This window comes from Cloeon dipterum, chromosome 3 (assembly GCF_949628265.1).
Source record: "Cloeon dipterum chromosome 3, ieCloDipt1.1, whole genome shotgun sequence".
Lineage (NCBI taxonomy): Eukaryota > Metazoa > Arthropoda > Insecta > Ephemeroptera > Baetidae > Cloeon > Cloeon dipterum.
The window spans coordinates 12,372,015-12,926,798 of record NC_088788.1 but is presented as its reverse complement, the minus strand read 5'-3'; the positions used below and the strand labels follow the sequence as shown (position 1 = coordinate 12,926,798).

The following is a 554,784-nucleotide window of genomic DNA, read 5'->3' as shown; positions in this document are numbered from 1 at the left end:
TTTAAAGATCATCGAATCTGAAGGAAAAAACAGAGTTTATAGGCGGTGGTTTTATTTAAATTGAGATTTTTTTCTGATATTCATGAAGCCATGGATTAAATTAATTATTTCTCAGTGTTTTCGTTTGAAATTACCAAAGCTCACATCTTAACTCGTCAGAATGTGTGCCGCAAGTTGGTTAAAACACCATCAAATGAAACAGTGGGGTAAAAGAAAACTGACAAAGATCTTGAGTAGGTGGTGGAAATTTAATTTATACGAGCAACCCAATTTAGAGCACCTTTCTGCCGGCGCACTCTCCTCGCTCAAAGTCTTTCCTCCAGCTTTCGATGCCATTCGCGAAGCTGACGCAACCCTCGGAGCGTTCGGAGCGTGGGTGCGGTGCTCACGACAAATTCACTGACGTCACGCAGATGTGAGCAATAACAACCAGAGACAAGAGCGGGAGAGCAAGCAATTCCGGTCCGTGATTGGTGATGGCAAAGGCACTCGAGGCCAAAATAATAATCAAGATGCGGGCCCATTTTCACCCTCTCCAGCTACTTGCTCGGTGGATAATCCTTTGACGAGGTTTATGTGCCAGACAGTCAGCCTGGCTCCTCTCAAGCGTGTTGGAAAGTTTGTTCTTTGCATTTGCATACGTTGGTATGCAGAATTATGGTATGTGTTTGCGTCGCACGGGACTGAATTAATTAATTATAACGACACGTCTCCTTTGCCAGTTCCCAGGATCTTGGCTGCTCAAGGCGGAAAATCCGTAACTGCTTCTGTTATTAGCAGGAGTAAAAACTTTTCTTTTGTTATTTGCAATAAACGTTTTATTGATACGCTTGAAAAAATTTAAATAATAACATAGAAATGAAAATGTGTGACACCATTTTTCATGTATGCCATGTTCCGAGGAATCATCCCAATTTGTAACATCTAAAAATAACAAACTAATGAGCAGAAATCTGAAATAAAGGATTTGAAAGAGAGTTTGGGCTGCTTCAGGTTAACGAGATCATCAAGTGGCACACAAAGTGTCCTGCGCGTCATTGTGTTTTTCTGTATAATTAAAAAGAGATTAACCACTTGCACCAGCGGTTCATTAAAAATTCATCCCAGCCATGCGAAATTAATCATTTCGCCACGCGCAAACTCACTGTTTGCCGCCGTGCTAAAGTTCACTCTCGCTATTTGCGTTTTCATTGCGCGTATACATACGCTTTTGGTCCAGCCGCACATATTGCCCAGTGCTGTGTGGACTGACACTTCAATAAATATGTAGGCCGACAGCGCTGCAATCGATATCACAGGGACGAGTTTTATGTACCGGCACATCGTGCAGAGATACTAATTGTAAGTTGGCTGGCTCTAATCTGAATCTGATCGGCTCTGCGTAGATTTGCAATTACCCACGCCAAGGCTGTTTTGGTGATCTGCACATTATCACTAATTCAAAATAATATTGCAAATTCAAACTATGCTGATATATGTATGTTGGTCTCTTTACAGATGAATTTGTGAAATAGATCAATTTCGAGAGTGTCAAAAGGTTGCTCAGGTCAACAGCTAACCTTTAATGCCTATTATAGCAATATATAGAGATAAATCTTAATTAAAATAAGAACATTCTGAAGATAAAAGCTTTGAATAAATCACAATAACGTGGAAGCAACAGTATTATTTTTGGTTTCTTTCACGTTAATGTTTTCCAAGTTCATAATTTTTCGCCATAATTTTTGTGATAACATGAGGAGGTTGTCTAAATTTAAATTATGAAATGAGTAAAAATATCAAGCAGAATAAAAATAAATTTTAACGATGACGTTAGTGTATTTATTGCTAAAAAGGCCACTGTGCGTATTTTTTATATCTTGATGACTATTTAATATGTGCAAAACTTCGAGAGTCCTCCCTTTTCAATGTGGCCTTATTACGTACAATAAAAATTCCTCTGCTTAAATGTTACGTTATTTGACAGCACAATTGTGCACTACAGGTGAGTGGCCGTGCAAATCGAGAGGCCTCATGAAAATTTGATTGCCCCTATCAAAAGAGAGTCGAACTTGCTGTTACGCCGGGAAACAAATTATATCAAGCCCTTGCGTTCTAAAAGCATGGAATGCGTGTGACGCGTCCAATGCCATGCAAATGGCATGCAAATGCCGCCGACTGGAACTTTTTGCGAGCGAGGGAGCGGCAGTCCAATCAAACAACCCTTGCTTGGAGCTGCGCACTAGTTTATTTCCAATTTACAAGAAGCGGCTGGCTTCATTTGCGATTCAATTTGAAAATGCCTGATGCAAAACATCCTCGCAGAGGCCAACACTATTCTTACTTTGCATATTAATGACGCGTGCTCCTCCGATCGGAGGCGGTGTTAAAAATCCAGATTGAGGTTACGAAAAGAGCTGCTGGTGCTCATCATTCTCGTTTCCAAGATGTTCTCAAGAAGCTTGTTTGATAAAGTAAAACTGATAATAAATATTCTTTAATAGTGTCTACTTAAATTGCTTTATTTCATTTAAATTGTGCTCAGACATTTTGGATGACTGTGTTGGAAAAAAGTAGTATAAACATCGAGGTTTTCAAATAATATTGTTTCATTTTGGTTTGAAACAGTGCGCCAATTTATCCTCATCATGCACCAATCAATGGGACAAAATGTTGGATCCTTCACTTTTCGAAACTCGAATTATTTTTGGAACAAATACTAAATCATTCCGCTTCGAATTTCGGTCCTGCACAAAATTGCAACCCATTTTCCGTGTTCTCCGAACAAAAGAAGCGGAGGACATTATTTTTATTCCGTCCGCGGAACGTCTGCGCGGCTGCTGATTTGTGATGATGATGCTCATTTCAGCGTGGCTGCTGACTTGCTGAGAATCCGCCTCAGAGGCTGCCGCTGTCGCCCAGGCAGAATTACGACTCTGGCTTTTTTAATTAGTTTTCCCCGAGACTTGATTACGGCCATCAAAAAGCAGAAGGTGCCTCTCTCAAGCATCAGCTAGCTACTTTCTTTCAGCACAACGAATTCTTATCATTGTTCTTGCTCTTTCTCACTGGAAATTTCGCTGCCTTTTTATTTCCTCGTCCCCTACTGCTCCTTGCTTATAAGACGAGAACGCAGCAGCTTTAATTTAATTTATCCCTGCCTGCCGGCTGGAACGCATCACTGAACTGCTATTAACAGTATTTTGCTCGGCTAACTTTTCTTCCAGTCAAAGGTGAAGATAATTACAAGAATGTTTCCTCTGTGCGTTGGAAATCTCATCGAAATTGCTGTGTGACCTAAATGATTCTGAATTTTTCTAAATTTATTTTTGAGCGCACAATGATGTTACAACAAAAACTTTATTCCTGCAGTTCTTAAACCAAAAGAAATGAGAATAATTGCACATTATATGCTGCATATAAAAGTTTCCGACCACAGAAAAGTCTCGACAAAAAGCTATTTGCGAAGTTTCTATTGTGTAGAGAAAACCTAACTATAGAAATAAGCTGTTTGAATGTAAAACAAACTTAAGTGATTTTTTTACAGAACATAATAAAAGTAGGGCAGCACAGTTGCCTTGTTCACATACTATTTTATTATTATAATTTTTTTTATTTTCCGTTTACACGTTTTTTCATAAAGTTCTATATATTTTTTTAATCAGTTTTATTCTTTAACATGAACTAACAACGATAAAATTTATTTGATCATTTTGTGACACATTTTTTACTGCAGACGAAGACATGGAGTGGGTGTACAACCTACGATACTTTTCCAGTGCACGCACGTGTGTCATTTGTGTACCATGTGTATTAAACAAAACACACCCCGTTTGAGCATTTCTCCTCCACTAGCAGAGTATTTGTATCCGGCTCTGTGCTGGTAGACTTCAAGAAAGCAATGTCGCAATGGTTTTCACCTGACCTAGAATGTGCCGCAGATTAATTCTGCGAAATACAATTTTTTTAATAATGTTCTAAGCATATTTATCGGCCAAACTAATCATAAAAAAGGAAGCCACAACATGGAGGCGAGCAGGACACAAATTACAGGATGTAATATTAATGAGCTCTTTAATGGCCGGCAGCACTCAACGGAGCACATCAATATTTGAGTCAAATATAGCGGAGGTAAATTTTTTCCGCCTGCCGTTGATTTTTCCTCTCACGTGAAGCATCAGTGCGGCAGCTTTTATATTTTGATATGCGAGTGACGTTGGTTCCGTCATGCGTGCTCCTTGTAATCTTTTTCTGCTCGCGTCAAACCCAAACGCGTAACGCGCGTGTCGCTCGCTCTAAATGGATTTGCCATCACGTGTTCCGAGGATTTTAGATTGCGCTGACTTCCTTCCAGTCTCGAAAATGGCGTTAGCTTTTAAATGCTATCTATAAACCTATGTGTAGGCCCGACAGAAATTGACAACGTCATTTTTAAATTTAACAGCGCTGACGTGTTTTGAGTAAAAATGGGATATCGGGACAAAAATGTTTTCTGATTTTTGAGAGCAGCACATCAAAATTAAAAATTTTCGATCATCAGCTTAATCGGTCTTAATTGAAATGAAACCACGATTCTCTATGTCCCTTTAAATGTGCGTTGCAGCAGTTAGTATGTAGTTATTGACCGTCCTTGAACTTTTCTCGCTGCAGAGGCTTGCACGCATTTTCATAGAAATCCACGCTGTGCGCGCTGTCGAGGGCTTTGCCCTATTTCCTTTCTTGTGTTAAAAGTACGCAGCAAGAAGGGGTTTAAGTGCTCGCTCGGTAGCAACAGTGCGAGATAGGGAGCAACGCTGGTTTTCTCTATTTAGAATAAAGACTGACGAGTGCTTTTTCTTTGCGGCGTGTTTGCCATGCGCTTACCCTGGCATGTTGCTGCCGCTCTGGCCAAATCAGCAGCAACTCATCCTTGACTGAGCCACCAGGCTCATTTTAGCCGTAAAACAACAAACGCTGCTGCCTTTTTGTCCAGGAAAGGCTTGAGCTTCTAGAGGAAAATCAATTCACGCCGCCTTGCTGGCACGGGGGAGGAATTTCGAGTCGGTTGGATACTTTTAAGAAATAATGCTAAGTGAAACTTTCAAATCAATCTTCCAAAGAGGGTATTTAAAGACGGTCGAAATTTTGCAATCCAGATTCTTGAAATCCAATTCAGACGGCTCAAAATCTCAGCTCTATCGGAAAAAGCACAGCACTCAGCTTACATATATAACATTTAATTTGACTCTCCTGTGCAGCTATCCAGTTTAATGCTCTTTCCGTCTCCTTTTTCTTTCCTTCCCTGCGCTGAAATTTTATCTCGTTTTCCAACACGCGAGCGGCCTGTCAGCTTTGCCCGACCTGAAGTTTGCAAACGGGGCTCAGTCTGTGGGTCCCCGGAGAGTAGCCTCTGACACTCTCCGGCACTACTCGAGTGAATACTTACCCCCGTACCCTTACAACAGTGCATATTCTTGAACCCTCTGTTGCTTGTTACAATATTCCACCGCTGCCACCACGCAGGCCGTCTTGTTTGCAGGTGAGCACGTGAGTTTGCCTCCCGTGCCCACCGCCGGTGGTGAAGCAGTCCTGCTCGCCGAATATAAAGATGAGGAGTTAAGGGTTTCATGTATGTGCGCCTCAATTTTTTTCTCGTAGAAACATGTTGGGACTTAAAAACAGCCACATTTTTAATTGGGAACAGTGAAACAGGGAATTGCATAAATATAAAATGAATAAATGTATTTCAGTTTTCGTTGCTTCACGTGACATGCAAAAGAGAATAATATTCTTTTAGAATTAGATATGAAGAGATGAACATTAAAAACAGTGTATAAATGTAAGATTGCTTCTTTTATAAGATCTGGCATTGTTTTGTGAGATATGAGAAAGCAGTTTGCTGCAATTCTAATTTCGTTGAAACAAAATGCAGTCTTTTCAGCCACAAGTACTAAGCAATATACTGATTTTGTCAATTTTGGTATAGTAATATTATCTACAAGAATTTTGTGAGCTGTGGAAAAAATAATGTTCAAGCTTGCAACATAAAGTTCAATAATACTAATGAATAACCCTAAAAAATCTATCATATAATTTGTCAACGACTCTGCTTTACACCTTTTGTTTTTATTAAGGGTTTCATTCATTTCTCAACAGTGTTTAAAACTCAGTTAATGGCTGAAATAATCCTCTTACAATGAATATCCGACTAACCCTTGAATCATGCTTACTTATATCAGCAGACACCGATGACGCCAGTAATCCCCACTGGTATACCTGCACATTACCCCTAAATAGGACTTGCTTGAATCTCCTGCGGCAATATGAGAGCTACTCGCCTGCAGAGTCTCCAGTCTCCCTAAGGAGACTTTCTACGCATTCTTCCCGGCCCGCCTGATGTTTTCCCAGAGACTGCTTTTCCACTCATTGAGCCTCGTTTTAATGTTGAGTAATTAACACTCGAGAGCAGAGCTGCCGTGCTTGGCCGAGTCACATCAACTTAATGGCGTGCTAATTAATGACTTTCTTGCCGCGCCGCCTGTCCCCTATATAGCCTGGCAGTTATTAATTTGCAATGAATTTTCTGTTTATCCGCTCGGTACTTTCCTCCCCCGACGGCTGGCTTTTCAGACCTGGCAAAACACTTTTTTCCTCTCTCACACTTTAATCTCCTCGCGTCTCTCTTTTGCAGATTGAAAGAGGGGTATTTTCGTCTCTCCTCCCCGATAATTTCTGCAGTCTGTTGTGCCGCTCCGTTCAACACCAGCATCCATTTCCAATTTTCTTTTTCTGCGTGTATTAAAATTACATCCTTCTCTTTGCATCACAATAGAATGAGCAATAATCCGTCAGCTTTGGCTACCTTTTTAATATTACACAGCGTGGAATCTCACTCGCTTTTTGTTTTATCTTTCACCCTCTCGTGCTGCTGCCAGAAGGCATATTTTTTCCTGCGCGCTTGAGAGAGAGAGAGAGAGAGAGAGAGAGAGAGAGAGAGAGAGAGAGAGAGAGAGAGAGAGAGAGAGAGAGAGAGAGAGAGAGAGAGAGAGAGAGAGAGAGTGGCGACTGAAATGATATGCAAAGGCCGTTCTTTACAATTCTGTTTGCTCCCAAATTGAGAGAGAAAAAAGGGAGAAGGGCGAATATATTGAGAGAAATCCCTGCCAAGAAGAGCATCGCGCGTTGCTCTCTTCGCTTCGCAACGGAAAAATGAACAGCTACTTGAAGAGCTTAAGGGGTTGAGGGATGGAAAAGTTTGTGAATTAAATACTCGAATCAAATAAATTGCAATAATCTCATTCTTGTAAACGAAAATTAAATAAACTTGTAGGAGGTCCTGCTGTAAAAACAAATTGTTATGGTTTTTATAGAAATTATGCTTTTTGTGTCAGGATCGGTCAGCATAGAGAATGAAAACAAGCATCTATGTTATTCCATTATGTATTCAAAGAAAATACTGCAAGAGGCATTTTTAAATAATTAATATTTACGCTTCCAATTTAATCCATCGCCAGATATTCCTTTCTTAGAAACTTCAGGACGCATTGTTATTTTAAACAAATGCAAAGCCTTACAAGCTCTATAAAATTTAAAACATTTTCTCATCAAACTCGGCAGAGTGAGTAAAGCAAAAGGAAGCGTTGGGGACCAATATAAAAACGGAGCGTTTTTACAAGCAACCATATTTTTGAGCATAAAAATGGGAAAATCTTCTCGGCTCGGCTTGGCAGCCATTGCGCTCTCTGCTTTATGCATTCCGCCCAGTTCCACAAGGAAAAATGTGTTTTACGACGATTTTATCTGCTGCATAAAAATGTGATGAGAAATTCCGCATGCAAACCTCCGCTATGTCTTAAAAAGTGGATGCTCCAAAATGGAACAAGCAGAATATTAAAACTCTGAGTGAAACGTTTCCCCGAACGAGAAAGATAATGGTAATTCACTGCATGTCTACTTTTCTAATAAATTAATTCTTCTTTATCGGCTGGTGTCATAATTAACTTAGTATTCAGTTGCTGCGGCTGTTAAAACAACTCTTTAAATCTATTAATTCTTATTCAACTTAAACATATACAAAAAAAACCGGATGAATAGTTTGCTTTTGCATTAAAATTTATTTTCAACTTCTGTAAAATTTTTCCTCTTTAATATTTTCTTAATAGCCTGTCTAGACAATAATTTAAAACGAAATCCTGCCCAAATGAGCAGACGTAGTTTTTGTTCCTTTCCTCTGATTTTAATTAACTGCAAACTGAGAAGTGGTATGAAATTAATCTTCTTAGACAGCAAAGTCCTGGAGGACGCTTTCATTAACTAAACAAGGGAAAATTAAACACTGCGCAGACCTGCCACATTTGCATACGACATATACGCGCGCTGGAAATTTCTGGAGCGTTTGTAGCAAATTGGTCTTCGCCTAGTATCGTTGTGCAAATAGCGCGAGCAGCAGCTATTTGTTTGCCGCCCTCTCCGCTTCTGCAAGGGGCGGAAATAACAATAAAGAGTCGAGGCCAACTGAGAGAGAACGTGTGTGTGTGTGTGTGTGTGTGGATCTCAAGGACCGGTGCAAGGAAGAAGCGGCGCTACTCTAATGAGAAGTCACGGCGTTAACTTGTAAAATATTAAAATAATACACTCTCTCTGCGACGCCGACTGCGAATTTCAGCACTCTCTCCGCTTGCGACAAAATGAATTAGAAAAATGAAACGAGTCCTTCGCTCTCTGGTCTCGTAAAGGCACATGCATAATAGAAAGAAGGACATATTTTCTCTGAGCCACCGCACAGCGTGAGAGCAGAGTATGGAGAACCGGAAAAGTTGGCGAAAAGGTCGAGATATTGTGTAAGAGAGTCTGCGAACTTTGTCTTCTGAGACTGCCTGCGAGACGTGTTTTTGTTGGCTCTTCATTTTGCTCTATTCCCCTCCATAAATTTTCATCATTCGTCACTAGTCGGGGAGATTGCGCTCTGGAGAATCGTTTGCTCCCAATTTCTTGACTGTTCTTTCACACGCTTCAGGAGAAATCTGGGTGCAATCTGGGTTGAATAACATAATCCTTCCAAACTTTTCACTTGAATGAGAAAAATTACAACGTGTTATTCAAATACGTACAAAGTAATGTAAAGTACGCGAATGTTTATCATTAAAATTGGGATGTTGAGTTTTGCCTCTTGATTTTATTTTTTAAATAAATTGATTTAAACGCAATCCATGCAAGTTGTTCCATGGAAGAAGATACATTTATATTCATGCAATTAATAAACAGCTTATAACTAAAAACTTGTTTCCATTGAATATATCTGAGCTCAGAGCCAAAATTCACATCTTCCTGTTGAGTTGCGCTATAATGAATTCATTTCGTTCAGAATTTCTATTAAAGCCGAGAAGAGGATTTAATTTAAATTGTGCCATCTGCTTTCTGGGGTGCTGCGTGGTTGTGGCGAGCAAATTTATTCAAACACATAATAAAACAGTCGTTTCGCAAGTGGAGAGCCGACATTAATGTGTCTGTTGCTGTGCTCCACTCATTTGAAGGATCGCCGCGTAAAATGAATAAAAACAGCTTTCCAGCAGCACTAGCTTCTTTGCATCGCGTTTAAACATTTTATGACTAATTGCCGCCGCTGTCCGGACATGAGGTTCTCTCTGTTGTGCGGTGCATTTTTGCTCCGCGAAGCAAGAAGATAGAAAAGTGGGGCAGCCCGCGAAAGCAATTACTAAATTTGCCTTAATTACTGAATAAAGAGTTGCGCTAATTAGTTTCGCGCAGCCCCCGCCAGCCAGTGGTGTGCGGCCGCCTTGTTAGCTTGCCTTGTTCCTCGACGCAAATTTAATTAGCCAGTCGCGCTGCACCAGCTGGGTGGAGATAAGAAAAGGAGATATATTTCTAGACAGCTCTGGAATCTACCAACCGCAAATAAAGGCGACAAAATTGCTGAATATGTTTCACTGTTGCAGAATTGAATTCCACATTATTTGCCGAGCAGACAAGAACGTAACGAGAATCGCAATTCACACGATATTCTGCCGTCCATTTTCAATGATTTAAAAGAAACACTAAATATTGTAATATCCAGTCGCGAATTATTAAGTTTTGCTGAGTTTAGAAGTACGATTTCATAAAAAAATAAACCTCCATACACTTTCTTAAAAACATTTCCATTAAAATTAATGACAAGATTTACAATACAAAACCCGTTGGAACACATGCTATCAAAAATTTGAGCTGCAAAACAATTTATTGGCAAATAAAAAATTTCTTTAGTGTCATGGAGGCGGCCTTCAGACACTTTTTACGATGCGACCTCGAGAAATTGCACCTCAATATTGCAGAATCAAATCAAACTTTAGTGATATTCAGCCTGCGTGGAGTGTCAATATGCAACCTGCTTGACGCGCTAGTCTCGCCAGTTGCAGCCTCTCAACCACACACTTCACGGAGCAGTGGTAACGGTCGTCTTCTAAACTGTTGCGTTTGAGGAATTTCATCCTGCAGGTATTTTTCAAGTCCATGTGATACAGACTGGAATATATTAAAAATTCCTCAGCGTGGTAAACAAAGACAGAAACAAAAGGAAATACGAGGAATGGTTTCTGTATTGATCCACGCTGTCAGAAGAGAAGAGGAAAGCTTTGCGATGGATTTCTGCAGGAAGGAGCCGTTTTCTTTGAGAGAAGAAAAATCAAATATTGTTCTGCTCTTAATATAGTTTTAATTGTTAATTAAAAATGATCATAACTTTAATTGTAATTAAGAAATGTTAGCAAATAAAAATGAAAGGTTTACCAATTAGATAGAAGCAAGAGGAAGAAGAAAAACCTACATTTTTAAGGGACAACTTTCTCACAAAATATAAGCTGTTTATTACGCCGAGAAATTTTCAAGGTAGCTCGTTGTGAAAAATGACTCTTTATTACAGCTTGAGCCAGCTTCGGAAATAAAAAAAAACGGCTCAAGCAGCAACAGCTGATGTGAGATGGAGGAAAGAAACAGCGCAGCAGGTATATTATTTTTGTGGCACGGACACATTTTTCTTACATATTCCTTACACATCGATGGCTTTGAGAGCAATAAATCCTCGACAAGCACAATTCACACGTGAGCGATTATCGCAAGAGCACATTTTCTGAGCAACGAAAACGCTTTTCCGTGCGCCAAATTCAGCAGATTGAGTCGGTCAATTTCTCTCCGACGCAATGATGGATCATTGGCATGCATGAGGGACTGTTCGCGCCGTTCTGCGCTCAGCTTATTTCAGCACCTCCAGTTGACCGATGATTTGAACCAGAAGTAAAAAAAATCGCCTGCGCATCTTCCTCACCGTGTTTTCTATCCATAACGTGACACACTGCAAGATGAAGATGGGTTTAGAATTCTTATTATATAATACCTATGTTGTGCAAATAAAGATTTCCCGACGGATTTCTGTTAAAACAGGTTATGAGGGGGGCTACAATTCCTTTTAAAATTTAAAATTTGGATGGTAAATAACTCATATTTATTTTTAGAAGTTTCAGCCGGCCGCGCCGCACCAGCCGGGAAATTTTGGGTCACGTGGTCAGTCGACAGTCTCGTCGTGATTTAGCTAAGCTGCTCCAGCCACGCCAGCCGCGGGCCGTCAAGTACTATCAAACTTCAATTTTAAAATTTTGTTAGCTACGCCAGTCGCCGGCAAAAATGCTCAGCCACCGTTGCCGGCCCAAAATTCGGCTGCAGCAGCCGGTTCAGCCAGCTGTCGACTAAAATTTCGCGGGTGTAATCATTATCGATGTAGAAATAGTGAGCTCATTTTATTTGAAATTTCTTGGGCGTAAAATTGATATATTATCTAACAGTTTATTTAATTAAATCTTTTTCCTTTGTCGGCCGCTCATGGTAATTTATTAAATATCATAAAATATACGAATTGCTACAGTCACGCGGAAATTAAATGATTTCCAATCGTGATTAATCCTTCCATCTTTGTGTCATTCCAGATTTTCGTTATTGCTCAACTTTTTTTTCTGACAATTTTCAAGCCGATATAATTCTATATTCGCTTGCAGAGAGCAATTTTCCTCGAAATCCAGGCCTCGGTGGAATGTTGTAATTTAAGGTGGCGTCTCATGAAAAATTAATATATTTGCCATCTTCCTCAGCAGAAAGTTTTTATTGTCGGCGCTGGCTGAGCTGTCATCGCGGTGGCGCAGTTTCGGCACACGCTTGGGCAACCAGCGGAGCAGCGCGAGAGCTTGCTTCCAGGACGCGTCGGGCTGGGCGGGCGCACGAGGGTGGCGTGCTCTGAATTCTTGATCAGTCGTGAGAGGGACGATGCTGATTATGACGGAGAGCGGCGAGCAGCATCTCCGCCGAGAGCACAACTGCACACTGCGCCCGGAACAAATTTATGCACTGCTCCGAACGCCATTTCGCGCCGTTCCAACGGCGATGAATGGAGAAGCTGTTTTTCCGGCGACACTCACACGAGCCAGCCGTGGTTTTGTAATCCGCTCGGGTAACTTTGTTGGTTTGCAGCGTCGCTATGTGCAAATGGGAGAAGAAGGGGTGCTTTTGTGTGTGGTGTCCGGGTATATTGCATTTGCAGCTGTAGCATCAAAGTGACAACAGACCTCAGCACTGCTTTGTCCGCAGACCTCTACAAATGAGATTGGACGGGCTGCGTATGGCGTATGTATATAAAATATAAAGGTATGTCAGGGCTGCCTGTAATGATGGTATGCACTTCTTGTGATGCAAATGCGCTGTCTGATCAAAGAGTATAATATTACAAAACAAGAGCTTTAAAATAAGAAAGAAAATTCAATTGTGCAAGTGAGTATTTCAACTTAAGCAATTATGCACACGCAGAGGGCCATTAAGAGAGCTATTATCCGAAGTTGGCTCTCTGTAATTATGCAATCAAGATGCACCGCGCTGCATCCGGCCTCAGCACATTTGCAGCTGAAAGGGTAGAAAGTTGGTGTAATAGTTGCGCAAGGTGGGCGGCGGCGGCGGCGGTGGCGAAGGCAGCCCGTAACAGCAATAAAATAGAAGAGAACCGCAGGTTGTTGAGACTAATTTGCATGGATGTGGCGTCAATGATTAATTACCACGTGTCTGCACTCGCGGGGGGCGAGAAAATTAAATTTGGCTGGATGGAGTAGGAGGCCGGTAATGTATGCATCTCTGGAGGTGTCTAATAAAATAATCGCTCTGTATCTCTTGCTCCCTAGTGCGGCCTAAGGGGATTTCTTTTCAAGACATCCCATGAAAATTGATTACACCACGTGAGCTTTTTTTGAGACGCAGCCAAGGGCTGCCTGGAATTTAAACTGCCAGAATTAGTTTAATTACAGACACTTTCGGCCCAACTCAACATTTATCGCAAATTGTTATTGAGTTGCACTCTGGCACAATTTCAATCAATTTTAAATTCAAAAATTAAATAAATAGTTATTAACTCAAAATTGTTAAAGGGAAACTATGAAAATCCAGCAAATATTATACCTCTTGGTTGTATATTTGGTAACAAGTGCGATTGCGTAGATTCGCAGCACTAACGCAAGTTGTCACTCACAATCAGTTAAATAGATCATGAAAACTAAAATGCAAATCAACGGAAAAATTTAGTCTCGTATTAATTTTTGTTTGTGAAGTTGGTACGAGCACATTTATTAATATTTCTCGTCACTGTTAAAATTCAGTTCATTGGTGATACTTATGGATATTAATAATGTGCCAGTTCTATATTAAATTTAATCAATAGAGGATTCTGGAAAGCCAAAATTCGATTTCACAAGTGGATAAGCACGAGCGCACCTGTAAAGCCACCCAATCCAACACAAAGGGGCTGGAAACGCTCTGATTGACAAATCGAGTGATTGCAAGTCGAGCGCGTCCGGTCCTATACTAGTACTGGTCATTCACGACGAAATATTATGCACTTGGCAGTTGGCTGTTTGAATCGGATCACACGAGGTCACCTGACTCCCCATTGATTGGACCATCGCGAATCACCCCATCCATTATTGTGCATGCAATCTGGCTGCCCTGCAGCCTCTCCTCTCGCTTTCTCACTCGCTCTCCACTCTACGTGCGGGTGCAGTTGAAAAGCGTTATTGTGAGATCAGTCCCTTGCTTGTGCCGCTCTTCTGGCACACTGGTTGCTAAATTTAACACTGCTGGTGCATCAGCTGCTTCCTGCTGCCACGCTATTGTGCTGCGACACATTTAACCCTTCACTCGGCCTGCGCTCTCACACTTGGCTAAATCTGAATGGTGTGTTTGATTTCTGCTGCTGCCCAGACGGTTCCAGCAAGTTTGTCGTTCAAAGTTGAAATCCACAATTCAATGCGTAGTGCTGAAGAAAGGCAAATATTTGCGAAAAATATCATTCATGTTTGCACTTTTTATAGCTCTGCTAACAAATTCTTGCCTAATTTTCTTTTGATTGATGCATTGACTTTTCAAAAATAAACAAAAATGACAAAGAAAAGACTGCAAATTAAAACCAATCAACAAATAATCTTTATATTTAATGTGCTTTTTCCATGTCTGACCGATGCTGAGTCTTGGTCGGTCTGAGTCCTCTTTTCAAACCGCCGAAAATGTTTTATTGGCATGCTTTTTATAACCGTTTTCAAAAACATTTGTAAATTAATTCATATCATATCTTTTATTCATCATCAGGTTCTTCCAGGTCGGCGCTAAGTCTTCTTTATAATTTTCGCATGTTTTTATATTTGAAATACAATTGGATTGAAACAAATTCTGCAGGATTCATCAACTACAATCCAAAAAAGAAAAATTTATTTATAAACCACATAAGTACTTAACTCAGCTAATTTGCATCAATTTCTATTGAACAAACGCAAAAAACTGATTACATTATTAAATATTTTGAAAAACATTTTTTCCTTGAAATAAATTAGTCCAAAGCTTTAAAAATTTGTTATCACTTGGCCTTCCCAAATTTCCAAGGATTTTTCGCAAAATAAAAGATATGCGCAAATGTGTATTCTCTTGCGTAAATGAGGTGACCTTGAAGCGATAGTAGGGTGGCGTCAGAAATTGGAGGATAGATGACGATGCGTGATAGAGGATGCGAGTCCGCAGCTCCCTGATACGAACTATACGAACAATTTGATGCGGCATTATTTTATGCAGCACCCGCACCGTCGGTCGACTCCACGGTCTCGGCTCTCTGGGTATTAGATTGGGACCGTGCCAAGTTGCTGTTCCGCCACTGGTCTCTCGTAATCCTCGCGTAAGAGACCGGGCTCAAAATCATCGCTACAGATCGCCTGGCCAAATTATACGGCTTCAAGCCCGGCGGCTCTAATTACCATTACTTGCAATTAATGCCGAAATGTTGCCTCTCGCCCTCGCTCCCTGCTCGGGCACGCCAGTCAAACGACCAGCCCTCGTCGCGGCACTCATTGCCGTTAACTTGTGCTGAGCTCAACGGGAAAAATCTCGCCGGAAAGAAAGAAAGAAAGAAAGGACGGGATTGCTGGTCATTTGAAAGGTTTAACGCTCGAGACGAGAGATAAGACAGGGTAGGAAACGCCGGACTTTAGAATTGGTTTCCTCTTCTGGTCATTGCTTTTTATCAGAAAATCATACACAGTATTATTCTTGCTGAGAATGAGTTTTTAAATCTTGACTTCAACTCGACTAGTTAAAGTAAAAATATTTTTGTAAGAACGGAACTCAAGCAAAAGTATTTTAAATTTTATGGATTTTTCATCATAATGCATAAATGTGAAATTGAATCAATTTGGAGCAGCTGATAGCTGGATAGCTGTAAATTTCGGTCTAGGAAAATGACTTTAATAGATTGGCTATTCTCAACGAGGGAAATTTTTCAAGCATCGAGGGTCCGTTTTTATTTTTCTACATCGGAAAAACCCAATATCGTGTGTCGCCTTTTAATGAAGATGAAGAGACTATTCTTATGGGAACAATATTTCTGTCAATTTCCAAAATTGCCTCAATAAAACAAACCAAACTGCTGTTATAAAAGCGTGCAAAAAACGGATACAGTATAAAATAAAATACAACCACCACCATTTGGGTTTAAAATGCGAAAAAACTACTTACCCAAATATATACCGAACAAATTAAAACAGTGGCCGATGTGATCAGCAGCGAAGAGATTCAAGTGAGGCTCCTTGACACGCGCATCAAAAATAAAACTGAAACAACAAAGGACAGAGCGCCAATTGAATTGACGAACACCCTATTAAAACTTATTGTCGAACTCAGCTGATATACGTTTGGCATCTGACCTGAGAAATCGATTAAAACAGAATCCGTCGTCAGCAAAGAGGTATATATGTATGTATAAGTAGAATTGGCCGACGACGGATTGGTCAACTGCGGACGAGTGGTGTGACAATCCCTTTTCTGCGCCTTCCCCACAATAATAGCCAGTGAGGACGACGATCTGCCCCGCACGTATAGACACACACACCGCGCTGTATGCTGCTCTTATTGTGTGTGTGAATTTCGATATTCCGTCGGCGTCCCGACCAATAAATTTCATATATATCGCCTGCTCCACTGCGCTGCCGACTCGAACATGTGGCCGCTTATTTTCGCAGAGGTCGTGGGACTCGAGCCTATTGTAAAATACGGCGCGTTAACCCTTTTCTTGACCTCCAGCAGCAAACGCCAATTCTGTACTTCATTTAAATATTATTGCCCAATCGCCTCGGCTAGCTGACGTTGTTTCTGTTTTTAATTAAGCTTCAATACTGTCGAATCGTTGAGGATTTATAGATTCTCAATATTCAAACTGCAAAACTTAAATAACACTGCGCAAAATAGCTTCTTTTCATTTCCTTTTGCGATAAATTTGAGGTCAGCCAGCCATGAGATTCGGTCAATATTCATTGTTTCAAAGGAAATCAACCAATTTTTGTCACTTATATTTTCAATAAAATGTGTCCTTTTATATCAACGCTATATACAATCTTATAAAGGAACAAGGAATAAAAATCGCTATTTAATTGTTTTTGCTATGCTTATTTCATAATATCCCATCATATAGCAATTTGTGTAGAGATGTCTTTGAATGCAGAAGCACATAATGATATTGTGAATTTCTAGTTTAAATTAAATGCAGAAAAATGTTCTCAGCAGCCTCCAGATGGGACATGAAAAAGGGCTGCAAGCAGCAGCTAAAACTAATTGAGTAGAGAGCATTTCTATAGAAGTACGGAAAAATAAACATAATACCACGGTAGCTGCATTTCATTTCAACTGAAAAATAGCAATTTAGATTAAAGTTGCGAATTAATTAGAATAGGATCTAATTCTGTAAAAATTTATTTAGCGCCATTGATGTTTTACAATATTCTGCAGCAATCCTAGTGATAGCCATTAAATTATAGCATCCTGTGATTCGAGTAAATTTAATCAGCCTTTTGTTGAAGAGACCATATCATTTTTAAGCTCTCTTTGGTGTATTAAACAGCCATTGTTTCCGTGGTTAAATTGAGAAAATCAAGCATAATGTTCACAGCACCAAGCTCAAAGAGAATAATGCAAGAGTGAAACGAGGTAGCTGGATTTTATTTCGAATTTCCCAAGAGAAATTAATTAAGTTTTACTCTCCTTGGCAACGCAAATCTCTGCGCTTGCAGAGTTGCTGCATTAGCTCTCAGCAAAAATATTAATTTTGAAAGGTCTCTGAGGCAGCAATAAGCAAACGACAAATAATAATAATAAATTTGCAAAGAACGGCAATTGCTCTCTGCCAGCTTTATGCTAATAATAAATCGCTCTAGCAAGCACATAGCTAATTACAGGTTGTAAGCGAAATGACGAATGACAGAATTTTGTTTTGTCTGAAATATTTGAAGCAAAGAGAGCTATATGCGTCAGCGAATTGGCAAATTAAGTGCGTTTACTGAAGCCTCTTGTCAGGAAGATGGTTGAATAAACGAAACTGCTGAGCATTAATAATTAATTAATAGGTTCGACTGAATAGCTATAAAATATCTTATATCATATTTCAATTACCTAAACATATGATTTCAACAGAAGGAATCTTCCATTATGAAATTTAAACAGGCTTGAGCATCGTTATTAAAAATTACCTTTAATTCCTTATTCCGACAAGTTTTGGTGTCAAAGAAGCGCCTTCGTCAGCCCTCTTTTATGGAAAGTCAACAATTATTAAATTAAAGAAAATTTGTAAGCAACAAGGATTAATTTCATTTCAATTACATCATGATGGGTAAAACAACCTTGGATATTTATATCAGAAGGGATCTTAAAATGTGTGGAACTGAACGGATGTGATTTTGGGGGAATTTATTGCAGGTTTCCGACTTTTCCTGTCGAAAACGTGTTGAATTTTCCAATGAATTTGAACAAGCTCTTAATAGCGTTAAAAAAAGTTGAAAAGTGGGTCAAACTATGTAAAAAAGTCCAATCCGTTCCCAAAAACATTTCAAAACTAAACGGGCAAATAACCATTGGACGTTCCCAACCCTTAAAAATGAATTAAATTTAAATTAAATTGAATATAGCGATTGCTTCTCAAACTAAGTATGAGATGATTAAAAAACCACTTCAATTCAATTTGAAATGATTTTATTATTGACCAGTGTGTATCGTAAACTGAAAACTCAAATTGGTCTAATTATTGTGAGTGAGCAGGAGCAGTAGCCAGCAGACACCCCAATGCTTGCGCGCGTTTTTTGCATCGCATTGTTGTGCTGTGCGGCCGACGGCAACAGAACAGACTACGGAGGCCAGCAAAGCGAGCGAAAAGGCGTGCGCAGTCGCTGGCAAGCAGGCTTGGTCGCTCGGCAGCCCCCACTCCTGCGGGACCCATCGTACGATCTCCCACCCTAAAATGCATGCTATGCGGCTGGCCTAGGCAAGGCAGTTCCCCTCGCCCGGCTTGTCGAGCGAAACAACCGGGTTTTACCTGTTCGTCCTCTTCTTCAGTCGCAGCCAGGCACGCAAGCAAATTCGCGCTCGCTGCAGCCGCGCGTGTTTTGGTCCAGCAGTGCTCTTATACCAACAGAACAACAACAAAACACAGGCACCACCCCCCGGTCAAGGGTTGCGAACAGCTCGCCCGTCCTTAGCATGGCCGATGGTGTACTGCTGAGGATGCGAACAATCGTCACCTGTGCCGTCGTGCTCGTCTCCTTGTTGTCTTCGGTGTCGTGCTCTGCCGTCAACGCGACCACCACCGCCGCCGCAGCCCTCACCGCAGGCGTCACCAGCACCCCCGCGCCCCAGCAGACGACCACCCTCGCTACCACAACCTCGCACTCCGTTGAAAGTGAGTCACTTTTAATTGTGCCTGTTATTAAAACGAGGTGCATACCGGCTTTTACGGTGGTGGTTGGGGGTGGATGGCGGGCACTCGCATGTCGAGACCGCGGGCGAAACAATTCCCGGAAACCGAATATTGGTTGCGACTTTGTTATTATTGCTTCCATCTGTTAAATTTAGGCCAAAGCTGAAAGTTTTTTTGCACAAGTGTGCGGTCGTGATTCTGAAACTAACTGTTATGGAGGCGCTTTTACGGTTTCGACACACAACCCCTCATTCACCATCCCTAATTCGTTCAGAATTTAATTAAAAAAATTCCTTCTATATTAATAACATTATTAAACCCTGAAAAAAACAAATTAAATTCAGCCTTATAAAATTCCCGGGAATAATGAAATGCTGCGATGTAGTTAAAACGGTTTCCTCCTCCGTCCACATTTTCTGTCAATTCCAAGCGGAAACACCGCCTTTTTCCTAGAAAGCCGGCGTCGAAAAGCTGTTCGCGATCCTTTCCCACCCCAAACAGTGCCAAATCCATGCGGACTCGCAGCTATCGCGCGCCAATTGCGACTGATGCGACTCTATTGGCACCTGTATCACAGGGTAAACAGGCAAGAGAGATAGCGCGGGCTCGCGCCCCCCTCGACTTGGCGCGCACTCGGCATTCTACCTGGAGCTATTATGCGACCACGTGTTCGCGCGCGTCGGTCGGTACCGTTTGTCGGCTTTCTCGCTGCTCGCGCGTCCGCCGCGCCTTCCAAGGAGGTGGAAGTGAGCGTGATTCCGATTCCTCTCTCCCTGCACAAGCAGGAGGTTTCCTCTACCTGGTCAGGCCAGGCGCATTTTTTCTCGCTTGAGAACGACCTTCGCCGCTCTGCAATTTATTTTTCTTTCCTTCTTTTTGCTATGGTTTGTTACTCTTAAGCCAATCAGTGCGAATTCTGCTCCAGCTTGTTTGCCACGCAGCAGACGTTATGTAAGAACTTCGCAGGTTCTCGTTCAGGATGTTGTGCGCATTTTTAATCCTCAATCAAATATATAGAGCAGTGCTAAAAATTTAATAAGATTTCTGCGCTTCAATTTTTTTCGAATCAAAATTTATAGCCCCAACAAATCCACTATTGCATAAATGTCTAAATTGTTGAATGTTTCTAAGCAATTTTTGTGCTTTAATGTGTTTACTAAGACGCTCTTTCGGCATCGCATAACACACCGGTAAACGTAATTTAACACTAAATGAGGAGACAGGTACTTATACTCTGGAGCCAACGTTAAAAAAGCTTTACTGTCTATTCATTGCAAACAAGTTAATTTCACAATCTCTAGATGAGGAGTGACGCATTCCCTTTCAATTTTCCAAGGGCTCGAAAATACGTTAAATTAAAATAACCCCGCTCACGCTGGAAAAGTTTATCATTGAAAACAACTCTGTGTGATTTCCCTTGACGGGGTTATGCGTGTGAAAAATCCCAGTGACTCCATGCATCAATCAGAAAAACAACTTGTTTCGAAATCAACACGCCTATAATCTCATTGTCAGGTGAACGGAGAGCGCGATGAGCGAATTCGCAGATCGACGCGGAAGATGACGAATGACACGAGTGGCGCGTGGCCGATTTTTGCGTCGCAGTTAGCACACTGTACCAATAGGTCGTTTCATTTAGCTGCAATTGACTCGCGATAAGGTCACTCCTCGAGCCCACGTGGTGGCTGCCGGTGTATAATTGCAAAGGCTTCGCAAGGTTGGCAAGAATTGTCTCTCAATCAGCATTTCATTTGCGCGCTGCAGACCGCAAATTCCACGGTCTTCTCCTTTGCACCAGTCATTGCGCAATATGTTACGGTAACACGTCCGTCCAGTCGCAGAGTCCATTCATCTATTGAAAATCAGCGCCAAAGGAAAGAAAGCAGCAGTCCCGAGTGTTTGTAAACACACGCAATACACTTTCTCCCTCTCGCTGAAAACTAAGCCGCTCCTTCGCCGCGCCTCTTCAGTCTTCATTAATCATATTCACGTACTTCTGGCTGAATTAAAAGTTTTATCTTTCTTGTCGATGTTTGAGTGGCAATTAAAATAAATTATCGGCAATCTTGCTTGCTCGGCGATAAGAATGAGCTGCGCTTCTTCCTTGACCTGAAATTAGGAATTTACTAGAATCACTCGGCATTCTGCGAAAATTAGAAAGTACGCACAAAGAAATGCTAATAATTGCTAAATATAGTATTTGACAATAAAGGAGCGGTTGTAGCTGCATTACCAAGAAAGCGAGATGATTTCAGGTTAAATTTTCCTGTATTGAGGACCAGAGAGAATAAAACCTTATAATATTATAAAATTACTAAGTTTATTGCGACTGTTCGCTAGTCTGATTTATCGGCTCTTCGCTAGCTTTCTTTTCAGCCTGGAATTGATCTTATATATGGTCCTAATTAGGTGCCCTCAGTGTGCTTTAGTTAATTGGACACGCAAAATTTGTTTTCATCAAAGTTAGGAACATTTCCAATTTGAGGGTCCGTGCATGGCAGAGCGGCTTCGAGCCGGTTTTTCAACTTTAAGTTCAAATTGCAGCAAAGGCATCGCGATTGCAGCAATGAAAACTTCTAACACTTTGGTGAAGAATTTTACAAGTCTTATTTTTACCCTGAACCTTTAAAATCAAAGGGGGCTATCAACCTGAAGAAAAATCGATATTTCGAAAAAAGGTGACCTTGAACTTCGACCTTTGAATTGTCACTATTTGCAAAATTTGTTCAGAATCGAATTTCAGGTTGAGTAGTAAAATCTTCAAGATGATATCTCAGCTTGATTATGAGTTACACGCCATTTTCCATTCTTATATATTCTTTCATTTTCGGGGCTTTTAGAGATATAAAAAAATAGGGAATGTTTCCCGGGCTTCAAACTCGGAAATTCCTCATTTGTAAGTAAAATTTAGCATCCACTTCAAAATCCCGTCCAATCGACCATCAAATGTGCTTGGAACTGCTCAGTATTTTCTCGTCTTGATTTTAATGTGTGACTCGTATGACTATTTTTGTACCATTAATGTACTTGTGACTTGGATGAGAATAAACAAGAATAAATTTAAAAATAATTCTTGCAAGCGCCCCGGGCAGTATAGTAATAATAATTATTATTCCTCTCTTGCCTTGCAGATCATGAAATTGCTCAAGAACTGATATGTTTAATTCAATCATCCTAACATCGTGTTACAAAATCAAGAATATTGTGATTTATGCCCCACCCAGCTGAGCTTTTGCATTAGATTTATTGCAAATCCCTTACATTGGAATGCAACAAAGATTTAAAAATAATATACTGATGCAAATACAGAAATCAATCGTTCGTTCAGGAATACTCAAACTGATGTCATCGAGTTAAGTGCTTTGACCTCAATCTACGCTCTGATCCCACGTTCACGTATGTATTTATATGCTTTTGCTCCTTGCACAGGATCTGCAGTTGAATCGTCGTCTAGAAATTTCCGGGGCGGCGCAAATGATCCCACACTCGCTCGATCGCGAAAACACGTGCCTTATGCCAGTGGCCGAAAGTTCTATTAGCGTCGACGTCGACTTGCTGATTTTGCTTTCATTGGCCCACGAGTGTTGAGTGCGGAGCGCGGCTAATTTAAGCACTCTCGAACCTTGTGTGTGTGTGTGTGTCTGTTTGCATACGTCGACTCACCTGATGCAGTAGCAAGCAGCTGACGTGTATGCCTTGTGTGCATAAATTATGCGTCTTGCGCGCGGAGACGCGGTTCTTTGACTTGTGGAGAGAATGCGGAAAACGGGAAAACGGAAACACAAGCAGATGAGGCTCCTTGTGCAAACAGTGGGCTCAAAATTGCAACGCAACTGCGGCTTTAGTGTGTGACAGTTAGAGGTGTAAATTTTAAATACCAAATGACTCAATATTGAAAACAGAGTGTTGGGATTTATCAAATTTGCTTAACATTTTTATGAAGTTAAGTTGCAGATTGTAAACATTTTTCATTGAAATCTATTAAGGAAAATTATTTGTTTTTTCAAGGTAAAATCTTAGGAGCATCATTGTACGTTGAAATTGTGTTTTTCCTGATTGAATCAGTTGTCTTGATGTTCCATTGTTCAAAATTTTAATACCTCAACAGAAAGGATAGTCGCCTACGATGCAACACCATTGTAAATGCCTGCAGCATTTTTGCCTTTGTCTACTTTTTCAAAAGGGAAATTTAATCAGTGTGTTACGAAACACAATAATCGGCTGCGCCAGCTGATGCGTTTGTGTCTGCTTGAAAATGTGCGAAAATCTAGTGCACTCACGGTCATCCTGTCAAAAACAAAGTGCGCATCAGGCTGGTGTTAAATTCATTATTTTGGGTCAAGCATCATCAGCCTTTGTTGCGCGTAAAATTCATTCATAAAGGCTCCTTGAGGCGAGTATGATGGTTATATAAAAGAGTGGTGGCAAGACAATGGCGACTCGTAAAAAGTGCTGCGCCATGCAAATTTCCACGCACGCTTAAGAGTTTGCAAATTAAATAATTTATTCCGAAAGCAATTTAACTAGTTCGGGCAAAGTCAAACCCAAGTTGATTAAGCGCTTTTTGCTCTCTAGTTCATCATCAGCGAAAGTGAAACGTCACGCAAAAAGCTAATTGCGAATGTACGTCAGTAATACAATTTCATTAGACAGCTTTCGTGTAGATGGATGGAAGGTCGCTCGCCCGCTCCTCGCTGATGCGATCCGAGCGTAATCATGTTTGTGAAAAAGCATCAGCAAGCTTTTTGCCTCGCTCGCGGACACCATGTCATCCTCTATTACGTCCGCACATAAATACATATTAAACCAGGCTAATGCTGTATTGTAGGTGCACTGCAGCGTTATATTATGGTCTGCTTTTGCAGCCTAATTGACTATGCATTATGAGAAAATATTCCGGCCTTGTTGACCGCTAGTCCCGATAGGCTCATCGATTTGCATGACGAGCAGGGAAAGGGCTACATTTTTCTATGGTGCTTAACTAGTTATGGTAAAATTTAATTGTTAATAAACTGTAGCAAAGTTGTTGTTTTAATTAAATTATTTTTTTTTATTAAGCGTCAATTACAATAAAGTGTTTGTCATTTTTTAAACTTGTTTTTAAAAGAATATTAATTAATATAAAATTGTTTTAAATTTATTTTTGCTACATAATACGCAAAAATGTTTTAAACAAAAGTAAATTTTAGGAAATTTAAAAAAAATAATCAGTAATTTTATTTATTCACACCTTGCCCCAATTTGTATTTGCTGAGAAAAATCAATCTAATTTTTGAATCCCGTTGTAAATTAATTTAGTTTATATTTCAAACATAACACTGAACAGTACAATCAATTCTTTTATTATATTGTCCATCAGCCATGTTCAGTAATAATGCAGATGCAGCCAATTTAGTCCATTAGGCGAGACAAATTTCGTCACGGAAGAACTGTAAACAATAATATCTGGTCACACATTTGGCTCCCTCTTGCTTCTTATTGTATCAAAACTAACACCATTATGCGGGTCATCCGTCAGCCGAGCATATAGCTTTGAACGATGCTGGCTGAAAACACGCGGAAGGTGGCCAATAAATTGAATTTAGTGGCATGAATGGTGCCCCAAAAGAGAGATAACGCCACAGCGGGTCTGCTGCCTTATCACCTCGCTTGCGTCCTGACAAAGGGGTCCTGCACCTTGCCACTGGGCATCTGCATGCGCACAGAATCACACAGCTTGGTAATTTATGACGGCATCATATGAGGGTGCAAATTTATGACCCTTCTGACCGTAAAAATCTGCAATGGTCCATCTCTACTCATTTGTGGCGTTTTGCCCTCATGGACAAGCAAGCATTGAGTGTGCAAATGGAAGATCAAGATGGTTCTTTTGATTTGATAATTTTGGTGGTTACTGAATTTTAAAAATGTATTCGACTCCAGATGTGCTGAAATCCTCTTTTTATGTTGTACAAATGAGAAAGAAACGGTGGAACTTTAACCATTTATAAAAGCAGCACCGCAGACGTATTTTCCTCTCATATAATTTTGATAACCATCAGTTCGAAAAGTTATATTCCCAACTCTAAGAAAGGTCCGCGTAAAGTGAAGTGATAGAAAAATAATCCGTTTGCAGCACGGTCCGCGCGCTTCTTTTACGAAACAAAAAGCTTTTAAACAAAGTTTTGCAAGAGCGGAAACTTTGACGTGGCTTCAAATTGGCCGAGGGAAGCGAAAAAAGAGCAAGTAAGTGTATTGCTCATACCACACACCAATCCATTTTCTGCTATCATTGCGAACTCTGCTGGCGAAATCTGGGTAAAACGCCTAAGGTGGAGGACTTCCGTGAAGGTCTTTTGCGGAGAATCCCGGGGAACGAGGCTCATTTTGGAAATTACCGCGCACCTGCTGAATTTTCCCTCCAGGACTCTTTTTGGTAAAAAGGTAATCAGTTCTGCTTTCACTGGAGAAGCCCAGAGCCCACACTACGTGCGATGGCTCTCGTCATCATCGCGCACAAAAGCTCGCACATGCCACTTGGACCAAGCAGGGCGCTATAATGAATCCAAAAAGAACGAAAATTTATAAATAAATACTAGTGTTTTTTGATTTCAAAAATCAATTCATGTGATGAATATTACTCTTTAGCATGATAAATTATTCCCATTTGATTGAACTAAAAAAAATTGTCAATTTTTCCAATTTGTATAAATTTAACAAATATACGAGCAAATATTGGGCGTATGTTTTATAAATATCGCTATAAAATGTCAGAGAGCGTTTTTCGACCTGCTCTACAAAACAAATATGATGCTCATATTCAATGATTCATTTCTCCACACCAGCGAGAAGACGTCTTCAAACAAATATTTGGATTCTGCGAGTTCAATGCCTATAATTTGAATACAAAAATAGGTGATATAAGAATTGACAATAATTATTTTAAACAATTCCCTTCCCCCTTCCTTAAAAAATAAAACCGTCTTATTGGTGATGACGTTGATATCGTGGTGTTATTTTTGGTGCTAACGAGGTACCCCCATTTCGCACGCTCTTTTCAAAGTTGGCGCTAAATAACTGTGCGAGGGTGGCTGCCTCCGGTGGTGCCGGGGGTGGCATGGGTTTGGTTACCTTCCCTCGGCGAGATTGCGTCACTCGCACGCACTCTCACCCGAGTTACAGCTCTCCGGGGATGGTTTCCCAAAAGCAGTTGGAGGCGCAGGACGTCTCTGCTGATGGAAAAGCCTTTCTTCGCGCCCATTTCTTCCTTTTCCTCCGGGGCCCTTTTTATTATTTCCACCGAGGGGCAATAATTAAACGCGTAAAACACTAGAAACCCAGATCCTTTTTAATGCTTTTCACAATCGTAAACTTCAGGTGCGTAAACCGAGTTGTGAGTGACATCAAGATAAACCGGGGACGACATTTATGTGATTTTACGTCTGGAAGTAAAAAACATACATGTTTTCGCTCTTTCCAAATAAATTCTTTTATGATTATCATGTTACACACTTTGATAACTTTCTATTCTCACCTGACATTATTCTACCATTTTAAAAATTCTTGTATTTTAATCTGCTATTTAATCTTTTATTTCACCATTCCTTTTTATATTTTGCGGCCCAAATGTTTCAAGAAAAATAAATGTTGTACCTAGATTTCCTAACCAAAGCGTTAAAGGTTTGCTTTATTTCCCGACTCGCACCATTTTCTGTTGAAAAGAGCTGCTTCATCATATGCACGTTGAGCACAAGGCCCAAATAAAAATCCCTGAAAGCGGCGTGTCGCTCACTCCTCTCAATGGAAAATCGAAAACCAGAGCCGCTGTAACGTTGGGAATATCGCTATTTTCCCCACGCGAAAAATGCGATAAAATTGATGCACCATATTGGGAAATTTATCTCAAACGGCGGAAGAGAGATTTTGCGGGCGCGCGTCAATAATCCAGTGAACCGTGTTCCTTGCCTTGTTGCACTGCGGGAAATATTAAATCGCTTAATTTAGCATTTGATGCAAGTTAAAAGCGATCGAATAAGTTTTCGAGCATTTCAAATGTGGACTGTGCATTAAGCATTAGGTAGCATACAGAATACCGCCATGTTTCACACAATGGATTGATAAAAATTCTGGTTTCCTCTCGCTTTGGCTACACAATTCAAATGGCAAAATCCATCCACGCATCCGCACCCCTTGAAAAGACCTTTAGGGGAGCTAGGGAGAGATTACCAGCGGCATTTCGACAAAGCTTTAGCAGGGATTCCGACGCGAAATACATTTTATTTTAATTTAAAACGGTCCCGCGGGGCTGCCGGAGAATTCATTCCTACGTTTGCTGCGAATTGCTGAATGTGTATTTACATGGAGAGAAACAGCGCATCCTTCCTCTTTGCGGCAGGATAAAGGGAAGTAAACTAACAAAGTGCTGTTGGGAGCACGTGTATTTATTTACCAGAAGAGCAAAAGCCATTGCATGCTTACCAGTATTATTATACTTACTCTCTTGGCTCTCTTGATAACTCGACTCTTAGTGAACAAAATTTATGAGTCTACTCTGAGAGTGTGTATATATGCGGAATCTGCTCTGGTACTGGTATTGCGCAACTGACTGTGTTCCATTCAGAAACGCAAACACTGTTGTCGGAGCGTGATGCAGAATACACAGTCTTTTTGTTCCTTAGTCTTATCAGTCTTGATGAATGGGGGCAGTGAAGTACTTTTGCTCGTCTTCTCTCATTGCTTCCAAATTAATAAATTTTTTGATGGAAATCGCCCATGCGTTTGCAAAAATTTTATTTGAAAAAATTATTATTTAGTAAACAATTTACGAAACCGATTATGATATAACGTGTCTTTTCCTCGTTTGTTAATGAGCCATTTCGTACACGCAAAGAAACAAGTTAGTGTAATCCACATTAACAACCAGAGGATTTCAACGCATCATAAGGTATAAACTCGGTGACCTATAAACACGACTTTCCTCCTTAAGCTAGTTGTTTTCTACCCTAAAACCTAAAATGCCTTTTCACTACCAAACAGATACTCGGGTCAAGCATAAACCTTGTTGAGGTATGATTGTTCTTAGTTTACTCGCCGATGAAAATCAGTTGTTCACCTCATTGAGTGCAATTCGCTTTGATTTTTTAAATAGCTTCATTAAAAAAATCTTCTCTGATTTACCTAGAGTTGTCAGATAAATCGATTATATAGTGTTTGTTCACTGTCCTTAATCAAGAAATACTGCAATACCGCGCAAAGCAAAGCGGAAGAATGAACGTCCATGTGTGCCCATCTGTATGGTCTTAATTTACGATCTCTTTCAGTGGAGACCGCTCTATCTAGTGGCGAAAATGAATCGTATGTGACGCGGAATCGTTTCTCTGCAGACACATTTCTGCAGAAAAAGCAGCAGAGCGGTCGCCAGCCGGAGAGAAAACAATCGCGAATGAACTGTTCTCTGGCTGGGTGCCGCCGCTCTGTGTGTGTGAGTGTATCCCGCGAGATCGATACCATAGACGAGATGCCGCTGCGGAAACACATTAACCCCTTCGGACCAGCAGCAGCAGCAGCAGCAGCACTCGGCGTCAAGCGTCGGACCGATAACACGCCAGCGAACACTGGTGCCGCCGTTTCCGTTGCGTCAGAATTCTCCTGCGAACTCAAATTAATGCTATTAACGCGCAAAATGACAAATGTTTGCCTGCCCCGAGTGTTTTGCTGCTTCTGGTGCGACACGCTGTAATCATCTTTTGTGATGCGACCCTCCAAAGGCAATTTGAGACGCAACGAGGGCGAGCCTTTGACAGACGGGTTTTGTGCTTCGCAGTTTCAGCCCACAATCACTTTGGTACCAATGAATATATGCGTGGAGCGCCTTCATTGGGGTCTTACTCACACACGACTTGTTTGTCTCTCTCGAAGATTCATTCGGTTGCCACTAAAGGAGCTCCATATTTCGAACAGCGCCCAACGAGAGACAAGGAAAGTTACGAGTTTGAAGTCGGTGAACTGGAATCACGCGATGCTCGCAGGAATGACAGTTCTTACACGTGCTTGACATTTTCTGGCTTCTTTTTGGCAGTTGATTCTATTTTCGGCGGACATCGCATTTCTCTCCTCGCTATTCCATTATCTTCAAATAGAGAATATCACCTTAAAAGTTGACACACCAGAATGGATGCGCTACCTAAACTTACGGGAAATAAATAAAAAAACGTTGTTTTTCAGATTATTGTAAATTAAGACGTCGGCTATTTTATTCAATCCATCCGTTTCTCAACAAACTGAATTAATATATAACAACAAAGATATAGTTGAGAACATACTATTACGTGTAAGATAAGTGACCCAAATTTATTTAATGCCTGCTGAAGGCATAAATGCAAAACAAAAGGCGAGTATATATTTCTCGAATTCCTTGACATCCATTGAGAAGTGCTCACTCATGCTTTTGAATCATTTTCACTTGAATTTATCGCCCACCTGGCACATTCAAGAGACTGACTCACTAACGTCAACTTGATATGCAAGCCTAACGAAGTTGGTTAAGGCAATCTCGAATATTGGCTCAACTTCTTGTGGCTTGCGTGTGAAAATGCGCCTTAATAATAAACCCTACTGCGCATCAGACAGACCCTCCTGACAGGACGTGGAATATTTCCACTGCTGTTTGCTCAAACAATTCACATTTTTTTACAATGTAAATGCTTAAAGCCAGACGTTCCTTTGCGGTGTTTCTGGCTGGCAGGTGCTCTCGTTGTCTGTGGCTCCATTTTTAATGCGCCCACCCGTAATTTTAGGGAAAAGAGCAGCGAAATTAGCTTTCGCGCATATAGTACACAGAGTCACACCGACGTTTCCTTTTAAAATTTCGCTGCCGTAATAATGCAGTGCGGCGAGTCAGGGCCCGTAAACTTTTTAGACTTTCCACCGTGGCAATAAAAAGTCGGGCCGAAGAGCTCCTGCCAGGCAATAAATTCCGTTTATTCAAAAGTTGCACTTTATGCGCGCGCTGGCTTTATAAAAGTGCGCCCTTTCGTATGTACGTATAAATTAAAGCGCGTGTGCATCAGCTGGGGCTTTTTCAAAAGCCACACAGAGAGAGGAATAATCACGCACGACCGCAAAGGCTAGCAATTAAAAGTGCAGTTGTCGGCAAACCCGGTGCTGAATTGTAAGATATATTATATAATGTTTTATTTAAGATTAGATAAAAATACTTGACAATAGTTACACTAAATAATATAAAGTGTTAAAGTAACCTGGTTTATACTTAAATCTAATTTTCAATAATTGCAACCAACACACAAATTTCAAATATTTGAAAATTTGAAATAGGAACCATCCCAGATGTGTCAAACAATTTATGTAAAATAGTCGTTTTCCTTCATTTAAACTGAAAAGGGAAATCGAACAGGTAACATAATATATGATTTTAATACCTCACGGTCCTTATTATGAGCGTCTTATTCTCAACAGTTGAAGTGGGCTAATTTTGTTAACTCACTTGGACTCCTCGCTTGGCTTTTTGTCTGGCTATCGCCACGTTCGTTGTTCGCCAGTGTGCCAGCGACCTATTTTTATCTTTGCGACGTTCGTGACCCAAATTTACAAAGGACCCGTCCGAATCGGATGAAAGAAAAATTAAAATTGAAGCCTTGTGTCGCACCTTGCTTTTCTGTCTTTGCGTCGTCGGTGTTGAGTGTGCGTTGAATGATGTCACGATGATGTAAGCACGTGCTGGCCGCAGCAGTGCCGCTTTTGGTAATCAGCATCGGTACGCTAAAATGTGCGCCAACTCCAATCTAAAAAAGCGCGAGTTAACCGGTGTGTTGCCATGCCACGTATTTTTGTTGTAAATCCGAAAAACAAGAGCCAGAGCCACCAAATACATCCCATGCGTTCAATTATTAAGCTTTGTATTGAAGTTTCAATAGTGGTTTGTGTTGGAATTTCGCCAATGGTGCAAACAATATGGGGGATTGACTGCGATCGGCGGCTGTGAGAGTCAATTTATAAATTGTTAATTTTATTGCCGGATCCTGATATTAACAGTGGAGAATTTTGAGAATCTAATCGCCTTCTTGAGTGCTCACGGCTAAATTCGCATTATTATACTTTTTTTAACACATCGCACGCTTGTTAAATAAATATTCGAGTCTCTTGTTTATTATATACCAAGTCTATGCCAACTAACTGAATTACATCTCGAATAACAGCGCGCAACAGTTCTTGGAAGTCAACGCATTGGCTTAAATTAATCAAATCACACTGAATCCCGATAAAAACACAACACCCTCAGCCACCAACCGCCGCAAGACGGCTAGGAAGCCTTTAAAGTGACGTTTTAATAGTGTGACCAAACAAGAAGCAGCTACAAAATGAGCCATCGTTCTAAGAAGTAAACAAATCTCGTCAACTGGCTTGCTGACGAAAACCGCACGTTTACATATGTGATAACAATTGTGTCCCCATTCTGTTATTTCATTTACTCTTTACTCGGAAAAATGCAAAAGAGTGCGGTCGGTGAGTTTGTAATTAAATTTAAAATGCCAAGAGGAGAAAATGTGTTGGCCATAGTAGTTTATCGGTCGCGGGGCGACGCCTAAATATAAATGACAGGAATGTGAATAAAGGCAATAAAATGCCGTCAGTTTGGGAGGTCCCAATAAAGTTGTTGTTTCAAATGGTTTAGTGCTACACATTTTCCTTGTGATTCCTCAAACACAGCAGATGATCAAATTATATTAGAAAATATTAAAATGGGAGTAAAAATATCAGATTTGAAATTTTAATGCCTTTTAGCCAAAATTTTGAGGGATAAAAGTCCAAATTAAGCAATTTTACAAGCTTCATTGATTTAATATTTTTTTTGTAAGTCTGAAAAATAAATTTGAAAGAGAAAAACACATTTTTGTCACTTCACATACTGGCACAGCAATTTATAAATTAACTTTCATGCTTTCGAAATTTTAGGCCCAATTTTAAGTTTAAATGTGAGCAGCATTTAGAAATAATAACCTATGGTTTTCGCATACGATCGTGATGCAGTTTTTGCCTCAGAATTTCAACTCACCCTTAGTATAATGCGCTATATAGCGTATGCATCTGCCGATCAAGGCGGCATACTAGATGAGCAAGTCCTCTTTCACATGCAGACCATTAAGCAAACACCGAGCAAAAATAAATCTCCGAAACATCGCTTAAGCTTTTTCCGAGCTCGCGAGCTAATCCCTAGCAGAGGATCAGATTGAGCGTTGAATAATGCTGGCCCCGCTGCTACTGGGCCAACTGCCTCGACACACACACAAACACAGGCAAAGTCTGCCGCACACGCGAGTTTCACAAACTGAAACTACAAAGCAACCCTAAAACACATACACACAAAGCAGAGAGAAGAGAGCTTGCACTGTGCGCTGTATGTAAGCAAGTAGGTAGGTACACATAGCTTTTGCATAAATTTGCTAGAACTCTACCGACGGTGCTCGGACTGAATTCTAATGGAACGGAACTCGGCTGGCTCGCCGACGCCAGACCGAAACACACGAACTGGAGAGCTTTAATTCCGTCCGCTCTTGCAGGGTGTAAATAAGTGATGAGAATTTACGTGCAATTAACGTCGTGGCCCGTGTTGTTGTGAATTAGCAAGCAATCAGGCCGCTCCGTTCATTAATACATGCGCATCGAACCACCCGCCTAGCCGCCCGCTCTCGCGCCACCAGCAATATTGAGTTATTGTTTTAATCACCTGCAACGAATTGCCTCCGCCTGCAACACATCTAAATATTCATGGTACGCCCGCCAGCGGCGTAATTGAAATTGCATGGGGGTGTGTTTGTAACGCTTGGCAATAAGTAGTATTGTTGCTTTGAAGTGGAGATTCGTCCGTGGTCGCCGATTGCTTTGAGACGAGGGAAATCTATATTATCGTTTGATTTCTAATTAAGGCAAATGTTGTATATTGATTACTATAGCAACAAAATGCTTTTTTTCAATAAATTAATTGCATGGATTTCACATGCCAGGAAATTGGACTAATTCATTTCATTCAATAGTGAAGGAGAAGGAACTCCTTTTAAAGTATGGTTTTTGGTGCAAATCTAAAAAAACCACCTCCTAGCACCCCACTACCAGAATATATATGAATTAAATTTAAGGCAGAGATATTTTGTCGATTAATGTCTGGAATTTGTTACGGAAAACGTAGGGGATTTTTTTTAACGGTTGAGGCAAACGTCGACATATATTTTCAGGTAGATAGAAAAAAGCCTTGGCAACATTTTAATTATCGATCGGTTCTTATATCGCACGTGTCCTCTTACAACGTGTCGAGCCCTCTTGATGCTCTTTATAGTGTGCATCGCATGAAAAACTCGGATCTTAATGTCTCCTTTGCCGCTCTTACTCTCGATACAGGCAAGGGTTATCAGCTGCCTCTTTATATCCATCGGAACGGCAACATCATCATCATCAGATAGATGCGTGTCCCTTATATTTCTGGTCGACCCGCCCCTTTCTTGTAGAGAGACGCGCACCCAATCCTTCCATTCTATAGTTTCTCTAGCGTGTCTGCATGTCGCCTGCCAATACATTATCTAACACAACACGACGTGACGCAGCTGCATCTTGTCGTTGGACAACTTAATTAAATATTAGACGCGATCCCTTTCACCTCACATGGTGTTCGCAGATCAATATTGATGATGATGTTGGTGCAGGTGTGCTCTGCGCATATAAACGCGTGGAATTATTCACTGCCGATCAGGCACAATTCGAGCCGAATCAACAGCTGTCTACAGTTTTAATACTTAAGTGAATGGCAAATATATGCATGCATTCGAGCGCGCGCGCTCACACACACACACGTGCGTGGAAGGTGCTCATCGCTGCTGAGTAATGTGTTTGCTCGAGTAATTTACCGTGATGATAAATATGCTGCGCGCTTAGCCTTTATTACCGCACCACTGGTTTTTCACCTATTAAAGGCGTGCTTGCTATACACGCTGTCTGATTGCCAAAGCAAACAATTTGCATAGCATTTGTGGTGCGGAGAGCAGACTTTTTGAGTGCGCACCACGCGAGTTAGCACAGAGAACAGGATGTATACATGTGGGCTAAATATTTGGCCTGGGGGAAAAAACAGATTTTTTTAAATTTAGTTTCAAAATTTTGAAACTAAATTTAGGATGGTACCAAACGGATTAGGTTTTTTTAGATTGATCAACTGAGTTATTATGAATGATGGGTTATTGAGAGTAAATAGTTGTGAAAAATTTAGTCGTGAAGCAGAATAATAAATCAAAGTCGTTGCAATATTTTCTCACTGGGAACTCTAAAATCCCCTCATGTTGCGTGCAAAGCTATATTTAGGGATCGGCGCACGCAATTTTTGTTTGAGCAACGGCATCCTTTTATGTTTTTCTCTTAACTATAAAATAAGAGTTCCATAAGAAGCCATTCATTAGCATGTACAAAGATAATAGATATACTAACTTGGAAGTCAGGTCTATCTGATTGATTTTTTTACTGATATTCATATTAGCCTCACTTCCGCTAGTGAAATAAATTCAACGAAATGCGTCACTTGTGCCACACAGATCGGCGACGCCGCTTAACGAGAAGTTTGGTAACCAACGAAAACGGTTTTACAAGAAGTTTTGTCTCCCTGCAGAGCACACTAAATTTAGTTAGGACTAAAAGAGTGAGAACACCATGGGAAATGGCCCGCTCCAGCAGCCACAGAAATTTCGAGCCAGTGCAATTCTGAAGAAGGAGGGTTGCACCAAGGGAATATTTATTTGACAAATTGTATTACGAAAGGAAGCTTTCTCCCTTTTTTTGTTGCGTTCTGCGCCCGCGAAAAATAATTCTGCCCGATTGTTATTTTTTTTTCTTGGAGCTGCAAGCCTTGAAGCGTTTCAAAATGATATGCATTGGCGGAGAAGGGAGGTTTGCGCTCTCAAACGTTGCTAAGCTGCAGAGTTGTGAGTTGTGTCATGGAAACTGAATTTTCTGTGTTCAATCTTGAAATGAAAGAAAATTAACCGCTGAGATATTTAGTATGCTGTATGAGTCGTCATGTTTGGCATATGTGTCAACTCTAAATAGGGAGTTCGACAAAAAAGTGTGCTCATCCTTTGAATTGAAACCGGTAGGCAATGGAATTTGAAGATCCCCTTAGCAACATCCAGTTTTTTAGCCGCGTGAGCGCCACTGGCTTCAAACGAAATTTGTGGAGCAAAAACATTTTGGTTGCTTTGTGAAATTATTTCCATCTCGCGCATCTCCATTAAAGGCATCTCATATGCATCTTCGCCTTTCTGCCTGCCTCCGCAAAGTGCTGCACCAGTTTGCTCTTCTCTGTCTCTCTGTCTCTTTTCCGCACGCTGCTCTCATCCTTATCTTTACGCCGCGCGCGCAACCCTTGCTTGCCTCGCTATCCATTGTCGGGCGGAGCGATGCATTTGAAATGAATTTCCAAGTCGCTCCAGCTTTATTATTTCTCCTTCCAAGAACAACTTGCAGCTCGACTCTCTCGCCTAACTTTGCTTTTCCTTTTTTCTCGGAGCTGGTATGCATCCGCGGCTGGAATAAATTATTATACCCTGCCTTCTGCATCTCCTTCTAAATAGAATCGCCTGCTTGTAGAGGTGCAAAGCCTGGAGCTCCTTTTTTATCTTGCTTATGGCTCTGTGTTTGTCTGTCTGTCCCAGATAAATAACTCTTTCTAAACGGATGGTTTAATAAAATGGTTTAATTGTATTTTCTTCCTTAATGGTTGATTTATTTACAAGATAATGTAACTCTGCCAGACTAAACTATAAGTTTTAAGTGCTTGAGGTTTATTATCAGTTAAGAAATGAAATTCAAGCAGCATAACTTTTTGATATACAAATACCCTCATATCAAGCAGGTGAAATGTGATATGCCGTCTATAAACAACTTTTAAGTCAAGCCAGAAACTGAAGGAAACAATACTAGCTTTATTTTCTTGATATTTTTAAAAGCAGAGATTGTGATTAGTTTATTACGAAACTTAATTAAGGTAGAAATTCAAGATATATCCCATACTCCAGCATCGATTGTTAATTTGCGTAGGATAGTAGGTCAAAGTTCAATCAGGTTTTCCTTTTAGCTATATGACTCTACGTGAAAATCCACAGTACTTTTATCAATGGATAATTAAAGCCTACGCAAAAAACCATCACGGACTGCCAGCTAATCAGAGGTGTTCGGCTTTCAGCACCGTAATGTCGTTCGAAATTTCACGCCGCGACAACTCTTAATGATAAATCTACCCTTTCATGCCCTGGAGGGTGGCGCCAAGGAGGTTATTAAAAATTCTGGCCGCTCTAGCTGGTTCGAGGAGATACAAACTCACGTTGCTGCAGGTCACGCTGCTCGTGTCTGTATAGAAAAATCTCTTGTTCTCCACAGCCAATTAAATTTGAGATCGATCGAAAACAAATAGCGCGTGTAGTATGAAAAGGAATGTTGTGCTGTTGCTCTTCCTTTGCTGCTTGTATACATACTGCGCTGAGAAAAACGAGTTCCATTTTTCCCGGCGAGAGCAATGCATCCGACCATTTGTATCGCCAGAATCAGCAGAGAAGAAGTAAGTGAGAGAGTGCCGAAGGAAAAATCAATCAGTGCTCAGTGGAGACAATTGAGAAAATGCTGTAGCCAGTGTGGAAAGCAATCTTCGGCGCCATGCTATTTACCCTTGTATGTGTGCTGCCGCTTGGATCAATTCCGAGCGCAGAAGAAAGAGCCTTTCTTGAATTTCGTTTTAACGTGAACATGACTGCCGGTATACTATATCGAATCGGTCCACCTAAGGGAAAAAGAAAGCGAAAAAGAATTTCACCCCACCTTTTTTATACCCTTAAAAAAATCCAAAAGCTGTTTGGTTGAATTGGGCCCTCGACTTGATATAAAAAAGGGGTTTGAAAGGCAAAATTCAAATTTAGAAATTAAAACTATATTGATTAAGGCTGACTAGCCGAAATTAATCAACTGCAGGAAATGGTTCTATGGTGTTTTTATGTCGGTAGTTAAATCTACTTACGCAAAAATACAAATTCATGGCATATTTTTCCTTCGAATAACGTTGTATCGGCAAACGCCCAAAATTAAATTTCAAATGACACTTATTAATCTTACGATCACTTTTGAAGGTCTGAAATTCCTGAAAGGGTTGAAGTAGCAGCGTCACCATCAGATTCCACTCCCTTTTCGTTACGAGCTCTGCTTCCAGAGTCGATGGTGCTTGCGCACCTTATTTCCACGCTATGCAGACTAAGAATTTTAATGAAATTCCGATTCGCAAACAATCTGCCATTAATTTCCTTCGGCTTGGAGCGGAGCTTGGGCGCGCGTGTTGCTGTTCGCATCAGAAAGCAATTTGCGCGCACGCTTCGCCTTTTATTAAGTACATTCAATTTGGAGAGCAAGTGCAGCCGCACACGCAGCAACCTGACACATGCACTGACAAGCGGAGAGATTGCTGCTGTTGTTGGAATCTAATTAATTTCCGTTGACGGCAAATTGTAAACCGCGCCTCGAGCTAGCAGATAAAGCTCCTGCGGGCGAGATAAAAATGTGAGTCTGCCTTTCCCTCAGGACGCTCTCCATTGGCCGAGAGATTTATTTTCCGAAGTCATAAGATAGCGCAAATAATTCTTCCTACCCTCGACCGCTATATATTCTTTTTCATGCGAGGGTGCGTTTTGACAATGCTCTCTGCGTGTAGCAAAGTCAGCTAGGCCTCTTTCATGGTGCTGGAAGAAGTGACCATTTTATGATGAAGTATGGAGCAGCGTTTGTGTGGAATTCCTCAGCCAGACCCTTCGCTTTTCCTGCTCGCTGCCTCTATTCTCCTGCAAAAAGTCTCAATCTCTGCGGCGGGAAGTACAAATAAGAATACGAATGACACATTTGCGCGGCGTTTCCTATTGGCTGAATGCAATAGGGTGATTTAGCGTTGCATTTACATTTGAAAGTTGGTTGAATTTGCCTTTGTGCTATTACTTGATAAAATATATTTCCATACCGCAAGCAAACTCACTTTTTTGCTAAACACCATTTCATCTGCTTTTGACAACCAACGTCGAAAATTGCAATTTTTGCCTGAATAGTAGTTTTTGATCATTGGACAGGAACGTGATAAAATAATTTTGTGAAACGGATTTGGTGCCCATCCAGATCAAGCCCATTCTTATCTCACGAGTGGCTGCCAGTGATAAATCTATTTTCTGAGAATTAATCCTATCGAGTCCGCCAGGGGGTGAGTTTGAGAGTTTGATGCACGCTGCAAATGAACGGGTGCATGGTGGCAACTGTGATAAGCGCGCGTTAATGCGATTGATCATGGCGTTTTTGCCTCGCGCGGCGTCCAATCAAGCTATATCTGCAGCGGACGGCAAGTGAGCGAAATTCCTTTCCGCCCCGCAGCATTGATGAGTCCATCAGTCACAAATAGAGATATATACCGAGCGGCTCACCCTCTCACACCCCCGAAGCACTAACTAACTCGGTCGAAGAGAGGCCGCGCACGCGGCTGCTCTGAGATTTAATATAATAAATCTCACCGGCTCTCTCTCCGCATTGACTTTTCTCTCGAGTGAACCAACCGACTCGGGGGTGATAAAGGTTAAAAATGGCACGCGTCACCCGGCCAGAAGCTGTGTGCGCGTGTTATTTTCAGATCAATATAATTCTTTTTTGCACGAGGCGCGTTTCATTTTTTTCCTCGCCGCCCCGATGATGCATGGGTGTGTTCTCCCTTGCTGGCGGGTCGGAGGAGCAAATTGGGAACATGTCAAAGGCAAATATTTGCTCTGTCATATAATGCCAGCTGAAATTACTCCACGTCTGAACAAATACACGGTGAGCGCAATACTTTTCCCGCAGAATTGACTTCTAATGCAGAATATGCGGCCAACTTCTTCCTCTCATTGCCCGCAGAACGAATTCCACCCAGCAGCGCAAATTAAATCGGGGAAATTTATTGCAATCCGCAATGTGAGAGTTTTTGCTGCGCGGAAATTTATAATTCTGCCGTTGGGTTTTACGTTTAGAGATGTGTTACAATCCAAAAGCGACTGGGCCTTTTTTCAATGTACAAAAACCATTATGTGGTTATTAAAGCTGCTTTAAAATTTATACTTTGAATAAACTAATTTAAACGTTTTATTTTAGACAAACGGTCAAACAAATTGGTGGCAGAAAATATTGATTTGCTAAAGGTTTTATGAAAGGAAGGTGAAATATATGTGCTTGGGATTATTTGTTTTGATATAAGATGACAATAATTATTAAGTATGATTTTTGATGCCAAATAAAAAAAGTTACTTTTCGCAAAGGCAATTTTTTCTACTTAGTATAAGCAGCAAGCTATGTCAAATCTCTCTCAATTTTACAAATTTTACAATAACTAATAATTTTGTTTATAACACAGGGGGCCAGATTCGCGCTACGCGCAGATATGGCGTCGGTTGGGGTGCGATTTGAACCGGGGTAGTAAAAATGTGGTAAAGAATCGAGTTAGTAACAAAATTATTATATAATATTTACTACATGAATTAACTTCGCCGATTTGATCAGAAAATCACACTCGTGAAACTATATACTAAATAAATAAAGCTAATGAGAGCTCAAAGGTGCCCATATTTCGACGCCATCTTGGATCTGACCGTTAGGAACTGATTTCCCTAATTTCAACCTGCATCTGGCCCCGATGGTGGATAATATCTAATTAATTATTAATAATAATAATCTTTTTGGCAGATAAAAAATATTAAAAACTATTAACTAAAATCGATCTCAACAGCGCATGTATATATATATTGAACTCAGTGTTGCGTACGGACTGCAACACACATACGTGGAATTGCGCCCATCGGAAAATGGCAAATCCACTGCTGGCGGCTCTTTCGCTCCCTCCGCAGAACAGTAAATTTAAAGCCGAATAAAAGGGTCAGCTCTTCTCTGTTTGTTTGCGCCCAACAGAACAACACGCTCGACGAACGCGGCCGCTGCGCCATTTTTTATTCCTTTTCCAATTAGTTTCTTTCCCTCGACCTAATGCGAAAGTTGGATGAGGTGTTGCCACCGAGAGAGAAATGCAAATGAAACCCGGTGGAGGAGAGAGAAAGAGAGCAAGCCAACAATTCGCCTCTTTTATTCCTTTGTGTGTGACAGCATGCAAAGGAGAGATTTCGCTCGGGGTCGCAAGTTTCAGCAAAGTAATCTAGCTGCGGATTTTATAACCGTGAGTAAGTAAACTTGGTTTGTTTCCTGCACACCCGAGCGTTTTCCTCCCGTTTCTTTCGCCTTCTGTATCGGGCGGCGCACACATACAAGAGGCAATCAATATCAGCGACAATCGCGAGCGGCGCTCGTTCCGCTGCTGCAACTGTAGTGTGCGTATTGTTTTTCCCATCTTGGGTGCTCTGCGCCGCCAAGGGAAAAAGCCCATATAGGCGGAATACGTGCGAGCCCGCCGGGGAACATGCGACAATTTATTGTGCTGTAACATCTTGCAGCCTTTTATTTATACCAAATGTGTTTCGGCCCCACGCGTCATAAAAATGACAACATGCGCCGAGTGCAAAAAGCTTTTCCATTGTATAAATGGCTGCTGCGAATGGCACCAGCAAATCTTTAAATATAATTATGCCTCTCAAAGGCAACGACGAGTCTCCATTTTCTGGGAATTTAAAGCTCTGCTATACCGCATGCCCATATTTATTATATTTATTGAACAAAAAATCGGAGACCGATCAGTTTTTATGCCTTGAGACCAATGATTTTTTCAATCGAAAATCTCAGTAAGAATGAGACAGGTATAACAAAATTGGAATATACGTGATGTCTCTCATCGTTTCACCGGATATCAGCTTTGATTGCTAATGACATTTTTAAATCATGACCATGGTTATCATTTTCTGTTATGTAAAGACAAACGTTTTCGTCTAGATGTTTCTGCTAATTGTGTTTGCCAATTCTGCGATGAAGTCTGTATAGACATGTATCATTTCCTCAATTGTAAAAATAATACAACTACCTTATTTCAAGCTGCTAAATATAAGAAATTGCATTTAAATAATATCGTTATATAATGTACTCTGTGTTGTACACCGTTGGTGTCTAATAAAATAAAAAAAAAAATAAATCATGACCAATTTATTTGTACTTATTTAAAGTGTTTAATTTTTGCTGTTCCAGGTGCATGCTCTATACGTCAATTCGAATGCAACAACGGCCGTTGCATCCCCTTTTCCTGGACCTGCGAGGGTGAAGACGATTGCGGTGACGGATCAGATGAATCTGCGGAGCAGTGTCCTGGTGAGTAACCTCGTTGTATACATCAAATCAAAATGCATTTCGCGGATTTTGTTTCCTCGAATCGGTTTCAATGAATCGCGTTTTTTCTTGTATAAAAAGTAATTTGATTGCTTATACCTATTTTAAATGTCTACACAGTGAAACTTTGAAATATACATTCTTTATTATAGTCATCTACCGATTTTAAAAATATTTTTGGTTTTAAAGGTACTCATTACTCATACATATTAGTGCCTTTTCGCTGTTCACATCTGCGCATGATTTTTTTTCCAATCTCTGTTTAATCTACCTGAAAATCAATGCATCGCTATTCAGCGCTCGTGGTTAATGAAAGCTCGCAACATTAATCGAGCGCTCAGCAGCACGTCCGTCGATCGCCTATATATGCAAAATGACATACAAATATACGGAACATTTACCTCGCTCTTTGTGAGCACAAATACACGTCGAGTATGTGCATCGACCAACAGTTTCATTTCCATCGGGCCTCATCATTATGCAGGCATGATGACTTTTTTTCAAATGTACACACTGCGTCATGCCGTTCAATTATTGAAACAAGTCGGTTGGAGGGTGCTCCATTCTTTTGTGCTGTAACGCGCGTGTCTAGGGAACTTTGTGCTACGCGTTACTATCTGGCGCGGCTTGAAGAGCCGGCGCCCAGATCTAGCCTGTTCTGCTTTTGGGCTGCGGGAACTCTCTCGTGGGAGTTCCCGCGATTAAACTGAATTTGGACTCTTTCGGCCGGTCTGCGGCACCCAGAGCCGGGCACTCGCCTTGGTCGATCTCGTGGTCGACAGGCGGTGTCCTCGAACTCCGTCACTGTCAGACGGACAGTGCTCAAATGCGGAGGATTACGTAATAAATGAATTGCTTTAAGCCAAACTTACTATTATTCAGGACGGTCTCAAACAATTATACGACTCCCTTATAATTTGAACACTTGAGATTCTTTATTATCAGATACGACGACCGCCGCCCGCGACGGCCTAACTTACATTGACCTCCTCCCCGCTCGCTAGCGCACAGAGGGGTCGCCTTATACAGGTGCTAGTGGGGGAAAAGGTGGCTCCTACATTCACCCCCAATTAAAAAACAAAAATTTTGAAAAAAAAATTGGGTTTGTATGGTGGTTCATTGTATTTTTTTTTTAATTAATTATTTTTGGCAAGACAAGGGCAGAAAATAAGATTGGTCTTTTTTACAATTGTCAAACACGATTTGCACTTTGAAGATCTTTAATCTGTAGAGGCAGCAGCGTCGTCGTTGCGGCTTGTTGGTGTCGACGATGGTTGGTGAAGTCAATGACGGGCGGTGATGATGTTTTGTTGTCGAAGGTCTTACTCAGGTGATGGCGGAAGACCTCAGGTTGGTGGGTCGTAGAAGCATCTATAGGTTGGCGTTAGAAGCGAGCCGAAAATTTAGCAGGATCCGATGTTGTAGGGATTTGGTTCGGCAGCGTCGATGACGAAAAAGGAGAAAACTAAGACGTTTTTAGGGTTTAGGTTAACTTCTGGAATATGGATTGTCCCTTTAATATTTGAATCTTTATTTTTTTATTTTGCAGTCATTTGGGTTTTTTTAAAAATGCCATACGATATGAGGCTTTTTTAAATTTGTAATATTGACATGTTTAATTATTGACAATTTTATTGCATCACAAATATTTTCAGGGGAGAAATAGCAAGAGAATTTTCATGTTTATTTGGTTATAGAACTGCTAAAAATTATCTTTTTTTAATTTTATTGAATAAGAATTGTTTGAATTTACCGAATTTACATGCACTTTTGTCAGGTTACCACGATTTTGCTGCTCTATTATTGCATGTTGTGACGTTTAAAGTCAGCCAATATGCGCAGAGGGCGTTGCGAGTGGTTTGGTTTGTGTTAAGCTGTCTTATTGCGGTAACTTATCCTGAAGTGTTATGTTTTTGATGCGAAAAATTAATAAATAATTCTTTCCAACTTAATCTTGCGTTCTCTGCTAGTCCTGGTATTTTTACAACAGTTGCAACGCACGAGTCGCACGTGTACAGTGATATTTGGTCAGCATTTGCGATTACTATTCTATCATTTATCTTTTCACGACAAGGATTTAGTTTTAAAAATTTTCCCGCTCATTTGATGAGTATATTAAAAGTTTATCGGACCTAATGGCTGCTTGCTGCCAGCCCTGCTGAAAATTTAGCTGCGGCATGTGACATTGGTGGAATTACTGGATTTATTATATCTGCTGATGAGAGAAATTTAGCTTTAGGAACTTCCGCCTTAGCAATGGGTTTAGGTTTTTCATTTTAACCTTTATTTTGTGCCTATTGCTTTGGACCTTTTTCCTCGGTCTCAGGGCAGGATGGCACCTTCCTGTTGAACTTTGTCCTGGTGTTTTTGCAAGTCGCTTTGGCTGTGTACCAGGGCGTGGTTGGAAGTTCGGCCAAAATGGTGTTAGTCGTACTGGACCACGATTTTCGCTAAATTGATATTTTCGGTCTTGGATTGGTGGACCTTTGGGCGCATGGCGCTCGCCAGTATGGTAGCCCCTGTGAAGCTGGGGGTTCAGGGAACGCAAACTAACTGGTTGAAGTGGTGGTTGAGTGCGCAATGGACTCTGCACCTGATTTTTGTTGACTTGAGCGTATGGTTTTGCATGGCCACGGCGAGCAAAAGCTGGCCCCGCAAAATTTGCAGCTGCTCGTGGTGGACGGCGAGGTTTTTTCCTTTCTAATTCAGCTTGAATCGGTTTAAATGACTCATCTAATGCAGCCACTGACCTAGAAACTCGCTTGTCAGTGTTTTGCCTGTATTCAGGGTGTACAGCGCTTTTTATTGAGTCAGAATCAGGGTGGTTCTGATCAATTTGTTTGGATATCAGGTCTTTTGCGTGTGGGAAGATAGACGGTGGTTCTTCCGCGTGCTGGAAGCATTTCTCCAGGTCTTTATTTAACTGCACTGTATTGTCAGGTACGCTGTATTCTCGCATGAATGCCGTTTCAAACTTGTCCCATGAGGCAAAGGTATGGCTGTAGATCACAAACCAATTGGCTGCATCCTCCACTAGTGCTGTGGGGAGTCGATACTGCACCAATTGCAACAGGGAAATTCCATGAGCAATCGCTATTTGCTTTATTTGCCTGATAAATTCATAAGGCGATTTCTTATCAGCTCTGCCAGAGTATGTGGGCACTGGGATCTTTGCGAGTTTGAGCAGCGTCGCTTGGGCGCTTATTTGCTCAGGGAAATAGCTTCCTTGGATGGCATTTAGGTTATTTGGGAATGCGGGAAATGCGGCTGACGATGCAAGTGAGAATGCTGCAGGTTGCGTTTTTGGAATTCCTGCAGATTGCGCCGCCATTCCCAAATTCTGGTTTGGGCCCAAATTTTGATTTATTGGGCTAGATGTCACTCGGGGCGCATATTGCGGACCACCATTTGATGTAGAAAATTTTTTCATCATTTCTTCTGGCGCGATTTTGTTTTTCATCATCAAGCGCATCAATTGGTCCAAATGCTGTATGTGGGCCTTTTTGTACATAGTAAAATTTATTTCCTCATTTATCTCATCACCTGTTGGAACGCGTGGTCCAAAGGGTGGTTTTTCGGTATCCCGGAATCCTGTTCCAGGTGTCCCTGTTGTATGATCAGTATGCACTTTTTCTTGATCAACCCCTGCAGGAATTTCGCTAGGGGTGAAATGTGTTGTACTATATACTGTCTCTGACGTCTCAAAATCCGTCGCAGTGAAATCCGAGTCCCCTTTTTCTGGGGTCCTCGTGGAGTCCATCTCTGTGGTGTGACTCATGCTTTCAAAGTCCAAATCAGTTTTTGAGCTTACTACTTCTACCGCACGCTATTTAATAACGCGCGGTGCTCGACTCAGCTTAACGCTCTTCTATGAGCGCAGCCTTTCTGAGCGTCTCAGCTGCCCAATTTAAAACAGCTAATGCCCGGTCTCAAACTGCGGGTGCAATACACGCAGCGGACAGGCCCCCAAATGTAACGCGCGTGTCTAGGGAACTTTGTGCTACGCGTTACTATCTGGCGCGGCTTGAAGAGCCGGCGCCCAGATCTAGCCTGTTCTGCTTTTGGGCTGCGGGAACTCTCTCGTGGGAGTTCCCGCGATTAAACTGAATTTGGACTCTTTCGGCCGGTCTGCGGCACCCAGAGCCGGGCACTCGCCTTGGTCGATCTCGTGGTCGACAGGCGGTGTCCTCGAACTCCGTCACTGTCAGACGGACAGTGCTCAAATGCGGAGGATTACGTAATAAATGAATTGCTTTAAGCCAAACTTACTATTATTCAGGACGGTCTCAAACAATTATACGACTCCCTTATAATTTGAACACTTGAGATTCTTTATTATCAGATACGACGACCGCCGCCCGCGACGGCCTAACTTACATTGACCTCCTCCCCGCTCGCTAGCGCACAGAGGGGTCGCCTTATACAGGTGCTAGTGGGGGAAAAGGTGGCTCCTACAGTGCCTGCCAACATTCCAATGACACTTGACACATGAAATCCAAGTCAACATCATCATATTCCGGTGCGTATATAGTCAATTTCCAAAGAAACATTCCATTAATTGGAACAGCAATATTCAGTATAATAAATTTGTTTGCTTCTATATGAAAAAACCTGCCCACTGGTATACGATAGTAAAAATAATGATTTAAAAAATAATAATTTAAGGATTCTGAGATGTCCCATCTAATTGTTTCGTCTGTCAGACGCAGCAGCTAAAATCCTTTTCCAAGCAGTTTACCAAATTGGATGCGCCCTGCTCTACTGCTCAATTTTAAACTGCAACTTTAATGAATACGAGATGAGAGCGTTATTTGCATTTTTCCGCAGTTACAATCCACTCTTGGTTGGAGTTTGTGAAATTTCGTAGCAGCTAACGTCGTTGGCGAGACCGCAATAGAGAGAGAGAGCGTAACAGCACAGCGGTGGCCGCTGGAGTTTTATGATGTCGGAGGGCCCGCAATCCAATTAGCTCGCCCAGTTCTGCCCCCGTCCTCTCTGTCACTGCCAGAGTCGCACGATTGATAGATAAACTTGCAACCATCCTCCTTGTGTTTGCCCAACCTCCAAACTCAATTTTTCGGCCGTTGTTAAAACAAAGGGGACGAATTTAATTTTGATCAGATTCGCTGCAAAACAACCAACCCTGATGGTGAAAGAGGTGCTGATGACGGTGACTGACGAATGAACATAGATGCGAGGGGAGAGAGTATCATCGTGTGCGAACGCTCAACGGCATGCATACAGTTTTATTTAACCTTTTTTTGTGTTTTATCAGGAGATAATTAAATTTTGTACCTCCGTGGAGTCCAATTTCGTTTCTACGCAGGAAACGGACGAAGTATAACTTGTCAATGCCTTGTTTTTTTGCTCTTGGCCCACGAGTATCGATTGACGGGTAAAAGCAAATTGAATCAAATTTCACAGTAGCTGTCTGCATGGCACTTGCCTGCTAGTTATTTTTATAAAAAATTTAATAAATGAAATTGCACATAATATTCTTATAAATAAACCAAATAAATAGAAGAAAAGCACTATTTCAACATCAATTTATAGTGTAAATTATCAGCCACCTCTTAAACTCTCACTCTCATTAATGGATAGTACATACTGCCTGTTTTTCCACGCAATACAATCTGCTGTAATTGCATTCGTTTTTTTCGCTCCATCATTAAACGCTCGTCTTGGTCCTCAAGGCTGGCTGACACGCGGGGGTGGAAAAAATTAAACTGGGAGCCGCCTGCCAGAGGCGAGAGACAGCAGAAACTTTGCACGAGCGCACTCCAGAGAGATCCTCCCCCTCGTTCTACGGCGGCTCTTTTTGCTTTAGCCCGACAACGAAGAAATGTGCGACGAACATCACAATGGCTGCGGAATTACCTATTTGGCTCGAGAGGCGCTGCTGATGTAATCCTCTTACAGATAACATAATTGGGTTAATATCTGTTTAATGATGGATCGCTGCGCAGACTCGACAGCCACTAGGGCATGCGGAGCGCGGAGCTGGTAACAGCAAAACCGCGCTAAAACCGAGAAGTAAGGATTCGCCTGAAAAGTTTATTGCGTGTTTCGTAAACAAACACCCGCTCGCTGGCTGTCTCCCTTACGTTTTCTGGTTGTTTTTTTCCACCACTTCTACCTCCAGCGTCGGTGTGCATTCATTTCCCTGGAGATATTAAATGTGTATAAATAGAGGGAATGAAACCCAAAGAGAAGAGCCCTACTGGCTTGCTTTTGTTCCTCCTTTCACTCGCTTGTTTATACATGTGCCTGTTTTTTGGCCAAATTTAATTCGGCCGCTTGAGCCCATAACCCACAGAGCATATCCACCCACTTTTTGCCGCCGGCCAATTTCGCCCGCTGCCCCCGGCACAAAGGGATGTACTGCAGAAGTTCATTCGCACTTTTTGCCTCGCTCGTCGGGCGGCTTGAATGGTTCCTTAGGTTACTGCTGATCAAAAAGTTTTTGTGTGCCGACATTAAACTGGAGCGTAGGCAGACACGGAAAATCAATTTACCCCCGAGTTGGCAACAATTTCAAAAACAATTTTCCCTGCTTCGCATATCAGATTTTCTCCCCCAGGACACGCAAGCGGATCAGCGAGTGTGACGAGCCGCAGTTAATACGCCAATGTAACAATATTCCTCCAGCTGAGAGAGGGAGAAAATAATATAGGCGGGGGATGCGAGCGGAGCGCATTATAAGTTTGGGCACATTATTAAGTGTGGGGAGAAGACTGCTAAACAAGTCAGCCAAAGTAAATGAGCCCCAACGAGCGGCAGGAGCATAGCAACCCGGGTTCAAGTAATTAATGTTTGCCATCACGATTGGTTGCGCATTTTAAACTTGCAAGTTTTCAGACTCTTGAGAGAGATCAAATTAATATGTGTGTAGATGGTGAGACGTTGCTGTTTTGGCTGACTCTAAACACAAGCACCGAATTAAGCAGGGACGAATTTTGAAATTTAGTTTGAATATTTCAGCTGGATTCCTGATTTATTGAATTTTAGCGAGCAGATTTTTCTGCATGGAGTGGTATTCCAGAAATTTTGATTGGCTTATAAACAAACATTTTGAATCTCGATTTTTTTCCAGCGCGTCCAATTTATTTGCGAGAAGATAAGTTCATCCCGATACCGTATAAGTCGATTGTGCCTTTTCACCACTTTTCTGGCTGCCAGATGAAACCCGCGCGTTCTGTACAGCACCAGTTGATTTTGTTGAAACCGCAGGCGGCAGCTCTTCCTTTGACGTTCGGCAGCTCCCGAAAGGCCTTTAAGATAGTTACGTGCCTTGCGTCCCGAGATACATCTATCGCCGGTAACCTAATAAAAAGTGGTCACCGCGCTGTGCTGAAACCTATTTCTCTTTGCAATCCGAAAAGAGAAGCAAAAACAGGCCCATTCGGTTGCAGATCCTCTCGATACACGAAATCGGCTGCGCGGCCGTAATACGATCACGAGAGCCGGAGCCCGGCCGGGGCTTGAGCTGGCCGGCCAAGTGCGATAAAATATTAAAGCGGCGCATTAGAGCCCATTGCACAGACGGAATTATTTATTGCTAGTTATTTTATGTGGCTGTGCTGCAAAGGTGCCGCGCGCGTCTGCCCGGTCTGCCGGTGACGCGCGCGCCAGTTCAAGAGACCGTGCATCGCATCTATCTTTCCGCACACACATATACTGCACAGCTTGTTGATTTTTATATAAAAGCGGCCGGCTTTTCAGCCGGTGCCACCACTTGGCTGAGTCTGAAGAGATAGTAATTTATTTCTGCACTTTCGAGAGGGCCAACTTCGCTGCTGTTCGCCCGCTGGCAGGGGTGCTGCAGCTGAATTGAGGGCCGCGGATCTTTTTTGCTGATTATCATTTGGATTCGTTCGAGGAAAAGTGTGCTTTAAGGAACGGCGTATAAGATGTAGAGGGTTCAAGTGGTTTTCACTCTTCCTCTTCCTACCACAGGCACTTAATAGAATAATAATAAAACACGATTTTCAGTAAATTCACACCCGCAATATCAGATTATTTCGTTCAACTATTTTTTTAGACATTGAAAAGTTTTCTTTCGGTTTGCAATGTGTCACGTTTTCTCTTGGGCGGAATTTTCCCTTTTGCTCTTGCTTGCTCTGCGATTTGGAAAGTCATTTATTGATGCGAGAAAGAAACGGTAGAATTTTCGCTGACGTCGTGTGATGCCTGACGCACATGCTGTGGCGTGATGAGGCGTACGTCTGTTTGACAGTAACATAAAGTGCCAACTGAATTGCAATTTGTGAAATTTTTGTAATACTCTGCGCCAGTCCGTGATCTTTTTTCGCTGACGTCCTCGCAATTCTCGCTGTGAATACGACCACTCTGACATGTTTGCTCTTCATTACTGCTCGCCACCGGCGGGTCGGTCGCATTAATATTATACGTGTAGCATCTCTGAAAAATCACACACCGTTGATCTACCTAACGAGAGGGCAAACTCGGCCTGGTCACGCTAATGCCATTTGGCGCCGCCACCATCAAGCAGGGGATAAATTGTGCGGCCAGCGCGCACGTCACGTATTAGCCAGATGATGCAGAGACTGCAGAACGACTGCGATCCGCTCAATTGCCACATTTACTTTGCCCTTTTCTCTTGATTTGCGAATCCTCAACGGGGACAGGTGAGTCGGGGCTGTAAAGGAGATCGTCAATATTGAACGCCGATTGCTCTTGCAAAGGTAGGAAACTCGTCTCAGCAAATATTGCTTAAGATAATGTTTTCTCCACATTATTTTGCATAATTTGATAAAGTTCCAAAACAAGTAGACTAGTAGGTTTGTTAGACCTAAGAAGACTATCAATAAAATTTCTCAAAAAATGGTTTAAATTAAAGGAATAAGGATGAGTTGCTCTTATTATTCTATTCTAACCCGTTTTTTTCTAATGGTTCTGCACGTATGCTCCCTGCCTCTTGTATATTGTCATATCCAGGCAAATAATCGAAGTGCAAAATAAATAGTTTAAAGAGAGTTGAGAAATCGGTTCAATAACTGTTAAAGATGTTTTCTTTTGTTGCTGTTCATGCTGACTTCTCATGACATAATATTAACACACAGTGTTAAATTTATTCATTCCAATAATAAAACTACCCCAACAGTAAATAACTCTGCTCTTTATAAAGCCACATTTATTTCCTCGACTGCATTTCCTTCCAGTTGGATGCCTATACATTGTAAACCAGTTGCAAACGGAAATTTCATTATTCAAAGTAACAGCTAACCCTTCGCAAGTGGTGCTAATTTCGACACTGACGCCCATTTGTTGCTCGGCACGCCAATTGAAAGGGTTAATCGGGCCTCTTTGTCGGAAATGATGATGGTCTATAAGCCGGCGTGTTGTGCAAGTGATGTAATTTAAAACGCGCGCACTGCTAAATTTATCGCCCGCCTCTCACTCAGCACGTCCAACGAGAAATAAGCCACTATTACAATTGTGCGCACGCAACGGTCATTGCATTGGAAATAACACGTTGATTACCGTGGCCAATTCACGTTCATTCACAATAAATATAGATAGCTTGTCTGCCCCAACGTATATTATTACACACATCAATGCTTGTGACTTGCCACGCCGCGCGTGTGTTTTATTGCCTCCATAGATTCTAAATGACCGTTTAGTGGAATAACTTAATAAAGAGGTGCCCGTTTATCTGTTATGTTTACCCACTACTGTGTGCTTGCCGTAGCTCAACCGGGTCTCTAATGAAATCATGAGGAAGTTTCCTGGTGAATGAACTGATGCATGTTGGATTAAAAAAAGTTTGCGTGCAACGTGATCGTAATTAGTTGCGTTCAATCTGCTGGTGCTAAACATTACAATTTTTAAACCACAAGACCCCAGAGAGACAATATCTTGATAAAATTATTAGGTTTTGCTAACGACTTTGAGCCCACTTCAAATTTAACAGTGCTGGAGGGGACATTAAGAATTTCCTTTTTCTGGCGCTCTTTGTTTAATTGCTGAAATTGCGCTCGTAAAATGTGACAAAACTGCCAGTGTAGCGCGTATATACATTTACGCTCCGAGATAAGTCTAATGGTTTCGCGTTCTTCGGGTCCGGGGAAATTAAACGGCCAGGCGAAATGGGCAATTAAAAGTTTCTTATCTCGCGAGCAGGCCAGCAGACATTTGGTCCGTCTGCTTAATTTGCATTGTCGCAGCCGCATTCACCTTGATTTTCACTCTTTGCCAAATACTGCGCATCAGAAAATATCTTGCCACCGAGCATTGCAAAGCAGATTTACTCTTTAGATAAAAAAATGCATAATAATGGCCCTGGCCTTGTGCTGTGGGTTTGTATTCAACATCAGCGTCTCACGCACGCAACAAAGACCAAACCAGTGCTTTTTGTGCATCATCTGTATCCTACGTAGCGCACACGGCCGCTGTGACGTCTTGAATTTTTTGTGCAAACGTCTACGAACCCGTTTGCGGTGACTGTTCAAACGCGCTTGTTTTGCAAAGAGATAATAATGTCGAACGATAATATACGTGTTTGACGGTCAGAAGTTTCTCAACCTGAAAATCGTTGAATCGCTATGACGTAAGCAAACGGGCAGTTCAAATTTGCTGCGCAAATTTGTCCATGAGAGCAGATCAAATCAAAAGTCACATTAAATAAACTAATCTGTTTACATATTTTGATTTTAGTAATGTAAATATAAATTCGGCGTCAAAAATAATTGTATAGCCCATTCAGGAAAACTCATTTGTTGTTAACCGAATTAAGTTTTCATTTTGTGGCTCCAAAGAGAAAATGGTCACGCTATACCTATTTTGCTCCTTTTTGGAGAGTGAATTTAAGCGACGGGCACTCGGAAACTGCATTTGCAGTAAATTTCTGGATTACGCCATCGGCCATTTCGCATCCCCACTTCGGCGGTGCAAACATGTAAATCAGCGCTTTCGCATATTCGGCACGCCGCCGGCCTTTTTTGGCGAGCGCTCTCGCACACGAGTGAGAGAGAGAGAGAGAGCAGAGGAAAGGACGAAACTTTGGAGTTTATTTGCATGCCACTCAAATTGGCCACGATTTCGGGCATGCTGGCAGCCAGGGCTTTCTGCCCGCTTGTAAAACAGCTCAGCGTGCGCAGCGCACGGTGGATAACACTTTTGGGGATGAGCACCATCCTGTGCGCTCGCACAACGAACCCACCTCTTTGCTCGCAGCTCCTGACGTTTTCGCCTGATTGAAGTGACTTTTCCAGCGGCAGGGTAAATGCGCGGAGAAAAAGGAAAGTGCTATTAAGACAGCCAGCAGCAGTTCTTTCTTTTTGCGGGCGGCCGGCCAGCCGGAGGAAAGGAGAGAAAAACTCGTATGTGTGGGCAAATAGAAGGAAAGTTGCGAGTCGGATTCGATGCTGCCAGCTGCTTGGGTTTTCTCCTCTGCGTTGCACCAAGGGTAATGATATTGAACAGGAATTGGAATTTTCCAGCTCCTCAGGTCGAGAGTAAAAAGTGTGTTCCCTTCATGCTAGTCTGAAGGCCGAAAGTTGGCCAGAAAAAACTTGTGCTCCCATCATGTGTGTTTCTCCAGTTAATGACCAAGCGTTTGGAAAGAGAGGTTTTGAGCGTTTCGATCAGGAAAGAAACTCCAATCATTGCCAAAACGTTTTATTCACGTGACCATGGCGTATGATTATACTCGAGAACAATAATCTTCCGAGGAAAACATATTTTTCAATGAGTAACAAAGTATAGAAATTATGTCGTTTTTTTAAAAAAATTCTTCTGTTCAAAAATGCAATTTTCATTATGTTTTCAAGCTTACTGTCAGTCAATTGAAAAATGGGAAATTTGGGTCGTTTTCATGATTTATATACCATCTCTGTCGTGGGAGTCGATTCGAAACGAGGTCGCACAGATTCTGCGAACGAAAATAAACCCTCTATAAAAAGACGCTAAAATAGATTTTCTGCTTTGCATTGAACATTAATAAGTATGATGAACTTTACCTGGGCTCAAAGCTTAATTAATGTAGCAATTATAACATCCCACGCACGTGTTATATCGCATCTCTATTCTGCAACCACACCTTTCCACGTAAAAGCAATTTCTGCAATATAATGAGGAAATTCTCCTTTCATCGTTCACCCGTGATTCTTGGAATTAACATACTATGCACGGCTCACGATAAAATTCACACTGCTGACAAACTAGGCAACCTTTTAACTATTTCTTCTCTGTGCAGCAGTCGATTGCGACCCTTTGAATAATGAGCCATGTTTGATAAAATATTTATTAACAAACCTCCCTGCTTTCATACTCTCACAGAACGAACAAGTTACACTGTTAGAAAAATGCAAGTAAGTCACGCATTACTTACATAACAGCTTACTAAGTAAGAAACTTCCTACACCTTAAGCTAGTTCGATTGCGTATATTCTACTCGTTGAAGTGAGAGCGGATTCATAGAAGAAGAAGCCAGCTTCTTGAGCAGGACTAAAATGGCTCATTTTGTCAAATCTTTTTTTAACAACGTGTAACCCGCATTAAATTAGTAGAGGTAGTTACGCATTCTTTATTTGTATAAATCATAAATAACTGATATTCAAGGAAGGAAGGAAGCCAATCTCGTAGTCAGATAGTGCAAATAATAGACTATTCACGAAGTTGAGAGTCACTCGCTTTGAGAAATGTTTAGACAAGTGGCTCGGAACGCCACATTCATTTGAAAACAAGGTTGCAGCTCTATGTGTTGCCAAATCAATCGACTGCATCAGAAATTGGCTGAGGCTGAGTCGCTACCGATTTTGGCACGAGACCCTGCGCCGCGCATCTAGAACGGAAGTGCATTGCAAACATTCTCAATTTCGTCCCTTGGAGAAGCTGCAGATTCCGCTCCTCTCTCACTCAGCTCTTGCATAATTCGCTGGCGCAGCCAGAGAAGTGCGGCCGCCAGAGATGCACACAAGTCGACCGGCTCACCTGCCTAGTAAACCGCGAGACTGCCTTTTGATTGGCCGTCGCGCTCACACCACGACCACGTGGTGCAGCAGGCGAATGCGGTTTCGCGACATGGGTGACGAGCCTCGAACAATAATCCACTAATTGCGTGCACGCCGCGTCATTCACTTGCTTGTAAACATTGCGCCAGCGCTTATTTTTATCTCGACACGCAACACAATTATATCAAATTATCATAGGTGGCGACAATGTTTTATTGCACTCTGAGTGGCGCCAAAAGTGTCCTTAAAAACTCGTGTAGATTTTGATTATAAAAACTTTTACAACCCATTAAACTCTTTTCATGCGGTTTAATAGGAGAGAAACTAATCCCCAATTACCAGAATCAATCGCCAATAAATAAAAAAATAAATAATCAATTACCCTCAATATTTTATCTATCAACAGAGTAATCTAGATTATGGCAAAAATGTACTATCTGTGCAAGGTTAAATTCATCATAAAAGCCAGTGCACAGAGACACAATATGAAATTCCATCCCTTTCTCTTCCAACGTGCGAGGAGGGTTGGCTGCCTGGCAGCAAGGGGGAAGCTGCACACGCTGTCAAACAAAACCCACTTACACGCTCTCGTGTTCTCTCCACGTCAGCGACTTTTGCGCAGCACTAGTTGTTAAATTTAAATTCGCGTTGGCTGTCGAGCTATATTTGTACAGAATATTATATGAAGAGCGTAGCAAGAAAGATGTTATTTCTCGTTAGCGGAGTTGGTCGGATGCTGAGTTAGTCAGCTGTGTTTAAGAACGCAAGCACCGCCAGAAACTAATTTGTACAACAAACGCTCAAAATCACGCACTAGTTTTGCAACGACGGTTTCTCATCCAGATAAATTCGCTGCACTTGGCTCCGCAAGTTGCAAACGCGCTTTGCATGCAACCAGCGCAATCACAGAGTGGATAATTTTCTAAGTAAGCTTTGTCGTCGGTCGTCTGCGTGGATATATTGCGGCTAGAAAGTAGCGTCCCACTTGATTGCGAACACCTATTTATAGACTGGAAGTAAACGTGCTTTTTGATTGTGCTTCCTAAACGCAACTAAATAAAAACTTTCAACCAGGCTGTTCTTGAGGGGATCATCAAAGCACACAAAACCTTTTTATATCTGTTATTTGCATTTTTTTTATTATTACCAAAGTAGAAAACATCAAACTAATTATCAAGTAAGAAAAGTAAAAATACAAATTAAATTAAGTTCCGAAAAAACAATTTTAGCAGCAGTATAATAGCAGTGCATCAAACGAATAAAATGCTCCTTAAGCTTTTCCTGGAAAATGCAGAGCACAAGTTTGAATTTGCAAGCCTTGTTTTTTCATCAGGACCAGCATTGGCAAAAAAGCAAAATTCGATAAAGATAACTCGGGTTATTTATTTGGCAGATTAGATATGTGTGCTCCCATTACCGCTAGTTGTTGAACCAAAAATGATTCATGCCATCATGAAAAAAGTTAAGCATAAGCCAGCAGCAGCCGGTAATTAAATCGAGAACGCGGCGATAATCGAGGCGGATTGCATCACCATCAGGCGTCGGCGGGAGATAAAAAAGAGTGCAGGAAACACTGACATCATTATCACTCGCGAAATTGACACGGCGTTAATTAAATCGCGTCGGCGAGTGATTGATTGAAATTCCTCACGAAAACAGCGGGACGGAGCAAAAGCTTCAGAAACTTATTTGGCGCAACGGCCGTGGGGCGGAAAACTGATTTTCCGGGAGACAGACTTTACCAAGAAGGGAAATTAAGGGACGTGCGATATCTCGGAAATTTGATAATATTCTTCTTAAATGACGTTTCCCGGGGAAAAGAATATTAAATAGTATTTCAATTACAGAAATTGTAGACATACAATTATGATTTTTTCGCTACCAGCATTCACATTCGTAATACAAAAATGATAAATGTGTGTTTTTTTAATCAAGTACTAATAATATATTTTCAATTTAATTTTCGACAAGTTCAATAAAAGCTAACAACTTGCAACGATTTGTAAGGCATATGAAGACTGGCGCTAGAGAAAAAAATAATGTGATCTTCATTTGTGTGTCTTTCACGTCCCTTGAGCGAGAGTTGGGAAATGGTATCGTCGCGTCGAATTTTCCCTCGTTTTTCACCCTGCTCTACTAATGAGGAAACGTGATCCTGGAGTGAATCGCGTGTGTGTGTGTTTTGTGCTGTGTTTGTTGGTTGCGCCTCTCTCTTTCTCTGAGCGACGAAGAAACCACGGGCACGACACACGAACCGCTCTCTGCGGAGCCTTTCGTGGCGAAGTAATGATAGCTGCGTCGCCACCACATAAGCCACTCATCATCGTGCTTACGCTCGTTCTGTCTGAGCCTATTAATGCGGTCGTCCGCCGCCAAACAAGACATTTCGCTCCCGGAAAACCCACCGGTCCTCGTGCCCTCTTTCACAAAACTAGAAAAGGAAATCCACTACACAGGCACGCGGATGAATTCTCGTTGCGCTTTTGTGCGCGCCCGGCACATATCATCGCTTTTTGCCCTCCCGACAACGCAAACAGAGACAAAGGAACGCCCACATGTTTTTGCGTGCGAAACCGAGTACAATCTGTGTTGCCGGAACGCAGCGTTTTCTGATCAATACTGCTCCAGGGAGCCGACGGGAAACGTGCAATTTACCTCAGAAGGGATTTGGAGTAGTTTGATTTCGCGAGTTTTGATTTTGTGACCAATACGCCCAAACGTATCAATTTTTGCATTCATTTAATATGAATATCTTGAATTTGGAATATCTCAATCTCAAAGCTCCAATATATTGACAAACACTGACTAGTTTTAAATCCAATATTATCTGCTTGTACCGACTTTCAAACTTTTGTAGTGTATTTATTTCAATTTTCCCAATTCCCTACCAATAAGAAAAGCTACAATTAAAAAAAATACAAATCACAACCCAGAAAACTAGGTGAACTCTTCTTGCGTCACCTCGTGAAGTGTTAAAGAAGACTATGGCGACAATTTAAATTCATAAAGAGGTGGAATGTTAGCCTGTCGTTGCCTGATATTGATGTTCTGCGTTGCCGGCGTTGACGCTGCAAAGTTTTGTGCGAGAGCGTGATTAATTTTGCATTAGAGAGAGAGAGCTCTAGCCGGGTTCCGCCAGCTGAAAAGCTTAGCTCGTAGCTTTTTATAGGCGCACCAAGCCGAGTGTGTATATTTTAAGCGCGGTATTAAAATGCAATGCAATATTCAACAGTCGGCCTCTGTGTGTGTAGATGTGTGCGCAGCTTTTTTATAAGCTTCTATGTGTGCGACTTGTGCGAGCCAGTATATTATGTGGCGTATAATATTCGGATCGTCTCTCTGCATGAGGCGGTTTGCGCTGCGCATTCTATGTAAACACATCCAACTTGCGAAATCACTGCTCTGTATACAAAATAGTGTGACCAGACAAACATGCTCGATTGTGGGCTGACGCTATATAATGAAAAAACTGAGCTCATCAAGATATTGTTTTTTAGAGGAAAATACTCATTTAGCAGCTAGAGCAGTTGCATTTTAAAAACTCTCTTGGATGGAGACAAAAAGCTTCGAATTCCGGAATAACTTTTCTTTGCATCTGGATGAGTATCAAACCATGTTTGTGTTGTAGAAAGTTGGTGGTTGCCCTGCAAAAGAAACAGAAGGGTGCAGAAAAGTTTGAGTGCTACTAATGCATCCGGGACAGACGGAAAAAGTTTTATTATTTTTCTACTGTTGCAGTTTGGAACTTCGTGATGCATATTACGTGTCGAATGGATAAAGTGCATCATCTTTCGAAATCTGAAAAGGGACGGACTGCGGTTATAATCTGATACGCCGACCGCCGACGCGTTAGAGCACTGTTGGATCGTTTTGCATTTGTGCATATTATGTTGCCGTCTGCACTGTTACTTCATCCATCATATAATTACGGTCGAACTTTTATCAAAGCCGCGCTGGCTACGGAGAACTCTATAAAAAGTTTCTCACCGGCGGCTCGTGTCGAACTTTATGGGCTGGTTCGGCTTGAACGAGAGCCGGTCTCTTTCATTTCAGATCAATGGAGCGTGAGGACAATAATTGTAGCTCTAATTACCTCGCACGGCGGCTCCAAAGAGAGATGCTATCAGGGCGCAAAAGAGGCGCTCTTGTACCATTACGCCATCAAAATGTAATTCGCATACGCGCCCGCTCGCAACACACGGCAGCAGTCTGGACTTTTTGGCCGCGGCTCTTCGGACTGCGCAGCATCCGGCGTGTAAATCATCACGCTTGAAAATGGCTTGTGCAAATTTAGAGTAGTTTTTATTCTGTCGCACAACAATATTGTTGTTGTGTGCTGTGAAAATAAATTTGGTACTATAACGATACAAAATCGTTATTATTAAAACCTAACAAAACTGTGACGAACTCAGGACCAGAATTAGCTCATGGAATCAACCTTTGCTAGTTTGCGAAAAAATTAAAGATCAAACAATTTAATTATATAAAATATTTTGTTAAATAAATGAACGATTAAATTTAAATAGATCATAGTACATAAATTTACCACTTATCGTTTTATATTACCACACAATTTTGACACTGTTACCCAATAATAAAGTCTTTGTAGGTAATTTTTTATTAAAATCATTAACAAAAAACGACCGAGACTGTATCGACATCTTGAGTGTATGTGTTTTTAATTTAGCGCTCTTGAAATTAACACCATTTTTTAAAATTCGCCATGTCTCAAGAGTTGAAATACCACTGAGTAAGACCAGTCTTGTGCCCTCTCTCCTTCAACTCGATTGATCATGAAAAATCATTGTCTCGCCTGTGGTGAACCGCACAGTTGACTTAACTCATCGTCCTCAATTACTGTGAAATGTGACCAGCCCTGCCATAGATTGACACACGTGTCTAGGATTCGCCGAAATCTGTGCATGACTTTTTCATGCGGGGTCAAGTGCGACCTAAACTAAACTCTGCTTGACCTGGAGGTCAAGTGACACTCTGCGCTAATCGACACAAACTGCGCGTCGCTCTGTCTGCCCGAGTCTCTTGTGGGTGAGCGACTCTGCGAGTTCATGATAATGATCCATCATTTTTAATTAAAACGCGGCCCCAGAAGAAAAGCAGCGGTGTGAATGGCGAAGAGCGTTGAGGGCGTGAGGAAACCGGAGCGCACGACTTAATTAAACTCGCCGTTCTTTGTTCAATGGATTTGCCACTTTATTAAAAATTCCTGGCCTCGCACTGTGCGGCGAAATTGCTGCTCGGTGTGCCGCATAATTCTCGCGCGCGTTTCGAGTTTGCCACCCAAATGAATGAAGACGTCTGAAGGAGACAAGGTGACACACGCGTGCTGGTTTTGAAATATTAAAGCAGCTTTCGTTTCGTGCTCTTTTAATACGAGAACAAAAGGTTGTCGGTTTTGACACGCCGTTAAATGTGTGTGGCTCACAGGGGAAAATAAGAGATTTACGTGTTTCTCAGAAGTTCAGCCGTATGCCAGTTAAGATTTAAATTTTGACGGTAAAATGATGGAAGTCCAGTTCAAAATCGTTATATAATTATTTTCGCATAAGCTGATGTCTACTTTAGTACAAAATTTTAATCTCGCTTGTGTAAACATAACAAGAGAGGTTTTATAAACACATAACAATAGCCTCATTGTTATTGAATCTATAATATCTGCCTCGAACCATCGATTTTCCGCAGACTCAGCCGATTATAGAAATTTGGCACACACGCCCGGGCGTAACCAAGCGTCACTTCTCATCTCCAGCCGCTCTCCAATAAACTTTTTGTATGTATTGATCAATATACGCGCACTTCTGGCAGCGGCTCGGTGCCGCAAAATCCAATTTCAAAACAAATATCTTGCGCGCACGTATATAGCAAAAGGAGCAATAAATTTTTTACCTGTCATTGGCACAAAACTACTTTTCACCGCTGGCGGCAGCTCGCGCAAACCCATTTCCCGAAAAAGCTTCAGGTGTGCGTGCGATCTAATAACTGTTGAACGAGTGTTTGACTTGCAGCAATCCACTTAATAACTCGCTCTCCAGCCTCTCATTCAGGCCGAAATTGCGTCCCTTTAGCGCGCACTCTCTCTCTCGCGCGCGCCTGAACACAATTGAAGAAAGGATGGAGTTCTTAAGCGGCGCCAGAGCACACGTCCCCTGTAAAAGCTTTGTGATTATTGTTTTATTAGATTGCTACTCGTAAAATACGCCAGCTGCTGGAGGCGGATTCATTCATGAATTTTAATTGTGTCTTTTTGTCGGGGCGCAAAAAGTGCCCGTAGCCGCGTGAAATTGGCTCGCAAGTGTTATTTTATGTGCCTGTTTCGCATAATGGGTCGAAAGGAAAGGGATGCCACCCACCCGCTCGCCCTGTGACCGGGCTAATTTGTTTGGAAACAGTTTGCGCTTGAAATTGGATTCGTTTATTGTTGACTGACGAACGTGGCGATCGATTGTTTTGTTAACTGCTACGCAAATATTTCGTGGGAGTCGGTCCAGACGCAAAAGAGTAATTGAATGATGTCAATTCTGACTGCATAAATTGAATGTCAAAGGCAAAATATTTCATTTTCAGCCAACAATCCTCTGGCTTCGATAGAGTGAATTAAACATTTCAAAAGTGGTGCAGGCAGATAAAGCCTGGCAATTCGTTGGTTGACAATTAGACAGGGATTTTGATAGGATTTAGGTTAAAATCACAGTATATGAAGGTTTTCTGTTGAATCTGTCCGCGTCAATTTTGCATCAATGAATTAATAAATTCACATATTAATGTCATAAAATGCTTTGATTTGCAATACATGTGAAACTCGTTCATTGCAAATGATGACAGATTCCTTCTACTGCCTCGCAGTTCTTATTCATTTGCTCAAAACTGCTGGTGAAAGATTCTATTGAAGCACTGTCAGAAAAACACTTTCCACGTTCCTCGTTTGATAAGCACATTTATTTGTGTTTGTGTTCGCCTTAATAAAAATGTATCTCCTACGGCACGTCAAGTCAAACATCCGTAAGGTGAGTGGCGCTGCTCCCTGCTCGACTTGTCAAAGCGGCAACGTGGAACAACACATTTGAGAATAAGAGGCTGTCAAGACACAAGAGGAGCAGATGAAAATTTCATTCTCTCTGCGGAGTCGCGAAGAAAAACACTGGGGCGCCTGTCAATTGGCAGCCTAGGCAACTGGCTCGACGCGAGCGCTCACCGGGCTGCCTATCTTCAATTAGTCCTCCTCCTCTTGGCTAAATTCGGCTGTTTTTTCCCTCCACCAGCGCCAATTTGCATCCAACCGAATTGCGGTAAAAGGCTTTTAGCGTCTTGTCATCCTCAGCATCTGTCTGGCTGAAATTCAGTTAACTATCGCCGCACGCAAAGTGGAGTTTACCCATTATTTTTGCTCCATCGCGTTTTAAGAGGCAGAATATATATATAAAATAATTCCCCCCGCGCGCGCGGGAAGCATCAAAATGGAGTGCTCGCTCGCTGGCTCTTTCATTAGATACAAAATGCATGCCAGCAAGCTCTTTTCCGTTTCTCCAGACAACCAGCCGCACAGCTAGCGAGCTGTTTATAAATGGAGGCTTTTACTCCCCCGCACACGCTCTCCACCCTGAGAGTGGCACACTACTTTGCTTCTTTTCTCGCTCTCCAATACGGGCTTTGATTTATCGCCAGCGACGAGCGGATTGACGCACGGTGAACGCGCTCCATCAATTTTTAGTCGCTGTTTGTGCCGTACTCGTAATTAATGATTCAGACACGATGCACGCCTATTTGGTCGTTATTGCGGATATTTTACGGCTCGTGTGATTTCGGCGCTTAATTAACCGCGATGGAGCCACACGATTGCATTGCTCCATTACTAATAATCATCCCTCTTCCAGCGAGTTGCAGTTCATTCCAGCCCGATAGTAAATCAGTGAGCAATGTTTGGCTGTTAAAGGGGTTGTTTCCGATGCGAACTTTATCTGTTAGTTTGACGTCGATTGCTTGTTCCATTAAGGTAAAATCGTATTAAACATATTAGTTGAAATTGTTTTGTAGCAGGGAACATTTGGCTAGAATGATGCACATTGAAGTTAAATTATTTTTTTCAGTTTTGAAAAATGGGAAAATGATTTTCCAGATTAAATGAAATGTTTTTCATTTCTATAAAGTCGGCATTGCATAAATTCTAAAAACAAATAGTGCAAAGTGAATAAAAACCAAATTTATTTCGACCATTTCCAGACCTCATCATCAAACCTGGTTGTGAAACAAGCCACCAAGTCGTACACTCACCACATAGGTACTTGAATGACTAAATTAATGATTACAAAGGGGAGAATCAACCACTGTGGTAACCCGCCTCAACCAATTTTGTTTTCATTCTCTTTATCAACAAATCGTTGAGAATTTTTTGTAAGCGGTCGCTTTCCTTTCAAATGCACAACATTTTTAATTATCTTTTTTAAAACTATTTTTGAAAGGTTCAAAATATTGCTATTGTTTCCTCTAAAAATTCCTTTAGTTGAAATTTCACGCGTGATGCACGGCACGCTTTTTCGCTTGTCGATCCCCTGACCTTCGCCGCAGGCCATTGCTTTGGCCGCGTCATTGCTCCTGTGTCGTTGCGTTGTCTCAGCCGATGAAAATCGAGAGTGGCGGAGAAGAGGAGTATAATAAAACTGCACGACTATTTTCACTGCCGGGCTGGCTGAAAAGTGTGTCGGTGGGCCGCTTCTCTCCCAACTCTCGAGATCTGGACCAGCGGCAGCAGCAGCCAGCCTGCCAGCTAGCCGTATTCATACGGACTTTGCGCAGAGATGTCATATCGATCCGTTTAAAGGTCTCACGTGCTTGGAATATAGCCATACACACGCTCGGGCAGCGGCAAAGATCCAACTGAACATCGCCGAAAAAGCATCTTAACTCTTTTTTGCGCGTCTGCACAACGGAGGAACGGTTGCGGAAAAGTTAGTTTCGAAATTGACCTGTGCAGACAGGACGGAAAAGCCGATTGCATTTGCAGCGTGCAATAAGTTCCAATTCCGACCCCGCTGGTAGATGCGAGCAGAGCAAGCTGCTGTCGAAGCGGGAAAAGAGAGCAGCTCCACTACTTTGTTGGAATCCTTTTATTGTGGTGCGAGTCGAGTGTGGTGCAGCAAGCAACAGAAATCAAACTCGGACCGCTGCATGTTGAGAATGCGATTGACATGACATTTGCTCTGCGGCTGACCTCGTTTGCTCTAATTTACTCAAGGGTCGCTCTGTTTGTGTTCGAGAGGACGTAGGGGCTAGGGAATCCGTGTATAGTTGGAGCGAGGCAATTCTTAAACACTGCCGTCTCGCGGCAGGGGTTCCTCATGGATCCCAACAGGGAATCTAAATGCAACTCGTGTATTCGTTTCTATTCAAAAGTTCGGCCGAGCAACTTGACCGCTACGCCTACGAATTACGAATTTATCGGATCTGCGGGAAGAAAAGGAAAATCAACATTTTCGACGTTGTCAATAAATAAAATCGCCTTTACCGAACACATCCGCTCTAGCAGGAGGGTTCGGAACGTAAAAAACCGGCTCGGCATCCACTTTGGCCGCTCGCATCTTGAGGCAAAGCACATTATCGACGGCATAAAACTGCCGAGCGAGTGGCCCTCCACCACCTCCCCTCCTCCCCTCGGCAGGCACAGACGCGAAATTGAATTCGGCACACACACAGCCACCGCTGCCGCCGCCGCCGGTGCCGCCGGCCAAACTGGCAATTCCGAACTAATGGCCGAGCTTTAATTTCCATCAAGGGCCAACTGTGCGAGAGCGCACACTTTATTGTGCACCCTAAATTAAGATAAGGGACGGCTGCAGTGCAGCGTGCCGTCGCTGATAAGATAAGGGAGGTGAAACGGACCGGCGCCGAAAAGCGGCAAGAGTCGGAAATGGACGTTTCGGGAAAACGACCGCCACTCTCCGGTCTCCAGAGAGAAAACAAGGGCAGACGGTCTAGGTCTGGATGGAAGGAGAGTGCATTCCAACGAACACTTGGGCTGAGACTGTACGGTTTTTGCACCAATTTTCCAGCAGTGTAAACTTGGGTCGCGTTACTCTCTGGAAAAAAGCTTTCCCTATTTATTGCATAAATCATGCCATGGGGTCAGGATTGCACTTTGTTGTCACTAACTTTCCAAAATCTCATTGGTGTTAATCTGTCCCTCTCGCGAAGAATGAAAAAAAGAAAAAGGCAATTAACTCTTCTTAGGAAGTGTGACTCTGGCAGCCCCTAGGCATTGTGTGTTTTCTCGTAACGGCCCAACTGGAATCCGGCGCGTCGGGCAATAACAGCATCTGCACAGCTCTCTCGTCAAAGTTGAAATCTCGTTATTAAGCTAGGGTCCCGGCTGCTGATGAGACCGGCATTCCTGATGAGATGCCAAGAACACCGCCGCAACGCAGCTCGGCAGCGGCACTGAGGGCGGCCGAGAGACCTGTGACGCCCGATCAAAGTTCGCCGAGGTCGCAACAAAGGCGCTTTTCTAACTCAATTAGTAACTCTCGGCCGGAATTGCGCTAGCCCGACGATCGCCATATTTAATGCGGTTATCTGATCTCTTGGCAAATTGCCCCTCGGCAGTCCTTGCAAGTTGCTACTTCATTTATTTGTCCCAGTAGTGTGCAAACTAGATGATATATTCATTCACGTGAAAATCGGCGTTGGCCGGGTTGGCGAATTCAATATGAAGGTACTCGGACAATATCCAATTATCCTCGTTTTTTGTTTGAAAGGGGGATCGTAATACCTGCCGCGGAAACGTCACTGTTTGCAGAAGCGAATTACATTTTGCATTCATTAGCAAGAATGGCAGCTGCACGCGCGACATTTTTTACCAACCCCAGCTGGGCGAAATGCGAATTAAATTTCCTGCTCTCAGTCAGTCAGCCGGAGAACAATCAACGTCAAGTTTGCCGCGCCACTCGTGACTTTTTCGTTTTTTGTGCCCGACGGGGGCGTAATTCGCGCTATTTTTGCTGCCAACAACTGCTCGACGGGCGGCAGACGGCACCGTGTATATTTTCCGCCGCTTTTTATTGCCACGGAAAATTTAATTTTGCATTCCGACAACGAAGCAGAATAAGATTATTTTTGCTCGTGCACACGGCCAGCCAGCTAGCCGGGCGAACCAACCGGCTCACCACGGCTCACAATGAAAATCGCAGATTAGATTAGAGCAAGCTGCAGTCTTTTTGTGCCGTGTTCGCCGGCAAAATTAAGGATTATTTATTCGCAAACTGGCAACTTGATTTACTTGTAGCCAACTTGTTGCGAATGTTGCTTTAAATGAATTTCTATGAGCGCATGCGTTTTCGTTGAATTAATTTAAAAGAAATTCATAACTTTTCGTTTGATCTGCAAGATGTGCACTCCTTTTTTCCAATATAAATTTTAGCATTCACACATTTCCATTTCATTGCAGAGCATTTTATTTATGAAAATTGTTGGACATCAATCGGAATTGACCACTTTTCCTGGCCAACACACTGCGGCATTTGCATTACAAAAGCACGAGTTAAAAATAAATTAAAATTCGCATTCGTTTACCTGTCTACTCGAAGCATGTAACCACACGCATGAACTTGATTCAAAAGCGGCAATTAATTTTTAAATGGGGCATTGTGCTCGAGCGCGTGATGTTTGTTCGCCGTAGCAACAATAGCCGCATAATTAATAATGAGCACACCGCGCGCTCCAAACAGACACAAGCGACGCGCGCACGATTAATTAAAACGCGCACGGCCGTTACTCAGGAAAGGGCAGCGAGCCCAGCCCTTTTTCAACCGTGGATTCGCATGAGATTCACTCTCCAGCGTGCAGGGTTGCCGGGGCTCAGTAAGGTACAAGTAGGGTTCTCGAGCGAGCATTGGATATTTTTTTAAAATCTCTCGGCGATTTTTATTGAATTAGATTTACTAAAAAACACAATGAAACTCTTTTGTCAGGAAAGAAATCATACTTTTTCATAGTATATTTATATTTATCTTTCTTGTTTTGTTCAAACCAGGCAAGGTCTTGTTGGTTTATTTCTTTTATTATGACAAAAATTGTGTAGCCAAATTGCCAAGCTCCAGGCAACCCTACTCACGCGTGTGTCTGCCCTTTTTCATAATCCTCAAGTGCAGCAGTGAGTCGGTAACAGGTTGATGCTCTTTTATTTTATCACGGCTAATATTGACTGTCTGACATGGTGGCAGCTCCTGCGCTGCGATTCCCCTCTTCATCACCGTCGTCGTAAATTTCCTCTTTTGGTGCAAGCGCTGCGGCTTCATTTTCGCTTCATCAGAGACGATCCGTGTCGTTTTTCCGGCACAGCGTTGTAAACATGTTGGTGCCTCAGCAATAATTGCGGGCGTGAACTTTTTAATCAGGCCGCCGCAGAGTTGTAAAAGTTGGCACGCCGTGCGATTCCCGAATGTAAAAACGGAGCTGGACCGCATCATATACACACACGATTATTGCTCGCAACGACAGCGGCAAGTCGTAATTTCCAAGTTTGAACGAGCGCTCTTTGTTTAAAGTGCGGCCGCTGGTTCATTATTATGACGCAGTGAATTTTTGCGGCAACCATAAAGCGAGCCTAATTTCCGCGCGTGCATCATTACCCGCTTCCAGATTTTTGGTTGTTTCGTATCGCTGTTTGGCGAAAGAGAAATTTCGCGCGCTTTTACGAGGCAGGCACGTTTATGAATATTGTCCGGATGCCTAATCAAGAGAGCAGACGCACATAGTCGTGCGCTAACTTTTAACAGTGCAAGAGAAAAGTGGCAAATAATGCTCACTCGTGGAACTTTCCTAATTACCTTCATAAATGGAGCGACGGAATCACTTTTTAATAAAGAGAGACCGAACAATGAACGGCAATACCATACGGTAGATTATTTGAAAGCAACTTTGAGGAGTGACAAAAGGTACGCGTTTTGCAATTATTTCTCCCTTTGTGAGCTGCCGTCCAATTTTCTCTGATCAATTTTCGCCATTTGCATGTCCATTTCACCCAAAAGCAAAAGCTGTGACGGTAATCGTGGCATCAACAAAGCGCTCGCTCTGCTCCGCTCGCCAAAGGGCTCTCATTCGCAATAATAACAGAACGAGGCGCATATTATCTAGTCTGAGCCGAGGTAGGCATAACGGCGGTCACGCGTGCTTCGCAGGTTGCCTGCCAGCACCAAGTTTGATCAGAAGTAATGGGAATTGGGACCTTGCAGTGGTCCGGCCCTGGTCTGTTGTTGTTATAACGAGCTCGGGACGCAGCTATTAACGATTTTCGGCTACTACTGCTGCTGCTGGAATGTTTAAAGGGATTACAATTTGGCCTTTACGGCCGCCGGCTTGCGTTCCTATTGAAAATTATTACGAGCTTAGTTACGACGCTTGCGACGACGACGACGACCGAACCCGCCAGACCACCCGTCGGTCATTACAGCTAATTGAAGAGCGTTCCTCGACAATTTGCGCGGTCGTTTTCTGATATTAAAATGGCCCCTCATTGATTCTGCTCGGCTGAAGGGGCGGATTCGGCAGTTCACGTAATGAAGCATGTGGTGATGATGGGGCTTACATAGCTTCTTCTTCTCCTGCCGCCGCCGCCGCTGCTGCTGCCTCTCAGACGTGTAATATTTCGCCGTCGCCTTCGCAAGGCGTCTTTTATTACTTTGGCATGTGCAGCACCTTGTCTTGACACTCGCCACCCGAGCCGGCGAATCTTGATCACAACACGTCGCGGCAGCCTGTCAAAACTTTTCCTCGAATCATCAGCGGACGAGCCCAATTTCGGTAAAGACGTCTCGAATTGGCACAAGATGAAAGGCGCTTTTGCAGACCCTCACGCAATATGCAGTATCAAAGGCACATTTTCCAAGCAATTTCGATTCATTGACTCATATAGAATACGTGGGGACTTCTTATAAGAGAATTGTTTCCGTTTTTTCTTTCTTTTCTTTCACTACCCTATCTTGCAGACCATCGTGTCTTTTCTTTCTAGGACTTGCTTCTCTTTTCCGCCGGTTTGTCTTCATGTATCATTCCATTAGTCTAAATTACAGCAGAGCGAATTTTTTGAGCAACTCGGAAAAAAGTTTCGCTTTCGGGCGAAAAGAAAGCAAGGCTGGCCAGCGAGCGTGCCGACGCAAAAACAGTTGATGCTGAAAGGAAGATACGTGAGTCCGCCTCGACGTCTAACTCGAAGCAAAGTTTATTTCACCAATTCTGAGTGTGTAGCCAGGAATGAGCTAGTTGCAAAGGAACGATTTAATCGCAAAGAGAAAAAGAAAAAAATTTAGATGAAAGTTTATTGGAAAATTTCTGTGCTCTCAAATCGCGCAGAAATTCGTCAGTCTCGCAGAAATCCACTCTAATATCATGGTAAAATCCAGAGAGCAATTTCGCGCGCGAGCACTACTTCTTTATTTGCCGGCAAACAGCCTCTGCAGACGCGGCGATATTGAAATAACGCGCTCAATTTAGGTAGAGTGACATCCAGAATTTAGAATCATATCTTCGTCGCTCAGCAGCTAGCTCTCGTCAGGCATTCAAAGCCCATTTTCAACGGAGGAAGAGCTAGCTTCTCTTTGGCACACAGGGTCTTACTTCTTCCTCGCGTGCAAAGTTGTTTGTCTGATGCTACTTCTTTAGATGGGCGTAAAACGGAGATACGCGCAGTCGTCAGTTCACCTCCTACTCTGACTGAGAATTACACTCAGGTCAAAGATTCAAATATTTTGCCAAAGATTTTATTAGAAAGTGTGTGAGCAGTGAGGTTGGCTTTCACACTGCATTTGCAAATAATCAAATTTGAACGCAAATGCCTCGTCATTTTATGAGACTGGAAACCTCAATTTGAGACTCGTGCTTGACTGATTGTGAGTGAACGCAAGTCGTGTGCTCACGAAGCGGCATGGGCGGCTCAGTGGGTTAGACACCTTTGTACCTCCTCCACCGAGTCAAGTAATAACACAATGACGAACCGGCCGAGCCGACCCACTGTCTCTCCCTTTCACCCTATTGTGATAGGGTGACTGGCTGCTGCTGGTGAAACGGCCGGAAAATTAACCCAAGGATGCGAGAACGCAACTGCCGGCCCGTTTATTAGTCGGGAAAACGCATTAAAAAGTTGGCATCCATAAAAACGCTGCAGGTTTTAATTAGACATAAAGTAGTAGCAGTGGCGGTAGTGGCGGCTTAAACATAAAAACTTCTTAACTGCGTTCCGAAGTGCTGCCTTTTCCGGTTCTCTGAACGGAAAATTTATATTGCATGAGTTTGTCACCTCGTCTAAAGAGACATAGACATGATTAAGAAGTAAATGTGCCTCGATCCACAAAGGCTGGGGTTTAAAGAGTAGCATTTAGAAAATTTTCTTTTGTTATCTTATGCTTGTGCAAGTAATAACGGCATCACTTAGAAAAAATACTCCGCTTGCAATTTGTACTTACACAAAGAATTCTACAATTCATCCCGTCTGAAAACATTTCCCTTGCCGATGAAAACCAAGCAGATGGCGCTTTGGACTGATCTGGCAGCGGTTGAATAAACAGATTAAGTCCTCGTCCGGCCATCGATATTGGATATATAAAGCTTCCCGGTTGCCGCTCTGATCAATCCGCGGATTTTTCTGTGTATATTTATATAAATGAAAACACGAATAAACAATCGCCAGCTTAGAATAAACCTCTGCCGATCGCTCTGGCTGCAAATTTTACTCCGGTGAACTCGCAGGCAGCCGCATTTCCCACGCTAATTGCATTTTCAATCAGAAACGGAGGGTTGCTCGCTCCCAGACTGGTTCCAATGCCAGGTGGGTACATCCGATGGAACGAAAATCGCTCTTTTTTCCTCGCTTGACTGACTCTTTAGGCTAAAAAATAATTAGCATACAATCAAAGAGCGAGTTATTTGGTGCGACGGAGAATGAGGCAGATTTTCCAGTGTTGTGTTTACGCGCTGGTGATCAAACGAAGTCATGGCTATGCGCAGGAAATTTTAAATAACACATTTTTCGATGGAAGATAACAAAGAGAGTGCTTTCCAGTCACGCTTTAAAAAGGCTGTTTTTTCCCGCTGGCAAGCAATGAGATTTGGTCTCTCGCGGATCCAGTGGGGTGGAAGGATTTGAAGAGATATAAATCTGGCTTATATCAATTCCCCAGCTGGCTAACCAAGAGTTGCAATATTTTGATAAGAGCTCTGTACCGACCAGAAGCAACGGCAAAGGGTTTCTCCTCTGGCTAACTTTATTTATTTTCATCCTCTAACCATTCGGCTGACTTTCAATAGCCCTTGAGAATGAAAGACATGCGTCTGACCTCTGACATTTTGCATTTTATTTTGCTCACAGAAATCTAACATCAAAAATGCTAAAAAAATCTACCACTGACGATTTTTGTATTATTTCGTTTGGGGCGTTTTTCTTCAGACATAATGGTCGAGCAATCTGAAGTAAGCACGAGGGTTTTTTTACGAGAGAAACTCATGCCACAATATTTATGATATGGGGAAGAGCGAGCGAGAGTGACTCAAGCGCTCAGGTTGATTGCCGGCGGTGAGTGGTATCGTCTGTCAAATAAATGAGTCGTTTGGCTACAGAAACGGATTAGATTGCAAGCCGAAAAAATGAAATCTTCTTTGGAATGGGGGAAACCTTTTGTAGCGGCGCAGCGATTAGTGGATTTATGAGGGGTGCGTGGAGGAATGATGGATTGGCTGACGTCTCGTTTGCTTCTGAGAGCGCAAATGGAAATCGCTTTTGCCAGAAATGGTACACGCGCCTGCCTGAGTGTTTGTTTTGCATGGAAAATATCGGCCCGGCAAATAATCCCAGAATGAAGAGAATGGCGATGCGGATAAATTGCAGGTTCCCCCGACGGAATTTATTGCGACGAGCGGTTTAAACGCGCGCTTTTATGTCCTCGGGATGTAAAAAAGGAGCTGATCTTGCATCCGGAGATATTGTGAAAAAAACCCGAGTGGAAACGGTTACGACCGCCGCGCAGGTATTAAGGGTGCGGAAAGGGTTTATTTTATTTTCGCTAGAATGAATTCAACTGCCTGCCAACTTTCATTTGCATTCCCGATCTGCGAGCTCTTCGAATGTAGAACTAAATATGAACTAGCTTTAATCGGCTTGATTTTATTGCCTATTATGCAATATTCCGGTCGAACCGGCAATTTTCTGGTCGGTGCATATAGCAGTGTGCTGCAAACCGCCGACGGATCTGCAATGAGAAGTGGCCCATTGAAAAGCGCTCAAGCCGAGCGTGAGGCCGATCTCGCATGCATTCCATGCGATCGCTCGAGTTTGATGGCGGCTAATGCTCGGCCTGGCCCCCCACGCCCCCACTTGTAAGCAACCACCCTTCATAATTGATGGGGAAATAATCGCTCGTCGACCAGAGGCACACTGATTACTAATTAATTAGCAATGGATGCATTTGGTGCGGTTTCCTCACTGGACGGATTGACATTGTTTGCTCGGCTCTGATCAAAGCGTCATTTCGGGAGTCCGCAGCAATGATTTTGCTGTGTCGGCGGTGACATCAAAAGCGCATCACGTGCATTTCTAAACGTGTTTCTCGAACTAATCAAAGGATTTAATGTATTTCGTTTTGAATCAAATCATGTGTTTGTGCCAGAAACTCATTTTTAATGGAGCTATAATGTTTTTTTTATGATTAATATCCTGCAAAATCTGCTTAAGAACTAGCATAAACTATCAATCTTAATTTTTTATCAATTCTTTGGTGAGTGTTATATAGTAATTTGGACTGGACCGTGACAAATAATAAGGCCTAGAAATCAATAATGATATGCTTTTTCTCAGGGGCTCTAGATTTACTTTTAGGAACGAATTAAATTCAAATCACGTTATAGTAAGCTATTATTAGCCATACTTAAAACCGTCTTCAGAGTGGTAATTTAAAAAAACTGTATAAAACGGCAGTGAACCTTTAAACACTCAAAATGTTCTACGGTTTTTGGCAACAGTGATATTTTCACCTTAACTCAACGCTACATATTTTTTTAGGTTACATTAGATCGTAAAGAAAATATTTGGCTATCAAAAGGCATCATCCATAATAATTTTGTATCTTTAAGACTTTTCCTACTAAGAAACGGAGTCGTTATAAAATTTTCTTTGCCAATAAGCTCTTTCCAATCATAAAATATGCATAATTTTCTCTTCCCTCGTAAAAACTCGCCCAACATTAAATATAAATCTGTTCCAAAAGCAATTTGAAGTCGCCTACCTCGAGTGGGCTAAAAACCTGTTCTTTTGCGCCTCACTTCAAACGAATTCATTATAATTCCAATAAAAACAGCAGCCAGTCTCGTCAAAAGAAGCGTGTCGCGCGCAATTTGCGAAACGTAAGGCGCTTATTTCATCCGGCCATTCACGAAATGCGCTCCCTCCTTTTGACAGCGGCCGAAATAAGTTGCAAGGAAACAAAGTTCGCCACGCAACGCCAGAAAGGAGCTGCTTTCGCGCTGATTATGATCGGGCCCAACGGAGCCAGTTTCCATGGCGACGGGCCCGTGAAAAATGCCGGTCGTCTGCGCTCGCCGTCTCGCAGCCGCCCAACGGCCCGCCGGCATTTTTAATTCAAGAGGGACACTCACACGCTCGCTTGCACACATGCAGCCGGTAGCTGAAGTGAAACCGCAAATACAGATGTAAGTGCGGGGCTGGAATTAGTTTGCGCACATGCCCGACCACCGTTCTTCGCGAATTATTAAAGCCAATTGTGTGTTCGCAGGAGTTGTTAATTGAGTTGTTGTTTCGCTGCAAACTTTGTGAGCCCAACTCGGCTCTAATTGTGCTTTTCAATTGTCGGCCGACAAACATATTCCCTTTGCAACTTGGCAGCCCCCAGGCTCCACTTTTTCCTCGGAATTGACCCATTTCGACGGCCGTATAATTAGCAGGGCACATTCCAGCGAGCGCCTGCGGACCGCCGAGGTATGCAACTCGCTCTTCGCCGCTGCCCTGACGGCTGCATAAGGAGTTTAAAACTTGCTGTGCAGAAAGGCGGCAGATCTGGAATTAATTACGACTTACTTACGAGCTGAGAGATGCTTGGATGGCTGCGCAAAGTACAGACTCGGAGCTTTCTTGGAAGTTTGAATTTTAACCGAGCTCCCCGAGGCTATTATGCGGTATTTCGTGCATGATTCTAAAATTCTAGTTATTGCAAATTGCCCTCTCGTCTCTCGTTTTGCTGAATAAATTCACTAATTTTGTTGTCAAAGTATCTTCACGAATTTGCATTAAGAAATCTTTTGACTTAAAACAGTTTTGCCTTGAGCATTGACATACACGGCTTTGAAATTTAGACTGTCATTACTTTTTCTGATCTATAAACCATTGTAATCACCAGGAAAAACTTCTAAATTTCGCAACACTGCACACTTTCTACTTTTCAATCGCATTTCTTTCAACTGGTGCTTTACTTCCCTGAAATTCAATTGTCCCTTCGTACTTTGGAAGCGAAAATACGCAGTCTACGGCTACAGACAAAGAATCAAAGTCAAAGTCTGCCCATTGTTCAAAACTATTATTGCCGTCTGCTCGCTCACCGCACTGTTATAATCATAATACTCTTCCTACCTCCCTGGAAGTAATTACTTGATAATTAAATAAAGCGCCGCCGCCTCTTCTCGCATCTCGTCTCACCTACCAACATTAAATATGCAAGCCTCCCCATTTCCATTTCCGGCGCTGTTTACTCAGCGCGCGCGATCCAACCTCCCCCGTCTCGAGCACACAAAACGGTGATGATCACGTGCGCAAGAAAAAGGTGCAAATTTGGCGCCTCGGTCGAGGGGAGAATGGTCACGGCGCGGCGAACAATGAACGCGGCCGCCCTTTATGTGTGCGTGGCAGCGGGCGACGGAAAATTTATTGCCCGGCAGCAGCAGGCAGTCATTTCCAGAAACACCGTATCGCCCCTAACCCTTTTTGCGGTGATAAATCATCCTTTATCAATAATCAAATTAATGGTCCGCGAAATTTTCGCTTTTTTGCGCCCTCCAAAGTCTACAATGATGATGTAGCATTATTAACAAGCTCTTAGCAAAAATACCATTGGAATCCGCAAAGATTTATTCGACAGGATATTAATGTAGAGTCGATTTGAATGAAAGATAATTTTTTTGCTTTTTTAACACTAATAATGTTGTCTACCCTAAGTATACCTTGATTGCGCTATTCAATCTACTCTAAATTGCTCCCTTAAGAACGTAATTTTCAAGAAATTGTATTACACGGAGTATATTTTTTGCTACAAGGAAGCCTGGTTGTTTTCCCATGATTAGTTTTTGGCGCCAATTCTGAGAAGAAAGTGTCGAGCGAATGAAATAATAAAAGATTTGCTGCCTGTGCTCCATTTGCCGTGAGACGGCGACAGACTTCCAATAGTCTCGATGGGAAAAGCAGAAAGGCGGGCATTGTGCTGGTGAAATGAGATTTCCAGCTGCGGGAAAATGACAAATCAAAATTGCGCCAAGCAATATGTAGTATTTCGTCTGCGCTCTTTTTGTTGTATGCGGAATATAAAGAGGAAAGGAGCAAGGCGAAAATCTTCGATGGTGCGACTGCTGCTCATGCTCAAATTGTGACGCAAAAACTTTCGCAGTCGGAAACTGCGACTTCTGAGCAATTTATTTGACTCGAGTTATTCCGTCGTTAGTACATACACGCATTGCTATTCAATAGGAACTTTCGCCGAGAGCTGTAATACATTTGGAGATCAAAAAGAGTCGACTTTGTTTCTGTCGTGACCCGTGAAAAATGGGACCAACTTGCTTGCTTAGTGGATATTTGATAGCGGCCGTTTATTTGAGATATTCGAGCTGCGCAAATTGGCTCCGATTTGGTACCAAAAGTTTTTGCGCAGCTGCTTTCTACGTAGTAATTTATTATGCGGTCGTAATGTGATCACACTGATATTGCATTTCTCGTGATTTATACCTGCGGCATTTCAAAATTGTAATATGTGGGTTGTGAGTGAATCTGTCTTATTTCCTTAGCTAAATGATAAATTTAAAACTCGATAAGAGCATAATATTGATGCTACGAGTGCTTCAGCAGCCACTCTGATCTGCCTAAAATTTAATCTCTCCATTCACGCTAGGGGAGCGAAATTCTGTCTCTTATATATGGGATGGGAATTCGGTATCTTACATGGCTGCGCACAAAAGAAAACTGACGAGACGAGAGGGCTGCAAATCGATGTTGAGGGGCATCGTCCTAAATTATAATCATTAAAGCGTCGTCCCGGAGACGTCAGGGGACGGAACGAAGGACGAAAGGAAGCAACCAGCCGCACAGGGGCATTATTTAACTCTTCACTGGACCAGACAGCATCATTAATCAGTGGCAAGCACAGCGCTTGAATCTCCGGTCTTATTTCCACTGGTGCTTGACGTCATCATTAGCCGGCCAAGAGTGATGTCTTCACAAATAGTGCGAATAACAAACAAAACGGCGGCAGCGAGAGACAATCAACGGCTTGCTTCCATTTACGTCCCGAGAATTCATTTAAACGCGGGAATCTGCCCGGCTGAATGGAAAGCCGCCGCTGCCGCACGCAGCACACAAAAGAACGGAGTGAGTGGGAGCGAAGAAGAAGTGCAAATGACAATTTCTCTCCGAAGCAAGCAAGCGAGCGAGTTTCGTCGTCGGCAGCGATGATTACAATAATGGCCCGCACGCTGATTCCGGCCGCTTCAAATGCAAATGTAAACGGTGCGGGAACTTTTAATACAGTACAGCACAGATTAATGCTTCCCTTTGTTAACGCGTATTTGGCGGCAAAAGTCTTGGAGAGAACGACTGCTAATAAAAATAATACGGTTATGAATTCTGAACGAGCCTGTGTTTTCCTTCTTCGTTTATTATATCACGAAATCTGTATTAATTAAAACGAAAGACGTCATTGTAATCAAATCCTTGCTTGTTGTTTCAACCATTTCATAACGTGAACCAAAAATACCATTTTCAATTTTTGGGTATCTCACTTCAAGCGTGCGAAGTAATGGGTTTGATAAAAGAAAAATACCAATGATTCTGCCACCACAGAGAAATGAGCCGCGAACTCCCCTCTTTAGCTAAGGGCCTGTTTTCGACGCTGTGTTTCCCTTTTTTGCCTGGCGCAAAAGGCATTTTAGCCCGCTCAAAGGCTAAAAATTTTCAGCATTAATTCGCCTTTCTACTGAGTGTCGGTGCACGGCAGAGAGAAATTATAATTCGAAACCAGCGGCGGAATGGGAGAGCGGAGAGGCAGGCAGCCGGCAGCACCGTGGGCTTTTGACTCCCTCGATTCCTTTGTGGCACACGCTCCGGCAGCAATCAACTTGCAGAACAAAACGCGCGCGTCCAATTAGACTGGCTGCATGCGACCCTTGGGCTCGCCGGCCGACTCTCGACAATTTGGCATCAAACGGCCGTAAACTCGGCCAGATTTATTGATTTCTGCCGATTTCGCTGCCGGGCTTGAAGCTGATCAAATGAATCGAAATGTACACACCGTCGCATGTGGAGCGGGTACGCATGTAAGTGCGTTGCAGGTTGCTAATATGAAAACATATCACGACCGGAAAATTTTGCGAGGCTCAAAAAAGGCGCCGCGGGCTGCTTTTTCCACTGGAATGAAATTGGCGAAAGAGGAAATGAGACATTTTTACCTCTACATATATCCACCATTTAATCTCCCAATAAAAGTTGAAAACTAAAGCTTTTTTATGGTAATAAATTACATTTTATGCCTCTGGGAATGATCGGCGTGGACAATTATACCACTGAAAAAATTTCACCCCTCATGACACGAACACAATTTTGCTTTAAAATTCACTAACAGTCAAGTGCTTTTAATGTTTGCGCTGAGTTAATTCATGATTTATTACAAAATGGGGGGACAGACCTTGCATAAGAGTCGACGAAGGGCTGCTTCCAAAGCAAATCCAGAGAGCTGAAAGGGTTGGAAAAGCTTGTCCACTTTCGCCCCCGCTAGAAATAAATTGTGAAAAGTCAGAAGTTGTTTCGACTTTCAAGCCAGCGGCAAAATTTGACTCGCAATGCATACGATTTATCTCGGCCATGCACCATTTTTTACCCCGATTTTGTTTATAACATGACACATCAATCATTTCTAAGCAGCTAATGACTTTGAAACGCATTTGTCAAGTGGCTAGTACTCGACGCTCGGCGTCGCGCTGGCTCCTGGCTCCTATACACATGCACTAAAGGCTCCACGCAAAAAGCAGCTATCTCCAATGTGCATGCTCGTTAAATTCCTTTCTGCTGTATACCGTGCATACTTTATCTGTTTCTTGCACACGCCTTCCGAATTTTACTATGCTCGCGTAATGCAGCAGAAAGATAATCCTTTATTTACGTCCAAGGGAGGAACGCGACGTATAATTTTCTGTAGCTAAGACGACATGCTTCAGATTCGATAAACAAGACGTCAAGATAAAACGACTGCGATGTTCACTTTGCGGTGGAAATTTTTCTGTCAACACCGACTTAAAAGTGCGAAATGCTGTAAAATTCGTTTTAGTATAAAATACTTGTCAAACGCCTGGATTGATTGTAAATAAATGAAACTTTCGCGACTTGACACAACGGATCTCTATTAAAGACCGGTCGAACATCATCAGGCGAGCCAACATTAGCAGGGCAGTGCCGGGCCATTAATTACTCGTCTCGCTTCTGCTGGCAGTGCTGAACAGTAAAGTAACCCAATGGCACCGTCCTTTGGAAGTTCGTGCCAAACAGTGAAGCGTCTGCTGCCGGTCACCCTCTGCACTTTGTCTCCGTCAGGTTCAACCGTTGTTATTAGTGTAATGCCGCGTGTCGTAAAATATATGAAGAGAAAAAATGTCTCCGGGTGCACTCTTTGTGATGACACACTCGGCACTCTGCGCACGTTATCAGCCTTCCATATAGCAAGAAACGACCGTTTGAGATGCATTACGGCATGTTTTGCGCACATCTCCGCCTGCTTTCGGATTCGCAGGAAAGTGGAAACGAAAATTGCGCGGATTAATAATTCATGTGCCAAGCTTTGATGCTGCTCTTGTGTTTACTCCATGCAAATGTTGCCTTTTCGTTCTAGACTAATTTTCGTCGTGGAAATGTTTTGACTTGTACAGGGTCTTTCAAAATAATTTTTTTTTCTTGTTTTTGTTGGTGTGACCAAAGTTCTTCTTTTAGCGTAAACACACTGATGAAAATGTTTTGCTCGCCGATCTATTGCGTAACTGATTATTGCCGGCAATTAAAATTATTGGAGTGATTTTTTGCAACGGCGACGTTCTAGACGCGTAAAAAGTGCGTTGTTATGACGACAAGATCAAAGTTCGTCCACAGACTCATTCATAACACGCGCTTAGCCTTTTTAATCAAATGCGCATATTATCTTGAGGTTATTGGCAGATAACAAATACATAATCTCGATTTTAATTACTACATTAAAAGTTACGATCTAAGAATAAATGAAATCGTAAACAAACAAATGATTTAGGATTTCCCGATTGAAAACAATTGTATAACATTCCAGTTTAATACGTAGATTTTACTACGACAGTTCGATTGCAAGATAATCCACGCATCTGTTTTCTTTGAAAGAAAAAGAATCTGCCGATGAGACATTTATATCAAACGGTATCTGAAGATTTTGTTCCATCGCGCAATGTGTGCGCATGTTATCCGAATGCACGGCCTTTGAACCTTTCCGTGACAAGCTATGCTCTTTGATAGACAGAGACGGAGGCTGCTGAAACGTGCACAGAAAAGATGAAACTGCTCACCTAGCTGCTCTCGGGGCTCAGCAGTCAGCACAACACCTGCCACCCGACTCTCTTTCTCGCCTTCGCGCCACGCTGATCTCAACGTGCATGCGAAATTCGCGCCGCGCGCTCGGCATATATCACATTTAAGGTGAATTTCATTCCGCTCTTTCTCGGCAGCCGCAGCCAGCAGCTCATAATTCAAGAGCTCGCCTGCGAAATGTTAACACCCCGTGTGGTTGGCGGTGCACGCGATAAATTTATCCCCAGTACCACCTATACGCGACTACATATTACCCTCGCGCGCGCAGCAGCTCACTCTCGCAACGTGGTTAGTCAACACTTAAACCGGCAGGTACGGCATAGCCGAGGGTGACGTCACGTTTCTGGGCCGCCTGATAAAGTCGAAAAGGCCGCCCCGGCCAACGGTAAACAATGGGGGCCAAATTTATCACGCTACCTTTCCTGGTGTCTTCATCAACGAGCAAATTCCAGCGTTTGCAAAATTTAGCGCCTGCCCAGTGTGCTCGTATTTAATAATTTGTTGGTACAGCGAGATATAAAACATAATTTGATGAATTTATTATTTTTTTACCTCTAAGGATATTTAAGAAAACTTAAAAATTAATATAATAATACATACATATATATAAATATATGGCTTATATTCAACCCTTAATATACCTCAGAATTTTACTCTCAACAGCCCCATCCAGGTGAGATATAACATTTCATTGTAAATTCAGAGAACTGCGCGCTGCATATCTCCATACCGACACGCCGGAAATTTATACCCGCGGAGAATATTTATTGCTGGGCTGAAAATCAGCCGGCGTGCAGGCAGCTGGAGACGAGAGGGCGGATTCGCACCCTCGAGCCGTTTCGCCTTGTTGGCAAGAGTGCGTCGTTCGTTCGCTTTTGGCTGGGTCGCGCGACGCGTAATTCGAATTATTGGATTGTGATGTCGGCTCAGATGACTGAATAATAAGTTTTGCTCGCGCAGCAGCCTGCTTTTGACGTCCCATTTCGCTCGTCGCTTTTCAAATTTTAATCCGTCAACATAACATTTTGCAGGGGTGACGGTGATGATGATGATGATGCAATTTTCACTTACAAACGCTTCTACCTACGCACTAATTGACGCTCATTGAATTCGATAGAAATTCTGTGTTTCTCTGCGTGGCTTGATTGCTATCACGAAAAGCAAATAACATGAAAATTAAATTTCACGTCGATCATTTTCGATTTCGAGTGAATCTTGCCTGGGAAAAATGCACATTAAAAACGAGCGCTCAACAAAAATTGTGATTCAATTATTTGAGGGCCTGTGGAAATTTCAGAGGAAAAATGCTGCATCACAAACCCTTGGTAATATCCCGGGCGGAACGAAACAGTGCAAATGCCAGAGTAAATATTTTGTTTGCCCAACCAAATATTACTGCTCGAAATGATCCAGCGTAAACAGTGTGCGAGAGATGCGGCAAAATAATGGATTGCGAAAATCCGTTTCGCAAAGTGCGATCTGATATCTGTAGCAAATATTTACTTGATCGCCGCGGGTGGCGTCACAGGACCAGAGTGAGCACGATGCAAACGCAATATTTGTTATCATTTGCATGTGTCTGCCCCGCGATGACCCACATACAATATTTTTATATATCATCGCTCCTGCGTGAACACATCCCTGCCATCAAAGCAAAATTGGAGACTAGCAAGTCGCTCTGGAACAGACGTTTGAAGCGTCCGCCTCCAGTTCGGTTATTGATTCGCCTTTGTCAAGATGAAATGTCGAGTTTCGTGGGAACAGAAAACGTTTATCCAAGTTAATGGCGTGTGATGAATTCGAAACGTTTCTCTATTCTGCCGAGATGCAAATCTTAAAATTACGGCCGCTAGAAAAAGCCCCGCGAGGAAGACCAGCCGAGGGAAAAATGTATTGCGGCTGCCGCTGCGTCGGGTTTTATCGCGCGCTTATTTGCGGAAGTTGCTCTTCAAGTTCACGCGTAATTTCATCCTTTCGGCCCGTCGGAGTAATTGACGTGTATTTATTTGGGGTGCGCGCACGCCCGGCCCCTTTGTGTGCTTCGCTTTCTGCTTGAAAGTCGTCTGCAATTTGTATAACCCGATTTTACACTCAAGTGAATCCCCTAAAACTGCCTCCAGCAACGACTTCCGGATTTCATCTCCAATGCAGCTAAAGTAATTTTTCTTGTGGCTTTTTAATCTATTTTTGTCTGACTGAAAGAGAAAGTTGATGAAAAAATATTTTGCACCCACTTACTAGAAAGCAGAGCAGCACTTATACGGTGCTTCAAACTGAAACTGGAAAGCAATCATTGTATATAGCTTAATCACGTGTGTTGAATCCAGCTAGGAAAACTTACCAGTAGTGACAAACCAGTTAACATTTTTTCTTTGCATAGAAACAAAAACGAGTTCTTTTAAATTTCCCGACTTTAAAACTGCTTAAAGATTCATAATGCCTGTTAAGTATGATAATAATAGTATTTTATGATACAACGATATATACCTTTGAAAACTCGTCTGTATTTGCGTCATAAATGAAATTCTTCAGGGCATATTGAAGAAGAACTCGTACATTTCACTGACGTCATCTAAATAGCTCTTACTCTGTCTTTAAAAATACTTTTAATAATTTATGAAATTCGTATTCATTTTCTGGATGTTGGAAAATTTTTCTTGTGTATTCATTAAATATAAAATCTATAATCTTTTCTACAAATTTAATAAACAAAATAAAATACTGGTGGAGCTAAAAAATATAAGTCACTCCAGGATGGAACAACTTTCACATTTTTCCTCAATCCGTCCGAATTGTTTTTCCTCATTTATACTGTTTTTCCCTCTTTTATTATTTTCATTTTTAGGGGCAAAAAGGAAAGTGAGGTAGTTGAAAAATTGATTGCTGATGAGTTAGACCCCAATGCTCATATAGTGACTGGCAGAAATATATACTATTGCTGCGAGTTTTCCAAAGTGTCGCCCGGCTGTGTCAAACGGTATTCACTTTGTCACGACAACGGGTGCCAATTACTTTAGCTGGCAAAACACACGCTGCTATTGAAAATTATCCCTGACGCAGTGCTCTTCGGCGTAAACAGTCTGCGAAAATTGCCGCCGTTTGCAGCAATGATATTTTACGCGTGCTGGAAATTGAGTCGCGCCAGTGAGAGCGAGCGATCGCTCTGCGGGGACATTTGTCATTTTTAACAATGTGTGCATGTACATGCATACGTACCAGTGTACATAAACGTGTCGACCGGGGGAAAACAAGGCAAGCGAGCGAACGAGCGGCGGCTCTCGGCGTGTCATTACGTATTCGACGACGGCACACAAACCATTTTTCAAACGTGATCGTCTCGCGCTCCTCTTCTTCTTCTTCCTCTCGCCCATTAACATGTGCTCTGTCAGCGTTTTCCTCACTCAGAGCAGGTCCCTGACGCGCGCCGGCCAAAATATCGAATATATGACAGTTGCGATTTTCCGTGCCTCTGTTTTCTGCAAATCGAAATTTATTTTCGCGATGCTCGGCTCGGCGAGCAGAAAATTTCGCGGTTATGAATTTTTCATGCGTCTATATGCCACCCATTGATTATTTGTGCAAATTTTTCTCCCGCGAGTCAGCAAGTTTTTCGCTCCGCCCCGAGCCAAATCGCGGCAGCAAACTTCCAGACGCAGAAATCTTTTTCCTTTTTCTCTCTCTTTCTCCCCCTTGCGCTCTTTTCTGAATAAATAAATAAACATTATCAATGCGAGTGCTGTTACTGCTGCCAGTCGAGTGTTGCGTGGAAGTTTTTGCATGAGTAACTACGCTCTTTGCGAATCAAAATCGGTGAGCTCGCTTCAAGTATTGGAAATGAGCATCAGACGCTTGTTGCTTACCTAGCTCTGTCAAATCGACAAAGTTCGTGGAAAACTTTTTGTGCGCTTTTGCTTCGCTTACATAATGAAGGCAATACAAATTTTTGCACGGCTGGCTTCAGACTTGGAAAAAAGCAGTGCGGTTGATTTGATGAAGATGCTTGAAAAGGTTCATTGCGACTTGTAGCCATGGAAATGGCGCTATTCCGGTGAGATACCTGAGACTTTATTAAATCTATTTGTATGACGACCCCCTATTGGCTCTTTTCCACCCTCCAATCAGATTCTCTTGTAAAGGTGGAATTTAGTTGTAACATTGCATCGCACTTAACGAAGGAAAATCATTACTAACAGTAAGCTGCGGACCAAATTTTAAATTAGCAGTCTTAAAATCACCTATAATCATCGGTTGCAAGCATTTTCGCTCAGTGCAGTTTATTAATACCAAAGGGCAGCTTAAGTTCATCCAAATCCATGTGTACTCTTTAACCATGCCCGGCTATTATTATATTAACCGGTTTGCCTAATTATTAATCTATTTTGGTTTTGCTCATCGTAATAGCTGTTGATTTGAGTGGAATATATCAAGTAAAAGTCATTGACCCTTCAACATCGTTTTCTAATCTTACAAATTTTATCGTAAAGTGTCGTTACTTCAACACCTGCTCTGTCAGCTAGGGACCAACTCTCCATCTGACTTTTAATTGTAAAGTTAGCATCAGCAATTCTAAAGTGCAGCCCGGGAACTGGCACACGCGGCAGTGCGCAGCGTTTTTTCTAGCTCGTGAATTATCATTCAGACCGCAGTTGGCTTCTTCTGTTTTGCATCTTCACAATCTAAGCAAATCGCGGCCATTGAGATCATTTTTTACGACGAAGTGGTGTTTTGAGCAGTGAATTAATTGCTGTTATTTGAGAGTCAATTCAGCCGCCGCTCCCTTGAAACGCCGGCCGCAGGTCTCTCAGAAAGCACTGCTCGCGATTGGCTGTACGCAAAGTACGTGCACTTATTCAAATTGCATCCTTCGACGCGGGCTGGGGCGCCGTCTCGCAATTACGCGCGCTCTTCACCGAGGCCGAGAGAGCAGCGGCAATTTCGCTAGAACCGTAATTGCGTTATTTACAACCGGCAGTGGCTGTCGGCTGTTTTTGCGATTCAAGTTTGCGTGGTGTTAATCCACAATCAGGAACAAATCGATTCCTGGAAAGTTAATTTTGACAAAAATGTAAGCTATTCGTTAAGTCCTTGTGACGGTGCCAAAGAAATTAGGTTGGTTCGATTTGTAAGAAGAGATGAATACATAAAATATACATGGTTGAAGTGCAGTTATTTTCCAAACTGATTTCCAACTCGTAGCCAATTTATCATGTATGCATTTCAATTTCTATTCAGTGCGTCAGTTTATTGATCCCATTGGTAATTCAAACCGTTCTGTAAAATCAAACGCTAATGACGGCAAAATAATTTCCAGCAACGAATGGTAGTGTCTCATTACTGAACATATCGTTTTACTCTGGGAGAGAAACCCCATTGCGCTTTGTTGCAATTTACAAGGGAAATTCTCTCAATTTGAATAATGTATTCGAAGCGAAAATTATTTAAAACTGGTCGAATAGCATCGATCCAAATGCGAAACAGGCGACACAAAACCCGAGCATCGCGGAATTTCGTTTCACCGCAAGGAATTTCCGCTCCAGCCGGCCGGCCGGCTGATCACGTGATTTGCCGGTGCTGAGGCGTGTAATTTTAAGCGTTTGTGCGTACGCTGTTTATTGACGGAATTCGAGAGGAGGAATAACCTCGATTGCAGCGATATATGTACTGCGCAGTAGGTCTCATTGTTGTCTGGCCAGCTCGGGCAAAAACTGGTCCAGCTCGCGCTCACTCACTCACTCACCTTGCTGCTGGAGCCATTGACTCCGGCCGCGGCTAGATACCTGCTCTTGCGGTTGGTGCAGTCCGCAGACGGCCTTTGAGCAGTTTCATTTATGGAACACACGCTCAGCTGGCTCGTTGAATGGCTGATGAAACGCCATCAATTATTTTCCTCATGAATTTCTTTTCCCTTTTACGGCGGCGGTCGACAGTATTTCATATCCTCCATCCCCGCCCTTTTTTTTCTCAAAGCATAACCAGGCATGCAGCGGTACCCGCCAGGGTCGTGGAAATTGGCTACCTTTGACAGCGACTGAGCAAATCTCGTAACTGAAAACAGCTCCGAGGCGTATTCGGAATTTTCCCTTCTCTGGTAGCAGAGATACACTCTCACGATAAGCGGTGGATAGACAATCAATCTTCCTTTGATGTGAAAGAGGATGAGACCCCGAAATATGATGACCTTTCTGTTGGCAAAGCGGAAATTCGTCAAATCGGAGACCTGCAAATCGATAGCCTCATAATTTCGCACTCTCAACAAATTAACATATCATTGTCAGACATTGCTCGACTTCCGAGAAGTTCGCCTGCTTAAATACAATTACTTTTGTGAAACCAGTTTGACCTTCCAAAGGCATCGGATCCATTAAATGTTGCGCCGAGCCTCGATTATAGCCGCTGTTTTCACTTCCAATTATTTACCTTTGAAATTCCGGAAGCTCTCGATCCTGAAACCTGCGACCTCGAAATCCACAACCCTGGAAGGCTCTGCTGCATTTATTATTTTCATTTTTGACGTCGCAGCAGCCCCGTCAGTCAAGCAGCACAAACATATTAAAATATCATTTCACAGCGTGGGCGGGCTCTTTAGAAATATCATGACTGATGACACATCATCCATCATCAAATTAGAGCCAACACCACGCTCAGGCAGCAGAGGCTCGATATTTTGACATCGCGTGTGTGCCCATTTCGGAAAGCGGCCCTTTCAACCGGCGATGAAGAAAGTTGCGAAATTAATATAACGTACAAACACGCGCCTGGCGAAATGAAATGAAGGAAATTCGAGACACACGCCCGCGTGCATTACTTTCGCATGCAGACTCCGCCGCCTGCCTAGGAGGAAAAATAGTGTCGGCTCAGATGCGGGCCGGGGGTGCGGATGCGGCTCTTGCCGAGTGGCGCACGCAGAATGTAAAACGTATGTAAACAAGACACCTGCCATGTTTCAGCGGCGAAAATATAACGTGTTTATTTGCGACGACGGCCGTGGAGAACAATTCGTGGCTGCCGCGCTCAGGAAGAACACCACCTCCCTAAAAAGAAAACAAAAAAGTGAATTTGCATGCTCGCCAAAGAAGCAAGGCAGGAGAAAGAAGTGAAAAGCGCAAGCGAGAGAACAACAACGAGCAATCCTCCTGTTTTCAATATAAGTGCAAATCGATCCGGCAGCAAATCAAAAAGATGCATTCAATGAGGCAAGGAGGAACGGTTGGATGTGGAATAAATTTGCTCTCGTGGGTTAAGAGTCATAAGCGAATATGCCCTGAAATTTAAATTGGCATAATCTGAACACCATTGGTTATAATGTGGGGCACTTAAGTTTTTTCGTTAATTGCTGTTTAACACTAACGTTAGTTGTGAAAAAACAGTTAAATCCGATGAGCAAACGGTCCTTGTGTTGAGAAACCTGTTTCTGTTTCAGTCATTGGGTTGTTTTGCGAGACGCGTTTTGTCTGCAACACATGCACGGTGGTGGTTTCGATTTCGTTTCTTCTTTGATCGAGGCTGGTGCTTCGGGGGCCGGATTTGCGATAGCGTCGTTCGCGTCCATTACAAGAAAGAAAAAGCGCCGGTGTGTGTTATTGTCGTTGGCGAGTGCTCTCACCTTATCAGAGCGAACGAGAAGAAAAGCGGCCGATCGACCCGCACAATGGGTCTGTCGAGGGCCCTTTTCCTTCTTTTTCTTGCTTTCTCTTTGCCCCGATTTCGTAGTCGGACAAAGCCAGCTCGTGTCGATCGCGCGTCAGATCCCTGCGGCTCTCTTATTTCGGCGGGAAATCCCGAGATTTAGATGAATTGGAAAGGCTCAGCCGGCGCTGATTGCATTGGGATTTGGAACTTTTGTCTAGCTACCAGTACCAGCGGTCGGCGGGTTGACCCAGCTGCCGCTCCATACGCACGATAACTTTTTGCCGCCGAGGATTAGGCGGCAAGTGGCCACTGATGCCGGCACACTGTTGAGCGCCTTTCTGATTGCCAGGCAAAATACATAGAAGAAGTAATCAAAATATCGCTATGAAAATATGAGCTCGATTCTGAGACTTGATCGCGATTGACGTCATTCTTTCAGAGAGTGCGCTCGCACGTACCACCAGAGAGATAATTAACTCTCTCTGCTGTTCTAATTATCGAGTCCTTTATGCGCTCTCTTCTTTCCCTCTCGGAACCAAAATGGCGGCTGCAGCGAGCATCCCTGCCAATTACTCTTATCGTCGTCATCGGCGGCAAAAAGACCCGTTTCATTTTCGAGACGCTATTTCCTGCGTCAAAGCGCAGATATTATATTTCCCAGCAGACCGAGTGAAGTAATTCTCGCTGCAAAGAAACAAACGAACAAAACACCGCCCCATTGTGCACACAGTCGATATTGTGCGCGCATATACAAAAAGGGACGTTTCTCCGCAGGTCTGTTGCTCAAGTTTCGCAATCATCTGCTCTCTACTCCGCAATTGGCGCGCGCACGAATAACGACCCTCGGGGCACAGTGTGCCGCCGCTGCAATTATTCTTTAAAACAAATTCATATCTCGAAATCCCATTTGGACCGAAACGGAGCGCTTTTCTATCGGAATAGGCCCGCACACTGACTGAGTTTATTTATCGCCGCGGCGGCTTTATTGCTTCCACGCTCTGGATAATAAATAAACGCGCTGTGCGTGCAATAAAAGGAGGCGCGCAGGATTTGCTAAGTGATTTATTCATTCATTCGCCCGATCGCGTGCCCTTTCCCTGCTCAGTTGACTTTAAACTTGGCTTAGTTTGCTGCTTTAAGAGTAAATCATCCCCTGGCTGGAGCATTGTTTTGCAGAGGACGACTCGGATGCAATTAGTCAGTTGCTGGCTTCAATATCCGCCGGCGAAGCCAGCAGCATTGGGGATTTGCGTGCCGTTCGGTCTCCTCACCATTCAAATTAAAATGGGCACTATGCTGGTCGATAAAACTGGTGTGACAGCGAGATTAGCCGTTGGACACACTCGAGCTATGAATTTTTACGAGAAATTCCATCGCAATGAGCTCCAAATGTACGTTAATAATGTTAGGAAACTCTATCATGCAGAAATAAAAGTATATTTACCATCATATAACCTAAAGAGGAATATGTTTGGATGCTATTTTTTAGTTAGAAGCCAAATCGTTGTATTTGTAGACGTTTCAAAGTAAATATCTATATAATGAAATTTTCGATGGGTTGAACGAGTGGTTATGTTTGGAAAAGATGAAAAAAATTAAAATCATAATTTTAAGATAGTTTTGGTTCAATTGTAATGTAATATAATGTGCAGAATTGACTTGACGGACCAGATGAAGTCAATTTTACCGATGAGATTTTAGATTATACTTAGGCTGAATTGACCCACCTCCTGCGTTTATGCTTGCAGTTGATACATAAAATGCAGTTAAATCAAAGAAAATAATGCAAGGAAAGGCTAAAAATGATCTAGCAAAAAATTCATTTTAATAACAATTCATTAATCGTTGTTAATATAGGTACATTCAACATGAGAAATTTTGGATTTTTCTAAATGTCGAGCATTACTCATCATTCGATTCAAAAATATGTCTGTAAACCAAAGTTCACCTAAAATGTTCACGTTGAACGGTGAACTAATTGTAAGTTCATATCATATTAACCATTCAAATTTTGCCACTTTTTTCACAGCCCTTTAAAATTGACAAACCGTTAAATGGGGGAAATGTCGACCACATATCTTGGTTCCCTGGGCATACCAAAATCAATGGCTCCTTTAAAAAACGTAAAATCCTAATATGTTCTTTGCAGTCGCTACAACAAAGATAAAGAAAGAGAATGGCATGGAAATGAATGGCAGTATCTGACTTGCGAATATTAGCAATACTCCACTCAAAATCGACAATTCTGTTAACCTCTCGTTAGTCTGAGCGCGCTTTAGGCCTGATTAATTCCGCTCTGTGTGTGCAGTGAACGTAGCGCTTGCGAGCGAACAGGGAATACTCGCAGTTCATTGGGGCGTGCACTAATTTGCCAAGAGACAATGGGACAGCCGATTCGGTCCTTTGTGCCCGACAGAATGGCTCGCGACTTATTCTCATTAAACCGCATCAAAACTTCCCCCGGCGCGTGCCGTTCGGAAAACACGATCTCCTGCTGATGATGCGAGAGCAACTCCATTATTGCTGCGCGCGAGCGCCGGATTTGCCGAGTCGTAGTAGGAAGTGGATGGATTATCGTTTGAAGTTGCCTCTTGTTGAAATAATTACGCACACGCCGCCCCGTCTAGGAGGCTTTGAACTTTATTAAGCCCCCGTGCACTGAGTAGCTGTCGACTAGTTTGCAGCCCATATTTGGTGGAATTTCGCCCGAAATTTCAACGCGGAAACGGGACGAAAGTAGGTCAACGCTTTTTGCCTGTTATATTTATTCGGGGTTTCGTGTCAAGGCTGCGTTTTTCACTTCTTATCTTGAACACTCGAGGGACAAACCTCGGATCGTTGTGCATCATTCATCTTTTCGGACTCAGCTGACCCAGATTCTATCTGATGAGGCTTGTATCCAAGCAGCGCTCTGAACGCTCGAAGATGAACTTTGGATGTAGCCTCGGTGAAGACCAGATTTTCTTTTCGGACTGGATTTTCATCATCGTTCCTGGTGATCTCGAGTTGGATCAAAGCGTGGAATTGTGCTGCATGAACCTAACAACTGGGCCGCGCCTTTTGTCTCTACGACAGCTCACTTTGCGCCTGCAGCCCACTAACCCTTTCATTAAAGTCGGGCCGGGCAGCCGCAGGGCTTCGACCGACAACTTTCCACCGAATTGCGCAGCAAACTCGACGCAGCATCTTCGAGCTTCTCCGCCGACGTTTTACTGCAAATTGCGCCCGTCAGCGTTGATAATTACACGAAAGGTCGCTAGCAGCAAACGGAGACGGGCAATTATTATTCAAATGGCTTAGCACGTGACGGCCTCTTTTATCTCGCAGACGGCTGTTGGTGTGTCCTCACAACAGTCAAAACATTACGGTCACGTGCTTACACTGAGATGGTTCACTGCTTTTATCTCATCGCAGGGTCAGATCGATATGATTTCTCTTGACCGTTTTATCATTTTGTTTAATTACGTAATAGTATCGGCACTATCTGCAGCTCTAAATATATACTTTGACACACATTTAATCACGTTTGCCTCAATTTCAGCAATTATTATTTATATAATTCAAAAATAATAATGTAACAAACAACCTATTTAATGCGTGCTATATACCCACAATGACACTGTGTCTATTCTGCCAAACGAGCAAAGGGCTATCCAGCAGAGCAGGTGTAATAATTGCTGGTTGCGAAAGACCCCAATTGATGACAATTTAAGTGAAAGGCACAACATGTTCTGTGCGAGCACGTTGAATTAATAATAAAAGCTGCCGGCCGGTGTGGCGCATTGAACAAGATCCCTTGCTACTATAATCGGTTGACTAAATTTCGTTCACACGTAATAAACACAGCAACCGCTTTGAAGTGAATTAATCGGGTAGCCTAGAAGGAACTAATTATAGCAAGTTGCGACGATGGCAGAGAAATTGCTTTTTTCTCCTTTGACGGCTAATCGCAGAGCAAAAGCTCTTTTTGGTGAGAGGTGCCGGACGAAAAACGAAGAGTGTGTCTATTTTCGCGCTTCCTTGGGAAGCGTTTGACCGAAAATAATCGAAAGGAGTAAAAAGAGTTTTGTGGAAGTTTTACAGGCGACGAGCGGGTAGTGTGCGGTTTGATGACAGCACCAATAATGATCTTCTCTCGTTCGGCCCAACTTTGCTCGCCGTAGGAGAAGATGATTAAAAGTTTTTGCGTCGCTTTTTATTAGAACAAGGGACCCCCTGCTAAAGTTTTTGTATTAAACAAGCGAAAAACATTACGGCTGTCACTTAGCAGCCGGCGGGATGCCACTGGTTGAACCGTTTAAAAACCACTATACTGGGTCCGAATCACTGCTGCAACTGCGCATCAGACCTTTCTCTTGCACGCACACACGCACAAGACGTGGTAATTAGCAGAGGCATTGCCATTTTCATTACTTGGGCGTGTTCTTTTTCCTTGTTCTGAGAAAATAATCTCAGCATGGCAAATGAAGGCCTCGCAGGCAAATAGGTAAAATGATTGGCATTTGACTAATAACTTCATGATCACTATTGAGCAGCAATGGAGGCTAAATCGATTTTGTGGGGCAACACAAATTAGAAGCAGTCTGAAAATTTACTGCGTATAAATTTTGTTAGGAATTAAAAAAGCATTTTGGAATGATAAAAAACCTTAACGTCTTAAATTAACCAAATAAATTAACAACATTCATTAAAAAAGACCCAGTTTTTGTGTAAATCGGACTAAATAAAAATAAAAGTTGAGGAAAAACAAATATTTTGCTTAGCTAACGTTCCTGTGTAATAACTTGGGCCAAAAAGCAAAAAAATCTCACGTGGCTTCTTCATGATCCGCGCAGAAAACAAGTTTTTTATTCACAGAGCCCACCAAAAACAGTGCTATTTGCTGCCTTACTTGGTGAGTGGCTATTATATTACGCTGCAATTATGCCCCGGCAGCGCGACAACAGAACCCACTCATATTTACGCCCCACCACGGCCAATCAGATCGCTTTCTGATGCAACACGTGAATTCGTTTACAAACATCAACCACGCTTGAATGTTTTCGCTGCGATTTCTGCGCTGCTCAGATATCCACTTGACGTCGCAGCATCCACATCCAGCAGCAGCAGCAGCAGCAAACTTTGTGACCCTTGTCCGCCGCGCCGCTTCATTTTTCATTCTCTTCTTATCTTGCCGTGCCAGTGAACGCACTAGACAAAGCAAAGAGTTCAAACCCGAGTGCGACATGCGATACGCATTCCTCTTCCTGGCGATCATCGCCGGATTTTCGGCCGCCGAAAACGTGACCACCCCAACTGCCGCCCCCTCGTTGACTACCACTAGTCGAGTGGTGTCAACCACAACCCTCGCAAGCACCACCACGACTAGCACGACTACGAGCACTAGCACCACAGCCGCTCCGACGACCCCTAAAGTCGTCACCGTCCAGCAGAACGGTATTTACCAAAGGCGACACCTCCGGGGGGTTTGTTTGGGGTTTTATTTTCAGCAAGCTGCAGTTTTTGTCTAACCAACAAGTAACTGACCTCTAATGACACTTTTTTCCAGACAGATTTCACGTAATTTATCGAGGTCGTTGGCGTGTTTTAACCCACGCGCGTGTAAACAAGCGTGTTCCGCAGCGACTTGCTTACTTAGGCTCAAAGTCTGCTTTTTGCAGTCATTCATTAAAAACGAGTTCGTCGTGCGCATTGAGCGTACCAACGGCCCGCCAAGTGGGTCACGAATTAATATTTTTATTGCACTTTTGCATTCCCGCGGCACTTGGAAAGCATTTGCCGCCGACCGCCTTGGAATTAGCATTCAAGGAAAGTGTATATTAATCGATATGTGTAATTAAAGCAGCAAACGTTCGACACAAATCATTGAAACCGCTTTTCGAGGAAACAAAGTCCGAAAGTGCACAGCATCCAGGCACGTTGTTGCGACAGCTTCCATCGTAATTATCTCGTCACTCATTACTTCCGACTGCTCACGTTTTGTACAATGCCCGTTTCCATGCCTACGAGATCTTTACGACCCCGAACCTTTTTTGTTTTCATATCGCTTTAGCATAATTCAGCTCGTGCCTTTGATCTCTGTTTCTCGCGATAAATTCTGCATTCACCTACAAAGGAGCATTTTCATGAATATTCCACGCGCGTGATATTTAATTATGAGTATCGTCCTTACTAATGGCGCTCCTTTGTCCTGCTGGCCGTGCTCTAGATGCATGGTAAATTTAATCGCCACGTACTCGGGGAAAGTGCTACATTGTACGCATTTTCTATTTCTCAGTCAGTACATACGCATGGAAGCTGTAAGACGACAACTGGTTTTCCTTCGGCCTGACTATTTTGAGACTTTCGTGCCTCGGACTTTGTTTAAATATGGTATGTTTTGTGATTTCTCTCCACAGACAACAAGACCTGCTCCAGCACCGAATTCCGATGCAAAAATGGACGCTGCATCCCTGATCACTGGCAGTGTGACAGTGAAAACGACTGTCAGGACAACAGCGACGAAGATACGGAAATATGCCGTAAGCTAAATGTTTCTTTTTCGTAAAATATAACTTACTCTCGAAATTTAATGCTTTCAAAGGGTCAGTTGCAAAGCTGGTATGCAAATATGTACTTTTTCTTTCAATTTAAAAAAAATCAAATATTTTGACGCTTTTTTAAGTTGATTGGCAAATTTTTTATTAATAAAAGCTAGTATTTCAAGTACAGTTAGAAATGCTTTGCGAACTTTTCCTTCAATGCATCGGGGGAAAATTGCGACTGAAAGTTCTCCTTGTGCTTCTGGTATAGCAAACTAGAACAATTATTATTTTCCATTCTCAAGGGGCACCCACTTATTAGAGTCCGTGGCAATCAGCAAATTGAACGCGTAGCTCGATCATTACCCAACATTCGTCGGCGTCAATACTGCGGGGCAAGCAATAATATCGTCTGGAAATGTTGTTTCGTTCTCTGTACAGCGCGCACTTTAATTGGATTAATGACTGTCTCAGCAGGTTGTGCACTATTATTAGAGAGCGATCTCTGGTCCATACGCGCTTTTAATGCCGTTGAAGGGCTGAAATTAAGCTTCTACTTTCTGCATGTACTTATTTTCGTGACTTTTTATATCCAGCCGCATTAATAATTTATGAGATTTTCGCGCAGGCTCGACTTAATATGCACAGCGGTGGGCTTTTGTATTGGAAAAGTCCAAACTAAATTATGCAAATCTTTAAAAGGTTTTCTGCTACGCCACCCCATCGCTGCTGTTGCATCCTTTTCAGCCTATTTTATTGACGCAGCAGACGGCACGTGCGTCAGACAAACACGCGGCTGGGTTGGATTTTTTTTCACCAGGGTGACGTCTAAACATCAATTTATTCCCTAATAAAATGCTCTCGGCGACGATCCGGACGGCGCGCGTCATTCAATTTCCAACTCGTTGCAAAACTAAAACTTTTGCTAACTCGCACGAGAAACGACGAGTTTCTTAAAATCGAGGTGGCGCTCAGCGCGTGGTGGGTTCGGTGTGACTTTTATAGATGGACGTGAATAGCTTGCTGCTGTTCAGACCAGCCTTTTCAAAGATAAATATTTTAAAATCATTCCTCCGGCTTGGGTCACAGATTCACAGATAGCTTTGAAAATTTTATGCAGACCACCAGCTTATTTCCCTGTGACATTTCCCTTTTCAAATCGATGGGCATAGATGTGAAATATGCTCCTCTAATAAAATAGCCTCAACGTTTACGTCCGTTTAGTGTCTCATTCCTATCTTATTCACATTTCGGTTAAATATAAAAATATTGTAAGGAGCCATAAATTCTGCTTTATGGCCGGAAGGAATGATGGGATCAAACAAGAAGCACCTTTATGCCCTCTTTTTCAAGCCGAAAGTCACATCCAATATTTCATTCCGGAGGCGCAATAAATAGTCAGTTCTCGTAAGATTTACGTTCAGTCGCCGCAGGCGCCGCGATCACGAATCACGCGAGTTGGAGACGAATTGTCTTCGTGAATTATTTGCCGACCGTAAATTCAGAGCGACGTCGGTTACACCCCAAACAGGCACATACTCTTTAGCTAAATTTATTTGCACAGGGTGGATGGAAATTGAGTTGCCAAACGATAAAATGCATTGCTTGTACTTTTTGAAACTATTCTTGAAATTTGAACGTCAGCCATTTTTTGTTGTTGATGCATTCGCATCCTGAAAATATTGCGAGTTAATTTAATAATTATACTGACCGAAATTTTCATATTGTATAATGTTGATTGTTGGATTAAATGAAACTTTTTATCATAGCATCAATATTAGGGCTGCAGTAGCTGAAAACAGGTCGACCAGAACAATATCTATTTTTCTCAAAGAGTACAAGTCCATTTTATTTTATCTTTACTATGGCATACTCGAGTAAATTCATCAATCTAATTGATTTTAAAATTATTTTATATTTTTATAGACATGAGACATGAGTGTGTGGAATATCAGATATTTTGCAAGCGATGCGACAGATTGCGATTGAATTTCGCTCGTCTCCAACGGACCATCCTGTAAGCGCCGGCACACATACACGAGAGCGGCAATTGTTTCGAAGCAGCGGAGGGCTTGTTCTCCGCCCGAGTGAGTGCACGTCGGTTGTTTGGTGCATGCTAAGTTCATTGTTTGCGCCGGGGTAAATAGCGGTCCGCTCCGAAATTAATGGAATTGCGAGCACAATTGTCGCTCACAAGCCGGTGCGTATGTGTTTGTGTGCCCAATCTATTTGTATGGTCCACGAGGGTCGCGGGTGCGGGACGCATGCATGGTGCGCTGGTCAATATTTGTAATTGATGTGGTCAACGCGCGACCTGCGCGCTGCGTGGCGTAATTATTTTAATTGGTCAAGCCAACGGCTCATTGAACTGCGTCTAATTATTTGATTTGGTCACGTCTACTTCATGCCGTTGGAGGGTGCACTCAATCAATTGATGCTCAGATTAATCCTGATTTGCTATTTACCATCGGTGATTTATGATACAAATTATTGCCACCGTTCTGGATTGATGCAAATGCGATCGCTGCGAACTGCTATTTGAACGGAGATCTTAACTTTAGTGGGCAGCGAGCTGTGAGAAAATGATTGCAAGTTTAAGTTCAATAAGCCTCTTCCCCAAAATGTCGCAATTTTCCTTCCCAAAATTGCTGCTGAATCAAACAATAAGTTGCGTGTGCCCTGCTGTCCGAATCCAGGCACAGGAAAGTGTGCTCGCGGCCAATTTGAGTGCTCCCCTGGGATTTGTATCTCCCAAGTATGGCACTGCGACGGCCAAATGGATTGCATTGATGGCGCCGATGAGCGCGAATGTAGTAAGTGTCCTTCTGTCATTTCACTTTTACTAATTTGCGCTTCCTCTCTGTTCTCCCCTCTTCCTACCTCTTCCTCGAATCCGGCCCAAAACCTGACACAGATGTGAAGAAATGCACCAGCGAGGAGTTCACGTGCCGCAGCCAGTCCGGCGAGTGCATCCCCCTGTCGTGGATGTGCGACGACAGCCCCGACTGCACCGACGGATCCGACGAGAAATCTTGCAGTAAGACATGGCCGCATGCTTTATGTTTGCTTGCTAACCTGTTTTTTGTTATGCTTGCTCACTAACTTGTTCTCGCACTCCGGTCGAAAGTTCGGCCGGCAGCTGAAGAAGCCTATTTCCAACTTCAATCCTCCCGAGAGGCCCCGCTCCCTCCGTTTCGTTTAAATTGCAATTTAACCTGACAAGGGGAATTCATATTTTTCTCTGCAGATTTTCCCCACCTAAAAGTACAGGAACACTTTATAAATCTCTATTTCTTTTTAGTCTAATGTTAAACTTTCAGAGCTGGTTTTTGCAAAGCGGATCTAAAAAAACTGCAAACTCAAAGTAATGATACCTCCAGCTGCTTTGCTATTCAAATTTACTGCTCAAACTAAGGCGTCACGGGTACTCTGGAAACGAAGCGGAATAATATCTTATTGTTGAAGAACTGCTCAAAACTTTGCACCAGTCACGATCTAAATCTCAACTCGCGCCCATAATTCACGGGAATAAATTTTATTCGCGTGCATATTTCAATATCGGAAAAGAGCTTCGCACACAGCTGCCGGTGAGCTCCCTCGCTCACTCGCTACGCGTTTGCACAGCGAGATGATCCACCTGGAATATTACTTCGATCGCACAACCAGCCTGCCGGCTGTTGGGAAAATATTGTTTTATCAGAGCACGCCGCTTTTCCAACTCGTTACGTGCGTACCCCGGCGGAACCAAAAGTGATATACCCGCCGAGCTTGTTTGCATATTATCAGCGCTTTATGCAAATCACTCTTCCGAAATCCACGTGACGGGCTAAAATCAGCATCAACCTGTTTCCCGATGAATTACGGTCACAAATTGTTTTTATTTCCTTCGCAAAGGGCAAACTTTGTGTATATCTCATCTCGGGTTTCAAAGTTTGCCGCTGGAAGAACAACTTTCAGGCACGCAAATGAAGAAGCACGAGTGCGATACCCTTTTCTGGAAGTAGCCCTGCGCGTTTTTACTCGGGGGCATCACGCAAAAAATTAATCATGCAAATGAAGTTCTGATAAAACAATGTTATCTCGGGCCAAATATTTTAACAAGGTAAGTGAGTACAGGACCACCCTTGGGAAGCTTTTGGTTGCTTAAACCGCTTGAAACGGGTTGAATTTTAACATAAACTTTGGTGTCGCCCACATAATGGCACATCAGTAAAGGGGTGCATATTATATTTTAATCGAATATTATTATGTTTCTCATCGGTTTGTAAAGTGGGTTGGAAGTTTTTTTTAATATTTTCAATTGATAAGCTAGAGTACTGTTGCCGTTAGCTCTTGTCAGACTGAAACGGCATTGTGTATACAGCGTTCTAGCCGAAAGTTTTGCGCACACAATTCTGAAGCACACGAAACTTTTGCATTAAATCTTGGCGGGTGCAGAGTGCAGAAACTGCAGAGTGACCAGCTTAACAACGGCGTGACCTCTTAAACCGCTATCACAACACGAGAGTGCGCACAGACAGCTTTTAATGGAGCTCTTCAAGTTGTTGCTAAGTAAAGTCTTGAATGCGCAAAACAAGTTCAGCTCGAGCCGAGTTTGTTGACGGCCACTTGACAGCTCGAAACTTCCAACGCAGCAGCCCACTCGTCGCGGAAAATGGCTGCGAGTATCAAACTATTTCGGGAAAGTGGAGAACCGCTTCATGCAGAACGGTGCCGGCGGCTTGTTGCTCTCGCATTGAATGGCGAACGGGTCGGTCAATAGTATCCCATTATACAAGCGCGTCCAATCACTTTTCTAGTATCATCAAACTGGATTAGATTGTGTTGCGGCTGCAATTATATTAAACGGCGGATCGATTTAAAATCTGCATGCAGAGCGTCTCTAGGATTTAATTGAATTCGGCTGATACAGAAGGAAATTGCGACCTACTTGGCAAATCCAATCACAATTAGTCGCTACTGCAATTATAGCACAATCTCAGAATAGCTCAATTTAGTCAAACCTAGGAAAAATTGCGTCGGTTTCACCTATCTCATTTCTGTGCACGTTTAATTTCTCAATGGATTCTACTCATGAAAGCACGGGGACGAAAACATCATGCTGTTAATTAAAACCTAAATTAAACTAATCTAAAATTTGAGTCAGTAGATCATCGGTGGGTATGAAATGTTATACAGGCGTTACTAGAAACCAGAAAAATATCAATAAAATAACTTCTTTCAAATTGGGGAAATGCTTTTCATAGAAAATTCAGTCACAGCCCTTGAATTCAGCATGAAAATTGATCTAGTTTGCTCACAAGGCTGATCGTTAGGCTTGCTAAGTCGTTCGGAAGTAAAAGCTTTTTCCCCTAGCTGCTTTTGAGGCAATTCTCGCTCCAGCCGTCTTCCATTTCCTTATTGCTCGGCCTCTGGCTAGCGGTGACTCTCCCCTTTGGAGCGGCGTGCTTTTAAAACGCGAGCGCACGGATAATCTAAAGGTCCGTCGCTCGCGGGGGCTGCGTCATGATAATAAAACAGTGCGCTGCTAGGGTCATCTTGCCGGGAAAAAAGCTTCTGCTCAACTATTGATGGCACTCACTGGAGGCATAAAATTTCGCCTGGCGTGTGTTATGTGCGCGAGGCGCCGGCTCGATTTCCAACCCATTTTCGCGCCGCGAGGTGTTGTGCTTGCCTGGGCCCGGCATAATTACTCGGGGGGAATACAAATGAGGCGTGCTGCGAAGCGGAAATTGGTCCGTCGGCTGCAATTTTCATAAGCTGCACCAATTTTCCGGCTCGCTCTGGAAAAAGGGGATTAAAATGTCGGAGCTTTCCGTAGAATATTAGCTTTCGGGCCAAAATGATCACGTTTACTACGCGTTATAAAATCTTGAAAAACCATCGTAAAACAGAGCGAGTCAAAATTAACGAATTTGATGGCTTATCAAGTTACGTAAGCGGATTTTGAATAAGTTGTCCTGGTCAGAAACAAATTTCTATGAAATCAAAAATTCTGTGTTGGATTTTCTCGTGCCACGCCCTTCAAAACCGTTTCCGGTGACTATAGTACTTTGCATCGTTAGCGCGTTTTAATAAAACGCGACTCTGCATTTTTGAAATAGCTTCACACTTGGTCGCATTTGGCGGGACGACCGCAAAAAAGCTTAAGTTATATATTGTGTGCGAAATTGCATATTCACGAGAGAAGGGCATTTGCTTTTTGGGGTGGAAAAATAAAGCTGGTTGGGAAAGAAAGAGACTGGTTCTGGACTCGGCAGCAGCAGCAGTGAAAGGTATTCAAGGGCCGTGGCTCATCTATCTTATTCGCGCAACGCTTTTTAAATCGGCTTATCAAAGACGAGCTCATCTCCCACTGCTCATTTGGAGCGCAAGTTTGAGTGAACGCTATCTCCGCCGATGCAGCCACGGCTCTTTTCATAAATTATCACCACTTTTTCTGTTATTTTGCAGTGTGAATCTTCACCTCTTTCGCCCCTCGTAGAAAGTAGGCACTGCCTCCACAACGCTGTGCATTTCTCTCTCATCTTCCTTCCTTTCCCACTCACCACTGAATTCCTCCGCCGTTATCCCAACTTCCTTCTTTTGTCGTTTTATATTTTTGTACTGTGCTAGTTTCTTAATTTTATATTAGATCCATTTTCTTTACTCTTTGCAAAGCTTGAATTTCAGGCATGTTCCAAGAACTGACTCTCTTTCAAGTTTCCTTTGTGCATTTCTTTCTTCTGCAGCTAAATTTTTTAACAAAGCTTCCCGTCTCTTGTGCATTTTCCTTGTAATATGATAATTTATCTAGTCAAACGAGCTGGACGATTTTCTTGTTTAAAATATTGCTGAACATACCTATTTTTACTAATTCTAAATGTAGTATGCAACCCGCGCGTCATTCCAGTTACGCGGGTTGCATAATCATTCAAATAAACTGAAATCGTTCGTTCCCCATGCTCACCAAATTCAACGAGCAACTTGGATTTCCTTCTAACAAATCAAATCATAGTGAGGGCGTTAATTAATGATTTGAGTCAGTCAGTTGAATCAAGAGGGGGTAGATTGTGAAGCAAAATCAAGTTCGCTCGTTGCATTGTTTGCTTGTGTTTGACTTCTCAGATGAAACATGCCGCTCTGATGAGTTCACGTGTGGCAACGGCAAGTGCATCCAGAAGCGGTGGATGTGTGACCGTGACGACGACTGCGGCGACGGATCCGACGAGCACAATTGTCCCAACACCAAGTGCTCTGAAGACACCGAGTTTGCCTGCGGCGTCAACCACTGCATCACCCTCAGGTGGCGATGCGACGGCGACCCCGACTGTCCTGACGGACTGGACGAACAGGTGACTATGCTTTCCGTCCCAGGATGGTAACCTTGGCAAGACCTTTGCAATGCGTTAAAGACACGTTAAAATATTTCGGGTGTTTATACATATATTTTTTAATTAATGACAATCCGGCGTAATTTGCTTTAAATAAGACAGACGGCATGAAATTTTACCTTTTATGCTATCAAAAATCTGTTATATTGTGGACCAGCACGAAAATCTCATTTTGTGGTCTTCTTTATATCTCAACATTGTATTTATTTGTATGTGTATAGGGTACACGGGCAAATTTTCAGAAATCTCCGCAGTATTTTGTTTTTCGGAGAACTGTGGGTTTATGCAAACCTTGTTTCAGCGTTCTGCGTATTCCTAAAATAACAACATCTGCTCTCATTCGAATCGCTAATTATTGTAAGGTAAAATCAATTTCATCACAGCGATATGCTCTCTCTTCGCACCCGGGTGAATGGGTGCTTCTAATTAAAGCGCTAACATTTCTAACGCGTACGAGCGAGTTGCTCAATTTGCCCGGCGTTATCTGAGCCCCAAAGTCGCAAATTTTCCGTCTTGCTCGAATCTGATGACTAGGCACAAGCTAACCCAACTTGACACAATGCTCTGCGTAATTTCGCGCGCGCCTCAGGCCTGGAAATTAGCAGCCATTGTCGAGCGAGCGGCAGATACAGTTGTTCCAGCCCGGAACAACTGTCGCCGCGTCCAAGATAATCACGTTTGCGTCTCGCAATTTCGCATATTACGCAGAGCATGCATTGTCACCGCGTCTTGACACATTTGTGAATCGGTCGTGACTATACAAAGCCGGAAACTGAGAGCCTGTCTTCTTCATCGTTTTCTTCTCCGGGCACAGACGAACGGATTTTTGGCAGCGCGTGGCTAACTTTTTTAATTGAAAAGTTCGCACGCATCGCTCCGGCGGATATGAGTGCAAGATGAGGTGATATCCCTACGCGCTGGTGTGACTTAAACGCGGTCTGATGGGCAGCGCGCGCGAGGCTGGCAGAAAAATTATTATGTCGCCGCCGCCAACTTTTTTAATCTCGTTCCTTTGTGTGTAACTTCTGTATGTAGCTGTCGTCCTCCTCTGTCCGTCTCTCTTTCGCAGCCAGTAGCTGGGGTTTATTTCTGTAGCCGAGAGAGAAAGAGAGGATAATGCGCGGGGGCGTTGTGGAAATGATGCCGCATTTTTCTCGGCGGGCGCGGGACCGCTTTCCTCTCCTGGAGAGATCCGTCAGAGTCTGTTTACAGCGCCGGTAGTTCTGCGGAGTAAATCCAATTTGGGCTCTTTTATTTTCAGGATCGTCAACCACTTGTACCGTTCCACGAGTCGAGATTTTACTTTAGTCTTACGATGGCCGGATATTACACGATTTACCTCCAAAGCTTTTAAATTGAGATTGAAATGGCTGTGTTTTTTCCTAAGCAATAAAAACTAAACCACTTAACTTCGAATGCGCTGAGATTTTCTGTGTTTTTACAACTAGCAATCCTTTTTCTTTTTATTTGAATCTAAGCTTTTGTTCAAAATCATTTGATGGATTAATTTTGAATGTTCCATTAAATATTTAAAAAAATTAAAATCTCTTAAAAAAATCATCGTAGCATCACTATAACTAGATTTAAAACGGACTGACAACTCTTAACTTGGGTCCGACCAAGTACAAAAATATTTCAATTTCAAACTTTTCTTAGGTTGAATTCCGTTAAGATTTGACTCTTTTGAAGCTACAAAACTCACTAAAACGATCGACATAATGTTTTGCCCACTGACCAAACAAATTCAATTAGTTATTTGCAATTAACTCAAACCTACTCCTCACATCCTTGACTGCCTCTTTGTTTTTTCCCTGCAAAGTAAGTAATTTACTGAAGCCAAAATTAGTGGTGACTCGATGCAAAACAATTTCCAAGCTTGCTGCGCGTTGTTAAGCTGCAACAAATCGGCCTTTTCCCCAAACCCACAACCGCCACCCACGTTATTGCCGTTGCGAGGTGAAACAATGAACCCTTCGAGCCCACTAAAGGCGCGTTAGCCCACTCCGTCACCAGACGGACGACGGCGGCAACACTCCATTAATTAAGATTTACTACCGTCGAGCGCGCGTAATAAAAAAGCCGCGCGGCCTGTTTTCTCAATGAGAATTTTGATCGAACAGGCCTCCGCCTGCGAGTTGTCGAGAGTTCTCTCCCAGTTGCCCTTTTCTCTGCTTTCCAGCCACGGGCAAATTGAGTTCGCGCGCTGCGAGAATTAGCACACCGGGGCCACATGCTCGCTTCTTGAACACCAACGTGTCTGGCATGGAAGCATAAGGCTCCCGGGGCCGCCTTTCTAATAACGCCGTGAAATAATGCAGGCACGTGGCGGTAGCTCTTTTGCCCACTCCAGCCCCTGGCGATCACAATCCTCGCAGTCGGCAAAACGAAAACAAGTTTGCGAATTTCCAGGCTAGGGTGGCCGCACGGCCACTCGCTTTTCGCTGTGTTTGTTCCCTGCAGGAGGTGCTACAAGCTGCAAACTCGCGTCGGGCTTGGAAAAACTTAATTCTAACCAGCACTCGCCGGCCTCCGCGTGAACTCGCGAATGAATCAGCAGAAAGGGTTGCCTTATTTTCAGTTAGCAGGCATCTGGTCAGCCTACGTGCCACGCTGACCCTGATGCAAAAGGGATCTCACGTTTCGCCCGCTGTTCCCGTGTTCTGCGCCCGATGGTGTTTGGTCGGTGTGCTCTTGTATAATGTGATGTGTGCAACTTCAAAGGGGTAACTCTTGATAAGCACCTCAGGGGCTGCAAACGCTCGTCGCCGTGTCGTGTCTTCTCTCTTTCCCTCGCTGAATTAACGTCACATTTTATGCACGCCGGCAGCCTTTGTGAGGGCAAAATGCGCCTGTGTGACGCGCAATTATGGACTTTTATCCTCTTCCAGATGAACAATGACACTCCGTCTGGTTGTCAAGGATTTGCGCAAGATATCCGCGCTCGCGCGATGTAATACTCCCCGCGGATGGTGCGTTTGAAGTCACAACGGCAAAATTGCAGCTTAATTAAATCCAGCTAAACGCTGAAAATGTCAAAGGAGTGAGCGCGAAATCGTCTCGTAACGAGAAAGACTTTTTCATTCCAATTAAATGCGAACTGCGAAATTCTTAGTACAAAGACTCGAATCAGAAGGTTGACAGCTGCCTGTTCTCTTTCCAGAACTGCACTGGCTTCCCGACAACCAAGCCGTACCACTCGCACTGCAACGCACGTGAATTCGAGTGCATGGACCGAATGAGCTGCATCCACCACGCGTGGCTGTGCGACGGAGACCGCGACTGTCCCGATGGCTCCGACGAAGAGGCACCTAATTGCGTCATTGGCACCTGCAGGCCAGATCAGTTCCGCTGCAACTCCGGCCACTGCATTCCGGGACACTTGCACTGCAGCGGAACCCCCGAGTGCACCGACAACAGTGACGAACTTAATTGCAGTAAGTTGTGAATTTAAAATCACTGATTCTTTCAATTTCGTGAACACAAGTAAGATAAAAAAAAACAACATTTCTAGGAAATAAATTTTTTAATTTGCACACAACAGAGCCTGAAACTTTTCTATATTTAATTTCCCTCTTTTGAGTTGCTTGCGTGCCTTTGCTTTGAAACTTTTCAATTAGAGCCCCTCGTTTTTGACATTTACAGCCTCTCCAGCGCCTAAGTGCGACCCACACACCGAGTTTGACTGCGGTTTGGCGACCGGTGCCGCGTCTGGCATCTGCATTCCCCTAAGCAAAGTCTGCGACAAAAAGCCCGACTGCCCGAACTGGGAGGACGAACCTGGTGAAAAGTGCGGCCGCAACGAGTGTCTCGACAACAATGGCGGCTGCTCGCAAAAGTGTGTGGACACCCCCGCCGGCTTTTACTGTGACTGTCTGCCCGGCTTCCAGCTCGTAGACAACAGAACGTGTGAAGGTACGTTTGTTTTACTCTTAAAATAGTGACGTCTACATATCAAGAGGGTCAGAGACGAGGGAATGAATTAATTCCACAGAACCCCTTTCATCAAAAGCCCCCTGTTGTTAGTATTGTAACTCTCTGGAATCCCTCCTAATCTCCTGAAAATACACTGCTGTCAAAGGGTGCGCGGCGTAATCTGATGATCCCCGAAAATATGAAAGCCTAAAGGCCGTTTTATTTGTGCAACAGATATCAACGAGTGCAACACACCTGGCACCTGCTCGCAAACGTGCATCAATGAAAAGGGTTCATTCAAGTGCCAATGTCTGGACGAGTACCAGAAGGAGCCGCGCGACCACACCAGGTGCAAGGCCACCGAAGGCCACGCTTCTCTGCTCTTCGCCCGCAGACACGACATCAGGAAAATCTCGCTGGACCACCATGAAATGACGGCCATCGTGAACGAGACCAAGAGTGCCACTGCCTTGGACTTTGTTTTCCGCACTGGCATGATCTTCTGGAGCGACGTCAGCGAGCAAAAGATTTACAAGTGAGTCCAATTAAATCAGCGCAGGGTGATGAAAGCTATAGCCGAAATACGCGTAGTAAAGTAGGTCTTGTGCAATCTTCTATTCTATTTCCTTTTTACAAAGTTTGGCCTTGCTTCAGCACTTTCATATATGGTGTGTATTATAATTTCCCGCCGCGTACGAGCCATTCCACCGTGCAGTCTAAAGAAAAGCTGATGGGAAACTCGACGAAAGAGCCATTCTGGCGGCCGTACTTTCAAACTTTTTGGGACAATTTGCCGAGCGTGGAGACCCGAAACTGCCTTTCCTTAATAGCCAAACACGGCCCACGGCCGGAATGAGCCAAGCGAGTTCTTTCCTTTGCTGAACTTTCCGGTGATCTCCGATTTCTGCATCGTACTCACACGCGCTGGAGAGGGTCAAATTAACTTTTAAGGGTATAGCTACGGCTGTATAGTCGGCTTTTTAATCACAGGGGCCTCATCATCATCATCATCGTAAAACAAACTTTGGCCCACGAGCAGACACTCGAGCTTCCGGCCGTGGCGCGTGCCCCTAGTAAACACACTAACTTTAGGCTTGTAAAAAATGGCCAAATCAGCTTGAGGGTGACCAGAGGGTTGAAAGAGGGTAGTGGTGCGAGGGACTGACCACCGCCTCGGTCTGGTTGAAATGCACGCACTGGACGAGGGGTGCAACACGTTACACTGCTCTCGCATTATTTGAATAATGAATTAGCACGCCGCATATTCAGTCGGTGGACACGTTCAATGCCCTTTAATTATTTAGCACATCTGCCCTCTCAGTCAGCTTACTTACGCGCCAAATGATGGCTTGATTTTGCACCAAATTTGCGGCTCGCTTTCCTCAGCACATTAATCAGAAACCACAGGAGAAGAATCTAAATGAAGCGGGAAGCAACCAACTTGTTCCATTATAATAAGCACACACTGCGCGGGCGCCGCCGAAATTGGGGAAATTAATTAATTAACTTAGCGGGCGGTGCAACAGCAGCCGAGACAGTGAACTGAGAACCGAAACACTTGACGTGGCAGAACAGTTGCCAGTGCCTTTGAAATATTATACACGCAGCGTAGATTTTGACAGTCTCTTTGATCTTTGCTTTCGCGTAGAAATTTTCTTGGCATACGAATTTTAACTGAGTCCTCAAAAGTTACAACAAACCCAAGTTTCGCGAATTGGTATTGCAATTTCGTTAGCATTGTCAACAGAATTAGAGCTGGATGAAGCTTGACGCGGAATAATTCGTAGCTTGAGAACAATTAACATCCAGCCGGTTGCCTCTTTTTCATTGCTGCAGAATTCTAATCAGGTTAAGTGTGCATAAATTCCACTCGACTCACACATTTTCTGTCGGCTGCCGGCTGTGGTGATGAAATTTTGGTGCGGATTTTTTTTTCTTCTCTCTCGCTCGTTGAAAAATTACGGTGCCCCACGGTGCACGGCGCGCGTGTTAAAAGAGAGCAAGCGCGCGCCAAATGGAAAATATACGACATCGCGAAATAACAGAGCGAGCGTTCCCTCTCGCACCCAAGTATTTTATTCGCCATTCTCATTTCTCTGCCGCCACCACCGCTCGTTTTTTCTGCGAAATTTATTCTGTTTTGACTGATAATGTACTGCTCCATGGAGGCCAAGCTCTCTCTCACACACACGTTCCGACGCGCCCCGACTCATGAAAAATTTTCATATTCTCGAGCTGGCCAACCTGCGAATTCATTATTCAGTAAAATTTTGCGCTCCGGGTGCCTCGGGTTTTCAGGTAATCTGCTCCACTTTTTACTACTCCAAGGAGCAGAAAACGAGTATATATCTTCCTAACTGTGCTCGGCCTCGCTCGACTATTCGCAAGACGGAATAATCCAAAAAGTGTTTTTGTGTACACTCTGTTGGTTCTGTTTTTGTAAGCTATAGTTTTTAAAAAGTCGAGATTATAATTAATACTAAATTCATATCATGCATAATTTTGCCACATTTTTTGTCTAGAAGTTCCGATAAAGTTTCTAAAGTCTGGCCAATATTCACCCGAAAATCCGCAGTGCAGATTTTGCTCATCTGAATTCGGTGTATTAATCCATTAAATCCCCGAACCTACGGTCGAAATTTCGTATGGAAAGGGAAATAAATTCGGCGTGCGGTGCGGCAAGAAATGGGAGAAATAAGAAGAAGCACACGAGACGACGAGATCTCCTAGTTTGACTTGCAAATATTCCGGTTTCTTGAGCAAACACGGCACAATTCCGCCGCCGCCGCCTCCACCTCTATGATCGTGAGCACCAATAATAACGCCCGCGGGGAGCTTGCTGGGAAAAAAAATATAAGGATTTTTAATATAAAAAAGTGGTCTTTGAATGCTGCCGACGTGCCGTATCGAGCCACTATCTATCATTATTCAAACCGGAGCTCGCGCATTTTTCAGGCATCCCTCATCGTTCCTGACGAGGGAACGAGCGAAATATTGCACTTCCTGAGAGGATTTCACGCCTCTCTGAATAAAAGGCTTACTCTTGGTGGCAGCGGCGGCGGCTCATGAATATTTTATCCCTATCTCGGCCCAAGCTGGATCCGACGAAATTAAAATTTGGCCCGTTCCAAATTGCTCAGCTAAAACTCGCTGACGGGTCTGTGAATACACTTCTAATGGCTGGGAAAGAATGTTTTGACGTGGCCATGAGTGAAAAATTGCCGACCCTCCTGGAGTTAGAATGTCTGACTCCTCCCACAGACAAAATTTTCGCATGACAATTTAAAAAACGATTTGTGCTGGCTTGCAGGGCGCCAATCGACGAGGGCAAGGACAAAGTGGTCGTGGTGCGGAACGAAATCACCACCTCAGACGGCCTGGCTGTCGACTGGATCTACAACCACATTTACTGGACCGACACTGGCAAGAACACCATCGAGTTGGCCAACTTTGACGGCAGCATGCGCAAGACGCTGATCAAGGACGATTTGGAGGAGCCAAGAGCGATCGCCCTCAACCCTGTCGACGGTTGGATGTACTGGACCGACTGGGGCACCGAGCCCAAGATCGAGAGGGCCGGCATGGACGGCTCGCACCGCCAGACCATTGTCAACTATGAGGTCAAATGGCCCAACGGGCTGACTCTCGACTTGGTCAAGAAGCAAGTTTACTGGGTCGACGCAAAGTTGAACACCATTTCATCATGCGATTACGATGGCAAGAACAGGCGGGTCATCCTCTACTCGCCAGATGTCCTGCAACACCCCTTCTCGATCACCACCTTCGAAGACTGGGTCTACTGGTCCGACTGGGACAAACAAGCTCTCTTCAAGGCCAACAAATTCAACGGCAAAGATGTGACTCCTGTCACTGCTACTCACATGGTATGATCATTAGTTTCATTTTGAAACCAATTGGTGCTCAACGAATTTTGTCTGGTGCCGCAGGTTCAGTTTCCTATGGTGGTGCACGTGTACCACCCTTACCGGCAGCCCGATGGCCCCAACCACTGCCAGGCAGTGAACGGGCACTGCTCGCATCTCTGCCTGCCTGCTCCTATTATCAACGCTAACTCACCAAAGATCTCATGTGCCTGTCCTGATGGCCTCACCCTCATCGAGGACAGACTGATGTGTGTCGAAATGAGTAAGTTGCTCGGCCGTGCCTTTATCGGTTGGCTTACTAAAAGAGACAGTCCAATTAGAAGAATGTTTTGATACTAATCGAGCTTTTGTTGAGCATGAGTATGTCATATGTACTCTGTTTCATTTTTACTGGAAATCATTCAATGTTGATGTTGCATGAATTAATGTTATGTGTTTCGCCGCCTTTTTTAGCAAACAGCACTGATTCTCCTGCCACGTCTGGATCAACTTCAGGCAGCTCAACTGATTCCTTGAACCCCAGTGAGTAGACCGAGGATTAATAACGCGAGCAAACCAGCAAGTCTGCCTAGCAGCGGCAATATTTTTTCCTCTTGGCTCGGAAATTTTCGCTCCAATTTAATTCAAGCGCATACTTCAAGCATCTCATGAGCGTGCAAGTTTAATTGCACAATTTGCCACGAGTTTCCTGAGCGAGCGCAAAACGCAGCAATTTCGTATTCCAAGGCTGTTTTTCATGCACTCTTTGTCTTAATAATTCACAGCGCTCTGCACAGAATGAAAGCTTTTCATTGATCATATATGCGTTAAACGTTCACGTTGCTTTTCTCGTTTAATTTAATGGAAATCCATTCTATCATTATGCGTAACTGCAAAGTATTCACAGTCAGATGCTTGAAGATGGTATTTTAATTTTCTGAGAGGCACTATTTCTAAGTAACGCTGCATAATTAATAAAAAATTGTTTGCTGCTGGGCTGGAGGACTTGCGCCGCGTATTTTCAGATGAACAAACTCTTGATTGCTGTTTGAAGGTGGAGGCAACTTCCGAAAGCTGTGTATTTGCTGATCTTTCACACACTCCTTTTTCCTCGTTGAAAACTTTCTCTGGACGCAAATTTGGCACTTTTGACACTTCTCTTAAAACCGACTTGATGAAAGCGGTCCGCTCACTCCGACTCTTTCAAATTCGATTCCAATGCATGGTGGCGTCACTTTTTTCTTCACGCTTGAAAAGAACAAAAGCGCAGGCTCTTTCGCTTCCCCCTAGCGCTGCTCACAAGAAATGGCCAATTTTCCGATCTCTTTTGCCGCGCCGGCGGACGTAATAGGCTATTTACTTCCCATCCATCACAGATCCGCGCCGATCCTTCGCAACACGGCCGGGAACTGTTGACTTGCTTTGATAAGAGGCGCGCGCGCACGGCGCCACCGGAGCTCTGCTCATTACTCCCCAGAGTGATCATATTCGCATCCAGAGAAAGCACACACACACTCTCTTTCTCTCTCTTTATACACTGCTACTTTATTTATTTGCGATGACGCTGGTTCATTAGTTCACTTACGCCGCCTTTCACTCTGCTTTTTGTGTTGCTGTGTTTACGTGTGCCTTTGATACGTCGCATTACAAATTAGAGCTTTTGGGTGTACGATTCGCAGTGATAGCAAATGAGCAACTTCTGTACTCAAAAGATTTCATTCATTGGATTTTCTCAGAAACAGAAATTTGCACCCAAATCATTTGTAATTAAGTTTTGTGACGACAATAAGGATTATTTAAAAGTCATGGTTGTCGTAAAGCTCTTGATATTTTTATTTTTGAACTCTATTGTAATATGTATCGCATGCTGTTTGAAAGTCTGAGTAATAGACGCGTTATAATTGACCCTTTGGTTCATGTTGGTCAGGTCAGTGGCCACACGGACAGTCAAGGTACTCAACCATTAAAAACTACTCAAACCTTGAACCTTTTCCAAGTATAATCCTAAATGCGATGCACACCCGCTTCTTCCACTTTGAGCACTCGCCTACCTTTTTTCGCATTTCAATGGCTATCGAACGCGGTGCTGCTAGCCAAATCAGCACACTTTTGGTCGGCAGCCAAGGTTGGCTAATTTTGACGGGAGTGCACGCACACGCACCTTCGCAAGCCTCTCATCCATTTGCATTGTCCACTCACTCCTCTTTGGCTTCGCTGCCTCTCTCTCCTCCTCCGTATTAATAGAGAATCCGCCCTCGTGTGAGAGTCTGTCCGTGCAGCTGCACGTGACGGCTATTTTGGCAAACATTTGCGCGCGTTGGTTAATCGTCCGTCGCCGCTGCCCGCAGGTATACCAAAGCACAACGGCTCCAGCTCAGACAAGGCCGCTTCAGGACAGAGCGACGAGTTGGCTGACTCCGGAATGGTTGCCGGAATCGTGATCGCGGTGGTCACCATCGTGCTCATCGTCGCCGCCCTGGTGAGTGAAACGTCCATAAAAATCCTCTGCCCGCTAAATATTGTGTGCCCGTCAGAGTAAAACACTCTTCAAACATTTTTTCCGCTCGCGCGGCGGTGTTATTGAGACACGCAGCCTGGGGGCTCGCAGAGGGTTGGAGGATTGCAAAACAATTAAAATAATTTCATAAATTGTAATTAATTTAAATTCCCCCTGCCGTCAATTGTTGAACCCTTAAACTAAATACGCGCCGAATTTTCAGGTGGCATTCGTGGTGTACAGACACTACCTGCACCGCAACGTCACCAGCATGAACTTCGACAACCCAGTGTACCGAAAGACTACCGAAGACTCGTTCTCATTGGAGAAGAATCAATACCACCCGAACAGCAGAATATACCCGTCGACGGTGGGCGAAGAGGTAAGAGCGCTGGCCATGGAAACATGTCCGCTCAGATAAGGCGGCAACCAACGCCCAACTAACTCTCACTTCCAACACTCACTAATCCTTATTTGGCGAAAAATCGTGTATAACCGTTCTTGTTTCGTGTGTCACATCCAAACAAAGAAACAGAAAGTTCCGGGGGTAAAACAGGCAGCTTGATCCATCCATAGCATGTAAAGCTCAATGTGAACGGAGGTCGGGTCGGTGGGCCATCATCAGTGAGAATGTGAATCAGAATTTAATAGACTTTATCGACAACAACACTCTATCATCGTTGGTGGGAAACGCTTGTCATTCACACGTTTTGTACGAAAAAAGATATATTGATGAAACTCACGCTGCATTTCGGCTTGAATAGCTTGAATTTGATGAAGTATACTAGATCTAATTAAGAAAGAATATTCATTTTTGAACAGCGCGCGTTTTGAGTGAATGTTTATGCTGGGCAATTGAATGTACATCTTGAAAAGACAGTCATAAAACATCTAATATATATTATATTTTATTATAAGTGGAAATACGAAGATTTTGGGGTGTCAGTGGATCCTATATTATTCACCTTGCACCTCACAAAAGCCAAAGCATATCTATTTTTAACTTTTTTTAAGAAAACTGCGCACCGATGTATTGTTTTGACTAGTAAAGTGAGATTTACTATTTTCCTTCTCATAACATAATAAATATTTTTGTTTCCTTAAAATTTTTGATCTGCATATTTTCATTTCATCGTTTATTTATTTTCTTAACAAAACGTTTACTTTGGTTTTGTACTATATTATGGTCCACAAAGAATTTTAGTTCAATGGCAATTTATCTTCTGCTGTTTTTGGCTTTTGTGTGGGGCAGCTTAAATTAAATCTGAGACAAAGTAAACTGTTGAGATTGATTCATGAAGTGTAAAAAGTGTATAAATCTAGTCATATTTGTACGTAGCACTGTGAATTTCAGTAAGCAGAGAGAAGGATTTGTTGTTTAAAAAGCTACTCGAATTTTAAGGCCATATTCAGTAACCGTGCCATGAAGAGTGAGTGTGCCGAGAGAGACGACTTTTGTGGTTTCTGTGCGAAAGAAATGTGATGATTATTATTAAATACAGAAGTGTAATTTAGGTTCTGCTACACACACAAAAATACTCATCATTACCTGTGAGACGTTTTCATGATAGACTTTCTTAGTTAACTGATCTTAGCTTTGTCGTCATTATGGCTTTTTCCACTGAGCTACACTATTTCCAAGTTACAAACCAAAAGACTGTTGACCAGTCATTCTGTTGTGCCAAATTTTGATTGTGCCCCTCTAATTTACAGCCATAAGAAGTGGTGGGAAGCGATTGGCCGAATAGAAAATGCATCATTTTGACTGAATTTTAAAAATATCTCATTAGTCTGCTCCAGGACAAAAGTATGGCCTTTGCAGTCGGCCTATCAAACAATTATTTAACATGTTTGTGACGTAAGAACCAAACACGCAGAATTAATTTTACCTGTCAGATCCTCATCGATTTTTAGTAAAGTTCCTCTCATTTACAGTACTTTTTCATATTTCGTGTTGCGTTGATGGGTTTCAAACTTGCGAAAATTTACTTTTTTCAATGCGTGAATTTTCAACTAATAAGCGCTTTATTACTCGAAATGTTCTAATATAAATTTGAAGCCAAAAAGTTGAGTTTTAAATAATTTCAATTGATTTGTCACACGGACATCTCTTTTTTTGGTAAAATTCATTCGGCTAATAGCAGCCCCACCCTTTTCAATATCCCAGATGGTTGTTGTTAATTAAGGATATTTTTAAATAATTACTGAAGCGTTTTGATAATAATTTGTGGATGGATTTGTATCGCGTTCTGTTATTTCATGGTTGGAAATGATTTTCTTTTTGGAGACAAAATTGAAATAAACAACGGCTTTTTACTTGTCATGGGCTTTTTGCTAACCTTTCTTTCATATTGCTCACGCATAATACCCTATCTCTTAACTAATTGCTAACTAAAACAATGGATTCGTGGTGAGTAATTTACATGCCGCGGAAAAATGTTGCTCACAAATATTTATCTTTAGTTCTCTTGGCATATATTCGAGTTAATTTTACTCTTTTTTCAGGCTGAGGAGCCGCTGACAAACCCCGGAACAAATGAGTTTGTGTAAACCCGAATTCTTCAGTGGTTGAAGACGAAAATGTGATATTTCTTATTCGGAGCAGGACTGGTTAATCTCTGAATAAGCATTGATGTCTACGGCAACATTAAGAACCAAATTTTCATTAGAAAACTTGGTTATTGTGCGTTATAAATGTTACAGGTGATGATAATATTATCTTCAATTTTATTCAGATTTAGTTGTATTTTGAATCTCGAATCTGTTTAGGAATGAGCTTTTTGCTATTTAAAGAAACCAAAAAATTAAATATCTATTTTGATTATCAGTTGGAGGGACATCTTCCCAGATTCAAATAAGTTGATATACGAAGGCCATGCTTGATTAAAGCTTATTTATGAGCGTGTGTATGCGCAGGGAACTGTATGAAAAATAATTATTTTTTCATATTGTGCGTTGAAGTGTTGTGTATGTTTCTGTTTTATATAGAATTCCGAGCGCAATTTTTAAGTCACTTTTATATAAAATTAAAAAGAAAAACACCGCGATCTTAATTATTGTCGTTTTAACCTGTCATATATGCACATGTTAAGATATCAATAAACATTCCTGCAAGAGAGCCAAAATATTATGCTCAAGATCATAAAAAAAAATCAAATTGTGGCGGAACTAACATCATCAGTGCAAAATTTGTGTGTGCTAGAAATAAAATATGTTTATGAATGGTTAAAAAATGAGTTTGTATTTACTTCAAAAATCCTCTTAGAGTTTAAAATCTGGAATATTAGATACATATCTTGCTCCATAAAGTTCAGAAGAAGCAAATAATGTGACTAGCGGTCAGTGGCAGGGTGCCTTGAAGAGCTATTCTGTGAAGATTCCTCTTGCTTTGCCTTGTAGGCCCTGACTACTTGCTGAGGACAGGGCCAGTAGAAAATTGAGCCATCGGAACTGACCGAAATGATGTAGCTGTTGTCGCTGCCCATGGCAATGCTGGTCACCCCAGCGCCGTGGCCGATGCCACAGAAAGCGTCCTCGCCTTTCAGCAGACTCCACACCCTGATGGTCCCATCCTCGAAGCCTGTGATGAACATTTCGCCCTTGCGAGGGACAAACAGACTGGTGATGGAGCAGTGCGTGTCCAAGCCTCGAATCGCTGTTCCGTTAGCCGTGTCCCAGCAGGTGATTTTCCTGTCCATGCCTGTCGTCATGAGCAAGGTGCCACTGCCTGGAAAGAATGACACTCCGCTCAGCTTTGAGGTCGTCTGCAGCGTGATTTTGCAGCTTGGCTCGTCGTTTGGACTGAGGAGATAGGAATTTTATTCACTTTTTGTGTGTACTGTAAAAACAGTAATTATTACTCAATTTTCCAAACGTAGCAGCTGCCGTCCTCGCACACTGACGCAGCCTCAAGGTCATCATCCTTCATGGCCACTTGGTGAATCACGCCTCTCTGCTCTCCAAACACTTTCTTCAAGCTCCACGACTGGTACTTGTCCCACACTCTGACCTAAGTATGAAAATGTGGAAGATGATATTTAAATAAAGGTGCAGCGTTTGTTGGCATTAATTAAATCAGATTTATTCGCAAAGTGTATCTCATTAGATGTACTGGATTCTGGATTTTACTCATTCAGTGACTGTATAGCGTAAAATGTTATGCTGATAAAAAGTAAAAACGCAATTTTTAAATATAATTAAGTCATAGAAAGAATCTCTTGCCACGGAAAAACGCAAACAAGCGCCGATCAAAGAACAAAAAATAATAATTTCAACAATTTTTCCGTGCTAGCTTCATTTTGTGCTCGTTGTCAGATCATACCTGCCCACTTTGGCCTCCACTGACAATTCGTTGGCTGTTGCTGGTGATCGCAATTGCTGTCACTTTGGCTTGGTGCGCACCTTTTATTTCTCCTATTAACTTGCCACTTTGCGGCGCATGAAAGCGAATGCAGCCGTCATCCCACGCTGATTAATTGACAGATAAAATTCATACATTCTGAAAAGCTAGAATTGTATTTTACTACCAGAAATTATAGCTGACCCGTCCTGATTCACTATGACACACAAACATGTCAGCCCAGGTTGGAGGATGCGACTTGCCTCCTGAATTTTGCTGTCTGATTTTTTGATCTTCCAAATCCGAATGTCACCATATCCACACGTGACAAACACCTCGCTTGTCACCCTGAATTTAATTTTATAACGTCATGAAACTAGATTAATTATAGATTTATTTGCATACTGAGGAACGACTACGCTGTTAATGGAGCCAGGATGGCTTGTGGATTTGAGCGTGGGGTCTTTGAAACTCACGGCCGACAGCGAGTACATGTCTCCACCTTTGGTACCCAGCAGCAGCAGTGAATTGGTTTTGAACTTGGTGAGGGAGGTGATTTGCGACTTAATTTTGCAAGACTTGACTTTCTTTAGCGAGTGCAGCGTCGGGCATTTGTTGCCAGCCTCGAGCTTTTTAGGCTTGAGTGCGTGCAACTCCTCAATTAGATCGACAGTCCCATCTCCCGCGGCGATGACGAGCTCCTTAGGCCCGACGCGGACTATGGCTCTCACGCCTTTGCAAAACATTTAATTTATTTATTCAAATTCTTATCCACGTTATTTTTTACCTTGAGCATAGTTGCCGTTTAACAGGCTGGGCATGATCCCATCCCTCCTCGTTTTCGGCGGTGGTTTCGACATGCAAGTTTCAAGAACTGGGTGCGGAGGGGCAGGCACTAGATTTAGTCGCACTTTCACCACGTCACCTGTTGTTGATCCGCAGTACGCGACAGAATCGTCATCGTCCACCTGATAATTAGACAAAAATAATAAAATCTGAGAAATAAAATTATCACCATGATGCAGTTGATCAGTCTCTTCACTTTTCCCAAGTTGACAGCGGTGACGGTGAGTTGAAATCTAGCATCCATTTCCCAGACCTTCAAACCTTCCTCCGAGCTTGTGACAATAAAGTTGGGACAAATTTTTGCGGCGGCAATGGCCATTCCTTCGGAGCTTTGGAGGGCTTTTGGCAGTCGCTTGCCTACCCCAAGGAACACACACAATTAAATTCTTTTGTTTCTATGATTTAGGAATGCGCTACACTTACAGCTAACCACCAAATCTTGTTCAAAGCCCCAAACTGCTAGGCAGTGGTCTTCAAAGCCGCTGATGGAAAAAAGGTGCTTGGAATCGCACGAAAATGCTAAGCCGCAGACCGTAGTTCGGTGCACTTCGTATTTGTTAATGCATGCTTTGCTCTCAAAATTCCACAATATCACGGTAGCCTTAAAATTGTAACAATGGTAAATAACTCAATTTATTTGGTAGGAACTAAGCGAACTCTAGTATATTTCCAAATAATTTTTATAACTTTAAATTTAACAAATGGCTCTACATGTGCGGGCCATTAATTCTGGACTCATAGAATTTTCACTGCCGAGAATAAATTTTCCACACAGAATATAGGGCCATGCAGTTTTGCTTAAATTTAAAAATTAAAACCTGTCGTGTGTATTTCTTTCTGGGTCTTAAAATTTTTTGTATCTTATTGTTAGTTTGGAACTTTAAATCTGATTAATTTTTAATACTTTTAATTGAGGTGGGCACAACTTCTGTCCTGATGCTAGGTATTGTCCATTGGGAGAAACGGCAACGGCAGAAATGCTGCTGGTGTGGCCTTCTAGTAGTGTTTGCTCACCAGAGCTCCAGTTTTGAATGACAAGCTTGGCGCCTATCGGGTAAATTATGTGTTGACCCCTTGGGTGAACAACCAGACCACCAGGCACAGCACCTAATATAATAGAAGAGTTGGACGCAATTTAATGAAAAATAAATACATAAAATACACCATTGCTGAAATATTGCGTAAAAAGGAAAATTCAAAAATTCAAATAATATAAGGCATACGTAAAAATCACAACTATCTTTCACTCTCGACAGAATAGGGTGAAATGAACGATTCTTGAGATTTTTGACTTAATTAAAAGTTAAGAAAAACGCTACTCAACTTTAGTGGGATTTTGATTGAGAAAAATAGAATAAAAATATCAAACATCCATCCACTCTAAGAAATGCATAATATGTATAGGTTGCACACAGACAGCTTTAATATCAATTATTATAATTATAATTTACGAAATTTACCTTCAAAGCCCACAACGAATTTCGCAGCCAAAGTTTCAACTTTCGCCATGATCTGTCAAAAATTTAAATAATGAATTTTATGGAGTGTGTCAATAATGGTAGAAATTTACAATAAAACCCTTTTTAACAGATGAAAAGTCGGAAAGATTAGTTCACTGACAGCGGGTCGTCTTTTGAAAGAAGCATTAACAAACTTTTCATGGTATCCACGGCAACTCGACAACACGCTACTTTATACACGCATGCTGCTCGCTTTTTCCCTACGCGCCATAAGTGCAACGATGGAACACTGGGGACATCTTGCGGATTAGTTAAACTGCTGGCGCTAGCAGTACTGGCACTGGCAGCTGACTCCAGAAATTTGGCGGGCAAGGGCAGTGCCATTGCCTAACACAGGTTTACTAATACGAGCACTACTACACACACAGTGCATGCAATTTGCTGACTACTCGATAACTATTTTCCGAATTATCGCTGGAAATTGGCAATCAAGCCCTGTAATCTTGCCCATTTCTGACAGATGGTAAGCTGAGCTATACCAATGGCGTTAGAATTGTTAGAGACCGGCGTTGTGAGCAACATCCCAGCCCTGACGACCGTCGACAGTTCCGACGAAGAGGATGTTTTGACTCCCAAAAACAAGAAATTTTCACAGAAGAAAAGGCTCGTTCTTAGCGATGATGAGGATGAGGTGACACCTGGAAAATCTCCATCAAAATCGGACAGCAAATCGGCGTCTGAGAGCGAAGAAGAGGAACAACTTGTGAAGGTAAATAAAAAGCGAAGCAGACTTGTGTTGGCTAATTCATCGAGCGAAGAGGAAAAAGAAAAAGATGATTCGGATGGTGAATCGCCTACAAGTAAAAAGGATTTTGGGCTGAGAAAATTGGAAAAGAAGAGTTTTGATATGCTGAAGAAAAAGAACAAAGTTCATCTTCGAAACTCTTCAGACGAAGAAAGCTCCGAAAGAGATGGCGATGAAGATTCTGAAGTTCAGACTAAAAACCAGAAGAAAATCGTGAGAAAATTAAATTGAGTGTACACCTGGTTTTATCTAATGTTAAATTTTGTTATAAATGACAGCTGGACAACCTCCGAGCTCAGTTTGGGAGCGAAAGTTCTGACGAGGAGGAACGATTAAATAATGATTGCCTTCAATCCAATATGTCGAATCACAGTGAATTGGAAGTCAACACTAAAAAGAAAGCTGCTCCTCAAAGAAAGGTAAAATAATGTGATTTTACAGGAGGCAGAAAAATAAACTAATATCATCCACTATGTTCTTTTGCATGATAGTCTGCAGTTGCGTGCCGAGCTGCCATGGAAAAAGAGAAGCAAAAAATGATAAGTGAAAATCAGAGAATGGTCCGAGAATCTGCAGCCTCACTTCCATATCATAAGCCAAAGCAGAGGTCCCTGAAGGAATTTCTTTCAGCTCGTCCCAGGGCAAGCTTAGAGCTGAAAGGAGCCAAGCCTTCAAGTGTGGACATCACAGTTATTGGGTAGTAATAAATCTTTCATGCTCATCTAATCAATTTTAAATTTTGAAATGATTTTAGGAAAGAGTTGGAACAGACAGAAAAGCTGGCTGAAGAGTTTTACAAGGCAGAGTCTGAAGAGGAGGAAGAAAGTTTAACTCCGCCAGCAATTCCATCCCCAAGCAAGAAAGAAGATGTGGCTGAAACGGTTGTTGCTGCCAATGAAGCAGAAGAAATGAATGAAAGGGTCAGTGGAGTTGAAACTGCCAAAAAAACACTAGACTTTGACGAACTGAGTGAAAAACTTGACCTTTTGGAGAAGGCGCAAGGGTCTTCTGACACTGAAATGATTCAACAAATTGACGAGCTGCCTAAAGTGGCTGGCACTGACGACAGCACAGAATCAGCAATGGAGCTGAATGAAAACGTGCAAATGAATGAAGAACTTGGAGCTTCAGCGACCCATGTTGGAGAATTAATTACGGATGGGGTTGGCGAAGATGCAAAACCAACTGAGAGTGTTACTTCTGTAGAGAAAGATTCAAATATTGTCTTTGTTGAACCAGCCCTTCCAAAGGAAAGCAGTGACATCAGCAGTACAGACCAAACAAAGAGAGTAGAAGACTCATTAGAAGAGATCAGTCTATTTTTGGAAGACACAGACGAAGTCCTCAACTGCGAACCAAAAGCAGCACAAGCTGAGCCGAAAAAGACGTTTGATTTGCTGGAAGTGTTTGACACTCACGTGAGCAGCGACGAAGAAAAACCAAAAGAGAAATCGCCTGAAAAAGCAAAGGTACTGCTTACAAGAGCACAGTTTCTGGAAAAGCTGAGGAATTCCAAGCCTGTCAGACTGTCTGGTGGCCCAAGTGAAATCATCGATCTTTCAAATCCTTCGGAGTTGAGTAAAGATGGTATCCACGATTTGAAAGAAAGGTTTATTCGAAACGTAACAGCTGGGAAGAAAAAGAGCCTTGATCCAAAACAGGAAGGTCTCCTCAACTTGATGAAGGCAGGAGAGAAAATCGGAGACGAGGTAGACATGAGTGCTCAGCCAGGATCCAGGATGTGCATGTTCAAGTCCGAACTGCAAGAGTCGATTGCCAAGCAGAGGAAAGAGGATTTTAAGCAAAGGCAGAATGAGTACAAGATGTATGAGGACGAGACTGACGAACTTCTTGGAAATGGTAAACCTTTTATACACCTCAATTACTCTGTTTTATATGCTAAAATGAGAAAAATTAATCCCGCTCTTTATTTAAAACCAATTATTTTCCTTTCCTACTTGTCTAAACAATCCTAATTAGTACTCAAATTGTTACTTTTAGATTTTGGAGATGATGAGAAGGAGGAAAAGGACATTGATGAATTTGATCCTCACCTTGCTAACGAAACTGAGTCGGAGCCAGAGCTTGAAGATGATGAGGAATTTGCAAAATCGGAGAAGCCCAGAGTCAAGTCAGCATTTGTAGAAGAGGAAGCTGAAGAAGATGAAATAGAGGATGAAGGTACTATTGTTTTCTCTTGATTTGCCAATGTTGCATTAAACCTGTTATTTTATATAAGATGCCCCATTAAAAATGGACGAGGATTGTGCTGATGATGAGGATGATGACGACGACGCAGATGATGAAGAAGACTGTGATGAAGAAAGTGCTGAGGAAGACGATAGTGATAGACTTACAACATCGACACCTGGAGCAAAGAAACAGTTCTCCAGAATCATAAGAATTGAAGACTCTGATGATGAAGATGAGACAGGTTAGTGAGACAGCTGAATATTATCATTACGTTAGTTAGAATTAAATTTTGCAACTTCCTTGGTGTATAGCAAGCTGTTTATTTATCCATATTTATATCTTCAGAATTGTCCTGCTCACAATCAACTTTGGCCACTGGTTGAGGCCAACTGTGGTCTGGGGATAACAGGACCTATTTGTAGAAATATGGAAAAACAACCAGCTTGCCATGCACTTAAAGCTATATTTCAAGGGAAAATTATGACAGCCTTGAGTCTTGAATGCATTAGCCTTCGTCTACTTAAAATTTATGTTCCACTGTCCAATTTATTATCATATCAGTTCATTGTATTTTAATTCTCCAATAACAGTTCAAATTACATTACTTTCAGATATGAAGAAGGCTGAAGGAAAAACACTGCTTAACCACAGTAAAGTTTGTGAAAATGACAAGATGGTAATCGATTCCTTAACTTGGCGTGCTGTGTTTACATGACTTTGGTTGATCATATTAGGATGACTCCAATGGTTCAATGCTGAACACATCCGTCAACTTGTCAACTACTAGTATTTTGGATTCCCCACAGACGATTGGAAACTATTCCAAAGGGAAAAGTGACATGAAAATGATGGGCGATCTATATGATCCCACTCAGCCAACTCGAACAATAGGTATATTTAATCTTACAAGACAAATTAATTGTGCTTAACTAATGATTGGTGGTTTAAGGATTAATTTCAAGTGGAATCACTCAACTGTTTGAGGATGCCGAAGAGGAAGGCATTGCTTCTGAAAAATCATTTGATTTGAACACATCAGCCTTGAGATCTCCTGCTAACCTTGATAAGTTCAACTTTGACGTTAACTCTCCAACTACAGATCTCGAAGCTCTTTGTTCTGGTCAATTCTTAACCGCACCAAGCGACCAGACTCAAAACGATGCCTCTGTACCAGCTGGACTGGTCAATTTGGTCTCCAGTGAAGCCTCGCAGCCTGCAAATGTGGCCGACCTTTGCTCTGGACAATTTGTCACGCAAGTTGAGGTGAAAAAATCAGGCTTCAGTGGACTCGTTTGCTCCCCTGCCTTGGACACACAAAATTTGGAAAGTCTTTGTTCTGGGCAGTTTATTACCCAAGCAGAGACAAAGAACCAGAGCATCAGTGGTCTTGACGCTGAGGAGGTAGAGACGGCAAACTTGGAGAGCCTCTGCTCTGGACAGTTTGTTACTCAGCCCAGCAATGGAGCTCCCAAGGATTTGCAAGAGCTGATTGACGGTGAAACAAAAGCTGAGGACACGCAGGACTTGGCTGCCCTTTGTTCTGGAAATTTTGTTACGCAGGCTGACACTAATAACACTGAAGATGAACCTCCAGCAGAGGAAATTGGGTAAATATCTTAAGCTCCAAATTTCTACTCAATGTTTAATACTTTGACATGTATGAAACTAACATTGAAATCTTGTAATGTATCCAATGTCTATTATTCAGATCCCCTCAACCTGAATCCCATGGAGCAAAACTAGTAATATCTTCTGACGACGATGGTGATGAAGTTGAAGCCAAGCCCAAAGGGAAAAAGCTGAAGAAGAAAAAGAAGAAGAGAAAGCTAGAATTTTCTGGTATTATTTTCTTTAATTTATTTTTACCTTGTGTATTATTTTGAATTTTTCTAATGCTCAACTAGATGACGAAGAAGATGATGAAAATGTCGAGAGTGAAGCAGAGGAGGGTGCCGATTTTAGCCTTGTGGACTACGACTCTGAAGAGAATGAAGTGGTTATTCAACCTGGACAGCTGAAGAGCAAAGCTGCCAAGTTCTTTGAAGCAGAGGCTGAACTCAGTGGCTCTGACTGGGAAAGTGCTGATGAGGATGAGAGGGGTTTGGATGATTTCGAAGAAGAACTTGGAGATCAAGAGCAGATTGATGAAGATAACGTTAAAGAACAGCTTGGCCAAATCCATGCGTAATTATTTAGAACATCTTAATATCGCCAAAACTTAATAATCATTAAATGACAGGCGTCGTTTACTCGATGATGACAAGCGTGACATTCGACTTTTCCAAGAAGCTTTCCTTGAAGATGGAGATTTGCACGCCGAAGGGGGCGGCAGGCAGAAGCTGTTCAGATGGAAAAACACAGGTTTGTTCAAGACATTATAGTATTTTTGTAGGTGCTGATGCTAATTTACAGATGATGGAGACTGGCAAGGTGGTTGTAACCCAAATTTGTCTGGTGACGAGGGTTTGAATGACGACGATGAGGACGATGCGGCTTGGAGGACAATGCGATTGGAGAGAGAGAACTGGCTCAAAGAAAATGTATTGCAAATATTTCTAAAATCTAAGTCATCTAACTTTTCCTGTTCTCACAGAGTTCTCAAGAGATAACTTTGGACACCAATGACCAAAATAGCAAGCTGCTCAGCTACGGCAAAAACGTACTTGCAAAGATAAATGGAGCAAAGCTCAAAGCTCAGCTACCACAGCAGAACGAGGCTGAGAAGAAACAACAGCAGCCATTGCATGTAAAATCGCCAGGAAAAGCTATTCTTCAAAGGCTACAGGTAAATACTGCATTTAAAATGAAGCAAAATTAGTTAATTATTGATTTTATTTAGGGCAAAAGCGGCTCCTTTTTCTCAAGGAAGAAAATCTCGCTCAATAAAGTTGTACAAATCACTGGCGCTGACAATGACGGCATCGTTTCGAATATCAGTAAAGGAAACTTTGTATTTTCAACAATCAGTCCGTCAAGCTTAAAGGGACCTGCGAATGAGAATGCTGATGTATCCTTTGAGGACGCCTCGCCGCAACCAGTGAAGGCCAAGGTAAGATCGATGCTCTAATTTAATAGCAAACCTTACATTGTTCGCCTTGCAGAAACGAGAAGCTGCAAAAAATACATCTACCAATCCCAGAGTAAAAAGGCAGAAGGTCTCGAACAGCATTTTCAAACTCCTTTAAGTCACAATGTACATTGATTGCTCTAAGTTTGTTGCGTGTCCATAAGATTATATAATTCATTTTTTTAAATAAAATTCAACAATATATTTTAAGTGTGCTCTTATCTGTTCACAAGTCATCCCAGCAACCGTGATGTTTTCATTTTCCTAAATATTTAATTAGGATTGGGAGGGTAATAGGTACTTAATTCAAAATGCTCTTAAATTAAAAATTTTACTATCTAGGCTATCTAGAAAGTCTTGGTCATATTATAAGGGGTGCAATTCTCATGATTCCTTTGTCTGAAAGCTGCATTAAAACAAGTTGCCCATGACTAGTATTGTGAAAGTGCTTCATACGTTGGAATACAGGCTGGTGTATGGTGTATAATATTCTTGGAAAAGTAATGGTACACGTGTGTGTCATGAAATGCCAGATGGGGAAAAGGAAACACGCAGACCTTGATTTAAGGTGGTGTAAAAGTCACTAAAACACAACCAAGCGGCAGAAAAAAATGTAATATATACTGATCCTAAGGCGGCAACAGGTGTTTCATTAACATATAATGGTAGAAAGGGGTTTGATTGTTACTTGAATGTCAAACAGCGACATGTGGTTTTAATCGTGTGAGAGGAAGAAGCGGATCAATCAAACTGCGTCCTTTGGAAAATTATAAATAAACAATTGCTGAAAGAACAATTTCTTCCGCGTATTTCTAAGTTGATGCGATGCTTTAACGCGTAAAGAGCTTTATTTTAATAACTTCCTTCTTGAATTCTTTTTTTGGTCAGTTTTACTCATAAAATTTCGCGTTTGCACAATTAAAATTGAAATAAAGCAACTTCCTTACTAAAAGCAAACGTACCTGAATGCTGCAGCGCGACGAAAATTTTAAATGAAACGAATTAAAAGTACACAGGAAGAGACTCCGCAGAGGAAGGCCGTGAATTAACAGCAATGCACGCACAAGTTTTACCGCAATCCTTGCCATGAAAACACTTGCCTTCGGCTACAAATGTTCTTTCATTTATTAATTAATTATTTTTCTATTGTAATATCTGCACAAAAAACAAAACCAACCTTAGATTATAAATTTCTTTTTTCTATAATTTTTGTCTTACAATCTAATATCGTTAAATTCGTTAAGTTGATTTGCTAAATTTTAACGCAAAACATTTTCCCGTAACACAGTATTTTATTCTGGCGCGGCCAATAAAAAGCACTAAAAAAGTGTTTTTTAATCTGGAAATTTTAATCTAATTTTGGGTTACGAGTACATATTGATCTGCATTCTCCAAATTTAAGGCTGACACCAAATCAAAGTCACCTTTCTGTAGAATTTGCAAATTTACGCTTCTAAATACTGTCTTTTCTCCTAATGTAGTAGTAACCTTTAGTGACATCTAAATGTATGTGTGACAAGTTTTGCTTGTCGCTGAAAAATATTTCGTCAACGCATGACTTTATTAAATGGCTCAATTCTGCCTCACGGGGTCAGATGGTCAACTTTTTCCGCGGAACGGAAGGCGGACTGATGCGCGGACGGCTTAATAGCGTCTTTGACGCTGCATTTGATAAATGAAGATCCGCGGCGCCGATAGAGGATCTCTCTCAAAAAAGAAAGTAGCGCTGGACGAATCCCCATAGAATTTGGCAAATCACTCAAGAACTTTATCATCCTTTGTTTTGTAAAAGTTAATTGCCTGGTCGGAATTGGATTGTAATTGACGGTCAGGCGAAACCGACTTCTTGGGCAGAGGCTAATCTGGATGTTATCTATGCTCTCGATTTAATAGTCTCATACCCACTATAGTATAATAGTTGTTTACTTTCAATTTTTTATAGCTTTGGAAAGGAAAAAATACAAAAGCAATGTTGATTCATAATGAACAATTCATTTCTTTTCCTCTCTGTCTGACCCTTCATAATATATAGTCCTTGATTTCATTTCTTAGAATAGAGATGAGAAAACAATGAAACCTTAATAAAGAGCGCCTTAACCGCGTATCATTTTATATGTTTTTTCGTAAAACATTCACAACAGTTCCGCAGCGTAAAAAACCGACATAAACCATAAAATCGGGCAATAAATGTTCTCAATTAGTTTAAATATGTATTTAACTTCTGTAAAATGAGCAATTGTGTGAATTCAGGTCAGAATAAACATTTTGCTGTTTGATGGACCCAATGCCTTGGAGTCCAATGAAATTAAATTTTGACCCAAGATCATTTAGGCTTGGCTGACTGAGATGACGGCGGTCATTTTTATAGATGAGGTCATTTGGTTTTCGGCAATTTACTGGCATGATGCAATCCTCACGTTTGATTAATTATCCACGTGCTATGAACGGTTAGTTCTAATGAGTAAATCGCGCTGATTGCTCATTACTATTCAAAATAGCACACAAGTGAGCCACGGACACATTTAACTTGCTTGCTAATTGACCAGGCCGTGTATGGGCAAGTTAAAAGCAATTAAATATTATATGCAAATAAAAATATTGTGACTTGCTAAAATTAAAACAATAAAAATTAGTAGTTGATGAATTTCTCTGGTGATGTTGGTGCAATATTTTTTTTCAAACGACCTTAAGCCGTGATCAATTAATTAAGATGACGAATTTCGACAAATCGACAAAACACTTAATTAAAATACATTCTTACAAGTATGGAACTTGTCAAATGACATCGTAAACTCCAAAAATGGATGACTGCATATAAATTACCATGCAAATGCGTTCTGTGAAAATTTTAATCGCTTATCACGTTCAATTTCGTAATTGCAAAAAATGTTTTAAACGATTTCGCGACATATGCAAGTGCCATTCTCCCAATTACACCGTGATTCAGCCTTGTCTGGTTTAAGTTCATTTAGTTTTCACAACCGCTAAATTTAACGAGCACACTGCACGAAAAAGGCGCATGTAAACAAATCTGTTATATATCTCAGACCGTGCGTTACATAACAAGCAAAAGGGGCCGAATGCCCACAAATCTTGAGAGTCACTTGTCGCCATTAATGCCATCGTCGCAATCATGAGCGTCAACTCATCATTGATGGTCAAACCAGTTTCATCCGATGAGACTCTTTAAAGGTGGCAAGAGCATTTTAGTCAAACAGACACCACCTGGTGCATGTACATTTCATTTTCGCCTTGTAAACCGATGAAATATTTACATATAAATTTATCTCTTGATCGAAACTCGTTCAAGTGCAAATTATTGTCAGTCACAGGGAACTAGTTACGGAGAGATGGAGTTCATTGCAAGAACGGGGAAATTATTCATTTGCTCTCATTTATATATTGGTTATAAATTAATTAATTGCCATTAAGGATTCCAACAAAATCTTCGTATTAAATAATAGGTTTCTCCAATTTCTCATCATAATTACTTAATCAAATTTTGGTTTAGTTTGATTAATACTCTTGTTTAAATTTTGTATTGTTGTTTTTTCCCAACCTATAACAAAAGTACATTAGCCAAAAAAGAAAATAAAATGTCAGGTGAAGAAATCTAGCTTAAAACCAATCAATAAGACAGCCACAAAGTCAAAATAAATTTAATATTACAATGGTTTTTCCCGGAAAAATTTAACATTAAGTATTTAACGATAAATAGAAGGCTTATTGGTTGAAAAATAATAAAAAAGAAAACAGCATTTTAGTTCCCAATTTGGTTTTGCCATGAACTGAAGATTTCAAAGAATGATCTCGAGAAATAGAAGCACCGATTAAAATGCGCGACCCGTATGTGAATAATAGCCGTTCTGAATACTTGCGAGGACTATGTCTCGCACACACGCAGCGATTAGGTAACCAGGCCAGTCGCATGTTTTGCGTCCTTTCCATAGAGCATCACCGCGAGCGGCGTCCCTGCTCGCTCGGTCCATCTAGAACACACAAACACGCCGCCCAAGTGCTGTGGCGAAAGGTCAGTCCGCTGCCGCCGTTCTTGGCGTAATATATTGGTCAGCTATTCATTATCCCGGACCAGAGTAGAGTGGGACTCCGCTGCTCAGTGCTCACTCTTCCTTAAGGTCACCGGGCAGCATCCTCGCGCCGCGCGTTCATCTATCTCATCAGTGAAAGTGCCGCAGAGGACACACGCGCGCGCTCAAAAAAATATTGTTACATACTCGTTGCGACTGAACGAATCAAACAGGATTACGAGAAATAATGTGTGTCTGATGATAGTCGCCATGTTTAATCTGAAACTAAATAGCGGAAAAATGTAAACAATAATGATTCAATTGATTGCAATTGTATACCAAGGCCTACCACACAAGTCTAGTGTCACATCCATTGATTCGCTAATTACAACTATGATGCTGCTGCTGCTGCTGCTTCGTTCCCACCAACTTAACAATTTATAATGTGGTATTGGTACGTTTTCCTATATAGTTACTATTTTTCAGGGACAAGATGAGGAAAATAATATTCCTGGAAAATTACAATTCATTGCAAATTAGCAGGAAGTACACATTTCTTCATGACTCCATCATGTGCAAATTTGCATTAAATTAAATCGGAAGGGGGTTTTAACCGCAATTTTACTTTCAAGACATAGAAGATTAATTACGATTAAATCCCCTGAATTATAATACTGCAAGCGAGTTTCGAACGCTAAAAATTTTTTGAAAAAGATTTAACTCTCTGAGTCAGCTAAATATTCGGATATGGTGAGGCTCCCCTTAATACAACATTTTAGCAAAATACACGATATTATCGCCCATGTCGCAGAGAAAAGCTGCTCGTTGTGACACTCGCGCTTTCTTATGAATCTTATGATGCGCCTGGCATTTTCCGTGTCACAAATATCTGGTGAGAGAGAATAGAGGAAGTATTTATTGAGATGTGTGACAAAGTGATATTTGAAATGTGCGGGAAACTGGTTTTCTTCAAATTTTATGTGGTTTGTCTCTTGCTTGTTGAGGAGTTAGCTACTTTCCAAAGGCTTTCTGCTATCTCATTCGACAAGAGATTTCCTGTAATCATTATTGACAGCCAAAAATACCGTGTGATTGAGTAATAAAAACGTCAAACTGATTGATTAACAAAAACAATAGATGCCACATTAGTTTTGTAGAAGTCGAAAATCACAAATGACCAGGAATTAATTTATAAGATAAAATTGATAAATTAATATTTTTTTATTGATTCCTTATTTAAAATTTTGAAGTGAAAATGTAACAAATTCAACCATATGATAAAATCCATCATGCAGGTGTTTGGGCTAACTCTCATCTTTATTTGACATCTATCTTACAACTTTTAATGGTTTGTTGGAATTGATGCGGCCTAAATTCCAAATAAGGCAAAATATTTTTCTGGCCCACCACAAGGCAATGTTAGCATTTATATAATTCATCTAATAATGTGCAGCTGTGTTTTTCTTTCGCAAAAAATGCAATTAAATGCAGCGCGTAATTAAATAGATATTGAGCAAAGTCATAAACCTAGATTTAATGAAGTGAGCTTCTCAAGCGTTCCTCCTCTGTAGGTTAGATAATACTAATCTTGGAAGGCATTTTTACACAGCTTGTTAACAATAAAGCAATTCACCTTACTGACAGCTCATTACTGACATAAACGCTTTTCAGCATCGCGCTACAACGTTAAGTGAGTGCGGCAGATGAGTCCGCGAACGCACGCGCGTGGGTTTCACAAGAGAGAAGAAAAGATACTAAATGTTGGCTTCCTTTATGCTCAGGAATCCGCAGAGTTATTGACTTTGCAGCAGGCTTCTATCAATAAAAAGCCCAAAATTTTATTACACATGTACACCGCAGGTGAAAGAGAATGCTACTTAAAATTTCCGCCTTGTTGCAAATTTCTTCAAACAAATGATGGTTTTTCGTCACAAGTACCATCACTGGAATTTGCATAGACACCCATTGAGAAGAAACCATGCGCGAAATTTCAAGTGGCCGAAAACGAACACACAATTGTTGTTGCGAAATGTGTTTGTCAAAATCACACTGCCTGGTGGCTCGCTCATTGAAATCACCTGCGCGTGGCGCGGAGACAGGGAAAGATGTGTGTGCATTTATTAATCGGCGCTGAACAATCCGCACTTGCAACACTCCGCAATTTATGTAAATGTGTTGTTTACACGCGCCAATCTCCATTGTACTTTGTGCATAATCAATTTTGAATGGGAGACGTGAACGAGAGTGCCATCTTCCTCGACTTTGCCCGCGTGTGTGTAATAAATTGACCCATGCAGAGAGGAAAGCGCATTCCAGCCCAGAAGGTGAGGACGAATGACGGCCACTGAAGTATGACACGGCAGGCGAGTGTATACGTTTCAAGCTAATTGCCTTGGATTGGTGAAGATGCAGCCGTTCATGCAAATCACTATGATACGATCAATGGCAAATTTAATAGCTTCAATCAGCATTACTGTAATGCAATATTTGATTCCTTGGTTAAGATTTATAAATCAAGAGTATAGCATTATGATTATAAATAGGCATTAAAAATAGCACTCTCACATTCTATTAATTTCAACTTTCCTCGAAAAATTAACTGGATTTTTCGCATAAGATATGAAATTTGATTTGTAGATTTTGTATTGGAAATTTAACAGCCTTCTATTAGTAGTCAAAAAATTTGTTGAATCAAATAGAAATAAAAAAAATCCTAGAAAATTAGATAAGTATATTATTTTTCGGAAAGCTCAAATTTTGTGATTAAATGAGAATGGTGTTTTCAAAAGTAAAAGTACACAGACTCGTTTTATTGATTTGTTTGGTTATTCTTTGTTATAACTCACCTGTATTTTAAATTTTCGTTCCGAAAAAATGAAATGAAATTTCCCTGACAATCTATATGTAAAACATTTTTTAACTTCTGAATAAAAATTATCTCTATTCAGACTGTTAGAATGCAGCACAAAGTAAAATAGCGTACACTTCTTAGAAAAGAGCTAAATGAATTAGAATACCTTACCCTTTCAGCTCATCAGTAGGAAGGCTGACAAGAGTTTCATTTCTGTGCCATTCTATAGCGTCCAGCTTTTTGCTTTCAAGATCTCAATATGGAGACTCTTCTTGCGCAATTTCTGCGTTTGAGACGAGAGCAGAGAGGCGCACATAATCGTGCTGCTGGCCACGAGATGTGTTATTATAATTTCGTCCTCCAGTCGATTTCGGTTGAGAAATAAACTCGCCGTTGAAATGAACGTGATTCTCACCATCTCGTATTGATTGGTCCGCAATCAAAATATTTTCACAATGACGAGGCACATTATCCGTCAAAAAAAAAGATAACGCGTTACCGCAGAAGAGTATTGTATATTATATATTATGGTGGTTACAATTGCAGCCTAGCAGACGAGAGTGCAAATGCAAAAAGAGCAACCTTTCTCACTGAAGCAATTAGCGTGCTGGACACTTTCCTTGATGACCCTACGACAATGAGGGTATTTCTCAAGGTTATGTAACAGACCGGTCAGGATTTCATGAATGAGCGAGAGCTTGGGAGTCATGCTGTAGATGCTGTAGATCATGCATGGAATACGATTCACACAATTGTGACTAAGTGATTACAACTGTGAAATTTTTCTCATAGGTGAGCAAGTAATGCAATTCTGTTAAATGTTCACATAGGTACTTAAATAATAAATGATATGAGCTGTCAGTAGAGAGGAGAACCATTCTGCTGATTTATTTTTAGTTGATTTTTAATTTCACTCATTTGATACAAAAAATGTTGATCCGCGGTGAATTGCTCGTGAAAGTTTTCAATATTTTGTATGTTTCTGATTTTTTATTCCATTAATTTCAAACAATTTATATAAATAATGTTAAGAGTAATTCATTTCATGGGCGAACATGATATGTGTTACATCATATGGCGCTCTCATTTCGTCTTGAATATATCATTATGTTTTTTTCAGCTGGCGCTGAACCCCATCTTTCACATAATACAAATTCATAAATGCCATAATGCAGACCAATTATGGTTGATTTGAGCTCGGGGAATGTTACAAGCTTCGCGGTGTGCATGTGCACAATTGACTTTGAGGAAACGAAATGATTTCTATCGGGACCAAACGCTTCGCATGCGGATAATTGAGAGAGTTGCCGAGATGCGGCCGAAGAAAGGTTAATGCTGGTTATGGTTGAATCTCATCTCGAGAATATTCCCGCCTTCCTAGATTTATTCGCGGCGCACCGACGGATTTATGACTACCAAATTCCTGCTCTCTCGCGCTTGCTCTCCGCCGCATTTTCTAATATCGCACGCAGCAGGTTTTTTGTCGCCTCTTTTTTGAGGGAAAGTGAACATTACGCAGAAATGCGAGATGCGCCTTGAGAGCGGAGGATAAAAAATCCGCTGCTCGCAGACGAGCATTAAATCGTCAACTTTATTGTCTATTTCTTAGGAAATAATGATGCACGGCCTGTATCGTTTAAGGCCAGTGTGTATCTTTTGTCGAGATAATTTCGTAATATATTACTAGCTTGGGTGACTTTCCTCGAAATGGTGTGAATTCTACGCCTTTGCGTGCGTCACTTACGCAGCCAGACGAATTGCGTGGCGATTGATCCTTCAGCGTGAGTCGACTCTGTTATCGCGTCATCTTTGCGCCAATTCAATCTCTTCAAACTGCGTTTGTTGCACAACTTTAAATCGTTTAAAGCCATTCATGACGAGAAAATTTGGCCGTCAATTCAAAATGATGGCCAGATTTAGAAATGAGCTATTTCCTGGTGTAATTATCTCTTTTACTTTCATCAACGACTAGTCAGAGGAAATCCCTTGCTACTCAAGTGGCTGTAGAATACTAATGAGTAAATTTTTGTGCTAGAGCATTTATAATTATTCGTCGAGACCGTGGACAGCAATACTAAATAGGTAAAATTACCACTTTAGGAAATCTAACCAAAATGATTCCAAATAGCAAAATATTGAATACAAAAACGTAAAATTTGCCGTGATTGAACATATCATTTCACAGTTGATTAATTCGCTTTCGACGGTAAACATGATAAATAATTAAGACATATCTGGATACCTGTCGGGAAACTAGTGGCTTACGTTTGCGTGAAAATGCTGTTGACGCTGGCGCGTCAAACAAGCATCCACACAACAGTAAACGGCTGTTTTGTCTGCCGCTCTATGGAGCTAAAGGCTATACGCTGATAATGGAAACTAATTACGCGCACCATAATAAAGGGTTTGCCTCTGCTGCCTGCATAATTGCCAACAATCAATACAAATGCAGCGGCTCTCCGCGGAAAGAGGAGGCGTCTGCCACCTTGAATTGTGGATTCTCGCATACGGCGGAGAAAAAAAATCAAAGGTTAATTTCCGACCCACACGAGCCCTGTAATTAATCTCAGACGAGCAGAAATAAATTAGATGCATGGTTTAATTTATTTGCTGCTAATCTTTTCTGAAATTCTATGACACCAAGTCAGGGCCAGCGCTGAAACCGATCGCTTTTCGGATCATGATCGTCCGTGAATGAAGCATTCTACATTCCGTGATGCAATATGGCTAATAAACGCACAATCCCGGCAGCATCAGAAGCATCTTTGGCGGAGAAAAATAAGAGAGGGACCTAAGGTGAGGAGTGCCGCGACTGCTTCTGCGGCGGATCGTCTCGCTCTCCCCGACGTATAAAAGGTGGATCTGCCACCGCGGGCGAGTTTTTCTCATAGCGCACTCAGGAGGCTGCAATGTCAGTGTAGAGTGGTCTCTGCGGGCATAGGTTTTCAATCAACGAACAGTGTTTGCTGCTCAGTGCAGGATGTGGAATACTAGATTACCTGTTCTATTCGGTAAGTTTCTTAATATTTTTATCTAATCATTGTTGAATGTTGAGAGATTTAATTTTATTTCAACTTAATAATCCTTAATAATTTAAAAATAAACATCTGAAAATATTAACTATCAAAAAATATACTGGTGTTTGTTTTTTGTAAGGAATAGTTATTATCTGAAAAGTTATTTGAATTTTTTTTACCTGAGTACCTGCTCCTAAACATAAATAATAATTGATTTTAAGTACTCATTACATAGGCAAGATTATAATAAAATTAATCAACGTTTGATTGCGGTGAAACACTAATTTAAAATATTATCTGATATGAAAGAAAGATTCAGGAAACACTCTCTGTATTTAAAGTTATTTTTTATTTTATTAACTATAATTTAATAGTTGCTGTGGATAGAAAATAAGCAATTAAAAAGCACGTAATTTACTGTAGGGCTCATTAGCTTTACACAATTCTATCATTAATTTCCTTCTTACGCACGACTTTGCTTGCTCATCCCATGCACGAGAAATTGAGGAAACACGGCACCGAATTGCTGCTCTTTCACTCGCCACCCACAAATCACATGCGTTTCTTTTTCATACAAACGTGCTTTTTTGTTTAATTAAATCCCTTCGCCAGGCTCTTCATGAACAAATCACGACTGCCGCGGTTTGAAAAGCAATTTGAAAATAAAAATCATCCTGTTTACGATGATTGTAAAAGGTTTGCGTAAGAATGGTGCACGTACGGGAGCGGAAAGGAAGCGAAATGAGCAGATGAGACCTTATTAATTCACGGATTAAAGGAGATAAGAACTCGCGGAATAAAAGAGGAAAGTGTTTTTTATCTTCGCCGGCGACAGGTCAGAATGGCAAGCACCTTTCATGCGACCACGTCTACGCGAAAAGCATTTTGTGAAATGTATGGGAGTATGAATTGTAAATGGTTATCAAACTAGCTTTCTTCATCGCGCAATATACATAATATGAGCAGATAAGTTCGGCGCTCTGAAAACGCACTCTCCAGGCCGATTTAAATACAATTCCGCGTGCCGCGCGAGTTTCTCACGCGAGTCGCGTGCGCACCGAAAAAATAAAATACTATAATGTATTTTTTTATAATTGAAGGTTCTCTAAAGATGTGCACCTCTTCCATTACACACGGCTTTACAATGAAAATGCGCAGACTTAATTAATGCCTGAGTCTAATTTTGCATAACGTGTAATATAATGAGCACCATGCGTGCGCAGTGACCTTGTTATAATTCACAAAGTTGGACTTCAAAGCCAAAACCCTGTCTTTGTTTGCCTGTCCATTGCGTAATAAAAGTCATAAATCTTAAAAAAAACCTTTGCTATGGAGTTAAAAAATGTGAATTTTCTTCAATATATTTGTTAAAAATGAACCTAAAAATGTGCCAGTGGAAAAATTTATTATATATTCAATAAAATCTCAATCCTTATTCTTTTATCAATAATATTCTTTTTATTGTGGTCATTTTCAAGTCCAAACCAACTTTTGTTAAAAATATCATAATTTTGGTGGTTAAAATGTTCCTGTTTTGTTTCAAAATAAAATTCATAACTTCTCTTAATGTAACATTTTTTCTGTGAAAAATTTGGGTGTTTAAAAAGCTTTTCAATTTAAAGGTTGTAAAGAATAATAGGAAAAATCTCATCTAAAAATTCTAGGATATCAATGACGAGCTATTATATCGCAAGCATCCATCTCGTTTTCACACATGCTGATTATTTTACAGGTCTTGTGGCCTTAGCAGTATTTGCCAATGGCCAGCAAGCTTACAATTACCAGCCGCCCCAGCAGCAACAAAGCCGCGACAATTCACAGTACCTTCCCCCTGAACAAGCTCAGGATGCCGCTGCAAATCAGGGCTCCGCAAACCAGTACCTGCCTCCCGATGAGGACCGCAACCTGCTATCTGATGCCAATGAAGGCTCGCAGCAGATCATTGGTCTTGAGCAACCCGAACAGACGGAGGAGCACCACCACCACCACGATGGGGACCACCACGATCACCACGAACACTGGGATCTCAGGGAGTCTATTCCCGGAGAACCTGGTGAGGATTACCCTTTGCACCACTCGCCCCCAGATACAGGATTCTCTTGCAGTGGAAGATTAGTCGGTAAGTGTATTAATTTATTTTATCAATTTTTATTTTGCAATGGCACACTTTTTAAATTTATTTAACATTCTAAAATATGAAAGCTAGATTTGCATATAAGTGCTACTTAGAGTTGCCTCAAACGAGTTTTAAGGGTGTTAAGTGCAAAGTGTGTGAAATCAAGTGAGTATAGTCTCGCCCGCTTGTGCGTTTAGTGAGAACTTTCATTGTGCTCGGGCAAGATGTTCTCTATAAAATTCGCGAGTCGATAGAGAGCTCAGTGTGATACATGGCAAATATTTGTCCGCAGGCGATGTAAGGGTTCCTTATACGCTTGTTGGACTTGGAGAGAAAGTGATACATTTGCAAACAATCGTGAAGTGGCGGCGGCTTCTAAAAATACATATATTTGCAGCGAATAGCAAGTAGTAAAGTATGGGAGATAACCTCGGCGCGTGGAAGGTCAAAGTGAGCCACTGCTTCCCTTAGATTAGAAAATCAGCAGCACCTTAAAAGAGGCTCTCTGAGCACATTCCTATGCAGAATGCCGTCATTCCAGGTCAAGAGTTTTTACCTTCAAATTGCCGCGGGGTTAGAGTTGCGGGTGAAATTATTTTAAACCTTTGTACCTTCTTTATACATTGTACGCGCTTGATTACTTCTCTCAATGAAGGCCTCTGTGGTCAAGTGATCAATGTGTAGTTAGTTGTTGTTATTGACACGGTTTCATGTTGTGCTAAATTTGGAAAAATTGTTGCCTAAAAAGCTCCTTTTCTTTTCAATTACCGCATGCACGTAAAGTGTGGGCGCTAAATATAGGTGTCAAAACACGAGTTAAATTTCGCTGTCTAGCATATCTGCCGCACAAGAAGTTAGAAAGTAAAAGGCCCACTCCCTGATTCCGATGTGCGTGTGTGACCTTTGACTCTGAACGCCTCGCCGCAAAGAAACTACTTTAATGGTATCGAAATTGAGAAGGCTCTTTTCCAGCGAATTTACACCTCTGTGCGTTAGAACACCCGAACGATAAATCTGTCGTTTTATTATTTGATGTAAATGTCAAAGTCAGCACCTCTCGAGCAATAAAATCCGCGAGAAATTTGCATTTTTGGTCATTGTGGTGCACCAGCACTTTTCGCTGAATGACGCGCGGTCCTTTTCAAGTGATTCATCTGCGAGATAAATTCTTGTCACAGGCAAGTTAATAAAACACACAGACTTTTACAAAAGCATGTGAACACACTCTTTAATAATGTTGTCTTGTGAAATGTATCATAACTTGGAAATTACTCTTTGGCTTTCTTTACAAGAAAGTCTGGGCGTGTTTCCCCTTTTACAGAGAGAGGCATTTTGCAATTTTTAGCTCATCATTTTATTGGAAGAACTATTTAATTTAAATTAATTTAAAACTATGCAGATGCAATCTTTTAAACGATTCGTATCTTCTTTATATAAAAACTAATTAAGTTTTCAAATTAATTTTTGCTCAAGACGCTTGTTAAAAATTTCGCTGCATATCATAATGCAATACGGTTGATTGAGGCCCCGTGGCGACAAAACCTAAAAAACTTAAGGCCAAAACGGTTGCTCAATGACCGTTAAAGCACTCGATCTATGGCTCTGGAGCGCATCAACTTGCGCAATCGAGAGCAAGATGAGCTGCAAAATTTCCTAGGGCACTTAAAGCTCAGCGGCGAAAGCTGCTGGACCATAATGATTCAAATAAACACCACCAAAATGCTGATTTTATCATCCACTCACACGGTATTTTTTTTTTGGCACGGCAAAAGGCATCGAGTAATTTACCTTGCAGTAGACGCTTTTCAAACTAATTCAATGTGATGCTGGCCGCGCGCGGGTTATCCTGATGGCCGGTTAGACAAGGCCGATACCGCAAGTGTGCAAGTGAAAGTGGTCGCGCGATGGAGAAGACAACTGGTTCGCCCTCGCATTTAGAGCGTCTTCTTATAGGTGTATATGGCCAGGCTTTCACCGACACATGGACAAAAGCGTCTGGCGCGATAATAAATTGCATATATATGTCTTCATTAATTGACTTACGCAACTGTTAATTAGTTGGCTCACTTGATTAAAATTCTACCAATCTTGGAAGCCACCGCTTTTTTGGTTTATCTCCTTCGAACACATAAATAAAAACTAGCGGAGAATTGGTGGCACATTCAATTGTTGAAATATATATATTTACGCGCCAGAAAATTATTTTGAGTAGAAGCCTTTCAATTTGAAAATGTCAATTACCATTTGCAAAAATTATCTCAAAATATATTAATCGTTCAAGCTCAATTAAGAAATGAACGACGTTATTATAAATTAAAAATATTAAATATCAATTTAATGAGGCCATAAAGTCTACTAGCCCCTTAATTTTTATAGTAAATTAGGAAATAATAATAAAAATCTCAAGCTGTTTAGCCTTACAATAACTTTTATGCTCTCAATTATCGTTTTACAGTAACCAATAGTTATTTAAGTGCTAAACAGATATTAAACAAATAAAGGAGCGCACTAAAATGTTGTTGCGCGCTTCACGCCACGTTTTAGAAGGAAAGCAAATTGACCTGTGACCTCAAATATGTATTTAATCAAGTTGAAAAACGTGATCTCTCGCAGCGCCTCATAGGAAGTGATAAATCAAGTGGGAAGAGAGTCGATGCATTCTCCTTGAGCTGATAAAATATTTAACTACCTTATAAATATAAACTCGCGTTTCGGAAGCGTGCTGAATTTGGAAATATTTGGTTTTTGAATGGACCTGACAAGCAGATAAGTCAATCGAGAATGCGGAAAATTACGCAAGAAGAAAAAGTTGTCAAACAAGCGCATCGGACGCGAAATCCGCCAGCGGATGAGCTCCTGACTATTTAAAGCACGGGCATCCTCGCGGCTAGTCTAACTAACTTGGCAATAACTCACATCAGTCAGAGGGATTAAATGCGTGCCTGCGCATACTTTTAAATTTCTCGTCTCGCCGCTTTCTCCGCGCAAAATAAGACAAAATTATTCAGCTGGCAATATAAACTTAAATATTTGTCCAGCAATGAAATTTGTGCGTTAGTTTTGCAAATACTCGATTCGCGATTAGTATAAAATAATATTTTTAAAATTGCTAGTGAAATAGAATGAAACTAGAAAAGAGTTAGTTATATTCTTTTTTTATTTCAGGTTACTACGCTGATGTCCAAGCGGGCTGCCAAGCATTCCACGTTTGCAACGGTGACGACTCTCCACCACAATCTTTCCTCTGTCCCAACGGTACGATCTTCAACCAAGAGGTTTTTTCCTGCGAGTGGTGGAACAACGTTGATTGTGCTGCTTCCGAGTCTCACTACGAGAAAAATAGCCAAATTGGCGTTGTGATTCCTTACAAAGGCGAACGCATCCCTGTGCTTCGAGTGCCGAGCAACTTGGAAAACGCTGAAAATGATATCAACTTCCAGCCAGCATCAAGTAATGAGGACGAAAGCCGTTTATACCTGCCACCAACCTCGACATTGCCCCCAACCACGACCCGTCGTCCTCCTCCTTCGAGCACATATCTTCCACCCCCAACGACAACTCGTCGACCCCCGCCTACCACGTCCCGACCAACTTTCAGACCAATTGTGGTGGCTGAATTGCCAACCAACGAAATTCAGCAATCTAATGTGAATAATAATTTCCAAGGATACGATTATCCCAAACCAACCACCGCGCAGCGACCTATCTCGGCAGGTCCTTCCAACAACCTTCCTTCGTTCAGCGAAACCGATGGATACAACTACCCAAAACCTGACGTTGGACTGCCGGTGCCAACTTACCGGCCAGTTACAACCACCACCACTCGCCGTCCCGTTACGACCACTCGTCGTCCGGTTACTACAACCACCCGTCGACCAACAACCACAAGGAGGCCTACTACAACTTACAGACCGATCAACACAGGTCAGTCTAACCAAGTACCTTCATTCGGTGAAACTGAAGGCTACAATTACCCAAAACCCTCCGTTGGTCTTCCCATTCCCACAAGGCGGCCAGTTACCACCACTCGACAGCCAATTGCGCCCGGACCATCCAATCAACTACCTTCCTTTAGCGAAACCGACGGATACAGTTATCCGAAACCATCCGTCGGATTGCCGCTTCCTACGACCACCAGGAAACCTATAACTACCACTAGAGCTCCAGTAACAACTACCAGGGCGCCACCGACTACCACAAGGCGACCCACGACAACACAAGTTATTGTTACGATTGCTCCTGGCGCATCTGATTCCAATCAAAATTTCCAAGGCTATAATTATCCTAAACCCTCAGTAGCATTTCCTTTGCCCACTACAACGAGGGCACCTGTCACAACCACAAGGGCACCTATTACAACCACAAGGGCACCTGTGACCACCACTAGACGACCCGTTACTTTTATTACCTCAACAATATCCTCTGGCGAATCAAATTCTAATCAAAATTTCCAAGGTTATGACTACCCAAAACCCTCAGTAGCTTTCCCCGTGCCTACAACTAGTAGAGCTCCTGTGACAACCACAAGGGCTCCTGTGACAACCACAAGGGCTCCTGTGACAACCACAAGGGCTCCTGTGACAACCACAAGGCGACCCACTACTATTTACACGCAACCTCCAATTATCGATTCAGGCGAATCAAATTCCAACCAAAATTTCCAAGGCTATGACTACCCAAAACCTTCAGTAGCTTTCCCCGTGCCTACAACTAGTAGAGCTCCTGTGACAACCACAAGGGCACCTGTGACAACCACAAGGCGGCCTACTACTATTTACACACAACCTCCAATTATCGATTCAGGCGAATCAAATTCCAACCAAAATGCCCAAGGTTATAACTATCCAAAGCCCTCTGTGGCATTCCCTCTACCAACAACAACCCTGCAGCCTGTGCCCACTACCACCACCACCACCACCACTCGCCGACCTGTCATTTCTACATCCCAGAGACCAGCCATTGCTGAAACTAGTGGATATACTTACCCAAAGCCATCAATTCCTTTTGAGCTCCCGGCAACTACCCAAAAACCAGACTCCTCAGAGCTCAGTGATTCAGCAGCTGTCGGTGGATACAGTTACCCTAGCCCCTCTATTCCGTTTGAACTTCCCACTACCACCAGACAACCTATTACTGTCACACAAGGGCAGCAATTCGCAGCAGATTCTGATGATTTCTCCATTGCCAGCACCTCTCAACCTTCGTCAGCTGCAACTGTAGGTGGCTACGAGTATCCTAAACCCAGAATACCCTTCGAGCTTCCCTCAAGACCCTCACTGCCCTTGACAGCTCCCTCAGAAAACGAAGGCTTCAGCCTGCCTTCACCTGGTTCCCCATTCAGCATTTACCAAAGAAACCAGCAACCGCCGGCGAGCAACGCCAATCTGATCAACCAAGAGTACCAAAGCGCCTCTGCCTATCCTCCTTGCATCCACACCCAACAGCAGCAAAATGCCGATTTGACCATTGTCCCTGATTCAGAGCCAACCGTTTTAAAGCAAATTCTTCCACCAGTAGGCGATAACGGCGAAGGCTCAGCCGTGGTGAACGCACCGTTTAGTTTGGACGGCTATGACGTGCGCAAACCTAGTATTGCATTCGTAACTGGAACGAAAAAGCCGCTGAAGAACGAGGTACTGGCGCCATTCGACCCGGAGGAAGCTATTGGAGCGAACAGGGAATTGAGCGGAGCACAGGACTTCCAAATAAGCCACCAGTACCAGCAGCCTTTTATCGATGGATTTAATGTTGCCCAACAGCAGCAGCATAGAGTGAGTTTCCTTATCATATAAATGTATGCAACCTGAAGCGCGCGCGTGTTAAGCAGGTTGCAAATATAATTAATTTTGCTAGTTACGATACGACTGAATTGTTTTAAAAATCAAAATTAAATTTAAAAAATACACATAATATTATGTCTAGTGGACGTGGCTCAAATTGCAACAAAAGAAGCCTATTAAATAAACTTATTTATCAAAATGCTTTTACAATAAATGTGTTTCTTATTTTAATTTCAGAGTGCCTCGTTTGGCCGCCAGCTATCAGAGCAGTCAAGTTTCAACAGTCAAACTAGTAATGGAATCGTGGAAAGCCAAAGAAGCCGTCAGGTTGCAAACCATGTTCTTGAGATCATTCCTTCCATTTCTTACTCGTATCAGCTTGAAAACAAAGATGTGAAACAGGATTTCAAACCTGCAGCAGCTCCTTCGGCTTTCAAACGGTCGAAGAATCAAGCCATTTATTAAAAAATAGAATGATATGTCGGTATACATAATGTAAAAATGTGATGGGACTTTATATTTGGCAGTTTTTTATTACAGACAACAGAAAGTCTGTAAGACAAAAATATAGGACTAATGCACTACTGTAGTAATTTATAACCAAGTGACCATAAATAACTTGTGCACGCTGCTGTTGATTTTTGTTGAAAAATATCAAATTGAAAGTTTGCTGGATTTTAGATTGAGACGTCCTTGTTGGCTGTCAATTTCTAATTTCTGCATTGATGCTCGTCATATTGTAAATCATGTCAATATTTTGTGTAAATGTGAATAATCACTTTTTTATGAACCACACCCTAACCTTGTTTCATTTTACGCTTTTTATCTATAGCATATTTTATGAAAACCTCTGAAAAATTGCTCATCTTTGAGCCTGGCAGTTGGTACTCAGCACTTACCCCACAAATGATCTAAAAATAGAGCGAAATACGAAAGAGATCAGAGCGTATATGTAGTGTTCGATATTTCAAATTAAAAATCAATATCATCTCTTGTTCAGCAAAGAACATGAACATGAAGGACTTGCTGATCTGCTGAAATTACCATTGATTTTTTCATTTGCGCTGGTTGTCTCTGCTAAAATATAATTAATGAAGGTGCATGCAAATGCACAACCGCTCCAGTAACGGTGTAGGTTACCTGGTGTGAAGCTGGTGCTCATGGAAATGTCTTCATTTTACTTTAAGTTTGCTCTTCTGCTGTTGTTGGGAATTATATTGGTAAAAATAGCGATTGTGTACAGTGTATTATGTCTTAACGTTTTTCAATACGCATCTGACACTATCTTGTATGATTTCTAGGTCTTGGAATCAGATGCTCAAAGAGGTAAATTTAAAAAGGAAAATGTATTAAATTTCTGCTCAGCAAAAAGATAATTTAAATCTTTAGTTCATTAAACATGACAATAATTTTAGCGACAAATAAGAAGGGCGGAAAGACAAAACAACCAAATATTCCTGCAACAACTAAGGCAGCCAAAAGCTCCACTACAACCAGTGGTAAAATTCAAATTGCTTCCAGTACTATTATTATCAATACAATAATTACAACCAAATCTTCGACAACCTCTTCAACAACCACAACTACGATGACGACATCTCTATCATCGGTAACAACTATCTCTACTGCTACTTCTTCGACCACTCTGTTGGCAACAAATAAAAAAGAGCAAGGAGAGAATACACCACCACCAGACTACCCTGACAGTGGAGCATCAATTTTGCCAAACACTATGATTCTTCAACATCTTCTAATTGCATTCCTCCTTCGTAGATTTCAATAGAAAACGATAATTTTTTTTTATTCGTATCTGTAGCATAAAACAAGTTTATCAACATTAAACAAATGTAGTGAGATGATTTGATTAAAATTGCATTTTTTTCTGTGCATTTTAGCCATCCAAATGGTTGGTTGCAGTGAAATAGTAAAACGAAATTACGCACCAGTAAAAATGTATATAATACACCCTTATACATTTGATTTTAACAATATTTAGAAATCCACGAACGCAAATCAACATTTTAATAGCCGTCAAAACGCTCTTAATTAAGTTAAAATTTATCTTTCTTCGGAAAAAAATCTAAAGCAGCTTCACATATCTGAGTGATCAATGAAGTTTTGTTTCACCAGTTTTCTAATTGTGAGAATTGAAGCTTAAATTCCCCAGGGGTCTGGTGCTTGGCCCATTGCTGTTTTCCGTCTTTTTACTCACGACGTGGTATGTATGTGCATCTCTTTAAAAATCGCTGCAATTACCACTTTTATACTGACGATCACATTCAGCTGTGTTAAAGATTTAAGCTGCACGAGATTTAAATTGCTATTTCAAGTATAAATACTAAATAATCTAAATAATTACCCTACTTATATTTTAATCAGGCTAAATTTAATTTCAAATTTCATTTATAGGAAGAATTCACGCACAAAAAAATTAAATTTTGATTTTTAAGATGTTTTTCTGCTGGCCTAGGCTAATATTTATGTTCCCAAAAATCTACAATCTTCCGCCAAATCTATGCCTGAGAATGATTTAATTTTGGAGGAAACGTTCTTTAAACGTTATTAAATCAATTTTTTACTCCTTTTTCTAATGTTTTCTTTGAAATTATTTGTCTGGGTCTATATGGAATGGCAATGCATGAGGCAGAGTTGCATACTCTGCTGAACCATAATAAAGATTATTTTGAAACATAAATATTTTTGGGGTAAAATAAGAATTTTAACGAAATTTCAACATCCAAATTTTGTATTGTATTTAATTACATATGTATATTATTTCAATAAATATATATTCTCACTTTGTTTCTACTTAGGCGTAAAATATTGTTTTAACTAGTTTAAAAAAACCATTAACACCACTGCAAGCGAAATTTTGGCGATGACTTAGATGGGATGATAATAGGAAATAATAAAAATGGGGTTAACAGTAACATAATTATTGCTGCCCATTTCTGACCTTTGCCTGATCTTATTTTAGTTTGTTATATAGTACGGATAGAGGATAGCAGGGACAGAGATCAGGACAGTCGGTCAGAATTTACTGTGCCATGAGAATTGCACTGTCATTGATACTATAACTATTATCTCTATCAAGTGGTAATCTTTGTAATCTTATTGGCTTATTAGGGTGATTATGATATTTTTTATATGAACTCCACGCACGTCTCGTGTTTCCGGTTATATGGAGTTTTTTGTTGTTATATTTTTTAAATTTACTTTACACCTGCCTAACAAAAACTGTAGCTTTTAATCTGCTACCTTTTAATACTCTATCACTCTCAAATACTTGTTCCCTTTTATCGTATTACCTTTTTTAATTCATTTGAGAACAATGGCAGTGACGGTATACAGTATCTCAAAATCATTCACCAATAACGGGACGAGCACGTTCTTCGTCCTGTCTGTATACGCGCGCAAACAAACGAATCGCGTAGCGAAGACAACATGTCTCCCAGCAGTTTGAATTATTCGCGCGATTTCTCAGGCCGTTAGAGTGAAAACACAAAACTTGCATTGATGCACGTCAATTGAATAGTGAAGCCTTTCTCGAATTTTGAGGTGTTTAACGCACTTCAAGGCTTTTGATTTTTCCTTTGTTGCATCATTCAGACACGGTGAGTGTGTTTTTTGAGTCGTCGAGGGAAATAATTTGAAAGTTTCGGCGAAAACCGACCAACTAAACAACGTAGCTCACTCCATTTTTGGTCAGCGGAATTTGCATTACATACCGGACTGAAGCTTGTGAAGCCAATTTGCGTTTCTCCTTTCACGTTGACTTCAATATTCTCGTCTTTCATAGGTGTATGTTCTTACATACTATTTAATTTCTTGCAAATTTGCAGGCACAATGCCGAAAAAAGATGAAAGCAAAGCCAAGCCAAAACTGAAACGGGCTGCCAATGGGTTTGTGATGGCATTGAAAGTGCCACTTGGAGAGGTTCTTACGGACGTTGCTAAGAAGAAGTGGGTTGTGGGCCCACCCATAGGACAGGGTGGTTTTGGTACCATCTACTCAGGTAAATTTATCAATGTTTAATCACTTTTGTTTTGTGTCCCTAAATTTGACAAGGTCAATGATCCTTTCACTTAGGCTGGCACACAGTCATGACCTTGTTCATGTTTCCTTCTTCGCTTAGGCGCAGGAAGGGGATTTCTTTTCTTAACTGCAAAATATTTAATTTCTAGCCCGATCAGTGGATGGAAACTCCAAGGATTACCCCTTTGTTGTTAAAATTGTAAGTTAAATTGTTTTTGCCGTTGAATTCATTGAACACGTTAATATTCATGTTTCGCCGGTGTTGCCATTGTTTGTTTGCAGGAACCTCATGAAAATGGACCTTTGTTTGTTGAGATGCATTTCTACATGAAGTGTGGCAAACCAGAACAGAGTAAGAGCTAGAAAATGTTCCATTGGAGTTGCGACTAATCACAATACTGCAGTTGAGGAATACACGAAACAAAAGAAGCTTCCTTACTTGAATCTCCCTCAGTACCTTGGGTCAGGATCTCACGAAATCAAGGGCATGAAGCACCGCTTTGTGGTTACAAACAAGTTCGGAGAAGACCTTTGGTCCATTTTCAAAGTGAACAAAAAGTTTCCGTTCGGAACTATCCTTCGTATTGCCCAGCAAACAGTGAGTCTAATTAAAATTGAGCGTCCTATTTCTTACCAAGCCTCATAACCTAGCTCCAAGTACTTGAGTACATCCACAGCAAAGATTATGCTCACTGTGACGTGAAAGGTGCCAATTTGTTGGTTGGTAACTCTCCAAGCACAAAGAACCGAGTGTACTTGGTTGACTTTGGCTTGGCTTCGAGATGCACATCTGATGTAGTTTACACAGAGGATGCCAGGAAATCGAATAACGGTACCATTGAGTACCTCAGCAGAGATGCTCACAGAGGGGGTAACAAATTTTAATTTAAATCTGTGGAAAGGTGACTTATTTTTCCTTTTTATGTCAATTCCAGTCGTCACAAAGAGAGGTGACTTGGAAGTGTTGGCCTTCAACATGATCCACTGGCTGTGTTCCACCTTGCCTTGGGAACAAGTTATTGCTATGGATAAGAAAGGGAAAGAAAAGACTGTTGAAGAAATGAAAGTCAAGTTCATGGAGAACATTTCCGAGAGTCTCAGTGAGCTCAAACTGGCTCCTGCCGAGAAAGGTTTATATTGCAGTCTAACAGTATAAGAGGAATGCTAATTGATCATTTCAGCATTTCTAAAGAGGTTCCTGGACAAGGTGAAACACATGGGTCATCTGGACAAACCTGACTACAAGGCTCTCACCAAAATGATTTCTGATGCATTGCACGAGACTGGATTCAAAGACAGTGGACCTCTCATTTTCTCTGCAAGCAAAACTCCTCCTCGAGCTGCGTCGAAGCGTCGTTCTACCAAGAGATCTGTCGAAGAATCAGATGAGGAGATTGCTGAAGCACTTCCACCTAAGAAAAGAGGCAAATCTGCAGAAAGTAAGGGAAAATAAAATAATTTCCTAAAAAACAAATAAGAATTTCAAGGAACTTTGCCAAAGGGAACACACCTTGTTTAGGTTGGAAACTCCCAAAATTGTTTTCAAAAAATTATCTACTATTTTTCTTTTTTTTATGAGAAACAAAATTTTCCGTTTCGATGGAACTTAATATGGAATGTGATCGATATTGAATTTTGTAAGGGAGGTTGCCAAAATTTTTCTCTCGAATTGTGCTCGGCAAAAAACTATACTCATTATTATTCAACTGCTAGGGACTGATTTTTCCCTTTGTTACCAAACGATGTTTTGCTGTCGTTTAGGGAGTGGGGATGTTTGGGACATTGTTGCTCTGCCAATCCGCTATAAAATTACTTTGAATCTAAAATTCTTACCATTTTATCGCATAACAGCAGTTTGCAACAGATGTTCATGTTAGAATTGCTAACGTTTACAATTTTGCAGAACCTGCTGCTAGAAAACCAAGAGGGCGCAGTCGTTCTGAAACACCAGCAAAGCCTGTCGCAGAAAATGTGTTGGCTGTGCATTTAAAAAGTGCGTTTCTGGAATGGACGATGTTAAAATCTAAATATTTATTGAAATTTGATTCCATAGAGTCTGAGAAAACTCCAAAAGGCAGGAAAGCTAGACAGAGCATGAGCTCAGAGGAAGAAAATCTGGTTGAAGGGGTGAAGCCTGAGAAGCCAAAGCCGAAAAGACTGGGTAATTTGATTTTATTTACATAGAGCTGTTTAATTTTAGCGTATTTATATATTAAACAAACTAGTAGTATCAAGGAATGAAGATAATTGCAAATTTTTCAAATTTGATATAACTCAAGGCAGTCATAAAAATGGCTAAATTCAGGAAGATTTTGTCGGTGATTTTACTTTCATTGTAATTGATTTTGATAATTTAAAAATTTGTATGTTAAATTAGCGTTTTGTTCAAAATCATTTAATCTTGTAACTACTATTAAGGCGAGCGCAAGCGAGAAGGAAATAGATAAGTGTCTGTGTGTCCATGCCAGGCTGATCTCCTTTGTTAAGGCGAATTTTGGGGGCAGTCAATCACAATCACAGGCGTCCGCCAACTTATCCCTCCAGTCACTAGAATTTCGAAAAAACTGGCGCTGTTTCGCCTCTGTTGCTGCGAGTGGCGAGGCGATACTTACGTGTTTTTCGCCTGCTTACTCTCCACCTTTCTCACAAACAGCACCATGAACATCTAAATATTTATGTCCTGTGTCCTGGCCACATAATTCACGGTCCTCCATCAACCGCCATGTCTGAGTCAAAAGTGCCAAATCCTATCTTTCGCTTGCCTTGATTACTAAATCATTTTTATTTTAATAAATATACGTATTTGAGATCACTTGTGAAGCTGTTTATAATTTTTAGCCATTAGTGAAAGTAGCTCATTGCACAGCTTAAGTAATAAATGAAATTTTGTTTCATTCATTTACCAACTAAGCCATGCTAATAATACATTTTGCTCCAAAGGGCGCTCTGTGCTTGCCAAAATGGAGGCAGAGAAGGCGGCTGCAGCTGCACTGAAAAACGGGACATCAAATGGTGGTAGTTCATCAGCATCAAGTAAGGATAGTGATACAACTCCAGAGAAGAAGCCCAAAAAGAAAGGGAAGAAGGGTAAACATGCCTTGAATACTCCATTCTAGAATTTAACTGCAATGTTTGCAACAGGTGCCGAGAGGAACAAGGGTACAGGGATTTGGAAACTGTGCCCTACCGTTATGAACAGCAATGTGGAAACGCCAGGCACCTATAGTCCACCCGCCAATGCCCCTAGCAGGTTAAAGAAGAAATAAGCAGAAAAGTGATATTAAATCTTGTGCAGGTAGGGTTTTCCCACTGTCATTCCAAGAGACTCAAAATTTCATCCTAAATCCAAGTGACTTGACGCGGACTGAATGATTTAAAGTATTCTTAAGAAAAATGTGACAAATTAACCAGAACTTATTTGTATGAATTGCCCGTAACAATGTTTCTTTTCAAATGAACCTCCCAAAGAGACAATTTTTATTCATATCTTACATCACTTGGCTTTTGATTAGTCTTCAAATATTAACTTCGCTGCCCAGTAGATGAAATGATGCATTAGTCGCAATAGGTCCTCATTTAGTGAGCAGTATACTTCACTCAAAGGATGGTAGACACAGGCTACGACAATGGATTTGGATCCTAGTTACTCGCCATTTGCAAACAATAGCAAAGTACCTTCGATCAAAGTCTGTTGTCGTATCCTGTGTCTTCCATCCTTACTTCACTCTTCAAGCAGTGCACATCACAATCCATTTTAGTAGTAAAATCCACTCTAAAATAAGAGTATTCTTTGTTTTGGCGAGATTTGCCGTTTGGATGGTGCAAACTACTCAGCGCCATTTTTTGGTTCACGTCGTTTCTTGGTTGCGATTATTAAAGCATTTTATTTTAACAATCTAATATAGAACGATTGTGACTTTGTATTACTTTTTGAAAGGGCCGAAACGGCAGCTAACAAAGTAAGGAAATTAATCACAAATGCTTCTTTTTGAAAGAGCTTGTGTAATTATATCTTGTAAAAGTATGTAAATACCCGCATTTCGCATTATTTTACTGTTGCTGATCAGTGTAGTTTTTAATTAGATTTAACTGATTCGCCTTATCTGCAGTTCTTACAAATAATTAATTTCTGTTCACGTCTACATTGTGTATCATTCGCAAGGTTCTTGATTTAAGACCCAATTAAATAAATTTTGAATTGAAAATAACAGTTGTAATTTCTGCTATAGACCATTTAGCATCTAGCACCCTTTTTCTGCACAGCTTAAGGTCACAAACGGACATTATTTTGTCTGTTCCTGACCCACAATAAAAAAATCTTATTCTCCTCTGTTAGCTTCTATTATTGAAGAATTTCTCTATTGGTTACATCAGCATTGTTGGAAATAACGTTTCTCCAGTTTAAATATGCTTTAGGGGTCAAGAGTCATACGTTGGCAGCAAGGATGCTCAAGAGATCTCAACTAAACATTTATGATCGCTGGTACGAACAAAGCGGGAAGGCTAAAGTTCTTGAGGCACAGCGAGTCAAGAACAAAAACTTGGAGAAGCTCAGGCCCAAGCTCAAAAATCAAGAATGTGCAGGATCAAAGAAGATGCAGAAATGGGATAGTGCGCTTCTCTGTGGACCAAAGAAGGCCACTGAGTCGCTGACCTCCGTAAAGAAAAATGTCGCTGGAGGAGATGCCAACAGTGCTTTCGAGGATCACGTTACTGGATTGCGGTCCAGGGCGAAAACGCGTTACAACTGTTTGTTCAGACAAAAGCTGATGCAGGATAGGATGAAATTAGCCATGGAAAATTGGATTGTGGGCAGCACTGGAGCGAACATAGCACCAATGTTGCGTGTGAGGGTTGCGGATAGACGCAAGAAGTCATCTGACGCAGACACTGTTGTGTCAAATGCGCAACATTGGGCAGCTTGTGGCACTTGGCCTTCTCGCTTCTCTGACGATCTGGCTGGTGGGCATTCGTCTGTTCCAAAAACACCTGAGGTGGTCAGAAGAAGCAACCAAGGCCTGTACAAACGCTGGTTTGTGTCTCACAGAGATTCGATCGCAGAGGCGCAGCAAAAACTGAAGCAAATGAAGAGAAGCAGAGTCGCTGTCTTTGGAAGTTGCAACGCTTTGAACGCCCACAAGTTGAAAGAGGTTTTTGAACGCAACCATCTTGATGACTACCAAGACGCAATTCAGGGGAAGAAGTTTACTTATGAATGGATTTTAGAACAAGAGTCGCTGATTGAGAAAAGACTGGTGAACATCAGGGCAGATCTTGCACCAGAAGACATAGATCATAATACTTGGAAATATGCAGGCTGCATCAACACGGTTCATCCTTGGGAGGAAGCAGTAGAATTTGAATTTGATGATTGCTCATAAAAAGCAAATCTATAATAAAATAATTTTGAAAATCGTATAAAGCAAGCTTAAACCTATAAAGCGCGTTTCAAGAGAAAATAAAAAATACAATAATAATATTCTTCAAGATGTCTTAAAGATTGCCTCAGCCTCAACCTACTTCTTTTACTTTTCATTTGAGTTAATTTGATCATTTTTTCTGGATAGGCATAGGTGGAAATGTTTGTGGTAAAAAGGCTCTGCTGAACCACATCCACAATAAAGTTCAGTTTGAATCTAAAAAGAGATAAAAATATAATGTCACTTGATATGGATCCATTAAAACATTTTTGATCTTTATATATCATAGTAATAAAAGAATCCAATAATGGCAAGATTCTGGAACGTGTCGATTTTCTTGTAATCAATGGTGCATTTTCAGGGCGAGATTATTGGGAATTCCACTTTCATCGACTTCAAAAAAGGAGAAAGATTAAGCGGCGTAAAGTATGGTAAACTTTTTATTCTTAATTCGCGCCACGCACCTTCTCGGTTTATTATGGATGTGTCTGGCTGAAAGAAAAACTTGTTAAGAGTTTCTTACAATTGATGGATATTTTAATATTTCTTATGATTATCAAAGATCTAAAAAAGTCATAATTTCATAATTGGGAAACTTTCATTACTTTTTTAAGTTTTGTATGTGCTTACAACCATAGCATAACTCTCTTTTACGAACGCATTATATTATTTTTTTGTAATTAAATTGTTGATAGTTGTATGGTTATGTTGGCAGAATTGTATGTTGACAAACTTTACTCACATGCTTGACGGGTGGCTGTGCCGGTGACAGGTCAGTGCCGCAGCTTATTTATTTTCTCATCACTCTTTTCTGGATTTAATTTTAGTAGACAATTTGGCTCTACGGCTACGGCATTCTTCTGAACGATAGCGAATGAATGCCTGACATCATGGACACTTGCGGTAATAAATCAATTAGTGATCACGGTTTCCAAATCACTAAAATGTTATGACATGTTTGTGTAGCACAACACAACATTGCGACGATTGCGACCAATATTTTCCAGATTTTTACGATTTGTAATATTTTCATTTTTAGATTCTTCAAGTGACCTTTCTTGGCAGCCAGCTAAAGAGATGGTTTTTAATTGTGATCCTCTACTACCATCATCATATCTTCACACCTGTGGAAAAATTTCCTTGGAACTTGGCGTTGCTGAGGACGTACTAAAAATAATAGAGGAAAATGAGGAAAGCTGTGTTAAATCTGCTGAATCTCAAAATTCGGACCTGATTCCTGCTTTTTATGAAGGTTTTAATAATTATTTCGTTGTTTTAATCACGCTCTAACGCACATTTGAACGTGCAGCAGGATTTTAAATTTAATAATCAATTATAATTTTTGCATTTAAGGTGGCTTGAAAGTTTGGGAATGTACAGACGATTTGTTAGGGTTCCTGTCAAATCCATCCAACATACAGCAGAAATTAAAAGATTCAGCTGTGCTGGATCTTGGTTGTGGCTCAGGAGCTGTGGGAATATCCTGCTTGATGTGTGAGGCATCGCAAGTTCACTTTCAAGACTATGTGAGAAACTTTTAATTTAAAATGTATAATACACATCATAGATCGCTTAAAATTTATAGAACGAAGAAGTCATAAAATATTACACCAGGCCAAATGTGACTTTAAATTTCCCTGGTGTCAATGTGGAGGACAAAGTTCGATATTTCTCTGGTGACTGGGAATCTTTCTGCGGACTGGTGCAGGATGTAAAATATGACCTAATCTTCACATCTGAAACTATATACAATCCAGATTGCTACAAAAAGTTGTTAAAAGTTTTCAAGCAACTTCTCAAACCAGAGGGCCACGTGTAATAATATGATTCATATTTTACTGGTGAAGAAGATGTTCTAATATGATATCATTTAGTTATGTTGCTGCCAAGACGTACTACTTTGGAGTAGGTGGAGGCACAAGACAATTTGAAGAAGCTCTGGAAACGGATGGAGTTTTCAAGAGTGAAGTAGTGTGGAAATTTGATGCAGGTAAATGATGACAAAACAGACAAAACAAAGTAATAAATTGGTGAATTTAGATACAAAAATTAAAGGGATGCAGTGATTTAGTTAATTTATTCCAGAATGTTGATAAATCTCCCTATTAAATAACAGCTGTGTTATCCCACTGGGTTTCATTATAAATATATATATGAAAGTAAATTAAATCACCATTGCTGAAAACTGATTATTCTGATTAACTACAATCTCAGTACTGAATATAAGCAATATTTCCCACTGGTTTTCTGCCATTCTCTCATTTAATGTTCCAGCTAAACTGTTTTACTATTTTTGAGCCAAATTTAATCAACTTAATGTGTCCATGTTTAAAATTCTAAATTTAATTTTATAGGTCTTAACCGGGAAATTCTCAAACTGACTTGGCTATGATGGGGCTCAAATAAAGGTCAGTTGACAAAATTCTATTATTACAGATCAAGCGCACATTTATTGTGTTAAAATTAAGGAAACAAACTTAATTACATAGTGTGCATTATCTTTAATGGAAGACTTGCGATTATGCACAAAAAATAAAATGAATATGTATCACACAATAAATTTTTATGGAGCTAGTCGCTCAAACACCCATCCATCTTCTCCAAGGTGTGTTGTTTCCCCATTTGCTTCAGAAGCATCTGCTTTACGGAAAACAATCCGATCGTGCACGCGGTTGCTTTGACCTTGCCAGAATTCAACTTTGTTTGCAACGACCAAGTAGCCACCCCTGTGCAACAGAAAAACGATTCAATTTGTTTCAAAACTATTAGGCACTTTGAATTTTATCAACGGCCTCTATTTAAAATGAAGTCGTTTGTTAGAGCAGTATTATTTAACGCACCATTCATCTGGGCGGTCAATTTCCTTGTTTTCATACTGGGCAGTGATTTCTCTCTCGCGAGCAGCCAGCTCTTCTCGTCCGTGGATAATTGTACTCTGATGACTTACGACGGCGCCAATTTGACTGTCGCGAGGTCTCTCATGGAAATATTTGTCAGACTCTGAAGCACTTATTTTCTCAGCTAAGCCTTCAATGCGGACCTAGTTGAAGAAGATTCAGCTAAGCATCATTAAACTCAAAATATCTTACTGATCGCTTCAGGGCTTCCCAGTAGAAAGTTAGCGCTGCCTTCGGATTTTCAGCCTGTTTAAAATAATTAATATTGCAATTCGAATTCAGTCATAGAGGCATTATTTAGTACCAGATCTTTCCCTTTCCTACTTGAATAATTAGTGAAGAACCGGAAACCTTCCTTGCCAAAGTTCTTGAGCAGCACATATCTGCAGGAAGGTGTCCCATCTCTGAAAAACACATCTTTCTTAATTGAAATATCCACTTTCCGCCTTTGTATTACTTTGAGGCAGTAGCAAGGCACATGGCGTTGGCCTCCAATATCCCCGGCGTTTTACAGGCTTCATCGAACCAGACTTTGAATTGCCCGATCGGTTCCCTGCAAGCCAAGTCACTCTCCAAGAAAAGTTCCTTCTTGTCGAGATATTTAATCCTCATTCCTTAATAATTAAATCCAGAATCAGATCATATTTATACTATCTAAGATCTGACAAAATTTTTACCACTTATGTCTACTGACAAAGGAGCACTCGGAGTTGCAGCCATTCTAACCGCTCTGTAGCCTGCGTTTAAAATTGGTCTAGCATGAGACAAAATTTTGGCCATTAAACTGAAATTACCAGAGAAGCATTTATTCAAATAGTGGGAGACACCTCATAAAATGATATGTAAAATGGAAACCAATCTTATCTGCAGTTGCAAAATATGGGTTCAAAGTTCACAGATTTGGCAAAACAGACATTTGAAAAAATACTAACTGCGTCACAGAATAATTTTCAGCAAAGCTTTATAGACAAAATTATCAAAGCGTAATTTAAGGTCAAATGGTCTCTGCAGATAGGCGTATTAAACTCTAAAAAATCTGACAGCCAGCTGAAATTGTTTAAATCTATTTTTCTGGAGCTGTATAATACCTTGCTGCTTGAAGCCTGGAGTGTGTCAGCTGTGTTGTTATGTAATGTGGGTGTGGCAAGGCCTATTGACTGGTGGAGCGCAGGCAACCGTGTGAGCGTCTTCGTAATCCCGGTTGCATACTCCTTGACTTGTGCAGGGGCTCGTAATAAAGTGAACGTACACGCTCTCGTGTTCTTTGCTCCTCTCATTTATCTTCCATCACGAACTTTTATTGTTCGTTCGTATTTGCAAATTACATGTTGCACCCGCCCTAGATTATCTCTATCCCATTTATAATCCCGAGAGAAGATTATTAAGCCGGGTATGTCGCTATGATCCAGTAAATTTCTGTGCATATAAATTAAGCGATTATTAATCCACCTTTGCCAGCTGTAATGATATATTTTGTTGAAAGTATGGGAAAATATATTAAGATTCGCGCAATAAAAAATTAAGACATGACTTTTCATAGTAGTTGTTTACTTTTAATAATTTAATCAATTTAATTGATCTGACATGTGTTATTTTTACTTGGCTAATATCAATTCTATTTTGGCATCTCTATGTTGTGGACAGGTTGTTTGGAAAATAAAACGCTCTTTTTAGTGTGGTTAATTTTGATGGCTTTTATATTGGAGCGCGATTCTCATTAATTACAGAAGCTCTCACACTATTCCTAATTCGGTCAGTTAGAATTTTTGATTCCAAGAAAAACAATGTTTGCAAACGAAATGACACAATATTGCAACAGCTGCAAGTTTTCACCTAAGTTAAGCTAATAATTTTGAAATGGGAGTCATTAAACAAAACAAAGGTGGGGGTACAGGGATTTCAATCAATTAATTCGCGTCGACTAGAATAACTCAAGAAAAGTTTGCACCAGTTTGTGTTCTAAAAAATTAGAACTTGGCCAACTTTTTTACAAATTACAGTGGATCATAATTAAAAAAAGCCTAACACAACCTTTTCGCTTCCAGGTGTGTGAAATCATTACAGGAACTTTTACAACAATGCAGCACGTGTGTTGTGAGCAGTTGAAGCGATGATTTACCCTTAAAGTTTCACGCCAGACAGTCTGGCGTGGTGTTTAGTAATTTCCCACTCCTGTGGTCGCTAATTTAAAAAAAGTCCATGATCGCAAAAAGGCTCTGCTCAGTTCCTTGAAAAATATATAAAATGTGCTAATTCGGCTCCAATAATTACAAGTGATCACAGGAGTCACACGTGCGAAGAACAACATAAAATAGAAGATTTGAATCAATTACGTTAGTAAAAGCGTTTGGGATATTGCGAAAATATGGTGTTTGTGAGTGTGCGTGCCTCTGCTGCTGTCAAGGGTTTGACAATAGGAGAATTTCGTCTGGAAGCTATCTCAAAGGGTCCACGTGGAGTAAGATGATGATTCTGTTGTGGGCGAGGGTGTTTGGTGCTTGGGTTTGGATCTTAAAGCGTGGTCCAGCTGGAGTTTTTGACCTATTGTTAAGCCTCTGCGATTGGCAAGGGACGTTCCGCCGGCGACTCCGTTGGCTTCTGCCAAGAACACTCGTCCAGGTGCTGGTCTGTAAACAAGAGTGCGTTTTCCATTAAAATTTCCCTCTGCCTCAAAGAGACGACGACTATTCAGAGAAAAAGAGCGAATAAATTGACTTGTTCCTCCCATGGGGCGAGTATGGGATAAGTCCGCGAATTCAAAGGCGAAAGATAATTTCGTGAGAAATGAAGGGCTGGATTTATGAAGCCGCCTTCCAATAACACAGGCGCCCATATGAAAAAGTGAGTGACTGGAGACTGTGTCAATATTTAAGCTAGACTGCTGCTGTTTCTATACGTAACTCGATATGAAATGCAATTTATTTTTCGCTCTCTCTTTTCCGCGGTCAGAGTCAACGCCGGATATTTTTCTTGGAGGCAGTCAAAATTAAAAGGAAAAGGATGAGATCAAGTAAGCTCGAGAAATATTGAAAAACTTGTGCCATAACTTTTCATAAGAGAGTGTGTATGGTACGAGCATTTGTGTCTCATTCAATCTTGTATTTAGCAATTTCTCTTCATTTCGCGCATGTTTCGTGGGTTAACCTACTGTTATTTATGTTAACATGCATCGTCATGGTATGGCATGTTGTTTTTGCCCTATAGACAAGCCGGCGTCTGGAAATAACTCGGCTTATGTAAATAAGCACGATGTAAGAAGATTCTGACGCGTTTGTTTAAAACTTCATTAACGAACAGTCACTCAAATTGGAGCGAAACTATTTCGCGTTAATTTGCTAACGCTGAAAGTTACATTTATCGCCCTCTCATTCGCCTCTCTCGTCGAGCGAAATAAGCTTCCTCGCAGTTTGTCACAATGTCTCATTTCGCTAAAAGAGCGCAGGGAAAATTCCCTTTAGTGCTTGCTCACCTAAGTAGCGGCACCATATTTCAAGCATGTATTTTGCATGTTGCAGAAGACTACGCGGAGTCGACTGGTGGCTCCTTGCCAAAGTCGACTGCCGCCTCTCCACCGCTCTCTATTGTCCAATTTCCCCCGCTGCTGTTATATTTACATTGGTGAGGTCGACTCGGTTTTTTTAAATACTCGCTCGGCTCCCCATCGGTACTGCTGAAAATGCGCGCACTCGTGTGTGTTTTCGTGGTTTGCTTTTGAGCGTTCGCTCAGCGCAGACAAAACGGCTTTGCATTATTCAACAGGCACCAATTTCAAATTAAAAAAGGATGCGATGTCGGTCTGTAGAGCAATTAAACTTATTAAAAGGGGCGTATAGTATTGTATAGCTTCAGAAGACCTTTAAATTAATTATATCTCGCACATTTAAGGCGCAAAAATTAGGCAAATTAGAATAAATAAATGATGAAACAACCAGGACATAAAAATTAACTATGCGAACGGTTTTTAGTTGGAAGTGAAAGAATTACACGTGTCAATGATGCTAAATTACGGGGTGGTAAAATTTGAAATGTGGCGAGTTATGCGAGTTTTTTTCTTGAACCTCTGCTCAGAACATCCCATGGGCTATGAGCTCACCGAGTCCCAATAAACCGCCAAGCGGATAAGATGGGGCCCGAGTGGCCGCAAAGGAGCTTGGGTCCAATTCGTGGCCATCGTTTCGCCTCTTCGCACCGAGGTATTTGATTGAAACGCCATACAGCTGGATAGGTGCGAAAACCAGAAAGTGGCTAGTCGGCGCGCCGGCACGCTTTCCAGCCCGTTGAGCTATTTTACCATTTAGCATAAGCTATGATTTCAGATAACTTATCCAAATTTGCAGTCCTGACTAACAGGTAACCTAACTTCGTTCTTGACTCTTGACACTTGGACAAGGATTCCTTGATTTTCAATTAATTTATTTTTTATCAGGAAGACTGCAAAAAATCGGGTCAGTTTAAAGAACAAGGGAATGCACTCTGCTTTCAGAAATTTAGGCATTTTGTTTTATTAAAGTTGCAGAGCCCAGTACAAACTCTTCTGGAAAATATTTTCATTTTCCTCAGAAGGTCCAATATGACACGTCGATCGATTCCTCTTCTCAAATATTTACTATAAAATTTTTAAAACTCGCTATTGATTTTCGCTCTATAAAATGTTTTACTAGCTTTATTGTCGAGTCAAAAATTTCAGCCTCTAAACTTGGTCGACATTACGACAGGATACACATCATATCCAATGCTATCAGTACTTGCGTCAAAACGTATATAACTCTGCGATGATTGGGAGTACATGAACTTTTTAACTTACAGCAAAGTAAAAAGCCTCGTGACAGGTAGGGTGACTAGAGTAGAGCGCATTATTGGAAAACTTTCCCTGCATTCTAATTAATGAAAAGTAGTATACTCTGTGGTCTGATTATTTAATGGAACGCATATAAGACGCTTTAAAGAAAGTTTTTAAACTGTTAAAACCGAGAAGTTTTGTCTAGAGCAAGGTCCGTTAAAATGACTTTTAATAGCTTGACAATTTTCTCTGCCAAGTATTTTCATTCGAATTTTCAACTGGAGTGCTTTAGAAAGGCGGAGTCTCATTGTTAATCTTCAATGGACTGCTTAATACAAAATTCGTCACTTTGAAACAACTTTTTTATTTATGCCCTTGTTTCCGGGACGCTCGTTAAGAACGAGAACTTTTATTTGTGTCATATATGTCACGACCCTTGTTTTTTGGCAGAATATATAATCAAAGGGACTCGCGCGAAACAAAAGAAAGAAAACGGCGATTTTTCCGCTGCAAACATTCTGTTGTGCTGTCCAAAGAGCACAGAGAGCAAATTCAAATTCAGAGTGCTGACAGCAGCGAGTTTGCCGGCCTCTCTCGTCAGCTACTTACATTTCCATTCTGCAAAATCAGAACTTTCTTTGGCACGTTTAAATAAATTCTGAGTGATTTAATACGTTTTTCGAGTTTGACGTAAAAGGTTCGAGCCTGAGGGAACAGTGTTCGAGGGATTTTCTTGAAAGGAGTTGCATGTTCAGCTCTAAAAAAAAGTTTTGGTCAGCGGAGAACAATAATAAAATTTCCCGCATAGCTGGCAGGCAGGCGTTCACAGTGCACAGAAAGAAATATTCGGGCGGACCGTCTGCATATTTCGGCGTAGCAGCCGCACCACAACAAACTTGCCTAGTGAAAGTTTATATTGAAAAATTCTCGGCGAAATTGGGAGGAAATGAGAGCAGACGAGCCCTGAAACAGCAAGACCCGAACCGCAACAATGTTGTCCGCCCCGTGCGTCTAATTTGATTTCAGGCGGTCCCCGCTGTCAGCAAGCCAGCCAGCCAGCAAAACAAACTTCCTCGAATTTAGAAGAAAAATCGATGTTCGATTCATTAAAAGTTAGGACCAAACAATTTGAGACGATACAACTTGCTCTTTATTCAATGAAGGCGCTCCGATTATGATCCACTGATATTTCGCTGCTTGGGTGTATTTCTCGCTAACCCGCAATGTTTTTGAGCCGAATTCCTGCGCGCAACAAACCGTGCTGAGCACTAAATTTCGCAGCAGGACTGCTGAACGGGTATTTAATTAGTGCACCCCCCGCGTGGGCGAAAATTAACCACAACTCAATTAACTCATCATCCTGCAACGCATTGAGAGCAACTAAGAATTAGTTCTAAACCTCCTCCTCTGGAGAATAGCAGACTCAAATAATTGTTTTGTTAGTTTGGTTCTTAAAATAATTTTTTTTAAAACATTTTGACGGAAGTAATTTTTGAAATTAATTATTGGATATCAATTATACTTATAGATTGTTCTAGATTGCATGACATCGACTACAGGTAAATAGGAATGCCGAAGTGTTGATGAGGTTAAATAATAGATAAAAATGTTACATTTAAAGAGTGTAACTTTGAAAAAATTATAAAACATTTCTAGCCTATTCAACACATAGACCAGACCAATTACAATGAAAGTACATGCAACGTTATGATCCGATATCATTCCAAACATTATCATTGAATAAAATGCAAGCCATGCAATTGGCCTAAAAGTTCATAAAACGAGATCGGACACATACATTTGCACAATGCAGCGTCAAACACACCAACAACTACCTGCCGACGTTTGCACTTTTGCCGTTTTGCGACAATCGTTGGCATTCCGATAAATATATGGTTGCGATATAATATTGCCCATTAATTAGGCTAGCACGTGGACAGCTGAAACGCAATTAGGGTTGTTCTCCACCTCACACAAAGGACAAAGCGGTTGTTAACTGAATTGAATTCACCGCGAGCAGTGTAATTAACATAGCATGCCACGAGCGAGGTTAACTTTTGCTTCCTTTATTGCATAATTATATTACTGTCCTCTTTCCTTGCGTTTAAGCCAACTGGCATCCGGAGAGTGGATCATCAAATCGTGTGGGAGTGTAACATCTTGAAGGGGAGTTGTTTCGCGCGGCTCCTCTCGAACCAACTTTTAATTAACTGGAAGCCGTTTTCTCTGTGTATATATGTATATTACCTCGTGACATTATGATAGAATAAAATTCATCTAACCGTTATCATTGAATGGAAGAGGAATTGGTCGTTAGTTGTTGGCACGCTTGAATTTTTACGATTGGGGCAGTAAAATTTTACTGGCGGAGCAAAGTCGTTAAATTGTACGTGGCGTGGGGTTGAATGGGCAGGTATTTTCCAGATAATTTAATTCGCTCAACGCTACTTTTGAGCTCGCTGATGGATTAGCAATTATAGAATGGTTGAGGGTGTTTTATGTCCAGGGCCACAAATTTAAAAATTACTGTTCGGCGTAAAAAAAATTACTACCGCTGGCACCACAATTTTCGATTTTATGGAGCGTTTGGAAATTTCCATTTAGAACTTGTCGTTACTGCAACATTATTTCATAAATGGCATGGTGATCAAAGCTGCTTAAATTATTAATATTTAATCAACACATATCCTACTTCAAAGCTTATTCAACCAGCTTTTATAGTGATAATAGCAATAAAATGTAATAAAAATTGCCTTTTGATTTTAAATATTGAAGATAAATTATATTCAAATACTAAATTTCTACTTTCTTACCTGTTTAGAAGACCTGGATTCGGTGGTTCTCTCGGTCGCACACCAAGATGTTGCCGTTGGACATCACCGCTACTCCCTCCAGTCCCTTGAACTCGGCGTCCCCCGAGCCCCAGCACCCGAACGCTCGAAGGAACGTCCCGTCTGGGTAAAAGATCTGTATGCGGTTGTTGCCCGAGTCCCCGACGCAGATGTAGCCTTGGTCGTCCACCGCCACCCCTCTGCCATGGAAAAATAGTTAGAGTATGTACCAAATTGACCTTGTTTTTGTTGTATTAAGGGCCAGAAAACATTAATTTGTAATTGTAATTAAAAATTCCAATTCTACATCATGTGGATTTTTTTGCGTGTAAATCATGATGCTTTTTTCTCACTTTTTCCTCGCAGTGCATTAAGGACGCACTTGAGACATTACACACTGAATTTGGGGCAGGAAAATGGTCGTTAGCTGGCGCACGTTATTAAAGGGAGCTTCGTAAAAACTTTTCATCATAAACGATGGTAAAAAATCCCTCTCTTTCTCTGGAGATATTAATATTTGTTTTAATATACGACGTTGCAGCTCGGGGTAAAAGAGCAGCTCCCACCAAGGCTGAAAGAGCATCTGAGTATAAGGGGATCCGGAAACCTTTGTGTAATTGTAACAACCACAGTGAGTTTTCCGCTCTTTCGGGTATATTTTTGAAGGACGCGCACGGTGCAACTTTTTGCGTGACCGTAGCGCAGAAAATGTGCAAAAATGTAATTTGGGACGTGTTTGGCGTCTTAAAAGGACCGAGGGGTTGGAACGGCCGCGAAGCCAATGGTTGTCGTCAAGACATTTAGTTAAAAGAAGCAGTGGTTTGACCCCATTTTCACCACGGCGTTGCGTGATTTTGTGATTGACAGCCGCAGCGATCTCATCTTGCATCCATACTAGATTGAAGTGTGCCCGACACGAAATAAAATCGGAATCCCAAACAAGAAAAGTGATCATAAAATTTATATTGCTCTCGGGAAATCGCATGTTTTGCAACAAAAACAGAATCTTTTTTAAGGGATAACCCGATATTGCTCTCTTGAAAGCTAATTTATCCGGAATGGTGGTCGGCAGATTGTGCTCGCTTGATTCCTTTGGGCGAATAATGAAAATCCTATAATGATTGCCATTATTCACAGCTGTTGACTGATACAGGCCGAGTTTGAAATTGACACGGCCATCGGACGCGAAGGCAATTTTTTCAGCAGCGGCGCTTTTAACACAGCGTGCCCCAATTCGTCTGAAAAATTGCCTCGTAACCAGGCATATCGCGCGCAACTAATCAAGACTCGCGAGCTAGGTACCCCGAGGCCCAATTATTGCTAAAATCGAGTTGATTATGAGATTTTTGTTCCACGAAGGGAAATTCCCTATCAAAGACACGATAAACCATGTCATAGCGTGATCTGGCTTTTGCGTTTAGTGGCAAAACGATGTGCTAGCGTTATCTATAGTGCGTTGGGATGAGGTATTAATTCAACGAGATCGCCTCTAATTTGTTAGCCGATTATTTCTGGGACGGTTTCAGTGAAGATTATGTCTGGCACGAATTAATTGTTTATTAGCGTTAATCAATGGCATTGTTTTGCAATCAAGCGATTAGTTTTTACCAACATCTACGTGAAATTAGAGATGCGTAACCTTTTTGTTATGAAAATTTGTGGATTTGATTATTGTTAAAATGAGATGAGTGCTAAAAACGGTTGCAAAGAATGCAATAAGTTCAAAAATAAAACTAAGAGGAAATACTATAAATAAAAAAGCTAATTGTAAGGGGTTTTGTATCCTCATTAGCTTAAAGGAATATTATTTTTAAAAGGGTGTTTTCTAACAATTATTGTAAATTATTTGACTGCTGACTAAAGCTTAATTTATTTTTTGCGACTAGTTGATGCTTGGATAATAAAGGTTAAAACAGGAAGAAAAATGCTTGCGCTTTCATTGATAACAAAAAATAAATTACGTCAGTTCCATAATGCGATCCTGGAATTTGTGATCGATTTAATTGGGTTTTCAGTATTTCCTCAAAAGAAGCAAAATGTTGCTTAAATAATAGTATTCCAGTTAATCGTGAATCAAAAGCGTGCAACGACACGAAAATGGGGTGGGGCAGCAGCCTGTTGCCTTTAATTTCGGCAGACGCAGGTGCCGCTTACCTCCGTCAACATTGCAATTGGCGGATCTGGCGTAGAGACGCTACTAGGGTGGGCAGCAGCACTTGAAAAATTAGGCTCAGTTTTGCATGACGATGTTGGGGTAAGAGGTGGAGTTGGAAATGGTGATGCTGAGCTTCTTCTGTAAATGATTACAGAAAGCACTCTTTTTATTCTTGAGACGAATTGGATATTAAACAGACACAGAGCTGCCAGAGACTCCAAGAAAGATTTGGGGATTTCATGTGCGCGAGCATAACACAGAGCGTACCGCGGGTTTCAATAAAGCACGTGTGATGATGAAAAGTTTTTTGTTTTGTTTTGTTTTAGTCGAGTTAAACAAATGCAAATGAAGAGTTAATGGTGAGAAAGATAAAAGATTATTTGACTGCAGTGGAATTTCGCGCCGGACGTCCACCTTGCAGCGCTCCTACCTCGGGAATTTGAATTGTCCTTCCTCAGATCCTTCGCTTCCAAACGTGGAAAGGACTCTTCCGTTGACGTCGAATATTTGAATACGGTGGTTATTCGAATCTGACACTATCACTCTGTTAGTGTTGCTAACTGCTATGTAGTGTGGGTGCTCCAGTTGGCCAGGTTTGCTGCCGGCGCTACCGAATTTGCCGACAAATGTGCCATCTGATTGGAAAACCTAGGAACCGAGAAAATTGCGTAAAATTGATATTCGAGCACGGCGGATCGCATCATACTTGAACTCTGTGATTCTCTTTGTCACAGACGTAAATGAAACCCAAGGCGTCGGTGGTCACGCCCCAAGGGTAGTTGAATCTTCCGTCAGCCGTACCCTGGCTGCCGAACGCCCTCAGGAAGCGCCCCGAGGGGTCCAGCACTTGGATGCGGTGGTTATATCGGTCGGCGATGATGAACTGTCCTATCCTGTTGACCGCAACTCCGGCCAAACAGTCGAACTCTCCTTCACTGCTTCCATACGCTCCGAATTCTTTGACGAAGATTCCGTTCGAGTCAAACAACTGGACTCTGTGATTGCTTGAATCGGCCACGACAATCGTGTTGTCTGGCCCGACTGCAATCCCGCGCGGCCAAGTAAAACAACCGGGCTCACTCCCCCGACTTCCGATCTTAAATTGTTGCCGTCTCTTCTGCAGGTACTGGTTTCTAGGGATATTTGCGAAACCGGCTGCCACTGTAGGAGAAGTGGGGGAGGTAGGCGTGTTTTTTTGGTCGTCGTCAGAAGTTTGATCGAGGCTGGCGTTACGCAGAGGTAAGCCGAGCGAAAGGCGACGAGACGCCGCAGAGCCAGCCGTGGAGGAGGCGCTGGCACCGGAACCCGCAGTGCCAGCTTCTTTTTCCTTGGCTCGGTTGCCGTACTTGTTCTTCAGGTAGCGAGCCCACGAGCTCAGTGCTGCGCCGTCCTTCTCGCCGTTGACCGCGCCACTCGCGGCGCCTCCCCGTTCGGGGGAGTTCTCGCGGGACTTGAGGGCGTGCGTCGACCTGCTGCGTGACAGTTCGGAGGTGCCGCCGAGCGCACTCGACGAGTTTGAGCCTACACCTGATGTTCCGTACCTGCCGGACATATAGCCAATTTTGTACCCAACAGCTGTCATTATGGTTTGGGCGGTATGGTAAGCGAAAAAATGGACCAAACGCACAAGAACTAAAGGAAAATAAATAAAAAGACACAAAAACACAGCCAAAATTGAAATGGGATGACTTTTGAAATGTGTGTGCGGACAAAGCTACAACGTGTTTATGATAGCTACGAAAATTTGATAAAGCATGTACGCGCGGACAATCAACTTAAAGGTTTGCTTCAAGCTGCTCATGAAATCCCCAGAATTTTCAAACTCAACAACCTCATACCTTGAGCGCCCTGATCCGTACTTGTCCTCGGTCGAGTACTTCCTCGAGGCTAAACTGCCTCCCGAAGGCCCATCCTCGTCCTCTGGCGACAACGCTGCGGTGCTCTTGCTGCGATTAAGAAACCGGCTCGTGTAGCCGGAGCTGCCATACCGCGACGACGGTGTCTCTTCCTCTTGCTTTCTTCCGTACTTGTTCGCTTGTTCTTCACGTCCGGCATTGTAGGCACGCCTACCCCCCATGTACGAACTGTCATTGGCAGGAGTTCGTGTGGTTGCCGTTTCCCTGGCCTGTGCACTTCTGGCAAGCAGCGAGTTTATGCCTGAACCTTTTTGCTGCGACGCGCTCGTCGTTTCGTCCTCAGAGTCGTCCTCTGACTCACTTTCCTCCTCAGATTCGGACTCTGAGCTCTCTTTCTTTGGCTCGGGTGCGGCTGGGGTCGACGACCGGTTGGTGTTTAGGAACCTGCTTTGGAATTTCGGCTTTTCAGTTGAAGTCGGGGCAGTGGTGGTCGCAGCTGTGGCGGCAGAGCGAGCCTTGGTGTTTGAATCGCTCTCCTCCTCGGACTCGACTTCTGAAGCGTTGTTCACGGTGGCCGCTGAGCTGGTTTCGCTAGCTTTTGGAGGGCTGGACGGTTCCTCCTCTTCTTCTGACTCCTCGGCGTCGCTGGAAGCCGTCACCTGCAACACCTGATCTTGCACACAGACTGCTCTAATAAAGGTGGTCGTGTTGTTTATGTTAATCTTACTCAAGTGTTTGTATGAATTGGACAAGGGACATTTTTATGAATAGATAGAGAAAGACGTTTCTTCACAAACAATGTTTTTACGTTTAAGGGTGAGCTACGTGTTTTCTATTTATGTAGTAATTTGGTATATTTTTTATTCATCGTCACGCACCTCGCTTGGTCTCCTCGCTGGTTCTTCTTCGCGGACCGTTGTTCTGTCGACCGATGGCCGCGTTTCCGTTGGAACGGGAGCAGCGGCACCAGCCGCTGCGGTTGACGCTTCAGCCTTGTTTTGCTTCTTGATCTTGGCGATTTCATCCTCTTCGCTGACCTGCCGAGAGGTCTTTTTCGCTGGTTGACCGGCTACTGGCGGCTTGGCACCAACAGCGGGCGCAACAGGAACCGGCTTAGGTTCCTTAGCCTTCTTATCTTTCAGTTCAGTCTCTTGGAGGCGCTTCATGACTCTTGGTGAGTCGGAAAGACGGGTGATTCCACTCAGAGGCCCCTTGGACACGTCCTCGGTGTCGAGCACGCGTTCGCGCTCCTTGCGCGGAATGTGCGTTTGGGACGGAGACTCCTCGCTGAAACGCACAGATCGTCCGCCAGCGGGCTCGGGGTCGTCGTCAGGGTTGTCCAAGTGGCGCGTGAAACGAGACCTGTAGCGAGATGGCCGTCTGCTCTCGGTATCGTCGTCGTACTCCTCGTTCCTGCGGCCGTACCTGTTGCCCTGCGGCCGTTCTCCAAACTTCCTGCCGTTCAGGGCGTCATCAGCTTCACCGCCACCTCGCGAGTAGTACTGCTCCTCCTGCTGTCTGAACTGAGAGGCCAAGCGGTGGTCGCTCTTGCTTCTCATGAGGCCAGGACCCGAGGGAGGCTGCAGGCCACCGGTGTTGCTCTGGTTTCCGCCCTGGCCTGAGCCCATTACTCCGAAGGGCTGAGGCATGTTGATGGCCAGTTCTCCGTAATTGCTGACGTTGACCACCAAGGTGTTGGGGTCGTGCGACATAATGAAGCGGGCTCGTCGCGTGTAGTCGCTTTGTTCATATTCAAAATTTCTAATGAAATCGACAGTCTTTAGGAAAATATCTTTTGTGTCCATCAGCTCGCAGTCATCCCAATCAACGGCTTCCGTCATATGCTTATCTGCGAGCTCGCAATTGGCCTGGATGTTAGACAGCTCTTGCTCCAGCTGGCTTTTAAGCGTGGTCAAGTTGCGCGCCTCGGTTGTCAGATAGCGGTCTATCTCGTTTTTCAAGTAGTCTGTGCGATCTTTGAGAGCCTTGGTCAGGCGTCTGTGGATCTCGTCGATTTCGCCCTCCACTGACGCACAGTTGAGGGCCAACCCTTGAGCGTTTTTCTCCACCATGGCGACTGCATCTACAACCCTAGGTAGTCCGCGGCGAATCTGCAATATTTTATGAATTGTCAATTGATTTCCCTTTCAGCTACTTTACATAAAATTATTAATGTGCTTGCATTAAATCATCTGCCCTTGTTAGCATTTAAATATTAACTTCCCTCAAACAATGAACACGCATATTGTGAAAAGGCTTTCTGAAGACGAAGAAAATTATTTAAGCAGCTAATTTTGGAGAAGCGCACAGAAAGTTATGCTAGACTTGGCGGGAACGCATTTAATATTTAAAGTGGCTCATCGTAAAACGCAGCCCCAGGCAAGCTTCAGTGGAGACCGCGAGTAATTAACGCAGCCCTGCTAATGATATTCATACTTGGTTGTTAATTCGCGAGATCTCGCGCCGCAAGATGTCCATGTGCGCCTCCTTGCAGTCTGAGCAGATTTTCTTCTCGCAGTGCATGCAGAGCGAGCAGTAGGCCTTTTCCGAGCACACGTTGCACCGCTCCATTATTTGGTTGCTGTTGGGGTCGGGCAGCTCGCCGGTAATTTCGATGTGCAGCTCCAGGAACCGCTGCAGGGTTACGTTGGTCGGGAAGCCTTGCACCCCTTGGTAGGGGATGCGGTGTTCTGCACGGCATTCTGGGCATTTGACCTGCAATCAGCAAATGCAAATTTGTATTGATTCATGGCTGACAATAGATTTACGGTCTATGCACTTTTGATTTATCACCTGCAAACACGTGTAAGTGTCGGCAGTGACCACGGTCAAACAATAAACCGGCCGACAAGGCGTAATGCAATTGGACAGGCAGCTGGAAGGGGGCCAGAGTGTTTATGAGCCGCAAGTGGCCGTAGCACACGTCGCTCTGGAAAAGAGCATTCACAGAAATAGCCGGCCAGTCTGGGTATTTATGCAGAGCACTCGCCGTGAGTTTATGCGTGCGAGACCGACTGTTTGCATCATTTCGCATTCATTCTATAAATAATATGCCGGCTCAAAGAGGCAGGATTATTTGCGAGTGTGCAGTGCATTCGTCCGTTGGCGTTGGAGTCTGCGCGAATTCGTCTGGCAAATCCCGCTAGAGCATCCAATTTGCGCTTTGATAGGCAACGCGCCCAACAAGCTGATCCTGCCGGTTGCATATATTTCGAATGTTTATATGTTTAAATTCAGCCGTGCCTAGCTTTTTAACTCGATCAAATTAGTGTCCGACAGTTTTGCTTTTCAAAAGACACGCTCCAATTATCGTAATCCGCGTTTGATGCAATCGCTTAAGCAGGCCGATGTCCGATATCCTTGTTGCTTTCTCTTCCGTGATGGCAATTTTATGGGCACAATGGCGTGGCAATTTGTTCGAGCCATGATCTATTAGGATAAAGCCATTGGCATTTTAATGCGGAATCGATAATGGACATGTAGTGTAATGAGCTTCTAAGTGCTAATCTCTTTGCAAAGGCACGGGCGTTTGTCAGTTTAAAGCAATCGAGCGAATGGTTCGAGGCAACCGCTGCGATGTTAAAAATAACACGATTAGTTAACTGTCAGACATTGAGCGACTTAAATGATTAGAAAAACGGAGGTTTCCACAGGATAAACAATAAAATTTAACTTCAAAGTGTCCTTGTTAACGATGTTAAAGAGGAAACGCCGTTTATTTGCAGGCAATTTTCAGTGGCAAAATTATCAAGAGCTAATTTTATTTTTCGTTACTGCCCGATTAATTTAATTCAAAGAATGCGGTGAAATTGGACGGTCATTTTAATTAAAATCAGTTGAATGGCAGTGGAATCTCCGACAGTGAAAAGAAATAGGCCAATTTTATCCAACAATAACAGTGCCCCACGCACTTCTAAATGCGGTACCCTAAACACGCGAATCTCTTTCTGAAGTAGATTAGCGTCAAGAGCGGTGCGACGCTTCTAGACTTTCGATGAGTTCGCCTTTATTTTCGGTGCCGCTGCGTTGGCCGGTTTCAAAAGGGGGCTCGCGACGTGCGCTTTTCACCCTGTCCGTCCGTTTACCGACCTGTCTCCGGACGTAGTCGACCAGGCCGTCCATGCAGGGCTCCATGCAGAACGAGTGTTGGCATGGCAGCAGCTTGGGGATGCGGTATCTGTCCAGGCAGATGGCACACGTCAGCAGCTGCTCGAACTGCTCCATTGTCGTTCAACTCTGCAACACAAACAAGAAAGCCTGGTGAATATTGCAAGTGCAAGTTCATTTCGACTACCTGGAGCTCGTTTGAGCTCCGAATGGAATGTTTAATCAGAGAGTGCACGGCACATTGCTGTTTGCTTTAATTGCGCGTGTGTGGCAAAACGCGCGGCAGAGAGCTTGTTATCAGCACATCTCCATACACCAGTTTTGCACTTGTAATTGGATTACTCAGCTAGCAGCAACAGTTTTAATGGTTAATTAATGGTTTTGGAATGCAATGTTATTGCATAATGTTGTTCCAGATTAACGAAGCGCGAACAACTGATGTAGAAGTTATTAATTAGCTTGGAATATTTACCCCCTTTGTAAGTTTCGCAATAGAAATACGATAAATCACTCGCGAGGAGTCTTCCTGTACTCAAGGAATGCGGTCATGCATTTTCAAAAAATTAAAAATTCAATTATAAATAATATGCCAGAAATCGTTAGATTAAATCTTGTAATGATTTTGGCGTGCTAAATTTATTTCATGTTTGTTGGCTATAAAACCAAAAAGCATTGTTATTATGCTGACTCAAATTTAGTATAATTGTTTAGGCCAGAGTAATGCGATCGTAATTCACTGGAGCAGACTCTTGTTCCTCATTTGATTTGCGACAACAGCAGCTTTTGACGTAATATGTATATCTCGTTCAGGATGCAAAAGCGAAAATACTCGTTTAAAGCCGAACAAAGCGCTCTGCTGATAAAACACGCTGTCGTGTAAATTTCGTTAGTTATATTTCGTTTGCCAAGGCAGCGGCAGGCTTGATAAATCTCCCGGATTATTTTGTATTTTAAATACTTTTCCCTTATTCGGTGTGCATTAACATTATTACTTTTCAGCTTAATGCTGAGTTATTGTGTACAAGTGGTTTTGCATTTTACGAGACAGGAATGGTGCCCACTCGAAACGATAAAAAACGTTGCGCTACAAAAAACGGGAGAGCGACACGCGTATGCTGCGCCAATTTCCATATTACATCGGCCTGCAACGGGCGTTGGTGAAATTAACATCTTATTAAATCCACCCGGCTTTTTGTTTGTACATCGATGACCAACGACGCTGCGCATCAGGGTTTTATCTAAATATCATATCGCCCGGCGTGCGTGTAATTTATGATCCTCACCCGACGAGTTTTGCGTCCACCAGTGTGTACATATGCAGTCCGCAAAGCATCACGTGCGCCCGAATTTCGTAATTAAATGGCGTCCACTGTGCATACGCCGCTGATTTATTAGCAATTTTGATATCCGCAAATAAAACCCAAACGAATGGCGATGGCCAGTGGAGCAGCACACACGCGTTCCCAAATGAGGTGACGGATTTTACATTACACAACAAAGTACTTTTTGCTCGGCTTCATCATCATTTCCATACAATTTAAACTCCCTGAAATCGCTTCCTTGCGCACAATGTGTGTGCGTGGAAATGAATAAAAAATTCCAGCGACGCTTCTGTCGCTGCTGGCACTTTCTTGCTCCGTCGCTTGTTGTCCAGAGGTTTTTATTTCCCCTGCTTCAAATGGGCTTTTCCAGCTCGCTTTCTCAGACATACCACAGTGGGGTTTTGTATTTCAAGCTTTTTTTAAATTCAATAACACACACAAAACTGGAAAAATTACCCCCAGGACGTATTTTAATTGAAAAAATAATTATTCTTCACGGAGATTTTGCCTTTGGTCATGACCCTTTCAATTTATTTTCACTAACTCAGTTTTTAAAATATCCTCAAATATTAATATAGGAACGTGTAAATAGACCTACGACTGCTAGTTACATTTTTTTGCTCAGTTAAATCATGTGGCGTAATTAACAAATTGCAAGACTTTTGTGGATTAATCTGTAGACTCCTGCTTTGCTTCCCCCGGACATTGTTTATTAGCAATAAAATTTCATAAGAGGATATTAAAGTATCATCAGTTTATTATCATAGTGAAGAGATTTAAAAAATATACTTGTTTTAAATTGAAAACCTGAGACCTAAGTTTGAATAATTGAACCAGTTGAAAATATTTTAAGAAATTTTTCAGGAAGTGGAAATCGATACAGAGAGTTTTAATTAAATTTCAGATTAACCTATTTAACAAATGCCTCTCTGCATTAAGAATGGTTAATATAGAATCTCAAATTTCAAAGCCAACTTTTAGAATTCAAATCCATTTCCCCAGGAAAAGCTCGCCGACATGTGAGCCGCGTGCGTCACATTTCCACAAAAATATCCGAGTGTGGCAAGCACATTTATCACAAGCGGCTTCATTTTTTACTCCTGTGGCAATATTATCCATCAGGTACGACGCCGAGCATAAAGTTTATCAAACAGCTCATGCACTTAAACTCTGAGTGATAAATATTTTACGGCAACTTTGCAGGGCGTTTTTTCTGCTTTGGAAAATTTAATAATAACACACACACACACACACACACACAATTCTGGCAGGGCGTTATGACTTGTATTAAAATATATGTATGTCAAACACGCGATTTTGGCCGTTGTCGAAAAATGATAAATGAAGACTTTTGCTGCAGCACAAGCGAGTCAAGGGCGGAAAAAACTGTCACGTGTCCTCCGGCTCCATACACACACACACACACCAATGAGGATTTTATTTTGCTCATTTTTACAACCCTTCCTGCGAGCTAGCGGAGCGAGAGCGACGAGGGCAGGCTAAATGGAATTTTAGATATACAGCTTCCATGCCCAGCACAAAGCTCTTTACGTCGAGAGACTTGTAATTCAAATTTATGTATGTACTTTCATTTATTTTATCAGCAACCAGAGAAAGGGAGCTGGAGGTGAGCTGGCTTTCTTTGAGCAATAGCTTTTGCGACGCCGGCAAGAAAATCAATTTCAGCTCAACCGGCATACATTTCACTCTCAGAATTGCTTGCATGTAAATTTTACCCAAGGAAAATTGGCTTGAAATTGAATTGTTTCGCCGATGGAGAAGTGTTGAAGGACGCTCGAAATCGATGGGGGTTAAAGCCAAGAAAACAGAAGGGTGTTGCGAGACTTGGGCAGACGTAAAAAAGTCAAATTTACTAATATTGTAATCAAAGAAGGCACATTGATATCATTCAAGCATGAATTTCCAATCGGATTAAAGAATTTATGTCCTTTGCTTACTTGATAAATTGAGTGACAAATTTTCGTGTCGAGATTTCCCCTCCCGGCAGAAAAATGGGTTCAAAGATCCGTCTCTTTCGTCAATTCAGTTTAAGAAGAAAAATATTGCCGGCACATGACTCATTTGGCAAGCTCGCTTTTTCTCTTTTTCTAACGACCGGCATTCTCAGTTCTAAACACTTGGCGGGGGCAACGAACTGCACAGGGTACAAACCACGAAATTTCATTATAGAAACACTCTCAGGACGGTTGGCTTCCTTCCTAACAAACGAAGGGAGAGTTTTTTATGTTTTCCCTGTTGGCACGAGCACACACAATTAAAAAAGGAGTGTACTTAATTTGCGTTTTAGTCTCAAAAATCAATAATTAATTATTACAAAGTTTAACGGGGTATGCGGTCAAAATGCCTGAATTCAGACCCGCAAAGTGGCGAGAAGTTTCCGAACTGGCACAATGAGGCCGAGGTCTAATCCAGGCCGATAAAGGGCCTTTGGTTTGCATGTGATTATTGGCGACGGCGATAGGGAGAAAAGGAGGGACTCGTCACAAGAGAGCCAAGAGAAGAGAATCTCGGCCGAGTTCTAACTTTGTCGGGGCTCTCCCGGATACTCGGCGCGGCTAATAATAGCGATGGCGATACATTCGAGCCGACCCAAGTCGAAGAGCCGGCGGCGCTGATTCAAATGAGATTCACGCCGCCGACCATCTGACCGCGTCCGCCACCCCGGTATCAAAATACCAATTATTTATCCGGCGTGCGCGTCCGGAATCTGTTGTTTTTGGTCACGCACTCGGCGTGATGCTCTCGCTCTTTTTCACTCTGCTGCCGCGCGCGCGTTTGTTTGGCCAGCACGTGCCATTTCACAGGGCAAATCCCCCGGCGGACGACATCAAAAACGGCTTTGTGTCCGCCAATTCGAATTCAGCAAAAAGCCACCCACCGTCGAGCGGCTCTTTTTGCAGCCCTGCTTCGGACTGCCACTTTTTGCTTTGATCACCTGCACAGCTCCGACTTCTACTATTTTGCCTCGCTGTAAGCCAATTACAGCAATTCTCTGTTTCCTTCTGTCGAGAGGGCACTCTTGCGCTGCTCTAAATACAAAGCGCGTGAGTAACAATTCGATTTGCAGCAAAACTTGTTCGTGTGATTGATTCGAAGAAGTATATCTGATATTTAATCGGGCACGAAACAATGAAAATTCCCTATAAACTTGCCATCTGGCACGCGCATCCTCTGCGTAGGCCTTATTTCCGATTAATTTCAACTGAGTAAACATGCCATAAATTTCTCCAAACGCGAAGCAGCCGTCAGTTTACATATTATCGAAACGGAATTATTCTAGAAGGCGGTAGTAAAATATGGGAAGAAGAGAAAGGCACGTCAGCGCTATTTTATGGTGTGGGCAGGGAAAGGGCTAAAAATACACGCTTTCACGTGTAGCAGCAATGGAGAAATTTCTGGATACTAGTAGTAGTTAAGTAAAATAAATAATACGACGGACCACCTACATTTTGCGGGCATGAGGAGCGCGGTTTCGAGGGATGAGAGACGCCGGCAGAATGAATGAGCGAGCACACCTGGCCGAAAAGCCGACTCGTCCGAGAATTACCGTCCGAATTAATAACGGGCAGCGCCAAATGCGTGCCAGCTTTTTGGCAAACGCGCTTCGCGGCCTGGATAAACGCGGCCTCCCATCTTTTGCCGCACTTGCTCTCTGCCTATGTCTGCCGTGTTTATTTGCGTTTTTGCCGGTGTGTGTATATATTTTGACGTCAATCCACCGGCGCACCATTCAAAAAATCCACTGCGTTGCTGCCGTCGGTGAGGCTGTGCATAAATTACGACCACAGAGCTTTTATCTGACGGGAGTTGATTGGCACTTTTATTTCGGAAAATTACCCAATCACCGAAATAATGTGTTGTTTCCACAAAACATGATTTTGAAAGGCAGGTTGATAATTTGAACGTCGCATTAATGCCAAAAAGTAAAATATTTCACTCATCTGTCCATGCAAAAATGAAAAATGAGACTGTGTTTTTTGTATGAAGTCAAACATTTATTCATTTATAAAATTAAATTTGATTATTCGTTCGGCAGTTTTTGTCAGCACGAAATACAAAATTAGTTTTTATAATTTTTCACTATTTATAGTACTAGGATAAGTAAATTTTATTTAAAAAAAAACATGTTTGCAAGCTACGAATGTGTGCCTTTGATGAGCACTGAATCGAGCTTACAGTAGCAATCATTGCAGCGAAAACAGCGGACAAACACGTCAAGCTCCTAATTGCCTTGCCACCCATGCCACCAAACAACCTTCCAAAAAAATGGGCCAGCAGCAAACACATTCAAGCACAAAAACAGGCGAAAAACAATGACAAACAGAACCAATCTGTTTTTGTGCGTTGGCATTAATTCGCAGCAAATTGCAGACACGAGCGTTCGGAGCGTTATATATTTCACCTTGGAAAACTCATTTTATCCTGCTGCTGCTGTTGATAAGCCAATTAATAAATGGCCGTTGGAGCAATTAAAGCTGTATGCATCATCGGCCTGCGCGTTTAATTATTCCGCTGCGCAAGTATGAAAATGGTTTGTTTTTGTGTTTCGAGCCATACACTCAAAGGTCTCTCTGCTCTCTCGCTTGCTAACGGCGAATAATAATACACTCTGGAGTAGGAATTCCTCTGTGCTGCTGCACATGTATGGAATCCCGCTCTCGCATATTAATTGTGAACGTCGGCCGGCATTTCATTATTCTCCCTGCAGCCAAACCGTTTTTCCAGATGGGCCAAAAATTTTAGCCTACAAAAGAGCGGCAGTTTGGGAAGTAAAGAGGGAGGAAATTGGTGCGAAAAAACGCTTTGGGGTTTTTAATCTTCTCTGCGCTTCTGCTTTTTTAAATGAATTTCCTGCAGATGAATGCACTTTGTATGAAATTAAAATACTTGGGAGTTCTTTTACAAACGTAATGTCTGCTGTCAGGGATGGGACAGGTGATTTGAATGTTCATTTTAATAGTCGCTTTTGGAAATAATTGTTTTTTTAGGAAAACTAAGGACCATAGTAAACTGGAATTTTGCATATCAGCAGCATAAGCAGACTGACCAGTATTCAAGAATTGTGATTGATGGATTTGTTGTGCGTCCGAGCATGACAAAATTATTTCTAAAACCAAATAAATCTTTCAACTCAAAGAAACGGAATTTTTGAGCGTCTAGAATGATATTTTAGAGAACGAATAAAATTTTCCTTTACCGATAAGTCGATAATTATTTTTTGTTCCTCCAGCATATCTAAGAAATTTTGTCAGAGAACATTTTTAGCATATTCTAGGGCGTCGCTTCCCGTGTGTGGGATTTTCGTCTTGAATATCAGTGCACAATTCATAAATCACCTATTCAAAAGCAGAAGTGTCAGCTCGGAGAAAAGAAATTTTCCTCTGCGGCTTTTCGCGGGTCTCTCGAGCTCGCGCGAAAATCCAAACTGGCTAATTATTCCGCTCGCGCTCGCTCGCTTTTCCAGAAGCAACAACCATGATAAATGACACTTTTAATGGAATGGGTACTCGCCGTCCAGCATGGAAAGCGAGTAAAAGTGTGCAAATTTAATTTAATGGCGCGTGTCACCGGCTGCTATTTAAATTCGGTACTCATCAATCAAAAGCACCGATTTAATTAATAAATCGCACGGCCTTTCGAAAGCAGTTGATTAAAAGATTAATTATTCAGCTGTGCAGGGTGTGAGAGCCAGTCATGGCTTTTCAGCTTGATTTTGCCAATCATTCCTCCTTGAAGCACCCGTGACCCCCCTTCCTCCTGGAGTAAAGCGAATGACTTGGGGAACGGTTTTTACAACGCTTCAGCGTAGCTTATGGCTGCACTCGATGGTTTATCGATAGCTTTCGCTGAGGGTTTTGAGAACTTCAATTTTTTGTGGGTCTTTTGTGTAGAGGAGTGTTTGTTAATGCTCAAGGATATGCTCAATTCACAAACCAATATAGAATTAATAAAAATCTGGTATTCTGCAATTTCCACCATTGATTAACTTTGTCCACTAATTTTACACATTTTTTTTCATAAGTGGTAAAACGTTTATAAAAACTGGAAAGTGTATGTTTTAGAGCAGTTTTTTTCAAATTGATTGTGAAATCAATGTTCTTAAGATATAATAAAGAAAGAGACAAACAAAAATTTCTAACTATATCCAAATAAGAAAACGTTTATGAAAAAAGATATAATAAAATAATAAATCTTGAAGAAACAAAATAGATATTAGAATAGAAATATTCTCTTCTTCTTGGGTTTGCCTTAAAAAAATTATTTTTTTAACCTATATTGGAATGCAAATGCAACTTGTTTTAAATTTAATAGTGGGATTTACGAGGAAAGTATTCTTTTTGCAAGAGAAAATATTTATATCAATCACGAAATTAAAATAAGTTCAAGAACTAACTCGCAAAAGAATATTCACATTGTTAAATCTCGAAAAATAATGCACACAATATTTAATTTTTGGTTGTTCCCTATTTTCCGCTTTTTCCCCTTTACATATGTTTCTATTGAGACAACGTCACATCAAAACCCCTTGCAACTTAAACACGGAGATGGTGCACGCGCGCGCGCTTGTCCGCCCTCGCCTAATCCGTGCAAATAACCGGCAAACTTTCGCCGCGCGCGCGATTCTAACTAGGTGGCCTCTTTTGCCAAACTTTTCCAGTGATGTTTGCGGCTTACTCTCTTTAAGCTGCTCACCGGCTCTGCTGCCTCCAACCCTTTATACACAGTCGCGGATCCATTTCATCTGCCGACGACAAACTATGAAGGGAGCTCCTGCCCGAGGCGTCATTTCCGCGGCTAATTGAGTTGCACCGCAGTGTCGCGGGTGCAGGCAATTTTCCGCGCCGCAGATCGCTACCACGATAATTACTGTTCCACTTTTTTTTTAATTTACTTAGGTAACAAATAAAATTTTGTTGTTCTTTCACAATTTTTTTTGGAGCACGATGAAGAGCTATAATATCCAAACATTTCTACCGTTGTACTTTTTACAGCTTTATTGAATTGAATATAAAAACCCATTTGATCGTAAACGCGTATTTCACTCCAATTTGTATTTCCAGCGACCTATACTATCAACTCAACCATACTAAAAGCGACAAGAATGGCTCTAAACTGACAGCTTCATTCAAACTTTCATATGAACATACGAAGCATTCGACCCAAAATAATTCAGGAAAAGCTATTCTGTGAAAAAATTTGTTATATTGAATAGGGATTATCGCGTTTGAATGCAGAACGAACATTCCAACGGCTGTGTTGTGCCTTTGCAAATCGTAAAATACGAGCAGGAGCAGCCATAACGCGTGGAGTTTATGCATTCTATGGTGGCTATTTCATTTTACACGTCGAACAAGTTGGTTGTGTTGAGCTTAGGCATATTAATTAAATTATTTTTGCATGAATTCACATTACAATGAGAAATGAAACCCTGTATTTTTCTAATTTAATAATCTTTTTATAGTTTGTTAGTCAGATAGTTTTCTAATTTCACTGTCCCATTTCCAATGAAGATATGATGGCCGGCCATATAGGGGGATGCCACCATAAATTGTAATTATCAGCGAGGCTAAAAATCCCGACTTTTAGTAATCAGTCTAATATCATGGATGTTAATCTCGTGTGAGCGATCGACACCCTCGTCACATGCATTCTCGCCTCAGCAGCCTTGTTTGGAGCAGATAAAGCGAAATTGCGGTCCGTGTGATACAGGCCTCACTGTTTATGCGGCGTGTATTTACGACCTGCCCATCCGTTTTCCTTGTGAGAGAGATCCACGATCAACTATGTTTAGCACGGCCTACATTTCCACCGGTGATCTCGTCTCGTCAAGAGTTTGACTGGCCTGTGAGAAATATTAACGTATTCAGCAGCAGCCAAGCAGCGCAGCATGCAATTAAAAGCCTTTCAGCATTAATTTGCTTCGTACCGATGTCAGCAGGTACCGACTAGAAGTGCCGGCGTTTGATCTCTCTCTCATTTCGCCAGTCTGCCGCCACTCAGCTCCTCTCTCAGCACTGGGCGAGATTTTCAATTTGCACTGCTTCCTTCGTTTTGCATGAGCAAGTTGCGATTTAATGAAATTCGCTAATGCATGCTCAAAGTGAAAGAAAATATAAATTCTTAAAAAGGATCACTAGATTCTTTCCGGCGGATAATACATTATATTATTAAGCTATTTTTAATAGGGTGATGATTAATTTTGTTTGTGCTGGTGAGGCTAAATCAGTTTTTGCATTGCACATCGTAAAGCTTTCGGACGCGTGTCTCTCGCCTGCTAGCTCGACCATGAGAACTTGCTCTGCTCCGAGTTTGTTTCGTCGGGCCATAAATACTGAAACCAGGTAAGTGGGTCGTCCGTCCGTCGGGCTTTTTATTCCGCCTGTGTTGCCTTGCTCAAACTTTGCTTCAACAAGCGCGAGTCGTGCAGCTTGTCAAAACAGTTACGCCGGTAAAAAAATCAAACGAGTAGGGAATAGTTATTTTAGTTTTTTGCCATCTTCACTTTGACTCGAATTTCCATACCTCCTTTTAAATCCGTGAGAAAATTGTCTTTACAAACGTCAACCAGGCAGAAGTAGAAATCAATTTCCACTCAATGGCATAGAATTAATTTTATTACGCAAATTTGAGCCGTGCCGTGTTTGACAAAGCCAGCCCCGCGGAAACTGCACTGGCCTCGGTTTCGAGCAATTTGATTTTGGATCACGTTCAACCGCAAAAGGCAAGTTGATCAAAGTGATTCTCTCCTTCTTTGACTTTCATGATTTGATGCGATGGCTCATTTATGCGCAGCAAGCTGCGCGCAATTGGATTGGCGATGCATGTAAACAGCCCAAGGTTGCGATTACAATGCAACTAAATGTCTTTCATTGGCGGCAGCTTTGCTGCTTTTAATTAGCGGAAAGAAAAGGCGCAGTAAAAAGCCGTCGTGCTCCATTAATTCCGACCGGCGTTTATGCAAACCACCGCGTTTTTCCATTGTGCCACACCGTCCCGCGCGTGCACATGCAGCAGAAAAGGGCAGAAGAAGAACAACAATGCCAACTTTTCCATTAGCTAATCCGTGCTATAGCCTTTTCATGACGGCGCATGTGTGTGTGTGATTGTGCAGCTTTAAATTTCCCGAGCGGCGTTTGATTCGCGGTTTATAGTGACCCGTTTCAAGCCTCACTGCATTTGGTTCTCGTTTCTGCATACCAGAGTAATCCTCTCGAGTAATTCAATCAAGGACGTCACCTGACGTGTTTATTATTGCGAATAGCGAGGACAAAATGGTTTTGCGGCCTGCACGGCTAGCGGAAAATTAATTTTTCCACTGAGCTGCGTTATTTCTCCGGGGGAAGTGTCTGCTCATCTCGCCTTGGGACCTTAGCCGGACACTCGCCGGCACAAAAATTTGTTTCATCAAAGGCCAAATTTCAACGGGTCTCTTCTCCATGTCGCACACCAGGGCTCAGCATATCGCATTTCCGGCGTGGTTTGATGTGATATACTATATCAAAGAGCGTACATTCGCATTCCATTTTCTTGTACACAGCGGTACACAGTTAAATCACTGCGTATTTCCTTAGTTGGAATGTTTGGAGGTTATAATGTATGAGTAATACAACGCTTCACAAATTATTTCAAAAGAAATGTAATTTGGTAAACGATTTCGCAAATAAGGTTCCATGAAATACTTCATTAAGAGCGAAACCTAATTCACGCTCTGGAGAACACACGCAAGAGTGAACTCTATGTTTATTAGACTAATTAAGTTGTAGCTGAAACCCTTAAGCAAAAGGGAATCACAGAAAATACAAACAAAGAGAAGCGCTCCGTCTTTCTCGGTTGCTGTGGCTGCCGCCGTGTATTTACCCAATTAAAGATTAATTCACAAACAAACGCGCTGCAAACAGAATCCAGCTACTTCAGATAGCAAGCAGAATTAATTATACGCAAACTTTTCGCACCAGCGATGACCGTTGACGGCTCCTATTTTATTTGAAATTCCAGTCTGAAGAAAGTAAGAAACATTCCTAGTGGAAAAGTAGCACGATTTCCAGGTTTACAATTAGCGCACGGCGAGCTATTCTTTTTGCGCCAGGAAGACGGATCGGTGCTCAACGTCACTCTCGGCTGATGCAAAAAACATGTAAATAACAGCCAATCCTTTTAATTCATCGGCCGTGACGCAAACAAACAGAGAATACTGCTTTTCGGTCTCGGACAGCAGCTGAAAAAGCTGAAAAGGAAGCCGAGAGTCGACGCGTCGACCGACTCTCGCATCTAAATTTAGCGGCGCGCGCGTTGGAAAATGCTGCATTTAGAACAGTCGCATGCACGGCGCACACACCGAGCGTGTGCCAATAAAATTATCCTCCACATCATCACTGTGGAGGATGATTCTGAATCATTTCCCTCCCTGAATCGCGGACGGAATATTTTATAAATCATCAACGCCCACACACGGCCAAGGAGAATCTAACTTTTTCACGTGGAAAGCCCTTGATGTCATTATGCTGAGTTTACTCTCACAATGGTGGAACGTGATTCAGTAGATTTTTCGCTGATAAATTATTGCTAGATGGTTGAGATAACTAAATTTACGATATAAAAAGAGTAAAAGGCAAACGAACCGAAAATGTCCATAGCAGGCTTTCTGTTTGCAGCGGCAAACCAAATTGAACGGAAGAAGGCACATAAATTTAGCCTTTTTATTTTAGAAAAGTAGTCAATTTTTTTTTAAATAAATATTTTTTGTATGCTTTTTATAACGAAATACTTGATTTAAAACCACAGTGATTCCCCTGGGTCCGGGAATCTCCGACCCAGTTAAGATTTTTTCCATTTTTTTAGTTTTTATTTTGAAATTACTGTTGAAAGCCTGCCAAAAAATGAAAAATGTGCCGCATATTTTTATCTGAAAGTTTGTGTTTGAACCTTGCTCTCTCGTCAGCACGCATTTTCTCTCCTTGTCTGGAGACCATTTCCATTCGCATTATTTTATCTGCAAACGGAACTGCGAGGCAGGCGGGGTGGCAAGGCGACGAAAATCGACTTACTTGTAATGTTGAGTGTGCGTCGTTTGTGCGCTGCAGGCTTCAGCACCGTGACATGGGCACCACCCAGGACAGCCTGTTTATCTCGAAAGGGTTCGTTCGGAGAGCAAAGCGATACTCCCAGCCGTGAATTTCCTGTCTCGCACAACACGCCAGCAGACTGATTTGAATAAATCCTGGTTAAATGCTGCTGCTGGAATCACACCAGGCGGGCTGTTTCACTCGTAAATAAGCTACGGCTGCCGAGGGGCCACTGATGATAGTGCATTGTTCCTCAATAACCGCGTCGCGAGCACAGCAGCGTCTTGGCAGTATTTGCGTCGCGGGGTCGTTGTTTTCAATAAGGGCGGCGCGCAGTGCACACGGCGGGCGACTTGGAGCGCACAACACACGTACGCCGGCCTAATGGTACACCCCGAAGAGTGTGACTCGTGTGTTCATGCGGCCGGCATCAGCGGCAGAGAGCAGAGATGACGATGATCTTGCTGCTATTTCTGGCGTTCGCATTCAGCCGTTGCAACAGTTAACCCTTCCTAGTCGCGGCCGGCGACGCGCATTTCGGGTACGCACGAGACGAATCGGGACAACTCCACAAGTCACAGTGACGCATCCCAATACCCCAATCACATGCAACAATTTTCCTAATTCATTCTTGATTTCTTGTCAAAAAAGAAAAGTTATATAATTTTTAAATTTTATGTTCAGTAGTTTGGGAGGATGTGATGAAAATGACGAGTGTCCAGAGTTGCCAATTGATGTATTTATGACCGTAAAATATTTTTGCAGTGAATTCAAGAGAGCAATGATTTCCACCGTCATCACAAATGCCACGAGAGCTTGTGTAATGGGCAAGCGATCCTCCAGACAAGAACTTTCGCGAACTATATGTGACCCTGATAAAACAGAACCTTGAACGTAAAGTCGTAATTAAATTTCATTAAGAGAGTTTCTAACCTCAGCTGATTTGTAAGTTTTGTGCCCATTCCAAGATGATTGCTCAAGCTTGGTTTCCAAATCAATGACTGGCGTTTGCTTGACTATTAGTCATGCATTCACCTTAGTACGCACTGTTTATCTGCGCTCTCTTCTTTAATCAATACGGCATTATTTTTCTTGATCTTAATAAATCTAATAAATCGTTTCTCTGTGATCCAAAAATAACTCCCTTGGTGCATGTTCAGCGAATTAAATTGTAGCTGAAGCAATGAATCTCCACATGCAGAAGAATGTGGTCTCTCTTTTATTACTTCCATTATATTATATTTTGAAAAGTAATTTTTAATAAGCCATGTTCACAGTACGCTGACATACTCTTCCACTTTGGTGGAAAATGAAATTATAAAGGACCAACTAGGAAATTTCATTTCAGCAAAGAGACCTGCAGACGCTTCACAGAAATTTAAACTCGATTAACTTTTTGGTGAATACGCTCGTCCGCTGCACACGTGCTGCCGCGTCTGCGATTTAATTGTTGCTTTGCCAGACTGTGTCTCTGCTGCCAAGGAAAATTTTTACGCTAAACGCCAACTTTGATCTAACATGGCCGACTTGGGTGTTAGCACTGAGATAAAAAGTATCTGCAGTGCTAAATCTGCTTCATCCCTTCCAGCTTGATAAATATGCAGAAAGAATGTTAAGATTAAAAAGCCAAGTGTTCTGTAATGAATATTTACGAGCAAAAGCTGCGCACAGCCTGAATTTTTATAATTATGCAACACGCTGCGCATCGCCGACTGGCATGCTGCATAAGATTTATTAATATTTCTCCGTGCTGATTAAATATGTAGTACTTTTACAAGGACGTTTTTTAATTTGTTCCACTCACCTTCAACAAGCAGAAAAAAGAAAGATGCCTCCTAGGGGGTGGGTGGCACTAAATGTCTTTCAGGGGGAGGGAGTGTTGAGGGGGGTAACCGAGCCCCCTCGCGTTGTCACGTGTTATCCGTGCCTCTCATCACAAATCTGCAAAATGAGAGAAGAGAGAGAGAGAGGCTTTAGTTGGAGGAATTAATTGCGCCTGGAAAGCAGAGGGCTGCGTCCGCTCATTAACAATTAAGGCAGGCGAGCGAGCAAGGAGAAGAAAGAAGAGAGAAAGAATGGAGACGATGACTGTATATTTTTCCAGAGTGGTGCACTTTGATGGTATTATTCGTCAGCGGGAAAGTATCTGGCTGTTTTCCGACGATTTTCCTCCGTGCTCACTGCCGAGATTAATTATACTTTAAGGAAAGTCTTTTCAACTCGAAGTAATTAAAATTTTTCGTGCGATAAAAAGCTCCATGACGCTCAAACGCTCTTGATCAAACAAGGGAATAAGAGCTCCGCACTCAAATTGAAGAATCGCCATTTAAAGAGGAAAACTCGTGCGTTTTAACCAAGGCAAATAAACTGAATGCTTTTTTCAGTATAGATGCTGCGGAATTTTTGCTTTTTACTTAATTGGCATTTCTCTAAATATTTAACTGCCCCACGAATTTTGCGTCTTAATTTGAGAAGAGGCCAGAGAATTAAAATGAAAAAGCATGGCCATTATTTAGACGAAAAATACAGTTTTGAGAAAATTATAGTTGATGAGGCAAGGGAAACCTGCCAAGAGTTCTCCTCTTGTGTGCCGAGCTTGAGAGAAAGGCCTTTTTGTGTGAAAATTATAATTGGACACTAATTAATCATTGTGCAAATCTCGACTTCCAGATTGCGAGCGGGGAAGGCGGCGAGAGACGGGGCACGTCTCATCGAATATTTGAGCCTGCGAGATAAATTAAGAACTGATTTAAATTACAAATTTTGAATGGCTGCCAACGAGCTTTCTCTCTGCGCGCACAGGCAAAAAGATGGAAACTCAAAGGCTGGTGGTTCGTTTGGTTTTGCTACCTACTCAACGGCCGTCACACGAAATTCAGAGAAAGTAAGAACGTCAAAGTTTTCATGCGTGCACTTCACACACTGGCCCGAGAGTTAACGCACTTGTTGTCACATTTCCCTAATTAATGAGCGCACCATCACTTTCTAATTTTAAGAGGCCGATGCCGACACCTAGCTCCGTCGGCCACCAAAGTACAAGAAGACTTGAGCAAACTCCGCCTGTCCCTCGCACCGCCACTTGAACAAAAATTCCCCTGGCCCACCGACAGACGGCCGGCGGAGAGATCCCGTCTCAAACATTAGCGATTCTGCAGCTTTTCTCCCCGCCGTGCAGCGGCCACGGCGAAGAATTTCTGGCACACAAACAGAGCGATTTCTGAGCGCAAAAATGAGTCTCTCGCGCCCCTTGATAGAACTTGTTAGCTGCTTGCTCCGTCCAACGGACAGGCTTGACAATTCACACCTTGCATTGAGAGGCGCAGGATGGACAAATTCATTTGCAGTCTAAACAGTTTAATTCTCGCAGAGTTTTGGAAACTATTTTATTCGTTTTGTGAGGTTCCTAAACACTAAAATCAAATTTAATCAATTTTTAACCTTTTAAACGAAAAAAATCTAATATTTTTTACTTAATCAAATCGTATCTGAACCTCTTTAATTTAATTCACTGAAAATTATTGATATTGAAACAAATGACAGAGTTATAATTATTTCACAACGTCAGTAAAATTTTTTGAAAGCAACACAGAATTTTAACTTTTATTGTCCGCGTATCTCCTCTTAAAGTCTACCTCTAGGTCAAACAGCGAACGACCTTTCGATTGTCCTAAACAGCAGATTGCCAAACGCAAAAACTGACTCATCCCTTCACGGTGCATTCGGTTGCTTTTTTCTGCCTTTCTTCCCTCTCACGCCCCAGTTTGTCCTTCGTTCTTGTGAAATCCACGCTCGGACGTCTTTTTCTTCAAGGAGTGCGCCAGCGGCGGATAATGAAAAATTCCTACTGCTGCTGCGACGTGTCGCGTGCGCCAGTTTTAATAAAACAAAACCAGAGAAAGTGGATGAGAAAGCTTCTGACGAGGGCAAGACCGAGTGCTGATGACAAAAAGCACGTGGATCAGTCTGTTTTTTACTCTTTGTTTTCGAGTAGGGTTCCGCTGTAACACTCGTCGCCGCGACGTTTCTAGAAATTTGATGCCGAGCCAACAGCCGTGTGCAATATCTACAATTGATTACTCATTTATGACTGTTGGATTGATACAATCATCCATCATTACTTTTATTGGAAATAAATTGAGCTGTGTCACAAGTTGCAATCTGTTTGAACACAAATTAATTTTACCCTAGAGTTACTCTAGACTCCAGTGATGTTTCATGCTGACGAAGGAAGAAGCTCAGCGAAGTTTATGTATTGGACGTTCAATGCTTTATTTAAAAGCATTTTTTTACAGAATTCCCCCTTTTCGTAATTTTAAATATGAAAATTACAGTTATTTTTTTTTTTGTAATTTACAAATCATAAATTTATTTATCAAGCAGAAAATAAATTGATCCCAATTTTTAAATTACAAATTTTTGTCAAGTGAGTGAAAAATAAACACAAAGCAATAAAAACAAATGGACTTGCGGAATATTTTGTTTCTGCATTTCAATCTCTTAATATAACGTCTAGCGGCCGCATTGCATGCATAATTCACTCACTCAATTTGACGCGACAAGGCTGTCTTATCAGTTATCCATCTCCAATAATCACGAGGCTCTATTACTACACCCGTCGTGGTGTCCTCAGCCCGCCCCATGATTTATTCCACGAGGCACATTAGAATGATGGATCACACAGTAAGCTACACTACTATTTTCGACTTGTGCAACGCGAACGAGCAATCAATCTAATAGTTTGCTAACTTAATCCCCATCAGCAAACTGGTCGGCTCTCCCGCGCGGATTAGTTGCGTTGCTGTGCGCTAATAATATTTGCTCTAGAATCTCACACTTGCAAATATGGTTGTGAACGCCGTGTACCACGGACTTTTGCCGATTTTTAATCTATATTACCTCTTTGGCGGGCTACGATATCACCAGAATTATGACAAACAGACAAAAACTTACTCTTTGCGCATGAAATTTTTCTCGTGGCCCACTCTGTACTCGATGGTTGTAGGTGGCTTGCAAGCTTACATGGTTATCAACTTGGCTGCGAAATGCCAACAAGTAAGCATACCAAACCAAAATGCATCTCAAGAAGCACAATATATCTTTTTGCAGAATTTCGGAAAATTAGAAGCAGGACACAAAATGACCGCCATTTCTTTTACGTTCAATATTTTCGCACCAATGCTTACGTCGTTTTTTAGTATCGTTCAACACCATAAAGTGTCAATTGTGTTTGAATTTTGGTTCGAGCTTCAGGTAAAAAATGAGTGTAATGCTATTCACATCGTATTTTGAAATTAAATGAATTTACAGCAAAAAGTGGAAGCTGTTTCCATCAGTGGAGCTGAATTTGATTTAGGCATACGGCGTTGGTGCACGTTGGCAATGATTTTCACTTCAATTTTTGTCATTATGGTGGGAGGACTAAATCCATTGATGAGCGGCACGATGCCTGACTCATTGGACATTATTCAAGCTCTCGGTGCCTTTTATGGATTAATACTTTTTGCGATTTATTATGCCTCCTGCAAAGGATCTTGGAGGGCGTCCCATAGAGTGCTAGAGGAATATAAAGTATATATAAGTTACTTTTTTATTAGTGATAATTTGAGTACAAAATTATTACTTTAAAAGAGAAAATATCCATAAGTCAGTTGTTCCAGTATTATAAATTCTGCACTTCCTAATTAACTTACTTATAAAATGATATTAGTTTTAATTAAGAAAAACAAAAAAGTGCGTGATCTTCGTTTAAGGAACTACTCGGATTGAATATGCAAGGGAAAGATACGAGAAAGTTAGACGAAGTAGCTCTGAGCTTCCAACACATCTGGCTTGGCATGAACAACTCCATTCGAATAATGGGTAATTTAAAACAGAAACTGTGGTAAAACGATCAGTAAAAATGGAAGACTTGGAAGGTGCGGGTGCATCACTCTCCCTGGCTACGTCCATCATTATTTACTTTGGAATTGTGTTATTCCTGAGCTACATGCTGTTTTCCGGAATTGGAACGATACACTGGGATGCTTTTATTTTTATGGCGACTGGAATAAGCTCTTGCGGCTTCATTATCTTTGCCGTTTGCTCGGCCAGCCACCAACTCTCGTGTAAAGTAAAAGTCAAACAAGGAAACCAACTTATCAGAGTAACAATAAAATTTCTCGCTGTAGATAAAGACGGATTTCGTCGAGGCCATCCAGGTGACCAAGAAACTGCGAGCAAGCAAGCCGACAATAAAGGCGGTAACACACACGAGTTTCAACATAGAGCTATTGCTTTTCAGCACTGCTGGTGTTGTTTACAGATCAATAAGTTACTCCTGCACTTGATTGAAATTTCCCCGCCACTTAACCTAGATGGTTACATGACGATAGACCGGAGTTTGTTGACAACAGTGAGTGAAATACCCGCACTATCATCCGCAGACTGTTTATCACTTATGCTTTTCCGCAGCTCCTAGCTACCTTCATCACCACCACTATTGTCTTATTACAGCTGCAGATAGGAAACAACACATTTTCCGGCATCAACGATCTCTTGGAAATTAGGAGGATTCTATTCAAATAAACGAAATACAACTTATTTGGTGGTGGTTTAGTCATTTTGTTTCTCATTTGGATTTTATGCTCTGCATTATTTAGTGCATTCGAATTCAACAACCATGGAAAGTAAAAGTATAAAATTCACTGCAACTACTGCGGCGTGGAATTTTTAGGTTATTTAATGCTGAAGGGTCGTATTATTTATGTTTAAATTTTCATATTAGCTGCACATTCTTAATAAATGCAAAGCAGCGCTGAACTATATTTTTATTGTTTCTTTTTTTCCACTGACATGAAATCTGTCTGGCTAGACCACACGTGCTGAAGATTCAAATAAAAATGATTATCCCCAATAAATTCGATTAATTAAGTGTGAGATGGTAGTTTTATTGATAATTGCACCACATAAAAACAAGTTATTTCCCGCAACTGTGGAAAATTATTTCATACGCAGAAAATTTTGCCTCTATATCGCTTAACAGGTAAAATATAAACATTAAACAAAATTATGGCTCACCTTTACAAGTTAACCACCAAATTTAATGCTCTGACGCAAGCAACCAAATGCGTCGATGACATAGAACTATAATATGGCCACACGCAAGGTATTTTATGTTCCGATCAATTTAATTTCATCTCTCGGGTAAAATAACGCACAGGAAATCTTTTCGGACAGTGATGGTGCCTGTTAACTCCTACTTTCGTGAACTGTATATATCCCCTCATGATTGCGTTAAACTTTGTGGGTGGATTTTTCATAATGCACGAGAGTTGGGATGCTGCAAGCAAGAAGTATAATCAGATTGGGATTTAAATGCTTTTGTGCAAATCTCTCTACAGTGTATGTTTCAATCTTGTAACAGTGTTCATCACTGTGTTGCATGTTTAAAGAGTTAAATACGTTGTAGAAAATGTATATATACAATATATATATTGTTATGTAGTTGTTGTTAGACATGCACGTCAAAATGGTAACAAATTAGCTCATATATGGCAAGCGAGAAATGATCGCAAATCAATCGACTTTGTATCGTCTGACGAAGGTATACAACAAAATAAGGCGATTGCTCGCCAAGTGAGGAACGCATTTTTTATTTCTTACCTCCAAGGAGATCAAGATGGCAATCAGCTCATACTTTCGCGAAATATATCCTGTCACATTAGCGTACACATTGTTAGGTGGACCAGCAATGAAAGAACATATAGATCCTGTTTTAAAGAAAAATTACAGAGTGAAAATCAACCTGCTTTCTTGGTGGTCTGTTTATAGCGTTTGTTTACAATTGTTGATTGGATATTTGTTAACAACCACTGCATATATATTATACAAGGTAAAATAGGTATTTTTTGTATTGGATAAACAGTTTGTGGTTTTTTCTTTTAGAATGTGCCGCGCATTGCTGAGGAACAAAAGATGTTCACATTTGCATTCATATTCAATGCTTTTGCTCCGATATCATGCTCTTTCTTCTTAACTTTACAAATTAATCGCCTATTGAAATTATTTCAACTTTGGTATGAATTAGAGGTAACAAATTTTTCATGAGGCAAATATAGAGCGTTTTTAATACTAAAATTCTCTTGCAGCACAAACTGCTCAAAGTTTCACCAAACCAGGCAAATCTCGATTTGAACATGCACCGGTCAAGCATTGCATCCGTAGTTCATGCCATTTCTTTGGGCATTTTGTGTGCCGCAAATTCAGCAATACAGTTTGGCAAAGCTCCAGACTCAATGGATGTAATATTCGCGTTGGGGACAGTTTTTGGATCTCTTCTGTATTCTTCTTTTTACATCTCTTTTAAAGCTTTTGCTGTGTTTTCAACAAGAGTGCTTAGCGACTATAAGGTGGTTGCTTTGCTTGCCATTCGTAAATTTTATAATCTACAGCTTTTAAATAAATAGATGCTGCTAGATTGTAACGCATATTTTGGGCATGATAAAAATGTGGACTCGGTTGCACTATCTTTTCGCGGAATTTGGATTGAATTAAATTCACAAATGCATTTTGCTGGTGATGAAAATATTGAGATTATATAATTTACATTTACATTTATAAATTATTTTTAAGGTTCTGCTGTGTCGCTAGCCCTAATAGCTCAGATTATAACAAGCTTCCAAATGCTTATTTTTCTCGGCTACTCCATGATCTCAACGATTGAGGATGGTAATTACAGCGCCTCCATCGCTCTGGGGGTTGCCTTTGTGCCACCAACAGCAGCGATTATCGCAATATGCACAACCAGTCACAAGCTGCATCATCACGTACGTTGTATGTAATAATAATACTACTTTACATGGTTAATGTTCATAGATCAAAGATGAATTTGTCGAAGCAATCAAAGTTACTCAGCGAATAAAAGCGAGTGAAGAATGCGTTGAGATGGTAACCGTCTATTCCGCGTCAGTTAATTGAAAATTTTAAAAATTCAGCAAATTTTCAGATAAACAAATTGCTCTCTTTTCTCGTGAAAACATCTCCGCCTTTGAATCTTGATGGCTATATGAAAATTGATCGAGGACTGCTTACAACAGTAGATAACAAGTGAAACACCAATATCCAACTTAACGTGTATATTTTTTTCAGCTGGCCAACGCTTATATAACAGTAATGATTTTACTGTCGCAAATTAAGGTTTCAAAATTTACAGCATTTAGTGGACGGAGCGAATTTCTAACGTACAAAAGTATCTTAATGGAAAACGCGGCATGAACTTGATATATTGTGGCTGTTCACGCAACGCGGCTTTTTAGAGTGTATTTGTTTGTCATATGGATTATCAGTCGATATCTTAATGCCGCACTGTTTATGCACTGTATCGAACTCTTTTTTATTGCGCGTGGAATAGCAGTGTTGGACGAATAGCAAGTGACGATGGAACACAAACAAAACGTTTTTGCTCGGGAAATGGGCCCGATAATGATTTTTCAAAGTAGTTTTTGTGGAATTTTCTACTCCGTGAAAAGCAACAATATCGCCAGAGTGGAAATTTTTAGTCTTCAATTCGTGTGGTTCTTTACTGGTAGATTTATAGACACATGCTTCATACTGGCAATTTTAAGCAACGTGAAAAGAGTTATTCAGCTGATACTTAATTATAAATGGATATTTTAATTAGTGGTAAATGCAGGCAATTTCGGCTGGAGGAGAAATGAACATACCAGATTACTGCTACCTATTTGGATCCTTGTTTAATCAAATTGGAACAATACTGATCAGCCTTCAAGTCCATTTGCAAGCAAATTACTTCAATTTATGGGAAAACTTTGAGGTTTAAAGGAAATTATGCATAAAATAATACTGTTGTTAATGTTTCTTAAGCAGATCAACTTTATGAAAATTAATTCGGTGAAGGCGCCTTTGAGACTAGGAGTAAGAAAGTGGTGCAAAGGATTCGTTGTAGTTGGAATAGCTATATCCATTTCACCGTTATTTTTATGGATTATTCTACAGAAGTGGCCAAATGTAGAAAGCTATACCCAAGGCCTAGGAACCTTTTCTTTGGTATTGCGATTCGGTTATTGGGTTTGCAATTGCAAATTAATTGAGCGGGCAACAATGAAAACGGTTTTTGAATATGAGGTAAGACTGAACAATTTAAATCATATAACAATGCTAGATATCATAAAATCACTACACAAATAGAAGCTATTAGATAAAGGATCAGCAGGCGCATCGGTGGAAGAAATCGAGAAGGAAACCACAAAAATATGCAATTTAATTCTTAAATTGGCCAATATGGCAATTAAATTGGGTAATTATTAAATTTAAAGCTCCAATTAGAATTTAAAAAATTTGGTATTACAGGTGAAAGTGTGTCCATTGGTTTAGGTTATACAATATGCTTTAGCTACTGGATCAGTCTTTTATTGGCCTACACATTTTTAATCCTTGTTGAGAAAAATGGAGCCTGGACCACGCTACCCTTCTTGTCAATAAGTCTCATCAATTTTATGCATATTGCTATATTCTGCGTAACCTCATGCCAAATGCATGAAATGGTATAATCTCGAGATAATCAATACAAATTTCTTAATGGTAAACAATTTAAATAGATTTGTAAAAGCTGCAGAACATCGTTAGTTATATCGAATAAGTTGAAATGCAGGGGAGCTACAAAGTTTTCGGTTTTAATAAGGATTTTCATTTAATTTTGTTAGTAATACAGTTTGGTATATTTTCAGATTAGCAAATTTTTTGCCCACATCATGGATCACCTGCCATCCACAAATCTTAGTGGATATTTAGTAATTAACAGAGCCTTTCTTGCATCGGTACTAAAAAAGATCGAGTCCAGATACTTTCAATATTTAAAATACCAAACATGATTTTCAGCTGATGTCGGCTCTCATTGGATACCTGATCGTCTTAACCCAACTCCGTTTGAATATGGAAAGTTCGATGCCCTACGATGCATCGCAAATACTCACATTTGGTGATAAATTCAACGTTTAATTTTTGCAAGTGGTTAGAGGAAGCACAAATAAACTATGAAATCCGAATATATTTGCTTGGACACAGATTGTTGGAATGAAATGAGAAAAAAATATTTTCCGGATTTTAAACACTCCAAACACGCCAAATTGAACATGTTTATTTCAATTATAGTCTAGATTTTCCTAACCTGACATTCACCTAAACCTGCTTCACGTCCGCGCCTAAAGCACAGCCACTTCCAAATCATAGAAGGTGTAACTAAGATTATAGCTCGCGTGGCAATATTATTCAGGAAAATCATTCAACCTTTCCGTTTTTTATTGAGACAAAGTTAGCGCAGGAGCGCAAATCATCCTTAGTTAGATCTGCCAGGTTTTTAGAAATGCTGCTAACTTCAAATACGATCAGCGTAATATATTACTAGTTTTGAGTTTTTCAAAGTAAATTAAAACTTTGAAGAAATAAAATATTCTTATGCTTTTGTGCCATGCGTGCCATGAGATTTTATTCCGTCTTAAAATATGCTATTAAATTGTTCTCGTATGATACATGCAGTGTACTGCGTGCTTCAAATAAGCCGCCGAGTTTAAATTGTTTAAACTAACGCATTTCTTCTGACACTTGACAATGGATGGCTGTTGCGAAAATTAATGGAAGAAGCATAGCTAGAGCATGCATTAATATAATGAAATTCGATCTACCAAAATAATTATTTTAATGCATTTCGATTTATCGGTTAATGTCAATGTTATTACTTGTAAGCGTAAGCATAATATTATGTATCAGCTGTAGAATATAAGACCAAAAAATTGTTTTTCGAGAACTCAGTCGTGGCCATTCGATAAAATCGGAAAGGCGAAGTCAAACGCTTATCATTTTTTGCATTCGATATGGAATTCACTGCTAAAAGTCTTTATGCTCGTGAAATGAGCGCGATCATGTTTTTCCAAAGTATTTGCTGTGGTATTTTTTACACAGTACGAAGAGATGGAAATAGTGAAGCGGCCAAAATAGAAATATTCAGTGCACAATTTACATTTTTGGTTATTTCGAGAGCCATTGATGTCTGGTTGGCAGTATTACTTTTCATCAAAATTGGAGACGTAAAAAGCTTTCAAGGTTATATGCAAAATGTTCTCATTAGCGTATTTTAAGTATATTGCTACCGGGCAGGATCTGGAGCTTAAGGATTACTGTTATGTATTCAGTGCCTTGAATAACCAAATCTGTACACTTTTATACAGCACGCAGGTTCATCTTCAAAAACAATTTTTCAACTCCTGGAAAGATATTGAGGCAATTATAAATAATTAAAAAATAAATCAAAAGAAATTAAGGAATTAAATTTAAATGGTTTTTGCTTTCATTGCTATTAAATCGTAAGCTATTATTCATCTCGAACCGGTTTCAATCGCATTTCTGCTGCCCTTAATTCCTAAGTACACTCTCGTAACTCACATATCTCATTTGATAAGGGCAGCAGATGCAATTGATACATAAAGAGTGTGTGAATAATACCTACTATAATTCAGTAAATGGCAATGGTATATGCAACAAGTTTCTTTTAATTTATATCCACTTTAGTTTTCCTCGAATGAAAATCTCTTCAACTATATAGAAATTCAAATTGTTTGTAGGTTAACCTCATGAAGATTCAATCAGTAAAGAAGCCACTAAAACTGGGTGTCAACAAGTGGAGCACAGGACTTACGATTTTTGCACTAATTGCATCTCTTTTTTTCTTTTCTCTTTCGTTTTTTGTCGTAAAGTCTCTTACATTGGACAATTTCCTGCAAAGCATGGGTGCTTTCTATTTTTTTATTAGGGCATCGCATTGGATATGTAATTGTAAATTAATAAAAAATGTAGCTTTGGAAACCATCAGGGAACTTGAGGTAAGAATTTAATTTTATTACCGTTTTTCATGCTACACAAAATCCCCATCTATGTGGGAATCTGGGATATCAAGAGGTTGAGGCATTTACCAGAGGCCAATGAGAAGGAAATTGATGAACAACTTCGTAAAATTTGCGTTGTGTACTTGAAATTGACTGGCATGGCATTAAATTTAGGTAAAATGCTTTTTAAGATTATTAATATAAAATTTAAAATTTTAACTTGATCACAAGTGGTAGGTATATTATCATAGTATAAAGTTATGTTTTGTAATTATAGGTAATTGCGTGTCGGTTGGAATGTGCTACAACATTTTTGGTCTCTACTGGATTGGTCTAATCACAGGATATTGTTTTATACTAGTCGCTGAAAAAAGTGACATATTGAGTGCTTGTCCATTCGCCGTATTAACTGTCTCATGCATTTTCACCATCGCATTTTATTGTTTCACCTCCTTCACCGTACATAAGGAAGTATTTATTTTAGTGGAAGTAGATTTATGCATTTTAAATACACTTCTTTACCAATTTAGCTCAAAAGGAACAGTCAAAATGCGATAGTTATATTGAAAATAATTCGATGCTCAAAGGCTACTGAATATTCGGTAATAGTTAAATAAGTTATTCAAATATTTTTAATTTTATTGAAATCATTTTATTTCAGTGCAACAAATTTTTTGCTCACATCATGGATCACTTCCCCCATATAAGCCTTGGAGGCTATTTTAATTTAAATAGGGAGTTTTTTATTTCGGTATATTACTTTGATCTGTATAAATCTAACATTTTTAATGACTGTTTTTGTTTTAAAAGTTGATAGCAGCACACTTTGGGAGTATTCTTCTGTTAACACAGCTCCGGTTAGCTATCGGCAAGACGTCGCAAACCAACATAAAACAAATTTTGTCATACGGGGATCGATTCAACTCCAAAATTTAGATTGACCCACATTTGTCCGCATTTTATTTCGCATCTACCCCATGCTGTAGAATAGAGGGATCACTTAGCAAAATTTGTTGATGCATTATTAAAGAGTGTCGATTTTTTGAGCATGATATCACCATGTTGGAAAAATGGGGAAAAATATCCCGACGTGAGTGGTCACGAAAAACACGGTCACTCGACACGATGACCATCAAAGAAAGTGGGCAGGAAAGCCGAGCGTAATGGGGAAAGACAAGCAGAAGATTGGAGTGGCGGCGATACAAAGTGAGCTGCACTTACAGCCAGTTTGGCCGAAGAACGGAAACCATTCATTTCTCGACGCTTGACACCACTCTATACTTTTCACGATTTTCGCACCTTCAGAAAAACTCTGCGGCAGACATAAGAGGATCGATACTCGTCCAGTTTGGGGTTGGAGAGGCGAAAATGATGGCGACCAACACGTACTTGAGGGAAGTGATGCCGATTCTGCGGCTGTACAATTTGGTCGGAGGACCGCGACTTGTTGAGGCGTTTGAGCCGATTGGAAACAGGTACAGCGTGCGGATCAAGTGGCTGTCTTGGAGCACCGTTTACTCCGCGGCCGCGTTGGTCCTGCAGTACTCCATCGTACACACAATGGCGAGCAAGGCTTTTCAGGTTCTTATCCATTGTAAGTCGATTACAAACAAGTTTAGTGTTTTATATAAGAGCAGACGTTCGACCGGGTCGAGGAGAGCAGGAAGTTGTACGCACTTATTTTCCTCTTCTTTTTGTTTGGACCGTTCATGGTGCCCTGCCTCATGTTTTTGCAACACTGGAACGTTTGCAAAACTTGCGTTTCGTGGTTTTATTTTGAGGTAACTCATACTAATTACGCAAATAAAAACCAAGTCAAACGGATTGCTTTTTTGTTACTTGAATTCTGTCACTGTGCAGTGGAAAATGAATTGCAGAATCTAAAAATTGCAAATACTATTATTGTATATTAAATTGGAACGAAAATATGAAAAATTGATAGCATTAAATATTTTCATCCAATACGGGTTAGTGTAAATAAAAATCTTGTGGCTAGCAATGCGCAGAGCTCCACCGTGCTGCAGGTTGCCTATTCCAAAAGATTCAAAAAGACTTGATTTTTAAAAATTAATTTAATTTTCTTCATTTGTTCGCATAGCATTTATAAAAATTAATTTTTCAGCAAAAAATAAAGTTGATTATTATAACGCAAGCTCCCTTAGACTTTGGGGTTCACGGCTGGATAAAACTTGCCATGATCTACACCGTTCTTGTGGGCTGTATCGCCGTTTTCTTCTTTCCCTGGATAATGGGAACTTGGCCAGATGGGGTCGACTTCCTCATTGCTCTCGGCTTCTTTTACAATTCGATGCTCTACTGTGTATGCTATTCCAATTGCCAAGCGATACGCGCGATTTCAGACAGAATTTTGGTGGAGTTCCAAGTACACGCATGCAGATAACGAAAAAAAGATTTAACTGTTCATATTTTTATCGCATTAATTCAAGGCATCCATCAAGGAGGTTAGGCAAGGCAATTTAGACGAAAGGAGATTGCTGTTTTTTAGGGACACGTGGCTTAACCTGATTGAAGTAATGAAAGAGACTGGTAGGTGTGAAAACTCTCCCAAAGTGTGTGCAATGTAAAACCATCTGATGCCGAATATTAATTTAAGTTTGACAACAATTTTCAATTTAAATTAACAGATCAATAGTTAACTATCCTGATCGTCAAGGTTTTCTCCAATCAAACGCATGTATGGCTGAATTAAATTTAAAAAAAAATATCTTAAAAAATTAGCTTAGTAACAATACATATTTATCGATATGCTTTCTAAATATAAATTGTTTGCTATGCTTGGTATTACATCAACAGAAAAATTCACAGCCTTTATAGAGATTAATTTCCATGCGGTGAAGTGGAGTTATTTAAGCAACACACACTAATATGGTGATTGATAGGAGACAGCATTTACATGCCAATCTGCTTTACGATGGTCATCGATTTTAGCGTGGCACTCTTCATGGGATACGCAATCATTGTGTCCGAAATAAAGCCTGATGGATTTGTGGTGTTAACATCTTGCTCAGCCATTGCCTGGCTTGGAATCGTAATTATTTGCTGGGGCGCCCAGGTGACGGAATATAAGGTGCTTAGTTAATCTAATATAATAGACTATTTTTCATTAATAAATGTTTTTCAATTACAGATTAAACATAATTTTGGTGAAGCCATTGGATGTTTAAAAACCTCACATGTTTCTGAGAAGGCTTCGTTTTTAGTAAGTGTAAAATTGGTCAAAGTGTATTTTCATGTAACATTTTTTGTATAAAATAGATGCACTATACGTTAACGAGTATGTTAAAAAATTTACCTCCACTCAACTTTGGCGGATACATCTGCATTGGGAAGCAGTTGCTTGTAACTGTAAATATATCATTGAAAGAAATTATTTCGACAGCTAATTTTCTGTGCTCCTCAGTTCATTTACAGCTATATCACCAATCTGGTAGTGATGCTGCAACTACAGTTTGTAAATTCTGGAATTAAAGATGCCAAGGATCTCTACGATATAAGGAATATGTTATTTTCTTAAGCGGATATATGTTAAAATAATGCCGCTTCAAATTTTACAGTATTATAACATGTCACAAATTAAAATAAAAAGTATTATAAATCATTCAAGAAATATGAAACCATTGAATTAAATGTGGAGATTTTTTGAATTTAATATTGAAGGAAAAATATAAATTAAATAATACTTTTGATTATTGAGGATTTATATCAGGAAACGATGCTGGAATAAAAGTAACAAAAGGGAGTTTGTATGTATTGCACAATTTATACAAGATCCGATGATTATTCTTTGCATTTTATTGCTTTATCGTGAATACAATGAATGCGCGTGACTTTTATTATGCTACGACAAAAGATTATAAATCTCCTAATATTAATATAATTATCACAACCTATTAAAAGCACCACTATTATATTCTCACAAACAATTCAATTCTATTGTATATTTCACAATTATTTAAGAGAAATGTAAATTTTAATATATTTGAAATTGAGAAATTGCATCTTCATAAATATGTTATATTTTTCAGTTTTATTTCAATTAAAAAAAAATAAATCACTCTATGTGAGCGGGGTATTTAAAAAAAGCCAAGCAGGCTATTGTGATTTGCATTAAATTGTCAGGTTTAGTGAATAGATACAGGTAATTCATCTGATGGATCTCTTCCAGGAGTAAAATATGTAAAGTAAACCGCATCATGAATTATAAAAAGTAATAATTTTCAGAAGAAATGAAAGGAATTACATTTAACGTAAATAAAAAATAATCATAAATTGTTATCGGAGTGATAGTAAAAAAAGGGTAAAATCGTTTTTTATCAAATAAATACAACATATGAGCCAACAATATATATTATCAAATTAAAGACTAAAAATATTCTTAATATAGAGCACAAACCAACACCATAATGTACTGTAAAAAAGTAGAAATACACACAAGAAACGAAGGAAACCCTGTAGAGCAATACCACTGCCCTCTAGCAGTTTGTTTACAATACTAATACCAGCGCGAGTGCACGTATCAAACAACCGGTCCTGTGGCGCAACGGATAACGCGTCTGACTACGGATCAGAAGATTGCAGGTTCGAATCCTGCCAGGATCGCATTCTTTTTTCAATTCCAATTCATGTTTGATATTTTTTCAACTGTACATTTTAATCTTCTTTCTTTGTATCTTTAATAAATTCGACTTTTTAGCTACTTCTCTATTAATGTGATCTATTTTATATCACCAATAGCTCAGATTCTCAAATTGCACAGATTGCACACAAGCCTGTGCTTAACAATGCGAGCGAACGGCTTGATTTCTTCTGGATAAAAATTCAGATATAGTTTGAAAAAGAATTAAAAAAAATAATTCACTTTTGAATACTATTTCAAATTGATAAGAGAGAATGTTTTATATATACATATATATATATATATATATATATATATATATATATATAAACCTGAATTGAAGTGCACCATCTGGCTTCCTCCTACACTTCATCAACTATTTGCCGTTGATATGCACTACAAGCAGGGAGAAAATACTTCTGGCACGACCGTGGCCGAAACTCCACTCGTGCAAAGTTCTTGAATCTAGATATAGCTTTAGAGTGCAGACAAAGGACCCAACGTGCGGTGATCGAACAGTTGGCGAAATTCTAGTCGATTGGCTAGCTTTGAATCGGCTGCAAATTACGTGGGCCTAGAATGGCAGCCAGCATTGAATGGCTCATGAAATACAATCCATTAAGTGCAAGTGATCGTTAAGAGATTTCCCTGCCAAATTTATTCCAGTGCTGTTCGGGTCCTGAGGTTTCAACTGCGCTGCGTGAATAATTCACGAGGCCGCTTTGTGGGCCGATTTCGGCGTGCCTTTCAAACACGCTTGGTTATTAAACGAGTGCGGTCTGGGATGAATTTTATAAGATCACCGGTAAAGGTGACCAGTAATTGCAATCGCTGCTTATTACTTTTACAGGATTAAAATTGAGATTTTCTGCTTGAGTCTATAATACTAATTTACTCTGCCATTTGTTCTCTGTTTGGAAAATTCATATGCATAGTATTCATAGAATAATTTATGCACGCTGGAATAATTTATACCACGCTGTCTGGTTGGCATATAGTTTTCATTCAACCCACTTGTATGTGGCCTTCATTAATTTAATTAAAAGTAAGTCATTAATATTGCACGCAATATTCTTGGCATCGACTTTTGTGTATCACATGCAACGCGAGCTTGTTTAATTAAATTGAAATTAAAATATGGCGACCTATAAAGATAAGGCTCATATAGATCAGGATCAACATTTTACTAGTGCTCTCTCTGATTCTGATTATTTGTCGCATACTGAATGATTTTGTAATTTTGGTATTCGTATTTTATGAGGCCATTAAATTATAATTAGCATCGGCAACATAGGAAAATCTAGCAAATAGATTTAAAAATTAATGTGTCATTATTTATTTAATAATTCAGATCTTACAATCGAAATATTTTTGTTTTACAAATTTTTGCTGGACGGGCATAACATTAATATATAGGTCGCTCAAGAGACCTAACATAAAAATCTTTTCTAATTCTGACCATTTTAAAGAGGAAGTTTGATTGGGGATAAGAAATAAAAATCAGAATGTCGGAGACAGCAATTTTTTATTTATCTTATCGTCCATAACTAAGTTCGCTTCCACAATTTTACGACCAGATTTCTAGATATTGACCCGTAAAAAGTAGGCCTTTTAGAATACATGCTGGTCCAGATCATAGAGGACCGCCGTAAATTTAAAAAAATGCAATATTATTTTTAGGAGAAATATTAAAAAAGTCATGGCCCAATATCGCAAGCCGCCTAGCGTCAGATAAAATTCTGTTTTGTCCAGCAAAGCACTGCAGTATAGATTTTATCGAGGCATAAAAAGCTTCTTTGTGGCGAGATTGTTATTTGCGTTTTTCGGGCTAGACAATTTGAATAGGCAAACAAAGAAGGGAATCGGAAAGTTAAATTCGCACGTGCCAGCTGCAGATCAGAGTAACGGATAAGTCCAGCCGGCAAAGGCGGATGCATGCAGAGCAGAGGCCGATCTCCTCAAAGGACCTTGTGCTGAGGCCGTCGCATTATTAAGCCAGCTGATGGGGTTGTATGTATCGAATGTGTGTGTGAGTACCGGTGAACGCAACAGGGTCTATCAGTACGTGCCTTTGGCTGACCAGAACTCAATTATTCCTAATCCAATGCTAAAGGCGCGACCTTTTATCCAGCAGCAGTCCCCCGAGCGGACGGGCTGCAGACTTAAAATCCCCGGGGACGAGCGCCTCCCCTTTTTCTGTGCAATTGACTGAGAAGCACAGTGCCTCCAATGCTGCTGACGGGAAATTATTAGATTACCAGCCTGTGCAAATCAGCATACGCAAATCGAATATCTTTTCATGCTAGTAGAATAATCAGCTAGCTGCGATTCGAAGGCGGAAAAATTGCTATTTTTACCACTTTCCGACGTGAATATTTATCAGATCAGTGTCAGCCGTACATATTGATTCAGCGCTGATTTCGCAGCTGGCTTGGCTATTCTACTTTGCATACCTGTAATAATTAGAGGCAAGGAGAATGAACAAGAATTTAATAAAATAGGGTGAATTTAACTTTCAGATACACTCTGCAATGGATACTCTTATTTACTGAAAAAAGAATGAGCGGCTATAAAATGTGAAATTATTAAAGAGAAAAATATCTCGTACTGGACAGCAGCTGTTTCAGCCTTTTCGGGATTCCTCAGAAGTATACTTAACCTAGCAAAAATCACCTGCAGTCTATTCTAATGAATTCGAGCGACAAAAGCCAGTCATTGGTATTCATGAAGAGAATATGTCTTATAATTTTTCTCAACAATTATTTCATATGTAAAACTTTCTTTTCAGAACGATCTTTTACTACAGCTGATTTATACTAGTCCTGATGAGTTGGTCAAAGATGACAGTAATATTTACATCCTGATTCTAAGCCAAAAATAAAAAAAGTTAAATTTACAGAAGCTATAACGGTAAAAATTTTGTTCCTTCTAACTAAGGCTGGAACATAAATTCTAATTTAATGTGTGACTACTATCCACTGATACTGGATGGAAATAGTAGGGGCCAGCGATGCAACCGGTCTGCCGCGGGTCCAGTTTCCAGATTACCCTGAGGGAGACATAATTAATTTTTTATTCCAACATCATAAAGTAGAATTAATATCCACAGTTTTGCTAAAAAATGGGGCGGAAAAAATGTGCAATTATTTTGCAAACTATATCTTCCCTTCCCCAATGCTATAATAAAAACGGGCTTCATCCTCGTTGCTTAAAAAAGTATTCTTTCCTTTTATCTTTACATGCTCTGATCCCTGGTAATATTTCATCCCCTTTTGTTTTATTTGGATGTCTTCAACTTCATTAAGTGTTTAAAAAAATTGAAGATTTTACAAAAGAACCACTGAGCGAACGTAAAAAATATCTGGACCAAGAAGTTTATATTGAACAAACTGCATGGAGAGGGAAAAAGCTGCGGCATTTTTCGCCTTCAAAGCACCAGTTGTTGTCGCATGCCTCGTCAAAATATACAATCTTTTGAAAGAAGGCAGGATTTCTTTGACGTCAGTAGTGGCCAAGTCGTTAGCTGTTGTGGCACCGCCGACTGACTGACTTTTGTAAGCGCAGTGAGGTTGATGCTCAGCTAAGGAGATTGCTGCAGCCAACATTCGCACACAGAGTTGATACACATTCAAAGTCTGATGTTTAATTCATTCGGCCACGTTTGCACCCGTCGCGCTCGCCACCAGCCCAGCTTGCCCGGGTTGCGTAAGCGTCTTTTTCACGCTCCTTTCATTTCAGCTAGCCACGCGACGACTTAAATACGTAAATTTGGTTTTCACAGCGCACCAGCCAGGCATGAACTTAACAAACGCTGCTCTAATTAAAGCACCCACGCACTCAAATTTTCATTTTGCGCGTGCACGAGCTGTGTCCGCGATTTAACTAAATGCTTGGTTTTTTGCACTGTGCTCTCATCAAATGTAAAGCAATAAAAGCAGGAGGATAATTTTAAAATGTTATGAATGGTACTAAAACTCAAATTTACAGCAACAAAGCTGAAATTTAATATTACCAATACAAAAATAACTTAATAAGAAAATCGTGCATAATGTGAAAATAAAACGTATTTTTTTATTCAAGTGACTCACAATTAATTCATGTGAAAACCGTCAAAATTATTGTTAGGCCAAATAACTTAATCCTATTATTTAAGTAAGAATTTAAAAATATGTATAAACTCCAATAAATGAAAACTCTAAATATGTCAAAAACCGATGATACAATAAATTAAAAAAGATTTGACATGGAATCATCGAGAGTGAAACGATGCGTTGATTTTGCATATTTAAAATCACCATTATTTAATTCTAAATTTTCCTCTATCAAATAAAATTGGGAAATTACAAGCTTTCATTTCTGATTTTAATTTTGCATGTTTCGCTACTATATTTACTTGTACAAATTGAATATGCTTGTAAATTTATATGAAAAAAATGACAGAACTGAAGTCAGAGATGTGGAAGATATCTTGAAAATAAACAATGGAAAACTTGAACAAAAGTGCCAATTACAAAAATTTTTCAAGATCAAAGTAACCAACTAATTTGACTGCTTTGACAAAACCATAGACATTTTCCTGGAAAATAAACATATAATTAGTATAATGGAATTGCTGCTACAGGTGAAAGCATTTATTGCAGAGTCAAAAGGCTCTGTGCTCATTCTCGCAGTTTCCACGTTGAAAAATTAATGAGGAGATTTGAAACGAGCGAAAATTTCCTCGCCCTTATTCACCTAACAGTGGCGTCCTTTGGCTTATAATTAAAAGAACGCCTCCCTTGCTTGGCGTCAAGCACAAAGAGCGAGCAGCCTTCAAAAGGTGGCGGATTTCATTCGCCTTCTTCCGTTTTCGACACGACTGATTCGCGCGCCGCGCGTGCATTTTTCGCCTCATAATTGATAAAGGCCCGTGCCCTTTAAAAGCCTGTTCACCACTTTATGTGCAGACACGGCAGTGACTGTCAAAAAAGGAATATTAAATCACTGTTTTCACGGGTCGAAGAGAGTAGCTCATACTACTGATCAAAGCAGTTTCTAGTTCAAAGGTCGCCGAATAATTGACGCCTCTATTCTATTTCATCCAGCACGTACTAAATGAACTTGTTCGAGTTGGAATTTTTAACACACGCTCTCTGAGCGGTATTTTCAAAAGAATCGAAGGTTTCATCATTTTATATTTATACAAGTTAGGTGTAGATATTTTAATGCTTTGATTAAACACCTAATGTTCTTCAAAAGATTAAAGACAAACCTCTGGCCATTTTAATGAAGCTTGCAAGCATCAGAGTTCTGAGTGTAATCTTAATTGGAGATATTTGAAATTTTCTGGCTTTTACCTTGTACATCAAACAAGATTTTCGTGGAAATCATCTTTTCTTAAGTCAACACCATCTTGAAACTTACGAAGTGGAAATTCCAGTTTGAATGCATCAAACATTTTGCGCAAAAGAAAACCTTGTCAAGAAAATGACGTGCCTTGTGGGGATACAGATTTTTCTCGCCTAATATTTACTCTGGTTTAATGAGTTCCTCGCCTTTGCAAAAGTTGGCACGTTTCTAACGCGCACATAATTTCTGCTTCTCGCGTCGCAGATTAGCATTAGGAATTCGAAATGATAAGGAGGAAAATGCACTCCGTAATGCCCCTATTCAAGTGCGCTGAATGTGCAGTCACACAACTGCAGATAATGAACAGCAAGCACTCTGCATGCAACCGTTTTCAAGAAAAGTTAATTATATCGACTTGAATATTCGCTGTGAGCCAAGCGCAGGACGTGCCAACGTTTCGCTCCTTGCGGAAGCCACCATGAATGCAAATGTGTAAGTGAGACTTCCGCTGTTTAGCCAGATGTGTACGAGTGATTATATGCAATTTCATGCGCAGATTTATTTGGATTTGTCTCTTTGCATTGAGCGGATTTGCGGCCGGCCAACTTAGTCCCAGCTCCGTCGCCAAATGTGCGCCAGGGTTCTACAAAAAACTGGTATGATGTTGAAATTCCCTCACATTCCTCAGATCTGCGATGGTAGCAAGCAATATGGAACTAATAAATGAGCTGGAACGAACAAAATATTTATATGAAGAATAAGTGGGAAAATCTCACGTTTTTTCATTATATTATGCTTGTTTATTATTGCCATATCATATATTCGCCGCCAACGCTTTCTCTAATTTTCGCTGTGCGGAGGAGCGCTCTGCACAGAAGCAATTTTCGCCGGCGCAGCGAAGCGCTTTGCGGCGCCGTGCAGCACTCGAACGACTCTTTTTTTTCAAATTACGCCGTATATTCTGAACCGCACTGTTGAAAGTCAGCCTACGCAACGATAATTTTTAATTTTAAAGCCATTTACCATTGACCGACGAGGGCACCTCGGTTTTCATTTTCTAATAATTCGATGGGGCGAGGGATAATCGGTCACGAACCCTTCCTGGAAAGGTCACGCCGAGCCCCGCCTCCCGCCCCACCCTGGCGACCTTTTTCAGGGTAGCTCACCTGAGATGCCGCTTCAAGCGGGTACATGGCGATTTTTCGGGGCGCCGCAAGGCCCCCGCGGGGTTTTGGGGGGCATATCGAAATAGCCCATACATCGGCGCGCAAGTGCAAAGCGCTTGTAAATGAGGTATATTTTATCAAGAATGGGCAAACAACGCAAGCAAAAATAAAAAAATAAATGATTTATTTCTCTGTGAAGATATTAAAAATGATATTAATTTATTGAAAACATTTAATGAATTTCTATCCGCTTTATGCAGTGTTTTTGTAAAATCCACCCAGTAAATGAATGTTTTATTCATATGCCCCAAACATCCTCTTTCGCTTATACCGATGTCAACTTTTACTGTTCCTTTTTTATTGCACTCTATGCGTGCGTGAAATTTTAGACACCTGCAGAGAAAGTGGTGAAACACGATAAAAAATTTTATTTCAGTTTCGGCGGCATGATCTGTGCGTGATAAAAGCTATACAGGGGCAAGGCGCCATCCTCTCGGCCTACATCTACAAGTGCTACAACCCTAAGAACACGACTCAATTCGACTTTCGCAACGTGATCCGTTTCATCACGAGTGGCAGCTTGTTCAAGGGCAGATTCAGCATATACATATTCACCAAAGAAGACGTGGTGAGCAAAACTCGTTTTTTTGCATGAATTATTCACTGTTTGCGTGTGTGCACTTTGGCAGGAGCTGCAGAATTACCACTCGTGCATTCCGTTTGATAGGTGCGAAGGTCTTTTCCTCACGAACTTCACCACCCCTCTGCCTCCCGACTTTTACGTCGAATCCAATTTCGAGAATGCGGCCGGCTACTGCCATCCAGATGTTATTTGATTACCATTGACGAAAAATGTTTACGATGCTTTTTACATTTTGCAATCAAGCTATGGAAAGGAGGAAATAAACTAAATATTCTAGTGTACGCATCAAAAATGAAGTTGAAAAGTTTTTAAAGTCAAACGCTCTCAGAATTTTTAATCAGTTTTCGCCTTGGCTATTTTCCTTCTATGTGACATGCAAACCAATTCGATCGGATCTCTTATAAAATTCTTTTATAAATCTGTGTTGAGAAGAAAATAGCCCCGATTGAAAGCCCATCACGAGGCCAGACAGCGGCAAGATGGAAATAGAACGAATCATGCGAGGGAGACGTCGGTGTAATCTCGCAATCTTGCACCCCAGACGTTTTCATTCTTAGCTTTAATGCTCCTGAGAGAGCACCAACTCGAAAATGCGCGTGTGGTGTGCTAGCTAACTGGATGCTTTCATTTCTTCTTTAATTTCATCGTTTTGTCGACACGTTGTGCATGCAGCTCTGAACGCGGCGCTCCGGTTGATTCCTCGTAATCCTTTCTGATCCCCGCTCACATACGAATATACATTCCGCTCTTTTCTCGCTTTCCTATAATACCTATATATCTCCCAGTAGCAAAGCAGACGAGGAAGAGAAGCCCTGTATTCGAGCGGAAGAAAACTTTGTGTGCTGCGGTGTGGAAGGATTACGCGAGCAAATCTAAACATGCGCGCACCACCGAGCGCTCACTCGCTTTAATTCCTTTTCAATTAGTTGGCTGGCAACTCAGGTGAGCCAGCTTGATTTGTGCGAATAACACCAGAGTTGGCTGGTGTGTTTTCTCCGCCAAACTATATAGGGGCGTGAAAAATAGTAAATTTTTTATTTCGACTCGCTTTACTAGCCTTTTGCCACATAAATGCGTTTGAATCATTACCAAAACGTTGTAAAACTTGAAATATTTTTGATAAACACCCTTCTTTAGAAATTGTCAATTTTCTTGTGAACAAACAACGCAAGAAATAAAATTATTTATATTTGTAAATCTGGCTCTAATCAAAACCTAATCCGCTATTTTTCACAGCCCCTTTTCTTTACGGCCAACTTTTCTGCCCCTGATCGATCTTATTGGAGAAGGCATGCGTCTTCAGCGACGCCCAGCTTACTTTTTCTTTTCTGCTTTCTCCCGCCGGCCGAGATTTGTTGTAACCTGAAATATCGGGAAACAATTTGCCAAGCAAGTTTGCAAGTGCGTTCTCTTTCGCATTGATCGTAGTCTCTGTGGTTCCGCAGAAAACACGTGTTTATCTTTCTTGCCGAAGTTGAATGACGCAAAAAAGTGGCGGCAAAGTTTTGTAGAGGGGTCGCCCTTTAGTGCGGTCGGCAAGGTATCATCACGATGCTGTCGATTCGTAAATAAATCATTTCCAAGTCGAGTGCTAGCTGTTTGACCCTTTGCCAGACGTAATGTGATATTTATCGGGCCAAGTAAGCAACTCGGAAACAGCGCGCATGTGAAATTTGCACGAGGCAATTTGAGTTTCATTGTTTGTTTTCATTGTTCCACCTTGCGGTTGGCTGAATGCTGTAGCGGTTTGCTTGAGAGCCTGCCCATCACAATGACACAGCAACTTTATGTTCAAACATTTCGCTAAATATTTTTAGCATAAAATATGGAAAAGAGAGAAACATGTTCTATTCGGCACGGAGAGTTCATATTAATATAAAATGGATTTGCTTTGTTTAGGTTATGAACATCAGGATTTTCTATCATTGCTATATTTAGCAGAATTGCAACATTAGTTTTCCTCCATGCTCAAGGAAGGTAAACTATATTGCTTTAAATTTTCCGTGAGCCATTTTTTTTATTTATTTCTGAAACGGTATTTATAAATAAATTTATGGTTTTCTTGTAAGTAAACTCTGAACAGAAGTGGGATTTTTTGCTTCAGAAAATATATTGCAGAGTTTGATACTGCGGAACAAAGACGAAGCAAAGCCTATTTAGACTGAAACAACAACATCAGCAGTTACGTCCGGACATCAAAGAGCCCTTTGATAATCGGATCAGAGTTTCTTCCACGGCTAATTGCGAAATGAATACTCTCCGTCCATTAGGTTACGCAGAAAGGTTCCCTTTCACTGCTCGTCAAATCAATCAAATTTGCCATCGGCAATCTTTCAAACTCAATTCCTGCTCTCCAAATCGAATTCTGCTCGCTTCCGGTTGGTTGGCCGGAGATATGAAAAAAAAACTCGGCCAAATGAAATATTATTTTGATTACAGTTAAAAAGGTTTTGCGGGCTGGAGAAAGGCCATCTGTTATTGCTGCTTGTATTATGGATGCCGAGGCTCGGGCTGTCACACACGTAGCCAACGGTCTTGATGGATCACCAAAAGCTCGCCGCTGGTGTTTGCACGGTGGCGTCGCTCCAGAATGAGAGCGTGCGAGCCCTTTTCTCGCCCCCTCGTGCGGGCACACACCACTTTGGCCTCATCTCGCTCCACTGAAGACGATATTAAATGACTCGTAAGATTATCTTATGCATGCGAGTGTGAACGATGGCGGTGAGCGCCTCAAGGAAAAAATCCAAGTGTGTCGCCGGTGTCGAGCCCTATTTGTTGACGCTTCGTGAAAACGTCTAGTCTAGACGCTTGAGGGGACAGTCCGCTGCTCAAGAAGGACAATAACGACGCTAATTCAATGTCCGGCAGGCCCACTTGTTTATCGATGGAAATGTTTTCTTGTGTTTTTTGCCCTACAGTTTTTTTCTATCCTTTGAGCATTTGCAGCCTTGTTTTTTACTTGCCTTTGAACATTAGTTTTATTTGAACTACCTACAGTTTTTGAAAATCTCACAAAAACAAAAATAAATAATTCTTGCAGTGTGCTACACAGCAATTTTAAAATTTGTGTGGTTACTGCGTTATTCTTGGTGCCCGCAAAGCATTTTTTTAATAAACATTGAAACAACTTTGTGGACGTCAACTTAAATTATCCTATATTTGTTTTTGAAGCTACTAAAAAGTCTTTGCAATAAAAACATTAACAAGGAAAGTCTGTTTCAATGTGCAAACAATTTTTACTAACTTGTGTTTGAAAAGATGATGTGCTTTTGTTTGTTTATGTGATAATGTTTAGCATTCATCTTGTGATGTTTCTCAAACATTCATGTAAGTTTATTACTACAATATCAAATTTCCAAAGCCGCAAGAAAAAATTATGTGCCTCTCAAGTGTGACATACGTGTGTGTTCGGGAGTCTTTTAAGGGTAATTGTCAATTTTACCGACTTTATTTCTCCATCCTGAATTTTACATATGTTGTTAAGGGTGTTTCATAGTGTGTAACCTGAAATTTTGAGCAAAAAATTCGGGGGCTTTTGTTGGGAAATCGCGATTTTCGAAAACGGAAAATTTCAGATAGTAAATCCGAAATATCAAGGTATCTTCGGTCCAGATTGGAATTTCGATGTAGTTTTTTCACCTCCACACGTAACTTTTTCAGTAAAACAAATTTGCCTTTGGTCAAAATTTTGTAGGTCAAAGGTCAAGGTCACAAATTCGCATGCCAAATGTTTGGTTAAAAATATCGCAAAATACGCCCCCTCGGATTTTTTTCATGAAAACGTAAAAAATGTAGCCCTGAATTTGTAGAATCGAATGGTGAAGAGAAATCGATGGAGACTCTAATAGATCGCGAGATATTTTGAATTTAAGGATTCGTGTCGTGCGTCCGGCACGACGACAATATCATCCGGCGATTTTACTTTCGTAATTTACGTCGGAATTTGATATGTAACCCACATGTTATGCATATGATTACCTATAAAAATAAACGAGCTTTCTAGTGGTGTGCTTAAATTTTGTTTTGGTTTCAAACTTCTCAAGAAATAGCGGCGCGCGAAAATAAAATATAAATATTTCAAATTTTGACATTTTTGTAAATCTCAAATCTCGGGTTCTAACCATCAGAATTGCAAAAACTACCCACCGTTGGACTCGTCTCGACCTTCCCTGACCAGCTGAAAGGTTTAGGGGTGTTTACCCTCCACCCCTAAATTGCTAAACTTCAACCCCCTTGAAAAAAACCAAAAATTTAGCGTCTTACAGTTAGGGGTGGGGGGTAAACACCCCTAAACCTTTCAGCTGGTCAGGGAAGGTCGAGACGAGTCCAACGGTGGGTAGTTTTTGCAATTCTGATGGTTAGAACCCGAGATTTGAGATTTACAAAAATGTCAAAATTTGAAATATTTATATTTTATTTTCGCGCGCCGCTATTTCTTGAGAAGTTTGAAACCAAAACAAAATTTAAGCACACCACTAGAAAGCTCGTTTATTTTTATAGGTAATCATATGCATAACATGTGGGTTACATATCAAATTCCGACGTAAATTACGAAAGTAAAATCGCCGGATGATATTGTCGTCGTGCCGGACGCCCGACACGAATCCTTAAATTCAAAATATCTCGCGATCTATTAGAGTCTCCATCGATTTCTCTTCACCATTCGATTCTACAAATTCAGGGCTACATTTTTTACGTTTTCATGAAAAAAATCCGAGGGGGCGTATTTTGCGATATTTTTAACCAAACATTTGGCATGCGAATTTGTGACCTTGACCTTTGACCTACAAAATTTTGACCAAAGGCAAACTTGTTTTACTGAAAAAGTTACGTGTGGAGGTGAAAAAACTACATCGAAATTCCAATCTGGACCGAAGATACCTTGATATTTCGGATTTACTATCTGAAATTTTCCGTTTTCGAAAATCGCGATTTCCCAACAAAAGCCCCCGAATTTTTTGCTCAAAATTTCAGGTTACACACTATGAAACACCCTTAACAACATATGTAAAATTCAGGATGGAGAAATAAAGTCGGTAAAATTGACAATTACCCTTAAAAGACTCCCGAACACACACATACGTCTTTAGCGATGATTGCTGTTGACCTCTGTGGTCCCCACATTTTTATACAAATTCAAACGTTTGCAAATCGTTTTCTGGTTAAAAATATTTTTATATTGCGTTGATGCAACAGTAAAATTGTTTTTCGATAATGATTTTAATCTTTAGAAGGCAGCAACAAATAAAATGTAATGCTCCATTTTAAAGAAGCGAGCGTGTCACTCTGATCGATAGAGCAAAGGAGATGGTTTGTCACGTGAGATGTTTACCTCCGCTAGCGTACGTATTGCACGAATCACCATCAGCACTTCCACCTCAAGTCGTACGGGAAAGATCTAGCACATGTAAATAAGAGAAATTCACGCTTGTGAGGTACACACGGTGGCAGAAGCCAAACGAATTCTTGAGCAGGCAATATAACCCCATTTCGCAGGCGCGCGCGGAGAGAAATAAAGTTTTTAAAGCGCGCGAGACGGTAGCATTCGAGGGAAGCTGCGGGCTTCCGCGACTGACTGCGAATTCATCGGAGAGAGAGGTGCATAAAGTGGGGCGAACAAATAAGTCGCCTAACAAACTTGGCAATCCAAGTTGCCTCCGCATCCGTTGTCAGTCAGTCACTGGGTGCACTTAGCCAAATCGCCCTTGGCTGCGAATGCAATTTCCAATGGCAATGCGGTGACACACTGCAATGGGATGAATTGTTGCTCGTGGCTACACACCAATGTCGTCGAGCAGATAAAGCTGCCTTCAATACCGCACACCGAGAGCTATTTTTCATGCCAAAGGAGAAGCTTGGCTTGAACCGCTCGCTGGCTCTGCTGGGATTACAGCACATAATAAGACGACAAACTCTTTCCTCCCCTCCGGAATAAAATCAATCTCGTCAACTCACGCGGCCTTGCTACCAGATTTGCCAGTTAAAGATATGGATTCCTCTAGGCACCTAAAATCGAACACTAACTAAAACTTAAAATAATAAAATATCCGTCCCACGTCAGTAATTCATATAACAAATTTTACTCGAATTTGAAAAGTTGAATAAACAAGCAAAGGTTTGTGCTGTTCATAAAAAAATACAAAATTTATTTCTCAACCGATAATAATCCAATGATTTCTGCAAATACAAAGTGACTTTTGTTTAACCTCCTATAAATCAAAACGACAATAAAAGCAGCATCAATTTTTTTCCATTTTATTTGTAGCTGTCAACACAGTCTGTCAATAGAAAAATGCCCGTAACATTATAATACCAACATCTAATTCAGCTCCAACATTTATAAAATGTTTGAATGATATGATTTTCATATTTTTGCCATTCCAGTATTCGCTGGAGGAAATCATGGTGCTGCTGTCACTCTTCAGTGAGTTTTGCTGGGCGGGCAGGTGTTGCCAGTGGCAAAAAATAAAAAGAAGTGACGTGGAAAAAGCGCAAAAGAAGCTTTATGATAACATACTGCGCCGAGCGACAAGTGTTTTTCAGCTGAATTGGTTTGATCCTTTATTCAAGCTGTTTATGTCGCGGGCCTGGCACTTGTAAAAGCGTTATTTCTTCGTTTTTGTCGCTGTCGCTCTTAAAATACGTATCACTCTAAGTATGTCGCAGGAGAGAGTTTTGTAACTTTTGGGCTTAAAGGCGAAATGAACAGTTTTGCAAGCGCACTTTTGTTCTTATCACAAGTTTAGAGCTGTATGCCAAAAAATTGTAGAAGGATTTTCGGGCTTCACAATTACGTTTTAGAGTGCTATTTAGTATTAACACGCCATGATGAAAAGCAGAAAATTTAAACTGACGAGGAAATATCAAAATAAAATTTATAAAATATGATGGAGAAGCATCAGTCACCACCATTTTCCACGCAACATGACTGTTACATATAGTTTGTTGGAAAATAACCAGCTCGTTTCATACCATCTCCTGTTTATATTGTTTTTGCATGGGCATTTTATTAAAATTAAAACCAGTACTTCCTTATTTTGTACCAGTCTTTCCTTAATTAAAACAAAAGCTTCTTTTAATTAAACCAGTTTTATTATTTTCATACGTATGGAAAACGAAAGTCCAATGTTTTCCAGGAAAGCACCAGGAAAATAGTATATCAATGTTTCTGTTTAGAGGGCCAAAAACAATTTACATTTTGAGTACTACCGTGCTTCGTTATTTGGGAGAGCGTATTTACTCATTTCTGGCTGTTTGTTTGCTCACTTTATTGCGCGCAATGCGAGTGGCTTTGCGAATAAACGGCGGAGACCCCTCCGTTGGCTGGACGCGCGAGTAAAAAGGGTCGAGAGAGCGGGAAATGTGTTCCCCGTTTGTGTGTGTGTTCATTCCTTATTGCATCCGAGCCTGCTGACTGCCTTTCTCTCTTTACCTAAGTACACAGAGAGTCGACCAGCGAGCCGGCGAACGAGTGAGTGTATCACAGTCGGCCTGTGCACATATCACACAGTCTGTTTGTGTGCTCTCTCATCGTCTTACACGCTCGGCTGCTTCTCAAACGAAGACCCCGTGAATAAAAATTCAATTCAGGCATCAGCCCGAGATTCCTCTGGCATGAAAAATTAGATTACCACGGCCAGCGGTTGTTTTTCCCTTTTCTTGAGGAGTGCGGGACGTGCGAAAAAACGCTCGAGTGCTCCTTTTTCCCGAGGACCCGAACAAAATTGAAAGAGGTCCACTTTGCCAACGCATCTTGCGAATCAATTCGATTGAACACGGTTGCTGCGATGAAAATGCGTGCGTATGAAAATAAAGGGCCGCGACCCGCTCGTCTTGCTAGCTTAACAGGTTGCCTATCTTTTTCATTGTCGGCATGAATGTTTATTGCAGCCGCTCAGTAGCACAGAGGGGAACGGCGTCTTTATTTTATGCCATTTTTACGTCGTTACGCGGCCATTTTGTGGGAAAATTGGCAGGCAAACCAAACGTATGGAACGAATTTAGCTTTGGTGATTGAAAACAACGTGAAAATCTGATATGAATCTGTTCTTAAATTATTAAAATTCCTTGATATGAAGAAAGTTCTAACTTTAACGTTTTCTAGCTACTTTTCGACACCGAATAATTTTTCACATGAAATTTTTGAGCTAAGCGAAAAATTTACTTTTTGGTTTGACCACTAAATAAGGTATTGAATTGAGCAGGAGATTTGTATATTTTTAGACTCAAAAACTCACACAAATCCCCCTGGTGATAGTAAAATTAACAGCTTCTTGCTCATTCCCACCTGCATGCAGAGAGTAAATTGTTTAATAGTGCAATAACGATAAAAAAAACTTTTCATACGCTTGAACGCACAGAGGGCTAAAGTGTGAGCGCTCGCCACAAGCAGAGAAAAAAGAAGTTTGACAAGCCAAAATCCCCTGGATACTGCCTTTTTTCCGACTGTCACATTAAGTCAGCCGTGGGTTACTTTTGCTGGTTGCCCGGGAAATTGTGAGATGTATTTCTTTTCGTCCGTCTGGGTAAATTTAACCTTTTCTGTGTCCATTGCATTCTACCCGGAAAAGGTCCTGTTTGCTGCTGCTGTAGAAACAATTGGATTTGAAAGATGAAAAAAGATACTGAATGATACAGTGAAAATGCTCTCTCGTGGCTGCCAGAATCGAGTGTTACCACCCGAGGAGAGGCACACATAAATGCAGTCCCGTTTATTCGTCAATCAGAAGTGTTTCCTAGCGGAATGAATTTCTCACCCTGCCCTTCGAACGCCGCACCCGTGAAAAAAACCGAGCATATGTAGTTGGGGGTTGTTTATCACGCGCTTTCCTAGCAAAAAAAAACAACAAAGAATATTGGAATAAAAAAGAAGTTAAAACTTTTTCCATTCCCCCTTTACTTTCGGGTTTTCCGTTTCTTCTTTCCGTTCAAGCTGTACGCCCCAAGGTGGCAGTCAGTCGGCGTTAAACTTAAACTACGTCGACATAAAAATCGTACAAAAGTTGGCGTTTCAAAGCGACGCTGGAAGATTCGAGTGTGGTGCAAAGAAATCACGCAGCTGCTGATATTTTATTAAATAGTTTCGCTGACTGAGTGAGTCGAGGGGTCATTTTGAATTCACTACGTGTACCGCGATGGTTATTTGCTTTTTGCACACCCATCGAAGGATAGGGGCGTGAAAGACAGTTGGTCTTACCTCGGCGAAGATGCCATTCAAGCGTCAATAGCCGGCAACAATTTTCAAAACATAGAGGTACATAAAAACTCATTTCATTTAAAAATCACTTTCAGATCTAAAAATTCAGGAAAAGGGTTATTTGACTGTATAAATGATTAATCAGTAACAATTCTTCTCATTGACCCCTTTAACCAAACTTCATTTTCTTCTTTAAGGTTTTATTAAAAACAATTATGCTCTCTGTGCAATTTGGAAATATATTTTTCACATCCCTAATCGACAGGGCGGAGAGAAATTTGTTAGGCGAGCATGTGGAAAAATTTTTGCATATGCCAATGCGCGAAACGAGCGCATGCATTTTTTAACAAGACGTTGGAGCAATTTTTCTGCTCCCTTTCACAGTACCGGCTGCCTCCTCATCTTTTGGGAACTTAAAGGGACCGTGACTTGTGTTATAAGAAGGCAATCAGAACGATTTCGTGCGGCAGCACCTCGTGGTTCGCCTTTTTATGCGTGTGATTTTTCTGCTCTGCGTACATGCACCATGGAAACTTGGTTTTCCGCCTCGTCGCGACTACAGTCTGGAAATCGTGAGGGGGCTGTATGGATGAGATGAAATTTACTTGCTCCTGTCTTAATATTTAATTACTCGATGTATTAGTAATAAACCAAAACATGATTCGCTTAGAAAGATGAGAAACGTTTCTCTAAATTCTTGTTTATTTACTTTTGGGTCACTTTATTATTTCATAGATTAATTTTTGTTCGTGCATTTTTATACAAATTGACAAAATTTCCCTAATTTTGCACCACTAAACAGATTTTCAAATAACAGCATTTCACCATTTACAAGAACACGACAGTGCTGGGCAACAAGGCTCTCCCCGAAATAATCTGCTTTTACCGGCACATTTAACCGCATCATCAAGCACTTGTACACAATGATATTAGAAAGCTGCCCCTGCATCATTCAATCATTGAGAGCACTAGAAGTAACGGATTCATCACACCTTTGTCACCACTCGCTGCACTTGTACTTATAAAGATGCAGCTTCCCAGAAGTGCATACAGATGTATGCTGCAAAAGAGGCGCACGCTGTGTGGCGCAAGCAAAGCTGCTGGATCTCACGCCCAGATGGAGGCATTCATTCCCGGGCTGAATGGTGGAAAGACTCATATAATCTCGGGTGCTGCAGTGAGTAATCCTCACCAAGGTCTGTGTGTATTCGCAAAAGAAGCAAAGAGTGAACATACACATTATGTGGGTCTTTGGTGCAGTGGGAAATAATACAGGACGCGTGTGTTAGGATGAACGAATGCGCACATTGTGCGCTCTGGTGTGGCACTTCGCTCTAGGATCATCTGGTGTGCAAATGAAAGTTTGCACTCTGAGGGAGATCGCGACCATTTTACTGTCACACGCAATCGCTTTAGTTATGGTATGGCATTTTATCAGCTCTCTAGGTCACAACATAAACATGTCCTAAAAATGCAAAAATTCATGCAGTAAAATTTCAAAAAACAGGAAAGGATTTTTTAGGGTGGAGGAAGAATTAAATTTAAAGCGACTATCTTTTTGATATGCCGACGTTTCAGTGACATGTTCGCTTTGTACATGTGCCTTTTTCATTTTTTTTATATATTGTTGATATCAGTTAAATTAATGAATATAAATAAATAAATTGGCTTTTTTTACTCTTTAAAAACCACAATTAGTTTAACCTTCAAAATATATCCTTTCAAGAGGCATTCAAAAACTACAGAATATATTATGAAGTTGGGATGGTCGGCAAAATTGTAATACTTCCCTACACACTGCGATCCATTGCCAAATTTTCATTTAACCATTCATCGAGGTTGAATATACACAAATGTGCAAAATTGTGCTAATTTTCTAAAAGTAGAGCTTTACAGGCCAACAATTAAGAACATTTTTGCATTTTTTGTTCTAGCAAGTAGTTATTTGAGTTTATTATTTGTGGGAATCAGCAAAAGTTAACCACTGCTACAATGTGTAATAATGAAACAGGACGGAGGAACAGTTAAATTTCAGATTTTACCAAATTTAGTTTCAAAATTATCTTTATTATTGTTCTGCAGGGCAATCGAAAAATTAAATGGTTTGCCTATGATTGTTTTGCTTGATTTCGATACCTCTCGTTGCGATCTATCAAATTGTGTGCGAATTATGAGCTGAATTTCCCTTCTGGCGAAAAAAATCGTGATTTCCATTAAAGGCAGTGCTAGCCGCAGTCGATCGTTGTCATCAACTGGCGATCACTGATCCTGAATCCTCTGCAGTTAACTCTGAAGTATGGATTCAGTTTTATAGGTATTAAATTACTGTTGTTAGGGTTTCAGAGACCGTAGAAGCTGCTTTCCAGTGTGTATTAAATTGCATGCCCAAAGCAGTCGGAGTCACTACTTACTGGTTTACATGCGTAAATTAAATTCACGGAAGAATGTCAAGCGTTTAAATAATAGGCCCCGGTGCTGGAGGCAATGACATGAGGTAGTCCTTTTCTGGACAGCAGGGCGACTTGTATTGAAGCTCGTGACCCCATGTTATTCGTTCTCGCGAATTTCTCAAGGGGCACTCGTTGTCCATCTAGAAAAAATAAACAATTACCTTGAATACGATTTTATTATTTTTAATTGCAGATGAACTTAAAATGTTATAGAAATTGAAAGTTGTCTGAACAGATATTTAGAAACTCCATTCCATCGTTAAATTTTCGAAACTTTATTTGCTTCAGGTGGAGCTTGAACGTGCATAGGCTCCCTTTACAATTTTCCAGTTAAGAAAACTCGGTTGTCGGCCTACTTTGAAACAGTTCAATCGAGTGCCTCAAATGATACATTTTACAAAGTGACAATTCTACAGAAGTGCCTAGAGCGAGTGAACAAGCAGAGCGGGAAGGAATGCCGGGTTGGGCAAAATGAGGAACATCGCGAGAATGGCTTTGCTTGTGACGCAAGTAATGTGAACGGCGAACGCGATCAATTCGGTTTTACATGCGAGTGCTCCCTGTCTCTGGGTTTTCCGCCCGGATGCATGGCAAATTCTATAGTTTCGCTTCTGAAATGAGCAAGCTTGTTTGCAATACTTGTATCAAACATCCCTTTGCTGGTATTTACTCGGGTTTGCCAACACGCAGCAATGAGCTTGAAGATCTTAGTTCTATGGTGTAAATTTAGCCCTTAATGGTGAGAGGGGGAGATGAAAAAAATGCATCATCGTCAGAACTATAAGGTAATTAAAATTATTTGATAAAGAAATAAATTTGTCACCTGAAAACCTTTTTGACGCGTATACATTTTTTTCGAGCAATAATTTATGCGTGCAGGTGTTGTCTTTTATTTCAAAAGCAGATTTATCCTTAAAAATATTGTAAAATTTTACCAAACTCAATTATAATTTTATCTAAATTTATCTAGATATTTTAATATCTGTTTATAACTGAGAGCCTACCGCATAAATATTTTTTAATATGACCCAAGACTTGATTAAAATTTCCGCAGTGAGGCAGTTTCGTGCCTGCCAAATTACGTGTTGCTCTACACAGGCAATGGCTTAACAATCATTGTTAATAAAGAAGCCAGGCAGCAAATTGTCATTCAGCTTATATTGTGCTTGAGCAGTGATCGCACGCGGTGGGCAGCAGTCATTAAATGAATCATAATAGCTGACTGATTGAGAACGCTGAGAGAGCCATTTTAAAAATCGTCACGTGTTGAACTGTCGTGTCTATCTCAACAGGCGCACACGACTCACGTCGACGCACAGCACACTGGAGAGATGAAATCCCCGAACGAAAATGCATTTCTCTATACCCACTCTGCGTGACATGACTCTGCGCGCGCTCGACCCTTTTCTCCTCGGCTTTTTATTTTGCGTCAGTCCACGAGAGGTCAAATCAATCACACTCTCATGCCACTCCGTATTTGCGTTTGCAGGCACGATTTTTTTTAAATCTTTGACAGCAAAGACGCACACTTGTGCTACAGAGAGCAGGCAGCCACCCCGCTTGGGATTTCTTCCTCTTCTTCTTGCTGCATTCACCGCGTCATGGTCTGTCCAGTCTTCGCACAGAATCGTCGTCACAAATTTATTGCTATCTTTCTCACCGTGTCAACGTTTATTGAAAGTAAGTTCCTCTTTTATTTAATAATATGCGCTATGTCTCTAATCACTTTTTTAGGTTTTGTATTAAGATGATCGAACTATAAATGGATATTTTTATAAGACAAAAGTAGAATTGATTTTGAGAGAAATGTGTAGCTATAGCCGTGGGAACGGAACGGGAGAAAACTGCACACACAATGCCTCTCTCTCTGATCACTTATCATCGCAATTAAGTGGTACTCCTTAAAACTGCGCCCAAAGCCTTTGGGCGACAGAGCAGTCGATCGGCAAATAATGTCCCTTTACGTGGCAAGAATGTGTGTTCAATATTAAACTATCCTGTTTATCTACACATTTGAAATTTCACTGTCTCAAAAACTTAATTTATTCTTTAGAACCTCTTGCTTTGGGATATTTTTAGAAAGTTATTTTTAGCCTACAGCTTGAAGTTTTTAATCAAATGCATCTGCTTGTAGCGCAAATCAATTATATGAAATCTCCGATATATTAAAAAAATTTGCAGGCATTTTAATTTTTTTTTCATTTTTGACCATAGTTTTGGCTTGCACAGTTTTAGACTTAGTAATAAAACAATGACACTCGAATTCTCAGTCAAGATATAGGGCCATATAATTACTCTTTGCTTTGAGCACGCTTGAAATTTTTGCGCGTCATCCAAACCTCTCGACGCAGACAGTATGCGAATCAATAACATTCTCCTGACTTATAATTACTGCACAGGCTCTGCGCTCAAGTGCTACTTCTGCTCGATCAACGACCAAGCCTGTCTCGACCCATTCACACCTGACAACTCGACAATGCAGCATGACTGTCCCTCCTGGGCTAACATTTGCATCAAAACGGTAGAGCGACGCACAAAGGGTGAGATAGACGGCTTCACATAATATTCCCGACCCATTCACACGCACCTTGTATGTTTGTTTGTTGTGTGCTTGACAAGTGGCCTTTGCCGCAGAGCAGATGTTTCGCACCACGTTCTACGTGCCTGCTTTCGGGACAGCGTCGAGGGTCTCGATGGATGCACATTGCTGCGGATGGCAGCCCGCAGCGAGGGCATGGACATCATCTCCTGCGAGACGTGCGACACCGACTTTTGCAACGGATTTTCATAGCAACATAATTATAAAAGGAGGCACGGAAAAAATAGCTTGCTTTATGCTGAAGATGCTGTATTTAATATCTACTGGAAGTTGAGATTTAATTTCTACTGAAATTAAAAAGATATTACGGTTTAGATTGTTTTGGGTTTGGGGGCTGAATACAACCAAACCTCTTCATTTCAATGTTGGTTTTCCCACAAAACGATATTTACTGAAGGATGATGTGTTGGTGGTGGTATATTTTGTAAATTTGGAAAAATATTGCACCAATATTCCCAGAACGAGATTTAGTTTTAGAATATTATTTTCACGTCTCTGCTGGGCAACTGCTCCATAAATTGCCATGTAAGACAGAAGAGAAAGCTCGTGGGAAAAATTGTTCATAGAAAAAATACTTAGTATCATTAATGATGTTTTTTCAGATTGTTAGTATGTTTGAGTTCCGAACTGTAAGGATGAGCCTTTTCAATTATTGCTACAAAGATTGTATAAAAATTTTAATGACTTGAAGGTGTTTTCACTTGGAGAGTATTTCTGCTGGTTTTGAGCAGTAATAAGCGGGTTTGTTCTCGTTTAAAAGTTGAGATTTCCTCGGCACCCTTATTTACTTCGCAGACACTTTAAATTGCAGTTTTTATAAAAATGAAGAATATTGATAAAATGAGTGTTGTATTTTTTTCGGGAATTTTTCCTGGCTTCAATTAAAATCTATTGCTTAAAAATTAATTCATTTTGGGATTTCATAAAAAAATATTTCAGCTGCTACAGTTTGATAAAATATTCATCAAGAAACTGCTGATGAATTCACAGTTTAAATTGCTGCTGGATCAATGTGTGGGAAATATACTATTGGATCCAAATTAAGTGTATTGGTAACCGTGACGTGAGATCGATCCAGAAGGCAGCATATTAAAATGCTGTTACACTTTGCGAGTTAAAAAGCTATTTTGAAGAGAAATGACGTGACTCGAAATTGCACAGTGGCATGAACGTGACACATACATCAACACTTCCATAAGAAACCAGCGAAATATAAAAATACCCATCGAAGAAGCCACTCAAAGAATATTTATTGAAAGTAAATATCAATTGGAAACAGATGGTAAAGTTCAGTATGATAAAAAAATAGTTTTTGTTGAATGCACTAGAGTTCTCGATTATACACAAGTTAGGCGGCACATTGTTCCACAAACTGAAGCACATTTAGAAGATCTCTTTTCAAAGATAATATTGGGACCTTAATTTTATGTGTATTGCTGTATCTGCATCGCGAAGTGCCGGGATGTCTCTTTTTACGGTAATTGAATCGCCAACTGTTTGTCTCGAGCGGAGAGTGAGGTGCGGCCTTCGCCCACAAAAAGGGACGAGTGCTCCCAAGAATAAGTAAACGCGGAGAGTGAGAGAGAGAGAGAGAGAGAGAGAGAGAGAGAGAGAGAGAGAGAGAGATCCATATGCAGTGCAGATGGAGAATAAGCATTATTTATGGCCACTTCATGGTCGAAGAAAAGCGATATCTTCATGTGCATGGTGCTGGGGCGAGTGCAATAAATCTGCCACGAGATGAGAATAGATCGGACAAGTGTAATCTCCTCAAGTGAATGCAGCAGTAAATAATTCCGAGTGTGTAGAATGTTTAACCATTTCTCTATTTCCGCCTGTTAAAAAATGCGGTGCACTGGTGACGTGAGATCGATCCGGAAGGTTGCATATTAAAACGCTGTTGCACTTTGCGAGTTAAAAAGCCATTTTGAAGAGAAATGACGTGACTCGAAATTGCATAGCAGTATGAACGTGACAGACTTTAACTTCGTAATATCTGCAGTGGATAAAGACGGAAATGAGATGTTGAAAAGCACAAGTGAGAAACTAACTTTAATATACAATCCTCGCTGGAAAGCCAAGTTTTAATCACATATACTGAATGTTTCACGGAGATTTAATTAACTTTGTTATTGTTCAAGTTAAACAGTGGAATGTATTTTTAACATTCTGTGGGTAGTGGAGAAATAATAATTAATAATTACGTTAAGCTATGGCTTAAGTCTATGTGTTTTTATCAGTTCGAGTGGAACGAGCACCATCCATAGGATTCGTCACTTTTTCATCTTTTTAATATATAAAAAAACAGTCAACCGTTTTCAACAACCTTTAAGAGAAGAATTTATTGCTGATGAGGTTTTGGTCAGTTGCTTGTTAAACAAGGACGTTCGAGGTTTCTTTTATTTTTAGTTCCCACCAATCCTGACACGTCCTGATTCAAAATCATGGTGTTATTCCATTTATTTTTTATTTGTCATTTTGTTACAATTCACCCTTGTGTGATATTTTTATTTAAAAATGATTAAAGTTTCTTCAGATCAGCTGCGTTGTATGTATAACATCAAACTCGCAGGACTTAGGGATTAAGCACAATAATTTGTAGAAGCACTCTAACTTTACGTGTAGCAGCAGTGTCTGAACTCTGTTTAATCGGTTTAATCTTGCAATTACCGGAAGCTCGTGTTTGCCGGCTATTTGCAAAACAAGCCTCGGACTGCGCTCAGTCGCGCATTAGTTTGCTGTCGGTGGGTGCTGGAGGGCTCTTGCAGGCCAAATTTGATATTGGTGCGTGCAAGAACCTGAAATAGCCATTAACACTTGGCGTGAGGTTTCCATGGAAACTGTATATTTTCAGCAGTAGCCATGAAATTGAAGCTCAAGGGTCCGTGAAAATATCCTTGGCCGAGTAAGGTGTTTCTCGTCTCTTTGCCTAAGGATTAGAACCGACTTAACTCTGTATCAAAATAGCCATTGCCACCACCGCGTTGGTATCTTTCACCTGGTGAATGGGCAAATTCACTCAATTCTGAGTAGCGGGCGTGATCTCGTTGCCGGCAACCAAAGAACCACTTTCAGCTAAAATGGACGTTAAGCACACGGCAGTGCGGGGGTAACGCGTTTTGGTATTATTAAATCTAATTTGCCAAGTTTCACGAGCTTTTCGTTGCTTTTGATCCAATTAGAAAGCGTTGGAAATGAGACGTTACCGTCGTCGTCAAGCGAGAGATCAAAACTTAGTTAAATGCGACTTTGCGCAAAAGGATTATGTATTTAACGCGCATACACATGAGTCATTATCTGTCATGAATATTTAATTTCCCATCTGGCACGCAAATGCCATCTCACAGCGGCTCACACGGACGGCGAAGAAATCTTATCTTTCCTCGCGCCCGCGGCCCGGCGAGTGGATTATTCGTTAAGCGTGTTGATGGGCTGCCGTCGTCAATTTAAAATGCTCATTTCACCACCAGATTAGCTGTCTCAGTAGAGTGCGTGGCGCAGGCAGTTCTATTTCATTAGCCTTCATAAAGAAGGAGCTAATTGGTGATTTCTGCTTATGCTGATGCGCAATTTCCTAAACGCTAAAGGGCTTTCAGAGAGCGATACCTTCCGAATTTTCGCAGCTAATGTAATTTCGGATGTTTGTGTGAAAATTATCAAATAAAATGTTAAAATGACTGCCATTTTCTAAGATAAAGTGCATCAGGAGCGAAAGTCATTTTAGTTCTTATTTTCGACCAAATATATAGTCAATTTTTTTCAAAAATTCATTTGAATTGTTATTGAAAATACGCAAATTATAGTTTTGGGAATTTTAGTCAATCAAGTATTGATCAAGATTTGACTACAATCGTCCGTACCAAACCAACAAATCAATGAAGTGCCAAACGAATAACGTAAAGTAACAATAAATAATACCTTGATTTTCAACTCAATTTAGTAATTTATTTACCCTACATATTTAAGAAAATTATTTTTGCTCTGCATACCAAAACAAAGACTATTTTTTTGCAACGTATTTTTTTAATTGTTTGGTGAATTTTTTGTTTCTATGAATTTTAAACTAATATGAAGCAATATAGAAGAAGGATTTTTTTCCAGATATCATCCATGTCTGATTAAAAAATAATAACACAAATTCACTGTGTTTGGATATTTACACCAACTTCGATATTTTCTGATTTTTTTCATGTAAAACAAATAAAATAATTCTGACTACGTTAAGGGACGTTGTGAGATTTTCAGTACATGACACAACTTTTTAAGAAAGCACCTGGAGCATTTTTTCTTAATTAGTAACCGCACCTAAAACATGCCAGAAATTAATCCATTCAAAACGAAGGCGGTCTCGCTTTCATTATATGTTTCGCATTTTACAATCTTCAAAGTGCTTTTTCAAAACTTTGCTGTTCTATTCACAAGTTTCTTGTGATCCGGAAACAAGCTAAAAGTCCGCAGGCGTGCCAGCAGTTCCAGCTTGATTTGGTTCTGTGAGAGACTTCAACCTCAAAGAAAATCACCAGAAGAAATGGCCGAGCGAAAGTCTAATGAGAGGCGCCTTGGCAGCGAAAAAGCTAATTGGCAATTGGGTCTAGCTAGCACAATAATAATCCCGACATTCGTTACTTTGGTTGGACGAGTGAATGCCCGCTTGGAGCGAGATTTTCAACTATCTTTTGATTACAATCTTTCTCTCGCGCAGCACGCGCTGGCAAAGCATTGAATGCAAAGAGAAAGATGAATGGCCAGGGATGTGCAAAACAGTCAATATTAGTCATTACTATTTTTAGTGCTCTTATCACAGAGTTGCTGGATTCAAAAATAAACCATCAATAGTATCAATCAGATTAAGTTGTTTAAAAAGTACAACAACTTAAATGTGTATTAATAAGGAGGGAATTAATTCAAAATTAAACATTTATGTATTGTATAATATTTTGTTTACAGATGATAATTTAGGCACCGTTAAAACTCTAAAAAATAATTAAAACTAAGAAAATAAAGTTAAAACGCCTGGACCAAGAGGTGGGAGTTCCGAGTAAGCCGGAGCAAGCAAAATAATTAAAAGCTCTACTATGTGAAGATTTATTACTGAGACGTGCGGCTAAAAGTGAACAATAGCAAGTGAAAAATCCTCTCGTACTGGAAAACTTCTGTTTCAGCCCCTCTGGCCTCAGCAACTTCAATCTAAATCCAAACCAGCCACATAATGAATTGACTGCAGATGATTTTGCAGATGATTCCGCAATAACCACAATTTTGAACCTAAATAAGGGCACATTTATCTTGCAAATTATTTTAAATATTTATGAACAGTGAATGAATTATTTAAGTTAACCAATATGAAATGTAATATCCACGGTTCATCAAGAGGCTACATACGCCAGGAATTGATGGCCCATACAGGTGTCTTTTTGAAAGATGATACTGAAAAGTGTAGCACTATTTTGTCTCTGACAAACGTGGGCGGCATGTTTTAGTTGCCGTCGTCTAAAAAAGGATACAAAACAAATTTGTTTTGTCTGGTATTAATATCGAGTTTTTTTCACATCCCTTGAAATGAACAGGAAAACGACTCAAAAGATAATTTTCATGGCGGAGACGAGGAGTTGCAAAGCGCGCGTTCGTTATCTGCCGGATAATTGGCATGTTGCTGTTCATTTGATGTGACGTCCATAATGTGATTCAATAATAAAAGCAAGGAGAGCAGTGGCTCCGCCAGCGAACCAAGCATTCAGTCGGCCCAGCATCTTAGGCTAATAATCAGCGCAATTCTGCCTGCGTGCCACTTCGAGGCAGGCCTGGCTGTACAATCAATTTTTTATTACTTTTCTGTTCTGTTGCTGAAGCACGCGTCTGCATAGACCTCTGCGAAAGACTCCGCTTGAAGCAGCGCCTGCCTGCTGGGGCAAAAAAGGGGAACGTCTGTTTGACATCGCCGACGGAAATTGATTATCTATTCATTCGAGTGTTCCTGCTTCTTGCGCATACATATGTACGCATTCGTGAGTACCAGCATGCTATTGTCTGCCATTCGCATTTCCACACCGGTGCTAATGTTGTGCACTTGACGCGCGCGCGAGCGCGAGCGCGCGACACCCAACCTGCCATTTATCAAATCCAAACGAGTGCATGGCGAATATTAATTATTGCTTGTCACACCGGTTCAATTGGCTACGTTTAAATTTCGCAACTAAATCGTTTCGCCCGCGTGTGTTCCATTTTACACCTGGAGGGAAAAAGAGAGCAATGACCTGTTGAATTTAATGCGAATCTATTTTTGCATTGTAAAAAACTTAGAGTTTGGAATTTATTTTAATAACTTTCATATGGTAGTATAAAAATTGTATTTCATTTATTACTAAAATAAAAAAATAAAATTTTTCATTTTGCTTTTATAAGGCCACAAATGTCAATTTTTGTCGGTAATTAGACGTTTGCGTTCAATTGTCAGTGATCGTATTAGTCAATAATATAATTGTAAAAATAGGTTTTTATTCAATATGCCTAACTTATTTTTAGAAACCAGTTCAAAAAATCGATTACTCAAATGTCTCCAAATAGGAACTAGAATATTTGACGGAAATTCACATTAATACAAGTGTTTTATTGTTGTACGACCTTTCAAGCTTTAGTGTTTACCAGTCATAGCAAAACAAAAAATTTAATAGTTTACTTTTAAAGGATAACTGAAATGAGCAATTATAACCATTTGTTTGCTTTACTCTCGCATTCTTTTAAACTCGCCAAAAAGGGAGATTTTCCGCACCAAAAGTGTGAGGGTTGCAACTCTCGAAATGCGGAAAGAGCGATGGGCGCAGTTAAGGTTAATATGCACTGTGTGGGAGTACACGATAAAAGTGAACGTGCGAGACGCAGTCAGGCGTACGCCGCCGCGCGACACGGAAAAGCAATAAAATATGGACAGCAGATGCTGCACATTCCCATGGCTGATGCACGAGTGGTCCGTCGAAACAGGCAGAGAGCGGCGGGCCAACTACGCGACTTCAATCCGATACGTCACATGCTGCTGGTTCAATCAATTAACTGAGCTACATGTATGCCTGCTTTTTTGCTCGGCGAAATCTTGCACAATGGGCATTGATCATCATCATCATCGTTGTAGTCGTCCCAGCGATGACAACTGCTCTCTGCAAATAAAATCTCGCTCTCTCAGCGCTCTTGAGCTGTCATTGCCAGAGATTCCTCCTTTCAGTATTTGCGGCTTTGTATCAATCACCGCAATGCATTACATTGCAAAGGCTGGACTGTACTGTCGTGTTGATATAAAATGGAAAATGGATTAGAATGTGGCACATTTTCCAGGAACTTCCGGGTAAAGCTGACAATGAGATCGGAGTAAACTATAAAGTAACATGCCATAGAATAGTTTCCGACCTACTAAAAACCAACATGCATATAATATTGTGCCAAAACATTGAAGTGGATATTTATGTTTATTAAAAAATATAAAATTAACTACAAGCAGCCTAGTGTAGAAATGTTATATATTCCGTTTTATTATATACTAATACGTAAGGTGTTGACAGTTTTGGTTCTTTCAAGGCGGCGATCTGTCCCAGACCGCAATAAAAAGAATAAGTCTTTGCTGGCAATCGAATGGGAGTTGAAAGATCGCCATTTTCACCCTCGATTTGAAAATCAAAGCAACACACATTTTGATCTACATTGGTTTAATTGACGATGTAACCATGTAAATAAGGAAAACCAACGTTAAATAAACAAAGTGACTTCGTAAAATATTTTTGTTTGGCAAATATACTCCCAATTAGCACAAAAATATACTCTTTCACATGGTAAATTAAGGGTAAGCGGGAAACACGTTTTAAAAAACATGCAAAACATATTTTGATCCTTCTATTATTATACTGCTCATACTGTAAAAACAGCCAGAGGTAGAGTCAACTCCAGGTAAAAAATTTGCAAACTCTGCAGTAAATAGATAGAGCAAAATATAATCAGTGAATTGAAATGGATAAAAAATGATCATCAAGTGTATTCTGTTCCCGCAGAAAAAAAAACAGAATTTCAATCAAGCCTCAAATAAACACGAACGAATAATTTCTGTTGCTGACATTTTTGCATTGATACTCCACAAGTGCATGATTTTGAAATTCAATTGGCTGCGCGAATCAAAACACATCAATTTGAAGGCAACTCAAGTGATCGCTGGTCCGATTGGTTTTTGAATGTGTTTTGCTGGGCAGGTGCATTAAGCGGGCGTATCATGAGGGAGCCCACATTTGAATCTGCACTCTCCGCGTGCAGGCATTGCAACTCTCGTTACAAATCGTTGTGAGCCTGTGAGCCGATTAGTGATTATTCCGGGCCGCGGCCACTGCAACAATCAAGCACCGTTCCCACGTACTCAGCACCAGCAATCGGATTCTGGTTTATAAAAAGTGTTGGGAACAACAGCTTGAGAGGAAGTAAGGTAAAGTGATTTGTACTAATTAGAGTAATTGATTTCGCTATGGATTTATAAAGTTTATTTTTTATTTTTCATTTGAAATTAAATGCAGCTTCCATGGTGTATATTGAGCTCTTTACTTTTCTGTATTTATACACAAATATCCTACTAAACTAGTTTCGCCTGCTGCTAACAGCCCTAATTTGTGATCTAAAATGTAACCAAAGTTGTAATTAGAGTTTGTTGCAAAATACCATGAATTTTGCATCAACTTGTATTAAAAAAGCAAAAGATTGCAATTCGCTTTCCGTTTCTGAATTTTATTGAAGTCATACTCATTCCACCTTGGCCAAGTTTGATCTTGTGAAGCCATTCAAGCATGTATTTTTATGTTACTTCTATGCAAATTTGTTTTTAGGTTGCAAACCTTTTTTAAATTGCTAAATTTAGAAATATTAAAAAATAATTCAGAGCGTTAAAATAAATTTGAATCCAATTGGAAAAGTTTCTTGTTTGGACTGACATTTTTATAAGCTTTGGTTAAAAGAAAAAGTGATTTCTGATTAGGATGTAAATCTTTATGATGTTGTAACACTCAAGTTCTAGTTATAGAATTTTTGAGCGTAACTAAGTGTAGTCTTATACTTATTCCTTTCATAAAATCAATGACTTTGCCTGTAAATTTGTCCTGAATTCATCTCTTATCGTCCATTTTTTTATTGTGCCAGGTTTTGAAAATCTTGTATTTACAATGGCAAAGTTAAATGCTAGAATAGCATGCAGGTCACGAAGCCCCTGAGGATTTTCACGCGATTTTCGCTGGCGAATCAGTCTAATCCCGCTCCGATGCGGCGTTTCGTCTCTATAGGCAAAACCTCTTGTGACAGACAAAAGCAACAATTTAATCCCCGGTGCTGGCAACAGGGCTCTCACGCCGGCCGCTGGCTCTAATCCCTCACACCGGCCGCGCGCGCTCTCGCTCTCTATGCTAGATTCGCAAATGGAAAACACGACGAATACACGGGATAAATCCTGCAATCAACACACAATTAGCATCATGAACTCCACTTACCGCTGGCTAGCAGGCCAACCGGATTTCTCGTTCGCGCCACGCCGTAGTATAGATATAATTGATCTACTCTAATTGCGAATTATGCATAGAGGGAACATGACCGGCTGATTTTGAACTTTGTTAAACTGCATTGCGCAGTGCCGGCGGCGCGGCACAGGGATTATGTTAAATGGGTCGCGATCCGTAATCGCGCAATGCGTCAACGTTGCCTTCAATGCTGACATTTTTATTCTCATGCAGTATTTGCTGATGGTTTGTCATTCGTCCTACATATCAAGGTGGTCGTAACATAGAATATTCAAAACTTCAACAAGTTAAAATCCAGATTTCATCTTTATCAAGTTCAAAAATTGTTTGATATCAATTTCTATAGAAGAACTGTGTCATAAATGTTTATATTTTCCAATATTTAGTTGAAACTTAATTTCTTGGTTGCGATTTTAGATATACATGTTGAGAGAAATAAACATATTTTTAATTTACTTAACGTTCCATCTCTTAATAATATTGTTAATTTAAGTTACTAAAAGCTGCATCTTGTGATGCATTAAAATTAGTCCCAATAAAAACTTCAACGTGTGAGAAAGTGTTTGTTGATGATTGGATAGCCTTTCGTAGGGCTCAAGGCGTTTCTGTTTTTTTTTTCTAGCTGTTTCAACCTCCAATCTTTGCTGGCAAATTTATAATCCAAACAAGAAATTATGTTTCAAAAACGTAGCTTTGCAATCGTAATTTTCGTTACACGCAGTCAGAGACAAGAAGCTTTGTTCAGCAGCTTCAGCACGAGGGGAACTTTGTTTGTCTCTTCGACTCGTGAGCTACGAGTTAAAAAAGTTTTGCTCGTTAAGGATGGCGTTGAAGGAGAAAACGAATTTGCAGTTAGGCTAGCCAAAATTTAATTTAAAAGATGCGGATGCTTCGCATAGCGCCGATTTGATACGATCTCAAAGTCATATTTTCAAGGCGGGAGCAGGTCTACTACTTTTTCTTTTAGCCCATTAGCCGCGGCACAGCACAGACCGCCGACTAACGATGGATTTACAAGCCTTGCTATGCTGGAGGTTAACCGTCAATGTGCTTTGAGTGAAATCCCAGCAGACCTTTGTTATCTCTGCTGCGCTCACTTGCTTGCATTGCATGCTCTCGAGCATTCCTTACGCTCCCCCGTTTACCATAATAAAATAAGGATAAAATGTTGGCTCTCTCGTTTTCCCTTGATGCCTCAGAAGAACAGTTTGTCAGTCTTCTATGGCAGCAGCCCTGCGTCGTTTCCCTGGCTGTACCATTAAAAGCCACGCTCTGGAATAAAGTGGTCGGAGGAAAATGGCTTTTCCATCTGCCAATGCTCTAGCGAAATTGTTTCAAAGAGCACACACATTGAGTCAGGAAGTGCGCAATTCTCACGGATACATGAGCTTATAAATTATGGAATGGTGTCTCATTTGGAAACAAAAAAGATTTTCCACACTATTATTATGATTGATAATACACGGGGCCAAAGCTTTTATTTATAGTGGTTAGCACACGGAAACACCAGCAAAATAATTCTTGCGCAAAATTAGGCAGCTCCAAAATCCTTTTTAATTAGTCCTCAGCATGTCTTATCCTCGCACACGGAACTTTAATCAGTCACGCTAATTGTAGTCGGTGCCGCTGCTACTAATCACTAATGCAAATAAAGTAACTTCCACGCAAGCCAGGAGAGAAACTTTTTGATGACGCTCTGCGTAAAGTTGATTAAAATAACAGTTTCGTATTTACGCATAAGCAGATAAGATAGGGCGGGGCACGTTGCCACCGCAGCAGTAAAATCTAATGCACGAGTTGCCGCCTGTTTCGCAAAGGAAGCTGTTCTGCTGCTGCGGCGGGAGCGATAATTTCTGAATTTAATTTCATTGAGCAATTTTGATAACAACACGCGTTTTATGACTTCATAATGTGCCAGCGAAGAGACGGCCGGTGTGGGGGCGAAAGTGTTTAAGGGAGAATTCGCTCGAGCTGTTACAACAGAAAGCAACTTGGGCAGTGTGACATGCCAAGGAGAAGAAATGACGGGGATGGGAATTCAATGAGCAATGGAAGGTGCTAAAAGTTTACGAGGGTTACATGATAGCCTGACGAATTCTTACACCCTTGTCAGGATCAAGTAACTTTTATGAAGCTTTTGTTTCCAAGCAATATGAATAAATTATTTCCTATTATAAAAATGAATGAAAAACAAAAGCTTATTTATGTTTCATTAGTTTTGGTCGAAGCAGAATTTTTTTTAAATCTTTGATCTCAGTTTTGCTACAATGTTAATTAAATTTTAAACAATTTTAGATAAAATCGGTGAAGAAGATAATGGATACTTTGTAAATATTATTTTTTGCTCAGATGGCGCCGCTAGTTTACAATTTTTTAGTTGTTAAACAGAGCCAATTATGCACAGTTAAATGTTTAAAACAAGAAGAAACCACAAGAACGTATTCAAAACTAGCAAAAATAATCAATGTGCAACAATGTTCAGTTTCTCCACCTGCCTTGCGATGAACGCAATATTGAACAGACGAGAAAAAACTTCTTGTGCAGATACACGTTTACGACACATATCCGTCGCGCCATATGTAGAGGCAAAAGACTGCTCAGCCATCCCCTATATCTACTCAAATGACACCCAGACTCACTACCGACCTAGTCTTCTTTGATAAAAACCCAGCGTCTGGCGAATACCACTATGAAAGAAGGAGGAAATGTCTTCATCATCTCTGCTCACTAGGGAACCAAATTTTTTCATGCAAGCACAATTTTCCAGATCATATGAAATTTGGCTTTAAAAACAGCTGGTCAAGAAAAATGCTCTATTATTGTTATGTCAGACCACACTGAAAAGAAAATCCGGATTAACAAGTTATGAATAGAAATTTTTGACAAGTTTTGGGCTATTTAAAAAGATACTCTGCTGAAATCAACACACCAGAGAGTATTTTTCGGGACAGTGAGTGCTGACAGTGAGATACTCTGGGAGACGGAAACATTATTAAGCCACCCCAACAAACTGAAACCACCCTTCCAGCTATTCACCAAAGTGCGAATTCAATTAAGGTTCGCAAACTCTGCAATGAACTCCTTTTAAGACTAATGCTATTGCCAACTGTCTCACTCTTACAAAACTAAAATAATTTGTGGTCTGACATTTAATGGAATTGTTGGAAAAACTCCAGCACCGAGCAAATCGTTCTCAACATAAGGTCGAATCTAAATAAATTTGATTTCTTCTCACACAGGGGAAGCATTCTAGACTAAGTAAGTATCACAATTACCAATGCGAGAATAAATCTTTCTTTCAACGCCAACACCCTGAATATAGGGAATATAGCAAACAGACTGTTTTGGATATTGCCATGTAATCAGCTTGACTTTGGTGCAGACAGACTGACGAAGTAGCCTAATAGTAATAATCTTCAACACTATACGGACCAGATTTAAAAAAGACCCCATCATTATAATTTTTCTAGCTACTCTACTTGTTAATTATGCAATTTTTAAATGCACTTTATTTTATGAATCTCTAAAAAATTAGTTAGAAAATTCATATCTTGAGTAAAATATAGTTTCCTAAGTGATTGAATCATATCATATTTTGCGAAAAGGTTATATTTCCAACATTGTCAAATTTAATGCAATTTAAAAATTTATTCCGTAAAACTCATTGCGAACTGGCCTTAATGTAGATGATAAAATGAATTATCGCTTTTAAAAGATCTAAACACCCGAGTTGGAATTGAGCTCTTCAGTCAGCTAAAACTTTTAATAGGAAATTTAAGTTCGCGCAAGATTTATTCCCACCGTCTCTGCCACAACTAAACTGTACAATTGATCGAGATTATGCAACTGGCTCGGCACGGCTGCTCAGCAAAACGCCATGGCTAAAGCTCGAGAATAACTGTTCAACTTCTTGTTGCTTTTTCTCGGTGGGAAAGATTTATATCGAGCGAGAATTTAACGAAATGTTATGAATGCGAGTCTAATTTCCATTCTTGGCGCGAGGCCAGCGCGGCCGCATTATAATGCTGATTCGCATAGACTATGTACAATATGTATGTGCCGTGTCCGTGCACAGCACAGAGAGAGACACGCGCGCTTCGGGCCAGATGTTGTATAACTTGTTAGCTTTCACCAGCCAAGAAGCCAGCAGCCAGTGGCGTCGCCTGATGGAATATTGATGCCGTGTTTCGGTAATTTATCGCCGACCTGCTTTTATATATTGTTCGAGCGCCGATCGGAAATTTCTCTAGGTAGCCAGCCGAACTCGGCGAACTCTCGGCACATTTCGCTGCGAAAGCCAAATTAATGAGGCGGAACGAAGAATCCGACCGAGCGTATGAGTTGCGGACGTGAAATGAGAAACAAAAGTTTGCATTTCGGGTTCGGCTTGAGGCTTGGAGCAACTTTGGCCAACCTTGTCAGCGGTCGTCTAAACACAGTTCACAAAAGAGGAAACGATCAAGGCAGCACGAGGAATATGAAACCGCACGGTGGGAGGCACCAAGACAGTTATTAGAGAGACAAAGGCAAGAAAGTAGTGAGGAAAGATCCTTTCCACTCTGTTTTCTAACTGCACTTTTGGGTAATTTTGTATTCAGCCTTTCCTGTTTTAACTGAGAGGGAGGCAGTTTTTTTCTATGCCCAAGAGAAGATTGTAAATCTGTTGAGTCTCTTAGGAGCATTTGAAAAAAGTTTCTTTTGCAATTTTAAAGTGGATTTAATTTACGGAAAGCAGGGCTTTAGAAAATATTTTTCCTTCCCTAGTGGCTTTGTTTGTTATATAATTGTTTTCAACAGCTTTCACTGGTACTCTCTAAAAATGAGTAACTTTGGTAGGAATGGGAAAATAAAATTAACATGTTAGAATATGGCCGTTTTAAATTATATATGCATGCAATATGTTTTATATTATTATAAAAGTAATAATCTAATAATCAAGCCTAAAAACGTAGTATGAGCAGTGTCTTCTGCACTGCTAATAAGGGTTCTTGGTCTGACACAAAAAATCGGAAAAATATAAACATGTTGAGTAATAAATTAAATGCGTATTAATTATCAACTATCAAAAAACACAACGCCATTTTTTACGGGATAAAAGTACTTAAGTCATTAATATATTTTGTAACTAATTCTCAGCAGTAGCGTTCAAATGGATTCATACAGATCTTATATCAGGATTTATTTGTGCCTCCTCTGCTACAGCCAACTGAACAATTATTCGAGATTATGCAACCGGCTCTTCATGGCTGCTCAGCAAAATGCCGAGCGCGGTAAGAGCTTGATAACACTAATCCATATAATAAAGATATCTTACAATTAATTAGTTGTTCAGTATCCAAATATTGAATTTTCAATGACATGAAAATATGGCTGTTTTAAAATAATTTTAATGTTTAAACATTTTAAATATTTTTCTGGCATGTGCTGCAAGCCAATGGGTTTGAAAAATGTGCAAATCAAGTAGTTCAGGAGCGTAAAATTGAAATCTAGGCTCTTTGTCATTTTGATTTTCTTTTCAAGAATTTAAGCAAAAAATAATTTTCAGTTTTAATAAAGCTTAACTTTGTATATTATTATGGACCAGCAGAGCAACTTAACCTTAAATCGCAGCGAAAATTGCCTTAAAATTATAAGTTGCCAGTCTATCCGGCTTTCACGAGTAAAGGGTATACGCAAATGGTAAATTGGCAATTCTCTTAATATTCAAAGATGGGCCCAAATTTAAAATCTTCAAGCAAAATTGTATTTAAATATTTTCTTTTGAATAAACTAATGGTAAAACAACAAATTTGAACCTATAAATTATTTAAAATACGCAGCTCTGATACTTAAAAATTTTGTTAGTCACAAATCTTGCCCAATGCAAAAAAAAATTCAACACTTACAATGTTAATAATACTACTGCTAAAGGGAGCTGAACGCTTGAATAAAATATGGAATTTATGCATATTTGATAACGGAACAACTTAACTCTAAAGAAGCATAAACGTTGGAGTTGAGTTACATGGTTATGTTAAATGCCTTCTCCGCTCCATTTACGAAGGGAAACAAACATCAACTGCGGAACTACATTTCCCTTCCGAAAGCAATAGAAAGAATCCGCCAAACCGGATCTATAGTACGTTCATATTTTAAAAAGAAGAAGAAGAAGCAACAGCAGCAACTTGATTTATGAAACCCACCATGTAGGCAAGTGCTTCTCGACTGCACCTGCAGCTTGGACTCTTTTTGAAGTTGGCCTCGTTTGGTGGCCCAGTGGCTGACTGGCTGCACGCTGAGCATAATGGGACACGGGAGCGGCAGCCGGCAGCTCGCCTTCGTCCTCCGTTTATGTGAGGGTGCGCGCGCGCCCCCTACCTCGCGAGCATCCCTCTCGCTCTCGGTGGCCGCTACTCGACTCGGGGCCGCCGTTCAGAGACGACCGTTCGCTGGCTGCTGCGTCGATTGCCGTCAGTGGGTCGCCGCGTGCTGCAATCCGTCGCCCGCCGTCGCACGTCCATGGACCATCCGGCTGGGGTGATGGTGACCTAGACGGCGCGCCACCGCCTCTTCCTTCCCTCTTCCTTTCTTCTTCGGCCGGAATATGACAAGAAGCAGCTGAGGGAAGTTGTCAACAAGTTTGGACTCTTGGGTGAAATTTTCGCCCCGCGCCAACGGGGACGCCCCGCTTGAAGAGGACGTTCTTCTTCAGTAACTGTGAGTGCAGAATAATATTTGCCCTTTCGATTTTTCCACATCGTTCGTCCATGCATGCGTTGCCGCTGCCGAGGCGGAGCGGCCTGCGAAAGTGGATTTCTGGCCCTCCAGCCTCTTTGTAATTTTGTCAAAAAGGGAATAACCAGGCCGGAAAAATTCAATTATATGTCGGGAAAGCCTTTGTAGCGAAGAAGAATTCATGTGCGGGCGGCTGCCTTTTCAACGAGTTCACCCCGCATTTCGTTAAAGTGATCTCGCGGCTTAGATGTGTTTGCTTGCTTGCTTCTTTTAATGCACGATGAATGTTAATGCTCTGTGGTGCGTATTATAATTTCAAATCGAGCCTCTTTCCTCCGTGTTGGTTGGCTGAGTGAATAAATTGCGTGCCGATGGCCAACCAGGAGGCCAGCAGATAATGGAATGATCGAACTCAATTTTCCTGCTCCCCTCAAGGGAAGCAGTCTTTATTGTGATGCGTGTGTGTGTGTGTGTGTGAAATTTCACTCAAGCCAAACTAATTTTTATTCAAAAGGGGAAAATATTTTTGGTTTCCAAAATTTGAATTGCTCATCAATTCTCGGCTCTGTGCTCGATTTTGATGGAAGATTCACTCAAGCCTATTCGATTGGTGGAAAAATGGGCTTTTACTGCGATTAATCTTTCAATGACGCGCGAGTGGAAAATAATAAAAAGAATAAATCCGCGTAAAAGCCGCCGAAAGTGGCTATAAAAGGGGTAGAAGAAGTTTCGAATTCCTCGTTCCCTGACAACAGTGGCAGTCAAGATGCCTGACTACTAAAGAGTACAATAGGCCGTGTGCAATCAATATATTATTTATTTTTAAGAGCGCCCCGTAACCGCAAGGAAGCACATATGGTATTTAATGTATTTCTTGTCAATTTCTTTCCCGCTACCCTTGCTGATAATTCAATAATCCTTCTTGCTGAAAGAGAAGTGAGTGTTTGTGTGCGTCACTTTATGAACAAACTTTCGTCAAACATAATGCAAAGCTTTTGATGTGTGCTTGGTACACGCAAACAAGTTTATATTGCCATCGAGCTGCCAACGCTAAACTTACTAGCCAGCTGAGCTTAAATTGTTTTTGTTTTGATGAAGTAACGATATATGGCGTATAATGAATGAGGTGCAAGCTTAAATTAATATAGTTTTCTTCTCTTGTCTCACGGGAGATTAACTTATCTTCCGCATGGGGAGGGAATGCAACGACTTAGTATATTTTTGTCTTTGACTACTGAAAAACGTTGCAATGTTTTGGGAAAAAAATTTTCTCTCAAATACAATTTAGATAACCTTAGTAGGCACGGTTCGAGTGGCTGCTCAAAACGTATGTTAAATTGCTCATTTTCTTGGCTAACACATGATAGAACCAAAGTTTGTCAGCTGCAAAGATATAAATATGCATTTGGTATTTCATTTCCTACGAAATCTCCTCTTTCATGCTGATCATGACCCATATAGTGAAATCATTGAATTGGAGTAATTTATCCTGATATAAACTGGGATCACCTCAAGAAAATTTTCTATCCGCTCATGCTAGCGAATTTTATAGAGTTCGAAAGGCATAAAACCCTTCCGTGATATAACAAAGGTATTGCTTTAAAATCAGACGTTGATGCCAGTTTTCATTTAGTCTTTTATGAATATACTTCGTTCTCCCGATCATTTTTTTACTATTGAATCATCCGTTCTCAGAACATCTTTCAATGCCATGAAAATAGTGTATAATGTTTTCAAAGAGTAATCAGCTCACCATAGCTGCATGATGTGGTAGATGATTTTTTTTTACTAAAAACTGATAAAAGGATTTTGTTATTTTTGAAAATTTGCATTTTGTGAAAGCGCATAATGCGCACGAAAAGAGCGCTCAGCGATGTTTTCGAAACTTCCTTTTCATAAAGTGGAACGTATTCTCCGCACTTTCCTTTTTCTCACTCGCTCACGCACGTCCCGAAATTTTAATCCGTCGAGAGGGCTTTTCAACTGGAACAATGGGCTGCCACTAAAGTCTGCGGCTCTCTGCTGCTTATCTCGGCGGACAAACGGAGAGAGATAATAAAGTAGCAAAACACTGGCTGCTTTCCGTCATCATCACCATTGAGGTGTAGCAGCATGAAATAATGCAATTACGCCGCGAGCAAGGACGGGGGCCATTAGTCCCTTCCTTAATGCCCGCGCGCGCGGCATTATAGTCGTCAACGAGGGGACGACACCGTGCCACACAACATGTACCTGCTGCGGCCTCACAACCACACTTGTCCCGACTGGAAAGCCATCTTGTTAATGCAATTTAAATTGCCTTTTTTTTACAAAAATGCTTTTTTACTTTAAGAAATTTTAATCAATAAGAACACAAAAGATAAATATGAGAGTAAAGAAGAGTTGGCCACATAAATACAAATTCATGCCTTTTGCTCTTATTTGAAAGTGGAAACTATTGTAGTTTCAATCTGATCTTCTACAAGTGTTTTAAAAAATTTTACCTAACGACTGAAACGAATGCACAAAAAAGCACAACTTCCACACATAGTTCAAAAATATAAAGCATATATAATACCATGGTTTTCCTTTCCTGTCGAGACATTTTTGGTATGCTGGTAGTTGTTTGTTTGGTGTGACCAAATTGACAAAGGCGCGGTCGTTTGGCCTGAAAATGAAGAGGAATCGACGTCGGCCGCCCTCACCATTCTTGACGAGCGGAGCTGCATAAATTTCCGCCCGCGAATCCCTTCGGGTCGCAGGAAACAATGCTCTTGGGACTCGTGCAACTGCGGCCGAAAAATGTATCACAATTTAGCGTTTGCCTGCTGAAATTTACGACTGAGTTTATTCAAACAGTGAAAAATACCCTGCTTTCCGCCGTGTCGGATCTTTCGCAATTTGTGCGTGCGCGGCGCACACACAAATTGTCGCCGGTGGAGCAGTGGTGTTCTCCAGAGAACAGCAAACATTTTTATTATTACCTAATGAAGCGAACGCCTACTCCTGCTGGAGAGAGTGAAATCGGGAACCAGCGGCCGGATAATTTCGTAGATTTTTCTTTCTCTCTTCGTGTGTGCCAAATTTCCCCCGAGGACTCCAGAAGCGTTTTGCTTTCGCGTCAATTCCACGTGATACGCAATTACGCAGAAAATTTACGCATTTAGGCTCTCTCATTAGCTATATATCGAGCCTGCTTGAGCTGCTCTGCTTTGTGCAAAAGTCAAATCAGAGCTATCAGATTTCCAAATAATGTAAAATTTATGTGATTTCAAATGTTGTGTAGTAATTTATTGTAGTATAGGCTGAGTGTGGCGAGTGATTAGATTGGTATTTTTAGATTAGTTTTGAAAAGAGCAAGAATGCATTGGTATATTTAAGATTGCCAAGAATGCTAATAATCAGAATTCTATCCATTTGAAATTTTAAAGCACTGGGTATGGCTCTATTATGGCTAGAAGCTATGAATGAAGTTCTTAAAAATTATAATAATTTGTTTTAGTTAAATTGCTTAAACATACAAACTATATATATCGATGAGTGCAATTTAGCGATATCTTTGTAAAAAAAAATTTTCCCGACACTGAACACATCTCCTTATATTTACGAACATGAGTCACCTAAATTTTACAACTATAGTTCTAGATTATTTACAATGCTACCACTTCTTTCAGAAATTTATTCTTTTACGTGAAATTTTTCGTAATCTAATAGCAATCTTGTTTAGTGTGCATTGGGCTAAATTTATAAGAAAACTGAGACACACAAATTTCCAGGGGATTGAATTTTTCTTTTGATTGAAGAACGTTATAAAAGCTCATAGAATTAAATTTATGCAACCTTTCCTTGCTCAGCTGGCTGAACTTTTCTTTATCCAATCAGCAATATTATATTCAGCGTTTTAAAAGTTTCCAGGCACTATTAACGGCTGATTGAGCGAAAAGAGCGAGCAGCAGCCAATGCCGCAGCCAGCAAATTGCTGGAATATGTGATTACTTTTCGCTACCTTTCAGTTGGTTAATTGAAAGCATTCTGCTGGAGCATGTCATTAACGAGTCGATGCATGCCAAATGGAAATTTCCCTCATCAACGCAACCGCCGCTATAAAAAGGATATTCCCTGGAGAGCTGTCAGATTTGGCTTGCGCTTTTCCATCACTATTTATCTGTGCCCACTGCGCATATAGTCTCTCTTAATGGTGGTTTCTATTGGCAGCTCCAGCGTGCGCGGGTATAATTAACTGCCGCCGTGCGAGATGAGCAGGGTGGTGCAAATTGAATTATTCCATGCCGCTCACTACGGTACACGTCAGTCTCTCTCTCGTGCCGGTAACTTGATTTTTCTTCTCTACCAGCCGCAGCTAACAGGAAGTGAAAAGGAAAATCGACTGCCGTCGATATAGTTCCTGCGTTTTTGTGACTGCAATAATCGCGAGAGGGGCCGATTTGCGTCCAATTTCGAATCGTGTCCTGGCGAAGGCCATTACAGGCCGCCTCGTGAGGCTTTGAAAATGGAAAGATTGTTGCCGCCGGCGCGAGGATATTTTATGCAAATGGCGTCGCGTGCGTGCATATGCAAATCCGCGTGTTCCCACGAACCGAGAAAAATGCGATTCGGTTCGTGCATTCTCTGTCAGCCCTTTCGTTTCGTTCCCTCTGTTCGGCTGCTGTGATTTATCTATTTTTAAGCAGCTTTCACACACATTTCCTCCATATCCATACGCGGTAACCTAGTAGTGCTAGCAGCATTGCACATATTCGCACAATACTAATGTGTCTGCTCGATTGTACGGACTGTGTGCTATTTGGATTTCGTAATGGGTGCATTTAGCCTTGTTAATCATTCATTGAGGCACGCGAGAGGGCTCTCACGAGGACGAATCGTTACCATGAAAAATGTGACATGCTTTTTGTATGGAACAAAAACATGTCTTATAAATAATTAAGTGTGCATGTATGGAAATTACAACTGTTCACGATTTTCCAAATTTAAAAAAAGAACATAATGGAGAGTCAGATTTCAGATGTGATCTTTTCCAGACGGAAAATCGGTTTTCATTTAAAATGTATTTATTTATTGCCCCAGTTGGACTTAATATTTCTGCGCAAAATCCTGCAATCATGATAGCTCGTATATTTAATGTGTTGCCTCATAATTTAAATTTTATCCAAGATAAAGAAGAATTCCTAAAACGAGTAAAATCAACTGCATCACGCTACCAATTCTATGATATCCACGAATACTTCACGTCATGTACTCTTGATTTGACACGCCTAGAGAAAAATCAGCATATATGACGAATTTCAAAGATTTACTCTATCTATCTATCTATCTATCTGTAAGCTCGCAACAATGTGCTTTCAGGGAAAAAGTGGAAATTTGGTTTCGTCTACTGTTATCATATTCCTAGCAAACATTAACTTTAGGAATTCTTAGTTGATACATTTGAAATGATTTATCAGTCAAAATTATTTGTTCTAAAAAAGAGGAAAATTACCCGTTGTTGATGCCATTTTAATACGAAATGTTTCGTATAGATTTAACAAAATCTAAGCCCGAATATTTAATACTTTGTTCATTTGCACATTTAGGCAAAATAAGCCCTCTGACAATGACTGTTTAATTCAAATTTCCAATTCACATTGTCAAAAGTTGCTTTCATGCTGAAGTTACAATAGAATAGGGGGTTTGCTTTCCATTTCATGCACTTCTTATTGATGCGTGACAAAATATTACCTTTTCTGAGCCGACCAGGCCGACCGGAAACACAAAATCGTCTTATACGCAGTTCGCCTCTCACATAACTTTCCTGGAAGTTTCGGCTGGAGCAAATCGAGCAAGCCAGACTTTCCAGCTGCGTCAGCAAAATAAGCCTTGGCACTCTATCTAAGTCCATTGTGCATAGGCAGATCTAACTCCCATCTAATTAGAGAACATTGGCCAAAGCCCCCCTAATTGGTCGCAAAAAGTCTCGGAATGTTATTCAGAGAGAATTGATGTCAATAATCAGATGGCGCCAAAAAGCGTGATGCCAAACGAAAGTTTTCCAATTAAGGCCGCTGCTTGGACCATCCCCCCGCCGTTTGATGCACGACTCAAGCAGCGTATTTGCAAGGTGCACCGCAGGGAGCACGTTTGCTTTGTGTGCTGGACCGGCGGCCGGGTGGTGTGGTGCGCTCACAGTTCGGGCTGGGGCATTATTTTATGTGGTCGAGCTGGTGGTTAGCTGCCTCTTTTTGCCTCCCTCGGCTCATTGGCGAGTGAATTTCGGCGGAATGTGTGTGCGCGTGGAGAGAGAAAGAGCAGAGAGAGCCAACGCTGGCGGCGCAGAGTGCAACACACGCACATACACATAATACGTGAAACTTTCAGACGGCAATAAAGGTGGCAGATATACGACTCTCGCACCGTCTACTAGTTAACATTATTATGTGCAGAGCGAAAACGGACCCAAGCTATTAAGCTATTGATTTTCTTTTTTCCTCTTGGGCGTTTGCCACACCTATTGGGCACTGTCTTCGATTTCGCCTAGATATGGTTGGATGAAATGAGATTTGAGGGGTTGGTATTCCATTAGAATATCGAGGTGTTTGTTATTTTTAATACTAGCAGGAAGTTCAAATACCCAAGTTCACTCTTAAATTATTTTGCCGTTCACTTAACCCCGAACTAAAAACATTTTTTGAGGACATTTCTTTCAGGAGAAAAAAAGTAATCAGTTGCAACGAAACTTTTAGTGCAGGGCTTTTCTTTTTTGGAAGTCATATCAAACTGTTTTCATGTAGATTAAATCAACCTAGCTCGCATTTGCATTTTATTCAATTTCAGAAGCATGTTTTGCCGGTTGAGTGATCTGCAAGCGAAGTGCGGAATTATGCAGATGAATCTTTTGTGATGGACTTAGCGAGGGAGGGAGGGGAAGTATTGGCAGAATTTTGCAGATATTGTGTTTATCGATGGCGAGTTTCTTTTTAAATCATCGAAAGTAAGCCGCATGTCTGTCTCCTGCTCTCGCGACTGCTGAGAGTAATTTTTTTAAAAGCCTCCCGGCCAGACTAATGACGCGCGCGCCTGCGAGAAGAATCTCCCCAGGGCTTTTGGAAACAGGGCAAAAAATTATGTGTTGTTCTTCTCTTAGCTTGAATTTCATGAATAAACCATCACTTTTTCTTCCTAGGGCGGTTGCCGCTGGAAAGGCCTCGCTGTTCTCGTTCATTAGCACTACGAGTGCAGCACCCGGGACTTGTGCCTAGATAATTAATAATGAAAGCAAACTGGATTTTGCATGCCTTTGACCTGAATCTCAGCGACTTTTGCATTCCGCCGGAAAATGCTTTGCAAGTTTTTACGCGAGTGGAGAGAGAGAGGATTTCAGCACCGGATGTTCGCGCTGCTCTGCGGTTGCAAAATAGTAATGTGAACTGCTGATACAGCGCCAGCCACTCATGCATTAGTCATTCCAGCCGCAAATAGGAAAAGCAAACTTTCTGAGTTCTCGATATTAAACCGTTCTCTTGCAAAATCCTTCCCTAAAGGATGCAATTAACTTTGAAATTAATTCTTCAGACACAGCAGAGCAGAAGTTATAAGAGCATTTCTGTGTTTACTAGAACCTAATTAAAACAAAATGCTCCTATACTGTAATTACATTTCAGTGAGTTTTAGGATTGCCATTTATATAGCAAGTGACTTTCGTGGAATGTGTCAATTAAAGCGCTGCAGTTCCGGAGATTGGCAAACAACACTCAATGAACATGCTACGCTCACTTTTCCGTTTGCTATTCAGCGTAATTGAGTGCGCTTCATAAGTGCTCACTAATTATAATGAAACACAACTCTCCGCAACAACTTGCTCGCTTTTCTCGAGCTAGAAAAGTGCACCACCTGTTTCTGCCCTCAATTCAGCTTCACACGCGTGTGCGACATTTGATCTGGCAGCGGAGCGTAAAATGTACACTTTGCGGAGCACACTCAGCAAGTGAGCCGAGTGGCGTTTTCTTAAAGGTGTGCACAGCCTAAGTGAAGCCTCAGCTCACGCGGTACTGAGCGTAACGTCGCCTCATCGTCACTTTCCAACCCCTGGATTACGTCGAGAGCAGTGCGGTAGTTGCAACTCTGGTGGCGAAACATCTTGCGCGCGAGAAACTCTGAGAATTTAAGCCAAAAGGGAGAACTTTCATCGCCTGTCGCAGCCCGGCTCAAAGCAAGCAAAAGTTTTTGTTTCTCGGCCCCTGGTGTTTTAATTAATAATTCAGAAACGGGTAACGCGTGTTTCAGCGTGCAACACCGCGGGGCAAACAATAAAAATAATTGCACTCTCCCAAATTTATGTTGAAATACAAAGCTGCGTGTCGGTCGATTAATTATAAATCCTTTGAGATGTGTCCCGAAGTAATATAAAGGGCGCGGCGCCTTGCGGCTGGCGTAATTAATTGAGAGACGATCCAGCGACGCGGCGAGCGATGGTGAGATATGCGCGCCGACCGACCTTCCCTCGACCCCTAATGAGAAATGGCGACGCACCGTCTGCTTTCAAGAAGAGTTTAAATTGCTCCAGCGCGAGAATAATTACCGCGAGCGTGCGGAATAATGCATCTTTCTGCTCTTCTTCTCGAGAGGAATTAGCGCGGCAGGCAAGAGGCCTCTGTGATCCTCTCCGCGGCAGCCGATTGCCTAATCTCACCGCGAGATGAGCGAGCGGATCCCTCTCTCACTCTCTTTTCCCTCTGCGGCTTACGTGCAGATATGTAAACGATCGACTAGACCGCCGGAGCGCGGTGGTTCCGACTGGCCGAATATTCAGATTAGGAGCAGTCGGGATTCGACGCCACGCACACAACAGCTAATTGAAAGTGCCACGCACACGCGTCGACCCTCTGTCCGTTGTAATTAAGATTTGCTCGAGTGGCTGGCACCAAAGATACCCTTTCGACCGCAGACCTAGATGAATCCCCTTGACTCTGGCTGGCAGCTACAAAGCAGCTTAATTTTGATCCCCACCGGGAATAAAACAACTTTTATTATTTATATTTTACAAAATAAACACCCTGCGTCCGGTGTGAAATATTAACAACGTGACGAAAATGAGAGATTATTCATATCTCAATTTAAATTTTTAATTTTGCTGCCAATGTAGTTTATAAATGGTGTGCTATTTCTGCCCGAAGAGATGATGTAACAAAGGAAAAGTTGGCAAGGGAAAATTAATTATGACCGTTTAAATTTGGCCCAAAACTTTAGCTGCGATATTATTAGCCAACAATTTACTGATATTAAGGAGCAGCAGAGTTAATTGTAATGCAACCAACTTTCCCTGCCCATGGCACGTTTTGAACGCACTTTCCCTTTTACAAGTGGCTAGTAATAATCCACTTTGCATTACGGGCACGCAAAAACTTTCCTAACTACAAAGGGCCTTCGCAACAAAAACAAAGGGGAATATTTCACAAAGGTTAACAAAAGATGAAAATAGAGCTCTCCAAGTTCGTCAAAAATTTCCACTTAATATTGAGCGGCCACTTATTGCCGAGACATTGAAGCCAAAAACTTCTTGTGACCCATTTTGGTTTGCGCGCGAGGCACGCCATGTTGTTAAAGCTTATTATAAGGTCCTTGCGTCTATGTAAATTATGCAGCTCATTGCACACTCTGAAATTCCATTTTAAGTAGCAGCTGCCAACATTTTCCTCTTGCAAAACTGAACAAACTGGTATAAGTTAGAACACATACCTCCAACAAGAAACTCAATGACTTGCGCTTTGTACATAATTATATTAAGAATTCAGTAAGTATAAGTATGTATAAGCTTACCTTTAGAAAACCAATCACCATAAAATCAAAATCATTACATCTTAAAAGTTAGAGCTATAAACCTGTTAATTGCTAATAAAGTAAAAATTTGAATAAAAAATCTTTTTTAGATACCAAAGGTGTACAACAGACACGTACATTTAAATTGGTATTTTGGGATCAATTTTCTTACCAAATTGCTGATGAAACACTTACAAAGCACGAAATATCGAATATAAATACCATTATGACGGGCACATCAAAGAAGGTTATTTAAATTATGGAAATTATGCTAGGTAGCAGAGAAATCGAAATAGATTTAGTGACTGGTGCGTCCTTATATGCCGCTCATCTGGTGATACACTTTGGGACCAAAGCTGAAAATGTTGAAACAGTTTTGAAAATAAAGGACCATTTCCTTGTCGAATTTTCATTCACATCCTCAAACAGGGAAACTATTTCTCAGCTATCATGAAGTCCTCGATGCGGCTGCTGAATTTTCGGCTTTTGACTAGCAAAGTGTTTTCAGCAGGCTCTTTGCCACAAAGAAGCTACGATAATCCGTTTTCGGGGGTACAATCTCCACTCAGTAGGGGCCACGCCGCGCTAAGGACGCTGAGCGGAATGCAGCCGTCTGAATACGGAATGACGCAGATGCACATTATATCGTAGTCTGTTAGTCACTGCGGCCGAGAATTCCCATTCCTCCAGCGTCCCGAAAGCAATTTTCTCGCAAATTAGAACTTACGAGGAAAATTTACATAAATAACCAGCGCAGTAGCGGCGTTTTCACATTGGCCGCACGAGAGAAAGAAAGACCGCCAGCGCGTCGGGTTGATAAAAACGAGCGAGAGCGAACAGAAAAGGCCACTTGATGGCGGCTGCTGTTGGTGGGCCGTCGCAAAGTGTGTTTTAGCATCATCGTAACGCCACGCCAGCCTAGCAACCACATGCAATCTGCTGGGAAAGAATTCTCTCTAGAGGAGATTAGTGGGACTTGAGTCCATCTGCTTTGAAAATCAAGACAGCCGCTCGTGGAAAAACACGAAGCAAGCCTACGTGGCGCACGCACTTTTTTCCTTCATTTAAAGGGTTGGCCGATTTTATTAGTCGCGAGACGTGACACTCGTTTTGTTAACCTGCCAGTGATCTGGCAAGTGCAGGGAAACAGAGAGAAAGGAAAGAAGGAAGGCTAATTATACGGATCATCCTCTTTCTCTCTACTCCAACGGAGAGGAGAAAAAAGTTTAAATTTGTGTCACCCAGCAACGTGGAGTTGCACGTTTGTTTAAAGAAATCCCCTGCTGTGCAAGAGAGAAATTCTCTCTTTACTTTCGGGAGTAATTGACCCTCGGAAAAGATACAAACGGAGGGTTTTTTGCAACATGCATGGAGTACGAGCTTGGAATTGTTTGTACAAAAAAGAAACTAACATGTTTCCGACTTCTTTCCACAAAACCATTTACCGAACGAAAGTTTAAAAAAACACATCTGATCAGAAATAAAATTTAATCTAGCAATATCCATTCCTTCTATGTTATTAAAAGCAAACAAAATACATCGTATATTGGATTGCCAGCCATCGTCTGAGACGCAGGCACTCAGGAACGCGTTCTTACTGAAACGACGTGACGAGCTGTTGCTTCTGAGAAAAAGAATGAAACGAGTCGATCTGGAGACGCTCCAGAACTGTTTTTATCGTGTAGACTCGCAAAAACAAACGGGGGAGAGAAGAAATTGATTTTAATTTAGCATTGATTGGTGAGCGGAGGGAAGACGGTGCTGGAAAAACACTTGTGGTGGCGGCAGTTCACTTATCCTGCATAATATTAAGCTTACGTGGCAGCAGGCGCCCATTTAAGTACTATTGATTCAATCGAGGAGAGAGCGAGCGAGCGAGCGGGAGAGCGACTCCTCCGTCGCGGCATTAAAACCGGCCGCCGTTGCCGAGTTCAAATATAAAGCTCGCTCTCTCGCCTCTCGCTCAAAGGGTATACGACAAGCTCCTCGCCTGCGACCAACCAACCAACTAACTAACCACTTCAATCTTTCAACCCGGCCCATTGTCTCCCCTTTAGAAAACTCAGCCCACTCACCAGGCTGCCACCGCCCGGTGCAGTTTAAGGACACACGAGAGTAATTGTCGCCTTTCGCCCCTGCAGCCATAAACCTGTAATCAATATATGTATGGTTATCCGCTGCTTTTTGCCAACCGCAAATTAATCAGCTGGCCTAAATTAAATTTCTTTCCTTAATCGCGGGATAAATCACTTTCTGATGGGTTTGCCGAGACTAATGGCGCTGCGGCACAGATGGCTCTCCCTACTGAGCTTGCTTTTTACAAAAGTCATCAATTGCGAATATTGATTAAAAAAGTTTTTTGCCTTCAAGTGCAATTAGCAGAAGCTAGTTTTTACATTGATTTATTCAAGCATCAATAGGTGGTTTTTACTTTCAGAATATGGCTATATCCAAACGACGTGTTTCGAGGTTAGTGCCCGTTCTTGGAATTAAATCAGAAGATATTTGTTAAACATGTTATTCAATGCAACTATTCAAAAATTTGACTTTGATGTACCTGGAACAGAGTGGGTTAAATTGGATTCCCTTATCCCTCTAAAAAACTATTCAGTTCTTATACAACCCACTCAACTGAAGCAATTCCCTTCAACCCGCTTTCCATTTGTGTATGACAGAGTGAGAATTTATATGAATTGTGAGATAAAACCAGCATTTTGTCACCACAGACTTACAGTAGAACTGTTCATAAATGCGACGGCATTTTGCTTGCAAAGTAGACCCGATTCTTTTATTGAACCACGTGTATGTATAATTTGATCACTTATCAAAAATCTGAATTAGAACACACAGCAGTCTGTCGGCATTGATTGAATTCAGCCACCATATCGCATATTTGCATTTGATTCGAGATTGTGCTATCGCATTGAAAAAATGGGTCACCTTTCCATTCAACGGAATGCAATACAAATTTCAATATCTGGTTCATTCATTGCTTCAATTGGCCGGGCTACTCGACTATTTGCTCGCAAGTAATGGTGACGGTCGTGTGCGTCTGTTCCGTTTTAAAGCAAAATGCAGATTTGGAACGGATGGATTGCTGTTTGGGATTATCGTCTGAGTCTAATGCACGCCGGGAATACCACGAATGCGGTTAATGAGCTCCATTTGTTCCCGGCAGCCTGCGGGACGCTGCCAACAGTAGTTATTGTTTTCTCTCGCTGATGATCATTATTATTTGTACTCGTCGTCTGCTGACGTTGGTTGTGCGTGCGGTTCAACGCCACCGGCGCAGCACGCATGAAAAGTGGCTTTTCAAATCGAGAATTGAGTTCGCGCAACTTTTCGGCTCTAACAAAAGCTCTCGCAGTCGGAAACTTTATTGATTTGCACGATGACAGCAGCTGTTGATACGAGAGTATTCTTTGGGGCTATATACATTAAAAAATAATGCTATATAATTATGTGTTATTTGTCTTGGCATTTTTTTTACCAAACTAATCATCGGTTTCTGAACTAACAAGAATTTGGTAAATGTCTATTTCCCTCTCACTTTCTGAAATTTCACATGTATATATTTCAAGTTGACTGTGATTTGTGATCGTTGCTTTTAAAGCAAGCGTGTAATGAAGAGATTGGAAAGATTAAAATATCCTACTCAGCAGCCATCAAACTTATCTGGAAATCATGTGTGCCAGAAGTCAAAAGCACGCAAAGCTCTGCTGAAAGGTATAGAAAAAATTCAAGCTCACAAAAACTGTACCAGACGTGCGAATTCCGGCGTTTGTGTGAGGTTGGAGCCGTCATACGCCTCTAGTAACGTTTCAAAATAGCGAGTATTGAGATCGGATGATAGCAACAAGCTTCTTTTAATCTTTAATTATGACCAAACATCCCAAGCAAGCAGTTATTCACTTTTAATGTCAACTTTGGCATCGAGTTATCTCATTTTCAATCTTTTATTATTTACTCGTGATGTTAAACATATGATATATACATGTTTTTCGAGGAATTAAAAGCAATGAACTTTTAGAGTTTGTGAGATTCTTTCTATTTAATCGCTGACAAAAATGCATAAGCTCAACGGCCCCGAGAATTATAGGCTGTTGCTTTTTACGTAAATCAACTTGACGAGGGCACGCAACATTGTGATAATGCCTGGGCGTGTCCTGAGACCTCAACACAAAACCGATTTTACAATCAAAGTACGCGAGCAATCACAGGGTTAGATCTTAAACTGCCTTAAACATTAAATAATTGCCAGAGGCATGTAATACCAGGTCAACAACTGGTGTTTCAGACAAGCTATATTTTTCTGTTATCGTAAAAATCACAAAACGCTATTCTGATTGCGTCGTATAAGAGAAGGGGCCTTATATGTTAGGTCAACGCTGGGAACTCGCCTCGGGATTAAAGAGGACAACAATTGAGTAAGCATGCGAAATATCTCCGAGCGAAATATTGCGAACACAAAAAATCACAATGCTTTATTTGCTACTCGTCTCAATATGTAAATGTAAGCAAGCTATATAAAAACATTGCACCGTCGGCGATGTTGATGATAGTAATTTAAAAATGGAACGGAACTGGATTGTGTTTCTATATCGCCCTGATTTGTTTGGGAAATTGCTTCAGCTCCCACAACAGCTTCCGGGCAATTGGTTTATCGAACACCAAAATCAAAAATACCAATTTATAAAATTGGATGCTGATTGATGGTTAAATAGACCTTTGTGAAAATATTTACGGTGACCCCACAGAGATTTTTAAGGACGAAAAGTTCAGCGTCGTGTGACGCTTTGCGTTCCCCTTTCTAATCGAATCAAAAAGTTGGCTCCTTGACTTTGAAGGCTCGGAGACATTAAACACGAATGCCATTCAAAATTTTGTTGTGTTAGATTGAGGCAGTCGGCATTCCACGCGTATTTTCCAGCAAATTGGAATTTCGCCAGCGAAAGAACGCAGCGCAATTTCCAATATTAATAGGAAGGCGTGCCATCGATCACCGCGTCTAGCTGCACGCGCCGGTGACTGCTGCTGCGAGTCAGATCTTTCATCCCATGATTTCGCAATTCATCGCTGCGCTCGTGTCTCGTCTCGGCTTTAATAAAAAGGGTCACTCTCCTTGCTGCCTGACGCCTTATCTATCTGCCACATTTATCTTAGTCGTGAGTGACAGCCTCGTTATTACATCTTCTCGCCGCCTTTGCCACCGCTGCCGCCGACACACCGTCTTGCAAGGGTCCAATGCAAATGCGCCGCTGCCCGAAATGCGTAAATAAACAAGCCTTGCGCCCCCCGAGTAATCCCGCACCTTTAAGACACGCGCCCGCCGGCAGCCGTCCTCTCGAGACACGTCGAAATGAGAAACGAGCCGCGCGCGCCGTACAATTTTATTTGCGTAGGAAAGGATTGCGTGTTTTTCGGTAGTTATGAGAAACACCGAAACAGTCTTTATTTTTACAAAACACACCACTTTTCTCTGCCGGAGTTGCACGTCATAGGCGGGAAACACACATTTGTCAAAGAGGATTGCCGAACTTTTGATGTCAGTCTTATTCAAAACTCTATAAAATTCTGAAATTAGTTCATGCTTGGCATTTTATTCCAAGTTGCATTCCTCCCGGAGATGCAACGGAGAGAGTTTAACCACAAGAATTTACTTTATTGGACACTAAAGTTCCTATCCTTTTAAAGTTTGTTACATTCCTAAAATCGGCTTGTTGAAGCTGATTTCCAATTATTCCAAGTGAAAAGACTAGAATGCACATGGATCTCTCAAGCTGCGGTTGAACCAACAGATACTAGCTGAAATTCCTTAACTTCTTTTGCGAAGAGCGGACAATTCCATATCCTTCACAGAATTAGTTGTTTTCTGCACGAACAACCACCATCCATTTGCATTTTCAGAGAGCATTCCTTTATAGCTGCGTTCATTGAAAGTGGTCTGAACTTTTTCCACGCTGAGAAAGATCAAGTTGGATTTGCTCGAAGCATTGCGTAGGCGAGGCGGAATGCGTTTATACGACCGAGTAAAAGTTGCGGCCACCTCTGTAAATTAATTCCTGGGTGTCCGCTGATCAATTTTGGTCCCGTCTATGGCGTGCGAAAAGTATTATTATTTTTATGGCGTGCCATAAATTCTTTGTTAGTGGAAATCAATGGAACACACACTCGTTTAGCCTTGTGCACGCTTGACCAGGAAAAGTTGGTGCTGTCGATACCCGCTCGGATGTATTTTTATCGGCCTTCGTCGTGTTTTCGCTGCTGATCACATAGCTCGTTTTATGGACGCAATTCCCAAGTTCCAGCCCATCAGATGGATAATCCGCAATGCCCTTTTGTTTCGACCTTTTATTTCACTTTTAGACGTTTTGCTAAATTTATCGGATAATCGGCTTTCTTGTGATTAAATTTATTGGAAATAGATTTTTCTAGACAAAATTGACCAACTTTTGCTCTTTTGAGAGTCAGGGAGCCTTAATTTTGGATCCTCAAAATAAAGAAAAAAACTAACATAATTAAATGAGAAATTGTATTTTAAACATGCATTCAATTTGTATCGGATGTCTCTTTCACAATTTTCTGATCTCTCAAAAGTAGACGTGAACTCCTAACAGCGGACACACAATACAATGGTTTTGACGAATATAAATTGCAAGTTGAGAATAAATTTGACAGGCACGTGATGAATTGGCCAGAAGCTATTGGGTCATGAATAATAAATTCATACACTCTGCGTAGAGGAAAAAGTTTTTAATGCAAAATAAATTTTCCTAATCAATCTGATTTCCAACGTTGTATCGGGCAGAAATGATAGCAGCTGAATTAATATGAAAAAAATCATCAATCCCTGTCATCGAACTGGGTCTGTGCATATGCTCTCATTTTTGTACGATGCCGGTGCGGCGAAATTGATATTTTGAGCGAGAAGCGCACGTGTGCGAAAATAGATACGTGGAAAGGTAGGCGTGCAAGCATAAAGAGATTGCCTGTCAGCAATTCGTCCCGAGGACAACACCCGACAGGGGGTCGCGCAGCCTTTGTACCGATGCGTTCCTTTCATGCTGCCGGTATGCAACGTGCACGGCATATGTAACGCACCGGTTGCATAACAAGTCAACACGCGCCTTCCCGCCACGCTTGACGGAACGGGTAATACGCGGGCTCCCGTGAGAATGAGAAGGGGGCTGGGAATAAAAGTCCGTTTAACTAGAAGCCCTTTCATTTTGTTTTATTTTCAAATAAACCTCATTAGATTTAATTTCCAAGAGAAGTTAACTTGCGGCGATATCATTATCGAAGAGTGTCAGCGTGTTTATAATTTTCTTTTAACTTTGTTAATTGGATTAATTATGCAGGGTATCATATGGAAGACAACCTGTGTCCATTCTTCATTGCTTTAACTGCAAAACCCATTTATTCCGACACTGAGTAGAAGGAAGATTGAAACTCACCGTCTCATCGGCTTACAGCCCTTGGGAACAATTAATTTGATATAAAACCCCATACAAGAAGACGTTCTCTTTAATGGAGTAGTTAAAGGAAAAGACCACTTTTGAGCAAGGACGAGAGGCAAAAATTACAATGTCGCTTTGTCTGTAATTTGGTGGAGGCGATTTTCGCAATTTGAGGGCCTGAAATTGTTGCTGGTTTGAATTAATACAAGACTCATTAAGCGAAGTTGGTATGCGGTCTGGTATTTTCCTATTAATCCACTTGGGAGGTTCATTAGCGTGCTCATCCAATTTTAAACGACGTAACACGAAAACCGCACCTACAAATTCACACCGCGAAATTTAAGGTTCATTAGGTTTCATCCGCTTCGGTCTAATTTGCACTTCAATACATATAAAATATTTTCACTTCCCCCGTAACAATTTTTTAGGTTTAAAATGATTTTTTTCGTCATTGGATCACGAAGCAGAATTGAGTAAAGTATATTTATTCCACTGAAAAAATGATAACGAATATTCTGAATATCGCGAATGGCATCAGGAAACCATTTATTTTGCTTCGTGCAGGGTAACGCAAGTCTTTTCTTGGGCGTGACATTAAAGCGGATAATTGTTTTTCGCAACTGAACCGGAGTTTTGGGAAATGGTTTGAATATACCGTGCAGAATTGTTACACACTCATTCTTATTTTTTTGCCACGTCACACGAAAAAAGTATACCTTTGGGAGCATTCTGCCAGTTCTCCCTTCCAAATTAAAACGTGCCGAGCCTGTAGGGAAATAAGGGCGACGGAAGTAGATGGGCGAGAGCGAGAGAGACGCGAAAATTGCGCGATGATTGGCAGCTGCGGGGGCGCCGTCTTCCCACTCCGACGTCGTTCCAAACAATTTTGCGTGGAAACGGCTCTTTTGCCTCAACAGGCGAAAACGCACTTTTTGCGGCTGCCAGACTTAATGGAATTTTAATGGGAAGACAAAAGAAATGAGTTTTAATTACTCGCCTTGTGCGTTTCGCGCAAGACCGCGATGGCGCCGCGCCGTTCAGACTGTGAGGGGCGAGTTTTGTGCGGAATTCGCTTGAATGTGTTTTGCTCTCTGGCTACAAAGTTTGAAACCTGACGAGCTGTTCTGCAATTTGCATCTTTATTAGCCGAGAGTGTGTTGCTCAGTTTGTTAGATTCACTTAGCTGATTCACTTATGATAAATTGGAATTTGTCGCCCAAAGCAGAACGCAACTTAATTTGCCAAATCTCGAGTGAATCTCAATTTAATGTTCAAGGCAAGTTTGCGTCTGTCTCGGATACAATTTGATGCATCTGCATAAATTTTAATTATTCAGTTCGTGGGTTTGCTTTTGTAATGAATCTGCCATTAATTCAAAGATATCAAATGATAAAAATGCTATTTTAAATTTTATTTGTCATATTTTGATAGAAAAAAACATCAATTTTGAATTTTTCAGAAATTTTCATTAAAATTTCTCTAAGTGAGCTTGAAAGTTTGCTGAAAAATCCATTTTGTAAGTATTCGAAACCATAATTTTGTGACTCTGGCACCAGTATGGATATTTAAAATTTAATTTTAAGTCATCCAGCACATATTTCTTTTTTGCTTTCAATCTTATATTGGGAAAATGTATACAAAATATCGGAAGAAATCGAACAGCAAACAATTTTCTGCAATGGGATTTTGGTAAAATGGTTGCGAGTCCTGCACAAGGCGAAATTAGAACTCAAACTCGAGCTTTTGACAAGCAACCACAAATTGAGCACAATTTGGCGAAGCTAAAACGGTCCGACAAAAAGAGCAGGCTGCTTACTGGCCCAATGTCACAGAGTCTCGTGCCTTATTTGCGTGTGCGCGTGGTGGCGGCGTGAGGTTTTGCGGTGGTTAAGCTTTTTCTAATCATTACAATGTTGCTGACACGTGTTTCGCAGTATAGAAGAGGCGGCTGCCTTGAAGAAGTATAGGGGCTCGCTGGTTCTCCACAGAGGGGCGTTTTTTGCTTCTTCGATGAAATGCGGAAGGAGAAGGAGCTTCTGCCGCCACCGACGAGCGCGCTTGAGAAATTATTTGCGCCTTTTTTGCCAACTCGACACGGCTAACATTATTGTGCGCTTGCCGACAAAAAAGGCAGCAATTAATAACACGATTGTTAGTTGTGCTGTGTTGTGACGTGTTCCACGCCGGCTGCCCCCTCGCCACGCAAAAACCTTAAAACGACGTGCGCTAAAGAGCATTTCTCTCTTTCCACAAGGTTTAAAAGAGGAATAGCAAGCAAGCATGCCATTGAAACGCTTGGCTAAAGAGTGAGCGAAAAATACACAGCTGTAGGCAATAAAAAGAGGACATATAAATCGAATTAAAACACGACAAACAAGGTTATCTGATGATGATGGATTCACCTATTTTTTGCAGCTCATCTTAATTGTCCGTATCTGTGGAGTCACTCCTTGAACATTAATTCTATTGAATCAACTAATTTTATGTCGAAAATGTTTAAAAATTTATGATTTTTAAATACATTTGTGGTGGCTCTCTCCTCCACTTGTGTGTGCTCTCAGTGCTCACCCCCACTTAAGTGTGCTGGAAATCTCCAGATGTTTTCCAGCCCCATATCCCTCTTTGGCGGTGAAACTTTCTCAAAACTTACTTAAATTAACTGACTAATTGTGACTTTAATTAATTGATATTATAAAATGTACTTTTAATTCTGACAATAGAGACAACCCCAATTTCACCCTTATCAGTAAAGCACAGCAATAAATAAGATTCAAATAAACTCTTACTTCGCGACGTAATCCTCGGACACTCGATTTCGGCACACCCGGTTCGTTGAGTTGAATAAACCAAGTTCAAATTTGTAGTTGAGTAAACTTGTCGTATTTTATTCATCCGACTACTGCTCCTACAACTGGTGACCCCGACGCGAGACATTTTTTGTGTGTGATCAATGGCAACAATTCTGGTAGACAGCTGACTAATTATAAGAACTTTATCAAATGGTGCATCTCAGAATCTCTCTGTGACATATTACATAAATAATGGCTGTGGAACACGATCACAATGTTCCCATGCTGAGGAAAGAAGTCGTGGATGCTTTAGACGAGAATTTCTTCTGTTTGATTATCATCATCATCAATAAGAGCTATCTCATAATCTTGCATGCAATGTTAAAATAGCAACACTACAATTGTTTATAAGCCAATTTGTCAATATTACCTACCATACTGCAAAAAATAGCAATCATTTTTACATTTTTCTGCTTTCATTAATAATTTTTCTCATCGTCTAGAAAGACTTCAGGATCCGCGCTTGCTCAGAGGGATCATAAATTCAATTACGCGTTTGTATGGAGACCTCACTCTCCGACAAACGCTAGCTTCTTCCAGCTTCACATCTCAAATTGAACGTGATGCGGGCGTTAACAGGCGCTGGTCCAGAGATTCAGAGCCCTCAGCCGCTGCGCTCGCTCTCGGCGGAATTAGGAGGCGAGAGTTGCATATACGAGTAGCCTATCTTTGAGAGAGCTTTTTTTGCTGATGTCACACCAGCCAGCAGCAGCAACAACAACTTTCGCTTTACACTTGTTTATTAAACAACACGGGAACGTGTGCTGCAGAAGGTCGAGATAAAAACTCGTTTTATGTCGTGGCGAAAAACAGTATATACAAATAGGTTTTCATGTGTAATATAAACATATAGTTCACTCTCGCGGCTGAGGCTGTGTATATGTGCTGCTGGGTCGATGGGGAATTATTTTAGATGGCGTGTAGAGGCGTTGATGAAACTTGATAGAGTTGTGTACAAGCACATGCAATGTTGGTGTGTAAGTACATGAAATAATACCAGAGCAGCAGTATGGCAATCGCGCGGAGATGAAACGCCATGTTTTGTCGCAATTGGAGCAGAGCCTGAGACAGAAACGTCGTGTCTTTAATTTAGAGAGGCAACCACCAAGTTTCTTATCATCTCGTCTGCTCATTTATTTTACCAAATTAACGAGATCTGCTGATGACAGTGTTCGCTTTAGTTTGTGAACAGCTTACTTGAAGGGAAAATGCTCTTGGGGCTTTTTGTATCATGTAATAAATTAAATACGTTAAAATAGAATAAGCTTGTTGCCATAATTATTTATTCCTCAACTAGTTTCGATGTCTGGACAGGTGCCTCTTTTCATGAGTTTTTTTTATCACATGTGTTAAATACTGTCTTTGATCTGTTTTCTATAATTTATTGATATTGAGTACGTGTACATGGATTACGCTATTCTTCTAAATACCTTAATTTTCTAATTTTGTTTTAGATTCTGCAAGAAAAAATCAGCAACAAAATCAAGAAGACATTGCTTTGTAAGTAGACTACAGGAATTTAGGATTAAGCCTGTTTCAAAACCGAGTTTCCTTGTATGGGTAAATTGCTGTTTGCTATAGCTTGACACGGGAAACGTCTAAAATACGACCAAATTCAACCTTACATAAAACAGGGAAATCTCGTCGTCCGCGAGTAGATTGAATCGGTTCAATTTGCGCAAACAAATTGGCTTCTCCTCTTTTGTTACGAGAGTTGCCGAATGGATTCCAGGCAGCGCTTTTTTTGCTAAACTCACTCACGCAGAAATGAATCAACTTGGCTGAATGAGAGGGGAAACAAGTTGCTATTGGAGTTCTTGCTCTTGCTGAAGATAACTTGAAAGAAATTTGCTGCGGGCGTTTAATAAATGAAGCGAAATTCCCCATTTAGCTGTGAATTTTTTCTCGTCATGCGCTCCGTGGATGCTATTTGTACAGCAGCCCCGTAGCCATAATTAAGATTCGTGACGGAGATTATTTCCCCTGTAAATAAAAAATCAATCAAGTGCGTATATATGCTTAAAGCCATCTTAAAATGATTTTGGATATTGGATTTTTTTTAAATTAAAATAGGCCAGAAGAAAGTCAGATGGAACAAATAGGTTTGTTTTTCTTGGTGGCCATAAGTAATTTGTCTTTGAGAACACAGGGCTGGCTGTCTCCACTTTTTGCTTTTGTTTGCTTCGAGAAAGTTGGATTGCTTTTTGGTTCTTACCAGCTGCTGTCAATTGCACAACCGGCGCAAAAACTTTGATTTCATTTATTCAGTTTCTTGGTGACGATTTAATCTATTTTCTTTGTACAGATCGCAAGAAGTTTCACGGAGAGGCGGTTCTTTATTAAACGCTCCATTGAGAATTTCCAGAAAACTTTAATAGATTTCGCTTTGATATCAAAATAATTACACACAGATGGATCTTGTGGAGAAAAGAAATTGTTCAGAAGGAGGAAAAACAGCTGAATTGCTTTAATTTTCAACTCTCCAACACAAATAAGATAGTTTTGAAAAATATATTTCAGTCCTAGGAACTTCTGGTTTAAGAAGTTGCTTTTGCTTCATGTTTTATTTTGTTCCAAAATGGAAATTAGAGCAAAAACTAGAGCTATAAACTTTTGTTATTAATACACGGTTCGGGTAGTCACGTCTATTCAACGCACTGATAGATCTCCCATTCACAAAGTGTGCCTTATTGATTTTCACTGCAAACCCGCAAGCTGAAACAGCGAGCCTAATCACGGTTCTACATTGTCAGGTACTGCCTTTTGGCTTTACCCTCACTAGCGACGCACAATATCTCGCTAATTACTTTTGCTGTTCGTTATTAAGGCCGTATTTCAAATCCGACGCAGAGCATATGTACACCTTACACCCGCAAGCCGAAACAAGTTTCTCCAGTATATGGGTTGTTGTTGTTTCCAAAACGCGGCTGATATGAAATTAGAGACGTGCTAGGAATCATAATGCAAAATTCGCGGGGCCGCACGTGAAGTGTGAAATATTGCTTTTGCGGTAGAGTTAACAGCTCTGAATGTAATTCTCAAGGTGCCGGGGAGCCGAGCCTCCCAAGAGGCGTTATTATTATATCCTAGAGAGGCAGAACGCGCATATATACGCATGTTTCATGCATCAGCCCGATGGGATGCAAGAAATTGGATTTTGGTTTAACAAGTTTGCAATACAACATTAAAATGCATTATTTAAGGGCCGATTTGTGGCGACAAGCATGATTTACGAGGACCGAATGCAATTGTTTTTTTCGCTCTCACATCCGAAAGATGTTTCACAAATGGCCCCACTTCCCAAAACTATCCCGCTTGCTCGCCGTTTGGCTGTGGCTCGCTCGCAATGCCTCAAGCTGTAAGATTTGGAAATTGAGAAAGAGAGCGCGCGGCTTATTACGGCAGTTTGTATTCCGAGCAGAAACTCGAGGCCGATCTTTCTCCTTCTCTGGCAGCAGGCAAAAGAGTTGGTATAGCAAAAATGCGGCGGGTGATATTATGTGTGTGCTCCAGGGTTGAACAAATGGCTTTCACCCGACCCTGAAAATATTTGCAGCAGTAATTTGACTCCCTTTTTCGATTTAGTCCATTCCAGAGCAGGGGTGCTAAACTTTTCCTACTTTATGTGAAAATTAATATTGCAACTAAAATAAAAGTGGATGCTGTACTCACCACGTAAATTTATGTAATGAATAAAAGGACTCTAATATATTGGATCCGTATGGTATATATGCGCCTCTGACGTCACTCAGCTTAATATTTTATATTGTAGGAGCACATTTTTGCTGAATTAATTTCGCGGTAATTGACACGCTGCTGCGGCGTAACGACAGGGTTTTTTTCCTCCCTCTCACCACGGGTGTCCGCAAAGATGTCGACGTGGGATATTAAATATTGTTTTATTGATCGTAAATGCTCAGCGAGCTTTACGGCATGCGGTTAAGGGATTTCTTTCTCCCCAATTCCAGAGCATTAGCCAAGACACTGCAGGTTCAGTTTGTCCAAATTGAGCCAGAGTCTTGCGTGCACGTGGCTGTAACAGTTTAGTTTTTCTGGTTTTGCTGCTAAACATTAAACATATATAGAAGAATACATGTTTGCAGAGCATGTTGTAGTTATACGAGAGAGGAAAAGGATTTCTTTTTGAAAAAATTTCACGGGCCAAGTGATCAACTGAAAAATCCAAGATTCAAGAATTCAATTTCGAAGGAAGTTGAATAACAAAGAAATTTCACGAAATTAAATTAAAATATTGAAAAAAAAACATTACGTATTTTGGTTTGTTGCAACTTTTATAGAAAAAGGTGGAACAACACTTCATCTAAGTTAGAAAAACCGGTCCTGATAAAATAAAACTCAAATATTTTCATCCTTTTCGCTACATATTATTTCCGCAATTTAATTTACATGTTCATTAGTAGTACGTTTCACGCTGCGCAGCACACAGCTTTGAATATACCAAAACCATGTGGAAACTTCAAAGCAAGAAATGCCAAATATTCACTAATCCATTTTTGCACGTTTGCCTGAAGAGTAGCGCTTTGATGTGAATTCAAAAGGCGTGTGGCTTCTAATTACTCTCGACCCGAATGCGCCAGTGAAAAGTGTTAACTCGTTAAAGTCGATTTTTGCGTTCTAAAATGCCCTGTTTAGGCTTATATTAGTCAGAGCTCCATCTCTACTAGCTAGAAAGAGATGATGTGATGAATATGATAATTCGAAATGAACATTCCAAAGTTCATTTTAAAGAGTGGAAGCATGGGAAAGAAGCATTTTTTAGCAACAAGAAGAGAGGAAAACATCATATGAAACCACGCAAGTTTTTTGCTCTCAAGATATAAACAGCCGAGGCAATTTGGGGCACGACCTCCCTCTGCAGGGGGTAATTAAAAGTGCAAATCTTCCGGCGGCACTGCCGCCAGAGCACCGGCTGCTGGTTCTTCCCTTGCACAGAAGCTAATTTGAACGCCTTTGATAAATTTTGCTTGTTATTATTAATATTATGTGTCGCCAGCAGCAGGCAGCTGGGTTTAATAAGGAAAAAATAAATAAATTCTCTGCTTTATTTTTAATTACAAAAAGTGCTTAGCGATTAAATAGAGTAACACAAAATTAAAAATAACGCGATGCCAATCAAGATTAAATTTCAGCTGGTGGAAAGTTTGGAAAAAATTTAATAAATGAGGGCCCGACAGTGAGTTAACAAAAGATGCCAATAATGTAACGGATCACTCAAGGGATCTAGTTCATCTTCACCAAGGTTGGTTCGGCTGTTGTTTTTCCCCCGACTTGGAATGGCTCATGGTGCTCATCAAGTTGTTATTTTTTCCACTAATGACGTCATTGTTGGGCTCGAGTGCTATAAACAACACTCTCGGAAAGACGGGTGGTGCGTGGAGAGCGCAGGATGTGACATGAAAACTGATGACCTGCAATTACAAAGTTGCCTCAAAAATGCGCGCGCGTTCGAGAGATAGGCGCGGGCGTGCGTGCTTTTTCGGCCGGCTGCATCTCTCTGTTTGCTCTCGTGCGCGCTCTAATTTCGCCTCTCGTAATAATTATTTTATGAACTAGTCGCGCGCGAGCTGGAAAGCGGCGCTTGGCAGTTTGCTGACATCTCTACTCCGACTGGCGCCAATTAAACGCCCGCTCGTGTCGGATTTATTGCCGCCTTGCGTAATTTCTGCCGTCGCACTGACAACTGTGGCAGTGGTCTGGCGAAGTCTTAATTCGAGACAGCAGCGTATGATTCGGTGCGCCATTAATTAGTTCAGCCCTTGTGGTCGCTCCTTATTTGCTGCTGCTGCGAGTGAAAAGCTGTTGCTTGCACTCAGACTGATTCTGATTCAGACGAGTGGCATTGCAAAATGAAGATTGATAAAGTTCAATTTTTCTGTTGAAATCGCATCAAAACGTTTTTATCAATGAATATAGTTTAGTATATATTTTGGGCTAGAAAAAGAAGGTTTCGCAAATAATATTTCCTCGCATTTAAGTGCCTGGTAAACTAAAAAATAAATCTAAAACTATTTTTTTTAAAATTTCACTGTTTTTTTTTGTTGATTATAACTTTTGCGTAAGGGTTGGATCAGTGGGAAACATTTGCTTTGATAAAATCCACTATTATTACCCTAAATTTCGGTTTTGTTAAATTCCGCAGTTAAAATCGGATAACAATGAAAATTCGCTTTCATGCAGCTTTTACTGTTAATCCGACAGGACTTTGATTAAATTAACCTTTCTCGTAATAACTGTGCTTGTCACTCAACAGCAATGAATTTGAATGCGCACCAGTAGACGGAATTTAATTTTCCAGTAACAAAACAAAACGTTACAAAAGCACTTCAACTACCTGAAAATTTTATCCCACCGCGGTTACCCGTGCGCGTGGTATTCCAAACACAAAATGAATCATAGCGTTGGACGCATAATATGATGAATATGAGGTCGTCGCTGGCGGCTACTGTTAAGCCGAGCGATCTTGGAGGTTTTTCCACTCAAACAGCGATTATTTTGCTGCAAGTCGTTACCCTGGAATGGGATTAAATACGGAAATGCGGTCGTAAATTAATTTTTTTGCACGAGTTTTTGCACTAATTACGAGTGCGCCGAGAGGCTGGCGTCGTAGCGGCAATTTTCAAGAACACTTTGCTAAATTGTGATTTATTCAGTTGCGTGGAGCCGGAAAAATGCGCAGACTCGGCAGTGTTGCAAAAAGTTTTCTTTCCACAGCCGCTGGGGCGAAATGAACGCCAAAACAATAGATTTTAATTACTCCACGATGACATTTCTCCCAAGTGTCTTTTGCGCTTCACGTTTGGGAATTTTTGGCGGGACCGTGCGAGACTATGAATATAAGATTTAATGTTGTGTTAAACCATTGTACTCAGTTTGCACTGCTAATTTAATAGTGATGTCCTCTATTGTAAAATTTTGTACTCTGTTTGAACTGTATTCAAATCTAAAGTGGTTATAGAGATATGAAAAAATGCACGCAGAAAATAGGCCACTATTGAGAAAGGAATTGCAACGAAAGCCATGCCAAAGCTTTTGAACATCCATTTCCATTAAAACTATACAATCTCTTTGATAAAAAAAAAATCCGAGCCTGTGGGACAGGCTGTTCCTCTTTGCAATTTCATTAAAGCTAACAAAATGGATTACGCTTAGTGCGAATGACCAGACGCATGGATGGAGAGCAGATCATTAAAATAACGGCATCGGTGGATGGGCGCCGGCTGGCTGGCTTTTGCACCGACACTTAAAGCCGCTACACAGCCGCCGCCCTAATGAATGTGTAACTTCTAATATTACCATCATTATACTGCAATTTGCCGAGATTCTTCTCTCCTTGACATTTTTCCCTCTGCTATAGTGCAGCAGTAGTTTGTTTGAGGCCCTCGCGTGCTCCTTTTATTGCCATAATCATGGCTGGCTGATGCACACAGCTCTTTCCCTTCGCCTGCCGTAATGGCCGCACCAAGCAGCGCAGCCTCTTTCCTTTCGCTTCGCTCGATCTGCCTTTGAAAAATCGCTGCCTTTTTGCGACTTTAACTCGCGAGCGCACACACTCTTTTTCGCCACTCGACGCACATGGGCCCCTTGGCACATACTTACACTTTTTATATCTGACAAGTTGCATTCATACTGACGAATTTGCCTCGGACGAGGAAGACTGAGTGTTCCGCTCTCTCTGCCTGCCAACGTGGAAATGCTAATTTGGATCATTACCCGAGCCGACGGCCTGCTCCGGATTCACGAATTTGAATGGAAGCTGGTGTTTATGCGTTTGCATGGTGAGTGTATAATGGGCGTTTCCTTTTAGAGGGAAAGTGCTCTAATTATGGTCAAATTGAAAAGTATAAAAGGAGTGTTTTTAAAATGAGGAAAAACTGCATGAAAACCATCAGCTCTGAACGACGCGATAGGTACGAATTTTTTCCCGTCATTCGTTGAACAGCCTTTGATATTACCAGCTAAAATTAATTATTGCGAATGCTATATATGGCTCGGATTTTGCATTCACTATAGAAATGATTGATGAAAAGCAATTTTTTGGGTCAGAAAAAGACTTTGTCTTGTCGGTATAGAAAACACTTCCCGAATTATGTATTTTAGGTTTTATTCTTATTTAATCTTTATTAAAATACAATCATTCATATCATTATTAGTTCATCATCTTCTTTCTTGTTGTTTCTTAGGCCACAACGCTCTCTCTATTATACGTTTATCGAAAGAACATTTTTAGCGGTCAAGTTATTTGTTCCTAGAATACTCGAAAAAATACTCAAAGCAAATTTCTTGTTGATTGGTTATATCAATGACTGCACTTTATCTACGGGTGCCTCGAGTTTTTCAGACCGTAAAAAGGGATAGAAAAATGAATTTATTTCAAATACGATTTCACCTTTGTATAGCAAACATTTGAAATAAAAGCAAACTTTTTGGCTTTCTCAAAAGCATGGATCACACACATCATTCATCAACTTAATTAAATTTCGTATTCTTTGGTCTAGAATTATATTAGCTAATATCCTTAGATCAAGAATGGAGAGATAGGAGCTAGATAAGAACTATAGCATTAATCTTAATCCTCTCAGCCCTCAGATGGAACAGGAAGCTCATGAATTAAGGCTGCAACCTGCAGCTTTAACTGGTGGAAATTTCTGTAGATGTGCGGAATATAAAGATCTGAAGGAACTGAATTTAGTAATACCAACTGGAAAAAATTGAATCATCAAATTTACATAATTATACTGCTTTTATACTTGTTTTACTCTCGCTAACGTCAATTCATAAAAACATGGAATTAATTCATAGCAAGAACGGGATAACAGCATTAGCAGATAAACTGAAAAAACGATCAATTACGTAAGTAATTTTTCTCCACACTGAGCCGCAAATTCGGAACAATTAATAATAATGATATGAGTGATCGATCGGATGAGAGTAACAAACCGTGAACCACAAAAATTACTTAAGTTAATGAAATTTTTTTCAAGAGTTGACAACTTGTGGCGAATATTTCCCAACAAAATATAAAACCGCAGGGGCCCCTGAGTTTGCAGGTCTAGGGAACGATGACAGCACACGCTAGTTCTAGCTATAAATTACTCAAAAGCAGCAGGAGCCGCGGGCGTGTCGGCGCTCACGTTCCAGCTAGGGGCAATAAAAGCGGCTGCAGCCGCCTGATTTTGATTAGTTCCGAGGCCTAATTTGCAGGGCGATAAATAACTCGTCGGCACACATAGGCCCTTTTTGCCCCGGCCGCGCGCGCGGCTGACAGCATTTGCATGGTTCGACAAAGAACGCACGTACTAATAAACAATGCGAGCAGTCTCTGGCTGGTGCAAACGCTGAATGCAGAATAATGGCGCTTTCGCCCCCGCCAAGAGAACACGCTCGACCGATTCGGATCGTGCAGACGGACGGACGGACTCATACACATGAAAGAGCTCCAGGACCAACTGCGTCACCAGATCGAATGGACAATGCATCAGGCTGGACCCTTTAGTGCTAACAAACGATATCTCAAAGTCACTCAGATGGAGCTCTTAAAAGATTAGTTGTTGGTCAAGAGGCGGAGGAAAGGTCGCTTTCCACTCGCTGTCTCCAAGCGGCCGCAACACCCTTTCCCTCTTCTTTATTTTTTCTACCAGGCCCGGCTTTTGTACGGTTTATTTAGAAACAATTTGGAAACTTCAAAGGATTTCCCTTCTTTAGTGAAATTTGCGTGCGTGTTTTAGGGCATCGGGAAAATTTCATTTCCATCTCATGCCTCGCCGGGGCTAACAGCATTCCACCCCACCTTGCGCAAGCTCACTGTTATCCAATAGTTGCAGCACTTTAGACTTTTAATGAAAACCCACCTGTTCCCTTAGCTGAAAATTTAATATCGCAGCCGACCATCGCGCGTACGAAGGCAAATGATACCAATCGACCTTCCTTCTTATGCTGCGCAAGCGAGAAGTTGAATCGAGGCAAATATTAACTTTGGCTGACCTTTAAAAGACAGTCACAACCGGCAACCAACTTGTCAGTTTCAAGTCCAACCTTTGACGAAATTTGACTGGTTCTTGAGCGCACATATATAATTAATTATACTCTGCAGCCTATACAATATTTGTACACAACGCGGGAAAATATCTCCGTTTCACACTCCCCCGCGGTTTATATTTAATATTTTTGATGGAAAATTGCGCAGTTCGCCAAAAGTACCAACAATGTTGTTATCCGAAATTGCCACTCGGGTGCTTTTCTCTGCAGCCAAGCGCAATTAAAAATGAAACAACCGCGCAATTGAACGAGCGCCAATGAAGCATCGACATGAATTAAAGCTCTCGCTCTATATGCACATAAATAAAAAAAACTATCCGTTCCGCAGTTAAATAATCCGGCGACGCACTCGCTTTCTAGCCTATATTTATGCCACATGAAATATTCGCGTCAGCCTCTTTTGTGCGTTGAGGCTGGCCAATCTAAACTGTCGTGGACACGATGGAAGTGAGCCAAATTTACACTCGTTGCAGAGTTACGTTCAGGCACAATAAATGGATGTAATTTATTTTATACAAAGTAAAATATACCTTTTTAGTTGATAGCCATGAGATTGTTATATCTCAGTCATACTTAAAAAAATAAATCAATAGCATAACGCACTCACATTTCCATTGCTTTAATGACACCTTATAGTATGAAACATTTTAATTTGTAATTTGTGTTAAAAAGGAAGATACTTACTTAATGTTAAAAATATGTTGTTGGTTGAAATAAGGTGCATGTTGTTACCGTTGTGTTCTGAATCCGAAATTCGATACTCGAGTGCATAACTGTGGAGTGGGTGTGTAGGTTATTTCCTAAATATCAATTTTCGTCAGATTCCACTAGAATTCCGTCCATTATTATTGGATGGTCTAAAATTAGCTGTTATAGGGATGTCAAATATCCGATAATGTTGTCTCTTTTCTGAGAGAGTGCGTTAGGAATAAGACCGAAAATGTCAAGAGAAAAGCCTTTTTGCTTTATATTCTTGAAGGTATTTCTGAGGAAATTTATTAAAACTTGCCATTGGTTATTTTGACATGCACGACGTAAATTTAATTTTGCAACAAACTTCTTGGGGAGTTGTTCGTAATCAAATTTAAAATTTTTAACTCCCATGTCTCCGCAAGAATCGCGTTTCTCTTAAAATAGGGAAAACTTTATGCTTTACTCGTCAGCGTTGGCACACAGGCTCGTGCATAATGTAAAGAACCTCCATCGGCTTGAGAAACATTAAAAATTGACAACAGAGTGCACAAGCTTCTCTCTTCTTTGCGGTAGCGCAAATTATATGTTTAAGTTATATTGCGTGCTAGTTAAAGATATAACAATTGGAATTGGATTTGAGTTAAGTATTTCAATTGAATCCAAGAACATCTTTTGGTTGAATGTCCAATTTTTCTTTTACGAAGAAGCAATGATTTTTATCTGATGACATAAAACAAGGAAGGAACAGAGGGACGAGTTTACGCAACACATCCCTTTCAGTAAAATCAAAGCAAAGCCATTGAAGCCTGAACAATAACGCGAATAAAACTAGAGCCGTCCCATGTGTGCTTCCCTTTGCCGGTTGGAATTGCAGTGTAGTAAAAGGAATGAAAAATATAATGCAAACGCGCGTGCAACTCGTCCATTGGACAACAACAACTGGGGTAAAATAGGATTTGAGTGAGTGGAAAGGCGTAAAACAGACTTAGTCGGTTAAACGGCACGAGATGGCAATCAGGATCACCGCTCGCGTTATTGGTATGGATCGCGCATGCATGCGCTGCTGGCTGGATGAATGCAACCCGCCGGGAAAGTAGACCACCCGTGATGCTGCCTTTCACACATCAAAGCGTGCTACACAGCCTGTGTGTGTGTGTGTACCAGCTGGCACTCACGGGGCGAGTGTTGGGAAACGAGCGGCTCACGCCACGGGACAGCGGCTGCGTTTTGATTCGCTTGTGCAATATTAAAACGATGCTCGTGAAAAAGCGGCCGAGGCCTTTGCATATTTCCCCCATCTCAAGAAGAAAGTTTCCTCCTCCTCCGAAATCATGTTTCATTCATCTGCCAGTTGGGGAAACTTTCAATTGAACAGTCACTGTGTAAACACACACGAGGACAGGCATGATTTCGAAGCAGAATCGGTCCTGGGCAAAATTGAAAGTTTTCCATCTGGAAAACGCATTTTCCTTTTAGTGCGTTTGCTCAAACTTGACGGGATTTTCTACAATAGATCAAAGACTGGGCTATTCTTTACTTAAAAAATATTTGCAAGCACAGGATATGATTGGAAATCGAGTTATCGACTACATATATGCACGAATAATGCCTAAAACAGTTTAACTCAAGTCTTCCCCACACAAAAGGATAAAATCTGTAAAAAAATACTCCTGCACCTCACCTAACTGAGCAAAATGACACAGGGTCAGTCTCGTTTTTCTCCTTTTACAGCACACATTATCTAACATCGCATAAAATGGCTCTTTGTTACGGGCGGGCAGGCTGGCCCAGGCCTTTCATCTCCCGGATGAGCAAGCACTTTTTCGTGGCCAAAATTTGGCACCGGCCGGCGGTCATTGCAAGAAAGTGGCACAGTGCTTCACCCGCACGGTCCATTCAATTCTTGATCACACACAAGGTCAGTTTGATCACTAACGGCACGAAAAGTATAACCATCGATTCCAGGGCCACTGCTTTCCTTGCTACACGGTCTGCACAGAGGAAGAACTAACTGGTGCTCGAGCAGAAAATGTGGCAGGCGCGAGAGGCACCAGATAGCCGCGTGCCCCGCGTTGCTTGTTGATTCGAATTCAAACAGTGTTCAGTCAGCTTTTATGGAACAAGACTTTGGCTTTTCTATTTCCCCAGGGCTTTGCACACATTCGCAAGAGAGCGTTGCGCAGTAAAGAGGGTTGCATAACTTGCTACCCTTGTCGGGACCTTGCCCGAAAACTTGTGACGAGCAATATTTTGTGTTTGTTGGGCTATCTCAAACAGGGCGTGGGTCCAGAAAATATTTTTTGTGCAACAATAATTTTTAATATCTGAAAAAACATGCTCACGGAACGGAGACAAAAACTTTTAATTGAGAAATAACCCATTAAAATGAGAAGTCTGTGTCAAAATGTGTATTTTTGCATATGGCTGTATACTCACAATCAGTATGAGTGTTATTCATGAGAGGCGGCTATAAAAATGAAAGCTATGAAAAAAATACCTCATATGTTATTTTAATAACCAGGAGCTCAACCTGCTGTAACACAGTTTAGTTGCAAAACAAAATACAGTATCAAAAAATTACCTTCAGAGGACTCTGGCATTATTTTTAAATCACCAGCCATTGAAAACGATTAGTTGCGTTCATTGCTGAACTCAAAATCAAATCAGATTTCTCGTTATTTACTCTCAGTGTGATTGTGCTCACAATCAATAATACGTGCAGTCAATGCTGATGATTTAGAATCATCTGTAATTAAAATAAAATGATACAGGGCAACAATTGAAAATTATTTGAATTGTTGGATGCTATAAACAATTGATCGAAAAACAATTTGTTCAACAATTTGCAATAGTAAAAAAGGGCCTTCCTACAGTAAAAATTCAAATTTTGCCAATTTTCTCCAAAATGTACAGTGCTTGAACATATTTTCTTGGCATATTCCGATTCCTCTCGTCGATATCTGTCCAACGGTGTATGCCACTTATTGGGGAAACTCTTGGTTTTGAAATTAAATCGGATTTCAAGTAAGGAGACAGCCATTACCATTTGAAAAGCACAGTAACTTTCCAGCCAATTTTCTCAAAAAATTACAGTGCTTCGTAGGTCAATTTAAGCCTAAATTGAATCCTAAGGGATGAGTTTATGCATTGGCAACAAGCATTTTCCAGGCTTTTGCAGTATCATTCCTCTTTAATTCTTTGGTTTGTTTTGCAAATTACTGCTGATGAGACAAAATGTGCCGAAACAGTTGCTGTCCAGCAATAGAACGTCGCGTGAGATATTTTTTCAAATTTTAATTCAAATTTCTGCCCTAGCGTTTTCAAACAAAAAACTCTGTTTAATATTTTCCTTGTCATAATTTTAGTCGACTGACCTCCCCAGAGCCTGAATTTTAACTCTTGATGTTTTGCCACCACCAAATATACATATATACCACGATTTCTGTAAATAAAAATTTAAAAAGAAAACAGTGGTTAAAATTAATCGAATCAAGCCCAATAATATTACACTTTGTTTTAACAGCGCCCCTTTAGGCACGTCCAACGAAGAAGTTTGATATTAAATTTCCCTCGTGAAAAATAGTACCAAGAAAACGTACTCTACTGGAGACATATGCGCACGATTTGGCGAAAGACGTGAGTTAAACTAAAAAAGACTAACCGCACGTTTGTACTGGCCACACCGTTTTTTTCCGTTTGCCGCACTCGCACGCACCCATGGAGGAATACCTACGCGGGCGGGCTTGCATTTTTGCGCGCAAATCCTTTGTCGGAGCGGGCGGAATTTTTGTTTATTCATGAGAGTCGCGCGCGGACGTGTGTGTTTGTGCATTTATTCGCGTGAGCGTATTGATTCTCGCTCGAGTCGAGAGCAGCCAGCCAGCCCGCCCATATCTACGTTACGTATACGCGCTTTCTGCCCCAGGGCCAGGCGCGCAAACAAAGTAGGCATATTTTTTATACCTGCCGGTGGCTTCGAGGTAAATAAACAGCCGGCGCTCTCACGCGTATTCACGCACAGACTTTGCATTTTACACTCGGTATATAAACGCTCGGTTTCGATACTTTTATTTCCTGCAGTCGGCAAAACGTCGCCGTAAGTTTGTTTCTAATTGGATCAACTTCACTTAGCAAAGTTAAAGCTTCTCTCTCTCTCTCTCTCTCTCTCTCTCTCTCTCTCTCTCTCTCTCTCTCTCGCACCATACGTGGCGTGGGTGCGTGCAAAGTGTTGGTGGGTGGTTGCCGGCAGCCAAGCAGAAAGTGGCTTTTGCAGTTCTCCGCGCGCACCACCCAAACTTAATTTCCTGCTAAACATGCTGATCTAGTTTGCTTGATAAGAATACGCTTCATGATTAAATTTCCACGGATCGACAAGCGCGTCTGAGCGCAACGAGCTACTTGGGCGAAATTTGACTCGGTACGCGCTTTTAATAAATAACTCGCTGAAAAAGAACTCGAGGTTCTAATTTGGACAACCAAGTTCCATTGCTATTGCCCGCCAGAGGGTGAATGTTTTATACATACCTAATTAATTCAAGCTTCGTTATTGTACATTTTTTTGCACACCTACCCACATAATTAACTCACCCTCACACAGCGCCTCGACCTTTTTCAGCAACTTTTTAATTTATATAATGGACTGCAATTTTAGAGGTATGCCAAAAATACAATCTGCGGACTCACTTTTGACTGTGTCTTTTTTCCAGAAGTGACACCCTTTCTCACATGCTTTGATTTTGACTGGCGATCCTTGCGATATTATATTAATGTATTTATTACGGATTGCGCGAATGAGGAATTACATTAATATTCAGATTTTCCACACTATTTGGCGTGCCGTCTCTTTCTCACTAAATAGAAGGCTGGTTCTTTCTTTTCGTGCAATTGAAAAAAAATCCATTTAACCTACTTTTTAAAAGTCCGTTGTCATCTTTTAATATTTTAGATTAATATTGATGTTGTCAGTGCGTGCAGCCAAGGTATAAGCTTTAGTTTTTTTTCATCGAGGAGAAATGTCATGCCGTGAATAATAAAAGAGGTTGAAGCAGAAGCATATAAAAGCAGAATCCGCTGATCGGTTATTTTTTTCTATCATTGCGCCGCCACCACTCTTTCTCGTTTTCCCAATGGGTGGGCACAAGGCGAATCGAAAGGTTTACTTGCTCTCTGTCAGGGAATCATTTTATGTGCTTCTGCGAAATAAGAGGAAATTTATAGCGAAGTGTGATGGAAAAACAGAGCAGGGGCAGGAGGAAAATCGATAGTGATTGGCGTCATCTCGTCACCTTGCCTCGCGCGGCGGCGGCAGCAGCGGCGCCAGAGCAGCAGGAATACCCTTAAAAAGGTTTCTCCGCCTCGCACACCATGCAGCATCCACGGGCATTTTGTCTTTATTTTTGGCGATACGAACGTGACTGGGGCTGGGCCCGCGGCCTTTTAACGCGCACGTTCTCAGCTCCATCCATTCTTCCAGCTTGTCACACACCTCGTAAGAGATTGTATCACAGCTGCAGAGGTCGTAAAATAAAAAGACCTGACTGCATTTTAGAAGGCCAACATTAGGCACTTTTCAGCGTGTGTTAACTTCACAAAACATTTAAGCACCACGAATCAAATTTAATCAATAACCGAAAAGATTTCCGCGGACGTAGTAGTAGATCTGACACAAGTAGTCGTAAAAGCCAACGCCCATCTTCTGAATGTCGCGCATGCAATTGTAGAAGCCATCGCCATCGAGCAGGCCGTCTGCGAAACAATTAATTTTAGGGCGTAAGCGCACATAAGAAGAGGATCTCAAACGTACTGTTGCAGAACAGCAGCGACCCGATGAGGATGGAAACCAGGGGGAAGATGAGGTGATATATGATCGAGACGGCTGTCCGCAGCACATGGCTCACAACCAGGGTCAGGCCTGTGGCTAAGATAATGCGGATGCCGATCGCAGTCATGTTCAACCACTGAGGACAGCTCTGAAAAATCGAAAATAAAATTTGGATTCTTGTCTGGGGATAAATAATATTTTTGAGACAAACCGTTAGAAAATTTAGAATCTTGAGTATTCTTTCTTAACGAATTAAAGGTTTTAAGTTAAACTGACAGGTAATTTAAAATGATTTTTGAAAACATTAGAGATATTACTGTCGTTATGTATTGCTTTTCTTTCTGTCTGTTGACGTTTTATTTACAATTCTAATGATCATTGTTTTCAACATCAGCAACCACATTATATATAGTCTGTAATTTTTATCGATCATCTATAGACGCTAGTATCTCTACGGCAACTACATAAAAATTTAATTGTTTGCTTTTTAAAATAAGTGTATTGTCAGATAAACACTCTTTTTATCAAGTTCCCTTTTTCTAGTCTTACTTATTATCAATCTAGATATTTAAATTCGTTGACACAATTGATTAAATAAAATATTAAAAACTGACAGGTCCAGATATGGACCATAAGTTAATGCAATCAAAAGTTTAAGTTTCAGTAAACCTTTTCCCTTAGATTGGTTATACCGATCCTGCTGTCATCATCGTCATCAGAAAAGTCGGATGTTTGAGTGTTACTCATGTTTCCCATGTTCCAAGGTGGTCCTAAGTTTTCCAAACTGTCTTCAAAGTCGTTCTGGTTGGCAGCAGAAACAATCAGATTAGGCACAGACTGAATGAGCAAACCGACTGATGCTTCAATCAGCGTCTCAGGCGCCGATTCAAGAATTCCCACTGGCTGGTTCTCAGGTCCAAGGTTGACGGAATTCAGGCTGGTTGTCGAAGAAAGTGATGATGGGATGTCGTTGAGAGTAGTTTCGGGCGTTTGGTTGACCACTAAGGAAGGGTCGATAGTCGAAAATTCTTTGGAGAACACTCTGGCAAATCGAACTCGCTGCGAGAGCTCTTCGTCTGCGGTCAAGACTGGACGGCTTGAAATCTGATCTGTGCCTTTCGTGTCTACAAAATCTTCTTCAGAGAGTAACGAAGAATTTGACATCTACATCTATTTGCAGGCAGACACATTTGCACACATTGCGTTCATAAACTGCAACAATGAAAATAAGTCTGGAAACATTATTCGCCAACAATTTTAAAAGATCAATCGCAACAGTAAAGAAATCTGCATCTTGCTAATCAAATTAGCTAAATAAAATCAAATTTTTTTGTATGCTATTTCCACTATATTCGAATGGTCAAGGAGATGCTCTACAGGGATTATTAATTTACAACCATTGTGGTTGGTTGAATCAATTATGGTTATTTTGGAGCAAAATAATACAGAGAAAATTATATTTTTGAAATTTGCTCGATAAATAAAGGTGTCCTTGTTATTTTCCTGCTTAATTTCGATATAACATCTTCCTGATTTATTTAATGGCGTGTAATTTAATAGGAACCCATTATTTGCATTATGTTTATACTGTATATTTTCTTTTAGGCATTTTTTGAAAATTATGCAAACTTATCTGTTGATAGAATTGGAAGTCAATTTTCTTGTGTTAAACTAGCTCTCTATAATTCAATTTTTCGATTTTATTTGTAAACGCGTAATTATCTTTCCCTAGGTAAGTGTGACATTTTTTCATTAAATCGTTATAGCAATTCCTCTTCTGCGCACAAACAAAATATTAATTAAAAACAACTATTAGGTTCATAGGTTGAAAAACTACCTAAACAATGGTGAAAGGACCTGACCTACTAAATACAATCACAGCTTTTTTTGGGAGAATGGATTAACTAACTCGTGGTTTCATAAATTTTTGGAAAATAATTTGAAATGGTTAAAGTAAAATAATGTACAGTTCGCGTTACCACGTTAAAAATGATGATAATTGTTTAAGTGTGTCGTGGCGCTGATAACTATACGGAAACACGGTTGAATTTATATTATTTTGGAAAACAAAAGGGAATTAAAATTACGCGAGTAATTCAATTAATGCTCTTACCAATTAGAAGATTGAAACTCAAACTGGAATCATTTGGCGCGGTGTTGAGCTTAATCTTTAACGGAAGGAAAAATGAAGCGCGGTTGCTTCTACTGTCTCTGTTCTAATGACATTAATTGGTCTAAATACCTCTGTTTAATGCTTAAGCACAGAAAGCGGTAAATATTACAAAATAATTTGAGTTTCATATGATTCTTGTTAACTCTTATCCTGCACTTAATATTTCATTGATAAGGCTTTACTTGACCAAAAAAGCCTGTGAAGCAACTTATGCGGTCGATTTCCGAAACCAAATTTAGCGTAATGTTATTTCGGTAGAATAACAATTGCCTCTATAGTTTCAATTTAGATTTCTTCTCAACGAATCTATGCAGAGCCCTGAAGAGACCGGATGTTGTGGCGTCCTGCATTCCCTGGAAACATTACACCGCGCCGCTTATAATAGATGGATGTCAAAAGAGAGAAGGAATGATTGAGGCAGACTGAATGCGTCAATCAATGTTGTTTGCATGTTTGTTTCAACGCCTCCTCACGCACTGCGTGGTGATGCGCGGACGAAGAGAGGGTGAATCCGCCCTGGTGGTAGCCGTTAATTATACGCGTCCATTTACTTGATAGTATTGATAAAAACGTCAATCATGCGCGCGCCTTTCGCGGATTGCTGCTCTCAACGTGAAACACGTTCAGCAAAAAAATTCGATTTATTGCATGTTACAGCTGGAACCGATTACGAGTTCAATTAAGGGTCATTAACGGGGCGGTTGAAATTTTGCATTCAACCTATGAATAATTTTCTCCAACAAAATGGGGTTGAGAGCAAATCGCTCTCGTCCTGCACGCTGGCTGTCGGCCGCGGCGCAATTAGAATAAAATATGCACCGAGCTTGCCTGCAGCCAACAAATCTCATTTGAACAGATGAACTCTGTCTGTCGCTCTCATTAGCATTCGGCCTCTGTCTAAGTGAATTAGGACATGGTTGAAAGGAGACGAGTACCACTTCTCTCTTTTAGCGCCACTCGCTCTAGTTTTATGAATAAATTCCGTGGTTTTCGTGGTAAATCAGGATGTGCAAGCTGTGAAATGGTCCAGCTACATGAGCTAAACAGAATTGAGAGGAAATTTACTGCACCAGTTTTCTTTGATCTCGCAGGCTTTGATGTTAAATTAGGTTATATGCTGTGTAGTCATGGTATTCTGGAACCGATAATTTGGTATGGCAAATAACGTAGAACACAAGAGCATTATTTGAGAACCTCGTAAAAGAGTATAATATAAATAAAGTCGGCCAAACAGTTGTCTGCATTTCTCTGAGCTCCGCATGTTCGCTCTTTTTTATCCTTATGTTAAAAACAAATTAGCTCTTACCATTAATAAAATTAATTGTTTCAATAATTTAAGCTTGGGACTTGAAGAATCTGCTAATTTTATAATAATGAATTCAGTTCATCCATTGGTAGTAATTCCAGTGAATAATGCTGGCACAGTTATTCATGCCGTCGCATAAAGATAGACGGTAATTTCTGCACCAATTAACACAGGCTGCAATTTAGATTAATTATAGAAGTACATTCATGGTGAATAATGAGAGCACACCGCTTCTATCATTTTCATAAGTGTTTTTAAGAAGCAAACAGTGGAGCAGTGCGAATTTCCTGGCTTAATTGAGCAATTATGATGAGAGAATTTCCCGGTGCACTCAAACTTCATCGCTCGTTATCTTTGCTCGCCAAACCATCAGCCTCACACGAAGTGCGAAACAAGCATCTCTAAGCCCATTCGCTGCACTGACACAGTTTCGCTGCATAATCATTACTTCCGCATCATTATATCCACCTGGAGGAAGAGGCAGGGGTCTGCACCCCACGCCCTAGAAGCTATTTAGCAGCCCCGCTATAATCCGGCTAGAGTAATAATAATAATTATTCACACACACAGCGCACAAATTCCTGCAAATACACACTACTTGGAAATTGCGCGCGACATCTCTCGTCTGCATTGTTTTGCGTCGCTCGGCATTTGCATAAAATATTAATTAGAGCCTGCATGCTCAAGTAGCGTGGTGTAATTTCATCACCTAGCGCAGCTCGCCGTGTTTTGTGTACCCTCACTCGACTGCCAGCCCCGAGATAATCAATTTTCGCGCACTGCGTTCTTGTCATCGCGCTGCATGTCCAGCCTTGTCGGCTGGTCGGACAGTGCAAGCTGGGCTTGTGATGATGGCCTTCCGCGCGCGCGGCACTGATTGCCTGGCCGGCCGAGCAAACAATTACACAGGTCGCAATCTCGGTGGCAACGCGCGCCGGGAAATAATTGCAACGCGGCCGTGTTGCCATTCATAATTAATCTTCATCTGCTTTAATTGTGGCCTCTCACTTGGTGATGCGGCCGCTTTAAGCAATTTTGGGGCTTCCAATTATCCAAATGACATATAAAGTTGACCGTGTAATTTGCATCTATCATTTTTGTAATGAAATTGTGTATTTAAAGCACGTTTATGGAGATGGGCACATTTTACAAACCACAATTTTCAGCTTTGAAATTTTCACAGTTTAAAATGAAACATTATTGTAGATTCAATAATAATTTTTCTTAAAATCAATAATAATTTCGTAAAAAAGTCAAGTTTTGCCAGTGTATTAAACCCTCAAACTCTTTTAAGAATTAAAACCATTTCAAAGAGTTGCGACTGCCGAAAATGTGATATTTTGGGTTAGTAAAATGTGTAGCACCAGCCTAAAACACTTTTAAGTTGATTTCAAACCCGTATAAATGGAGGCCAAAATTTTCTAACTCCTCCTTTTTGTCAAAAAATAAATATAATTCTTAACTTTATTTTTCTCACAATGCATAATTCTTTTACACCCTATTAAAAATTTCACATCACAAATTCAGGCAACGCTTTGAAATTTCTATTCAGCAAAAAACTTTTAAAAGCCTTGACGAACTCTGCGAAATATTTCCTCGAAAACCAACAAGGAAAATTTGTGAGTACCTTTGATGCAAAATGGAAACAGTCAAAATTGGTAAAACGGCTGTTGATTCAGTGTTTGCAATTCAATTTTGATTGCGCAATGGAAATTCCAATTAGGTCTTCTTCTTGCTTGGCTCGCAACAAGAGAATAATATCACGAGCGGGCGTACATGTCTTGAACAAAGAAAGGTGCCAACAATGAGTACTTATAGCACGCTCTCGCGGCAATCTCGCATGCGGAACCCTTTGTCTAGAATGCAAATTGCCTGAAAAATGGCTCTCGCAGCGAGCAAGAGAAACGCCCGCCGAGCGGTAATTGGGGCCAATTCCACCTGCCTTTCTGACGAGAACTGAATGCGACAAATGAGTTGAAGCACAATCCGCCGGCTTCCAGCCCGCCTGAACGAGTTGCAAAAGGGGATTGCGCGCGGCGCAAGCGTCTCATCTGCTGAATAATTGGAGCCAGTTTTAAATATGTTAAAGCACGCCGAGCAATTTTCGCCACTTGACAGGCCGGCTGGCATTTGTGTTGGCTTGGCTGGCAAGAGCGGGCCAATTCTCTTATATGTAACAAGTAGCTCTCGGCGGGCACAGCTCCTACAGATGCGGCCCTCTATGCAAAGAAGGGCGCGAGCGAGCGCGAATAAATTGCGCTGCATGGTTGTCTCTCGCGCCCCACCGTATCGCAACTGCTGCACTCGCAAACACCCTCTGACACTTTCTGCCACAATCGCAAACTTTTCTGCTCTGACAAGCGAGCGCGAAGAAGGAGAAAAATAGCTAGTGCTGCGTGTTGGATTGTTTTTGCTCCTCATTCTTCGGAATTTTTCGCTGATCCTTTTTGGCCGTTAAGACCCGTGTTATAGTGTGCACGCTCCGAGTTCTATGTGAAGTAAAAGTTTGGAGCCACTCGCGTCGTTAGCGACTGAGCAAGCAGACAGAAGCACACACTAATTTGCCTAATTATCCAGAAAGTGGAATTTCGTGTAATGCAAATATTTGCTTAATAATAATAATGGTAGAAAATTCATTGAAAATACAGACAGAATAAATATTTTCAACGTTTCGTCAACTGAAAGCCACAGTTATTCTCAAAAAGCCTGATAAAATTAAGTTATAACACACTAAAATTATTATTTCTAAAACTAGACATTGGTATGAACAGTATCGCAAACTCTGTTTCAGATCCTTTCCATCCTTTGAAGGAGTGTTTTTGTGGGGCAGGACCACTTGAGTGAGTATAGCTTCAAAGAAATTATCAGAAAGGCATTATTTCACGATAAAGACCGAACGAGCCGGCGACGTTTTTAGTTCCTTTTTGCATAATAAATTTCAGATCGAGTGGCAGTTCGTTCAACCATACTTAATATTTACTCTGCGGAATGCGGCGCCAAATTTATATTTAGCGCTACGCCGAGGAGCGATGCATATTTTCCACTCGAGCAGTCACACGCCCCGGGTGAAAAAGAGGCGCTTTTCCCTCTTTCGCCGAGCAGCCATTTATTGTAGCCAACAGTCTAAATCTATCCTTCGTCTCCATGTTGAATTGATTTCTCTCGAGTTGCTATCAATCAGGACGAGAACCGCTCTTCTCTCTGCTACCGGCGTCCCTTTCCTTCTCCCTTTTAAGAGGCTTCTTAAGAACCAAGCGGAGAAATGACGTGGGTTTGGGTTGCCTCATGCCCGAGCCTTCCCTTCTGGGATGTAGCCGAGATTCCAGATAAGGGGAAAATTCATACGGGCAAATCGAATAGCATAAAGCAAAACAAGAAACGTGTATTATATAAATCACAACTTTGACAGTAAGGAATCACTCGATTTTTTACACGTTCTATTTGGGACGAAAACTTATTGCTTTCGCAGAATAACTATCAAGGATTTAACCTCTCGTTGCTAAAAGCTGCTTACCGCAATGGTTCGCGCTTCTCTGCTTCCTATAGTGATCACTATAGACTAAGCTCCCAACGTAGTTGCCCTGATTGAAGAAAAGCCCCAAAACAGGATTGTTCTGATAGCAAAGTGGGAAAAAGAATTAAATTTAGTACCAAGAAGAAATAGGAAATTGAATGATTAAATTTAGTTTTCATTATTTAATTTAATTTTAGCTGTAGTCAGGAGAGCGATTTATCCAGCTCGTGAATTCTATTTTGTCTAGGTTTCTTAAGGAAATAAAAATAAAATAAATCATCAAATGTGTTAATAATTGTGTTAAACAAAATAATCAACGTTATGTTAAAAAAAAATTATTACTGTAGTGTTAATTTGCGGAGGTTTTTAGGTATTTAGACACAAACGAGACATAGTATTGAAATTAAAACATTGGAGCACAAGGAATAAAGAAATTTAATTAATGCTCACCAACAACTTGAATGCTTGTTCAAAAGTATGAAGTTAAATTGTTGAAGTCGAACGGCACGGTGCACCTGTGCTCACGCTTAAGAAAAAGATCCTTTCTCTAGTGAGGAGACTGGGCTAAAATGCCTGTATTTAGAAGCTTGAGCTCAGTGGGGCTCAGACAACGCTGGCAAAATCGGCATGAAGAAATAATAATTCGGGTGTGGCATTGACTTTCTGTCTCTTATCTCATCCTAAACTTGACTATGCATCGAAAGTTAATGGAAAAATGTGTGTTGATCAAACATCATGTGAGACGATGCCACAAAACCACTTTGTTCCTATTTTGTCAAGTTCAAATCCAGAATGCAGCAAGATTGACAGGAGAAATATTGATTAACTTTCCTACTATAGGAACTTTCAGAAAAATTAAAGGCTATATATATTGAAAATTATGGGCTGCTTCGTGGTAATAAGAGATATTAACGCTTGATGTACGATCAAGCAAGTGATGAAATTTTGATTTGCAATTTAAATTCTACGTCGTTAATCGTGGTGAGACACATTTTGAATTCCAAACCGACAAAAATTGTGGCGCGATTTTTTTGCATGTGTGTCACATTTATGGCATTATGCGGCAGCTGAGGCACAGTTCATTAGGTGATGAAGCACAATTTTATCGAGGTTTATTCACGGTTGAACATATTGTTTTGAACCAAGCAACATACTGATTATATGCAGAGCAGCTTGTTGTCAAGTTTGCATGTGTTTTGTGCCAAAAACAGCCATCGCGCGCTCTATATATTTGAAATTCAAATGAATCAGTCAGTTTACAGCCCACAAAACATAGCGCAGTAATAATATATTCCATCGGGAATCTGTTTCTGTCATTGGCACTATTTTGATGATTTCATCATCATTGGTGCTGTGATGCGAGTTCAGTTTATTTCGCCATTAATCGGCAAAACTAGGCTCATGCGTAAATCCTCAACGATATAAATATATGTTTGTATAATGGAACATGGTGATCACATTTAATGTTAACATTTTTTATCAAAAGATGGCAAACACACTACATTACAAATAAATTTTGTTTGGCATGTGTGTACATTAATATCAATTAATGTAATGAATTACATTTCATTATGAAAAAAATATTGAAACTTGCTACTTGCTGGTTTGCACCTTTCCAGCAAGCGTGATTTGGCTTCACGGGACGAATGTCTATCGGTTCAAAAAAGTCATCGGTGCGGAGGCAAGTGGCCCTTCAGTGGGCTGGGTCCCTGTGCGGCCTGGTGCGCCCATGTTATCCGTTCGCGGTGTTATTGGGACCCGGGTTTCAGCATTCGTGCTAGTGAAAAGTACAGAAATTCAGTATTGCATAATTCTTTCCTAATTTTTATTACCCGTGAATAGCGAGTTGTAATTTCCGTTGTTCTGCAAAAATTTATGTAAAAATGCAAAAAAACAGCTCATCATGAACCAAGCCAAAGCTGAATTTCATTTTAACTGTGAAAATTATGACACCCTTGTGAGCTTCTGCCTTCATTGGCACATTTACCAACATGAAACCAATGCATCATAATGTGCATCTCTCTCTTTTTGTCGCAGTTATTCTGTTGCGATTATACTGAGTTATAGAGGAGTAAAATTTTGACTAATTAAGCATTGGAAGCTCTCCATAGGTATTTTAATTGAAACTAATAGTTTGCGGAAAATGGAACGAGCCCCAATAGACTTGGAGGAGGTATGTCGCAATGTCATTATTTCACTTAAGGAAAGCGTCGGCAGTATGGTACTAATCAATTCATAAACACGCGACACACACAAAAGTTTATGATAATTATCCCAGGCTAAGCTCCGTCGCAAACATCATTAAACGCGCGACATTATAAATGCCACAATAATTGCAAATTACCCTTTGACACCATAAGTGGCGCCCATAGCCTGGTGGTTAAACTTAAAATGGAAACCACACGACGACACATCATCGTACAGTCGGCAGCGCGCACATGAACACATATATATTAATGCTCAGTTTAAATGCTCGCTCGTGGTTAATTGGCGGGCAGCATGCAATTCAGCGCCGATAAATTAATAATGCCTGCTGCCGCAGTTCAACGCGAACAAAACTCGTGCACACCGAGGAACACTCATGTCGTTTGGCGTCAATGTGATGAAATAGACGCACTCTATAGTTCCGTGCGCGAATACGCACATTCAGCGACCGGAGAATAGTTTCGCTTTTGCTTCCTGGCCCTTTGTGAGTGCGTTTCAGATTAAACTCACTCTAATCTCGTTCAATTTTAAACACTGCTTTCCTGCCTATCCGTTATATGCGTGGTGAAAACCACAATTTACCCTAAACTAATTATGGCCTGGCTCCTCGATAATTGCTTCCCGGTAATTTTTGGTTAATCAAAAGGGCTTGGTACTAACGGAAATGCTACGATTTAAATTCTGTGTAATGCCCTTATAATACATTTCATACTATACTACCCCTAAAAATCAACATAGATTAATTATAGCTACATCTCAATTACAACTAATTGTTATTGAAGTTTATATAATTAGAGATATTTGCATCCCAAACTAAATCGATCTATTACTATAAATAAATCATAGTTAAAAACTGGCGATGTTGAGCACAAATGAGGAATATAATAATTAACTCTGCACAATAGTCAGCAAGATTGTGAATGATCAAAACAACAAAAAATGAACACCTATTTCCGCAGAGTATGTTTAAGCGCTGTTAAATATCTGGATGCCAAGGTAGATGTAATATCAATTAATTAATTAATTAATTAAAAGACTTATATTTTCTCTTGTTGTCGTACTTTCAAATTATATATTTATCTGCTATTTATAATACTTCAAACAGCAACCATGATTGCCGCGTGAGCTGTGGGAATCTTTTACAACACACGTAAATTTATATGGAATGTTTTATTGATATTTCCTTGTACTTTCCGCTTTAGGGCAATAAATAGATATAAATATACAAGCAAAGTATTTCGTTCTTCATATGTTTATATTTGTCAGGCAGAGGCATATAAATATTTGCATCAATGGAAAAGTGTTTGTTTTGTTTCTATATCAGCCACCCTTGTTACAAGCAGAGTGGAAATTGTTGCTTTGTCATTATTTGCTCAAACAAGACTTGCCTCAGAAAGACACAGATTGGCAGCAACTCGAATTCAGCTGTCTCAAAGAAGCGAAAGATGGAATCTACGTGAACGAAAAATGAGCAAAAAGGTCTTTGGAAACTTTAACTTCAATTTATAGGCAGAAAAAAGTTATTCTTGTTTATTCTAGCCCTATTCAAATACAATAAAATACATTAATAAAAAGATTTCAAAGCAAGAAAGGGTGAACAGTACTAGCGAAAAATGCTAAAACGATCCTTCACCACAAAGTAACATCACGCCGCAGTGACAATGAGCTGCAAATTACATTTTACCATCACTAATCACGTTCACTGTACACTTTTGCCATAAGAGCTTCTAATAGAGGGATGGAAATTCAGCTACAATTCAGTCCTTGAGCTCTGAGCAATTTCAAAATTAATTAAAGTTTTCTGTTTAGTTTAATATAAGATAGGAACTTTATTATATTATGAAATTCATAAAAAAACTACAGTGGGCCTTCAGAGGACAATAATAATTACTGACGAGACGTGCGGAATTCAAATGTTCTTAATTGATCGCGAGCGGGTAGTATATTATTCGTCCTGCGGGCTCTTACTCTAACAAGTTGCACGGCGCTCATCTAGCTCAGTAGGCTCAAATCGCACCTTGAGCAGGTGTTCCAAACTAGATGGCTTTGGGACAAACATACGAACACGTACTGTAATTCCCATTAGCGGATTGCATAGCATCAATTCGCAGTGCGCCTGTCTGCCGTGAGCCATGCAAAGTAATCAATTCTCGTTGTCTTCCGCCCCAAATGAAGACAAATTTGCGCTCCGCATTATGGTAATGACAATTTCTCAGTCAGCAGCTTAGCAGTTTATTTGCGTTCAGCCTCCTCCCGCTCTCCTCCACGAGGCAAACACACCATATCCGCTGGAGCGAGAGTGAGGGGGTATGGACGAGAATCATCTCTCTCGTCATCTACCCTCGCGCATGCAGCTCACGATAATATGGCTGCCGTCATCCCGCGACGAGGCACAACATTCATAATAATCACAATAAAGGCCGTGCTTTATGATGCCTTCGTCTAACGTCATAAAATCGAGCGACTAAATTTATCAAGGGCAGACACATGCTGCTGCTGTTTGTACAGATTCTGTGCTGTTTGCAACGAGATTCTCATTAAGCGGCGGCGTGGTATTGAGCCAACATCGTGCTAAAACAATCACAGTTTACTGGCTCGGTCTATAATCAAACTTGGTGAATGTGAAAAGCTTCTAGAGCACTGAGGCGGAAGTCAATTTTTGCCCCTTTGTGAAATGTAAATTTGCTCTGTTTCATAATAAGGAAGTGGTTTACGTTGGAACCCGACTGTTGTAATGAAATTCTTCATTTTCTTGCATAAAATGTGGTAAACTTTGTAAAAAAAACTTAACTATGATAATATATAGTTTGCTGTTACGATAAATAGACTAAAAACAAACATGTACTATGTATTGTTGTGAGAGCAATTTTAGAAAGAAGTACAAAACTACTAAGAAGGTACCTTCGACATACAAAACTTTCAAGATAATGTAAGAGAAGAAAGTTGGAAATCTCATATTATATACTGCTTACTGAAATAGTTTTACATGATAATATGATAATACATGATAAAATATGAGGAGTAATCCAAAATGGCCAATTGTATTTTGCTTTATCGTTTTTTGGTCGAAACAAAACTAGTCCAGTCCTGTAGGTTTTTAGCGTCCGTGCCCTTTTGTGCAAGGCACTGCTCAAATTTTATTTTCATCATTATGACAACTTCATCATTTTTTTCAAATCAGGGCAAACTTTATTAATAAGACACCTCTTTCTTCATGCACATCACCTACTAGTTCCTGCTGTCATAGTCCATTTAAATATAAATTCACATTTCAATTATTTCCGTGAAGATGGAGGATTTTACCTTTATTGGAAAGGTTTCAAAGGGAGATATGAAGTAAATATAGTAATTGAGAGAGATAAATCTTTCAAAATACATTTCTGGGGCAGCCACACAGAAACGCTGTTATTCATTATTTTTGCCACAATAGAAATTACTCCGATGTCCAGACCGTATTTTCATTAGCGAACACAGCGGCTCATTTGCAATGTTTCAATAATTGATGGTCTCGCTTTTCAGCACGCGCACACTCGTCACCATTCGATGCAGAATTGCGAAATAAAATGCGGCGCCCCCTTTGATCAGGGACATGGGTGGCGAATCATTGGCAGAGAGTGAGTGCAGTCGTGGGTGTCCGCGCGCGAGTGTACATACTATTTCCAACACACGTTTCCGCCCGCAGTCCGGAGTCAGCACAACGTGCGGGCAAACCCAAAATAAACAAGCGAGGCCCGCGTGGCATTTATTTGCTTCGGGGGTGTGACATGCGGACGTGTTTCGGCGCGATAAAAAGACGGTCCGATCAAGCGTTGATTGATGGGATCACACAATCAAATTGACAGCCGCGTGTGTTGGACCAAATTGCGCAAAATGATTACGTCTGCGGAGCAAATTATCGCACTCGACTTGCCGCACACGCACCAACATCGCCCGACACGCTCACAGTGAATGCCTAGCTGATTTCATGTGCTTCGCGGAAGGGCTACGCTAGTTTTCCGATTGGATTGGCTGGTTTGAAAAAACGGCAGTAGCCGCAAACCGGATTTGATCCTAGTTTGCATCAAATAATATATACACACCCATAAAGGAGATCCACCGTTGGGAAATAGAACCGACTTTAGTCGAATTTTAAACCCGGTGGCGGCAGAGCATTTTTGCTGGCTGCCGACAAATTTTTGTAAGTGAAGTTTAATTGTGCTTAACGACCCAAAGAGCCAAGACCATTTTTTTCTATATCGCTTTTTGAATTTTTCGCCTTACTGCTAACTGGCGGTTGGCAGAGCTGAAGCAGCTTTTAGCCAAAGTCATGGAGGCTGCGGGTGACCACGTGACGCAGAGACCTCTAATATAAATAATAATAATAAAACAATTTGCAAATGACCATACTTATAGTGACTCGTTATTAGGTTGGGCAGTTAAGTGAACATTTAAAAAAACTGGCAAGTTTCCCAACTGCCCAGCCAGCTGTTTCAACTCCTCACGTCTCATCAGCAGAGTATATTCAAACTGCAAAACAAAATCAATTATTAACACTAAATGAGCTACAAATAGAATTCTGATTGACTGGTCGTTTCAAACGATTGAATAAACTTAACTACCAAATCTCAATGAGTCGAATGAAGAAAAGAGCTGCTAATGAGGCTAAAGAGTAAGTTGAGTAGAGTATGATATTACAGTAAAATTTAATTTTAATAAGATTATTTCCCGAGCTCCACACCGAAAATGTGCAGCTCCTGAGTGAAAAAACTGTAATATTGATGGCAATTATCATGTCATTTATCCCGAGCTGAATATCTGAGCCTTATAGGTTTTCATTGGAAAATGAGAACAAAACGAAATTACTGTTTAACGAGCGGGCTCCAGTACTGTTGAGGTTTCATAAAATGAAATAGCAGCATAAAAAAACTGGGGAAATTATGTACCGAGCACATTTCATGCTCTTTAATAATTTAATTGGATGAATCAAGTTCGCTTTCTGTGGGCATAGACACCGCAGACCTCAGGTTTCGGCCTCGTCTCTATTGCAGGGTTGCCAGTGAAATCACTCGTCTGTCCGGTTGCCCCTTGCATCAGTTTGATAGCGAGAAGCTAATTGTCTCTTTCTCATTGAGGTTAATTAACGGAGTATTCATGTGTCACGTTGCGTGCGAAACACGAGCTGCACTGCTGAGTTGCCTTTTGCATATTAGCTAACATCTGACGTGTGCCAAAGGGGACTTTTTGCTTCCGCGTCTCAAGTTTTTGCAGTCAGGCTCTTTTTGCCCTTGGAGGCTGCCACGAATTCCAGAGGTAATTAGATATTTGCATGCTAACGTGATCAAAATGTATGGGCGTTAGTATTCTGGACCAGCTCCCCTTCCCCAGCCCATTATGCGTGCTGCAGGCTGGAAATGGCGGCAAACATGCGGGCCTACACTAATTGTTTTATTAAAAAAAGGCTGCACGTCATTAGTGCAGCTCTAAATCTCGACGTTTGCTCCGGGTATAATCTAATTTTGGCCTTTCGCGTCGAATTATTTACTCATCAGTGTAAAGCGGATTACGGCTCTCTGCGCACAACTCAGCCATTTTAAGTCTCTCAAAATGAAAATTGATGTTGAATAATGGTACGTGTCCACTGAATTGTCGAATTTGTCGAGGAAAAAATCTGTTACCCTCGTTGAACAAGAATGAGAATGTTTCAACGCCGTAAGCGTTTTGCGCACAGCTGCAGATTGCTTATTTCCCAGCGGGGGAGGAAATGGGAAAGGTAAGCATCTCATTCACACTGCAGGCGCTTCCGATCGAAAATTAGCAACCAAACCAAATTAATGGGGTTTGCTGCTGCGCTGAGAGTTCCTGTAGAGGATAATTGCGGCTATCAGCACAAAGTGGCCGCCTCAATCAGGCTGAAAGGAAGGAATGAAAGCGGCTTTTAGTCGAAAATGGCGAAAGGGCAAGCTGAGCAGGCTTAATATAGCGCTTATACGTATAATACAGAACAGAGGGAAACATTCAGTGCGCCCCATCGAACAGAAACCGATGAGTCAGGTTTTTGGCCAGTGTGAAATGCATTATGGATGAAGTGTGCTTGGTTAAGTTTAATTCAAATTCAATGCATATATTACTTGAGTTTTTTTCTGTGAGGAGACAATTTAATTGGACAGTGTGTCGGATGTACAAAAAGGGCCGTAAGGGGCTTAAACTCCGTCCCATGGTCACTTTAGCGCAGCGCACGGCAAAAACACGTGTGAATTATATCGAGTAACCGGGAAGCTTTACGTGAAAGTTGAAACTAATGTGGCATTCCTGTCCAGTTTGTGCACTTTTGTTATTGATTCAAGCGGCTCCACGAGCACAAAGCCAGCTGGAAACAAATTATGAGAAAAAGTCGCCCTGTGGAATGCCAGACATACAATATGTTGCTGCCCCTTCTGTGCCAGCACAAAAATACTGTACAATTTCCAGGACACGGGCTGAAACAAAAGGAACGAATGTGGCTCTGCTCTGTTGTCGTGTAATTGCTTTTTAGGTGCCTCTTGGCGCTTCTGGCGTAGAACTTGCAATGGCGTTAATTAACATTTTTATTCGGCTGCAACACCAGGGTTGGCCTGCTGTGCTGCATTTGGCCGTAAAACACATCCGTGCAAGAATGGATTTCCACGATGGGCTCAAAATGAAGGCCTATTTTTATGCCAGCAAAGCTCAGTCAATGGCATTCATGTGAATATGCGATTTTCCGCGCGGATCGTAAGCGTAGTCCATTTTTCAGCATTTCCTGCTGTCATCGAATTTCACTCAGACTCAGCATAGCGCATACAATATACGCGCAGACACTTGAATCGCATTCCCAGCAAGCACATATTACATACACATATTCCCAGCGGCAGCACTCCAGCAGACCTCTCGCTCGCTCGCTCGCTCGCTCGCTTGCTTTTGACAATGGCTCCATATCTGACCGTTTTTTGTGGTGTAAGTGTGTTTTCCCAGCGGCAGCTGAAAGCATATCGTATATATCCCCGCGGTGAATCCATTTCATTGTGCTCCATCCTTGCAGTTGTTCGCAGAAATCGACGAATTCAGCAGCCATCGCCAATTTTTGCTTATTCTCCTAACTAGCCGTCCAACCATACCTTTGGCAGCACAGCCATTCCACCGTTGAATCACCGTCCAATTCATTCTTTTTTTTTATCATCGCAACCATGCGTCAAGGGAGTCGTAAACATTTCCAACTTGCGCTCTTCTTTATTGCAACTGTGGCGAAATCAACCTGTTTTTCGCTGATGAAGTTCGCTACATTTTTTTGTGAGAGACCGTAAAATCTATTTCCCTTTTTTGTCTGAGTTATTTCGCTCCAAACTTTTTAACTTCAAATATCAATTTTAAAACTTCTGTACCTATAGTACTTAAGAGACCCGAAGTTACCAAGAACCCACTTGGAAAAAAATAATTTGCAGGGCATTCCGCAAATTCGTGCATTTTTCTGAAATTAATTTTTGAACTAAATCAATAACTTTTTTAGACATCTTAAAAAATTACTGTTTTATACTATTTTCAATTCATGCTTTCTGTCTTGCAATATATGCCAATATTTTAGTCTCGATTTCATCGTTTTCTGGCTCCCTTTTTTACAATGTTTCAAATTGCAAAATCTGATTAAAGCACATAATCCATTGTTCTATTTTGCTGTTGTAGAGGATTTTTTCATTAGGATATAGCTCAGCATGTTTCAGTTGGAAAAATTTAGACTGAGAAACCCCAGTAGAAATATCTTTAATTTTCATTCGTAGCTGCATCCATGTTGATAATGTTGTAAAACCAGGTCAAACGTCCTTTTTCCAGCATGTATTGAAATATATCCGGTGTTCTGTTTGTTTTTAAAATTAATAGCACTCTGCCAGCAAGTCCTCAGCAGTTGAAGAGTAATTTCCCTAGATATTAGGCCGAGCTCCATTCCCGTTCTTCCTCAGTCAGCCGTTTCCAATTTCGATGATTCCCTGCAGCGGCACAAGCATGAATAATGCATAGGCTCCCTGGTGCTTTGTTACACGCCATTGATATAAACTCATTAAAAAGCCATCGCGACGGCTCTAGGTTAGTAAAAAAAGGTCGAAAGGTGTTTCTTGGTCGGCACACAGGAATGGTCGAGTGCGAAAGAATCAATTCGATGCGATGATTTGTATAAAGAGAGCGCGAGTGGAGAGTTGGAAACTGGAATGCCTTGCCAACTTCCTAGAGAGCAGGAATCCCTTTCGCGCGCGGTATAAGAAAAGGCTTCTACTCGCACTTTGCGGCTCGCAAACACCGCAGTCCTTTCATTTTGCGTCGCTCCCTTTTATTTCCCGTGGCAGTAAAAAGACGCACGCAGGCAGGCAACCCCCGGCGATGATACATCTTTTGTGTATCTGCAGCGCCACTCTAATTGCGAGACTCATTTCCGGCACCTTTTTGCATCGTCTCAAATTCTCATTTGCCGCGTCCTCCACTTTTTCATTATCCGCAGAAGCCGCGGCAGCACTTACGCCCCGGTCGGCGTCTTTCACCCTCGCGTGAGATGAAATTCCAGCTTCGGCGCGCGCGTGTGTGTCTCCTCGAAGAAACCTATCTAAAAAGCCGGTCCTGTGTGCCGGCTCGCGTTTTTATGCATTTAAGCCCAACGCCAGAAGATGGGTGCTTTGATACTGGTGCTCTTTGATGCCTAAATTGCTTTTTGTTTTCGGTATTTTGCGAGCAAATGATATTCTACTAAAGAAAAGCAGCCTGCCGTCTTTTTTTGCGGAAGCCTTTATCTTCTGGAGAAAAGTCAGTCATTTACCCAGAGATATTAGATTTTAAGACCATTTTCTTTTAGACTTTGCAGAGCTCAGCTTTTTTAACCATTTTTTTACTCACGCACAAATAATTGTGAGCAAATGAAAATAATTCCGGTTACTATTTCATAACTTTTTAGTCGCAAAATCAAATAGTATTAAATCACAAATAAAAACTAATAGTAAAATTGATAAACTTTTATCGTCTCATTTCTTGATAAATAATGTTGTGTTAGTTAATACACAATTTTTATCCATAGTTTGGACGGGTTGGTAGTAGCCCTCCAGTTGCACAACAATAAGGAATGATGGCAATATCATTTTTATACTTCACATTCTTAATGGACGTGAATCAATCACTGATCGATAAAAATTCACGGTTGTAAACATCTTGCATTGCATTCCGAAAGTCGTAAAATTATATTCATACTAACGTGTTTTATTCCATTAAAAAATTGTTCTGTAAGCTCTGATAGCGCTGATTGTTCGAACCCTTTTTATTATTACAGCGAACAAGCACGAAAAGCTAAGCTGAAAAATTGACTTTGATATTGATCTAACTAATCGATTGATGAAATACGAGGTCGACTGGCTTTTAAGTAAAAATTTCGCCTCGGGAGAGTTTCAACTGGTCTGCACGAGACACTTTTTAAAGAAAGAATTATTAATTTCAGAGTGTCAAAAAGCAGCAGCCTTTTGAGGGGCTGAGAATGGAAGTATGTAGTACATAGCACGTCTCCGTGCGTGTAGTCGAAGGAAGGCGGTCTTTTTTTAAATAAATGGTCGTGATAAATTAGCCTCCTCCTGGCTCTATTAATAGCGCGTACCGCGGCTCTGCTGAATGATAAGGCGGAATAAATCATTCTCGTTTCTCCGTAAGTTCGGCTATAAATTTTCACTTCTAATATCCTTCTCCTTGCAAGCGGCTTTGTTGGTTTGACGCACTATGAACACACTCACACACACACACACCCGCGCTCGCTGCTTTGTTTTATCGCCGCCGCCAATTATGCCCAAGGTTTCGACACGGGATCTGCCGTCGCATCCTTGACGATACCATCATCCAAGTGGCAAACATGGGCGTCATCACGATGTTTGCCATCCACACTCCCGCTAGGGGAAAAACTATATTTTGGGGGCGTGCGATCTATATTTGATCGCAAAGCCGGATACTCTGATATTTTACGTGTATGGAACCTTGGCATGATTACGCGGGACTGTTTAAATAATATTTCACCAATTCAGCTCGCTAACATTACACTACTTGGTGCACACTGAGGCCACTACACTCGATGGGCGATCTCATACTAAAATATTTGGGGGAAAAATGTTTTATGCATATCTTGGAAACATTTTATCTGATTCGATCCTGTGGTTCATTTTGAAACCAAGAGAAAATGTATGCAACCTGGTGCGCATAAGTGATGAGCACATTGCATAATTTACAATTTGTGGTCTTCCAGCAGACATAAGCTAGTAGCGCGTCACATCTAACATATATACGTATTTTTGCATAAGAGAATAATGAGAGGACATGTGCACCTGAAAATAATTTTTGTTTAATTAGCAAAAAATATAACCGTTGAAATTTTTAGAATTTGTTGCCTCTCATTAGCAAACAAATAAAGCCGGCCGGAGGATCATCGAGGTGTCACCAATTTTAAAGTTGGCAGAGCTCAGTGTAAACAATTTCTTACATCCTGTGTGCGTGCTGTCCTGGCTGATGGCTTAATATAAATATTAAACTGACAAGGGAGTGATAATTATTGTGAGATATTATCGATTTTATTGTTGATTTTAGCCATAAATATTAAAGTTAAAGAAAGGAAAATCAAACTAACACAGCCTAACAGACACCGTATAAGTTGATTTATCCTGTTCTCCCTACACCTTGATGTGGATCTCAGTACAAAAAAATTACTGAAAAATATTTTTTGCTTTAACCATGAATATGCTCTGAAATTTTGGAAAGAACTTAAATTGCCCAAGAGGCTACTGTTTAAATTTATGAGAAAATCGGCTTCAAAATTTGCATGCTAATCAAACAACAAGCATTGTGCCCTTATTGGAAATTGCGATTAATTTCGGCAGAAAATAAGTTTATCTCAAACTTCGCATAATCCGATGGTTAGTTCGCGACGAGAGGAATCGAAAACATTGTCAAATGTCAGGGTTTTACCTGACGATATTACGATCAATACTATTTTTACTAAAAAATCAAATCATTGAATGTTTCGTGAAATCGGGCAAAACTTGAAATTTAACTAGTACTTACAATGAGTCCTAATTTGAAACAAACAAATTTATTGTTTTCCAATTGTTGACCTGTATCAACCTACTTTAATAAAGATTAAAAAGGTTGATCTCGGTCATCTTGCCTTAAAAAAATGAGCCGTCATAATAACTTCATTAAGGAATACGAACAACTGGCCACTCTTGTCTAGCGCTTGCGTTCTAACACGGTGGCTGATTCCAAAAATTCCTACTTCTCTCTGATTGTTAGAATTTTAGCTGAACATTTGATATCCAGGTCTAATTTAAATGAATTATTAATTAAACATTCACTCAATGAGTGGCAACCATCAAGGGACTAAGCCTTGGCGTGGGCCAACTAACACAAATATTGACCTCTAACCGAATATATCCCTTTCAAAGAATTGCAATTCCCTTTGACGACCGCAAATCAAACTTTCCTCCAATTGATCTGGCATAATCATTTCCGGTACACGCATGCATAGCTCTGGTGGAAATTTGACGAGCAAAGAGCAGCCCACGGAGTGACGTGTAAAATTTGCTATTCGGCCGGCAGAAATTACGACCGCACAGCAGTGGGTTTTCTCCTCCTTTAAATCGGGAGTGAGTCGTAAAGTTGGAGTGTAGAAAAGCGTCGCCTCGTAGAATGGTGAAGTACGTAGACATGCTTGCGTCAATTGGCCGAGCAATTTTCCGCCAGTGGTTTGCGACAGAGATATTTGGGTCGCTAGAGAGGCATTAAGTCATGAGGGAGCTCGTCTGTGGTGGCGGTCCAGGGATTGGGGCGGGCGGGCGGCCTCCGTCAAACTGATAACGACAGAAGCTGAGCAGTCGATGCAAATTCGCACAATGAAATCAGTGGGCTGAAAAGCGAGCGGCAGCTTTCACAGCGATGAATATACATACCGTGAGCGCTCCGTTCGAAAACAAAAAGGTCAACTGCGCAGCGATTAATCAAACCACGGCTCATTGAGGTCGGCCATTGTCTCTGTCAGCGGGCGTGATTTTTCGTCTCTCCACTGTGTATTCTCCAATTATTCACTACGGTGAATGTCTTCCCCGTGACAATAGAGCCTCATGCCTCTCCCTATCCCGCGTCAACGAAATTTGGATTCGCTGTTTGATTAAGGATTAATCGTTTTTCCTCTCCTCGCCGCCCGCATCCAATCAAAGTTGACTGTTGCGTTTTAGAAGTTGCTTTCTGCTTTGATTTAATATTCGACCCTTCTGAGCTTTTCCTTTGATTGATTGCATTGGGCCAAAAGAACGCCGCCAGAGAGCAGAGAAACACTTAGGACGAGTGGGCCATTGATACGATTATCACAATCTTTGGCAGCTATCTTTAAAAAAAACCTGTTGTTTACAGATCCGATTTCTATCTGTTCGTATTTCAAACTAATTTATTCCCTGTTTTAGATTCCCTCTTTTTGTGGTGAACTTTATTATTCTTGACTGAACGAATAAAATAAATTCCTTACTTAGAAATACTAGATCTGATTATCTGATTGATATCTTATTGTATATCCCTTCGAGTAAAGTTAGCTCATTAGTCTCTACTTTAAAACCGCATTTCTCCGCAGGATTTGCTCAATTTTAAAACAAATCACGCTCACCCATTGCATGTCTTTGATAATTTCATTAATGATAATTACTCTGCTATTTATTGCAGAGACTAGTTCTAAAGAAGTTCAATCACTTAAGTTTTCGTCCACTATCAGAGGAAACTACCAGCTGAGTTGTTGAGGTGGCAGCCAAACCTGGTTTGTAAAGGCATCCAACTTGGAGGTCTTTCACACAGTGCCATTAAACTGATTGCCAATTTGTAAAATGCTCCTTTTTCACAGCAGTGAGAGGCGCTGCCGTGAAAACAATCGAAGCAAAGCACACTGTAAATTATATCGAGCGCAACTAAGCCAACAAGCTACCTAGACTCTAGAATTAAACATTTGCTCATTCCTCTCGTTTGTGCCACAAATTTCACTTCTGAGCTACAAGCATTTTTCTTGAGAAAGTAATTGACATAAATCATCAATTTTGTTAGTGCAACAAAAAAAAATACGTGTATCAATGGTTACATCAAATGAGAACGGTTGCAGCATCTGTTAAATTTTTTTGTTCATATTGGTGATTGGAATTCTATATTTTTTACGTAAAATCCATTTAAAAAATCTCGTTCTAATTTTATTGTGTTTTTCGCTCATAATCCAGCAGCTTTCAAATTAGATTTCGAGCAAACGTGACCACAGAAATTGCTGTGTGCAGTGGAAATATTAACGAATTCGCATCAGCTTTTACATCCGACATTTCATTCTTTCGTTTTTTCAAAGCTGAGTAATTTATCAAAGGGTCAGCTATATGAGAGAGCGAGCGAGAGTTGCTTAGAGTGATGGTGAAATTTATTTGATTCCTACTGCGTTCGGATTTTATAAATGGAGGGCGTGCGCCAGCCGCTGCTGCCGAGGCGAAAAATAAACGACAGGCTGCCCTGTATTTCAATGGCTATGTTTCACAATCACGCCATTAATGTAACACAACATTTTTCGCACACTAACGAATTTATCACTCCGACAACTCATTGCTGCCCGTTGTGAGAGCGGCCAGGAAGAAAAAAGCGTCCATTTTTTGCCACCAAATATCGACGAAGGGTATAGAGGCGCTACAACCGCACTTTTTGCCGCTCCTAATTTTCAGACATCGATTTTCGTCACGCAAACAATGGTTGGATGTAATCTCTCGAGAAGAAATTACACGGAAAAAAGAGTCGTTATATAGAGGTTGATTTATTGCAAGTCGCGGAATGTGCAGTTATTCTAATTTTGGTGCAATAAAAAGGCGCTTTTTCTGCGGAAGCAGTGCCAGATGAAAAAGCCGTTAGGCCGGATCGCACTCAGCTCGCAGGGCAGAGCATGTGAAAGGACGCCCTGCGGTATTGCGGTTGATTGCAGCTTCATTCTCTGCTGCTTAAGTGCCAAGGATACTTTGTATCTTTCACACTCTTTCGCACTTTTCTGGCTCAGTGTGAAATTTTGGATAATAGAGCGGCACTGCAGCCACCAGGCGGCTTTTAAATTTTATTTTAATTGCGAGATAAAAGTTTGAATCTTATCACCGCGCGCTTTTCATCCAAATGTACATCGTGCGTAACATCACTCCATTAGATAAAATGACAGCGATAAACTCAAGTCGCTGGCACTGCGTTAGGAAACTAATGTCATAATTTAATTTGAGATATCCCATGAGGTTCCTGGTTAAAGTATAATTTAACAAATCCGGGCCAATAAACTGAAAACTTTTTTAGTAGATAATAGTGGAAGCCGCGATGGTGCGAGAGCTTTAAAAGTAATTGAAATTTGTTTGATGTAAAAATTACAAACAAAATTTGCTTAAGCTTTTCTCTAATTATTGTTAATCGATGTTCACTCTCAAAATTAGTCATATTAAATCACAGGACAAAATCAAAGCATAAGAAAGGATAAACAAGTTGACAAAATAAGGCCTTGTACAAGACAAAAAAGCTGAAGTGAGCCCTGACTTATTCAAATATATATCATTCAACTTTCGTCACAATCAAAATTATAGTCAGTGGTATTATAAATCTATGAATGAAATATTTATTAGACACTCTATTTATTCTAAGCCAAAGGCATGTCACATTAAAAACAATCAATGATTGTAGGATAGTTTTTAGTGTGACACTCCTTTGGCATAGAATAAGATTAATTATTATTAAAAACTCATTCTGCTAAATTAATTAAGCATTTTACAAATCATTTAAAAATGTGTTTTAAGTGAGCTTCAATATGAATTTGAACCGAGGCCAAGAAAATACACATTAGCAAAAGCGCCTGCTAATAGCAAAAGAAATGCAGCAGACGCAGTTTAAATAGAGTGGGTGGCAATTTCCTAACAAAAGAGGAATTTCTTTTTCTCATTTCCTGCGTGCATCAAAGGCCTGCTTTATACTTACTAAGATCTAATGGCCCGTGAGAGAGTTCCAGTATACTCAGAGAGCGCGCGGGCAGCTTGCATCTGACGCGATGCATAATGAAGACCGCGCATAATGCCTCAATCAAGTCGCGTGCATGAATATCCTCGGCAAGCGGCAGCTCGAGAGAATTCCTTAGAAATAAACAGCAACTGCAAAAGCCCTTCTACCAGCTCATCGTCAGGAACAACAACAACAAAAGCAGCTGGCTCCTGCTGGAATATAGCAAGTTTGTCAGAAAGCGCCTTTGAGCGACCGAATCAGCCAAATTGCCCTCGGGAGGAGAAGAGACAGCTCCTCGAGCCCACTGGCTGCCGGGCGGAGATATGGATTCGCTCACTCACTCGGTCTAATAATTGGACGCTGCGCCCGCAGATTTGAAAGGAACGAGGATGTCGCTCTTCAGGTCCGCCGAGGTTAAACCACGGCATTTATCACTTGTCTGATTAGCATGTACTCAAGCGGCCAGACGGAATAGCCGACTTTGTTACTTGCACAGCTCACTCCGGCCGGACTCGCATTATTAATATTTCCACGCGTTCGTCACAAACGTTCAGGTCCGCGAAGAGCAAGCAGCAGCAAAGTGGGACAAACGCAGCTAGGGCACTTTGTGGTCAGGCTCACCCATTTCGAAATGTATGCTTTGTGTTCTAGGGAGGGCTTCTCTGTGTAGAGTGCGGAGAGAGTTTGCAAACATTGACTGTGAATTAAAGTAATTAGAAACAATGGTAACGTGGTGTATTAAATAAAACACTTACAATGTTTTTTGAGGGAGGGGGGTTGTGGTCTAAATTATGCAACTAATGACGTAGATACCATTCCAACTTCTCCTTCAACTTTAAATTTAAAATTTGCCTGGGACCTGGACAAAAATTAAAGGTTAGATGTGAATTTCATTGACAGTCGTGCAGAGCCAATTTTTCCCTCGTCAAAACTAAAGCAATCGATCGCTCTATTTAATGGTGAAGGCACAGCTTATAGTTGAAATATCGCAGAAAAATTCTCAAACTCCTTTTTCACGGACCCAGTTCTCTTCTCGACACAAATCCGATCGCAGAGGGTGAGAAAGACGTCCAATTTCGCCACACGCCGAGTGTTTTGTCGCTTTTATTGAGCCATAATTTTCAAACGAGCTGCCATTAGCCGCTAATTTATAGGAGCAAACACACGCGCCGGTCGAGAATTTATATATGAGAGGAGAGGGTATAGATTGATAATGGTGGCGGGCACAGCCTGTGCGCCGTGCTATCGTGTCATCCGCTTTAAAGTGGCCATAAACTCGGCCAGATTCACCGGCGGCCGTATTTTATTATTCCGCCTGGGGATTTAGCAGACAAAAGTGTCACCCGGCGTGCGTATGAAGCTCCGTGAGATGTCATTAATGCATCAAATCATTGACGCCACTGGCTCAAATGGATATATTGGTAGAGGCGAAAGGCTGCGTGTTGTGCGAGCTGTACATCACTGTGCATTAATATGGAATTTTTGCTTGTGTCTGCCAACACGCACGCAATCCATGCTATATTTCTTTCGCGTAACTGGTCGGAAAGTGCAGAAAATGGCTACAGGAAAGGACTTCATCATAAATAAATCCACTAAAGAAAATTTGATAGCAAAATGTACGCTATTCAATGATTTGTTTCATTTTATTTGAAATGTTTCTGTTTTTTATATGAAAAATGCATCGATACAATAAAAATTATTTCAATTATGACTTTTCCTCTAAGACTTTACGCTGATTTCCGTTTAGCAACTAATTTGCAATTATTTTGTTGCAGTCGTGGTTGACGCGATGGCCTCGAGTCGCGTGGCCGTGGCGGCCACCCTGGCGCTGGCCACCTCGGCGGTGCGGGCACTAAGCATAATGGACCAACAGTTAGAAACTTGTCTTGGCAACCGTGATAACTCGACCTCGGAGTCCAACGCAACAGTTCCGTGCGTAAACGACACTTTTGGGAATTTATCTTCTCTCGACGGCAACTTGACTCGCGGCGCGCCAGCCCAGCCCGATTCGCTCGCTGACGTCATCTTTATGGCTGTCACCTCGGTCATTCTTGGTCTCATGATCTTAATAACAGTCATAGGTGAGTAGAGTGCCTGCTTTTTGTCACTGCTGGATATTTATGAGGCCCCATTTCTAGGGTTTAGAGACATACGTAAATTGATTTATTCCAAGATATTCGCTCGGAGTTCATGAGCGAGGGAGAGAGATCGGAGCATGTGGAATATCGCTTAATCTAATAAAAATACTCTGCTGTTGCGAGAGGACGAGGCAACTTTTAAGCCTTCCCATTTCTGGCCATTTTTTATCTATGCTGTGGAAAAGGAGACACTAATATTGCCAAAGATTTTTCATTTGCCGCTCCATATGCTGCGACAGAAGAAGCAGGGCCCATTTTCGACAGATGTGTCCAATTGTGGAATAAAAATCGCTGCGCATGCAGCATTCAATACAGCTCGTTTCAGCTGCAATAAAACTCAGCACGTGGCAGCTAGCTATTCAGCCCTGAGCTAGCGCGCTTAACTGCTGAACTGAAGCGTAAATAATGCGACTGGCATTTATCATAGAGAGCAAAAAACGTGTCGTGCATGAATTCGTGTGACCCATAAATAAGAATAAACACATTCGCTGCCCTGCTGCACTGCAGTGATACCAACCGACCGAGCAAAGCTTGAAATCACGTCGTGTATTTATTCTCTTTCACATGCTGCTATGTCGTGCGTACAAATGTCTAAAGAGTAATCTCTCTTGTAGCTCCACTAAATCTTAGTTAGTTCACACTGAACAGATAACTTAACCGTGTGTTGCTATTCGTTAAGCCGAGACACAGTGCGCTTTTTGCTTGAATTATTCACTGTCCCATCGGAGCAGAGCGAAAGGCACAGGTATCAGCCCAGTTTTTGCCTATGTATAGCAAAGTCAAAAGCACCAGGAATCAGTCTACACAAAGAGAATTCTCAAGTATCACAACATCAACGTCTCTATGTTTTATTTTTAGATTTTCGGTTCTTTTTATGAATAACATTGAGAATGCTCTATCTTATTTTCCTGTAGCGTAATTTGAAAAAAAAGTGTGCGTGCTTATAAGGATACCGAACCAAAACCAGAGAGAAAAAGCTGCAATGACCCTTGAGATGATCCTTATATTTTTCGATCAGGCTCTACGAAAGGAAAAAACCAATTGAACACCTATTTTAAAAAAATGCTCTACAACTCAATTTTATTATACAAATATATTTTGACAATTTATGTTATGTGAAATGATAGTTTTTTAGTCACCACCTTCAAGTGGACGAGACGTGCTGCACAACGGCTAGCCACGCTCTCCTTCTGCCGGCTTACATCCAATTCACAAATACAAATATTTCTCAGTCACACTGATAGATTGCAAAATAAATTCAGTTTATCAATATATGTATACAACGAGTATCCAAATAATCTTTCTAGCATATTCAATGTCGCAAATTGATCAATGCAAAGTCAGAAAGTTTTTAGCGTCTGGTGAGGAAATATTTTCTTACTAGATCAATTTTATTTGCTAAAATTTATAGTTGCATAATTTAACGATTTCGAGAATACCGATTTATTAAAAACAGGATATTTTCGTTTTAGTGAAAATGCCGAGAGTACCAATGCTGGGGATTGTATTTATGCTGGTTGCCTTAGCCAGGTTAGGGATGTCTTTGTCCTTCGTGCTGATCGGCCATGGTCCTGCCAAGAGCGCCAAATGATGAAAAATGAATAAAAATTCCCTTTTGCAGGTTCAGTTCTCTAATTTTCTTCGTGCTCTGCGACTCGTAATGTCGTAATAGGGAATTTTAATTCATCCCTCTTCACGTCTAATAGAACCGGTTCGAATTAATTGTGGATTCAGAGCAAATAGGAATTGATGAATAATTAAATTACGATCACAATCACCAAAACTGTAATATGCCTAGTGCCAACCCTTCCCATCAAATAGTATTTTCCAATGAATGCTCTCAAACATTCACCCGACGTGTGTGTGTGTGTGTGTGTGCTGCTGTAATAATACCGGCACCATTCTCCATATGTGCAAATGGCTCAACTAGAGTAATTATCGAGTACAATGGGAATTCAGTGGCCTGGAATTTGAACATCATAACTCAATAACGGTACTTGCGAATCAGGGATCTCTCCTGGCGTGGCCGAGAGGGATTGAGCGAGAATCGGCTGGCGAGAGCCGAAATCGTTCATTATGCAACTCCGCCCAATCGCACTCCAACGTGCGATCGCAGGGCTAGAAGCTATTCGCGGTGCTGGTTAAGTAGAATCGGAATTTTAGCCCCATTGTTTCCTCGCAGGCCCAGCACTTTTTGCCACGCATCACCAGTCACTTTGTCGGATTTGTAATCTGTCACACATTTATCGAACGCTATTTGTCACGGTGCAACACCCTGCGAAAAAAATGCTCTCGTCTCTAAGCTGGCGGAATTTGCGTCGGATTATAGTCCACTGGTGAACAGAAATTCCCAGAGCTGTACCGATGCCACGGACACCACACGTAGAGCTGCAAATTGATTAACAATTGTTTTTTTTTTCAAATCCATTATATTTGCTCGGCAACATATTGGCTGATTAAATTCTCTCTGTGGTCGGTGTTTTCGACGTGCATGCATTCATGTGTGTACTCATACAATTGTTGCTAATGCATGTGGTGAGCTTCAATTAGTTGGGTGTGGAAGCACTCGCAGTCACAGTTTGCAGCACTCGTCGTTAATCATTCAGTAAGGCAGGGATGTGAATGTGATTCGTCCGCAGAACTATATATGCTTTTAATGCATGGAAATCACATTAAAATTAATTTATTCAAAAACAGTTAATTGTGGAAGCCATGCAGAACCAAAAACTCTGATGATAAACTAACATTAATATCACTGCAATTAGTGGTATAGTGAAATAATTAATTTTATGTCTGATGGAGAACCTAAATCGTTTCATCACATTCAGCTGCTTTCCTGTCATCAAATAACTGGTCATAATATTGCTAATTTAAAAAGTGGCTGAAACCTCTCGTCATTTTCAAAGTACAGTAGTAATTTCTTAAGTGTTTCCGTCGCAGTGATGTTACAAATTGGATCAAAGCCTTTTGCAAGCAAGTATCTAGGTCAAAAAACTTTTATGTCCGGAAAATTTGTGGTCACACACTACAATTCCACTCAACCTGCTCTCCAAAGTTAAACCCAGCTGACGATCTTTTCTCCGGGCAATAACCGTTTGAAACAAAAACTTGGCGCAACTAGCTCGACTTCTTCCCCCAAATGGCTCCACTTCGAAGTCCGCAATTCGAGCCAAAGTGCAATTTTCTGGCTGGCGAAACTCCTATCGCTGCTCTAAAAGTAAAACAAACACCTTCCGCTCGCACGATAAGGGAAACACTCGCAATCAGTGGCGGCAATAGATTTAACCAGACGCACTCACATGTGACTTCTACTAACAGGGACTTCTCTCTATTTCGCTGTTCCCAGGCAACGTGTTCGTGATCGCAGCCATATTGCTGGAACGGCACCTGCAGAGCGTGGCCAACTACTTGATCGTGTCGCTGGCCGTCGCCGACCTGATGGTGGCCTGCCTGGTCATGCCCCTGGGCGCCGTTTACGAGGTGAGTGGCTCGCTCGACCCAGCGATCAAAGCGGCGCGCACACACGCTTTGCTTCTTCAATCCGCCCGACTGATCGGCTGCCGCAGGTCGTTGCTAATGACCTCGGCCGCGTGCTAATTTCTGGCCCCGTGTTCACCCCGATTGTTGCGTGCACCGACTGCACCACTGATACGCACGGCGTTCAAAGAGACGCAGTGCTTGCTTGGCTGCGGAAGGCGTTGCTCAAAGCGCTGGCGTGTTTTGATTAAACTGTAAATACGTGCCCACTGACAGCTTGCACGTACACAGTTGGTGTCTGTATGCAGGAACCTATTTGAACTGCTTTTTAAGCAAGAATATTTAGTTTTACCACTGTATAAATTTCCCCCCGTGAAAAACGACTCCAAAGTTTGCGAGATTCGACTCAAAAATGGAAATTATAAGTTTATGCTGCAAACACGTGAATAATTCCCATAACATGCCACACTGAACTGGCACGACTGTAGCGACAGTAAAATAATTTGTACCAGAAACAGTTTTGGACCAAGTAAATTTTGAAGAAAATCAGCAAAATCTGGGAATTATATCAATGTTTTTTTATTATTCTCACTTTAAGTCATATTTAATGGATCTTGAAGTGAGAAATCAAAATTTTCTTTGCCAGGTGATTCTTGGTTTTGTTTCATCGATCTGACAATGAGCTCACCCAAACTTACACATCACTTTTCACCACTCTTGAATGGTGTCTCGCTCCTTTCTGCCGTAGAAACATTTTAACGCTTTCACTGGCCTCACGAAGAAAAAAAATCACGCACGCTCTTCTTTCCTCTTTCCTCTTTCCTTCTCTAGGGTACATTCACGAACAAAAAGCACTAACTAACTCTGTTGTTTTCTTTCCTGCATCGTATTAAATTTGGCAAACTTTTTGCTCGGTACAAAGCGCTTTTACGTTCTGCCATTTCCGCACAAAAGGATTATTTCCTGGTGATATCTTTCAGTTAGGCGCGTCCACTCTAAAGCGCCATTCACAATCAAGGAGAAAATTACCCTCATTTTGAGCGGGTTGGCACCGGCTGCGCGTCGCGCGAGTAGCAGAATCAATTCCGTTCATTTCCTTTTCATCGCGCATTAATGGACGCACGGTGGCAGAAGAGATTTATTTCTTGGCAACGCATTCTTCGGCCACTTCCTTGGATACACACAAGCGAACGCGACGAAGCGAGCGAGCGAGCAATCGGTGCGTAGCGGGCGCGATGAGTTTACTTTTGTGCCCAATACACGTCAGGAAAATTGATGTCCATATTCTGGAAAGGCTGTTGCATGCGGCGGCTTAATCAAATTCCTGACACGCTCCATTTCAGCGTGATTAATGAGTTCGATTAAACTTAAGTGAGCAGCTCGCTCAAGCCGGCACTTTGGCCACCGCTCTCCGCGCGCACCAAGTGAGCGATTGTGTATCTGTTTATAATTACAAAATAAGCCGATTTGGGCAGGCCCCTGGCAGCTTTCGCGTGTACCGTGTGTTGCCAAAAGAAATATACAGAAAGATACGCCAAAGATTTGTGTGACTGCTCGAGGCCTGCCTTCTCCGTGTTTCCGCTTCCCGCCGCGCGAGCCTGACGTCACTGCACACATAACGTGCTAGATAGATTAAATTTATGTGCGGAGAAAGCCAGCAGCCCGAGTATATTATGCACCCTCAGAACCCCTCTGCGGGCACCACATTTTGCTCGAAAATATTAGAGTAACGAGGTTAGGGAAACTTATGACGGCAAATAAGAGGGGGTGTTGAAGAAATCAGGCTACTGTCATCGTGTTCAACCTGCCTACAACCTGTCTACTTAAACAAATTTATCTGTAAAGCATTTTCCTTGTTTATGCGGGAAATGGGGTTGCTTATTGACGCGTAAATAGTCTAGCTGAACCAACAACGTGTCTGACAAATCCAAATGTATGCTCAGTGTACCAGATGAGACAAATTCAACTCATCGCGACCAAACCGTACCTTTCCACAGATACATCATTCGCTAACCTCGTTGTTGGTTTCGAAATAAGGTTAAGTGATTGATTTTTTACTGTCAATCAACAATCAAGGATTCCCCTAAGCATGTTTCTCAACCGCAGATTACGATAGAATTTTATTTGCTGTGTTTTTTTCTGAGCTGTTTCCTCTTAAGGTTAAATGTCAAAGAAATGCTGTCACCGGCAGAACTTCTGGCCTGCTTCTATTATTTATTTATCAGCGCTCTATCTGACTGCCTGGCGCAGAGAGTAGACGGGAAACGGGCGCCTCTGCCAGCGACCAAACGACAAACCGACCGACTGACTCCAACTGAGAGAGAGAGAGTGAATTTTCCAATGGGCCAAAAATGCGAACTGCCACTTTCAATTTCCGCGCCAACAAGTCGTCGCCTGAGCAGCTAGCCGTGCATGCATGTGTGTGGGCACCCAATCTTCGTCCTATCGCCGTGGAGAATTCAATTACATCGCAGCTAACTCGTTACGCCCTTTAACCTCCGTCGGCTGATATGCATATTCCGCCCCCTGAGCAGCAAATTTGCTGTCCACTGGCCGTCGATATGAGTTCTGACGAATTAACATTCCACTGCTCTTCATTATACGGTTTGAGCTCGTTTAGCTCAATGAATTTGTTAGCCGCAAAAGCAAGGAATTCATACATATTAAAAAATTCCAGTTGAATTTTGTTTAATGATATTAGTATAAAAATAGCTCCAAGGAAATTTAACATCATTTTATTTACCATCTAACATTTTCAAGCATTACAACAAATAATGAAATTCTCAGAAGGAGCATGTTCAATTAACTTTTCCAACGTGACTCAATTAAGTAAAAGGGCTTGCAGTGTATTTCCTGAGCGGAAATTCTATTGTTGAAGAACAAGAGTGTGCGCATAATTCCTCCTCGGTGAAATCTGTGGGAGCAGAACAGCAGCAAAGAGTTGATTAAATGCAACAAGAAAGTTCGCAATTGTCGTTTTTCCGCTCGCTTTTCCAGCCTAGGACATTGGAGTCTGGCACATCCATCAGACTGGCGTTGAAACAAATGCATCAGCGAAATAAAATCGCAAGCACAGCTAGCTGGAAGGGTGCGGCGAAAAAAGTAAGCCTGTGGAGGCGCGGGCATTACTCTTTGGCTGCTAGAGAACGAGAGGGAGCAGATTTTTCCCGTCGCACGTATACACATTGGGAGTGAAACCACTCGTCGACGCCACCCGCCACAGCTCTTCCATTGGAATTGGTAATGACTGAAAAAGTTAGCGCAATCAGCAAGAAAACCTTTTAGCGGAATGCCTTTTTTGAAACACAAATTTCGCCTCCGCGCATGCACACTCAGTCAGTGTTTTGCGCCCGCCTTTCTTTTTGTCGGGAATGGCTGGGGGTGGAAATTTAGTTGGCGTCCCATCATCTTGTTCTGCAATAACCTCATCATTGGGAGGGGGTATAGCTTGGGGCATAATTATTCGCGACAAAGCAGACAGAGATTTTTAAAATAGCATTTTGCTGCTGCTCCGTTCATTCTGTACAATTAGGAAAAATGGTTCTGTCAGGCAGTTCTATTGGCATTTTTTGCATTCCTTTTTTCTTTTTATAAAATTTAGTGGATTACAAGTTCAATACATGAGCTCTAAAATATTGCAATTTGAGTTATTTTTTGTGTGGAAATATTCAGGCAAACAAAGACGAACAAAAAATATTTCAACTTTACTACTGAAATTAAATGCTGCTTCCTTGGTGCATAGCGAGCTGCTTATTTTTTCATATTGCTACATAAATATCCTGCGCAACTTGTTTAAGCTACTATGGTTGTAGCTCTTAATCTTGAGTTTCCTGTTCCGTCTGGGGAACTGAGGATCACAGGAAAGTTCTGTTTAAATGCGGAAAATGAACCGCTCTCTGCACACCGAGGAAGCTGCATTTCACGTCAAAAGAAACATTATGACATCCTCGAGTGCATCTGCCGTTATTGGCATCTACAAACAAATGAATCCAGTAAATAGGGCAATTGAATTTTACATTTTTGCTTGCTTTAAGGATGGGGAAAGCTGAGCAATCGCAGAAAAGTCTCACGTTCGCCCAAATTGCGCTCTCGTCCTTCCAACGATATAAAAATCCATTGTATGGCGTGTGCTTGAATTTTTTAGCGCGAATTAAAACTTTTGATGAAATTTCATCTCACGCGCGCGCGGGCGAACGCAGGAGCGCGTTGGCAAGGAATTAACTGCGCCAGAATCTGCATAAAATTTAATAACGCCCGCTTATTACAAGCTCATATACACACGGTGCTTGTTTCCTTTTGCATGCTGCTTTGTTTTTGAATGTTCCCGGACCGAACCCTAATTTGCTCCTGCCGCATGCACTTGCAAAATGCTGCTGTTTTATCTCGAACAAATGCTCCAGAGAGTATAATAGCTAGCCAAAGTCTGTAATGGCTACCAAACCTACTTTCGTCACGGTCGTGTGTACGTATATAACTAAGTTAATATTATGTACACCGACGAGCGCAGAAAGAGGCAACAAAGTGGCACTCGTTCCTCCGCGCACACACACATATACTCACCAGAGACGCAGAGATACAATTAATTCTGCAGTAGCTCGGCTCTGTTGTGCTGCTGCCGGACTCTTGAATAGTTAATTTGCACACAAGCTGCCTAGAGGGAGAAGCCGGATTTGATGCTGCGCATTCACATTCTGGAGTAATTAGTCCGTCGGCCTGTGAGCTTCGCCAGCTAGCTTTTTCTAGTGGAGAATGCTGTGTGATAATATGTTGTTTGCAAATTTGCAGCTAATCCCAAGCTCTGCCGAGATGAATGTAACGAGGTATCAAGACGTTTACGAGCTAGTTAAGGTTTAATGCGTTGGCTTCCACTGTCAAAACTAGTTCTATTATTTGCAACAAACCCCAAAAATATAACTACGGTTAACAATAATGGGTGAAATCAAATATTCAGTTGCTGCATTTTGATCAATACCTTATACCAGAACAAAAAAGTCATATTTCCAGATATGCAACGTAAGTGAAGTTACAAATCAGATTGGAAATTTCCCGCTGAGAAATTTCAACAATAAAAGTTGAGAAATTTTTTTACTATATTTCAACATTAAGTTTCTCATTCAGGAAAGAAAATAAAATTTCCTTGGATGATGGGAGGTCATAAATGTCGAGTCGTAGCGTAAATGCTCATGCAAAAAGGTCAACTATCTTTGCAGCTGTGCCAGTTGGCTTTAAAAAAGCGCTTCACGCACGGCTGCTCCAATCAGTCTTATGCAAAACAAGCCGTAAATATATATCCTTTTATGACTTTCAGGTCAGAGCTCGTACATGTCGACGTCGACCTAGCCATGTTTGCACTATTAGCACGGCAGTAAAAAAGTGCACGCGCGATAAACTTTACGGTGCAGGAGCGCGGTCAACTGCAGCTTTTCGCACTTCCCACACGAAAGAAATTACAGGGTGACTTGTCAGTTGGAAAATCTATTTAGCTTCAGCACGCTGACTGAGTAATCTTTACAGCGACACGACCAATATTGCAGCAGGCTGAATGCTCTTATGTTCCTTACTTCATAAGAGTTAGCAAAGAGCAGCTATGCGCTCACATGTTTCCACTTTACAGCGTACGAGGGAAACTTACATTCTTTTCCTCGCAGCAATAAAAGTCGTAAAAAGTGGAAGTCAACGCAAAGTGAACTGTAAATGCAAAAGTGCGGAACGATGATGCTACAATATTTTCTTCATCTCGTCGCGCAATAAAACTTGAAGCAGCAGTTTCAATTTCGCTCATCGCAGGAGCAAGGAAAATGTATTCTTCCTCCAAGTTTCACTTATTCTTGAGCGCAGTCAAAGGTAGATTCATTTTAGCACTGCTTCATTTCCTAAAACTACATGTTATTATAGCACCAGGGTTCCAATTATCGCGCCGTGCCGCACACGTGTTTGGAATATTAAATTCCAGTTGAGCGGTATGAAATCTGAGTTTCCAGGTTATGTGTTTGGGGCGTCGGCCAGAAAGGTCTCCATTCCTTTATGCAAATTTCGGCATTGCTTGGCCGAGCATGAGATTAGGCCGGACTCATTAACATGGTCCGTGCAAGCAAAACTTGACTACCACTCTGGCACGAACCGCAAAATTCGGAGATTCACTTCATTGTTTGCACAATCCCTTTAACCAAAACAACAAGCTCAATTTAATGGCAAAAGCGTTGTTATACTACCATGATTTTCATATTTTAACATTTTACCCTGTTTAAACCGAAACAATAAGCGGCCGAATTTCGGATAACAATGCAACACGTTACCGTTTTCTCGAGTTTCCTAAAGAGCATAGCCATTAGAGAAAAAAATTTTCCCTGGTGCAATCCAATATATCCCCTATATATACGTTCTCTGTCTCAACACCGCAAAAACACACAGCTAAACTCGGAAGTCTGACGACATCTGGTTGCCCCGCTGCTTTTGGCCGGCAGCAAGAACGAAATGCGCTCTGCTCTCACCAGAAAGTCCGTGTATACCACGAAGGAAAACACACAACCGGCGCTATTAAATTGTTACGAACAGACATCATAAAGAACAAACGCCATACAGAAGATGTCCCACTTTCCTAACGACAGATGTTACACACACACGCCCCTCCGGTGCTGGGTGCATCCGTGCGCCACAGGCAACAAGGGTGCTTTTTGCCCCCATGCCAGTCCAGCAGCGCGCGTCTGTTTTGCCTGCCTTCACGCGCAACCCTTTGATCCCAGCGCTCCATGTGGCGACGAGCATGCAAATATTGTTGTCACAGTCCGAGTGGTGTGGTTTCGGTTTTCTTCTTCTCTGAATTAATTGTGCTGGCCGAGGGCAGTGGTTGCGAGCACGTGTTAAACGCTTTTTAGAGCCCGGCCACCACTTTTGACGTCCATCGTTGCACACAAGGTGCCGGTTTATGTAATTTGCAGCCGGATTGAACAGCAAGAGATACATGATAGATCTGTTCTCGGCAAAACTTTCGGATGGTATTTGAAATTCGAGAAATCTGAACATATACAATTTTGTAATGTTGAATTTAACACATTTATCTTGAAACTTTGGGGAAGAGGGTTGAAATAATGAAGACCGTAAAAATTCTATGAAGAATTTAAATAAATAAAAATAAATTTCAATAAAATTATATGAAGAATTCTATAGATGCAATGGTTTACAGTTGAAATCCAATCGGTCACTAATTAAACACCAGAACTGAAATTGTTTTACAATAATAAATGACAAATTCTTTTGATACATAACACTGATGGTTGGACTCCCCCCTTTGATTCGGGTTCTGCACAATTAAACGGCTCGCACCGCACCGTGGGGCTAACGGGTGAAAACTCAATTATTATTTTAAAAATCATCCTCCTGCTGTTAAAAAATAATGCAAAATTCACCAGTTGCGTAAACCCTAAGTGTTCGAAGCCGCCAACAGATGGCGCCACCGTAGGCTTTCGATTTTAAGGCACTTCCGCTGCGATTTCAGACTCAATCTAGCTACTGTGCATTCTTTAATTAATATGCTTTTTTTGACGAGCTGAAAACCAAAATCGGTTCAGCCAATCGCCGTAGAATCGTGAAAAAATAGTTTTTGAAATAAAAAAAATCTTTTCCAACGTTTCTACGGCGAATGGCTGAACCGATTTTGGTTATTAGAACGTCAAAAAAAGCAAATTAATTAAAAAAAGCAAAATAGCTAGATTGAGTCTGAAATCGCAGCAGAAATGCCTTAAAACCGCTTAAAACAAAATTTTTAAGAAAGTCTGTGGTTGCGCCATCTGTTGGCGGCTTTGATAACTAAGGGTTTATGCAACTGGTCAATTATGCAATAATTCAAACCGTCGATAATTGTTGGTTCACAACAAAAAGACAGGATCGCACTCCTGACCCGCTACAAAGCGTCCTGGCAAGCTGAAATTGCGCGTCGCTGAACAAAACCTTTCACTTTCGATTGTCGCCCTTTTCTTGCTGGAGAGTGTGTTCTCGTTCCTCTTTTCGATTTTTCCCAGCAATGAGTTAAGGCGGAGGAATAATATAATTCTCTGCAGCTAATACTGTGTTATGAATTTTCTTTTGGGGGTAAAGCACTGTTGATGAGACCTGCAGGGCTGAAACGGCTGCTGTACAGTAAAGAGCTTGTCATTTAATTTTTCCTCTCAGTCAGAATTTTGATAAGCTATCCATTCTTAGTAGTGAACCAGCGCAGATCTAAAAAGTCATTTTATAATTTGAATTTTTGAATGATTCTCTTGTAATGCCATTTGAAGATAAACGCCTCTATCTAATATTATAATTTTTGTCAGAACATTTTATCTCGAACAATTTTATTGAATAGATTTTGCAAAGTTAAATTGTAAAATCTCATTAAATTAGTTCCACTTGATTTTATTTTGAAATTCATCTGATACGAATTGGCAAGCTGTCAAAACTAGCAACTCACGAAGGCATCCATCTCTTACACAATCTCGCCAAAATTTCATTAACTTCTCAGGGGAGAGAGAGAGTTTGCTCAGGAAAATCTACTAAACTCTTCTGCTGATGATGGTGATGGTGAAAGCTTTGCTGAGTAAAACTTTGGAGTTGTCATGCAAATTAATTGCCGTGAAAGGAATTGCACAGACATTTTGAAGGAAGGTAGCCTCTTAACTCAAAAGCGAAGGTATTATAATATCTACTCTGCAGGGAAAGCTAAATAGCTTTGGAGATAACTAGAACAGGGACGTGCTTAGTGTAATTTTGCATTTGTTTTCCTTTAGCACAAAACAGGGCGGAAATTAAAAGTAACGACGCATACTTAAACCTAAGAATTAACAGTTGTGCAACCACAAACTGTTGGAAGCGTGGCTGAGGAATTCCTATATGGAATATGCTAGCCAAAACAAAACGAAATGGAAAGTATTTTATTATGATGAGCAAACGGGTAGGTTGTTGTGAAAGCTTAACCGCAGTCTAATATTGTCCTGTGTAAGAAGCTAGTGCTATTTTTGCAGAGCATTTTTGAACTAGAATAATTATATTCACATTGATGTTTAAGTTTGGAGCTGGATACTAGACATTGAATTTTCAAAAGCTAGTTATTTCAGACAGATAATTTGTGTTCCATAGAACCTCTACTCATGCAGCACTTCCCACGGGCAATGAGCTCAGCACCTATAAGCACCGATTGAGCGAAGTCAATTTTTCAATCAGCATTTTTATAATAAGGAGCCAGCTTTGAAAAAAAAGATATACTCTCTTGCTTTGAATGAAATATTTATTAAACACCAAAAGGTGTACAACAGACATAAAATATAGAGTAATTAAATCACATATCAATGCTCGTTTTTGCTTTGGCGGCTTGGCACAACGTCAGATTGTTCTTAACACATTCAAAAAAATGGTAAAAGTTAATTTGTTTAATATCACAGAATTTGCACTCGCAGTCCTCACTCGCGCAGGAGTGATAGGTCAATTTATTACAGATCAAATAGTGAAAACCGTGACAAGCGTGTCTCGTGAACATATGTCTGTTAATAAACATGGCTCCCTTCCAATTTTGGTTGACCATGGCAGGGGTGACGAAAAACCCCGGGTCGATTTCGGAGGCCTTAAAATCCTGGTTAGCCATGAACTTTTTAAATGAATCAGTCTCCGGCAATGAAAATCTCGTTTGCAATTCTTTTACAAGGAAATCAGTGTCTGCTAATTTATATGTCAGCCTGGATTTCATTAATTTGGATACGGAAAGAGCTCTTTTTAGAAATCTTGATTTGGAGGATTCTCTCTTGCTTTCTGACTCATTATTTAAGTTTTTATTTGTAATTATTGCCACTCGATAGTAACTTAAGTGAACTAATCTATTGTACGTTAGGCAACCTGCTTCGTGTTTCTGCTATACAGGTTGCCTACCCATTTGAAGGGATTAAATGAACGGTATAATTGTGGAATCGTCGCTAAATTCTTTAAATTTAAGAAGTGGGAAGGCCCATCGAATCGATTTGGCTGCCTGCTTGTCTTCGGACTCTCGCGTAAAAAGGAATTTTCTTCTTTCTTCAGCATGTTCGCCTCGCGGCGCGAAATGAAGTCATTTTTATTGCCAATGAAACACAAAGAAAGCAGCCGAGAAAGAACGGAGAATTCGTGCGCAGTGAAATAAAGCAGCATTATTGTTGTCGAGTGGAAAGATGACAGCAATATTCATTTGCTGGACGGATGCTGGAAATAGGTCTCGGTTCAAAAGGAAGCCTTTTGACATCGTTTAAGACGGAATATTTTCATCGACAATTGTGATTATTGCGTCGCATTGAAATGCACTCAAAAGAAATTAGGTCTTATTTCTATTGACGATGTCTTCCTGTTCCCTTTTTTCTCTCGTCTGCACAGGCCGCCTTTCTAGATATTTTCTTAGAAGCAGCACGAGCTTATGGCAGCAGCAGAATCACATGCGCTCAGGCTGGCTGAGAGAGGGGACAGAAAAGAAGGAGCGAGGCGGCAGCGTTTACGCCGAATATGAAGGCTGTTAAAAGCTTTTATTTTCTGCCTTTCCATCTTGGACATTGTGTTATTTTTAAGTGTTTTCACGCACGACCTGATGTCAAAGAAAGCTGACGCCTAACCAACCGAAAATCTAATTTGCAGCGGAAAGCTTTGTCTCCCCGGCTATTTCACCCGCCGGTGGAAAAGAGAAAATAACGAGAGCTGCGCGCTGTAAAAACTTTTGTATCCAAAAATATTTATGTACATCAGAGAACCATTCTTTCGCGCAACAAAACTTTTTCCGCTGAAACGGCAGCTGCGAAATAATGTGTATTTGGAAAAAAGGCGCCATGTTGTGCCGGCGCGCAAAGTTAAACATAGAATTAATTTTCCCACGGAAGTGGAAAAACAACGTGATGGATTTTTAATAAGAAAACACGAGGTTGGCCAGATTTTGCGGAAGAGCGAGGCAGAGTGTGCCGAGATAAATGTTTTCGCAGAAGGTTAACCAGCACAAAACGAGCTTTTTCGGACAAAATAACTTTGTCCGTCGGCGCGCGAGACAATCAGTTAAGTGGCGAGTCTTTTCTGCGCAAACGAGCGTCGACTTTGCTGTTTGTTTTGGGAAATAAAACCTTCAAGGTGGATGAAAAAAGGCAATCTCTTTAAAGATCACGTGGACCAACGAAGCCAATGAGCACTGTAAGCTTGTTTACGGCATTACGATAGCATCCCCAAGGTTCTGTGCGTTCTCACTACATATACTACTCATAATACTATACGTTTGGCTAAATCAGAACAACCTTAAAATTTGCGTTGGTTTAGCTAACACAGTTTCCACTTAATTGTGCGCCCTTTTAACCATTTGCACACGAAAAAGAATTTTATGAGAATCATGCTAAATGTATAATAGTATTAACCCTTATTCGTTTAGAAAATTTTTACTGCACACGAGCAACGTCTCGTTGTAAATGTAAACAAAAATTTTCATAGGATTTTTCTTAATCATGGCAACGAAATATTTTATATCACATTTTACATCATCAACTCAAAATTCAAATTTCTTAAATTATTTCTACCGAATTAAATGTATTGAGAAATTGTGCAGATTTGAATGTTAAATAACAACAGTAAAATTGCCACGTATAATAATATTCTCATTCCCAAAAGATCAACTGGAAAACAAACAAATAATTAATAAATATTGATTAAACTGCAAAAAATCACTTTTGCTCAATCAAGAAGTAATTCGTCTTGCAGCACATGGTTTCCACCTGATAATGACAAAAATTTGAATATGTATTTTAAAAACATTCAAAACACTGGAAAAACAGGGTCAACAATCGATCATAACCACAGAGAAAAATACCATATTCAATAATGCAAGTGCAAATGTATTCCCCAAAATTTATTCCCAAAATATCATTTGTATTTATTCAGTGGGAGGTGAATTTGTGATTATTCCGTCATCGCTGACATACGTGGTAATTATTTGTGTTTGAGCCCCCGATGCGACGAATTATCAAATGAAATACTGACCGCAGCTGAAATGTGCCAGGGTTATGGGTGTGTGACAATTTTTAAAACACCCTCTGGTTGATGCACTCTTTCGCGAATGTCACACTGTTCGAGTGCGTACTCCAGACCGATGACACCGATTAGGAGAGGTTTTTATTCCATCACAGTCGAACGGACTGTCACATACACTTGCTCGCCATTTCGCCGTCAAAATGATATGTCTCTAAAGCTAATAGAAGCCACTTAAAATATCAAAGTATTCAAAGAATTAGAATCGTGCATCTATTGACTGTGACTTTCATGTATTTATGGTGTTATTTACGTGTGAGTTAAAATAAGCAAGGACGCTAAAAACGTCAGATAAAAGAGAGATAGTGAAAGGAAGTTTTGGGCAGGGTAAATAAATCCTTTTGTCGTTTGCAATTTTATGGAAAGTTCGTAGAGGAGTGAAGACTGCCAAATCTCTTATGGGCTCACTCAGAAATGTTTTCTTGGTTTCCTTCGTTGCTCACAGAGTGTATATTTTGCAGCGCATTTCCATACTATCTTGGAGGGGTAAAAATAGAAAAGCTTGTATAGAGTTTCCTTCATTTCTACAAAAAAAGTATGTAAATGCATTTATTGGAAAAGAGGAAACAATTATACTAAAGCATTCTAATTTAATAGCCCATTTGCTTGAGAATTGGTAGAATGTTGCCTGGACCGATAAAGAATGACACTAAATTTAATTTGGTCAGAATAATTTTTCTACCCAAGAATAGGCTAAACCAAAATTTTGTGTAAATTAAAATAGAAGAAATTACACGCAGCTGGAATTTGATTACAGAATAATTTTACACAGCTGGTTTTGTGGTATGGATTTTTTGCTGACTAAGAACTGCGCTGACAAGTCGTGTCCAGTTTGAGAACATATAAGAGAAAATTTTGCTCTTCTCTTGTTCACTTATATTCGGCTCTCCTCGTGCCAAATTTGCCCAGATTTTTTGTGGAATCTTTACAAGAAGTTTATTTGATTAGCTTCCACCTGAATTTTATTATAAAAAGGTAACACAAAATCTGTGTCAAATTTAATCAGATCTTCTTGTTTCTATTTTAATTCGCAGGAAAGGAATGATTTAAATGCGCCCTTTCAATAACACGGAATATTTTCTTTATATCACTTCTTCGTTGCGCAGCTACACTCTCCATTTCCCCTTCAAACCGAATCAACTTTAAATAGACCTCGATCCCTCGGAGACTCCCTAGCTCATCACATAAAAAATAGAAAAGATCTTATCCCGCAACTTTCCAGTATAAACCTCCTTCTTTCGCTCGATCGGGTCAGAATCGCAAAAGCTTGAGCCGAAGCTGCCAGTGGCACACTAATAACAATTACTTTAACCAGTCTCAGGGCGAAGTGAAAAAGCTCGTACCGAGTGAGTAATTAATTTGCAAATTGCAATGCGCGGGCAATTCGTGCGCACTCCAGGAGGTACGTTGGGCAAAGAGCGGGCAATCATCCAGCCTCCGGTGAGAAATTTATTCACGCGTAAGCAGGAAGTCACTTAGGGTGCCATTAAAACACTCAGCGAGTGCAGCTAGCGCCACTTATGATTAGTCTGATTATTGGCAACGGCGACAATATGCGTTCTAATGCGTGCGGCGGCGGCGGCGGTGGAGAAGGAGGAGGCGGCCAAATGTATAAGAGAGGTGCAGCCGGCACAACTAATTGGGTTTGCCGTCAGCTTGGCAGGGCGCACAGCAACTACCTGATTAGATTACTATTTGGAAATGGAAGACGCTGCTACTGCTGCTTTCGCTGCGCCAGAAATATGGCGCGGGCGCTTGATCGCATTAAAACGATACAATCGAATTGGAGCTAGCGCTCACACTGAAGAATGCAATTACCATCTGGAGACACTCTCTGCGCTGACAATGAGAGGGAGGACCTGGCGCCGAATGCCCTGCGGCACCGTCACTTAATCCGACTTCCCCAGTCTCCGAGGAGGAAAAATCAAGCCTAGTTATGATACGGTCATGAAATTATTGGAAAAATTAAATTATGTATACTGAAAATCGAAATGAGCGTTACAAAGGGCAGGCTGCGGGGGCATTTTTTTCAGTTATATATGTTGACTTTGGTCCACACAATCCAAATTAAAAAAAAACTATATCTAAATTTTTTGTTTTTCACTTTTGCACAGATGGTAAAATTTTAACGAAACTGTCAACGAAAAATCAACTATTTTAGAACAAAATAAAACTACCATTTACATATATTTTAACCCTAAGAGTAGATTAAAACCAAACCCCCTAGTATTTTTAATCTTTCGGAACGCTCTTTCGATCAAACCAGACAAAATACGACAGCCTTTTTTCGTAAATCTTGCACAGCGACGAAACAAAATTAATTTTATTCATATTTTATGCCTTTTTTATATTCATGTTTTAATAAAGTGATTGAATACGAAAATTTTCTTAATTCAGCAATAACTTTTGACTGCAGCCAAAATGAATATATTTCATCCATCGAACTCGATTTACATGCCACGCATTTCCAATCTTTTCTGCCTCTCTTTGCCTTTCACCTGCTCTACTTACCTCCACGGGCGGCCATAAAATCCGACGCTCCATCTGCATTATTCATGAGGTGTGGGAGCAAGCAAGTGTGATTGTTTAACCCTAGAAATAAACCGACAAGCTCATGACTTTTAATATGAATCAGCTGCCTGGCTCAAAGAATGAAATAATCTATCAGAGCACCATTTTTATCGTCTCTCCATATAAGCTCAATCGCAAAACACGCGCGTTTTTGCATTTATGCAAATAAACCGCAGGAAGACGGTAGATCCTTTCAGACTGATAATAGAATCTGGCTAAAAAATTCATGGGCCTTTTTACAAGTTTATTTCTGCACAAATCGATGTACCTATTTCTAGACAATGCGACTTTCACGATTTTCATTATTCGTCATATTGCAACTAGCTAATCCTAACACTGACAAAATCAATTTTAATACAAACCCGCATTGCCAAACAATGACTTCATCGATGTAGCTTGTTTGAGGCAAGTATCAATTTTCTGCATGTTAGGCCTTATTTTGTGGCGTCGGAGAGCGTAAAATTTATACGTGAAAATTATTCGGCACTGTTTTTGCGTAAAAATTTTGCTGACATTTAACTAGATTTAAGAGCATAAATCCAAATATCATTAGCTGAACTATTTAATGTGTTGAAGTGAACTCTGTTTACTCGTATTGCTAGAAATATTCCATTATTAAAAAACAAATGTGTATCGATCTTTTGTTTCAAAATGTCACTTACGCATTTTGCAAGGAAGCGATGCATTAGTCGAAAATTTCACACTTTTTTCGGCAAGTCATGGCAGGATTAAAAGCCATGATGGTTTGCGTCAAAGGGATAAACACTCAGCCCACATTGAGTTTTTTAGCACGCGCTTCGTTCTTGTGACTAATGCAAAACAGCTTTTTGCTCTCCGCGCCAGACGCTCCGGCCTGTTTGCAGCGCAGGCTTGTGTTCGCATCGCGAGAGTAAGCGAAATCCCCCGTTTTGACGCTAACCTCAGAAAGCGATGCAGCCCTCATCAACAGCTTTTCTTCTCGCCGCTTTTATGGCACGGAAGGTTCGGTTTGATAGCCTGGGCTCGGCTGGCTGGCTGCTGGCGAGCGAGCGAGCGAAAGGCGTTCGCGCTGAGTGACAAAATGAAAGCGCTCACACGAACACCAAAAATCGATCAGCATCCACCCTTGAGTTATATATCGGAGACACATGCGGCGAAAAGGGCGCGTGTGGAAACGGAAGGTTTGCGCTCGCTCACCTCCTGCTCGACGCAAGATTGACACACACAACCCATTCCGCTCGTCGCACAATGCAAGCAATATTGTACGCTGCTGTGCTGAATTTACAAGAGTCGATTTCCTCTCCTCGCCTTATTCCCTGAAATTGAAATGCAATCTTTTGCTTGCCACATTTTCCCTTTTTTCCCTCGTTGAGGAATCATTATTTGGCAAATCCGTGGGCAGAAGATAAGATTGCGTTCACAAGGAAACTCTTATGATGTCACTTTTAGTTTATGCGGTGAATTTATTGAACTCTGCTATAGCACAATTCAAACGACGTGAGTATGTTTTAATAATTATTTGGAAGGTTCATCTGGAGGATCTTATAGGATATAACAGACCTGGAAAATGCATTAAAATCTACTTTTGAAGCCAGCTTCAATTTATTTATGATTTTTATCGATATACTGTATATTTACGAAACAGTGCGTCATTTTTTGCTTTCCGGAATATTCCATATTTTTTTTAAAATTTTGACGCAAAACCAATAACTCATTTATGGCTTAAAATAACTGTTCCAATTTTTTAGCCGATTAACAAATAATAGAGTCCCAAAAAATGGTCCTCGAGATAATATTGTTATCTGTTGTGTGGAGGAAAATGCTATGGAAAATATTAAATAAAAATTTCAACACAATGTAGTTTTTGTAAATATGGTGAATATAAAAATGCAGGAAAATTTTGATCAACGGGAAAATGAGTGCAAATTTTATCAGAGCCCGCAAAAAAACCCTCAGGGATGATTATAATATTTTTCACAATGTCACATAAATGACCCCCCTCGAACGAAATAGTCTAGAAAAGAGTCTCTTAAAGTCTAAACCAAATCTCTCTATCATAATTGAAACCTTCAAAATTCGCTAAGAATTTTTTGAATTGAAAAAAATCAGACCTCGAATTTACCACCAGGTCACGAACTCAATAAAGTCACTATAATTAAAAACATAGAACCGTCACAGTTTCCTTGTCAGTGGAATACAATCTCTCTCCGTGCTTAATGTATTAAAAACATCAACAGAAATGTTTCAGTGGTTGATTAAATTTCAACCATCGTGATATACTCTGCTTGGCATTAAATCCCAGCATATTTAACCTTGCATCGCTTCTCATCAATTCACTGAGGCATTTGTTGCCAGAGTGTATGTGCTATAATTTTTATCACTTGCACAAACTTGAATATGGATGACGTTTTCCTCTCTATTTAGGTCAACCGCGCGAACAAATGCTTTCCTTCCTAGAGAAAGAGGATGAATAAAACAATATAATGGGAGCAAATGCAACGCTCTGTTTACAAATAAAATTCCCTCTGTCCGCGCGCTCGCTTGTGGCAGGAAAGATGGGATTCTGCGAACAATACACTGCAACAGATAGTTCATAATTTTTTCAATTCATTTTCACTTGACCCGGATTTCGAAAGCACCTCTTGGCTGATACATTCTCCGTTTCCAGGGAGACAAGGGTGGAGGTGATCCCAATGAGCGATAAGGCCTGATTGGTTCGAAATAAGGTTAAATGAAAAAAAAATGCTGTGCTCAGATATGACAAAATTTTATTACCCACACGGTGCGGCAGTGGCGATATGGGGCGGCCAGTGTGTACCCAACCGACTGCCTGGATGCACCGCTTCACCAATAAATCCAGCAAACACGATTTCCAATCGGATTTATCGTGGACAAAATCAATATGACAAACGCCGCTCGCAATATTCTCGCTTAGTCTCTGTGCTCTACTAATATCAAGCGAATGCGCCCGAGCGATAAGCAAAAATTGTGCTCGCTCACTGCACAGGGATTAATCGGCGGCGGCTGCTGCTGTGGCGGCTCTATTAACTCGGCCTCTAGCTAACGTGATGCGTCACTTTGTGTTCCAGATAAGCAAAGGATGGATTCTGGGACCTGAGTTGTGCGACATGTGGACCTCGAGCGACGTCCTCTGCTGCACAGCGTCGATTCTGCACCTTGTTGCTATCGCCGTTGACAGGTGAGACACCGTCGCGCGCTACACCACGATTGCTATTTTCATGCAAATTACCCTTTCGCTCGCCCGCCGCTTTTGTTCCCGCCCGCCGCGCGTTGACAGTTCGTTTGTCTTTGTTTCTGCCGCCGAGAAGAAGTCGTCTTTTTGTACTCGCTGTTCGCCACTGAATAGTGTGCTGGAAACGACGGCACAGGCAGGCCAGCGAGACACGGCGGCGGCAGACAAAAGAACTCGTTCTATTCCATGCAGATGAGGAAGCAAGGAAAAATTTAATCGCTTCGCTTAATCACAGCTCAACCTGAATTTGATTTATGAGCGAGAGACAGGAGAAACTTTAAGTTTTAATTTTGAGACGATTTTTTTCCTTTTGTTCTTTTTCATGCCTAATGGAAACTTATGACGTGAGCAGTCATAAAAATGTTTCCTTATGATGGATAATTATAAATCGTTTAGTATCACTAAAATTCTTTGTAATCGCCTTTACTAGAATTCATTTCTGCTTAAGATCACTTAATAAATATGAAAATTAAATAGAAAGAACCCTTTTTTCTTTTTTTTTAAGGAAATATTGCAACACACAGGAAATCCGAAAACAGGCTTTTTGGTTAAAATGTGGTCAGTTTTTATCAGTTATTATTTTCCTGTAAAAAATATTATAGATTGTCTATGTCGTGATAACAGTTCCAGTCAGTTGAATGGATGAAAAAACTGAACGTTTCCTTGTTGGATTAACGGTTTGGCCGGCTTTGTTTATTATTTATTTATATGCTAAACATGTTGTGTTTATTATTTTATGGTGTATGCATATTGTCGGTATTGGTTTAACTTTTAATTTATATTGCTTTAAATCAGGAAAATTAGCAGCATTGTACCGCATCAGTTTTAGCCTCAAGCGACTGTGCTTTTCATTTTTTGTAAACCATATGATTTTTGGTTTAGATTATTTGAACTCAAGCGACTCTTTGCAACTTAAAATTTATAGTTTTAATCCGCGGTCATCATCAGACGCTTTATTAATTTCAGCAATGCATGAGAATAAAAAATTGTAATTGTAACTTCATTTTTACCATTTAGAGGATTAGGAATTTGAGAAGACGTGGTTTTAGCGAAAAAAATTCACTTTTGAGCCATGTTTTAGAGCAAGTTTTCTCACAAATAATATTATATAATCAAAATGCTCCAATTTTACGTGATCTTTGCTCCTAAAGTAAACTTACTTTTCAAATAATTATTACCTTCGAGACTCTGTTAAAATTTAGCAGCATAGATATAGTTTATAATTCTGCTGTGCAAAATGATTATAATATTGTCAGATTGTTCAAAGCATTGCTCAAATCTGTTTAAAATGCGTGATGCTAAAATTTTTAAGCTAACAGAAAAAAAACAGAAAACTGTCTCAAATATTTCACTCTTTAGACTTACGTATAATGCTCAGAATAACGAAATATTGACATGAATGAAACTTTCATCATAACAAAACTTATATTTGTAAGTTGAATTTATGTTAATATTCCAATTTTACCCGTTCGTGCGGGAGGTAACGGGATTTTGCCGTGACAGATTAAAATTAAAAGAGAGTTAATTTTCTGAACATCTCCATTACCACTTCAGGTAAACTGTGATTTTATTTTTCAGGTACTGGGCGGTAACCAACGTGGACTACATCCAGAACCGCAACGGCAGGCGGATAGGCATCATGATTCTGCTGATCTGGAGTGTGGCGATAGTGGTGTCGTTGGCACCCCAGTTCGGTTGGAAGGACCCCGGCTACCTGGACAGGATAAACCTGCAGCAAAAGTGTTTGGTGTCGCAGGACCTCGGCTATCAGATATTCGCCACATGCTCAACATTTTACGTGCCGCTTCTGGTCATCCTGGTGCTTTACTGGAAGATCTTCCAGACGGCGCGCAAGCGGATCCGGCACCGCGTGGGCAAGGCGCCGACCGCGTCGGCCATGAACAACTCGACGCCGCCCGCCAAGCGCAAGAAGCGGAAAAACAAGAAGCAGGTGGAGGAGAGCGTAGCCACGCTGACCGTGGCTGTGACCAACACCACGAGCCTGGAGCGGCCGGTCGAGCACCCGCCGCTGGAGAGCACCACCGAATTCACGATAAGCGTGCCTGTCATCTCCGCGCCGGCCACCCCCGCGTCGATGGCGCCGCCGTCGGCCAACGTGTCGCCGGACAAGTCGTCGACCAACAACGGCTCGGCCAGCCACCAGAGCCACATGAGCGACATGAGCCGCGTCGAGATCCTGCAAAAGGACCTCGGCGGCGGCAGCAGCCGCCGCCTCGACGCGGCTCCGCCCACGCCCACCGTCTCCACCATCGACCAGCCGAAGAGCGATCCGATGAAGGAGCGGCGCGAACGCAAGGAGACGATGGAGGCGAAGCGGGAACGCAAGGCCGCCAAGACGCTGGCCATCATCACCGGCGCCTTCGTCATCTGCTGGCTGCCCTTCTTCATCATGGCGCTGCTGATGCCGCTGTGCGAGTCCTGCTACATCAACGACAACATCGCCAGTTTCTTTCTGTGGTTGGGTTACTTCAACTCGACGCTGAACCCAGTGATCTACACCATATTTAGTCCAGAGTTTAGGCAAGCGTTCAAGAGGATTTTGTGCGGATCCAGTGCTAGATCTAATTATAGGCCACGTAAATTTAGATAAACCGGTTTATTTTCGCAGGTATTTTTTTGTTTGTTTATCAGACGAACGAACGGACGGTGACCTGCCTCGCGGTGTGTCAGAGCTCACGCACCGCGGGCCAGATCGCCGCGCTAGATTCTTTGCAGGCAAACGTGCGCGCGTAACCGCCAGCATATCTCCCTATTATGCTTGTATGAGCCTCACTTGCATATTATGCGAGATAAAACGCGCTCCATTTTTTTCGATTTGCAATTCAAAGCCGCGAAACATAGGGTAACGTGTGAATACAATTCGGTGCAATACGTCACAGTCTGAATCAAAAGTTGCACCCGACGCGTGAATTATTTTCAACGGAAGCCACAACCGCCAATGTAAATAGGAAAGAGTGTAAAAATTGTAAATAGAAATCAAAAAGTACTCAATAAAAAAAACGGTTGCAAACCCCAAAAGAGAACATGTTCCTCAAGACGGTTATCTTGTTGTTGAAAAACCATACACACTACACCGCGTTCAATGTTTCTATATCTGTACATAGGTGACAAAGGTTTTAAGGTTTGGACGAAAATTTAGATTCACTCAGCTCTCGTTAAATCGGTGCTACAAACTCCAAACTGCACTTGTCTTGATGCCGCGACCGCGGTGGCAAATTTTGCATGATAAATTACCAAGCTGCTGTGCATGTACAAAGGTAAAGTTGTGCTAGTTGTTCAACGCCACTACTGTACCACCAGAGGCTGTGCGCCTCAACTGCGAGAAAGATTAGTGCGCGCAAGATGTTCTGTCCCATTTAATCACCGCAAGTTCTGGGCCCTCTGGCACTCTGATCTGCATGTAGGTGCGCTGTGTGTTTCATTTGCAACTTAGCAATTTGTGCGTCGCCAAGTTGCATCCCACTCTCTCGTGGCAGAATATCTGTGATTTTTAGCGACTGGCACAGAGCTATAAAAAGATGTATTTGCTATGGGGTCCGTCGGAAGTGGCGCGACTTCCGTATTTGTTTTTGAACGAGTGAGTGATCTCAGTGGGTTACGCGAATTTCAAAACAAAATAAATCGTCAAGGTCAGGGTAAACATAAAATATTTACATTTGCCGTTCAAATAAAAATGTTCAACAGTGGTAGAAGATGATTTGATAAATTAACGTTCGCCCTTCCCTGTTAATCTAAATGTTTCATTGGTGCTATTAAACGTAGACGTGTATAGCCACCAATATCCAAATTTCTAGAGCCCACCGCACAGTTCCAAGAATGTTCTATACTAACGGGGCACTTGTTGAATGATGCTAGATACTCACATATTATGCAATTTTATCTTTCAAGGCATGTCCTGCAGCCACACACGTAAACACACTTTGAGTCAACTCGTATTTTAGCCTCTGACAATGAGCGGCAGCATGTATTAAGAAGTTGTGGCGAGAGCTGCGTTTTATTTGATCTGAGTTCGTTTTAACAATGGGAGTCGGTTTCTCATCATCAATCTTCGGATATACGGGATATATGAAAAACATTTTATTACGGAACTTGATTGCTGTTATCTCTCGTGTACGTATGTGTTAACTGTCGACATAGGTGTTGCATATCAACTCGAAATACAGTATTATTGCAAGTGACATGCAAAGTCATAATCCAAGTCTCTTTCTCTCACTTGAACACACTCACTCACTGTTATTTTCGTCACCGCTGAAATTAAGAGATATTATCGAATATATATGTCGTTATAGTGTGTGCCATTTCCTCAAGTTGTTTTGCAAAGTGCGCGAACGTGTATTTTTGAATAGTTGCGATAAAAAGTCTGATGATGATGATGATGATGATAATGTTGTTATCCACTGCGCCACGAAACTCAATGTGGAAGTACTAACTCTGTAATAATAATAATTATGAAATGTGCGAGGACGAAAGCCCGCTATCTAATTTTATCTTTCTTTAATAACGCTTCAAGAGGAAATTAGCAGCAGTCGTACAGCATTGTATTCAGAACAAAAGAATCATTCGCACACGACAAAACAAAAACTCTTGGTAAAGTTGCTTAGTGATATTACTAGGGCAAAAAGTATAAACATTATGCTACGTGTTGGAGGAGAAAACTCAAGGAGGAAAAAACATGCAAACAATAATCTCAATGAAGAATGTTACACTATTATGAGAAATTAGCCGTGGTGTTGAAATTATCGTACGATGGTAAACACTGTGTCACCACCTTGTTATACACAAATAAATCCCGACGCCTCTCACAATCAATAAACACAGTGGACGAGCGCGCGCTACACGCGACATGTGCAGCTCGAGGCGTCGGACAACTCAAAAATCCAGTCTGTTCTATTGAGTAATCAAATGTTCTTGTTGATTTTCAAGACTTATTTACGAATAGAAATAAATTTTAGGCTCAAGTTATTGTAGAGAATGAGACTATTGGTTCGAAATAAAATTCATTTTATGTATGAAATATTTTTCGTATTTATTTCCTCGATAAAATCCCCGTTTTGCAGGTCAATTACAAACACTGCCGTGAAATTGCCCAACGCGCCCTGTATGCTTTGTTCTTCAGGAGTCAAGATTCGTTATCAATGGACCGGAGCATTTGCAATTGCAAAGGACAAAAGTTGCAGTTCTTTGATGTTTTGCCTGCCTCTTTATTGAGCAGAACCGCGGGCTTCTGATGCTGCTTTTTGAAGGTGCAACGGAGCCTATTCCTTGCTTTGATGATTCACCTGAAATGCCAAGAAAAACAAAAGGGGTCTCTCTCGCGAATTTGCACACAGGGGGATTAATATTAGCCCCAGGGGTGAGGAAGCAAAAGACGCACAAAGCGAGACAAGAGAACAAAGCGCTGCCCCGAGAGTTTCTAGGTGACAAAACCAACACAAATAATGAGCGAAGTGACGAAACTTGATATTTAACTTTAACGAATGCTTTGCACATAATTTATGAGTGTTTCAACCAACATGACACCGTGCGTTAATTAGAAATATTTAATCAACGGAATAATAAAAACGTCAATAAGGACAGCAAGGATACAAATATTTAATAATTGCAGCATTTAAAGTAATGGAACAAATTTTCTCACTGTTGTTAAAACCATATAGAATGAAATAAACAAATTTATAAAAAATGACACTTGCTTGCAAACCGAATTTCTGAAGCTTTAATTTACACGAAATCAATGTTGTTGCCGCTTGGTTCTGACAGTAAAATAAACTGACTGACCGCAGGTTTGGCAAATTTACGGGCACCTCTACACGGGAAAAATCTTTCAATGATATAGCACGCAATACAGTAAGCATGCACGTGTATTAAAATCAAATAAATTTGCTGCATAAATTGTAGCTGAAAAATTAAATGTTTTAGGCGCTGCACCCAACGTTGAATTCAATATATTGCAATTTTTAGAGTTCATAAAAAACCTAAAAATACTTGATTGATTAAACAACTAAAAAATCTTTTCTTCGCCAAATTTTGGGCGTTTCGGCTTTGATCTCTCTCAACACGATTTTGTGGTGCTATGTTTCTCACTATCTCACCACTTCAACAGAGTTATTTCATGCGATGTGTTTATTCTAAGTGAGAATAAACATAAAATCGTGCACATTATGTTTCAGTATTTTTAAAGCCAATTTTTCCTGTGATCAAGAATGGTCGAGATTAATCAAAGCGACACTTTTAACGTCGGTTGATGGCGCCACTTCCCTGTTGCATCAAACAGGTGGAGGCTGCTGACTTTGGAGGGCCGGGACAGCACGCTCCAGTCGGAAAAGCACCGAACTTATTCGATGAATGAGCGGGAATTCCCTTGGAAAAGCAACCTTATTGCATTAGCTGTAGTCAAATAGTTCTAGATAAAGCTCGATACTGCTAATGATGAAACAGAATTCATCTTTTTCAAAAATGAGGGGATATATATTATATTATTTTGTCATGCTAGTAAGTAAAATACACGGGAGAAATTTTCGCAACATTGGAATTTTCCAAATATTTTGCTATTTTTTAATGTAAAAATATCAGCATGCGCGGATAAAAAGCTATACTAAATATATATTTTAAGTTTAATTCACCTGTAAAAATATTAAGATGCAGAGATTCACGAAATTATTGAGATCAAATTGAGTCACCTTGCGTAATTTTATTATTATTATTCATACCAATGAGAATCAATTCAATCTCGACCAATAAAACGCGCCGAAATCGTATACATAATTACGTCAGAAATTAAAATCTGCAGCACTTACTAATAAAGTGATAATGCGTTATCTCTCAGCACCGTTCGCTTTGCACCATTAATCACTGCGCATGCTCATCATATATTATACTGTCTGGTGCAAAAAATTGTAGTCCTTTGTGCCCCTGCTTGCTTAGGTGTTGGTGGACTTAGATCCAAACGATTGTGCAGGTTGAAAGGCGCTTATCTAATCAACACGTCCGATATTATCTTGTTTCGGATGAACCTAGTCAATGCAGAATCAGCATATAAGCCACTCACATATTTGAAGGCGCTGAGTTAAGAATTGTTGATCAGTGAGTTAAGCTGGATTCTAGACGGGTCTTAAATTGTGAGTATACTCGCTACCTTTAGATAAAACATTATTCGCACTGAACCTGTTGCATAACATTATTTTGGTACGAATAGGTCTAGATTTTGCCTTAAGCTGAGAGTATGTACCTTGAACAATTGAGAATATCAACATGGCGAGATAATTCGGAAATTCCCTCGAAGAAAAATCTTAAAAGCTATACATAAGTATTGGCTTTAAATGATGGTGCATGAATAATAAGCAACAAAAAAATCTATTCAGCAGATTGTTGATATTTATTGAGCTTCGAAAGGAAAAATATTTAGCGAAAATATCAGCATACCATTTAACGAATAGAAGTTATATAACACTAAAAAAATAAAAACAGCTTTTTCACGTTTCCTGACTAAACAAAAGGATGTTTTTTATTCAACCAATATATACTTAAATGGCTCTTACAAATTCAAAAAGATTCTATTTCAATAAATTTCGTGTTACATCTTCCTAACCCTTGGCAATTATATAACAAACTTATATATCGGTTCCAATTATTAACAGTCATAATAATCTAGATTGATTGCGATGGCGCAACAACAAATTATCTGCGTCTATTATTCATGGCCTTCAATTGCAATTTTCTTTTACACGGGATGACACAACAGCTGATGATTACATGGTTCTTCAATAATTGTTTTTATCTGTCTTTAGCCGTGGCTCATTAAAAAACGAAAGGGCAAGTAATACAAACAGTCCGAAAATTGAATTCGTTTCGTTTCCTCTACTTGAATGTTTATTTCTTAAAAGTGAATTACGTGCTGCAAAAACTACAAATTCAACTTACAACATTATTAGAATTTTGATGTATATCTTTTGCTTGTTTAAATGTGTCACGGGCATGATTTCTGATAGCCTTTTACTTAGAGTAACTAGTATTCCACTTCTGTGCCTCTCACTAACTTAAAGAAATTACTTTACTCTAAAATTGATTTATTTTACAACTTTTAAATTTGTTAGCCTTCCACGCCTGATTGTTCGCTTGAGGGAGTAGCCATTGTAAAATCAGTAGAATCTAAAATTTGTGTGCGTTTCTTAGGTATATCTGTCATTATTTTGATTACATCTAATGTGTTTTTTTGGTCATCACATTTGAATATTTATAGATTGTGATTAAAATAAGAGCTAGCAATCAATATATATGACACAGTGGAATTTCTTCATATACCCTCAAGATTAGTTAGCAAACGCTCTGTCACGTGTGCTCAAGCGCTAATTTGCTGATAACAAGTCACGTCCATTTATGGATCGGCGCGCTGGACATTGTTAAAGCAAAGACTCTGTTTGGCCAGCCCACCCAAAAGCGCATACCATGGAAGTTACGTAAATCGCAAGAGCAGAAATCAGGCTCTGCCATACTCCCGTACGCACGCATTGGTTTCCAATATTTGCCTGGCAAAGCGGGGCGAGATAATTTGCCCTTCCGGCCAATCTCCCTGCCGCAGGCAATTACGTAACGCTTCTTCCTCTCTCCTGGGATGTTTTTCCAATTTTTCTCTTCATTGTGTGTGCGTACGCACGGAGATATTACACGCTTGTCACTACCAATTTTGAATAAAGATTAATGCGTTTTCCCTTCCCGCAGTGGATCGACTTAGGAGAACTTCAGGGCATCAAAAATGAAAGAGCCCAAAGTGGCAGAGAAACAGGTGCTGGATGACGGCTACGAGCCTGTCGGCATCGTCACTACCAAAATGAAGCAACTGGACCCAGATTGGATAGAACCACCATCAGAACAAAAATCCTATTTTGAGTAAGTATGCTCGACTCGCATTCTTAATTATAGTACAATTGCAAAATGGCAGGTAACTTTGTTTTATCGTTCTTGCAACTATTCTTAAATGCAATAAAACCTTGAATGATGACAGATGCTTTAAAGATAAAATTAACACTTCAAAGGCATTGCACTGAGTAATTTTCATTGTAATTTAAAATCGACTTTCCAAAATAAATTTTGTTCAATTCAGATAAAAAAATAGCGCTACTACTATTTTTAATACAGCTAAAATATGCTAAAAATTTAAAATTCTTTTAACAGTTACGAAATTGTGTGAATGAAAATAAATTAGATTATTAGTTTTTATATGCTTTTTATATCAACACGTAACGTGTATTATTTCCAGGGAAGACAAGAAATCGAAAAAGAAGAAAGGCAAAGATGAAGATGAGAAACCAGACGGGCCGCCTGCCCCAGCGGCAGTTAGCTTTTTCAAATTGGTGAGCAACATTGCAACTCTAGTAAATGCGCACCAAACGTCCCTATTCATTTGGACAAGGTGTCTGCTAAATGCTCAGTCATTAATTAAGCAACGTGAGCGTTCCAGTCGATTAGTCTTCCTGCCAGGCGAAAAACACACCTGGGGGACAAAAAAGTTTTTGCCCAGAGCACCAGAAATAATCGCATTAACTTGCACGTGTAGCTGTTTTGTAAGGCAAATTTAATTACAGTTCCGCTTCGCGGACAACTTCGACAAGCTCCTGATGTTTATCGGCGTGATCAGCAGCATTGCCACCGGCATTTGCCAGCCACTCAACGTGCTTTTCATGGGTGACCTTACAGGCGCTATGGTTGACCAGGCCCTCAATATAACTACACTACCACCAGGAAGGTGAATACAGTATGATTATTTAACTTTGAACATGTGCGTTTATTTAACGGTGAAAGGATTTAAACCCAACATTTCCACTCTTCTTGCGTTAAAGAAGAGCTAATACATGAATCTTTGTTTTGGAAGAAAGGGTTGACTTTTCATCTAGCGTTATCACCGCAACTCATATAGTGAACAGTAAATTTAACTGTAATTAATAAATTAGAGAATAACTATTTAATTAATTCGGGTCACTTGAAAGAATGTGCAACTGTAGTCTAGGTCACATCAGTTTGGTTCAACATTTGTACTACAGGTACCGTATGACGATAAACGGCTGCCTCGATCAAGTGCTATTAAATTTTCGGTTTGAGCGTCTAATAATTATAGTATTTAAAGATATCTGTGCATTAATCTCTACTTATCAACAGTTCACAGAAAAAAAATAAATGCATGATTTTCTCGTTTTAGATGAGCTAATTTTAAAAACGTACGCACTATTAAGTTGTGTTATGTAGAACTATATGCGCCCAATTTTTCTCTTTTCTTTGATGTTCTCTTTTTAGACGATGATTGACAATTGGGAATATTGAACTGCATGCTTGATTATTAATACGTCAATACATGTCAATAAGTGGAGTTTGATCTTATCACTAAGTTTTACTTCCATATAGCTTATCTCAATTATGTGGAAATCACAGTCTAGCACTTTTATTTAAAAAATTTCGCCAACTATTAAGATGAGCTTCTGAGAATTAGGCATCAATTTTCTCTGAACGCAGTTCTCAGGGAATCTGCTTTATAAATTGGTGCTCAGTTCTTCAACGATAAATTACCGGACGCGTTTCTGTACACAACACCTTCCTGCGGGATTGAGATTTTGTGTATTTTGCAGCCCGATACCAGATTGGATCGCGGAAACCTTTCTCGACGCCGTTGTCCAATTCGCCGTCAACAACACAATTTTGGGCGCGGCGATGTTCCTCTTCTCGTTCACGGCGGTCGCCTGCTTCGACAACGCGGCCAAGCGTCAGGTGAGTTGCAATCCTTATTTCGAGGTCGACAGAATCATGGCTGATAAAGAGACGTCGTCACTCTCGGCATGAGCACGTCACACGTTATTAACGTGCAGCTCCGCCTTTTCCACATTCTCGCGTTACATAATCACTTCATTCGTGAAAATTTAGGCACTCTGCTTTGACGTGACGTTCAATAGGGTTTTCTTTGGGGACTGAAGCCTTTGATGATAGCCCAAGTTCATTAATTAACGAACGTATTTAACGTGCTTCCTTTTAATGTAATCTGCGCACCAAAAAAAATCCCTCCATTTAAATGATTTAGATTTTTTAAAAGGTTTTCGGAAATGTAGCGAGAACTAAATGTTCTGCTGATCCGCAATAAAATCACTTTTGAATCTAAATGTATATTTACGATACATGAGTTCAAAAAAAGATAAAAATAGGATTTGGTTAAATTTTCCCTGTTTTTATCACTCAACAGTCGATTTGTGAAGTTGCTCAATAAACCTCCACTTTCAGATTTTCTTCCAATCCAATTAATACATACTAACATAGGTTTATTAAAATTCATTATAATATGGGTTAGCGGAATGCAAATATATATATATATATATTTATAGTGTCATGACTTCTTTCTTATTTGAGAAATAAACTGAATTTAATTGAAACGAGGTTATGAGGAGTGCTTTCCATTAAGCTTAAGCATGAAGTATAATTGGAGAAGATTTTCTCTTAGGAAAAGAAAATGGCCTTTATCTAGGTCACAACAATCTCATTTTCCGCCAGACAGGAGCTTTGTTAGCTTTTGATCGAAACCTCTATTCTGCATTTCAGATTAATCGAGTCAGAGATTTGTACTTGAAATCCGCCCTAAGACAAGACATCGGTTGGTACGACACAAACATGACAGGTGATTTAGCCAGCAAGATGTCTGAGTAAGTACTTTTTCTTGTTTCCTATTGCCCGCCACACATTATTATGATTTAAATTTGCAACAATTAACAAAATGGAAGCCGCATGAAAGGGTTGTCTCTGACAAATTAAATTTGACGCGAAAGCTGAAATTTTCACCTCGGTTAGCTTTGAATGTAGGCGGCAAAAAGTTAAATGTGTAAAATGTTTAACTAACAAATAAGAGCAATTCCGCGAAAGAATATCAAACGCCTTTGTAGTGTTAATGACTTGTCATGTGCACAAATATTCCAAGGGTCCTGATGGATCCCAACTGGAAACTTTTAGCCGCTAATGAAGAGCTTTGAAAAGCACGCGGCTCGCAATGCCACAAAATTGTTTTCCCAAAAGCACGTCACTGCTTAAATAGGCGTCGGCGTCTTTCCGAAAAAGACCACCATGAGTTCAAATTAAGGCCAGTGAATAAACGCGAATACGCTGACAGCAATTTCCGCACATTTTAACTTTGTAATCGCCTTTATTCATCGCTGCTCTAAAAACTATAATTCCTTAATTTTTATACCGTCACAAAAACTTATGTTAATTTATCTTTTTTTCTTGTATTATCTGCCCAAATTTTGGGAACTAAGCCCATTTTAATCTGACGCCCATTCGCAGTTTCTAGAAGCGCTCACATAAATAATTGAGGTATTACTTCCTTTGTAACTAACTTTTTTTCTGCAGGAATATCATAAAATTGGAAGATGGTATCGGTGAGAAAGTCGGCATGTTCATCCACTTTATAAGCGCCTTCCTCGGCTGTATCGTTTTGGCCTTCATCAATGGCTGGGAACTCACCTTAATCTGCCTCATCTCTCTGCCCGTGACCATGATATCCGTTGGCATTGTTGCAGTGGTGAGTAGAGCTCAATAGCGATCGCAAAATAAATCAACTTGGCTCGCCCGCACCACCAAACTGGTGGTGCGCTCCGTGTAGTTAATGCTCTCCCAACTGATTCGCGCCAGGCGAAATGGAAAAACTAAATTCTTCCACAAGAGGCATGAAAGCTTTATTTTACTCAAGGGCGTTTTTTCGCGCAGATTGCCTCTCACGAAATATTCAGCAAACCCTTTTAAAGAGTTAATTTCTTTGCTGCTCACTGATCGCTGCTCTATCCGCATCCCAAACACACGCGCTGAATGAGCATTCGCAGCACGTAGCGTACGCCAAAGCCGCAGATTTCCTTTATACTCTCGCTTTTCTCTCCGAAAACGTGTGGGAGAGCGCGGCATTATCCACTGTTAAGTGTATGTGTGGGGAACGAGTTAATGGAATTGCTCTTTGGATTAAGTATTTAAATGGAATTGAGCCTCCCAACTCCTCCGACGCGATCGACCTAACTTGTATTGTCCCCCCCCCCCCCGTGCCCCCATCTATTTGTTGTGGTGCAAATATTTGGAATCTAGCTGCACACGTGATTGAAAGAAGTATTGTGTGTACTATCTTTATTTTGATTGATTGAGCCTTGGAACTGCAATCAGCGCTTGGCTGGCTGTAGGAGACTGCTTGTAAAAAGAGATAACTGCGAGGTCACTGGACTTTCCGCATATATGCAAAGACAATTATTCAATTTGATTGAAAATAGTTTTCTATTAAATAATATTTGTTTATTTTGAATAAACCAAATAAAATTTTCCTGAAAAATAATAGAAAGAGAAAATGAAGCACAAACCCTCGCAATTCTCACAATTTTTAAAGTCCTTGCTAATTGAATTTAATGGATTTGAAGTCCGTTTAAATTATTTCCACGGTTTAAGTGTTAATTGTGTCTTAACGTGGGACAGAGCTGTAGTTTCACCTTATAACTTAGGCCTACACTCGAATTGAAATTTGATATTTTACGCGATTAACCAGCGGCAGCAGGTGTCCCATAATTGTTTAATTAGAGAAAAGAGTTGCAAAAGTTGTGTCTCATCTCACTCGCACGCGCGTCTGTCTCCAAAAAGTTTCCTCCACTCAAGCCGTTGAATTTTGCATTAGGTGACATCGCGCCTGGCGCGCAAAGAAGTCGAGGCATATGGAAAGGCAGGCAGCATCGCTGAGGAAGTTTTGAGCAGCATCAGGACGGTGATCGCGTTCAACGGGCAAAAAAAGGAATCAGAGAGGTAAAAACAACGAAACATTTGGGTCATTAAATAGTGGAAATAGGAAACCATCGTTACAAAAGTGTAAAAGTTAGTTAGCTTTTAACAGATGCATGTTCACGAGATGCTCTTATACGGTATATATTTTATGTTTAATTGCTGCACGGAAAACTAATTGCTCCATCGCGAGCGGAGATGGAGTTTGCAATTAATTAACAAAATTCCTATCATTTCCTTGAAAATTTCATTCCAGGCCGTAAAAAGCGAGTACTAAACAAAGTACAATAAAAAATGCAGTAATGTTTTATTCTGTTTAAAGAAGCATAGTTTTTTCTAAATTTAAAAAATTGAAGTGCTGAAACATTGTTATGAAAAAGGCCTTCACACAAAATTAATCGCTAATAAGCAGCATTTCATTTTGCAATTATATAACTCTACAAATTTTTGCCATAAAATACTAAGTAAAATTAAGCATGTGCAAATAGTAATTAGTAGCCATCGATTGTTCCTGCAGGCATGAAAATAATTGATTTCGAGTATTGCATTGCAGGTACGACAAGAACCTTATATTTGCGCGTGACAACAATATCAAACGAGGCTTCTTCTCTGGCCTCGGCTTTGGCATGCTGTGGTTCTTTATTTACGCTAGCTACTCGCTCTCCTTCTGGTATGGCGTTGGACTCATTCTCGAGGAGAGAGGTCTGCCGCCAGATGAGGTCCACTACACCGTCCAAGTGATGGTTACCGTAAGTGAAATTGGCCCAAATTGCATTAGCATTTCATAGACGGGTAGGCCTCGGGCAGACGCCAGAGTACACAAAATTAGATTAAATTGCAGATTAAATTTTTCTTATCCCCCCTCCCAAGACAAAATTTAAGGAGCATTTCTTGGAGGGTGTATCTTTACTTAATAGTAATTTTTGGAAGTGTTTTTTCTTCCTTCGTTAGCAAAACTTTAGCTATGGGAGCTCAACCAAAAGTAATTTATTTTAATGAAGCTCACAGACTCCTCGTAAAGTGTAGGAGCAAGATGTGAAAATTTGAACTAAACTAAAAAACGTTAGTCAGATCTGCGCACAAAAAGTCCCGAAAAGCTGATATAAAAATATATACAGAATTTAATTAACTTTATTTTGGATATAAATTTGATGTCTTTCATTGACCTATAAATCTTCCAAAAATAAATAACAGAAAATTCACTTTATGGTAATCTGTACAATTTTGCAGCATTCAGGAGGGGGGCGAAAGATAAAAATGAGCGCAACACAGAGAGAAAGTTTTTTTCACTTTTTGTCATGATTTATTTTTTTCGTGGACGTGCCCATATAAAATCTACCCTCATCGCAGCCCACGCACAGTTTGTGTTGGCGAGCGTAAAAAATATCTCGCTTCGCCACGTTCGTGAAACAAGAAACGAAAGCCTTGCGGGCGCCCGAAAGTGACATCCAAGTGCTTTTCAATTACTTTTTTTATGTAAATTTTTCACCACCTCATATGATTTAGGTGTTCTTTGGTGTGATGATGGGTTCGATGAACATTGGCATGACTTCACCCTACGTGGAAACCTTTGGCATCGCTTGCGGCGCCGCCGGCTCAGTTTACTCCGTAATTGATCGCGTGCCGCCAATTGACAGCTCAAGCGAGGCCGGCGAGAAGCTTCCCGAAGTCAAGGGGGCAATCAAGTTCAAGAAGCTGCGTTTCCAATACCCTTCGCGGCCTGACGTCGAGGTGCTCAAGGACCTCTCCCTGTCCATCCTGCCGGGCGAGACGGTCGCCCTTGTTGGCTCCTCCGGCTGCGGCAAGTCTACCTGCGTGCAGCTCATCCAGCGCTTCTACGACCCTGTCGATGGTAGCGTTGAGCTGGATGGCCGCGATATTCAAACCCTTAATCTCAACTGGCTGAGAAGTCACATCGGTGTCGTCGGACAGGAACCGGTGCTCTTCGGGGCCACGATCAAGCAGAACATCAGATATGGCTGTGAGACTGCGTCTGACGAAGATATCATTCAAGCGACCAAGGACGCCAACGCACACGATTTCATCATGAAACTTCCTCAGGTGTGTGAGATGATTATTTTAGGGCTATAAGCTTAACTTCAATATTTTTGTATTAGTCTTTCAATATAAAGTAAATTGACTGACTTATTATTCAAATATTATATATTGTTTTGAAGGTTTCCATTTGTTAACATTTAGCAATGAGAAATTTCGGTTCTCTTAGAAGTGAATGTTTCCATTCAGAATTGATTGCGTCTATTTGTATTATTACTGTGACGTGTGATCATAAAGCACCCTTTGAGCACATTCTATAAATGGAATGCAATAAAATATATGATAGAGTCACGCGCACAACTGGGGATTTATAGTGGGAGAATTAATCCCATAATTTTATGGCAAACAATATCTCAACTTATCTTTCAAAAGAACGTAAAAAATATGTTTTTGCAAACAATGCAGAGTCGTAATATTATATTATTGGTCATGCTTAACACGTGAAAAACTTTTGTATGCTCGGCAAATTTTTTTCGGTTCTTAAGGCCTTGAAGAAAAATTATTTTATCAGGAAGACATACAATATATTGTAGTTAAGTATGTATTTGATTTTTAACTATTTTCTTTCATTTTCAGCAATATGATACTCTTGTTGGCGAGCGAGGAGCTCAGCTTTCAGGCGGACAAAAACAACGAGTTGCCATCGCTAGGGCTTTAGTGCGAAAACCTGCAATACTTCTCTTGGATGAGGCTACTTCTGCTCTTGATACGAACAGCGAGGCAAAGGTTCAACAGGCACTCGATAGGGTATGTATGCAAATTTTTTTCGTCATGTCAAGATGCTATTAATACTTTTTAAATCTATGCATATAAAGCGAAATTCCTGATGATATGAGTTGCTCAGACAGCGTTACAAAATACACACTCCCACCTCCCACGTTATATTTAAACTCAATTTTCTTTTCCCTTATTGCGCCGGAACTTTTTTGCAGCTCGTCCGTTACATTCCCTTGTCAGTTCATCACTCTTCTTTCTTTTTTCAAATAACATTCTTCTTGGAAGGAAATAAAATTTGCCATCTTGTTCCCCAAAATAGGCCAGTCTGGGACGCACGACCATCATCGTGGCGCACCGTCTTTCAACAATCCGCAACGCAGACAAAATTGTCGTGCTCAGTGGCGGCTACGTGGTCGAGGAGGGCACGCACAACGAACTAATGAAATTGCACGGCCACTACCACGAACTAGTCACGGCGCAACTCTCCTCTGACTTGGAGGTTCACGCCAGAGCCAAAGGTCAGGCTTAAACTTATTCGAAAGATTTCCTCGTTGTTAAGCCTTTCCTCGGAAACATGCGTATATAAATACTGGTGTATTTTTATTTTGTGTCCTCAGAGGAAGAGGCCACTAAAGGAGGAGCGCGGCAGAGACTTCTTAGTGAGAGCAGCACACACAGCTCTGAAAATGTTCAGGCTGTCGTCACGACAGATGAAGTCAAAGAAAAGGTTAAAATACTTAATTCAAATGAGTGGAATGGATTTTTTAAGATTTATTGTCATGCAAAAATACGTATTTGTTAAGAAATGGTTGATTTTGTTTACACTAATCGCTTTATGAAAAAATATTTTTATTTAATATTTCATGTTAAATATTGTATCCATATTTCCTTCTCAGGCAGTCTAAGAAAAAGGTATCTGACAATTTAATTCTGTTTTTAAAATTAGGAAGATGTTCCTAGCGTGCCCCTGTTAAAGATCATCAAAACCAACAAGCCCGAGTGGATTTACATCGTTTTGGGTTGCATTACTGCTGCTCTGGTCGGCTTCAGTATGCCCCTTTTCTCTGTCATTTTCGGCGACATTCTCGGCGTAAGTCTTTAAAAGTTTCCGCTATAATTGGTGCTGAAAATTTCGCTTTTCAGACACTCTCGAATCCAGATGCAGAAGTGGTTCGCTCAGAATCCAACATGTTCTGCCTTTACTTCCTGATTTTAGGCATCATCATTGGCATCTCAAGCTTCATCCAGGTAGCTACGCCTTTGTTCAGGAATTATACGATTATTAACCACTTGTAATAATACAGCTGTACACGTTTGGGGTTGCTGGTGAGCGGTTGACTCTCCGCCTGCGCTCGCAGACTTTCTCGGCCATCCTGCAACAAGAAGTGGCCTACTTCGACTCTGAAATCAACAGCGTCGGTGCCCTTTGCTCCCGACTCTCTGGAGACGCTGCCAACGTCCAAGGGGTCAGTTTTATTTCCTTTTTATTCGGTGGTCGCTTTAACGTCTGCCGTTTTACTGCCTCTAGCGAACGTTTTTTCGACTAGACTCGCTCATCCCGCAGGACACGATCGACCGAGTTTATTTTACGACAGCTTAATTATTTTATTTACGCCTAGCTTTATTCCAGTTGACACGGAACTTTTAAGACCCCCGTGGTCGTTGATCTTTAATTCAGAACCAACTGCTCAAATTGGACCCTCCTTTCTTTGTCTCAAAATATTTGTCGTGTTTTAGTATCTCTCTGCTTGTTGCGATAACTAAATTTAATTTTGAACAAATGAATAGTTACATGAATGATAAATTATTAGTTTATCGAGACGCAAAAGTAGACGTAAAAAAACGAGTGTCGGCGTCCTTAACTTTCCATTAACATGGATTCAATCCACTTTCGCCTGTGGAGAAAGTGAGAATGAAATGTGTTATGACTGGAGGGCAGACAGCAGCCTATCACGAAATGTCTCGATTTGTGCCTCGTATATAATGCAAAAACCCACTCATTCACTGCGCCCGGCTCGGTGGCATGCAGCAAGCCTCAGGGTTTGCTAAAAATGTTCGTCAGGGCTGCGTGCGGCGGATGCGTGTCTCGCCATTGAGAGCTATATCTCTTTCTTTCTACCTGCCTGCAGGCGACGGGCATGAGGATCGGCACCGTGCTCCAATCGATTTCAACCCTCGCGCTCGGTCTCAGCATCGGTCTCTTCTACGAGTGGAGACTCGGCCTGGTGGCCCTGGCATTCGCGCCTTTTATGATGGTCTCAATGTTCCTGATGAGGCGCATGATGGTCGGCGAGAACCAAAAGAATAAAAAGGGAACCACCGGAATCGAGGAGGCGTCTAGGGTGAGTGCACTCTTTTAATCCTACTATTCGATGGGACTCTGTGAGAGTGAAAAGCCAGTCAAAAGCGTTCACGATCAAAGGGCAGTAAATTAAAAGAGAAGATTGGTTCGGCTTCCACTTTTGATTGGCGAATTGATATTGCAGCTCGCCTCAACAGGAGGATATCGAAACTTTGATATTTTTTTTCAGTATTTTCCTTCCATGGCATATTGTGTTCTATGTATATTCGACCCAGATCAGAGTGACACAGGAAAGCGTTTTTCTCGCTCTTCTTTAATCTTCTATATGCATGGCTTCTGTGTGTCTTGTGCGATCAAAAGCCCTTTATTACTGACACGAGTTTTTGGAGATAAAATTTTTCTCTTTTGTGACATTTTCTCTCTACTAACTATTTCCCATTTCCTCTTAATCAAATACATATTTGAACCAGTTTTTAGTATACACTTTTTTAACAATATGAAAACATACATAGCACAATATTTTGATATTACTTAAGCCATGTAAATTAGCCGAATGAGTTAAGTATTTTTAGATCTTCTAAGAAATTCATCATAAAATGTTGTTATTTTCTCCTTCCTTCGATCAATAAATTTCTAAATCTACTTTGTACAAGAGGAACTTTTGTTTCCTATACATCCTTAAACTTGATAAATGGCACAACATGTCATTTCCCCAGCGGAACGAATATAACAGGAAAAGCCAACAAAGTTCCGCTTACTCAAGGTCTCTTCCTTTTCCTAGATTGCGGTTGAGTCTGTCAGCAACATTCGCACAGTGGCCGGCTTGTGCCGTGAAAAATCAGTCCACGTAGAGTACATGCGAGAGCTCGAAGCCCCGTTCAGAAAGTCCCTCAGATACTCATACATCCGTGGAATTGTCTTCGGCATCGCCAGGTCCCTCATGTTCTTTGCGTACGCCTCGTGCATGTGCTACGGAGGTCATCTAATTATCAGCGACGGAGTCAGCTATGCAAGCGTTTTCAAGTAAGTTAAATTCCTTTCACCACAGCATTAATATCTGCAAAATATATACTTATTTATTTTATATGCAATATTTTATTTATTTAAGTTATGATTTTGATCATATCATATTTCAATAATTAATTTTATAATTTATGAAGAAAAAAATTGAAAGATATATTTTGCATACTTTATTCCTCGCCTGCACGTTTGCCACTAAATGAAATTTTACAGCCAGCTAAACGTCATTTTTTATAGTGTAATAAAGTTGGAAAAGGACCTATGTGTCAGTTGTGTCGCACTCGGAAAGGGTCGCGCGTCCAATTATCACATTATCATAGACCGGGGCATCGTTAGCGTCATGCATATATGCGCATTCATAAGAGCTCATTACCTTGCGAAATGGAAATTAGCCACGCTCGGCGGGTAGCTGGGCGAAAACAGCGTCGCCAGTAGCGTCTGAAAATCATACCCGGGGGCTAACTTGATTAGGATCCAAGCGTGTGAGCCGAGTGTGTGAGCGTAATTATTCAACGACGCCACGCTCTCTCTAGGTGAGCATCAATCCCGGTAGTGACGTGGTCCTTCACTGGACATAATTAAATTAATTGCCCCTCCTCCACCAGAGCAGCAGCGCCAGCTTCACTCGCTCAAATTGCAGCTGACCACTGTATGCTACTCTTGAGCGCCGCACACTTTAATTGCACGCATTCGCTTTGCCTCGAGCAGTGCAATCGTATTCGAGTGGCTCTGCACCGTTGACCTAATTCCATTCAGCGCAAAAGGCAGCTGCCTAGCAGAGCGAGATAATAATTTCACCCAACATTGCAGAGAGATTTTTCCTTTTTTTCTAATTATAATTTTTACTTTTTAATTGTAATTAAAAAAACAATCATTCAACTCAAGACTTGACTGTAAAAACCCCAAAAACGAGCTTATCACAGATTTTGTCTTGTTTAATGAACTTTCAGTAGCAAATTCATTTCCATATCAGAAAACGTACGTGTCTGCTACCGGCGAAAGTGTTGTAGACCTTATTCTCTGCTCAGAAAACATTTTACAGTCAGAATTTAAAATCATGGACTCCTACCTTAGGAAACATAGATTACTTAACCTTAAATTTGTAGTTTCGGAGTCTACCCTGATCACTTCCAAACCCAAAAGGGCATTTAAATTGGATTATGATAAATTAGCTGGTTTACTCCATCATAGTAGAGATAATTTGCGCAACTACCTAGCCGATAAAAATATTAATAGGTTTTATGATGCTATTATTAATCTTGTTGATAAGTCTAGAAGTTATTTTGAACAAAAATCTCGGATCAGTCAACCGTGGTATGATTCCGACTGTTTTCTCACTAAGCAGGATCTTAAATTTCTAGCTAAGTTTATCGACAAATTTCCTTTATACCCACAGTTTAAGGCCGAACAAGACGAAGTCCGGAGAATTTTCTCTCAAAGTAAAATCCATTATAGAAATTTATGTAAATTAAAAAAGGCAAATTATATCGAGGTTTGTGATCAAAAAGTAATTCTTGAAGCTGAGAAATTATCCTATAAACTTTTAAATAAGAGATCTAGTTCCACGAAAGTTAATAATGTTCCCATGATTGAGTGGGAAGCACATTTTGATAGAATTTTTAATTCCTTAAATCTTTCAGTAACAGATTCATTAAATTTGAAAGAATTGTTAATAGATTATCCTATGGTTACAGATATTAAATTTTTTATTGAAGATGAAGTAAGATTTTCAATCAATGAATTAAAGGTCAAAAAGTCTCCCGGACTTGACTTGTTGAATAATGAAAACCTCAAGTTCTTAGGTAGTAATATTTTATACGAGATCACTAAATTTTTTAATAACTGTCTTGTTTTAGGCAAAGTCCCCGATAGTTGGAAAGTCTCTAATTTAAAACTTTTGTTTAAAAATAAGGGCAATCCGGACGATGTCAACAACTATCGCGGAATTAATATCTCCTCTTCTTTATGTAACTTACTTGACCGCATGTTAAACAAAAGAGTTTATTCCTGTTTAGTAGATACTATTCCTGCTAACCAATTTGGCTTCTTAAAAGGAAAATCGACTATTCAAGCAGTTAATACTTTAATCAAAGCTATTGAATTAACAGTGTATACAAACAGAAAGCCCCTTTATGGTCTTTTTCTTGATATGAAAAAAGCTTTTGATTCTATTGATCGTAAATTCATTTACCGTAAAATTATCGATAGTAAGAAGTTTACAATTCATGAATTAAATTTAATGGCTGACATTTTAGATATAAATTTTTTACAAATCAATGACGGGATCACAACTTCTAAGAAAATCACTCAGAGTAACGGTGTTAAACAAGGAGGCAGTCTATCCCCTTTTTTGTTCATTTTTGCCATCAGCGACTTTAACGATCTGCTAGTAGACTATCCTGATGTTAAGGCAATAATGTACGCGGACGATATTGTTTTGTATAGCGAAAATCTGCTCGTTTTCCAAGATCTCATTCGCGATATTAAAACCTATTTAGGTAAAATGTCTCTATATTTAAATTGGGATAAATGTCAAATTATAAAATTTAGAAATAAAGGTCTTGGTAGATATAGTAAAATTGAAAAAGCATGGGAATCTGAAAATAACTTAAAATTTTCCCCTTCAGTCAACTATTTAGGTGTAACTTTTCAAGCATCTGGCACTTGTTTCAGTCAACATATTGATCGAAGGGTTAAGGCCTCTATTTTCGCAACATTAAAAATAAAAAATCTGTGTAAGTCTTCTATTGATACGGCTACAAAGTTATTTAATTTAGCAATCTCGCCTGTTGCATCCTACGGTATTGAAGCTATTTGGTCACATTTAAATTTAAATGATTTCAATAAATTAGAAAGTGCTAAATCTAGATTTTTTAAAAAGGCGCTAGGAGTTGATAAACGAATGCGTTCTAGATTGGTTTATGAACTTGTACAGACTGATCTATTTGTAAATGAGCTAAAATCAAAATTCTCTCTCACTTGTTCCGAAGCTTTTGTCAAGTTTGTAAGTAATATGAATATCAAAAAGCAAAATATTGATCCAAAATTCTATTATACTCCTGCAATGTTAAACACTGATTGGAAGAAAACGAACTGTAAGGATCGTTCCATGCTAACCAGATATTCTTTTCATGGTTATCATTTTCTTATTTGCACAAATTCTTGTTTTCACCTGGATGTTACCGACAAATGTAAATGTAGTTATTGCAATGCTGATCTGTATAGTATGTACCATATTCTCGATTGTCCTCTGAAACCCTTGACTTTGACCAAAGCTGCCTCATATAAATGCTGGAAATAGTTGTACGCCGTTGGCGTTGAATAAATATTCTATTCTAAAAAACAATCATTTCAATTAAAATAACCCTTTGTAACCTAAAATTAGAAGCCAAATATTGAAATTTTATTGATTTAGAATTATTGGATAATCAGAAAGAGAAGGATGCGATAAATTGATTTATTTCTGATATTTTATTTATTTATTTTACTGTTTCCAACGCACTTCTTACAAAGTATATTCAACCAATCACCAAATCAGATTCAAGATCACTAGTTGTACACATATCAACAATTAATAATTAACACAGCAGGAGAAAAAATTTAAAAACATATGCATAATATACATCGGAACATATTTTGAAATTTTAATTAATGCTTATGAATTAAATCTTCTTTTAAATTTATAATTCACTTTTTAAATTAAGTGTGGCATAAATTACAAGGTCATTAACATTTTAACACTGACGAGATTGAACAAACAAAAAGGAGTTCATTGAGCTGTAAACCACGAATCTTTTAAAAAGAGAGTATGCAACCGTAGCAACAATCCCGCCGAGCAGGTTGCCTGAGCTTTGAACAGACAGGCGCCCTCTGCGAGGATTTCCACCGGCAAAGATCATATTTTTCAGGCGGAAACACTCGCGCAAAAAGCCTGTTCTGTTTGTACTTCCCGCGGGGATGCGTAGCGAGTAATTATTTCTTTTGACCAGTTGTGCACTCGCGTACAAAAATTTAACCGTGCAAATTTAAAAGTGGAGGGAAACGCATGAGTGGGCAGCATCAGACACGAAAATCACGTGTGCGTGCTAATTTTTCGTGTGCTTATATTTTGTAGGACCGCTCAGGCTATCATCATGAGCACCATGTCCGTGGCACAGGCCATGGCATTTGCACCAAACTTTTCCAAAGGACTGATGTCAGCTGGCAAAATTTTCCAACTGCTTGAACGCAGCCCCGCCGTCAAAGACAAACAAGGAGCCATTGAGGGACCGCTGGTATGTTTGTGTATATTTTTCGCTCTTTTTATGAGACAAGTGTGCGCCCCCACTCATGCTGAAGTAATTTGATGCTCTTGCCGACTACTCTTGCAAATATTGGCCCGTTGAGTTTGTCCTTTGTCGAGATGATTAATTGCCATTCATTTCCTTGCGAAAGAAAAGTCCTACGCTTGTAGTTGTTTCCTGGTTTCATCTGCAAATTTATTTGTCATGTTTTTATTTTGAAATTCAAGTTCGAAAAATTAAAATTGCTAGGGTTGATGTGTAATTAAAAGGGACTCTTCTTATGTTATAACTAAAATATTAATTAGAATCAACATAAATTGCAAATTATATTTAACAATAAGAAAATCTTAATAATCTTTAAAAATCTATCACATCATGTAGTTTTATCTAATATCTTTCTCAAAATTTAATATGCATTTCTGCACTTCTGCATTTCTTACGAAGTTTGAATCGTGACCACAGAATCCTTAAAGCTTAAATTTAATCTCGTCTCTAGCGAAACAAGATTCCTAACGCTCTTTCACAAATGCAGTTTCCCAAACGGAAGGATAGAAAAGAACAAGAAGGCAATAAAGATTTGTTGTGTCCCTTTCAGACCGCCTTGCCAAGAGACTTTTATTCCACTGATTGCTAACCGTAGCCGTATTTACACGCACCAAATAAATTATTTGCAGGACTCAAAAGGCAATGTCAACTATAAGGGCGTCCACTTCGTGTACCCGACAAGGCCGACCGCACCTGTGCTCAAGGGTCTCGATCTGCTAATTAAGCCCGGTCAAACAATCGCCTTGGTAGGCCCTAGCGGCTGCGGAAAGTCCACGTGCATTCAACTGCTCGAACGCTTCTATGATCCTATCTCCGGCTCTGTGGTAAGTATCTGAAGAAGGAATATTTGGTAATTCACAGCTCATCCAGGAAAGGTGGATCTGAGCAACAAAAACCTGAAATCTAGAATTTCATTTTTCAAGCGAGTTTGAATATACGTAGAAAGGAATTTCTTCTATTCGTGCCTTGATATCAAATTTAACTAACAGGATAATTTTGTTAGGTCAGGAAAGCTAATATAATTAATTTAGATAAAGGTTTTCCGTTGCCATACTATAAGTGCTTTACATCTTTATATTTATATTATTATGCAGTACACAGAAGTGCTCTAGTTGATTCTGTCTTTCAACTCCTTGCACAGTTTTTAAAATTTCACTTCCTGACCGTAGAAGCATAGGGAAAATTTCCACTTGCGACTCGGGAATTCTTCTTCATTTTTTTTAACATCCACCAGTTCATCTAAAATTTTAGTATATATGCTTCAACACACGCAGATAAAATAGCTAATTATGAAATAAATTTTTAAATGAACGATCCTGAAAACTCCGTTGGTTCTGTGAAAAAATAAGCACAGCAGTAACAAAACCAGAATAAAATTTAATAAAATTACCAACCCTTAACACTAACATGCAAATGCGAGCGTTCTCTCTGCAAAGTGTTGATGGCGGGGCAGAGTGTGGTAATGGCCGGCTTTTTAGACTAATGAGCTCGTGTGTCGCATTCGCAGGAATTGGACGGCCGGGATATCAGCGACATGAAGATGACCCTGCTGCGCTCCAACTTAGGCATCGTGTCACAGGAGCCTGTTTTGTTCGATCGCACGATCGCCGATAACATCGCGTATGGCGATACTTCCAGAGACGTGTCAATGCCAGAAGTCATCGAGGCTGCCAAGAAAGCGAACATCCACAACTTCATATCTACCTTGCCCCAGGTAAGAAAGTGATTTGATTACTTTTCCTTTACTGCCATTAGTGATTTCAATATCTTTCTAATAAAAGTCGTTGTGAAAGTAATTTCATAGATATAAACATATTTGACACATTACAAGGGGCTGACGTGAGTCAGGCGATAAAAATCTCAACGGTAAAAGCATTGAGTTGAAATGCAGTAATTTATTATGGCTAGATCCAGCCAATCGATTATAATTATTGGCCGGTACTGCTCATCTTATTATATAAAATGTACAAAAAAAATACGTTAAAATTATATAAAGTGCATGAAGAAGATCAGCTCTCATAGCATACTCTCTTCCATCATTTAAAAATAATTAAATCAAATTTGCATTCGTTTTAGCGAATTTGGAATGGTAATCTCTCTTAAATAAAATTAGTTGTTGGCACCTCTTAATTTGAATTAATAAATCTAAAATTTCTAAATTAACGCTAAAAATGAAAGATTAAAATCTAGATTCTACAGACAAAAAGATATGCGATTGTTCTCTGGAATTATTCATACTCTCGGTCTGAAATCCTGCCATTGGTGCACATACTGAAGTGGAGCGCGGAGTCCATTCTTCTCTCTTTGAGGCGGTTTAATTTCTTTGATAGCCGGCCAAAAAATTGCCCGCGCGTGCGGTATTGAGAACAATACTCGCACACACTCCGCGCCAACAATGTAATGAGAGGAGAGAGAGAGAGAGAGAGAGAGAGAGAGAGAGAGAGATTTTGCATTATATACTGGGAACCTGCTCTCGCGAGTGTTTGCCGAGTGAAAAGGGAGAAAAGATCGTGCCAGGAAGGAATAATGAATTGAGTCTACCCGCGGGGCTCAAATGTTTGCGTTTAATTTTTGTGAACACGATCGAGCGACGGCACAGTTTGTCGCTGGCAAAGTTAATTTTGCCTCTCTAGCGATCAAATCAGCGTCGTCACGTCAAATCCACTGTTGAGCATAAAAAAGCTTTTCGCTTTGTCATCTGCCATTTTTTATCATATATTAATCTGATGACATTAATGTAATTAACCGAGTGCCATTTTACTGATGCTTGACGACCCTTTGATTTGTTTCATCCAAGTCACCCAGTTCCATGAAAAATGATTTTCTGAGGATTTACATTAATTAAACAGTTAATAATTACTGTTAAACCATTCTTTAAATTCAAAATGACACTCGCACTTTCAAAGGAGAGGCATCTTCAAGCAACACAGACCAATAGGAGGAATGATAAAATCTAGAAAACTAGAATATAGAGAGGTTGTCCAAAAATAAAAAATAATGAACCTTTTCTTTCAAAGCCTTAACCCCGAGTAGAAAGGGCCTATTCAGAGTTTTGAACCATATTTAAATTTTTTTATTTATGTGCAGACGCACTCACCTGCCGGCAGTAACAGAACTCAAATTTATTTTGATTAGAATGAAAGCGAAGAGATATTTTCCGGAATTAATCGTAAAATATGTTCTTGTAATTTTTCCAGGGCTACGATACACGGCTGGGTGAGAAGGGAACGCAGCTGTCTGGCGGTCAGAAGCAGCGAATTGCGATTGCCAGGGCCCTGGTGCGCAACCCACGCGTCCTGCTGCTAGACGAAGCCACATCTGCCTTGGACACGGAGAGCGAGAAGGTGCGTGTTCGCAACACAATAGGCAATCAAAGTGCAGGTGTAGCAGATTAATAGTTAATGCCACCGCCTCTGCGACCTGCTCCGCTCCTGTTTGCATTTCGGTGCGATTTATCACGGCCGCCAGCTTAAAATGGGGCAATTAGTTGCGCGTGAGCTGTGCGGCTGAGCCTCCACGATTTACGACGAGCCAAACTGCAAATAATTCAGATCGGGCACTCGATTTGTGTCTGGTATTTTAAATCAGAAGAGCAATTATTATTATTATTATTATTTTGTAGTTAATAACTCACTCCGAAAAAATATTTTTTTTAAATACTTAACTATTCGGCTTCTCAGTCAGAGATGAAGTCTGTCTTCAACTAAACAACCGCGTTTCCACTTTCCTTCTTACCCTGCCGAACTTTTGCTTTGTACCTTTCAGTGCAGATGTGTGTTTCCAAACCCATTTGAATTAACAACATTCAAAAGAGCTATCAGAAGTTCCAGCAACGGTACAGCTAACAAACTTAAACAAGTCGCGAGTTGCATGCTTTTTGGTCGAATTAAATCCTTCCAGAGTAAATGTCACGTGCGTGCGCTCGTAAAAGCCGTAAAGTTGCAACAAAAGACGTTAAATTTCATTTTGCCTGCGCTTTCCAGCTTAGTGCTGCTCTTCACTCGCAGCTTGCCCGCCCCGCTTTACGAGAAAGCATTAAAAACTACGTAAGAATTGTTGTCAGCGCCGTAAACGCATATCTGCTCTCGAGTGGTGTGTGGAAAGAGCGAGAGTGGTTGCCACACGGCTCCTTCTCTCTCGCTCTCTCGCTCTCTCTCCGGCCTGATGTGAAGGGTGTGTTGTGGAAAAATCCATCTCCCATTTCTGTCGGCATTAAAGCTCGTTGAGTGTGAAAAATTGAAGGCGGCTGATGCAATTTATTAGCTGCGTTATTGATGATAGAGTGCTCAGCAATGCGAAAACAGTTGTGTGAAATTGGATTTCCAGCATTGTTCTCGACGCTTTGCCTTTCCATTACTTTTTATTACGCACGCTTGCCTATGGGATAACAAAGGGGAGACGCCGCTTCCAATGCTGTTAGAGAGGAAAATATAAAGAAAAATCGCTCCCTCTCTAAAGCAGTGGCTCGATTTTTTAAAGGGAATTTTGTGGTACTCTAAATAAACTAAACACCCAATTTAAACAAAATAAATATTAGAACTCTATTATAAAACTTTGAATTTTAGAAAATGTTCTTATATGGATTTCTTGAAATTGGGGAATCAGTCTTGTCACAGTTTTTTTCTAATACTGAGTAACACCTACATTTTTCTACATTTCGGAAACCTAAATTATTCATAATTCTGCTCGTTTACTAATTGTTGCCTGCTTCAGCTGCCGGGAATTCCTTGTTAGCGTATATTTTTAAAGGCTCTTTAGTCAAAATAGCACAAGTGGTCGGTCGGTGGAAAATATTAGGTATATTTATTGGCCATTGAGGGAGGGCTGTATGAGCGTGGCTTAGTTGAATTCGCGACGCAAGTGCCCGCCACCGAGTATCGAACAAGTCGGGAAAGCAGTCTGCGCGTTTAGTGACGTTATAGTAATTGTGTGCCCGTTTTGACAGGTGGTTCAAGAGGCTTTGGATAAGGCGCGCGAGGGCAGGACCTGTATTACCATCGCCCACCGGCTCACCACCATTCAGGACGCTGACGTCATCTGCGTGGTCGACAAAGGACGTATTGCCGAGGCCGGTAAGCACTCGGAACTGCTTGCCAAGGGTGGCATTTACTACAAGCTGCACGCACTGCAGGGCAGCGCGAAATAATGAATACGTCGGTTCTCTTCTATTTATTTTGCATACTTTACTCATGGTAAAATCGGTGTGTATGTGAGAAATTGTGAACGGGGAGTTGTGTTGAAAAGCAGATGTCTTTTTGTGTATAGGAAATAAAAAATATTTTTGAGATGGATAAACAAGATGAAATGAATATTTATTTAAAATATTCCTATTTGCATAGTTCCTTCACATCCCTATTAATTTGTATATTTTGCATTGACAGGCCTAAAAATTCATACTTCGTAGTACTGAGTTACCCCTTTAAGATCCGTGCAAAAAACAACTCGCATTTTCATATGATGACTGAACTGTATTATTTTAAAACAAAGGAATTTATTATTTCCGTCTATTCCCTAACATGAATGATACATGGCCCTTTCAACAGGGTGGAATGATGCCATTTTTTTCTGCATAACTGATATTCTTTCCTTTTCAAGAGTGCAGCAAATTCGTTCAGTTTAACTCGGTTGAAAAAACCACTTCCTCATCTTTGATTGTCTGCAATTTTTATCTGCACCATTTTTGATGAGAACCATGGCCCCATATTCATGTTGGGAAATTTTTATTTTTTAATATATTATAGCTTTAGCGATTAAATGTAAATATTCAAACCTACACGTTTTATAAGTTTGTTATGATTGACGTTGGGTATGATTAATATGCACGTTTTTATGCATGGTTAACTTCCCGCTAAGATTTATTATAAAGTTTTGACCTTTTCGAGGTATTACAATACACCGCGTCGAGCTTAACTCAACTGCCAAGCAATATCAGGACTGTTGACAGGCTGGAAAGCGTAATCACCAACTGCAGCCTACTCACCCTCTTGCTGCGAGTATTTACTATCTATACAGTGTGGTACATATTTTCCTTCACTTCTCATTCATCATTTACTGAACAACAAACAAACAAGCAAACAAACAAAGCATCGTGTATTTGTAGTAATATACACGCTGAGCAAAAGCCATCAAAACAAGAGCTCCTGCATAATGTCAGAAGCAGGGCGCGCACGTCAAAGGGTGTGCTCGGAAAATTATTATGTTCACACGAGCATACCGTTCATTCCGTGTGCGAATATTTATGCATGCAAGTATGCTTCCTTTTGTGACCGAGCAAGCTGCAGTAACTGTTATTGCAAAACGCCAACTCGTGTATCCGATGACGCAACATCCGACGCGAGCATCCGCCGCCTAGCTGCAATGAAAGTGCTGGAGCGACCTTGTGCACACGCTCTGCTCATGATTCGCACCTCTGGGAACTGGGATTATTCCTGCACTTGGCACACATTTGTTCGAGCCCCTCTGCGATGGTAATTTTTCAAGATTGCACTTCTCTCAACTAGGCATGCTTGCAGCATATTTTATTGATGCGTGATTGCTACTAATTCAATTCAATATCTGTGTAGAAAGTGATTTCCTTTTATTGAATGCGCGATTTTATTGTGAATTAGCAATAGCGTCAATTTATTCTAGTTGGTGAAGGCAAGGTGGTTGCTGGAAAATCAACAGTAATAGAAAATATATTTTTATATTTTTTATTTTAGAATGGAGAAAAATAATTCAATGAGCTCCAATATGAGTGGATTTATAGCTACGATGGAAGTACTGTATTGCTCCAAAATTTAAATGTTTTGCTAAAATTAAATAAATTAATGAATATTACAAGAGAAACTTTAGTTTTCAAGCTTGGCATTGTTATTATATTAATTTTCAGAAAATGAGTTCCCCCTAGAAGTTCAAGAGACTTACAATGTATAAGCTTTCCTTTGTAAAATCACAAAAGCCAAAGTTTTCGAGTTTCACTCACTCAGAGAAGCTGATTCCCTGTGCACTAAGCCTTTGGGGAATGCCTTCCAAATCACTCTCGGTTGGCAACTAAATGTGTATAACGAGACGCAAATACACGTCAGCGTGTGCGGATCAGCGTCCAACAGGTGCAAAAACGGCGTCGCCGCGCCAAACAGCTCGCGTGCTACAATCATTCCTGTGGCAGAGGCGCGAGTGCATGGCCATTTGCATATTAATGGAACAGCTAATGGACACTCGGCAGGGACAACGGACAGGTGTCAAGCCGCATCGCATCGGCCGGTGGACGCAGGGGACCCGCTCGTTCGGCGCCCTCCGCTGCCGTTGTGCCTACGTTTGACGTCATTTGCATCGTGCACGCAGCAGGGCCCAGGTATGAAGGCATCGATTGCGCGCAGCCAACATGACGAATTATCCGCCTCCGTGCGCGCCCCCGTCGGCTTTATAGCTCCTCTCCTCTGGCTAAAGGTGCGAAATTATTGCCCGGGTGTTTTGTGTATATACTCGCCCCGCGCCACGCTAAACCCCGCCAACCCGCGCTCTCGCGCCGCGCAAATTATTGAGTCTCGAGGGGCCACGAGACGTGCTCGGCAAATTTCTTCTGGCCTTTCCTCCTGGCTGGCTCTGCGTGCCGGGTGTGATTAACTTGGCTTTGTACTGTATGTTGTTTTTGCCTTGTTCTGGGAATTGCGGATCAAAGTTCGTCTCAAACGTGGTCAAAGTTTCAAGACCGATTTTGAAGCTTGCAAAGGGAAGAGAAAGAATGCTGATCCCCCTGATCGTTTCCAATTATATGACTTTTAGTATATAGATTAAAATCCACTATAAATATTTGCATGCCATCAATTCAAATATTTCTTGAAACCACTCTGAAGCAAACTTACATCAAGACTTTGGATTTTGAAATGAAAAAAATAAGTCATCTAAATATTAAAACAGGTAGGACAATTGGGTTTTACAAAGGCTACTCTCATATTATGTGTGTGGAATAAGTTCACTCTTGGCCGACCTTTCCTTTTATTTTCCACTCATATAGGTGGAGTAGCCATTGCAAAAATCAATTCTTTTAATTACCGCTCTCCATCTGGTTTATTATTCTGTTTAAAATTCTTTTCCCAATGGAGGAAAATTAATTTCCCGACTTTCATTAAATCATCTTATTTTGTCAGTATTTAAGGTCTTCAGGAAGGGACATGGAAATTTAATTTTTCTTCGTCGTGATGTAAATAGCAGAATTACACTCATTCAAATTGTTCAATATGATAGGACGGAATTTTAGCGGTCAGTTGAATTTTTGCTAGAGGGGATGTTGAAGAAAGGGGGAAATTTTTTTCAAATAAACAAAGTTCTCTGTTCTCTTTATTTGTGCTTAAAAATGAGTGTATAGTTAGTTGTTTTTAATGACCGGTGATTCGGAATTATCTGCAGCTAACTGAGGATGAGGCCCGCGATGCCGATACAGAAATCTATAAACCATGCAGGAACGTGTGATATTTTTTTCTTTGCAACTATTACAACGACCTGCTATTTTTCAAGAAGAGTCTTTGTGGCCTCTCAGATTACGACGCAATGGCGCGCATCACCGAGGGCCGCGTGCACCGCGGCGACGACCCGCTGCATCCGCGGCTGCAACAGCCACCAGCGCGCACCGAACTCGGCCAGTGTGTGTTTGATTTTCGAGTCATCGCTTTTTGGAATGCTGCACCACCTGCATTGAAAGACTGTTCAGCGGCACAGTTTCCTTCCAAGTGTAAGGCGTATGTGAGTGCGTGTTTCTAGTGCAGCTTAATTCCCCTCCTTTCAAGGCCCATTCCGGCTCTGCCCTCCTGGGTAGAGTTTTAGCAAGATGTTTGCCAGGAATGGTGCCTTTTCTCACTGTGATTTATATTTTTAGTTTTTGACAATTGTTTTTTAACATGTATGTACATATCTTTTGGTGAGAATAAACAAGCAATAATAATAATTACACTCTTGGCCAACCATTCAATTTTTTCGCATTGAAAATATAGCTTTAAAGAAAATTCCTACTATGCAGAGACAGAGGTGTGATGGGAAGCTTGATGAGAGCATGGAGAATTAACGTTTCTTGTTTCATTTCCGCCTTTTGCCAGGAAATCTTGAGGTAGACTTGCAGGTTTTTATTGCATGTGTTTACATATGTGCGCCTTGAACTGTAAGGTAGTGACGGTTTCAGTCACGGAACAAATCTTCTCCTTCGCACCAGGTTTCATTAGATGAAGTTATTACCGACCGCAAAAGGCGCATTTCATCCTACCCCCCGGTGGATCGTTCTTCTCGCCGCCAACGCGGCCCACTTCTGTTGAATTGATTTCTCCAGCTGCTGCGAGGATACACGCCAAATTGCCGCGCTAATTGTTCTCCGAACAGTATTTACGACGTCATTAAGGGGTACGAAAGAGCTCAAGGACCTTTTTGAAAAAAGAACTCCTCAGCCTAGTTACAATGAATGCTTGATTTCCTCCATTTGATACAGAGTTTTGTCTATTTTTCATCCTTTTAATTCCATCATTTCTCTCAGCTGCAATATCACTTTCCTTCTCCTCCAAGAACAAAGTTGTAGAGACGGAAAAAGTGGGATGCCCTCGTATTATTGGAAATAAATATGTCACAGAGAAGTTTTGATATGAAAGTAATCGATGATTGGTTGCTGCTCGACGGCAGATGAAAAGATAAAATGAAAGGGATGTAATGAAGGAGCGATGCGACTGCTGCAATATCAACTTGGTAGAAATCAATCAGCCTGAAAAACGACCCCGTTCTCTGACGTCAGTCCCCGCATCTCGGGTAGTTAATTAAATTTGACACTGTGCGTGAAAATGGATAGACACACACACAGAGATGCTCCGCTCGCAGCAAAAAGGCAATGTCGCCTTTGACTAGCTGGCGCAAAAAATACATTGCATTGATGGCCAATTAATTCTCTCCCACGACACACCCACGCGTGTATGCTGTCCATCACGACGTGCTATAGTAAAAAATGGACAAAATTTGTTGATGAATTAATTATTAATTTTGCATCAGGGATTTTAAAGATAGATTGTTATCTGGTAATTTTTTCCGTAAAACTACAACAGCACCCAATTTTATTGCTGTGTTTAAGAATTTGAATCAAGTTAAAAACCATTTTAAAACATGTTTGGCACGTAATTTATTAACAGTGACAAATCTTAATCTCTTAATGTTTTCAAAATTACAACAAATATCACCACAGAGAGCAGAAAAAGTGTTTGACATTTATGTTAGGAAGCTATATATATTGTGTTTAATGTACATATTTTGTCATTATTTTTAATTAGATGGGATGAATCTTGTAGAAAAAATTAACATGTTTACTGCTATGGTAAGAGACATATAAAATTAAATTTATTTCACTTGTTGATTTCGGAACAAATATTTCCTTGACGAATTCAAAGTATATTCTTTTTGCGATTAGAAATTTTTAAAACGTTGAGTCTTATTTTCACAAAAGTTTCTGCAGATTACCTAAATACACACGTAAAAGTTTTTTTTTAGGAAAATCCATAGAAATGTTACTTTGGATGATACTTCATATTTTTAATGTTTTTAGCCACTATTAAAATTTTCAGCTTATTGTAAGTTAATAACTGTCATCTGAAAATTAAAATGAAATTTAATCTGAATATCTTATTTCGATTCATCATGCGTTGAATATTTAGCTCAATATTTGCGAAGCACGCTTTGCACTATGAATAATAAACCACATTTATGCGGTTGTAAATTGATACTGAAGCGTCTGCATGCGACCACACATAATGGAAAATGCAGATTGCCTAATCAATCACGGTTGGGCGACTCCACCCCAACTTGTTATTGAGTGAGTGCAATAAATTACAAGTGGCGTGCAGCTGTTAGAAAATAATTTTATAGAGCACCTATAGCGCTGGAATAATATAACTGAAAAGATTTGTACCGCATTTCCCCGCACTCGGCGTGTTGAAAGTTCCAGGAATAAAAATAAGGTCCAATGTAGGTCAATGACAGAAGCCGTTGGTAATGAATTTTTTCCGCGGCATGCAGTTGGTTTGCATCCGAGAAGTTGACCCGTAAGCAGCCTCTTGATATGCTACAGAGGCAGGTGCTTCTAATGGGCGAGCGCATAATGAAAGGCGCGCGCGCGACGCACGCTTCGCCGAGATCTTCTCTTGTTATGGCTGTCGTTGCTGCAGTGAATATATAGAAAAATCCATCGGGCAAAATGATGCTGATATAGAAATTGCAGAGAAGGTGCTTTGACTTTTAATGAAATTGCAGGTTGTTAGCATGACGTGTGGTAAGAGTCAATTTTCTTGTTCCGCGCGTACAGACCTCTTGCTACGATGCAGATGAGAAGTATCAGCACCAAAATCACGCCCGAGACGGATGCCATGATGATTAAGGCTGGCTTCGCAGCATCCATAAATTCAGCAATGTCGAATTTCTCTCCTTCGGGTTCTGAATCATCTATGGAGTTCAGACTCTGGAAATTGCCTGTTTGCACTCCTTCGACTGTGGCTTCTGTCGAAGTACCATTGCGGCACGGAAGCCCTTCTGAAAAACATGGTAATTCATGTAATGACAGGAAGTGTTTTGGTCAATTCTGTGAATTTGTTCATATATGGCTTCCTTAATTTAATTTACAGTAATGCCTTATTTTTGTGTTCACGAACATGCATATTATCGACTTATAAAAATCTTCAATACAAAAAAATATATATTGGCAGTTTTGAAATTTATTTCTTTTTAAATGAAAAATTAAATCCTATATTGAACACGATTTCAGATTATCAAGATTTTACTAACTTTGATAATGGGTCCGATTTTATGACTGCCAAAAACCGTCTAAATTACTTCTGGCTTTATAATCATACTCGAGAAAACAGTCTAAATTGTTGGGTCTTGTGTTATTTTTTACTCTGAGAAGCCGATGACATTTTCTGGAGGCGCCCACGCTACCAAAGATGGTGTGCCACTTGACTGTTACCGAGAACTATACAAAGCCATATTATTTTAAATTATTCCTTGACATTAATTTCAATTATAAATTCACAGAAAAAGGACATCGCAAAGTCAAAAGTGCTCTCGGCTATATCAGAAAGAGATGATGATTTGTTGTCTTTTTACTGTGTGAACTTTTTACTGTCAAGATGATTAAGAGGGACAAAATTTTTAGACCAAGATCACTTACTAATTAGACTATTTTTCGAAGCTATTGAGTTGTTGATGGGCTCAAAACTAAAAAAAAATTGAAAGATTCTCCAATACATACACTTCTTTCTCTAAAACAATTTGAATTTTCCATAACAGCTCGTCTGAAAATGTCTTTCTGATTTTACTGGCAGTCGCACACACATAAAATAGAAAGAGATCAATTTTTTCGAAAATAATATTGTAAAAAACTGCATTCCAAAACCGTGTAAAATTTCCCATTCAAACACAGCCCAAAAAACAGCATCTAAAAAGTCATATTTTCTGTTCATTGAACCAGTCAAAATTCCAGACCCTTAAAGTATAAGCTCCACGTGATTTCAACCTGAATTTAATTAACAAATGCTTACTCAATGCCTCCTTATCAAAATTTTCTCCTGAGCAAGGGATTAGTACTTCTAGGCCTCGTTGGCCATCAAAACACTGCAGAACACTTCCAACACGGCACTCCTCCCTCTCTGACGGTTGCGAAGGGCAGAGCTGAAATCCTCCGTCGCACCTTCCTGCAATCAAGTACATGGATGTGAGCATGAGAACAGGAAGCAGATAAGGATCAGGGTCGAATGAATTCATTCTGATTATTCAGATCAAACACCATGCATACCTGTGCTGGGGTCGAACCAAAAGGCGGCCGCGCCATGGAGGGCCAGAATTGCCACAGTCACGAATGTGGGCATGGTCAACGCGTGCTATATTGACAGCAGAATGATTAATGCGCGCGGCCAGTTGCGGTCTGAATAAGAGCTCGCAATCGGCGCGATAATAATATATGTGGGCTCGCTCCAAGGCGGATTTCCTCGCCATTCCTTCTTTTTCCTGTTTGCTCGGGAGCAAACGCAAGCGCTGCAGCCACAATTTTCGTTTCCGTGTGCGTATTTTACTTATTCGAAGCCAACCGTTCGGGTTGAGAAGTCGGTTGCGTGTGCGTTATTGCCTTTCTCCGGTATTTGTGATTCATTGAGAAAACCGCAAGGATGAGCCAGAGTGCGTTGCTCTTCCCATTTATTTTATCGCGCAGTGCGAATATCACTCTTTTTGTTGCAAATTATTTTTATCCTGGATTATTAAAGGAATAAAATATATTATTTTTACTGATTAAAACTGCTTAATTTTAGTTTCAACATACGAATTATTAATTATTTATTTTCAAAGGGGATCGAATAGAATTAATATGAAAAATTGGTAAGTCAGTCAGTCAGAAAAGTGGCTGGTTGAAAGCTGAAACTGGGATTTTGTTATGAACAAATATTAGTGCAGTAAGGCATTATGTTCTTCAGTATTCAAGTAGTGATTAAGGAGAGCTCAAATCCCTATGTTATCTTTAGTCGCACTTTGTTCTGTTTCTTAAAGTAATTTAACACTCAACATATGCGATAGGCATATTACCACTATAATATCCTCCATGGGAATACTCGATATTTTTGTTTTAAATTAATGCCACAAAGTTTTAATGCCTTGTGCACTTTTCACTGCTCCCAGTTTTTCCTCGTTGAGTTGTTCAGAGTTGAAATGGCAGGAATAAATTGAAAATTCCCTTTTGAATTCAACATAAACAGTGAGCAAATTACTGACGTTTGTTCACGTGGAAACAATTTTCATATGCGCGTGTAGGCAGCAGTTTAAAACTTCATATTTTATTATGAATGAGTATTTCCGGCTTGTTGTGCGGTAGAGGTCAAAGTTGACTGCCTCCGCACGTGAATCGAGTTAATTTGCTTGCTTGTAATATATGTAGCGTTTTTTCCTTGATTTATATAAAATGTCAAACGGCGTCCGCAAAAATACAATGAGAGCAGTGATATTTCCCCACAGGGCGCCAAGATCATCAAAGTTGACTTTCTGGCAACTTTTCCCTACAATGAGAGCAGGGTTTTTGCCATTTCACAGCGTGGCACGAACTTTCATCCAGTTGGCTTCTTGTATCACTCGGTAAATTTAATAAACCATTAAGTCAATAAAAACAGCCTTTTGCAAGTCCAACGCAGCAGAATCACGTCTGAAAAGTTTACGCCGCATGCATTAAAAAAACTTGTTCGCTCGTTCTGTGTAATGTCAAACCCCCCGCTGCATTGTTAAACTGTCCATTTTCACGCACGATGAGCTCCGTTTTCTCTTTAGGAAAACGTGGAATTGGTTTAAAAATTCATGGCAGCTACAGTTCCTGAAAGTTAATCAGTCTGCGAGTCAGAGGGGGGGGGGGGCGAAAAGAGCTCTCTAGCTGTCCAATTTGAAACAAAATTCGCGAGTACAGCACCATTCAGTCATTTCATCTTCTTCCTTTCCTCGGCGTAACATGAAATATGATGGCAGATGATTAATGACCAAGCACTCTATCTTTCCTGCAAACATACCCTTCATATGTATATTCAACTGATGAGGAAGGAGTGAGCTCGGGCACCACATTGGAAATTAATGTTGCACACCCGCAGTGACATGCCTTGCTACTCACTCCGGCGTCGCCTGTATTGCAGAGAACAAGAACCTGAAGAGACAAACCGTCGGGGGAAATTCAAAGTAATATAATTTAAAATGCTAAATTTATCTACGTTGGAATTGATCAATTTCTTGAATTATTTTAATGTATTGAAGATTTATATTTTTGGGACGGGAGGTAAAACTTTAAAGAGACGATGAATACAAAAAAATTACTGAAAATAAGACAAAGAGGGAAATAATTGTACGTAGTTATCGCAAGAATTTGATGTGGGAAAAGCTACATTATTAAGTTGAAAATATTCTCCACAAAAAATATTATTTACTAAATGCATTGTTACTCAGCCGAATTCTTTGGTAAATAAAAAGATACTGCGCTGCCTTGTAATCACACACGTTATGAGCAAATAGCTACGACTGAAATGAAAAAATAAAATGGTCCGTGCGTCTCGCTTGTAAGGCAAATTTAGTAGGAATTTTCCAATAAATTTTTCTGTTTGTCCCCTCATATAATGGCATGGAGCACATAAAAAATGCAACGAACGTAGGCACGTATTCCGAGCAGGAAAACCCGATATGCCAGAGTTCATGCAAATCATGCACATATTATTGCCATGTTGCCTCGCATCAGCAACTGTCCTTTCCTGCGGAGTGTGTTTATTTCAAAATAAAACGCCGGATCTCATAAGTGAGCAACTTATAGACATTTATTTTACATGACAGCTCCTGTTTTCTCATTAATGCTTCTTTTTCACGCTAAATCAAACATTGATCATCATTGACCCGCAATTCGGAATATGAGTTATACTTTAGGGTGACATGTATTTTGAATGAACCATTTTTGCTCGTAACACCTGAGTAAAATTTTGCAGTTATCAACTGTACATAATCAACATGATTTGGCATTTTCGGGCTCAGTTCGACATTGAAACATGATTGTTTGACATTTACAGCATGCAACAGTCAGGATAGATTTTTGTTTGTCCTACGATCTAGGCAAGGTTTATTATCAGCAGCATCTGCCCGTTTGCACAAAAATCACCAGACGGACAAAAATATAAATCGGTTATATATCATTTTCTGTTTGTTAAAATGTGACTCGATTTTGGCCGCATCTGCACTGCCTTGGGGCTCAAAACAAAGCATTGTAGACCGGCCAAAATTTTTTCTGATACGCAAACGTTCTCGTCGCTTTAATTGTATCTGTTCGATCAAGGGTAGTGCCTGGAGTTGCTTTAATAATGACATCGTTAGTCTCAGGTTTGTGCAGACGTTGTATAAAAAATATATAAAAATGCTCGCTCGAGCACAGCTCGAGAAATTAATGGGCGGTACAGTCATTTCTTACATACGCGCCGACCAGGATTATTATATCCTACAGTGCGAGAGGGTCTGGAAGAGAAGGGCGAGTGAATGTGCTTGGCTGATGTGATAAACATTGATGAGTATACAATGAAGAGAGAGAGAGAGGTTCTTAATTATATTACATCATCATTCTCTGCGTCGCAAAAAGCTCTTGGTAATCAATTCCAGCGTTGGATAACTTGCGCCGTGGTAAAATATAGGGAAGATTTTGATGCTTGTACATTTGGAATGGTTGCAAACTAGATTATTCAATTCAAAAGTGTTGTGGGTTCGTAAAAATAAATGATGAAATTAAGTACCAGTTAGTAATTATCACAATTCACCGGCTAATTTGAGAGCTTTATTGGATTTAATTTTATTTCTCCATAGTGAAAAAGCAGCAATTTAATGTTCAAATTGTTGTAAATGTTAACGTTTGGCTTGAATCACCGAAATCTGAGAGTGAAATAAATTCACTGAGAGTGGAATTTAAGTCAATGTTCATTTGAAATCTAAAAAAAAAATTAATTGCTCCTATTCGAATAATTTATCATTTGACAAGGGGAAGCGAAATTTTGTTATCGTAACTGGGTAATGATTTCAACAACTGGCTCTCATTTTAAAGTTAGTAAGCGTAAGCATTTGATGATTCACTTTCGGGATGGCATTCCCAGAATTCTCGCACCACAAACTTTGTCGATATGTGGACAACTAAATGCACAACGCACACAGCAGTTTGCACAAAGGGGCTGGCGATCTTTTTCTCTTTTAAAACTCAGTCTCCTCGCGGCAGAGGTCGACGGCACGGCCGCCAGCAGCGTTGCCGCCCATCTCTGCGCGCTATCATTGCATGTATCTGACGTGGTGACGGCCACGGTTGTACTTTTTGCCGCAGAGTAGTCTTTTGAACGCCTGCCGGAATTCGGGACTGAAAATGGTGTAGATGATGGGGTTGAGGGTCGAGTTGAAGTAGCCGAGCCACAGGAAAAACGACACCATATACTTGTTGAAATCACAGTACTCGGTGGGGCACAGCGGCATCATCAGCGCCATGATGAAAAACGGCAGCCAACAAATGACGAAGGCGCCCGTGATGATAGCCAGCGTCTTGGCCGCCTTGCGTTCGCGCTTCGAGTCGGCCGCGGCCGCCTTGGCCTTGCGTTTCGCGTGGTGTTGCTGGTGCGCCGGCTGTGGCGACACGCCGCTCAAGCCGTCCATGGTGGGCGGGTCGGGCGCCAAGCCGTTGGTGGCCGACGTCTTCTCAGGACTGGTGTTGGTCGACGACACCGTCGTGAAGGCCGTCGTCTCGGACACGGTCGGCGGCGGCCGGCACATCACCCCGGCGCCCATGCCGGCGCTCATGGCCGCCGCGGCCGCCGCAGTCTTCATGCCGACGTTGCGTCTGCGAATCCGCTTGCGCGCCGTCTGGAAGATCCGCCAGTAGAGGAAGAGGATGACCAGCAGCGGCACGTAGAAGGACGACATCGTGGCGAAGATCTGGTAGCCCACGTCCTGGCTCACCATGCACATGCTCTCGTGGTTGACCCTGTCGTGCCACCCGGAGTCCTTCCACCCCAGCAGAGGCGCCACCGACACCAGACACGCCACCGTCCACACGATCAGAATCATGCAGCCGATGCGGGACGGGTTGCGATGATGGATGTAGTCGATGTCGGTCACAGCCCAAAATCTGAAATCACAGCCGGGAAAAAAATGTTAGTGGCAGGGCTTGAACAAAGATTAAAATTTGGCTTTCTGGAGAAAATTGAGAAGATGATTCTTTTGTGATATGTGTAATTTATTTAAGAACGTCAGTTAAAATTAATTCGAAGCATCCGCGTGCATACAGAACACAGATCATTTTCTCTGTATGGCTCTTAGACTCTCGATCCGAATTGCTCTCTGCGACGAATTCCTCTACAAAGGAATAAATAAAATATTAAGCTATGCGCGATTGTTGCGAACTACGAAAAATATCGTTTCTTGGAAAGTCGCGTATATTTGGAGCTTTAAACCTTAAACTTGATTTGTTTCCTTGAAGCTTGATCACATTCCACTTTAAGAAATAAAGCCAAGTATTAGTAAAAGCAGTTTTGGTTGTATGGAAATAAGCTCCTGGAAATATATTCATCAATGTTGAAATTTCTTTTCGCAAACGTCTCTGTCGCATTCTCAGTAACATTATTCAAAAAAGGCAGGCAGACAAGTACAAACGGTCCTTTCCTCTGATAGCCGACTTTTTACCACACAGCGGGCGTGTAATATGAGTTATTGCGTTGTACCCTTTACTCGGCACGCGACGGAAAATAAAATGCGGGAGCACAAAGCAAATTATTCCGCCACATTTTGGCCTATCTGCCGCTGTACGTGGCAGATGATCCATAGTCAACCACCGCTTTTTGGTCAACCGCAATTACGCGGGTGGAGTGGTGTACAAATCAGCCTCGCGGCAAACGCAACAAACCCAAGCGGGTGAAAAAGTCAGGGTGAAGAACAAGCTTGAAATTATCGACCACTTCACGAGTTGGTGGATTTGCAGACACACTCCACTTTTTGTTGCGAACGAGATGGCCTAATGAGCAGCTCCAGTGGCAAAGTCTGATTTATGAAAGTACCCACTCGGCTTGGCCTCCATCCAAACATCTGGTTGGCTTCGACGCATCAGCACATTTTGTTTGGGCCGTCTGTCAATGGGAGCAGAACGCGCACGGACCGACATTTCGGAGCAGGTTTCGATTGCCAAAAGCGAATGCAGAAAAACGCCCTCGCCGGGGATTCATAAGCAGTGGCTCGAAAAATTCGATTTTCCCTGCCTTCCCACGGCGAATTTTCCAGCTCAGACTTTGGCACTAATTTAAATAGCGATGCTCGGCACGCGCTGCCAGGAATTGGATTAGGCTCTGGCGCGCGCGCGGCTGGAACAGAGTGTTTGTGGTGTTTTGTGTAATTGCTCGTTTGCTTGCGAGGCATTTTGCGCACGCACGCTCACGACCGAATGAATCTCCAGGATTATTGACTTTAATCCCTCTATATGCGCTGAGTAATTGGTACAGCATCAGCGCATTTTGTTTTGTTATATTTGCACGTCGTCTCAAACCCCTGAACTGTCGAGAAGAATTTGGAAAAAATGCAACTCTCTATTGTTATATTCAAATAAATAGATGAGGTAGTCACCGACAGGTGGCGCGTATTATGGAGAGGTGGGAGAAGAATAAAGAGGACGGTACAGTACAGAGAGTGAGAGAAAGAATACCTGCCTTTCATTATTCTCCCTATTGAAAATTCTGAATTAGCCATGCATACGGCTAGCAAGTGCAATTAATACAGATAACTAGGTAATTCAGTAGTTAACATCTATATTCGGATAATTTCATACAGCTTATTGCAATTTTACTGCTTTAAAAATTAATAAAAATGACCCACATTTAACGTTAAGAGGCCTGAATTAATATAATTAAGATTGAAGTAACTCTGGTTTGACATGAATTACATTCCCCACACTGAATTGTGCATTCGCTACATGAATCAATGAGAAATTTCCCTTCAATTGTTTGCGTTTGCCAAGCAAACTTGCGCCGAGAAGTAGTTATTTGATCCCATTTTAAGTGGGCACTCGACAATCTACGTTGCTCGTGAAAGAGTTCCCCACGTTATTTTTTTCACTCGGGAGGCACATCTGGTTGGTACGCTCATGAATCGACCTCCACGCAGAAATCTGTGTATAAACAGTTCACTCTCGTTCCATTTTCCGATATCACCACATTCTTTTCCGTCTCTCTTTAATCTCTCAAGTTCTTGATTGAAACGGCTGACGAACTTTGCGTTGATGGCGGCGCAAAATAAGCAAACGGAGGCAAGACGAGCGCGACGCGGCGGCTTTTTATCAATCAAGCGAGACCTGCTGTCTAAATATTCAGTCCACAACAGCTGATGCTGATGATTACTCCGGTGACGCGAGAGGAAAGTTGGCAAATTGAGTTGCATGATCAAAGGGGAAGAATACGAAATTGAATTAAAAAGCTGGAGCGACAGGCGACTGCGCTGCTTGAGAGAGACGCGGCGAGATCAATTTAAACTGTAATGGCTAAGTTAGATCCGAACGGCTAAAACAGTGCTTCTAGCCTCCTTTGAGCAGAGAAAATGATATTTACGACACGATCCTGGCTTGCAGATACTTTGAAAACTATATAGATGTGATTGATTTATCGTTTTATCCCTTCTGCCATCAGTTTTAATTGAAGATGAGCCTTACTAATATTGATTAATCATTACTTACAAACAAGAATTTAACAACTACAAAGAAGTTTGTTAAGTGTAATCTAACTTAATTAATGAGCACTCAGACTACTTGATTGGAAAATTGAATTATTGCAAGATTCAAAATCCAATATAAATCCCGTGCATAGGCTCACGAGAAGCGAGTTGGGGTGTGTTATTCCAATTCAGTTTGTCCCTATATGTATAGCACGAGCCAGCCGCAGCAGGATTTTTTTCATTAATTACCTGTCAACCGCAATTGCGACCAAATGAAGGATGGACGCGGTGCAGCAAAGCACGTCGCTCGAAGTCCACATGTCACACAGCTCAGGGCCGAGCGTCCACTGCTGCGAGACCTCGTAGACGGCGCCCAGGGGCATGACGAGACACGCGACCAGGAGGTCAGCTACTGCCAGCGACAGGATCAGGTAATTGGCCACGTTCTGCAAGTGTCTCTCCAGTAGGATGGCTGCTATCACGAACACATTGCCTGAGAACAAAATACGCAAAATTATAATAAAATGAATTAATTCGTGTAAATATGAGTCAGAAATACATTTTTTTCTGATTTCATGCAACAAAAATTAAAATATCAGACTCTTGTTTCAATGATTTTCCTGGAAATTATTTAAAAAAAAAATAAAGTATAGTAATTTAAATGTGTGAAATCCAAAAGACCTCCGTGCAGAGGTGTTATTTTCAAAATTCTGCTTTCCCATTCATTGAAACGCAAAATGAAAAACTGAATATGAGTTAGTTTACTTGACTTATATTTCGCCACTTAAATATAGTATATTGCAAGTACTAGCAAGGAAATAAAAATATCCACTGCCTAGAGAAGCTAAATCGGATTCTCCGTTAAAAATAAAAATGCACAGTGCTATTTACACAGTAAGCATTGCATTTTATGTCAACTTGTATGTTTACTCTCTAGAGAAATTTCGCAAATGTCTTTTAAACCACCAAACGCAATTTCATTGAAAGCACTCCAGTTGTACCAATCCATCAATTTGCGCCAGTAGCTTAACAGAACAAGCACTGCTTTTGCGGGCACTCTGTGTAATATTATGATTTCACCCAATTCAGAGCTCTTCCCCATTCAAATTTAGTAATACAATGAGTCTGAATCGCATTTCCGATAATGGCTGCCAGAGATGCCGAGAGGAAATCAATCCGCAAACAACCACCGCACACCCCCAGGGACTGGCGAAATGCTGAAGCGTGTTTTTGAATTTGCGGACGCTTTTCACGCAAGTTTGCAGCCAATCGGGAATAATTATTGTGTGACTAAAGTCCTCTGGCACGGTGTCAAACACGTGCGCCGCATCAAAGCAGTTAATTAGAGGCTTATTTAATGCTGACGTTCACACCAGTGCACAGGTTGATGAATCTCACTGATTTATGCACATACTCTGCAGCTAATCATGTCACTATTTAATGAACCTATTTCACACTGTGAGATTCATTACAAAACTTCAGCCCATAGAAGACTCGTTTTATGTTGTTTTATTTACCATGGGTTGACCAAATGGGTACATAGAAAAGAGATTCTCTGCGAAATCATTAACGCGCGACGCGTTATTTTACTGCACCACCATATAGTGTGTCACCCTTTGAGCAATTCAGTATTCGGCAGGGACGTGACTAAGGAAATCTGACACCTTACCAGTAGGAGCAACATTTCACACAAGCTAACAGGCCCGGAAAACCAAAATCGGCTCAGCCCGAGCTAGCGGAATAAGCCACAAAGCGCTCATCTGCTCCCACTGGACCGATTTGGGTTTGAACGAAACTTCACCCAAGACCCTCAAAGTTGTGCAAGTGAAAGCGGATCATTGCTTCCAGTTTCCTCTTATAAAAATAGACCAGATTGACGCATTTTGTTTGGCATATCCGCAAGTTTAGGTATTTCGTGATTATTTTATGACACGAAAAAACTGAAAATCAAAATGGATGTATGGTCTGTAATCCTCCGCCAGCTGATTGTAAGTTATAATAGAGTGCCAGAGGGGCTTGATTACGCAAGGTTTGATTAATGCAAAACCGTGCACCGGCTGGTAACCATGCAAGTACATAAACGCAAAATACGCCAGGCAGCTTGTTTGCGAGTCTACTGTTGAATATATGTGGCATTGATGTGGAGCAAATCAATGCTAAAGCCGGCTAAAACGCAAATGACTGTTTAGATTTAGAGTGAGAGAAATGGCTGTTGATGGAGCGCGCACACATTGCCGCTGCCCACTCCTACTCTTGTATAGACCAACAATGTGGTTTCCAGAAAGAAAATGCACTTTGCTGGCGTGTTTTTTTTACTCTCACACCTCTCACAGAAATTCTTTTCGCATTAAACTTTGATTTTCAATCGTCAATGGTTGAAAAAGATTCGTTTCCATGTGTGCATAATTTGCAAACAATCATAGTGATGATCTAACTATATTATTCTATGCAGTGAAACGCTACTAATCACTCTCACTTGCGATTAGTCATGCACTAGTTTTCGTTGGAAGTGTGCTCTTCAACTAAGTTAATCGGCTCAGGACAAACATCATATGAAAAAATGCTATAGATTTGCTTTGATCAAATGGGTCAAACTGATTACACCACAATAATTTTAAAGCTAACTGACACCTGCTGGAGTTTAAATATTGATTTGCAGTTTGTGTTGGTTTAGTTTATTAAAACCATCGCTCTCTCATTTAATTCTATCTGCATTTCTTAGACGAGTATATTTAATTCATGGCAGTTTGCCGGCAAAACACTCTTTTTAATTGGTTGCAGCACGTAGCTATCACGTTAGTTACACGGAATTGAATTTTTCGTTCTAGATTAAACGTGTTAAAAGAACCAGATTTTTACTCTTTGAAAAAACAGTAAATAAAACGCGTGGGTTTTTAGCTTACGAATTTTGTTAGGCATATGTAATGCAGAGAGAACTGTTCCAGAGTGTATAGCAAAAAAAGTCATTTTGTTTTCTATATTTTATTTTTTTCCAGCTAGGAGTGCAGTCACTTGCTTATAAAAGTTGGCTGGCTATTCAAGATACTCTGCACTTAGCTGGAATTAATTTTGATTTGCAGAAAATTATTACCATAAGTATGTAAGCCAAACTAGACCGGTTTTGGAAAATCCAATCTGCCGAATTACATGAGATAAAATACGAATCATTAATTTAATACACAACAATACAAAAAAAATATTATACGCTTTGCAACCAACACATGGGGTTTTATTCTTAAAATTTCAATCTAAATTTAAACTAAAAAAGTATTTGATTTTCAACGACTGAACGTGGGTTGACAGAAAACAAAATCTTAAGGAAATTTAATATTCATACCACTGATCTTAGCTCATGTGATATATAAAAACAGGTATTATATATTTAATTTCCTGTAATATCGTCAAGCTTTTTATAGCACATTATTTATCTATAAAATAACGAGTAGGCTATCATTTGCACATCAGCATCAGCACGAAGGAATTTCTCAATATCCTCTCATAATATCCTTTCCCTCTATTTTCCTAGCTGTTGTCTCTCCTCGGATGATCAATAATTAAAATGCCAGGGATGTTTCGCCGCTGAGGCATTTACCGCAGCGGGAGGCTTGTTTTGCCAGCATCAGCGGCGGGCAGGCGTGGTTTTGTTGTGAAACATCGACTCGAAGTCGCAGTGTTGCATCTGCATAGCTCTTCCCTGTAGCTGGTGTCACACGTCAGTACAACGCTTATGCATCCCGCAGCGCACCAGTGCACCTGTGATTAAAATTGCATCCGCAAAGCTCACGCGCGCGCCCAAGCAGATTTACCGCTCACTTGGATCCTTTGAATTCGTGCCTACAATGCAAATTTTGCAGCAAGAGCTGTGCGCCTGCAGACGGGAAAGCACTTAGGATGATTATTTAGTCTTCGCGAAGCAAACAAGGGAGGTTCACTCGCCGACGGCTACGTACGGGGACGGGGGTTCCATAAAATGTCTGACAACACCGTGGCGGGTTCTATGAGCAAGTGCTGTATAATTGGGGGGATTGTGGACGAAGCGCTAAAAAGTTTCTCCTACCGAGCTTGTATAATAATGTGGAGACTTGAAATTATTTTCATAGCTAATGGCTCTGCAAGATAATCCTAAAAAATGAATTTGGTATGGATGTATGATGGAATGGAAATGGGAATTATGACCATGAGTAAACCTTTCATAAACCAAAGAAAAAATCTTTGCTAGCGGAGCTTAACTTTTTATTCATAAAAATAGTGTCCATATTAATTGAATAATTTATCATTTCTATACACTTTTTTGCCAAATATCAGATATTTTGATGCATTTTACATGCTTATATTGTCTTAATATTTCTGCTTTAACTAGTTCTACCTTAGGCGAAAATGTTTCGGCGCGAAGGGATGCTCTCTCTCTCTCTCTCATTCAAGGAGCGTAAAAATCTGCCGGTACCTCGCCCCAAGTGTTTTAGTACTAGGGTTAATTTAATCCTCCCCCCCCCCCAACAGTCTACCGTGTTTGCTTATCCTCTGAGGTTCGGACACAATAAGATGATTAAAACGGCCGGCCGTAAAAATAAAATACTAATCCGCTCGCCCGGCTACCTCACCGCCAACTTTTGGGCAGCAGCGACAAAATGCCGGGTGCTAAATTTGGGCTGGCTTAATGAAAGATGTTTACCATTTCCACCGCTGTGGAATTATTTTTTGCTGCGAGCCAGTAATTTTAAGCGGACGCACACCCCTGGGAAATTAAAAAGCAGCAACTCTAATCCGCCGGATTTGCAAATGTGCATCCGGTTGCTGCCAAGCTCGGATTTTCTCGCCGTTTTGTTTAAACTGCTGATTACTTTTGAAGTTTTTGAAGCATTTTTCTCGGGATCATAACAAAATTAAGTTATTTGTCTCTAATGCTTCTTTAATCGCTTTTTTCTTCAGAAGCTATATCTCCATAAAGTTTACTAATGACGTTTCAATTATGGATGCTTTCTAATCAGCTTGTCTATGCAGTTATATGATCATTATGGCATAATACCGCGAATCGCGTGTTTCCACCTGTCTGCTTTTCACCCTTTTACAAGACCGTCAACCGTGGAAATACCTCACCACCAAGTTGTTTCAATTGAAACACGCCATGCATTTCCCGCATGCCTGGAAGTCTTCAGGATGCCCGGTAGGGAAGGTGGAAAACTGCCAGCAGTGAGTTATTGATGCAGATTACTTTTCGCATCCCCCAGAGTCCAAGTGGCTCGCTAGTCGGAAAAACTATCTTGTCACATCTATTTTTAATACAATGCTAATCTTCTGTATTCTATAAAAATTACAACTTTAAACTTATGCAAATGAAGCCACTCTCAAAATTACTGAAAAATGTTCACATTATTTATTTCACGAAAAAAAAACATCGGCTCTGTTTGCTAAATTAATTAATAAAGTTAGTTTAGTTTTTTATCAGAACTTTTCGGATAAACTTTCAAATGTAAATTACCATTTCTATTGTTAAAAAAATCTCACAACGATTCCCTTCCTCTTGACAAAAGGGGTTGCCTCGTAACGAAGCAGGATATAATATCACCACGCTATTTGCGACATCAGACAACTTTGAAAGTCATTCCAAGGTTCCCGAAGGGCTGAGCGCGTGAAACGCCACTCATTTAGCCCTCGCACACTAATTTAATTAGCCGAAAATCATCCGCATTTTACGCCCCGCACTCTGCTGAGAGCGCCCTCTGAGATTTCCCTTTTGGCCACACCCGGCTCGTCATGAGAGACTATAACGTGCACCACCAAATTACTCCTACACGCATAGTTGGCATACAAAAGTAAGCCCTGTAGCTAGCTTCGTGTAATATCCTGCACGTAAATTATTTTGCAAAAGAGGCGTGTGTAAAATTTGCATTTATTTAGCTCAGTTTTCATTGTTTTAAACAGAGTTTACACGTGAGCGAACAGCTTTCACAACGCAGGCAAATTTGAATGTTCCCGTTCGCGTGTGTGCAGAGATTTGCAGACACTTTGATGTGCTGGAAACGTTTTTGTTCTCATTCCATATAACGCATGGGATTGTCACGTGAAAGCTGTAAACGGCAACGTCTGCGTTTACCGCATATTTATCTTATAAACAACCAGGCTGTTTTTTGCATATTTATTCAAGCGCTGGTTATTTATGAGCCTCGACGTTGGAGTGAAAATAACTGTTCCATTTTCTGACAGCTTTTTACGCCAGCTACAGTTTTTGCTCAAACGCGCTTATGCATCTGCAGTGAATCAAATGATGTGATTTCCAGGCCGAACACGGAGCAGATATAATTTTCCGCTTGGGATACATAAACATTTTGAATGAGTTTTGGTTGGAATCGTTGAAATTTACATTTTCAATCACGTGCTCTATGCTTCCAGAAAGCCCAAAATTTATAGGGTTGGAAATTCCTACAGCTGAATGTTTTTTTCTGTATGTCTAATTTTCAATGGGACACCAAATGAGCTTAAATCACGCAATTTTAAGACTTAATTTTGAGCCAAATTTAAATTTTATAAAACCTATTTAGAGCCTATACCCATCTATATACTATTAAATATCCCTAAAAATATGAAATCAGCTTAGTTGTCAAGTCAATTACCAACTTCTTTGAATGATACATTTTTGTGGTTGATTTTTACAAAAAGCTATATTTCATGTCTTTTTTAACCTTTTTAGCAAATGCGAAGTCTTCTTTAACATATGCAAAGCTTGAGAAATAGATTTATGTGGGGAAAATATATGAAGAAGATTAATTTTCGTTTAAAACAACGAATATATAACATAACAAAAATTAACTAGTGAAACCATCTATGTGTACGATCTTCGGCAAACTTTGCGTAGAATAATTATTACAAGATCCTGAAAAGTGACTTTAAATTGCAAGAAAATTGAATGAAAGATGGTTAAAATGCAATTTCAAACTAGCCTCAAACGTAAAAAACACTCACTTTTTTGTAAAACTAAAAAATGTGACTTTAATTTCTAGCCCTATTTGCCATGATGCAAGCTATTCAATTTAATCACAGAAATATTTCTATAATGAATGTGCATCAGTTTCTTAACTCGATTTCTTGAACATACGTCTAAAATTACGCATGCATGTTGAACAAATCGCCCTGCTTGAAACTGCCTGCGTCGAAATGTCTTTTAAAATTTAACTGACACTGAAAGGTCTGGCGCACATATGAAATTCCACGCATAAAACGAGTCGCTTATAATACAATGGGGTACGACGGGAAAGTTATACATTGCCTCATCATCTATTCATCCGGCCCAGTATGAGGAAAGGTACGAAAAAGAATAAGCGCTGCAGGGAGCGAGCTGGATTCATCTTGGCAGGCGGGGCTGCTCTCAATGAAAAAACGCGTAAGCCGTCGCATGAAGCTGAGCTGCTGGGGCGAGACACTTGGAGAACGTTTAAAACAAGCCTCTTTAGAATGGCACGCGAAGGAAATAAATCAATGAGATATGGCGCCCGGCGCAAGCCTGAGAGTAATGGAAATTCGTGAGACACTAAGCAATTTCGACTCCAGAAATTAATTAAGCTCCTATTCAAACAAACCGTTTAGAGTGCTGAAAATCGTAGCGCATGTCCTTTTAGGATAATTAAAAGCACAGTCTCCCAGTTGTTCCTCGCAATTCCATGGAAAGCAATTAACGTTGTCGCCGCGGAAAAACGAAAAATATATGTATTGTCTCGCTGGGAAGCTTTTTCAGATGATGACTTGGTCTGCAGCTCTCATACATGGTTGACCGTTTTAAACATGAAGACGTGAAACTTTCAAAAAAATGTTATTATTTATTATTGCATCCCAAATAAACTGTTGTGTTATTAAAAGAGATATTAAAATGAATTATACTTTGTAAATTTGAGATGGTTACAAAATTCAACTTTCCGAGATTAAGATATTAAAATTTTCAATAACCATCAATAAATCTTTCAGCTAAGAATATTCATTTAAATACTTCTTTGAGTAAGTAGCAAAAAATCTTTCAATCGTTCGTCTGTGAAACAAATTTTTCAAACGTTTCAGTTAAATAGAGAATTAAAGCTCGATTGATCATAATTTTAAAACCAAATATCAACCCATCTCTATTAAAATATGCTTAGATAATCTCATTATAAGCCCACGCATAGACAATATTTCATTTTTAATTGCTTTCTACCTCTGCTCCCATTAAAAAACAGACCATAATAAACGAGCCAACTCCCTTTTTTCGCATTCATTCTCTTTCCGCGCCAGATGCCTTTTATATGACAAAACTCTGTGCCGTTCATCAGTCCAAGCGCGCTGCACGGGTTGCATATAGACATTAATAATGCAGAGTATTCACGTCACGAAACGGCCGGCAGGCCTCACGTCCGCGCACCCTTGACCTTGCTTGGCACATCGGGGGCGGAAAAAGAGTGGCTTGGTGCGTCGAGTTTGCATAGAGGCGCGCTTTTAGCAGCTCTTAATGCTGCCGGACGGGAAGAATGGGAGCTTGCGTGACCGAAATTGCGGCGTTGCAAAAATGAAGCAGTTTGCATACGTGATGCCAGCCAATATCCGGCAGGCCGCAAACTTTTTACGCTATCCGTTACAGCCGGCCCTGGCTGCACTTGATGAGTTTCCGGACCGTCTCCCGTGGAGCGGTGAAATAAGAAACTCGCTCTGACGCCGGCCACTTTTGTGGCCATTGAATTTGACCCCGTCTCAGCGAACCAGAAGGGTCAGTTGTAGAAACTGCCATAGAAAGTGACCGGAACACGCAAAACTTTTGGATCTAAAGAGGTGCTTCATTAGGACCGGCGGGTGAACACATTATCGAGATTTCATGAAAATCGTCGTTGCGTTAACAAGTATTTTGTGGAGCTCAAGAAGCACAGCAGCTAGTCGTTTTATCTTTGTCAAGCCATCTTCTGTAATTAATTACGACTCAGATTAGACTGTTTTAATAATAACTCGAGTTGAAGCACAAAAATATGCAGTGTAATCCTCTCTGCGTGAGTTGACTTTATAAATAGGTGGCTAATTTCGAGCCTCATTTTTTCGTGCTGTACAGCCAACTGTTTCGGCACCTCATCCTTTACCTGCAAAAAATCTAATCCATTGATACAATACCTTTTCTACTCCTAAATGAACTTTATATGAAAAAGACGAAAAAGAGGAGAATATATTTAAAAGTTATTCGTGTGTGAACAGCTTTGGATAGTTACATGGCTCGATTTTCGGAATTGGCACCATATTCTGTCGAGCAATATGTCAGGTTTAATTAGAGCAACCTTCAAATCACTGAGAAATAAATTATCTCTGGCGTAAGCACACCCGCATAGGTGCCTAATCCGCCAAAGCAAGGCTAATTTCGGCAAACAAGCCCAGAGAGAATTGAGCTGTCTGTCGACGTGAACACCTGTCCTCGCGGATCAAATCAGAAATTCAAATTGCGAGAGGTAAGTTTGCACCAGTAGCAGTCAGTCTACGTCATCACGGTTGCCTTAATTACATTTCATGGCAAATTTAAATATAATGAATTCTGCAAACGTGTCACGACCACATGTCAGCCAATTTGAGAGAAAATAAGTTCGAGCTTGTGAACACACGAGATGATACGTACAGCAGATGTAAACACTGAGCAATTAACACCCTGTTCTCCTCGAGGGAAGAGACCGCTGCTTCGTGTGCCAATTAGCAGCAATATTACATTTGTAAGATAGAACAGTCACGCCGGGGAACGAGGTGTGTAACAAGAAGAGATTAGATTCATTTCGCACTCGACACATATCTCTCGACGAACAATCACAATTTAACACCCGCGCACGCAAGCTGGACATAAAGGACGAGTGGAAACTAACAAACACCGTAAAATTGGAGGGAAACCCTCGGGGGACGTGGTCAGGGTGGTTTCGTCGGTTAGACATGGTGTGGGTGAGATGGACATGAAAATTTTGACGCTCTGACAAGGCTTCCCTGCAAATGACGAGACCACTCCCATACTAGACCGAAATTACGTTTGGTCTTAAAATATGTTCCCAACTCAAAACCTAATTTGAAATCACAGGCTGATGCTTTATTTCCACTTCCTTTTCATAGGCGATAGTCAAAAGCGGAGGAGGATGTGAAATATTTTACAAATTCCATTTTCAATTCAGTGAATAGCACTCACAGTTATTTTAATTTCTATCACGCGCAAGGACAGGAGGCACTGAACCATCAGCTGGTTTTGACTTTCAAATTTTTTAAATGTCACTCTTTCCCTTCATGCACTTCAAGATCCAAGGATAATAGAAAAGAATGAATAAAATATGACCTCTCCTGTTGAATTCTTGCGTCATTTGTCTTCATTAATGTTGAAAACTTTGCCATAATTTTCCAAGCCGAGAGAAAAGTCAAGTGCTCCAGTCCCCTTCCATCTACTTAACGCTGCAAAAAGTTTAACAAAACGCAATAAATATACACCGTAGCACGGAACTTTCCCAACGAGCAATACAAAGTGCAGATTTCGGGAGCGATAAAAGGTAAGTGTGCAGCAATAACAGTCTGAAAAGTTAAAGCGACCTGATACTGAGGCACGCGAGATATATATGCGAAAGTAAAACATCATTCGAGAGCGATCTCGCTGCTCAGCTAGGAAATGAAACTTCCGGCAGATCTGCGCTCTTGTTTCGCCAGGCAGGCAAATGTGGAATAAGCGACTCTCATCATTCCGCCTCGGACGATAAATAATCGTCTGCACGTATATATTTCACTGCACACAGGAGTTGTTTTGCATGTTCAAATATGCGCATCGACAAGAGCCTTGCGTATTTGTTTGCGCGAGATAAATTGGAACTACGAGTTTTCATTGGGTGCATTCCGTACTTGTCAATACATTCACCGTTGCGAGAGAGACCATGCATTAATGTCTGGAGAAGAGTATCGCACCCTTTTCGCGTCACTGAACATTCCTTGTTTGCTGCTTCTCCCCGAGTAGCATTAAGATCGGCAGCATTCGCGATCCGCTCTCTGCAACAGCAGCAACTCCTGCCGACTTTACATCAGCGCCTTTCATTCGCCCCACCGTCTTATTTTTCGACTCACGCTTCCATGGAGCCAGGAGTACTACACCTCCCGCTGGTACTTATCGCAAATGGGTATATTTCAAAAAGACTAGCTCGCAATCTCGTAAGTGAAACCTGCGCATATCAACAAACCGTGTTATACGCGGTCCTTAATTTATGGATTTTAGCTCGTGGCTCCTTGAACCGTGTCTTAAAGCTGCTTTGTCTCCGCTTTTAAATTAATTTTTCAGGCTGAATAGCGTTTTATCCATGCAAATATTTCGCTGAAAGAAAAAAGGCTTAATCAACACGAGCGATGATTAAGAAACCGGCTCCTTGGAATACTAATTTAATCTGGTTGAAAAATACGGCAACGACGGCTTATTTCGCAATTGATAGGGTTGCTCGAATGCTTTTTCAAATAAACGAGCCGCTCCAGCGGCCCTGAGCCGGCTTCTCGTCTCGACAACTTTGCTCTCGCTTTAACACAGCCTTTCGTTGTCAGGATTTATTATTGTTTCCGTGGAGTTTGATTGGTTGTAATGCAGAAATGAGGCTCGGCGCTGCGCACGGACGCGGCGGCGTTGATTTATCGCTGGAGACCAGGCAACTTTGCTCCCGCAGAATCGGGCGACGCACAGCGAGAATTCGAGCTCTGTGGCGACGATTGATTTCACGCCGAGCACAAATGCTCACGGCACCGACGTGATGTATTGGCTGCGGAAAACAACCAGCCGAGCAACTTCTTTTGCAGCTTCCAGGATCAAGCAAACACGCGTTTCTCTCCAAAACCAATCAACTTTCGGCTAAAAGGCTGAGTTTGCAAGGAAATTAGTGTCGCTTGAAGGAAAAACGATGGGATTAGGCTGCCTTTAGGGACCGCCACAAGGAGCTTCAGACTTGATCGCATTGCTCGCTGCGGTTCTTTTTGTTATGTGAAGTCGAAACTTGATCCTCTTTTGGCATTTGTGCTGGCTTGTCTACCTTGCAACTTGTTGCGGTCTGTAATAAAAATATATTCTAGTATATTTTTAGATATACGGGTAAGTTATATTATTTATTTTGAAAAATACTTCTTAAGCAGTGGGGGAAATTTCCGTGGTGTCCGATGAATTTTTTGAGTATATATGTCCCAAATTAGGAAATCTGTTAAATGTGCTACGCCACATAGAGAGCCTCAATCGCATGTTGGGTCAATGCTGAAAGAAAATTATGTCTCGTTGTGCCGAAAATTGATGTCGCGGGCAGGTTACGAGCAAGTATTCTCAATTTTTAAGATGACGAGTTAATTACATAAAATTAAATTAAAGTCTTCCAGATTACAAATTAAAAATTTTCAATCAAAATATGAATGAATTTGAATTTTGATCCTTGTGAAATTGAATTTATCGAATGGCTTACTTACAAGTAGCTCTGCGCTTAATACTCGCTTAGGGTGGATAAAGATAGCCAGCAAAATGTTGTCTTTGTCCTAGTTTTATTTTAATTATTAGTTAGTATTTTCGTAAAATACAAGAAGCTCTTCTATACCTACTAAGCATCTGGACTTGTGCAATCCTCTCGATAGTAAACATCATGTCACACTGGCCGCGTGTGCAGGACCAATTCAAGGCCCAAAATAAAGCATTATTCAAAATCTACTTAGTTCTCAAATTCAATTATCGTATCCCTATAGTGAAAAAGCTAGAGAATCGAGAGTAGAACTTTTGGAGAGTTAAAATTTAACTCATGTACGGGTTTAGCACCACGCAAGAATTTTAATAAATCTAACTGAAATTTTCATTTATTTCTTCTGTTGCCATTGCATACCGTTTGAGGGTCTGCCAAAGCTTCTGGAATGGTAAAACACGAATAATTGTGGTGCGTGGCGTTGCGCCTAAGCAGAATTCAATGCTGCATGAAGGAGAGCAATGGGTTATTCACGAGCCAGTGGGCACAGAATTCGAGGCAGCCTGGCCAGCCAACTGTCGCCGGCAAAGGAGGAAGAACAGGAACTCACTTGGAAAGCGATTTAACGGGGAGGAATAAAATTTACACAAATTGTCTCGAGTTTTGCGTTTTGGCATATCCTCGCTTTTCTATTGCAATGAATTTCACACTGAATTGGCCTGATAATTTGTCTGCAAATAATGCTTTTCTATCCCAACAGTTCGTACAATTCATGATTAATATAAAGCTGGCAGAAAATCCTGCTAAACGGATATGAAAAGGAGCTTTTCATTGCAATCTAGTTCACCGTTGCAGAATTGCGAAATGGAAATTCCGAGTGCATGACCGCAAATGAAGTCGGGCATAACTCGGCTGAGCACAAAACTTTGCTTTGTGCGTTATATTGCATACAAGTTAAGACCGACCGTTCTCTATATGATTTAGTAATCCGTTTGTACCAAAACCGCACGATGCACTTTCAGCGCTCTGTGGATAAATGGATAATATGCGCAGTAATTGAACAAACAAAACGCAAAACATTTCTCCCAATGAGTAGGTAAGGTATGATGCAATGAATTTGCAATGGAGTACTACTCGCCGAGAGTATAAATGACAAACTTTCAAAAAACCACAGCTTCAAAATTTGAGTTGATAAAATAATTTGCAATATGTAATAAAATGAATACTGATTTATGTTTAGAATCAGTAAAAAATATCTAAACGTATGTAAGTCGAAAAAATCAAAAGCGCGTGAGAAAGGGTAACGTTCCTTGAGTTTGTAACAGAGTTTTATAGGTTATAGTCCAAGATTGGCATACCCTCTTTGACATTGGAGACGCAGAAGCCAATGCACAAATTATCTTTGTCTATTTCCCAGTTAAACTTGTTTAAGAAAATATTTCAGTTAATATATCATTGATATATATTCTTGTTTATTCTTGCTATTGTCAATACATAAAATTAAGGATTAAATAGGAAATACAGCAAGAAAGGGCATAGTACCAGCAAACATATTGCAAAAACGATTAATTACAATGTAATCTCTCGCCGCACTGAGCCGTAGAAACAAAATATTTTTAAAAAATCAAGATATTTGCATTAAATAAAGCCTTCTTTACTGTTCAAATGGGTAGATATAGTCATTTCTAGTATGCCTCATTTTTATGTTGCAATATCCAAATAAATGTTCTTAAAACTGTCACTGATTTAAAAACTAAATGCAACGTTTCTTTTGTATGAAGTAGCAGCTATCACCTCTGAAAAACAGCGCATCCAGCTCGAAATTTCAACTTGTATACCCTTGAATGTTCCTTCCAGATTATTCCAACGCTCAATCTGATACTGTTATTTGAATGGTGAGCTTCGAATTTAAAAAAAATGTTTAACCAATTAGCTTGCAAACTTTTCCCTGAAACCAAAAGCGTAAAAGGTCATGCTAGAAGCCTAAGAAATGAAATAAACTGTTCTCTCAGTGCTGGAGTTAGAACAACCTTGTGAACAAAAGTTACATGAATGAATCTCTGAAACAAAAGCATCTGTACATTAGTTTCTGAAACTAAGTTATTTGCAGCGCTCGCTGTAACAGTTGTCATTACTTGAGCTTGCAAAAATGGGTCACTCCCTCACCAGCGCCCCTCTATCCTCGCTCTAACCCTCACATTAAAACAGCAAAAAATTGTTGGGAGCCAGCGTGCAGGTAGACGAGCGAAATCATGTTACGGGTCTCTCTCTCTGCCAGCCTCTCTCAAGTGCACACTGTAATTAAAACGCAGAGTCGTGCAATATAAACACAAGTACACACAGCAAAAGCTGCATGGTCACTCGTTTATTGCACATCCCTTGCGTGCACTGCATGCATATATGCAGACCAATAAATGGCACTGCCAAGTGCTGCTTCGTGTTGTGCCTCTCTCATCAACCTCATAAACATAATTATGCATTTCTGAAGTTGAGATGCTTTTGCTTTATGAGTTGCATGTTCTGCTTGCAAATATATATATGGCATGGGAAATGTGCACAGTTGTATATATTCCCTGTTTTATGATTAGAAATCAAATGAATATAAAGTAAATAATTTGGTTGTTCATGTATTTCGAAATTTTTTAATAGCCACCGAATCGGTTTATTTAAAAATATTTATTATTAAAAGACAAATATATATGTTACGAATTTAAACAATAAGTAGGTTAGGAGCGAATAACGCACTTTATCTCCCTCTCGAAACAAAATATTTCATTCTTTAGTCTTCCAGATATAAAATGTACTAAGCATTTTGCGAACAAATTTCTCCATGCTACGGAGGGCAATAAAAAGAACTGCCGACTGAGCTACTCTGAAACTAATATGCGGAATAATCCGGTCTAATGATCTTATTAATGGTGGCCTTCACTGACTGGCAAGTTATTAGCCGAAGAAAGTAAGCCGGTCGGCTGGAGGGTCCATTTGAAGGAGTATTAAGATGATTGCGAACGGATAGAGCAGCCACGGGACTACTTCTTTGAGTGATGCACTTTTACGACAGGCATAAAAATGACTGCTCAGGAAATTAGATTGAAATTCAATAGGCCCGGTTTGGTCCGTCGAGCTGCCCGCGCCGGAAAGCAGCAGTCCGCCCCACCTGCCTGCACCCCTTTCCTCCCCTGACCCGAGGCTGATTCGGACGGTTGGGCAGGCTACGAATTGCTTTTTATGCATACACAGCGGGCTCGCCGACCATATTAACGGTTTGACCCTCTGGCTTAAATACATATAAGGCCTGATGCGAGAGACCACATTTTTCAGACTGAACGGGCCAAATTTTACAGAGAAACTGTGATGGTGGACCATTTTATGAGTTTTCAAGGCAGATAAAATTGCTTTTTTATGGCAAAAACATTGTTCAAACTTTTTTTAACTATGACAGTGAAATTTAGTTAAAAGTTTATAAGAGCAAATAATACAAAATATAATTTACAAGCAAAAATACAGATGATAGTGCTTTCATTAAATGTTTTATTGCGCCAGTATTTTCATTTGCCTTTTTTACTGAATATGCGGGCAGAAGATGAGCATTTCAAGAAACACGAGTCTAGCTAATATAATCATGTAAGTATTATTTTTAATGGTATTCTTTTGAGCGTTAGGTCACAGGAATTTCTTTCAACCAGGTACTTGACAAGAAAAAAATTTCCCCTTGCTGTTTATCGCAACTTTTTATCATACATTTTTTTATATGGCTGCAATTGACTCCGTTTCATAATCTCTCTAGAAAAATGATGCATTGAGTAAATGAGGCAATGTGAACACTATCACTTGCGGAAGTCATCGCTGTGAATGGAAGTTACTAGTGGCTGGATTAGTATCAGGAATGGCAAATATTTGCTAGAGTGTGCCAATCAATATGCTAATATTTCGATTCAAAGACCCTCGAGGACCGGTGACGCGCGGGATGAGCGCTTGACGTTTGCCAAGCGATAAAAGCCACTCTACAAAGCATGCAGGCACCATTTCGGTGGGTAGGCAACCGGTGCGACACAGCAAACAGGCCAGCTGCATACACGTGAAAGTCACAAGTGAACGTTTATTTGCGTTAGATCGTATTTGTATTCGTCTATCTACTGAACTCGGAATTTATGAAAAGCTTTGAACTATTTGCATGCTCCGGAACAATGATGTTCAATAATTTATAGCCTGCAAAGCAAGCAATATTTCCTTTGATGTTCAATTTATATTAATTTGAACACGAATGAAGCAGTCTTAGAGGAAAACATTTCGTATTTTCCCATAAGGATGAAAAATTTAGAGACAACATGAGAAACGGCAGAGGCTGTCTAAGCAGAAAATAATGGCACGTGTGTCGCAAGTACAAGGCTTAGGTAAGATTAATGATTGAGATTTTTCCTCGGCAACAGTGTCACCCGAGAAACACACAATTCCCTCCATAAAACCTGTCAAGAGAAAAGGAACTGCTTTTCTTTTCAGTTGACCTTGTGCACGCCCGTGATAGTTGACATTTGAATAAAGGCAGTCAAAAACCGCGTGAAAGGACGTTCGCATAGTAGTTATCTAAGAGGTTTTGTGCACGCGAGCATGATTATGAGCCATGGACTCGAATACTGTTTAAGTTAGCAATTCACTCGTCGGCGGTCGAGGGAGCAGTAAATTTTCATCAGCCTCGTGCATGATTTAGCGCGGCTGAGAAGTGCCAGCGCCCTTGGCCGTAATAAAGCCTGATTTTTCCGTAAAAGCTCAAGGTTCTACGAAGTTTGCTTATCACGCGCGAAAAGGCAGCAGCCGCATAAGTATAAAGGCCAATCAAGCTGAGTCTGCGGAAAGCTGCGGGGTTTCTCGCTTTGCTGGCAGTTTCAGGCGAGCTCTCCTCCTCTTCGATTCGTAATCTGCATCATTCCTCGATTCAATATTCGAGCTAACCAGAATTCTGTCAGCGAAGCGTGCAATTCAATCATCAGACCAATGTCATCAAGCTCGCTCCGGAAGCGAAGTTGTGATTTGCCTGGCTTGCCTTGTTTTTGAAAGGACTGCGAACAGTTCTGCCTTTCTACTGCTGATAGGGCTGTCAGCGAACTCTCAATTTCATGGGCTACTCTTGCTTATTTAAAACATTTCGAGCTTATTCAATATATGTAATTAATTGTAACATTTATTTACAAAGTTTATTTGATAAACTCTACAGTCTTTTTTTAAATTCCCCGGAAAATCTCGCAACATTAAAAATGCATGTTGAATTGATATGCCGGAAATTTTCCTTGAAGCTAACAAAATATTCTGTGTGTGAAATGGGGCTTCGGGTTGAGCGTAAGGATTGGAATGAAGAATTTACTAAAGGAAAATGTCTGGAATTTCAATTAATCATGAGAATAGGACCTCTTTAGGATTCTTTGGTATAATTAAGAAAATTGTCTGATATTATTTTGGTAAAAATCTACAATTTAAATTACAGACAGGTTGATTACTGGCTGTGTCCTTATGAAATAATGATTTGCAAAATTTACAAAAGAGGAACGTACTTTAAATAATTTTCACAAAATCAGAACAAAGTTAGGCTTGGGTAAAGCCTGTCTGTGAAATTAGTTGGTACACTAGTGACTCTAAATAGATGACTAATGGAGCAACGCTCGAAACGATGAATAACTTGAAACACACGAGGGTGGTATGTGTGGGAGGTGTATAGGTGTGCAAACAGCTTGAGTGGAAATAAGGTAGTCTCACACAATAACATTGTTCAGTAAAAACGTAGCTGGTTGGAACAAATGACAAACACATACAATGCGGCATTCAAGCGAGCAATGAAAGGCACAATGAGTGAATAGTTGACACATGTTTGTGTGTTTATTAACATAGCGTGAATAATAGGCCAAATTGGCTCTGCTAGAACGAAAGCAGCCAGCATTAAATTAAAATGTTCGCAAAGCCGAAAATTGTCTCTGCTGTAACTGCTAAGTGCTCTCAACTGAGTTTATTCTGTATACTGATGTGGCTGACTAGTATTCATCACTAATAGAAACTTAGAAAGCACCAGCCTATATATATAATGAAAGAGTGAATCAATAATAATTGTCGTTCATGCGGAAAAATTAAACAAATAGCCATGCATCACTGAATAATAATCTCATAAAGTTTCTTTCGTGCGTCAAACGCAAGGCGCAAAATTTATGAACAAAAGTTTATTTCTCGCCATTAATCTTCTAAGAATTTCATTAAGGAGCGGAAATTCTGCTTGATACTCGTGAGTCATTTCGTACTCCAGCGAATGGAAGCAACCCTTCATTTCGAAGCCATTGTGTCTGCTGAGCGATATGATCGTATTTTTTGCTGTCATGTGTGTGACACAACAATTTCTCCACCAAGCTCAATTACGTTGACTTTTATGTTCCTTGAAGAAGTTTACTCGTCTCCCCTGTACGCGGTGCAACATAAAACTCCGCGCAGCAACAAGGGGACGTGAATAATGGTCAGATCCTCTGAAAAATAAACACAATCCCGCTCATAAAAGAAAATATACGTTCTTATATTTCATTTGATACTGAATTCTGAGAACTGAATTTCGTTTTATAGTGCCAGTTCAGATGTTCTTTTTCAATCGTTTTTATTTGCTCAACAAAAAATATAAATATGACTTCTTTCAAACATGTTCAGGTACGTAGCGAAACTAAATAATTTGGTTGTAGAACCAAAATCCATTAGTTGCTATAATAGAATTAGGGATATGGTTGATCAATCTCCACCAACAAAAGGGCCATCTCAGCATGCGCAGCAAGCTATTTAGAATATAATGTAATTGGAAAAGTTATTATAGTTTCATACGCATAATAGTGAAGTTGCCGTAAACGCTATTTATGACTTAAGTGCCTCCAGGATGTAAACGCGTTCACACAAGTTGGCTGAAAATTTTTATGTGTTCCTAGAATTTCATGATCATACAAAGGCGTTTGTTATTCTAGCCTGGAGCAGGTTGATCCTTCAGGGAGGGATCATATAATGAAATGTAGCTGAGGTTCTTCTCGTAGTCAATAAGAAATTGCGCGGCTGCTTTTGTGTGACGTCAATTGGCCCTCTCTCCGCCGCCGCCGCCGCCATCTAACATGGGAGATAAAATCGGGTAATATCATTGCTTTTTACAGTCGGCCAGTCAGACTGCAACTGGTGGAGCGCTCCATTACGACGCCGATCTCCTCCCTCCTGTCTTTGCGCTGTTTAAATAAAATCAAATGTGAGCCGCTCAGCAACGTACAAAAGTACACGCATTATTTGTGGCCCCCAGTGCGCTTCGAGGGCTTGCCGCCCCATTTTTTGTCCCGACAGAATCGCGTGGAAAGTTTGCTCGGCTCAAACTTCTCTTGGAAACTAGAGAAGTTGGTCTGAATCTTGAATTACTATTTGTCTTCGGGAGACTTTGTTTTTCTCTCATAATGGATAACTTGGTTTGCATGCAGGAATCCTTTCACGATCTCCTGCTTCCTTTTTATCATGTGTTTTAGCTAGCAAGAACTGCAAAAGCAGCACTATTTCCCCGCTGCTGTGTTGTGTTTGACATGCACTTAGCTAGAGGGTATACATTATTTTATTTCTGGAAATAGGACAACACCAAGGATCGAATCTATATATAAATTTCAATAGACTGTACTGCTGAATCTAACATTTTAATGATTTGAGAATATATGATTACTGATATTAGTTGAAGAATTTCCAAAAGGTTCTTCACAAAATTATCTTTGAAGCCGTTGTAAGCCAGCTAACACAACCGTTTGGTTAGAGAAAAAAATGTTTCTTTTCCCCTGCCGACTAAAAAATAAACCCATAAATCAAAGTAGACTTTTAAAGGGTCCGCGTTTCTCTCTTCAATCACGCGTCCTCACCTGCGTGTGTATGTTTTCGCAAGGCAGCCTACTAAGTAAGCACACTATATTGGTCTTGTCACCACGGCGCATAGCCAAAGCAAACAGTCGAAAACGCCGGTGGCCTGTTAATGACGACACCGTCGCCGCCGCCGCCGCCGCCGCTGCCTCCGGGGGACACAGCTGCGGAAAATTTTAATAGGATGCCGGCTCGACTCTGCGGCAAACGAAAGGGCGCGCAAGGCATTATTGAGTTAATTATGTAGCCGGCGAAATTGCGAAGCTTTTAGTCTTTGTTACGAAAACATCGACTTCCACCGCCATCAGCCCGTGGCGGTGTCTCCAATTAGACTGCATTTTTCGCACACGCACGCAGCTGTTTCGCTGCTAATGCGATTGTGTCTTGTGCGCCGTGGCGTGCGTGATCCGTTTTTCCGCGTGGAAAAACACGCAGCGACTGCCTTCAAATTTTACCCCGTTCCTGCTTTATCACATCTAACACTTCCTGCGCGTTCTCAAACAATTAGCAATCGACTGTTCTTTATGCTTGCTCACTAAGTGAATTAGTCCTACGCCGGCAAGAAATCGATTCGTTTTCATGTCAGTGATCACAGCTTTTTGAAAAATTATAAACAAAAGGTTTACAGCAATGCAAGCGAATAACCTCTGTATTGAAATAGGGAATTTCATAAATAGCGTTTCCCATTCAGGATCGCGCAAAAACTTCATTGCAATGCATCTCAACATTTTTGCACTCATAATCTCGATAATTTTGCAAACTCGAATGAAAACGACGTAATACTCTGCATTGAAGTAGAGCTGATTGGATGCTATATTGCCTCATTCAAAGCGGTCTTTTCATACCCGTATGCCATTGGAAACGAAACGATTGATTTTAATGACCAGTTCTGCTTTATCCACGTTCTGACGATATACGCAATTACCGCAAGCTTTCCAAAAATCTGATCTCTATGGGGATGAATATTCATTACGTCTAGTTTATCCAGACTGCCAAGCCCGCGCTTGCAGGCGAGACACTGAGTGAATAAACATACACGCGCATATCTTCCTCACTGGTGCGTCTCGTTAATTATCGTGGCGCTTTGAAAAGGAGTGCTGCCGCCACGGTACCTCTGCCGCTGAAGCAGGTGAAACAAGGAGACGAAAGCGAGCGCACGAGACTGTGAATAAAGCGACTTTTTGGCTCTTGCGCGAGCGGATTTTTTTAATTAGACCTTTTTCCTGTTTATTGCACTGAGAACGTGGGTGGGCGTTTTGTGCATGGCGGTATTCATATTCGGCAGTTCTTTGGTGAATAAAAACTGCTGAATTTTTACTAAAGCTGGTTTCCACGCCACGTTTCCTTCAGTCCCTATAATACTATTTTCCTCTCCTCGGTTGCGTAGTATAACACACTTTGCCGTGCTTGGTGGAAGTGTATGCTTGATCAAGAAAGTAGCATTTCCGAGAGCGAGTGATTTGCTTGATGGTGCCCATTAGTTGCTCCGCAACCACGCAGAAACTTAAAAGCGGAAGATACAATTATACGAACGGTGCAGTGGTTAGAGCCTCCTCTTCCAGAGACGGCCGCTGCTGCGAGATAATTTGTGCCGAGCTTGGCATCTTGGAATTTTTAATGCTGTTTTTCCCCAACGCTCTTTCTGCATTTATCTTCTTAGTCTCCTCTGCAAAGTAGGAAGCTTACAGTCCTAGGTAGAAACTGTAGAAAGTTAAAAGATGTCTTCCAACAATTTAAAACCAGAAATGACAGAGATTTGGAGTTAACCGCAAGGCACATCCACAGTTTTAGTATAGATAAACGTTTTCATTCCTCCCACAATGGTCACCCCGGAACATATAAATTTGCTATTGATGCGCCCTATTGACATTGAGTCAGAGGTTGTTAATGATTCTACAAAAACTTAAACCTTGCCCATGATACCTAACCACCCTTCACTGAGGTCAAAAGCACCACAAAGGATAAATGTTGTTAATTTTCCACGAATCTTTGGGGTGTAATTAATAACCATTTTGTGCTGTCGGCGTGGGCCGCAGATTAATCATCACGTCAATCATCAAAAGGGCCTTAACCTCAGTTGCAGGCGAAACCAGCAGAGAAACAAATAGGCCGCGAGTTGTGCGAGGGACAAGAAACAAACGAGCTCCACATATCGTGCTGCGGAAGAACTGCCGACACGCGCATATAAATAATTCTCGACCCCTGTGATTAGCGGTGACAAATTTGAAAAGACCTCTGAGAATCGTTTATCCGTATACGTTGACACGGCCAATTAACATCTTTACTGCGTATTTACCATCCAGGAAAGAGGCTTTGGAATGCTGCCAAATTCATCCCTTTGCATTGGTTGCTTGGGAAAGAACTATCGAATTCAAACGGCCGATAATGGACGTTCGCGCATAGTGAACAATATATTGCTTTTAGCACTGGCGATACTTTCTATCTGTATGTGTTTGACGCAAATCGGACTGCAAATCGTGCACTTTTCCTCCCGGCCGGATGTCTACTTGAACAGAAGTGGTCGCCTTTGATAAAGGTTGTATGTGTACTTTTAAAAGGGTTTACGCCCTAACTGAGGGGCTGGCATTTTATTGCTCTGCTGGTTGATAGCGAACCAGGCTTAGTGTGGCTGTTTCCTTTTTCCGTGGGAGATATATCCGAAGAGCTTTTTAATTTATGGAAAAGCTTTAAGTCCATCGATGGTAAGCGAAATAGGGTTTGAGTTATTTATCATTCTTATATGCAATATAAATGCCAAGTCTCGATAAATATTTTATTTACGCAATTATTGATCGCATGAGGAAGGAACATCATATTTTTGTCAGTTTGACATGGGAGTGCGGGTTCTCTGTTACGCTTTAGCTGCTTCTCAGCTCGCGGAAAGCCCTACGATCACACCAAAGCCGGCGAGAATTCGCATCCGTCATCATACATTCGCACGCCTGGCAGCGTGCGTGTCGGCTTGAATTCACAATACACTACATATCCAACTGCTTCTGCGTTTTTCATCCAATTTGGCGCTCTTTGTGCGCGTGTAAGAAGCAGGTGGAGCGGCGGAAAACGCCCCTGCTTTTTTTCACTCTCTGCGCCTGCTTCTCAAGCTGCCGGCCCAAGTTCCCAGCTTCTTTCTTCTACTCTATATATGTGTTAGTAGAGTGCGTTCTGGCAAATGGCGCACTCGCCGCTCAAAAGTCGCGCACAGGATTTTAGCTCTTTAATTTCACACCCCTGCTGCCGGGCTGACTGTCTTTTGCCCTAACTACCCTTTGACGTCACGTGGCAATTTTCCATTCTTCAAGCCCAGCAAGTGGTCCACTGTCGTCAATTAGAAGGGCGCCGCGGCCCCTAAATAAATGGCAAAGACCTCCTCGGAATTAATTTTTGTGCGCCAAGCATCGCTCATTCGCCATTGTCTGTCGAAACGCGACGCATGCGGCCGTCCGTATGGTTAATTTCAATTTAGCCCAACTTAATTAATAAAACACAGTGACGCAAGCGAACTACGAGCAGCACTACCACAGAGTCTAATTGAATTTCGTCCTGTCTGGGGGGTATTGCAGCCAATTTATTGTGTCCCTCCCGTGCCATTAGTGGAAAGAATTCGCTTCTTCCTCGCTACTGGTACGGAACGTGCCTCCTGCAAACCTTGAAATGAGATTCAGGAATTGCTAGATCCACGAAAAACGCACTGAAATATATCCTAATTTGAAGCAAAGTATTGATTTTATAATTATGATGCACTAATCTGAATTCATGACCGTCAGAATTATGCATAAAGTCTCCGTAATTTGTAACCAAATATAGTTTCAAACTTTTTCCAAGAGTTGTGTTTGAAGCCGCGTACTCAGTTTAATAATTTTCCATGAAAGTGACATTATATATTGCTGTACCACATTGTGGCACTCAAAAACTCTAATGTCCTCTCTCTTTGTTTTAGAAATCGGCAGTTTTAAGTCATCGACAAATTTTCAGACCGTTATCATGTTATGACGTCGCGTTGCTACACAAATTATTGCTGTTTAGCGATCATCAATTGGTTATCTTCTCATAAGAATTTCATTTGTCCACCGCAAGAATTCTTGTCAAAAATAGCGAAAGTCTTAATCGCGAATCTCTGGAGTTGAGTACTGCACTCATCTAATTCGCATCTTCCTTAAAATCTGCACGCAACGCACGCAGCTTGAGTTATTAATACGACCCAGTTCTGGCAGTTAATTTCGTTTCTCAATGATTAAACGTTCCACCAGTTTAATAACGCTGCTCATATTAAGTATCCCTCCTTGGCGGGTGCGTTTTCGCACCGCCATCCATCAGGCTCGGTCCAATTTCTTGCCGCTGAAACTACCAAGTTCAGAAGGGGTGTTGTTCTACGCGTGGAATTTACGGCCAGGCCATCGGCTTTGAAGTAATTTCTTCTCTTTCTTCAAAATATATATCACAGTTCGAGACTGGACGAGTTGTTTTTGTTAGCCGCATGTCCGCCTTTCTCATAAATTTTATGAGCCAGCTAGCCCTTATTTTTTGGAAGACTTCCCGAAGCACCACCTTACACGCACAACCAAAAACCATAATGTGCTCTAAAATATCCATAAATTTGTCTGCTGATTCACATTTTCCTGCTTTTTATCGGAAGATACACGCGCGCGCGTCTGTGTGTTTTCCTTTTATGCCAGGCGCCGAGTCTGCATCATCAAAAGCTAAAATCACGTGTCTTTTTGGCGTTGGGCCGATATTACAAAATGGAGAGTTGGATAAATATATAGTTGAATGAATATATTTGATTTACGGAAGAGAACCGTTCAAGCACATGCACATTGAAAGCAAAACGAGGGAGGTGGTAGCTCATGTTTGATTATTTTCCAAGGGTGTTGCGTTCAGTGAGTGTCTGTTTGTTGTGAGCGAGTTCCAAATTAAGACTTGTCGGAGGAGACAGAAAGAAAGAAAGAGAGAGAGAGAGAGAGAGAGAGAGAGAGAGAGAGAGAGAGAGAGAGAGAGAGATTAAAAGAAATTAAAATGATTATATCGATCGTTTACTAGCGCAATTGGCAAATAAAATTGACTTCAAATTTAATAAAATAGTCGTGTTGTCGTGTTGAAGAACTACTTTTCATAGATTTTATTCTAAATTTAATAAATTTGATTACATACACCGATGGTCACAGAATATATCCGCTCAACTCCTCAATAGACCAAAAATTAAGCGGTCGGATGCAGCGATTGCAATTAATTTGAACGAGGACTGCCTGATATTTTTTCAAAATATTGTAGCAAAACTCTCATGTTTTTCGGCAAATGATAAAAATTGTGCTTCATATTTCTAGACAGACAATGAATGTGGAAAAAGATTGCACGATATTAACTGATATGTTGTGCGTATTTATAATTAAATATAAATCCCAACTTGATAAGATGTTGACTTGACGAAATTCATTACTCAAACGAAAGCTGTTCTCATCAACGGGTTGCACTTTCCAAAGCCCTGTCAAGACAGATTCTCACTTATTTCCACCACCCCGCTCGCAGAACACGCCCATTAGTGGCAACTAATTCGATCACAATTAAGCCACGGTATTGAGAATTCAATCAGCTGGCGGGCAGGTGTTCTGTCACACAAAACCAAAGCCCGATTTAAAACGTCTCACAATCAGGCGAGTAGAGGTGTGCATAATTTGCTAACAAACTCACCCTTGCCTCAACCTTCACCCACTTACTTTCACGCAAATGCGAAGGTCTTGTTATCTGCGAATTTGCACTCGGTGCGCCTCGAGCAGCAGCGGAGTGGTTGCGAGGTGATGTTTTCGCCATGAGAGAGCATTTCTGCTCGAATCTGCTTTGGCGAACAAATCTTCTTAGAGCACGGGCCATATGGGACTTTGCTTGCTGGCGTGAATCCGATTTTATGGGCCCGGGCTGCCATGCAAAATAAAGAGCTAACAATAAGGAGCGAACTCTTCGCAGCGTCAGACACGTTTCACTGAACTCTTGTTAGATTGCCACCAAAATCACGGCGTGAGCACCAATCAAGAGCATTTTATGAAGCGGTTTTACGCCCTCGAGTAAATCCTCTTTTTAATGCCTCTTCAGGCGGAATTTATATCTGATTTCACTCGACGCCCCACTCGTTAATGCCCTATAGGATATGCCTCAGGAGCCTCCCTCTGGTAAGAGGAAAACGTCCGGTTAAAATGTGTCAACATTCTGAACTGGCGGAAAGAATCGATTTATCGACACCTTAAACTAAGGTTATTTTTTTTTATTTTTTAACATAAAAAATAAAAATGTACGTCTGTGAAATATTTTAAACGAGCTTTGCTGGTCTTTTTTCCAACCAAAGACTCAATCGTGCGCGAAGAGAGCTAAAAATTTATATGCCTTTCACTCTTTACGAACGGAAATTTGTGCGTTTACATTAGAATCAGGAAATGCCTTGTTCCCCCAAACTCACTGGAGATTTACGCCTCTGTCGTTATCATTACTGCTCCATTCTACACAGACGTTTTTTCTTTCCACACGCAAAGCGCTGCTGCTTTTCTTACGCCAGTGGCGAAACATTAACATTCGCATTCTCCGAAATTCGTTGCCTATCGTCACAGGCGCTCATTCTTCGGCTGTAAAATCTTTTACTGCCGACAGGTTATAAAAGCCGCCTTTCTTTGTCGGCGACAATTAATTTGCTTTCGTATAAATTAGAGACCGCTAAACACAAAACAACGTGGCTGCTGCGAAGTTGCGGGTGGTTATTTAGCTCTGGCAAATCCAACCTGCCTTGAAGAGAAGCCACAGTGACGATAAGCCACACACAAGAGCGGCGCAATTTCGTCTGTTTGAGCCGATCTGTCTTGCGGCGGCACTTTTTCCGCCGCCCACCTTCTGTACACCCAATTTCCGACGCAAAGTTCAGCGAAAGAAAACCGCGTCTGTGTGTGTGTGTGCTTCGGCGGAATCCAGTTGATCGAGTTCCAAGACTAATTACAAAGCGCAGCCGGGGTACGTGCACGCAAATTAATCTTGGCTCGCAAGTAAAAGCCTCTCCCTCGACCAAGTTTAAAGGTTAAAGGTTTTGTGTAAGTGCCTATAGCGTGCTGTTTAATGTGCAATTTCGTCGGGCTGCCCATTATCAAGACAAGGGAAATTCTCGTCTTAATGGAACTATTTGAGCAATTTGGTTGTCTCCCTCTCCTTCTGCAAAAATTGCCTCCAGTTAAGTGTTTTCGAACAACAATTGAGCGTATGTATAAGTAATCAGTGAACGGAGGGAGCGCCTAGCATATTTGTTAATCGCTCGTGCACTGATTATGCTTGTTCGATCGTTTATTTAATTGATGTAATTTATTTATAAAATATTAATGCTATCAATAATAAACAAATTGAGCATAAAACGAACCAATCAGGTGATTTAACTCAATTAACTCAGATGATAAGTTCTTCGATTTTGTGTCAATTTCACCGTGCCTTGATTTACCTCCAAGAATGTGCAGTTTTGACACTTTGGAGTTCAAATGTGCTTTCCCTGCTACACATAAAAAGAGGCGACAGGTGCCGCTGTAATCTTCCTACCCATATATCGCCAAACACACCTGACAGGATATGTGACAAGCACTATGCCGCAGCTGCACGTCCACGTATTCGACGTGCGTGTGCCCAATAACTTTTAAAAAATAAATGGAGATTGCGTGTTCTTTGGCGTCTACCGATCAAACATTCTGACTGGAAATTTGCAACGAGGACCCTCACCAGAATGAGATCATTGAGTGAAGGTCTGCCATAAAAACTTTTTACGGCCTTTTTCGCAAGAGCAGCATCTTCGCATTCGCCGCAGAATGTTATCATTGTATGCACATATGCCATTAAATTTTGATGTCACAATTTTCACCCCTTCAGCGCATCGAACTTTTTTTTAAATTTAATTCGGTCGCAAAAGTTGCCAAACCAAGACAATTAACAAATTAAAAGTAGTAAATATGTGAAATTCTCTGGCACTTAACTCTTCACCATTTTTCATCTATGGTTGGCTTGTTTTCAGTGGATGTTGATTAGCCGTAAAGTGCAGCGACCAAAGAGACGCTCCGTTTTCATGTCCGTGGCCGCCATCGGTGATTTAATATACCTCCTACACAGCCCAAACCATTTAGCATTCCAACCAGTGCTTGACAATCACGTCCGTGATGGATTTGCAACAAATCCTAGGCTGACCACCAGCGTGGCCGGTCTAAAAATAAATCTTTGCCCGCGCAAATTGCGTGCTCTGAAAATACACGTTTTTTCGTGCCTCCGCCCGCTCTCTTTTCATCAGCATCTCTGCTTTCATCTCCAGAAATCTATTTCCAGAAGCCCATCCACGGGTTGCGTACTTTGAAAGAGGAGATATATAACAATCTTCAGCACAGACTCGTCGTGATTACAGTTTGTTTTTACATGTCAAACAATGACTTTCTCCCTCTTAATCGTCTCATCCTGTTGATTAAAACGCACAGATTCATACGAAGGCCGTCGGCAGCACCATAGATTTGCATTTAGAGAGTTTAGAGTAACTTTACCAAAAACTCGTCAGCGAGGCAGATATTAATTTTTCAATTTACACAGCAGCTTCATATTAATTTCATTGCAGGCTTTTGAAATATGGTGGAATTTTGAATCTTCACTTCTTTTCACATGAAATTCAATTTCACAACAGTGGAATTATTTAAATCGTTTATTGATCAACAGTTGAATTGGCTTTATGAAAATTTCATTTCACAGAACAATAACACTGTATGAACGGCGAATTCGAGCAGAGGCGTTTTATTATGCGCATATAAGTGGAGTGAGTGGCAACAGATGTTTGTTTGCAACTGTCGTTAGAATTGTTTTGCAACTTTTCGACAAAACTGCCCCTGTTGATAAACATGTGCGCACAGCACAGACAACAAAAGACTCTCCGCGAGAAAGTGTTGTTGCCACGAGAAGTGGAGAGGTCGTAAAAGTTGGCGAAAAGACAAGAGCACGAGTTGCAATTTATTGAGCGAGCGAGTGATACCAGCGGAGCTCGGATATAAAACAAATTTGGCAGTCTTTGAGGGAGCTACGAAAATATTTCTACGCTGTCTGGCTGCCTCGTGATGAGGCGTTATTGCTCCTTGCGCTTTATCAACAGAGAAACGTCGTGTACTCAGCGCTGAGGCGTCAAATAACAGTGCCTGAGCGAAATAGATGGATATTCAAGGCCTTCGACCGACTCGACGCCAATAAAACAGACTTTTCCACTGACTGCGTTATTGATCTGCCACGCTCTCTGCACAGCTTACATAAATGCTAGAGAGCAACGTTAAATTATGCAATAAACTAGTAAAGATGAGCTCGTTACAGAATGCTAAAAGGGAATTTCATCTGATCTAATGTGAAATCACTGCGTGGATTTGTAATATGATTACCCAAAGTTGTGTTACGCAGCTTTTAGGAGCTCCGAAACGCTAAATTATGAACAGAACTTGCAAAATAAGCCGAAAACTTTTCCCGTTTGGATCATGATGTCCTCGTGAACCTTCTTACCAGTTTTCGGCCGCTCGTTAAACGCAACCTGCAAACTGCATAAGCTCTGATATCAAAAAGTTTTGTGCTTTTCAAAGATTATAAGAGACTACATGCTAACGACGGGTGGCTTTCCTCAGTCAGTTCACAGACTGTGAAGAAAATGTATGGAGAGAATAACCAAATGGCAGTTGAATTCAAGTATCTTGATACAGATTTATTTGAAATTGAATCGTGTGTTCATTTATTTTGTAATTCTATTGTTCGAAATTTATGCATCCAATTTTTGATGCGTGCAATATATTAGTGTTATTTTTAAAACTATTCACAAAGCAGCTTTAAAGGCTTTAATATTTGAAAGCAAACATAAATATGCCGAATGTGACGTTGTTAGATCAAGATCTAAAAATTCGTACGGTATATTAAACAGCAATTCAAGTTCAACAACATAAAGCTTTTAAAAAGGTAAGAACAAAGTAATTTTTCGGTGTTGCGTGCACCAAACTGCCGCACAGGTGAATAGAAAGAATTTTGTGCTCTTTCATGAAATGAAATGAAAAAAAATTCAGCTGCGAAATATCAGGCAAGTGCGACCGATTTTCTAGACATCGAGCGACTAAAAGGACTAGAGTGGAAATGAACATCGCACTGTCATCGCGGGTAAAATCTTTGGCACATGAGGCAAGCAGGCTCTCACTGTGTTGCTCAATTCACATCGGGAATGGATCGCTCCCGCTCGCACGCCTTCACTGGCTGGCAAACACACACACTAAACACTGTGCATGTATGCCGCGTGTGTGTTGTGTACATCGCAGTACACTAGGGCACTCCATTCAGAGCCTCGCCAAAAGTGCAATCAAGCCGTGACGTCATTCCCATTTCTTTCGCCTGGTGATAGCATCTGGGCAACGGAAGGAAGTGAAAAACGCTGGGAAAAGCGGCGGTCCCGGCGCGGCTTTCAACCCGACGAGAAGAAAGAAAGGTCAAAAGCTGCGGCGGTAATGACTCCGGAGAAAAATTTTAACGAAGTGAGAAAAACGCACGCGGCGGGCGGCGACGGCGTCTGCTCGGGTGTTTTTTTTTTTATCGGTGGCGCTCCAATTACCGCGGAGTCAATATTGGTGCACGCATATTGCGATGCGTGCGTTCGTTTCGAAATTGGTTTGTGCAGTTCTGCGTGAGAGAGCCGCCTGTCCTGTGCGTGCAGTAAGTGAGGCGGCACTTAATCTCCGACCCGGCAGACTATTTACTGTTTGCACAATTTCTCAATAAATTCGCTTTTGTATCCTCGATAATGCCTCGCTAGTCACGTAAGGCAGTCACTCTTGGCTCAGGCTCGCATCCTGCTACCAATATTTTTACGCCGGCAAGCTTATTTTCTCCTCGTCTAGGGTAGCCATTGTCCCTCTTCAGTTGGAAAGAGTAAATTCAGCTGAAATTTTTTCAATTGTTTTGTTTATTTTACTATGGATGTAGACCGTTTGTTACGGGTCTCGTAAAGCAGTGCGTGTGGCTTTAATTTATCATTATTTAATTCTTTTGACTTAAAATTAGTGTGGATAGCAATTTCCATAAAAAAAAAATAATTTTTCATATTAAGTTTCAAGTTATTGTGCTATAAAAAAATGATGAAATCGTGCTACTTGAATTTTTAACCTTCAACTGAGTAGAATGCAAACATTTAATCCTTTCGTATACCGACGAGGAACCCCATTATTTGGAAGCCGCATCATGCATGGCAACAAGAGACAGAGACTCTTTTAAAGGACGAGGAAATTTATGAGCTTTTTCCGGCCGTGGGATACAAGGCATCTGGTCACCCTACTTTCCGGCTTTTCCGTGGGCCATCCTTGGGGGATCGTTGTTGATGCTCAGGCTCCAACCCCTGGGCGGAGAAATTGCGTTCGGGGATTAATATTTGTAATTAACGTCATGCTTACGGCACGCAATTTTGCAACTTTGGTGCATTCACACACGTTGGTGTTCTTTTTCCCCCGTACAAAGTGCGTAAGGGTAGAGATGACGGGCTATGACGTCAGACTAACGCAAAGAATAGCAAAACAATAAGAAAAGACAGTTTCCTCTTTGTATAGCCAGTACGTGAATAGGTTGTTTGCTATAAAACGTGAGAGAAGCTGAGCAAACGAGCCTGTGCTGAATAAGCCAAGAAGGGAAATCTTCTCCTAACTCTTTTTACAGCGCTCGTTGCCTTCAGAAAAGACGGCAAATAGTTTTTCGTAAATTCAAGTAGTGTTTAATCTTACATGCATGGAATCGTGCGTGTTATTCCGATTTGGCTATTGTCTACAAATATTTTAGAAGAACTTTATTCAACGTCTTCAGTAAAATATTTTTTTCTAGAATTGAAATGGGAATAAATGCACATGCAGGTAATTTCATAAAAACCAAATTTGCATATAGTCACCAATCGTCAGTCAATTCCGCGCAAAGTAGACCCATTGTCATTTTTATCACGCAATTATTTTTAATTGTTAGCAATGAATGAAATTTTAATATGGACAATAATTTAATTTTAGTAATTTGGTAATATTTTTTCCTTGAAAGCAAGTGCGAAATGAACATTCATCTCATGATCTTCTTTTCTGTTTGTAAAAATATTTTTAAAATATTTGATTAGTGTTTCCTGGAAGTAATTATCCCTCTACATTTCAATCAATATTGCAATTTTTATTTTCTCCTAATGCTACTCTCGTTTACCACCTAATCAGAAATTACTGTGCAGCAGTAGCAGAACAAGTTTGCACCATTCCACTTTCATGTTATTCCTGAACTGCAATCCTAATTAGCCCTGCTGGTGATTTTCCCATTACCTCGTTTCATTGCAACAGCAGGGCTAATTGCAGCCTTGAAGCACCTCCTTCACCACACTGCGATGAGTTTCTAGTGTATAAGAGATCCGACGACGCAAAATACACCCATGCCAACAACTCTGCATTTCTATAGAGCGAGTATAATTGATGTGGAAACCAAAGATCCGCGCATTCACGACTCATAATTTTTAAAAGGCGGTCATTAGGGGAGCTGGAGAAGAGCCAGGGACTTTTCCTTCCGTCATCATCAGCAAAATGATTTGAGAGTGGGAGCAGGGAAAAAACGCGGAGTGCTCAAGCCGCCATCAACATGGGCTCCATTGTCACTTACACCATAGTAAAAATACTCATCGCGGGCGAGTGTGCTCCCCATGAATAAATAAAAGCATCCCCGCAGAAAGTCGCCAACAAAAGACATACCATCTTGCCGCCGCTCGCAGGCATCAGCTCTTTCTGGTGGTGGTATATGTGCGTATCATCTCTCAGCCTCAGTTTGCTTTTTATCTGCGCAACGGGGGAAAAATGTCCCTGCTGTTGGTGAACGGTGCATGGCGATATACGCGGTGAGCGAAGCCTGCTCAGCCTTCCCTTTTATTACTTTACACAAGAGAAACGCATCATGCCACTTTTTGTCTCTGACAAGTCACGAAAAATGCATGAACTCTCGAAGGGGATAGATATATCGCGCCCGGGCGCAATTTGCTACACCTTCCCCACTCTCCAGTGAAATTCTGAATGAGCGGCTCTGAGGAGAATTTCAACGAGGCTATATTTTTATTAAAAGCACGTGAGTTGAATATTAATAATAGCTCCAAGTGCGTTTTTAATTAGTTTAGTTCAAGAAAACGTGTAACTCGAACATGCACTAAATTCCCTTGGTCCAGAGCGTACTGAGAAGCTCTAAATTTCATTCAATCAGACAACTTTTATGTTCTCACAATGATAAAAAAATAATATTTACTGGGAAAGAATATATTTTCCAATGTACTTGATACAGGAAAAAAGTCATAATGGTTTTGTAAATTTTACTTATAATTATTCATGTGTGGCTGTTACGCGTTGAAATTCTTTTTGTGGAGTTATCTGCCAACCACTTTTCCACAGCATTTAGATTTTAAAGCTTGATATTGGCGCTTACCCCAATGATGGTTGCTAAAATAATACATCTCTGTGTTTGATTGCTATCTGGTTTGCAAAAGCAAACAAACAAACTGAATTTCACCATGCTGTCGCACAAAAACTTTGTTGGTAGATCCGTCGCACGCACTCTGGCCATTTGGCAGGCTCTACATAATGTGACACACAATAGTCGTGCCCATCTAAAATTTATATATTCACTGCATTTCCAATAGCACGCTGGCAAACTTTGTTGGGCTGGCATGTTTTCCGCCAAGAGGTCTGCTGGGAAATGATTTCGCCAACATGTGTGACGTTGGCGACGTCCAAATCTGTCCGCGCGTTGGAAATGCGAATAAAAACTAGTCGCTCGCAAACAAACGCACGCACGCACCCACCATTCTCTTTCGCTCACCTACATCGACGCATTCGAACAGTGGGAAATCCGTAAACCGACTTATCTGAACAAACAGCATAATAATGTGGCGCCGGATTTCGTTTACCTGATCCCCCTTACACGCTATGCATGAGGCATTGCAAATTCATAGAAAGTTACCCATGTGTGCTGCAGAGAACACACGTTGACTTTTGTATAAGTGATGTAAAATTTCATGATGGTCGATGGAATTAAAAATTCTATCAACTTTTACTACGTGTGCGCGAGCGAGAGAGGCTTTCAGCTTGAAGTTAGTGCTAGCACTTTAATAGCATTGGTAGAACGATGACGTTAGTTATCCTTAATTAAGGTATATAAGCTACTGTTGTTGTTTTGCTCCCGCCAGCTAACTAAACTGTAAACAGGCTGGCTAATCTTTTGGCGATCGGAGGCCTTCCAGGAAAGGGAACAGCAATATAACATCATTCCTGCCTCACAAAGGAGGTAAATTAAAAAATAACTCATGAATTAGGAAAGTTCAAAGAAGCTAAAAGATACTGTTAATTTACAATTCTTGGGTAATTGCACTTAATTTAAGAGGAAATCGTGCTCTGTTCATAAAAATTACATTTAATAAGCAGGAAACAAAAATTTGATTAGCCACAATGGCGGTAGAAACGAAAACAGACGTAATTTTTATATAAAAAAATGTCATAGGTGTCTATATCACGATAACTGCTGCTCTGCGGGAAATAATGCCAGACTGACGAGACTCAGTCTATTTCTGACAAAATAGAAATCAGGTAGATGCTTGGCCTGCGGGTTGCAAATAATTGGAAGTGGTCGAAATTCTCGCAGTGTGTGCAAAGTTGTAAAGAGGCACGCTTCGCCAGAGAATGCTGCCAACATCAAACATGAGCTTCGTAAGTGTGCACATAAAATCCCGGTTTGCCTTTGAACTACTTAATTCCAGTTTATCGCACTGCCTGCTGTTTATTGGACTGTTCCGCGAGACGAGCTACTAATGAACAATCCACCAACATCGCTCATTAATTCCAATGGCGCGGTACATGCTCTGAGCGTAATCTACAAAGCACTTCATCCTTGTTGAGAACAAGGTGAGAAAAATTGGTTTAATCCTCCGACCATTCTTACAGGTGGTATGTGCTGCTGGGAACAAACAGAAAGTGTGCAAAGAAACATTTTATCAGCCGTGAAACACCTTGACGAATGCTGAACACGGTGGTCGTTGCGCTGCATATTTTCCCTCGATTAGCACTCGCACAAACAGCTCGTGCTTTATCCTTATGTGAGAATACATTAACATCAAGCTGGTTGCAAGCGCTTCATAATAGTCGTACACCCGCGAAGCAGCTATGTAATGCGGCACAGTCTCTTTTGCTGTAAGGCGTAATAGGCGTCCTATTGCTATTTTTAAGTCACCACAAAGTAAAATATTTTGATCTATTATACGATTACACCAAAATTGTTGTACGAAAAGATTCTTTCATATTTTAAATTTGAAAATTAGACTTTCAATTAGAGCTCACAGTTTTAGAATGCACAACAAATATGCACCACTGGGTTTAGCGCAAAAACATGTTTTTTCCAGTCCATATTGAATCACATTATTTGTTAATTGCTCAAGATTTAAAACACAAGCAAAAATTAATATTATTGAAATCACATGAACAAAGGTAAAAATAACAAGCACGAACGTGCGAATTGAGTCGACTTTGTTGTAAGACACACTATAGGTTAATAGTTTAATTACATCACGCAAACACTTTTAAAATTGGACCAAAAGAACTGGGAATTTGAATGCATCGTAGTATTTCAAACTCGGTGACAGGTCATTCCAGGGTCTGCAAACCCTATAATTATGATAAGGCGCTTCGGCTGAAAGCGGTTTTCGCCGCGGGTTGCTTAAGGCGGGGATGGGCCGCGCTGTCACCTCGCAGATCGCGCCCCTGGATGATTCTCGCTCTCACATAAAAGTCTGTCTGGCCGTTCTAGCACCTTTGGGAAAGGTCTGTTTTACACTAAATAAGACGAAAAAGTATGAAAATTTCCACTTGAATAAAAATTATATTATTTTGTGTATTTTAGCAAGAATATTTATATTAATTTTTGGTCCTCCAAAAAATATATTTGATGGTCAATGTGACTATATATAAGTTTTGGTAAAATGCTCAAGATTGCTGAAATCCTCGCCAAAACGTTTTCCAGTTCAGGTGGGCTTTAAAAAAGGGTTTTGTGAACCGTTGAGTCACAGTCTGAGCAATGGGTAAAATTACAATTTTTGCACATCCTCTCGCATGAGTCCTCGTTAGTAACATGGGTCCTATTCAATTATTTTTATCTCGAGCACACAGATAATGGAAGAGCGGAATTAATTGCTACTTCCACTTACCAGGGACGTTTGCCTGATTTGCAATCAAAATGCCATCAATCAAAGCACGGCTGCAATTTTCTCTCGTCCCTGTGGCGTGGCTGGTGCGATAAGCGAGCGTGCTGCTCGCGAGTTTTACGACGAACAGTCGCCCGCCCGCCGTTCTGCATTCTGTGCTAAAATAAAAAGCGTGTCATTCCGAGGGTGTCGAGGCGGCGCGCGAATTTCCATCACTCTAGCACGTATATAAAAGAGCAAGTGCGTCTTCTGAGCACTGCTGCTGAATAAACACACTGGAAATGTCTTTCATTTGGAACGCAAGCGGCACTGGGGGCAAATGCACGCCCCGCACTAAAAATAGAATTTGGCTCTCATTCATATTTAATAAAGTGGCGAGAAAATCTTGATGATGCCGCCGCGTCGCTTGTTGAGCGTCTGGAGAACACAGATATAAAGTTCCGGCAACTCGGTGGACGCATCCTCCTTTCAAAACGCAGCCGAGCTGTCTGTCTGTCGTGCGTCCAAATTTATCCGCGCCTCTGCGCCTATCTCTCAAATGCGGTACGTAAAAATCTTCTGCACGCTAGAGATAGCAGGAGAGGCAACAGGCTTGAGCTTCTGTTCTCTGCCTCTTGAATAAAAACAAATGTATGGCCTTGCATGGGGTTGTTTAAGGACTAGAAAATGTTGTTCCACCAGCCAGCGTGAATACATAAAATGCTTTGTCGGCCTCTGAGCTTTTGAAAGGATAACGCCCGCCTGCGCACACAATATTTCTCGCTTTTGGGTTTGCATTTTTGCCAAAAATGTTTGTTAGTCGTCTCTGGCTTTTGTAGTCATGAGATACATTATCAGACACTTGAAACCCGACGAGTCGAAATTTTTAATACAGCAGGAATCGCTCGTGCTTTGTACATTTTCCAGCTCTTTAGCCTCGTGCCAAAAAAGTATTTCCTCGGAAACCGTGGAGCTTCATCGATGAAAAACTCTTTCTATATATTCCACAACTTTTCCTTGGAAATTAGAGCACAAAAGGCACTGTCCAAAAAGTTATGCGCCCGACAAGGGTGTCAGGTAGACAGCAGGAGCAACAAAAGGTTTTAACTTCATTAGAAAAATTATGAATGACGAAAAGCACAGACAAATCTCCAAAAATGAAAGGTTCTGCTGCATAAATATTGGGCTCTCCTTTGATTCGTCTTTTTTATTCCTAATAATAAGGTAGATTTTTGCTGATAACACTATCATCATGCTAAATGAATGTTGCCGGTGTTTTTGTGTCAACATCAACATCAATTTTTATCGCACCTGAGAAAAAGACATACATTTGTGATATAATTTCTAATATCAGAGTCGGCGACAAAGCAAATACGTCACACGGCTGTAATAATCCAACCTTTCCCTGCGAGATCATCCAGAAAGACACGTTGAGCAAACTCGGCACGCACGCTATCTGCTGAAATAAAAATAGAGCAAACTTTTTATCCCACTGGGAAGGCTTATTTGGGCTGGCAAGCGTCTTTTCGCGACTCGCTTGCTCAACTTTAGGAAATTCCGCCGTCTTGGAGAGAAATCGTAAGCCGCAGGACTCGCCGTTTGTCACACAAAAACTTTTTACTTATTTAATCTGCTGGCACTTCCTGCCAGCGTCTGTCCTAATATTTTTCTCTAACTTGCCCCAATATTGGGAAACGCAAGAGATAGTTTTGAGGAAATTTGGCTCGTTTGCTTTACTCTTCGAAGCTGAGCGCATTTTTTTCAATTTCACACCACGCACCATACACCCCGCAGCTGGCACCGAGCCCTATCCCGAGTGCATTATTGAAGCTCCATTTAACTTGTGCTGTGCATATAATCCCCTTGCAATTTAGGTATCATTTACATTACACGTGTCACGTTGAACAAACACATTGAGCAGTGGAATTTAATCGAATATCGAATACTGTCCCTTTACCACGCGCCTGGATGACAATACTTCGCGAGCAATAATTAATCCGACAGCCGAGCGTCATTACAAGCGAATTATTCAGCCCGCAATGTGCAAGCGTGTCTGCCGAGCTGTTCTGTGTATTTTCATGTGGGCTCGCTCACACACAGACAAAATGTGTTTGCGAATTCAGGCAGAAGAGACGAGCTGCACAAGATGACACCTGACGCTGTTGTCTAAAATATTGATACAGCAGAGGGAGGTGTGCGTTATCCTTGCGGCAGCTGCTTTGATAGATATTTATTGCGGAAGGAGGAGAGTTTGATAAATTATGAAAACAACGTCACTTTTGAGTTAGATCAGAAAGAGTTTTACGATTTTTGGATGGCAGTAACAGGTAGCGTTCAGATAAAAAATTAATAAAATATATGAACAGCTAATATTTTCCTGGAAACGCAACAAACATCAAATAATTTAAGTAGTTTGTTTGAATAAAATTACTGGAAATCATCATCATCACCGCCTTTTTTACTTCGTAAATTACAAAAAAAATACAAGAACACCTTGAAAAACACTTTGTCTGGTGGTTAAAGATATATTTTTCTTTTAATTGCTACGAGCAACATGTTAATTAATAATTACCAAGACGAAAGCTATAAAATGAAACCAGGCAAACACTTCAAAGAATATGAGCAAGTTATTCACTTTCTATAGTGCTCTCTGCTCTTTAAAACTCAAGAAAGAAGAGCAATTATTGTAATTGTAAATATAACAAATTTGTGCACTGTGCGATATGCGCGTGTTAAGAAGTTGCATAACACATATTAACTCAGCCACTTGCAGCATACACATACAATAGAAGTCTGAAATGAATTCAGTACAAACTCATCCAAGAAAGAGCGGGCTTGTAAACGTGCAGGGAAGTGTTCCAAGGCAATGTAACTCTGCAAAAGCTTAACTTTTTCTTATCATTACCGATATTAAAAAGCCCTCTTTGTCGTCACTTTCTACGATTTTCTGCCATGTTCAGTTAATATCAAACCTCTTGAATATAAAGTCCCAAGGATTTCGAGAAGTTCCCATAGGATGAGTGAACGCTGATTGCACATCTTATAAATCCAAGCATTAGTGCAAATGATGACATTCTCATCAAGCCAGCCTATCATTTTCATAGCCTCGTAAGTCATAACGCACGCTCGCAGTTTGCGCCAGCCTGCTAATTTTGAATCACGTAGTCAGCAGCCAGCAGCCAGCCGCCGTGACTTTGGCTAAGCTGCGTCAGCCGCCAGTCAAATGTATTATATATAATAGTCAAAAATCGGATATTGCCAGAGACAAAAATTATATTCCGGCCCCTCGGGCCATTAAGTACAGTTTAACTTTAAATAATTTAATTTTAAAATTTTGTCTGCCACCGGTAAAATGCGCAGTCCCCGCCGCCGCCAGCCTAAAATTTTGTCTAAGCCGGGAGGCCAGCCGCCTTGAAAGTATGCGGCTTAGTAGAGATTCGTCTGCCACACTGCCCTTTGCTGTAGAGTGACACTCGCACCTCACTCTCTCTCTCTCGTCCCAGCAACAATGGCGTATCTCTCCTGTTACCTTGAGGATAAGAATCGCGAGTTTGAAGCATGATGACCATTAATGTCGACGCTGGAAGCCGACGACGATGCACCGCAGGCAATAATAATGCAAACCCAGCGACTGGGTTTTGTGCCGCTAATGCAATAATAGCAGCGAAGCGCAATGCGAGCTAATCCGCAAACTGAATAACGTGCGCAGCCAACAATAATAATAACGATAGTAAGGCAAATAATGCATGCAGCAGGTTGTGTGTGCATTGAATTGCGTGGAGCGCCCCTCCGGTCGTAATTAATTGTGTCCCAAGCACCCGTAATGCCCCCTGCGTGAGCATCAACCCTATAGCCGGCTAAGACTAGGGAGGGCATTTTGCGCGAGAGCAAAATATTTTATCAGCTAGCTTCTTAACGAGCGTTGCATGTTTTTCCGACTTGATAGCCTGTGATCCTGATTTTAATTTTGGTATGGTGATGAATTCCAGAAATAGTTTTAGTGTGCCGTAAGTTGTGTTGGTTCATATTCTAGAATCAGCATCGACTTTCTTTGATATTATGACTGTCATATGAAGTGCTATAAAATGTTTAGATAAGCATTTTTTTAATTTTAATACCTTCATAAATATGATACATATTAAAATGTTATGAAAGATATAAGTTTATTGCGTCCATAATGAATATAGACAATAAGAAAGTTGCATCAAAATTAAATTAAATTTGTTGATAATCTTTCCTTTCTAGATTTAAAATATGCACACCAAGTTTAATCGAATATTTAACAGCTTAAAAGCCAAGAGTTCAAATTATAGCTCTTTGGTAAAGTAATTTCCTACTGCAAGACCCTCTATTTGACCCTGTTATACGAATACCATATCATAAAATTTTACGACTTTTCCAAAACAACAACAGCGCCATTGATTGATTCCACCATAAAAACAACTTTGTGACAGCAAACGTTGATGTAATATGCCATTAATCAAATTCGCGGGAATCTGCTCGTACATAGCATCATTTTTTTGTGAAACTTGCTGCTAATGTGCCTATGTAACTCGATATTTTGTGGAAAAAAAAGCTTTAATAACGCACGGGCAGTAGTAATTGCCTTCAATGTCATTTGCAAAATTGCAAATTTCTATATCGCTAATTGAATTCAAACTCATTCATATCTTTATATACATATCTATCATATCCATCAGAGCTGAGTTGTTACGAGGGAGAGCCAGATAATTATGCCCAGCTTGATAAAAAAAATATAATGACGCGAGTGTTGTAATGTCAGGTCAAAGTTCACAAGAAAAGTTTTATATTTTAGCTGTGGTTTTATAGTTTGCAAAAAGATTAAAAGAATAATTTAGTATTACTTCAAAAGTTCAGCCTATATTATGCATAGAAGCAGGAAAGTCTAAATGTTGCAATAAAAAAGTTTAAACAAAGATATAATATGCACAATTTTACTGTATAGTGTAAAATATAAAAATAATCGCATTTTGTGTTTTCACTAAACGATTTTACGTGTCCTAAATTTCTGAATAATGCTCAACGGTCATTATTGAAACGAATTTTTATACCAAAAATGTTGTCTGCAGCTTGAATTCTGTTTAACTTAATGACCGTTAAATGTGGTTAACGATAAGGGCGTGTATGATTAAAAAGGCAGGAAAAATGGGATAAAAGAAATGGAAAATGAAAACCACACAATACTTCATTTAAAGAAAATGATCTAAAAATTGGCAAAACCATAGGGTTTGCAAATTTTTCGCAATAAATCAGCCAGGAACCCCCATTTTATTAAATATTCATTTGTTACTGCATTTTCCATGTATTTCCAAAATTAGCATAGCTCCTAAAAAATCAAAATTTTCGTCAATCAAGATGCCTTGACTTTGCAAGAATAAACCAGTAGAAAGTAGAAAGAAATAAAGATAAGCATAGTAAGACAAATTACATAAAATTAGTAAAAACCTATTGTTTTATCAAATCAGTGGTAGTAAAATATTTCTATAATTAATACTTTGTTCGTGTAACATTATATATTTTAAAATTCTATAGAAATAAGTGTGTGTCCTGGAAAAACGCACAAAACTGTGGAAAACCCCGCATTTTGTACTCACAGTGTGGTCATTCCGTAAAAAATCAGGTTTTTTCGAACCTTGCTTAAAACAGCCCTGCTACAAGATAAATAGGAAAGCACCGCACTCACCAATGATGGTGGCTAGGATGACGAGTCCGAGGATGACTGCCGTTGACACCATGGTAATGAGCCGCAGCTCATGCGGTGATAAATAGTGTCCGTCGGTGTCATTGGCGCGGTCGGCGTCGGCACCTGCACTTGTAATGTTCCAAGCACGGAGCGAGTGGTTGGCGAGCGCCAGGGAGTCGTTGATTCCCTCCATATCAGCCAAGCCGCACAGTCCGCGGGTCCATGACAGCTGCAGACGACAATGCGCGGATGAATTCGGGCTCGGTTTGGCGCGTGACCCGCGGGGTCAAGTGATATCGGTGGGCATGTCCGACACTGGCCTCTGTTTGTGTTTGTGTGTGCAGAAAGATAGAGTGAGAGAGAGAGAGAGAGAGAGCTGGGATTGCAACTGGCCGGCCCGCGACCAACCTGCTGCTCGGCTGCGAACGGCTTGACTGCTACTCCGGCAGCCTTCGCTTCGCGGGCCACTTTTTACTACACGGCGAACGCGCCACAACCCTTGCGCTTGCAGCGAGCATGCGTTCGCCTCTCGCTCGGCCTGGCCGGCCGGCCGCGCTTATGCTGCTGCTGCTGCGCTCCGCTCTGCACTCGAGGGGCCGCCCCTAATACGCTCCTGCTACTTGTTGGGCGCCGTCTGCATGCACCGAGGACACCCGCCACCCACCCTCCACTCCACTGCACACAACAATAATGTGTGTTGGAAATATACTATCTTGTTGCTCACTCAGGCCACGCTGGCAGTGACAAAAATAAGCGATCTTGTTGTCGAACCAAAGAATTAAATTAAAATGTTTAGGAATACTAAATATTCGAAAATTCCTACTCATAGAAGACTAAATTTATAAATTAATAAATTTCATGAATTTTTCTCCTACGATCTAGAATTCATTCTTTTAAATGATAATTGAAAACACAATAAGATCTAAAAAATGTAAATTGAGATAAAAAAATCTTCTTTAGCTATACCTGAAACAATCCGACTGACTCATAGCTCAAAAGGGAATATATTATTTTTTGCAAACGATTCTGAAGACACACTTCCAAAAATACACCATTTCCATTAATAGTAATAGACACTTTGTTATTCTAAATAATAAATTAATAGCGATGCTCCTCTAAACTCCTTGTTACACTTTAAAGATGCAGAATTTCCAATTATAGAAAGTGACATTTTTTTACGTTGCCATACGCGCATCCTCAAGGGTGTGGAATAAAACTTTATGCAATATATAGAACTTTCTCATCCACGGGAGTCACATCACGAGGGAAAACTTGAAAAGCCAGGAAAGCAGAGGAAAATACGCAGCCATAATATACTCAAGGAAAATAACCATCTCTACTTCGCTTGTTAAAAAAATTATGCTTTTTCCCTGTGGAATGACGCATGATGCAAACTTTCGTTAGCATAGAAAAATGAAGATATGAAAAGAATTATCACGAGCATTCATGATTATGAATTTTAATTTATTATTATTTTTCCAGTGTGCCTTATGAAATTATATAATGAACTTGAAATCGATTGGACACGCCTTTATAATCCGATGAAAAATATACTATTGCTGACGCGTTGAGATATATGTTGATTAATATTCATAGCTTTCAAATGTAATTAATATTCAAATCATTCGTGAGAGTAGGTAATATGCTGTTTGCGCAGCACATTCGGTTATTATTATATTCAAAGGGAAACTTGATTAATGATTTAACGCATCCATAGCGCATGGTTTTTACTTTATATTGTAGAGGCCGCAAAAACAGATTAAATTAACTCTTTTCATGACTTAACTATGGATTTAAATAATATTTATTTCAGTGTTGAAGATGCTCTCTTTCAAGAAAAATATTTAAAATAACATTCTCAAGCTTGTTTATTTCGAACTGAATTTCTTCCAAGATGAACATAACACTTCTTTTTGTTGCAGGAATAGAAATTCATGATATCAAATATAAAATTTCAATTCATAAATACCTTTCCAAGTACATTATTTGTACCGGGCATGACGCACTTTGACATCCAGTGCTTTTTTAATGAATATATACACGTTGTTTTTTGTTATTATATAGCTTATATAGATTCCCATAATAACATTATTTATTTAAAAACAAATCTTTGACCTATTTACCCAAAAGCATTCGTCTTTTGTGTTAGAAATAGGGGTACGTGGCTTGTGGCTTTAATCCTTTGGGTTAGTGCTGCAACCCCTCGTTGTCGTAATGCACAGTATGGTACGTCCTGAATGTAGCAGTCTAGTGGCGGCGCCTCTTCTGGCAAAAGTAGATTGCTCAAAACACCACCTAGCGGATTCAAGTTGAACCCAGGAGGAAAACAAAAAGTTAAAACCAAAATTAAACAGACGAGTAACATTACACTAATGTGGTTGATAGTTTTATATCAGCGTTCTAACGAGGTAAGACGAGAATCAAATTTCAGATTTATATATGTGCGTTCATAGTACCATTATCACCTATGTACGCTATGTACTCGCTCAAAAATATCTATTATTCGATCATACTGTTAACTCTTACAATCCATGTTTCCCTTCAACGCATCATAAGGTTACAGCTTTAAATTTATGTATAATTAGCATTTTGTATAATACATAATACCATATGTACGCAATTTATTTTGCGGTTCACTTTTATGTTCATAATGTATTATTTGTGATACCTATTGTGTATATCTATCAATTCTATAATGCGCGTATCTCTTTGCTCCAGGGCTCTTGCTGTTTACTCAAGATAATGCACACTCCTCTATAGTCACAGCGTCACTGTGACCTTGGAGGTTGATATTGAGAGCCGTGGGATTCATATCAGAAGCTGGGTCTGCACAGGTCATCTCTCATCGCAACCTTGGTCAAAATGATGAAAGGAATTTACCCATATGCTAAGGATGAAAGGTAACTGAAATTTTAATATAATTTTTTCAGGCAATTTTAAAAAGTATGGTAATAATATATATTTTTCGTATTTTTCTCGCGTATAGTCAAAAGAAGTTGTGTGCCCCGGCCGCAGAGCGAAATAAACAGGCCATATTGGAAGTGCTGCTACAAAATATCCCGCAGATGACAGCTGCGAAGAGCCCAGTTGAGTGTTTAGAAGTAGCGTCAGGCACGGGGCAGCACGTCGCCCACTTTGCTCAGCACCTTCCAGGGACACAATGGCAGCCGGCTGAATTTGACACAAACGACTTTCCCTCGATCATGGCGTACGCCAACGAGGTTGCGAATGTGTCTGAGCCTGTCTTCATTGACGCCTCACTCTCCCCTGAGCAGTGGCCTCTCGAGGGCAGGACCTTTGACGTTGTCTACTGTGCCAACATGATTCACATCTCTCCCAAAGCTTGTACACCAGGCTTGTTCGCCGGAGCCTCAGCCTATTTGCTGAAAGGAGGAATTATGTTCACCTATGGTCCGTACGCTCATGGGGGAGTCATCACTCCTGAGAGCAATCAAAATTTCGACCTTTCACTCAAATCCAGAGACCCGGAATGGGGACTAAGGGACATTGATGACCTGAAGAAAATCGCTGGCAACGTTGGACTTATTTTGGAGAAAATTCATGATATGCCGGCAAATAATAAAACCTTGGTGTGGAGAAAGATTTAAACAAAGTAAAAATTTTATATTTTATAGTTGTGGCTGTCAAGCTAACTCAAGTTTTAGTCGTCTCGCGTGATTTTTGAAGAGCAGAGCTGATTATTTACTGAAATATTTACCATTTTAGACTGGCAAAGCAATAAACATGAGTTTTAAAATAACAATAATTAAAGCAGAATTTCCTTTAAGTCCATTCAATCCTATCCACACGTAGAAATAATGTTAGTGAGATATATAATTTTTAAATTCACGGTGAACTGAAATTCCGCACATTGTCCTCTACATATCGCTCATTAAATGTACAGGGCTTAGGGTTATATAGAAGCCAAAGCTAGAGAGCGTAATGAAGATGATATATACCCTTATTGTGGAAAATGGCCACCATTTCAATTCAACACGTAAAAACTGTAAGGACTCTTCAAGTAGACTTTTTTTATTGTTGAATCTATATAGGCATGAAAAAATTGAAGTTCTCAAATGTTAAAAGTAGTCCAGTGCTACCGATTTTGGAAAATTATATTGTTATGTGCTATTGTAGCAGTGATATAAAAGGAGTGGGAGAGTAAATCCACCTCCTATTGACGAACTAAAGCATATTATCAGTCTACCTTAAGAATTCCTATAGTTCGGTTGTGTTGCACGTTTGCACGACTGGGACAGCGAGAAAAATGAGTGATGCTTACAGGGAAGTGAAGCTGAATGGACGATCGTCGTGCCTCTTCGACAAGGACAAGTACTGTTACAAGAAGGCTCGAGGAAAGGTAGAGTATTGAAATTGTTAGAAACATTCATTTTCTTATTGCAACTAAATATTTCAGGTTACAGAATATAATATAATATGCATTTCATTTTATTTTTGGACGGTCTTTGAGTGGAGTCAGAGCAATGAACCTTTTAATTGGCGCCTGAGTAGACATAATATATAATAACTATTGAGAATCGGACCAAATAAGGCTTCAGAATACCATCTTGAATGAGTTTTCAGGGTTTTCAGATAATTTCAAGTAACGCACAAAGAAAATATTTGATATATCTGTACGATTTAGCTCCAAAAGATTCCTTCTGACACTATCACGACATGACTCTAATATTTAATAATCTTGCGTGACATTCTTTGCAGTGTATCTTTGCCTGCGAAGAAAAATCTCAAGAATGCCCAAGCAAAATCCAGGCTGCAGATGGCAAAATACTGTCGCAAACTGGCCAGCACAACCACATGCCCAACATTGTTGGATTTCAAGCAAAAGTTGTTTCCAGCGAGCTGTATCATGCTGCCGTGATGACAGACGACCCCATCAATGAGCTGGTCGACGAGAAGATGGAAGGCCTCTCTTTGGAAGTGCTGGCCGAGCTGCCTGACGCCGACCGCTTGAAGACCAGCTTGCAAGCAACCAGACGGGCTGCCAAGACCAAGCGCAACGCCGGCAATACTGTGGCGCAAGAGAAAGCTGAAAAGCCTGACCGCAAGAGGAAGGCTACACGTGAAAAAGAGAACAAGCTGCCAAAGCAACAGACTTCCAAAGAGGGAGACAAAAGTAACAAGAGCAACAAGAAAGCCACCCCAAAAAATACTTTGCAGGTTGGTAACAGTCTCAAGAAAAATACAAACATTGAAATTCATTTGAATGTGAATGGCTCAAGGTGAAATACGCTAATTCAGTAATGTTTTTCAGCACAGGATTGTGAAACTGGTGAACCAAGAATCGCCAGGAAAAACGATTATCAGAGAATTATTTCCTAGTCTGCCACTAGCAAAGAAGCCTAAGGGCGTGAAGAAAGCAGCTCATTTTGATATTGATGATGATTCAGATTACTAGAAATGTTTATGGACACTGTTGAATGAGTATAGATCTTTAATTTAAATTATTCTAAAATTACACAAATGAAAATGAATCAGAAAAATTTGTAATGTTATTTTAATTAATAAAGTTTGATGATGAATTACAAAAATGTCATACATTTTTTTAATTAGGTTAATCAGCAAAACACGCAGTTCAATCATTTAGTTGAAGGGATCAATTAAAATGATTTTTCAGTTTGGGCAAGGATGAGGGTTATCTCAAAAAATCAAATTAGCTTGAATTTTAAGAAAAATTTATGTTCTCAATGAAATCATAACATTATATTTTTAGCGAAAATGTTTGTTATACTCATGCAAAATAGCAACTTTACTGTTTGTTTTTAACCTTGTTTGTAATAAGTCCTTGAAATCGATTGTATAAACGGAGTTGGCTGGGCTCAATCTTCAAACTTCTAACTTGAGGATTTAGAATGCTTTGTATGGTGCTACCAAATTTTCGGAAAACCTCTTCACCTGCTCTGCCCCTCGCACTTCGTGATCAAGCAGAGGTAATTTCGTCACGTGAAAATCTTCGTACAAGTCAGCGATCTGAAAGTTTTCATTAGAGTTTTGCCTGCCAAAATCTTTCACTCAGCAAACCTGATCCAAGTACTTGGCTTGAACTTTGCATCTCGCAGCGCAGAGTCTGCACGGCTTTTCTCCAGGCAAGGGGAACAAGAGCTGGTTCACAATTATGTTGTGCGTGTCGATTCCGCACTTTGTGAGTTCTTGGACCAGTCGTTCTGTTTCATACAGCGACAGGAATTCGGCGATGCACACGCACACAAACGTTGTTTGTTCTGGGTTGCGGAACTGCTCGTTGACCTGCTTGATGATCTGCAGCATCTCTTCCATTTTTCCAGAAAATGAATCAGGGTTGAAATCGGCCAGCCCCAACAATGACCCCATCTGAAACGCATTCGAAGTAGTTAACTTCAACGTAAAAATTTGAATGATTACCTGTGATATAAAAGGCCCCATTTTCATCTTCAGCCTTAGCAGTTTTCCTAGCCCCTTCTCAACAACTTGTGGGAAAGAGAGCAACCTGAGCGTGTGGCCTGTTGGTGCTGTGTCAAACACCACTACAGAGAAGTTCATACCCTTAACCAATCTAAAAAATACTGTCATTAGCCAAAATGAAGCTAAAACTAAGCATCAATTATTACTTCATGACTTCAGCGTAGCTCATCGCCTCGTCGATGCCAGGGAAAGCTCCGACGATTTCTGACATGACGCTTTTACTCAAACGCATGGTGTCGTTCTCGCCCTCAAAGTATTCATCAGGAAGCTCATTGAAGCCAACATTGGGATCGATTTCCTGCAAAAATAAAAAGCACAAGAATGTATTGAAATTATTTGTAACATGCAGCCAAATTTTACCATAGCAAACAGATTATCAAATCCATTGACTTTGGTTGGAACTTTGGAAAATTTCTGGTCAAAAGCGTCTGAAATGTTGTGTGCAGGATCTGTTGAGATGATCAGTACACTCTCCCTTACTTTGGACAACTGCACAGCGAGGCTTGAGCTGAAAGTTTGAACATCATCAAGATTAGAGCTTTGAATTTGCAAGATAGGGCAAAATAATGACAAAATAACTTTGCTTTCCCAGATGATTTGAAACAGCTAAAATCAAATAATCAAAATAATAACATTCCGGTATTATGTAATAGAAACACAACATATTTTGGGTTTGTTTCAAATCAATAATATTTCGGGTACATATATATCCTTTACTTTTCCCGCAAGAGAAATCAGTGCGTGATATTGTACATCATACCTATTATGTAAAGGAATATAAACAAACCCAAGCTAACAATTTGTTAAATTAAAATGACATTAAGCTCTCGGCATGGTAAGAAAAGGTGTGTTTGGGATGCTCATCTCATCCATACCTGCACGTCGTCTTTCCCACACCACCCTTGCCGCCGACGAAAATCCACCTCAAGGATTTCTGGTCGATCACATTTCTAAGAGTTGGCTCTAATTCCTCCATATCAGCAGAAACAAACTCCGCGTCGGCCGAAGAGCTAGTTGATTGTGCCATTGTCTTCAAAACAATATTTCCATCAGTCTATGAATGAGTCGACTAGCTCAGCTCAGCTGTTATGTGTTGTGCCTAGAAAAATAATGACAATGACGTATCCATAGCCAATGTTGACATCCTTACTAAGCTATAAAAATAATTACACCAAAGGTTAACTCAATATCAAGCCATTTTATAAGACATATTTTTAAAATATGTAGCTAAAAATATATAATTTGATCTTATTATTTTATTTTTAGACCAATTTTCTGAAGACTTCTTAAAAATTATTGATCTCTGTATTTAATATTAAGTTGGCAGCATTGGTTTTCAATACCCACCCACTTTGAATTACGTCAAGAACCAAAACTGACACTGTGACGATGAAAGCAAGAGCGAAAAAGCATTGAAGCTGCGTTCACTGCGATGTGTCAATGATCTAAATTTTAATTTTATAAAGTTCGATTTGAGAGCAGCATATTTGATGGCATAGTGCTGCATGAAAAATTACTTTGCCAGTGAATTCCTGTGCATAATTTCCTCATTTTTGTAAGTAGGACGCTTTAATCTATTTTTAAATTTAATGTTCATATGTTCTTTTAAAAAATAAATCCTTTAAAAGCTTGCAGTGTGTTAAATTTTTCTCCTTTACAGACGGGTCATTGAATACACACATTCGCAATGGTGATCATCACCGTCTGTAGCTTCATAAAACCAAGGACATTGTCCAGCCTACGAACCCTTCAGAGACTGAATTCTAGCGCAACGCACTTGCCAGGCAGCCCTCTTGCTGTTTTGCATGAAAAAATTGAAAAAGGTGAACTCATTAAGGATGAATATCAGCTACACATCGCTGAAGAACTGCAGAAGGTCTACGTAGACCTCCAAAACTACCAACCGCAGAAACCAAGCCTGTTTGGCAAACTGTTTGGCAGCTCAAAAAAATCATTGGAAGCGCCCAAAGGTCTTTATTTGTATGGTGCAGTTGGAGGAGGAAAAACAATGCTGATGGACCTCTTCCACAACTGCTGTGACCACATTTCCAAGAAGAAAAGGGTTCACTTTCACGCCTTCATGCAGGATGTTCACACCAGGATCCACGAAAACAAGCAACTGCAGTCTCAGATTGGAGACGGAGGGAGAAGCAGCAAGTCGAGGTCTTACGATCCGATCCCACCAGTGGCCGAATCAATTAGCAAGGAGGTTTGGCTCATTTGTTTTGACGAATTTCAAGTGAGTCAAAAAATCGTGAACTAGAATTTGCTTAATAATTATAAAACTTAATCTTCCTCAGGTAACCGATATTGCCGATGCCATGATTTTGAAACGCCTCTTCACTGCTCTTTTTCGGTCGGGAGTAGTTGTGGTGGCCACCAGCAACAGATCCCCTGATGACCTGTACAAAAACGGTTTGCAGCGCTCCAACTTTGTGCCATTTATTGGCGTACTGAAGTCGCGTTGCAATGTGGCCAGCTTAGATTCTGGAATCGACTACAGGCTCAAGTCCTTGCCAGGAAGACAGCGAAGCTATTTTATGTTAGTATTATTTTTTCGTCTTTCCTGTATAGCCATATAATACGTATAACAAAATTTCAGCAAAAAGGACTGTGAAGCCAATCAAGAGGCTGATAATATTTTCAAGTTCCTGTGTTCCATGGAGAATGACATCATCCGGCCCAAAACTCTCAGAATCAAAGGCAGAAACGTAACCTTTCAGCGTACTTGTGGGCAAGTTGCGGACTGTACTTTTACTGAATTATGTGATAGGGTGAGGATTGTTTTAAACTCATTTTTTTAAATGTTATTTAATGGTGCCTATTTTTAGCCTCTGGGTGCGAGCGATTACCTTAAGATGGCACACGCCTTCCATACTATTATCATCAGAGACGTTCCTGAGCTTAGTCTGAAGCTGAAATCTCAGTCCAGGAGATTCATCACTCTGATTGACACTCTCTACGACAACAGAGTGAGATTCATCAGATTTTTCGGCTGCTGGAAGCTGAAAATATCACCATTAAATTGATAATTTGTTCCAGGTCAGAGTAGTAGTAACGGCTGATGCATCACACAAAAATTTATTTGTCGCGGTGCAAGATGATCACGTGGCTGACGACCACAGAGCTTTAATGGATGATCTAGGAATCAAGCTCGGATCTGTGAGTCGCTTTTTTACAAAATAAATGCCTTCAAACTCCCACCAAAATGGTTCCGTTGAACTGATAATTAGTTGCTCCATCAGAGAGTTGTTAACAATGGCCACTATTTGCAATTCTAATTATCATTTCCCCCCTAGGAAAACGCGTCTGCCAGTATATTTACAGGCGAAGAGGAGCTGTTTGCTTTTGACCGGACAGTCTCCAGACTGGCAGAAATGCAGACCAGAGAGTATTGGGAGCAGTGGGAGAAGCACAAGTGAAGATAATGTCATAGCTCAATAGAATGGCAAGCCTGCCAAAAAACCAGAAATTGTTACCTTGTTCACCCACCTAGTCTTGTTTGAGCAATAGGTGCTTGATGAGCACTAGGCGTTTAATTCACTTGTTGATTGTAATAAATAAATAAATATTTTATTTATTAATTCCAAAACAATTGCTATAATTTGAGTTGTCGCCATAAAAGGATTTAAAAAACAAACTATTTTCACCTTGATTAACTTTCTGCAACATCAATCAAAATATGACGGTTAAAAATCTTTATTGCTGACGAAGTAAACATAAAAATTAAGAAAATTAACATAATTTGCTTTATCGTTTATTGTGGTGTAAGAATGATACTAAAATTTAAAACAAACTCAATTAATTACCTATTATCTGGCTATTTTTTAATAGGAACGTGATAGTTTGTTGTATTTTGTAACAGCTCAACATTTTTTGCCACAAAAATTGCATACACTAGCAAATTATTAAATTTTTAACTCATTTTAACCTAGTTCCAGTGTGCTTTAAGGCTAGTATACTTTTCCTTTAAAAACATTATTACTTTCTGAAAACTTGAAATTCCGGTAATTACGATAATTACATTAATTTAATATATTTTTTAGAGTAGATTGAGGTGAAATGCGATTTCTCTGTATTAGCGGTGTACACGCTGCAATTTTACTTGAGAGGAAAGAGGAAATAGTGGATTCAGCTTCCTGCGGTCGCCGCTCTCTGGCGCTGCAAAGAGCAGCCAGAACCGCTGTTGAACCCCTCGGGCCGGTGACTGTTCAGTCTGCGAGAGGATCCCACCTGGCCCAGAAGCGCCGAGCGCTCGCGACCCAAGCATAAACTAACTTTCATAACATACAACTGACAGGTGAGTCATTGTGTTTTTCACTGTTCTTCCTCTTGCCTCTGACTAAATTTCGTCAATTAACAAAATTTTCAAAATTTTGTCTTAAGTATTAGGCTCTCACCTTAATTTTTTTTATTTGTCAACGATTACACTATTCCTGCTTCCATTATTTTTTGAAGGGTAAAATTGTGTAATTTTTCACAAGGATTTAATTGTTTTGCCGCTTATTTTACAATTCTACTTTTTTTATCAATGCCTGCCTATTGAATTCTCAAGGAATAAAATTTATTAAAAATATATATCTGCTCAATATTTTCTGCAAAAATATTGTTGTAATAAATTATACGGTATTTTTACTATCTCTGAAATATTACACCTTAACGGAGTGGAAGCTGAGCGAAGTATAGATTTTGCGATACTTTTTATCTTTCGCTGAGTTTCCTTATCCAGCAGCCCTCTCAGCTCTTAAGTGTGAGAGACGGCACCCCGGGGGAATCAAGTGCCGAACGCCGTCTTCTTAAGAGACAGCGTTGCGGCGTCTAATAAATATCCACCCTTGCGGCGAGAGAGACTGTGACGGCTAATCGCATTTCATTCTTGTCAAGGCAATAAAATTTAATTATCTGGCTCCGGTACACTCTACTGCCGACTCACCCTATAGTTGCGAATTTTAATTAAATGCAGGTGTCTAGCTATGCGGCTGCAGGGGCGGCATCGCACGCACGCAGCAAAATTTATTGATCGCCGCTCTAGTCATAACAAACACACACCCACAGGGGTGGGTTTTGGTTGGGCGAACAGGGAATTCCAGGAGCGGCCGGCGCGGCCGGCGGCGACTGTCGAAATTCAGCAAACTAACGCTGGCTGCGGAGGACTGAGCGAGTATTGTACCTCGCACACGCGCCGCCTCCCTTATCGGTCGGGGTCGAGGGTGAATCACTTTAAGAAATAACAATTGGGAAAGGTAAGGGTGCGGCGGCTCGGGGGTGGTTTTCCGATAAAACACTGTCACGTGACCAGCAAGGCGCGTTCTCTTCTCTCTCGCTTTGTGCCACGATCAATGGGCGAATCCATCCCCCTGGCTGCCGCGCGAACCTTCTTTTCGCCGCTCTGTTGCCAAACCGCCGTCGGGAGGGTGCGGTTCCACCCTTAATTTTGCACAGAACCCTTCGACGCGTGAAAACACAGAGCGCATTATCTCGTTTTGCATTTTAATTTACCACCACATATTCTTCCACTTTCCGCCGGCTCCCCCATTTTTCGCCCCTCAAGTTGTTTAGTGCGGGGATTTCCACGAGTTTTTGCAAGATTCAAAAGTTGACTGCTCTCAATGAAAGTTTTATTTTCACAAGCTCCCCGTCTCCACACGCGTTTTTTCATCCGCCGATGAGGGAAAGTAAATGCGGCGCTTTTGTTGGTGGCGCATTGCTGGGGACGCAGACCAGCGCACTCGCATTTTATTAAACCTTGAACCTTCCCTCGTCCACCCCCAACTATGCGTATTTCTATTTGCAAGATATGATGAATCACCGGCTCCAAATGTCGCACATGCCTAGCACAGAGTAGAGGAAGCCGTACAGAGACGCTGTTCTTTTTGCCGCTCGATTGCCGTATGAGCAAAGCTCTCCATCAGCTTTGAGCCGATAAAAAAATAATGATCAGACTAATGGGTGCCCCTTGCATGTTTGCAGCTCAGTGCATTAAGAAACTACTAATGTGACTGACGAGCATCAATCACCCCCATATAGCACGCCAATGTAAACAATATGACTTCTCTGTCTGGCAAAACGCTTGCCAAGTGATACGAATGACAACTTAATAACTTTTAATTCCTCATGCTAATTATCAAGGCATGGCTGATGTTTCTATTTATGGTTTTTACTTCGCAAATTAACAAATTAGGCAATGAAATGAGCTTTCCGTAAAAAACAAGAGCATTATTTTACGGCTTTTATGGCATTCTAAGAAACACTCGTGCCCTACAGCTTCTGCACGTTTATTTTTAGAAGCAAAAAATTATAATTGTTGGCTGCTTTATATATTATCCGCAGCACCGTTTGTTTCTATCTTCAGCGTGAAATTCTGCACTTAAGTTGCTAATGATGAGTGCCACTAATTGAAAACGTATCCAACCCAAAATCGTAAAATTAGAAACACACCAGCGAATGCGTGAGTGTGTGTTCCAGAAATGAAGTGGATTGTATCAAGAAGGTTTATTTGTCGGTTACCAGCGATGCGGTATATGTGTGTGCACGCGCGTGATAACAATCGAAAGCAGCGCCAAATTATTATAATTATCAGCGTGAAACACGAAGTGCTGCGTATGAGCTGTTCCTTAAAGTTCTTTAATGACTCGAATGTACATCAATAAATGGATAAAGTATATTGCTTGCGGCTTGAGGCGATATGCTAAAGTAAAAATAACACACTTAGGTCTGCGATATCCTTTAATTCTCTCGTAATCCCAGCCAACTTCCTCTCTACATTTCTTTATCGCTCCACGAGAGCAGGGTGTTTCCAAGAAAAACGCCTTCCAGCGCGCACTCTGAAAATAGCCGCATAGATTAGACCCTCCATTCACTCGGAGTTCATTTTTCTCTTTTGAATAGTCATTAACCATAGCTGGCAGGGGGTGAAGCCAATTCTGAAATTGATTTTCACTCTTTTGAAAACCAACGCATTCTGTTCTCTCCTCGGAAATTTGTCAGCACTCCAATAATGCGTGATTGGAATATACGCGCGCGTGCATCCGTTTGATGGGATTTGGCACGAATGTCTGTTAATTTTCCAGATGCTGACCCCTCTGTTCGCGTGATTATGTGCGGGAAAATTGCACTCCCTCGCTAGTCCCTCTTTGGCGTACATAACCTGTCGGCCAATCCAATAATTTACGGCTTAAACCCCTCGGCGAGCAGTCAATTTAGTTTGTCAAACGGAAAGATTACGAGTCGTAAATTTCCTGTGTCTCCCCTCAAGTCACGCAATTTCGCGACACTACACTGCAATTCGCCAAAGGGAGGAAATTAGGCGCCCCTCAAAAACGCACGCGAGCGTCTCTCGCATTCATCCTGTCAATCTTTATGAACCAAAAGGCTGCAATTAGCAGAAAGCTCCAGATTATTCCTCTTTTTATGCGGCACGGGCACGGGCAGACACTCTTTTGAAACATACATTTTTTGTTTTAAAACGTTGGCACTCCCCAAAGGGGCTTTTATTCATCTCTGTAACTGGGGTGGATCCATAAAAAAGAAACATCCACACATCACAATATGAATGCGACTTGTAAGCTTTCTTTGTATCCCGAAATTATCATAAATACCCTCGCTGCACGAGGATGATAACGATAATTTTCACATCAATGTCTATGTCTAGCACGGATGCAATAATTATGATCGCATTACCATATTTTACACCTCAACCCCAGTATATAGAGGCATTTTGCTTCCTTTATGAATGTGGAGCGATATTTTTTTTCCGGCGCTGCACGCGCGCAGCTGTTGTGCGTTTGTTGCCACGAGGGGATAAAATGATATTATAAAAAAGCGTGGTGCGGGTTTTGTGCCGCTCTATGTGTACCTGAAGGAAGTGTAGCCCGGCAGAATGGAGTACATATAGCAGACGGCCAGCAGCATTTCAATGCCCAGGTGCTGGGTTTTGCCCGCGCGACGAGACATGCATGAAATGTCTGCTGCGTGACAAATATTTTCAAGGGCTAGAGCATTTCAAGTGCATTCACCTATTTAATATATTGTCAAATAAATCGGGGAGTTAACTGTGTTAGTTTAACAGACGATGCTGAGATCAAATTCGTTCACTCTCATAAAATGCCAGAGAGAAAAGATTTAGTTCTGAGCTTTCAATTCACATACCTGCGAATAAGATGTTCAAATATCTGTCGGTTTTCTTCTGATTATTTTTATCGGCTTTCTTTAAAGTAACTTTTCCCATCAACACACTTTTTGCGTGTCGAAGAACCGCTCTAGTTTGGATTAGAGACATGCAAAGCTAGCTCCGATTGGTTGCCATCAATAAACCCTATTGCCGTCAAAACACAGATTTCGCATGATAACCTGCTATAAGCCGATGTAGTTAATTCGCGAGTCTGCTTCCAAACGAGGCCAAGATGGACTAATTCAGCGTTGAAATGCCTCAAATCCAGTCTTGCGAGAGAAATACTATAAAACGTAACCACTTCTCTGCGCAGCATCATCATCACGCATTTTCTCTCCGAATCTCTCTCGTAACTAAATGGTTGGCATGTGAGCCAGCAAGTCAAGATATTAATTTCGCTTGCGGGCATGCACAGGTAGTTCTTTCTGCACAGTTACTCGAGGCACGCTTCAACGCGTGTTTTAATAAAGCACCCGTATACAATGCAGCGGTCAATTATGAAATAAAACGCTTCCTCTTGCTGCTCTCAGAATGTAACACACCGCCGCGCCGCGCAAATAACCGGGTCACCTTCAAAATTGCCTGAAATCGATTTGAACTTCATGTTATTGCGTTGAAGTGCACACCTTATTAGTTATAGGAAAGATACATCAAACTGAATGGAATCAATTATTATTTATTGCTCGTGAGGATTTTGAAAATCACTTCACACCGTTATTAAAAACAAGTTTTATAGAAGGGCAAGTGTAATAAACTCCAGCCAGAGAATTTTAAGTTATTTTTTTTTATTTCTGCCAGTATACATATATGTCGTTGATCTGGCATCCCTCTATAAATTGTAAACAAAATAAACGCGTGCCACCGTGCATCATTCGCGTATAGCGTGCAATATTTAAACGAAATAGAGGAGCGAGACTCCAAATCTGTTTGATCTGATTGTGCTGCACATGAGAGTGTCTCCTGTGGAGTCTGCACAACAGTTTTTTGCTTTGCCCGCGGAGAGGATGTTGATGCTTGGCACTTCCATGAGCGACCATGTGGTATATTCATAAACACAGTCGGCACTCACGGCGGCATAAAAAGCATAATTATTGCAATTTTTTGCTCTCCAGGGATCCCTTGCGAGGATAAAACTTTGGATGCGGGCGCCACTTTTATTTCGTGTCATAAAATATTTTAGGAGTAGCAATCAAACAGTATTTATAATCCTGATTTGGCAGAGTTTAAATATTCCTCTGCGCCATTTTCGTTGAATAGCTTTTACGATCGTTTTGAAAGTAATTTACCAACCACCAATTCAATTTCGGTGCAGATTGCAGTTCCTTGCGTGAAATTCGATTTGCAGATGCAATTTCCTGTCTACGAATACATGAAATACTCATATATAATTTATTTTAATTCAATTCCCGCACTCTCTCACCGTAATAACGAGAACACAACGGACTCCCCCATGCACAATCCGCACTTAGCGAAACACGCATTTAGGCGTGTTTGCAGCACCCTGGTCGGAACAACACACACATTTGGAGTTAGCATGGTGGAAGGCAGGGTAGACGAAATGAAAATATGCGGCGGGGGATTATCCGCCCGCTGAAACTAGTTCGTGTCGCTGAGTAATAATTCCACAGCATCAAACGTCGTAAAAAAAGAGTGAAAGTCCTACGCGCCGGGATGCATACATATTTTTAGATCGGGGGGTTGGAATCGGCTTTTTAGGGGGGAGCGAGCGTGATATCACGCAACTTTTGCCCCTTTGCGTGATTTTTTTTAAAGACCTGGCGCCTCGCTGGTCATTTATTTTCCCTCCATGTCCTATTTCACGGTCATCAAACCCTGGAAAAATTAATTTTCCAAACTTTTTTTAATTGATTTTACAAGTGCAAATAAACCTTAAGCTCGTGCTCAAGAAGGCGCTTCATTCACTTAGTCCAAATACAAGCACCGCTGCGCACGTCAATTGAGCAAAAACCTGTTTCAAAGACAAAATGTTTAATGACTTTTTTCACCGTGTGATGAGTCGAGATGACCTAAGCAATGCTGCTCTAAATTCCGCCCAGCCCACAGCAAACTTGTACTGTCTGTAGGCGCAATTTTATCTGCTGAATGGAAAGCAATAATGAGTGATGATGCACAATACATAGAGTGGAAAGCAAGCACTGCTCTGAGCGAATTGCGAACGACGTGCACACTGTACAGTACCAATTGGTACGTAGCCATGGCAACCGCCGCGTCGAATCAATACAGCTGCATAGAGAAAGAGGCCCAGCTGTGGATTTATGCATTCGCCGGCCGTGCAAACACAACCCCGTGTTATCACAGACAATTAGCACGTGCCTCTTATACTTTGTTCGTCAGTGAAATAAATCACCTGCTATCAATAATGGGGCAGTAAAAGAGAAAAAATAGTGATAAGGTTTGGAAATTCTAGGAGTGATTACTATTGTCGTAATATATTTTGTAATATTCACAATATTTTGTAATTTATTTTCCTAAGAAGCAATACCTCGTAGCTACAAAAGTTTGGTAACCCTTGATGATCATTTCTAATTTAGAAATGTTAAATTAGAATTTCTCATTAATGTGGTAATCCAACAATGAACCGTAACAAATGTTTCAAGAATATAAAACTAAGAAAAAAGTGTTTTTTTATGGAAAAGTTGTCGATGTCCATTTTTTGGAAAACAGATAACGGCAAACACACTGTGATTGAGTTCCATCTTGAACAACTCATCGAAGTATGCCTCAATGTCATGCTTAAATAACGTCACAAGTAACATTCAACCTTGATAATTGTTATTTTTTTCATTCCAAGAATCTTTTAAACCCGGCACCAAATAAGGCCGTTCTGAATTTTTGTAAAATCCGAATTTCTGACTTATTATATGTATTTATTTGCAAAATGTTGTGTTCGCAGAATGAACGGCGTCAATGGAGGCGTCAACGGCCACTCAGAGCTCAGCGCTGAACGTGGCTGTTGGACCATCGGGCTGATGAACGCCCAATTCAAGTATCTAACAGCCGAGACCTTTGGCTTTAAGATCAACGCGAACGGCGCCTCGCTGAAGAAGAAGCAGATCTGGACGCTGGAGCCTTCTGGTGACGGCGACACCATCTGCCTTCGCTCTCACCTGGACAAATACCTGGCCGTCGACACTTTCGGCAACGTCACTTGCGATGGCGAAAAGGATGTTGGCAGCAAGTTTGAGATCTCCATCTCGCCCACAGGAGGCCGCTGGGCTTTGAGGAATGTGGCCCGCGGATACTTCTTGGGCGCTGCCTCCGACAAGCTCACTTGCACCGCCAAGGCTCCTGGTAAATTAGCACTGATTTTTTAATAATTAATAATATCCTAAAATAAAATGGGGAGGATTTTTTTCTGACAATTTCCACTTGATCTCGCCCAATCAGGTGATGCTGAACTGTGGACTGTGCACTTGGCTGCCAGGCCTCAGGTGACTTTGCGTTCCGTGGGCCGTAAACGCTACGCCCACCTGTCTGAGGGTCTGGACGAGATCCACGTGGATGCCAACGTGCCGTGGGGCGAGGACACGCTTTTCACCCTCGAATTCCGCGATGAGAAATACGCCCTGCACTCGTGCAACAACCGCTACCTTCACCGTGAGGGCAAGTTGGTCAGCACGTGTGGACGTGACTGCCTCTTCTCCGCCGAGTACCACGGCGGATTCCTCGCCCTGCGCGACTACGCCGGTTATTATCTGTCGCCCATCGGCTCCAAGGCCATTCTCAAGAGCCGCTCGCAGTCTGTCACCAAGGACGAGCTCTTCTCGCTCGAGGACTCGCCCCCGCAGGCCAGTTTCATTGCCTCCCTCAACACCAGATATGTGTCCGTCAAACAAGGTAGGATGGTTTTGTCATTTTTCCTCAGAACTTTTGCAATATTTTACTTTATCTTGGGCGTAAGTATAGGCACTAATTTCGATATCAAACGAAAAAAATAGAATCCATAATCAGAAGGGTGTATAGTTGAAATATTTGCACCTGATAAAGTCTTGTCTAGATTAATGGAGCAATTATTTGTCAATGCAGGGCTTGTTTTGGCGTTGTCTGTTGTACAGGCCCCAAATCCATCAAGGCGAAATATGCCGCTACCTAGCGTGCTGCTCAAAAGTTAAGCTGATTTCGGTATGGTAGGCTAATCGCTTAACGAACCGTCGTAAGATGTATGGAGTGCGAGAGGCACGGCTGCCTGCGTCATTAATTAAAATTTAAACAAGTTCAAGGCTCTTCTTTGCCACTTGCGCGCACCGTGGAGTTTACAATGCTCTGCTGTGCTCTTGAAAGCCCGTAAATTACGCACGCAATGAACGGACGATGGCCCGCGTGAAACAAGAATTACAGGGTGCTAATTAATTTGCGAAAGTGAGCGAAAGTTGCTGATTTCTAATCCGGAATTTTCATTGTTGTTTCGTTAATTGCAAAAACTAATTTACGGCAGAAACTGAAAAATCTTGTTTTTGATGAGGATAAAACTGCAGTTTAACCGTCAAAATCCATTTATATCATTTTATACTCAGAAATGATGGCGACGTTAGTGAATAAATACGTATAAAAATGAATGCACTCGTGCGGAACCACACAAGATTTTTATTTGTGTGCATGTTATCGTTTGCAGTTCGCACGTTCATGCTGCTGCCGGTTGGGAAGTCCTTTTCAACTTGGCTGCAATTGTGCCCGACAGAGTAAATGAACAGGATGACTATGCATTCTTGTTGAGATTTTTATTTCATTATTGCAACTCACAATCAGCGCAGTTTGCTGCATTCCAGAAGTTCGTGTGGTTTATTTTCAGTGGAAAGAAAAATAGTGTAATAATTGCTCTAGAATCAATTAGTGCGTGCAGCACGGAGAAAATACTATTAACTGCAGATGAAATAAAGTTTTCTCTCCGCAGGTGTTCTGGATATATCGCGAAATTAATTTATAAATTATTGGAAGTGGTCTGCGGTGGTTAGAAAATTTGGTTTTGTCGGCGCTCTTCGTTTCCGATTTGAAAACAGGGCGTGATCTAAGATAGATGCTGGTGTCAGTAAAAAAACTCAATGCAGAGAGAGGCGGTGATCCTGACTGCGATTATTGTGTGTATTGTCGCCACACTTCCGTTCGCTGCAGCTTTTGTTGTGTCTGAAATGGCACTCACTTTTAGTCCGTTCCCACATGAGAGCGTACAAAAGGCAGATTTTGAGGTCATTAAAACGATAGAAGCCGATTTAGCTTGCTGTAGATCAAGCAATTTTCGGGACCTTAAACCTTTTTGATGCAAAGAGGAAGTAATTTTATCTTGAATGCAGCTCCATTCAACACTTATCTGTGTGGTTTAAATTTTCTCCCTTTTAAGGTTCAATGCCTTTCCAATAAAAGTATCATTGATGGAGACAGGACAGTGATCGGTGAATTTCATTGCCCATCGAGCTGAAAGAGGCGGAAAACACGTCAACGTCAAACAATTCATTAGCAACTACATCAATCTCGTGTTCTCTCGTCTTTGCAACTGCAGCTGCTGGCGAAGTAATCACAATTTAATGACAGCATTACCTGGAATCAACACGCTTGGCTCTTGTTCGCGTACATGCATTTCGTGTCAACGTCAGCGTGCAAAAATTTCAATTAATGCTTGGCTGGCAAGCAGACGGATTTTTAATTCCGCAAAATCACCGTCCGCTTATTTGAGCGCATCATCCGCGGCTAATGATGCCAAAGCCTTCATTATTTCTGCCCGAGTAGTCAACTAGCAGTTACAAAATACCAGCAGAGATTTCCCCTTGAACTTGTGCCCATATTTTAGCGGTCTGCGGAGCGGGGCGTGTGCCTCTGAAAGGGATCCCCTTGTATTTGCGTTGTCACAAAAACGAGAGCGTTGCTGAGATTTTGGTTAGCACGTGCTTTTGCATTTCAACGCCCGGCACATGGAGCTGCTCTTTTATTAGTGGCTTGTTTTTGAGGTGCGCGTGACTGGCGCAAAGGAAGTGAGTGCGACAGCCACGACTGCGGCTTGTACGCAGCATTTTAGAGTTTGCAGTGGCGTGGGTGTTTTATCAAGACAGCTCAATGACGCAACTTTAATCATTTCTATTTGAATAAAAAATAAGTTATCAAAACAATTTTTGTTTAACTAAGTAGTAAACTCACTGAATTTTTACCTAGTTTGAATGAAAAGATCGTAATAAGTAAAATTATTTCTCAGCCCAGATTTGTTTTGGGCAATAAATAATTTATTATTAGTGGATTTTGAACATACTTGATTAAATATTCGGGTTGAAACATACGTCCAATCTTACAAAAATAATTTAAAGTGATTATAAAATCATTAACACGCCCAAAACCAAAGAACGGTTCATTTTTTCACACTTCATTCTATCTCGGAATTAATCGCGGTTTTAACGGCTGTGGAAACAGTGTAATTACAGCACGTTTGACCATCTCTCGCGTTTTATAACCAGACTCCGAAATTATTCAGTAAAAGTCTGCCAATTAAAGCGCAGAACGCACAGGCTGCCACGCCAATTTGGACACTCTAATGAGAGAGTACCAAGTGCACACTGGCCAATTAAGAGAGGCAAAAAGCAAAACAAATATATATACGCAACAACGTGCCCAGCCTTCCATCTGACGCAGAGAATGGTTCGATGTAGTCGTGCAAGAAATAAAGTCTCATCCAAAACAGAGTAGCCTCGTGAAGAGAAAAGAGATATTCTGGTGCACTACAGCCTTTCATTTGCCTGCCAAGTAAATCACACTGGGAAGCAAACAGTACGCCCCGAGAAAGGAAGGAAACTTTTACGCAGATAACAATCTGCCGGCCTATTGTTTTTCGTGGATCCGCAATTCATTGCCAAGTGCAAAATTCTTATTCCGAGTGACATGCATCTGTACACTCATGAATTATTCATTAGACGCAGCACCAAGCTATGATGGTTAATTTTCTCCTCACGCAAACAAATTGCTCCTGGTGCAGCGCAATAGGGTAAAATAGACCTTTTTAGACTTTGATGAATTCAGCAGCAGCTGCTCCTGAGGGATGGCAGCGTGCTTTGGAGGGCGCACTGATAAATTATGAAGAGAACCAGAGCCGCTAAGTCTCATTCTCTGCGCCTGTCATTTCAAATTTTCACACGCTGATAGCCACATTATTTCCAAAGAGCTAGGGATGGTGCTTTAAATGTTTCTCTCCATCACTCTGAAGAGCAATTTGTGTTTAATTGGGCGGTCAGAGTCCCTGCAAAGCATAAATTCTAGTGAAAAGCCGTAAAACATGCAACTTGATTCCAGGCTGCAAGAATTTTGAGAAAAATTTACGACTCCTCGCCACTTCATGGGATTATTAAGCAAACACTTCGCTCTCTCAAGTGGCTTGTATACGAATTGAGTGGTGTTATTTGGAACACACAAATAAAATCATGCATGCGCGTCCTTCTTGTTTATGCGCGAGCTGTAAAAGCGTTAAGCCCTCCACTCAAAGTCTCGACCTCTTGCGCCGTGTCACTTCTTCCGCGTGTTATGTGATTTTTATGACGTAGATGCACCCCAGCCTCTGAGAGATGCATCTCACCCTTGTGGCAAACGTGGGGGAGTGTAGAGAGAGCTTGAACCAGACACACCACCCTCTAATTCACTACAGACAGAAAACGTGCGCGCCGTCTGCCTGTTTCTGACAAATCTAATCAGGCCGTCAATGCTGGGAATCTGAATGGGTCCTTTGAGATTCCGGTCTTGCCGTTTGCATCACTCGATGTGGGGAGGAAACTCAATTATCGACGCGATTTTTATGAATTGGACATCAAAAGGAAAAAAATGGAAGATCTGATAAAATTTAGTGAGAGAAATTTCCCTCTTGTTTGGCATTATTTAATGTTTTCAAAATTAACGGAGACCATTCATTTTATTTTATCGTTTGTTTGCGAATTGTGTTTCTCAATGGTCTCTTTTCAATCCCTGCGCGCTCCATCAATTCCGGTGCAGATGTGCTTGCTGATGAAATCGCACCGAGCAGAATCGAAACCTTTGTTCCACAAACGAGATTTTGCACAGGCCATTAGTATTTCGGATTAAACTTAACGCTCAGATGGTCTTCCAGCTGCTCCTCGACAGTATTTACATAAAATGAGTTTTCCTTCGCTGTGCCAGAGCTGCATCCATAAATCACGAGGAAGCGATAAGCTTCTCCGCTGCGAGGTTTCTTCCTGGAGTGTGCTCTGTCTGAAATTAATGCCCACAATTCTTATTACTCCGTTATGGCCTTACATAATGTTTCAGTACTTATGTTGCGTACGTTCTTTTGCTATGTCCTTGACAGATGCAGGTCGGGATTCCTGCTGCAGAGCTGGTTTGTTTTATTCGTCGTTTGTCCTGCTTTCCTCTCGTATATTTCGTTCCGGGCTTTCTTGCACGTCTCGAAACCTGCTCTTGAAAGGGTTCGCCCACTCTCTCTCGACGTGGAGATGGATCTGATACTGCCGGGCAATACATATGGACTGCGTTGTGAATTTAAACTGCCGCATTTTACGGAAATAATCTTCTCGTCCGTCAAACCCGTTTCGATTTCCAGCAAAATTGGGCCATCGTGTCATAATACACACCGTAATTGATCGATCCAATATTGTTGATGCTGTATTTCTTGTTTCTCGCGTACGTGATGGAATCCTATTGCTCTAATAAATTACAATTTGATTGATCTTTACTTTTAAATGGAGTTAATAAATAAGTAGTATTGTGCTTATGTTTATTTGATAATTCTCTCTTCCCGCGCGAACTAGATTTGTATTTAAACGTAAAAATAACTGTATTATTTGATGCAAACACTTGATTAACTAAATGTACCGCCTACGTGCTATTTTGGGACTGGCTCACTTTAAATTCGTTTAAAAATAGAAATTTTTCATCACACTATAGATATTGGAAGTATTGACTTTAATGTGTTTTCCTGGTGCCACACATGATGATAGAATATCAAATGATTCATTTTTATGTCCCCTCTGTCTCTTTTTGCAAGTGATATGTCATGCTGCAGATTGATCAAACACATAATATATCACCAGATAGGAATAAAAAACAAGGCTCGTATCAGTTTGGAAGGACATAAATTTTGCTTAAGCGTCTCATCTTGACAATTTATCATGTTTGGAAAGGCCAATCTGACGCAATAGGGATCCAAAATGAACAACTATTTCCATACATCCTCAGTTTTTATCTTTGGTTTCCGAAAAATGCAGTTAAAACGGGAACACATTCTAATTGACTGCGTGCACTGGAGTCTTATTAAAAGAGAAGAGGAAATTGAAATTAGTTAACATCTGCGAATCAATTAGTAGTAACTGTGGCTTCGCTGCTCGCTCACGTATCAATTAAGACAAACGACACGTCTGCTATTACTTCAATTAAGGGTTGTGCCATCGAGAGGCTCCAACTAACTGCACCCATCAATAATTGGCTTAATTGGAGTTGGGAGGAGCGATGATTTACTTTTTATACACATGACTGGAAACTGCACATCCTTTGAGTAACTGTCCGCGTCGGCCGAGGAACTCGTGAAAAGAGCACAAAAGTTATCTACAGAGCATTCCTGCCATCAAGCGCACCGTAACACTCGCGTCCAACGATTAAATTGTGATAAAAAATAAAACCTGAAACGTGCCTGCCGCAGGAAGAACAAATTGAGCCACGAAATTGATTCATAATTTTTTCCCTCTGAAACGACCGTCGATTGACATTATTGTTGGAATTCGCTACATCACTTAAATCTCTGGTTGCTCAGTTTTTCCCTCTCGCGCGTGCTAAGCCGGCAGACATGTGTTGCAGCTATTACCGGTAACGGTACGCGCGCGACTAGAGATTATTTATTTATGTTCCTTCCTCGTGGTCGGCCCGAACACTGCATTTTAATGTGCACTTCATATCCTCTCAATGATACAGCGTAATGCGAAAACGGTATCTGCGGTGAAAAACTCGCTGATGGCGTAATCCATGCCAATTAATCATTAGGAGAACGGCTGCGTGAATATAATGTGAAGGAGCCAGGGAATAATGAAAGGACGAAAATAGAATGTGTTATAATAGTTTTAATTTAGATTCGAAATGATTTTTTATTGCGGATCAGCAGAGCAACTATGCTCCACACCTCCCCACATTCAGAACACAACAGATAAATATACAAAAAAAATTTGTTTTTTTATAACAGAGGGAAATAAGAAAATCAGTCAGTAAGTTCAGTATTTGTATACTATGAAATATCAGCTCATAGTCACACTCGCTCTCTGAGACAATATTATAGAATTAAATAATCCTAAAAAACCGTTTCTGGAACTCAATGAGCAAATTAAAAGCTTCGATTATTGGTGGTGATTTATACAATGAATGAAATATTAGTAAATTTTTGGTCTTAACGCAGCTACGGGATATAAAATAGCAGCGAACTTAGAAACGCAATAATATATATTATATTTTGCCTTTTACAGTTACCACGGCAATGCTGGAGCACGCCAAGTGTGACCAACACTCTGTGGTGCTTCTGTGGGAATGCTCGCGCTTCAAAATTAACGCGATGCAGATGCTTTTTGCAATTTTTTTCATTTTTCGCTCCAGCTCAGTCAGCCAGCTCAATCTGCGGCGCGAAATCATTGAGGCTGCTTTTCCGCTGATCACGAGAGCATTTCACTCTTCACTCGCGATTGCTTTCTGAATCGGGAGTTGGATACACGATGATCGACGTTAATTCCGCATCGGATTTTAATTTCGCCGCTTGTTCGCACGCGGACAACACCTGCCTGCAGGTGTCTTCCTCCCCGCAAACCATAATGAGCAAGCCTCTCCGTACAAGTTGCGGTAATGTGATACTTCCTTTCAAGGTGAATCTGTGCGAAATATGCAGCAGGAGGCAAAATTACAAGCGAGAGGTTTATTGCACTATCTTTATAGTTAAATTTCTTAACCTCCGCGTTTCAAACAAAATTAAGAGTATTATTCTTCAATTTGGTGTCTCAGGCTGCAGCCGAAACTTAATTTGCTCAGCGTTAATCTTAAGTTTCTCGTTTATCGTGTCTTGTTCGGTCTCGCTTGCCTTCCCAACGGAAGGTGCCAGAGGGTGCGTGACAATTTGGAACTACGCCCAAGCGCCAGACTTAATTGTCAAGGGAGCAAGCGTGGCTGCGCGAATACCGCACGCTCGCTCTAAATTATTAGTGACATGCGATTTTTTAACTCCCGATCCATTTCCTTGTTAACAAAATCCAGCATGGCCCATAGCCTCAACAACTATAAAGCTATTATATTTGATTAAAAAGAAAACATGCCAAAATCAGAAGAATATAAAGCTTTTGCTGCCTCAAAATCTGTAAGAATGTGGACCAAGCCTTGAATTATGATGTTAATTTTATTGTTGTGCTAGGTTGCGACGTAATTTCTGAGATAACAATCACGGAAATGCCCCTGCTGGGAAATTAAGTGGCAGGACGTCGAGAGATTTCATTCTAAATGGCAGCGGCTGTGACATTTCCAGTGGCATTCATTTCCCAGCAGCGCACAAAATACACTTTTTGCCTTGCATTTCAATCCCCGACGGAATGGTATTATGTGCACGTTGGTTATTTATTCAAGTGTGTCGACGGCAGATGAAACAATGGAAAACCTGCGCGGCTAACTTGCATACAAAGAGGCACAATTTCAAATGCAGAACCTCACGTAATAAAAAATTTCATTTCTTTACACCCGGACTGTCGGAATTACATTCAAAGCTGCACAGCGAGGAGGAGATAAAGGCAAATAAAGAACCGTATTCATATGATTGTGCTGCACACACGCCCAGCCAATTTATCGCTCGATAAATTCCCAGGGCATTGTTGCGCTCAGAGCTCTGAGGCAGCTTCGTTTTCCTTCTCGCGAAAAGTGCTTTTGTCTCGGCACTTCTCCCTAAACACGGCACTCGGGGAGTGTCATCAAAAAAATCCTCATACCTGACGTCAGAGTCATTGCACTGGAAAATCGACGCGTGCAAGCCGTGGTTTTGCGTGTGCTGTGCTCCAAATGCCCTTTCCTAGGGTGAACGCACGGAAGGATATAATCGCTCAAGAGGTACCCGCACTTTACAACACCTCAAGTGTGGGCTCGAGCCACACTTTATGAATCAAAATTTTGATGACACGGCATGCCGCCACTCAAACTCAACAGCAGCCGCGAGTTCATTGAACACTAATTGCACACCGACAGCCACTAATTCCCATTATTGTAACTTTGACCTCTAACAACTTATTTTTTGTTGTTCTGTTAATTACTGCTTCATTGTAAAATGTTGATGTGAAAGCATCTTCTCAGGATTAATCGAATACAAAAAAAAACTCATTTAACAAAATCTCTCCGCCACTGCCTTTGACTGAATTTGAACTGACGTTCCTCTCCCGGGTAGAACTTTCCGGAATTGCTTATTCACCAATATTAATTATTGCACACCACGACAGGCTTTGATACACTAGCAGTATGGTCAGCAGTGTTTTTGTTTCAGTTTCGGAGCAAAATTCCGGCGTCACGCTGATACCTCATTAAAATAATAAGCCATGCCGGCAAGAGCATGTGTATGATGTGTGCAGTCTACACATGTTTTGTCTCACTGACGTGATATGAAACAGCAGCTGAGATTGCTGCAGCAACAGCACAATGCTTCATTTCATGCTGATTATATCTTCCGCGCGCTCATTGTGCACCCAATCACACTTTTCACGCGGCGAAGGAGGTGTGAAGTGTGAAACGCAATCTCTCAAAATCTCAATTATGCGAGAGACTTATAGGCAGAATCTTGAAGCCCCTGAAGTACATTCCCTTTTTTGCTGATACATAAAGAGGAAGCGTTCTTTACATGCATACAATTTAAGGCGTGAAATGCAAATTTTATGAAATGGAACAATGCCTCGTTTAGAGCTGTGTGTGTAAGATGAAATTTCAGACAAGCTAGCTCGGCTACGTATTGTGGTCGTCATGCAAATAATATAAACCACCGTATTGTTTTCAAGTTCTGTCAACTTCCTGTAAAGTAACTTTGTTTGTAATATCAACTTTACAGCTCGCAAAAATTTTCACACCTTGTAAAGCAGCACACGTTAAAAGGCAAATAAAAATGATGCTTACACTGCTGCTCCATACAATTTAAATTGTTAAATTTTTTAGTTCTTCAAGTCTAAACTATTAACTGTCTCATATATTATAATGGAGATATATACAGAACTTGAAAATGACACAATTGGATGAAATATTTGTAGACCAATCCTTATTAAGCTTCGAGATATTATTGAAAACAATTTATCTCTGCAAACGTCGGGTATATAAAAATACGAATTTAGCTTTGCACTATATAAATTTTGTTAGCAATTGCTATCAGATAAAACTTTCAACTAAACGTTTTGTTCAATTTTTTCAGGAGTTGACGTGACCGCCAACCAGGACGAAGTGTCCGATGACGAGCGCTTCCAGCTTGAGTACGACCAGACTACCAAGCGCTGGTACATCAGAACCATGAAGGATCGCTACTGGACCCTGGAAACTGGTGGCGGAATCCAAGCCAATGGAGACAAAAGGTAGCATTCAAAATTTTTTCCGTGAGTGAAATCTTAAAAGACGCCATGAGTCAACACTTGTCAGGCCTCGGGGACTCTGTTTAAATTGATATTTCCTCTTGAGCCGGTTCTTATTATTATGAGTCGCGCGCATGGCTCATTTCATTCAGACAATGAAATATAGGATTTGGCGAGAGGTAAGGGCGGCCGGAACATTTTTTAGGCAAGCTCATTTGAATTCTGTCACCACGCCAGACAGTAATTGTTAAGCTATAAAAACACGAGCACACTCAACATGTCCGGTCAGAAAAATATTTTAATATTCACTTCACCACACTTTAGCCACATTAAACAGGAAAAGAACGTTTAGCATATCAATCAAAGTTTTTCAGCTCTTTAGCTTGTACTATTTTACAAATAGTCTACAGTACAAATATCTTGTTGAATTGAAATTCTGGACATTTTCTTCAAAGCTAATAAGATTTTATTAAACTCAACCATGCATTTCGTAAGTTGTTTGCCAGGAGTGTTGCCTTTTCTTACATGCTTACATACCTTTTTAATGACATGCTATAACATGAATGTATTTGACAAAATGTGAGATTAAACAACGATATCTAACGTGAAGAAAAATAACTCGTCAGGATATTTTTGAAAAAAAAAAAACGAAATATAATATCTACTTCAACCTCCCAAATTTTATGATATAGGTGAAATCAATCTATTTTAATGCAAACTTCAGTAAAAAAAAATTGAGAAACCCTCTTAACAAATATTATTGTCTGCCAATTAATTAATTATTTTAATATCTAATGACGTTATTTCCAATTTTCGTAATAATTTGAGCGATAAAAATTTTCAGGTCCTCTAATGCACTCTTTGATCTGGCCTGGCAAACTGATGGATCGGTGGCATTCCGAGCCAACAATGGAAAGTACGTGGGTACCAAACGATCAGGCCACCTGTACGCCAACTGCGACACTGTCGAAGATACTTGCAAGTACTTCTTCTATCTCATCAACAGGTAAGGCATTTGCATCTATAATTGCCATTATTTATTAACAAGCGTGCTTCCTCCTTCAGGCCCATCCTGGTTTTGAAATGTGAGCAGGGATTCGTTGGATACAAGAGCGCTTCTTCAAACAAACTCGAGTGCAACAAGGCTACTTATGAGACTATCTTGGTCGAAAGGGGTGACAAAGGCCTCGTCTACTTCAAAGGTTATTGATTTTATTACTTATTAGTGAATATATAAATTTTAATCTCTCTTTTCTTTCAGGCCAAAACGGAAAATTCTGGCACTGCGATGGCGAAAGCGTGCAGGCTGACACAGACACTCCTGAGGGCTTCTACATTGAGCTGAGGGACCCAACCAGGATTTCCATCAAGGGTGCCAACGGCGAGTACCTACAGGCCAACAAGAACGGCACCTTCCGCCTCGGTGACAACGACTTTGAGACAGCCACGAAATGGGAATACTAGAGTCTTCTCCTCTAATCCTTTTAACTATAGCCATGAAATTAATGCAATTGTTTGCACTTGATTATAAGCAAACGTGGCGCTGCATGGCTGAGTAGATGATAACACACTATCCAACCAAAGCTGAAGAAAATTTATTTTATTTATGGCGTTAACTTATTTGTTGAAACTTTGGAAAAAAATCTAACTGATTCGCAAGTACTGAAGCAACATATTTTGCAACCATACTGGTCGGCCAATTCTTCTTGACATTAATTCGTGTGGACCAATAATAATCATTGCCAAAATTAAGTTATTCCTTGGTTGTAAATGATGAAACAGTTGGAAATTCTACAATTATATATATGTATCTTCGCATAATAACCTAACATTTTGGCACAAAAAAAGCACATCTTATTTCCACACAAGCATTATAATGCATCTGATATATAAAGTATTGCGTTTTTATTAATGAGTTTGATCATTTTTATTATACTATTTAAAATACACAAGTCATTTTTGTACGTGATTATGTCCTAGTGCGGATAAGGTAGTGTAAAAAGCTATGAGATTATACATACATTTCTAATTAATACTATGACTTGTATACAACATGAAGCATACAATCTTTTGGTACTTAAAACTTTGCATTTATGAGCTTTCTGATGAATTTTGAATGAACATCCCTGTCAAGATTGTCCCAGTTGGATTTTGTCGGGTATTCCTTTACAAGAAATGCATTGAAATGATACTGTATGTGGAAGGCAGTTGTCCCCAAATAGAGATTGAGCCGATTTGATAACACAGAATTGACTGTCACTGCCTTCGCCAATTGAAAAAATTTTGTACTCCAATTTTTACACAATTTGTATTTTGAAACGGGAAATTATTGCTGATTTCAACTCTAAAAAAGCAAATAATAGAATATCTGCGTGTATGTAGAGCTAGGCCGAGGTTCAGCCCGGAAGAATCCAGATATTGCATTTCCTTGTAAGAATTAGCTCAAAAATCTCTTTGAAGAGACAATTAAAAGAGCAGTTATTTGATGTTGCCGAGAGAACACTTGTTGAGGAATTGAAATTTTTGAAATCCTTCATGTGGAAGTTTGTACTTGTAAATTGTGTAAGAAACCAGAAGTAATAGGCAAAGTGATGAATTTTTGTAATAGGACTTATACTGGATATTGTCATAGCATGTATGTTGCATCGTAATACAATAGCTTTCAAGATAAATGTTACTCATGGGTATCAAGCATTATTATTTACAGTAAAAAGTAATAAAAAAATGAAACAACCATATGAATTGATTCGAATTTCATTTTCCAAACTTAAAAATGCCTTAAAATCCCGAATCTTTGGAATTGAGGTCAATAACCTGTGAAGAAAAAATGTTTAATTAGCATCAACTTAAGGATAAAATATGTATTAATCAGTACCTTTAACCGGCGTTTGAATCTGCCTCGGATTATAGGTGAAAGGAGGGATGGGTCCAGACTTGCTGGTTTTTCCCAGCCAGTCAACCCACTGACAATCACGCCAACCACTATTGTGACCACAAATGCGATGGGCGAGTAGTAGAGATAAGAGATTCTGTATCCATCAAAGACTAAATCCCTGAAACGTGGAAAAATTAGAACTGAAATCAATTTTCTGCGTTTCAACTCACAGATCAGGCTGAACAGGAACTGTAAAAGAGCAATTTCCACAATCTGTGCCGACAAGCCTTCTTTGCAGTGACAACCTGCCCGAAAAGTATGCCACTTGGGCACCAATGCACAACCACAATGACGTGGCCAAGCCCACAATAGTCCCCACTATAGCACCCTTTAAAATTTCAAAAAATTGAATTTTATAAGAAAAACGATGAATAGGTGACGAACCTTTGAATTGCTCCAGGGGATGTACATGCCCATGGTAAAGGTGCCTAAAGCTGCTCCTGCCAGCATTCCATTTAAACTGATAGTAACCTGGAAATAACTGATAAGCATCTGCCTGAATAAAAATTGAGTACTGACTTGCAAAATTCCGCCCAACTGCATCACAAGGAAAATTAAAGCGAAGCCGATCACTCCATAAAGTGCGCTGAGTCCTTTTGAAATAAGCGCCCCTCTAGCATCAGATGGCTTGTACCGAAAGCCTCCAGCAAGAATGTCCCTCAGGGTACTCGCAGCCAAAGCATTTAAACCAGACGACACCGTGCTAACAAATTTAGGAAATCAGTCCATATGATTTAAATGCGACATATGTAGTCTCATATCAGAACCTTAGAGCAGCACTAAATACCCCTGCAACAAAAAGTCCAGGAAGGCCAGGAAGAGATCCAGCAATCTCCATCACATACAATGGCAGCAATTGATCTGTTGCTTCGACCTCCTTGAGAATCAATAAATTAGTTACCAATTTGAATATATGTTTTTCAAAATAATTTAATGTTGTATACTGTACTTTATTTAGCAGTGGATCGCAGTCTTTAAAGTGGTGGTACATTACAAGGCCCAAGTAAAACGTGATCGAATAAATTGTTATCATGCCCAAGCAACTTAAGCACATTGCCCTAGAATTAGCAAAAAAAATTAATTTATAAATTTTGTTGCAAGTTTTGCTAATTTTAAAAACAAAACTGATTGTGAAACTTTTTCAATATATAGATTTAATTATTCCTGCATTTTCCTGAATTTTGGCAAAGGGAAGAAATTAATTTTTCCGAAAATGTAGGTATCTTAAATAAAATATTTATTGCAAGACATGTGGCTGATGTCAAAAGCAAAATTAAGACACTATATTGAAATGTCAAATTGTTGAACATTAGGTCAATTGAATGGCTTACCAAGTGGCATGTTTGTTCGAAGGCGCCGTCATTAACCTCTGCACAGAAGACTGAGTGGCAGAATTCATTGCGATCCAGTAAAAACTCGCTCCTATGATCAAGGTCCAGAAAGAGTGGCGAATACGCGGGTCCGAATCCATGCTAAAAAGGGATATTTTTTATTTTAAATGAACGGGATTGTGGATGTTTTATTTCTAATACTTAAATAACTCTATCCGCGCCGTCGCTTTAGCGGTTTGCCAAACCTCGGAAACATTGGCGTCCACTGCGAAGCCACGAATCAACACCATGATCAAAGCTGCCATTATAATTGTGAATTGGAAAGTGTCACTCCACACAACAGCTTTAATGCCTCCCTTGAAAGATTTTCAATAGAGGTTATATGATGACAAAAAAGGAAATGTCATACCAATGATGAGTATGCAACGCAAACAGCAAATATTAGAGCTGAAGCAAAAATTACATCAAGACCCGTAACTGAAACAATATTGAATTTTTTAATACGCTACTTGAATTAATTAAATTATAAATCTTGTAATACCTTGTCGGAGAGCAAGTGCTGGAGCATACACTACTACAGAAAGGTACAGCAACTAATCCAAAAACAAATTTAAAATTTAAATTAAAATTGTTCAGTTCGTGTAAATTTTTAACTTACAGACTGGATTAAGAAGAGCGTCGACATCAACAGTCTTGTTTTATTGCAATATCGTCTATCAAAATACTAAAAATATACACGGATTTTTAGACGCGGCTATTTATAATATTAAATCTAATTCAGCAATTTCACCTCGTAAATGGATGTGATTTGTAAACCACGGAAGGTTGGCAGGTACAGGTAGCAAGTTGCAGGCACTACTAGAAGGAAACAGACCAATGTGAGGGCGTACTGAGTGCCAAAGTTGTACATTTCGGCTGTGTTTCCAAGCAAGGCAACAGCAGATGTAAATCTATTAAAAAGGTAAGAAAATGGCATGATAACACATTTTATTGCTTTTTTCCTTAAATATACGAGACAATACTCTGCAATAGAAGAATTCTTTCTACTTTTCGTGGTTTTGAAACCCACACAATTCTCAATTCAAGGATATTTAAATAGCCGTTTGCGGTGCGGCTGGTGACGAACAACTATTTACTATTCCTCTTGTCTAGAGCAAAACCGTTTAATGGCAAACACACTGATAAAAATGCTATAAAGAGCAATATTTGTAAAAGTTATTTTAGTATTCAACATAATTCATTTGTTTCAACTTTCTTTTAATTTAAAAGTCAGTTTTAAAAACTTTTTACTATCCTTACTATCAAAGAAATTTCCTGTGTGTGGTAAAAATGTTTACTTTTAATTGTTCATTCAGGCGTACTGAAATGTTTGAAAACTTAATCCTTTAAAAAACTTTAAAATTGCACATCTTAAAGAAGGGAATGAACAGCATTTTTGGACTTAATACTTACCCAACAGTGAGGGAGGCACCAAGCGCCCAAAAACTCATCTTTCTGTTTCCCAAGAGAAATTCGGACGTGGTCTTTTGCTTTCCCTTAAAGCATCCATGGAAAACGCCGATACCCACGGACACGAGTAGCACGACGGCAAACACGCAGTAGTCTTGCCACGCAAAGAGATGATTGCGAAGCGACCCGCCGCTCGTGCACTCCCCTAGATCCATAATACCGTTTCCTCGCCCGAAAACGATCCAGCTGAAATGAGCAAACAAATCAGCCAGCAGTCAGTCAAAGTCAATTCGTCAATTCTCGATAAGTTTCAGTCGAACATTTAGCAGTACAAGCTCCTCAAAAGTCGACTGACAGTGCAAACAAATGTTTTTTCAAGGCAGCTTGTTGTGTTGTTAATTATAACAGAAGAAGTAGACTTTTTTATCTGTGCAACTGTGTAAATTAATCGGCATAGCGTCAGGACGTGCGTGAAGTCTTGGACAAACACATCATGCGCGGATATGAAAATTATTTATAGGACTTTCAAGCTATGAACGTGAGGTAGGTGTTCTATGTCTTATTTCTATATGCAGTGAGGTGTGAGATTAGTTAATTACTTTCACGTGCGATGCACTTTTCAATTTTTACAAAATTCTCACTCGGTCATATCTGCTCTTAATTTCATGCCGAAATATTTTGCTTACCGAGAGCTAGACCAATTTTTCGAATTAAATTAATTTTACTTTTCCTCAAGCACTTCTCAACCATTAAAACCCATTTTATTCAATTGTTTTATAGAATCAATAAATTATGTAACTCGGCGCATTATGTTGCTAATATTTTCACGATTGGTTTGTCAATTTTAGAGGTGCACGTTCATTGAAGATCTTGTGCATTTTCAGTATTATTTTAAGTCAAACCAAATCAATTTTATGAACAGTTCGGGAGTAAGCTGAGTTATGAATTCAGTAAATATCACATAATATCATATATGTGCTGACGAGATAAACAAGAACCTTAAATGGTAGAAAAAGCTAAATTTTGTGTCCATTGTGCATAAATTGTTTTAGGTTAAATTAAACTTGAAATGAAAATTTGAGAAACATGATGAAGGCTGGTGAAACATGAGAGTATTTTGATGACGACGTACAGAAATGAACGGACCGCTATCTTGTGTAAAATATGCGTTCTAAACCAGAAGACTTTATGTTAGTGCACATTGGAAGAAAAAACTCCCTTGAATCTGGAAATATCGTGTGAAAACTTTAAATTTAATTAGTAATTTTGTTTCATAGCAATAGCAAACACTTAATAATATAAAAATAAGCAAAGCTTGAGAGTGATTTATTAATGATTAAAATGATATTAAAATCAGTTATTTATTTGAAATTGACTTGCCAGTTCTATGCAAAAATAAATTTGAAACTCGTACCGTGCCTGTAGTATTGGAGTTTGTTTGGGTTGCAGCAGAAGAAAGGATGAAAATTTGCCGGTGACTTTCTCTATAGGAGCCTTTCTTATAATATGCAAATGAACGCCGCCTTTGCGGTGCTCAAGAGAAACTGCTCATAGCTGGGCACCTTACGACCATCGCCATCTATTCACTAACAGGAACACTCGAAAACTCCTCTGTCCCACGAAAAGAACGAAAAGGAATTATATATATAGAGGCTAAATTTTATTTTGAATCCTCTGATCTTTAATTATTTAACAATTATATAAATTCAGTTCAAAATTGCTCATTTTATTAATGTTTATTTTGCACCACGTACACGATGGGCGCTTAAGGTTTAATTGGCGAGTCATCTCTGGGAGCAGCAAGAAGGGTGACTCCGTTTTCAGCCGAAAACAGCACCGTCTTTGCCAGCTTGAGAGGCACGTCTGTTTTGGCGCAAACTCTCAGGTCACACGTTGCCAGCATGTAAATGAGGCAAAGTTTCACCTCAAGAAGAGCCAATCTCATTCCTAAGCTCAAATTTCTCTCGTCAGTTCAAAGGGCATGTTTGGGAAAATTACCTATGCAGATGCGAGGCCCACTTCCAAATGGCAAATAAGTGTACGGTGTGATGTTGGCTTTGTTTTCATCCGAGAACCGTTCCGGGTCAAACTTGTCGGGGTTTGGGAAGTATTCAGGGTCTCTTTGCAGGGGAAAGATGGGAATGTAGAGTGTGGTGCCAGCGTCGATGACTTTGTCTGTACCGGGAATCTTGTAGTTTTTAACGCAAGTCCTGTCTGTTGTCATATTGGGTGGATATTTTCTCAACACCTCTGAAATTCATTTTAGTGCTGTTTCATTTGGGAAGTAAAAAATTACCTGATACGACCATATCTAGATATTTCATGCTGACGACCGAATCATAGCTCAGCCCTTGCTGGAAGGTCGCTTTAATCTCATCTCGCAGTCGCTCCTGAATTTCAACATTGACAGCCATTTCATACGCTAAAAATGAAAGTAGCGTGGAAACAGTATCGAACCCAGCGAAAAAGAAGATAAATGCTTGTGCTGCTATGTCTTCGTCGCTGATAACTGCGAAAAGTTTACATTAATAATATAACGCGTATAGTTTCAGTATTTTACTTCCGCGACCAGCATCTCCCTTTTTAGCGGTCATGTGTATTTTGTGCGAATTGGTGTCTGCCGCATCCTCGCCGATTGTCCCTATGTCCTCTTCGGCCTCTTTTTTGAGCTGTCCTTTCTGGGCGGCCATCAGCAGTTGCAGCATATCTTGCCGTGACTATTAATGAAATTTAAAAATAATAGACAACTCAAAAATAATTTTATAAATTTCACTTACGACATTTTCTTTTGTTCTGAATTCCATGGTGGCCTTAATGATTTTCCTGAAGTAGTCGGTAACCTTTTTAGGAGTGATCGAAACTCCAATCTTTGCCATAAGATTTGGGAAGCACATGATGCTCAAGGTTCGAAGGGTGCCGAAGTTCGCGACATTTTGCGAAAATTGATAGAATTCCTCATTAGGATCATGCACAGCATTGGTTTCCATGCCAAAGGCGGCAGACGCGATCATGTCGTTGGTCATCCGGGTAAAAGCGCTCTTAAACTCGATGGGATTAGTCTTAGCATTCTCCCGGGTGGACAGGAATTTTGAGAACTGCTCTGCACACTTGCTGATGTGCGGGAAGAGTCCACGAAGCTTGCTCCCGGTGAACGCAGGGCTCAGTTTGGTGCGCATCACACGCCACTCATCTCCCTTGAGAAGAACGAGAGACCGGGAAAACAGCGGGTCAGCACTGCAAATTTATTATTAAATTTCATTCATAATTGTAATGCTTGCCAATCGAGATTTTTTTCCATACTAAATTTTTGGTATAATCATAATTAAAATTTACTCTGTGCTTGTGATGGCATCTCGTCTATCGATGAAATGATCAAAGTTCTTCACAGTTATGTCTCGAATCAGCTCAGGGCTTGTGACCATCAAAATCGGCTTGAGCAATTCGAAAACGCCACCAAATCCATGCGGTTTCAGCTCCAAGTATCTCTCCTGTTAATGGTGAAAATTCATATTATTTGTGGAGTGATTATCATCCAAGATACTTGCATTGAAAACTTCCACGAATGGTCGTTTACTCAACACGGCTTCACTGAAGCTTCCAAGAAGAGGTGTTGGCTTGATAAAACGGATGCCTTTTTTGGACCAGTAATCGTTGTTCCTGGTCACGTAAAAGTAGATCAGGATAAAAACAGCCGCTATAAGGCCCACACTTGTCCAGCAATCAACCATGTTTCTGAAATCGTAAAAATATGGATTTAAAAACATTTCTGCTTTAACAGTCATTTGCTGTCAAACATTGCGCGGAGTAATTTTAACTGGCACGGTGCTCAAATAAAAGTCTTCAAAGAATCGCAGCTGTTAATGCACATCAAATGAAGGATCGCCTCCTACAAGGTCGCTTATTGTGAGTGAGAATAAAGTGCTTACCCCACCACTACCTTCTATTTTGGAAACAAACATAAAAAGTGACTTGCAAAAGTTGTCACTATAAATATATACGTTCAAGGATTTTTCGGAAGATCCAAAAATACAATACCTTTTCTCACTTGAGTCGAATCAATCCTATCTTTCCAAAATGTGCGCTAAACGTTATGTGCTGTAATAGCAATTTTTATTTTACATCACATCATACCTTAACACTTTCTGTATAAGATCTTATCAAGTTGAGCAAACTGATAACTTACAAAAGAGCCTCTTGTTTTCCACTCGGGGAAATCCCATTCGTAATGATACTTAAAATTTGAATTCATTATCTGGATGAGCTAAATCAATATCTGCTTAACTTCGATGCTTATTTGACTCCAATGTTTTTAAATGCCAATTATCACACGCTATATCACACAGAAAAAAGAAACAAATTGTTTGAAATTAAATTTAAACAAAAAGGAATAAGTAGCAATATTCTCTCCAATTTATTTTAGTAAATAAATTCCAATTTAATTTTTATAACATAAACTGAAGTCCTGCTTCTGCAATAGATTATAATTTAAATCAATAAAAATCCTCAGTTCATGAATAGAGGTGAGTACATAAATCTTTCATGTTTGATAAATCAAACATAGCCATTCATTTATTATAATAGAGCTAAAATTTGAAACATTTTCAAGACATTTGATACTCAGCTAATCTTCGATTTCATGCGCCTTTCCCTTCAAATAAAATATAATTAGGACAACAAAATTCAATTCAATTATTTAATCAAAATCTGCATTTACCTTTTTGGGCAATTTAAATATTGACGTGATCCACGGAGACAACAACTCAGGATCAATTTTATCTAGTTTCTGCCATCCTGTTAGTCCGCTGATAATAACGCCAACTACCATTGTCACCAAATATGCGATGGGTGCGTAATAGAGATAGGATATCCTATAGCCATCAAACACCAGATCACTATAAACATTGAGATAAAAAACCAAATGTGTTTATTTTAACTAATTTTAGCTGAACTTTTACTTATCAGGGAAATTAGGCTCGATGATTGTGCAGTTACACTGCATTCCAACCGGTTTCCTTTGTAGCGCCAATTTTCCAGTCACAGTAGCAACCTGAGCCCCGATGCACAACCACAGGGCAACGGCAAAGCCAGCAATTGAACCCACAATCGCTCCCTGAGAATAGAATTTTTTAAATTTAAGTAATTTGATTTCTTTAATTGGAGACTACCTTTTCGTTACACCAGGGAACGTACATGCCCAGAGTGAAAGTGCCCAACGCAGCCCCTGCCAGCATTCCATTCAGACTTATTGCAACCTGTTTTTTTTTATTTTCTATGAATGAATTTTGACTTTACTATATTGCTTTACTTGCATCACTCCTCCGAGTTGCATCACAAGAAATACCAAGGAAAAGCATAACACTCCATACAAAGCGCTGAGCGCTTTTGATACCAACGCCGCTTTTGCTTCCGTTGGGGTGAAATTGAAACCTCCAGCAAGCACATCCTTCAGAGTGGTGGCAGCTAATGCATTTAACGCAGATGCCACTGTGCTAAAAGTTTGCATTCGTTGGTTATTCCGAGGTTTTTCATATTTTGTTTCTACCTCAATGATGCACTAAAAACGCCTGCAACAAAGAGACCTGGCAATCCGGGAAGCGAGCTAGCAATTTCCATCACATACAGTGGCAAAATCTGGTCCGTAGCCGATATTTCCTACAGAATAATTAATTTTTTAGCTAAATAAAAAACCGTCCAAACACTAGACTAACCTTGTTCAAAAGTGGATCACAATCCTTAAAATGAGTATATGTCACGAGACCTATGTAAAACGCCGTGCAAAAGATCAACATCATGCCGAGACCACTCAATATTAAAGCCCTAAATTTAATTCATATTATTGCTGAAATTTTTCAATTATTTGAAATTTGTTCACCATAAGGCATGTCTGTTTGTCCTTGCTGTCATCAACCTTTGCACTGAGGATTGGGTAGCCGCGTTCAAGGAGAGCCAGTAAAAAGTCGACCCAACAACAGTTGTCCAGAACGAGTGGCGAATTCGAGGGTCTGGGTTCATACTATAACGTTTCAAAGAGTAAAATATATGCGTGGTTCCTTGGATTATTATCATATTCACTTGAAGAACTCGATTCTGCCCGAGTCATAAGCATTTTGCCAGACTTCAGCTGGACCACCGTCTTGTATTCCACCCAGGATAAGCACGGCAATTAAAGCACCCATAATAACAACAAACTGGAAAGTGTCAGTCCACACAACAGCCCTTATACCGCCCTGAAAAAGACGGTTTTAAGTTCAAACTAATAACAATGGGGGGGGGGGCGAGGATTACCAAAGAAGCATAAACTAGGCTAACTGCAAATGTTATTGCTGAAGCAGCTAATACGTTTAACCCTGTCACTGAAAGTTAAGATTAATAAATTAACTTTTTGCTGAGTCGCTTTGGCATTTTTTCTAGTTACCTTGTTCAAGAGCCAGTGCTGGAGCATAAACGACCACTGCCAAATAGAGCAACTGTACAAAACCTTGTTATTATTATTTTTCTAGTATTGCATGTTAATTACTTACAGTTTGAATTATGAAGAAGAACGACATTAACAATCTAGTTTTGTTGCAGAACCGTCTATCTAAATACTGAACAAATTAGCGTGTTAATCAGTGGGACAAACAATATAGAGGTTCATTTTTACCTCATAAATGGATGTAATCCCCAGACCTCTAAAGGTGGGAAGGTACATAAAAGCGGTAAGAGGCACCACAAACACAAAGACAACCAAACCCATCGCATATTGAGTTCCGAAATTGTACATTTCTGCAGGATTTCCCAGAATGGCTATTGCGGATGTAAACCTGATAAATTTACCAGAGATTAAAATTGTTGATGAATTCTTAGATTTGATTATCTTCTCCGCGTTATAATTTCTTACCCTAATGTGAGAGATGCACCAAGTGTCCAGAAGTTCATCTGCCTTCCTCCCATTAAGAATTCTGTCGCAGTCTTTTGCTTGTTTTTGAAGCAGCCGAAAAAAACGCCAATTCCCATTGAAATGACAAGCACGATAGCAAAGACTAGGTAATCTTCCCATCCAAAACGGTTTGAATTTTGCACATTTCCGGAGCACTCATTCTCTGCCATGTTTTCGGCCACTAATGAGCAGAAAATGTGCGTAAACTAAAGCCCATCTCTCCGGACTAAATTCTTAAATTGTTAATTTCATCGTTGCTATGCGTCATGAGAAAACCCACACCTGACAAACAATATTGCTTATTCCTTGATCTTTTATCGCATCTTATTATCCAATGGAAATGCTTGTTCTTGCTCTGCTGATATCGGTTTTGAACCGTTCAATCATTTAAAAAAGGTACATCTATGATTTGCTTATGATGTTACGGCAAAGACTGATAATGTGACATTTTAGCATATCTTACGAGATGTACGGTAAATTGTTTTTGAGTGTTGTTTCGATTGGATGAAAGTGTTTTTCTTTTCTTGTTCTACCACATGCAGTAAAATACAGTGGCTGATCACTACTGTTCTATTAAAAGAGAAATTATTGAAACTAAAAATCGGGGGTGCGTGTTGTTTGACTTTCTATATATTAAAAAAATTAAAAAAATTAAAATTATTATTAATTATGAATTCCAGAATTGCTTGACAGATTTCAAAAACTATAGTCATAATAATTCAAGATCACTAGTTTTAACTCTGTACCGCGACTATACAACACGCTTTACTCTCAATTGCAGCAGCACCGATTTAGGCAAGTAGAGTGTGTGTTTTGAATTGAAGTACGGTGAAAGAAGGAAATGTATGTTACCCGCACTACAGTGCTGCTTGGCGGCACAGTTTCATATCCTATGTAAGGCGCATGTGAAATTGAATTACGAACTCTGAACATTCAAAGTACATTTTGTAATCTGGATCTTCTTAGGGTTTGCCCTTCTTGGCTCCATGGCTCCTTTGATTTCTTCACGGTGTTTGTGTTCCATACAGCAATTTCTCACTTTTCTCTCGAGATGATATAGAGATTTATGAAATGCACACATGCAAAAAGTGCACACAAACGCTTGAGAAGTTGAAAGATATTAAGCTAATTGTAGCGTTTCACATTCATCAAAATTATAATGTATTTTACTTATTTTGTTACGTTTTGTCAGTCAAAAATCGTATTTAATTTAACTATTAGCGATCTTAAACAAGCAGATCCTTCAGGAACAGTTTATACATTGCGCTTTGATTGATGGAAAATTTACTTTATTTGTCAAAATAATGAGGTGTATTTGTGACAAGAATTATTTTATTTTAAGAATTCGTCTCTTTGGTTTCAAGCTCGATCCCCTGCGAAAATATAATTAATTTAATTTAGAATTTGATAGATAAACAAATTAATGACTAACCTTTACGTGGCGTTTGACTCTGTCCCTTATCAGTGTTGAAAGAAGCGCTGGATCAACATTTTCTATCTTTTCCCAGCCTGTTAATCCACTTACTATAACACCAACGATCATCGTCACAATGTATGCAATTGGCGTATAATACAGATATGACACTCGGTAGCCATCAAACACTAAATTTCTGTGAAGTAAAGAAAATAAAAATGACGTCAAATCTGCATTTGTTAGGGTATTTACGGATCTGGAATGTCGGGTTGATTTACGAAGCAATCATCACCGCAATTAATGCCAACGGATTTCCTTTCTACTACTAATTTTCCAGATAAACTGACCACTTGAGCGCCAATACACAGCCATAACGAAGTTGCAAAGCCAACAATTGTGCCCGCAATTGCGCCCTTGAAATTCAAAGATTATTTGTATAATTTTAAAATTAAAATTCAAAATAATACTAATTACCCATTCATTGCTCCATGGCACATACATGCCCAAAGTAAATGTTCCCAAAGCAGCTCCCGCCAACATTCCATTCAGACTAATTGCAACCTATATGTAGTTGAAATTTAGTATCATAATTCAATATATTTTAACCTAGAATACCTGCAAAACACCTCCCAGTTGCATTACGAGAAAAACTAAAACAAATCCAAGCAATCCATAAAGGACGCTAAGCCCTTTGGATATCAGTGCACCTCTCGCCTCAGACGGTTTGTAATTGAATCCTCCGACAAGTATATCTTTCAATGTGCTGGCAGCCAGGGCGTTGAGTGAAGATGCCACAGTGCTAAAATACGTCTGAATATAAAGAAGAAGAGATTTTTAATTTGACGTCGTTACCTCAATGAGGCACTGAAAACACCTGCCACAAATAGGCCAGACAATCCTGGAAGAGAACTGGCCACTTCCATCACGTAGAAGGGAAGTAATTGATCCGTTGCTTCAATTTCCTAAAATTAATTGATTGTAATAATAATTATTTTATGATAAGACATTACTTTGTTCAGAAGGGGATCGCAATCTTGGTAATGGGTGAACGCCACTAGACCCAGATAAAAAGTGATCGAAAATATCACTGTCATGCCCAAAGCGCTAAGCCACATCGCCCTAATCGTGAAAACATTAATCAATTATAAAAAAATAGCAAATTTCAATATTCACACCATGCGGCATGCTTGTTGGACGGTGCTGTCATAAGCCTTTGCACTGACGACTGAGTGGCAGAATTCATTGCAATCCAATAGAAAGTGCCTCCAACTATAACTGTCCAGAATGAGTGACGAATCCTTGGATCTGGATCCATGCTGCAAGTCGCACGTTTCTGGGTAAATTATTAAACAAAAGATAACTTTCCTTACTTGAAAAACTCAATTCTGCTCGAGTTTTGTGCATCTTGCCAGATTACCGATGGGTCCCCGTCAACCAAGCCACCCAAAATCAAAACCGCGATCAACGCAACAATGATAACCATAAACTGGAAAGTGTCGGTCCACACAACAGCTTTGATTCCACCCTATAAGTAAAACAATTATAAGGAGTAATTTGGAAATAGTACGCTCTGTACCAAAGAGGAATAAACAACGCTGACGGCGAAAATAAGAGCCGAGGCTGTGATCACATCCAGTCCCGTCACTAAAATTGTACATGTATTGATTTTAGCTCCAAAATGAATTATTTAATTTTAAATATCACCTGCACGGAGAGCAAGAGCTGGAGCATACACCACCACTGACAAGTACAGTAGCTGTTAAAAAGTCACGTTAGTCGCTTCTGTATTATTTAATTTAAACATGTTTGGTATACTCACTGTTTGAATTACAAATAGAATTGACATCAGTAGTCTAGTTCTATTGCTGTATCTCTTGTCAAAATACTGTAAATTTAAATGAGTTTCAAACTATAAATTATGTGAAATCAAGGAAATTTTACCTCGTAAATTGATGTGATCCCTAAGCTTCGGAAGGTGGGAAGATAGAGAAAGGTCGTAACAGGCACCATTATCGCAAAAGCAATCAGAACCATCGCATATTGAGTTCCATAATTGTACATTTCGGCAGTGTTTCCCAGCACAGATATTGCGGACGTAAATCTTTAATGAGAAAATGATTTTGTATTTACGTAATTTACATTGTTTGAAAAAAAACTCACCCCAAAGTGAGGGACGCTCCCAGCGACCAAAAGTTCATCTCTCTTCCTCCCAGGAGGAAATCGGCCGCGGTATTCTGCTTTTTAAAGCATCCGAAGAAAACTCCGATTCCCATCGAAATGACAAGCACAGCGGAGAAAACCAGATAGTCCTCCCAGCCGAAGCGGTTCCTTTCCAGCAAGCTTCCATCGCACTCCTCCATACCGTCTGCTTGCTTCCGCTCTTTGCAGTGTACTGAGGTCTAACGGGTCAATACAGTTTAGACGAAGGTGGTGTGGACCAAGGGCTACAAATTTAAAAAAGGTCCGTAATGGACATATCAGCTTAAATGGGACGTGAGAGTGAACTCGTGCAGGATTTAAGTGGCCTACATGGTCGTGGTAATGGGCAGTTTATTCAATTGGGCCTCGCAATGGGCCAATTCGCTGTGGCCCTGTCAAACCCGCACGCAAATAATTTATCATTGAGCCCAAACCTTTCTAACACGGATTTGCCTTGTGACACAATTATTACAAAATCAAGATGGGTCTTTGATAATTTCCTCCTGCAAAATGTAATACATTTGAGCACATTTTTGCGAATATACTGACCTAACACTCACACCGCACTCTGCTTCCCAAATTGGCGTTTCCTTTTAGCGCTTCGCAGAGGGGCTACTCAAACTAGGTCCGACGAACATTTATGCATACTAAATCAACATGAGGACAGAACCATTCATGTGAGCGTATCAGTGAATGAAATCACTATTGAAAATTTGGATCGCGCGCGACGCACAATTCCCACAATGTTATGCGCAGAGAAAAGCGACTCGCAAAATATTTCCGATGCTCCTCACTGACTCCTTGAGTGCAAATAAGAGATAATCCTTTGCTCTTACAAAATCTGTGTCGTACCAAAAGGCATATACCCTCTAAAGGTGATATAAAAGATAAATCTTTGTTTTCAATATGCATTAATAGAGATTGCAACTTTATCAGTATCGAAAATCGCTTGTGAACAGAAGCGCTTGGGAAAATGAATAGATAATGCAAGCAAGGCCTTCCGCGCAATCTCAATAGTGCGTGCCATTCGGCTACAATTAACAATAGAAGCAGCTCTAATCAACTTTGAAAATAAACTCACTGTGGCGGAATTTGCAACACAATTTTTACCCGCGGAAGTCCTCTTTTACTTGTAAATATTTAGATTGGTTTTATTTTTAACTCCTTAAATTGTTTAATTAAATTAGAAAGATATGGCTTTATCACCTTTATATTCGATTTATTTATTGTGAATTGTGACATAACTCAATTAAACTCTAATGGCTGGATTTTCCCTTGGTATCGCGAGCAGCCAGAAACCATTATCAGTGGTCATTGTTACTGCCTTTGACAGCTGGAGAGGAATTTCTGTCTTGTCGCACACTGTCAAACTGCATGTGGCGAGCATGAAGACCACGATCAGCTTTACTTCCAGCAGCGCAAACCTCATTCCTTAGGTTAAAGCAATCGTCAGAACAGAGATTTTGAAATTAACTTAAATCAATTTTTACCAAGACAATTGTGAGGACCAACTCCGAAAGGCAAATACGTGTATGGTTTGATTTTGCCTTTATTCTCCTCAGAAAATCGCTCAGGATCAAACTTTTCAGGGTCTGGAAAATATTCAGGGTCTCGATGCAACGGGTAGATGGGGAGGTAGATGAGTGTGCCAGCCTCAATCACTTTGTCTGTGTTTGGAATCTTGAAATCTCTTAAGCACACTCGGTCTGTTGTTGGGTTCGGTGGGTACTTTCTGAAGCATTCTGTTTGTAAATAAAGTTTGATATTGTAATTTATTGATATCATTATCTGCATTGGAATTTGGAATGCTTCCAGATCACAAATTTTATAATAGTTATTGATGCTGTTTTTTTTTTGAATGATCTTTACGCTCTTCGTGAAATATTATTTTTTATTTAGAAAATTATTTTTAGCTTGAAGCTTTTTGTCAGACCAAAAATGCATGCTATTGAACTTTGTGCGCTTTTAATAAAACTATACAGTTAAAAATAATGACAAGACATCTTACCAGAAACAACCATATCTAAATATTTCATGGCGCTGATCGACTCGTAGGATACTGTCCCTTGCATTAAAATCCCGTCAATTTCCTCCTGGAGCTGATTTTGGATTTCAGGATTTTCTGCTAGTTCATGTGCCAAGAACGAGAGGAAAGTCGCGACTGACTCGTAGCCGGCGAAAAAGAATACAAATGCCTGCGATGCGATATCTTCATTAGAGATACCTAAAATTTTAATTTTAGTGTAAAATAATTGGCATGAAGTTACCCTGTCATGATTTAACTTACTGATAGAATCTCCTTTATTCGTGTTCATGTGTTTTTCATGCAATCGAGAGTCGGCAATGTCCTCGCCGATCGTTCCCAAAACGTCTTCGCCCACCTCCTTTTTTAGGTTCCCTTTCTGAGCAGCCATCAAAAGCTGGAGCATGTCTGGTCGGGACTAAAGAACAAATTTATGAAAGGAATTATTTAATGTCAAAATTATTACAATGTTTTTCTCCTCTCTGTATTCCATGGTGCTTTTAATGATTTGCTTGAAGTAATCGGTAACTTTCTTTGGCGTAAAAGACACACCCAAGGCAGCCATTAATTTCGGGAAGCACATGATCAAAAAGCTACGTAACACTCCAAAATTGGTTATATTTTTTGCGTATTTGTAGAATTCCTCGTCAGGATTTTGCACTGCGTTGGTCTCCACTCCAAACGCGGTACTGGCGATTATATCGTTGGTCAAACGGGTGAACGTGCTCTTAAATTCGATTGGCTCTGATTCGGCGCTTTCCCTGGACACAAGGTACTTTGCAAATTGGCAAGCGCATTTTGTCATTTGCGGAAACATTCCCTTCAGCTTGCTTGCAGTAAACGCGGGGCTGAGCTTGTTGCGCATTTGCCTCCACTTTTCTCCCTCCAGCAAGGGCAGCGAACGAGCTATCAAAGGGTCGGCGCTGTTGGTGGGCAGTAATTTAAGAAAAGAATCATAGATAAACGGTACAAAAATTTTAAACCATGGATTAAAAGAAAAATACTTAACTTACTCCTCAGAGACCAAGTTTCTTTTGTCGTGAAAATAGTCAAAGCTTTTTACTCCAATTTCCCTGATAAGTGCTGGGCTCGTTACCAGGAGGACCGGTTTCATGAATTCAAAAACGCCTCCAAATCCATGTGGTTTCAAAGAATTGTAATTTTCCTAAATTGTGACAAGTAAAAATAAGCAATTCCTTTAATTAATTTCTTGTGTTTCTTACAAGTAATGCGTCAGCGAAAGAAAGTTTTTTAAATAGCGTTGCAGAAAAGCTCCCAAAGATTGGCATCGGTTTGTTGCATGCAAAACCTCTTCTCGTCCAGTAGTCGCTGTTTCGAACCAAATATAAGTAGAACACGAGAAGTGTGGCCAAAATGAGGCCCAGTGATGTGCAGAAGTCATTCATTATCTAAAATGTTAATCAAAGAAATAGTTAACTCAGAAATTCTGTTCAATTAAAAATGATTACTACAGTAATCGTCTCAATTGAAAAAATTAAAAAAATTGTTCCTCATTTTATCCGGTATGAAATAGTACAAATAATATTTGAATAAATGAAAATTACCTTAATAAATGATGACGCTCCTGCTTGAAATGAAATTGATGGAACAAAAGTATATCAGATATATGGAAAAATAAGTTTCCTGCTGCTCGGATCAACTTCCTTGGCGCCAATGACGCGAGCAGCAAGCAAAATTGATTTTGTGCGCCTCTGTTGGTTCGAGTGGCTCCTTCGTGACGTAATCCTCCACGCGGCTTTGTAAACACTTGCAGCTTCTAATAGATTGACCTTGTAAGAGAATCATCTCTCTACGTAATTCCTTAAATCCAGCTGGGGGCGCCCGTGCACCAGATATAAATTAGAACCCACAGAATTGCAATTCATCTTTTAGAACACACCTTGGGCTTAATTAGGCCTCGTCCTCCGTGGCAGGGAATTCAATTGGCTTTGCCTGAAGCATCTCCCTTTCCTGCGTGCTTTTGAATTTTTTGACACTGTACTTACACAAATTGTTTGCACAAATAACTACTAGAGCTATATGCGATTTGTGTTGGGCTATCCATGATGCTCCTGTAAATTAACTTATTATAAAATTCAGAATTTTTAGGATTCAAATAAGTTTCTTTATTTCTGGTATCAAAAATGCATATATTCAGGCAATCCTAAATTGATATTTATGTTTGGCTAACTAAAACTAGCGAAAATTTCAGATTCACATAAATCGTATCATATGAAGTAAAACATTTTTTTTTGTTAAAGCTCAGCACGTTTCTTGATATAACAGATTGAGTTTAAACCTTCATTGATGTATTTTCTCTCGGAATAGCTAACAACCAGAATCCATTGTCAGTGGTTACAGCAAAAGATTTTTTCGACAGTCGTAGAGGAATCTCCGTTTTAGTGCACACCCTCAGTTCGCATGTAGCCAAGAGATGAATAACGCATAGTTTGACCTCCAGTAGGGCAAATCGCATTCCTTTAGATATTGGTTTAAAAACAATGAATTACAAATCAAAATCAATAAATATACCGATGCAGTTGTGCGGCCCAGCCCCAAACGGCAAATACGTGTAAGGCTTGATGTTGGCTTTGTTTTCTTCAGAGAACCGTTCAGGGTCGAATTTCTCTGGCTCAGGGAAATATTCAGGGTCCCTGTGCAGAGGGTAAATGGGCACTGAGACGACAATTCCAGCCTCAACCAATTTGTCGGTGCCAGGAATTTTGTAATTTTTAGTGCAGACTCTGTCAGTTCCCACAGCTGGTGGATATTTTCGTAGGGTCTCTGAAAAATTTACACAAAACAATTCCAAACTTAAAGATAAATAGAAATTTATGAAGGGAAAGGGAGAAAATTGTATCAAATTACCGGAGACAACCATTTCAAGGTATTTCATTCCAACCACAGACTCGTATGACAAAGGACCTTCTTCAACAGTTGCGTCTACCTCTCCTCGGAGGCGCTCTTGGACCTCTGGATTTTCAGCCAGCTCTTGAGCTAAAAAAGCGAGAGCGGTGGCTACTGTTTCATATCCAGCAAAGAAGAAAACAAATGCTTGAGCCGCGATGTCTTCATCTGTCATCTCTAAAATTTGAAGATATTTATTTATGTATTTCGCACAATTCTTCAAACCTTACTAATGGAGTCACCCTGCTTGGACGCCATATGTTTTTTGTGCAGATCGAAGTCAGCGTCATCTTCTCCAATCATTCCCACAGCCTCATTATCGGCCTCGTTTTTTAACTTGTCTTTCTGTGCGGCCATCAAAAGCTGGAGCATGTCCGGCCGTGACTTTTTAAATATGAAATTTAACTGACGCAATTCAAACAGCCATAAGCACAACATACGATATTCTTCTTCTCTCTATGCTCCATTGCACCCTTAATCAGTTGCTGAAAGTAGCTTGTCACATCTTTGGACGTAAACGAGAATCCCATTGAGCTCAATAGCTTTGGAAATACCATCAGACACAAAGCAATCAATGTGCGAACGGGTCCGACGTCAGTTAATTTCTGTGCATATTTGTAGAATTTTTCCTCTGGATTTTGCACGGCATTGGTTTCCACCCCAAAAGCAGTAGTTGCTATCACGTCGTTCGTCATACGGGTAAATGTGCTCTTGAACTCGATGGGTTGGTCTTTAGCTCCCTTTCTAGTTGTTAGGAACTCGGCGAACTGACTGGCACACTTGCTGATGCGCGGAAACATGAGTTTCAGTTTGCTGGCGGTGAATGCTGGGCTTAGTTTGTTACGCATTTCGCGCCACTCATCTCCTTTTAAACCAGGAAGAGAGCGAGCTATCAGAGGATCAGTGCTATTAAATTTAAAGATAAAGGGACAAAATTAAAATTTTATCGGTTTTCAAAGTATATTCATTAAAACTTAACTGGCAGAGTGCCTCTGGTATTTAATAAGAATTGAGATTCATTTCTAAAGCCTAATTGGGATTTATCATCACTATACTTACTCTTTCGTTACAATCATTCTTCTGTCGTGGAAGAAATCAAAATTCTTTACCGTGATGTCACGAATCAGCTCAGGACTAGTTACCATGAATATTGGCTGCATAAACTCAAAAGCACCCCCAAATCCGTTCGGTTTCAGGTGCTTGTAATTATCCTGATACAGCATAAACGACGGAGAATAACTTTTTATTCATTTAATTGCTACTTCTTTACTTACAACAAGTACGTCAGCAAATGATTTTGTTTTAAACACAGTCCCAATCATGCTTCCAAAGAAAGGAACTGGCTTGATAAAGGGAATTTCTCTTTTTGCCCAATAGTCATTGTTTCTCACGGTGTATAAAAAAGCAAGGATTGATGTAGCCGCTATAAGGCCCAGCGTTGTCCAACATTCAAACATGATTCCTGCAAAAAATAATCGGGATTTGAATATTTCAAAAGAACATTATTTTTACTAAATAGCATTTCAAAATAGTTAATTTATAATTGAAATTTGTATTAAAACCATATAATTATATCACTGCTTTTGTTTCTCCACTTTATTTTTGTTTTTGATTTACTTTAAATTTTTTCTCATCTTAAAAAGCATGTTACCTCTCGAGTGCTAACTTTTTACTCTCCAGGGTTCAAAATTCTTCTGATTAAATACAAGGAATTAGTTATTTAACTGCACCAGAAGGTAAGCAAATCAAACCACGTTTTTACAAAACTTTTCAATTTCATCTTTTCACTCATCTGTGGTCACTCTAACAACGCAAACAATTTGACAAACTGGAGTTAATATATACCTTACAATTTTGTTCTACTCCAAAAAGCACACTAGACTATGGGAGATCCTCTCGTACAAAATAATATGTTAATGCTGTTGGCTTTTTAGAGCTGCAAAAACACTCGTAGCAAAGAGCTACTTGATTAATCGCAATGCCAGTTGCACTCGCGCTCTCCCTCTGACTGCTGGTGCTGGTGAAGTAGTTGTTGCTTGGCACGCAAATTTTGCTCGGCGTCGCGGGCAAAAAAAAACATTATCAATTTGGCCTTCGTATCAGCCTATGTAACCAGGAGATAAATATCAGTCAGTCGCTCTTGGCTAAGTTGCACGCAGCATATCATGTGAATAATAATTGCGCACTTCAGTAGCACCTATTTTATTTTTTCGTGCATTACTTAAACACACCATTTCAATAAAAATTTCTAAAATCGTTAGAGACACACGATTTGGATTTATCATTGCTCACACAAAGAAACAATTCAATACTTTTATGGTAAATTTTGTACATAATTATGGTACATAAAATTTTAATTTCAATCCCATTAGGCAAAATAAATAGTTTTACGAAACATTGCAAAACTTATGTTACACTTCCAAAGATGGATTTTCCCGCGGAATGGCGAGCAACCAGAATCCATTTTCTGTGGTCATTGCAAAAGATTTTTTAGACAGTCGCAGTGGGATTTCCGTTTTGGTGCACACTCTCAGTTTGCACGTGGCCAACAGATGAATGACGCCTAATTTGACTTCCAACAGAGCAAATCGCATCCCTAATGAACAATTAAATGTTGATAATATTTTAAGTATTCGATTTTTCAAACGCTTACCTATGCAGTTATGGGGACCAACTCCGAAAGGTAAATACGTGTAAGGTTTGATGTTGGCTTTATTTTCTTCAGAGAAACGCTCTGGGTCGAATTTCTCAGGCGCAGGGAAATATTCAGGGTCCCTGTGCAAAGGGTAGATGGGCACTGAGAGGACCGTCCCTGCTGGAATCACGTTGTCGGTTCCAGGTATTTTATAATTTTTAGTGCAGACTCTGTCAGTTCCCACAGCTGGTGGATATTTCCGCAGAATCTCTGTAATAAATTTAAAGGTCAAAGGTGGCTCAAACGTTCTAAAAGCCCATTCAAAAGAACTGATTGAGTCATCAAGCAAAAATTTAAATACCAAGTAAAATAAAAGGTGCACTATTTTTATATAGATGTTCTATTAGGCAAGACAACCCCCTGATGTAAATTCTGTAATCTTGTTAAATTAACAATTCAGGATTTTATTTTGATAGACAATTCTTCCGGTACTTATGAGCAGTCTCCTATTTTCAGAACTTATTTGCTACTAAAAACAAATATTAAACAAAAATTACCGGAGACAACCATGTCCAGGTATTTCATTCCCATTACTGATTCGTAGGACAAAGGTCCGTCCTGAATTGTGGCATCCACCTCTTCACGAAGGCGTTCTTGGACCTCTTGATTTTCTGCAAGCTCGTGGGATAAAAAGGCGAGAACGGTGGACACTGAATCATACCCAGCGGAGAAAAAGAAAAATGCTTGAGCTGCAATGTCTTGATCGGTTATCTCTGAAAAATATTGCCGGTCAAATTCATGTGTGATAGTTCGTTTTTTCATTAAAAATCGTACTATTGGAGCCACCCGTCTTCGATGCCATGTGTTTTTTATGCAGTTCAGAGTCAGCATTGTCTTCCCCAATCGTCCCCACGTCTTCTCCACCCTCTTTTTTGAGCTTGCCTTTCTGCGCGGCCATCAGAAGTTGTAGCATGTCTGGCCGTGACTGTTAGAATGTTTAAAGTTTACAATTCCATCATCAATGTGTGCAATTTACAATGTTCTTTTTCTCTCTGTACTCCATCGTGCCTTTGATGAGTTGTTCAAAGTAATTTGACGCCTCCTTAGGCGTTAACGATAGTCCTAAAGCCACCATCAGCTTAGGAAACACCACGAAACCCAATGCAATCAAACTACGCAGGGGCCCAAAGTTTGTCATGACATGTGCGTATTTGTAAAATCTTTCCTCTGGATTTTGCACGGCATTGGTTTCCACCCCAAAGGCAGTAGTTGCAATCACGTCGTTTGTCATACGGGTAAAGGTGCTCTTAAACTCGATGGGTTGGGTTTTGGCTCCTTCCCTGGTTATTAGGAACTTGGCGAACTGACTGGCGCACTTGCTAATGTTCGGGAACATGAGCTTCAGTTTGCTTGCGGTGAATGCTGGGCTTAGTTTGTTTCTCATTTCGCGCCACTCTTCACCCTCCAAACTTGGAAGAGAGCGAGCAAACAATGGGTCGGCGCTGAAATTTTCAAAATATAAATAAAAATCCCTCATTTTTATTACAATAGGTTTTAGCTTGGATATTGTACATATATTTTACAGTTTTAACGATGATATCCTCATCGGAACACTTACTCTTTGGAAACAATTACTCTCCGGTCGTGGAAAAAATCAAAATTTTTAACAGCTATGTCGCGGAGCAGCTCAGGACTAGTCACTATGAGTGTCGGTTTCATGAACTCATAAATGCCCCCGAACCCATGTGGTTTCAGCTGATTGTATTGTTCCTGTTAAATATAAATTTAGAAAACCTCAACGTGTTGACTATGCACTTACGGCGAACAAGTCAGCAAAGGATTTCTTCTGCAATATTGCGTCGATCATGTTACCAAAAAGGGGGACTGGCTCAATGAAAGGGATTCCTCTTTTTGCCCAATAGTCATAATTCCTCACAGCGTATAAATATGCAAGTATCAGTGTGGCCGCTATAAGACCCAGTGTTGTCCACAAGTCTAACATTTCTGAAAAACAAAGTGTATAAATTTGATTGTTAATGTTGTTTATCATTGACACTGACTTTAAGCAAATGCATTGCGTGCACTTCTAATGCGAGAGTATCTGATCAATATTTTACGGCCGATTGCGAACTGAATATGCGTCTGCGATTTACTAAAAAATATTTGCAATTAATTTTGAAAGCATGCTCTTGTCGGCCAGGCGCTGTCCTTTTTAATTCATTTTTCGCAATTGCTATTGGGCGCACAATGGCTCGTCACAAGTATGGCTAATTCAAGAGCTGCCTTTCCCAATCGGAAAACCAATTCTTTCAATAGTAAAATTGTAATGTTAAACTTTCAAAGTATGTCCATAAAGAAAGCGATTATTTATAAAAGGCCATGTTAAGAGTTGCATTGAACAAAATTCCGCTGACTTATAAATTAACAGGTCCCAAAAGTTATGTTTTTATCGGTCGCTGTTATTATCAGCTTTACTCGAGATTAAAGCTGAATTTTGTAGTAAAAGTTAACAACGAAACTCACAGAGGCGTTTTTATATTGCACCGCCGGTTACATCTGCTCTCTCCCACAGACTGCTGGCGGAGCAACTTTTGCCCGGCTCGTATTAGGAGAACAGCATATTGTAGCGTGGGCAACACGAAAACATTTTATCAATTTATAAGTAGCGGCTCGTTATTGCTGCTTTTTCCCCTGAAGGTAAACTTCACTCTTGTCATCGTTCAAGGTCAAATTGAACGTTGACTTGATCAGCAGACCTCAGCACAAATTTGTGAAGTGTGTATCTATTGTATCAATTTATAATTTTGTTCTTTTTGTTGACGAGTGATGACTCAATAAATATTTTCATTAAAAATGAGATATTTTTATATAGGTCCAATCCGATCCAGTAAAATCAAACTACGGTGAAGAAAAATTTTGATGTGTAGAGTAACGTAAAAATACTTACTTGCATAGCCTTTTGACAAATGATTTGATATGTCCTAAAGATGATTGAGACGAGTTAGGTCGTAGTAAATCTCTTATATATGCGTATATACGCTGAAGATTAAGTTTAAAATTAATACTTAAGCACCAAAGATAATAAATATTACCGAGCGAGCACATAAAAATGCATTATTACTTCATAGTTTGAGATAACACTATCTCAAATTCATTTAAAATTCAACTTACAGTCATATCCCCCAGATGAATCGCGAGAGTAAAGAAGGGGGTGTTATCTTAATATAACACTCGAATATTGTTCACTAATACAACTAAACGGTATCTTGTTTTTCTGGCTACGTTGACATAAATTTTACAAAATGAAAGTTATCTGCATATAGACGGCTGTATTTTCGCTTCCACTCTGACTTCTGACAGATTTACTATATACTTGGGTAAAAAGAGAGCAGCATTGTTGAAGGGCAACTTCAAACCATTTTATTATATTATAATATAGCAGTTGTTGATCTTATGTCTTGAAGCTAAATTTCAGTTAAAATAACGCTCAATATCACACTTAACGTAGTGTGCCCTATATAAAGATCTAATCAACATACCTCCTGTGGCTCACAAGTACTCACGACCTTAATATTCGTTTGTGATGCTTTTACTTAACTTTAGTCAGAAAGTAGCCACATATGTAACAATTCATTTCAATAGAGTTCCATCTGTCAAGTTAGAATTTTTGATATAATTATGTTGAGCAGAATATCTAACAATAAATGCAAAAGGCTTCAAAGTTAAACATTTCTCTTTTTCGTCCTTTTTCATGTTTTAGGAGTCAACTGACTAGTTAGGACTTTTATTTCTATCCAATATAAATATCAAAAGCAGAAAAAATCAAAACGTTTATAATAAGGCATAGTATAATTATATAGTTTATTATTTCATGTTTCAGAAATCAATTTTTCATTTCATTGAAATCCATTTCAAATTGAAAAATACATTATTTGGCATAGCTTCATTCTTATATTAAACTTTTAAAGTAGGATTTTCCCTCGGAATAGCAAGCAACCAGAATCCATTGTCAGTGGTCATTGCAAAAGATTTTTTAGACAGTTGAAGTGGGATTTCCGTTTTGGTGCACACTCTCAATTTGCAAGTGGCTAAGAGATGAATAACGCATAGTTTGACCTCTAATAGAGCAAATCGCATTCCTAAATAAAGAATAACAATTATTATCGAGAGCAAATAGCAGCTTTAAATTAGTTACCAATGCAGTTGTGTGGACCAACTCCGAATGGCAAATACGTGTAAGGTTTGATGTCGGCTTTGTTTTCTTCAGAGAATCGCTCTGGGTCGAATTTCTCTGGCTCAGGGAAATATTCAGGGTCCCTGTGAAGAGGGTAAATGGGCACTGAGAGTATCATTCCTGCCTCAATCACATGTTCAGTGCCAGGGATTTTATAATTTTTAATGCAAGTCCTGTCAGTTCCCACTGCTGGCGGATATTTTCGCAAAGTCTCTGCAAAATTATCTAAAATATTATATCTATCCAATTTATGCGTTCACACAAATTATTACTGTGTAAGTTTTGTTAATTTAATTACCAGAAATAACCATGTCGAGGTATTTCATACCCACGACAGACTCATATGACAAAGGTCCTTCCTGGATTGTGGCATCCACCTCTTCACGGAGGCGCTCCTGGACCTCTGGATTTTCAGCCAGCTCGTGAGCTAAAAAGGCGAGAACGGTGGCCACTGTTTCATACCCAGCGAAGAAAAAGATAAAGGCTTGAGCCGCTATGTCTTCATCAGTAATCTCTAAAAAAATGTAAGCATTTGAATAACTCTGATTGCAAATTTTCGCTCGACAAAGTAACTTACTAATGGAATCGCCCTTCTTGGTTGCCATATGTTTTTTGTGCAGCTCGGAGTCAGCAACATCTTCTCCGACTGTTCCTACGTCCTCGTCAGCCTCATTTTTTAACTTGCCTTTCTGGGCGGCCATCAAAAGCTGCAGCATGTCCGGCCGTGACTGGTGAAACGTCAATTTAATAATGACAATGCTTATTCAAACAGTCATATAATTTACAATATTTTTCTTCTCTCTGTACTCCATTGCACCCTTGATAAGTTGCTGGAAGTAGTTTGTCACGTCCTTGGGTGTAAACGATAATCCTAATGCAGCCATCAGCTTTGGAAACACCATGAAGCCCAAAGCAATCAAACTGCGCACGGCTCCAAAATCAGTCATGATTTGTGCGTATTTGTAAAACTTTTCCTCTGGGTTTTGAACCGCATTGGTTTCAACCCCAAAAGCTGTTGTTGCAATCACATCATTGGTCATTCTGGTAAACGTGCTCTTAAACTCGATGGGTTGGGTTTTGGCTCCTTCTCTAGTAATTAGGAACTTGGCGAACTGACTGGCGCACTTGCTGATGTGCGGGAACATGAGTTTCAGTTTGCTTGCGGTGAAAGCTGGGCTCAGTTTGTTGCGCATTTCGCGCCACTCGTCTCCTTTTAAACCAGGAAGGGAGCGAGCAAACAGAGGGTCAGTGCTGAAAGCAATAAAATTGTCAAGAAATAAAATTAATTGTTTTTCATCGGTTCGTTGTAAAATTGAAATTCAGCGTTAATTTATGTTCGGTAGAAAAAATAATTTAATGCATGTTGTATAGGTTTCTGCAGGTTGTACCGTTTTAATAAAATTCTTAAAAATGTTGTATTTATTTAAATGAAAGCAAAACATTCAGGCTATTTTAGAAATATTTTAAGTAACGGATATGGAACCATATCCGCGCAGTTTCGTTTCAGGATGGATAGCTATTAGGAAAATTTCGAGAGGAGAAAATAAAATAACATGCTCTCGTACTATGATGCGGCCGTTTCAGACGGTTTCCGCGGTCGCTTATTCAAAATTACTCGAATAATAATACTATGTGGTACAAAAGTTTTCTAACGAAGCATGCGCAGTACGGGAGCGTGCTATTTTTTGTCCTCTCAAAATTTCCCTTACTCAACCTGGGCTAAATCCACGAGGATCTGATATATTCATCAATTTAAATTTCATAAAATAGCCTTCGGGGGTAATTTTTTTGATAAACTTACTCTTTTGAGACAATTATCCTCCTGTCGTGGAAGAAATCGAAATTTTTTACAGTCATGTCGCGAATAAGCTCAGGACTAGTAACCACGAGGGTTGGTTGCATGAATTCATAAATACCACCAAATCCGTTAGGCTTTAGTTGCTTGTAATTGTCCTGAAAAAAAGGTAATTTAATTTCGATTATTGCAATGTTGACTCTTTACTTACTACAAACACATCGGCAAAGGCTTTTGTTTTCAATACAGTGTTGATCATGCTTCCAAAGAAAGGAACAGGCTTGATAAAAGGGATTCCTCTTTTTGCCCAGTAGTCATAGTTCCTCACGGCGTAGAAATAAGCAAGAGTTAGCGTGGCCGCTATAAGACCCAACGTCGTCCAAAAATCAAGCATTTCTGCAAAATAGGGTCAAGTTGGATTAAATATTTTGTGATAAAAAAACACCAATTTTAAAATCATTTGTCATTAACAGGAATATTAAATTTTAATTTAAACTATTTTCTAACCGAAAATAATTAAGATTTGATAATGCATTTTTTTTGTGTTATATAGCTGAATATAAAAATATGAGATATTTTATTCTTGAGTTGTAAATAAACTTATGTTCTTTAATACACTTTCTGTCGAAATAAATAATTTCAATAATGGCTCTTCAAATCGTACATCAAAATTCATTGCACTGCCTCATCAAAATTGATAAAATAACATACAATTTTTATTATTTATCAACGCTACAGTTAACATTAACATCTTATTTCAAAAACGCGCCTTTTCATAATAATTATGTCTGGTTATAATTTGACTGGTATAGGACCACGGTAATAAGCTCTGCACCAATTATTCCCCTAAAATTTTTGCAACACGCTTGGAATCGTACTCTTGTGTACCACGCACAGGTGAAAGTTTTCGGCACTCTACCACCAAAAAGCGAAGGTGAATATTACCTGGAGATTTGTCCCTAAATCCAAGTGCAAAAATTAACTTGGTGTTTAGATGTTCCTCTCACAAAAGAGCTCTTTATCTGTCACTGCTATAGTGTTAGCTCCACTCAAGATAAGAGCCAAAATGTTGGGTCAAAAGAGTTAACAGCAAACTCGCGGAGGCGTTTTAATCGCACGGCCCACTGCATTCGCGCTCTCCCACCGACTGCTGGCGGAGCAACTTTTGCCCGGCGCGTGAATCAGGAGAGGAGCTTTCGTGTGTTTGTGAATGTGACTCAATAATTGCATCATTTGGTCACGGTGCTAGCTATGTACACTGCATGTGGTTCTGCTGCTTTTTTAAATGGATAACCTTGAGACTTAACTCCCTGGATATGCGCGTCAAACTGCTGCCGGGCAGCGCGGAAACCAGTCTCGCGAAATTCAATTCTTTTTATTAAGGAGGAATAAATTAAAATAAAAAAGCCGATGCTCATTTAGTTCTTTTTATAATTACATTCAAAACCTTCAAAATGGAACAAATACCCTAGTATCACGTATTCTCAAAATCCTGTTTTACTGCCTGTAATTAGAAAATGGTAAATTACGATACTGCTTGCTGGCAAGGAAATTAATATTGATATACAATTCTTAATTTTAACACGACGGAGTTCCTCAGCCACAAATCAAATGATGAGTTATTTTTTAAATTTGCAAAGTTATACTTTTCTGGGGTATTTTGTATTTAAAATTGAGTCACCTCTCAACACAGTGGCCCAAGGCGCCAATAAATATTAAATTGAATACTCACTTGCAGCTGGGTTGCTTTTCGACCAGTTATTTCATTTGGCGTGAAGATAGGTCTGTTGAGCTAAAACATGACGAGGCTCTTTTATACCTTTCTTGCTTTTGTTTTTAAAGATAAGGTATATGATATTATTTGTGATCCATAGATTATATTTCCGAGCAAATCAAAAATGCAGTATGATTTCATAGTTTCAGATAACACAATCTTAAATTCACTAAAAAGATCCAATTATGGTCATTGCGTTCTCTGAAGGAATAAATATAGCGTGTGCAAAAAAGAAGGAAGGGTATTATCTCAACAAAACACGTGAATGTTACTATGTTTTATTAAGTGTTTGTCTTTTGTTTATTCTTTCAACACTGGTGCATACAGATAAATATTTTAAAATATAGAACCAAAATTTATTTAGTCAAAATATTTTGAGAAAACATTTTTCAACCGTTAAAGAGTTATTTCATTTTGTTCTGGCTCTAAGTCTAAGCCAAAAACCATTGTCTGTTGTCATTTGGAAAGTTTTGGTTGATATTTTTAGAGGGAGTTCCGTTTTGTCACAAACTTCCAGTTCGAATTTCTTGCTCAGGTGTACCAAACACACTTTAGCCTCCAGCAAAGCGAACCTCATTCCTTAAAAACCACGAAAATGTTGAAAAATATGTTGAATTTGCATACGCCGTGCATTACCTATACAGTTGTGAGGACCAGAGCCAAACGGCAGATAAGTGTATGGCCTAATTTTTTTCTTATTCTCGTCATTGAAACGTTCTGGATCGAATATTTCCGGATTTTCAAACAGCTCTGGATACCTGTGCAGTGCAAAAATTGGGTAAACAATGCCCTGGCCTGCCTCCATCACAAAATCTGAATTTGGAAATTTGTAATTCTTTGTGCACTTTCGATCTGAAAACACTGCTGGTGGGTACAGCCGTAGGGATTCTGTGAAAATAAAACGAATATAGTTAGAGTTCAAAATTAAATATTGGTGTTTCCAAACCTGAAATAACCATGTCTAAGTATTTCATGCTTCTTATGGTATCGTAGTCAGTAGCATTTCCACTTTCTAGTTCACTTGAAATTTCTTCAAATAATTTTCGCTGCACCTCGGGATTGCAAGCGAGCAAGTGGGCTGTAAAACTGAGCACAGCGGAGACAGTGTCATATCCGGCTAGGAAGAAAATAAATGCTTGTGCGGCTATGTCCTCATCAGTTATGTTCCCTGAAAAATTAGTATTTTACTGTCGTTCTATTTTGCACTCATTATTGCGTTTTACTTTTTCCATCATCCAAGCGTGCTGAAGAAAATACTTTAATTCGTTCGGTCTCTGCTATATCATCTTCTCCCATTGTGCGAGAGTCGATTTCGTCGTTCTTTTCTCTTGTGATACCTCCTTTTTGGGCGGCCATCAGCAGCTGGAGCATATCTGGCCGACTCTGCACCAATTTTTTAAATATATTTAGGGCATTTTCTACATATTTAAACCATTCTTGTTTCAAAATTTTGTATATTTAGTTGTTGAAAAAATAATAGCTCTTAAATATAGAAGGCACGTGTGCAAAACTGGATTGCAGTATATTGATCAACACCAAGCTAAGAGGGTCGTATATATGTGAATGTGTATATAAGTGAATGCTGGGCTCAGTTTGTTGCGCATTTCGCGCCATTCGACTCCTTTTAGACCGGGAAGGGAGCGAGCAAACAGAGGATCGGTGCTATTAAATTTAAAGATAAAGGTACAAAATTAAAATTTTATCGGTTTTCAAAGTGTATTCATTAACTTAACTTAGTGCCTCTGGCATTTAGTAAGAATTCAGATTCATTTCTAAAACGTAATCACTAACATCACTATACTTACGCTTTCGTTACAATCATTCTTCTGTCGTGGAAGAAATCAAAATTCTTTACCGTGATGTCACGAATCAGCTCAGGACTAGTTACCATGAATATTGGCTGCATGAACTCAAGAGCACCCCCAAATCCGTTCGGTTTCAGGTGCTTGTAATTATCCTGATACAGCATAAACGACGGAGAATAACTTTTTATTCATTTAATTGCTACTTCTATACTTACAACAAGTACGTCAGCAAATGATTTTGTTTTAAACACAGTCCCAATCATGCTTCCAAAGAAAGGAACTGGCTTGATAAAGGGAATATCTAATTTTGCCCAATAGTCATTGTTTCTCACGGTGTATAAAAAAGCAAGGATTGATGAAGCCGCTACAAGGCCCAGCGTTGTCCAACATTCAAACATGATTCCTACAAAAAATAATCGGGATTTGAATATTTCAAAAGAACATTTTTACTAAATAGCTTTTCAAAATAACTAATTTATAATTTAATTTATTATTAAACCTTATAATTATGTCACTACTTTTGTTTCTCCACTTTATTTTTGTTTTTTGATTTACTTTAAATTTTATCTCTTCTTAACAAGCATGTCACCACTCGAGTACTAATTTTTTACTATCCAGCGTTCAAAATTCTTCTGATTACATACAAGTAATTAGTTATTTAACTGCACCAGAAGGTAAGCAAATCAAACCATGTTTTTACAAAGCTTTTCAATTTCATCTTTTCACTCATCTGTGGTCACTCTAACAACGCAAACAATTTGACAAACTGGAGTGAATATAAACCTTACAATTTTGTTCTATTCCAAAAAGCACACTAGACTATGGGAGATCCTCTCGTACAAAATAATATGTTAATGCTGTTGGCTTTTTAGAGCTGCAAAAACACTCGTAACAAAGAGCAACTTGATTAATCGCAATTCCAGTTGCAATCGCGCTCTCCCTCTGACTGCTGGTGCTGGTGAAGTAGTTGTTGCTTGGCACGCAAATTTTGCTCGTCGTCGCGGGCAATATAAAAAAACATTATCAATTTGGCCTACGTATCTACCTATGTAACCAAGAGATAAATATCAGTCAGTCGCTCTTGGCCAAGTTGCACGCAGCTAATATCATGTGAATAATAATTGCGCACTTCAGTAGCACCTATTTTATTCATTCGTGCATTACACTTAAACACAATATTTCAATGAAAATGTATAAAATCGTTAGAGACACACGATTTGGATTTATCATTGCTCACACAAAGAAACAATTCAATACTTTTATGGTAAATTTCAATCCCATTAGGCAAGAAATAAATAGTTTTACGAAACATTGCAAAACTTATGTTACACTTCCAAAGATGGATTTTCCCGCGGAATGGCGAGCAACCAGAACCCATTGTCAGTGGTCATTGTCAATGATTTTTTAGAAAGTTGTAGTGGGATTTCCGTTTTGGAGCACACTCTCAATTTGCACGTGGCTAAGAGATGAATGACGCATAATTTGACCTCTAGTAGAGCAAATCGCATTCCTAAATAAAGAATAGCAATTATTATCGAGAGCAAAAAGCAGCTTTAAATTAGTTACCAATGCAGTTATGCGGACCAACTCCGAATGGCAAATACGTGTAAGGTTTGATGTCGGCTTTGTTTTCTTCAGAGAAACGCTCTGGGTCGAATTTCTCTGGGTCAGGGAAATATTCAGGGTCCCTATGAAGAGGGTAGATGGGCACTGTGATTATCATTCCTGCTTCAATTACATGGTCAGTGCCAGGGATTTTATAATTTTTAATGCAAGTCCTGTCAGTTCCCACTGCTGGCGGATGTTTTCGCAAAGCCTCTGAAAAATTAAATAAATTATTAAATCTATCCTATTGATGAATTCACACATATTATTACTGTGTAAGTTTTGTTAATTTAATTACCAGAAATAACCATGTCGAGGTATTTCATACCCATTACAGACTCATATGACAAAGGTCCTTCCTGAATTGTGGCATCCACCTCTTCACAGAGGCGTTCTTGGACCTCTGGATTATCAGCCAGCTCGTGAGCTAAAAAGGCGAGAACGGTGGCCACTGTATCATACCCAGCGAAGAAAAAGGCAAAAGCTTGAGCCGCTATGTCTTCATCAGTAATATCTAAAAAAAAAATGTAGCTTTTTGAGTATGATTGCAAATTTTCCCTCGACTAAATAGCTTACTCATGGAATCGCCCTTCTTGGTTGCCATATGTTTTTTGTGCAGCTCAGAGTCAGCAACATCTTCTCCAACTGTTCCTACATCCTCGTCAGCCTCATTTTTTAACTTGCCTTTCTGGGCGGCCATCAAAAGCTGCAGCATGTCCGGCCGCGTCTGGTGAAACGTCAATTTAAAAATGATGATGCTTATTCAAACAGTCATATAATTTACAATATTTTTCTTCTCTCTGTACTCCATCGCCCCCTTGATAAGTTGTTGGAAGTAATTTGTCACCTCCTTGGGCGTAAACGAAAATCCTAATGCAGCCATCAGCTTTGGAAACACCACGAAGCCCAAAGCAATCAAACTGCGCACGGCTCCAAAATCAGTCATGATTTGTGCGTTTTTGTAGAACTTTTCCTCTGGGTTTTGAACCGCATTGGTTTCAATCCCAAAAGCTGTTGTTGCAATCACGTCATTGGTCATTCTGGTAAACGTGCTCTTAAACTCGATGGGTTGGGTGTTGGCTTCTTCTCTGGTTATTAGGAACTTGGCGAACTGACTGGCGCACTTGCTGATGTGCGGGAACATGAGTTTCAGTTTGCTTGCGGTGAAAGCTGGGCTCAGTTTGTTGCGCATTTCGCGCCACTCGTCTCCTTTTAAACCAGGAAGGGAGCGAGCAAACAGAGGGTCAGTTCTGAAAGCAATAAAAATGACATCTTTATTTGTCTTTTGGCGAGGTTGTTGAGAATTACAATTAAGGGTTTTCATCGGTACGTTGCAAAATTCAAATAGCATTAATTGATGTTTGGCAGAAAACATATTTTAATGTATGTTGTTTAGGTTTCTGCAGCTTGTACCATTTTAATACAATTCCCAAAAATGTTATTATATTTTTTTAAATAAAAAATACATGTTAAGGCTATTTTATGAAATTTTAACTAACGGTTATGGAACATATCCGCGCGGATTCGTTTCAGGATGGATAGCTATTAGGAAAATTTCGAGAGGAGAAAATTAAACAACATGCTCTCGTACTGTGATGTGGCCATTTCAGACGTTTTCAACGGTCGCTGATTAATAATTTCTCGAAGCTAATACTATGGTAGAAATTCTGTTGATGAAGCCTGCGAGTCCTGTACAGTACGAGGGCGTGCTATTTTTTGTCCTCTCAATATTTCCCTCACCCAACCTGAGTTAAATTCAAGAGGAGCTGATATATTCATCAATTTAAATTTCATAAAATAGCCTACGGGTGTAATTATTTTTGTGATACACTTACTCTTTTGTGACAATTATCCTCCTGTCGTGGAAGAAATCGAAATTTTTTACAGTCATGTCGCGAATAAGCTCAGGACTAGTAACTATGAGGGTTGGTTTCATGAATTCATAAATACCACCAAATCCGTAAGGCTTTAGTTGCTTGTAATTGTCCTGAGAAAAAAAGGAAATTTATCTTTGATTATTGCAATGTTGACTCTTTACTTACTGTAAACACATCGGCAATGGATTTTCTCTTCAGTACAGTGTTGGTCATATTTCCAAAGAAAGGAACAGGCTTGATAAAAGGGATTCCTCTTTTCGCCCAGAAGTCATTTTTCCTCACGGCGTAGAAATAAGCAAGGGTTAGCGTGGCCGCTATAAGACCCAACGTCGTCCAAAAATCAAGCATTTCTGCAAAAAAAGGTTCAAGTTGGATTAAATATTTTGTGATAAAAAACACCAATTTTAAAATCATTCATCATGAACAGCAATAATTAATTTTAATTTAAACTATTTTCTAACCGAAAATAATTAAGATTTGATAATGCATTTTTTGTGTTATATAGCTGAATATAAAAATATGAGAAATTTTATTCTTGAGTTATAAAACAACTTATATTCTTTAATGAATATACTTCCTGTTGAAATAAATAATTTCAACAATGGCTCTTCAAATCGTACATCAAAATTCATTGCACCGCCTCATCAAAGTTGATAAAAGAACATACAATTTTTATAATATTTCAACGCTACTGTTAACATAAAACATTTTATTTCAAAAACGCGCCTTTTCATAATTATTTCTGGTTATATAATTTGACTAGTATATGACCACGTTAATAAGCTCTGTTCCAATTATTCCCCTAAAATTTTTGCAACACGCTTGTAATCGTACTCTTGTGTACCACGCACAGGTGAAAGTTTTCGGCACTCTACCACCAAAAAAGCGAAGGTGAATATTACCTGGAGATTTGTCCCTAAATCCAAGTGCAAAAATTAACTTGGTGTTTAGACGTTCCTCTCACAAAAGAGCTCTTTATCTGTCACAGCTCTAGTGTTAGCTCCACTCAAGTTAAGAGCCAAAATGTTGGGTCAAAAGAGTTAACAGCAAACTCGCGGAGGCGTTTTAATCGCACGGCCCACTGCATTCGCGCTCTCCCACCGACTGCTGGCGGAGCAGCTTTTGCCCGGCGCGTGAATCAGGAGAGGAGCTTTCGTGTGTTTGTGAATGTGACTCAATAATTGCATCATTTGGTCACGGTGCTAGCTATATACACTGCATGAGGTTCTGCCGCTTTTTTGAATGGATAACCTTGAGACTAAACTCCCTGGATATGCGCGGATGCAGCGCGGAAACCAGTCTCGCGAAATTCAGTTCTTTTTATTAAGGAGGAATAAATTTAAATAAAAAAGCCGATGCTCATCTAGTTCTTTTTATAATTACATTACTGATTATTTTTTTAACTTTCGCCATTCAGCAACATACGAAGAGGGTCATCCAGCAAAAATTTAAACCTTCAAAATGGAACAAATACCCTAAAGTATCACGTATTCTCAAAAATCCTGTAATACTGCCTATAATTAGAAAATGGTAAATTACAATACTGCTTGCTGGCAAGGAAATTGTTATTGATATACAATTCTAAATTATAACACGACGGAGTTCCTCAGCCACAAATCAAATGACTAATTAATTTTAATTTAAAATTAAGTTTGCAAAGTTTAGTATTTCTGGGGAAATTTGTGTTTCATATTGAGTCACATCTCAACAAAGTGGCCCAAGGCGCAATTAAATATTAAATTGAATACTCACTTGCAGCTGGGTTGCTTTTCGACCAGTTATTTCATTTGGCGTGAAGACAGGTCTGTTGAGCTAAATATGACGAGGCTCTTTTATACCTTTCTTGCTTTTATTTTTAAAGATAAAGCATATATGACATTATTTGTGATCCATAGATTATATATCTGAGCAAATCAAAAATGCAGTATGATTTCATAGTTTCCGATAACACAATCTTAAATTCACTAAAAAGATCCAATTATGGTCATTGCGTTCTCTGAAGGAATAAATATGACGTGTGCAAAAAAGAAGGAAGGGTATTATCTCAACAAAACACGTGAATGTTACTATGTTTAATTAAGTTTTTGTCTTTTTATTATTCTTTCAACACTGGTGAATACAGATAAATATTTTAAAATATAGAACCAAAATTTATTTAATCAAAATATTTTGAGAAAATTTTTTCGAACCGTTAAAGAGTTATTTCATTTTGTTCTGGCTCTAAGTCTAAGCCAAAAACCATTGTCTGTTGTCATTTGGAAAGTTTTGGTTGATATTTTTAGAGGGAGTTCCGTTTTGGCACAAACTTCCAGTTCGAATTTCTTGCTCAGGTGTACCAAACACACTTTAGCCTCCAGCAAAGCGAACCTCATTCCTTAAAAACCACGAAAATGTTGAAAAATATGTTGATTTTGCATACGCCGTGCATTACCTATACAGTTGTGAGGACCAGAGCCAAACGGCAGATAAGTGTATGGCCTAATTTTTTTCTTATTCTCGTCATTGAAACGTTCTGGATCGAATATTTCCGGATTTTCAAACAGCTCTGGATCCCTGTGCAGTGCAAAAATTGGGTAAACAATTCCCTGGCCTGCCTCCATCACAAAATCTGAATTTGGAAATTTGTAATTCTTTGTGCACTTTCGATCTGAAAACACTGCTGGTGGGTACAGCCGTAGGGATTCTGTGAAAATAAAACGAATATAGTTAGAGTTCAAAATTAAATATTGGTGTTTCCAAACCTGAAATAACCATGTCTAAGTATTTCATGCTTCTTATGGTATCGTAGTCAGTAGCATTTCCACTTCCTAGTTCACTTGAAATTTCTTCAAATAATTTTTGCTGCACCTCGGGATTGCAAGCGAGCAAGTGGGCTGTAAAACTGAGCACAGCGGAAACAGTGTCATATCCGGCTAGGAAGAAAATAAATGCTTGTGCGGCTATGTCCTCATCAGTTATGTTCCCTGAAAAAATAGTATTTTACTGTCGTTCTATTTTGCACTCAATATTGCGTTTTACTTTTTCCATCATTCAAGCGTGCTGAAGAAAATACTTTAATTCGTTCGGTTTCTGCTATAGCATCTTCTCCCATTGTGCCAGAGTCGATTTCATCGTTCTTTTCTCTTGTGATGCCTCCTTTTTGGGCGGCCATCAGCAGCTGGAGCATATCTGGCCGACTCTGCACCAATTTTTTAAATATATTTAGGACATTTTCTACATCTTCAAACCATTCTTGTTTCAAAATTTTATATTTTTTATGAATGAACTTATTAAACGGAGACGAAATTTTGTATTTTTTTTGGTTTTGGAAAAATGATAGCTGAATAATTGAAAGCCTTATACAAATAGCTATATTTATTATATTATTAATTGATTAATTAATTAATTATATATAGCTATTAGTTATTGCCTGTACGCGTGTAAAACTGGATATTGCAGTATATTGATCAACACCAAGCCAAGAGGGTCGTATATATGTGCTCAGACTCACAATGCTAAGCTTATCTCTCTGCTCCATGGTGCCAATGATAAGCCTCCTGAAATAAACGCTGATATCTTTCGGCGTGAATGAAATGCCGAGCAATTTCATAAGTTTAGGGGCGAGCATGTAGCCAGCCACGATTAAATAGCGGAGCCCAGAAAAGTTTCGCAGCCTCTGACCCATCAGGAAGAACTCATCTTTATCGTTTTTGATCGCCTGGCTCTCGTGACCAAAAGCTACGCTGCCGATCACGTCGTTGGCGAGGCGGTTAAAGTGCTTGCTCATTTCCAAAGACTCGCAAATTTCGCTCTCTTGCTCGAGCGCTTTTATCAACTCGCTTGAACACTTTGACAAAAGTGGAAACATCCCACGCAACTTGCTGGTGGTAAATGCCGGGCTCAAGATTGTGCGCATGTGTTTCCAGTCGTCGCTCTTTAAACTTGTCAAAGATCTATGGAAAAGCGGATCCGTACTGGAAAAAAACAGAATATTATTGTAACAGATAAAGTTATCTTTTAAATTAAAATAATTTTTAATTTTTTCTGCAGAAGCAATTCGTCCTGGTAGCGGCAAAATTGCGCAACTTTCAACAACCAAACGCGAATTTCTTTGTTGCAAGGAAAGGGCAACAATCCATTTGACAACGAAAATTTGGGTGTTTGTTGAACGTTGCGCAATTTTACCGGGACCAGGACGAATCCGTATATATTTTAAAAACAATTCAGCATGAAAGGAACTATACAAAATAATGCAAACAATAGAGCTGTCCTTGAGATGCTGTCAGCGCACACACAGCTCTCAAACTCTGCGAAATGAAAGCCACATGATGCGGCATACATGCCAAAATTGCCAACTCAGCAAATTCATATTATTTTAATAGCTAGCTTACTCATCCTTCATGTCTGGCGTTCTTCTCTCTGCAAAATGTTCAAAATCCTTGACAGTGACAAGCCTGATGAGTTCAGGGTCAGTTATCATAATCGTTGGGGTCAAGAATTCAAAAATTCCACCGTAGCCGCGTCCAGATGCTTTAAGTTCGGTATATTGTACCTTAACATTTAATTCAAAATCATTAAAACATGACAAACTTATTTCCGCTTCAACCTTTTACCTGCAGCAAATCTGCAAACGATTGTTTTCCCGAGATAACGGGATACATGGTGCCGAACAATGGCACCGGTCTTACGAATGGAATTCCTTTCTTGCGCCAGTATTCATTTTTAGAGTTGATCCAACGGTACAGCAACCAAATGCACGTCGAAATCAATGCGATTGTGAGAACCCACATCCTGGAGAAGCTGCGATTCAAACGATACTGAACATACTTCATCTGCGCTATAAATAGCCTCTGCTATCCCGCAGACGCGAAATCAGAATTTAGGATTGCCTTATGTAATCGATTAAAAATAATATCTGATAGGGAGAAAATTCAGATAATGCAAGCCTTTCATAATATGAACGGCGGTGTCACAATTTCCAAGATGCGCAGTAACTCTATAGCTCATCGTTCATCCTGATATCAAATGCATTAAATCATTTATGTTTTTTTCTACCTGAAATAATTATTTTTTATAACACATTCAGTTCAGATCAAAATCTAAAATTCGACTAATATGTATATTGATTTGAGCGTTTATTTTCGGGAGAATTATACAAATATTGAACTTCAGTTGTTTGATTTTCGGATCATTTGTACTGATATTTTATCACATTTTTTCCATTCTCTTCACACTCTCCAATTGTGTATTCAAAACCTTTAAAACAGGTTTATATCCAGCCAGGGTCTTCAATTCTGATTTTTTTGTAAAAATAGTGTTATACTATTGAAGCGTAAAAATATATCACACGGTTCAAATCGATTACTTTTCCTTCTTCTTACTTGACTCAACGTTTATCCCTGAATAATCTCCTGAAATATGACAAAACAATTAGAATGTTTTTTTTCATTATGCAATTAATTAGCATACCATAAATATAGTTTCCTGCGCATCTCGACACAATATACCAGAAGTAGCCGTGAATAAACATCAACGGGCAGAATAAAATGTGCCGCGTGATGGTAAGCACTTCCAGGAAAGGGTAGGGCCACTGATTGAGGAAAAATCCAAGAGGATAAATCCTTATTGAAGATTACATATGTAGCTTTAAGAGTGTCATAGCCAAAAATATTCCTTTTACCATCCTGCGTAGCTAGCCATCAAAATCGTAGCGTATTTGAATCCTATCTTCCAAGTCGGAATGTTGTGCGTAGTGATGAAAAATTCGCCCAGTATGATTGGCGTAATGAAAGTGTGCACAGCGTGATTCAGCCAGGGAGGATAGAATATTTGCAGATCAGCCAGCATAAGATGGGGAGCCATGAAATGTATGGCCCAGTAGTTAATCATCGTCATCTAAAAATGTTATAATGACACTTACAAGAATTGATTTGTCAAGGGAAAACTCACGAAAGTCGCAGGCATAAGTACTGGTATGAAGATTTTGCATTTGAACTCGTCAAACCATGAGCAAAATTTAACGTAATTTTCATTATTAGAGTATGACAGGATGTCTTGTAGGAAACTGAGAAGGAAAAACAGTTGGTGTAAAGCCTGCAAAAACAAGATTTCATACATGTATAATTTTAAATTAAAATTTTACGATGAAAAATTTACGCTTGCATTGTTAAAACTTTTTTAATTTTCATAATTTAATTTATTTTTCCTGTAATTTGCTGCTCACTTTTTTACGTGCAATTCAATTATTAATTTGACCTTTTTACCTGGTTCCAGGTCGTGAAGAATTGTGTGTTGCCACTAAGAAACATTTTGGTGATCGGGTGGTTCGATTGGTACAGTTGGTAATTGGCTTGGCTCATGTGGAAGTCGACAATGACATAGTAGGTGACCACTGATCCATGGAAAAAGGTCACGCAATGATGTTTTATGCTGTCTGCCCTGTTTATCATTGTGCACGCCGTGAACTTGCCTTTGGAGGCTGAAAAATAATTATTCAAGTAATAAGTTATTTGGAGAGTTGCCAGTGGCTAGCTATTTTTTGGACACTAGTCGGGCCTTTGCGACCGCGTGTTCTTTGTTCAACGCCTCTGCTGTGCTGAATGAGAGAAATTTTTAATCAATGATTAGGCTGTGCGGGTTTCAAGTGAAGATACGGTTGAATTGAATTTAGCTATGTAGCTGATATTTCGATCGATGATAGTAATATGTTAATTTACATTCTAAATATTTGCAATACTTGAAATTAAAACAAATATGAGGCCAATATGATTTTTATTAAAAAAATATACGAATTATAAAAACATTATAAATCTATTGCATGGATACACGGAGCACAAAAAGCACACATTTTTTCTTCTTCCAGACAACAAGGTAAGCACACCAATATTTTCCCGTGGTGGAACTTTATAACCGATTAATTCTTTCCAGTAAAAAGTTAGTGATTTAATGAATTTTACTCTCAATTACCTTAACTGAAACTCCTTGGACGACAAATTTTCAGTGTTTCATCTGCAATTTCATCTTGTTCGAAATTCAAAACAAACGATAGCACGTGATGCCACACCCAAAATGCTCCCCACTTCTCTTTGTGCTTTTTAATATGCATAATCAGCTCCATAGAAATAGACCCAGCATCCTTGAACTCTGCTCTTAACCAGCAAATCTCGCGCATCTATCACAACGCCATCGCTGGCCAAATCACCAACGAGACACATACGTGCGAGAATACTGCTAGACCTTTTTACTCTAGTACATTTTTTGAGATAAAAAAAATGCTCTATTTAAATTATAAAGCTGTTAAAATATTATTTTTGTTCGCTTAACCATTCCTTTATTTTTATTTTTGTTGGCTCCTAAGTCATTTTTTTAGTCTTACAAGAAAAAATATTTGTACAGTGCCTCCAACTGAGTAAATTTGACGTACGTTGGGCTAAAAAACTTGATGGGGTGAAATTTTAAATTTGTTAATAAATAATAATAAAATAAATTGTTATATAGTTTAAAAATAATCATAAAACTACTTTAGGCTGTTGTAGTGGTGTTAAAGAGATACTCACCGCTAGACAATCCGGCACAAATACTAGTAATAATTTTTCACTTTTTCAATAGCTTTCTTATCTTATACTTTCTTCAACAAGTCGATGCTATCACAACACCTGGCTCTCATGCAAACACAATTCCACTCAATTATATTTATCTGAGGGTTATTTTTTGGTCTATCATCACTCGCTCTGTAGTTCGTAAAGAGAATGATAAGCCCGTAAAGTTCCAATCAGCCGATGGTTTGCGCCCTTGCTCTTCATTTAAAAAGGTTATCATAAGAAAATTGACTTTTTATGGCCTATTATAACTGTTTTTTTTAACCATTAATATTCAAAATATGTAGTTTATGGAAAAATATCCAGTCTTCTGGCAGGCTTATGCGAGCCTTCAAGAACTTAAAATCATACAGTTTTTTAAGCTTTCTATGCCGACAATGTGCTTTCTGACTAAATAGCAGGCCTAACCAAAAGTTGTTAATGTGGAGGCATCTTGCCAAATAAGCGAGTCAAAATCGCATTATCATAACGTCGTAGCAGCAGATCAACTACCTAGTATTTTTCTAATTGAGATCGAATTTTTATATCGGATGCGCATACTATAAGATTATTTATGAAATCTCTAAACAAAGAACTTGGATTATCTATTAATTTTTATTTCATGAATCAATATAAATCACACACGGCTTCGTAATATTCATTGATTGTTAAATTTTTTCCAGGAGTTACTTTGTCCATCATATGCGCTTTTTTATTTTAACAACTTAATCATTTTGACTTGCGGATATGTATTAAATTCAGATTCAATCGGAGTATAATTATGGAATATTAATATAACAAAATTAATGCATGCGACATAATATCAGCATTTCAGTATCTCTTCTCTACATTCGTGGCTGCACTTTGTGACGCATTTTCCCCTAGTGAAGAGCAAATTTAGTACAAAGAGTAATAAAATATCTAGAAATATTAGCATACCGAACAGCTGCTTTTCAGCGTATCTGAAGACAATATACTAGAAATAGGCTTCAATGAACATTGAATGAAAGAATAAAATATGGTGTGTAGCGTTCATCTCCTCCAGAAAAGGATAGGGCCACTGGCCAAGAATAAATCCAAATGGATAAACCCTGCACATAAACAAACCATTAATTCTGATAAGCTTTGTATTGAGTTTTATGAGTGTAATCACTACTATACCAAGCACCGTAGCTAGCCATCAAAATCGTGGTGTATTTAAATCCTTTTCCCCACGATGGGACCCCATGAGTGGTGAGAAAGAACTCTCCAATTATAATCGGCGCGATGACAGTGTGCACTGCGTGATTAAGCCACGGGCCATAAATTTTGAGAAGTTCGGCCAACATGAGATGCGGTGCCATGAGGTGGACGGTCCAGTAATTTACAGTGGTCATCTGCATAATAGTTGGTTCATTAAATAAAAAAGGAGGTCCAATCATATTTGTCTTACGAATGTAGCTGGCATTATAACTGGAATAAAGTATTTATTTCTAATTGAATCGAACCACAAGCAAAACTTGACGTGATTGCGGTTTGTTGAGAAGGTCAAGAGGTCTTGCACCAGACTCAACAGAAAGTAAAATTGGTGCAAAGTCTGCAAATAAAACACAATAAATTATATAATAATTAAATTATATAAAAAGCATCAAATTAAAAACATTCGAACTCAAAAGTTTTTAAGAAACCCAACAAATTACATTTCAAATATTCCTCATAACCACCCATCCTTAATTAATACCATGCGGAGTAGGACCAATTCGTTATTTCTCACAATTAATTCAAACGTTATCATGGAGATGAAATAATTTTTGGCTGATATAGATTAATGATTTAAGTCATTTAGAGCAGTAGCATGATCGACTATCACAAAACTACTCAAAATCATACAAATTTTGAAATTATTAAAACAAACAATTTCAAACTTGCGTGTAATTATTCCTCTTCGAAAAAAAATGATAAACAATAAAAATATTTATAATTAATTGATTTAAAGCAATGTAAACAAACCCTCCCACCTGATTCCAAGTCGTGAAGAAATGGAAGGCACCACCAAGGAACATTTTGGTGATGGGTAGGTCAGACTGGTACAAATTGTAGTTGGCTTGGGCCATGTAAAAATCGACGATGGCATAGAAGGCCACCACAAATCCGTGGAAACAGGTCACACAATGGTGTTTTATGACGGTCGTCTTGTTGGTCATTTTGCCTGTGGTGTTATATCCTCAAGGATGCAGTTGTAAATGTTTATGTTCAATTAATCTGGAACACAGCCATGAAGTTCTTGGCATGGTCGAATGAATTGTAGAAATAAAGCGGTGGTTGCTATGAGATCAGAGAAACCGTGATTCTGCGCTCAGTCAGTGCACTTTCATTTAAGCACGCGCTGTCACACGTGGACAGCATGTTTGCTGAAACGTCTCGCTAATTATTGATATTAGATGCCGTATGACTGCATCATTGATTTAAAATCTTTGTTCATTTTTTGGCTCACTAAGCAGAAATGGAATGAAATTGCGAATAACTAATATTTATAAAGATTTTCTGGCACCGACAATTGAATTTGTAATCTATCGAAATGAACGTGATTTTAAAGGATCTTTCAATCGAGGATGATTCGCACCCTCGCTCTTCAATTAGTTCAAAAGAAAAATACTGTGTTTCAGGAGCGCAACTGAGCTGCATACATTTCATTTAAGGGTGCGGCTATAACAAAAATGACCTCTACGTGGATTAACAGTTAATTCTGCTTAACCAGCTCTATGCAAATAATTTCATTTATTGAGATTAAGTTTCATTGGTGAGGCCTATAATGCTGACATGTGTTTGGGGTACTTATATGGATATAATTTTGTTTTCATGCTAACTATCGCGGCAGTGGGCTTCCAGGTTTGAGGTCAAACCTGACCCAACGTTGCTTATACGTTCAGGCGTTTTTGCCAAAATTAGTCACATGCTGTTGATCAGCTACTGGTCAGTTTGTGTTGTAATTAATTAAGGCAAAATTAAAAACGTAGATGCTTTATGACTTGTATTAATCGGTTCTTTGATTATTAATTTCCTATAATTAATCACTAACATCGCTTTTTTCCTTCTTTAACATTGAGGACTTGTTATTATACGTATATTGATCTGGTTACATTCATTTTTTATTGTTTTATCATAGTATAAAGATAATCAAAATAATCCACCATCATTTATGCATTTATATTCTTCAGTTTGTCATAATTTTATTTTCGACCAGCGAATTTTTATCCATTTCGAAATGGCACATAAAAAATATTGGATTATTGATATCACATTGAAAGCATGCAGTTTAAAAGGGCATCAGTCTTTCTTCTTTCCATTCGTGGCTGCACTCGTTGATGCATATTCACCTGCAATGAAAAGCAATTTTAGCACAGGGTGCTAAAAAATATCTATAAATTTTTAGCATACCGTACAACTGCTTTTCAGCGTATCTGAAGACTATGTACCAGAAGTAGCCGTGGATAAACATTGAAGGGAAGAATAAAATATGGTGCGTTGCGTTCATCACCTCCAGAAAAGGATAGGGCCACTGGCCAAGGAGAAATCCAAATGGATACACCCTGTATAAACAAAAAAAATTAAATTCTTCTTTCAACGAGTGCATTCATTGCTTTACCATCCAGCGTAGCAAGCCATCAAAATCGTGGAGTACTTGAATCCCTTCCTCCACGACGGGATGCCATGTGTGGTGATAAAGAACTCTCCAAGTATAATCGGCGTGATGAAAGTGTGCACCGCGTGATTAAGCCATGGGGCATAAAATTGAAGAAGTTCGGCCAGCATAAGATGCGGTGCGATTAAGTGAATGGTCCAGTAATTCACCATGGTCATCTGTACAATTGGTTGTATAGAATTGTTTGAATTCAATCAAATTTACACTTACGAACGTAGCTGGCATAAGAATTGGAACGAAGTATTTGTATTTTATCGAGTCGAACCACGAGCAAAATTGTAAGTGATCGCGGTTTGTTGAGTAGGTCAGGAGGTCTTGTACCAGACTTAGCAGAAAGTAAAGTTGGTGGAAAACCTGCAAAAATAAATAAAAACTAAGAAATAGTTTTAATACACAAAATTTAGATAGGGATTAATATGAATTTGTGATTTTATTGAAATTATTATTATTGCTCAACACATTTTTATCTAAAAACGACTAAATATAAATCGATTAATAAAAAATACCATTTAGGTAACTGAAAAACATGCAAATCTAAAATAATCTTACACTTAACCAGATCATTAAGAGGGTTTTATTAAAAATGCTATTTTAATTAAATTTTAAAGCTGAAAAAAATTGGCGTTTGGTGTCTACGCAATAAACAATTAAGCTCTAACCTGATTCCAAGTTGTAAAGAAGTGTAAGACACCGCAGAGGAACATTTTGGTGATGGGGTGGTCGGACTGGTACAAATTGTAGTTGGCTTGGGCCATGTGGAAATCAACGATGGCATAGTAGGTGACCACTGACCCATGGAAAAAGGTCACACAATGGTGCTTTATGCCGTCCGTCTTGCTGCTCATTTTGCTTGTGGTGATGTGCTCAAGGAGGCTGTTGAAAACGTTTCTGTTCAATTAATTTGGAACACAGCCAGGTACTACTTCTTGGCATGGTCTAATGAATAATAGAAATAAATCAAGGCTTGCTATAGATCAGAGGACCCGTGATTCTGCGCTTAGTGCATTATAATTTAAGAACGCGCGCGTTGTCACATGTGGACAGCGTGTCTGCTGATAAGGCTTGAGGGTTATTGATATTAGACGTCATCCCTAGCAACATGAGTGATGCAAGATTTTTGTTTATTGCTCATAGTTAACAGTGATAACCAGAAATGAATTGAAAATACTAAAAAACAATTTAGAACGATTATCCACCTGGATTCCTATTAAATTTTGTTTATATTATGTATTTTTTTTTAATTTTTCACATAAAAGCTTATTAGTTCTAAGACACCGCAGCATTTTGCTCTCTCAAATGGCACTCTTCAAGTTAAATTTTGAAATTAGGAAATCCAGCATAAACCTGTCTAAAGTTCACCAGGTAAAGAGTTACTCCGTTCCTTGTAAATATCTTGACATCTGCGGTAATTGCAAATTTCGTCACTTTCTGAACTAAAGAAAAAACAAGCACCCCGAGCTTTTAATGCCTCAGACCAATTTGACCAAGTGATTGGCCGTCAGGCGAATATAATTTTTATGAACTAAGTTTACAGTCAGCTTAAATAACATTAAAAAATTCCAAAGGGTATTTATAGCAATAGGGATTCTACTTGTACACGTTTCGCATCTGTTGATTAAAAATCCTAAAAATTAAAAGTTCACCTTTTTTTAAATCGGATTACTGTTGCTTCTAATTAAATTTAAGTAAACGATTTTTAAAATTAATTTCTAATAATCTACTAAGCAATCGAATTAATTTGAAGCAGATATAAAGGACCAACTAAGAAATATGCAAGCGAAAATTTCACACATCTAAGAATTAACTTACTACAAATCTCATGAAAATCCACGAAATTCAAATTCCTCTAATGAGATGATCTCATTATAGTTGCTGTTGTACCTCTGTCAGAATGAAACTTTTTCGGTGGACTTGAAATCTCTGAGCAATTGAATGAGGACAGTACTCACCCGCTCACAAAGCCATGGCTAAAGTGGCCCGCTGGATAAATCATCTCGTCTCGTCGTGTGGATGGCCGGGACCCTGTCAACCTTGCCCTCTCGGTCACGCCAGGGTTATCAGCATATTAACAGAGAGCATTACTCGACAATCAGCATAGCAATGACTCCTTCGCACCCGTCAATATTTTCACTATGAGCAAAAAGTGCAGTCTGCTTGTATGGCTTCAACGAGAGCAATTTCACTGCAAACCTGCCCATGAACTATTCGCTTACTTATCATGTGTAGATTTTTTCTCTTAACGGATCAAACTCAGAAATTGATTTGATGAGTGCGGACTTTTGGGTCAATGTTTGAGTTCATTAAAAAATCAATAGTATATTAATTAATTGAAGTAAACGCACAGGCAGGGAATTTTAAGATTTCGTAGCTTATTATCCTCCATGATATTTAGTATCAACAAAATAGCTAATTTGAGATAAATAAAAGATGATTTGTTTTCTTTTAATTAATTTTCTATTGTTTTTATGTTTCGTAAAACTTCTCTTAGTGAGTTCATAAGAAACATTTTATTTTATTTCAGCTGCATCAAAACGACAAAGTAAGTCAAAACAGTTCCAAGAACCGAAAACAGAAATTGAAATGAGAGGATAAAAAACGGTCCGCACTTCGCAACGAAGCATCTGTTACAATCGAGCGCCACTGAATGGAGAGTCATACCGAGACTTGGAGACAATCTTATTTTGACGGGCAGACGCAGAATTTCCTCAGACAAATTCATTCCCTGCACAAATAGTAAGACGCTTACAAAATTCAAGTCGTTATTGGCAGAAGGATCAGCTTACACTCAATAAAAGCCGTTGTCCTGTTTCGCAAAACATTGTTATCTTGATTGCCGCAGCCATAATATAAGACATTGATATCAACATCAAAGTGAACGATTCTGTGAACTAGATTAAGATAAATTTATTAACTTTATTTATCTTCTGTATTATTGCTGATATGACCTGCTCAAAAAGAAATGCAGCAACGCACATCGTGCACGCGTTGTAAGCTGACAGGGTAAATACGTATGGAGTCATAACTTCGTTGATCCTTTTCAGTAACCTGATATTCACAAAAAAGTTGGTTAGCTATAATTCCAAAGACCAAAATATTTACTTTGACAAGCTCTGCTGGTATTCGACCCAGGCATCCAAGACCACAAGCTGGTGTTTAAACGATTGTCTGAGCTCGATTTCCACGTCATACAGCATCTCCGTGAGAACAGCAATTTCCTCTGCCATCAAGCAATAGGTGTGAAGAACAACAGCATCTTGCCCGCATGACTTGAGGTTCATCAAATTGGAAATTACGAGAAGGACAAAGTATTGTACAATGTCAACCGCGTGGATAGTGCTGGCATTTGTCATTTCAAAGAAACTGTCGTGATAGAAGTTGAGGGCGGCTGCCGTTGACAGCAACGAGAGTAGGGTTATAATTAAAAGCGAGAATAGAAAAGGCAGCAGAAAGTAATATTTAAGGGTGCGTTTGCTGGCCCTTTCAGAAATATCCCCGAACTCCCTGAATAGGCAGCAGTTTTTAATATTGATATTCTCGAAGTGCGCAAAAATTTCTAATATTTTAGCCTTCCTCCTGTGGATTATGACGGACAAAATAGCAACGTATGAAAATAAAACGGGCACACGCAGTTGGTAAATGGAGTGGGCCAAATTTTGCTTGTGCTCCCAGTCGCGGATGATTTTTAGAGATGAAGCCGTTGAAAATATGACGAGAGTGCTTGTCACGAAGTAACCCAAAAATTGGATGACACGTAGAGTGGTGGCACCCGCACCTTTTGGGCTTGTGAGCGTGAATCCAGTGAATGAACAAACGAGCAGAATTGCTCGAATCTTCCGGTCCTCGGTCAGCATTATCTTGTAAGAAGGCTGCTACTGAAATGCGATTTTGAGGTTTTAGACATGCAGAAGATAGTGATTAGCTTTGAGCAATGTTTGCGGATCAAATGCTTTACTTTCCTTATTGCTTGAGTAATCGATAACCTAAAATATCAAAGAAAGTAAACTGTGCGAAAGCTTCGAAAATAGTTTGACCTTCATCGATCAGCTTACGCAAGTGCGGAGGTAGAAGGTCAGTTTTTTTTACAAAGACTGAGACCCGCAAATTGCTACATTTATGGTGCCATCCATTTCGTGAAATTTAAATATCAAAGCTTTGCGGTAGAAAAGCATGAGCGTCAGGAGACGAACCCCTGGGCTGGTATGCAACCTGTTGGACTCCCAAAAAGCAGCAGGTTGCCTAGCGACAGGCTCTTTCAAACACAATCGAATGTTCAAACAGTAATTTAGAGCGATTTTATTGTAAGAGCTTCATTTAAATTGAATCAAAACGACAAAGTAGGTGAGCACGGCCCCGGCTACTGAGGTGAAGAACTCGACGGAGAGGGTGAAAAAGGGGCCGCCGCGAGCGACAAACGATCGCTGGCAATCCAATGCGACGGAGTGGAGCGCGAGTCCGACGCTGGGGGCGGTTCGCAGTACAGGTGCTTTGTAAATCACGTCGCAAATTGCTAGACCCTGTTAAAAATGAAATTGAGTTACATTTGCGTCGTTTTCGTTGTTGTTCTAAAAACGGCTGACCTCCTTTCTCAACCTGTGTCCCGCTTCGCAAAAAAGGGAAATGCGTATAATGGAGTTCATCATGTAGCCAAAGACGGCCAATTTGAAGGCAGGCGAGTCTGTTAGCTACAGAGGGAGTAAACAATTAAGTCTCAAAGTAAACAGACAACTTAATTAGAAAACAGCCTTTTGAAATGTGAGATTAAATTAGTTTTCTTAAAAAACAAATAAGAGGTCCAGGGTGCTACTTATTTTCACGTTTTTAATGATTCGAAGAAGAAAATTTGGAATTTTTTATTATTGTTGGGAATATTGGTTTTTCAGTTATTTTTGTGTCTAAAATTTTAAGATTTTATCATAAAAAATCTGGATATTAACACTTATATATTATGTACTTTGACTGATTTGTATGAGATATTTGTATCATAGCATTTTACTCACGATACCAGACTGAAAATTTTGAAGATTTGAAGAGAAATTTTTTTATCTAGAGCATACTAAGTTTAAATATTGCAAAATAAATATATATTTATAAAGACAACAGGAAGTTTTTCTCATTATAATACCAAATTTGTTTGAAAATAAACTTTTACTTTCTCATGAATAAATTTAGAGGAAAAGGCTGAATGAAGCGATTCAATCATATATATATTCAAAAGAAATTCACTTTACCTTTGAGAAAAGGTAAGCTGTGATGCAAAGAATCCCCGCATTATAACCAGCCATAACAATGATGTAGGGGTACGCGAAGGAATTGATCCTGCGCATCAATCTGGAGAAATAAGATCGTAGCAAAAACATTCCAATTGATCAAAACTTTCCTGTTACTCTTACCTCGCCAAAGTTTGCTGAAAGGCGAGCCAGCTCTCAATATTAATCGCCATGGGAACAAATGGGTCGACGACAGCAGACAGTATTTGTTGGTTTTCTTTCATGACCTGCCGCAACTCCTGTCGCAACAGCTTTAACTCCTCGGCCACGAAGCAATAAAGATGCAGGAAAATCGCGTCGTGTGAAGCTTGCTTCAGGTAACAGAAGATCAAAAAGATCAAAATGCGGATGTACTTGAACGGATCTATTGTCGTGTAGATCTTTTTGCTGTCGCTCTCGTCCGTGTTGAATACTTTGTCTTCGTAATATCCGGACACAACCATCACAGTCAACACGAAGTTCATTATTACCGATATGTAGGCGGCCAGCAGAGGTGGCAAAAAGTAGGAGCACACGGTGCGCTTGGTTGTTTTGGCCAGGCACTGTCTCTGCAGCTGGCGGAAGCCTTCCAACTTGACAATCCGCGTCGTCTCTTTGAAAATCTTTTGCAGCTGTTTTTTTGAAAATTTCAAAAATAACGAAGAAAAGCAAATATACGTCGCGAACAGCACTCCGCGGATGGAGTTGATGAACGCTGCGAAGTTGCCTCCGCTGTCTTTGGTCCCGGTCAAAACGACCCAGGCCACGGCCGTGGTCAGTCCGAAAATGACCAGATTGAGCGCAGACTCGTAGCACTCCTGCAACACGAAAAATACTCGCTTCCACTTGGATCCTCGGCGGCACCTGGGCTGCAGACAATACCCTGACAGCAGGTTGCACAACAGGATGGTTTTGCTCAGGGGCAGGTTGCTGTCCTCACAGAGCAACATGCTCGTGCTGCTGCGGACAGGTGAATGAGCCGACCCAGTTGCCCGCACTCTCGGCGCGGAAAGTTTGCTCAGCTGCCTCTGCAACACATCTGATTGGAGCCGTGCAATACGCATGAACTTAGAGGGTGTTTTCGCTCTGTTGGGGGGCACTGAGGGTGCTCCCAACAAGACGTCTTACTTTCCACTTTAATATGGAAACTCTCTTACTCACTTGAAGACATGTAAATGTTAACGAGGGAGTAATTTTCAAAGAGAAATTATCAAGTTCTAGAAAGAAGCCACAGAGTTGTTTTGTGTTTGATTCAAGGCTTTTACTTGCAAATATAAACCGAATGCCGTTCAAAATATTTCAGATAAATAAGCAAAGTTACGAACAGCTTTCAAATTATTTCATATGCAAAATTTATCGGTAAAGCTTCCAAGACATTAAGGATATTAAAAGGAATCTTAATTAAAATGATGTACCTCTTTTAATTAAAATTAGCAAATAAATTTAATTTAAATGCGTGTCTGCACAGTTTGTTTTTCTTTAAATTATGAAAAAAATGACAGATACACATTTTACATAAAATAATTCCTAATTTTTTCTTTTTATCTCTGTCCGAGGACCGGGAAAATCACGCACTGTGCTAGCACGAATTTTGAAACTTGGGTCCCATAATAACACCGCGAACTGATAACATGGTTGCACCAGGCGCACAGGCTCACTAAAAGGGCCATGCACTTGTAATTGAAAGCACACCCACATCTATTACATTAAAAGTATTCTCTATCTATACATTCTTTATATTAGCTATAGAATTTTAACTATCTTTAATTTGCACTAAAACTACAAAATAAGTAGCAATTAAACTAAACAATGATGTGAGAAATTTATAGTTAAGCACAAAAAAAGATCCGCATCTGAGTTCCAAAGTATTTTCACAATCGCTTGCTATTGCAGCTAAGGACTGTCCAATTCCAGATTGCACGCTAAGCATAGGAATTCGATGTATGGCTGTTATCAGTTTGAAACTCTGCAAAATACGTCGATTAGTTTTGTGGTGAATGAAAAATGGAGGTCGTACCTCTCTCTTTACTGACTGTCCAGCGTAGCAGAATGCGAAAGCAGTGGATGATGAAACAAGCAAAAATGGTTGAAAGAAGGAAAACTGCGACCAATTGGTTGCCTGGAACTTTAAATTCAAATATTTTGCTTTTTTAAAAAGCAGCACTTACCCTGACAGCAAAGAATGCAATCAAGCACAGTTTCACGGAATCAAAAGACATCAAGAATAATAAATAAAAATGGAAACACTTATTGATCCTTTCCATAGTATTGAAAATCTTATTTTGGATATCGATCCACCGAGAAAATGGTGAATTACATCCAAATTTAGGAATGGTGGATCTTTTCACTGCGTCAGCTAACGTTTTCCGTTGGAATTTAATGTTTTCTATTATGATGCACAAATGGTACAGAATGAATGAATTAAGTAGGACAGTTTTAAACATCATAGTATATCCAATCGTAGTTATGAAAAACCTTCGAAGAATAAGACTGCTGAGTTGCACATGTTCGGTTGAGTTTCCCTTACGAATGGTAACCGTGCCATTCATCGGATTGTATTCGCCAAGTTTATAAGAATTTAAAACCGGGCCAAACAGCGAATACAGTTGATAAGCATATGAATAGGCTACAATTAAAATTGGCAAGATAAAAATAAGCAAGAAACATTTTTTTGTCACCGGTTCTCTCTTCAACAAATTATGGCGGAGGATATCTCTACTCTCTGATGTCAATGTTAATACTAATCGGCGCTTAACTTTGAAGCCAAGGCAGGCCAAGAAAACTTTTGAAAAATGCAAAGTGAAAAAGACATGGCTCAAGATAGAAAGAAGGTCCATCGTAATATTTTCTACACTTAATACGAGAATATTCACTGTAGCGAACCCAGAGAGAATGAAAATTAAAAGATCATAGAGTTCACAGAGCAAGTATTTCAACGGGTGTCTTATTTCTGTTAAGATGGAGCCAAAAATCAGATTAAACGTGCAAATGACTCGCAAATATTGCGGGACGTGTCCACGCTTTGGTGCCATAGCTGTCTTGACTGAAATGCACTTAAACACCTTTACAACGATCAATCTTTAATGTTTGCGCAAATTGAACAGAAGATTGCTGTCTTGAGCTATTATTATACATAGCACTTCTTTGAATGACGCAGGTGAGCTTTCAAGAAAATGCTGTCAAAATTATTGATTTGTTAAAATAAATAAATTTGCTTGATGTGGCAGTGCAAAATGATAATTGATTTTCGGTTCATTGCTAAATAAAAAAATGTAAAGAAAATATCAGTATATTACTCTTTTAATTGCACTAAAACAACAAAGTATGTCGCAACCAGGCTGAAGAGTGAAGTGAGAAATCGAAAGGAAATTACAAAGAAAGGTCCGCATCGCATTTCCAACGTGTTTTCGCAATCACGTGTCACCGAAAATAAAGACTGGCCAATATCCTGTCGATTTCCCAAGAGTGGAATTCGATTAATCGTTGTCACGAGTCTCATGCTCTAATGAAAATATAATTTTTAAATTTTCACCACAATTAATTAAATTGAAATTTACCTCCGTTTTTAAGAGCTGGCCTGCGTAGCAATACGAAATTATGTTCATTAGAGCCAACATCAGCAATGACATGTACATAGCGGCGCGCAATAATTCACTTCGCTGTGAAATACAACCTATTTACAAAGGATAACAAACTTTAATTTGAAAACTTACTGTTGACATAAGGTAGGCAACCAAGCACAAAGCAGCAGTATCAACGCTAATTAAAGAGATTAGGTAGCCACGGTAGCACTTGTTGAGTTTTTCCATCGATGTTGAGACTTTTTGCTGGTTGTGAATCCATTCAGAAAGCAAGAAATCGTTACAATATTTTGCCGTTGCCACTTTTTTAACAGTTTCCCCTACTGTTTTCCGTAAAAATTTAACATTGTATTTGGCAAAGCACACTAGATAAAGAAAAACTGCATTCTGAGACACTGTTTTACACGTCGTGAAAAATCCAGCAGCTGTAAAAAGGTAATATCGTATAATGTACACTTTGAAATTTGCGGAATATGTTCTGTTCGCAAACTGAAATACAATAGTGTCATTTGATGGATAGTAATTCTCGCTTGTTTTGAGATTAGTTGCAATCGGGCCGATAATCAAGTAAGTTTGAAAAATTAATATTGCAAACGCAATTATCATGGGAAGGAGGAAAAATATTTTGAATGTCTCCTTTGCCGCCAAGAGTGAAGCCGGTCTGATGTTTAAATCATTGAGACTAGCGAATCCGCTGTCATTGAGCAGATTTCTTACTGAGCGACGCGTGATTCTAAAACTCAAGGCGGATATGAAACTCTTAAAATAGTATAGCATATAGAAAAGCATAGCCAGTGTGTTAGATAAACTTCTAAAGCTTGAAGTGTTAATTTGAAAATCAGCGTAAATATAAAGGCAAAAAGCGCCTGAAATAATGATAAGTGCTATTTCGTAGATCTCGCCAAGCCAACGTTTCAGTGGATTCTTGATTTCCCAAATTAAAGAACCAAAACACAAATTTGTGGTGAATATGTAACGCATATAGGATGCGCTAGGCCTTTGAATGTCACTAATATTTGCTCTTTTCATGACAGAACGTGGTCAGCCAAATTGTAGGTCAACGCTGAGAACGTGAAACCACAACTACTAGTTGAGCACTAAAGAAATAATGCTTGGGTCTATATTCAATAAAATTTAATTCATTATTATGTTGCTTCGTGTCATCTTTAAGTGGTTCATAATTCATTTCCATAAGTATATACTTCAACCTTCCAAAGTTAATTGACAGGCACTCTCAATAGTTTTGCCATCAAAGTGCTACAGCAGCCTAATTTTTCAGGAGAGGTTACGAATTAAAATTAATTTCTGAGCGATCTTCCCTCTCTAAACATGCCATACAGATAATGATTGATAACAAAATGATATCCATCAATATGCTTTATGTTAATTAAAACTATATAATTATGGTACTAGAACTCATCAATCAATAAAATTTTAATTGGAGTGTGAAATAAATTAGTCAGTATTATAACTTCGCCCTTTTTTGCAATGGTAAAAGTGATCAACACTCATCGTGGCAGATTTCTTTAGTCCTTTCTTAGAAATAATAAATTTAATTTAAATATTAAAATCAAAATGTTTTATCTCGGAATAGCTTGACAGCACAATAGAACGTACTTAACTCATCTCGAATGCAGCATGCAGCCCATCTGTTTTGAAATAATAATTGCACACACGTATGCACATTAATTTAACAATTTAGTTTTCAGGAAGAATTTGATATTTTAGTTATAAGAGATAAAATATCAACCCCTTTTTTACATTTCGGAGAATTCTAGATTTTTTTCTTTTCCTTCAGTAAATTTCTAGATTTCTAACATACTTTTGTTTATTTCACATTGCACAAACCAATATTTGAATGATAATATCCGACTGTTGAAGGATTTTTTCCTTCACTACACAAATATCAACATTAAATTTGCTACCTAGTTAACAAACAATGAACTAATTGTTTTTGTTTTTAAATCAAACATAATGAATATATGCCAAACATGATCATTATTACCAAAACTTAAATTCACAATCTTATTTTCCACTCATTTGTAATAAAATAACGAAATATGTTGCCACTAGGCTAAATAAAGACTTAAAAAAATCAAAAGAAAGCACAAATAATGTTCCACATCGGACTTCCATTGTTTCTTGACAATCGCGTGCTACGGACGACAAAGACTGGCCAATGTCGTAGCCTGCGCCTAATGCAGGGACTCGGTTTATTAAAGTTGTCAGCTTAAGCCTCTGAAATTTTCATTCGATTCGTGAACTTTCAAAGATCGTTTAATTTTTTAACCTCTCTTTTGACAAGTTGGCCCACGTAGCAAAAAGAACCAATATCAACCAACGACATTAGCAAGTACGTGATGTAGAAAGAAAACTCGACTTTACTTTGTGCCTGCAAAATATTTTTCGTTGTTTAAAAAGTTAAATCAAAATTAATGGATGCTCACCTTAGCAGCAACAAATGCAATCAGGCAGAGGGCTGAAGAATCGATGCAGATTATGGTGAGCATGTAAGTCTCAAAGCTATTATTTACCGATTCCAAAAATAGTGACACATTTTGCTGGCATTTTATCCATTTGTGAAGTGGTGAGTCTTTTGAAAACATTGCAAAGGTCGCCTTTTTAACAGTTTTATCTAGTGAGTCCCGCAGCAAAGCTATTTGGTTTTTTGCAGTACAGATCAAATGATGTATGATTGCGTTGTGTGCTACCTTTTTAAAGGTGATGCAAAATCCTGATACTATAATTGCGTACTTGCGCATAACATGCATCTCAAAATTTCCCCTTAACGAAATAATATCCGTGTTAAAAATTATCGTGTCATTTGGGTAAGAAAAGTTATTCATCTCTGCTCTTATGCTGCTTACAAGAGGGCCAAAGTAGAGGATAGTTTGCACAATGAAGATTAATCCAACAAATACGGCGGGTGGAACAAAATAAAAAACAAATGTTTCCTTCGCAGTTGAATGTAAACTTTGAGCGAGATTTACACTTTCAGCGAGCAAAACTCTTACTGAGCTTCGTTTCATTCGGTAAATTAAGCAGGTCAGAAAATCTTTCAAATAGAACTGATAAAAATAAATGAAGCTGATTATTTCAGACAGACTTTCCTTTTTACTCGAGGAATTGGCCTCCATCAATATATAAATAGTCACTACTCCAAAGAAAATCAAAGAGACTGTTTCGTAAAAGTCAGCCAGCTTCCGCTTCAGTGGATGACTGTTTTCGAAAGTGAACGAGCCAAAAAGTGCTCCAAAAGTACAAATATATTTTAAGTGAGTCGCTTGGTAGCGCTGAAATTGCGCCATTTCTTCCACTGACTCACCAGCTCTTTTGATTAAAAGGCCATGGATCTAGTACGCATGTTTTATTTTATTAATATTATTGGATTCCCAAGGGGTGACATATGCAGCTTTTGTAGATGAGATAAAAGTAATTTCATAAATGTGTTCTTGATATCCGACCCAATAACCGAAATTAAAATGAAATTCTACCAAGTCGTGTGTCAATCACTCAGAGCAGGCCTAACATAATGAAGACAGCGCATTTAAGCAAATAAGTGTGTCCATTTTACCTTTAATATTGTAGTATTTGTAGGCAAAATTAATTACATTACATATTTATTGAGAAGCAGGATTAGAGGTTAAAACTGATACAAAATAATGAAGTATGTTGTAACAAGGCTGAAAAGTGATGTCAAAAATTGGGAAGAGAGTACGAACAGTGGACCACAGCGCACCTCCATGGAATTTTTGCAGTCCCGCGCGACTGCTTGCAGAGACAATCCCACGTCAAATTTCAAGGTGATCATTGATATCCGATTGATTTCGCTCACTAATTTGTTGCTCTTCAAAATTTCAGACCTTAACTAATGAATTTCACGAAAAATACCTGATTATTTTATTACCTCTCTTTTCAACATTTGTCCTGCGTAGCAAAAGATGATCACCTCGGTCAAATCAACAATAATAAAGGTGGCGTATAGAGAAACGACATTAATTGCGTCAATTTGCTAGTGTATTAGAGTAATTTTATTTTTTGTGAAAAAAATAAATATATGTAGTGCACCTTTGCTGCTGTGAATGTAACCAAGCACAGCCCAGCTGAGTCGAAGCTTACAGTGATGAACAAGTAAAAGGCAAAATTGTCATTCAATGATTCCATGAACCTGAAAAATGCACACCACATGTGGATGAAATTTAAATGTTTCATTGTATCTTACCGGAAAACATTTTGCAGATTTAATATCCAGGCAGACAGTGTCGAATAGCCAGCAACCCATTTCTCTTGTGTGTTGCGCACTGCTTGAAGCAAAATCTTTCTTTGTTTTTTTAGAGCATGTTTCGCAGAGGTTATGAAATAAAGAACAACTGCGTTTGGTGCAATTTTTTTACAAATCATGAGACTGGATGTCGTGATATACATGAATCTGCTCCAAATAAACATTTCTAAACTTTTATTCGCTGTTTTTCCTTCGTGTGTTAATATGATTGTGTCATTTTCAGGAATGTATATGTTTGCTGTTTTTAATTCTTCAGTCATTACTTGAAATAAGATGTATGTCTGCGCAATGGTCCACATTAAAACAATTGAAAAAGGCACACATGCATAAAATAAAAATACGTGTTTTGAGGAACGATACATTTTGGGCTCTGAATGGGACACAAGACTAAAGCAGTTTGTTAATAGCTTTCTTGTGCAAGTACGCTTCAGCCTAAAGACGAAACAAGATAAGAAAAACTGACCATGGAAAATGAATTGAGAAATATAATTTGCCACGTTCAATACAGTAACTTGCGTTACAGGGTAGTCAAATAGCGCGACTTTTACCAGTTGGATGATAAATGCTCCCATCAGAATTAGAATTGAAGTTTCATAAAACTCACAAAAGAATCTCTTCGTTGGGCTATTTGCGTCTAGAATGAATGTGCCTAAAATTGCATTACATGTTAAAATATATTTCAAAAATGTAGATTTTGTGTCAGTGTTAGGTGGCATTCTGCTTCAGTAGCAAACGACTCAATGTTGAGTCTAAGTTTGTACAATTTTTCGCGCTTATCTTAAATCGATTAACTGCCTGAGCACTTCATCACTAGAGGACTGCATTATTATATTTAATAATGTATGCCTACACTCTTTGTGCATCATCAAAATATTAATTCCCTTTTCTTTCTATCACCCTAATTTTATATCGATCGATCCAGTATCAAATAAAATTTTGAAGCTCTCTCTACCGCTAAATCGACCGTTGTTCTCAAATACCGAATAAAATATTCAACCAATTTCAGGACGTACATAATTAAAGCATTTTGCGATGCTTTTCTGCTGATCATAAATAGTAGGCTAATCAGTGGGACGTAGATGGCTCGTATATTTTTTCCTGACACAAAACCCATTGCCTCTTGTTGATTAGAAACAGGAACATACGTTCCATTTTTAGAGTCAACCCATTTTATCTCATTATATTGCTTGGATAAAAGTCCGTATATCACAAAAGTTTGAAATACGAATGTTGCGAGTGTTGCGTATAAAGGCACTGACAAGTAAAAGATGAATGCATCTCTAGAGGCCGAATTTAAAATGTGCCTTATATTCTTACTTGGAAACTTCTCTGTTAGATTTGAACAGTCATCTATCAATCGTTTCATACATGAGTTTTTTATTTTGAAACAAATAGCAGAGGATAATAATTGCAGATTAAATAGTGTTGCTAGGAGGAATCTAGTAAAACCATTTAACTTTGATAATCTACTCCCCTCGGAGAGATAAATTATTGTTTTCGCAAATACAACTCCAAATATAACGAAGGAAACAATTTCGTAACATTGGAATATCACCCTTCCTACTGCATTCTTAATTTCCAATACGAAAGAACCAAAAAATGCACAAACTATTAAAAATTTTCTTATATAGCTCGGAAGAGTAGCTCTGTTTCTCACCATCTATCTCGAATCTCAATGACGAGAACTGAATATTTTCAAAGACCAGATGCCGATAAACTGAATTGATTATCTTCATTGCAGTTTCGCAACGAATCAATAGTCTTTGTTCGTTTGTTCACCAAAACAAATATCATCACTTCCTGCATACGCTATGTGAAAATTGCTATGTTAGAACATTTGTAACATATAAAATGCTTTAAGGGAATTGCACGTTGCTGAGCTTCTACTTGTCAAATATTGATGTTCTTTTCGTTGCACACCGTTGGTTGTTGTGGAAGTGCACCGTTTAGTGTGATTTTTTTTTAATTTTGAGATTTACAATACTGTAGGCGTTGTATTAAAAATGGAATCTGGCAAACTCGATTTGAGCCATATTGGATTATTTTGACTGGGATATTGACAAGTTAAGTTTTTTAGAATTCGGTATCATATTTGTTTATTTTTAAAATTATGTGCACATTTGAGTTTCAATTCGCACAAACCAATTTTAATGACGCAGCTTACAAACACGTACTTCAGATAAGTTCCAGCTGCAACAACTTAAAACAGTTCTAATAGAAGCAATCCAATAATTGCTATTTGAAGAAATATTTTTTGTAATATTAAAATCACAATTTATGATGTTTTCCAATATTTGTATAGAATTTTATCGATTTAAAAACTTTATACTTAAAGTGCTAAACACGTAATCTTAAATCAGTAATGGCATTTTGAGTTATTAAGTCTACTAGTGTTTAAACAGACTTTGAATGTTTGATGGATGGAAAATATGCTCTTTTGTACGCGATGATGATAACTTAAGATCGATAGTAATGCAACTTTAGAGTCAGATTTTTATCCACAAGCACTATTGCACGCGTCTGTAATTACTGCTCGAAGAGAAGTCGCTTCACCAGAGGATCTGACTTGTGCTCCAGAATCGTGTCCATGATCCAACCCTCGTACCTAAATTGAAAACGAAGCAAAGTAAAAACTGCGCATCTACACAAAGATGAGATGGTAACGCACCTCGAAACTCTGGTGTAAACTCCAGGGGTGTTTTTCCTCCCACATCCGATTCCAAAACTAATGACTCCGACCTGGAACCACTGGCCCGCATCCTCGCACACCAATGGCCCTCCGCCATCACCCTGTCAGTCAGTATGAAAATATTTGCGTTTTTTCTCTAACACTGTCTTACGTCGCAAGCGTCATGCCCTTCAGATCCGGCGCAGATCGCGGTGTCTGGCAAGGCGTAGGCGGGTCCAAACTTTTCCTTCAGTGCTTTTTCACACTGAGAGTGCTCCCACAGAGGGACTTGCACCTCTTTCAACTGAGATGAATGGTCAGATGCTGCAAAAGACATCAAAAACCAGTAGTTTTGAAGATTAACAAAATGTTCCGTTCGATAAATTGAATTTTGAATTTTTGAAATTACTGATGATAGTGAATTAAGGATAAATTGAACTGCTGGAAATTTTCCTTGAAGTGAACAAACGTCATCATTTGTAATTCAAAATTTCACACAAATATTTTAAATAAATTACTAAAAAAATGTAATAACGGAATTCCATCCTAAAAACTTCGAGGAAAGTTTTCAACACTTTAATTTATAATGAAAAAAAAACTTTAGGAACTTTTAGGAAAATAATTAATTTAATTTTGTCACAAAGTACAAAACCCCGCTTACGCTTTTTAATAAATTATAAAATTAGAATAAAACTGAAAATTCACCTTCGTTTTTGCGTCCCCAGCCAGTTATGACGCATCTTTTGAAACCAGACGTGTTGTCCTGGTCCCTCCTGGGCAGACAAACGATGTCCACGTTCGGCCTGTGCTGCGCCGGAGACGCCAAACGCAGCAGAGCGATGTCGTGGGCCAGCGTGCGGTTGTCGAAGCCGGCGTGCAGGATGACGGCGGCCACGTCCCTCTCCTGGTGGGGCAGCGTCTCCTTCAGCGAGGCCACGTCGAATTCGCCGAGACGCACTTTCAGAGTTCCCTCGCTAGATTTTCCAAGACTGATTTTTAGTGATTGTCATTGAAGGAGGATGTGAAAGAGATCGTGGAATGCTTACTAGTCGTCTACGCAGTGGGCTGCTGTCAACACCCAACTTTCGTCCAGCAACGAACCGCCGCAAACGTACAAATCGTCAGGCTTCTCCAAAATGGCCACCTTCACGAAATTTTCAAATTAAAATCTAGTTTTAAAGTTAATTAGGAATGAACTTACGTGCCAGGGCCATTCGCCTTGCCGCGCCTCTCCAATTGTTGCCCAGTCAGTTCCTCTGTGGCCGCAGTTGGAAGGCGAGTTTTTGTTGCTACGACTAGGTGAGGCAAAAAAGCTAGTTAAAGGCTTCGAGTCTGGCGTGAAGAAGCAACACACGCTGGAATCCGCCAGACCACAGTAGCTATACGGCTCTCCACCTCTGCAAGAGAAATTTTTGGCTATAATTAGTGGCAATTCAAAACCTAGGTGTTTGAATTGGAGGTAATATGAGATAGATTTCTGAACTTCCGGGAGCGCGTACTTTGACGGAAAGGATTTTATCCTAAAACAAATGGCCATTCCAGATCCCCTTTTCGGACAAATTACATCGCTCCGAACCCCCTCCCCCACATTGACAGGTTATTTTATTTTACCATAATTGCTACTTTTCGCTTTTAGTTTGTTGTAGTCTCATCAAAGCCATTAATTTTTAATGCATCTTAATAAATATTTCCCGTTACTAAGATCAAGGACTTTCTTGGAAAACTTAAATTAAAAAAAAACACTATATAATTGAATATTTGATTTTATACTGATTGGAGGGTTTAGATATTAAGTTCTTTTTAATGACAGAGTAATTTTACAAATCTCACTTGTCAGACGGCATTGTGTTCATTGAGTTTACAAAATAAAGTAAAATCTTTTACCATCATGCATCCCGCTGCACACAACTGTACTGCAAGTTGCGTGCCTTTAAATTTCAAGTTAGCAAATTAAATTCATGAAAATCGTAAAATATGCTCTCTGTATTTGTTTAAATAAATTGGATTTAAATAAAATTATCAAAATCGTGCTGACGCTGACTAAGACCTTTCAAAACAATTTGACACAGATCTGACGACTTCATAAAGAACCAGAAAACAACCTAGAATACCATCCACTACAAAAGGTAAGCAATTTTTTGATGATGTATAAATAAGGATTCAGCCAAAACAAGGAAATTGAAGGCCACATGAAAGAATCTGTTTTTTTTTCTGTCTTAGCAGGTATTGTCAAATGATCAAAAGAGCAACCTGCTACATTATTTGAAGAATTTATCTTTTTGGTAAAGCTACTTAGTTGGCAAAAAAAAAAACGATTTTTATTTCTGAAGAATTTTTGAAATTTTCCTTAAAAAATATCTCATTTTTACTATCGTGTACCATAATCAATATTAAAAAGAAAGATATTTCTATTTGATGCTTCGCTAGTTTTGTTTTTTGTCACGCAGAAACCACACAAGCTAAATTAAGTAAGTAAGGATTTGATGAAAAATACTGTAAACTGTATAGTAAAGGGCAATAATTAAAATGCTTGTGTAAACAAACAAGAATTATTCAAAACCGTTGAAATGAATTAGCTCTGGACTTACCCCATGACGCATTTCCAATAGTCCATGCAGTCACAGTTGAGGTTGGGTCGGCTGGCTTCGTCCCTGCTGCGCTGGCCGCCGGACGGCCGCAGCACACAGACCAAAAGCAGCAGTAGTGCCGCCGTTTGCATCCTGAAAGCAAATAAGACGTTCCTCAATTCCTTTCGTTCGCCGCCGAATTGCACGTCACGTTCAAAAAAGTGCCGACGAGGTGGGGAGGAGTGACGGTGACTAAAGGTATGACCTCACGGGGGAAACGATTTCAATTTCAAGTGCAGGGTCGGCACGCCGCTCCCGTCGGAAAGGTTGTATGCAGATATTAGAGGCAATTAGAGTGCGTGACACTGTCTCGGAGGAAAATTCTGTGAAATAAGAAGCGCGATGACTCGTGGCCTTCTGCTTTGCTTAATTGTTTTCTAACAACATAACTCACAGCGGCCGTGAACCTTTGGAATTTTGGTGTCAAACTAAGCGTATAGCAGGTGATGAACCTTATTTGATTTGCCGAGCCGCCTATCTTTTTTTCTTTGCTACTTTTTATGGTGCATAACAACAGAAGTTATCGCCACAATGAAATCGAGCTAGAGTGTTGTAATGCACGTTACGTAACTTAAAGATGTGCGGCTGTTCAAGTGTTCAATATGTCCAAATAAAATTTGAATTTTATTGCCTTCACTATTTTACTAACAGTATAATTAATTATTGTGACAAACAGGAGATGGAAAATATGTCTACGGCTTTGGCACTAATTGTTAGTTGTTTAAATCATTCACTTTTTAAAAATCACACTAGAAATTTTTTTCAGTGCGACGAAAAAATATTATTTGGAAGAAAATGTAGTTGGAATTTTTTAAGGTCGAATGTCAAGGTTGGTTTTCAATTTCCATCCACAATGGACTGCGCGCGATAATTAAAAGTGAATAATGAGGGGAGCAGTGGAAACCATAATGTTGCCATGTATTAGGCTCGCCTAGAATTCAGAATTTCCTCATTCCTGTAATCTGCGAGATGTTTTCGTCGGTGAGTAAAATATTTAACATGAGAAATAATTTGTATAATATAAAATGAGCAAAAACCTCTCCAGATCCGTTTGAGGGCCCAAAAGGGATTTACGAGGCTGCTGAGTGTGCAATAAGAAGAAATTTGCAGACGATGTTCGTCTGGAAAACGCGAATGGCTTGTGACCTTGTCGGCCAATCAAACAAGGAAAGGAAGATGAGCATATATACAAAGATCTAAATCTCATCGCTCCCCTGGAGGCACTCATCTGAAAATATCAAACGAGATTGCTTTCCGTTCCCAAATCAGCGTTACAAATAAGTGAAAGTTCCACGTTTGAGGAACTTCAAATTTGAACTTAATTGTGGTGGCGCGTGCATTTAAAGGTCAATATTAATTGCTGAGAGCATCATCTGCTCACTTTGCTGGGAATAGCCAGCGATTCGTTCGCGGCGTGGGAAAATCCTCCTCTTCGTTTTTATACGCGAACATGTGTAGTAATGAAAAGGTGCCGTGCTTTTCAAGGGTCTGGAAATAATTCCCATGCGTTATTGGGCTGTCATCAAATCGCTTTTCCCCGTTGCTCAACCTCCTGTTTACATGCTAATTAACTACTTGCTAATTGTTGCAGCAATCTGTATCTTAAGTTGTGTCTTACCTTTATTAATTCTCACGTTAGTAGCATTGCTTCCTAATTAAAAGATAACTCCAAAACTATGTTCAATTGAATCGTTTTTAGTTTTAATTCTTCTCCTCTCCTTGAATTGAAATTTCCATTTAAATTTGCTTCTGTATTAAAAAAGAATCATTATTGGACATTTTATGCAGTTCCTTTTGTCCAGTTTGCCATTAAAAAGATGCGAAACAAATCAAGTTTGCAGCTTCAGCCGCGATTGTGCGGTCGTAATTTTCTACGGATGTTTGCACATAACAAGATTAAATCAAGCGTGACTGCCAAACAACTCCGCAGCGCAAATGTCAGACCAATAAATTTCAGGCAGGCAAAAAGCAGGGATTTAAATTCAGCTGTGTTTCCCTCAATGCGAGACACTTGAATGCGGATGTGTGAATTTTCCATCCACTTTGTTGGGCAAGTTCGTCGACATTTGTGTATATACGTGCTTTTTATTCTCTTTTGTCTGTCAACCCATCGAATGCTGTTACATGCATTCGCAATTTGAATGAACGGCACACGCAGCTCCTCAGCAAGGCCGACTCGAAAAATGCGGTCTCCTTGGGGGGACAAAGACGCGTGTGCCTGTCACTTGCGTTTATTTATTCAAAAACAGCGAGTGAATAAATCTCCTGACAATTGCATCCATCTTCGCGAGTCGGTGACATTGCGAATATCAGGTTTGTTGTGACATTTACGCTTGTAGGCGATTCGGCGCGTGTTCATCGTCTGTATCGCAATGTTTACACGTGATTTTTCCTCGTCGGGGAAAAAACAAAAAGTCCCATCGTGAGAAATCGACCAAATCATTGAACGCCGGTGTCAAGGTGGTGATCAATTTTTACGTACTTGAAGGTTTTGGTCCAAAGCCACTTACTGGCTGTGCTAACATTAATGCTGCCTGTTTTCTTTAGGTTCATTATGGAATCACCAAATTAGTACGAGCTATGCAATTTTAACCCATTTAAAACAAGCCAATAGCCTTCTTGGATCAATTAAAACTACAATAAAAACCATTTAAAATCAATCTAGGAATTGAAATTGCATAATTTTCTATGGATTGAGCAATTTGATCCATTTTCCCATAAGGTGGCCTCAGTTTAAAAAAACCATAATGGTCCGCTATTATGGAAGAAATTCAATATGAAATTAAGATTTGTTGGTTTCAATGTAATTTTTTAATTGATTTGATTAAAAATTTAGTAAAACCTATGCTACAACTGTCAATTTTCACTGAGAAACCTCCATTCATTTTATTTATGCTATGCAAATTACAGCTGACTTAAGATAAATACAAAAAAATTAAAGCATAAAAATAGAAAAAATGTGCAAAATTGGTTCCAAAAACTACAAAATTGTGGCTCTTGGGGTGAGTTCATTATTGACAATTTAGATACGTGTTCAAAACAGTTCTATTACCCTGATTGGAGTTCATTATTATTTTTTTCTCTACGCTTAAAAACTTGGAGCAAAAATGAACACGTATAAAATATGAGACAATCTTTTAGGAATATTGTAGTGGCATTGAGAAAGTATTTGGTTTTAAAATATCAAATTTCCCTATGTAAAATTATGCTCTGTCTGGACATATTTGCGATATAAATATTCTGATCAGTTCGATGGAATAGTTTGCATAGCCACTCTTCGTTGATCGCTGAAGAATTAAAATTCGTTTAATCTGATTCTTGGCCGCCTTTCACAATTTGAATGCCTCTCCACTTCGCACCTGATTGTTGGCATTCAAGAGGTTAAATAATGCGACTTGAGCCCACCTGTTGATAAAAGTATTCAAAATCGCGGATCATCACACCGTGTATGGAAGGCTATAAAAATAGTGTACCATATAGTAATCCAGTCAAGGATAAGCAGCGTGTTAAACCGTTCTTAAGCCGCCGATGCATAAATTGATTCTGTTTGAAAAAAGCAGCTGGCCACGAATCGAACGGAGTCATCTTGATCTCGGATCACCCCGCAAGTCAATCAGGTCGCCGCGGATGATGCTCGAATGTCGACACCGCAACTATTTCGAACGGGCGCCAACCTCCCAAGGTTTGTCGAAGACACGCATTACCGACGCGCATCTCTTTGAATTCCACCAAATAAACCAGCGTTAGACGCGCTGTAAACCGAATACGTTTAGAATATGCGAGAGGGCAAGACTGATCGTGAGTCGCGCGCGGCAGCATGCAGAGTCGAGGCCGTGCGTCAGTCTTGAAGGTCGCCAGGTTGGTCGCACCGAAAGAGGTCCAGCGCCCATCCACGGTATCCGACTGCGTTCGCTTTAACACGAGTAGGAGTGTCTTCGCTGAATTATGGTGTGCAGGGCAGATATTATGTTTGGAATCCCGTGCGCTTTCCGTGGATTCGAGGAGGAAATGCTGCCAGAGAAATTTCAAAACTGTCTACGCTTTGGAAATTTCCAACGACGTCATAATTCCTGACTTGTTTTTCAAGCAGATTAAATAATAGTAAAAATACGGGCACTGCATCTTTTCTAGTTCAGCCGTTGGACAATTGATCGAATAATTCAATACAAAATAAACTTTTAAATCTAGGAAAAAAATAATAAGAGACTTTCGATATCACAAAATAATTTAATATTTTGCATTGTATTTAATAGGCACAGTAAACCCCTAAATCGAGTACTTGAAAATAGGAATTTCATATAACTTCACAAAAAAGACCAGCGTTAATTTCAAACATACTTTTTTCAGAAAAATATTAAATGCAGCTTCCTCGGTGTGTACCGAGCTGTTTTTTTTCAGTATTTTGACAGAATTTCCTGCTTGACCAGTAGCCGAAACTAGTTGTAAAGGACATTTCTGAAGAAATACGGAAAAAAGCTCAATATATACAATGGAGATGCTGCATTTCATTTCTTCTGACAATCATGACCACTTCTCGCATGCTTCTGTCTTCATTGGCATCTGATACAGCATATTTTAATTTAAAATACTTTCTCGTGATCGCTGTTGACATCAAATTTCAATATTTCGTGACCAATTTATGTTAAACTCTAATGATCATTCAAATTTTAATGAAATTTCATTATTAAATGTATCGTGTGTTAAGTATTTTGCAAATTAGGTTGCCTTTTTTGTATATTTCAACATTTTTTGCGCGACTTAAATTGATTGTTAATTAACCTTTTAGCAAGATGACAGTCTAACTGCATTTTTTTGTCAATCGATGATGATTGTGCATTTTCCACGTCATTTGTCAGCTTTTTAGCAATGAGATTCGCCTGCCGCGCGTGTCTCGTTGCCATATCACGGACGGCTTCTTTGCTTGTTTACAATTAGCTGTTTCATCACACTCGTCGAGCATCAGCAGCGAGATGAGGTGCTCTTCCATTGGTAGAAAAATGTGGTAATGCATTTCTAATTGCGGGTACATGGAATTTTTAATGCTGCATAATCTCGCGAGTCGCCCGTGGTTGCGTCAGCGAAGACCTTAGCCCAGCAGGAAAACTTTTATGCTTCTATTGCTTTATCGGCAGTTGTAAATAAATTAACTTTTTACGATCAATCTAATCTTGCCGCAGAAGATGTGCGGTTGATGTTATTGAGACGCTGGCAAAATGACTAAAGAGGAAAGAGTTTCTTTTCTGCAAGAATGCTCTAGGCGTCTCTATAGTGGTGACGCTTATGGCTTCCTAGACTTGCCCACGCATTTTTGCGAAATATTTGCAATGTTCAATATTTATACATTGTACTAGTAATTTTTTTAATTGTTTGACAACAAAATATTTAAAACGTCACATGAAATAAACATTTTCAAAAGATTTATAATACTTTTTTAACACTAGCCTTGTTTTCCCATCCGCATTTGGGTAATTTTATATTTTTTTAAATGTTTCCATTCATAATTGTAATTAAAGAAATAATTTTAATAGCGTTTAATTCATGAATGGTGTATGCTTGGAATATTTTAAGTGCTTTCCCTTAGTAATTAGACAGTAAATTAAAATACTAACCATGATTTAGAAATTAGGCTCCTTTTAAATTGTCTCTCGCAAGAAATAAAATATTTATTTAAAATGATAATTAATGGTGCTACTGGATGTTGAAAAAATATTTGAGTGACGTTGGAATTGTATTGTTCATTTCAAGCAACAGGATTTCGAATTAAGACTTTTTCTGTCAGGCAGTTGGACACGGGCAATTCGTACCCATCAAACTCGATTACGTCATGAATTCTTGCAGGCGACAAAATAAGCGAGAGTGAGATGAGGAACCACTTCGTGTGCCACCTACTATATGCGTACCTGCTCAGTAAATTCTGTCTTCGATTGGCCTGAAATGACCCACGGATATTTCTCACTCTCGCGGCCCGGCAACAAGAGCTGCTGTGTTTTGATTTACCTTTCACCCGCGCACCTGTGCTCCCCCAACAATCGAGTCCGTTGGCAAGGCACCGTACAGCAGCAACAATAATTATTTATCTCTCGCCCCGCGCTGGATCATGGCCCACTTTCGTTTATTATTTTACCATTTCGGGTGGCGCCAAGAAGCTCGCTCTCTTTGCATTTGCGGTGCAACGCACAATTTTAAAGGCTCAATAAAACGAGCAAAACCTTGAGTTTCGGCGCAAAATTCATTGTGCAACCTCTTTTGTTTTGCGGGATAGAAAGGATGCGGATAGCCGGTGTGCGTCTCGACCGGAATGATAGGTATTTGAGTATACGCAAAAGACTGCATAAGCGGTGATTTTGCGCTTCGGCTGAGTGAGTGAGTGAGCGAGTGAGGATGATGCTCGTGCTATTACGTAATGAGGAGTAGGAGAAAGTGTTATAAACGGAATGCGCCACTCGTTATTATAACATCATCTGCATTGTGCGCCGCCAGCGACTTGGATTTCGAGGAGGAAGGCAGAGATTTATTCTAATGAGCTGAACCATTGTTTCGACTGCGCGGACGATTGTCTCCACTAGTGGAAGTTGAATGTACATTTATTTCTGCCTAATTTGGGCTTGACATATTTGCAAAACGCACTCGAGAGTTCAACACAATCCCTAGAGCCTGTGTGTGTGAATATTTCCGATTTCTATGTTGCGAAAATTTCTTGAATGATCGATGCTATTTTAATTAACATAGCACATCACCAAATAAAAAATGATTTCAAGCAGTTTCTCAAAAGTTTTGATAAATGGGTGAAAAACACAAATTATCTTTTAGTCAGTCAAATACCGATTGTACACAGGGTTCGCAAAAATCCGCATTTTTGTGGAAGACCCTATTGCGTTGCAAAATAAACTGTTTTCTGCGGGTTCTTAAGCAATTTCCCGCATTTTTTTCTTAAACTAATGCATTAATAGTAAATCACAAATATTTTACATGTTGTACTATCAAAGTGTGATTTTAATAAAATTATCAATTTATATAGTGCCGCAGATTTCAGAAATAAAATGTTTTCTAAATTTAATTGAATATTTCTTACACTCTGTCGTATTTGATACAAAATATTAATAATTATTATTTTGGTGGTTGAATTTAGAAAAACTGTAGAAAACCCCTAAATTGGTGGTTTTCATGAATTGTTTTGCACAAAAAAAACAGTGGTGCACTGTAAGTAGTAGTAAATTATATCTTTAAAAATATCTTACATTGCAATACTCTAACCAAAGCCATATTTGTGAATTAAATTGCTGTACTTTGGCTAATCCGTGATTTTCTCTGGTTTTTATGTAGAACACCAAACAACTCGGCCAGCAATAAAAATTCCGCAAGGGCATAATTTTTGGGTTACTCTCACTGACCTGTCCAACCAGATGATGTATTCAGCTGTCAGTGCGACAGAGTTTAATTTATGTTGCCTTTGCATATCTCACCGGAATGTTATTGGCTCTCCTTGGATCAGTGGTTGATAATTTTTGTTCTTAGAGTGATGCATTCCGACAGATCATTTCGTCAGCGCTAGCTGACGAAAAGCCAATAAATCACTTTATTGCCCTGGCTGAAGCAAGGTAGCCGTCAAAATTATTGTAATTTGTCTGCAAAAGATATTTTGAACGGTGGTAAAATTAATTGTCGGTTGGAACACGCAGACCTTCGAAAGGACCCTCCTCTCTCGAAACGGACACTGGCACGAAGATCAATTGTTTCAGCTGCAAACCAGTTTGAGTTACTTGTACGTGAGCACCTACTCGAATAAACATTTCATTCCACCTTTTCCTGATTCTGTATCATCTCAGGATCGAAAAACCCGAAAACTTTCTTCCCTGTTCAGAGCGGAGGAATCTGGCGTGAATGCCAAAGGGCAGCGGCTGCGGTTCGCAGAAGACGCGCGAGTGGGTTATAATCGGATGATATATTGATTCCACAAAGACCAGGAAGCGGCTCTCCGCGCTTTGGTAAAAATTTCACGCGATAATGAGCCGGCGCGCTGACCACGTGAGCGCGCTCGTCGAGAGGAGATGTGCTCCGTTGGAAAGTTCGCCGGGCAGCAGACATTATTTGACACTTTCTGAGTGCGCATTTATTGACCTTGTGCCAAAAATCTACAACGCGACAGAGCGTCTCAGGTGCTCCTCGCAGAGTTATGCAAATTGTGCAAGGGGACATCAATTACGCGGACGCGCGAGACTGTATCGATTCGTAGGTGTGCTGTGCGTGCACCACTCGTCTTCTCGCCGCGTATTTTGCTCAGAGGAGCATTAAATTTGCATTTTTCATTGAGAGCCAGGTGTCGCATCGCCGTGAAGAAAGGTAAACCCGATATTTTGAGTGATGCGCGTACTTCGTGGCGGAGGCTAATTCAGTCATTAGCTGTCGCGCATCACACGTGCCTAATTGCAATGGGCTGCGGCAGTCATGACCATTTTTTATCCTCGAGAAATATCACTCCATTCGCTCTCATCGTTTGTTCAGCTTAACCAAAATTCCCGAAAGTAAAAATTAGGCGTCTGCGGTTGTTTGTTTGTATAGGAAGTTGCATTTGGCGTGAGATAATTACTCCTTTGAGTCAAGCAAAATTTACTTTAATAACTCTCCACAGAAAGTTAAAATTAAATTATTACGTTCAATTTTTTGTTTTATTTTTCATCATAAGCTGGACCTACACTATTCTGTTCCCTGTTCTGAGGAATATTATCCCAGACATCTGTAACAATATGCTTTATATTTTGGAATTGTAAAAAATTGATACAAAAATTAAAATTCAGACCTTACTACTGGCAATCGCTGCTGCCACAGCAATTTTATAAAAACGAAAATGACTACCCAATCTTCGCATCTTTGCTAATTTCCAATAATTAAATTTACAACACATTTTGGCTCACCATCCAATCATCAAATTATGATATAATTTACCTTATCAAGGTAGTATTTTGAGAAGAATAACAAACCCTAACAAAACATGAATTCTGACCCAATCTCATGGAGTTCAAGAGAATTCACTTTCAAATTATTGAGAAATTGTTAATCACCTATTTTCACATCACCTGCCTAAGCTGCTTCAATCAACGTAATTGCGGTGCCATGGGAAAATAGCAAACGCCACACCACAACATAAATCAATCAATCAAAAATCATGCGATGAAAGTGTGCTCTCAACAAGTACAATAGAGCACTGTGCATTATTAATTACGTCCAAGTTTTTATGCGTAATGACTTACCTCACGAGCGTTCCTTCTGATTGCTAATTACGAGCGTGCGTGTAGCGAGAATCCGTGCAACACGACGTAAGGCCAGACTGTGAGGCCGGCGCGATTTGAATAGTGAATGGTGATGGCTTGCTCAGCAGTGGCGCGAGAGCAGTCCATGTGGTGAGCGCGAGGCGCGCTGCTAACGCTGATGCCGCCGCCGAGCCACGCGCCCCTCCGCCTCCTTTTGCTTTCTCCCGACCTTTACGCAGGTCGCAGGCTCCGGCCGCATACAGACCAAAGTGGACAAAATGCTCTGCTTCTCCGTGTCACTGTCATAACAATCTGTGACAGGTGCATGGTTTATTTATCAAAATCGTGTGATGCTATATGATGCTAATAAAATCCAAGAAACTGATTTTATAGAACTGGAATTATTAGCCAATAAAAAGGTTTCTGGGAACAGATTTTGAAAGGGTTATTTGCTTGATATTAAATTTAGTGGACCAGATTAGATAGTTTTTTTATGACAGAGCTATAGTTACTTGATTAATTGTTCAAAACAACAGTAATTTTGCAAACTTAAATGTAACTGAATCTGCGCAGGAATTTATCCTGAATTAATTTCCGCTTAAAATTTTTAGTAGAACCATTCATTTGATTTTATTTTTTACTATAGTTCAAGGTAGTGAGGTTTGGACTCAAATTAAAAAGAATAATAATAATATTCAAAGAATGAAAATAAAGTTCGCCAAAACGAGATTATAAAATTGTACCTTGGCTGGGATTGAAAATTTTTGTCTCGCCATTAGATTGAAGCCTGCAACCAATTAGGTAAGAGGAAAATTTCAGTCTCAACTCAGATCCAACTTTTCGATCTCACGGTGAAATAATCTGAGTGTGCATAAGAGATCCATTTTCATTTAGTTTTTTTAAAAAAACCGGACATTTGCATAAAAATTATTCAAAATAAAAATGGAAGAAAAGGCCTTCCAAATTTTCATCCAAAAGTTTTATATTTTAAAGTAATATTTTTATTTTTAAATTAATTACTCCTTTCTTTCTTTAAGCATGTTCCAAAAAGAATGAGCAACGGTGAAAACAATGACACATCCGAGAAACTATATAGATACGTATGTGTGCTAAGTTTATGTGCAGTCGCGAGAGCTGTGAAAATTTTCCAAAAATAATCACACGGTCCACTTTTATTTGTCTCAAATATTTGCGTCTTGTCAAAATGAGATTCAAAGGGGAAAAATATCTAAAGAGATAACGCACCGCGCTGCAGGTTGTTTTATCAGAGCCGACTTTTATACAACATTGAAAGAGAGCGTTGGTTAAATCGTAGCTCCATCTTAAGTCAAAAGCAGGCAACCATTGTACTCTTTTTTTTCTAACGCCGGTGCACGCTAACGGTGCAAAAGCACTGCATGTCGCGTGCGTGCTGCAAGACAATTGTTATTTTGAATAGATCTTTGTTTTAAAACAATTGCATATGAGGAAATATAAACTAAAAGTTGGTATTTTTTGTTACTTAGAAACATAATAGGCCATGAAAACCTTGACACTCAACCTTGCATGCTTAATATGTTTTGTGGGCACATAAGTTTACTAAATAATGTTGTTGTGGGAGCGTTTATTTTAATAGTGCGTCAACTATATGATTTTCGGCAGAAAATAATTTCTAAACTGTGGAGAAAACTTTAATTGATTTGGAAAAGCATATCGATTTCATTTTTGTCTAGAAATAGTTTTTTTATATAGACTAGCACAGTGAAGAAGGTTGATACAAATTTCTGTCCGACGGTAAAAATCTAATTAATATTAACTTTTTACAGCCTCGCCAAACAGCCGGGAAGAATAAGTAAAAAAACTGTCAGGCGAGTGATTAATTAGCATAGTAACTCAGTCGACAAGTGCATAATTTCTTGCTCCGAAATCAAGCTACGGCAAATGGAAATAACGCTTTTTGTCCTTCAAGTAGTCCCTCCACATTTCAAATTAGCATTGTTTTGACCGCATCACTGAGCATTGTTTTATCAAGTACCGTACTCGCCGAAATAAGTAGATTGGTACGAATTACACGGCAGAGTCATTGGCTGACCACACACCGTGCATGTCCTTCTGTGTGGTGGACATTTTTGTGAGGTAGTGGATTAAAAAAGCTTGAGCTTCATAAGTACACGAAATCCCATCAAATGAATATTAAAAATGGCTTTCAAATTTAAATTTTTAGCTGAATTAACCTATTAAACTACTGTTCGTATGTTGAATATCTTTGTGAAGAAATTGATACTTTTAGGAAAGAATCAATAAAAAATATTGAATTTTTCTGCAACATTTTTTTCCGATTTTGCACGTTTTCAATGAGCCAAAAACCGCATGAGTGATTTACACACAAGGAAAACACTGTGCTGCAATAAATCAGGATCAATCCAATTCTTTATTTCAAGAGGTAACGGTTAAGGTAAATATTTCTTCATTCCAAGTATACCACAATTGCCACGCGTGATTGATGAGCTTTGTCGTCCATCTGCTCTGCGCGCATAAATCGTCAAAAATTTGAAACAACGAAACAAATGGAACTGCAGTACTGTTCACCCTGGACGCACAGAAACAAACGGTCGAGATTCCAATCTGGAGTAGTCGTCCTCGTGATTTCCGTCCGCGCGTAAAATCGACGAAAGAGCCCGTTCGCAGTTCCCGTTTCTGCAAACGCTCGAGTGCCGCGATGGGAGTCATCTGAGCAAGTGACATAAATGCTTCATGCAGACTGCAGAGATGAAAAGATGTTCACTTTTTCCTGCAGTTCGTCGCAATTAAATACACGAAACCACTGCATTCATCTTCGGCGTAATTGAAGGAGAAATTTACAGCACCACCCCATGCAGAGTACAGTTTAATATAATTTTTTAATAATTTTTAGTGGCAAAAACAATCAATCAATAATTTTTTATTAAACACTATTATGTGTACAACAAAGAAAATATTACAATTGGTCAGTTTATTTAGCTGGGCATTTTCCAGCTTGAGTCGGACTCATCTTGTTTTTATCACAACTAAGAAAATGGTAAAAGTCTATGCTCTCATCACAAAGTTTGCACACACAGGTAGGTAGAGTTCCACTATGAAATTCAGTTACTTTACACAGCAAAAAGGGGAAGCCGTGACAGGCAAAAACACGACTATCTATTATCAAAAATTTTAATCTCTAAAATGATTTTTTGCAAAATTACATCGTAAATGCTAAATTATGGCTGTATTTAAAGCAAACGTTGCAATTTAGAATTAAGAAAATTGACAATATCATTATATTAACTCAAAAAGGAATAAAATTTCCCCGGTTAAACTTTGGTGCACCTTACAATTAGCAGAATTTCACATTTAGGCTCTAAACCTAAAGAAATCAAGTAAGTAAAAATTAAGCCTTGGATTGAATGTGCTCGCAACTTGGATATTTTTAGATTCCTTGCTGGTTTTTTTGGTTTTGTTAATAACAACTTTGGTAACTTACGACCTCAACTCCGTATCGCCTAATATAATCCGAAATAATTAGTTTCAGTTCAAAATTCAAATGTCTATAAAACAGTTTAATGAGTTTTATCTCACGTGGAATTGATTATTCTTAATTTCTGAAAATTTTCAATTCGCCAAACGAAATATGAGCATTAAATTTTAAGGAGTGAAACTCACGCAGTTAATGTCATAATAATTAGCAATCGGCTGTCAGATTCAAGAGGTTTGAAAGGACATTCACTTTTGTCTGCAATTAACTACCGAATTCATCTTCAGCGTAATTGACAACGACGCTTGCGGCTCCGCCCCAGATACAGTTTCGGCGAGAAGGAAAATAGCTCGGGCGCGGCCTCTGAATGAAATCAAATCGCACTCGTAATTTCGTTTGTTTTTGCGACAAAAAGATGAAAAGTTCAAGAGACTCGTTCCGCAAGTGATCTTGCAGCGAGTTACGGGACTCGTTAATATCGGGCTGTCCGCGCGCGCTTATCACGCAACGAGGAGCAATGGAAATGTGTGCGCGCGCGACAAGACGACACTCGCTCGCAAATTAGACCAAACTTTCAGATTGCGGTTTGCTTAGTGAGCGCATCTCCTCTGGCTTAACACCACTAGCACCCACCGTTTTATTCAAATGTGCTCGCAACACAACATAATATGTGAATCACACATGTTTGCCCAAAAAGAAATGCATGCTCCATCAAGAATAAGGAATATTTTGACTTTTACTAATTTTTAAAACACTTCTTACTGTCAACGAGAACCGTTTTCAAAAATAGCTAATTTTTAATTTTGGTAAGGTTCAAATTAGTTATATTCAAGTCTCCCAAAACTGTTGAAAAATAAAACACGATGATAAAGGAAAAAACGAAAAATATTAGAAAATTTTAAAATTTTACATGAAGAGTTCATTTGCGTTTTTTAACCTTTTTAAATTAAAAATATTGGCATCTTTTCATGTCAGATTTACGATGTAAAACATTCTCACATGCGTTCAATCAAATTGCAAGTATTGACAATTTTTTTATTCAGTCCAGACACAATTATGTTTTACAACTTTCGTACACTGTAACATATATTTCTTCTTTTAAACTTCCTTCTTAATCATTCTGTGCTTTTTTACGAAAATAAATATCAGATTTATCTTAACCTAAAGAATGCAATAGGTGAGAGAGAAATCATCAAACCCTCTAGTTATTTCAAACTTTTGTATAAAACAAAACCAAGGTAAAAATAAATCAAAACTACAATGGCACACAAGACAATACCTCCCGACAATGAAACCGTATTTTTAATTCTTAATAGACTCTCCAGATGCTGGCAGTAATTAACTCGCCTATTATAAACAATTATCATTATTAATGATTACTTTTAAACGATAATATGCGGTTACTCTCGTTTATATGAGCATAATAAATTCATGTCCTGATAACTTTGCGTTACGATTTTGTGGAGTGGGAGAAATCTCTTCGCAGTTTAATATGAAAATGCGAGGAAAGATGCGAACGGACGTTCAAGGGCGGTGTTTTGCACGGGCCAGTGGGCAAAAGGTGCAACTGATGGTGCCAAAATCCTCTTTTACATAATTCTTTCACGAATCTAGGCCGCGAGCCGAGACGAACGGTCTCATTTTCATATGAAGATTGGTTTTTGGTGATTCCTATTGGATAATTTTTTGATTGAAGTTTATATTTCAAATTTATCTCTTCTATTTTACACTGTACGACATTTTCTTATTTTTAAATTTATAACCGAAATATTCCATTTAAAAGATAAAATTTTTTCACAAATATGAAAATTTTATATCGACATTTAGCATTAAATTGGAAAAATTTTAAGTCTCATATATATGGCTTAATTTGTTGGAAAATAGAGTTTTGTGTTTAGATTATCCATATTTTTCTTTGATTGAATGAAGGCATAATATTTTCTTCAGACATTTGAACTTTTGAATGCCACAAAGCACCACAAATTGATTTGAAAGTGAACACAAACTACGTATCTAATCAATTTGTGTCCAAGCTGCGTAACTTTTCAAAAATTTCCTCTTCACTGGTGCTGCTTCCCAAATTTAATGATCCATATGCTGCAAAAAAACTCAGTGGTCACCGTCATTCTTTTGGGAAAACTCCAACGCTCCAAAATGTGGGAATAAAAAAAGTATTAAATTACACTGATTGTGTTGAGCAATGAAAGAAATGTAGACCAATATTTTACCTGCACACAATTTACAGCAAAATTTATAACAGATTATCCGTTCAAGCGATTTATTTTAAATTTTCGAAAGGTTTTCCTATCGTTTCAGGCTTCAGGCCCTGCGTCCCCATTTTAAATTTAACTCTCAACTCCGCTTTTGAAATAATTTGGCACAAATCTTAATTTAATCTTGAAATTTTTCTTAAAGATGTATGTTCCAAACTTAAATCTCAGGCCTAATGCTTACACCAATCGCTTCAAATATTTTGTATTTTTTTAACTTCTTCTAGAATAAACCATTGTTATGTTTTCCTTGCTGCACTTTTAAAAGCGGAAGTGTCAAAAAGCAGTACTCGAAAGTAAATGACACGCGCGCACACAAAAGTTACGTTGTCTTAATTGCCGTCGTAGGCGCAACTCATTTTCACTGATTCCGCATTTTTTGCACCCAAATAACGGGGTGTTGGCGACGGCTGAGAGAGGTAAAAGTTAATTAGGGGTTGGCAACCTTTTTGGTTTGGTGCGTTCGGCGAAATGAGACGAGCGAGATTCGTCGCCGCGTGTCCTCTGCATCTGCATCGAGAACAATACGGAAATAGCGGACCGCGTGCCGCGCTCAAGTGCTCGCCAATCGCAGGATTGAGCGGGGAAGGAAAAGAAGCTGACGCCTGCACAAGGAGATGCTAGCAGGATCACTTGTCTCGCGGTGCTCGCCAGGTTCGCAACGTGCCTCCGCAGTTCCTTCCGCAGTCATGGGATTTAACTGCTCTGCACTATCGCTCGCCCTTGCGCTGTGCCTTCTCGTTCAGGTTCGTACTTTATACAACTGATTTGCGCTACGACTCTTTGCCACATTACGATGTTGACTGTAAAAAATAGTTTCAAATTTAAAAAATTTTAACGCAACTTACAATTAAATATTTCTTCTTTTAACATTAAAAAAATTTTGGTATTCTTCCAACTGTTGATTATTTCTTCTTTAGAATTTTAAAATAACTTTTTATTTTAAATATTCACAATAACGTCTTTGTCATTTCTTTAAATAAATCAATGAAATTAATCACCGCTCTTTAGATATAATCCTGTTCAATAGGGGTTAAATATCCTTATGTCTACACTGCTTTTAAATAACTTTTTTATTTTATATATTAAACCATTATTTGCTAAAAGAGTTTGCTTGTTGTAAATTCATTTCCGCGGTGAAATTATACCATTAATTACATTTTAATGAGATGCGAGTTAAAAATAATTTGAGCATTGGAACAGTTTTTGATGAAACAAAACTAAGTAACAACAAATGCTCGAATGGTTTGGATCACTGCAATTAAAACTTACTTACATTGTTTGAAACGTTTACAAGCGAATCACTTTGGCAGTCTGCTCTTGAAAATTGCGCTTACTAAGAACGAAATCCATTAAAATGTTCGACTATGTGGTCAACAACCAGGCTGCCTTCACTCTTCTGTGACTACCAAAAACTAAGCGTCAAATAATTAGACTTTCCCGTGCAAGTCTGGCATGCCATTCGTTAATGTCGTGTTTATTCATAACTCAGTCCATTATGCAAAATTAAGCTGACTTTGGAGATGCAGTTAAAGCCATTAATCTTGCCTAATGACGATGATGCGCATACTATTTGTGGTAATGCTTCAATCGCCTTTATTACAGCGGACGCCGAGTTTGTAGTTTTCGTGTACCTGACTCTGCCATAAAACTAATTCTTCACAAAGGCACGTTCTCGATTTTACTTTCCAGGTGCAATAGCATCAGCAGTGTGTTTCACATCGCGAACACAAACACAGTAGAGCACAAGCATGTCTCCTTTCTTTTAAGACATAGGGTTCAATCTCTTAATTGCGTACATATTTTTGAGCTGAATAAACATACAAGATTCTTGACCTGGTTTTTGTAAAAACTTATGTTTTAGCTATATCATCTTCTGCCGTTGGTTTTCGAATATTAAAACTCAATAAATAAATAATTTTTGTCAACTATGAAGGAATTCAAAAAGTCAATTAAAATTTGATGATACAGAAAACAGTAATTTGACAGCAACAATAATTAACGAAAAAAGAAAATTGAATATACACGCCAGATAATTTTGGAACGATTCGTAATTTAATATTATTTTTGTTCTTGGCAAAAAAAATATCAGTATGAAATGTGCCAAATGTTTGTCAAATAAAATCGTGTACATTTGCAATTTATCTTACTGTTTTCTCGTACGAATTTAAGTTTGAAAACATCCCTGATGTCGGTATGCCAAAATGAAGACAGATGAACTTGAGCGAGCTATGTTTATTTTTCCAGGCATGCTCAAGAATTAGGGCTGGAACCAGCATAGCTGAAACTAGTTGACAATGAGCAGGAAATATAAAAGTAGTTCACTGTACAGCAAGAGAGCTGCATTCAGTCTTTAATTTCGACTGACAAATGATCAAAGTATCTATCTTAATAATATAGTTGTTGCCATTAATATAGTTGTGGTTTTAATAATTAATTTTTTTAATTGGGATAGTTGGCAAGCATCATGCGTTCCATATAACGGCGAAAAATTCTCGATTACCTGAATGCCCTGAAAACTAATTTCCTCTGTGCAAGTGCTTCGGCGATTTTCTTTCTTTCTTTCATTAAAACTGAAATAAATAACTGCATTCAGGTGTGCAGCGCACCATCGCCCAATCAAAATGCACGAGAACGCGGCACATTATACACGTGATAGAAAAAATTACTCACGCGTACCTGCGCCACGGCTATAAAATTTAATGGAAAATAGACTGCCATTGCACCGGAGCATGAACGGACGCATTTAAACTCAAGCAAAAAGAAGAGTAGCGTTATCTTGCGCGTGATATACGCACACTATGATTATAACCATGGCCCACATTCGGATTGCAACCGCACAATTGCGCGAAAAGTGTCTTTTTGCCTGACAAATCAGGCACGTCCGTCCACTGGACGTTTTTTTGCTGTTATATTCGGAAACGGTGTCCAGAGGAATAAAGCAGCCGCGCACCGACGCATGAGAATACGGAGCCGAACGAATGCAGCTGAATCAATTTGCTCAGCTTCGTTCTGCCGGCCGGTCTCCGTTAGCGAAAAGCAGTTTAGCATAAAAATTATGAGATGTGACTCAGTTGGGAATGCAATTGCTCTCGTGACAGGCAGCCGAATCGATTTTGGCGTCGTCCGCCACCAGCAGCGGCGCGGCGGCAAAAACCGTTCCCAGCGCGGCAGCTTTTTATATGCAGCCCTCTTGGGTATTTCAATTTTCAAGCACCATTGCCTCCTTGATGACCGATTTAACGCCCATCACTTACTTGTAACTAGATTGCTATGAGGTGCTGCTCACAATCTGAGTTGGTTGATTGCCGATTAGGCTGTGTCCACAACAGGTGTGCATTCGAAAAAAAGGATTTCTATTCGAGTTCTCATATGGTTGCATTTCTTTAAACGGGTAAAAAGCTGGCACAGCTCAGCACAATCTGTTGTTGAATATTTCATTCTAAAAGCCAGCATCCGGCAATGGAAGAATTTGAGAAAAAATTAGAGTTTTAAATAATTTGCTTTATTCACTTCTTGCAATTCTGTTATGATTAAAAAATTTTTAGTTTTAAAACAAATATATACAGCACGCAGGAATTTTTGAATGAAATTTTCCAGCTCAGGGGCCAAAACAGCAAGATGTGTATCATGGAAAAGTGGTATTTAATTTTTCCTCTCCAAATTTCACTAATAATCCATCTCCTGATTACGCAGAGCTGAGCCATAACGTAGAGATGATATAGTTTCATTTTGTTAATTGTTATGGGGAATTTATGAAATAAAACAAATTTTTGAGTCTCAATCGTTTATTTTGAATGGCAATTTTTCGGAAAAGAAAATTCATCAAATTAATATTCTTGAAAACACGGTGCTAGCGGATTTGATTTTATAAATTTAAAACTTGGCATGAAAATAATCTCCAATACTAACCACAGTCATAACATTACTGTAACTCATTCTCGCTCTTTAGGGGTTTCTTAAAAATAATATAATTTGAAGAGGCGGCTTTTAATTTCACGCCACAGAGTAAACAACTGACACACACCGCTGCGATGAACAATAATTGAGTTATTATCTAACGTGAGAAACGTGTGAATCAACCCAGATGATATAATTCCGAGTTCCACCTGACACGCACATCAATAAAAGCGCCAATTGCGGCAAATAGCCAAAAAATCTTGGTCTGGTGAAAATGGTAATACGCCTGGGAATGTGCGGAATGCGCGCTCAAACCACGCTCCGGCAAAAAGCGCGAATAAAATTATTGCTCCTCTCTCACGTTCGACACCAAAAGTCTCTCATCATTGTTGATGCATATCGGCGCGAGATAAAGACACGGTATTATTTGCAGTGCCAAAAAATAGTCTTATTTTTTCGTAGCGGCGTCCAAACTTTTTATGTCTTTGGCGCCTGGGAACTGGAGCAGTAGACAAGCATGCAAATCAGTTTATTATACGTTTTCGGAATTATACATCATGCGCGATCCGCTTGTCTCTCTCGCTTCTGTTTACGCACACAAGCGTGTCATCGTGCACTCGAATTCATTGAAAGTTACAACTCCGTTAGTTGCTTGTGTTATGTCATTGCGCGATCGCACTCGAATTGTCTGCGCCGCGTAATTGCATTCTGCTCTCTGGCGAAGCTTGATTGACGAGCAGCGAATAACTGGAATTGATTCGATGCATGCGGAGTGTCTGTCTGCGCCGCATTAATTTGCTCGTCTGGAAAATGACGACTGAGTTACAAAATTTCAATTCGCCACTCTAGTTTTGTTCAGAGCAGATATAATTTTTTTAATCCAATATTTTGAAAATATTATTACTTAAAAATCTGTCAAAAAAGTGTTCCAAGTTGTAAATGTTAAATTCTGCTAAAGATATATTGAAATTAATACGAAATTGTTACTCTGTTGCACAGAACGTAATTTTAAATTTAAGAAAATTAATTAAAATTTTAAATTATTTATTTTTTACTGTGTTGCTAGAAAAAAGTCGAGTAAAATTATAAATTTTATTTATTGGTCTTCAGTTCTTAGCATTATTTAAATCATTACCAAGAATTTCAATTGGTTAAAAAAGAATCACTTCCGCACACCAAACAAACCAGGTGTAAGGAATGTTTTTCTGAGAAGAAGACTTTGTTGATATATGAGTCAAAAACGTCGAGTACGTTTGCGGGTCAAGAACGGCAGTGGTGGTCATTGTGGCGTGGCTTTGAATTTTCCTCTTGCTGTGTTGCAGGTCGTGCCATGGTCTGCTGCCCAAGACTACGACGGTAAGTAGAGCAGATGTTGTTTGGTAATGATAATCAGCGGCGGTAATCACCGCCACCGCCGCTGCAGATGGCAATTAATTTGCAAGGCCCGGCCGTCTCGCGGAAATAGCAAAAGCGAATGATAAAAAGATACTCTGGTTATGAGAAAAGGTGCAGAGCGTCATTTTCAATTTGGCCTCTTCTTTTTACAATGATCGCTCAGAGGTTAACTGTAAAACAGTGTAAAACTGCTCTATTATTCCTTTGTTCTATCTGGCTGTCAAAATGCACTTTATTGAAATCCACTAGTCATTCTTGATGGTGTGTTTTTTTTAAAGCTTATTGAACGCGTTTTATGTCACAAGTTCCGCTAGTCTTTTCTCCAACAATTTACCTTTTCTCAGAGATATTTACTCGCTTAGTAGAGTAAAAAATGATTTGTTTATGTCTGCACTATAAAAACCTGTCTGTTTAATTTCAGTTACGAATCTGCAGTGCAGTTTCGCTTCAAACGGTGGCACACGCGACTCGATATCAGCCAAGCTGCGGAAGCCGTCAGGCTTCCGCGGGGCGCCTCTGTTCGCCGACGACCGCGCCGTTGACCCTTCCACTGATCCCCAGTGTCAAATACGACTCGACCAGTCCGACCCCACAGATATGACTTACAACATGCTCGTCACGGACTTCCACCGTTGCGGGGTCGTCAAAGTTAATGTAAGATTCAAGAGCGAAATACGCTTTAATGCTCGATACTGTAATGAGACCGTTTTAAATGCGATCATTACGCTATTCAACTTGAACTTTCTCAAGGAGTAAATTGATTAATTATGTTATAAGATTTTAGTCCGAATTACGGTTAAATAATTCTCTCTCGCTTCCTTGCAGAAAATATTGCAAATTAATCATTTTACGCTTCCCATTATCATCAACATTATTTAAAAACAAGGATCGTAATTACTAGACACCTGCGTGCTACTTTTGTGTGATGATGTGATTCCAAATTAATACAGTAAAAAATATGATTGAAATATGCCAGACGTCAGCATCAAAAAATAAATTGTTAAGTTAAGTTTTAATTGGCCAGAAGTGTGGCGTGTGCTTTAGATTGAGACGAGCCATATTTTCCGCTAAACTTGCATCACCTCCTGTTATTATTCTCCGCTCGCATCAGGATACAAAAATTGCACACCTCAAGTACCACACGTACATAGGCTCTTCTTCTTGATAATAGGAGAAATTGCGGCACGCTCTTTGGCACAAATTTTTGCAGTACACTGTATAAAGAGCATTTTGCGTCTTCTTTTTTGCAGGGTGCCGTGCACGTCAGGCTATGGTTCCCTCAGTTCCCCGGCGTCGTGATGCTCGCCGACCAGGAACTCATTTTAATGTGCAAGCCGCCGGAACCGATTGTGACCCAGCACAAAGCGGCCGGATTCGCGGGAAGTTTGTAAGTCAATGGGTCAATTTTTTACTTGTTGCCTTTCGATTTGGGCAGGGCGACAGGATGGACGATTTTGCACGCTTGAGTTTCGGTGTCAGGGCAAACAAGCGAATGCGAATTCTTTTGAATGGAGGGTGTGGAGTTCGAATAAGCACTCTTGGCCGCAGATGACTCGCACATTTTCATGAAATTAGGCCATAAGGCATTGGAATGTTGTTTGGTGAAACAAATAAAATTGTTTTTTGGGTGTCTTGAAATATTAAACTAAAATTTTAGAAAATATTTTTTATTGAACAACTTTATAGGTTACAAGATAAATTAACTTTCCACCAAGTGGATCCTAAACCTACATTACTAATTTTTAAAATCCATACGCCTCGCCAATTCATATGGTGTTTAAAATAAAAATGTATTTCACATAACTTACAAATCATTTGGTTCAAACTGACAAGAATCATTTGAACAGAAATAATGGTAAAATTATAATTCTTTAAAATTATTCAGTCTGAGACAAATTAAATTGTTTCCAAACGATCAATGCATTTTTCTTAGATTTTGAATATTTTGTAGCTCTGGTGGTGCCCGTGTGTCAGGCGTGGTTGAAGAAAAACCCGGTACCCTGGAGTATGAAGTTGCTCTTTACAAGGAAGCGCCTCCCAAAAACTCGACAACTGGCCAGTTAATGAAGCAAGGCGAAATGCCCATCGAACAGGCAGTTCAAATCGGCACCAAACTGCAGTTGAGGGCAAGAATTAACGCGGAATCTGGCAAGTTCTCAGCTTACATCTGAATACTAATAATTTTACTGCTCAAATTCAGTTTGGAGATTCGTCAAATTGATGGAAGTGACCGTGTCTCCTGATCCCGAGAACCCACACGTGCCAGGCCACGTCTACTTGGTCAAGGATGGGTGCGTTAGTTTATCAAAAACTTTTAACTTGTATCAGAGAAATATCCATTGTCTGTTGCAGGTGTCGAAACCGAGATCTTGCCACGATCATACCACACCAACCTGGCAGGTACAAGGAGAGGCCGAACGAGGTTTATCTGGACTTTGAGGCTTTCCTGCTGAGCACCCTGCAAGAACGCTCGACCCTTTGGATTCATTCTGAAATCAAAGCGTGCGTCGTCCCTGAGGATTGCCAGCCAGTAAGTGTTGAAGTTGGAATAATTCGAGCACTTGCAACGTGCAGTGTCGGTTGCCTACATTGCGTGCCACCGGTCCGTTATGTTTGCTTTAATTAGAAGCGCGGCCATGCGTGCGTTTGACAAGCAAAAAGTGCATTTCCTTCCGCGCTTTGCTAGATCTTATGACAAATCCAATGCGATTTGTCTCGCACAGCTAATTTGCGACAGAAACAACATTCGGATCCGCAGATTATTTGAAGCAAAAAGTACTGTTGCGGCTTCTTTTGATATGCCGCGAGGACGACTTTAAACGCCTCACAGAACAACTTTGTCTCACAACAGCTGCGTGATTTTTTTCTGCTCCTCAATGAGCATCAAAAAAGGACAACGTAATTTTACGGGGCTATTTAACTAAATATATATGCATTCCCCAAGAAGTAATTAAAACGCGGTTTTTCACTCAAGGAATTTTGCCTGGACCTCTTTGAGCCGTCGGGTCACGGTCGCAGGCGAAGGGATATCAACGCCAACAACACGGCCACCGTGCGCATGCAGAGGAGTCTGACTGGACCAGAAAACGACAGCGCTGTTGACCATCAGTTCACCAAATTCGGAGAAAACATCGCGTACACGGTTCTCATGAAAGAAAACGGTAGGACACAAAAAATCCGCCAATGCGAAATTTTATAATTGTATTTCAGAGTGCTACGAGGCAACCAAAAACCGAGAGGAGGTCTGTGGTGCATTCCTCGGGGTCGCCACCCTCCTTGGCGGCCTGCTGGTCATCGCCGTTCTCATGGCCTGCTACCTGACCTCGAGACTGCACTCCGTTTCTAAGTCAAGACACACACCGACCTTTGAAGAGCTCGTCAGGCAGCACAAGCTCAAATATCAGGGCCCAGAGGGTTTGGAAAGGCAGTACCACTGACTGGATCCACGGGCTGGGGGCCGGGGAGGGTGGTGGTTTGCAAGCAGCTTAGTGCCCCGATAGTGACCATAAAATTCATCATCTCATCAACTTGTACATAAGAACTCTGGATAAATGTGAGATTCTGGTGACGGGCCCATATGTACAGTAATTTATTTCATTAGTTAAATAAATCAAAGTTAAGTTTTCGAAAACATAATCCTGTGTTTTGACTATTCAAAATGATGCGTATTGATTTGAACAAGTTTATTTTTGTCAACAAGGTCCCGAAATTTACAATAAATCCAATAAGAATTAAAATTTATAACTTTGCTGTTAAAGGAAATGACAAGGTGAACATAATTATATCAACTAAAGTTGAGACATTGCATTTATGATTATGAAAAATATCAATCTTTGGCCTCGCAAAACTGTGTAAAAGAAAGCAAGTTGGAAAAGTTCAGTGCTATAATGGCACTAGGCGATCACATTTTGTCTCGAATGACAATATATATATCCACCTTCAAACAATGCGGACAGATAAATCAGGAGTGGAGATCAGTATCAGGTCCATGTGAATGTTGACAATTGGCTCATTGATTTGATTTACGCTTCACCGTTCAGCAATTGGCTCTTCTTCATTGCCTCAAACGCCGCAATTTCCTTCAGCTCCTTTTTCTGGTTGCGAGTTTCAAATTCCAACCTGACGAAAAGAAAAATGAATTAGACTGACATGCGAGGGATGGGCGCGGTTTGCTTGCCTGTGCTGAATGATTCGCTCGACTATCTTCTCAGTGGTCATCTGATTGCTTGAGTCAAGAAACTTGAAACAGCCTCTCTTTTTCGGTATTCCGTATGCATCCTCACCCGTTTCGCTGTCAGGTTGAATTGGTGTGTTTCCATGGCAAACGATGTCAATTTTAAAATGGTCCATAAGATCAGCAGATACCACATACGGAGCACCTATCACCACCTCAGAAACGTACTGAAAATGACAATTACTAATAAATTATACTTTCCAGTAAATACTCAACTAGAAAATGAAAAAGAAGTAATGGAATTTGAAAATGGTAGGATATAACTGACAAAAAGGCAGTCAATTTTTTTCATGAAATTATATATTATATTACAGCCCTTTTCTTCAACTTTAATGGGACTTATCAAAATAGGAAACTTCACTATTTTACAATATTGGCCAAATTAGAATAAAATTTACTTCCAACAAAAATCTTGGAGAAACAAAAGTCTGTCAATTAAATTTTAGCATCCTGTGTTTACCGAGCAGTCCAAAATCTTAAAAAATGAATCATTAGAACAAAAACACGCTCTAGAATATTTTAAACCTATGTTTGTTTGATCAGGTTTTTTAAATAAATTATTGTGGAGAAATGGCGCTCTCGGACGAAAATTGTTTTTCCAGAGCTTTCCAGCTTAAGATTTGTTTTAGGACATTTAAGTTGGTGAATTGGAAATTGTGATCAATTTTAAAAGTCTCACTTTAAAATTTAACCATCGTTTTTGTTTTTCAATAACCAAAGGAAGTCATTATTATAAAAGAAAGATATATACACACGCATCTTTATCTTTTTAATTTAATAAAATGATTGGCTCTACTCTGCGATAAAAATTAATTCAGAAAATTCTATGAAGAAAAAAATTATATAACACGTTCTTGAACTGCATAAGGGATGTTTTGGCCCCGCAGGCCTCAAAATCAGTTCGAATTCATAAGCACATTACTAGCTGTAGAGAATTCTGAATCAGTGATGTTCGAAAACGTCCGGTTTTACTCGTTGCTGAGTAAAACTGAACTCTTGTCAACCTTGCTGATCGCCCTTCTTGCGATTAAACCTTCCCTAACATAAACTCACAAACTCAAAAATACCATCCAGAGTAAAGCAATTCAGTTTAGTCTATTTTAAGTTATTACTAATTCAAGAAATGAAATAACAGTTAATATTTTGGTTAAGTTACAAAGATGTGTTCCAGTCCAAGCTTTTTACAGGCATTTTTTTCAATCCCATGTCATTTTAGGAAAAAATTACATTAGCTAATCATCCTGTGCAATTCTAGGTGGGTTTATATTGAAGTTGTCTTCCTTGGATAAAAATTTGACGGGCAGTTGTGTGCACCATGGAAAAAAGCTCAACCTGACAAGAAATTCACTCACAGTAGAGCCATTAAATTATTTTTTCTTTGTTTTTAGGCTAATTTGTTGTACAGGGGAGCTAACAATATGAACAAAACAGTTTTCAAACAATATAAATCTGTTGCAAATTTCTGGTTAAAATTGCTGATCAGATTTATTTGAGATCACTGGTCAGATCGATCAGGAATGCACTGTGTCAGTTGTGTTTGTGAATTTATTTAATTGATCAAGTAGACGAAATCTAGTTCACAATTTATGTCAAAAAATTATCACCAAAACCCCAGTAAAATTTGTATGCTTCAAATATGTAATGAAATGCGACCCTGACTTGAGGAAATACTTCATTAACATACCTTGCATGCAAGCACACTGAGCACACGTTCATGGAGATTCATTATCGGGTAGTTCTTGCCCTTGTAGCTGTTGACGACGGGATCGGTGTGCAGGCCGACGATCAGGAAATCGCCCTCTGCTCTGGCCTTCTCGAGAAAATCGAGATGGCCCACGTGGAAAAGATCGAAGGCACCAGCAACGTAGACGATTCTGTCACCAGGCTGGGGATGATAGGCCACAATTGAACTAAGCATTTCAGTTGCAGTTAAGGCATGAACCTTCGGCTCTTTGCCTTCGCTGAATTGGATGATTTTCTGCGTGGTTGGCAAGAACTGGGAGCAGCCGGTCCAGGGGCTCCTAGCAGCCGAGTCTTGGCCCATGGTACTGGAGCCTTCCTTGCCCACCTCATACTCCCGCTGCCCTCGGTAAAAGTGCTGCCGCGTCATGAGGAGCATTCGACCAACCAGATCGGTTGTCGAAACTCCAGCTGTCCGTTTTACTTCCTTGTACCTGACAAATTCAAGTAGGAAATTAGTAAAATTAATTATAAGTCACAAGGTGGGATTTGGGAATTATAGAACCTGTTTTTTGACGCACATATTTACTTTTTCTTTTCCTAGTATTTTTTATCATTTGGTACTGTACTGAACATATCATTAAGTCGTGATTAAAACAAATTTGGCGATGTATGAAAAATAATCAAGTAACATAGGTTGTAAAATTGAACAAAAAAGTGCAATGGACTTAAAACAAAATTTGCTGGTTTCGTGCAGTCTTAAAAAGGCAAACGTTTGGCAAACTAATTGTTTATGAGAAATCATAGCGTGCAGTGTGCATAATTTTTCTAATTTAATAAAATAAAGGGATGTCTAATTGTTCCCCTAAAAAATCACCTTCCAGCCTCTTTGACCAAATGGTACGTGTCGACACCATCAGCGGTCATAGTGGTGTCGTCACCGTGAACGCAAAAGTCGCAGTTGTATTTGTCAAGGGTCTCGAGGGTGGTGACGTAGGGTGCGCCTTCGACCACTTCGTCCACCCACTTGATGGCTCGCACCATCTTGTAGCGCTCCTCCTCGGTGTATACGGGCGGACCCTTGTGCTTGGTGATCTCCTCGTCCGTGTGCACGCCGACAATCAGGTAAGCGCCCAAGGCCTTCGCCTGACGCAGCGAGTTAGCGTGCCCAAAGTGCACCATGTCGTAACTGCGGATAAATTATTTGTTAATTACTTTGTTACACTACAGCAGTACGCAAATAAAAAGGGGGAACTAATTTACATTGGGCTCTCTAAACTTAATTGCCGAAATCTAAAAAAAATGTAATGATTTTTTTTTTGCATTACTCCTGTTGGTTGTTTGTAAATTTACTGATGAAAATCATAATAAAGTACGATTAAATGATAAGTTTAAAAATTGGTAGAAAATAAATTTTCTGCTTAGCAAAGTATTGATTTAAAAGCTCGCAATGAGTCATCAGATGAAACTGCATTCATGATGATTGCACGTAATATATGCATGATAAGTAAAAATGCACTTTTTGCCGGCCAGGAAAAACATTCTCTAGATTCTAGTGAGTAAAATTCTACCAGCTGGATACCGAATTTTCGTCTTTTACGTTATTCATCATCACTCCAGGCATCACTCCATCAATTCCTGCGCGTACGGGCAAAATTGAAGTTGTAACATCAATTTAAAATAACAACAAAAATTTCTGTTAATTATTTTCCTTACTTTTATTTCCCCGACAAGAGCTTGCGTAAATTGATAAGGTGCTTGTTATTTGTTTAGGTCTGACTAACGTTTGGCGTCGTAAATTAAGCGTCATTCAGTATCATTAATGAAATGTGTTCGCTTCCTTTTTAAACTGCGTTTCATCAAGCGGAAAAATGGAATATCAAACGGAATACTGTTAATTAAATAGAGGATAATTCCAAACAAAAATTATTTACAGCAAACAATTAAAGCTTAAAAATTGGTACTCACTGTTTATTTAACGACATTTTGAATACTAAGGCTCTTAATTAATTATACTTTTCTTATAGAAATCTATTTAAATATATATTAATTATTATCTGCTCTTAAAAATCAAACTAGAAATTCTTGTCACGCAAACAAAGTTGATAAATAAAAGAAGACATAAGAAATTAGCACTTTGATACACTTAACCCTATTTAACTACATCTTCTCTTTATCTCATGAAAAAAACAATAATTAAGCAAAGAAGAACAAAGGATTACAATAAGCGATTTAAAGTAATCATCCAATTAAACACGCACAAAACATTATTAATTATTCGTTATCGCATAGCAATGGTAAACTGTCGATAAAGAAGCAAAATAAATAAGAACGTCTTGCAGCGGTGCAAAATTTTCGCATGTCTTGCAAGTAAAACCGCAATCTATTATGTTTCCATGGCCAATTAATAGATAGTATTATCTCTGAATCAACAAAATGTCCTATAAGGCAAGAAGTGGCGCGATGTGCAATGACAAAGTCCTGAGATCATTATTATTTGTCACTTCTCGCCGTCATAGGGAAGCGAAAAGTCACTATATGCTCAATTGTGTGAATTATTCGCTTGTCTCTGATTGTGAGCTTCAGAGCGACGTAAAATGTGACCGTTCCCACGTCCCTGGCTCATGATTTCACCGGGCAAATGTTAAAAGTGTAAAATAGCAAATCACTGCCAAATGCTAATTGGGTCGACCCGACCCAACAAAGTAACAAACTGTTCAAACATCACACGGTGTGAAACAAACTAATAAAATCAATTCAAACTAAATTAAGGGAATTCTAGAGTAAAATTCAAATAAATGTGATATGTGATCAATTTTTAGTAGAAAAAGTCACTATAAAATTGTTAGTGTAGATATAACCAGCACAAATTTAATGAAAATAACACAAACAAGTACATCATTAAAATGGATAAGTAACTTCAAAGAGACATTTATGAATATTTCAGTTAACTACTCGGTTCAAAGTTAAGAGAGTGGACTGATTGGAGATATTGTTAAATCAAACAATTCTGAACATTCAAAACGTGTATTTTCATTACGCCGCGCACAAAGACTTTGTTAATTTAAATTTTCATGAATAAGGGATTAAATTCATCGCTTAAATAGAACGTTAAGATTTTTGTCAAATTAAGATTAATTTTCATAGTTGTCAATAAATGGATTTTCCTCTTAAATATTGTCATAAATACATTTGGGGCAGAGTTGCCCTGTCAGCCCATAATAAACTTAAATTTTGAAACTAAATACGTTAATGTTCAGACGCAAGACAAAACCAAGAACTCATTGTCAGTCAGGTCTTGTCCTAGAGCTCGATCTGTTACATTCTTGCCAACAGACACAGACTTTGCATAAACATGGACCATTATTTTTTTAATTTTTGACAAATATTTAATATATCAAATAAAATGAAAAATTTCATATTTGAAAAAAAAACCCAAACGTGTGATTTCATCAACAACGTGAAGAAATAAAAATTAACTAAACCATAAAAGTTACCCAATTTTCGGATCAATTTACTTTGAACATAAATTTCTTCAAGATTTCTTAACAAATGGGGGAGTGCACCCCCGCATTGCGTATAACCATTAAATTACCAAAAGGAAATCGCTCGCGTGAGCTCATCAACAACACGAAGAATTAAAAATGAAGAAATATAAAATAAATAAAAAATTCCATTTTACAGAATAATTTTGCTTCACATATATGAAAAAAATCAATTTTTAAGTGATGGGGTGTGCACGCCCGCAATTCGAAAAGCAAAAATTAAAATTTTCAAATGACAGGCAAACACAGGGCGGAATAAACCATTTTTATCAGCAAGAAAAAACAAACAAACAACAGGACCTTGGATCTAAAGTGGATCTAAAGGTCAGGCGGGGGTGCCCCGGCAGCGGGTCGTGCGTAGGGGCAACTCACCATCCGTCGCACCACACGCGGATCTGCTTCTTCTTTTCCGCTTCCATGCTCGCCTTCGGCTACCAGCGGTCTGGCTCTTTACGCACACAACACCGATTACTTATAGGCGCCGATTGAGCAATTTGCATGCATCCGTCGCCGGTCACTCGTGCTGCAGTTCAATCGCTCGGCTGGCTCGAGGCTCGACTCGTCAAGTCGTCAAAGTCGCACAGCCGCACATGGACACGCCCCGCTTTACAGTCGGCTCCGATCGGCTCTTTCCGTCGCTGAACGCAGCGAGACCCGCCAAAGTTGGCACGACTCATACGAATACGCCTGCAACCCCTGCTGTGCAGTTGCACTCAATAAATTTTCGTGAACAAAAAAACCCTTATCCGATTAGAAAAAATCTCCAGTATTTTTTATCAGTTTTTTTCATGGGCTGCTCGCGATGACAGGGAAATTTATTCCTTATCTCTTTCTCTGACGTAATGTGGGACTTCTAGAAAAATCAGAATTATATATGATCATTATATTTGACCCGACGTTAATTTCACGGGTCTTGGCATCTTTGAACCTTTCCCGTTATTCTAGAATCATTTTGTCTATTTTTATAAAAGCAGATAAATAATTATTTCAGAGATCTGCTCTTGAAAAATGGATTCGCGCGCGCTATATCTGTATAAAACTTCTAATTTACTTTTTTATGGGTTCATCTCTTGATATGGACGACCCCCTGATAGCAAACAACTCGCGAAAAGTCCATGTCCCGATAAAATCGAGAACGAATAACAAGGACCTCGTTGGAGGAAGTCCAGCCCAGGAAAAAAACCAGCTCGTGTGCTGCCCCTTCACCCAGCACCCAGGTCTTTTATTGAAACGCTAAACATTCGTCCCGTGAAATAAATTCGCGCATGCTGGAAAGCAACAAGTAGGGAGTCGGAAAGCTTTCGCAATCCTTCCGAATCCGAATGGACTCGTCATTGTAATGAAAGAGAATAAAACAAGCTCGCATTCTACCCTAAAACTTTGATCAGATTCTCATATATAGCATGTGCATGCAAAGCATGCGCTCAATAATGTGAGCCGACGGCTTGGTTTGCTTGCATTAAACCTTGAATAATTTAGATTATTCATTTCGCAATTTTTTAGTTAACTAGAGCTAAATTATCGTGACTGAGTTAATTAGGTATTAAAAGGCAGAACATTTTTTAATTATAACTACATGACTGTCTAATTAGTCGGCACCTGCAGTTCAATCGAAAGTTTACCTGTCTCTAAATAATAAATAAATGGCCTAGTATAAGAAAGTCTTCGAAACAGCTGTGATCATAATTGTGGTTGGTTTTCGGGGCTATTAGGCATGGGTTTAAGCGGATTTCTGCGGATCCGGTTTTTTGCAGCTAGTTTCGCCCGCATATTTGGTGCGCATGAAAAATTACATATAAAATGTTTAAAAACTTAAAAAGTCCATGAGTCAACAAAAATCAAAAACCCATTCCCTCTCCATATAGGGCATTTATTCAATAATATAACCACGAGGTGCAAAAAACCGCACTAAACTGGTAAATAGCAAAAAAACCACTGCACTGCAAGTTTGGGAAACTCCCCGGGAGATACCCAGTCCTGGTGGTTTTCCCTATGAAATCAACATGAAGAACTTAATTAATTCCTTTTGCGCAATAGCAAAGAAAAACGAATAACGCCTTTCAAAATAGGCAACCTGTTTGTTGTTTTTGTTTAGCAGGTTGCATACTCTTGAAACATTTTTGTTGGGCGGTGACATGAATTGGATAACGGCTCGCCAGCCGGGCTCTGCGCGAAAGAAAGTGCACGACGTAAAATTGGTCTGGGATAATAGGCCGGTCATTATGTTGGCTGAGCCTGTAATTTGGTGACATTGATAACGTCATATATTACGAATAAAAATGCTGTGAGCAATTAAGCAATTTAAAAATACAAACATCAACAAATAAATAAAAACAAATGCATAAACTTCTCTAGAAATATTTTGTTACAAATTCACAGATAACTTTTGAAAATCACATCCCACTGGGTTTTTACTTTTATTTAGGGGGGGTCATCCAACGCTGCACCACACCAGTTGGCTAATTTTTGGTTCCGTATATGGTCAGACTAAAACACCAAATTATGTCGAAAAAATTAAAAAGTTGAAAATTGGAGCTACTTAGCACCACCAAAATTCAATTTTTTTAAATTTAGCCAGCCGCGACAAAAATGCTCAACCACCGCAGGGTAAAGGATCGGCTGAAGCTGGTCCATTCAGCCGCAGCCTAAATGCTACGCGGCTGAGAGCTTTACATTAATTATTATTATTACGGCGCAATATTGATATCAAACAATATTTTACAGAAAGTACACCCAGCGAAATAATGAGTTTTAATTTTTCTACATTGTGCCTTTGGTGCACAATTTGATCTATAGAGTCATCACATTTGCAATTACAAAATTCAATGGGACGCTTTCAATGCGATTCAAGCAGGCCGGAGCGGGCGAAATATCCGCCTATTCCATCACCGCGGCAGCCACACAATAAAGGAGCGGATAAGGCGCGTCGTCCGAACGCATTATCTAGCGTGTAGACGACGTCCAAGAGGCCCGCCGAGACGTGAGATGATCCCACAGCCTCTGATCTCATTTTCGAAAAGTGCGTGCGTGCGCGTATGTACATTTGTACGCATTGTCCTCTGGTAATGCAATATTGTGGGCCCGACTCCCAACCTGACTCTCAACGGCGGCGGACGGTTGGTTGTTCATTAAAAAAAGCACCACGGAGAGCGAGTGAGAGCAAGCGAGTGAGTGAGAGAGTGAGAGGGCGGGCGGGCGGGCCGGCGCGGCGGATTTATCAGGCAGCAGCTCTGCTCTGGCAGTCACGAGAGTGCAGCCGAACCAAGCACATACCACCGAACGTCCGACCAACTCTCGGATATTCCTCTCACCGCAAGGTAACCCATCATTCCCTTTGTCTCCACTGGTTTGCGAGCAATGGCCCATTTTGTTTCACTATTTGACGTTCGATAAAATGCCATAATCGACTCACCTGCAGGAAAATTCAAAACGAGAAAAAATATTAATAAGTGAATATAGTGTCACAACAAATTTTACTGACAATGAAAACTTCGTTTTCAATTTTTTTTAACCAATCTGGAATAAGACATCAAAAATATTATCGGTTGAACAAAGATAACTTTTTTATTTGGGTCAAAATTTTGCCTTTCCTTCACTGAACACTTCTAGATAGGGAGGAAAAAATGAATATACATTTCATTTACGAAAAACAATATATTTCCACAATAATTTGGAAGAGCACCGGCAGCGGTGGACAAATATGGTGCAGATTACGAGCTTTAAAATGGAAAAGCACTTATATGGCTGTGTTTGCAAGAGCGAGATGAGCTGCTTTTTTGATAATAGTGTGCGCTGCTTGTTTATTGCCATCTACAACTACGAAGTTGTCTCCCACTTTTTACCTTGTGTTAAGGAGCCACTGCAGAATCTGGCGTTGTTATGGAGCACCAGAATTTAAACTTGACCTTGCTTATTCTGAATATGAAATGGTCCTTTTTTATTTTCGTTGCAGCTCATGGTCACTATTGTAAAATTTTACTCCTTTAAATTAAAGTTAGACTTTTTAAAGTACTATTGTTACAGTCTTTTTAGATTAAATCCGAGCGATCCGAAAATATTCCAAACCAAAAGGTTTTGCAACCTTGACGATTTCTTCAGACAATCGAATTGAAGACCAAGATTGCTTTCAATACTTTCGGTGAACGTCTTTATTCAATTGAGACGACGATTACATTACAATAGGTTTATTTGCACTCTCTGCCTTGGGAATGTTTTGATGGCCGCGATTAAAAACAGCGTGTATAAATGAACGTGATAAGATAGCCGCATTATAGTGCTAGAATTCAGATGCTGCGTGCGTGGTGTGAATCGCGATGAATTGAATTCCGATGCTGCCAAGAGTCGTTCCATCGCACCAATTGATTTCACATCGCATTAATTAATTGACAACCGACATTGGAGCGTAATTTGATCGGCAGCTTCACGCTCTACATTATTAAATTATTTGGCGCATTGTTCGCGCCGCTGGCGGCAGAGCAAAAAATACACCGCCTCACAGCTTCAGGGGCTCCGCTTGATAAACTAATCTGAATAATGTGGGATGACCGATATCAGCGGAGCTGCTGCGTAAACAAAAAAGCCACCGAGTCCACAGTCCACACTGAAATGCTCACCGACTAAGTGTGCACTTGTACGAATTGATGGTATTCGAGTATTACGATTATGATCCACCGTATTATTTTTGCGATTGATGGTGAGAAATGCAGTGGCTTTTAGCCTTTAAAAGGTTTCAGGTTGATGCTTTCGTTAATTGATCGCTTAATCGGTCATATTCAGCAAAAAATGAAATCTATGAAAAGCTTAAAAGTATTTCCTTTAGCAGAAGAGCACAGAATAATTTGAACAGGTTTCATGGACTCCAAAATCATTGGTACCAAAAAAATTGCCTGGAAAGTATTGGGTTCACCCACTTTTGGATAAAAGCAAATTTCATTCGTGCGTTAAAAAATAATATATATGTTTCTTTCAATTTTAACTGTCTCATCTGGACTGTTTAAAATATAAATCAAATTGCAAATGTGTATAATTTTCTATAAAGTTTGTCGAATTACGTGAGAGTTTGCAACGGGAAAATCATTTCGTGAGAATAGCCCATCTGTAATTTTCACGTCTCAAAATTACTACAACACCGACTGGTGCCGTTGCAAACAACTCATTACGCGCTTCAATTTTCATGCTAACCCATCCCGCAAGGTGAAATTGGCAAGGGCAACGCGCAGCAAGTTATTATTACATTTTTCCGTGCCCGAGTTTGCTGTCACAAGTTTCTGCCACCATCAAATTACAAAACCAGTATTTGGAAGCTCATAACGAGCTGCGTGTATTGCGCGGAAAAATCCGAGCACAAAAATTAGGCGCAGTTCCCATTCTCTGCAAGTCATGCGTGAGAAGGATAATGCAAAAAGGCCGTCGTACATTTTTTCGTCTCTGCAAGGTCTTGTGTGTTAAAAATACTCTGAAAATGAGATTTGAAGGACATGAATATATGTATTATTGTCGACAATCATGGTGGCTACGCATCAAGGAAATTAATTGTACCTCTTATTAACAACCACTTTTCTTCCAGCGGAAGAGACTTACTTACTTACTATACTTACTCTCACAACTTCTACTTATAAGTAGAAATATTTAACTATCAACTATTGAATTTCCTCTAGTTTCTCTATCGATGTTTTAAATTAGTGCTCGAGAGTTCGTTCAGAAAGACACATTCAAAGGGTTGATGATTGTTACCGTGATTTTTATGGTCCTCGGTTCGTTAACTGCTCTCTGGCCGCTTTAAAATTGAGCAGAAAGCCCGACAAACATTTCCTCTTAATCGGAACGGCGAAGAAAATGCCCCGGATGCCGCACGCACTAGAATATTTATGACATCAAGGGCTGAGGGATACCTCCTGTAGCTACGAGAGAAAACCTGCCATAAATTTTGCGCCCTTGCGTGAGGAACACACCTCTCTTGCACGAACTCGCACCTGCGAGATGAGCTGTGGATGCAAATTCAAGAGTTTTAACCCCGATATTGCATATAGTTTGAGCGGCGGGAAACTCCACTAGGGAATTATACTGTGGAACAGGCTTCTCGCGACGGAATAAGGTCAGCAACATGGGAGTAAGCGGATTATGGCTTTGTCTGAAAAAAGGAAAAACACCTGTACCACCCGGGGAGAGAAAAGAAAATCGTAATCCCGAATGATTTATGGGAGTAACGATACAACAATAGGTCGCGGCGAAGTGGAGACATGTGACAGTAATTTAAAATTTCCGTAAGATAAATTACAGAGAAAGTTTGCCACTTTGAGCATAAATCTGTTGCGAAACTAGTTACATGCATGAAAGAATAAACCTGATGTAAATGACAGGATCAACCCAACTTGCTTTTAATGTGAGTTAGAGGCTCGTGTCGAATTAATTCCCTGCATGCAAGGGTTGTAAAATGGTATGTCTCGTTTGTTGAAATAAACGTGGCTCTGTATAGTTTACACCAGCCAGCACACACAACGTGCTACAACGAGAGTAATCTGAGAGAGTTGAGTCGGGCTTGGGAACTAATCAAGTCCTGCTGTTCCGCTTTTTGTCGCGGCCGGCGGTACACTCAACGCTGAGTGGCGAATGCTGCTTGAAAACCGATGACCGCAAATGGTAAAATAAGAGCCTTGCGTGTGGTGGGAAATTCATATTTTCCTCCATTAAAAGGCATTTAGGTACACCAAGCTGCTTCATTTCATCCATTTTTGATACGGTTTTATATTTCTCCCTTCCCTCGTCTGATGAATTTGAAATAAAATCGATAAAAACAGATGAAAAGTGCAGCAAAACATCATGATAAGTTCAAGGCCTTGAACTTATTTTAATAATTGTTGCTTGATTGTACCAGTTCCAACTTTAAAGTAACTAAAAAAATTCAAATTAAATATCAAGAGTTTAGTTGTGTATCACAGCGTGTGCAACGACAACAATTATTTTATCTTGACATGAATATATAAATTGTAACTTACAATTAGCAGTTAATATTTTATATTGTATGACGCTTTTTCTAAAAAATGTCAACACCTTTTAAATATGAAAGAATATTCTAATAATAATATGTAAATAATCTCTTTCTATGATTTCTTTCCAAAAAAATGGGGGCAGCGCATTTTACAGTTTTTTTTCAAATATCATTAGTCCAATTAAAAATTGATTAGTGTGTGCGAATGCGAATCCCCAGCAATAACGCACCAAGGCGCAATTAATATATAACTGCGGAATGTAACGAGAGCGCTCGATGAGCAAAATGCAAATACAACGCGCACTCGTTATAATCACTTCTCGTATTTGCATTTTGCACGAGCTTCTTCACGTTACTTTCCACGTCAATTAAATTTGCTCTGATTGCAGCTAGACGCGGAGTAGGTAAGAAAAATACAGGCCACATGCTATTCACGTCAAACACCTTCCTGTCAGGGTATGTTGCATGATGTGGCCTTGCTCAAATAAGTTTCGTCGGTTGCGAAACATCGCGGTGCGCATGACAAATTATCGTGATTATTATTGTATTTTCGTTCGCACACACGCCCAGTTGGATCATTAAGGGGGAAACAATCGGTTTTGAGGTTTCATCCAGAGTCGAAATCAGGAGATGGGTCCTTGTCGTGACAAGCAGACAGAGGCGCGCAGCATATCGTTGCTTTGGGACTCACTAATGAGCACCGCTGCGGCCTTTGCTCTCCGCCCGCGTTTGAAACAGAAGCTTCTCTTTTCAAAGCATTTGGCTTTCTCATTCAGGCGGAAGCGTTCGCTTCTTAAGCGAAGACTTTGTTTGCGCTTCTTTAAAGAGAGAAAATACACATTTAAAAGGAACGGTGGTGACACAAACGTGCGTGTGTATTGTTTCCAACGTAATTTGCGCAACGAGGGTGGCTGACGCCTGTGTATATAGAAAAAATTCTCGGGTTAATTGAAAACCGCAGAAGTAATTAAAAACCCATTAACGTGAACAAGCACACAGAGTCGTTTTTTGTGAACTTGTTTAATTTGAGAATAATTGGTGAGGAAAATAGCGATATGAAAGAAAGTAAAAAAATGCGTTTTTTTGCTTGTTATCCCTGTCCTATACATAGGACCGGAAAGGGCGCGCACTGCACTGGCACGAATGCTGAAACCCGGGTCCCAATAACACCGCGAATGGATAACATGAGCGCACCAGGCCACACAGGGACGCTGCCCACAGAAGGGCACTTGTCTTTGTCAAATAATAATAAATGTTATAAAAGTTATAACCCGACATTTTCAATTTTTGGTTCTATTAAGTATTTTAAGTATGGTGGGATGTTTAGTGTAATTTATTGGAATTTGTACTGGGGAAATTAAAATTTGTTATTCTTCTGAAAGTTTGACAGAGCGGTTTTTAAATACAATTTTGTAGAGGAAACTTTCACTTGAGGAAAAACCACTGTAAAGCGCAATTAAACAAACAGGTCCTCTTATTTTTGGTTTCTTCAAATTAAAAATATTTTTAATTTGAGTGTCAAATTTTTTATCTTTACCAAGCTACTGGAGCCACATAAAAAGCATTTAAAGTAAGTTTTATTTAACAAAAATGAACTGGCCATAAAGGATTAATATTTAATCCATATTTAAATGTATCCTGTTCAGAGTTTGTTCAATCCAGATTCCAGATGGAAAAATTAAAACAAAAATAAAATTAGTAAAATCTGATTTAATGGTAATTTCTTTACGGTAAACTACCTTCAATCTGCATCACATAAAATCTTGAAAATGTTTGTTACCCTGTTGATTTTTCATACCAATTACTGCTAATTTTCTTCCTCACACGTTGTGAAATATAAGTCAATTTTTCACGAATCCCACTCTGTGTTGCAGGAACGCTGACTGAATCAGGATGGCCGGCTTGTTGGAATCTTTGCTGGGCATGTTCGGCTTTGGCCAGAAGGACCTTGACGTGGAGGACCCTGCGACAGGGCTGACCCTGCGCCAGAAGAACTACGTGCGCTCGACGTGGGCGCTGGTGTTGCCCAACGCGAAGACGGTCGGCGTGGATCTTCTGACCACGTAAGTGCCGGACTGACTGCTCCCGCTGTGCGACCTTCGCCCTGTGTCATCAAAAAAGGCTTCTGCTCATTAGTTGGACATCCTTGAGCGACGTCTTGTGTTTACTTAGCACTTGACGGATAGCTCTTTGCAGGGTCTCTGGGCATAATTAATCACATCCTTTTATTTCGCGCCTCTACACTACACCCGCTATTTAGCGCTTCGCACTGATTGCGTGTATAAAAATTTAACTTTCCAGACAAGGGAGACTGAATAAATTGGGTTGACAACGTTAAATAGTTGCGGGCAGTAAATATTAATTAAAGAAACTTCTAATATAGTCACGTCTGTCTGACCATCATTTCTCTTTATGTGCCAGAGCTGTCAATAAAGAAATGACTGCAGGCGATAGGAATTTTAATTTGGAGAATTTGGAGAATTCGATGCAGGCGAGCGACAGTAATTGAATTCGATTGTTTCTGTTGACAGATTCTTCGGGATGTACCCTCATTATCAAAAACTTTTCCCCGACTTCGCACATTTGAAACTGGAAGAAATGAAGAAGAACAAAAAGTTTGCAGCCCACTGCAGCAACATAATGTTTAGCATATCTGGTCTCGTGGATGGCTTGGACGACACGGAAGTTCTGGTCGAATTGTGCGCCAAGATTGGTAACTCGCACGCTAGACATCACGTACCACCTCAAGCATTTGACGTAAGTTTATTAAAAGCTTATTTTAACTCAAAATTGAGTTACAACTAGACACTAGAAAATTTTAAATCCAAGTAATATATTTAAGAAAACTAAGAAGTTTCCTATCAGGCAATTTTTTTTTACAAAATTTGAGTAAGCCTATTTAATTTGGAATTTATTCAGACCAATTAATTGGTGAAATGAGACACACGGAGTTGAAGGTTATAATTATAGTAAATTATTTTCTGACGAGCTATTTAAATATCCTAACGAGCAAAGATTTTAGTGGTAAAATTTTGCAGTTAGGCAGCTGTCAAGGCAGAAATAGATCAATTTTACAAAGGGTCTATTTCAGTCTCATGCTGCGCGGACACAACACACGGTATCATGCTGATTTTATACATAATGAGCTGCATCTTTATTGGAAGTTTATGCAAAAATTCCGTTCTAGCCGCTTGGCGTCTCCGCTCGAGACAATTTTTCGTGCCAAACTTAGACACGTGGCTTTCGCAAAATCGCCTTAATGTCAAATTGGTATTCTGGATAAGGGCCAACAACCGATTCAAAAGACGCCATTTGAAATATATTCTTCAAAAGGGGATATTTATAAAGCCAACGCACAACACTGAATTCACGCTTGGAATATCGAATGAAATAGATGCTAATAAATGGCCTTGGAAGTGGTATAATAAGGCTGTGTGTAGTGCGAAAAATGATTGGAATTAATGCTCCACAGCTGCCGCTCAGAAAACGACACGGCTACTTTTTTGCACATTTCGTAAAGATCTCCTTGCGACTAAAAGAGATTTAGACCACATGTAAAAAAATAAGTTCATAGTAGGCACCGAAGCTTCTTCTATATTTCCTTTTCCTCGCACCGCAGAGAAACATACCCGTGCCGTTTTAAAAAGGGAAAAATTGCCGGGTCAAAGCTCTTAATTGCGAAGTAGCACGCCAACTGTTGCGAGGAAGGCAGTCCATTAATTTCTGCACGCTCGCGTGTGTCATTCAAATCTGGTGATGCAAAACTCCCACGGGGGTTGCAAAAGCTTCCCCTCGTGACTTTTTTGCGCTCGTTTCGCGACTCTAAACGGAAGCAAAAAACAATGAAGCAGCGAAAAGAAGACAGGCCTAATCGTCATCGATCGGTTAATTGAGATGAGTCCCTTTTGTTTCAGGATATAAAGGTCACTGCTTTGAAAGTGCTGTCTGAGAAATTGGGCAAGAAGTTGACACCTTCGGCCGCCGATGCATGGGACAAGACGCTCACTGTCGCCTTCTCACTTATCAAAAAGGAACTCAGCAGTGAGTGAAGTTTTTAGTTTTGAACTAAGCAGACGACTTCCTCACACTTCAGGATTTGCAGCTACAAAGACGTTTTTGTTTGCGCATTTCACTCACAGACAGGCATTTCATCCTTAATTGATGAGAATTTCGCAAAGTCGTATATTAATGAGAGTAGAATTGTTAATCAAATCAAAAACACATAAATAATTATCAATGTAGAAATGATTTATAAGCGGAAAATGGAACTCAAGAACTATTGATAAAATGGTAAATACACGGAAATATGTACTCTCGTCCTTTATTTTAGGCATCTCTCACTGAATTCACGCACAAGAAACTACAATTATTTAAGCTTAGTGTTATTTGTATCCTAATTTTTAGCGCTTTAATAAATGCAATGATGAACATTAAAATACACAATTTTATAAAAATTCTAAGGGTTTTGTGTTTTATTTCTAAACCTACTTTAATTTTTTCCTACATTCCATTCGCATATTACGCTGAGTGAGAATTGAGCTCAAATTTTGTCTAATTTACACAAAATAGTGGCATATTTGAATCAAAATTGCAATCAATTAGACTCGAATTAATGAGAATTCCCATTTTTATAGGAGATAAATCACGAAAATATAAACCAGAAATTAATTTATTCCAATTTGTTTGATCAGATGCAGAAGACAAAAACTTCCGTATGAAAAGTGAGTTATAGTCGGCTCAATGAATACATAATGTAATACTATTGTTGCGTTTGAAATCAATTGTTTGACTTTTTAATATGCAAGAACTGAAAGCAGCGCGTGCCGTGTTTTTGCTTGTTGCGCGCTGCTGCAGGCTTGAAATAAACTTGTCTTCAAACCGTGCTTCCCAAGAGACTTTGAAAATGATGGCTGCTCCTATTATTGTGATTTGCCTTTTCCTCGAAGGCACGGCAGCCTTTCAAGATATAACCATGGCGCAAATGGAGTACATCGCCAACCACATCAGCCAAGCAGACTGCCGCCGACTTGTTGCCTCACTCCGTTCGACTTCTTCAGAGAATGAAAAGAGATCTATAATGGAAGGTTTGAAGCTCACTTTTTTAACTTTTCAACACGACATTGCAATATTATTAGATCCAATTTTTAAGGTTTAATTTACTATGCAAAATTTCTTATATTAATTAAACACGCAGGGTTAGAAATCCCAGCAACGACAGAGTGCAAGACTCTCCTTGTCGCATGGAGCGAAGAAGATCGGGCCAACGACAAGGTTTTATCTCTTGTAACGCACCGCCTGCATCAACTCCACTACCCCACGTTAGCAAACTGGCTGTCCATATCAGCCTTGATTGAAGTTGAAAACCAGTTGAGAAAAAGGCTGCTAGCTTCCACAGCTTGCATAAGTCAAAATGTCGGGAAAACAGTGAATTCTACGTATGCAGCCACAAAACAAGCGACCAAGGTGGAGTCACAGCAGAACTCTTCTTTCTACAGACATCTGGGGAGTCAGGCTTTTAAAGTAAATATTTTAATTGGTGTGCTGCTTTTAGGGGGAATAGTTTTACTGATCCTGGCAGTTAAGTGGCTTGTCAAGTGCTGCCTCAGATATAGACACAGGATCAGAGGTTACAAAAATGTTGAGTATAGGTTTGAGCCAAAGCCAGCCGCGAACATTGATATTGATGAAGTTTACAACAGATACTGTGAATGCTAACCAGATATAAATAACTTTTTCTATCAAATTTGTTTTTATTTCAGTGAATTAGAACCATTGCTGAATATTCACAATTTTTTGTTAAATAAATTTCCATTATTTACCTGCTGACACACTAACATAGAAAGGATCCATTTTTCCACTCACGAAGGAATGACACCCTCTTGAATTTTGTCTCTCTTGCTAACAGACTTGTTTCCAAGGAGGTAAAACCTCAAAGGCTTCAACCTCCATTCCTCTTCGACGGAATCAATCCCAACCCTTGTAGATGTGACAACACATTCTTCAGGTTTAGGTGCCTCTTCAAACCACATTTCTGGCCACAACGTCAGGTCTTTTGCGTTGCAAGTAAATCTGTCAATGGCTAGTGCCATGCAGAGTTTAGCAGGGCCATTGCATAGCTCATGGGTTTTGTAGCTTTTCTCCTTCGCCGATCTTTGACTAGCCTGTCTATGCAGCTGCATGGTGTCCTCGCCCTCTAAAGGCTCAGCAGCCCTCAGCAACACTGCAGAACCTTCCTCTGGAAAAGAAAAATCGAAAGATTAGCCTTTTTTATTAGGGGGCGTTAACGCCTTACCTTGACTAGAAATGTTGAAGCAATGATACATCCCGTAAGTAAAGTACACGTACGAGGTGCCTGGTTTCATATACATTGGAGCATTTTTCTCTGTTCGACGCCCTCCGAATGTGTGACAAGCCTTGTCGGTGACGCCTAGGTAGCATTCCGTCTCAACAATCTTGCATCGAAGAAGAGATCCATCATCTAATTTTCGCACTAGGGTTTTTCCCAAAAGATCAACAGCCACTTGTAAGCACGGGCGATTGAAAAATTCATCTGACAACCTCTGACGGCCAGGGGTCAAAGCAACAACCGTTCCATCTGACCTTCTCTTCATGCTGAATATGCATTTAAAAACGTTCTGAAACATAACATGAAACAGAAATTAATATGTTTAACAACGATTGTTACAAGTTACCAACATTTAAGGCTACCTAGCAGCAAAATATATTTAATTTGTATAATATCAAGATTTCACATGAGTGAAATTGTATTGTTGAGCATGTTTAAAATTTTCATTGCTATTATAGGGTAAAACTAGATCATTTGGTGCGAATAGAATGAAAGAAACCTCCCTCCAGCAACAAAATATGTTTTCAAGTTCATGCACTGACTGAGTTATTTTGAATTGACGGTCAACCTATTTTTATTCTTTTGCCTGTGTTATTGTAGAACATAAAGAGAAAATACCTAAATTAAGCATGAGAGTCTCACTCACTCACATCAAGCCATGGAGGACGGAACGCTGTTGGAACTAACAGAGAAGCGCCTAAGAAACCTGGCGAGGAAGAAAACTCTGCTTGAGCTCACGACCCAACGGATCGTAGAAAATATCAGTTATTTCTCAAAGAAGAACAACCAATTTGCATCTCTCCGTGAGTTTCATAAGCATATTTTATAATTTTATAATATAAATTATAATTTTGATATTCGGGGTAAAATTTAACTTAAAATACGATTATAATGGTCAATTCATTCAGTTATACGTAAACCGAAATGAAAAATATCGTATTGTCTATAACTCCTATTATTTCCAGCTGCACATCTGCGCGAAAAACTCTTGCACAAATTAACCGACTTTAAGTGTGCGACAGATGCTGGAGACTTGGCAGAGTTCAAGAGGCGCTTGAATGCCTTCAAAAATCTGCTCTGTTCGGGCATGAAGAAAGTTAAACTCGACGGTCTGATGACCTTTTGCCCCACACCACTAAAATTGGAACAGATTACTAAGGTATTTTTAACTTTGTATTTGTAAACAGCCCGGTAATTATGGTATCTGATCAATAGGTTGTAAAGCTGATAGCAACATACGCTACTAATATCAAGTCTTTAACAATCAACGAGATTCGAGGCAAAACAGGTTATTCACATACTTATAATATGTCTCTCGGAAGAGATATTTTAAAAGCAATAGGAGAGTTAAAAGAGCTGAGAAAGCTTGAAGTGGTCAATTTTAACATTGCCTACACAGAACTAAAGACGATCTGCGCCAAGATGTTACCAAATTTGGAATACATCTATTGTAGTCGAATTATATATGATCTAGAGGGCTATCCCGAAGATGACGAAGACGACTTCAGAATGAGTTTTTCAAATCTGAGATATTTCATTTTTGGTTACGTTTGCCGTCTCACTCCAAGACGTAGTTTTCCGGAACCAAGTTATTTTCTTAGTTGGAGCATTGTAGGATTGGGTGCTGAGTTTCTGCCGAAACTTGAGGTTATCAATGACTTCTTTGATAGTGATGGAATAAATGGACCCTACTGCTATAAGTTTCAAGTGTTTCCTCGGCGTATGTCTGCTCTGCGACACATAAATGCATATCCAAATGCCTTTTGTTTGGACCTTAAGTTTTCAAATGCCACACATTTAACGGTTTGCGATTCTATTTTTATTTTAAGTTCTGTTCTAAATTGAAATATTTATTTTAGCTCAATTTTTTCGATTGGAATGGCGACGAGCAAGACATAGAAAGTTTATTAGATTTTAACCAGCTACAAGGTCTACATTTGATTAGTGCCCCCTCATCACATATCGTATACAGGTTCTTGAAAAAATATGGTAAAAATTTGCAATACCTCATACTGACGGACAAGAATGCGATTGAAATACAGCTAAAATTTCAATCAATATTTCAATTATGCCCGAAACTACAGAGGCTTCGATTGAGTTACGTTGATATGATTGACGACTGGAGACCCATCCAATTTTTTTCTGAACTAAAAGAATTTTCATGGATACCACTTAGGTAAATTTCCTGTATCAATTAATCATGTTGAAAATTTCATCTTTTCTTACTGTTTTTTTTATTTATTCTAGGAAATCGTGCTTGTCTAACATTCTCTCCGCACCCCTGTTGGAAAAAGTTGTCTTCGGAGGCATTCTTTTTGACCCAGACGACCTGAAGATTGTGTCGACTAGTGCTTTGCGCGGGTACAAATTTTCAACCCAAACCCGCAACGAACCCGCTTATTTCGTACCGCACCCAAACCGCACCCATATCTTTTTCAAAATTTGAACCCGCACCCGCACCAACCCGCACTACGCCAACCCGCACCCGCAATCCGCCATATTGGATTTGCAAAATCTGGACCCGCACCCGCGGGTTTGGTGCGGGTTTTGCGGGTTGAACCCTCAAACTCGCGACCCGCGCAAAACAGTTGAGAAAACCCCGACTTTCAAATTTTTGCGGGTTTTGCGGGCGTTCAAAGATCAAAATCTGGGAATTTTGAGTACTTTATAACTTTGCTCAGGGTGGTCCTAGAACAAAAATTAAAAACCCGTAAACTCGTCTCAACGAGGCAAACAACTTTTATACTGATCTCAAGGTGGTAGGTCAAAGCCCAAGGTCATAAAAATTAATTTTTGGAATTAATACTTAAATTTGAAAATAAATATATTGAAATTTTTTATTTTTTCAAAACCGTTTTGTAGAACACATAAATTAAGTTAAAAACGTTAAAATTTGGAATGGCGTTTTTCCTTATTTTTTTAATTAAAAATGAAAAATTCGAAAACCCTTGTTTGTCGAGGTACGTTAAAACGGCGATTGACCAAAAAATGTCGACTTCAAATCATCCGAATTTCAAAAACCACATACCGTTAGACTCCTCTCGACATCCCTAAGTGCACTAAAGGGGTATAATTCGATTTTATATTTTGCTTTATAATTGCGACAAGATTTTTAGTGCAGAATTCGAGATTTGGTGCTCATCAAGCATTTTATTGCACCCGTCTCGATAAAAAAACTTTGTCCACCCGACCCGAATCTCGGGTTGTGGTGGTCCTATTTACATAAAAATACGTACCATAAAAAATTTCGATATATTCATTTTCAAATTTGAGTTTAAAATCTAAAAATTAATTTTTGTGACCTTGACCTTTGACCTACCACTTTCAGGTCAAGATAAAAGTTGTTTGTCTTGTTAAGACGAGTTTACGGGGTTTTTAATTTTTGTTCTAGGACCACCCTGAGCAAAGTTATGAAGTACTCAAAATTCCCAGATCTTTGAACGCTCGCAAAACCCGCAAAAATTGGAAAGTCGGGGTTTTCTCAACTGATTTTCAATTAGGGCAAATTTAAAGCAAAAAAATTCATCAAAATCCATCGACCCCTGGGCAACAATTTGATGAGCTCAGAGATTTGGCTCAATTCGCCAGTTGCATAAACCCTAAGTGTTCGAAGCCGCCAATTAACAGATGGCGCCACCGTAGACTTTCGATTTTAAGGCATTTCTGCTGCGATTTCAGACTCAATCTAGCTACTGTGCATTCTTCAATTAATTTGCTATTTTTTGACGTGCTGAAAACCAAAATCGGTTCAGCCAATCGCCGTAGAATCGTGAAAAACTATTTTTTGAAATATAAAAATCTTTTCCAACGTTTCTACGAACCGATTTTGGTTTTCAGCACGTCAAAAAAACGAAAATAATTTAAAAAAAGCAAAATAGCAAGATTGAGTATGAAATCGCAGCGGAAATGCCTTAAAACCGCTTAAAACAAAATTTTTAAAAAAAGTCTGTGGTTGCGCCATCTGTTGGCGGCTTTAATAACTAAAGGTTTATGCAACTGGTCAATTACATAAAAGTTGCGGGTTTGCCGAGTCAACCCGCACCCGCACCAAACCGCACAACACCAACCCGCACCCGCAATCCGCCATATTGGATTTGCAAAATCTGGACCCGCACCCGCGGGTTTGGTGCGGGTTTGCGGGTTCAACCCTCAAACCCGCGACCCGCGCAAAGCACTAGTGTCGACCATGATACTTGAGAAAAAGATACTGAAGAGACTAAGCATTCTTCATTTTGATTGCTGCAGCACTGATTGCGAATTGGATCCAACAGATCCCGATGATTCAGCCATAATTAGAGAGCTGGGTAATATGATGAAAATTGCTCTTGCTTTTCTTCCCGAATTGTCGGATGTAAATGCATTGTTCCGCTCTGGGAGAGAATCTCCTAAGTTGGATTATCCCTATTTCCCTGATTTTAGTATTTTGGGATTAAAAATGATTGCAGACGATGAGTTAATCAATATGTTAATTGCTTTTAAAAGAAGTACGTTAATTTTACCCTCCAAAAACAACTCATCGCACTGGTGTATATATTCAATTTTCTCAATATTTGGTATAGCATCAATAATTGTTTTAATTAACCGATCTCGTGTTTTTCAAAACTAGATTTTATGGCATGAAATTCAACGTGTATGTTTCAATTTGTTTCTTGATATATTAAATGTTTAAGTTTTTTCCTTCCGAGGCTGCGAAAAGACGGTCAGATAGGAATTGTCTCTTGTTTCTTCATAATTTTTGTGCAGGTTGTTATTTGAGAAAAATGTTTGCAAGTTGACAAATAAATGAAATATTTAGGAGTAATTTTGGATCAAAACTATTAAAATTTAAAGAAGCATATATTAGCTCCATGACGTGTCAAAAAGTAGAGTAAAATTGTTTGTGAATGTTTATAGCTATATAGAAATACCTTTAAGTTACAACACATTTTTGGCTCTATGTATTTTAAGTTTGGTAGGATTTAGTGTGTAATTCAATGCATTTTGTACTGGATTGGAAATTAAATTAATTTCATAAATTTTTTCCACGGTTTAAGTGGTTTATAGTTAAAAATTTGAAGACGCAGCTTTCACTTGAGGAAAAAACAAAATTAGGTGTGTTTGCCGTTGCCTCCCAACCCTTAAAACTACAACTCATTTAGGTACTTTCCGTCTCCTAATTCCGCACCTATTTTTGGCCTGCACCCTTGTCAAGAATCGAAGTTGAAATCAGTTTTTAATTTGGGACACGACTTACTAGTTTTGTTTATGAAGAGAAAAAAGTAGTTGCGATGTCAGAGATCTTTTTTAAATAAAAATTTTTGCACTCTGCATCCATCAATAACTAAGCACTGTCCTTTGAGTGCTGAGGTGTTCAGATATTGTAATAATTATGTCGTAATATAATATAATATTGCTGAGTGCCTGTCGCATTTCGTGTCTGAGTATAAATTTTTTCGTAACGGTCGCTTAAAATTACCTAGTTTGATATTATTGATGATCTTAGGGCCAGGACAGGAGGGTGACAGAGTGGTGTGGTGCAAAGGGACCCCCTCTGTGATGGTTACAATAATAGACTTCTTTCTGCAACGATTGCTGATTTGGATTTCCTCGCAGATCGCAAATATTATTCAATTTGGTAGATACTCCTGCGGAGATAACAAAGTTATGTTTATAATATAAATTACACAAAAGAAAACGCGAAAAATCATTACTCTATATGCGAGTTATCCTTCCGTGGCTGAAATCGATTTAATTTCTAGATTTTAAAGGATATTAGTTAGTGGAACGTCAAAAATCAAAATGTAAACAGCTAACAGCTGGGACAAGGCTGGAACTGGTGCTGGCGCTGGCGCTGCGGTCGCCTGCTTATAATCTAAAAAGCTTCTGATCTGTTTCTGTTGCTGATTCCGACGCCTTCACGGTTTGATTTGGAACTGCCCCCTTCCTATCGCATCTTCTATTCAAAATAATCCCACTTCAGAAATAATAAAAAAATGCTTACATACACAATGAGAACACAATTAAGTGGAGCATTTTGTATGTTATATTACAAGACAATTAAATCAATTTTAACTTTCAGTATAAGATCGGAGATTTTGATAAAAAAAATTAAGCTGCGATTCACAGGTATATAGTAGATACAGACAGGCTTTTATTAAAAAAAAATATATACTTTAATATTATCCGTCTGAAGAACTTATCGGTATATATCAATGGAAATTATCAAAGAAATAGTAACGAGCAGAAAAATACAACATTTTGATTACGCGGCGTTGTCAACTCCCAGCAAATGTCTCTTATTATTTATCTACTAAAAATTGTATTTTTTATTATATTATCTTTAAATTTATCATAGTTGAAATAAATTATAGAACTCAAAAGAAAAGCACTCCCACCATAAAATTTTGGAGTTTTATTAACGGTTTATAATTCGTTCTAACGCATGTTCGTCGAAGTTAAAAATATATTATGACAGAATTATTTGTACAATTTTGAGCCATAATATGAAATTGAGTTAGCAGCAAATGTGAGAAATTTTTATATTAACCAACATTGGAGCTGGTGGCTGGTGGGCTCTGAAGAGCTGAAGCACGGCGAGAGACGTGTGCAAGCGGCTGGCCGCGCGCTCACAGATTTTCCCATCCTTTAGCCATTTTCCGTGCCCGCACGCGCTCGACCAATATATTCCCAACAGCTTCAGGAAGTAATATTGAATACAAAATGTGTTTTAAATTGTTGTCAAAAAGCACCAATAAACTGTTACTATTACTTTGACAAGTGAGTTCTAGCGTGTTTTGCCGTTTTACCTATTGATAAATTTACCATTGAGTAAAATCATAAGAGAACCATACATGAATAGAAATATTTTGCTTCAACTTTAGCCATTACGTACGATCAGAACTAAGGGAAATAAGCTACCGTGTGAATTAAAAAGACTCACATAGAAACTCTTAATTGGATTTTATGTTTTAGATTTTGGCGAAAATATTGAAAACAAGTAGAAACCAACGAGCTAAATTTTGAGGAAAGAAAAGCGATTAAACATTTCTCGAATGTTAAGAAAACTTGTCTTTCTTAGTTTTGTAGAGAAATATAGAAACTGCGTCCGCCTGTAGATTATATTTTATAAGCAGGCTCACTTTAAACAACAAATAATCGATAAAACGCTTTCAGTTATTTTTGGAGCTTTAAAGAAAATATGGCCCGGAATTAAAAAATTTGACAATGACACTGGCAGAGAGGGTGTAAATGCCCGATGGCTTAAAACATTTTAGGATTAAGTAAATTTCTTCTGCCTCGAAAGTGTAAAATGAAACACATATTATAATTAGAAGCAAATTTAATCATACACGATGAATTACGATGCTCCAATATCTAATTTTTTAAAACACGACTTCGGTTAATTAAAACAATTGATATTATACTAAATATTGAGCAAATTGCATAAATACACCAGTGCGAAGAGTTGTTATTGGATGGTAAAATTACCGTCCTTCTTTTAAAAGCAATTAACATATTGATTAACTCTTCGTCCGCAATTATTTTTAATCCCAAAATACTTAAATCAGGGATATAGGGATAATCCAACTTAGGAGATTTTTTCCTAGAGCGAAACAATGCATTCACATCCGACAATTCGGGTAGAAGAGCAAGAGCAATTTTCATCAAATTACCCAGCTCTCTAATTATGGCTGAATCATCGGGATCTGCTGGATCCAATTCGTAATCAGTGTTGCTGCTTTTAAAATGAAGAGTGCCGAGTCTCTTCAGTATCTTTTTCTCCAGGATCATGGTCGACACAATCTTCAGGTCATCTGGGTAAAAAAGAATGCCTCCGAAGACAACTTTTTCCAACAGGGGAGCGGAGAGAATGTTAGACAAACACGATTTCCTAGAATAAATAAAAAAAAAACAGTAAGAAAATATGAAATTTTCAACATGATAAATTGATACAGGAAATTTACCTAAGTGGTGTCCAAGAAAATTCTTTTAGTTCAGAAAAAAATTGGATGGGTTTGCTGTGGTCAATCATATCAACGTAACTCAATCGAAGCCTCTGTAGTTTCGGGCATAATTGAAATAATGATTGAAATTTTAGCTGTATTGCAATTGCATTCGTGTCCGTCAGTATGAGGTATTGCAAATTTTTTCCATATTTTTTCAAGAACTTGTATACGATACGTGATGAGGGGGCATTACGCAAATGTAGACCTTGTATCTTGTTAAATTTAAAGAAATCATCTATTTTTCGCTCGCCGTAAACCCAATCGAAAAAATCTATCTAAAACAAAAATTTCAATTTAGAAGAGAACTTAAAATTAGAAAAAAAAGAAAAATAGAAGAGCTAACCGTTAAGAGTGTGACATTTGGAAACTTCAGATGCAAACCTAAGGCATTTGAATACGCATTTAAGTGTCGCAGAGCAGAAATATGCGTAGGAAGCACTGGAAATTCACAGCAGTTGGGTCTTAATCTTCCATTATTATCAAAGTACTCTCTGACAACCTCAAGTTTCGGCAGATGCTTAACACTCAAGTGTACAAAGTCTTCTGTAAGAGAATGACATAGATTTGGCGTGGCAGGTTGAACGAAA

General features: G+C 40.1%; 38 protein-coding genes and 1 non-coding gene across 58 annotated transcripts; 18 read left to right on the top strand and 21 right to left on the bottom strand.

Moving 5' to 3' along the window:
• Positions 1–18,865: 18,865 nt before the first annotated feature.
• LOC135939632 (low-density lipoprotein receptor-like) lies at positions 18,866–114,463 on the top strand. 8 transcript variants are annotated; one of them, XM_065484110.1, is made up of 14 exons: positions 18,866–19,243; positions 41,465–41,584; positions 93,463–93,585; positions 96,500–96,622; positions 100,693–100,919; positions 104,119–104,392; positions 104,601–104,870; positions 105,105–105,405; positions 108,181–108,754; positions 108,818–109,016; positions 109,208–109,276; positions 111,082–111,212; positions 111,454–111,612; positions 113,736–114,463. In XM_065484110.1, the coding sequence occupies exons 1-14, from the start codon at positions 19,045–19,047 to the stop codon at positions 113,778–113,780; spliced, it is 2,814 nt and encodes a 937-aa protein (XP_065340182.1). In that variant the 5' UTR covers positions 18,866–19,044; the 3' UTR covers positions 113,781–114,463. The 8 variants fall into 8 exon arrangements, with proteins under 8 accessions (XP_065340182.1, XP_065340183.1, XP_065340184.1 ...); XM_065484111.1 differs by lacking the exon at positions 96,500–96,622 and adding an exon at positions 96,282–96,398; XM_065484112.1 differs by lacking the exon at positions 109,208–109,276.
• Positions 114,464–114,525: 62 nt separating this feature from the next.
• Positions 114,526–118,004, bottom strand: LOC135939634 (uncharacterized). The gene is made up of 11 exons (XM_065484114.1): positions 117,986–118,004; positions 117,876–117,927; positions 117,320–117,522; positions 116,839–117,016; positions 116,585–116,772; positions 116,357–116,537; positions 115,975–116,302; positions 115,757–115,917; positions 115,552–115,697; positions 115,091–115,239; positions 114,526–115,031 (listed from the first exon to the last, which is right to left on the bottom strand). Exons 2-11 carry the CDS (start codon positions 117,922–117,924, stop codon positions 114,563–114,565), a joined length of 2,052 nt encoding a protein of 683 aa, XP_065340186.1. The 5' UTR covers positions 117,925–117,927; positions 117,986–118,004; the 3' UTR covers positions 114,526–114,562.
• Positions 118,005–118,214: 210 nt separating this feature from the next.
• On the top strand, positions 118,215–124,150 carry LOC135939631 (claspin-like). The gene is made up of 17 exons (XM_065484105.1): positions 118,215–118,271; positions 118,396–118,893; positions 118,959–119,099; positions 119,172–119,377; positions 119,435–120,540; positions 120,682–120,861; positions 120,920–121,114; positions 121,485–121,549; positions 121,608–121,764; positions 121,823–122,480; positions 122,582–122,712; positions 122,778–123,057; positions 123,113–123,234; positions 123,286–123,413; positions 123,467–123,658; positions 123,713–123,922; positions 123,975–124,150. Exons 2-17 carry the CDS (start codon positions 118,417–118,419, stop codon positions 124,056–124,058), a joined length of 4,332 nt encoding a protein of 1,443 aa, XP_065340177.1. The 5' UTR covers positions 118,215–118,271; positions 118,396–118,416; the 3' UTR covers positions 124,059–124,150.
• Positions 124,151–133,667: 9,517 nt separating this feature from the next.
• On the top strand, positions 133,668–142,527 carry LOC135939463 (proteoglycan 4-like). The gene is made up of 4 exons (XM_065483867.1): positions 133,668–133,830; positions 135,569–135,955; positions 139,118–141,723; positions 141,970–142,527. Exons 1-4 carry the CDS (start codon positions 133,800–133,802, stop codon positions 142,195–142,197), a joined length of 3,252 nt encoding a protein of 1,083 aa, XP_065339939.1. The 5' UTR covers positions 133,668–133,799; the 3' UTR covers positions 142,198–142,527.
• A 2,676-nt stretch (positions 142,528–145,203) lies between these two features.
• On the top strand, positions 145,204–149,226 carry LOC135939568 (serine/threonine-protein kinase VRK1-like). 2 transcript variants are annotated; one of them, XM_065484028.1, is made up of 12 exons: positions 145,204–145,346; positions 145,575–145,748; positions 145,918–145,967; positions 146,051–146,120; positions 146,173–146,366; positions 146,420–146,639; positions 146,704–146,898; positions 146,950–147,207; positions 147,672–147,761; positions 147,822–147,929; positions 148,709–148,855; positions 148,910–149,226. In XM_065484028.1, the coding sequence occupies exons 2-12, from the start codon at positions 145,580–145,582 to the stop codon at positions 149,032–149,034; spliced, it is 1,626 nt and encodes a 541-aa protein (XP_065340100.1). In that variant the 5' UTR covers positions 145,204–145,346; positions 145,575–145,579; the 3' UTR covers positions 149,035–149,226. The 2 variants fall into 2 exon arrangements, with proteins under 2 accessions (XP_065340100.1, XP_065340101.1); XM_065484029.1 differs by lacking the exon at positions 145,204–145,346 and adding an exon at positions 145,414–145,436.
• Positions 149,227–151,935: 2,709 nt separating this feature from the next.
• Positions 151,936–156,282, top strand: LOC135940574 (histidine protein methyltransferase 1 homolog). Its single transcript, XM_065485512.1, has 7 exons — positions 151,936–151,953; positions 152,019–152,091; positions 152,228–152,440; positions 152,542–152,714; positions 152,774–153,003; positions 153,063–153,178; positions 153,543–156,282. The coding sequence occupies exons 2-7, from the start codon at positions 152,067–152,069 to the stop codon at positions 153,578–153,580; spliced, it is 795 nt and encodes a 264-aa protein (XP_065341584.1). The 5' UTR covers positions 151,936–151,953; positions 152,019–152,066; the 3' UTR covers positions 153,581–156,282.
• Positions 153,670–155,298, bottom strand: sgll (sugarlethal). 2 transcript variants are annotated; one of them, XM_065485513.1, is made up of 7 exons: positions 155,174–155,298; positions 154,763–154,869; positions 154,543–154,699; positions 154,390–154,489; positions 154,278–154,331; positions 154,029–154,228; positions 153,670–153,914 (listed from the first exon to the last, which is right to left on the bottom strand). In XM_065485513.1, the coding sequence occupies exons 2-7, from the start codon at positions 154,863–154,865 to the stop codon at positions 153,752–153,754; spliced, it is 777 nt and encodes a 258-aa protein (XP_065341585.1). In that variant the 5' UTR covers positions 154,866–154,869; positions 155,174–155,298; the 3' UTR covers positions 153,670–153,751. The 2 variants fall into 2 exon arrangements, with proteins under 2 accessions (XP_065341585.1, XP_065341586.1); XM_065485514.1 differs by having other exon boundaries at positions 154,763–154,822; positions 155,174–155,271.
• tn (thin) lies at positions 155,753–185,319 on the bottom strand. Of its 5 annotated transcripts, none has more exons than XM_065485506.1 (10): positions 185,071–185,315; positions 184,025–184,161; positions 169,797–169,943; positions 168,144–168,422; positions 166,586–167,818; positions 165,690–166,375; positions 164,558–165,392; positions 164,282–164,499; positions 161,679–161,896; positions 156,575–156,712 (listed from the first exon to the last, which is right to left on the bottom strand). In XM_065485506.1, exons 3-9 carry the CDS (start codon positions 169,929–169,931, stop codon positions 161,683–161,685), a joined length of 3,600 nt encoding a protein of 1,199 aa, XP_065341578.1. In that variant the 5' UTR covers positions 169,932–169,943; positions 184,025–184,161; positions 185,071–185,315; the 3' UTR covers positions 156,575–156,712; positions 161,679–161,682. The 5 variants fall into 5 exon arrangements, with proteins under 5 accessions (XP_065341583.1, XP_065341578.1, XP_065341580.1 ...); XM_065485508.1 differs by having other exon boundaries at positions 185,075–185,315; XM_065485510.1 differs by having other exon boundaries at positions 165,690–166,366; positions 185,071–185,311.
• Positions 185,320–198,000: 12,681 nt separating this feature from the next.
• On the top strand, positions 198,001–198,630 carry LOC135941351 (uncharacterized). Its single transcript, XM_065486776.1, has 3 exons — positions 198,001–198,183; positions 198,372–198,461; positions 198,517–198,630. Exons 1-3 carry the CDS (start codon positions 198,010–198,012, stop codon positions 198,628–198,630), a joined length of 378 nt encoding a protein of 125 aa, XP_065342848.1. The 5' UTR covers positions 198,001–198,009.
• Positions 198,631–199,642: 1,012 nt separating this feature from the next.
• Positions 199,643–199,715, top strand: TRNAR-ACG (transfer RNA arginine (anticodon ACG)). The gene has a single exon. It is a non-coding gene; the product is annotated as a tRNA-Arg (tRNA).
• A 5,891-nt stretch (positions 199,716–205,606) lies between these two features.
• On the top strand, positions 205,607–207,147 carry LOC135939599 (uncharacterized). The gene is made up of 3 exons (XM_065484067.1): positions 205,607–205,715; positions 206,662–206,853; positions 206,915–207,147. Exons 1-3 carry the CDS (start codon positions 205,608–205,610, stop codon positions 207,059–207,061), a joined length of 447 nt encoding a protein of 148 aa, XP_065340139.1. The 5' UTR covers position 205,607; the 3' UTR covers positions 207,062–207,147.
• Positions 207,148–219,934: 12,787 nt separating this feature from the next.
• On the top strand, positions 219,935–221,954 carry LOC135939456 (uncharacterized). The gene is made up of 3 exons (XM_065483860.1): positions 219,935–220,194; positions 220,914–221,054; positions 221,154–221,954. Exons 1-3 carry the CDS (start codon positions 220,116–220,118, stop codon positions 221,303–221,305), a joined length of 372 nt encoding a protein of 123 aa, XP_065339932.1. The 5' UTR covers positions 219,935–220,115; the 3' UTR covers positions 221,306–221,954.
• Positions 221,955–237,023: 15,069 nt separating this feature from the next.
• LOC135939888 (5-hydroxytryptamine receptor 2A-like) lies at positions 237,024–326,756 on the top strand. 3 transcript variants are annotated; one of them, XM_065484493.1, is made up of 7 exons: positions 237,024–237,339; positions 258,907–258,952; positions 280,293–280,341; positions 300,026–300,331; positions 303,735–303,868; positions 321,556–321,665; positions 323,298–326,756. In XM_065484493.1, exons 4-7 carry the CDS (start codon positions 300,040–300,042, stop codon positions 324,328–324,330), a joined length of 1,569 nt encoding a protein of 522 aa, XP_065340565.1. In that variant the 5' UTR covers positions 237,024–237,339; positions 258,907–258,952; positions 280,293–280,341; positions 300,026–300,039; the 3' UTR covers positions 324,331–326,756. The 3 variants fall into 3 exon arrangements, with proteins under 3 accessions (XP_065340565.1, XP_065340567.1, XP_065340566.1); XM_065484495.1 differs by lacking the exon at positions 258,907–258,952; XM_065484494.1 differs by lacking the exons at positions 237,024–237,339; positions 258,907–258,952 and adding an exon at positions 269,924–270,119.
• A 1,968-nt stretch (positions 326,757–328,724) lies between these two features.
• Mdr50 (Multi drug resistance 50) lies at positions 328,725–351,237 on the top strand. Its single transcript, XM_065483854.1, has 23 exons — positions 328,725–328,855; positions 330,456–330,623; positions 330,994–331,087; positions 331,319–331,479; positions 332,354–332,492; positions 333,312–333,412; positions 334,113–334,284; positions 335,410–335,534; positions 336,064–336,259; positions 337,017–337,571; positions 338,142–338,312; positions 338,602–338,800; positions 338,900–339,009; positions 339,229–339,372; positions 339,426–339,530; positions 339,587–339,748; positions 340,412–340,624; positions 341,366–341,607; positions 345,719–345,878; positions 346,562–346,756; positions 347,440–347,646; positions 349,130–349,276; positions 350,878–351,237. Exons 2-23 carry the CDS (start codon positions 330,490–330,492, stop codon positions 351,076–351,078), a joined length of 3,933 nt encoding a protein of 1,310 aa, XP_065339926.1. The 5' UTR covers positions 328,725–328,855; positions 330,456–330,489; the 3' UTR covers positions 351,079–351,237.
• A 4,810-nt stretch (positions 351,238–356,047) lies between these two features.
• Positions 356,048–358,865, bottom strand: LOC135939328 (uncharacterized). The gene is made up of 3 exons (XM_065483641.1): positions 358,726–358,865; positions 358,472–358,624; positions 356,048–357,464 (listed from the first exon to the last, which is right to left on the bottom strand). Exons 1-3 carry the CDS (start codon positions 358,796–358,798, stop codon positions 357,193–357,195), a joined length of 498 nt encoding a protein of 165 aa, XP_065339713.1. The 5' UTR covers positions 358,799–358,865; the 3' UTR covers positions 356,048–357,192.
• A 2,374-nt stretch (positions 358,866–361,239) lies between these two features.
• LOC135940081 (5-hydroxytryptamine receptor-like) lies at positions 361,240–408,935 on the bottom strand. The gene is made up of 4 exons (XM_065484764.1): positions 408,799–408,935; positions 408,391–408,710; positions 366,402–366,645; positions 361,240–363,588 (listed from the first exon to the last, which is right to left on the bottom strand). The coding sequence occupies exons 2-4, from the start codon at positions 408,581–408,583 to the stop codon at positions 362,742–362,744; spliced, it is 1,284 nt and encodes a 427-aa protein (XP_065340836.1). The 5' UTR covers positions 408,584–408,710; positions 408,799–408,935; the 3' UTR covers positions 361,240–362,741.
• Positions 408,936–410,677: 1,742 nt separating this feature from the next.
• LOC135940531 (methyltransferase-like 26) lies at positions 410,678–412,146 on the top strand. Its single transcript, XM_065485452.1, has 3 exons — positions 410,678–410,798; positions 411,109–411,290; positions 411,377–412,146. Exons 2-3 carry the CDS (start codon positions 411,253–411,255, stop codon positions 411,996–411,998), a joined length of 660 nt encoding a protein of 219 aa, XP_065341524.1. The 5' UTR covers positions 410,678–410,798; positions 411,109–411,252; the 3' UTR covers positions 411,999–412,146.
• A 447-nt stretch (positions 412,147–412,593) lies between these two features.
• Positions 412,594–413,939, top strand: LOC135940026 (uncharacterized). Its single transcript, XM_065484667.1, has 3 exons — positions 412,594–412,750; positions 413,110–413,568; positions 413,650–413,939. Exons 1-3 carry the CDS (start codon positions 412,658–412,660, stop codon positions 413,650–413,652), a joined length of 555 nt encoding a protein of 184 aa, XP_065340739.1. The 5' UTR covers positions 412,594–412,657; the 3' UTR covers positions 413,653–413,939.
• A 127-nt stretch (positions 413,940–414,066) lies between these two features.
• Positions 414,067–415,928, bottom strand: LOC135940025 (ATPase ASNA1 homolog). Its single transcript, XM_065484666.1, has 6 exons — positions 415,725–415,928; positions 415,210–415,357; positions 414,996–415,147; positions 414,790–414,940; positions 414,430–414,738; positions 414,067–414,378 (listed from the first exon to the last, which is right to left on the bottom strand). Exons 1-6 carry the CDS (start codon positions 415,874–415,876, stop codon positions 414,256–414,258), a joined length of 1,035 nt encoding a protein of 344 aa, XP_065340738.1. The 5' UTR covers positions 415,877–415,928; the 3' UTR covers positions 414,067–414,255.
• Positions 415,929–416,215: 287 nt separating this feature from the next.
• On the top strand, positions 416,216–418,321 carry LOC135940109 (putative ATPase N2B). The gene is made up of 7 exons (XM_065484858.1): positions 416,216–416,404; positions 416,510–417,088; positions 417,150–417,391; positions 417,452–417,623; positions 417,681–417,821; positions 417,892–418,011; positions 418,149–418,321. Exons 2-7 carry the CDS (start codon positions 416,537–416,539, stop codon positions 418,269–418,271), a joined length of 1,350 nt encoding a protein of 449 aa, XP_065340930.1. The 5' UTR covers positions 416,216–416,404; positions 416,510–416,536; the 3' UTR covers positions 418,272–418,321.
• A 683-nt stretch (positions 418,322–419,004) lies between these two features.
• Positions 419,005–439,332, top strand: singed (fascin domain-containing protein singed). Its single transcript, XM_065482789.1, has 7 exons — positions 419,005–419,149; positions 425,934–426,331; positions 426,428–426,877; positions 436,437–436,593; positions 437,435–437,596; positions 437,656–437,792; positions 437,852–439,332. Exons 2-7 carry the CDS (start codon positions 425,935–425,937, stop codon positions 438,052–438,054), a joined length of 1,506 nt encoding a protein of 501 aa, XP_065338861.1. The 5' UTR covers positions 419,005–419,149; position 425,934; the 3' UTR covers positions 438,055–439,332.
• Positions 439,329–443,832, bottom strand: LOC135938832 (sodium-coupled monocarboxylate transporter 2-like). The gene is made up of 15 exons (XM_065482788.1): positions 443,720–443,832; positions 442,309–442,551; positions 441,647–441,806; positions 441,515–441,580; positions 441,398–441,449; positions 441,266–441,333; positions 441,058–441,212; positions 440,857–440,997; positions 440,475–440,583; positions 440,293–440,402; positions 440,045–440,228; positions 439,910–439,996; positions 439,696–439,853; positions 439,466–439,643; positions 439,329–439,404 (listed from the first exon to the last, which is right to left on the bottom strand). The coding sequence occupies exons 2-15, from the start codon at positions 442,518–442,520 to the stop codon at positions 439,369–439,371; spliced, it is 1,716 nt and encodes a 571-aa protein (XP_065338860.1). The 5' UTR covers positions 442,521–442,551; positions 443,720–443,832; the 3' UTR covers positions 439,329–439,368.
• Positions 443,833–444,010: 178 nt separating this feature from the next.
• Positions 444,011–446,417, bottom strand: LOC135940604 (cytochrome P450 9e2-like). Of its 2 annotated transcripts, none has more exons than XM_065485561.1 (8): positions 446,341–446,417; positions 445,851–446,037; positions 445,639–445,793; positions 445,083–445,539; positions 444,866–445,022; positions 444,602–444,814; positions 444,304–444,555; positions 444,011–444,252 (listed from the first exon to the last, which is right to left on the bottom strand). In XM_065485561.1, the coding sequence occupies exons 2-8, from the start codon at positions 446,031–446,033 to the stop codon at positions 444,071–444,073; spliced, it is 1,599 nt and encodes a 532-aa protein (XP_065341633.1). In that variant the 5' UTR covers positions 446,034–446,037; positions 446,341–446,417; the 3' UTR covers positions 444,011–444,070. The 2 variants fall into 2 exon arrangements, with proteins under 2 accessions (XP_065341633.1, XP_065341634.1); XM_065485562.1 differs by lacking the exon at positions 446,341–446,417 and adding an exon at positions 446,100–446,256.
• A 399-nt stretch (positions 446,418–446,816) lies between these two features.
• LOC135939499 (sodium-coupled monocarboxylate transporter 2-like) lies at positions 446,817–449,725 on the bottom strand. The gene is made up of 14 exons (XM_065483910.1): positions 449,186–449,725; positions 448,949–449,108; positions 448,827–448,892; positions 448,721–448,772; positions 448,591–448,658; positions 448,378–448,532; positions 448,178–448,318; positions 448,014–448,122; positions 447,848–447,957; positions 447,611–447,794; positions 447,471–447,557; positions 447,261–447,415; positions 447,020–447,197; positions 446,817–446,953 (listed from the first exon to the last, which is right to left on the bottom strand). Exons 1-14 carry the CDS (start codon positions 449,392–449,394, stop codon positions 446,927–446,929), a joined length of 1,701 nt encoding a protein of 566 aa, XP_065339982.1. The 5' UTR covers positions 449,395–449,725; the 3' UTR covers positions 446,817–446,926.
• Positions 449,726–450,467: 742 nt separating this feature from the next.
• LOC135939437 (sodium-coupled monocarboxylate transporter 2-like) lies at positions 450,468–453,767 on the bottom strand. Its single transcript, XM_065483828.1, has 15 exons — positions 453,400–453,767; positions 452,799–453,082; positions 452,580–452,739; positions 452,458–452,523; positions 452,343–452,394; positions 452,215–452,282; positions 452,009–452,163; positions 451,814–451,954; positions 451,649–451,757; positions 451,491–451,600; positions 451,254–451,437; positions 451,113–451,199; positions 450,891–451,051; positions 450,657–450,834; positions 450,468–450,597 (listed from the first exon to the last, which is right to left on the bottom strand). Exons 2-15 carry the CDS (start codon positions 452,996–452,998, stop codon positions 450,562–450,564), a joined length of 1,707 nt encoding a protein of 568 aa, XP_065339900.1. The 5' UTR covers positions 452,999–453,082; positions 453,400–453,767; the 3' UTR covers positions 450,468–450,561.
• A 319-nt stretch (positions 453,768–454,086) lies between these two features.
• On the bottom strand, positions 454,087–455,725 carry LOC135941348 (cytochrome P450 9e2-like). The gene is made up of 5 exons (XM_065486764.1): positions 455,327–455,725; positions 455,125–455,278; positions 454,846–455,061; positions 454,328–454,579; positions 454,087–454,268 (listed from the first exon to the last, which is right to left on the bottom strand). Exons 1-5 carry the CDS (start codon positions 455,723–455,725, stop codon positions 454,087–454,089), a joined length of 1,203 nt encoding a protein of 400 aa, XP_065342836.1.
• A 708-nt stretch (positions 455,726–456,433) lies between these two features.
• LOC135941347 (uncharacterized) lies at positions 456,434–462,957 on the bottom strand. Its single transcript, XM_065486762.1, has 18 exons — positions 462,926–462,957; positions 462,222–462,406; positions 462,021–462,172; positions 461,439–461,904; positions 461,237–461,387; positions 460,960–461,175; positions 460,421–460,672; positions 460,183–460,363; positions 459,750–459,802; positions 459,042–459,229; positions 458,827–458,978; positions 458,208–458,673; positions 457,998–458,151; positions 457,729–457,944; positions 457,393–457,644; positions 457,160–457,338; positions 456,761–456,932; positions 456,434–456,692 (listed from the first exon to the last, which is right to left on the bottom strand). Exons 2-17 carry the CDS (start codon positions 462,402–462,404, stop codon positions 456,918–456,920), a joined length of 3,276 nt encoding a protein of 1,091 aa, XP_065342834.1. The 5' UTR covers positions 462,405–462,406; positions 462,926–462,957; the 3' UTR covers positions 456,434–456,692; positions 456,761–456,917.
• A 1,275-nt stretch (positions 462,958–464,232) lies between these two features.
• Positions 464,233–473,872, bottom strand: LOC135941346 (uncharacterized). Its single transcript, XM_065486761.1, has 19 exons — positions 473,658–473,872; positions 473,451–473,602; positions 472,400–472,865; positions 472,192–472,342; positions 471,914–472,129; positions 471,577–471,828; positions 471,342–471,520; positions 470,061–470,162; positions 469,429–469,588; positions 469,152–469,373; positions 468,842–469,093; positions 468,623–468,784; positions 466,643–466,827; positions 466,438–466,589; positions 465,422–465,887; positions 465,214–465,364; positions 464,935–465,150; positions 464,598–464,849; positions 464,233–464,541 (listed from the first exon to the last, which is right to left on the bottom strand). The coding sequence occupies exons 1-19, from the start codon at positions 473,838–473,840 to the stop codon at positions 464,357–464,359; spliced, it is 4,104 nt and encodes a 1,367-aa protein (XP_065342833.1). The 5' UTR covers positions 473,841–473,872; the 3' UTR covers positions 464,233–464,356.
• Positions 473,873–475,563: 1,691 nt separating this feature from the next.
• LOC135939166 (cytochrome P450 9e2-like) lies at positions 475,564–478,450 on the bottom strand. The gene is made up of 7 exons (XM_065483394.1): positions 478,085–478,450; positions 477,863–478,023; positions 476,983–477,445; positions 476,511–476,670; positions 476,234–476,455; positions 475,924–476,175; positions 475,564–475,866 (listed from the first exon to the last, which is right to left on the bottom strand). Exons 1-7 carry the CDS (start codon positions 478,301–478,303, stop codon positions 475,697–475,699), a joined length of 1,647 nt encoding a protein of 548 aa, XP_065339466.1. The 5' UTR covers positions 478,304–478,450; the 3' UTR covers positions 475,564–475,696.
• A 135-nt stretch (positions 478,451–478,585) lies between these two features.
• LOC135939167 (androgen-dependent TFPI-regulating protein-like) lies at positions 478,586–480,633 on the bottom strand. Its single transcript, XM_065483395.1, has 6 exons — positions 480,438–480,633; positions 479,735–479,949; positions 479,421–479,564; positions 479,152–479,366; positions 478,941–479,092; positions 478,586–478,882 (listed from the first exon to the last, which is right to left on the bottom strand). Exons 2-6 carry the CDS (start codon positions 479,918–479,920, stop codon positions 478,833–478,835), a joined length of 747 nt encoding a protein of 248 aa, XP_065339467.1. The 5' UTR covers positions 479,921–479,949; positions 480,438–480,633; the 3' UTR covers positions 478,586–478,832.
• A 1,015-nt stretch (positions 480,634–481,648) lies between these two features.
• Positions 481,649–483,381, bottom strand: LOC135939566 (androgen-dependent TFPI-regulating protein-like). Its single transcript, XM_065484026.1, has 5 exons — positions 483,046–483,381; positions 482,481–482,624; positions 482,210–482,424; positions 481,988–482,139; positions 481,649–481,929 (listed from the first exon to the last, which is right to left on the bottom strand). The coding sequence occupies exons 1-4, from the start codon at positions 483,229–483,231 to the stop codon at positions 482,025–482,027; spliced, it is 660 nt and encodes a 219-aa protein (XP_065340098.1). The 5' UTR covers positions 483,232–483,381; the 3' UTR covers positions 481,649–481,929; positions 481,988–482,024.
• A 777-nt stretch (positions 483,382–484,158) lies between these two features.
• On the bottom strand, positions 484,159–486,805 carry LOC135940467 (androgen-dependent TFPI-regulating protein-like). 2 transcript variants are annotated; one of them, XM_065485362.1, is made up of 6 exons: positions 486,680–486,805; positions 485,390–485,603; positions 484,941–485,084; positions 484,674–484,888; positions 484,466–484,617; positions 484,159–484,404 (listed from the first exon to the last, which is right to left on the bottom strand). In XM_065485362.1, exons 1-6 carry the CDS (start codon positions 486,721–486,723, stop codon positions 484,355–484,357), a joined length of 819 nt encoding a protein of 272 aa, XP_065341434.1. In that variant the 5' UTR covers positions 486,724–486,805; the 3' UTR covers positions 484,159–484,354. The 2 variants fall into 2 exon arrangements, with proteins under 2 accessions (XP_065341434.1, XP_065341435.1); XM_065485363.1 differs by lacking the exon at positions 486,680–486,805 and adding an exon at positions 486,540–486,666.
• Positions 486,806–488,890: 2,085 nt separating this feature from the next.
• On the bottom strand, positions 488,891–491,027 carry LOC135939758 (uncharacterized). The gene is made up of 4 exons (XM_065484310.1): positions 490,121–491,027; positions 489,959–490,058; positions 489,308–489,412; positions 488,891–489,244 (listed from the first exon to the last, which is right to left on the bottom strand). Exons 1-4 carry the CDS (start codon positions 490,924–490,926, stop codon positions 489,038–489,040), a joined length of 1,218 nt encoding a protein of 405 aa, XP_065340382.1. The 5' UTR covers positions 490,927–491,027; the 3' UTR covers positions 488,891–489,037.
• An 8,891-nt stretch (positions 491,028–499,918) lies between these two features.
• LOC135940314 (phenoloxidase-activating factor 2-like) lies at positions 499,919–512,538 on the bottom strand. 2 transcript variants are annotated; one of them, XM_065485154.1, is made up of 8 exons: positions 512,383–512,538; positions 503,096–503,227; positions 501,709–501,904; positions 501,554–501,651; positions 501,213–501,496; positions 500,680–500,831; positions 500,508–500,629; positions 499,919–500,444 (listed from the first exon to the last, which is right to left on the bottom strand). In XM_065485154.1, the coding sequence occupies exons 2-8, from the start codon at positions 503,224–503,226 to the stop codon at positions 500,366–500,368; spliced, it is 1,062 nt and encodes a 353-aa protein (XP_065341226.1). In that variant the 5' UTR covers position 503,227; positions 512,383–512,538; the 3' UTR covers positions 499,919–500,365. The 2 variants fall into 2 exon arrangements, with proteins under 2 accessions (XP_065341226.1, XP_065341227.1); XM_065485155.1 differs by having other exon boundaries at positions 501,213–501,481.
• A 5,874-nt stretch (positions 512,539–518,412) lies between these two features.
• Positions 518,413–527,055, top strand: LOC135938815 (uncharacterized). The gene is made up of 9 exons (XM_065482752.1): positions 518,413–518,870; positions 523,347–523,380; positions 523,841–524,073; positions 524,670–524,806; positions 525,371–525,567; positions 525,620–525,710; positions 525,772–525,949; positions 526,394–526,580; positions 526,630–527,055. The coding sequence occupies exons 1-9, from the start codon at positions 518,742–518,744 to the stop codon at positions 526,854–526,856; spliced, it is 1,413 nt and encodes a 470-aa protein (XP_065338824.1). The 5' UTR covers positions 518,413–518,741; the 3' UTR covers positions 526,857–527,055.
• Positions 527,056–527,087: 32 nt separating this feature from the next.
• On the bottom strand, positions 527,088–533,449 carry Pect (phosphoethanolamine cytidylyltransferase). 2 transcript variants are annotated; one of them, XM_065482755.1, is made up of 6 exons: positions 533,251–533,447; positions 530,211–530,522; positions 529,596–529,827; positions 529,338–529,538; positions 527,597–527,820; positions 527,088–527,538 (listed from the first exon to the last, which is right to left on the bottom strand). In XM_065482755.1, exons 1-6 carry the CDS (start codon positions 533,295–533,297, stop codon positions 527,442–527,444), a joined length of 1,113 nt encoding a protein of 370 aa, XP_065338827.1. In that variant the 5' UTR covers positions 533,298–533,447; the 3' UTR covers positions 527,088–527,441. The 2 variants fall into 2 exon arrangements, with proteins under 2 accessions (XP_065338827.1, XP_065338825.1); XM_065482753.1 differs by having other exon boundaries at positions 527,088–527,820; positions 529,338–529,827; positions 533,251–533,449.
• Positions 533,450–536,060: 2,611 nt separating this feature from the next.
• On the top strand, positions 536,061–544,326 carry LOC135938818 (globin-like). The gene is made up of 4 exons (XM_065482757.1): positions 536,061–536,195; positions 541,741–541,929; positions 542,398–542,623; positions 543,781–544,326. Exons 2-4 carry the CDS (start codon positions 541,760–541,762, stop codon positions 543,913–543,915), a joined length of 531 nt encoding a protein of 176 aa, XP_065338829.1. The 5' UTR covers positions 536,061–536,195; positions 541,741–541,759; the 3' UTR covers positions 543,916–544,326.
• Positions 544,327–544,655: 329 nt separating this feature from the next.
• LOC135938819 (uncharacterized) lies at positions 544,656–545,581 on the top strand. Its single transcript, XM_065482758.1, has 2 exons — positions 544,656–544,950; positions 545,061–545,581. Exons 1-2 carry the CDS (start codon positions 544,770–544,772, stop codon positions 545,579–545,581), a joined length of 702 nt encoding a protein of 233 aa, XP_065338830.1. The 5' UTR covers positions 544,656–544,769.
• A 15-nt stretch (positions 545,582–545,596) lies between these two features.
• LOC135938817 (DNA-3-methyladenine glycosylase-like) lies at positions 545,597–552,034 on the bottom strand. Its single transcript, XM_065482756.1, has 4 exons — positions 551,903–552,034; positions 551,668–551,836; positions 546,159–546,501; positions 545,597–546,101 (listed from the first exon to the last, which is right to left on the bottom strand). Exons 3-4 carry the CDS (start codon positions 546,475–546,477, stop codon positions 545,725–545,727), a joined length of 696 nt encoding a protein of 231 aa, XP_065338828.1. The 5' UTR covers positions 546,478–546,501; positions 551,668–551,836; positions 551,903–552,034; the 3' UTR covers positions 545,597–545,724.
• Between the last annotated feature and the right edge of the window lie 2,750 nt (positions 552,035–554,784).

What these genes read in the sequence shown, in the direction of transcription:
- LOC135939632 (XM_065484110.1), top strand. Translation starts at nt 19,045, where the DNA reads ATGGCCGATGGTGTACTGCTGAGGATGCGAACAATCGTCACCTGTGCC. An exon ending in ATCCGACGAGAAATCTTGCA is followed by an intron (nt 96,623 to 100,692) that starts GTAAGACATGGC and finishes TTGACTTCTCAG; the next exon opens with ATGAAACATGCCGCTCTGAT. An exon ending in CTGACGGACTGGACGAACAG is followed by an intron (nt 100,920 to 104,118) that starts GTGACTATGCTT and finishes TTCTCTTTCCAG; the next exon opens with AACTGCACTGGCTTCCCGAC.
- LOC135939634 (XM_065484114.1), bottom strand. Translation starts at nt 117,924, where the DNA reads ATGGCGAAAGTTGAAACTTTGGCTGCGAAATTCGTTGTGGGCTTTGAA. An exon ending in ATTCGTTGTGGGCTTTGAAG is followed by an intron (nt 117,523 to 117,875) that starts GTAAATTTCGTA and finishes CTATTATATTAG; the next exon opens with GTGCTGTGCCTGGTGGTCTG. An exon ending in ACAAGATTTGGTGGTTAGCT is followed by an intron (nt 116,773 to 116,838) that starts GTAAGTGTAGCG and finishes TCCTTGGGGTAG; the next exon opens with GCAAGCGACTGCCAAAAGCC.
- LOC135939631 (XM_065484105.1), top strand. Translation starts at nt 118,417, where the DNA reads ATGGCGTTAGAATTGTTAGAGACCGGCGTTGTGAGCAACATCCCAGCC. An exon ending in GTGGACATCACAGTTATTGG is followed by an intron (nt 119,378 to 119,434) that starts GTAGTAATAAAT and finishes AAATGATTTTAG; the next exon opens with GAAAGAGTTGGAACAGACAG. An exon ending in GAGAAAGCTAGAATTTTCTG is followed by an intron (nt 122,713 to 122,777) that starts GTATTATTTTCT and finishes ATGCTCAACTAG; the next exon opens with ATGACGAAGAAGATGATGAA.
- LOC135939463 (XM_065483867.1), top strand. Translation starts at nt 133,800, where the DNA reads ATGTGGAATACTAGATTACCTGTTCTATTCG. An exon ending in TTGCAGTGGAAGATTAGTCG is followed by an intron (nt 135,956 to 139,117) that starts GTAAGTGTATTA and finishes TTTTTATTTCAG; the next exon opens with GTTACTACGCTGATGTCCAA. An exon ending in CCCAACAGCAGCAGCATAGA is followed by an intron (nt 141,724 to 141,969) that starts GTGAGTTTCCTT and finishes TTTTAATTTCAG; the next exon opens with AGTGCCTCGTTTGGCCGCCA.
- LOC135939568 (XM_065484028.1), top strand. Translation starts at nt 145,580, where the DNA reads ATGCCGAAAAAAGATGAAAGCAAAGCCAAGCCAAAACTGAAACGGGCT. An exon ending in TTCGTATTGCCCAGCAAACA is followed by an intron (nt 146,367 to 146,419) that starts GTGAGTCTAATT and finishes CTCATAACCTAG; the next exon opens with CTCCAAGTACTTGAGTACAT. An exon ending in GCCAAAGCCGAAAAGACTGG is followed by an intron (nt 147,930 to 148,708) that starts GTAATTTGATTT and finishes TTTGCTCCAAAG; the next exon opens with GGCGCTCTGTGCTTGCCAAA.
- LOC135940574 (XM_065485512.1), top strand. Translation starts at nt 152,067, where the DNA reads ATGCCTGACATCATGGACACTTGCG. An exon ending in AAGTTCACTTTCAAGACTAT is followed by an intron (nt 152,715 to 152,773) that starts GTGAGAAACTTT and finishes TAAAATTTATAG; the next exon opens with AACGAAGAAGTCATAAAATA. An exon ending in CTCAAACCAGAGGGCCACGT is followed by an intron (nt 153,004 to 153,062) that starts GTAATAATATGA and finishes GATATCATTTAG; the next exon opens with TTATGTTGCTGCCAAGACGT.
- sgll (XM_065485513.1), bottom strand. Translation starts at nt 154,865, where the DNA reads ATGGCCAAAATTTTGTCTCATGCTAGACCAATTTTAAACGCAGGCTAC. An exon ending in TTTGTCAGTAGACATAAGTG is followed by an intron (nt 154,700 to 154,762) that starts GTAAAAATTTTG and finishes TTAATTATTAAG; the next exon opens with GAATGAGGATTAAATATCTC. An exon ending in TGCCTTGCTACTGCCTCAAA is followed by an intron (nt 154,490 to 154,542) that starts GTAATACAAAGG and finishes TGTGTTTTTCAG; the next exon opens with AGATGGGACACCTTCCTGCA.
- tn (XM_065485506.1), bottom strand. Translation starts at nt 169,931, where the DNA reads ATGGAGCAGTTCGAGCAGCTGCTGACGTGTGCCATCTGCCTGGACAGA. An exon ending in TCTCGCGAATTAACAACCAA is followed by an intron (nt 167,819 to 168,143) that starts GTATGAATATCA and finishes AAAATATTGCAG; the next exon opens with ATTCGCCGCGGACTACCTAG. An exon ending in AAGAGAATCACAGAGTTCAA is followed by an intron (nt 164,500 to 164,557) that starts GTATGATGCGAT and finishes CTCGGTTCCTAG; the next exon opens with GTTTTCCAATCAGATGGCAC.
- LOC135941351 (XM_065486776.1), top strand. Translation starts at nt 198,010, where the DNA reads ATGCCAATCTGCTTTACGATGGTCATCGATTTTAGCGTGGCACTCTTC. An exon ending in CCCAGGTGACGGAATATAAG is followed by an intron (nt 198,184 to 198,371) that starts GTGCTTAGTTAA and finishes TGTATAAAATAG; the next exon opens with ATGCACTATACGTTAACGAG. An exon ending in GGAAGCAGTTGCTTGTAACT is followed by an intron (nt 198,462 to 198,516) that starts GTAAATATATCA and finishes TGTGCTCCTCAG; the next exon opens with TTCATTTACAGCTATATCAC.
- LOC135939599 (XM_065484067.1), top strand. Translation starts at nt 205,608, where the DNA reads ATGCGCAGATTTATTTGGATTTGTCTCTTTGCATTGAGCGGATTTGCG. An exon ending in CAGGGTTCTACAAAAAACTG is followed by an intron (nt 205,716 to 206,661) that starts GTATGATGTTGA and finishes ATTTTATTTCAG; the next exon opens with TTTCGGCGGCATGATCTGTG. An exon ending in TATTCACCAAAGAAGACGTG is followed by an intron (nt 206,854 to 206,914) that starts GTGAGCAAAACT and finishes GCACTTTGGCAG; the next exon opens with GAGCTGCAGAATTACCACTC.
- LOC135939456 (XM_065483860.1), top strand. Translation starts at nt 220,116, where the DNA reads ATGGTCTGTCCAGTCTTCGCACAGAATCGTCGTCACAAATTTATTGCT. An exon ending in CGTGTCAACGTTTATTGAAA is followed by an intron (nt 220,195 to 220,913) that starts GTAAGTTCCTCT and finishes ATTACTGCACAG; the next exon opens with GCTCTGCGCTCAAGTGCTAC. An exon ending in GGTAGAGCGACGCACAAAGG is followed by an intron (nt 221,055 to 221,153) that starts GTGAGATAGACG and finishes GCCGCAGAGCAG; the next exon opens with ATGTTTCGCACCACGTTCTA.
- LOC135939888 (XM_065484495.1), top strand. Translation starts at nt 300,040, where the DNA reads ATGGCCTCGAGTCGCGTGGCCGTGGCGGCCACCCTGGCGCTGGCCACC. An exon ending in GATCTTAATAACAGTCATAG is followed by an intron (nt 300,332 to 303,734) that starts GTGAGTAGAGTG and finishes CGCTGTTCCCAG; the next exon opens with GCAACGTGTTCGTGATCGCA. An exon ending in GTTGCTATCGCCGTTGACAG is followed by an intron (nt 321,666 to 323,297) that starts GTGAGACACCGT and finishes TTTATTTTTCAG; the next exon opens with GTACTGGGCGGTAACCAACG.
- Mdr50 (XM_065483854.1), top strand. Translation starts at nt 330,490, where the DNA reads ATGAAAGAGCCCAAAGTGGCAGAGAAACAGGTGCTGGATGACGGCTAC. An exon ending in TTCAACAGGCACTCGATAGG is followed by an intron (nt 338,313 to 338,601) that starts GTATGTATGCAA and finishes TCCCCAAAATAG; the next exon opens with GCCAGTCTGGGACGCACGAC. An exon ending in CAGATGAAGTCAAAGAAAAG is followed by an intron (nt 339,010 to 339,228) that starts GTTAAAATACTT and finishes TTTTAAAATTAG; the next exon opens with GAAGATGTTCCTAGCGTGCC.
- LOC135939328 (XM_065483641.1), bottom strand. Translation starts at nt 358,798, where the DNA reads ATGCCCACATTCGTGACTGTGGCAATTCTGGCCCTCCATGGCGCGGCC. An exon ending in TTGGTTCGACCCCAGCACAG is followed by an intron (nt 358,625 to 358,725) that starts GTATGCATGGTG and finishes ACTTGATTGCAG; the next exon opens with GAAGGTGCGACGGAGGATTT. An exon ending in TTTTGATAAGGAGGCATTGA is followed by an intron (nt 357,465 to 358,471) that starts GTAAGCATTTGT and finishes CATGTTTTTCAG; the next exon opens with AAGGGCTTCCGTGCCGCAAT.
- LOC135940081 (XM_065484764.1), bottom strand. Translation starts at nt 408,583, where the DNA reads ATGGAGGGAATCAACGACTCCCTGGCGCTCGCCAACCACTCGCTCCGT. An exon ending in CATCCTAGCCACCATCATTG is followed by an intron (nt 366,646 to 408,390) that starts GTGAGTGCGGTG and finishes TTTTGTTCTCAG; the next exon opens with GCAATGTGTTCGTGATAGCA. An exon ending in GTCGCAATTGCGGTTGACAG is followed by an intron (nt 363,589 to 366,401) that starts GTAATTAATGAA and finishes CTGTGATTTCAG; the next exon opens with ATTTTGGGCTGTGACCGACA.
- LOC135940531 (XM_065485452.1), top strand. Translation starts at nt 411,253, where the DNA reads ATGATGAAAGGAATTTACCCATATGCTAAGGATGAAAG. An exon ending in CCATATGCTAAGGATGAAAG is followed by an intron (nt 411,291 to 411,376) that starts GTAACTGAAATT and finishes TCTCGCGTATAG; the next exon opens with TCAAAAGAAGTTGTGTGCCC.
- LOC135940026 (XM_065484667.1), top strand. Translation starts at nt 412,658, where the DNA reads ATGAGTGATGCTTACAGGGAAGTGAAGCTGAATGGACGATCGTCGTGC. An exon ending in ACAAGAAGGCTCGAGGAAAG is followed by an intron (nt 412,751 to 413,109) that starts GTAGAGTATTGA and finishes CATTCTTTGCAG; the next exon opens with TGTATCTTTGCCTGCGAAGA.
- LOC135940025 (XM_065484666.1), bottom strand. Translation starts at nt 415,876, where the DNA reads ATGGCACAATCAACTAGCTCTTCGGCCGACGCGGAGTTTGTTTCTGCT. An exon ending in GTGGGAAAGACGACGTGCAG is followed by an intron (nt 415,358 to 415,724) that starts GTATGGATGAGA and finishes TCAAACTTTCAG; the next exon opens with CTCAAGCCTCGCTGTGCAGT. An exon ending in TTGATAATCTGTTTGCTATG is followed by an intron (nt 415,148 to 415,209) that starts GTAAAATTTGGC and finishes TTATTTTTGCAG; the next exon opens with GAAATCGATCCCAATGTTGG.
- LOC135940109 (XM_065484858.1), top strand. Translation starts at nt 416,537, where the DNA reads ATGGTGATCATCACCGTCTGTAGCTTCATAAAACCAAGGACATTGTCC. An exon ending in AGACAGCGAAGCTATTTTAT is followed by an intron (nt 417,392 to 417,451) that starts GTTAGTATTATT and finishes ACAAAATTTCAG; the next exon opens with CAAAAAGGACTGTGAAGCCA. An exon ending in ACACTCTCTACGACAACAGA is followed by an intron (nt 417,822 to 417,891) that starts GTGAGATTCATC and finishes AATTTGTTCCAG; the next exon opens with GTCAGAGTAGTAGTAACGGC.
- singed (XM_065482789.1), top strand. Translation starts at nt 425,935, where the DNA reads ATGAACGGCGTCAATGGAGGCGTCAACGGCCACTCAGAGCTCAGCGCT. An exon ending in ATATGTGTCCGTCAAACAAG is followed by an intron (nt 426,878 to 436,436) that starts GTAGGATGGTTT and finishes CAATTTTTTCAG; the next exon opens with GAGTTGACGTGACCGCCAAC. An exon ending in TTCTTCTATCTCATCAACAG is followed by an intron (nt 437,597 to 437,655) that starts GTAAGGCATTTG and finishes TTCCTCCTTCAG; the next exon opens with GCCCATCCTGGTTTTGAAAT.
- LOC135938832 (XM_065482788.1), bottom strand. Translation starts at nt 442,520, where the DNA reads ATGGATCTAGGGGAGTGCACGAGCGGCGGGTCGCTTCGCAATCATCTC. An exon ending in GGTGCCTCCCTCACTGTTGG is followed by an intron (nt 441,807 to 442,308) that starts GTAAGTATTAAG and finishes CCTTTTTAATAG; the next exon opens with ATTTACATCTGCTGTTGCCT. An exon ending in AGTTGGGCGGAATTTTGCAA is followed by an intron (nt 439,997 to 440,044) that starts GTCAGTACTCAA and finishes AGTTATTTCCAG; the next exon opens with GTTACTATCAGTTTAAATGG.
- LOC135940604 (XM_065485561.1), bottom strand. Translation starts at nt 446,033, where the DNA reads ATGGTTGATTGCTGGACAAGTGTGGGCCTTATAGCGGCTGTTTTTATC. An exon ending in TCAGAACAAAAGAAAATGTC is followed by an intron (nt 445,023 to 445,082) that starts GTAAGTGAAATT and finishes TTTCATTAATAG; the next exon opens with TCACGGCAAGATATGCTGCA. An exon ending in TGGGCCTCGCATCTGCATAG is followed by an intron (nt 444,253 to 444,303) that starts GTAATTTTCCCA and finishes ATTTGAGCTTAG; the next exon opens with GAATGAGATTGGCTCTTCTT.
- LOC135939499 (XM_065483910.1), bottom strand. Translation starts at nt 449,394, where the DNA reads ATGGCAGAGAATGAGTGCTCCGGAAATGTGCAAAATTCAAACCGTTTT. An exon ending in TCTTCTTCATAATTCAAACT is followed by an intron (nt 448,773 to 448,826) that starts GTAAGTAATTAA and finishes GGTTTTGTACAG; the next exon opens with TTGCTCTATTTGGCAGTGGT. An exon ending in GGCAGAATCGAGTTCTTCAA is followed by an intron (nt 448,319 to 448,377) that starts GTGAATATGATA and finishes GAAACGTTATAG; the next exon opens with TATGAACCCAGACCCTCGAA.
- LOC135939437 (XM_065483828.1), bottom strand. Translation starts at nt 452,998, where the DNA reads ATGGAGGAGTGCGATGGAAGCTTGCTGGAAAGGAACCGCTTCGGCTGG. An exon ending in AACTGGGAGGTGTTTTGCAG is followed by an intron (nt 451,200 to 451,253) that starts GTATTCTAGGTT and finishes AACTACATATAG; the next exon opens with GTTGCAATTAGTCTGAATGG. An exon ending in TGCCATGGAGCAATGAATGG is followed by an intron (nt 451,052 to 451,112) that starts GTAATTAGTATT and finishes TTGAATTTCAAG; the next exon opens with GGCGCAATTGCGGGCACAAT.
- LOC135941348 (XM_065486764.1), bottom strand. Translation starts at nt 455,725, where the DNA reads ATGCGCAACAAGCTCAGCCCCGCGTTTACTGCAAGCAAGCTGAAGGGA. An exon ending in ACAGAGAGGAGAAAAACATT is followed by an intron (nt 455,279 to 455,326) that starts GTAATAATTTTG and finishes TTTGTTCTTTAG; the next exon opens with TCCCGACCAGACATGCTCCA. An exon ending in TTTAGATATGGTTGTTTCTG is followed by an intron (nt 454,580 to 454,845) that starts GTAAGATGTCTT and finishes ATTTACAAACAG; the next exon opens with AATGCTTCAGAAAGTACCCA.
- LOC135941347 (XM_065486762.1), bottom strand. Translation starts at nt 462,404, where the DNA reads ATGTTAGACTTGTGGACAACACTGGGTCTTATAGCGGCCACACTGATA. An exon ending in GGAGAGCGCGAGTGCAACTG is followed by an intron (nt 459,230 to 459,749) that starts GCATTGCGATTA and finishes TATTTTTTGCAG; the next exon opens with GAATCATGTTTGAATGTTGG. An exon ending in CATTTGCTGACGTACTTGTT is followed by an intron (nt 458,979 to 459,041) that starts GTAAGTAAAGAA and finishes ATGCTGTATCAG; the next exon opens with GATAATTACAAGCACCTGAA.
- LOC135941346 (XM_065486761.1), bottom strand. Translation starts at nt 473,840, where the DNA reads ATGCTTGATTTTTGGACGACGTTGGGTCTTATAGCGGCCACGCTAACC. An exon ending in AGGATAATTGTCACAAAAGA is followed by an intron (nt 472,866 to 473,450) that starts GTAAGTGTATCA and finishes TATTGCTTTCAG; the next exon opens with AACTGACCCTCTGTTTGCTC. An exon ending in ACAGAGAGAAGAAAAATATT is followed by an intron (nt 465,365 to 465,421) that starts GTAAATTATATG and finishes ACGTTTCACCAG; the next exon opens with TCACGGCCGGACATGCTGCA.
- LOC135939166 (XM_065483394.1), bottom strand. Translation starts at nt 478,303, where the DNA reads ATGAAGTATGTTCAGTATCGTTTGAATCGCAGCTTCTCCAGGATGTGG. An exon ending in CGTTTGCAGATTTGCTGCAG is followed by an intron (nt 478,024 to 478,084) that starts GTAAAAGGTTGA and finishes TTAAATGTTAAG; the next exon opens with GTACAATATACCGAACTTAA. An exon ending in ACGCTTGAATGATGGAAAAA is followed by an intron (nt 476,456 to 476,510) that starts GTAAAACGCAAT and finishes CTATTTTTTCAG; the next exon opens with GGAACATAACTGATGAGGAC.
- LOC135939167 (XM_065483395.1), bottom strand. Translation starts at nt 479,920, where the DNA reads ATGATAAACAGGGCAGACAGCATAAAACATCATTGCGTGACCTTTTTC. An exon ending in TACTTATGCCTGCGACTTTC is followed by an intron (nt 479,367 to 479,420) that starts GTGAGTTTTCCC and finishes TAACATTTTTAG; the next exon opens with ATGACGATGATTAACTACTG. An exon ending in CGCAGGAAACTATATTTATG is followed by an intron (nt 478,883 to 478,940) that starts GTATGCTAATTA and finishes GTCATATTTCAG; the next exon opens with GAGATTATTCAGGGATAAAC.
- LOC135939566 (XM_065484026.1), bottom strand. Translation starts at nt 483,231, where the DNA reads ATGACCAACAAGACGACCGTCATAAAACACCATTGTGTGACCTGTTTC. An exon ending in TTATAATGCCAGCTACATTC is followed by an intron (nt 482,425 to 482,480) that starts GTAAGACAAATA and finishes ACTATTATGCAG; the next exon opens with ATGACCACTGTAAATTACTG. An exon ending in ATGGCTAGCTACGGTGCTTG is followed by an intron (nt 482,140 to 482,209) that starts GTATAGTAGTGA and finishes GTTTATGTGCAG; the next exon opens with GGTTTATCCATTTGGATTTA.
- LOC135940467 (XM_065485362.1), bottom strand. Translation starts at nt 486,723, where the DNA reads ATGATTTATCCAGCGGGCCACTTTAGCCATGGCTTTGTGAGCGG. An exon ending in AGCCATGGCTTTGTGAGCGG is followed by an intron (nt 485,604 to 486,679) that starts GTGAGTACTGTC and finishes CGTTTTCAACAG; the next exon opens with CCTCCTTGAGCACATCACCA. An exon ending in ATGGCTTGCTACGCTGGATG is followed by an intron (nt 484,618 to 484,673) that starts GTAAAGCAATGA and finishes TTGTTTATACAG; the next exon opens with GGTGTATCCATTTGGATTTC.
- LOC135939758 (XM_065484310.1), bottom strand. Translation starts at nt 490,926, where the DNA reads ATGTTGCTCTGTGAGGACAGCAACCTGCCCCTGAGCAAAACCATCCTG. An exon ending in CAGCTTACCTTTTCTCAAAG is followed by an intron (nt 489,413 to 489,958) that starts GTAAAGTGAATT and finishes CTCCCTCTGTAG; the next exon opens with CTAACAGACTCGCCTGCCTT. An exon ending in GACACAGGTTGAGAAAGGAG is followed by an intron (nt 489,245 to 489,307) that starts GTCAGCCGTTTT and finishes CATTTTTAACAG; the next exon opens with GGTCTAGCAATTTGCGACGT.
- LOC135940314 (XM_065485154.1), bottom strand. Translation starts at nt 503,226, where the DNA reads ATGCAAACGGCGGCACTACTGCTGCTTTTGGTCTGTGTGCTGCGGCCG. An exon ending in CTGGGGACGCAAAAACGAAG is followed by an intron (nt 500,832 to 501,212) that starts GTGAATTTTCAG and finishes TGTCTTTTGCAG; the next exon opens with CATCTGACCATTCATCTCAG. An exon ending in AAGGGCATGACGCTTGCGAC is followed by an intron (nt 500,630 to 500,679) that starts GTAAGACAGTGT and finishes ACTGACTGACAG; the next exon opens with GGTGATGGCGGAGGGCCATT.
- LOC135938815 (XM_065482752.1), top strand. Translation starts at nt 518,742, where the DNA reads ATGCTAGCAGGATCACTTGTCTCGCGGTGCTCGCCAGGTTCGCAACGT. An exon ending in TGCTGCCCAAGACTACGACG is followed by an intron (nt 523,381 to 523,840) that starts GTAAGTAGAGCA and finishes GTTTAATTTCAG; the next exon opens with TTACGAATCTGCAGTGCAGT. An exon ending in TCCCTGAGGATTGCCAGCCA is followed by an intron (nt 525,950 to 526,393) that starts GTAAGTGTTGAA and finishes TTTTCACTCAAG; the next exon opens with GAATTTTGCCTGGACCTCTT.
- Pect (XM_065482753.1), bottom strand. Translation starts at nt 533,297, where the DNA reads ATGGAAGCGGAAAAGAAGAAGCAGATCCGCGTGTGGTGCGACGGATG. An exon ending in CGCGTGTGGTGCGACGGATG is followed by an intron (nt 530,523 to 533,250) that starts GTGAGTTGCCCC and finishes ATTTATCCGCAG; the next exon opens with TTACGACATGGTGCACTTTG. An exon ending in TTGGTCAAAGAGGCTGGAAG is followed by an intron (nt 529,828 to 530,210) that starts GTGATTTTTTAG and finishes TGAATTTGTCAG; the next exon opens with GTACAAGGAAGTAAAACGGA.
- LOC135938818 (XM_065482757.1), top strand. Translation starts at nt 541,760, where the DNA reads ATGGCCGGCTTGTTGGAATCTTTGCTGGGCATGTTCGGCTTTGGCCAG. An exon ending in GGCGTGGATCTTCTGACCAC is followed by an intron (nt 541,930 to 542,397) that starts GTAAGTGCCGGA and finishes TTCTGTTGACAG; the next exon opens with ATTCTTCGGGATGTACCCTC. An exon ending in TACCACCTCAAGCATTTGAC is followed by an intron (nt 542,624 to 543,780) that starts GTAAGTTTATTA and finishes CTTTTGTTTCAG; the next exon opens with GATATAAAGGTCACTGCTTT.
- LOC135938819 (XM_065482758.1), top strand. Translation starts at nt 544,770, where the DNA reads ATGATGGCTGCTCCTATTATTGTGATTTGCCTTTTCCTCGAAGGCACG. An exon ending in AAAGAGATCTATAATGGAAG is followed by an intron (nt 544,951 to 545,060) that starts GTTTGAAGCTCA and finishes TTAAACACGCAG; the next exon opens with GGTTAGAAATCCCAGCAACG.
- LOC135938817 (XM_065482756.1), bottom strand. Translation starts at nt 546,477, where the DNA reads ATGAAGAGAAGGTCAGATGGAACGGTTGTTGCTTTGACCCCTGGCCGT. An exon ending in CTTCAACATTTCTAGTCAAG is followed by an intron (nt 546,102 to 546,158) that starts GTAAGGCGTTAA and finishes TTTCTTTTCCAG; the next exon opens with AGGAAGGTTCTGCAGTGTTG.